The following is a 576716-nucleotide window of genomic DNA, read 5'->3' on the forward strand; positions in this document are numbered from 1 at the left end:
ACAAGAAATGTCCAGCCTTTCCGCAATATAAACAAAGTTGTTGTTGCCTCCTTTTTTCCCTCTCAGCCTTAGAAATGGGAGCTCGTAATCTCCCTATTTGCATAGGTTCAGTGGTTTCATGAGCCCTGGTTTGATTATCCCGAGGCCTTACATAAACTGATCTCCCTTGTGCGGTCCATTTTTCGGTCTTGTAATCAGTGGTCTAATTGCACAGTTAGGTTGATATAATCCACACAACATTCAGTTGGATTGACAACTTGAGCTAGTAAGTCTTTTAACTCATCACGTAGCCCCCGGTAAAAATGTGTGATTCATTTCTCTTCCGGCCAATTAGTCTGTGCTATGAAGCGGTTGAAGGTGGCAATATAAGTCAATAAGTCATGGTTTCCTTGTCTAAGCAATGGTAATTCATTGTCTAACGCTTGTCCTTGGGTGTTTCTGGCGAACAATTTTTCCAATTCCCGTTGGAATTCCGCAAAGTTATGAAGTATCGGATCGGCCTGGGTCACTAAGGGTATGGACCAATCAGCTGCACAGCCTACCAAATAGAAAAGTACAAAGGCCACCCTTGAGCTGTCATTAGGGAAGGCTCCTGGTCGGCACAAAAAGTTGAGGCGGCACTGGTTCATGAACACAGCATATTTGTTCGGGTCACCAAAGAAGCGTTCTGGTGGGGCCAGTGGGACTGCCCCTGGAAGTACCACCTGCACTGGTGGTGATGGCTGTGGCAAAGCAGTTGGTGTAATTTCGGGTAACAGAACTTATCCTGCATGTGCCTGGAGCATTTGCCTTGCCAGATCTTCCATTCGTTCTCGGGCTACAATAAGGTCTCTCCTCAAGGAATTAGTCTCTTGTCTTGAGGCATGCACTTCAGCCCATAGCTCCCCCAGTAATTGGGCTAACTGGTCGGTTTCAGAGGTTTCCATAACACCAAGGCAGAGATTTGAAGAGGCTTTGCATACTGTTACGCTCACCTGGTCTCTGCGGGGCGTTGGGGCACGGTTGGAGCCCTCCCTCGACTTGGCTCCTCTGGATCGCCTCCCTCTCGCGGTTGCTGCAGAGCCTGCTGTTCTGGATGCTGTTACTGCCCCTGAGAGAAGATGAGAGCTAATGAGAATGGCATGGGGGTGTCCTGACTTCCCCCGACCCTCTTGTGCGAAAATGAAGTGTGCAAGCATTTTCTCATGCAAGCTCACCTGTTGTGTTGTAATGTTGAGCTATCCGTCCTACTTATCGTAGCAGGGGCGCGTAGAGCGGACCGAGTTGCTTCACTGGTCTGTGGAAGTGTTGATCCAGACCGGCTGTGACCAATCTGCTTAGAAGGTAAGTCTTTTGGTTGTGATTATAGTTTGTTTATTATAATGTCTTTGTCTTGTTCAATAATAATTCTTGCAATGTCTAATCTCATCACAATAGGTATGAAGAAGCAGATCGGAGTCGTGGAGCGAATCCGGGGAGTTCCTTGAGCCTGATGGAACTGGTATTATTATGAATTCTAACCTGTTGTGTTCTCTCTTTTCTCTTGCAGGAGAAGACAGACGGTGAAGAACAAAGTCCGGATGCTCGATGCAGCTCCGCGGTTGCAGGGTGAAGATGCTGCGAAGAAAAGGAATGAAGTGGAGCTCCGGGTAGCTGGACACCGTGATCAGGTGAGAAGAAGGCTCCGACTCCGGAAGTGATGGGATGCAGGTAAGAGCCACGCACAGCGATGGAGGGGCTGGGAGCAGGTAGTAGCGCCTTCGGCGATGGAGTAGCTGGATTCAGGTAAGAGGCGCTCACAGCGATGGAGTAGCTGGATTCAGTAAGAGGCGCTTACAGCGATGGAGTAGCTGTATTCAGGTAAGAGGCGCACAAAGCGATGGAGTAGCTGGAATCAGGTAATAGGCGCATACAGCGATGGGGCGGCTGGAAGCAGGTAAGAAGCACCCTCAGCGGTGGAGATGCTGGAATCTGGTAAGATGTCTTCAGAGATGAAGCAGCAGGAATCAAGTGGATGCACAGGTAAGAACAGCGGTAAGCGTTACGGTGCAAAAGCAGTACAACGTGAAGCAGAGGCATGTGAATGGGTTGGCCTTATATAGGCTGGCCCTGGCCCCTCCCTTTAGCTCCACCTAGTGGCTCCACCTTGCCCCACCCAGGGACTCCTGCATGTACCTTCCAATGTTGTTCTATGGCCACGCCTGGCCCTGCTGCATGTGCCTTAGGCACACTTTTACATGAGCCTGGTACTAGAGGCGCCAGGACTGTGTCCATTTGAACTCTGGGGATGAGGGAGGACTGGCCCTTAGTTCTGTGGCCATGACAGCTACTGGCCCTGTAAACTCAATTCCCAAACAAATCCTACTTCCAAGGACACAAGATGGCCTAACGCAGAATTGGACGTCTACAAAGAATATTGGAACAAGGACCCATCGCAACAAATCCACACCCTCACCCGCCTCCAGTAGAAGCCGTCACAAATGCAGAATACACCCCAGCAAACAATATAACCAACAGAAAAAATATCATAAGAGAAAAATCCCTATAACTTACACTGTACCTCACTACAACTGCAGAACATTGACACTTCAACACCCCTGACATGTCCAGACAAGCTAAGAACCTTCTGGAACCCTGCAACAAAAAGAAGAGAGGAAACAAGAAGAGAAAGGTCTGATACTAACACCCTTACTCCATATATCACAAGAACACAAGGGCACTACCAACAACCACATTAAACCACGAAAGATAATGAAGCTGTAGAATTCATGAACCCAACTATCAATCTAACAGACCGATTCAACTACTTAACATCCTCCACGGAATCTCAACCAACCTCCAACAACAACATCCACAAGTCAAAACAGGGAACAATAAACAAACCTAACCACACCAAAAAGATCCACTGCAATCTAATGAACGCTAGGTCAATGTTCAAAAATGCCTGTGAGATCTACGACCTCCTGTGCGACAGAGGTATTGACATCCTAGTCATAAGTGACACATGGCTAGACGACAATTACAAAATCACGCTCTATAACTGCCTTCCTACAATTTCAAGTGTGCACAAGCAAATAGGAAAAACAAGGAGGACTGGCAATAGCTTACGAGGAATACCTGAAAATTAAAACAGAAGACCCATTAAGCATCGAAAACCGTGAATCTCTAATCCTTCACCTATCAACAAACCCCAAAACAATCTCAAATTAATTCTGGTATACAGTCCACCAACTTACGAGGCAACCTTTGTGGACGACTTCACAAGTTGCCATCGAACAGGAACACCTGATAATCCTTGGTGACTTCAACATCTGGTTTGAAAAAGAAACCACAATCACACAAACATCACTAGAAAAACAACTGAAGACAATAAAACTACCTCAACTAGTCAAAGGAGCAATGCACACGGCAGGACATAAAATCTTCAACAAAAAACTCATTACCACAGCGCCAACAATTCAGATCCTCTGGAGCAACCACCTCATCATCCCCTTCGTGATTACGCTGGCTACACCAACAACCAAACAACCTGAAAATCTGCCAACTATCACAAAAAGGACCATCAAAAATAGCAACCTAACTGAACTGCTGGAAATCAAAAAAAAACACCAACAACTATGGATGAAGCTGACCTTGACAGAAAAACAGAACTACTTCACAAGAGGTCAGCACAACAAAAGATGAGATCTCTAAGAAAAACCTTTTACTCCATCACGCAAAAGGATTTGGGGTTGTTTTACCGCGGATTAAATGTTCGAGGAAGAAACGACCGAAGATTATTTGTTCAAAATAATCTTCAGTCTTTTCTCCCCTGAACATTTCCGATGTGCCCAACACCCTAAGCACAACCCCACACCTACCCACATCACCAACACACCCCCAGCCCCTGCCTCCTTACTTACCTTGTATTCTGTCTCACTGTGTCCCTGCGCCGGTGCTGCAGGATCCTTTCCTTTTTTTTTTTTTGGTCAGCTGCAGGTGTGTTCCCCGCAACCCCGCTCACTACACTGTATAGTATAGTGAGCGGGGCATTGCCGGGGACACTCCTGCACCTCCCACTTCTGTTTTTTTGTGTGACTGCGGGACAGCTGCGGGGTTGTTCCCCGCAGCATTTCTTTTTTTTTGGGATGGCTGCGGGGGACACCCCTGCAACCCCCACTCACAATATAGTGAGCAAGGTTGCGGTGGACACCCCTGCATCTCCCAGCACCGAATGCGTCATCTGGTCAAACTTTTCGGCCGTTCAGAATTTTCAAACGGCTGAAAATCGGCCAAATCATGCATTCAGGCTTTCTTTGCTGTCATTTTGGCCTAAACGCACAAAAGAGCGCCAGAAAAATGGTTTAGCCCGTTACTCAGTGCCATGAAAAGAAAAAACAGGAATCTTGAACTAGAATAGAGGAATAAAATCGACCGGGCCAAGAAATTTCAATTCCAGCAACACATTCACTCATACAAAAAGGAAATTGAAAAGGCCAAAAGGAAATACTTTGACAACAGAATCACCAAAGCCCCAAGACCCAAAAAGAATGGTTTAAAATCATAAACAAAATGAGAAACCCCCCTGGCTGCAACAACACACCTATACCTGCGCTGAAACTATGCAACAACCTTGCAGACTACTTCAAAAACAAAATCGGCACTATCCAACAGATCCTACAAAACAGACCAAGCAACCTCAACATGCAACACACCCACCCACCCATCCGAGAACCGCTAGAGCAAACTCTGAAGCTTCCCCCAAATATCAGCAGAGACATTCATCAAGCTGGTAAACAAAAGCAACAGAGCAGGCTCCCCCATGGTTCCCTGCCCCCCAGATATACACAAATCATTCCTCACACAAGGAACACCCATAGAATACTAAAGAAACCATTTCACCAATCAAATGCAAATAGGGAAAATACCACAATGTTTCAAATCAGCATACATCAAGCCACTCCTCAAGGACTCATCAGGCAACATGGAGGACCACTCCAACTTCAGACCCATCTCAAACATCCAGTACCCAGCAAAACTACTCGAAACATACATCTATAAGAATTCATACAAGAACACCTACTGCTGGATCAGGCACAAGCAGGCTTCAGACCAGTGAGAGGAACGGAAACAGCACTGCATTCAATCTGGGATGATCTAAATGCGAATGCGGACTCAGACAAAAGTACAGCTCTGATATTTCTGGATCTCTCTGCAGCATTTGACACAGCCAACCACAAAATCCTCATCAGGAGATTGGAAGAAATAGGAATCACCCACTTAGCCTTACTATAGATTCAATCCTTCTTAACAAACAGAACAGAAACCGTATAGATCAAACCTTTCAAATCCACCTCAAGGGAATCCACCTGTGGTGTACCAAAAGGATCATCCTTCTCCCCATTGCTTTTCAACATATACCTGGCTCCACTAATCAAGCTAATTATAGACACAGCCTCACATGCTACAACTATGCTGATGACACAGAAAATAGTCTACAAAATACAGGACACACAGGAAGAAAGCACAACACTGGAGAACTCAACCTGGGCAAAACAGAATTAATGACCATATCCAAAAGCGGGGAAACCAATCACTACATTACATGGGTGATGAAACTTGGTACAGTGCCAGTTCCATCGACGACCCGACGTCGGACCTGGAGTGGGCAGGAGGCCCTCCTGCAGCCATACTTATTGGCAGCCACAGCACCCATTCTTCTGCTGCTTTGCTGCAGGCCGCTACCAACTAACGCAAGGTGCTCTACATGCAGAAAGACCTAGCTGTCCAGCCGCAATTACATCAGGCAACAGCTGATGTTAATCACCGGATCAGCGTGTAACAACCTACAACACCGTGGCATTCAATCCAACATCCTGAATTGGCCACTCTACTTGCATGGTTCGTCGACACACAGAGGTAAATATCCTCCTTTTTCCTGAAGTAGCTCTCCCTCCTTGGAGAATCCACTGTTCTCTTGCTTTTGTTACTCCCTTTGTCCAAAGTGTGCCTGCTCTAGAAATGGCTGTGCTCGTTCCGGACTGAAAAAGAGGCTGTTTCCACATTGTTGGGCAACGCCAGCCCTTTTCCTCCGACAACCACCACCGGCAGGAGGAAGCCGGCCCGTCCTTGCAAAGGCCTGCATTGAAAAAGCCCTGTTTAGCGCACAACAGCCCCACTTGACGTCGGACCCACAGCGGGCATGACCCCTTCCTGCAGCCATACTTATTGGCAGCCATAGCACCCATCCTTCTGCTGCTTTGCTTTAGGCCGCTACCAACTAACGCGAGGCGCCCTGCATGCAGAAAGACCTAGCCGTACAGCCGCAATTACATCAGGCAACAGCTGATGTTAATCACCGGGTCAGCGTGTAACAACCTACAACACTGTGGCATTCACTCCTACATCCTGAATTGGTCACTCTACTTGCACGGATCCTCGACACACAGAGGTGAATATCCTCCTTGTGCCTGAAGTAGCTCTCCATCCTTGGAGAATCCACTGTTCTCTTGCTTTTGTTACTCCCTTTATCTGAAGCGTGCCTGCTCTAGAAATGGCCACTGCTGGTTCTGGACTGAAAAAGAGGCTGTTTCCACGTTTCTAGGAAACGCCAGCCCTTTTGCTCCGACAACCACCGCCGGCAGGCGGAAGCTGGCGCGTCCTTGCGAAGGCCCGGATTGAAAAGGCCCTGTTTAGCGCCTGTTGAACGCATGGAAGCGCGGCATGGCCAACCACTTTGTCTCTAAAAGGTAACTTTTTGCCATTCCAACGCTATTGACTGCCTCCATATATCTAATGCAAGATTCAACCCGCGCCACTTGATCTGTAGAGATTAGCTCCAGCACAAAACCGATCTTACCTCATGTTAATGCTTATAACTCTCGAACACTCTTGAACTACACCTTCTGTGGCCTTTGCCTCCCGTAATTTTACAGATCTGCTGAGCGGCATTACTATAAGTACATAGTTGAGCGTACTTAGATACCTTGTTATTAGAATCAGAATTATCATTGATCCACCCCTCTAGCAAATGTTGCTTACTTGCAACATAGTACTGCTTATAATGCTAAACTAGCCACCTTGTCTGCCTGCATTGAATATCTTACACCTCTGATTTATGCCCTTTGGTCTAGCACAATGCAATTCATTGAATGTGCATCAAGATACTAGACTACGAATTTACTGGGTCTTACGCCTTATTGAACTAACCTGCTGTAGCCTTCTGAATGTGCATATGGGACTAGCCCACCAATCACTGTGTTTATTGCTTCATTGAATTAGCCCTCTGGACCTTATGACATATGCCTCTTGGCATCATCCCACCGGTTGGCATGTGTCTCATGCCGTACTGACCTAGACTACTGCATCTCCTGGAATATGCCTGTTGTGATCAGCCTACCAATTATTGTGCTGTATGGCTTATGTGACTAGCATATTACTATACTCTTGCTTCACTACCTGCTCACTATGTGGATGTTAATATACCTCATTGCTCACTGAATCCTTAGTTTATTGGTAAATCCACCTGCTCTGGGACTCTTATCTGCAGCGCACTATAGCTCCCGTCTCTGTTCTACTACTATTGAGACCAGTAACTGTATTATTCTATTTCACCTTTGCCATACGACGCTCAATATGACTGGGGCATCCCTGGCCACCATCACCTCTCATGCCTAAATCCTCCTACAACCCCCCACATACCTCCTCAGACTTAGCATCCAATCTGTACCTCAACTCACCAGCCCTCTGGCTACATCACTTTACCTCCAAACCCACACCCAACCTACCATGCACCCTCCTTATCAGAAACTCTAGACTTAGGTCCAGATTTCAATACACACCCCGCCAAATGCGCAACTTGCACCAAACAACAAAATCTTCCGTACCATCTACCCCTACCATACCACTAGACCTAATAAATATACCAAAAGAAATGAACATCAAGGGCGCTCACATTAATGCCAGGTCTCGCACAGCCCATGCTCTCGACATCGCTGATCTTATTACCCCCCAGGACCTCGACTTCATCACCATCACTGAGATTTGGCTTCACACTGCATCTGGCCCACTCCTTTCCCTCGCTACACCTAATGGGTACTCCATTATCAGATGTGACTGCAACTCAGGCCAGTCTAAAGGCGGTGGTGTCGCCTTTATACACAAAGACAGCATCAACATCAGAATCAGCTCTAACACACAAATCCCCTCAGCTGAGTTACTCTCTATCAAACTTGCCATCTCGCCAAACCAAACTGCTACCCTGAACCTAGTTTACAGACCTCCAGGCCCTCTCAATTCTTTCATTGAGGATCTCACATCCATCGTACTGGAGAAAACTAAGACGAACTCCCAAATCATCTTGCTAGGTGACCTTAACCTTGGACACCTGGACCCCAATGACCAACATGCATTGGAAACTGCTAGCACCCTTTCCAACTTAGGCTTCACACACTGAGTATGCGAACCCACTCACAAAAAAGGCTGTACAGTTGATTGGATAGCCAAACTTAATTGTAACATTAACATAGATTCGAATACTCCATGTGTGTGGTCTGACCACCACATTATCACCTTTAACATCCCAGCTCATAACCCTCTCACCAAACAGGACATCGCGCCTGCCATAAGCACAAGAAACAAAAAGGACATCACCCATGATAAACTCCTCCCATCATTCTGCCCACTCTTAACAAAATTGCACTAGCATGTACTGACCCTGCCACCCTTGGTGATGCCTATAATCGCACTATACTTAATGCTATAAACACCATAGCTCCCACTAAACTTAGGAAACCTAAACAGCGAGCGCACCTCAACACGTGGTTCAACCAACAACTGAGAGCGTTACGCAAAGAAAAATGAACCGCTGAAACCTGGTGGAAAAGCCTCCCATGCTCATCAACAAAGATAACCTCATTGTTGCTACTCTTAATTACAAGGAAGCTATATTCCAAGCTAAAAAGAGAGTCATATAATACACGCATATCACAAGCTGAAGCTAACACTAAGGAGCTTTTTAAAATTCTGAAGGAACTAGAATTACCCTCCTCCCTCCCTGACACCTGCAGCAAAGACATTGCTTGGTGTTCCAACATCCAAAAAGCACACCTTGACAAGATAGCCTTGCTCCAATCTAAAATCAATAACAAAAAAACTGCCTTCAAATAGACACGCAACCTAATCCTGCAACCATCCCTCCGGTTCATACCTCTGCACCATTTATCTTCTCACCTCTCACCATCACAGAAGTTGAAAGTATCATCAGCAAACTTAAACCCATCAATTGTCAGGGCGATACTTGTCCTGCACCCATTATCAAGGAAGCCACTCACAAACTAGCCCCTTTCATTACAGCCCTTATTAACTCCTCCTTCAAAACTGGTACCATCCCTGACAACCTCAAGGACGCCTGGGTCATTCCCCTCCTAAAGAAATGGCACTAGATGCAAGTATACATGCTAACTATCGACCCATCACTACCGGTCCCTTCCTACTCAAAATCATAGATCGTGCAGCTTATCTGCATATACAGCACTATCTGGAATCTAACAATCTCCTCGGCATCAGACAATCCGGCTTATGCCCCAGACATCGAACCGAGACTGCACTTATCGATCTCAAGACACAAATTGCGGTCATTAAAGATAATGGCAAACTAGCCCTGTTACTCCTTCTTGATTTATCAGCGGCATTTGACCTGGTCAACCACTAGATCCTTTGCCAGCACCTCAGAACTGCTGCTCACTTTTTGGACAAAGCTACCACATGGATCAGATCATTCTTGAACAATAGGTCCATGAGGGTCTTTTCCCCCTCTGCCTCGGCCGAAACCACACCAGTCCTATGGGTGGTCCCCGAAGGATCTTGTGTTTCTCCCACCCTCTATATTGTTTTCACTAAACCCCTTTTTACCATATTGGACTATCTGGGTGTCTCTTACACTAATTATGCTGATGACACCCAGATACTCATTCCCATTACGGGTGACCACACTATACACACTAAGGCTTTGAATGAGGTTTATCAAGTCATTCAGGCTTGGATGGCCCAACATGAGCTCTATCTTAATGATGATAAGACAGAGCTCTGCATCCTCGGCTCACAAAACCGGATCAACAAACTGAACCCGGCTTTTAAAGCCTTTAACATTGATGGTAATAACATTCAGGTCTCTCACAATACCAAAACACTTGGAATCTACCTCGATTCCACACTCTCGCTCAACAGACAAACTAATGGTGTAATTTCAGCTTCCGCATACACTTGTTAATTGATCGCAGCCTGTTGCCCTTTCCCCTTTCCTCACCACCTCCAACTGCACCTTACTCGCCAGGACATTTGTTATGTCCAAACTGGATTACTGGAATGCACTATATCTGGGGAGTAGCCAACGCAACTTAAATAAACTTCAGGTTACTCAAAATAATGCCATTATGGCGGCCCTTAACTTCCCTAGATCTTCATATATTTCAGGCACTAGGCAAAACCTTCATTGGTTGTCGGTCACCCAAAGAATATCTCTCAAAACGCTTGCTGTCACACATAAATGTGTAAAAAATCAGGCCCCCAGGTATCTGGCTACTCGCTTTGCTTACCACTCCTCGAAACGCCCACAGAGATCCGCCCAAACTTACAGTCTCATCGTATCAGATACAAACTTCAAAAAGCTGGTAGGGTGAGTTTCCCTGTCCTCGCAGCCAAATTATGGTACTCTTTGCCCATCCTTATCAGGAATTAACCTTCTTTCCACGTCTTCAAGCACAAAGTCAAGACATGGCTGGCGACCCAAGATGCCTAAAACGGCTCACTCTACATTATCTCTGCATTACTTTACTGATCTTATTATCGTCCCCTGCCCTGCACTAATCTTTCTAGTGCTTGCACCCCTTTTGTACAGTCTTCTATATTTTTGTGTACTGCGTATCTTGACTGCTTACCCTTTGCTCATGCTTTTTGTAAACATGTGCTTGTACACTGTGTTATTGTACATTTTTGTCCATATGTAACTGTAACAAATGATATGAGCCAAGAAGCCTTTAGGCCAGGCGTGCTTTACAAATAAAACAAACAAACAATAGTAAAGAACCTGGGAGTTTTGATGGAGAACGAACTAACGCTAGGGCCACAAGTAAACTCTATAATCAAGAAATGCTTCTTGCTCCTATGTGCACTAACAATGATCCTACCATTCCTCTCTTTCACCCACAAAACGCTCCCCATCATTGCTCTCATTGTGTCTAGAGTAGACTATGCCAACAGCTGATACCTACGAATTCAAGAATGACTCTTAAAAAAACTCCAATGCATCCAAAACGCTGCTGCCAGACTCCTGCTCAAACTACCACAAAGAGAACACATTAAACCAGTCCTGAAAATGCTACACTGGTTACCAATTAAATGTTAATGTTAATGTTAATGTTAAAAGTATTTATGCAGCACAACATCACCAAGCTGAGTTGGTCTTCAGGTGCTCAGGCAGGTCTGTAAACAAAAGGTGGGGATAGGTTAGTGGTGAAGAGCGTGTATTAAAGTGAGAAGTTGGTGTACTGTTGGCAGTTTCAGTTCTGTTTTCACTGTGCACTGAGCTTGGGTGTGCATTTATGATCGAAGCAAGTCCTTGCGTGCTGTTGTTGCAATCTATCTGTTGATTGTTGTTGTGGTGTGGTGAAGAAACAGTATTCGAGAGGAATCCCGGTAGGAGCCCTCCCACTAATAAGTGGAAGTGGCCTCTACTCTGTCTATACCCGGGAGGGAGTAAGAATCAATATATTATTGAGACAGAGCTACAAAACACACAGGCGCGCTGTACAACTAGGTCAGATTCAAATCCAGAACCTATTAAAGTCAAACAATTCACAAGTTTAATCTACATTTATACTGGTTAAAATCAGCATTAAATCATTCAGTCAACAAAACAAATCGCAAAAGAATACATCTAAAACATCACGTAAAACATAGGAAACCGTGGTTGACAATCAATGGTATGTTCACAAAGCATTTGCAGATACAGTTCATAAAAGTCGACGCTGTATCAATTTCTTCTTATTGTATGATAATACTGAACAATTTTGCTCCCTGTCCTTATCCAGGTTCATCCATATTGTTTCTGTTCTGTTTGTTAGGAAGGATCTGATCCAAAATAAGGCTTTGTCAGTGATTCCGAATTCTTCAAGTCTCATGATGAGGATGTCGTGGTTAACTGTGTCGAATGCTGCGGAGAGGTCTAAAAGTATCAGAGCGCTGCTGTTGTTTGAGTCTGTGTTTTCCTTTAGATTGAAATGAGTTCTGTTTCTGTTCCTCTCTTTGGTCTGAAGCATACTTGTGCCTGGTCTAATAGGCATTGTTCTTCTGTGAATCTTGGGTTGTTATATATATGTGTGTTTCCAGGAGTTTAGCTGGGTAGGGGATGTTTGAGATGGGTCTGTAGTTGGAGAGGTCCTCTACGTTTCCTGCTGTATCCTTGAGGAGTGGTTTGATATATGCTGATTTGAAGGCTTGAGAAACTCCCCCTGTTGAGATTGATTGGTTGAGGACGTTCCTGTAGTATTCCAGTGGTGTTCCTTGTGAGAGGATTGATTTGTAGATGTCAGGGGGCAAGGATTTGCAGGGGAGCCTGATTTTTTGCTTTGATTTAACAGTTGATGAAAGTCTCCACTGATATGTGCGGGTAGTTTCTGAGTTTGTTCTGGTGTTCCTTGTGTCGGTGGGCATCTTCAGTGTTGTGGTTGCATGGTCTGTTTTGTTTGGTCCATTGGATGGTCATGATTTTATTTTTGAAGTGGTCTGTGAGGTCACTGCATAATTTTTTCGATGGTGTTGGAGCGTTGTTGCAGCCGGGTGGTTTTTTATTCCTTTTATGATTTAAAATCATTCTTTTTGGGTGTTTGTTGCTTTGAGGATTCTTTTGTCGTAGTATTTCCTTTTTGATCCTTCATTCTACTTCTAGTTTTCATTTTTTCCTTTTCATGGTGCCTAGTAGTGGGGTGAACCATTTTGCTGTTGCTCTTTTGCAGGATGGATTGAAAGGTTTTTCTTTTGGGATCTTGTCAATTTTTGTGGTGATCCAGTTGTGAAGTATATCTGTTTTAGTGTCTAGGTCAGCTTCACCATGATTGTTGTTTATGGTTTGGTGATCTCAAGTTGTTCCGTTAAGTTGGAGTTTTTTATGGTTCTCCAGTTTCTTTTCATGAGATCAGTGGTTTTTCTTGTTTGTTGTTTATTGGGGAGGGCAGTGTGATTACGAATGGGATGATGAGGTGGTTGCTCCAGAGTATCTGAATCGGTGGCACTGTGGTAATTAGTTTTCTGTTGGCAAAGATTGAGTCCAGTGTATGTCCTGTCGTGTGGGTTACTCCTTTGACCAGCGGATGTAGTTTCATTGTAGTTAGTTGGTTGGTCAGAGATTTTTGTGAGGTTGTGGTTTCTTCATCAAACCAGATGTTGAAGTCTCCGGGGATAATCAGGTGGTTACGCTCGATAGCTAGGTTGGTGATTGCTTCTATGAAGTTGTCGAGGAAGGCCATTTCGTACGTTGGTGGTCTGTATATCAGCATGAATTTCAGGTTTGTTCTGGGATTTGTTGATAGACGTATGATTAGAGATTCACATTTGTTGATGTTTAATGGATCTTCTGCTTTCATTTCCAGGTGTTCCTTGTGGATGATTGCCAGTCCACCACCTCCTTTGGTTTTCCTGTTTACTTGGATGCACTTGAAGGTATCCGGCAGGCAGTTACTCAAGGTGATCTTGTAGTTGTCATCTAGCCATGTTACGGTTACGAAAAGGATGTCGATGCCTCAATCACTTAGGAGGTCATAGATTTCAGTGGCGTGTTTGGACATGGATCTTGCATTAGAAAGTTAGTTAGTAAGCTTGAGAGTCATGCACAGTGAGGGAGAAGCTCAGGCCTCACAGTGTACGTTGATACAGGAGAGTATACTTGGACCTGAGGGTCTTGTATTGGGTGGAGAGGCCTAGATTTCAGAGTGCAGTGTATTACAGGAGAGCACACTAAGATTCGAGAGTCATGTGTAGTGAGAGAGAGGCCAATGTTTCAAATGCAATTTCTATGCAGTCTCAAATACCGGAGGCACTCTTAGAGGGGTCCTGTAAGTGGGAGAGAGGCCCAAGCTGCACAATGCAGTATGCTACAGGAGGTTTTGTATGATGGTGTCAGTATCCGTAGTAGCTATAATAGATACCTTTATCCATTGAGGCTGGTTGACGGCAGCCTATTTGTCGTGAGTAAAGTCAGATTGCTGTGCCTGTTGCAACTGCTGGTTTGGTGGGATGACTTTGCAGCCACTGTTAGTTGGCTGTAGTAGTGGGGTCTGTGGTTTAGTCTTGCGCTTCTGGTGCAGGGCAAACTTGGCAGAAGGGCACGCTTATTATGTGGAAGTGCCACAAGAATGGCAGAATCAGTGGTTAGGCTTTGGAGAGTGTTGGTGGCAGGCCCCTGACTTCCCCTGCTGACATCTGTAGACACTGACTGAAGCCGCTACTTCAGGAGCCGCCCTTTGGCTTGGAGTCCTTAGCCGCTGGGCTGTACGGACAGAGGGCTGCCCTGGGAGGTTGAGTAAAGGGTTGGAAGGACCAATCAGGGGAGGGGGCGGGAGCAAGGAGGGAGGGAATAGGGCTGGGCTCTAAAGCAGGGGAAGGGAATGAATAACACATGCACGGGAGCGTTTCTGTTAAAACAAACGCTGTTCCGAATGCACTATTTCTGTATTAGGGTCTTGCTAGACGCGGATTCTTACCTCTTTTTCTTCGATCACGAAAACAACAAATAAAGTTCAAATGAATGTGCATAATGCACAGAGCAATCTACGGCCAAATAGCAGAGTTCCTAAAAGAGAAAATAAACGTCTACCACCCAACAAGACAACTCAGATCAAGCAACAACATCCGCATAGATACAAAACCATACAAGAAAAGATCATTCGGAGGATCATCTTTCTCTCACCTGGCTCCAATAACCTGGAATGGTCTACCAAAAAACATACGTATCACAAGAGATCATCTTCAAAAAACTTGGTACTTTGCACCAGAACCATAAGGAAACTGCGTATTATGAACATATAGCCCTGAAGATGGTGCTAGGGACCGAAATGCATTGGCAATAGAATGTTCATAACAGACCATAGTGTCTTTTTACCTCATAAAATTGAGTGAATAAAACATATATTTGTACAAATATAGAACACATGGTGGGTCATTACGAGTTTGAAGGTTGCCATGGTGCCATTAGCACCATGGCTGCTTCCAAAGTTTTGTCCGGGTCAGGGGTTCTTTGAATGGGGACTTAGCAGGTCATTCCAACCTTGGAGGACCCAGTAAGCCCCCATTAAAATAAAACGTCCTCATTCCCATTCGAGCCCCCATATGGCTCAATAGGAATGGGGAAGGAGCTAATAACGAGCCTGTAAATTACGGGCCCGTTACTAGCGGCTCCCGCTAAGGACGGCTGGTTTTACCAGCTGGCCTTAGTGAGACCCGCTAAGGGACCTCAGAATGAGGCGGTAAGACAACAGTGGCATCCTTACCGGCGCTGTTAACCCCTTACTGCCGTACTCGTAATGACCCCCATTGACTGCAAATTGATATCTAGTAAACATGGGTGAAAAATTAAGAAAACAATTTTTCAAGAAGAATTGAAATCTACATAATTTTTGAGAAACATGAACTACTATCAAACTTGTTGACAACAACAAATGTGGCCCTAAAACGGCAACGTGTGAGCACCAGAGTCAGTCAGTTGGCTTCCACCTGAGTGTTTTTTGGTTACAGTATTTCGTAAGGCTCTTATGTCAAAGGGCCTTCTTGATCTGGTAGCTCCTAGTATATGTATTATAATACGAAGAAATAAAGAACAAACTGATACATTTGAATGCTTTACGAACAAAACATGGTGCCCACCTCTTATCCTCCTTTTCTGAGGTGAAATTGGGGACATTGAAGCAAGACGAAAAATCAATTTGTACCGGGAATGGATGGGAAATTGTGATCTTTGGAAACACAGGGGTGGGAGAGCAGATATATGTACCACATTAACACAGAGGTAAGGAGGGGCAAGACGGTCAAGGAACCTGGAGGTACAATGGGAAGGAAATGGCGTGTGAAAGGAAACTGATAGATTAGAGAGAGGAGATAAGCAAGGATATCAGGGTGGGATAATACTCAGGAGCCAAGTCAACCAAGTAGTCATTGATCCAAGTAGTGTTCAGTTGGAGAGTCTGCCAAAGGGGCCACTTAGTCAATCAGTAATGCTAAAGACACAAGTCAGCCAATATGGCCATAGGGTCAAGCAGTAATGTTCAGTACACAGGTCAGTTAAAGGGGTAATCGAGTCAAGCAATAATGCGCAGGATGCAAGTCTGCCAAAGAGGTCACTGAGTCATGCAGTAGGGACCAAATAATGGGGAAATAGGGCAAAAGGGGTTGGGGTGTCAGAGCAGCAGACTGATGAAAAGAGTGTGGGGTGTTAAGTTGGGGAACACAAGAAAGGGATTAGGGGCACAAGAGGCAGATCTCAATGTGTACATGGAGCTTGAATGACAGGAACTCTGGGAATAGCACATAATATGTCAGTTGCCTTTTGGGCTAGCTGGGTTGGCTATGTGGCTTCATTTGCGGCTCTCCAGTTTGTGATTACTGAAAAGATAGGATACTCGATTGCGCTCAATGTCTGGGCAATGGCAAAATGTGGTATCCCATCTACTCTTAATCTACATGCAGGAACACATCCCAATTCTTCTCTCGGATTCCTTCGTCTACACCGTGGATCCGCACGGCACTTTCTCGGATCAGATTTGCTTCTGGTGGCAGTACCGAATGGAGAAGGGCCGGAGAACAGTGCAATTCTGGTCTAAAAGTAGACTTGGCTGCCGTGGTCTGCGTTTCTTCAATTTTCCCTTGGAAATTTGCCATTGGTATGCAGCTCTATTCCGCCACCCCTGATTCTGAGATCTCCGATACAGGGGTTTCCCGGTGTGAAGTGCGTTGGAAGAGCTGCGCGGCTTGCACACAACTTCAATGCTTAATCCGGGGTCTATGGGACCAGCCCCCCACATTGCACCTAATCTTGCTTTCCATTGGGGAGCCGTGTTTATGCGGATCCTATTGAAGGCAATGAGTGGAGTTAAGCATGAGAGATGGTCGTGAGTTTCTGTATTTCCCTTATTAAGATCCACTCTGCACACAGCTGCCCTGCACTTGCTTTTCTTGGCAGGCTCGAGCCATCATAGTAACAGTCTAATGTTCCATTTATAGGCATCTTGTGAAACGAGGTATTCTTTGAAAACACAGAAAGGCCTGTGAGAGCAGAAATATAAACCCTAAGCAGGAATGCTCGGCAATATTAAAACATCTTGATTTAACTCCTACCACGCCGACGCGGGTTGGGTTGGTTAATATCGGGAAGTGTGAGGTGGAGCAAAGGCAGAGACCCCTGTCTAAGTCCTGGTGGAAAAAGGGACATGCAAATGATGCTGTGAGACAGCTCTCCTGCATTGAACTGAGAGGGACTGGTGGCACCGACAGTGATGTCCATTCGAGACAGAGAGACTGTTTCTGGTAGAAATTCCCATTGACCAGTTACAAATGGTGGTTTCGACTGGAACCATGTTATGGCATATGGGTCTTTTCTACTGAACTATTTTGCAAAGCAAGCATTCCAGTTGCTCCCATTTGCTTTCTAGAACTGGTTACTGTCTAATGGTGAGTATTGGTTTCAAGCAGCATTACTCATTTTTACTGCTGAGCACATTTATATATATATATATATATATTTTTATATCTTCAAGTCTACCTTGTGCAACTAGGTCCAGTACATGCAGAATTTGCACTGGCCCGGATATTTTGGACACTAGCCAATGACTGGTTCTGGGTTCTGTGGCTCAGTGGCCCTTTTTATGTCAATTAAGCATGTGTCTTAATTAAAGTCATTTTGACCTTAAGAGGCCATGAATTTCCAAATTGTTTGACACTGTGTCAATCTTTTTTTTTAGATCTGTTTCTCAATTGTCACTCCCGCCTGATATCAGTTTCGCGCACTATATTAGGCATGATTGATGCAACACACAAAGGGACAGCCGCCATTTTAGTTTGTGGTCACTGTGTTGATAAGAATGCGCTCTTCTCCACAATCTCAAGAGGGATGAGGAGATGCCACAAACATTGCAAAATCAAGATACTGACCTTTAGCCGGTCCTCCTTTGGAACCAGACTGCGCAGTGGTCCCAAAAACAGAAAAAGGTCTCTGAAGTGTCAGTCTGTGTCACAAAAGGGATGTATCTCTGACTCACTGCCCATGTGCAGATGGGGGTGTGGAGGGGGGCTAGGGACTTCATTTGTGCAACCCGTGGCACTGCCTCTGCTTCCCCCGGTTAAGTGTGACAGAGAGAAGCTAAAAGTAAAGAGAGCTCAGATAAAAGCCCTTTTTACATTGATTTCTTTTTGAAGTCACTGGGCCTCATTATGAGGTGGGCACACAGGGATACCAGGCACCCTTAGCGGGAGCCACAAAGGGACCAGTGAGCAAATTGCGGTACCGTTATTAACTCCCTCCCCATTCCCATTGAGCCCTATGGGGGCTCAAATTGGAATGGGGATTGCCTTTTTCAATGGGGACTTACCAGTCCCTCCAAGGTCGGAATGGACCGGTAAGTCCCCATTGAACCAGGGCGGACTGGGTACTGGTATGGGAGGTAGTAATGGCACAAATAATGCCATGATTACCTCCATACTCAGAATGAGGCCCACTAACTTCAGAAATAAATTATTTCCATGACGGTTTTGCATAACACGAACCATTTCTTTTTGAAGTCAGAATGACTTAAAAAAATGATTTCTTAAGTCTGTGGCCCCCACCCCGCAGGACATGGAAAGGCCCTGGCTCCTATGCTCTGCACATGACAGGAAGCAGAGCTGGTTCCTTACATGCGTGGAGCATGGGAGCCACAGAGGCCTGCCTGCAGAGGAGTTTCTTAGAACACCAATCATTTTTGTAAATGTGTGTGCATGCGTGCATGCAAGTGTGTGTGTGTGGGGGGGTGCACGTATGTGTATATGTTGTGTGCTTTGTGATGTGTGTGAGTGCATATGTGGCTGAATGTGAATGTGTGAGTGAATGATGAATGGATGCATGTGTACATTAGCATGCGACTGTTGTGTGAATGTGTGTGCTTGTGTTAAATGAGTGGAATGCTTACCAGCAATCTTAATTACTCCTAGTCCTACTCTTCCTCATCCCAGTACTTGCCTTTGACGGGCCTTGCACCATACGTAAATACTGGGACATGGAAGAGGGACGAAGAAGGAATGCTTGGCTAAACAGCTGATTTTGGGTGTTGAAGGAGGAGAGTTGGAGGGAGAGGGGAGGTTGAGGCTGAGGAGGGTGTGCTAAAACATAATTGACATCCATTGTAAAGCAGCCATGATAAGTGTTATTAGTGGCTAAACTTTCCTTTTGGAACATCCAGTCTGGTCTTTCTTACTGTGGTTTTTACTGTATCAAAAAGAAGGGTGGGTGTGCCCCCAAACCTTCATCACAGGGGTAAATATCGATGTGAACAAGAAGGCAAGAAGGAAGGTAACTTTCCATATAATAACAATTTATTATATACATTGATTTGTGAAGCCGCTTATACTCGATGGCATCATGATTCACATGCTCCACAATACCCTACATATGGACCCGCAGCAAATACAGGGTTTCTAAAAAAACATAAAAATCAACACAAATGCATAGAAAGTGCCATACGATACCATGTTACATCATACATAATACAACTTTATAAATCAGCGCAATAAAGTGGTAAGTGTAAATTTATGTTAACAGTACATCAACAACAAAGTGTGAAGTGCATTAAAATTGCCACGTTTGAAAAAACATTCACAAATCATACATGTACAAAATGTATTTCAGTGAAACTGGTAACCCTTAAATTCATCCAGAATCCCAAAACATCAGTCTACTGGTTGAGACAGCTTCTATTCTTCCTGTCTTGTCTTAATGGGTGAACTCTCAAAGGGGCGCTGACATAGTCCACCCCCACCCCACTAGTCAACAATTCTGTAGCTGCTGCTGGGGAAGTGTTTTCATTAGGACTGGCTTAAAATATATAAATATGCTCCGGTTTGTCTAGGCATCTTCTGCTCAAGAGAACCGAATCATGTGGCATCCTCCCACATCGTCAACAGGACGCAACTTGAATTCCCTGGTATGTTGGAATGGTATTCTTGTTATTAGCATAGGGTATGCTTTATTGGTTTAAAGATTCTTTTTGCAATTGGAGCATAGCTGTTACCGTGCAAAGTTTCTTGTCTCGCTACACAAAACCAACATGGGAACGAAACACTATGCTCTGTGTGAAACCGCACGCAATTTCAGTGGCGGTGGGACCGTAATGCTGATTTCGCGGACTGGGTGGAAGCGGATTCCAGTGCAAGTTGTGCACTTTTCGCTTCACGGGTGGAAATGTTGCCTCCTTCTAGTCAGTGTCACAGGGATCACATAGTACAATATCTGCTGGAAGGGCTGCAGTGTGCTACCAAGCTACAGTGTGTTGTCTGTCGGTGGCACAGTGGTCTCATTGTACATAATGCTGGAACCACTGTCGTGTGGTAAAAACTACAGTGGGTTGTCTGTCTGTGTCACAGAGGTTTCATAGTACCGAATCTGCTGGAAGAGCTGTAGTATGGTACCAAGCTACAGTGTGGTGACTGTGTGAGAGTGGCCTGATATCATAGAATCTGCTATAATGACTTGAGGGTGGTATCTAGCAACAATGATGTGTCTGTCTGGGTAAAATATTACTCAGGGTGGTATCAAATCCAGTTTGTAATTATTTGCACTTTTTGTATCAATTTAAAAGGGAGAGTCCCAGATGTCCTTGGCTTGACAGCACAGTGTTTGTCTACCTTTCTGGTTTACTTTGTTGCCCATTTAATAATATTAACTGCATTGATCATTATCAGTTGTATTGGGGAAAACATTCCCCTTCAATGTTGTCCAATCCTACAAGCACCCACACACACCACTCACCAACATCCTTCACACTCACTGATTCCCATCACAGTGTACACTCCGAAACCTCTCACTTTGTCAGTCATGCACATACTCACGTGATATGTCACACTGCCAAGTCACACCTCACACTCCCAAGTATGCCACATTCCTAACCATGCTCCCAACTCACATCTTAAGCACCCCGGTTTCTCCTGCAGTCTACAGTCCTTCATTCTTTCTCGCTCCTTCTGCATCTTGAATCCTTTCTCCCAATCTGCATCTCGCTGTCTCTTTGCAGCCCACTACTGCCTCTCTGCTCTCTTTCCCACCGCTTCCACCTCTGGCCCACTGCTCTCCTCCTGCTTCATCGCCCATCACTCCCATCTGGCCCATCACTCCCGCCCTCTGTGTGTGCTATTGAAATAGTCTCATTCATATATGCTTCAGTAAAGTAGAGCATTAGTCCATATATAGCATCAAGAAGCAGCAAGTAAGTCATACCAACCATATGATGTGAACAAAACAAACTGAAGTGTAGGCAAGATCAGAAAGGCTTTCCATTGTCTTGCCTTTGTCCTCAACTTTGCTGCCTTCTCTTTTTATATATATTTTATATATACATAAAGGAGGGTCCTTTTTCAACTCTCCAGTAAAATGTAATTGATTCAAGAGGAACAAAGACCTTTAAAGTGCTGCTTTGCACTACCTATCCTGTCAGTCACATTTTAATCACCTATGGATGCCATATAAAGTGGACCTGTTTACGGTTTTACTAGCTCTGGGTCAAGGCCAGAGGGATAGCTCAGGAGCAACGTACTTGTCTTGGAAACAATGCAATGAGAAGCAGTACACCTTCAGTACCCGGTCCCACGCTTAGAGGCTGGCCAACGACATGGAGCATGATAAAAAACCAGCACATTTTCTTTTATCTCACCAAATATTTGTACAGGCATTATCAACTTTGACTTATATCTTCCCTTAATTGTTTGCGAGATTGTTGGGCAGAGAGTGGCAGTCAAACATATTTCTATCGTTAACAAGTCTTGTGGTGAAGACAATGAGATTTCAAGACAAATCCTCACGTTTTGAATTCTACATATTATTAAAAACAGAAACTTAAAGGATACACACTTTGAAGCATTAGCTCCTAAAATGCAACAATGTTTTACCCAAGACTGCCCCAAACTCTTTCGACCATAATTCTCTACAAGCACGACCCCATCACCCTTCACATTTCATGAGCCTGGGGCCTGCTTCTTATTCTTGCCTAAAAACCCTTTAAACCTGAAAGTGGCAAAAGGCAGTCATGTGATGCTGCCGGGAGGCACATCAATTTCGGTGCATATTTCAATGATAGTTACAGAGTGGCAGAGAAGTTCACCGTCTCTGCAGGCAACAAGTTACCAATTCAGATGAGACTGAGGCACTCTGAGCTAAACTTTAAGAAGGACTCATCAGAGAACATCTCACCCATCACTGATCACTCCCCTCAAACCTACTTCTTCCGCTTTGGAGATGCCTCTCTGAAGACCCTCCTCCCCTACTTCTCCTTCCCATTTCAGCTACATAAATACTTTTTACAGTGGGTGAAGGCTGAGAGAGTGAGATGGCTGTTTGGTTACCCAATGGTGGACAGACTCCTCCTGCTTTCCCTGGCGTTAGTCAGCTCCTCTGCAGCCCTCCCAAGACAGTCCGGGTCTCAAGCCAAGCAAATCTCACAATTAGCGGCAGAAGTGGGGGGGCTGACAGAGCTGTATCGATTGGCAGTGGATTAGCATATTCCCTACTGCTTCAAGTGTATTAGAAGCAAAGTCGATACTTGTGTTTTATCACTACTTTATCTCTAATTAGTGTTGTTTATCATGCATAAGAAAAAAGCACTACACCTACCACAAAGCACTCTTATGAGATACTGAAAGACTTGAAGCCAGTATTTGCACTATTCAACCTTCCTGATGCCCTTATACTTTGTAGCTGTTTTTTGAGACTCTACCATCCCAAAGTTTTGCTAACTGTGCCTATCAGAGGAAACATTTCTGTATGTATCAGTCTGTTTCCACCATCAAGTACAGTCCAGCACCAGCAGTTCAGAAAATTTACATTTGAACAAGAGTAGTAAGTGCAAACGTGTTTCTGCTATGACTTATCCCTGAAACCTTCTAATTGCCAGGGCGAACAATGTCCCGCACAACTCATAAACGACACTGCCAGAGACCTGGCCCCCTTTATCACAAAACTCATTAATGCCTAATTTTCATCAGGCATTATCCCACCAAATCTTAAGGAGTCATGGGTGCTCCCTCTACTGAAAAAATAGCCCGTAGACCCACTGATACCAACTAATTACTGACCGATTACCACAGTGCCTTTTCTCCTGAAAATCCTAGATAAAATGGCCTACTCACAAATTCAAAAATATCTGGAATCAAACCTTCTGCTAGGAGCACGGCAATCCGGTTTCCGGCCACAGCATGGGACCGAAACAGCTCTAATAGTCCTGAAGGCCCAGATTGATGAAATTAGGGATAAAGGGAAATCAGCCTTTCTCCTGGACCTATCGGCTGCATTTGACCTTGTGGACCACGAGGTCCTATGCAGCCACGTGAACTCTGCTGCACACTTCTCAGCAGAAGCTATAGTATGGTTACAATCCTTTCTTAGTAATCGTACTATGAGAGTCTTCTCACCTACTGCAGAAGCAGACCCTATCCCCATCACCTGTGGAGTGCCCAAGGGATCCTGTGTCTCACCTACCCTATATAATATGTTCACGAAGCCCCTTTTCGATAATCTGGACCATCTTGGTATCACCTGCACTAACTATGCAGATGATACTCAGATCCTCCTACCACTTACTGGGGATTATGACAAGAATTTGGCCTTAGTGAATACGGTATATCTCATCATCCAGGTATGGATGGCCACCCATGGACTATGCCTGAATGATGACAAGACTGAGATCATCATCCTGGGCACGACCTCAACCATCAATAAACTAAGCCCCAAATATTCTGCTTTCAATATTGACAACAATGTTGTTACCGTTGCCAAGGAGGTAAAGACCCTGGGTTTCTACCTGGATTCAACATTATCTTTCAATAAGCAGGTCAATGCCATGGCCTCGGCGACAGCATATACCTGTAAATTGATTAGAGCAGGTGAACCCTTCTTGTCCAACAATAGCTGCATTACCCTTGCCGGGGCGCTTATATTATGTAAGCTAGATTATTGTAATGCGTTGCACATAGGGGCTAACAAACACATTATTAAGAATATTCAATTCCTTCAAAATAATGCCCTTAGAGCAGTTCTGGGTATATCTAGGAGAGAGCATATCTCCGAGACTAGAAGAGCTAATAACTGGCTTTCAACCCATGATAAAATCAATCTAAAAGTCGCCACACTTACTCACAAATGTTAAACAACGCGGCACCCAGTTACTTGGTAGACTTACCATGAAAGCTTCAACAAGAACCACTAGATCTTCTTACACCAATTGCCTTGCAGTCCCTAGATTCAAGCTCTGCGGAGTGGGGGGGGGAGCAGTTTCTCGGTTAAGGATGCCTAACTGTGGAACTCCCTTCCCACCACACTGAGGGCAGACCAATCCTACCAAAACTTCTGCCAGAGAATAATAAGATGGTTCAAGGATTCCGACAAATAGGCCTAGTTCACTCATCCATGACCTACCCTGTTTTACTCTTCATGTAAAAAGTATCCTTCTCTGCTATTATTTCTATTATTGACTGTCCTCCATATGTCCTGTGTATCCGTGTTTTGTATTTGCCCTCTTTTAGGACCTTCATGTTCTTTAATCCGATTTGATGTCTTTCTACTATCTTTGCCCTGTATATTTTATATGTACTGTATTTGCCGATGTGTAACTAAGTTGTAAATTATCTTATGCTATGCGCCCTGATACCCTTGGGTCTGGTGCGCAATACAAATAATAAAACAAACAAACAAGCTTTACACGTGTTACACTGACATACTCCTATGCAATGCATTGTAGAGATCAGAGACATGCTGTCTCTAGTTTCCTTAAGTTTCATTTTAGTTTACTGTACATTATATTTTCATGCACTGGTCCATAATTATCTCACTTCGCCCCAGGTATTATCATTTTTAGTCTCTCTCAGGGATAGCCTCCTCAGTATTCTTTTAGGCCCCTCTGAGCTCCAAATCCTCCTTTCATTCCCTCCTTGAGAGGACATGGTAAATGGTCAGCTTTGCTTCATTGCTTATTCTTGAAATAAGTAAATGAACATTTTACTCATCTCTCGTTCACATAACAGGCTAAACCAGTTCACCTTCTCCAGTCCCAATTCTGGCGATAGGTAAAATGGCTTCCTTATCGTCCACGTATCGTTCTGTGAATAAAGGATACGTTTCCCATACTTTCTTCAGGCAGATGAGCAGGACTGACATGGACCCCAATGGGTGGGGACAGCAAAGGTCGATTCTGTAATGAATGCTGCATGCTGTTCCACAACTCCAAACTGACCTCCTTTCTTTATATCCTGACAGTGCCAATGCTTGTATATATTGCCACAGCATCATGAAGGTGATATACAGTGGCAATGCTGGCATATGTTTTGGGCACAGTTTTGTGAAAGTGATTTACAAGCAGAATCCAGGCTTATTTGGTGGTGCCGGTGCAGCATCATGAAAAATATATGCAATGGCTATATTGGCGTATATTAACACACCCGCTCAAACGTGAATTTCAGTGGCAATACTGGCATGTATTATGGGTTCAGCTTTGTGAAACAGATTTATATGGCACATTTGTATATATATTCTCGGTATGGGATCATGAAATTGATAAACAGTGAAAATAATGGTATATTGGGCATAGCTTGTTGAAAGTGATTTGCAGTGGCAATGCTGACATATTTTGTGCACCGTCCCATAAGTGATAAACTATTGCAGTGCTGTTTAATGGAAGTGATATTCAATGGCAATGCAGGCATATGTTGTGGACACAGACATCATGAACATGTTGTGAAATGATCATGTGTACTGTTGGTTACTTGATATCTAATGCATTTTTTAATGTGTTATATTGGAGAACCAATTGCAAATTGTTGCCTTTTTACCCCATTTCTCTCAAAATGTGTGCTGTAAAATGCACTGTTTCAGCCAGTTACAGGAGCGCAGGCTGGGTTGACTGAGTGGAGAATAGGTGCAAGCTTGGCAGAGGAGGTGAGCTCAGAGTTATATATTGATGAGATTGTGCTCTAGAGTATGATGAGCAAAGATGGTAGACAGTGAGTTGCATAGTTAAGTGATCGTTGTGAAGAAGTAGGAGAAATGTCATTGTGGGAGTGGGAGAATTTGGAATGTAGTTTGTGGGGGCTGAATGGCTTGGAAGGTCACATCTGGAGTCCTATTATGCAGCCAGGCACACATGACCTTTAGTTGTTGTTGAGTAGGTCACTTGTGGTTAATGCAGCTCTTGGTTCCTGTGATGCACCCCTACACAGATGACCATTGATTCTTGTGGAATGGTGCATTGGTACTGAATTTTCACTCATATGCGGACGATACACATATCTTCATCCGAGTTACCAATTTTGTGGAAGCACTTAATCGACTAGGCCAATGCCTGGAGGAAGTAAGTGGGTGGATGTTAAACTATCTGCAGCTCAATGCCTCAAAGACTGAGAATCTTGTTTGGGCCAAAGCATTTGTTTGTTGAATATGGCAAATAACCTGCTTATTCCCCTGCTTCTGGGCAAAAGCCTAAAATGTGCATCCAAGGTAAGAAATGTGGGCTGCATTTAGCAGGAGGACCTTGGGGCTGAAGCCCAGGTTGGAGCCAAGATTAAAGCTTTGCACTTTGTTCTGAGACTGCTGCCTAAAGTCCTCTCCTATATACCCACGGTAGATCAGGTGGCTGTGGTAGGAGCTCTAACCAGCACCCACCTAGACTATTGTAATAGTCAACTTTTGAATATTCCAGCTAAGCAAATCTAGTAACTTCAGAGAGCACAGAACGCAGCAATCAGATTGATATTTAAGTTGAAGAAACCTGTTCATGTATCTCCATTTCGTTGCGAGCTACATTGGCTCTCTATTGAAGACCGTATTAGGTTCAAGACAGCCTGTATCATCTTTAAGTGTGTTAATGGTATTGCTCCTTTGTATCTGAGAGAGTTTATTCAGCCATATGACCCTTTAAAACGGTTACACTCTAGTGATAATCATTTCTTGGCTATCCCCCAGTCAGCCTACAAATCACGGGGCGATAGAAGATTCGCTGTCTTTTGCCCAAAGCTGTGGAATTCTCTGCCACTTGAATTAAGGACTATGAGCTTGCTCCCCCAGTTTCGCCAAGCATTAAAAACCTTTTTGTTCAGATAGACACCTCTCCTTATGTTGAGGATTTAATGTTGGTTACATCTCCTATCTGATTTTTGTCATCTGCGCAATTATACAGTTTATTTTGTTAAGTGCGTGTTATAAATTCACAAATCAAATAAAATCAAATCAAAATTGGTGGTTCTCACGGATCTGGGTCTATGAGATGCACCCTGGCACAGATGATCTTTTTTTATTTTTGAGCAGTGCGATGCTTGTTCATGCAGCTTTAAGCTCCTGTGTGAGACCTCGATACAGATAACCATCAAGTGTTGTTGAGTATTGCATTGATGGTTCTTGCAGCTTTGGGCTCTGATTACGTACCCCTACTCGAATGTCCTTTAAGTTTTGTTATACAGTGCACGGGTGGCTCCTGCCAATCTGGCCCCTGTGATGGCTCCCTAAACAGATGGCCTTCGAGTGTTGCTCAGTTGTGCCACAGTGGTACATGGAGTTTTGGGCTCCTGTGATGCATCCTTAATCAGTGTTGTTGAGCAGTGGACTGGTGGCTTCTGCCACTCTAGGCCTCTGTGATGCCCCCCACCCAGATAACCTCCAAGTGTGGTTGAGAAATCTTTGGTGGCTCCTGCCACTCTGGGCTTTTGTAAAGGCACCCCTACACAGATGACCTCCGCATGTTGTTGAGCAGAACACCAGTGGATCCTGACAATCTGGGCATCTGTCATGCAGCCCCACACAGATATCATTCAAGTGTTGTAGAGACGTATACCTTTGAGTGGCTCCTGTCGCTCTGGCTCCTCTGTGGCATAACTACACAGATGTCCTCCGAGTGTTGTTGAGCAAACATTGGCGGCTCCTGTCACTCTTGGCTCAGGTGTGGCCACCCAACACAAAAGACCTCAGAGTATATTTGGGCAGTGTGTTGGTGTCATCTGCCACTCTGGGCCCCTGTGAGGTACCCCTACACGCATTACCTCAGAATGATGTTGAGCAGTTTACCAGTGGCTTCTGCCATTCTGGGTTCCTTAAATGCACCCCTACACAAATAACCTTTGAGTGTTGTTGAGAAGTTTACCAGTGGCTCCTGCCTCTCTGGGCTACTGTGATGCACCCCCACACAGAGGATCTCCTAGTGGTGCCGAGCAGTGTACCAGTGGCTCCTGCATCTCTGGGCATCTCAGATGCACCCCTACACAGAGGATCTCCCAGTGTTGCTGATCAGTGCACCGGTAGCTCCTGCTTCTCTGGACTTCTTTGATGCACCCCTACACAGAGAATCTCATAGTGTGGTTGAGCAGTGCACTGGTGGCACTGGCCACTCTGCGCTCCTATAAGGCAACCACACACGGATGAACCTCAAGTGTTGTTGAGCAGTGCACTGGTGCCACCGGCCAGTCTGCGCTCCTGTGAGGCACCCCTACAGAGATGACCTTCAAGTGTTGTTGAGCAGTGCACTGGTGGCTCCGGCCAGTCTGTGCTCCTGTGAGGCACCCCTACAGAGATGACCTTCAAGTGTTGTTGAGCAGTGCACTTGTGGCTTCGGCCACTCTGCACTCCAGTGAGGCACCCCTAAGCAAATGAATTTGAGTGTTGTTGAGTAGTGCAGTGGTGGACTATACAGATGACTTTGAGTGTTATTCAGCAGTGTACCTGTGGCTCCTGCCTCTCTGGGCTCCTGTAATGAACCCCTAGACAGAGGACCTCCTAGTGTTGCTGAGCAGTGCGCCAGTGGCTCCTGCTTCTCTGAGCTTCTGTTGTGCGCCCCACACAGACGATCTCCTAGTGTTGCTGAGAAGTGCAACAGTGGCTTCTGCCTCTTTGGTCTCCTGTGGTTCACCCCCACACAGAGGATCTCCTAGTGTTGTTGAGAAGTGCACTGGTGGATCTGGCCACTCTGCACTCCTGTAAGGCACCCCTGCAGAGAGGATCTCCTAGTGTTTCTGACCAGTGCACCAGTGGATCCTGCCTCTCTGGGCATCTCAGATGCACCCCTACACAGAGGATCTCCCAGCGTTGCTGATCAGTGCACCAGTGGCTCGTGCTTCTCTGGACTTCTTTGATGCACCCCTACACAGAGAATCTCCTAGTGTTGCTGAGCAGTGCATCAGTGGCTCTGGCCACTGTGCTCTCCCTGTGAGGCAACTCTACACAGATGGTCTCTGACTGTTGTGGAGCAGTTCATCTGAGGCTCCGGCCACTCTGCACTCCTGTGAGGCACCGCTACACAGATGACCTTCGAGTGTTGTTGAGCAGGGTAGTGGTGGCCTACACAGATTACTTTGAGTGATGTTGAGCAGTGTACCAGTGGCTCTTGCCTCTCTGGGCTCCTGTCATGCACCCCCACACAGAGGATCTCATAGTGTGGTTGAGCAGTGCACTGGTGGCACTGGCCACTCTGCGCTCCTGTAAGGCACCCCTACACAGATGGCCCTCCAGTGTTGTTGAGCAGTGCACTGGTGGCTATGGCCAGTCTGCGCTCCTGTGAGGCACCCCTACACAGACGACCTTCGAGTGTTGTTGAGCAGTGCACGGGTGGCTCCGGCCAGTCTGCGCTCCTGTGAGGCACCCCTACACAGAGGACCTTCGAGTGTTGTTGAGCAGTGCACTGGTAGCTCTAGCCACTCTGCGCTCCAGTGAGGCACCCCTAAGCAAATGACTTCAAGTGTTGTTGAGCAGTGCAGTGGTGGACTACACAGATGACTTTGAGTGTTGTTGAGCAGTGTACCAGTGGCTCCTGCCTCTCTGGGCTCCTGTGATGAACCGCTAGACAGAGGATCTCCTAGTGTTGCTGGGCAGTGCACCAGTGGCTCCTGCTTATCTGAGCTCCTGTGGTGCACCCCCACACAGAGGATCGCCTAGTCTTGCTGAGCAGTGCACCAGTGGCTACTGCCTGTCTGGGCACCTGTGGTGCACCCCCACACAGATGATCACCTAGTGTTGCTGAGCAGTGCACCAGTGGCCCCTGCCTCTCTGGGCTCCTGTGGTTCACCCCCACACAGAGGATCTCCTAGTGTTGTTGAGCAGTGCACTGATGGCTCTGGCCACTCTGCCCTCCTGTAAGGCACCCCTACACAGAGAACCTCCTAGTGTTGCTGAGCAGTGCACCAGTGGATCCTACCTCTCTGGGCTCATGTGGTGCACCTCTAGACAGAGGATCTCCTAGTGTTGCTGAGCAGTGCACCAGTGACTCTTGCCTCTCTGAACTCCTGTGGTGCACCCCCACACATAGGATCGGCTAGTGTTGCTGAGCAGTGTACCAGTGGCTGCTGGATCTCTGGGCTCCTGTGGTGCACCCCCACACAGAGGATCTCCTAGTGTTGCTGAGCAGTGTACGAGTGGTTCCTGCCTCTCTGGGCTCCTATGGTGCACCCCCTCACAGAGCATCCCCTGGTGTTGCTGAGCAGTGCACCAGTGGCTCCTGCCTTTCTGGGTATCTGTGGTGCACCCCGACACAGATGATCTCCTAGTGTTGTTGAGCAGTGCACCAGTGTCTCCTGCTTCTCTTAACTCCTTTGATACACTCCTACACAGAGAATCTCGTAGTGTTGCTGGGCAGTGCATCAGTGGCTCTGGCCACTCTACTCTCCCTGTGAGGAAACTCTACACAGATGGTCTCTACTGTTGTTGAGCAGTTCATCTGTGGCTCTGGCCACTCTGCGCTCCTGTGATGCAACTCTACACAGATGACCTTCGAGTGTTGTTGAGCAGTGTAGTGGTCGCCTATACAGATGACTTTGAGTGATGTTGAGCAGTGTACCAGTGGCTCCTGCCTCTCTGGGCTACTGTCATGCACCCACACACAGAAGATCTCATAGTGTGGTTGAGCAGTTCACTGATGGCACTGGCCACTCTGCGCTCCTGTAAGGCACCCCTACACGAATGGCCCTCAAGTGTTGTTGAGCAGTGCACTGGTGGCTCCGGCCAGTCTGCGCTCCTGAGAGTCACCCCTACATAGACAACCTTCGAGTGTTGTTGAGCAGTGCACTGGTGGCTCTGCCGCTCTGCTCTCCAGTGAGGCCACCCCTAAGCAAATGACTTCGACTGCTGCTGAGCAGTGCAGCAGTGGCTCTTGCCTCTCTGAGCTCCTGTGGTGCACCCCCACACAGAGGATCGCCTATTGTTGCTGAGCAGTGTACCAGTGGCTCCTGCCTCTCTGGGCTCCTGTGGTGCATCCCAACACAGAGGATCTCCTAGTGTTGCTGAGCAGTGCACCAGTGGCTCCTGCCTCTCTGGGCTCCTGTGGTTCACCCCAACACAGAGGATCTCCTAGTGTTGTTGAGCAGTGCACTGGTGGCTCTAGCCACTCTGCGTTCCTGTAAGGCACCCCTACACAGTGGATTTCCTAGTGTTGCTGAGCAGTGCACCAGTGGATCCTGCCTCTCTGGGCTCATGTGGTGCACCCCCACACAGAGGATCTCCAAGTTTTGCTGAGCAGTGCACCAGTAGCTCCTGCCTCTCTGGGCTCCTGTGATGCACCCCTAGACAGAGGATCTCCTAGTGTTGCTGAGCAGTGCACCAATGGCTCTTGCCTCTCTGGGCTCTTGTGGTGAACCCCCACACAGAGGATCATCTAGTGTTGCTGAGCAGTGTACCAGTGGCTCCTGCCTCTGTGGGCTCCTGTGGTGCACCCCCCACGCAGAGGATCCCCTAGTGTTGCTGAGCAGTGCACCAGTGGCTCCTGCCTCTCTGGGCTCCTGTGGTGCACCCCCACACAGATGATCTCCTAGTGTTGTTGAGCAGTGCACCAGTGACCCCTGCTTCTCTGGGCATCTCAGATGCATCCCTACAAAGAGGATCTCCCAGCGTTGCTGAGCTACGCACCGGTGACTCCTGTTTCTCTGGACTCCTTTGATGCACTCCTATACAGAGAATCTCCTAGTGTTGCTGAGCAGTGCATCAGTGGCTCTGGACACTCTGATCTCCCTGTGAGGAAAATCTACACAGATGGCCTCTGACTGTTGTTGAGCAGTTCATCTGTGGCTCCAGCCACTCTGCGCTCCTGTAAGGCACCTCTACACAGATGACCTTCGAGTGTTGTTGAGCAGTGTAGTGGTGGCCTATACAGATGACTTTGAGTGTTGTTTAGCAGTGCACTGGTGGCTCCGGCCAGTCTGCGCTCCTGTGAGGCACCCCTACACAGACGACCTTCAAGTGTTGTTGAGCAGTGCACTGGTGGCTCTGGCAAGTCTGCGCTCCTGTGAGGCACCCCTACACAGACAACTTTCGAGTGTTGTTGAGCAGTTCATCTGTGGCTCCAGCCACTCTGCGCTCCTGTAAGGCACCTCTACACAGATGACCTTCGAGTGTTGTTGAGCAGTGTAGTGGTGGCCTATACAGATGACTTTGAGTGTTGTTGAGTAGTGCAGTGGTGGCCTACACAGATGACTTTGCGTGTTATTCAGCTGTGTACCAGTGGCTCCTGCCTCTCTGGGCTCATGTAATGAACTCCTAGACAGAGGATCTCCTAATGTTGCTGAGCAGTGCACCAGTGGCTCCTGCTTCTCTGAGCTCCTGTTGTGCACCCCCAGACAGAGGATCGCCTAGTGTTGCTGAGCAGTGTACCAGTGGCTCTTGCCTCTCTGGGCTCCTGTGGTGATCCCCCACACAGATTATCTCCTAGTGTTGCTGAGCAGTGCACCAGTGGCTCCTGCCTCTTTGGGCTCCTGTGGTTCACCCCCACACACAGGGGATCTCCTAGTGTTGTTGAGAAGTGCATCGGTGGCTCTGGCCACTCTGTGCTCCTGTAAGGCACCACTACACAGAGGATCTCCTAGTGTTGCTGAGCAGTGCACCAGTGGATCCTGCCTCTCTGGGCATCTCAGATGCACCCCTACACAGAGAATCTCCCAGCTTTTCTGATCAGTGCACCAGTGGCTCCTGCTTCTCTGGAATTCTTTGATACACCCCTACACAGAGAATCTCCTAGTGTTGCTGAGCAGTGCATCAGTGGCTCTGGCCACTCTGCTCTCCCTTTGAGGCAACTCTAAACAGATGGTCTTTGACCGTTGTGGAGCAGTTCATCTGCTGCTACGGCCACTCTGCGCTCCTGTTAGGCACCTCTACACAGATGACCTTCGAGTGTTGTTGAGCTGTGTCGTGGTGGCCTACACAGATGACTTTGAGTGATGTTGATCAGTGTGCCAGTGGCTCCTGCCTCTCTGGGTTCCTGTCATGCACCCCCACACAGAGGATCTCGTAGTGTGGTTGAGCAGTGCACTGGTGGCACCGGCCACTCTGCACTCCTGTAATGCACACCTCCACAGATGACCCTCAAGTGTTGTTGAGTGGTGCACTGGTGGCTCCAGCCAGTCTGCGCTCCTGTGAGGCAGCCCTACACAGACGACATTCAAGTGTTGTTGACCAGTGCACTGGTGGCTCCGGCCAGTCTGCGCTCCTGTGAGGCACCCCTACACAGACGACCTTCGAGTGTTGTTGAGCAGTGCATTGGTGGCTCCGACCATTCGGTGCTCCTGTGATGAACCCCTAGACAGAGGTTCTCCTAGTGTTGCTGAGCAGTGCACCAGTGGCTCCTGCTTCTCTGAGCTCCTGTGGTGCACCCCCAAACAGAGGATCGCCTAGTGTTGCTGAGCAGTGTACCAGTGGCTCCTGCCTCTCTGGGCTCCTGTGGGTCACCCCCACACAGAGGATCTCCTAGTGTTGCAGAGCAGTGCATCAGTGGCTCTGGCCACTCTGCTCTCCCTTTGAGGCAACTCTACACAGATGGTCTCTGACTGTTGTGAGCAGTGCATCAGTGGCTCTGGCCACTCTGCTCTCCCTTTGAGGCAACTCTACACAGATGGTCTCTGACTGTTGTGGAGCAGTTCATCTGTGGGTCCGGCCACTCTGCGCTCCTGTGAGGCACCTCTATACAGATGACCTTCGAATGTTGTTGAGCCGTGTAGTGGTGGCCTACACAGATGACTTTGAGTGATGTTGAGCAGTGTGCCAGTGGCTCCTGCCTCTCTGGGCTCCTGTCATGCACCCCCACACAGAGGATCTCGTAGTGTGGTAGAGCAGTGCACTGGTGGCACTGGCCACTCTACACTCCTGTAACGCACACCTAAACGGATGACCATCAAGTGTTGTTGAGCAGTGCACTGCTGGCTCCAGCCAGTCTGCGCTCCTGTGAGGTGAGGCACCCCTACACAGATGACCTTCAAGTGTTGTTGAGCAGTGCACTGGTGGCTCCGGCCAGTCTGCGCTCCTGTGAGGCACCCCTACACAGAAGACCTTCGAGTGTTGTTGAGCAGTGCATTGGTGGCTCCGGCCACTCTGCGCTCCTGTGATGAACCCCTAGACAGAGGATCTCCTAGTGTTGCTGAGCAGTGCACCAGTGGCTCCTGCTTCTCTGAGCTGCTGTGGTGCACCCCCACACAGAGGATCGCCTAGTGTTGCTGAGCAGTGTACCAGTGGCTCCTGCCTCTCGATGCTCCTGTAATGAACCCCTAGACAGAGGATCTCCTACTGTTGCTGAGCAGTGCACCAGTGGCTCCTGCCTCTCTGGGCTTCTGTGGTTCACCCCCACACAGAGGATCTCCTAGTGTAGTTGAGCAGTGTAGTGGTGGCCTATACAGATGACTTTGAGTGTTGTTGCGTAGTGCAGTGGTGGCCTACACAGGTGACTTTGCGTGTTATTCAGCTGTGTACCAGTGGCTCCTGCCTCTCTGGGCTCCTGTAATGAACCCCTAGACAGAGGATCTCCTAGTGTTGTTGAGCAGTTCATCTGTGGCTCCAGCCACTCTGCGCTCCTGTAAGGCACCTCTACACAGATGACCTTCGAGTGTTGTTGAGCAGTGTAGTGGTGGCCTATACAGATGACTTTGAGTGTTGTTGAGTAGTGCAGTGGTGGCCTACACAGATGACTTTGCGTGTTATTCAGCTGTGTACCAGTGGCTCCTGCCTCTCTGGGCTCATGTAATGAACTCCTAGACAGAGGATCTCCTAGTGTTGCTGAGCAGTGCACCAGTGGCTCCTGCTTCTCTGAGCTCCTGTTGTGCACCCCCAGACAGAGGATCGCCTAGTGTTGCTGAGCAGTGTACCAGTGGCTCTTGCCTCTCTGGGCTCCTGTGGTGATCCCCCACACAGATTATCTCCTAGTGTTGCTGAGCAGTGCACCAGTGGCTCCTGCCTCTTTGGGCTCCTGTGGTTCACCCCCACACACAGGGGATCTCCTAGTGTTGTTGAGAAGTGCATTGGTGGCTCTGGCCACTCTGTGCTCCTGTAAGGCACCACTACACAGAGGATCTCCTAGTGTTGCTGAGCAGTGCACCAGTGGATCCTGCCTCTCTGGGCATCTCAGATGCACCCCTACACAGAGGATCTCCCAGCTTTTCTGATCAGTGCACCGGTGGCTCCTGCTTCTCTGGAATTCTTTGATACACCCCTACACAGAGAATCTCCTAGTGTTGCTGAGCAGTGCATCAGTGGCTCTGGCCACTCTGCTCTCCCTTTGAGGCAACTCTAAACAGATGGTCTTTGACCGTTGTGGAGCAGTTCATCTGCTGCTCCGGCCACTCTGCGCTCCTGTTAGGCACCTCTACACAGATGACCTTCGAGTGTTGTTGAGCCGTGTCGTGGTGGCCTACAAAGATGACTTTAAGTGATGTTGATCAGTGTGCCAGTGGCTCCTGCCTCTCTGGGTTCCTGTCATGCACCCCCACACAGAGGATCTCGTAGTGTGGTTGAGCAGTGCACTGGTGGCACCGGCCACTCTGCACTCCTGTAATGCACACCTCCACAGATGACCCTCAAGTGTTGTTGAGCGGTGCAATGGTGGCTCCAGCCAGTCTGCGCTCTTGTGAGGCAGCCCTACACAGACGACCTTCAAGTGTTGTTGACCAGTGCACTGGTGGCTCCGGCCAGTGTGCGCTCCTGTGAGGCACCCCTACACAGACGACCTTCGAGTGTTGTTGAGCAGTGCATTGGTGGCTCCCACCATTCGGTGCTCCTGTGATGAACCCCTAGACAGAGGATCTCCTAGTGTTGCTGAGCAGTGCACCAGTGGCTCCTGCTTCTCTGAGCTCCTGTGGTGCACCCCCACACAGAGGATCGCCTAGTGTTGCTGAGCAGTGTACCAGTGGCTCCTGCCTCTCTGGGCTCCTGTGGGTCACCCCCACACAGAGGATCTCCTAGTGTTGCAGAGCAGTGCATCAGTGGCTCTGGCCATTCTGCTCTCCCTTTGAGGCAACTCTACACAGATGGTCTCTGACTGTTGTGGAGCAGAGCATCAATGGCTCTGGCCACTCTGCTCTCCCTTTGAGGCAACTCTACACAGATGGTCTCTGACTGTTGTGGAGCAGTTCATCTGTGGCTCCGGCCACTCTGCACTCCTGTGAGGCACCTCTATACAGATGACCTTCGAATGTTGTTGAGCCGTGTAGTGGTGGCCTACACAGATGACTTTGAGTGATGTTGAGCAGTGTGCCAGTGGCTCCTGCCTCTCTGGGCTCCTGTCATGCACCCCCACACAGAGGATCTCGTAGTGTGGTTGAGCAGTGCACTGGTGGCACTGGCCACTCTGCACTCCTGTAACGCACACGTAAACGGATGACCATCAAGTGTTGTTGAGCAGTGCACTGCTGGCTCCAGCCAGTCTGCGCTCCTGTGAGGCACCCCTACACAGATGACCTTCAAGTGTTGTTGAGCAGTGCACTGGTGGCTCCGGCCAGTCTGCGCTCCTGTGAGGCACCCCTACACAGAAGACCTTCGAGTGTTGTTGAGCAGTGCATTGGTGGCTCCGGCCATTCTGCGCTCCTGTGATGAACCCCTAGACAGAGGATCTCCTAGTGTTGCTGAGCAGTGCACCAGTGGCTCCTGCTTCTCTGAGCTCCTGTGGTGCACCCCCACACAGAGGATCGCCTAGTGTTGCTGAGCAGTGTACAAGTGGCTCCTGCCTCTCTGGGCTCCTGTAATGAACCCCTAGACAGAGGATCTCCTAGTGTTGCTGAGCAGTGCACCAGTGGCTCCTGCCTCTCTGGGCTCCTGTGGTTCACCCCCACACAGAGGATCTCCTAGTGTAGTTGAGCAGTGCACTGGTGGCTCTGGCCACTCTGCGCTCCTGTAAGGCACCCCTACACAGAGGATCCCCTAGTGTTGCTGAGCAGTGCACTAGTGGATCCTTCCTCTCTGGGCTCCTGTGGTGATCCCCCACACTGAGGATCTCCTAGTTTTGCTGAGCAGTGCAGCAGTGGCTCCTGCCTCTCTGGGGTCCTGTGAGGCACCCCTAGACAGAGGATACCCTAGTGTTGCTGAGCAGTGCACCAGTGGCTCTTGCCTCTCTGGGTTCCTGTGGTGCACCCCCACACAGATGATCTCCTAGTGTTGTTGAGCAGTGCACCAGTGGCTCCTGCTTCTCTGGGCATCACAGATGAACCCCTACACAGAGAATCACCCAGCATTGCTGAGCAGTGCACCGGTGGCTCCTGCTTCTCTGGATTCCTTGGATGCACTCCTACACAGAGAATCTCCTAGTGTTGCTGAGTAGTGCATCAGTGGCTCTGGCCACTCTGCTCTCCCTGTGAGGCTACTCTACACAGATGGTCTCTGACTGTTGTTGAGCAGTTCATCTGTGGCTCCGGCCACTCTGCGCTCCTGTGAGGCCCCTCTATACAGATGACCTTTGAGTGTTGTTGAGCAGTGTAGTGGTGGCCTACACAGATGACATTGAGTGATGATGAGCAGTGTACCAGTGGCTCCTGCCTCTCTGGGCTCCTGTCATGCACCCCCACAAAGAGGATCTCATAGTGTGGTTGAGCAGTGCACTGGTGGCACTGACCACTTTGCGCTCCTGTAAGGCACACCTACACGGACGACCTTCAAGTGTTGTTGATCAGTGCACTTGTGGCTCTGGCCACTCTGCGCTCCAGTGAGGCACCCCTAAGCAAATGACTTTGAGTGTTGTTGAGTAGTGCAGTGGTGGTCTACACACTATGAATTTGAGTGTTGTTGAGCAGTGTACTAGTGGCTCCTGCCTCTCTGGGCTCCTGTGATGCACCCCTAGAGAGAGGATCTCCTAGTGTTGCTGAGCAGTGCATCAGTGGCTCTTGCCTCTCTGGGCTCCTGTGGTGCACCCCCACACAGAGGATCTCCTGTTGTTGCCGAGCAGTGCACCAGTGGCTCCTGCCTCTCTGGGCTCCTGTGGTTCACCCCCACACTGAGGATCACCTAGAGTTACTGAGCAGTGTACCAGTGGCTCCTGCCTCTTTGGCCTCCTGTGGTGCACCCCCACACAGAGGATCCCCTAGTATTGCTGAGCAGTGCACTAGTGGATCCTGCCTCTCTTGGTACCTGTGGTGCACCCCCACACAGATGATCTCCTAGTGTTGTTGAGCAGTGCACCAACAGTGGCTCCTGCTTCTCTGGGCATTTCAGATGCACCCCTACACAGAGGATCTCCCAGCATTGCTGAGCAGTGCACCAGTGGCTCCTGCTTCTCTGGACTCCTGTAATGAACCCCTAGACAGAGGATCTCCTAGTGTTGCTGAGTAGTGCACCAGTGGCTCCTGCTTCTCTGAGCTCCTGTTGTGCACCCCCACACAGAGGATCGCCTAGTGTTGCTGAGCAGTGTACCATTGGCTCCTGCCTCTCTGGGCTCCAGTGTAGATCCCCCACACAGATGATCTCCTAGTGTTGCTGAGCAGTGCATCAGTGACTCCAGCCTCTTTGGGCTCCTGTGGTTCACCCCCACACAGAGGATCTCCTAGTGTTGTTGAGAAGTGCACTGGTGGCTCTGGCCAATCTGCGCTCCTGTAAGGCACCCCTACACAGAGGATCTCCTAGTGTTGCTGAGCAGTGCACCAGTGGATCCTGCCTCTCAGGGCATCTCAGATGCACCCCTACACAGAGGATCTCCCAGCGTTGCTGATCAGTGCACCGGTGGCTCGTGCTTCTCTGGACTTCTTTGATGCACCCCTACACAGAGAATCTGCTAGTGTTGCTGAGCAGTGCATCAGTGGCTCTGGCCACTCTGCTCTCCCTGTGAGGCAACTCTACACAGATGGTCTCTGAGTGTTGTTGAACAGTTCATCTGTGGCTCCAGCCACTCTTCGCTCCGGTGAGGCACCTCTACACAGATGACCTTTGAGTGATGTTGAGCGGTGTACCAGTGGCTCCTGCCTCTCTGGGCTCCTGTCATGCACCCCCACACAGAGGATCTCATAGTGTGGTTGAGCAGTGCACTGGTGGCAATGGCCACTCTGCACTCCTGTAAGGCACACCTACACGGATGACCCTCAAGTGTTGTTCAGCAGTGCACTGGTGGCTCCAGCCAGTCTGCGCTCCTGTGAGGCACCCCTACACAGACGACCTTCAAGTGTTGTGGAGCAGTGCACTGGTGGCTCCGGCCAGTCTGCGCTCCTGTGAGGCACCCCTACACAGACAAACTTCGAGTGTTGTTGAGCAGTGCACTGGTGGCTCTGGCCACTCTGCGCTCCAGTGAGGCACCCAAGAGCAAATGACTTTGAGTGTTGTTGAGTAGTGCAGTGGTGGTCTAAACAGATGACTTTGAGTGCTGTTGAGCAGTGTACCAGTGGCTCCTGCCTCTCTAGGCTCCTGTCATGCACCCCCACACAGAGGATCTCATAGTGTGTTTGAGCAGTTCACTGATGGCACTGGCCACTCTGCGCTTCTGCAAGGCACCCCTACACGGATGACCCTCATGTGTTGTTGAGCAGTGTACTGGTGGCTCCGGCCAGTCTGCGCTCCTGTGAGGCACTGCTACACAGACGACCTTCAAGTGTTGTTGAGCAGTGCACTGGTGGCTCCGGCCAGTCTGCGCTCCTGTGAGGCACCCTTACACAGACAACCTTTGAGTGTTGTTGAGCAGAGCACTGGTGGCTCTGGCCACTCTGCGCTCCAGTGAGGCACCCCTAAGCAAATGACTTTGAGTGTTGTTGAGTAGTGCAGTGGTGGCCTACACAGATGACTTTGAATGTTGCTGAGCAGTGCACCAGTGGCTCTTGCCTCTCTGAGCTCCTGTGGTGCATCCCCACACAGAGGATCTCCTAGTGTTGCTGAGCAGTGCACCAGTGGCTCCTGCCTCTCTGGGCTCCTGTGGTTCACCCCAACACAGAGGATCTCCTAGTGTTGTTGAGCAGTGCACTAGTGGCTCTGGCCACTCTGCGTTCCTGTAAGGCACCCCTACACATAGGATCTCCTAGTGTTGCTGAGCAGTCCACCAGTGGATCCTGCCTCTCTGGGCTCCTGTGGTGCACCCCTACAAAGAGGATCTCCTAGTTTTGCTGAGCAGTGCACCAGTGGCTCCTGCCTCTCTGGGCCCCTGTGATGCACCCCTAGACAGAGGATCTCCTAGTGTTGCTGAGCAGTGCCCTAGTGGTTCTTATCTCTCTGGGCTCTTGTGGTGCACCCCCACACAGAGGATCGCCTAGTGTTGCTGAGCAGTGTACCAGTGGCTCCTGCCTCTGTGGGCACCTGTGGTGCACCCCCACAAAGAGGATCCCCTAGTGTTGCTGAGCAGTGCACCAGTGGCTCCTGCCTCTCTGGGCATCTCAGATGCACCCCTACACAGAGGATCTCCCAGCGTTGCTGCGCAGTACACTGGTGGCTCCTGCTTCTCTGACTCCTTTGATGCACTCCTACACAGAGAATCCCCTAGTGTTGCTGAGCAGTGCATCAGTGGCTCTGGCCACTCTGCTCTCCTTGTGAGGCAACTCTACACAGATGGTCTCTGACTGTTGTTGAACAGTTCATCTGTGGCTCCGGCCAATCTGCGCTCCTGTGAGGGACTTCTACACAGATGACCTTCGAGTGTTGTTGAGAACTGTAGTGGTGGCCTACACAGATGACTTTGAGTGATGTTTAGCAGTGCACCAGTGACTCCTGCCTCTCTGTGCTCCTGTCATGCACCCCCACACAGAGGATCTCATAGTGTGGTTGAGCAGTGCACTGGTGGCACTGACCACTCTGCGCTCCTGTAAGGCACCCCTACACGGATGACCCTCAAGTGTTGCTGAGCAGTGCACTGGTGGCTCCGGCCAGTCTGTGCTCCTGTGAAGTACCGCGACACAGACGACCTTCGAGTGTTGTTGAGCAGTGCAGCAGTGGCTCCTGCCTCTCTGGGCTCCTGTGGTGATCCTCCACACAGATGATCTCCTAGTGTTGCTGAGCAGTGCAGCAGTGGCTCCTGCCTCTCTGGGCTCCTGTGGTGAACCCCCACACAGAGGATCTCCTAGTGTTGCTAAGCAGTGCACCAGTGGCTCCTGCCTCTCTGAGCTCTTATGGTGTACCCCCACACAGAGGATCGCCTAGTGTTGCTAACCAGTGCACCAGTGGCTCTTGCCTCTCTGAGCTCTTGTGGTGTACCCCCACACAGAGGATCGCCTAGTGTTGCTGAGCAGTGCACCAGTGGCTCTTGCGTCTCTGAGCTCTTGTGGTGTACCCCCACACAGAGGATCGCCTAGTGTTGCTGAGCAGTGCACCAGTAGCTCTTGCCTCTCTGAGCTCTTGTGGTGTACCCCCACACAGAGGATCGCCTAGTGTTGCTGAGCAGTGCACCAGTGGCTCGTGCCTCTCTGGGCTCCTGTGGTGTACCCCCACACAGAGGATCGCCTAGTGTTGCTGAGCAGTGCACCAGTGGCTCGTGCCTCTCTGGGCTCCTGTGGTGTACCCCCACACAGAGGATCGCCTAGTGTTGCTGAGCAGTGCACCAGTGGCTCATACAGCTATATCCTATCTCTGCTCTCGCATTTTGTAAAGATTCTCTTTTGCCCACGGCTATAAACACTTGCTTCGCCTGACAGCTGGCATCATGTAATATTCCATGTATAGGCAACGCCTGCTCTAGGCTATTCTTGTAAATCGCATAGTCTGCTCGTCACAAAATAAAACGTTTTTAGAGGCTCCAAACTATGGCCTCAGAGGCGATCCTTGACCTAAGTATGGAGTTATAGGCTCATTAAAAGGAGACGGTAGGTATATGATTAATGTGCGGCTGCTCTGCTGTCATGTTCAAATACGAGCGACTTGTTGAGAGGTTTCCCACTGCACACGCTTCTCTACACCTTACAAAGACAACTGCACTGCCACTGTCCATTCTGCACAGCCTAGAGTGGTCAGCGTGTTCACGCTTTACTTAACGCTGTTAAAACATACCTGCCCATGACGCTGAAAGTTAGAGATCCCACTTGTCCACTGAAACCGAGATTTCTAAGACCCGAGGAAATTCCATCTGCCCAATAAAGAGAAGATATGAATAACCTCCACACGCCCCGGAAACAGAACTTCTAGGAACAGCTACCGGCTGCGCCTGCAACAGAAAGTTCTTGGACCTCCCAACGTTCCCATAGACAGAAAGATTTCAGAAGCTCCACCTGCCCCTGAAAAAAACCGTTCTAAGGACCCCCATCCGCCCACTGCAACAGAACTCCGACCTGCTCAGTAAACAGAACCTTCTAAATACCCTTCCCCCCAAACAGAATGTTCTAGGAGCCTGCAACTGCAAGTCGTAAGAAACTCCGACTTACCCTGAAAGAGAAAGTTCTATCAACTCCCACTTGCCCCAGTGACAGAAATGTATTTGTATTTATTTGTATTTATTTAGTTTATATAGCGCCTTCATCCAAAGCGCTTTACATTAAACAACAGAATACATAAACAATATATCAGTAGAAGCAATTTACAATAATGAATCGAACCAATAAAAACAGTAAGTAGAGCAATTCATCTGTAGGGGGAAGGGGAAGGGGTGATGAAGGAAGGAGGATGGAGAAAACAGGAGGGGAATAGGGTGAAAATGAGCGAGGAGAAGGGGGGAAGAGAGGATCATAGGGAAGATTCAAGGGAAGGGAAGAGAATGAGAGGTGGGGAAGGGAGGGAAATGAGGGAGGGGAAGGGGAGGGAAGAGAGGATTCGAAGGAAGATTCAAGGGAAGGGAAGAGAATGAGAGGTGGGGAAGGGAGGGACATGAGGGAGGATAAGGGGAAGGGGAGGGAAGAGAGGATCATAGGGAAGTTTCAAGGGAAGGGAAGAGAATGAGAGGTGGGGAATGGAGGGAAATGAGGGAGGGGAAGGGGAAGGGGAGGGAAGAGAGGATCCTAAGGAAGATTCAAGGGAAGGGAAGAGAATGAGAGGTGGGGAAGGGAGGGAAATGAGGGAGGGGAAGGGGAGGGAAGAGAGGATCATAGGGAAGATTCAAGGGAAGAGAAGAGAATGAGAGGTGGGGAAGGGAGGGAAATGAGGGAGGGGATGGGGAGGGAAGAGAGGATCATAGGGAAGATTCAAAGGAAGGGAAGACAATGCAAAAGAAAGTCTGCATCTTTGCCTACTACACACGTGGATTCTGTCGATGTTGACATGGAAGACAACGAAGGTAACCTGTGAACTTAAATTGATTTCTACAGCTGTGGTGGTTTTTTCCAGGGTGCCTGTATCCTTGTGTGCTTTTCAGTTCTCCTAGCCTTGAGAGGGTAATGTATTTTGTTATTGTATTGGGCATTTGTGAGGCATTTATACATCAAGCAATTTGTGTTTCAAAGCACCCACAGGGCAAAGGGAAGGGAACAAGAGAAAAACAGCAGGGAATGGATAAAATGCAACATACAAAAGAAGCAGTCCAACTAGGCCTTGTGAACAATAATAATAATAATAATAATAATATAATTTGCATTTATATAGCGTTATGACCCTCAGCCATCTGAAGGTTTGTAGCGCTATTATATTTGGATCATATTTGGATCGTGCAAGTGCAGGGAGAAAGAAGGGACAGGGGAACGGGGGAGTGTTAGGGTTCCCACAGATGGGTCAAGTGCCGGGAAGATAGTTGTAAGGCACCAGGTAAGTGCAAGGGTCGGATGAGAAGGCAAAAACTTGAGTGCCAAATGGTGACCACAAGATGGGGAATGGGTGGACAATGTATGCAGGTGTACAATAGCGAAAGAGTCTTGTGTACCTCACTAATACTCTGAACAAGATGTGACTTAATCCCCTGGGCATTTGGAGCGGTTGAGTTCCTGTTTTTATTATTTATTTGTTTGATATTGATACCTCTGCTCTAGTGCTTCCGATACTGCAATATTGAGCTGCTGTCTTAGTTTTATTTCCACAGGTCAACCCCGGGCTGGATTCATGCTTCTAACCGGGCCCACGCGGCCTTGTGAACAGCTAAACACTAGGGCAGCTTGGTGTATCAGAAACACTGCCAGGACTTAGAGAATAGCACTAATGGGGGCTCGCAGCTGTACAGATTTCTGAATTTCTGATCCCACTGATCCAATATGTACCATAGGTGTCATTGACTGACAATATGTGTTCCAGTGTGCACGTACAGTGAACACAGCCGAAATGTGTAGCCACCAATGAAGCATCTGGCATCACACGGTAAGTGCCCAGGTAAGTAATGTTAATATAGAAAGTACTTTGCCTAAGCACAGTGGACCGGGTACTAATGGCTCCCACCATCCAGGTAAGTAAGCTCCTTCTGACACAGCTAGAACGCTAAAAGAAGGAAAGGTCTATAGATGGCACCCTCCCATCCATCCACGCTTACATCACAGTCAATACACATGCAAGCAGATACACAGGGAGGTGGTGTATAGGATGCCACACATCTCCGTCCTTTCATGCACTCACACACAACTTCACAGGCCCTGAACTCGACCCACACCTAAAGGATGTGTGCTATCTCTCATTCAGCATAAAAGCCAACAGGGCATGCGTAGCCCTCCACAAATGGCTGGGGGCGGGGCCTCCACCTTAGTGGCAGGCTGCCCCCTCTCTTGAATGGTAGGCAACACAGTCCCCCGTGTGCTTTATTTGGATGGGGACTGTACTGCCTTCTCCTGAGTAGAGGCACGGACCCCATTAATAAGTATTTTTGTTACTTTGTTACAGAGCCCTTTCAGTTCTGCAACACACATAGCACATAATAATGGGAGGCGATTGGGCATTGGAAGACTGGCCCAGCTGCCTCTCATTATTACTCTTTACCCTTGATGCACAGTTTCTGCCATGCAAGGCCTGGGGCAATTTGTTTACCCAGACTTGCATGGCCATTGGGAATTCAGTCTGGGGTACTGTGTGTTTGTATGTGCGAGGGGGTGATCCACTGCCTCCCCACACATACAAACGGGCCACCGTCGTATCATTCGCGACTCGACATGTGCGTGCATGTGCAGGAACAAGGAAGTGCTCTGCTTCGTAGCTCTGTTTCTGATGCTTTCTGGGGGCTGCGGTGGAGCTGCATGAGGATTGGCCGGGGTATCGTGCAGGTGAGATTTTAATATTGTATGTATTGTACATGTGTGAATCAGTGAGTGTATGATGTGTGGGTGCATGTGTGAATGCTGTATGTGAATGGAATGAGTGAGTGAATGTGTGTGCTTGTGACTGTTTGTGCTGGGCCAGTGAGCGGGTGGGGGCACAGCAAAAGCACATTTTTACTGAACATCTATCATAGATGTCCTAGAAGTGATGATGGTTTATTATGTGGCTAGACTGACATTTTGAGGCAGTCAGCCCAGCCCTTTCTTATTGTGGATGACATCTTGTTACTGGACATCTATAATAAACCAATCAAGGTATGTGTTATTACTTGGCTAGACTGACAATTCTGGGTCAGCCCGTCTCGCCTTTTCTTACTGTGGCATGGAGTTTTGTTTTACTGGGCATCTATGATAAACCTAATAGGCTCTCATTTTTGCATAGCCAGTCTAGCCCTTTCTAACTGTGGCACGACATGTTTTGCTGGTCATCCAAGATAAACCAAGCATGGTATGTGTTAGGACGTGGCAAGAATGCCATTTTGGAGCAGCCATTCTAGCCATTTCTTACTGTGACATGACATTTTCTACTGAATAGCTGTGATAGAGCAAGCATTTTAAGTGATATTACTTGGTTAGACTGGCATTTTAGGGCAGCCAGTTGTAACATGTCTAACTGTGGCATGTTTTTAAAAAAAAAATCAGGACATTTATGATAAAGCAAGCATGCTAAGTGTTATTACATGGCTAGACTGGCATTCTGGTGCAGTCAATCTGGCTATTTCTTACTGTGACATGCATTTTATTCTGGGCATCAAGGATGAAGCAAACATGATAAGTGTTAGCAAGTGTCTAGACTGGACTATATTATGCAGGTCGTTTAGAACAATGTTCTTATTGTAGCATTACAATCTTATAATTATGTTCTTATTTAGGAATTCTGGCATATGTTGGTGCATCCAGATGAAAATGTATGGCCGTAGCCGGTGTGATGATGTTTTTATTCTGGCATATATTGTGGATGAAGGGATCATGACAATGTGTTGTAACATGCTCCTGTGTACTGTTGATAACTTGCATCTATAGAAGTTTGGATTGAGTTACTGCATAAAACCAATTGCAAAGTGTTCGTTTTTTTTACCCAGTTTCCCCAGTTTTTTTGTTGCTAAAGTGTGCTGTAAATGCACCATTTTAACCCAATATAAAGAAAATACATAAAAAAAAGTCTCCCCTTGGTTGGTTTGGGCTCCCTCACTATGCAGAGTCACTTGTGGGAAATATTTCTGCTAATCCAATTAAATAATTCACCAGTTGTCACTGCTTGTGGAACCAGCTTCATACATGCAATTTAAAATGACCATTACTGGGATAGATAGCATGCCCCATCTATGCCATTAATGGTCACTTTAAATCATATGCATGAAATGCTTCAGTCTTCATGTATGTCATTTAAAGTGGCCATCAGTGGCACAGATATGTTGTCCCATTTATGCCACTAATGGTCACTTTAAATCACATGCATGCAGCTGCTGCCACAACCTATCTATGCCAACAATGGTCACTTTAAATCATATACATGAAACGCTTCATGAGTGTGATTTAAAGTGACCATTACTGACATAGATAGGTTGTGGCGGCAGACTCATGAAAATAATGTAAAGTGCTCCCACGCAGTGCACTGTTGGTGGCATGGCATTTCCTGGATATTTTCATGTGAACCAACTGTACATTCTATGGCTTTTCACCTCCTCTTTTGTCGTAAAATGTGCTGCAAAATGCATGATTTCAGCACATTATTAAAACACATTTTCCCCACTTAATTATTCTGTGCTCACTCTCTAAGCTCAGTCACTCATGGTTAATTTGAGGAAATATTTAGGTCCCTACACTCCGAATATTCTCCAGGCATGACCGCCCATAAATCATGCAATTTACTGGATATTTTTGTTGTTTCTGTAGAGAAACAATTATAAATTGCATGGCTTTTCATCGCCTTTGCCTTAAAAATTGTGCTGCTCGGTAGCTCAAGCTAATTTGAGGAAACATTTAGGATCCTTCACTGAAAACATTGACCACCCCGTCGAGGCTCACCCATGACTCCTTTAGAATCAAGTTGCCCCTTTAGGAACTATCCGTGCCTGCCACCAAAAGTTGCCCCCAGCACTGAGAAAGAGGAAGGGGTGGTGTTAGAGTAGTCCAGAGGAAATGAATAGCCCAGAGAGGGCTTCTAGCATCTTGGAGCTTCCTAGGGTTCCCCAAACCTCCCCACTTTCTGCAGACAAAGCACACTGGATATGACATCAGAAGGCAAAGGATACTTGCACAGCAGTCTGGGTTGTACCCTTGCCAACAGGCATGCTTTGGACCAATACACTACATAATTTTGCCTTTATAAGGGCTTGGGCTTCCTTAGTTTATTCAGTTTTGGACTTCAATACAAGAATAACTCACTTGGAGCTCTGTTGTAGATACAGTCTATTCAATAGTTCTCTGTTATAGTGGTGAAGACAGAAGGCTCCAAGGAAGAGGAAACCGTTTCTTCGTACCCTCCTCCAAAGCACATTGGGGGTGAAAGAGCTCAGAACCCTGTTTACCACCTTGACATACCTTTGAGCTTTTTCAACTGAGCTCCACTCACTTTGAGCTGCTACAGGGCCTGCAGTGCTGCTTTCGGGCACTTCTTCAAACTGTCTCAACGCCTACTTTACTGCCAGCTCGCTGCTGTGAAAGCACCTGACTCTCCGAATCCGGATCACTGACTTGATCTAACAGAAGCATCATCTCTTCCTGACTCAAGAGCCAGCTGGAAGCCATATACTCGCCCAACTAAAACGCTTACTCAACCCAGAGGAAGCTTTGTTTCGACATGAATTGACCACTGAGAAGACCTGTTTGGATCCATCAACTCAATCCATTTTGATCACCGACTCAGTCTACAGAGAGCCCTGTTTTGAAACAACCTTGACTCCGACTCACAACGAGAATGAAATGACTCAACGGCCTCAACAGTGGTTCTACTGTAGAAAATCACCAAGAAGCCTGGATTGAAACTACTGAGCTCATACCCCTCCAGAAGAGTATGTTCTTTCCTTGTCCCATGTTACCAAAAGCATCAAAGGAGGGTTATCTGTCCGGCTGGGGCTGTTTCACCTAAATCATTGGGATCACTGCTGGTTTAGACTTAATGGGTGCTTGCGCCACTACTCACTCCTGTACTCGTGCAGAGCTGTAGTGATTTTGTCACAAGGATTTTAAGCTGGAGCAAAGCTGTGCTCCTTGTGTCATTTGTAACTTCTGATATCTGAAACCTAGACGCCAAATAAGCAGGTTGAAAGAAGATAACCTGTTAACTGAATTCTGACTTCAAGGAGTAGCCACTGAAAACAAGAATAGGAGACATGTGATCACATTTTTGTACCCTGAGTACAACAAGAAAGGTACATCGCTAGAGACGTAGCACATATTGTGGAATCCCCTTAGAGATTACTCTTGGGCCACTTACAGGCAGGTATCACACTTAACCAGCCTATTTTCAACTTTGCACTGGGTGGTGGGTACAATTCAGGCACAAAATGGGGGATCCTGGGAGTGTCTCGCTACCGGCATATATCCCGGGTTAGAGTCTCAACCAGAATCTTTAGCTCACCATCCTTTCACAGAAGAGAAATGTCCACTACATATCAGGCTGTGTCCTGCCCAAGGGCATTCCAGCACTGAAAAGCCAGGAAATTCTCTTCTGAACAGGACTTCCAACAGCAACACCAGAGACATGTTTCGGCCTGGTTAAGCATTGTCAATGAGGTGGCGCTGTGCCTCTCTAAGAACAGTGAGCATGGGTTCCATGTCTGGATTACCCTAGTAACTTAGGGTGAAAAACCAAAGCTTCTTAATAAGCACAAAAAGGGGGGTCCTGGGAGTGTCTCTCTCCCGGCCTATATCCTGGGATAGAGTCTCAACCAGAGTCTTTAGCTCACGATCCCTTCACAGAAGAGACATTTCCAATACATAGAAGTCTTTGTCCTGCCCAAGGACTAAGGTTCCTGACAAATTTGTGGAAACTTTCAATCACAGCTCCTTTGTAAGCCACTGAAAAGTTAATCCAAATAAATTCCTAAATTCACTTTCCCAGGAAATCAGAAGAACCGAAGACATCCTGGCACCTTAGCAACCGTAAAACAGATAAAATGAGCTAATGCATTGTTTGATGATGAACTAAACTCTATCACACCAAAGGTGACGCATTTGGAAAATATATCAGAGATATTACAATCTCCACAGGACAAACTTACATTTAAAATCCTGCCATGAAACTGCCAATTCTCAATTTTATGGAAAGAAAGAAAATGTTCTGCTGAAATTGCATCAGTGTTTTAAAATATTTAGGGAATTGATTGCCCCTAAGCAAACCAGTCCTGATGACATTCCAGCGCAACATCTGAGGAATTATTTAGCCTTGCAGTTTCAGAATGAAATCACTATGACTCAACACACCTGATTACAAGCTGGGCGATGTTGGTAAAATGTGGCGGTATTACCATATACAGCCATTTACTGCACCGACAAACTATGATTTTGGCAGAAAGTTGGAGGATGCCCTTCCAACTATGAGCTGAAGGCAAATCCTTTGAATTTCAGCCAAATTCTAGCAGAATTACTGTCACAGTAATTCCACCTAAATCTCCCATTTAGTACTACGGACTGAAAATAAATGGGAATTTACACCGCCTACTACAACTTGTAATCTGACGCTAATACCGCCGGACCAAGTGGCGGGAACCGTAATACAGTTTGGTGCGATCTCAGAGGATTTAACGCACAGAAGCCACCAAACTTATAATGAAGCCCAATTGAGTCACAAAGTATGTCCTTAGCACCAACTCATAATGATACCCCAGATCCACATCCCATTCTGTAACAGTAAGATCTCTGAAAACATCCTGGGTCCAAAGCCCCCCATGTCCAGCAACCCTCATTAAGGCATCAATAGCTGCACTGGGCCCCACGATTCCCACTGCTTGCAATGCATCATTCACCTCAAGCCATATCCTGCTCTCCCTAAAGGAAACCAACTATGAATCCTATCCATAGGCCACTCTTACGGAGACGTGCTTTTCCACACCCGGTTTTGGTGCGGCGGGACATTTACTGTTCACCACCCACTTCCTCCCCTGCCACTCGTCTTGTATGAGGCATACCCCAGAATCCCCATCCCACTGGCCTATACAGCATACGGCTTCTCTCTCCCCTCTGTTGTGCGGAGGACACACCCTGCAACTGCTGAACCCCTGTGACAGTGAAGGATACAACCTATTACTGAGCATGCAATCAGGCTTCAGCACACACAGATGCAATGGTGTTGCAATATTATGAATGAGAGAACATATATTCAAACCAATGGACCAACAGCCCAGTAACAATAATCATTCTAGTCCTATCTGGTGTTCACGACAAAGTAGACCTCAACCATTTACTTAGGAGACTCCAGACATTGGTGAGTATAGCCGGAAACACGTTTTGAAATGGATATCAATGATCCTTAAAGGGTCATCCATTGCTCACATTGAATCTTCCCATACCAAAATTCCACCTCTATGTAGACGATCCCCAAATTGCTGTCACGATTGTATATGATCATCCCTCATCCCGATCATCCCACAATCCCCAAATGCCTTGAAGCTATGCAAATGGCATGATCAATAATAGCCTGTGCCCTATTTTGGAATGAACATAAATCATCTTTTTAAATGAGGGTTTGAATGGGCACCCCCCCATTCCAATTGAAGCAGTGAGAAATGTGGTGATCCTCTTGGACCTAGACCTCTTCCTCATACCACAACTAAATGAAGCAACCCATGAAGCTATATCAACATGACTACGTCAGCCACCTACATCCACATGACCAAGTCACCAGTCCATAGCAGGATCCGATATTGATGCTGACATGCAGGCATGACATTCCTATGGATCTAAACAACTTCTGCATTTCCTATGTGGTAGCCAGTGTTATGGTTCTTCCAGTTGATTGGAGCCCACCACACATAAATGGCATTAGATCCTGACACTGGTTTTCAGTATGGGTTGCAAATGATGGACCCACATTTATATGCATTGTTTGCATTGTGTCATGCTATCAAATGTGATTGCAAAAAAGTGTGTTCTTTGCACCCTTTTGCTAAATTTTTCATGCCTTCTGGCAGTTAGTTACAAACACCTTCCATAGAGAATTGCATGTAGCTGGCCACCTACTTGGTGCATGCTCTTCACACACACCATAATCTGGCGGCAGGGGCATGCACCGACTCATGAATCCTGATGAAGCATGCATACATTGTTGGCTCCATTTCCCTGGAGATGCAGTCCATGGTATTTGGCCAGTGTATTCTGTTGGCTGCAAAGATTCTCCTCTATTCGGCATGTGTGTCCCAACACTGCAAACGCCCAGTCTGAAGAGGCACAATGGTATTGCTTTGGGGGTGTGACAGTAGGCATGTTAATGGATTTGGAGTCAATATCTGTCGGATTGCAATGGGCATGTGGCAGTAGTGGTCTCAAATTACTTGCGGGTGCAAAAAGTCATTGGTGTGGGAATTGATGAAGCAGTGCCTTTCATTTGTGACACTGCAACATTGATCATATTGCCTTATAGTTTGCGGAACACATCTTGATTTTGTGTTCTGCACGCATGCATTGTGTGCAACTGGAATCCCAATGTCAGCTACTCTGATCCCTCTAGGCCACTAAGGTTGATGACACTAATGGTCTGCTCCTTCCACGACCACAGCCGCGGCTCCGGTGGTTCTTCACCACCTCCTATGGCATGGTACTCATTCTGGTGGTCATCTATCAGCTTTTCCTCGTGCCACTGTGTGCTCTACCAGTGCTTCTGGGCCTGCAGGGGTTGGCACAGAAGCAGTCACTTTGATGAGTAGGTGTCCCCAGATCTTGTCGTGCTGACGGGCGTATATCTTCTGGTGGCCAAGGTGAAGTGCATAGTTCAGATTACCCAAAAGGACTTTCAACTCATCCTCTGTGGATTTGGGGCTATACCAAGGTTCAGGTTGGTTGCCAGTGTTGTGGGACTCAAAAGGAGGCATGCTGGTCAGGTGTGGAGTGGGCCACAGATTGTGGTCGCAGACGCAGGGAATCAGCTGTTGTACTGGGTTTGGGGGATGGGGAGGATAAGACACTCTGGCAAGCCTCAGAGATTGACTTAATTAGTGGCTAGATGGTGGTGCCAGGAGAAAAGAGGTCACGGCTGGAAGGTGGGCACAGCAGTCAAAAAGGGCTTGCAGGGGGCAAAGGAGGGTAGGTGCAGACAAGAAGTGTCACGGGGCAAGGGGGCAGATGCTATCAAGGAGTTGTTAGAGTTAGAGGGGCCAAGGGGCAGGCAAAATCAAGGAGGTGACAGGGATAAAGGGTGGAAGGCACATTGAAGAGGTTATAGGGAGCAAACAGGGACAGTTACAGCAAAGGGGTGGGGCTACACAGAACAAACGGGCACAGACACAACCAATGAGTGGCTACATTTGCACAGGAGGTAGGCACAATCAAGGTGGTTTGCAAGGGTGTCACAGAAGGCAAAAAGGGTTAGTTGAGGAAGGGATGCAGGGGTAATTAATCAATAAACACAAGGAGGGGGGCATTAACAGTGAATAATAGCCTTGGGCACAAATCTTTGGTTGGAGCAAAGCGAAGGCCATACTGCGGGCTCTCTGGGCTCTAACAGTTAGGTACAGCCCTCTTCAACAGTGCATGTAGCTATTAGTACCCTGTACATTGAAATCAGATGGCTTTAAAAGAAATGTGGCTGAGGGCGGATGCCATGGGTGAAATTCCCTTAATATAAAACCTAAAAAACAAAATGAAAACCACAGATATAGAAAATAAAAAAGAGTAACTTTTCAATGCTCATGGTTACTGTGAAACCAGGATGGCTGGGGAGGGACCAGATGGTGACGTAAGTGGGAGTACTGTTGGGAAGGGGGCACCCCACCACCCCAGGCACTTTAAAGTAAGGTGAGATGGATTCGAAGCACTGTGATGAGCTAGGGAGGAGGGGAGACAGTAAGAGGGACGCCTTCGAGTCCAGAAGGACCACATGTTAATATAACCAATTATAGTATAACCATATGGTGTGGCCCCAAGGCACGGGCGGCATCACTATTTTGCATAGATATTCAGAATAAAAGGCTTGCGCTGTAAATGCAGCATTATATGTACTAGGTCCAAATCAACAAGGCCACAGAAATCTCCAGTCATGTCCGAGCTCCCATGAGGACAATTCGCATCCCCACCCGTCACACTGATTATTCATTGTTCTTGAAAGAGTTGCAAAGATGTGTCTTTCATCTGAGAGTTAGGGAAATGGTATGGGACGTACTACGAAGTGCCTTCCCGGATATTCCCGATTGCAGTCTTTAATGCAGTATAGCATGGGGGATGAGGAACCAAGTAGATTTATTCTTAATATGCAAGAGAAATGGAGAGCAGAGACTGGAGGGCCATGGGATCAATCAATACCATTCTTTTATTTTATTGTAAAGAGGGGCTTGCCAAAGGAAGTGCAGAAGGCGCTGGATAAGATTATGGGTATTCAGGCAAAGGGAAGGCTGGAAATACAGAGTATAATAGTGCATCATCTTAAAAAATGAAGGAGCGGGAGAGGGAAACAGCAAAAAGGTGCCAGGGGATGAAGCACAATTGGTGCAGAAACAATTGGCAAAGGTAGCGGTTCAGGCGCCTGTGCCGATGCCAGTACAGTTGGAAGGAATAGGGAGTACCCAGAAAGTTGTGAGTGCCTCTATTGCGGCGCTCTGAGCAGAAGCAGACAATGACAGTGGGTCGGAGGCAACAGTACCCCAGCACACAGTGGCAACAAGCAGGGAGAGGGGGATTTCAAGGTGAAAGAGGAGGAGGGTTTGGACCCAGGGGAGGTGGGTCCAGACAGTCTTTGTAATTGTTTAAGGTGGGAGCATTTCGCAAGGGAGAGCAGGAGCAGGTCCGCGGTGAGGTATAATTATGAGCTGCTGCACCAGGGCCAAGGGTCCCAAGGACCTCAAAGATTAGGGTACCAGCAACAGGGTCAAGGGTACCAGAACCAGGAGTACCCACAGGGGCAATGCCAAACTTATAATCAGCAACCGCAAGTGCCAGAAACACAAGCACAGCATCCACCACAGCAACAGCAGGGCAGTGTTGGCCTGTTTAATAGGGTGCCAGGTGGGCTGCCGCTCCCTTTGTGGGAGCAGCAGTGGTGGGAGGTAGCCCATTTTTATTCCCTGGAACAAATACATATCCTGATTAGGTCAGCACACAGAGAGCACTTGCGTGTCTGGTCTTTTTGCCGACTAACCATCCTGGAGAGGAACCATTTATGGGGGTGGAGATAGGAAACAAGCAATTCATATTCATGGTGGACTTTGGTGCAACTAAATCATGTATCATGGAAGGAAACTTTCCACTATCAGGAAAACATCTTGATGTACAGGGATTCTCTGGGGGAGTTTCCAAAGTTCCATACAATGAGCAGTTGGATGTAAAGGTTGGAGGGTAGGTAGTAGGGGCACCCTTACTTTGTTCTGAGAGTTTTCCTGTCAATTTACTGGAACGGGACCTGCTCAGTAAGTTAAACATGACTATATCCTTCCCAGATTATGGAGTAGTCTTGTTCCACGCCTGGAATTGTGCTATAAGGGCAATGTTGATAATCCACACAATGACAAGGGAGGATTCATGTGGGCCGGACATGTTTATCTATGGTATTATGGTACCTGTGAAAGCGGTGCCCCCGATTGCCAAGCAATGCTGGTGAGTACCCACTGATTTCATTTTTTGACCAGCTGTGTTACCCGAGGTGGTGGCAGGAACAATATTATTGTTTGACCTTCAGGGGTTGTTGGTTTCGAACAGAAGTATTGTCCTATCAGGAATGAATAGGGGTGGGTGAGAGTGCAACATATTGCTCTGTGTAGACCCAACAGTGCAGTTAAAGGAGGTGATGGATGACAAGTTGTTTGAGAATAACGACAAAGACAAAAGAGGGAGCAATAATACTGGAGATTTGCATCTCATGTCACATAATGATACAGTATCGAAGAGTGCAGTGTCCTTTAATGGCAGCAGTAACTCTGTCACCATTTTCTTATGAAGGTTTAAAGTACATGCCCTCGCAGTTGTGGACTACAAATCCACATGAAGTAGGGTTATTGAAAGATGTAACACCTGTGCGTATAACTCTGAAGCCAAGTGCGGTACTGCCCTGGGTAAGACAATATCTAATGTCAAGAGAGGCGGAGAAGGGCATTAGAAAAACAATACAGGCCCTACTGGATCAAGGGATTATCATGCCATCCACATCCCCATGTAAGACAGCAATATATCCTGTTAGAAAATCAATGGAGGGCAATTAGAGAATGATCCAGGACTTGCGCTCCCTAACTGATGTGGTACAGAAAGAGTTTCCGGTAGTTCTGCATCCTGCGACAATTTTATGAAGCATCCCCAAAGAAGCCAAATATATCACTGTAATGGATCCCAAAAATGCATTCTTCTCGATTCCCCTCTATCCAGAATCGAGGTACCTTACAGCATTTACGCAGAGCGAGATAAGGTTTGAACACACTAGATTGTCTCAGGGGTACTGTGAGAGCATGAGTACATTTAACAGAAACAGAACACGTTGATGTCCTTAATCGCCTGCGCATACACCCTCATTTGAACATTTAGAATGTCCTAATTAAACAATGAGAAATAGCACCCAGTGGCCAAAGGTTGTGATTTTTTCTCTTTTAATTGCAATACTTTGGTAGTGTGCCAACACATGTTTTGACACTCACACTGGGTCCTCGTCAGGGCTACCATAGCCGTACAGATGTATTAAGGTTTACAAATTGCAAGGAGAAAACACATTTATACATTACCACACCCGTTTACAACAGGTGTGTTATATTGACATGAATCAAGAACAGAACAAGATTATACATCACCAAGCCCATTAATATGAACATTCCACACCCCATTATCCATACCATCATATTATCATGATTACAGAAAGCATCCCCAAATCAGATATATACATTACAAAAACAAAATGTGTATATAAGGGTTCCACCAACAGGCAAAGGTATCATAAATTTCCCTGGGGTATAAGGAAGAAAACAAATGAAGGAAGACTTAACATCCACTTTTATATAGATTCATAACTCCCCCTAACATAAACCGCCCATTACCCGAACGCTCGCCCTTATGCTCTGGTATTCACATGGTCTGTATCCCCTATAAATCTCTAGATTCCTTCAGCTACCAGCATTGGTATATGTACACCACAACCAACCCGAAACGTGTGCATGTCTTTAGACTAGAACTGCCTTGCGGCTCAACCATATAACACCAATCTACGTGCCCAAAACTCATGTCAGCGCTACACAAATCAACAGATAATTACTGTTACTTGCAGGGACATCATTTAGGGGTCGCCAGAGGTCGCAACTGCGACCTCTGAGGTCTCTGTGGCGACCTCTAAAAAAATTAAAATAAATAAAAATAATCTTTTTTTTTGTATTGCAAGCTCCTGGGCTCTGGCCATGGACCATTTAGGGGTCGCGACCTCTGGTTGCTCCCTTGCAACCCCTGGCTTTGGCTTTGCGACCCCTATATTAAGAAAAAGAAACAAACGAAAACGGAAGCTCGGACCTTCCGTTTTTGTGTCCGTTTCTTTATCAATATAGGGGCTTGCTGCTGCCAGGTCTGAGATGCTTCGGCAGGCGCCAGTGCATCAGATTTCAAGAGTTATGTTACTTTTGTGGTTGCATAGCAACCACCAAAGGTTACAGAGCTCTTGAAAGCATGTGGGACAAGGGGGTCAGCAGCTCAGAGCGTGACCTCCAGGAAGGCATTCTGCCACGTGCCTGCTTCATTCCCAGGGTGTGCTGTGGAGCCTGGACCTCTCCTCATTTTTCAGACATGTTTCCGCCGGCAGGTGCAGCCCTCTCCCCTCTGCTCATTCTCATTGTCCTGTATGGAGGGGTGCTGGCTGCTGATCATGTGCCTGTGCTGCTTTGGTCCACTCACAGGTAGGTGAAGAAAGAACATCAAAACAGCTTATAGTTTCACAGGGGTGCCCTTTTTTTAATGAACGTTGTCCCACTAAAATCATATGGCAAACGTTTTGCAAAAGGTTGCAATGCACACAACAGGACTTTTCTAGTCTGCTGTTTATAAATGATAGTTTAAGAAGCCTAGTTGATCAACATTGTTTAAAGATAATTGTCATTGCTGGTTTGATTGTTATGCAGTTGTGCCATAGCTCAGTGGATTGCAGGTAGTTTGCATTCAAAACACTTTTTGCGACAGACCCTCCCTGTCAGTTCATTATGATGGGTAAACTAAGGGATCAAATCACTTCTGGTAACATAGTTTGCCTGCTAACCTCCCCCCACTGACCTGTACCACCAGACACCACCCATTCCACCCATTCCGCCATCAAAGTGCATACATTGGCTATGTTTGGCAAGTGCTAGACACTGCACGCAAACTCGTGCACACACCTTCAAGTTACCTCACATCAGGTAACATATTTGAGCAATAAATGCAAATGGGTTAATAGGCCATACAGTTATGCCTTATTGCATTCATTAGTTTACGTCTCGCATGCCGCCTCATAACTGCTCAGCTTTTAAGGAGATTTTAGAAGGTGGAGGTGGGGGCAGCGTCTGAGAGGAGTAGTTCTCTAGAGGAGTGGCAATGCATTAGCATAATTGCGAAAAAGACATAGAAGCTGGAATGAGCACTGCACAGTTGCCAACTTTAATACACAACTATGAATTATGTAATTGCTCATTTTAATATAGCCAGTAAGATAGCTATAGCCAGTAAGACAGCTCAGTGGGTTGATTGCTCGCTGCTGCAATATGTGTGTGACCTGCAAGTTGCAGGTTTGACTCCCAACAAGGCCAAGTCAGCCTTTCATCCTTCTGAAGTTGATAAATGAGTACCAACACAGGTTTGGTGATATTGTATGTATGTTTGTTCTATATAAAGCGATTAAGTGTAAGTGCTATATAATAACACATCATTATCATTTGGCATTGGATGTCTGCTTGCATTCACAGTAATTTGGTAATATGGGGCTATACACACTGATATTAACGATACATATGGTGATCCTTTCTTGTATGAAATGTATATCACATTACAGTGATATCGTAACCATATTTTTTGTAGTGTACTTAGGAACAATGCTATGTGATGCCACTTTCTGTTTTGTCAAGGGGTGAAAGGTCGTGTTCCATCACTTCCTGTGATGTCACTTCAGGGTGGGGTCAAATGACATAACTTCCTGTGATGTCATCAGAGGTCAAGGGCCGTGTGATGTCACTTCCGCTACCCCTGGCATTTTGGTGAAATGACGTCCCTGGTTTATACAGCACTCAAGCTCTGCCTACAACATTAGCGTCTCGCTCTAAAGAGACAGAGATAGACATACATACCAAATTTAGAAATGGCTTGCTATTAGAGTGCCCCATCACCACAACATACCACCACCTAAAACCAAGCGGTTTACCTTGTTTAAACCCACTCGTTGAATGGTATCCATCTTTTGGGATGCAGAGTTCCGGTCTCATATTTATACAGTATTATTCCCACAGCTACAGGAAAAACCCTTTGTTAAGCCATTTAAGAAACTCTGCTTGTTTCACATATGAAACAATCATAACCCTACACTTACTTCCACTCATGTGCGTTCGTGCTCATGGGAGCCCAGTGGCAATGTCTGCGGTGATCCGCAATTTGAAATTTGAATGTGAGCAACGCGCCCGCCTCTTAGGAATCTAATATGCGTACATCATTACCCTGACAACCATGATGAGAACGTCATTCCGTCCTTATGTTGCATACTCTTAAACCAATTAAATTACAGTTACACCCCTATTATGGCCTAGGACTCAAAGATCCTAATGATAAAGCCGCTACAGCGCTCTCCAAGGACATCGCAGTTCTCAGTTTCTCCCAGAAAATGATGACCCCCCACCCACTGCAAAGGCTGCACCCTTGACTGAGTTGTCGACCACAATTGTGACTCCACTATCACATCCAACTCTGCCTACCCATGGACTGACCACATTTGTATTCAATTCACCATCTCCACAGCCTCAAATACCAAAACTACTGCACAAGCATATGTTACTCAAGCAAGAAGCTCAAAAAAGCTAACAGCAGATAACCTTCGTCCATTTCCTGACATCCCATGCCTAGCACCTCCCTTCTCACAAAACCACACCATCCAAGAAGATATATTCAAGGACACCATTACTCATGCAGTCAACACCATTGCCCCACTAGAAGAAAAGAAGGAAAAAAAGTCTTTCCACTCAAACTCGTGGTTCACGGAAGAGCTCCAAACCCTAGATAATAATAAACGCCAGGCGCATAAAACCTGGCATGCTAAACCTTGTGATACCATTAAAGAAAGTTTAAAAACTATTGCCAAAAAATACAAAGATGCCATTTTCACTACCAAATCTGAAGCGTATAATCGGTGGATATCTGACGCAAACTCCCAATCCAAAGAGCTCTTTAACATCTTTAATGAACTCACTGACCCTCCCATTTGCACAGACGAAATCATTAAAGACGAAGCTTGGTGCACTAGCATAAAAGCGGCCATGTTAAAAAAAATCGACCTTCTACAAAATAAAATATGTGACCATTACAAAGCCCTAATGAACCAGAACCAGAGCCAGCCAATACAGACTTTGCCCAGCAGCAAAACGACTAAATTCACTACATTTGCATTTAAAGACATCTCAGAAGAAGAGGTCATAAATATCCTCAAACACCTCAAATCCCTGCAATGCAAGGGCAATTTCTGCCCTCCCAAGATCATCAAGGAATGTGCAGAGCCTCTTGCCCCACTAATTACCGTCCTCATCAATGCCTCATTTAAAACAGGCATTGTCCCAGACATCCTTAAGGAGGCATGGGTGCATCCCCTCTTTAAAAATCTCACATTTGATCCATCCCAACCCAACAACTACCGGGCCTATACCAACTGTCCCGTTTCTGCTCATAGTACTACACGAGCCCGCTCACAGCCAGATCCAACCGTATATAGAAACCAACTCCATGTTAGGAAAAAGACAGTCTGGATTCCGTAAAGGGCACAGTACTGAAACCGCCCTGTTAGCAGTGTTCAAAGTGGGTGGGAGCGGTCGGGAGCGGTGCTCCTCTACTTCTTTTAATTCCGTTTTACCATTCCTGTGCTTTTATTTTAAAATGAAACTGTTCCAGAATGGTTTAATTTTAAAATAAAAGTGTAGGAAGAAGACGAAAGTTGCACTTTCAGTGCACTGCAGAGGGCGTTCCCCTAAACCTCAGTCACATGTGTTTTGGGGTTTGTATTGTGTGTGGGAGGGGGGGTGGTGATGGGGTTCGTGGGGAGCGGTGCAGGCCAGTAGGGAACATAGTTCCACTACTTCTTTTCGTACACTTCGGCCACTGCCTGTTAGATTTAAAAAATCAAATAATGCATGATGCATACTTCTCTGACCAAGCAGCTCCCTGGATCACCTCCTTCCTGAAAGGGAGAGCAATGAAAGTCTTCTCCAACACAGCTAAAGCAGCGCCCGCCACAGGGATCTTGTACTGCCCCAACACTCTACAATCTCTTCACTAAACCCCTTTTTGATAAACTGGATGCACTGGGGATCGCATATACTAACTATGCAGACGATACCCAAGTGTACCTTCCTCTAACCGGCTCATACCACCAAGAGGCCTCAACCCTACGGCTAATCTACTCTACTACACAAGCATGGATGGCCACAAATGGCCCATGCCTCAATGGGGATAAGACTGAGATTCTTATCCTTGGCCAAAAATCCACTCTTGCTAGGCTAGACTCGCTCTATTCCAAGTTCAACATCGACAACTGCATCATCCCAGTCCTTTCCTCGGTGAAAACACTAGGTGTCCATATTGATGCTTCACTGTCCACGAATTAGCAAGTCAGCGCTATAGTCTCTGCCTCTGCCCATAATCACCAAACTCATCAATGCCATTAAACCTTTCCTAACAAAGGACAACTGTCTATCAATAGCCAGAGCCACCATAGGGGCCAAGCTTGATTGATATAATGCGCTTTTAGCTGGCACCTCCTCAAAAATGATAAACAGACTCCAAATCACCCAACATAACTCACTCAGAGCAGCATTAAGCATACCAAAAAGAGACCACCTTTCACAAGCGAGAAAGTCTGTTCACTGGCTCCCAGTCAAAGACTGCATCACATTAAAAATTCTTACAACCACACATAAATGCTTAAACCTTACTGCACCTTCCTACCTCTCCGATACACTATCTAGATCCACCTCATCCAGGCCCACCAGAATGTGCTGATCGAACCAACTCACCATCCCTCGCAACAACAGAGCCGAAGCAGGAGGGATAGGCTTCCCATACTTATCCCTGAAGCTTTGGAATGCGCTCCCCACTGCCCTCAGAGCTGAACATTCTCTCCCTGCCTTTCGTAAAAACCTTAAAACGGCTCTCTTTAACTAACCATGTCTACCCTTCCCCTTTGCCTCTTCCTCCTCCCCTACTCCCGAAAAGTAGACAATGTTCTATTTATATAGCACAATATGTATGACTGTATGCTTTTTTCCATATAACTAAGCTTTTTATCACTCAATGTAACAAGTACCACAATGCTTTCAGGCTGCTGCGCGCTCTACAAATGTGAATAAGTAAATAAATAAATAAATAAATGGACATGACGGCTGTCCACTTTGGCAAGGCAACCCGGAAGGGCATGAGCAACATACTGAATTTGTACCACATAACAAAGTATAATCCATACACAGACTCGTACTCTCACATGCTGTTATTCCGAACTAGATTCTTTAACGAAATGAGACCTGCCCATGCCACGCTCTGCACTAGGCCGCACAAAATGCAAAACTGTATTACTCCCCCTTTATTTTATAGAACACCAATAATAGTGTGACTTGGTCTAAAGAACTATCAGACCAGCGTGTTACCTGGTGCCACATTACATGTGCGGTGCCCAAGTAGGCAAAACCTAATATTGATTATCTCAACGCACTCTTTATTCCCAAAAAATGAAACCCCAACTTCAAATTGGCTCAATCATGACTCTCAAGATGGTTCAACCCATACCCCCTCTTCTTGTCACAAATGCGACTAATAGGGAGAAAACTGTAAAACCAAATGGCATGCACACGTTAGGCCCATTGTGGTGATCATATTGATCTGTCTTCTATGATTTATATGGGTATCCCTCCCAAGTGGGATAGCAAATCTCAGGCTGGTCAGTCCTGATTACCAACCCTCAGTAGTGCTGGTAGCACTGGCTGTTTATTATCAGTCTTAAAGAAACTGCCCCATCTCATATTCCATGTTGAGGCATGCATGACTTTTCTATGTTTATAAATTAACCGTGCTTCTGCTTTCCTCAGTTCTCTCTCTCTGTCACCCCCTCTCAGATTGCTTGGGACAGTTACTAAACCAATGAATCTTAGGTCCTCTTTTCTGGACCCAATGCACTGATAGTGGAAATCTCGGATCTTCCTTATTCAAAACAAACAAGTGTTCGCCAATCCGGAACATAAGTTCTCGGATTGTGCTTCCAATGTAGTACAATCCACAAGGGCATAGGACATTCAGGTGCCAGCTTGGTGGGGTTGAGCGCAATCCTCAGAAACACTAGTAGCCTATATTTACAGAATACTGCATGCTGATTTTGGAAACATTCAGGTGCCTAGCACGATTATTCAGTATGTGGATGATCTGCTAGTGTGCAGTGACAGTGAACAACAATGTGGAAGGGTCTCCATTACACTCCTAAAATTGCTGGCCTGTAAGGGGCACAAGGTTGACAAGGCTAAATTACAATATTGCCAGCAGGAAATAATCTATTTGGGGCAGCTCATATCGGCGAATGGGAAGAGAATACTATCCGACGGGGCAGCGTCAGTACACTCCACCCCTAGACCTGCATCAGTTAAAGAGATGCAGAGGTTTCTGGCCCTGATAACTACTGCAGGGCCTGGATTCTAGATGATCAAACAGTTTGATGATATAAAAGAAGTCATTCGTTTGGCACCCACACTGGCCAGCACAGATTACACACAGGAATTCTATTTGTTTTCACATTTTGATGGTCAGTTTCTGACAGCAGTGTTGACACAAAAAAGCACAATGGGCCACAAACCATTGGCTATTATAATGGCACTCTGGATGCGGTGATGCAAGGGCAGTTCCCATGCGAACAAGCATTAGCAGCTTCTGCCTTTGCCTTAGAGAAAGGTTCTACGATCGTAATGGGGTGTCAGTAATGTTATATAAGGAACATTCTTTGTTTGCCATTCTAGAAAGGTCAAAATCTACCCTGACTACGCAAAGTTTGTTGGTTTATGAGATTATCATCTCTAAACCCCATATTCATGTGGTTAGGTGTAAGACAGTGAATCCTGCCACCCTTCTAACAGACATGCCTACTGAAGGGGACCTGATGGCGCACAACTGTACAACATATGAGGGGGAGGAGGATCACACTCCTAAAGCAAGGGACTGTGCATTTGGAGAAGGTGAGGTAATGTTCATTGACAGGTCATCGAAAATTGGTCAGGAGGATGGGCAGAGATGGACAGGGGCAGCAGTGATACGACTTGAGGAAGGGCAGTATAAGACAGTGGTCATGAAGAGGTTGCCCACACATTATTCTGCACAGGCGGCAGAAATTGTGGCGCTCATTGAAGCACTGAGTGCGTCACAAGGGCATCATATCACAATATATTCTGATGTGGCATACGTTACTACAATGGTACACGCTGGTCTCTCCCGTTGGTTGAGGAGGGGGTTTAGGAGGTCGGATGGATCAACAGTGCAGCATGCAGTGCTGTTTGAGATGTTGATAGAAGCATTATCGCAGCCATCTGTTGTGGCAGTCGTCAAGTGTGTCACCCATACTCACGGGATAGCCTAAATCTCGAGAGGGAAAGCAGACACTGATGGGGGTGCCAAAATGGCGGCATATCTGTCAAATGAAATATCCACAGAGTATCCAGTGCCTTACACAGCATTGCCCAACTCCCAGATTATCGAATTACAAGGAAGGGCTTCTGAGAGGGAAAAGGAGTTGTGGTTACAGAGAGGATGTAAGCAGTCTCTGGCAGATCTGTTATGGAATCAGGAGAGATCTGTGTTAGGGAGAATTATCTGTTTAGGCTGAATTTCCTAACCTAGTGAGTCCCCCAGCAGCTTTGCTGGATTTCTGGAGTTTGTTTTTTTCCATCCTGCCAAGAGTGAGACTCTTTTCTCCCACTCTTGGACATGAATGTGGTTAATTCCTTTGAATGTCAATGTGTTCTATGGGCTATGGGGTCTTTTACTCCATAGGGTCTCATGTATTTTACTATGTGTGTTACACCGCACCCTCCGTGCTGTAACACTGGGTTGTCCTAGGTGACCCCCACCATAGACTCCATACCCTGGGACTGACTACTGTCTCCCAGGGCATGTAAAGTCACCATTGGCTTTACTAGACCTAAATTTACTAACAGAACTAGTACAAACCATCCTATTGTGGACGTACTGGTAGGGGTAATTCGATTACCCCTGGGTCTGTTATTCGATGGGGCACTGTCCCGTCCCCCCTCGTCGAGTTTTGGCTGGTGGCAGTGGAAACTACTTGTATATTCGACCCCGAATATATTCCTATGGGATTCTTCCCATTATTGGAGGCTAATACTTTCTTTTACGTTAGTCTCTAACATACCGCCGGTTTATTTATCTTAAATAAATCCACCGGTTGGTATTTTCTGCCAGAACTCGGTTTTTAAAATGGCGTATGTGTTCGCCTCTGTAACTCCGAACCAAAGGTTGAGCCCTTTGTTCCACTTTTGGCGGGCTTCTGCACAGAAGCCCTCCAGAGTGGTGCCATTCTGTCTGGGTACCACAGGGGGTGTGGGAGGGGGTTTAGGCACCCTGGACTGAGTTGCCTTGCCAACTCAAGTCTCACTCTGGTGTGATTGGCCCAAGTGGTGAGCCACCCCGCTCACCACTTAGTGTGTTTTGATTGACAGCTAGGCTGAATGAATGGGGGTTTTCTGCATAAAAGCAGGGCTTTTGGGACTGGATCTTCAGAAGTCGCCAAAGGACCTAAGAATCCGACGAGGGTAAAGCTGAGCCGACCTGCAACAACGACACCTCCGGTGTAGCCCTGCTGAACCGACTCACCACTTCCCGACGACAGAGGAGATCTCCCTGCTGGAGAGTCTTCTTCCCCTGACTGGTGGGAACAACCAGTCCCTTTGCTTTTTCTTCGCTCCCAGGACGTAGTGGTCGAATTGCCTGTGCTGAGCACCCCAGCAACCGGATAGCCACTAACCACTGTACCGCGACCAAAAGGTGGTGCCTTGTGACGGAGCACTCCGCGGCTGGTCTCTTCCCTGGTGGTGCAACGATCTTCGCTTTCCTCAACGACGAGATCATCTCTTCTTCTGGCAAAGTCCCGACTTGCATCCACCACCAGGAACAACTGCCCCCGCCGGAGCTGTCTCTTCACTTACAAGGTACTGTGTCCGCCTGGCCTCCCGTATGACGGGTAGCGTGAGGTGTCTTAAATCCTTACCTTTCCACTGGGTCGCCTCCAGACCTTCTTAATTTCTTGTTCTAAAACTGGTCCAACCTTTCTGTGACATTTTGCTGCTAAGACTTGAAGTGCATTTCCACTGTGATATTTTTGGGACATATCGCCTTGCCTCTCTCCGAGTGGGCCTGGCCTCTGAACTTATGATCTACAGTAGACCCTGCCTTGCTTGTCTTGCATTTGATTCGTAAAAGTGTTGGTACCGAGTTGTTTTCATACCCTGCCTTTTCTCTCCCGTTCTAACGAATATTAGAGTGCCATCTAGGTTACAGCATTCACCTCTGTCTGCAAATAAGTGGTGCCGTGGAACCTAGACTTGTCGAAATATTGTTAGGGGATTGATATCTACTTATAGTAATTGTGATTGAAGTTTTTTGCCATATTAGTGCCAGTGTGTTTTTCGTAGATGTGTTTTTAAATAAATAATTATATATCTTTACACCCAAGTTCTGATCCGTGTCTGCTTGTTCTACTGTGTGAATTGCCCTATCTTGTATCCTCTAAATACTGCCTAACTCATCTTGAGAGAAGTCTGACTGCTCAGCCACAGCTACCAGGTAAATCTGGGTGGTGCAGACTGCTACCAATTGGGTTTACTGCTAACTCCTGTAGACTTAAACTTTTTGCAGTGGTCCCAGAGGGAACTGCACAGGTTTCTGCCTAACACTGGTGTACAGCGGTGGGATTTGTATCGAGTATACAGTTTAGAGTGCTTTCCAACACTTTAGGATAACTAACCACAGAGCTTAGCACTAAAAATAAAAAGCAACTTTCAAAAACATGTCTACTATGGAAGTTTACAGCCAAGAGTCCTTGTCAGGCGAAAGTACTGAGAGTTTGAGAGCTCTCTGTAGACAAAGGAATCTTTCTGTAAGAGGCAAGAAAGTAGAACTGATAGCGAGATTGCTGGAAAACCAAAGTCTGGGTACTGGTTCAGAGGAACCAACTTCTCCAGCGAATGTAGAAAACAGTGATGGTATGGATCTAAGTCAAAGTCTTGATAATGAGTCAGAAGAGGAAAGTGAACCTAATGAAGTCAGCCACTCTGAGCCTCTGTCTGCCTTACCTACTGTACCTACGGGGCCCATACCAGGTCCCACATGTAATCCTGTTTATTTTGAACTTGAAAAAATGAAGCTCGAATTAGAGTACAAACGGTTCTTAGCCCAATCTGAAAGAAACCAAGAGCTAGAGTTCAGAAGGATGAGTGCCCAGGCTGAGCAGAAGCAAGCTGAGTTAAGGCTCAGAGAAATAGAACTTAATCATGAGTTAGAGATGAAAAAGTTGTCTGTGGAAAATGCTTCTCTCTCCTCTGGTTCCTCTAGAAGTTCCAGTCCCAACAGACCCCGGATGCCTAAGGAATTAGTGGGTATGTATGAACCTAGATTGGATGTGTTGGATTGGTTGAAAATGTTTGAATATAATCATGGGCTCCAGGACATCACCCGGAATGAGTTACTTCCCTGGTTGTTCTCTAGGCTTCCTCCTGTTGCGACTGATGTGGTAATGGAGTTGGGGGAGGTGGATAAGAAGGATTACGAAAGTGTGAAACTAGCTTTCATAGCTAGATTCGGGAAGACCCCTTCCCAGTATCGTAAGAGGTTTAGAACCCTCAAAAAGCATGATGGTACCCCTTGGGCTACCTGGGTGAGTGAAGGGTTGAAAAACTTAGAGGGATGGATTAAGGGTTACAAAGTGAACACTTATGAGGGTATGAAGAATCTTTTTATGTTGGAGTCTATTTATGATGCCTGTTCTCCTGAGCTCAGACAGCACTTGGCTGATTCGAAGGAATTGGATTCCAGGAAGCTAGCTAAGGCTGCTGACTTGTGGGTTGCCAACAGGGCTACTCATAAGGATTCTGGGGCAACTCAGAAAAAGGATGAGGGAAGACAGCCTAAAAAAGACTCAAAAGAGAATTCTAATAACTCAAATTCCAAAGAGGGCCCCAAACAAAACCATAAGGGTAAGCCACAAGGAAAACCACAGCAGAATAGTGTACCTTCTGGTGCCAAACCAGAGGGAGGCCCGAACAAGCCACCATTCCAGAAAGCATTTGGAAAATGCTTTGTTTGTGGCTCTACTGACCACGTGAAAGGAGATCCCAGATGCAAAGGGGTCCAGCTTGTCTCCTTAGCCTTCGCTCCAGAGGAGGAAGTCCAAATGGCAAGTGGAAACTTTCTACTGCTGGCTGATGAACCCACTGGAGTCTCAGCCAGCGTTTCCTTAGTGTCTCTGGGTTTGTGGGAACAACAGAATTAAGATGTCTATAATTCTATCCCAGATAATACTAAAGAGTATTATAAGGACAGTGTCCAGGTGAATGGTCAGGAGACTCCTGCCATTAGGGACACTGGGGCCAGCATAACTGTGGTGGATAAATCTTTTTTCAGGCTGAGGATGTTGCTAAGGCACCCAAATGCCTCACCAAGTTAGCTGGAGGGCCTGTGCAGATGCTTCCCCAATTACCAGTTCTCATCCAGTGTAATGACATGACTGTGAAGATACCTGTCAGCATACAGAGTGAGGTACCAGGACGAGTTCTGTTGGGTAACGATTTAAAAACTCTCGGAGTTGTGTCTCATACCCCCAGACCTCCTAGTAAATGGTTACAGGAGCTAACCAGGAGCTAACCAGACCTGCAAGGGAGAGAACCATGAGAGGTACTCTCGAGGAGATGATGAAGAAGGATATCACTCCTGCTCCACTGGAATTGTGAGCTGCTGTCTCAAAGAAATCTGAAGCGAAAGGGAAACCTAAAACTTCTATACCGACACCAGCAGCCAGCATTTAAGTGCAGCCAACAAGGACTTCCCTGCGGTTGTCCAAAGTTACACCCATAACTCCCCCTCCAGCTGAGGCTTAGAGGGTGGTACGACCCTGTGTGATAGAATTAGACTCTGAGGAAGAGCTAATGGAAGGCCAGGAACTCATTGGAGATCTGGATCCTGTTGACCATCCTGAGCTGCAGTATTCACTGGCAGAAGGTGGACCCAACAGGGCAGACTTCAGTAAGGGACAGAGACAATGTCCAACTCTGGAAGGTCTTCGCCACCAGGCAGAAGTTCAGGCTGAAGGCCAAGAGCCTGGGAAATACAGGTTGCACTGGGAAGATGGCCTCTTCTACAGTGAACCGACCGAGTCTGCACCTGGCGACTACAAATGACTTGTAGTACCCCAAGAGAACAGACCACAGTTCTTGCAGTTAGCCCACGAGATTCCTTTGGCTGGTCACTTGAGTTTCAAGAAGACTAAGGAAAGGCTCTCTCTCTACTGTTATTGGCCAAAGATGGGGGCCGAAGTAGAAAAACACTGCAGGAGCTGCCACACCTGCCAGACCTCTGGTAAGGTTGGCTCCAAGAATGTGGCACCTTTAGTGCCTCTCCCAGTTGTGGGAGTCCCATTTGAGAGAGTAGGTATTGACATTGTTGGTCCCCTTGATCCTCCAACCTCCTCAGGCAACAGGTTTATACTTGTTGTAGTAGACCATGCTACTAGGTATCCTGAGGCAATTCCTATGAGGACTGTTACAGCTCTGGCTGTGGCTAAGGCCCTCCTTGGTATTTTTACCAGGGTCGGGTTTCCTAAGGAAGTAATCTCTGACAGGGGGTCAAACTTTATGTCCCACTACATGAAAGCCATGTGGAAAACCTGCGGGGTTACTTACAAGTTCTCAACAGCTTACCACCCACAAACCAATGGGTTGGTAGAAAGGTTCAACCGAACCATGAAGAGCATGATAGGTGCTTTAGAAGAACCCCTTAAACGGAAGTGGGACCTTCTACTGCCATGCCTTCTCTTTGCTTATAGAGAAGTCCCTCAGGAGGGAGTAGGTTATTCTCCCTTTGAGCTTCTCTATGGTCATCCCGTCAGAGGTCCATTGGCCCTGATTAAGGAGGGATTGGAGAGTGCTCCTTCCCCCAAGCCAGTCAGAATGACTGACTACGTGATAGGTCTCTGGAGGAGAATGTCACACATGATGGCAGAAGCAAGTGATAAACTTGAAAGCTGGACAAGCTTTGGTCAAGCACTGGCATGATCAAAAGGCTAACATGGTTGAGTTCACTCAAGACCAGCTAGTTCTCGTTATGATCCCAACAAGGCAGAGGGCCTTGCAAGACAAATGGATGGGACCCTTCAGAGTTGTGGGTAAACTCGGAGAGGTCAACTATCTGGTGGACTTGGGCAATCCCAAGGAGGCTCCGACAGTCTTCCACACCAACCCACTCAAAGCGTATGTCTCAAGACCTGATGTAGGAGCGTTGCTTCAAGCATCATCAGAGGAAGAAGAAGAGAGTGAAGCTCTTCCGGATCTCCTCAGAGGCTTACCTTTAGACGAAAAGATTGAAGGAGTAAATCTCTCTTCAAATCTGACACCCGAGCAACGAGAAGAGTGCAAATCTATGTTGAATCAGTTTGCCCCTCTGTTCTCGCTTTCACCAGGCTTGACCCCTTGGGGCCAGCATGACATACTCACTGGTGACTGTCTGCCAGTCAAAATCAGAGGATACCGAATGTCAGAAAACGTACGAACCCACATCAAAGGTGAGGTCAGCAAGATGCTTGATCTCGGGGTAATAGAGCCCTCTACTAGTCCATGGTCTAGCCCAGTTGTGTTAGTACCAAAGGCAGGATCTAAAGAACTTAGATTCTGCATGGATTAAAGAGCTCTTAATGCAGTCACCAAGACTGATGCCCACCCTTTGCCAAGAACAGATGAGTTGGTGGATAAACTTGGTTCAGCCAAGTTCCTCAGCACATTTGACTTGATGTCAGGCTATTGGCAAATAGCCCTGACAGACCATGCCAAGGAGAAAACTACATTTTCTACCCCGTTTGGCTTATACCAGTTTAAGGTAATGCCTTTTGGATTGAAAAATGCACCTGCCACATTTCAACGGATGGTAAACCAGGTTCTTAATGGGATGGAGGACTTCTGCATGGCATACTTGGATGACATAGCAGTGTTCAGCAATTCCTGGGAAGAACATGTAACCCACCTAAGAGATGTTTTGCAGGCTCTTGGACGAGCCAATCTGACCATAAAGGCTAGTAAATGCCAAATTGGACAGAGTAAGGTAGTCTATCTTGGACATGAGGTAGGAGGTGGAAAAATAAGGCCTTCGCTCAGTAAGATCGAAGCTGTGCAAAATTGGACAACACCTACTACTCAGATCCAGGTGAGGGCCTTCTTAGGTCTCACCGGGTATTACAGGAATTCCATTGAGAACTATGGGACCATAGCTTCTCCTCTGAATGTCATCTCCTCTCCCAAATTTCCTAAAAAGGTTAAATGGAACGAGGAGTGCAATCAGGCCTTTGAAAACCTGAAAAAGGCTCTTTGCCAAGCCCGAGTACTCAGAGCTCCTGATTACCACCAAACTTTCATTGTGCAGACAGATGCTTCAAATGTAGGAATAGGTGCAGTACTCAGTCAACTGGATGGGAAAGGTAGGGAGCACCCCGTTTGCTTCTTCAGCCGCAAGCTGAAGGATCCTGAAACAAGGTGGGCAACAATCGAAAGAGAATGCTTTTCTATCGTGTGGGCTCTGAAGAAGTTTAGGCCATACTTGTATGGCTCTACTTTTGTCATTCAGACTGACCACCAACCCTTGAGATGGTTAATGCAAATGAAAGGGGAAAACCCAAAACTACTGAGATGGTCAATCTGCCTGCAAGGGTTTGATTTCACCATTGAGCACAGGTCAAGGTGTCACCACCAAAATGCTGATGGTCTCTCTAGGATGTATGTCATCGACTAGAGGTATGAGATTCATCCTGGAGTGGATTAAATCCTCCTGTCCCTTAGTCTGGGGGGGGGGCGAGTGTTAGGGAGAATTCTCTGTTTAGGCTGAATTTCAATTTCCTAACGTAGTGAGTCCCCGAGCAGCTTTGCTCGATTTCTGGAGTTTGTTTTTTTCCATCCTGCCAAGTGTGAGACTCTTTTCTCCCACTCTTGGACATGAATGTGGTTAATTCCTTTGAATGTCAATGTGTTCTATGGGCTATAGGGTCTTTTACTCCATAGAGTCTCATGTATTTTACTATCTGTGTTACACCGCAACCTCCGTGCCGTAACACTGGGATGTCCTAGGTGACCCCCACCATAGACTCCATACCCTGGGACTGACTACTGTCTCCCAGGGCATGTAAAGTCACCATTGGCTTTACTAGACCTAAATTTACTAACAGAACTAGTACAAACCATCCTATTGTGGATGTACTGGTAGGGGTAATTCGATTACCTCTGGGTCTGTTATTCGAGGGGGCACTGTCCCGTCCCCCCTCGTCGAGTTTTGGCTGGTGGCAGTGGAAACTACTTGTATATTCGACCCCGAATATATTCCTATGGGATTCTTCTCATTATTGGAGGCTAATACTTTCTTTTAGGTTAGTCTCTAACATACCGCCGGTTTATTTATCTTAAATAAATCCACCGGTTGGTATTTTCTGCCAGAACTCGGTTTTTAAAATGGCGTATGTGTTCGCCTCTGTAACTCCGTGCCATTCTGTTTGGGTACCACAGGGGGTGTGGGAGGGGGTTTAGGCACCCTGGACTGAGTTGCCTTGCCAACTCAAGTCGCACTCTGGTGTGATTGGCCCAAGTGGTGAGCCACCCCGCTCACCACTTAGCGTGTTTTGATTGACAGCTAGGCTGAATGAATGGGGGTTTTCTGCATAAAAGCAGGGCTTTTGGGACTGGATCTTCAGAAGTCGCCACAGGACCTAAGAATCCGACGAGGGTAAAGCTGAGCCGACCTGCAACAACGACACCTCCGGTGTAGCCCTGCTGAACCGACTCACCACTTCCCGACGACGGAGGAGATCTCCCTGCTGGAGAGTCTTCTTCCCCTGACTGGTGGGAACAACCAGTCCCTTTGCTTTTTCTTCGCTCCCAGGACATAGTGGTCGAATTGCCTGTGCTGAGCACCCCGGCAACCGGATAGCCACTAACCACTGTACCGCGACCAAAAGGTGGTGCCTTGTGACGGAGCACTCCGCGGCTGGTCTCTTCCCTGGTGGTGCAACGATCTTCGCTTTCCTCAACGACGAGATCATCTCTTCTTCTGGCAAAGTCCCGACTTGCATCCACCACCAGGAACAACTGCCCCCGCCGGAGCTGTCTCTTCACTTACAAGGTACTGTGTCCGCCTGGCCTCCCATATGACGGTTAGCGTGAGGTGTCTTAAATCCTTACCTTTCCACTGGGTCGCCTCCAGACCTTCTTAATTTCTTGTTCTAAAACTGGTCCAACCTTTCTGTGACATTTTGCTGCTAAGACTTGAAGTGCATTTCCACTGTGATACTTTTGGGACATATCGCCTTGCCTCTCTCCAAGTGGGCCTGGCCTCTGAACTTATGATCTACAGTAGACCCTGCCTTGCTTGTCTTGCATTTGCTTCGTAAAAGTGTTGGTACCGAGTTGTTTTCATACCCTGCCTTTTCTCTCCCGTTCTAACGAATATTAGAGTGCCATCTAGGTTACAGCATTCACCTCTGTCTGCAAATAAGTGGTGCCGTGGAACCTAGACTTGTCGAAATATTGTTAGGGGATTGATATCTACTTATAGTAATTGTGATTGAAGTTTTTTGCCATATTAGTGCCAGTGTGTTTTTCGTAGATGTGTTTTTAAATAAATAATTATATATCTTTACACCCAAGCTCTGATCCGTGTCTGCTTGTTCTACTGTGTGAATTGCCCTATCTTGTATCCTCTAAATACTGCCTAACTCATCTTGAGGGAAGTCTGACTGCTCAGCCACAGCTACCAGGTAAATCTGGGTGGTGCAGACTGCTACCAATTGGGTTTACTGCTAACTCCTGTAGACTTAAACTTTTTGCAGTGGTCCCAGAGGGAACTGCACAGGTTTCTGCCTAACAATCTGGGAAGACAATAATGCCCCAGGAGCTGCTAGCAGTAGCATATGACCAATTTACCAAACCTATCCTCCTGTATCTCTGTGGCTATCTGTTGTTTCGAACTGTGAGACGGGTAGTGCAATTGTTCATATGCTACTACTTCATGGTACTCTGATATGAGTGGTATGGGGAGAAATGCTGTGAATGGAAGCTGTTATGTGTGTTCACTAATTCCACATGTGTCAGGGGCTCCAAAGGTGTTAGTGCCACAGTCACAATTATAGAGGCACAATGCCTGGTTCATCGTGCGCTATGCAGAATAAAAGGAACATTCCAGGCACATGATGTGGAACTGCAAATGGTGGGCCCAGATTTTGTGAAACGTACCGAAGACCCAAGGAATATCAAGTGTGTGTAGTTAGCTTATCTGATGGTGTAGGGGCGGAAGTATATCAATAATAATTGGCAGGACAGCACACTAACTTGCTTGCCATTCCCTTACCTTGGCTACTATCTATTGGCCACCTGGTTAAATTTCCTCCTTCCTCTCCGAGTGGGCGGACCTCTCCTCCTCACTCCTTTCCTCAACCACTCAACTCCTCTTTCTTGGAGACTTCAACATCCACCTGGATGCCTCCTGTCCCCCTTCTGGACTCTTTCGCGACCTCTGCGACTCTCTCTCACTCTCTATTCTCCCGTCTGGGCCAACCCATTCTGCTGGGCACACTCTTGATGCCCTGATCTCTTCTGACCTTCCCCTCTCTGTCCCTCTCTCCACCCCTCTCTCCTGGAGTGATCACTTTCTCCTCTCCTCTCACCTCACCCTCCCTACCCCTCAGGCAAAGCCACCCTCATCACTGCCATCTTCCTTCTCGGTCATCCGACCCATGAAGCGTGTGTCAGTTGAGGCTTTCGCTATCACTCTCCACTCTCTACTCTGCTATATCTGATACTCTTGATATCCTTGCCCCTGTTATGAGAATCCACCTGAAGCCCAAAGCCAAATGTAACTCCTGGTATGACTCGGATCTCGTCACCCTTAAACGCTTGTGCAGGGTGGCAGAGAGGAAATGGCTTGCTTCATGTGCACCCTCTGACAAACTGGCCTGTCGCCTGCTCCAAAGGCAATACCGGCTCTCCGTTCTCACCAAGAAGAGAGCCCTTATCCAAGCCCGCATCACTGCGGCATATAACAATTCGGCTGAACTCTTTAAAATCTGCAAGGAGCTGGCCAACCCTGCTGCAGTCTCTACCTCTCCTGTCCCCTCCCAGGCCCTCTGTATGGCACTGGCCTCTCACTTCATTTCAAAAACTCAGGACATCTTGTCCTCACTCTCCTCCCATCACCTCCCCCCCTCTATTCCCTGCCCATCCTCTGTCCCTTCTGCAGCCACCCCTCCTCTCTCCTTCTCTGCCTTTCCCCTTTTTTCTGCTGATGAGGTTTCGAGACAAGTCCGATCTATGAAAGTCTCGTCAACACAGGTTCACCACTGCTCCTCCAAAACTATTAAGGACCACATCGACTCCTTGGCTCCTGCCCTTGCTGACTTCTGCAATCACTCCTTCGCCTCTGGAGTCTTCCCATCCCCTCTCAAGCACTCCCTTGTGCACCCCCTTCTTAAGAAACCCTCTTCCGACCCGTCCTGCCCAGCTAACTATCGCCCTATCTCTATCACTCCTTTCCTGGGCAAGCTCCTGGAGAAACTTGCCATCTCCCAGCTTAATCTCCATGCTGAATCTGTCGGTAGCCTTCATGACCATCAGTCTGGCTTCAGAGCTGCCAGAAGCATGGAAACTGCTATCCTGAACATCCGTGAGGACCTGCTCTTGAACCTTGACTCTAACATTCCATGTGTTCTCATTTTGCTTGATCTCTCTTCTGCCTTTGATACTGTCAACCATACCATCCTGCTTAACCGTCTCTGTGATAACCTGGGTATCACTGGTCAGGCTCTGGCTTGGCTGACCTCTTTCCTCTCAAATCAACCCTCCCAGGTCCAACTGGGATCTTTCCTGTCTGCCATATTTTTCTCTACCTGTGGTGTCCCCCAGGGTTCTAACCTCTCTCCCTGGCTGTTCAACCAGTATCTGGCACTTCTCGCCCACCGCATCGCTGCTCTCTGCCCCAACTTTCGGTGCTATGTGGATGATACCCAGCTCATTTTCAGGCTAACCTCGGCCTCCTCTTCTCCTTCCCTCATCTCTGACTGTCTTTCTGCTATCCAGGAATGGTGTGCCGCCAACGACCTCTGCCTTAATGCCAGTAAGACCGAGATTCTACTCATCGGCACACCCACTCCCTCCTTCCCTGCAGCTCTCTGGCCGGCCTCTCTTGGCCCTCTTTCTGCTCCTACCTGCAAGGCAAAAAACCTCTGGGTCATCTTCCACTCCACACTCTCCTTCTCTCCTCACATTTCTGATGTTTCTAAGAAGTCACACTACCAGCTGCACCTCCTTAGAGGTATCCTTCCTTTCCTCTCCTTCCCCCAGAAGCTCACTGTCTCCAGAGCCCTGGTTCTCTCGAAGCTGGACTACTGTAACAGCATCTATCTAAATCTGCATGCCTCTACTATCAGCAACTCATCCAGAACAGGACTGCGAGACTTGTCCTTGGCCTCAAGCCCAGGGACCGTATCTCTCCAGGACTGAAATCGCTACACTGGCTCCCTGTGGCTGCGAGGATTAAGTTCAAAACCCTCTGCATTGTCCACAAGGCCTTCTGGAGCCTGGGGCCAAATTACCTTCAACTCTCCCTTCCTAAATATCTTCCTTCTTGAGCACTTCGCTCTTCCGCCTCCAACTCCCTCAGGGTCAGCCGCTTCTCCAAGCAACGAGTTGGGGGGAGATCTCTCTCCGCAGCAGGGGCCTCCCTCTGGAACAGCATTCCTGCCCCCCTGAAACTTGAGGAGAACCATCTCCGGTTCCGGAAGCACCTCAAAACCTTCCTCTTTGCTTCTGCTTTCTCTCTCCCTCTCCCCTGCTAAATCACTGAAACTGTACTGAATCAGCAACTGGGCCACTCACCAATCTCGGTCCTTGGCCCAGCCACTCTCCCCTGCACTGCCTTCCTGGCAACCCCTGCACTGCGGGACTGTCTCTGTAGCCCTACAGCCCCCCTTCCCAGAACTTGTCTGCACTTATCTTGCACTTGCCACCAGCTGGCCCTTATTATTTATCTTGTTCATTATTAACCCTGTACTGCACTTTCCCCTCTCCCTTTCCCCCTTGCACTTTTCCCGTCCCCCTTACCCATGCACTTGCGCGATCTGAATGACACCTGGCCTAGTAGGATCGCTGTCTGTCTCCCCTTGTTCTCCCCTCCCTGCCTCGTCGCGCCTTGAAACACTTGTGTATAGGCGCGTTACAAATGCCTTATCATATCATATCAGAAGGATTGGTAACATATAGCAAAGAAAGGATAGCACAGGTTGTCAACTTCTGTGTGCAAATCTGGACAGAGCATATCACCAAATTGACGTGGATTGCAACGATGGAAAAGCCGGTGCAAGTGCACAAGGAAGAAGAATATAGACTCTCTATCTCCAGCAAAGGTACATTCTTTGTCGGCACAAACATTGTAATAAAACTTTATTGATCACAGATATGAAGAAAGGAACAGTGGCACTGATGGATTAATACTGGATCTGTGGCCGACAAGCTTACTTGCAACTCCCAGCATCATGGAGGGGCTGTTGTTCGCTGACCACATTGCATTCAGCACTATTAGTAATCCCAGAAGAACACCTGAAGTGGGGAGTGATGCCTACAGAGGGGACAACAAGTTTTCCCACAGTGCAGAAGGAAGATAAGAGCTTGGTGCCTACACAAGAACCCCACATCCGGCTAGGAAAAGGACAGTTTCAACAACCACAGAGGATGAAAAAATTGAATTACGTTTATAAAGACTCTTCCACATTGCTTGCTGTAATACCAGAAGAATATAGGCTTTTCAGTTTAGCAGAATCCTTTTTCACCTCTTTACTGTTGCCTGGAGTGCAAGCTGCAGCCAATGCCAAATGGCTGCAAATCGTGAGGTGGGAACTGGTCCAGCTCACAGATGACACAGAGAATGGGTTCAACGTGATCAAGGTTGAGTTGCGGGCTTTAAGACCTATGACAATGCAAAATCGCTATGCGCTGGACATGTTAATGACAACAATGGAGGGTGGGGTTTGCAAATGATTTGGTGATTCCTGTTGTATATTCGCACCTTCAGAAAACACAGAGAATGCATCATTATCCCACGTCATTGCAGCTGTCCATGGCCTGGGTGTTTGTATGAAGAAGGAGGGAGGAATTCAGAACAGTGATTGGCTGAATATGACATTTGACTGGGCTCCATCGTGGCTAGGAGCAATCGTGAAGATGTTAATGGCCATCATTGTCTTCATCCTGGTAATCTTCTGCACTTGCCTGCTGACCCTTCAATGCTGTACCACTGTGGCACCTGATAGAGCAAGAATGATGCCATCTATTGGGGGTTCAAAAGCACCTCGCAAAACAAAAAAACATTGAGGTACAAACCAATGTCCCACAGAGTGGCCCGAAGTATGAAATGTTCCCTATCCCATATGGAGATGAAGTTGACATGCTATACCATACGATCATTACCCCACCCCCTAATCCAGAAAATTACACAGAGGTTTGGTGGACATAGTGGGGGAGGTGGGATGCATTTATAGGACTTGTTCACTTGAGAAGTATGTCCGTAGGGGGGAGATTTTCAGGGTGTGGGTGATAGTAAGGAGGAATAAACCAGATGTAGATGTAGAAATGGGGGAGCGGGTGCACAGAACTATTCCAGAATGTGTTACTGTAGAAGTAACGAAAGAGGGGAATGTTGGGAAGAGGGCAGCCCCATCCACCCCCTAGGCGCTTTCAAGTAGGGCAAGATGTATTTGAAGAACTCTGATGAGCTAGGGGGAGGGAGGATAGTGAGACGGACGCCTTCCAGTCCAGAAGAATCCCATGCTAATATAACCAATTAACTTGTAACCATATGGTGTGGCCCAAGGCACCGGCAGCATCACTATTTTGCATAGATATTATTAATCATAGGTAGAAGAAAAGGCTTGCACAGTAAATGTGTCATTACATGTACTGGGTCTTCCCGTCCAGAAGAATCCTATGCTAATAAAACCAATTAACGTGTAACCATATGGTGTGGCCCAAGGCACCGGCAGCATCACTATTTTGCATAGATATTATTAATCATAGGTAGAAGAAAAGGCTTGCACAGTAAATGTGTCATTACATGTACTGGGTCAAAATCCACAAGGCCACAGAAATCCCAGTCATGCCAGAGCTCCCATGAGGACAATTCACACACCCCAATTGCCACACTGTTTGTTCATTGTTCTTGAAAGTGTTGCAAAGATGTGTCTTTCATCCGAGAGGAATGTGCCCTACAAGGCCGAGATCAGAGGCTGGCACCTGGTGTGCATGTTATCTCACTTTGGCCAAAGTAAGACCCGTCCCATTCCTGAGTAACCACAAGTTATAGCCCATATAACTGACTAAACCCTAAAATCCCTGAATTCCATGACACCAGGTGCCCTTTGACCACCAGCCCCAAAATAACAAGTCCTGAAATGTTCAAAAGAGGATGGACAGGGTGTATCATTGAAGCGACAATCGTGTGATTTGTATTGTGCGGTGCTGGGAGGGATAAATGATAGTTCAAAACGAGGTCCGAGACCTTGTAGCCGGATGGCGCAGAGGGAGTGATTGAAATATGTGTGTGAAGGTTAGAGTGCTCAGGAACCTCATGTGTGTCCGTATTAAGGCCTGCCTGGTGCACAGTATAAGTAATAAACAAGCTGTATAGTAGGAGTATAATTAGTTTGTTTTCTGACCTTTCGAAGAGGGAAGAAGATGAGCCCTGCAGCACCCACGTGATGGAGGACGGACAGACTGGGCTGTGACCAATAAACTGCCATCCCATATGGATAAAGGCAGCACCCGCAGAGGGTCCATCCAATCAGCCGTGCAGGATTTTACTGTATATATTACATCACTTATGACAAGGTTTTGCTTTATAAGATTCTGCTTGTACAACTTTTTGGCAGAATGTTCTTAGAAGCAGAGTCATTTGTTGTTGCTCTCATCTGCGTGTGAGATTAAACTTGTTATCCTTACAAGAGCGATCTGGGCCTTTCTTCCCTAGCGGGTTGTATTCTCTCTAGTGTGAGCGTTCAGAGGTGTGCCTTCAGTACCCAAGCAGATGGACGTAGGGAGGTGGGGAGTGAGGGAAGCATGTCTTTTGGTGGTAGCCAGTGAGGATGCCAGAGCAGGCAAAAGAAAATAATGCTAGTCTGCAGGTGAGGCACCCGTGACTCGCACAGAACTTGTGCCAAGTGTGAAGCCTACCTTCCTGGCCACCTGGATTGGCATCACCTCACCCGTGGGTGTTAATGGATTTTATCTACTTTTAACTTGCGTTGTCTTGTAACCATAAATCATGTGTCAGTAGATAACATCAATTATATTCAGACCCTCTAAATGTAATACATTATTAGTTCCTTCCCCAAACCTGCAGGTTGGAGGGATGGCTTAACTTCCCATTCAATAAAAAACGGTCTTGTCTCCAGGACTCCTGCAATGACCAGAATGAGGGCCATAGAACAGCCCGCTTGCTCTGGTTTGTCTGTTGTTTGTCCAATCAGGTGGACACAACGTTCAGTCCACTTTGATTGATTGTAATGCTGGGTGTCCCAGTCAATTGCCACTGCTGCCTGGCCTTATCTGCCTAATGCAGAAAAGCACCCAGAATGCTTAGCGGGGCCATTTGTATTGTACTTAAGGTCCTTCATGTTCGGGTCGTTTGTGGAAGGTCGGGTAGTTCCACGGTTTAGGGGGCCCAGGGTTACAGGTGTTTATAAGGACTGTTGGTCTACTGTCCAAGTGGGTGTGTGTGGAGTTTCCAAGATTTTAGCTTATGTTTTGGGTTTGCTGCAGATTACCGGCTGGGTTCTGTAGCGTTAAGACCAGTTTAGGACCAGGTTTTGTTGGTCGGTCTCTGCGAGTTGTGCATATGTTTTGGTGTTTTGTGACTATGCTAGTTGTGCATGGGTTTTGGTTTTTGGGCTTTGCTAGTTGTGCATAGATTTTGATTTGTGACTATGCTAGTTGTGCAAATGGGTAGGTTGGTGTTTATGTTAGGGTTCATAGTATTTCACTTTGGGCTTTGTTCGGAGTGTGGTCAGGTGATGTTATCACAGGATTTGTGTTTAAGAAGGGCGATTTGTCATGGGACTTGAAGTTTGCATGTGTCTGTTTGCTGTGTTGTAGACACAAAAACACAACATGAGTTTTTGGGTGGAGTGTAGTGGAGTTAGCAGTTTGGCTGGATTTGTTTTGTTGTGTTGTTGTTCGCTATATGCGAGTTGTGGTTTGTGCTCAGGCGTGGCAGGCCTGTGGCCCTGGGGGGCAGACCAGGGCGGAAGGTGCTTTGTTTTCTTTGATGGCTAGGACGGTAGGCCGGTTATGCTCTTTCGGAGCTAGGCTTGTGCTCGGGTGTGGCTGGTCCAGGGTCCTGGGGCACAGTCCACGACGGGCAGTTGCAGTGTGTTGTTTTCAGTTTTTTTGGTGTTCCTGTCGGGCCGTCAGTTGCAGCGGGCGTTTGGTCCTTAGTACAATTCGTGGGCATTACGCAGTCATGATTTGTGTTGATGGGAGTGGAGTGTCGAAGGTTGTTTGCATCTTAAGTGTTCTCAGCATTTTGTTTCCATCTTAAGTGTTCTCAGCATACAGGGTTGTCAGCCATGCATTGTAGTTGTATTACACTGTAGGGTGTTTAGTCCTGGCATTTTGGTGAGGTCCGGGTTTTGGTCGTGGAATTAGGTTGCATGTGCTTTTTGTAGGCTCTGGGTGTCTTCTGCCATTGTGGCCATTTGGTAGTAAGTCTTTGGTGTTGTGTTGGTGTTTACAGGTTTGTGCTGGTCACTACTTTGTTCCTTTGGTTTCTGCCTGTGTATTGCTAGGGAGGGAGAAGTGTGATGTGATGTGAGGTGTGCCTGCTGTATGATGTCAGAGCCTGAGCCTTCGTGCATGGGTGTGGGGACCCAGTGTTTCCGTGTCGTGTATTCGTGAATTACCTGTGACTCCATGTGAACCCCGAGAAGCGACGACCAAGGACATTAAAGCTTATGTCACACTTACCATAACGGTGTGTCTTCCGTTATTATACATTTGTATTTGCATTGAATCTATTATTATTATTATTCTCATTATTACAGTATTTTTTTAGCATGGGGTGGACCTAACCTCAGGTAGCAACGGAGCGATTTACAATCATAGGGGGAAGAATAAGGTTAGAGAGCAGAGAAACCAGGTAGTGGGGATCTAACAGCAGGTGAGGGAAGGCAATTGTCAGCAATGGATCTACAAGTAACCAGGGGGGGAAACAGTGGGGATCACATCAGCAGTCTAAGGTCATTCCATTAATAATGCAGTTTAAGAGAGATATACAAGTGAAACTCTCAACCAATGTAACCTCTTTGTTGTATTTATACAATCCTTTTACAGCTTTGTTCATCACATTGTTAGAGGCACCCTGTCCTGCGAGTGCGTGAGTTTGAATGTTTTCTGTATTAGAGTGTCATGATTCGAAGAACAGGGGTTGAGAGAGAACGGGTGAACGGAGTGAGTGAAGGCAGGACAGGGCGCCGGGTCCTTTTCTACTAATGAAATTAAACTTGGATTTGCACTCACGTTCCGTTGTTGTGTAACTGGATACTTCATTTTGGCGACGAGAAGGGTCGACCCGGCGCCATCGGCACCCATGTAGCAGAAGACAAGGAAAACAATAAGTGAGAGGAGTGGCTCCGAGCGAACGGCCTGGGTTTGCTTGTGCTGTTGGTGGCTGTTTTCATCGACGGCAGGATCAGAAAGGATCAGACCATTTTGATCTGGGAGAAACTTTCACTCCAAGAAGTTTTCGTACTCGGGCACACGCACGTGAGGGGGACACTATTTGTTTGTTTATAACAAAACTAGAGGAAAGAACTTTGAAGAACATCACGCGCGTCACGTGACACCCCTCCATTTTGTCTATTACGAGGAAGTCAGGCGGGGATGTTGCGAGACACGCTTCATCCTCGTCACAGTTTTTAAAAAAAAATAAAAAATGTTTATTTTTCAAAAGTCATGAAATGCAAGTGGTCACTCTCATGAAGATATGAACATGTAGTCTATGGATTATTCCTTTTCATGAACATTTACTGAACCATGACAGAAAATTTGACATAGTAGTGCTGTATACAGGTCGAGTAAAAGTGAGTTCTGGAGTAAATCACATACAAGTGGACTTGGAGGATAGTGTTCATACTTACCATTATACAGTTTGGCTATGCAGGGAATCAGTATTCAACCACCAGCGAGTTTTCTTCCAACTCCTGAGCAACCTACAGTGGTTTGTTCCGAATGGAAGGAGTTTTGGTTGAATTACATTCAAACAGTGGAACAAGAAGGACTCACTTCTCGTAAAAAGAAACTTTTGTTACTCCATGCTTTAGGTTTGGAAGGACAAAAAAAATATAGAGAGGTTCCAGAATTATTAGGCGATGAAGCTGGTGATAGTGATGAGCATGATAGAGCCCTGAGACAATTAGACAAATATTATGCCCCGGAGACTAACGTGGCAATAAATAGGTACCATTTTTATACAAGGGTTCAGAAAGAACAGGAAAATATAGAAGAATATGTTTCAGTTATGGGCGAATAGGCCATTATGCTTACTCCAGAAACTGTCCTGCAATTGGGCAAAAATTTGGAAATTGTGGGATTAAAGGACATTCTGCTTTTACGTGTAGACGCAAAAAGAGGATTTCAATAATCCAAGAAGAGGAAGAAGAGTCCGATGAAGAGAGAGTATTCGTAATACATGAACCACCTGGAGGAGAGTTTAAATGTCCAAGTTGTGAAATCATTTTAGACAATTGGAAATTGAAGGTGAAAGTTGATAGTTGTTCACCGTGGACTATCATTACAAGGAAGACTTGGCAGAAGTTGGTTGCGGAAGGCCTCAGAAGCAAATTGAAAGCACCAGACATAAAGAATCCAGGTGGATCCGAAGGGTCGAAAATACACATTGTTGGTTGGTTTTCAAGCATTTGCCAGTGTGACGGAACCTTTGAGAAAACTAATGAAAAAAGATGCAAAGTTTGAGTGGGGTGATGAATGCAATTTAGCAACAGAATGCATAAAAAATGAGATTTGTGGAGCTGTAGAGTTGGGAGGGTTTGTTTTTGGTAGACAGACCAAAGTCACTGTGGATGCCAGTGGGAGTGGTCTAGGGGCGGTTTTGTCACAGATCACTGATGATGGTTGTGAAAAAGTTATAAATCATGCTTTTAGAGCAATCTCTGAAATTGAAAGTAGGTATTCAGTTATTGAAAAAGAATTGTTAGCTTGCGTTTGGGCAGTTAATTATTTTAGAAAGTACCTTTGGGGAAGCAGATTTATAATACAGATAGATCACAAAAGGCTCACCAAGGACATCCAGGTATTACAGGTACGGAGAACAATGTAAGGGAAAAATATTGGTGGCCTGGTATGGACTTGATGATTGAAAGATTTGTCAGAAATTGTTGCCATGCCAACATAGTGAAAAAAGTTGCAAGAGTTTTAAGTTGGAACCCATCAACATCTCTAAAGCGGATATGACATAGTGGCTCCTTATGGAAATTTGATACATGAAAAGAAATTCTTGATGGTGTTGGTGGCCTACTACTCAGGATGGTTGGAAATCAAGTCTGTTAGTAAGATTGATTCAAATGAAGTGGTAAAATGTTTGGTACAAGTATTTAGAAGGGGGGGTTATCCTAAAGTGATCATCAGTGACAATGGGGTACAGTTGAGAAATAGAGAGATGAAGGAGTTTGCCAAACGTTCTGGAATTGATTGGAGATTTTCAGCACTTTATCACCTGCAAACTAACGGTTTGGTGGAGAGATGCAATAGAGTCATTGTAGAAACAATAGAACTAGCATTGAGGAACAATATATCTGTCGATGATGCACTTAAGGAGAAGTTGTGGAGTGTGAGAGTGTCTGTCAGAAGAGTGACGCGTAAATCGCCATTTGAAATGATGAGAGGGAGAGTACCAAACACGTTACTTAACCCTGTGTGGGTGAACTATAGGAAAAGAAGAGAAGGTGTTAGTAAGGAGGTTTGCGTGGAACAAGGTGGGTTAAAGATCTCACCTAGTGACCTAGTAAGAATCAAATTGAGACGCAATGTGAGAAAAGGTGAGTCTAAGTACAGCAGTCCGGTTAAAGTTATTGAAGTGTTTAAAAGAGCTGTTAGAGTTCGTGGTGGGTCTATTTGGAATTTGGATAGGGTCAGTAAGTGGAATTGGAAGGGTGGTGATATAGTGGAGAATCGGATGGAGAAGAGATATAATACTAGAGCTATTGAGTTGTTTGGGGATGATGTCTCCTCACAAAATAGTGCTGTCTGCTCACAAAATAGTATCTCGAATGTGCAACAAGGAAATGAAATGGGAGAGTTAAATGTACATCGAGAGAACCATTCTGAGGTTGTTGATGATGATAGATGTGTTCGAAGTTCAAGACTCAGGAGATTACCTAATTGGTCGAAAGACTATGTAATGGACAATTTAAAATGAGACTTTACCTTTGGGTTAAGGTTATTCCTTATAGCTTTATATGTATCCTGAGGAGGTTGTTCAGTTTTTGTTGCCTTTGGTTTTGTTCATTTTTTCTCCTTGTTTTGATTCATTCTAAATTGTTACTAGGGGGGAATGATGTTGTATATTTATCCTTAGGACATTTTCTTTGCCTTTTGGGTTTTGTTCATTGTTTTTTTTTCCTCTTTGTTTTGATTCTTTCTAAATTGTTTTAGGGGGGGTGATGTTGTATTTATACAATCCTTTTACAGCTTTGTTCATCACATTGTTTGAGGCACCCTGTCCTGTGAGTGCGTGAGTTAGAATGTTTTCTGTATTAGTGTGTTGTGATTTGAAAAACGGGGGTTGAGAGAGAAGGGGTGAACGGAGTGAGTGAAGGCAGGACGGGGCGTCGGGTCCTTTTCTACTAATGAAATTAAACTTGGATTTGCGCTCACGTTCCATTGTTGTGTAACTGGATACTTCACTCTTCTTTTCTTTAAACTCTGGTGATGGCTTCTGCATCCTGGACAGCTATGGATGACACCCGACCTCACTGTGCCTCACTGTGCCTCACTGTGCCCTGCAAAGCACTCTACTGCCTTTCAATACACTTAACAATATTTGGTTTTCAAACAATAATATCAGTTTTTGATATAGCGGTTCATGCCGGATTCCTTTTAAGCGCTGCAATAACATTATAACGCAATCGAAGCGCTGGAATAAAAGCCAGATAGTACTTAAAGAAACACAATGCAATGATTATTTTTTGCTTGCTCCAATATTACAAATTCTCACAATGTTTAAGTACTTCTCCAGTCACTCCTTCATAGCCCTGAATAAGGAACAGTCCATAAGCGCAGTTAAAAACGTGCCAAAATGTTCCACAGTCCCAAAACTTTCCACAGTCCCAAAACTTTCCACAGTCGGGTTCTGCAGCACTGATGCATTGCCGAGATGAAGGCTGAGGAATGTACACACTGCACAGGAGACCTTTCCCGACATGTTAACACTCCCCCAGAGGCTGCTTGTGGGTCGTTTGCCGGAGGAGCTCAGGTTGTAAGTGTAATTTTATACAGTGGCCCAGCGCGAAGCACGGCAGCGATTCGCTGCTGTTCGCCTGGTAATGCGGCGCTGACATTTTACGAGGGGACTTTTTAACCACTAAATAGGGTTCGTATCATGTCTGCATATCGGCCTTGAGGAATAATCGCATTAACCGGCACCATACTGAATGGGAAACAAATGTAGTGATGCTAAACTATGCTATGCTGTGTCATGCTATGTTATCCTTTGCCAAATGATGTTATGCTATGTTATGCAATGCTATTATATGCCAGGCTCTGCTAAATTATGCTGTGCCACATATGTTATTTGACATATTATGGAATTCAGTAAGATGGGATGGTATGGTGCAGGATGCCCCTACGTTTTACAAAGCACACAACATCCACCCATAAGCATCTAGGCGCTAGCAATGTGGTTCTGACCTGGCAGGAGTTGACGCAGGCTAAGGGACATATGTTTATTTTATCACAGTGTTTTCTTTCATGGCAAAGGATGAACTTTTACAGTGTGTTATGCTATGTTATGTCAAAGGTTCTTATTCGCAACAGGCTGCATTCCCTTGTCCAACAACACTGTTGCCACCTGTGTGGTCTCTTGGCGTTATGTGTAGTGAAAATGCAACAAAAAGTTACAAGTCAACAAAGTACCTCCTTCCATTACACCAGAACACAACGCGATGTGAGACGAAAAAAAACAGACTTTTCAAGATATACACGAAAAGAAATTGTGTGATAAAATGACCTGTTTGTAGTCATTGTTGGACAGGGGAATGCAGCCTGTTGCACGTGATGTGACAAAAAGAATGGAGTGCTACAAGTATTGAACGTCGAAAAATCTGGCAATTTGGAAATTAACCAAGCAGTTCACAAGTGATGAGGTTTTTACCTTTGTAATGGAATGTGTTGTGCTGGGAGATTAGATTGCTAACTGGGGCTGAGTGGGGTTTGCGCCCAGATGCAGTGTGAATCATTCACACTTATGAGGAACACTTGTCACAGGCAATTTTCACTCCAAAGGTCCATTCTCTTGTCATTGTTGTGTTTCCTCAGGAGCCTCAGCCCCCACCAATCACTGACTTTTGCAGAATGATGTATAAAGTCCTGTTTGTTTTATGGTAATGAGTGTCGACCACTGTCTAACCAGTCATCCACATGGACTACCAAGCTCTACTCTGACAAAAAGGGTATCCAGCGATTTTATCGCCAACTTTACAGAGTGGTACATAACTGAGAGGACAGTAAGACAGACAAACACTGAAAAGATTAAATAAATATATAAAGGGTAGTGGGGTATGGGGTTCAAATGAGCCAGGATGGGGTTGGAGTGGCGTTATAAGGGTGGGAAATCAGGGAGGCTTGGGGGGAGGCCCAAATTAAAATAAATTAAAATAAATTGGTGAAATGTCCTACTCTGTAATTGTGGTCGGTAAAATCACATATAACCACAAAAAGCAGTAATCTTCATTGCATCACAGTGGATACCAGTAGCTTCATCTTATTTTAAACATCGCATGCCAATATTACCCAACTAAATTGTTTCCATGTTTATCCACTGCAAAAAGATGAGAGACACTGCCATTTCAGAATTCAAAGAAATACAAATGCAGGATACACACATGTCTCTGGTGATCTACATGTGTACACTTTGTATGTTCTGCTGCTAACATGTAACCGCAAGCAACGTAACTGCTGAATATGAATGCTCACACCTTCTACATCTAGTAGTGAGGAAAACAACACAACCCTTTTTCTAACCTAACAGCTACACTTTATGTACACTGCTTTTTAAAAAATAAATTGGATGAATTAGAGCTCTCTAACCATGTTCTGCTATTAGTAGCACATGACCTCTTGCAGTCCTTATACATTATACATTATACATTATACATTATACATTTGGGACTACAAGTACAGACATGCAATATGCTGGGCGTCTAACAGCCAGGATTAGTTTAGTATGCAATACCTGTATGGAACAACATGAGGTCTGTGCTAGCTACTGTACGGTTTGTACTATAGACACTTAAACATAGGACAGGACAACCTGTGTGACAGTCACCTGACTGTAGTCATTTTTATTTTGTTACACATGCACGTTCCTTGGTACTGTGCATAACATTTTCAGAACCACAAATGAGACCTTCAATAGGCTCCCATTTACATCCCACTTACAACCTTTTGCTTGGGTCTGAGCATCTGGGAATATTCAGTTATTACTAAACTTTATTTAGGTTTGCTTTGAACAGCCGGGGTTTATCCAGAGATTCCCGAGTGTTTTCCTTTACATCACTCTCCCATCTGTGAAAAATCTATTTTCTAATTAAGGAAGCAGAGCTACCGAGGGAGCCCTGGGCTTAATGGGGATTTGAGGGGTCTTTTTCATCTTGCACTCTATGCTGTTCCCTGTGAGATAGTTCCTTTTTCTTTTCAGTGGTGCAGGCTGGACCTTGGTGAAAAGATGGCCGGCCTTGCCCCTCAACCTACATCCGGTCTATAATATCATATGATAAGTCATTTATAACACAAGGGAGGGTGCACAGGGAGGACAAGACAAACGATCTTACTAGGCCGTGGGCCTCATTACAAGTTTGCCGGTCCGGGAACTACGGTACCGTTAAGCTTACCCGTATCGTAGTTCCATGACCAGCAAACTATGCATTTTGTGGGCGTTTGCACTCCCGCCCGCCAGGTCTGACCTGGTGGACGGAACGGCACCCGCTCGCAGACCATGTCGGATGCACCGACACAGTTATAAACGGTGCTGGTGCATCCGACCGCCCCATTCCCACTGAGCCCTATGCAAATAGGAATGGGGAGCATTTTTCTCTGGCGCCTGCGAAAGGGCAATTATCGGGTGCGGTGGGGCCGTAATGACCCCGTAATTGCCCATTGGCAGGTGCCAGAAAAAAAATTATACCGGCGGCAGCCGTGCTGGTATTTACCTGTGCGCCCTGAGGCCTTTGGGTTAGTGGCGCAATACAAGAACACAGATAGAGAGCTACTGCCAGGGTCATAATGACCCCTGTAGAGGTGACAGTTACAGTCCCTAGTGCGTGACAGGCCGGGAGCCAACGCAGGGGGAGACCGGTCAAGGGGAGCCAGGCACCCAGTGAGACTCTGAGGGTAACCAAGGAACCAGTTGGCGCAGCAGACAGGTAGGTCAGCAGGGTAGGGGGGAAAGGAATCAGAGGAGAAAAGGAAGGTTTTGAGCTGCTTCTGGAACTTCAGGTGGCTCGGTTTAAGTTTCAGAGGGGCAGGGAGCGCGTTCCTGAGGGAGGCACCTGTACAGGAAAGTGATCTTCCCCCTACACTCTGCCTGGAGAAGCATCGGACCCTCAGAGAGTTGGAGGCAGCAGAGTGAAGGGCTTGAGAAGGAAGGTATTTAGGAAGAGAGTGTTGAATGTAGTATGGGCCCCGTCCGCAGAAAGCCTTTTGGACGAGAGATGGAATTATTCAGTTTGCCCATTACCAACATTTCATAGCGTGCTTTTATCTTTGGAAAATCCAGGATTTTCTGACGATGCCTCTAACCCATTCAAGTGTATATAAAAGAGGCGCCAAAGTGCAGACTAACACCCCATGTATCAGCAAATGACTTCACCATCTGCTGCTCTTTTATGAAGAGCACCCATTCGGAATTGTTCTCATGAAAGTTTGTCATGCTAGTATGTTTGTTTGTTTATTAATTTGTAGGATGCACCATACCCTTATGTAACTAGGCGCAACCAAGGTACAAGGATACTTGAAGCTTAGTTACACAATGAAATGGGTACAGTAAGGCAACAGGAATAATGCAAAGAAATACGAAGAAAGGTACAGTAGGTCACACAAAAGCAGATACATAGGTATATACATCAGCGTTGGGTCCAATGGGGGTGCAAAGAAATACAGGTCCAGTAGTTTACATAAGGCAGATACATAGGTATATGCATCAGAGTTGGGTCCAATGGGGGTGCAAAGAAATACAGGTACAGTAGTTTACATAAGGCAGATACATAGGTATATGCATCAGAGGTGGGTTCAGTGGGGGTCATGTGGCATTGGATCACAGCCAGTTTAGGGTATTGCGCCTGAAACGAGGTAGGACTGGTCAGCTCTAATAGCTGGGGGTAATGCATTCCACGACTGGGCAGCTTTCACCAGGAAGTAGGGGTGAAGGGACCCCAAGGCCTGCCATAATTAGCCACAGTTTACCTCTCGAAAACAAGTCAATGTACTTAGACCGATAAAGGCTAAGTGGAATTTGTTTCAGTCATATTTCATATTCACTCTTTTTACCACAATTAAATGTAAAGTTAAACATTGGTCAAGGGTACACTCCTCTTCCTGAAATCCCTATCTGACATTATGCTCTTTCTCCCTCTCCTGTAGTTTTCTCTGAATCACTTTGCAATTTTCAGAAATCCCCCGTTGCTCTGTGACTGACTCCAGAAACTCATTTCTTAACACAGAGTCCTTTGGTGTTATGTCTGGCCTAAAGACCAGTCCTCCCAGCCGCGGCGAAACAGATCCTTTTAGATAACACTGACCCACAGTACTTTCTGGGCTACACGGGTGGTGCCCAAGTCCCTTCCTAGACATAGGGTCAGTGCAAGGTTTTCATTCAGAGAGAGACCTGGGGGCAGATTCTCAAATAGGAGTGTAATATGCAGAAATAGAAAAAGTACAATGGGTGCGCTTTTGTCATTTGCGTTCATTGCACAGGCCAGCTTATTCTCTGAAAGCTGATCTGCGCCTTTCAGGGGGGGGTTGCTGGGCAGTAGAGCAAACATGCACTGTTCAGCCCCCTTTCTTACGTCAGTTTCAGGAGCCTGCTGGAGACACTAATGTATGACTGGTTCCCAGGAACCAGGTGGTGTGGTTCCTGGGAGTGCTTTTCAGAGAGACAGGCCCTAATGCCCTGTCTCTGGGAAAAGCACTAAAACAGAAGCATGCATGTCCATCCTTCTTTGAACCAGAGGAGCCTGAGAAACTTAGAAAGAAAAACCAAAGTGTTTTTTAAACACAACCGCGTTGTGTTTGTGCCTGCCGTGGCTATCACTTTGGGTGTCCGGAGACCCAAAAAGCTAAGGCAGGCACAAACACAACACGGTTGTGTTTCCATGCTGCGGTGTTTCTGCATACAGCAGCTTTCACTCTGGGGCTCTCGGGCGAGCCCGAGAGCTCCAAAGTGAAAGCCGCTGCAGGCAGAAACAACGCAGGTTTTTAGAAATGCCGCAGTATTTCTGCTTACAGCAGCTTTCACTCTGGGGCTCTCGAGCTCCCCGGGGGGAGCCAGAGAGCTCCAAAGTGAAAACCGCTGCAGGCAGAAACACAACGTGGGTGTTTAGAAATGCCGCAGTGTTTCTGCTTACAGCAGCTTTCACTCTGGGGCTCTCGAGCTCCCTGTGGGGAGCCCGAGAGCTCCAAAGTGAAAGCCGCTGCAGGCAGAAACAACGCGGGTGTTTAGAAATGCTGCAGTATTTCTGCTAACAGCAGCTTTCACTCTGGGGCTCTCGGGTTCCCCGGGGGGAGCCCGAGAGCTCCAAAGTGGAAGCCGCTGCAGGCAGAAACACAACGCGGGTGTTTAGAAATACTGCAGTATTTCTGCTTACAGCAGCTTTCACTCTGGGGCTCTCGAGCTCCCCGGGGGGAGCCAGAGAGCTCCAAAGTGAAAACCGCTGCAGGCAGAAACACAACGTGGGTGTTTAGAAATGCCGCAGTGTTTCTGCTTACAGCAGCTTTCACTCTGGGGCTCTCGAGCTCCCTGTGGGGAGCCCGAGAGCTCCAAAGTGAAAGCCGCTGCAGGCAGAAACAACGCGGGTGTTTAGAAATGCTGCAGTGCTTCTCACTGCGGCAGCTTTCGCGTGGAGTCTCCTGGACTCCCCCAACCCTGAGGGAGTGCAGGAGACTCCAAGCAAAAGCTGCCACAGTGAGAAATACAACGTTTTTGGATTTGTAAATGCTGCAGTATTTACAAATCCAAAAACGTTGTTATTCTGAATGTGGCAGCTTTCGCTGGGAGTCTCCTGGACTCCCTCAGGGTTGGGGGAGTCCAGGAGACTCCATGCGAAAGCTGCCACTGTCAGAATAACAACGTTCTTGTATTTGTGATTGCCGTGGTTTTGCAACCACGGCAATCACAAATACAACAATGTCATATTTTTTATTGGTGTGCCTCGGCTTTTTGCCTTCATTTTACGTTTTCTGTGCTTCCCTGGACTTGGGGAGCACAGAAAACGTAAAATATAAGTGAAGGCAGCCTCCTCAGCTCTGCTCAGGCTGCAGTAAGCAAAAGCTACCAGTAGGGGGCTTTTGCTGCTTGTTTAGTGCCGCAAATGCAGAGCCGAGGAGGCTGCCTGCAATCACAAAATGGATGCCCCCTAGTGATTGCAATTCTAAAGTTTGAGCTTCATTTGCTCGAAACTTTACATAGACACTTAAAAAATATATATATTTTACATATTTGTTTTATTATTGGCCATCTTTTTGGCCAATAATATTTTCAGACCGAACCATTCCTTTAAGGTGTGAACGGTCATGTTCTATCGCTTCCCAACATGTCACTTTAGGGTGGGGTCAAAGTGATGTCATCAGAGGTCAGGGGTCATGGAATGTCATTTCCGTTACCCCTGGCATTTCAGTGAAATGATGTCCCTGTCTATGGGGCATTTTTGGCGGAATTAATGCAGCGGTAATTCTGCCGATTCTGCCGATTTACTGCGTAAAGCGGGAGGATTTACCTTCAGCATAATGCTGACATAAATCCCCCACTCCAGGGCCAAACTCGTAGTATGGCAGAGTGGTAAAAGTGGCAGTAATTCTGTTACCGCCAATTTTTTCCCATACTCCCATAATTGTAATGAGGCTATGTATTGCTGGAAAGGACAGTTCATTTCTTGCGCTCACTATGTTGCAGGCATGTGTCTTATTGAAACCATTGCTGTATTGTGGCTGTGCATGTCAATTGATGATGTCACATTCTGTAATGACATTACAAGAGGGGGCCTCAGATTGGAATCAAATGTAGACAATAAGGTCATAGGGCCTAATTGTTATGAAAAGTTGATGGAGTAAATTATTCTTTATACAACACCTTCTACTGTTTGCACTCAAAGTGTTCATCTCTCTGCTGCCCATGTAATTAATCACTTGTCACGTGTTGTTTGTGAAGACTGTCCTTGGTATGAATGCATGCATATGTGAAGCATTTCATGTGGCATTCTGGGACTTGTAGTCTTCTATTCATTTATCACTTTTGGGACTACATAATATAGGAATGCAATGGCTCAACCTATGCCACAGGGTTAAGTATTTTTTTGTTCAGGGATGTGTTGGACATGACGACTGTATGGCTCTCCAGATGATGTGGTCAGATACACACTTTGATGTATTAAATGCACTACTATGTATACAATAACTATGACTCTGAAATGTACTCATAACTGCACATGCCCGAGCTCCTCTCAATTCCCTCCTTCCATGGCATGTTCGTGATGGACATGGCCCTTTCCTGCCAGTCCTGAAGAACAAGAAAAGGAATACTGTCCGCTGCTGTGGGCAAGGACCACCCCTGATGTTATGCCACTCATGTCCAGATGTGCCGCTTGATGTGGTTTCACCACTTTTTGCTCTCCTGAGTGGTATGACAATAGATGCAGATGCCCCTTATTTTGTCCTGAGGTGTGGTAAGTTTGGGAGAGGAGGTGGCCAGGTGGCCAAACCACAGAGGTACCACTTTAACCTCTACCAGGACTGACAGCTCCTGCTCCGAAATTTGCACTCGTGTCAACCCCTCTGTGGCTTACCCATCTTTCCCTGATTCACACAGGATGGCCATCTTGGCTTGATGGCTTAGTTAAATGTGTGATTTACAGTGGCCTCGAAAATTCAAAATGGCTGCCACATAGCTTCCAGTGCAAGCAGTAACGTAATTCTATAGGAAGTAAACCTATTTTCCCATCACTGCACCCTGATTTGTGGGATTTTCCTCATGCAGGAACTACCATTACTGCATGCGCAGTGGTAAAGCCAGAATCGTGCAGATACCTTCAGAACTCAGCATGTGTTAAATATAATGACCACATGAAGATTTGTTTTTACTGAATAATTGTTTTACTCGTAATGAGGTCCCATATGCTTATTTAGAATAAGGCTTTTGGGTTCTCTTTTCATCGGGGGCCACTTGTCGAAAGGCAACAAATAAATTGTGAAACCCATTCATCATAGTTACGGGGTACAGCATTTAGCTCATTTTTAAAAGGTTAAAGCAAATGACTGTAAAACCAGTAAATACATATAGCGCCAACATGCTATTAATTGCATCATTAGTCATGCTCAGACTTGCAAAGTTAAAGCTCACTCTTGCTGAAAATCGTCCCCCATCATTTTGCATGTCTTTTGCTTTGCTAAAATGCTATTCAATCTTTTGCAATCATAGCTGATTCTGATTGAGGCAGAAATGGAAAAGCACAAAAAAGGCACTTTAGGTCCTCAGCGGTGTATCCCCATGCATCAGAATCACTGGAGGATGCGGGCATGCAGCCAGCAGAACCCCCCTGCCCCCAATTCTGCTCACAATAGAACCATCATGATTGTGTTGGATTATGTGGGGATCCCAACCCACCCCAAGTTGTGCACAGCCACCCCAGTGAATCCATTATGATGCAATCCATTATGATGCTGTGTTTAGCTACCTGGGAGCAGGAGTAATGATAGTGTGAAAAGATGTGGCAATACTGTCCCGGCCCAAGCCTGGTACAGCCACCCAAGGGAACCCATTATGATGCTGTGTTTAGCTACCTGGGAGCAGGAGTAATGATAGTGTGATACCACGTGGCAATACTGTCCCGGCCCAAGCCTGGTACAGCCACCCAAGGGAACCCATTATGATGCTGTGTTTAGCTACCTGGGAGCAGGAGTAATGATAGTGTGATACCACGTGGCAATACTGTCCCGGCCCAAGCCTGGTACAGCCACTCCAGGGAACCCATTATGATGCTGTGTTTAGCTACCTGGGGGCAGGAGTAATGATAGTGTGATACCACGTGGCAATACTGGCCCGGCCCAAGCCTGGTACAGCCAACCCAGGGAACCCATTATGATGCTGTGTTTAGCTACCTGGGAGCAGGAGTAATGATAGTGTGATACCCCGTGGCAATACTGTCCCGGCCCAAGCCTGGTACAGCCACCCAAGGGAACCCATTATAATGCTGTGTTCAGCTACCTGGGAGCAGGAGTAATGATAGTGTGATACCACGTGGCAATACTGTCCCGGCCCAAGCCTGGTATAGCCACACACAGAACCCATTATGATGCTGTGTTTTGCTACCTGGGAGCAGGAGTAATGATAGTGTGTTACCATGTGGCAATACTGTCCCGGCCCAAGCCTGGTACAGCCACCCCCAGGGAACCCATTATGATGCTGTGTTTAGCTACCTGGGAGCAGGAGTAATGATAGTGTGATACCACGTGGCAATACTGTCCCGGCCCAAGCCTGGTACAGCCACCCCAGGGGACCCATTATGATGCTGTGTTTAGCTACCTGGGAGCAGGAGTAATGATAGTGTGATACCACATGGCAATACTGTCCCGGCTCAAGCCTGGTACAGCCACACAGGGAACCCATTATGGTGCTGTGTTCAGCTACCTGGGAGCAGGAGTAATGATAGTGTGATACCACGTGGCAATACTGTCCCGGCCCAAGCCTGGTACAGCCACCCAAGGGAACCCATTATGATGCTGTGTTTAGCTACCTGGGAGCAGGAGTAATGATAGTGTGATACCACGTGGCAATACTGTCCCGGCCCAAGCCTGGTACAGCCACCCAAGGGAACCCATTATGATGCTGTGTTTAGCTACCTGGGAGCAGGAGTAATGATAGTGTGATAACACGGGGGAATACTGTCCCGGCCCAATCCTGGTACAGCCACACACAGAACCCATTATGATGCTGTGTTTAGCTACCTGGGAGCAGGAGTAATGATAGTGTGAAAAGATGTGGCAATACTGTCCCGGCTCAAGCCTGGTACAGCCATCCCAAGGAACCCATTTTGATGCTGTGTTTAGCTACCTGGGAGCAGGAGTAATGATAGTGTGATACCATGTGGCAATACTGTCCCGGCTCAAGCCTGGTACAGCCATCCCAGGGAACCCATTATGATGCTGTGTTTAGCTACCTGGGAGCAGGAGTAATGATAGTGTGATACCACGTGGCAATACTGTCCCGGCCCAAGCCTGGTATAGCCACCCCAGGGAACCCATTATGATGCTGTGTTCAGCTACCTGGGAGCAGGAGTAATGATAGTGTGATACCACGTGGCAATACTGTCCCGGCCCAAGCCTGGTATAGCCACACACAGAACCCATTATGATGCTGTGTTTTGATACCTGGGAGCAGGAGTAATGATAGTGTGATACCACGTGGCAATACTGTCCCGGCCCAAGCCTGGTCCAGCCATCCCAGGGAACCCTACATGATGCTGTGTTCAGCTACCTGGGAGCAGGAGTAATGATAGTGTGATACCACGTGGCAATACTGTCCCGGCCCAAGCCTGGTACAGCCACCCAAGAGAACCCATTATGATGCTGTGTTTAGCTACCTGGGAGCAGGAGTAATGATAGTATGATACCACGTGGCAATACTGTCCCGGCCCAAGCCTGGTACAGCCACCCAAGGGAACCCATTATGATGTTGTGTTTAGCTACCTGGGAGCAGGAGTAATGATAGTGTGATACCACGTGGCAATACTGTCCCGGCCCAAGCCTGGTACAGCCACCCAAGGGAACCCATTATGATGCTGTGTTTAGCTACCTGGGAGCAGGAGTAATGATAGTGTGATACCACGTGGCAATACTGTCCCGGCCCAAACCTGGTACAGCCACCCCAGGGAACCCATTATGATGCTGTGTTTAGCTACCTGGGAGCAGGAGTAATGATAGTGTGATACCACATGGCAATACTGTCCCGGCCCAAGCCTGGTACAGCCATCCCAGGGAACCCATTATGATTCTGTGTTTAGCTACCTCGGAGCAGGAGTAATGATAGTGTGATACCACGTGGCAATACTGTCCCGGCCCAATCCTGGTACAGCCGCACAGGGAACCCATTATGATGGTGTGTTCAGCTACCTGGGAGCAGGAGTAACGATAGTGTGATACCACGTGGCAATACTGTCCCGGCCCAAGCCTGGTACAGCCACACACAGAACCCATTATGATGCTGTGTTTAGCTACCTGGGAGCAGGTGTAATGATAGTGTGAAAAGATGTGGCAATACTGTCCCGGCTCAAGCCTGGTACAGCCACCCCAGGGAACCCATTATGATGCTGTGTTTAGCTACCTGGGAGCAGGAGTAATGATAGTGTGATACCACGTGGCAATACTGTCCCGGCTCAAGCCAGGTACAGCCACCCCAGGGAACCCATTATGATGCTGTGTTTAGCTACCTGGGAGCAGGCGTAATGATAGTTTGATACCACGTGGCAATACTGTCCAGGCCCAAGCCTGGTACAGCCACCCAAAGGAAACCATTATGATGCTGTGTTTAGCTACCTGGGAGCAGGAGTAATGATAGTGTGATACCACGTGGCAATACTGTCCCGGCCCAAGCCAGGTACAGCCACCCCAGGGAACCTATTATGATGCTGTCTTTAGCTACCTGGGAGCAGGAGTAATGATAGTGTGATACCACGTGGCAATACTGTCCCGGCCCAAGCCTGGTCCAGCCATCCCAGGGAACCCTACATGATGCTGTGTTCAGCTACCTGGGAGCAGGAGTAATGATAGTGTGATACCACGTGGCAATACTGTCCCGGCCCAAGCCTGTTACAGCCACCCAAGAGAACCCATTATGATGCTGTGTTTAGCTACCTGGGAGCAGGAGTAATGATAGTATGATACCACGTGGCAATACTGTCCCGGCCCAAGCCTGGTACAGCCACCCAAGGGAACCCATTATGATGTTGTGTTTAGCTACCTGGGAGCAGGAGTAATGATAGTGTGATACCACGTGGCAATACTGTCCCGGCCCAAGCCTGGTACAGCCACCCAAGGGAACCCATTATGATGCTGTGTTTAGCTACCTGGGAGCAGGAGTAATGATAGTGTGATACCACGTGGCAATACTGTCCCGGCCCAACCCTGGTACAGCCACCCCAGGGAACCCATTATGATGCTGTGTTTAGCTACCTGGGAGCAGGAGTAATGATAGTGTGATACCACATGGCAATACTGTCCCGGCCCAAGCCTGGTACAGCCATCCCAGGGAACCCATTATGATTCTGTGTTTAGCTACCTCGGAGCAGGAGTAATGATAGTGTGATACCACGTGGCAATACTGTCCCGGCCCAATCCTGGTACAGCCGCACAGGGAACCCATTATGATGGTGTGTTCAGCTACCTGGGAGCAGGAGTAACGATAGTGTGATACCACGTGGCAATACTGTCCCGGCCCAAGCCTGGTACAGCCACACACAGAACCCATTATGATGCTGTGTTTAGCTACCTGGGAGCAGGTGTAATGATAGTGTGAAAAGATGTGGCAATACTGTCCCGGCTCAAGCCTGGTACAGCCACCCCAGGGAACCCATTATGATGCTGTGTTTAGCTACCTGGGAGCAGGAGTAATGATAGTGTGATACCACGTGGCAATACTGTCCCGGCTCAAGCCTGGTACAGCCACCCCAGGGAACCCATTATGATGCTGTGTTTAGCTTGCTGGGAGCAGGAGTAATGATAGTGTGATAAGACGTGGCAATACTGTCCCGGCTCAAGCCTGGTACAGCCACCCCAGGGAACCCATTATGATGCTGTGTTTAGCTACCTGGGAGCAGGCGTAATGATAGTTTGATACCACGTGGCAATACTGTCCAGGCCCAAGCCTGGTACAGCCACCCAAAGGAAACCATTATGATGCTGTGTTTAGCTACCTGGGAGCAGGAGTAATGATAGTGTGATACCACGTGGCAATACTGTCCCGGCCCAAGCCAGGTACAGCCACCCCAGGGAACCCATTATGATGCTGTGTTTAGCTACCTGGGAGCAGGAGTAATGATAGTGTGATACCACGTGGCAATACTGTCCCGGCCCAAGCCTGGTACAGCCACACACAGAACCCATTATGATGCTGTGTTTAGCTACCTGGGAGCAGGAGTAATGATAGTGTGATACCACGTGGCAATACTGTCCCGGCCCAAGTCTGGTACAGCCACCCAAGGGAAACCATTATGATGCAGTGTTTAGCTACCTGGGAGCAGGTGTAATGATAGTGTGATACCACGTGGCAATACTGTCCCGGCCCAAGCCTGGTACAGCCACCCAAGGGAACCCATTATGATGCTGTGTTTAGCTAGCTGGGAGCAGGAGTAATGATAGTGTGATACCACGTGGCAATACTGTCCCGGCCCAAGCCTGGTACAGCCACACACAGAACCCATTATGATGCTGTGTTTAGCTACCTGAGAGCAGGAGTAATGATAGTGTGATACCACGTGGCAATACTGTCCCGGCCCAATCCTGGTACAGCCACACAGGGAACCCATTATGATGGTGTGTTCAGCTACCTGGGAGCAGGAGTAATTATAGTGTGATACCACGTGGCAATACTGTCCCGGCCCAAGCCTGGTACAGCCACCCAAGGGAACCCATTATGATGTTGTGTTTAGCTACCTGGGAGCAGGAGTAATGATAGTGTGATACCACGTGGCAATACTGTCCCGGCCCAAGCCTGGTACAGCCACCCAAGGGAACCCATTATGATGCTGTGTTTAGCTACCTGGGAGCAGGAGTAATGATAGTGTGATACCACGTGGCAATACTGTCCCGGCCCAAACCTGGTACAGCCACCCCAGGGAACCCATTATGATGCTGTGTTTAGCTACCTGGGAGCAGGAGTAATGATAGTGTGATACCACATGGCAATACTGTCCCGGCCCAAGCCTGGTACAGCCATCCCAGGGAACCCATTATGATTCTGTGTTTAGCTACCTCGGAGCAGGAGTAATGATAGTGTGATACCACGTGGCAATACTGTCCCGGCCCAATCCTGGTACAGCCGCACAGGGAACCCATTATGATGGTGTGTTCAGCTACCTGGGAGCAGGAGTAACGATAGTGTGATACCACGTGGCAATACTGTCCCGGCCCAAGCCTGGTACAGCCACACACAGAACCCATTATGATGCTGTGTTTAGCTACCTGGGAGCAGGTGTAATGATAGTGTGAAAAGATGTGGCAATACTGTCCCGGCTCAAGCCTGGTACAGCCACCCCAGGGAACCCATTATGATGCTGTGTTTAGCTACCTGGGAGCAGGAGTAATGATAGTGTGATACCACGTGGCAATACTGTCCCGGCTCAAGCCTGGTACAGCCACCCCAGGGAACCCATTATGATGCTGTGTTTAGCTTGCTGGGAGCAGGAGTAATGATAGTGTGATAAGACGTGGCAATACTGTCCCGGCTCAAGCCTGGTACAGCCACCCCAGGGAACCCATTATGATGCTGTGTTTAGCTACCTGGGAGCAGGCGTAATGATAGTTTGATACCACGTGGCAATACTGTCCAGGCCCAAGCCTGGTACAGCCACCCAAAGGAAACCATTATGATGCTGTGTTTAGCTACCTGGGAGCAGGAGTAATGATAGTGTGATACCACGTGGCAATACTGTCCCGGCCCAAGCCAGGTACAGCCACCCCAGGGAACCCATTATGATGCTGTGTTTAGCTACCTGGGAGCAGGAGTAATGATAGTGTGATACCACGTGGCAATACTGTCCCGGCCCAAGCCTGGTACAGCCACACACAGAACCCATTATGATGCTGTGTTTAGCTACCTGGGAGCAGGAGTAATGATAGTGTGATACCACGTGGCAATACTGTCCCGGCCCAAGTCTGGTACAGCCACCCAAGGGAAACCATTATGATGCAGTGTTTAGCTACCTGGGAGCAGGTGTAATGATAGTGTGATACCACGTGGCAATACTGTCCCGGCCCAAGCCTGGTACAGCCACCCAAGGGAACCCATTATGATGCTGTGTTTAGCTAGCTGGGAGCAGGAGTAATGATAGTGTGATACCACGTGGCAATACTGTCCCGGCCCAAGCCTGGTACAGCCACACACAGAACCCATTATGATGCTGTGTTTAGCTACCTGAGAGCAGGAGTAATGATAGTGTGATACCACGTGGCAATACTGTCCCGGCCCAATCCTGGTACAGCCACACAGGGAACCCATTATGATGGTGTGTTCAGCTACCTGGGAGCAGGAGTAATTATAGTGTGATACCACGTGGCAATACTGTCCCGGCCCAAGCCTGGTACAGCCACACACAGAACCCATTATGATGCTGTGTTTAGCTACCTGGGAGCAGGAGTAATGATAGTGTGAAAAGATGTGGCAATACTGTCCCGGCCCAAGCCTGGTACAGCCAACCCAGGGAACCCATTATGATGCTATGTTTAGCTACCTGGAAGCAGGAGTAATGATAGTGTGATACCACGTGGCAATACTGTCCCGGCCCAAGCCTGGTACAGCCACCCAAGGGAACCCATTATGATGTTGTGTTTAGCTACCTGGGAGCAGGAGTAATGATAGTGTGATACCACGTGGCAATACTGTCCCGGCCCAAGCCTGGTACAGCCACCCAAGGGAACCCATTATGATGCTGTGTTTAGCTACCTGGGAGCAGGAGTAATGATAGTGTGATACCACGTGGCAATACTGTCCCGGCCCAAACCTGGTACAGCCACCCCAGGGAACCCATTATGATGCTGTGTTTAGCTACCTGGGAGCAGGAGTAATGATAGTGTGATACCACATGGCAATACTGTCCCGGCCCAAGCCTGGTACAGCCATCCCAGGGAACCCATTATGATTCTGTGTTTAGCTACCTCGGAGCAGGAGTAATGATAGTGTGATACCACGTGGCAATACTGTCCCGGCCCAATCCTGGTACAGCCGCACAGGGAACCCATTATGATGGTGTGTTCAGCTACCTGGGAGCAGGAGTAACGATAGTGTGATACCACGTGGCAATACTGTCCCGGCCCAAGCCTGGTACAGCCACACACAGAACCCATTATGATGCTGTGTTTAGCTACCTGGGAGCAGGTGTAATGATAGTGTGAAAAGATGTGGCAATACTGTCCCGGCTCAAGCCTGGTACAGCCACCCCAGGGAACCCATTATGATGCTGTGTTTAGCTACCTGGGAGCAGGAGTAATGATAGTGTGATACCACGTGGCAATACTGTCCCGGCTCAAGCCAGGTACAGCCACCCCAGGGAACCCATTATGATGCTGTGTTTAGCTACCTGGGAGCAGGCGTAATGATAGTTTGATACCACGTGGCAATACTGTCCAGGCCCAAGCCTGGTACAGCCACACAAAGGAAACCATTATGATGCTGTGTTTAGCTACCTGGGAGCAGGAGTAATGATAGTGTGATACCACGTGGCAATACTGTCCCGGCCCAAGCCAGGTACAGCCACCCCAGGGAACCTATTATGATGCTGTCTTTAGCTACCTGGGAGCAGGAGTAATGATAGTGTGATACCACGTGGCAATACTGTCCCGGCCCAAGCCTGGTCCAGCCATCCCAGGGAACCCTACATGATGCTGTGTTCAGCTACCTGGGAGCAGGAGTAATGATAGTGTGATACCACGTGGCAATACTGTCCCGGCCCAAGCCTGGTACAGCCACCCAAGAGAACCCATTATGATGCTGTGTTTAGCTACCTGGGAGCAGGAGTAATGATAGTATGATACCACGTGGCAATACTGTCCCGGCCCAAGCCTGGTACAGCCACCCAAGGGAACCCATTATGATGTTGTGTTTAGCTACCTGGGAGCAGGAGTAATGATAGTGTGATACCACGTGGCAATACTGTCCCGGCCCAAGCCTGGTACAGCCACCCAAGGGAACCCATTATGATGCTGTGTTTAGCTACCTGGGAGCAGGAGTAATGATAGTGTGATACCACGTGGCAATACTGTCCCGGCCCAAACCTGGTACAGCCACCCCAGGGAACCCATTATGATGCTGTGTTTAGCTACCTGGGAGCAGGAGTAATGATAGTGTGATACCACATGGCAATACTGTCCCGGCCCAAGCCTGGTACAGCCATCCCAGGGAACCCATTATGATTCTGTGTTTAGCTACCTCGGAGCAGGAGTAATGATAGTGTGATACCACGTGGCAATACTGTCCCGGCCCAATCCTGGTACAGCCGCACAGGGAACCCATTATGATGGTGTGTTCAGCTACCTGGGAGCAGGAGTAACGATAGTGTGATACCACGTGGCAATACTGTCCCGGCCCAAGCCTGGTACAGCCACACACAGAACCCATTATGATGCTGTGTTTAGCTACCTGGGAGCAGGTGTAATGATAGTGTGAAAAGATGTGGCAATACTGTCCCGGCTCAAGCCTGGTACAGCCACCCCAGGGAACCCATTATGATGCTGTGTTTAGCTACCTGGGAGCAGGAGTAATGATAGTGTGATACCACGTGGCAATACTGTCCCGGCTCAAGCCTGGTACAGCCACCCCAGGGAACCCATTATGATGCTGTGTTTAGCTTGCTGGGAGCAGGAGTAATGATAGTGTGATAAGACGTGGCAATACTGTCCCGGCTCAAGCCTGGTACAGCCACCCCAGGGAACCCATTATGATGCTGTGTTTAGCTACCTGGGAGCAGGCGTAATGATAGTTTGATACCACGTGGCAATACTGTCCAGGCCCAAGCCTGGTACAGCCACCCAAAGGAAACCATTATGATGCTGTGTTTAGCTACCTGGGAGCAGGAGTAATGATAGTGTGATACCACGTGGCAATACTGTCCCGGCCCAAGCCAGGTACAGCCACCCCAGGGAACCCATTATGATGCTGTGTTTAGCTACCTGGGAGCAGGAGTAATGATAGTGTGATACCACGTGGCAATACTGTCCCGGCCCAAGCCTGGTACAGCCACACACAGAACCCATTATGATGCTGTGTTTAGCTACCTGGGAGCAGGAGTAATGATAGTGTGATACCACGTGGCAATACTGTCCCGGCCCAAGTCTGGTACAGCCACCCAAGGGAAACCATTATGATGCAGTGTTTAGCTACCTGGGAGCAGGTGTAATGATAGTGTGATACCACGTGGCAATACTGTCCCGGCCCAAGCCTGGTACAGCCACCCAAGGGAACCCATTATGATGCTGTGTTTAGCTAGCTGGGAGCAGGAGTAATGATAGTGTGATACCACGTGGCAATACTGTCCCGGCCCAAGCCTGGTACAGCCACACACAGAACCCATTATGATGCTGTGTTTAGCTACCTGAGAGCAGGAGTAATGATAGTGTGATACCACGTGGCAATACTGTCCCGGCCCAATCCTGGTACAGCCACACAGGGAACCCATTATGATGGTGTGTTCAGCTACCTGGGAGCAGGAGTAATTATAGTGTGATACCACGTGGCAATACTGTCCCGGCCCAAGCCTGGTACAGCCACACACAGAACCCATTATGATGCTGTGTTTAGCTACCTGGGAGCAGGAGTAATGATAGTGTGAAAAGATGTGGCAATACTGTCCCGGCCCAAGCCTGGTACAGCCAACCCAGGGAACCCATTATGATGCTATGTTTAGCTACCTGGAAGCAGGAGTAATGATAGTGTGATACCACGTGGCAATACTGTCCCGGCCCAAGCCTGGTACAGCCACCCAAGGGAACCCATTATGATGCTGTGTTTAGCTACCTGGGAGCAGGAGTAATGATAGTGTGATACCACGTGGCAATACTGTCCCGGCCCAAGCCTGGTACAGCCACCCAAGGGAACCCATTATGATGCTGTGTTTAGCTACCTGGGAGCAGGAGTAATGATAGTGTGATACCACGTGGCAATACTGTCACGGCCCAAGCCTGGTACAGCCACCCAAGGGAACCCATTATGATGCTGTGTTTAGCTAGCTGGGAGCAGGAGTAATGATAGTGTGATACCACGTGGCAATACTGTCCCGGTCCAAGCCTGGTACAGCCACACACAGAACCCATTATGATGCTGTGTTTAGCTACCTGGGAGCAGGAGTAATGATAGTGTGATGCCCCGTGGCAATACTGTCCCGGCCCAAGCCAGGCACAGCCACACAGGGAACCCATTATGATGCTGTGTTCAGCTACCTGGGAGCAGGAGTAATGATAGTGTGATACCACGTGGCAATTCTGTCCCTGCCCAAGCCTGGTACAGCCAACCCAGGGAACCCATTATGATGCTGTGTTTAGCAACCTGGGAGCAGGAGTAATGATAGTGTGATACCACGTGGCAATACTGTCCCGGCCCAAGCCTGGTACAGCCACACACAGAACCCATTATGATGCTGTGTTTAGCTACCTGGGAGCAGGAGTAATGATAGTGTGAAAAGATGTGGCAATACTGTCCCGGCCCAAGCCTGGTACAGCCAACCCAGGGAACCCATTATGATGCTGTGTTTAGCTACCTGGAAGCAGGAGTAATGATAGTGTGATACCACGTGGCAATACTGTCCCGGCCTAAGCCTGGTACAGCCACCCAAGGGAACCCATTATGATGCTGTGTTTAGCTACCTGGGAGCAGGAGTAATGATAGTGTGATACCACGTGGCAATACTGTCCCGGCCCAAGGCTGGTACAGCCACCCAAGGGAACCCATTCTGATGCTGTGTTAAGCTAGCTGGGAGCAGGAGTAATGATAGTGTGATACCATGTGGCAATACTGTCCTGGCCCAAGCCTGGTACAGCCACACACAGAACCCATTATGATGCTGTGTTTAACTACCTGGGAGCAGGAGTAATGATAGTGTGAAAAGATGTGGCAATACTGTCCCGGCCCAAGCCTGGTACAGCCAACCCAGGGAACCCATTATGATGCTGTGTTTAGCTACCTGGGAGCAGGAGTAATGATAGTGTGATACCACGTGGCAATACTGTCCCGGCCCAAGCCTGGTACAGCCACCCAAGGGAACCCATTATGATGCTGTGTTTAGCTACCTGGGAGCAGGAGTAATGATAGTGTGATACCACGTGGCAATACTGTCCCGGCCCAAGCCAGGTACAGCCACCCCAGGGAACCCATTATGATGCTGTGTTTAGCTACCTGGGAGCAGGAGTAATGATAGTGTGATGCCCCGTGGCAATACTGTCCCGGCCCAAGCCAGGTACAGCCACACAGGGAACCCATTATGATGCTGTGTTCAGCTACCTGGGAGCAGGAGTAATGATAGTGTGATACCACCTGGCAATACTGTCCCGGCCCAAGCCTGGTACAGCCAACCCAGGGAACCCATTATGATGCTGTGTTTAGCAACCTGGGAGCAGGAGTAATGATAGTGTGATACCACGTGGCAATACTGTCCCGGCCCAAGCCTGGTACAGCCACACACAGAACCCATTATGATGCTGTGTTTAGCTACCTGGGAGCAGGAGTAATGATAGTGTGAAAAGATGTGGCAATACTGTCCCGGCCCAAGCCTGGTACAGCCAACCCAGGGAACCCATTATGATGCTGTGTTTAGCTACCTGGAAGCAGGAGTAATGATAGTGTGATACCACGTGGCAATACTGTCCCGGCCCAAGCCTGGTACAGCCACCCAAGGGAACCCATTATGATGTTGTGTTTAGCTACCTGGGAGCAGGAGTAATGATAGTGTGATACCACGTGGCAATACTGTCCCGGCCCAAGCCTGGTACAGCCACCCAAGGGAACCCATTATGATGCTGTGTTTAGCTACCTGGGAGCAGGAGTAATGATAGTGTGATACCACGTGGCAATACTGTCCCGGCCCAAACCTGGTACAGCCACCCCAGGGAACCCATTATGATGCTGTGTTTAGCTACCTGGGAGCAGGAGTAATGATAGTGTGATACCACATGGCAATACTGTCCCGGCCCAAGCCTGGTACAGCCATCCCAGGGAACCCATTATGATTCTGTGTTTAGCTACCTCGGAGCAGGAGTAATGATAGTGTGATACCACGTGGCAATACTGTCCCGGCCCAATCCTGGTACAGCCGCACAGGGAACCCATTATGATGGTGTGTTCAGCTACCTGGGAGCAGGAGTAACGATAGTGTGATACCACGTGGCAATACTGTCCCGGCCCAAGCCTGGTACAGCCACACACAGAACCCATTATGATGCTGTGTTTAGCTACCTGGGAGCAGGTGTAATGATAGTGTGAAAAGATGTGGCAATACTGTCCCGGCTCAAGCCTGGTACAGCCACCCCAGGGAACCCATTATGATGCTGTGTTTAGCTACCTGGGAGCAGGAGTAATGATAGTGTGATACCACGTGGCAATACTGTCCCGGCTCAAGCCTGGTACAGCCACCCCAGGGAACCCATTATGATGCTGTGTTTAGCTTGCTGGGAGCAGGAGTAATGATAGTGTGATAAGACGTGGCAATACTGTCCCGGCTCAAGCCTGGTACAGCCACCCCAGGGAACCCATTATGATGCTGTGTTTAGCTACCTGGGAGCAGGCGTAATGATAGTTTGATACCACGTGGCAATACTGTCCAGGCCCAAGCCTGGTACAGCCACCCAAAGGAAACCATTATGATGCTGTGTTTAGCTACCTGGGAGCAGGAGTAATGATAGTGTGATACCACGTGGCAATACTGTCCCGGCCCAAGCCAGGTACAGCCACCCCAGGGAACCCATTATGATGCTGTGTTTAGCTACCTGGGAGCAGGAGTAATGATAGTGTGATACCACGTGGCAATACTGTCCCGGCCCAAGCCTGGTACAGCCACACACAGAACCCATTATGATGCTGTGTTTAGCTACCTGGGAGCAGGAGTAATGATAGTGTGATACCACGTGGCAATACTGTCCCGGCCCAAGTCTGGTACAGCCACCCAAGGGAAACCATTATGATGCAGTGTTTAGCTACCTGGGAGCAGGTGTAATGATAGTGTGATACCACGTGGCAATACTGTCCCGGCCCAAGCCTGGTACAGCCACCCAAGGGAACCCATTATGATGCTGTGTTTAGCTAGCTGGGAGCAGGAGTAATGATAGTGTGATACCACGTGGCAATACTGTCCCGGCCCAAGCCTGGTACAGCCACACACAGAACCCATTATGATGCTGTGTTTAGCTACCTGAGAGCAGGAGTAATGATAGTGTGATACCACGTGGCAATACTGTCCCGGCCCAATCCTGGTACAGCCACACAGGGAACCCATTATGATGGTGTGTTCAGCTACCTGGGAGCAGGAGTAATTATAGTGTGATACCACGTGGCAATACTGTCCCGGCCCAAGCCTGGTACAGCCACACACAGAACCCATTATGATGCTGTGTTTAGCTACCTGGGAGCAGGAGTAATGATAGTGTGAAAAGATGTGGCAATACTGTCCCGGCCCAAGCCTGGTACAGCCAACCCAGGGAACCCATTATGATGCTATGTTTAGCTACCTGGAAGCAGGAGTAATGATAGTGTGATACCACGTGGCAATACTGTCCCGGCCCAAGCCTGGTACAGCCACCCAAGGGAACCCATTATGATGCTGTGTTTAGCTACCTGGGAGCAGGAGTAATGATAGTGTGATACCACGTGGCAATACTGTCCCGGCCCAAGCCTGGTACAGCCACCCAAGGGAACCCATTATGATGCTGTGTTTAGCTACCTGGGAGCAGGAGTAATGATAGTGTGATACCACGTGGCAATACTGTCACGGCCCAAGCCTGGTACAGCCACCCAAGGGAACCCATTATGATGCTGTGTTTAGCTAGCTGGGAGCAGGAGTAATGATAGTGTGATACCACGTGGCAATACTGTCCCGGTCCAAGCCTGGTACAGCCACACACAGAACCCATTATGATGCTGTGTTTAGCTACCTGGGAGCAGGAGTAATGATAGTGTGATACCACGTGGCAATACTGTCCCGGCCCAAGCCTGGTCCAGCCATCCCAGGGAACCCTACATGATGCTGTGTTCAGCTACCTGGGAGCAGGAGTAATGATAGTGTGATACCACGTGGCAATACTGTCCCGGCCCAAGCCTGGTACAGCCACCCAAGAGAACCCATTATGATGCTGTGTTTAGCTACCTGGGAGCAGGAGTAATGATAGTATGATACCACGTGGCAATACTGTCCCGGCCCAAGCCTGGTACAGCCACCCAAGGGAACCCATTATGATGTTGTGTTTAGCTACCTGGGAGCAGGAGTAATGATAGTGTGATACCACGTGGCAATACTGTCCCGGCCCAAGCCTGGTACAGCCACCCAAGGGAACCCATTATGATGCTGTGTTTAGCTACCTGGGAGCAGGAGTAATGATAGTGTGATACCACGTGGCAATACTGTCCCGGCCCAAACCTGGTACAGCCACCCCAGGGAACCCATTATGATGCTGTGTTTAGCTACCTGGGAGCAGGAGTAATGATAGTGTGATACCACATGGCAATACTGTCCCGGCCCAAGCCTGGTACAGCCATCCCAGGGAACCCATTATGATTCTGTGTTTAGCTACCTCGGAGCAGGAGTAATGATAGTGTGATACCACGTGGCAATACTGTCCCGGCCCAATCCTGGTACAGCCGCACAGGGAACCCATTATGATGGTGTGTTCAGCTACCTGGGAGCAGGAGTAACGATAGTGTGATACCACGTGGCAATACTGTCCCGGCCCAAGCCTGGTACAGCCACACACAGAACCCATTATGATGCTGTGTTTAGCTACCTGGGAGCAGGTGTAATGATAGTGTGAAAAGATGTGGCAATACTGTCCCGGCTCAAGCCTGGTACAGCCACCCCAGGGAACCCATTATGATGCTGTGTTTAGCTACCTGGGAGCAGGAGTAATGATAGTGTGATACCACGTGGCAATACTGTCCCGGCTCAAGCCTGGTACAGCCACCCCAGGGAACCCATTATGATGCTGTGTTTAGCTTGCTGGGAGCAGGAGTAATGATAGTGTGATAAGACGTGGCAATACTGTCCCGGCTCAAGCCTGGTACAGCCACCCCAGGGAACCCATTTTGATGCTGTGTTTAGCTACCTGGGAGCAGGCGTAATGATAGTTTGATACCACGTGGCAATACTGTCCAGGCCCAAGCCTGGTACAGCCACCCAAAGGAAACCATTATGATGCTGTGTTTAGCTACCTGGGAGCAGGAGTAATGATAGTGTGATACCACGTGGCAATACTGTCCCGGCCCAAGCCAGGTACAGCCACCCCAGGGAACCCATTATGATGCTGTGTTTAGCTACCTGGGAGCAGGAGTAATGATAGTGTGATACCACGTGGCAATACTGTCCCGGCCCAAGCCTGGTACAGCCACACACAGAACCCATTATGATGCTGTGTTTAGCTACCTGGGAGCAGGAGTAATGATAGTGTGATACCACGTGGCAATACTGTCCCGGCCCAAGTCTGGTACAGCCACCCAAGGGAAACCATTATGATGCAGTGTTTAGCTACCTGGGAGCAGGTGTAATGATAGTGTGATACCACGTGGCAATACTGTCCCGGCCCAAGCCTGGTACAGCCACCCAAGGGAACCCATTATGATGCTGTGTTTAGCTAGCTGGGAGCAGGAGTAATGATAGTGTGATACCACGTGGCAATACTGTCCCGGCCCAAGCCTGGTACAGCCACACACAGAACCCATTATGATGCTGTGTTTAGCTACCTGAGAGCAGGAGTAATGATAGTGTGATACCACGTGGCAATACTGTCCCGGCCCAATCCTGGTACAGCCACACAGGGAACCCATTATGATGGTGTGTTCAGCTACCTGGGAGCAGGAGTAATTATAGTGTGATACCACGTGGCAATACTGTCCCGGCCCAAGCCTGGTACAGCCACACACAGAACCCATTATGATGCTGTGTTTAGCTACCTGGGAGCAGGAGTAATGATAGTGTGAAAAGATGTGGCAATACTGTCCCGGCCCAAGCCTGGTACAGCCAACCCAGGGAACCCATTATGATGCTATGTTTAGCTACCTGGAAGCAGGAGTAATGATAGTGTGATACCACGTGGCAATACTGTCCCGGCCCAAGCCTGATACAGCCACCCAAGGGAACCCATTATGATGCTGTGTTTAGCTACCTGGGAGCAGGAGTAATGATAGTGTGATACCACGTGGCAATACTGTCCCGGCCCAAGCCTGGTACAGCCACCCAAGGGAACCCATTATGATGCTGTGTTTAGCTACCTGGGAGCAGGAGTAATGATAGTGTGATACCACGTGGCAATACTGTCACGGCCCAAGCCTGGTACAGCCACCCAAGGGAACCCATTATGATGCTGTGTTTAGCTAGCTGGGAGCAGGAGTAATGATAGTGTGATACCACGTGGCAATACTGTCCCGGTCCAAGCCTGGTACAGCCACACACAGAACCCATTATGATGCTGTGTTTAGCTACCTGGGAGCAGGAGTAATGATAGTGTGATGCCCCGTGGCAATACTGTCCCGGCCCAAGCCAGGTACAGCCACACAGGGAACCCATTATGATGCTGTGTTCAGCTACCTGGGAGCAGGAGTAATGATAGTGTGATACCACGTGGCAATACTGTCCCTGCCCAAGCCTGGTACAGCCAACCCAGGGAACCCATTATGATGCTGTGTTTAGCAACCTGGGAGCAGGAGTAATGATAGTGTGATACCACGTGGCAATACTGTCCCGGCCCAAGCCTGGTACAGCCACACACAGAACCCATTATGATGCTGTGTTTAGCTACCTGGGAGCAGGAGTAATGATAGTGTGAAAAGATGTGGCAATACTGTCCCGGCCCAAGCCTGGTACAGCCAACCCAGGGAACCCATTATGATGCTGTGTTTAGCTACCTGGAAACAGGAGTAATGATAGTGTGATACCACGTGGCAATACTGTCCCGGCCTAAGCCTGGTACAGCCACCCAAGGGAACCCATTATGATGCTGTGTTTAGCTACCTGGGAGCAGGAGTAATGATAGTGTGATACCACGTGGCAATACTGTCCCGGCCCAAGGCTGGTACAGCCACCCAAGGGAACCCATTCTGATGCTGTGTTTAGCTAGCTGGGAGCAGGAGTAATGATAGTGTGATACCATGTGGCAATACTGTCCTGGCCCAAGCCTGGTACAGCCACACACAGAACCCATTATGATGCTGTGTTTAACTACCTGGGAGCAGGAGTAATGATAGTGTGAAAAGATGTGGCAATACTGTCCCGGCCCAAGCCTGGTACAGCCAACCCAGGGAACCCATTATGATGCTGTGTTTAGCTACCTGGGAGCAGGAGTAATGATAGTGTGATACCACGTGGCAATACTGTCCCGGCCCAAGCCTGGTACAGCCACCCAAGGGAACCCATTATGATGCTGTGTTTAGCTACCTGGGAGCAGGAGTAATGATAGTGTGATACCACGTGGCAATACTGTCCCGGCCCAAGCCAGGTACAGCCACCCCAGGGAACCCATTATGATGCTGTGTTTAGCTACCTGGGAGCAGGAGTAATGATAGTGTGATGCCCCGTGGCAATACTGTCCCGGCCCAAGCCAGGTACAGCCACACAGGGAACCCATTATGATGCTGTGTTCAGCTACCTGGGAGCAGGAGTAATGATAGTGTGATACCACCTGGCAATACTGTCCCGGCCCAAGCCTGGTACAGCCAACCCAGGGAACCCATTATGATGCTGTGTTTAGCAACCTGGGAGCAGGAGTAATGATAGTGTGATACCACGTGGCAATACTGTCCCGGCCCAAGCCTGGTACAGCCACACACAGAACCCATTATGATGCTGTGTTTAGCTACCTGGGAGCAGGAGTAATGATAGTGTGAAAAGATGTGGCAATACTGTCCCGGCCCAAGCCTGGTACAGCCAACCCAGGGAACCCATTATGATGCTGTGTTTAGCTACCTGGAAGCAGGAGTAATGATAGTGTGATACCACGTGGCAATACTGTCCCGGCCCAAGCCTGGTACAGCCACCCAAGGGAACCCATTATGATGTTGTGTTTAGCTACCTGGGAGCAGGAGTAATGATAGTGTGATACCACGTGGCAATACTGTCCCGGCCCAAGCCTGGTACAGCCACCCAAGGGAACCCATTATGATGCTGTGTTTAGCTACCTGGGAGCAGGAGTAATGATAGTGTGATACCACGTGGCAATACTGTCCCGGCCCAAACCTGGTACAGCCACCCCAGGGAACCCATTATGATGCTGTGTTTAGCTACCTGGGAGCAGGAGTAATGATAGTGTGATACCACATGGCAATACTGTCCCGGCCCAAGCCTGGTACAGCCATCCCAGGGAACCCATTATGATTCTGTGTTTAGCTACCTCGGAGCAGGAGTAATGATAGTGTGATACCACGTGGCAATACTGTCCCGGCCCAATCCTGGTACAGCCGCACAGGGAACCCATTATGATGGTGTGTTCAGCTACCTGGGAGCAGGAGTAACGATAGTGTGATACCACGTGGCAATACTGTCCCGGCCCAAGCCTGGTACAGCCACACACAGAACCCATTATGATGCTGTGTTTAGCTACCTGGGAGCAGGTGTAATGATAGTGTGAAAAGATGTGGCAATACTGTCCCGGCTCAAGCCTGGTACAGCCACCCCAGGGAACCCATTATGATGCTGTGTTTAGCTACCTGGGAGCAGGAGTAATGATAGTGTGATACCACGTGGCAATACTGTCCCGGCTCAAGCCTGGTACAGCCACCCCAGGGAACCCATTATGATGCTGTGTTTAGCTTGCTGGGAGCAGGAGTAATGATAGTGTGATAAGACGTGGCAATACTGTCCCGGCTCAAGCCTGGTACAGCCACCCCAGGGAACCCATTATGATGCTGTGTTTAGCTACCTGGGAGCAGGCGTAATGATAGTTTGATACCACGTGGCAATACTGTCCAGGCCCAAGCCTGGTACAGCCACCCAAAGGAAACCATTATGATGCTGTGTTTAGCTACCTGGGAGCAGGAGTAATGATAGTGTGATACCACGTGGCAATACTGTCCCGGCCCAAGCCAGGTACAGCCACCCCAGGGAACCCATTATGATGCTGTGTTTAGCTACCTGGGAGCAGGAGTAATGATAGTGTGATACCACGTGGCAATACTGTCCCGGCCCAAGCCTGGTACAGCCACACACAGAACCCATTATGATGCTGTGTTTAGCTACCTGGGAGCAGGAGTAATGATAGTGTGATACCACGTGGCAATACTGTCCCGGCCCAAGTCTGGTACAGCCACCCAAGGGAAACCATTATGATGCAGTGTTTAGCTACCTGGGAGCAGGTGTAATGATAGTGTGATACCACGTGGCAATACTGTCCCGGCCCAAGCCTGGTACAGCCACCCAAGGGAACCCATTATGATGCTGTGTTTAGCTAGCTGGGAGCAGGAGTAATGATAGTGTGATACCACGTGGCAATACTGTCCCGGCCCAAGCCTGGTACAGCCACACACAGAACCCATTATGATGCTGTGTTTAGCTACCTGAGAGCAGGAGTAATGATAGTGTGATACCACGTGGCAATACTGTCCCGGCCCAATCCTGGTACAGCCACACAGGGAACCCATTATGATGGTGTGTTCAGCTACCTGGGAGCAGGAGTAATTATAGTGTGATACCACGTGGCAATACTGTCCCGGCCCAAGCCTGGTACAGCCACACACAGAACCCATTATGATGCTGTGTTTAGCTACCTGGGAGCAGGAGTAATGATAGTGTGAAAAGATGTGGCAATACTGTCCCGGCCCAAGCCTGGTACAGCCAACCCAGGGAACCCATTATGATGCTATGTTTAGCTACCTGGAAGCAGGAGTAATGATAGTGTGATACCACGTGGCAATACTGTCCCGGCCCAAGCCTGGTACAGCCACCCAAGGGAACCCATTATGATGCTGTGTTTAGCTACCTGGGAGCAGGAGTAATGATAGTGTGATACCACGTGGCAATACTGTCCCGGCCCAAGCCTGGTACAGCCACCCAAGGGAACCCATTATGATGCTGTGTTTAGCTACCTGGGAGCAGGAGTAATGATAGTGTGATACCACGTGGCAATACTGTCACGGCCCAAGCCTGGTACAGCCACCCAAGGGAACCCATTATGATGCTGTGTTTAGCTAGCTGGGAGCAGGAGTAATGATAGTGTGATACCACGTGGCAATACTGTCCCGGTCCAAGCCTGGTACAGCCACACACAGAACCCATTATGATGCTGTGTTTAGCTACCTGGGAGCAGGAGTAATGATAGTGTGATGCCCCGTGGCAATACTGTCCCGGCCCAAGCCAGGTACAGCCACACAGGGAACCCATTATGATGCTGTGTTCAGCTACCTGGGAGCAGGAGTAATGATAGTGTGATACCACGTGGCAATACTGTCCCGGCCCAAGCCTGGTACAGCCAACCCAGGGAACCCATTATGATGCTGTGTTTAGCAACCTGGGAGCAGGAGTAATGATAGTGTGATACCACGTGGCAATACTGTCCCGGCCCAAGCCTGGTACAGCCACACACAGAACCCATTATGATGCTGTGTTTAGCTACCTGGGAGCAGGAGTAATGATAGTGTGAAAAGATGTGGCAATACTGTCCCGGCCCAAGCCTGGTACAGCCAACCCAGGGAACCCATTATGATGCTGTGTTTAGCTACCTGGAAGCAGGAGTAATGATAGTGTGATACCACGTGGCAATACTGTCCCGGCCTAAGCCTGGTACAGCCACCCAAGGGAACCCATTATGATGCTGTGTTTAGCTACCTGGGAGCAGGAGTAATGATAGTGTGATACCACGTGGCAATACTGTCCCGGCCCAAGGCTGGTACAGCCACCCAAGGGAACCCATTCTGATGCTGTGTTTAGCTAGCTGGGAGCAGGAGTAATGATAGTGTGATACCATGTGGCAATACTGTCCTGGCCCAAGCCTGGTACAGCCACACACAGAACCCATTATGATGCTGTGTTTAACTACCTGGGAGCAGGAGTAATGATAGTGTGAAAAGATGTGGCAATACTGTCCCGGCCCAAGCCTGGTACAGCCAACCCAGGGAACCCATTATGATGCTGTGTTTAGCTACCTGGGAGCAGGAGTAATGATAGTGTGATACCACGTGGCAATACTGTCCCGGCCCAAGCCTGGTACAGCCACCCAAGGGAACCCATTATGATGCTGTGTTTAGCTACCTGGGAGCAGGAGTAATGATAGTGTGATACCACGTGGCAATACTGTCCCGGCCCAAGCCAGGTACAGCCACCCCAGGGAACCATTATGATGCTGTGTTTAGCTACCTGGGAGCAGGAGTAATGATAGTGTGATGCCCCGTGGCAATACTGTCCCGGCCCAAGCCAGGTACAGCCACACAGGGAACCCATTATGATGCTGTGTTCAGCTACCTGGGAGCAGGAGTAATGATAGTGTGATACCACCTGGCAATACTGTCCCGGCCCAAGCCTGGTACAGCCAACCCAGGGAACCCATTATGATGCTGTGTTTAGCAACCTGGGAGCAGGAGTAATGATAGTGTGATACCACGTGGCAATACTGTCCCGGCCCAAGCCTGGTACAGCCACACACAGAACCCATTATGATGCTGTGTTTAGCTACCTGGGAGCAGGAGTAATGATAGTGTGAAAAGATGTGGCAATACTGTCCCGGCCCAAGCCTGGTACAGCCAACCCAGGGAACCCATTATGATGCTGTGTTTAGCTACCTGGAAGCAGGAGTAATGATAGTGTGATACCACGTGGCAATACTGTCCCGGCCCAAGCCTGGTACAGCCACCCAAGGGAACCCATTATGATGCTGTGTTTAGCTACCTGGGAGCAGGAGTAATGATAGTGTGATACCACGTGGCAATACTGTCCCGGCCCAAGGCTGGTACAGCCACCCAAGGGAACCCATTCTGATGCTGTGTTTAGCTAGCTGGGAGCAGGAGTAATGATAGTGTGATACCACGTGGCAATACTGTCCCGGCCCAAGCCTGGTACAGCCACACAAAGAACCCATTATGATGCTGTGTTTAACTACCTGGGAGCAGGAGTAATGATAGTGTGAAAAGATGTGGCAATACTGTCCCGGCCCAAGCCTGGTACAGCCAACCCAGGGAACCCATTATGATGCTGTGTTTAGCTACCTGGGAGCAGGAGTAATGATAGTGTGATACCACGTGGCAATACTGTCCCGGCCCAAGCCTGGTACAGCCACCCAAGGGAACCCATTATGATGCTGTGTTTAGCTACCTGGGAGCAGGAGTAATGATAGTGTGATACCACGTGGCAATACTGTCCCGGTCCAAGCCAGGTACAGCCACCCCAGGGAACCCATTATGATGCTGTGTTTAGCTACCTGGGAGCAGGAGTAATGATAGTGTGATACCACGTGGCAATACTGTCCCGACCCAAGCCTGGAACAGCCACACACAGAACCCATTATGATGCTGTGTTTAGCTACCTGGGAGCAGGAGTAATGATAGTGTGATACCACGTGGCAATACTGTCCCGGCCCAAGCCTGGTACAGCCACCCAAGGGAACCCATTATGATGCTGTGTTTAGCTACCTGGGAGCAGGAGTAATGATAGTGTGATACCACGTGGCAATACTGTCCCGGCCCAAGCCTGGTACAGCCACCCAAGGGAACCCATTATGATGCTGTGTTTAGCTAGCTGGGAGCAGGAGTAATGATAGTGTGATACCACGTAGCAATACTGTCCCGGCCCAAGCCTGGTACAGCCACACACAGAACCCATTATGATGCTGTGTTTAGCTACCTGAGAGCAGGAGTAATGATAGTGTGATACCACGTGGCAATACTGTCCCGGCCCAATCCTGATACAGCCACACAGGGAACCCATTATGATGGTGTGTTCAGCTACCTGGGAGCAGGAGTAATTATACTGTGATACCACGTGGCAATACTGTCCCGGCCCAAGCCTGGTACAGCCACCCAAGGGAACCCATTATGATGCTATGTTTAGCTACCTGGGAGCAGAGTAATGATAGTGTGATACCACGTGGCAATACTATCCCGGCCCAAGGCTGGTACAGCCACCCAAGGGAACCCATTATGATGCTGTGTTTAGCTAGCTGGGAGCAGGAGTAATGATAGTGTGATACCACGTGGCAATACTGTCCCGGCCCAAGCCTGGTACAGCCACACACAGAACCCATTATGATGCTGTGTTTAACTACCTGGGAGCAGGAGTAATGATAGTGTGAAAAGATGTGGCAATACTGTCCCGGCCCAAGCCTGGTACAGCCAACCCAGGGAACCCATTATGATGCTGTGTTTAGCTACCTGGGAGCAGGAGTAATGATAGTGTGATACCACGTGGCAATACTGTCCCGGCCCAAGCCTGGTACAGCCACCCAAGGGAACCCATTATGATGCTGTGTTTAGCTACCTGGGAGCAGGAGTAATGATAGTGTGATACCACGTGGCAATACTGTCACGGCCCAAGCCTGGTACAGCCACCCAAGGGAACCCATTATGATGCTGTGTTTAGCTAGCTGGGAGCAGGAGTAATGATAGTGTGATACCACGTGGCAATACTGTCCCGGCCCAAGCCTGGTACAGCCACACACAGAACCCATTATGATGCTGTGTTTAGCTACCTGGGAGCAGGAGTAATGATAGTGTGATACCCCGTGGCAATACTGTCCCGGCCCAAGCCAGGTACAGCCACACAGGGAACCCATTATGATGCTGTGTTCAGCTACCTGGGAGCAGGAGTAATGATATGTGATACCACGTGGCAATACTGTCCCGGCCCAAGCCTGGTACAGCCAACCCAGGGAACCCATTATGATGCTGTGTTTAGCTACCTGGGAGCAGGAGTAATGATAGTGTGATACCACGTGGCAATACTGTCCCGGCCCAAGCCTGGTACAGCCACACACAGAACCCATTATGATGCTGTGTTTAGCTACCTGGGAGCAGGAGTAATGATAGTGTGAAAAGATGTGGCAATACTGTCCCGCCCCCCAAGCCTGGTACAGCCAACCCAGGGAACCCATTATGATGCTGTGTTTAGCTCCCTGGAAGCAGGAGTAATGATAGTGTGATACCACGTGGCAATACTGTCCCGGCCCAAGCCTGGTACAGCCACCCAAGGGAACCCATTATGATGCTGTGTTTAGCTACCTGGGAGCAGGAGTAATGATAGTGTGATACCACGTGGCAATACTGTCCCGGCCCAAGGCTGGTACAGCCACCCAAGGGAACCCATTATGATGCTGTGTTTAGCTACCTGGGAGCAGGAGTAATGATAGTGTGATACCCCGTGGCAATACTGTCCCGGCCTAAGCCTGGTACAGCCACCCCAGGGAACCCATTATGATGCTGTGTTTAGCTACCTGGGAGCAGGAGTAATGATAGTGTGATACCACGTGGCAATACTGTCCCGACCCAAGCCTGGTACAGCCACACACAGAACCCATTATGATGCTGTGTTTAGCTACCTGGGAGCAGGAGTAATGATAGTGTGATACCACGTGGCAATACTGTCCCGGCCCAAGCCTGGTACAGCCACCCAAGGGAACCCATTATGATGCTGTGTTTAGCTACCTGGGAGCAGGAGTAATGATAGTGTGATACCACGTGGCAATACTGTCCCGGCCCAAGCCTGGTACAGCCACCCAAGGGAACCCATTATGATGCTGTGTTTAGCTAGCTGGGAGCAGGAGTAATGATAGTGTGATACCACGTAGCAATACTGTCCCGGCCCAAGCCTGGTACAGCCACACACAGAACCCATTATGATGCTGTGTTTAGCTACCTGAGAGCAGGAGTAATGATAGTGTGATACCACGTGGCAATACTGTCCCGGCCCAATCCTGATACAGCCACACAGGGAACCCATTATGATGGTGTGTTCAGCTACCTGGGAGCAGGAGTAATTATACTGTGATACCACGTGGCAATACTGTCCCGGCTCAAGCCTGGTACAGCCACACACAGAACCCATTATGATGCTGTGTTTAGCTACCTGGGAGCAGGAGTAATGATAGTGTGAAAAGATGTGGCAATACTGTCCCGGCCCAAGCCTGGTACAGCCATCCCAGGGAACCCATTATGATGCTGTGTTTAGCTACCTGGAAGCAGGAGTAATGATAGTGTGATACCACGTGGCAATACTGTCCCGGCCCAAGCCTGGTACAGCCACCCAAGGGAACCCATTATGATGCTATGTTTAGCTACCTGGGAGCAGAGTAATGATAGTGTGATACCACGTGGCAATACTATCCCGGCCCAAGGCTGGTACAGCCACCCAAGGGAACCCATTATGATGCTGTGTTTAGCTAGCTGGGAGCAGGAGTAATGATAGTGTGATACCACGTGGCAATACTGTCCCGGCCCAAGCCTGGTACAGCCACACACAGAACCCATTATGATGCTGTGTTTAACTACCTGGGAGCAGGAGTAATGATAGTGTGAAAAGATGTGGCAATACTGTCCCGGCCCAAGCCTGGTACAGCCAACCCAGGGAACCCATTATGATGCTGTGTTTAGCTACCTGGGAGCAGGAGTAATGATAGTGTGATACCACGTGGCAATACTGTCCCGGCCCAAGCCTGGTACAGCCACCCAAGGGAACCCATTATGATGCTGTGTTTAGCTACCTGGGAGCAGGAGTAATGATAGTGTGATACCACGTGGCAATACTGTCACGGCCCAAGCCTGGTACAGCCACCCAAGGGAACCCATTATGATGCTGTGTTTAGCTAGCTGGGAGCAGGAGTAATGATAGTGTGATACCACGTGGCAATACTGTCCCGGCCCAAGCCTGGTACAGCCACACACAGAACCCATTATGATGCTGTGTTTAGCTACCTGGGAGCAGGAGTAATGATAGTGTGATACCCCGTGGCAATACTGTCCCGGCCCAAGCCAGGTACAGCCACACAGGGAACCCATTATGATGCTGTGTTCAGCTACCTGGGAGCAGGAGTAATGATATGTGATACCACGTGGCAATACTGTCCCGGCCCAAGCCTGGTACAGCCAACCCAGGGAACCCATTATGATGCTGTGTTTAGCTACCTGGGAGCAGGAGTAATGATAGTGTGATACCACGTGGCAATACTGTCCCGGCCCAAGCCTGGTACAGCCACACACAGAACCCATTATGATGCTGTGTTTAGCTACCTGGGAGCAGGAGTAATGATAGTGTGAAAAGATGTGGCAATACTGTCCCGCCCCCCAAGCCTGGTACAGCCAACCCAGGGAACCCATTATGATGCTGTGTTTAGCTCCCTGGAAGCAGGAGTAATGATAGTGTGATACCACGTGGCAATACTGTCCCGGCCCAAGCCTGGTACAGCCACCCAAGGGAACCCATTATGATGCTGTGTTTAGCTACCTGGGAGCAGGAGTAATGATAGTGTGATACCACGTGGCAATACTGTCCCGGCCCAAGGCTGGTACAGCCACCCAAGGGAACCCATTATGATGCTGTGTTTAGCTACCTGGGAGCAGGAGTAATGATAGTGTGATACCCCGTGGCAATACTGTCCCGGCCTAAGCCTGGTACAGCCACCCAAGGGAACCCATTATGATGCTGTGTTCAGCTACATGGGAGCAGGAGTAATGATAGTGTGATACCACGTGGCAATACTGCCCCGGCCCAAGCCTGGTATAGCCACACACAGAACCCATTATGATGCTGTGTTTTGCTACCTGGGAGCAGGAGTAATGATAGTGTGTTACCACGTGGCAATACTGTCCCGGCCCAAGCCTGGTACAGCCACCCCAGGGAACCCATTATGATGCTGTGTTTAGCTACCTGGGAGCAGGAGTAATGATAGTGTGATACCACGTGGCAATACTGTCCCGGCCCAAGCCTGGTACAGCCACCCCAGGGAACCCATTATGATGCTGTGTTTAGCTACCTGGGAGCAGGAGAAATGATAGTGTGATACCATGTGGCAATACTGTCCCGGCCCAAGCCTGGTACAGCCACCCAAGGGAACCCATTATGATGCTGTGTTTAGCTACCTGGGAGCAGGAGTAATGATAGTGTGATACCACGTGGCAATACTGTCTCGGCTCAAGCCTGGTACAGCCACACAGGGAACCCATTATGATGCTGTGTTCAGCTACCTGGGAGCAGGAGTAATGATAGTGTGATACCACGTGGCAATACTGTCCCGGCCCAAGCCTGGTACAGCCACCCAAGGGAACCCATTATGATGCTGTGTTTAGCTACCTGGGAGCAGGAGTAATGATAGTGTGATACCACGTGGCAATACTGCCCCGGCCCAAGCCTGGTACAGCCACCCCAGGGAACCCATTATGATGCTGTGTTTAGCTACCTGGGGGCAGGAGTAATGATAGTGTGATACCACGTGGCAATACTGGCCCGGCCCAAGCCTGGTACAGCCAACCCAGGGAACCCATTATGATGCTGTGTTTAGCTACCTGGGAGCAGGAGTAATGATAGTGTGATACCACGTGGCAATACTGTCCCGGCCCAAGCCTGGTACAGCCACCCAAGGGAACCCATTATGATGCTGTGTTTAGCTACCTGAGAGCAGGAGTAATGATAGTGTGATACCACGTGGCAATACTGTCCCGGCCCAATCCTGATACAGCCACACAGGGAACCCATTATGATGGTGTGTTCAGCTACCTGGGAACAGGAGTAATTATACTGTGATACCACGTGGCAATACTGTCCCGGCTCAAGCCTGGTACAGCCACCCCAGGGAACCCATTATGATGCTGTGTTTAGCTACCTGGGAGCAGGAGTAATGATAGTGTGATACCACGTGGCAATACTGTCCCGGCCCAAGCCTGGTACAGCCACCCCAGGGAACCCATTATGATGCTGTGTTTAGCTACCTGGGAGCAGGAGAAATGATAGTGTGATACCATGTGGCAATACTGTCCCGGCCCAAGCCTGGTACAGCCACCCAAGGGAACCCATTATGATGCTGTGTTTAGCTACCTGGGAGCAGGAGTAATGATAGTGTGATACCACGTGGCAATACTGTCTCGGCTCAAGCCTGGTACAGCCACACAGGGAACCCATTATGATGCTGTGTTCAGCTACCTGGGAGCAGGAGTAATGATAGTGTGATACCACGTGGCAATACTGTCCCGGCCCAAGCCTGGTACAGCCACCCAAGGGAACCCATTATGATGCTGTGTTTAGCTACCTGGGAGCAGGAGTAATGATAGTGTGATACCACGTGGCAATACTGCCCCGGCCCAAGCCTGGTACAGCCACCCCAGGGAACCCATTATGATGCTGTGTTTAGCTACCTGGGGGCAGGAGTAATGATAGTGTGATACCACGTGGCAATACTGGCCCGGCCCAAGCCTGGTACAGCCAACCCAGGGAACCCATTATGATGCTGTGTTTAGCTACCTGGGAGCAGGAGTAATGATAGTGTGATACCACGTGGCAATACTGTCCCGGCCCAAGCCTGGTACAGCCACCCAAGGGAACCCATTATGATGCTGTGTTTAGCTACCTGAGAGCAGGAGTAATGATAGTGTGATACCACGTGGCAATACTGTCCCGGCCCAATCCTGATACAGCCACACAGGGAACCCATTATGATGGTGTGTTCAGCTACCTGGGAACAGGAGTAATTATACTGTGATACCACGTGGCAATACTGTCCCGGCTCAAGCCTGGTACAGCCACACACAGAACCCATTATGATGCTGTGTTTAGCTACCTGGGAGCAGGAGTAATGATAGTGTGAATAGATGTGGCAATACTGTCCCGGCCAAGCCTGGTACAGCCAACCCAGGGAACCCATTATGATGCTGTGTTTAGCTACCTGGAAGCAGGAGTAATGATAGTGTGATACCACGTGGCAATACTGTCCCGGCCCAAGCCTGGTACAGCCACCCAAGGGAACCCATTATGATGCTGTGTTTAGCTAGCTGGGAGCAGGAGTAATGATAGTGTGATACCACGTGGCAATACTGTCCCGGCCCAAGCCTGGTACAGCCACACACAGAACCCATTATGATGCTGTGTTTAACTACCTGGGAGCAGGAGTAATGATAGTGTGAAAAGATGTGGCAATACTGTCCCGGCCCAAGCCTGGTACAGCCAACCCAGGGAACCCATTATGATGCTGTGTTTAGCTACCTGGGAACAGGAGTAATGATAGTCTGATACCACGTGGCAATACTGTCCCGGCCGAAGCCTGGTACAGCCACCCAAGGGAACCCATTATGATGCTGTGTTTAGCTACCTGGGAGCAGGAGTAATGATAGTGTGATACCACGTGGCAATACTGTCACGGCCCAAGCCTGGTACAGCCACCCAAGGGAACCCATTATGATGCTGTGTTTAGCTAGCTGGGAGCAGGAGTAATGATAGTGTGATACCACGTGGCAATACTGTCCCGGCCCAAGCCTGGTACAGCCACACACAGAACCCATTATGATGCTGTGTTTAGCTACCTGGGAGCAGGAGTAATGATAGTGTGATACCCCGTGGCAATACTGTCCCGGCCCAAGCCAGGTACAGCCACACAGGGAACCCATTATGATGCTGTGTTCAGCTACCTGGGAGCAGGAGTAATGATATGTGATACCACGTGGCAATACTGTCCCGGCCCAAGCCTGGTACAGCCAACCCAGGGAACCCATTATGATGCTGTGTTTAGCTACCTGGGAGCAGGAGTAATGATAGTGTGATACCACGTGGCAATACTGTCCCGGCCCAAGCCTGGTACAGCCACACACAGAACCCATTATGATGCTGTGTTTAGCTACCTGGGAGCAGGAGTAATGATAGTGTGAAAAGATGTGGCAATACTGTCCCGGCCCAAGCCTGGTACAGCCAACCCAGGGAACCCATTATGATGCTGTGTTTAGCTCCCTGGAAGCTGGAGTAATGATAGTGTGATACCACGTGGCAATACTGTCCCGGCCCAAGCCTGGTACAGCCACCCAAGGGAACCCATTATGATGCTGTGTTTAGCTACCTGGGAGCAGGAGTAATGATAGTGTGATACCACGTGGCAATACTGTCCCGGCCCAAGGCTGGTACAGCCACCCAAGGGAACCCATTATGATGCTGTGTTTAGCTACCTGGGAGCAGGAGTAATGATAGTGTGATACCCCGTGGCAATACTGTCCCGGCCTAAGCCTGGTACAGCCACCCAAGGGAACCCATTATGATGCTGTGTTCAGCTACATGGGAGCAGGAGTAATCATAGTGTGATACCACGTGGCAATACTGCCCCGGCCCAAGCCTGGTATAGCCACACACAGAACCCATTATGATGCTGTGTTTTGCTACCTGGGAGCAGGAGTAATGATAGTGTGATACCACGTGGCAATACTGTCCAGGCCCAAGCCTGGTACAGCCACCCCAGGGAACCCATTATGATGCTGTGTTTAGCTACCTGGGAGCAGGAGAAATGATAGTGTGATACCACGTGGCAATACTGCCCCGGCCCAAGCCTGGTACAGCCACCCAAGGGAACCCATTATGATGCTGTGTTTAGCTACCTCGGAGCAGGAGTAATGATAGTGTGATACCACGTGGCAATACTGTCCCGGCTCAAGCCTGGTACAGCCACACAGGGAACCCATTATGATGCTGTGTTCAGCTACCTGGGAGCAGGAGTAATGATAGTGTGATACCACGTGGCAATACTGTCCCGGCCCAAGCCTGGTACAGTCACCCAAGGGAACCCATTATGATGCTGTGTTTAGCTACCTGGGAGCAGGAGTAATGATAGTGTGATACCACGTGGCAATACTGCCCCGGCCCAAGCCTGGTACAGCCACCCCAGGGAACCCATTATGATGCTGTGTTTAGCTACCTGGGGGCAGGAGTAATGATAGTGTGATACCACGTGGCAATACTGGCCCGGCCCAAGCCTGGTACAGCCAACCCAGGGAACCCATTATGATGCTGTGTTTAGCTACCTGGGAGCAGGAGTAATGATAGTGTGATACCACCTGGCAATACTGGCCCGGCCCAAGCCTGGTACAGCTAACCCAGGGAACCCATTATGATGCTGTGTTTAGCTACCTGGGAGCAGGAGCAATGATAGTGTGATACCACGTGGCAATACTGTCCCGGCCCCATCCTGATACAGCCACACAGGGAACCCATTATGATGGTGTGTTCAGCTACCTGGGAGCAGGAGTAATTATACTGTGATACCACGTGGCAATACTGTCCCGGCTCAAGCCTGGTACAGCCACACACAGAACCCATTATGATGCTGTGTTTAGCTACCTGGGAGCAGGAGTAATGATAGTGTGAATAGATGTGGCAATACTGTCCCGGCCCAAGCCTGGTACAGCCAACCCAGGGAACCCATTATGATGCTGTGTTTAGCTACCTGGAAGCAGGAGTAATGATAGTGTGATACCACGTGGCAATACTGTCCCGGCCCAAGCCTGGTACAGCCACCCAAGGGAACCCATTATGATGCTATGTTTAGCTACCTGGGAGCAGGAGTAATGATAGTGTGATACCACGTGGCAATACTATCCCGGCCCAAGGCTGGTACAGCCACCCAAGGGAACCCATTATGATGCTGTGTTTAGCTAGCTGGGAGCAGGAGTAATGATAGTGTGATACCACGTGGCAATACTGTCCCGGCCCAAGCCTGGTACAGCCACACACAGAACCCATTATGATGCTGTGTTTAACTACCTGGGAGCAGGAGTAATGATAGTGTGAAAAGATGTGGCAATACTGTCCCGGCCCAAGCCTGGTACAGCCAACCCAGGGAACCCATTATGATGCTGTGTTTAGCTACCTGGGAACAGGAGTAATGATAGTCTGATACCACGTGGCAATACTGTCCCGGCCCAAGCCTGGTACAGCCACCCAAGGGAACCCATTATGATGCTGTGTTTAGCTACCTGGGAGCAGGAGTAATGATAGTGTGATACCACGTGGCAATACTGTCACGGCCCAAGCCTGGTACAGCCACCCAAGGGAACCCATTATGATGCTGTGCTTAGCTAGCTGGGAGCAGGAGTAATGATAGTGTGATACCACGTGGCAATACTGTCCCGGCCCAAGCCTGGTACAGCCACACACAGAGCCCATTATGATGCTGTGTTTAGCTACCTGGGAGCAGGAGTAATGATAGTGTGATACCCCGTGGCAATACTGTCCCGGCCCAAGCCAGGTACAGCCACACAGGGAACCCACTATGATGCTGTGTTCAGCTACCTGGGAGCAGGAGTAATGATATGTGATACCACGTGGCAATACTGTCCCGGCCCAAGCCTGGTACAGCCAACCCAGGGAACCCATTATGATGCTGTGTTTAGCTACCTGGGAGCAGGAGTAATGATAGTGTGATACCACGTGGCAATACTGTCCCGGCCCAAGCCTGGTACAGCCACACACAGAACCCATTATGATGCTGTGTTTAGCTACCTGGGAGCAGGAGTAATGATAGTGTGAAAAGATGTGGCAATACTGTCCCGGCCCAAGCCTGGTACAGCCAACCCAGGGAACCCATTATGATGCTGTGTTTAGCTCCCTGGAAGCTGGAGTAATGATAGTGTGATACCACGTGGCAATACTGTCCCGGCCCAAGCCTGGTTCAGCCACCCAAGGGAACCCATTATGATGCTGTGTTTAGCTACCTGGGAGCAGGAGTAATGATAGTGTGATACCAAGTGGCAATACTGTCCCGGCCCAAGGCTGGTACAGCCACCCAAGGGAACCCATTATGATGCTGTGTTTAGCTACCTGGGAGCAGGAGTAATGATAGTGTGATACCCCGTGCCAATACTGTCCCGGCCTAAGCCTGGTACAGCCACCCAAGGGAACCCATTATGATGCTGTGTTCAGCTACATGGGAGCAGGAGTAATGATAGTGTGATACCACGTGGCAATACTGCCCCGGCCCAAGCCTGGTATAGCCACACACAGAACCCATTATGATGCTGTGTTTTGCTACCTGGGAGCAGGAGTAATGATAGTGTGTTACCACGTGGCAATACTGTCCCGGCCCAAGCCTGGTACAGCCACCCCAGGGAACCCATTATGATGCTGTGTTTAGCTACCTGGGAGCAGGAGTAATGAGAGTGTGATACCACGTGGCAATACTGTCCCGGCCCAAGCCTGGTACAGCCACCCCAGGGAACCCATTATGATGCTGTGTTTAGCTACCTGGGAGCAGGAGAAATGATAGTGTGATACCACGTGGCAATACTGTCCCGGCCCAAGCCTGGTACAGCCACCCAAGGGAACCCATTATGATGCTGTGTTTAGCTACCTGGGAGCAGGAGTAATGATAGTGTGATACCACGTGGCAATACTGTCCCGGCTCAAGCCTGGTACAGCCACACAGGGAACCCATTATGATGCTGTGTTCAGCTACCTGGGAGCAGGAGTAATGATAGTGTGATACCACGTGGCAATACTGTCCCGGCCCAAGCCTGGTACAGTCACCCAAGGGAACCCATTATGATGCTGTGTTTAGCTACCTGGGAGCAGGAGTAATGATAGTGTGATACCACGTGGCAATACTGCCCCGGCCCAAGCCTGGTACAGCCACCCCAGGGAACCCATTATGATGCTGTGTTTAGCTACCTGGGGGCAGGAGTAATGATAGTGTGATACCACGTGGCAATACTGGCCCGGCCCAAGCCTGGTACAGCCAACCCAGGGAACCCATTATGATGCTGTGTTTAGCTACCTGGGAGCAGGAGTAATGATAGTGTGATACCCCGTGGCAATACTGTCCCGGCCCAAGCCTGGTACAGCCACCCAAGGGAACCCATTATGATGCTGTGTTCAGCTACCTGGGAGCAGGAGTAATGATAGTGTGATACCACGTGGCAATACTGTCCCGGCCCAAGCCTGGTATAGCCACACACAGAACCCATTATGATGCTGTGTTTTGCTACCTGGGAGCAGGAGTAATGATAGTGTGTTACCACGTGGCAATACTGTCCCGGCCCAAGCCTGGTACAGCCACCCCAGGGAACCCATTATGATGCTGTGTTTAGCTACCTGGGAGCAGGAGTAATGATAGTGTGATACCACGTGGCAATACTGTCCCGGCCCAAGCCTGGTACAGCCACCCCAGGGAACCCATTATGATGCTGTGTTTAGCTACCTGGGAGCAGGAGTAATGATAGTGTGATACCACGTGGCAATACTGTCCCGGCCCAAGCCTGGTACAGCCACCCCAGGGGACCCATTATGATGCTGTGTTTAGCTACCTGGGAGCAGGAGTAATGATAGTGTGATACCACATGGCAATACTGTCCCGGCTCAAGCCTGGTACAGCCACACAGGGAACCCATTATGGTGCTGTGTTCAGCTACCTGGGAGCAGGAGTAATGATAGTGTGATACCACGTGGCAATACTGTCCCGGCCCAAGCCTGGTACAGCCACCCAAGGGAACCCATTATGATGCTGTGTTTAGCTACCTGGGAGCAGGAGTAATGATAGTGTGATACCACGTGGCAATACTGTCCCGGCCCAATCCTGGTACAGCCACACACAGAACCCATTATGATGCTGTGTTTAGCTACCTGGGAGCAGGAGTAATGATAGTGTGAAAAGATGTGGCAATACTGTCCCGGCTCAAGCCTGGTACAGCCATCCCAAGGGAACCCATTATGATGCTGTGTTTAGCTACCTGGGAGCAGGAGTAATGATAGTGTGATACCCCGTGGCAATACTGTCCCGGCCTAAGCCTGGTACAGCCACCCAAGGGAACCCATTATGATGCTGTGTTCAGCTACATGGGAGCAGGAGTAATGATAGTGTGATACCACGTGGCAATACTGCCCCGGCCCAAGCCTGGTATAGCCACACACAGAACCCATTATGATGCTGTTTTTTGCTACCTGGGAGCAGGAGTAATGATAGTGTGTTACCACGTGGCAATACTGTCCCGGCCCAAGCCTGGTACAGCCACCCCAGGGAACCCATTATGATGCTGTGTTTAGCTACCTGGGAGCAGGAGTAATGATAGTGTGATACCACGTGGCAATACTGTCCCGGCCCAAGCCTGGTACAGCCACCCCAGGGAACCCATTATGATGCTGTGTTTAGCTACCTGGGAGCAGGAGAAATGATAGTGTGATACCACGTGGCAATACTGTCCCGGCCCAAGCCTGGTACAGCCACCCAAGGGAACCCATTATGATGCTGTGTTTAGCTACCTGGGAGCATGAGTAATGATAGTGTGATACCACGTGGCAATACTGTCCCGGCTCAAGCCTGGTACAGCCACACAGGGAACCCATTATGATGCTGTGTTCAGCTACCTGGGAGCAGGAGTAATGATAGTGTGATACCACGTGGCAATACTGTCCCGGCCAAAGCCTGGTACAGTCACCCAAGGGAACCCATTATGATGCTGTGTTTAGCTACCTGGGAGCAGGAGTAATGATAGTGTGATACCACGTGGCAATACTGCCCCGGCCCAAGCCTGGTACAGCCACCCCAGGGAACCCATTATGATGCTGTGTTTAGCTACCTGGGGGCAGGAGTAATGATAGTGTGATACCACGTGGCAATACTGGCCCGGCCCAAGCCTGGTACAGCCAACCCAGGGAACCCATTATGATGCTGTGTTTAGCTACCTGGGAGCAGGAGTAATGATAGTGTGATACCACGTGGCAATACTGTCCCTGCCCAAGCCTGGTACAGCCACCCAAGGGAACCCATTATGATGCTGTGTTTAGCTACCTGAGAGCAGGAGTAATGATAGTGTGATACCACGTGGCAATACTGTCCCGGCCCAATCCTGATACAGCCACACAGGGAACCCATTATGATGGTGTGTTCAGCTACCTGGGAGCAGGAGTAATTATACTGTGATACCACGTGGCAATACTGTCCCGGCTCAAGCCTGGTACAGCCACACACAGAACCCATTATGATGCTGTGTTTAGCTACCTGGGAGCAGGAGTAATGATAGTGTGAATAGATGTGGCAATACTGTCCCGGCCCAAGCCTGGTACAGCCAACCCAGGGAACCCATTATGATGCTGTGTTTAGCTACCTGGAAGCAGGAGTAATGATAGTGTGATACCACGTGGCAATACTGTCCCGGCCCAAGCCTGGTATAGCCACCCAAGGGAACCCATTATGATGCTATGTTTAGCTACCTGGGAGCAGGAGTAATGATAGTGTGATACCACATGGCAATACTATCCCGGCCCAAGGCTGGTACAGCCACCCAAGGGAACCCATTATGATGCTGTGTTTAGCTAGCTGGGAGCAGGAGTAATGATAGTGTGATACCACGTGGCAATACTGTCCCGGCCCAAGCCTGGTACAGCCACACAAAGAACCCATTATGATGCTGTGTTTAACTACCTGGGAGCAGGAGTAATGATAGTGTGAAAAGATGTGGCAATACTGTCCCAGCCCAAGCCTGGTACAGCCAACCCAGGGAACCCATTATGATGCTGTGTTTAGCTACCTGGGAGCAGGAGTAATGATAGTGTGATACCACGTGGCAATACTGTCCCGGCCCAAGCCTGGTACAGCCACCCAAGGGAACCCATTATGATGCTGTGTTTAGCTACCTGGGAGCAGGAGTAATGATAGTGTGATACCACGTGGCAATACTGTCCCGGCCCAAGCCAGGTACAGCCACCCCAGGGAACCCATTATGATGCTGTGTTTAGCTACCTGGGAGCAGGAGTAATGATAGTGTGATACCACGTGGCAATACTGTCCCGACCCAAGCCTGGTACAGCCACACACAGAACCCATTATGATGCTGTGTTTAGCTACCTGGGAGCAGGAGTAATGATAGTGTGATACCACGTGGCAATACTGTCCCGGCCCAAGCCTGGTACAGCCACCCAAGGGAACCCATTATGATGCTGTGTTTAGCTACCTGGGAGCAGGAGTAATGATAGTGTGATACCACGTGGCAATACGGTCCCGGCCCAAGCCTGGTACAGCCACCCAAGGGAACCCATTATGATGCTGTGTTTAGCTAGCTGGGAGCAAGAGTAATGATAGTGTGATACCACGTAGCAATACTGTCCCGGCCCAAGCCTGGTACAGCCACACACAGAACCCATTATGATGCTGTGTTTAGCTACCTGAGAGCAGGAGTAATGATAGTGTGATACCACGTGGCAATACTGTCCCGGCCCAATCCTGATACAGCCACACAGGGAACCCATTATGATGGTGTGTTCAGCTACCTGGGAGCAGGAGTAATTATACTGTGATACCACGTGGCAATACTGTCACGGCTCAAGCCTGGTACAGCCACACACAGAACCCATTATGATGCTGTGTTTAGCTACCTGGGAGCAGGAGTAATGATAGTGTGAAAAGATGTGGCAATACTGTCCCGGCCCAAGCCTGGTACAGCCAACCCAGGGAACCCATTATGATGCTGTGTTTAGCTACCTGGAAGCAGGAGTAATGATAGTGTGATACCACGTGGCAATACTGTCCCGGCCCAAGCCTGGTACAGCCACCCAAGGGAACCCATTATGATGCTATGTTTAGCTACCTGGGAGCAGAGTAATGATAGTGTGATACCACGTGGCAATACTATCCCGGCCCAAGGTTGGTACAGCCACCCAAGGGAACCCATTATGATGCTGTGTTTAGCTAGCTGGGAGCAGGAGTAATGATAGTGTGATACCACGTGGCAATACTGTCCCGGCCCAAGCCTGGTACAGCCACACACAGAACCCATTATGATGCTGTGTTTAACTACCTGGGAGCAGGAGTAATGATAGTGTGAAAAGATGTGGCAATACTGTCCCGGCCCAAGCCTGGTACAGCCAACCCAGGGAACCCATTATGATGCTGTGTTTAGCTACCTGGGAGCAGGAGTAATGATAGTGTGATACCACGTGGCAATACTGTCCCGGCCCAAGCCTGGTACAGCCACCCAAGGGAACCCATTATGATGCTGTGTTTAGCTACCTGGGAGCAGGAGTAATGATAGTGTGATACCACGTGGCAATACTGTCACGGCCCAAGCCTGGTACAGCCACCCAAGGGAACCCATTATGATGCTGTGTTTAGCTAGCTGGGAGCAGGAGTAATGATAGTGTGATACCACGTGGCAATACTGTCCCGGCCCAAGCCTGGTACAGCCACACACAGAACCCATTATGATGCTGTGTTTAGCTACCTGGGAGCAGGAGTAATGATAGTGTGATACCCCGTGGCAATACTGTCCCGGCCCAAGCCAGGTACAGCCACACAGGGAACCCATTATGATGCTGTGTTCAGCTACCTGGGAGCAGGAGTAATGATATGTGATACCACGTGGCAATACTGTCCCGGCCCAAGCCTGGTACAGCCAACCCAGGGAACCCATTATGATGCTGTGTTTAGCTACCTGGGAGCAGGAGTAATGATAGTGTGATACCACGTGGCAATACTGTCCCGGCCCAAGCCTGGTACAGCCACACACAGAACCCATTATGATGCTGTGTTTAGCTACCTGGGAGCAGGAGTAATGATAGTGTGAAAAGATGTGGCAATACTGTCCCGCCCCCCAAGCCTGGTACAGCCAACCCAGGGAACCCATTATGATGCTGTGTTTAGCTCCCTGGAAGCAGGAGTAATGATAGTGTGATACCACGTGGCAATACTGTCCCGGCCCAAGCCTGGTACAGCCACCCAAGGGAACCCATTATGATGCTGTGTTTAGCTACCTGGGAGCAGGAGTAATGATAGTGTGATACCACGTGGCAATACTGTCCCGGCCCAAGGCTGGTACAGCCACCCAAGGGAACCCATTATGATGCTGTGTTTAGCTACCTGGGAGCAGGAGTAATGATAGTGTGATACCCCGTGGCAATACTGTCCCGGCCTAAGCCTGGTACAGCCACCCAAGGGAACCCATTATGATGCTGTGTTCAGCTACATGGGAGCAGGAGTAATGATAGTGTGATACCACGTGGCAATACTGCCCCGGCCCAAGCCTGGTATAGCCACACACAGAACCCATTATGATGCTGTGTTTTGCTACCTGGGAGCAGGAGTAATGATAGTGTGTTACCACGTGGCAATACTGTCCCGGCCCAAGCCTGGTACAGCCACCCCAGGGAACCCATTATGATGCTGTGTTTAGCTACCTGGGAGCAGGAGTAATGATAGTGTGATACCACGTGGCAATACTGTCCCGGCTCAAGCCTGGTAGAGCCACACAGGGAACCCATTATGATGCTGTGTTCAGCTACCTGGGAGCAGGAGTAATGATAGTGTGATACCACGTGGCAATACTGTCCCGGCCCAAGCCTGGTACAGCCACCCAAGGGAACCCATTATGATGCTGTCTTTAGCTACCTGGGAGCAGGAGTAATGATAGTGTGATACCACGTGGCAATACTGCCCCGGCCCAAGCCTGGTACAGCCACCCCAGGGAACCCATTATGATGCTGTGTTTAGCTACCTGGGGGCAGGAGTAATGATAGTGTGATACCACGTGGCAATACTGGCCCGGCCCAAGCCTGGTACAGCCAACCCAGGGAACCCATTATGATGCTGTGTTTAGCTACCTGGGAGCAGGAGTAATGATAGTGTGATACCACGTGGCAATACTGTCCCGGCCCAAGCCTGGTACAGCCACCCAAGGGAACCCATTATGATGCTGTGTTTAGCTACCTGAGAGCAGGAGTAATGATAGTGTGATACCACGTGGCAATACTGTCCCGGCCCAATCCTGATACAGCCACACAGGGAACCCATTATGATGGTGTGTTCAGCTACCTGGGAACAGGAGTAATTATACTGTGATACCACGTGGCAATACTGTCCCGGCCCAAGCCTGGTACAGCCACCCCAGGGAACCCATTATGATGCTGTGTTTAGCTACCTGGGAGCAGGAGTAATGATAGTGTGATACCACGTGGCAATACTGTCCCGGCCCAAGCCTGGTACAGCCACCCCAGGGAACCCATTATGATGCTGTGTTTAGCTACCTGGGAGCAGGAGAAATGATAGTGTGATACCACGTGGCAATACTGTCCCGGCCCAAGCCTGGTACAGCCACCCAAGGGAACCCATTATGATGCTGTGTTTAGCTACCTGGGAGCATGAGTAATGATAGTGTGATACCACGTGGCAATACTGTCCCGGCTCAAGCCTGGTACAGCCACACAGGGAACCCATTATGATGCTGTGTTCAGCTACCTGGGAGCAGGAGTAATGATAGTGTGATACCACGTGGCAATACTGTCCCGGCCAAAGCCTGGTACAGTCACCCAAGGGAACCCATTATGATGCTGTGTTTAGCTACCTGGGAGCAGGAGTAATGATAGTGTGATACCACGTGGCAATACTGCCCCGGCCCAAGCCTGGTACAGCCACCCCAGGGAACCCATTATGATGCTGTGTTTAGCTACCTGGGGGCAGGAGTAATGATAGTGTGATACCACGTGGCAATACTGGCCCGGCCCAAGCCTGGTACAGCCAACCCAGGGAACCCATTATGATGCTGTGTTTAGCTACCTGGGAGCAGGAGTAATGATAGTGTGATACCACGTGGCAATACTGTCCCTGCCCAAGCCTGGTACAGCCACCCAAGGGAACCCATTATGATGCTGTGTTTAGCTACCTGAGAGCAGGAGTAATGATAGTGTGATACCACGTGGCAATACTGTCCCGGCCCAATCCTGATACAGCCACACAGGGAACCCATTATGATGGTGTGTTCAGCTACCTGGGAGCAGGAGTAATTATACTGTGATACCACGTGGCAATACTGTCCCGGCTCAAGCCTGGTACAGCCACACACAGAACCCATTATGATGCTGTGTTTAGCTACCTGGGAGCAGGAGTAATGATAGTGTGAATAGATGTGGCAATACTGTCCCGGCCCAAGCCTGGTACAGCCAACCCAGGGAACCCATTATGATGCTGTGTTTAGCTACCTGGAAGCAGGAGTAATGATAGTGTGATACCACGTGGCAATACTGTCCCGGCCCAAGCCTGGTATAGCCACCCAAGGGAACCCATTATGATGCTATGTTTAGCTACCTGGGAGCAGGAGTAATGATAGTGTGATACCACATGGCAATACTATCCCGGCCCAAGGCTGGTACAGCCACCCAAGGGAACCCATTATGATGCTGTGTTTAGCTAGCTGGGAGCAGGAGTAATGATAGTGTGATACCACGTGGCAATACTGTCCCGGCCCAAGCCTGGTACAGCCACACAAAGAACCCATTATGATGCTGTGTTTAACTACCTGGGAGCAGGAGTAATGATAGTGTGAAAAGATGTGGCAATACTGTCCCAGCCCAAGCCTGGTACAGCCAACCCAGGGAACCCATTATGATGCTGTGTTTAGCTACCTGGGAGCAGGAGTAATGATAGTGTGATACCACGTGGCAATACTGTCCCGGCCCAAGCCTGGTACAGCCACCCAAGGGAACCCATTATGATGCTGTGTTTAGCTACCTGGGAGCAGGAGTAATGATAGTGTGATACCACGTGGCAATACTGTCCCGGCCCAAGCCAGGTACAGCCACCCCAGGGAACCCATTATGATGCTGTGTTTAGCTACCTGGGAGCAGGAGTAATGATAGTGTGATACCACGTGGCAATACTGTCCCGACCCAAGCCTGGTACAGCCACACACAGAACCCATTATGATGCTGTGTTTAGCTACCTGGGAGCAGGAGTAATGATAGTGTGATACCACGTGGCAATACTGTCCCGGCCCAAGCCTGGTACAGCCACCCAAGGGAACCCATTATGATGCTGTGTTTAGCTACCTGGGAGCAGGAGTAATGATAGTGTGATACCACGTGGCAATACGGTCCCGGCCCAAGCCTGGTACAGCCACCCAAGGGAACCCATTATGATGCTGTGTTTAGCTAGCTGGGAGCAAGAGTAATGATAGTGTGATACCACGTAGCAATACTGTCCCGGCCCAAGCCTGGTACAGCCACACACAGAACCCATTATGATGCTGTGTTTAGCTACCTGAGAGCAGGAGTAATGATAGTGTGATACCACGTGGCAATACTGTCCCGGCCCAATCCTGATACAGCCACACAGGGAACCCATTATGATGGTGTGTTCAGCTACCTGGGAGCAGGAGTAATTATACTGTGATACCACGTGGCAATACTGTCACGGCTCAAGCCTGGTACAGCCACACACAGAACCCATTATGATGCTGTGTTTAACTACCTGGGAGCAGGAGTAATGATAGTGTGAAAAGATGTGGCAATACTGTCCCGGCCCAAGCCTGGTACAGCCAACCCAGGGAACCCATTATGATGCTGTGTTTAGCTACCTGGGAGCAGGAGTAATGATAGTGTGAAAAGATGTGGCAATACTGTCCCGGCCCAAGCCTGGTACAGCCAACCCAGGGAACCCATTATGATGCTGTGTTTAGCTACCTGGAAGCAGGAGTAATGATAGTGTGATACCACGTGGCAATACTGTCCCGGCCCAAGCCTGGTACAGCCACCCAAGGGAACCCATTATGATGCTATGTTTAGCTACCTGGGAGCAGAGTAATGATAGTGTGATACCACGTGGCAATACTATCCCGGCCCAAGGTTGGTACAGCCACCCAAGGGAACCCATTATGATGCTGTGTTTAGCTAGCTGGGAGCAGGAGTAATGATAGTGTGATACCACGTGGCAATACTGTCCCGGCCCAAGCCTGGTACAGCCACACACAGAACCCATTATGATGCTGTGTTTAACTACCTGGGAGCAGGAGTAATGATAGTGTGAAAAGATGTGGCAATACTGTCCCGGCCCAAGCCTGGTACAGCCAACCCAGGGAACCCATTATGATGCTGTGTTTAGCTACCTGGGAGCAGGAGTAATGATAGTGTGATACCACGTGGCAATACTGTCCCGGCCCAAGCCTGGTACAGCCACCCAAGGGAACCCATTATGATGCTGTGTTTAGCTACCTGGGAGCAGGAGTAATGATAGTGTGATACCACGTGGCAATACTGTCACGGCCCAAGCCTGGTACAGCCACCCAAGGGAACCCATTATGATGCTGTGTTTAGCTAGCTGGGAGCAGGAGTAATGATAGTGTGATACCACGTGGCAATACTGTCCCGGCCCAAGCCTGGTACAGCCACACACAGAACCCATTATGATGCTGTGTTTAGCTACCTGGGAGCAGGAGTAATGATAGTGTGATACCCCGTGGCAATACTGTCCCGGCCCAAGCCAGGTACAGCCACACAGGGAACCCATTATGATGCTGTGTTCAGCTACCTGGGAGCAGGAGTAATGATATGTGATACCACGTGGCAATACTGTCCCGGCCCAAGCCTGGTACAGCCAACCCAGGGAACCCATTATGATGCTGTGTTTAGCTACCTGGGAGCAGGAGTAATGATAGTGTGATACCACGTGGCAATACTGTCCCGGCCCAAGCCTGGTACAGCCACACACAGAACCCATTATGATGCTGTGTTTAGCTACCTGGGAGCAGGAGTAATGATAGTGTGAAAAGATGTGGCAATACTGTCCCGCCCCCCAAGCCTGGTACAGCCAACCCAGGGAACCCATTATGATGCTGTGTTTAGCTCCCTGGAAGCAGGAGTAATGATAGTGTGATACCACGTGGCAATACTGTCCCGGCCCAAGCCTGGTACAGCCACCCAAGGGAACCCATTATGATGCTGTGTTTAGCTACCTGGGAGCAGGAGTAATGATAGTGTGATACCACGTGGCAATACTGTCCCGGCCCAAGGCTGGTACAGCCACCCAAGGGAACCCATTATGATGCTGTGTTTAGCTACCTGGGAGCAGGAGTAATGATAGTGTGATACCCCGTGGCAATACTGTCCCGGCCTAAGCCTGGTACAGCCACCCAAGGGAACCCATTATGATGCTGTGTTCAGCTACATGGGAGCAGGAGTAATGATAGTGTGATACCACGTGGCAATACTGCCCCGGCCCAAGCCTGGTATAGCCACACACAGAACCCATTATGATGCTGTGTTTTGCTACCTGGGAGCAGGAGTAATGATAGTGTGTTACCACGTGGCAATACTGTCCCGGCCCAAGCCTGGTACAGCCACCCCAGGGAACCCATTATGATGCTGTGTTTAGCTACCTGGGAGCAGGAGTAATGATAGTGTGATACCACGTGGCAATACTGTCCCGGCTCAAGCCTGGTAGAGCCACACAGGGAACCCATTATGATGCTGTGTTCAGCTACCTGGGAGCAGGAGTAATGATAGTGTGATACCACGTGGCAATACTGTCCCGGCCCAAGCCTGGTACAGCCACCCAAGGGAACCCATTATGATGCTGTCTTTAGCTACCTGGGAGCAGGAGTAATGATAGTGTGATACCACGTGGCAATACTGCCCCGGCCCAAGCCTGGTACAGCCACCCCAGGGAACCCATTATGATGCTGTGTTTAGCTACCTGGGGGCAGGAGTAATGATAGTGTGATACCACGTGGCAATACTGGCCCGGCCCAAGCCTGGTACAGCCAACCCAGGGAACCCATTATGATGCTGTGTTTAGCTACCTGGGAGCAGGAGTAATGATAGTGTGATACCACGTGGCAATACTGTCCCGGCCCAAGCCTGGTACAGCCACCCAAGGGAACCCATTATGATGCTGTGTTTAGCTACCTGAGAGCAGGAGTAATGATAGTGTGATACCACGTGGCAATACTGTCCCGGCCCAATCCTGATACAGCCACACAGGGAACCCATTATGATGGTGTGTTCAGCTACCTGGGAACAGGAGTAATTATACTGTGATACCACGTGGCAATACTGTCCCGGCTCAAGCCTGGTACAGCCACACACAGAACCCATTATGATGCTGTGTTTAGCTACCTGGGAGCAGGAGTAATGATAGTGTGAATAGATGTGGCAATACTGTCCCGGCCAAGCCTGGTACAGCCAACCCAGGGAACCCATTATGATGCTGTGTTTAGCTACCTGGAAGCAGGAGTAATGATAGTGTGATACCACGTGGCAATACTGTCCCGGCCCAAGCCTGGTACAGCCACCCAAGGGAACCCATTATGATGCTATGTTTAGCTACCTGGGAGCAGGAGTAATGATAGTGTGATACCACGTGGCAATACTATCCCGGCCCAAGGCTGGTACAGCCACCCAAGGGAACCCATTATGATGCTGTGTTTAGCTAGCTGGGAGCAGGAGTAATGATAGTGTGATACCACGTGGCAATACTGTCCCGGCCCAAGCCTGGTACAGCCACACACAGAACCCATTATGATGCTGTGTTTAACTACCTGGGAGCAGGAGTAATGATAGTGTGAAAAGATGTGGCAATACTGTCCCGGCCCAAGCCTGGTACAGCCAACCCAGGGAACCCATTATGATGCTGTGTTTAGCTACCTGGGAACAGGAGTAATGATAGTCTGATACCACGTGGCAATACTGTCCCGGCCGAAGCCTGGTACAGCCACCCAAGGGAACCCATTATGATGCTGTGTTTAGCTACCTGGGAGCAGGAGTAATGATAGTGTGATACCACGTGGCAATACTGTCACGGCCCAAGCCTGGTACAGCCACCCAAGGGAACCCATTATGATGCTGTGTTTAGCTAGCTGGGAGAAGGAGTAATGATAGTGTGATACCACGTGGCAATACTGTCCCGGCCCAAGCCTGGTACAGCCACACACAGAACCCATTATGATGCTGTGTTTAGCTACCTGGGAGCAGGAGTAATGATAGTGTGATACCCCGTGGCAATACTGTCCCGGCCCAAGCCAGGTACAGCCACACAGGGAACCCATTATGATGCTGTGTTCAGCTACCTGGGAGCAGGAGTAATGATATGTGATACCACGTGGCAATATTGTCCCGGCCCAAGCCTGGTACAGCCAACCCAGGGAACCCATTATGATGCTGTGTTTAGCTACCTGGGAGCAGGAGTAATGATAGTGTGATACCACGTGGCAATACTGTCCCGGCCCAAGCCTGGTACAGCCACACACAGAACCCATTATGATGCTGTGTTTAGCTACCTGGGAGCAGGAGTAATGATAGTGTGAAAAGATGTGGCAATACTGTCCCGGCCCAAGCCTGGTACAGCCAACCCAGGGAACCCATTATGATGCTGTGTTTAGCTCCCTGGAAGCTGGAGTAATGATAGTGTGATACCACGTGGCAATACTGTCCCGGCCCAAGCCTGGTACAGCCACCCAAGGGAACCCATTATGATGCTGTGTTTAGCTACCTGGGAGCAGGAGTAATGATAGTGTGATACCACGTGGCAATACTGTCCCGGCCCAAGGCTGGTACAGCCACCCAAGGGAACCCATTATGATGCTGTGTTTAGCTACCTGGGAGCAGGAGTAATGATAGTGTGATACCCCGTGGCAATACTGTCCCGGCCTAAGCCTGGTACAGCCACCCAAGGGAACCCATTATGATGCTGTGTTCAGATACATGGGAGCAGGAGTAATCATAGTGTGATACCACGTGGCAATACTGCCCCGGCCCAAGCCTGGTATAGCCACACACAGAACCCATTATGATGCTGTGTTTTGCTACCTGGGAGCAGGAGTAATGATAGTGTGATACCACGTGGCAATACTGTCCAGGCCCAAGCCTGGTACAGCCACCCCAGGGAACCCATTATGATGCTGTGTTTAGCTACCTGGGAGCAGGAGAAATGATAGTGTGATACCACGTGGCAATACTGCCCCGGCCCAAGCCTGGTACAGCCACCCAAGGGAACCCATTATGATGCTGTGTTTAGCTACCTCGGAGCAGGAGTAATGATAGTGTGATACCACGTGGCAATACTGTCCCGGCTCAAGCCTGGTACAGCCACACAGGGAACCCATTATGATGCTGTGTTCAGCTACCTGGGAGCAGGAGTAATGATAGTGTGATACCACGTGGCAATACTGTCCCAGCCCAAGCCTGGTACAGTCACCCAAGGGAACCCATTATGATGCTGTGTTTAGCTACCTGGGAGCAGGAGTAATGATAGTGTGATACCACGTGGCAATACTGCCCCGGCCCAAGCCTGGTACAGCCACCCCAGGGAACCCATTATGATGCTGTGTTTAGCTACCTGGGGGCAGGAGTAATGATAGTGTGATACCACGTGGCAATACTGGCCCGGCCCAAGCCTGGTACAGCCAACCCAGGGAACCCATTATGATGCTGTGTTTAGCTACCTGGGAGCAGGAGTAATGATAGTGTGATACCACGTGGCAATACTGGCCCGGCCCAAGCCTGGTACAGCCAACCGAGGGAACCCATTATGATGCTGTGTTTAGCTACCTGGGAGCAGGAGCAATGATAGTGTGATACCACGTGGCAATACTGTCCCGGCCCCATCCTGATACAGCCACACAGGGAACCCATTATGATGGTGTGTTCAGCTACCTGGGAGCAGGAGTAATTATACTGTGATACCACGTGGCAATACTGTCCCGGCTCAAGCCTGGTACAGCCACACACAGAACCCATTATGATGCTGTGTTTAGCTACCTGGGAGCAGGAGTAATGATAGTGTGAATAGATGTGGCAATACTGTCCCGGCCCAAGCCTGGTACAGCCAACCCAGGGAACCCATTATGATGCTGTGTTTAGCTACCTGGAAGCAGGAGTAATGATAGTGTGATACCACGTGGCAATACTGTCCCGGCCCAAGCCTGGTACAGCCACCCAAGGGAACCCATTATGATGCTATGTTTAGCTACCTGGGAGCAGGAGTAATGATAGTGTGATACCACGTGGCAATACTATCCCGGCCCAAGGCTGGTACAGCCACCCAAGGGAACCCATTATGATGCTGTGTTTAGCTAGCTGGGAGCAGGAGTAATGATAGTGTGATACCACGTGGCAATACTGTCCCGGCCCAAGCCTGGTACAGCCACACACAGAACCCATTATGATGCTGTGTTTAACTACCTGGGAGCAGGAGTAATGATAGTGTGAAAAGATGTGGCAATACTGTCCCGGCCCAAGCCTGGTACAGCCAACCCAGGGAACCCATTATGATGCTGTGTTTAGCTACCTGGGAACAGGAGTAATGATAGTCTGATACCACGTGGCAATACTGTCCCGGCCCAAGCCTGGTACAGCCACCCAAGGGAACCCATTATGATGCTGTGTTTAGCTACCTGGGAGCAGGAGTAATGATAGTGTGATACCACGTGGCAATACTGTCACGGCCCAAGCCTGGTACAGCCACCCAAGGGAACCCATTATGATGCTGTGCTTAGCTAGCTGGGAGCAGGAGTAATGATAGTGTGATACCACGTGGCAATACTGTCCCGGCCCAAGCCTGGTACAGCCACACACAGAGCCCATTATGATGCTGTGTTTAGCTACCTGGGAGCAGGAGTAATGATAGTGTGATACCCCGTGGCAATACTGTCCCGGCCCAAGCCAGGTACAGCCACACAGGGAACCCATTATGATGCTGTGTTCAGCTACCTGGGAGCAGGAGTAATGATATGTGATACCACGTGGCAATACTGTCCCGGCCCAAGCCTGGTACAGCCAACCCAGGGAACCCATTATGATGCTGTGTTTAGCTACCTGGGAGCAGGAGTAATGATAGTGTGATACCACGTGGCAATACTGTCCCGGCCCAAGCCTGGTACAGCCACACACAGAACCCATTATGATGCTGTGTTTAGCTACCTGGGAGCAGGAGTAATGATAGTGTGAAAAGATGTGGCAATACTGTCCCGGCCCAAGCCTGGTACAGCCAACCCAGGGAACCCATTATGATGCTGTGTTTAGCTCCCTGGAAGCTGGAGTAATGATAGTGTGATACCATGTGGCAATACTGTCCCGGCCCAAGCCTGGTTCAGCCACCCAAGGGAACCCATTATGATGCTGTGTTTAGCTACCTGGGAGCAGGAGTAATGATAGTGTGATACCACGTGGCAATACTGTCCCGGCCCAAGGCTGGTACAGCCACCCAAGGGAACCCATTATGATGCTGTGTTTAGCTACCTGGGAGCAGGAGTAATGATAGTGTGATACCCCGTGCCAATACTGTCCCGGCCTAAGCCTGGTACAGCCACCCAAGGGAACCCATTATGATGCTGTGTTCAGCTACATGGGAGCAGGAGTAATGATAGTGTGATACCACGTGGCAAAACTGCCCCGGCCCAAGCCTGGTATAGCCACACACAGAACCCATTATGATGCTGTGTTTTGCTACCTGGGAGCAGGAGTAATGATAGTGTGTTACCACGTGGCAATACTGTCCCGGCCCAAGCCTGGTACAGCCACCCCAGGGAACCCATTATGATGCTGTGTTTAGCTACCTGGGAGCAGGAGTAATGATAGTGTGATACCACGTGGCAATACTGTCCCGGCCCAAGCCTGGTACAGCCACCCCAGGGAACCCATTATGATGCTGTGTTTAGCTACCTGGGAGCAGGAGAAATGATAGTGTGATACCACGTGGCAATACTGTCCCGGCCCAAGCCTGGTACAGCCACCCAAGGGAACCCATTATGATGCTGTGTTTAGCTACCTGGGAGCAGGAGTAATGATAGTGTGATACCACGTGGCAATACTGTCCCGGCTCAAGCCTGGTACAGCCACACAGGGAACCCATTATGATGCTGTGTTCAGCTACCTGGGAGCAGGAGTAATGATAGTGTGATACCACGTGGCAATACTGTCCCGGCCCAAGCCTGGTACAGTCACCCAAGGGAACCCATTATGATGCTGTGTTTAGCTACCTGGGAGCAGGAGTAATGATAGTGTGATACCACGTGGCAATACTGCCCCGGCCCAAGCCTGGTACAGCCACCCCAGGGAACCCATTATGATGCTGTGTTTAGCTACCTGGGGGCAGGAGTAATGATAGTGTGATACCACGTGGCAATACTGTCCCGGCCCAAGCCTGGTATAGCCACACACAGAACCCATTATGATGCTGTGTTTTGCTACCTGGGAGCAGGAGTAATGATAGTGTGTTTCCACGTGGCAATACTGTCCCGGCCCAAGCCTGGTACAGCCACCCCAGGGAACCCATTATGATGCTGTGTTTAGCTACCTGGGAGCAGGAGTAATGATAGTGTGATACCACGTGGCAATACTGTCCCGGCCCAAGCCTGGTACAGCCACCCCAGGGAACCCATTATGATGCTGTGTTTAGCTACCTGGGAGCAGGAGTAATGATAGTGTGATACCACGTGGCAATACTGTCCCGGCCCAAGCCTGGTACAGCCACCCCAGGGGACCCATTATGATGCTGTGTTTAGCTACCTGGGAGCAGGAGTAATGATAGTGTGATACCACATGGCAATACTGTCCCGGCTCAAGCCTGGTACAGCCACACAGGGAACCCATTATGGTGCTGTGTTCAGCTACCTGGGAGCAGGAGTAATGATAGTGTGATACCACGTGGCAATACTGTCCCTGCCCAAGCCTGGTACAGCCACCCAAGGGAACCCATTATGATGCTGTGTTTAGCTACCTGGGAGCAGGAGTAATGATAGTGTGATACCACGTGGCAATACTGTCCCGGCCCAAGCCTGGTACAGCCACCCCAGGGAACCCATTATGATGCTGTGTTTAGCTACCTGGGAGCAGGAGTAATGATAGTGTGATACCACGTGGCAATACTGTCCCGGCCCAATCCTGGTACAGCCACACACAGAACCCATTATGATGCTGTGTTTAGCTACCTGGGAGCAGGAGTAATGATAGTGTGAAAAGATGTGGCAATACTGTCCCGGCTCAAGCCTGGTACAGCCATCCCAAGGGAACCCATTATGATGCTGTGTTTAGCTACCTGGGAGCAGGAGTAATGATAGTGTGATACCCCGTGGCAATACTGTCCCGGCCTAAGCCTGGTACAGCCACCCAAGGGAACCCATTATGATGCTGTGTTCAGCTACATGGGAGCAGGAGTAATGATAGTGTGATACCACGTGGCAATACTGCCCCGGCCCAAGCCTGGTATAGCCACACACAGAACCCATTATGATGCTGTTTATTGCTACCTGGGAGCAGGAGTAATGATAGTGTGTTACCACGTGGCAATACTGTCCCGGCCCAAGCCTGGTACAGCCACCCCAGGGAACCCATTATGATGCTGTGTTTAGCTACCTGGGAGCAGGAGTAATGATAGTGTGATACCACGTGGCAATACTGTCCCGGCCCAAGCCTGGTACAGCCACCCCAGGGAACCCATTATGATGCTGTGTTTAGCTACCTGGGAGCAGGAGAAATGATAGTGTGATACCACGTGGCAATACTGTCCCGGCCCAAGCCTGGTACAGCCACCCAAGGGAACCCATTATGATGCTGTGTTTAGCTACCTGGGAGCATGAGTAATGATAGTGTGATACCACGTGGCAATACTGTCCCGGCTCAAGCCTGGTACAGCCACACAGGGAACCCATTATGATGCTTTGTTCAGCTACCTGGGAGCAGGAGTAATGATAGTGTGATACCACGTGGCAATACTGTCCCGGCCAAAGCCTGGTACAGTCACCCAAGGGAACCCATTATGATGCTGTGTTTAGCTACCTGGGAGCAGGAGTAATGATAGTGTGATACCACGTGGCAATACTGCCCCGGCCCAAGCCTGGTACAGCCACCCCAGGGAACCCATTATGATGCTGTGTTTAGCTACCTGGGGGCAGGAGTAATGATAGTGTGATACCACGTGGCAATACTGGCCCGGCCCAAGCCTGGTACAGCCAACCCAGGGAACCCATTATGATGCTGTGTTTAGCTACCTGGGAGCAGGAGTAATGATAGTGTGATACCACGTGGCAATACTGTCCCGGCCCAAGCCTGGTACAGCCACCCAAGGGAACCCATTATGATGCTGTGTTTAGCTACCTGAGAGCAGGAGTAATGATAGTGTGATACCACGTGGCAATACTGTCCCGGCCCAATCCTGATACAGCCACACAGGGAACCCATTATGATGGTGTGTTCAGCTACCTGGGAGCAGGAGTAATTATACTGTGATACCACGTGGCAATACTGTCCCGGCTCAAGCCTGGTACAGCCACACACAGAACCCATTATGATGCTGTGTTTAGCTACCTGGGAGCAGGAGTAATGATAGTGTGAATAGATGTGGCAATACTGTCCCGGCCCAAGCCTGGTACAGCCAACCCAGGGAACCCATTATGATGCTGTGTTTAGCTACCTGGAAGCAGGAGTAATGATAGTGTGATACCACGTGGCAATACTGTCCCGGCCCAAGCCTGGTATAGCCACCCAAGGGAACCCATTATGATGCTATGTTTAGCTACCTGGGAGCAGGAGTAATGATAGTGTGATACCACGTGGCAATACTATCCCGGCCCAAGGCTGGTACAGCCACCCAAGGGAACCCATTATGATGCTGTGTTTAGCTAGCTGGGAGCAGGAGTAATGATAGTGTGATACCACGTGGCAATACTGTCCCGGCCCAAGCCTGGTACAGCCACACACAGAACCCATTATGATGCTGTGTTTAACTACCTGGGAGCAGGAGTAATGATAGTGTGAAAAGATGTGGCAATACTGTCCCGGCCCAAGCCTGGTACAGCCACCCAAGGGAACCCATTATGATGCTGTGTTTAGCTACCTGGGAGCAGGAGTAATGATAGTGTGATACCACGTGGCAATACTGTCACGGCCCAAGCCTGGTACAGCCACCCAAGGGAACCCATTATGATGCTGTGTTTAGCTAGCTGGGAGCAGGAGTAATGATAGTGTGATACCACGTGGCAATACTGTCCCGGCCCAAGCCTGGTACAGCCACACACAGAACCCATTATGATGCTGTGTTTAGCTACCTGGGAGCAGGAGTAATGATAGTGTGATACCCCGTGGCAATACTGTCCCGGCCCAAGCCAGGTACAGCCACACAGGGAACCCATTATGATGCTGTGTTCAGCTACCTGGGAGCAGGAGTAATGATATGTGATACCACGTGGCAATACTGTCCCGGCCCAAGCCTCTTACAGCCAACCCAGGGAACCCATTATGATGCTGTGTTTAGCTACCTGGGAGCAGGAGTAATGATAGTGTGATACCACGTGGCAATACTGTCCCGGCCCAAGCCTGGTACAGCCACACACAGAACCCATTATGATGCTGTGTTTAGCTACCTGGGAGCAGGAGTAATGATAGTGTGAAAAGATGTGGCAATACTGTCCCGGCCCAAGCCTGGTACAGCCAACCCAGGGAACCCATTATGATGCTGTGTTTAGCTCCCTGGAAGCTGGAGTAATGATAGTGTGATACCACGTGGCAATACTGTCCCGGCCCAAGCCTGGTACAGCCACCCAAGGGAACCCATTATGATGCTGTGTTTAGCTACCTGGGAGCAGGAGTAATGATAGTGTGATACCACGGGGCAATACTGTCCCGGCCCAAGGCTGGTACAGCCACCCAAGGGAACCCATTATGGTGCTGTGTTTAGCTACCTGGGAGCAGGAGTAATGATAGTGTGATACCCCGTGGCAATACTGTCCCGGCCTAAGCCTGGTACAGCCACCCAAGGGAACCCATTATGATGCTGTGTTCAGCTACATGGGAGCAGGAGTAATGATAGTGTGATACCACGTGGCAATACTGTCCCGGCCCAAGCCTGGTACAGCCACCCCAGGGAACCCATTATGATGCTGTGTTTAGCTACCTGGGAGCAGGAGAAATGATAGTGTGATACCACGTGGCAATACTGTCCCGGCCCAAGCCTGGTACAGCCACCCCAGGGAACCCATTATGATGCTGTGTTTAGCTACCTGGGAGCAGGAGAAATGATAGTGTGATACCACGTGGCAATACTGCCCCGGCCCAAGCCTGGTATAGCCACACACAGAACCCATTATGATGCTGTGTTTTGCTACCTGGGAGCAGGAGTAATGATAGTGTGTTACCACGTGGCAATACTGTCCCGGCCCAAGCCTGGTACAGCCACCCCAGGGAACCCATTATGATGCTGTGTTTAGCTACCTGGGAGCAGGAGTAATGATAGTGTGATACCACGTGGCAATACTGTCCCGGCCCAAGCCTGGTACAGCCACCCCAGGGAACCCATTATGATGCTGTGTTTAGCTACCTGGGAGCAGGAGAAATGATAGTGTGATACCACGTGGCAATACTGTCCCGGCCCAAGCCTGGTACAGCCACCCAAGGGAACCCATTATGATGCTGTGTTTAGCTACCTGGGAGCAGGAGTAATGATAGTGTGATACCACGTGGCAATACTGTCCCGGCTCAAGCCTGGTACAGCCACACAGGGAACCCATTATGATGCTGTGTTCAGCTACCTGGGAGCAGGAGTAATGATAGTGTGATACCACGTGGCAATACTGTCCCGGCCCAAGCCTGGTACAGTCACCCAAGGGAACCCATTATGATGCTGTGTTTAGCTACCTCGGAGCAGGAGTAATGATAGTGTGATACCACGTGGCAATACTGCCCCGGCCCAAGCCTGGTACAGCCACCCCAGGTAACCCATTATGATGCTGTGTTTAGCTACCTGGGGGCAGGAGTAATGATAGTGTGATACCCCGTGGCAATACTGTCCCGGCCCAAGCCTGGTACAGCCACCCAAGGGAACCCATTATGATGCTGTGTTCAGCTACCTGGGAGCAGGAGTAATGATAGTGTGATACCACGTGGCAATACTGTCCCGGCCCAAGCCTGGTATAGCCACACACAGAACCCATTATGATGCTGTGTTTTGCTACCTGGGAGCAGGAGTAATGATAGTGTGTTACCACGTGGTAATACTGTCCCGGCCCAAGCCTGGTACAGCCACCCCAGGGAACCCATTATGATGCTGTGTTTAGCTACCTGGGAGCAGGAGTAATGATAGTGTGATACCACGTGGCAATACTGTCCCGACCCAAGCCTGGTACAGCCACCCCAGGGAACCATTATGATGCTGTGTTTAGCTACCTGGGAGCAGGAGTAATGATAGTGTGATACCACGTGGCAATACTGTCCCGGCCCAAGCCTGGTACAGCCACCCCAGGGGACCCATTATGATGCTGTGTTTAGCTACCTGGGAGCAGGAGTAATGATAGTGTGATACCACGTGGCAATACTGTCCCGGCTCAAGCCTGGTACAGCCACACAGGGAACCCATTATGGTGCTGTGTTCAGCTACCTGGGAGCAGGAGTAATGATAGTGTGATACCACGTGGCAATACTGTCCCGGCCCAAGCCTGGTACAGCCACCCAAGGGAACCCATTATGATGCTGTGTTTAGCTACCTGGGAGCAGGAGTAATGATAGTGTGATACCACGTGGCAATACTGTCCCGGCCCAAGCCTGGTACAGCCACCCCAGGGAACCCATTATGATGCTGTGTTTAGCTACCTGGGAGCAGGAGTAATGATAGTGTGATACCACGTGGCAATACTGTCCCGGCCCAATCCTGGTACAGCCACACAGGGAACCCATTATGGTGCTATGTTTAGCTACCTGGGAGCAGGAGTAATGATAGTGTGATACCACATGGCAATACTGTCCCGGCTCAAGCCTGGTACAGCCACACAGGGAACCCATTATGGTGCTGTGTTCAGCTACCTGGGAGCAGGAGTAATGATAGTGTGATACCACGTGGCAATACTGTCCCGGCCCAAGCCTGGTTCAGCCACCCAAGGGAACCCATTATGATGCTGTGTTTAGCTACCTGGGAGCAGGAGTAATGATAGTGTGATACCACGTGGCAATACTGTCCCGGCCCAAGCCTGGTACAGCCACCCCAGGGAACCCATTATGATGCTGTGTTTAGCTACCTGGGAGCAGGAGTAATGATAGTGTGATACCACGTGGCAATACTGTCCCGGCCCAATCCTGGTACAGCCACACACAGAACCCATTATGATGCTGTGTTTAGCTACCTCGGAGCAGGAGTAATGATAGTGTGAAAATATGTGGCAATACTGTCCCGGCTCAAGCCTGGTACAGTCATCCCAAGGAACCCATTTTGATGCTGTGTTTAGCTACCTGGGAGCAGGAGTAATGATAGTGTGATACCATGTGGCAATACTGTCCCGGCTCAAGCCTGGTATAGCCACCCCAGGGAACCCATTATGATGCTGTGTTCAGCTACCTGGGAGCAGGAGTAATGATAGTGTGATACCACGTGGCAATACTGTCCCGGCCCAATCCTGGTATAGCCACACACAGAACCCATTATGATGCTGTGTTTTGATACCTGGGAGCAGGAGTAATGATAGTGTGTTACCACATGGCAATACTGTCCCGGCCCAAGCCTGGTACAGCCACCCCAGGGAACCTATTATGATGCTGTGTTTAGCTACCTGGGAGCAGGAGTAATGATAGTGTGATACCACGTGGCAATACTGTCCCGGCTCAAGCCTGGTCCAGCCATCCCAGGGAACCCTACATGATGCTGTGTTCAGCTACCTGGGAGCAGGAGTAATGATAGTGTGATACCACGTGGCAATACTGTCCCGGCCAAAGCCTGATACAGCCACCCAAGGGAACCCATTATGATGCTGTGTTTAGCTTCCTGGGAGCAGGAGTAATGATAGTGTGATACCACGTGGCAATACTGTCCCGGCCCAAGCTGGTACAGCCACCCAAGGGAACCCATTAACTTGCTGTGTTTAGCTACCTGGGAGCAGGAGTAATGATAGTGTGATACCACGTGGCAATACTGTCCCGGCCCAAGCCTGGTACAGCCACACACAGAACCCATTATGATGCTGTGTTTAACTACCTGGGAGCAGGAGTAATGATAGTGTGAAAAGATGTGGCAATACTGTCCCGGCCCAAGCCTGGTACAGCCAACCCAGGGAACCCATTATGATGCTGTGTTTAGCTACCTGGGAGCAGGAGTAATGATAGTGTGATACCACGTGGCAATACTGTCCCGGCCCAAGCCTGGTACAGCCACCCAAGGGAACCCATTATGATGCTGTGTTTAGCTACCTGGGAGCAGGAGTAATGATAGTGTGATACCACGTGGCAATACTGTCACGGCCCAAGCCTGGTACAGCCACCCAAGGGAACCCATTATGATGCTGTGTTTAGCTAGCTGGGAGCAGGAGTAATGATAGTGTGATACCACGTGGCAATACTGTCCCGGCCCAAGCCTGGTACAGCCACACACAGAACCCATTATGAGGCTGTGTTTAGCTACCTGGGAGCAGGAGTAATGATAGTGTGATACCCCGTGGCAATACTGTCCCGGCCCAAGCCAGGTACAGCCACACAGGGAACCCATTATGATGCTGTGTTTAGCTACCTGGGAGCAGGAGTAATGATAGTGTGATACCACGTGGCAATACTGTCCCGGCCCAAGCCAGGTACAGCCACCCCAGGGAACCCATTATGATGCTGTGTTTAGCTACCTGGGAGCAGGAGTAATGATAGTGTGATACCACGTGGCAATACTGTCCCGACCCAAGCCTGGTACAGCCACACACAGAACCCATTATGATGCTGTGTTTAGCTACCTGGGAGCAGGAGTAATGATAGTGTGATACCACGTGGCAATACTGTCCCGGCCCAAGCCTGGTACAGCCACCCAAGGGAACCCATTATGATGCTGTGTTTAGCTACCTGGGAGCAGGAGTAATGATAGTGTGATACCACGTGGCAATACGGTCCCGGCCCAAGCCTGGTACAGCCACCCAAGGGAACCCATTATGATGCTGTGTTTAGCTAGCTGGGAGCAGGAGTAATGATAGTGTGATACCACGTAGCAATACTGTCCCGGCCCAAGCCTGGTACAGCCACACACAGAACCCATTATGATGCTGTGTTTAGCTACCTGAGAGCAGGAGTAATGATAGTGTGATACCACGTGGCAATACTGTCCCGGCCCAATCCTGATACAGCCACACAGGGAACCCATTATGATGGTGTGTTCAGCTACCTGGGAGCAGGAGTAATTATACTGTGATACCACGTGGCAATACTGTCCCGGCTCAAGCCTGGTACAGCCACACACAGAACCCATTATGATGCTGTGTTTAGCTACCTGGGAGCAGGAGTAATGATAGTGTGAAAAGATGTGGCAATACTGTCCCGGCCCAAGCCTGGTACAGCCAACCCAGGGAACCCATTATGATGCTGTGTTTAGCTACCTGGAAGCAGGAGTAATGATAGTGTGATACCACGTGGCAATACTGTCCCGGCCCAAGCCTGGTACAGCCACCCAAGGGAACCCATTATGATGCTATGTTTAGCTACCTGGGAGCAGAGTAATGATAGTGTGATACCACGTGGCAATACTATCCCGGCCCAAGGCTGGTACAGCCACCCAAGGGAACCCATTATGATGCTGTGTTTAGCTAGCTGGGAGCAGGAGTAATGATAGTGTGATACCACGTGGCAATACTGTCCCGGCCCAAGCCTGGTACAGCCACACACAGAACCCATTATGATGCTGTGTTTAACTACCTGGGAGCAGGAGTAATGATAGTGTGAAAAGATGTGGCAATACTGTCCCGGCCCAAGCCTGGTACAGCCAACCCAGGGAACCCATTATGATGCTGTGTTTAGCTACCTGGGAGCAGGAGTAATGATAGTGTGATACCACGTGGCAATACTGTCCCGGCCCAAACCTGGTACAGCCACCCAAGGGAACCCATTATGATGCTGTGTTTAGCTACCTGGGAGCAGGAGTAATGATAGTGTGATACCACGTGGCAATACTGTCACGGCCCAAGCCTGGTACAGCCACCCAAGGGAACCCATTATGATGCTGTGTTTAGCTAGCTGGGAGCAGGAGTAATGATAGTGTGATACCACGTGGCAATACTGTCCCGGCCCAAGCCTGGTACAGCCACACACAGAACCCATTATGATGCTGTGTTTAGCTACCTGGGAGCAGGAGTAATGATATGTGATACCACGTGGCAATACTGTCCCGGCCCAAGCCAGGTACAGCCACACAGGGAACCCATTATGATGCTGTGTTCAGCTACCTGGGAGCAGGAGTAATGATATGTGATACCACGTGGCAATACTGTCCCGGCCCAAGCCTGGTACAGCCAACCCAGGGAACCCATTATGATGCTGTGTTTAGCTACCTGGGAGCAGGAGTAATGATAGTGTGATACCACGTGGCAATACTGTCCCGGCCCAAGCCTGGTACAGCCACACACAGAACCCATTATGATGCTGTGTTTAGCTACCTGGGAGCAGGAGTAATGATAGTGTGAAAAGATGTGGCAATACTGTCCCGCCCCCCAAGCCTGGTACAGCCAACCCAGGGAACCCATTATGATGCTGTGTTTAGCTCCCTGGAAGCAGGAGTAATGATAGTGTGATACCACGTGGCAATACTGTCCCGGCCCAAGCCTGGTACAGCCACCCAAGGGAACCCATTATGATGCTGTGTTTAGCTACCTGGGAGCAGGAGTAATGATAGTGTGATACCACGTGGCAATACTGTCCCGGCCCAAGGCTGGTACAGCCACCCAAGGGAACCCATTATGATGCTGTGTTTAGCTACCTGGGAGCAGGAGTAATGATAGTGTGATACCCCGTGGCAATACTGTCCCGGCCTAAGCCTGGTACAGCCACCCAAGGGAACCCATTATGATGCTGTGTTCAGCTACATGGGAGCAGGAGTAATGCTAGTGTGATACCACGTGGCAATACTGCCCCGGCCCAAGCCTGGTATAGCCACACACAGAACCCATTATGATGCTGTGTTTTGCTACCTGGGAGCAGGAGTAATGATAGTGTGTTACCACGTGGCAATACTGTCCCGGCCCAAGCCTGGTACAGCCACCCCAGGGAACCCATTATGATGCTGTGTTTAGCTACCTGGGAGCAGGAGTAATGATAGTGTGATACCACGTGGCAATACTGTCCCGGCCCAAGCCTGGTACAGCCACCCCAGGGAACCCATTATGATGCTGTGTTTAGCTACCTGGGAGCAGGAGAAATGATAGTGTGATACCACGTGGCAATACTGTCCCGGCCCAAGCCTGGTACAGCCACCCAAGGGAACCCATTATGATGCTGTGTTTAGCTACCTGGGAGCAGGAGTAATGATAGTGTGATACCACGTGGCAATACTGTCTCGGCTCAAGCCTGGTACAGCCACACAGGGAACCCATTATGATGCTGTGTTCAGCTACCTGGGAGCAGGAGTAATGATAGTGTGATACCACGTGGCAATACTGTCCCGGCCCAAGCCTGGTACAGCCACCCAAGGGAACCCATTATGATGCTGTGTTTAGCTACCTGGGAGCAGGAGTAATGATAGTGTGATACCACGTGGCAATACTGCCCCGGCCCAAGCCTGGTACAGCCACCCCAGGGAACCCATTATGATGCTGTGTTTAGCTACCTGGGGGCAGGAGTAATGATAGTGTGATACCACGTGGCAATACTGGCCCGGCCCAAGCCTGGTACAGCCAACCCAGGGAACCCATTATGATGCTGTGTTTAGCTACCTGGGAGCAGGAGTAATGATAGTGTGATACCACGTGGCAATACTGTCCCGGCCCAAGCCTGGTACAGCCACCCAAGGGAACCCATTATGATGCTGTGTTTAGCTACCTGAGAGCAGGAGTAATGATAGTGTGATACCACGTGGCAATACTGTCCCGGCCCAATCCTGATACAGCCACACAGGGAACCCATTATGATGGTGTGTTCAGCTACCTGGGAACAGGAGTAATTATACTGTGATACCACGTGGCAATACTGTCCCGGCTCAAGCCTGGTACAGCCACACACAGAACCCATTATGATGCTGTGTTTAGCTACCTGGGAGCAGGAGTAATGATAGTGTGAATAGATGTGGCAATACTGTCCCGGCCAAGCCTGGTACAGCCAACCCAGGGAACCCATTATGATGCTGTGTTTAGCTACCTGGAAGCAGGAGTAATGATAGTGTGATACCACGTGGCAATACTGTCCCGGCCCAAGCCTGGTACAGCCACCCAAGGGAACCCATTATGATGCTATGTTTAGCTACCTGGGAGCAGGAGTAATGATAGTGTGATACCACGTGGCAATACTATCCCGGCCCAAGGCTGGTACAGCCACCCAAGGGAACCCATTATGATGCTGTGTTTAGCTAGCTGGGAGCAGGAGTAATGATAGTGTGATACCACGTGGCAATACTGTCCCGGCCCAAGCCTGGTACAGCCACGCACAGAACCCATTATGATGCTGTGTTTAACTACCTGGGAGCAGGAGTAATGATAGTGTGAAAAGATGTGGCAATACTGTCCCGGCCCAAGCCTGGTACAGCCAACCCAGGGAACCCATTATGATGCTGTGTTTAGCTACCTGGGAACAGGAGTAATGATAGTCTGATACCACGTGGCAATACTGTCCCGGCCGAAGCCTGGTACAGCCACCCAAGGGAACCCATTATGATGCTGTGTTTAGCTACCTGGGAGCAGGAGTAATGATAGTGTGATACCACGTGGCAATACTGTCACGGCCCAAGCCTGGTACAGCCACCCAAGGGAACCCATTATGATGCTGTGTTTAGCTAGCTGGGAGAAGGAGTAATGATAGTGTGATACCACGTGGCAATACTGTCCCGGCCCAAGCCTGGTACAGCCACACACAGAACCCATTATGATGCTGTGTTTAGCTACCTGGGAGCAGGAGTAATGATAGTGTGATACCCCGTGGCAATACTGTCCCGGCCCAAGCCAGGTACAGCCACACAGGGAACCCATTATGATGCTGTGTTCAGCTACCTGGGAGCAGGAGTAATGATATGTGATACCACGTGGCAATATTGTCCCGGCCCAAGCCTGGTACAGCCAACCCAGGGAACCCATTATGATGCTGTGTTTAGCTACCTGGGAGCAGGAGTAATGATAGTGTGATACCACGTGGCAATACTGTCCCGGCCCAAGCCTGGTACAGCCACACACAGAACCCATTATGATGCTGTGTTTAGCTACCTGGGAGCAGGAGTAATGATAGTGTGAAAAGATGTGGCAATACTGTCCCGGCCCAAGCCTGGTACAGCCAACCCAGGGAACCCATTATGATGCTGTGTTTAGCTCCCTGGAAGCTGGAGTAATGATAGTGTGATACCACGTGGCAATACTGTCCCGGCCCAAGCCTGGTACAGCCACCCAAGGGAACCCATTATGATGCTGTGTTTAGCTACCTGGGAGCAGGAGTAATGATAGTGTGATACCACGTGGCAATACTGTCCCGGCCCAAGGCTGGTACAGCCACCCAAGGGAACCCATTATGATGCTGTGTTTAGCTACCTGGGAGCAGGAGTAATGATAGTGTGATACCCCGTGGCAATACTGTCCCGGCCTAAGCCTGGTACAGCCACCCAAGGGAACCCATTATGATGCTGTGTTCAGATACATGGGAGCAGGAGTAATCATAGTGTGATACCACGTGGCAATACTGCCCCGGCCCAAGCCTGGTATAGCCACACACAGAACCCATTATGATGCTGTGTTTTGCTACCTGGGAGCAGGAGTAATGATAGTGTGATACCACGTGGCAATACTGTCCAGGCCCAAGCCTGGTACAGCCACCCCAGGGAACCCATTATGATGCTGTGTTTAGCTACCTGGGAGCAGGAGAAATGATAGTGTGATACCACGTGGCAATACTGCCCCGGCCCAAGCCTGGTACAGCCACCCAAGGGAACCCATTATGATGCTGTGTTTAGCTACCTCGGAGCAGGAGTAATGATAGTGTGATACCACGTGGCAATACTGTCCCGGCTCAAGCCTGGTACAGCCACACAGGGAACCCATTATGATGCTGTGTTCAGCTACCTGGGAGCAGGAGTAATGATAGTGTGATACCACGTGGCAATACTGTCCCGGCCCAAGCCTGGTACAGTCACCCAAGGGAACCCATTATGATGCTGTGTTTAGCTACCTGGGAGCAGGAGTAATGATAGTGTGATACCACGTGGCAATACTGCCCCGGCCCAAGCCTGGTACAGCCACCCCAGGGAACCCATTATGATGCTGTGTTTAGCTACCTGGGGGCAGGAGTAATGATAGTGTGATACCACGTGGCAATACTGGCCCGGCCCAAGCCTGGTACAGCCAACCCAGGGAACCCATTATGATGCTGTGTTTAGCTACCTGGGAGCAGGAGTAATGATAGTGTGATACCACGTGGCAATACTGGCCCGGCCCAAGCCTGGTACAGCCAACCGAGGGAACCCATTATGATGCTGTGTTTAGCTACCTGGGAGCAGGAGCAATGATAGTGTGATACCACGTGGCAATACTGTCCCGGCCCCATCCTGATACAGCCACACAGGGAACCCATTATGATGGTGTGTTCAGCTACCTGGGAGCAGGAGTAATTATACTGTGATACCACGTGGCAATACTGTCCCGGCTCAAGCCTGGTACAGCCACACACAGAACCCATTATGATGCTGTGTTTAACTACCTGGGAGCAGGAGTAATGATAGTGTGAAAAGATGTGGCAATACTGTCCCGGCCCAAGCCTGGTACAGCCAACCCAGGGAACCCATTATGATGCTGTGTTTAGCTACCTGGGAACAGGAGTAATGATAGTCTGATACCACGTGGCAATACTGTCCCGGCCCAAGCCTGGTACAGCCACCCAAGGGAACCCATTATGATGCTGTGTTTAGCTACCTGGGAGCAGGAGTAATGATAGTGTGATACCACGTGGCAATACTATCCCGGCCCAAGGCTGGTACAGCCACCCAAGGGAACCCATTATGATGCTGTGTTTAGCTAGCTGGGAGCAGGAGTAATGATAGTGTGATACCACGTGGCAATACTGTCCCGGCCCAAGCCTGGTACAGCCACACACAGAACCCATTATGATGCTGTGTTTAACTACCTGGGAGCAGGAGTAATGATAGTGTGAAAAGATGTGGCAATACTGTCCCGGCCCAAGCCTGGTACAGCCAACCCAGGGAACCCATTATGATGCTGTGTTTAGCTACCTGGGAACAGGAGTAATGATAGTCTGATACCACGTGGCAATACTGTCCCGGCCCAAGCCTGGTACAGCCACCCAAGGGAACCCATTATGATGCTGTGTTTAGCTACCTGGGAGCAGGAGTAATGATATTGTGATACCACGTGGCAATACTGTCACGTCCCAAGCCTGGTACAGCCACCCAAGGGAACCCATTATGATGCTGTGTTTAGCTAGCTGGGAGCAGGAGTAATGATAGTGTGATACCACGTGGCAATACTGTCCCGGCCCAAGCCTGGTACAGCCACACACAGAACCCATTATGATGCTGTGTTTAGCTACCTGGGAGCAGGAGTAATGATAGTGTGATACCCCGTGGCAATACTGTCCCGGCCCAAGCCAGGTACAGCCACACAGGGAACCCATTATGATGCTGTGTTCAGCTACCTGGGAGCAGGAGTAATGATATGTGATACCACGTGGCAATACTGTCCCGGCCCAAGCCTGGTACAGCCAACCCAGGGAACCCATTATGATGCTGTGTTTAGCTACCTGGGAGCAGGAGTAATGATAGTGTGATACCACGTGGCAATACTGTCCCGGCCCAAGCCTGGTACAGCCACACACAGAACCCATTATGATGCTGTGTTTAGCTACCTGGGAGCAGGAGTAATGATAGTGTGAAAAGATGTGGCAATACTGTCCCGCCCCCCAAGCCTGGTACAGCCAACCCAGGGAACCCATTATGATGCTGTGTTTAGCTCCCTGGAAGCAGGAGTAATGATAGTGTGATACCACGTGGCAATACTGTCCCGGCCCAAGCCTGGTACAGCCACCCAAGGGAACCCATTATGATGCTGTGTTTAGCTACCTGGGAGCAGGAGTAATGATAGTGTGATACCACGTGGCAATACTGTCCCGGCCCAAGGCTGGTACAGCCACCCAAGGGAACCCATTATGATGCTGTGTTTAGCTACCTGGGAGCAGGAGTAATGATAGTGTGATACCCCGTGGCAATACTGTCCCGGCCTAAGCCTGGTACAGCCACCCAAGGGAACCCATTATGATGCTGTGTTCAGCTACATGGGAGCAGGAGTAATGCTAGTGTGATACCACGTGGCAATACTGCCCCGGCCCAAGCCTGGTATAGCCACACACAGAACCCATTATGATGCTGTGTTTTGCTACCTGGGAGCAGGAGTAATGATAGTGTGTTACCACGTGGCAATACTGTCCCGGCCCAAGCCTGGTACAGCCACCCCAGGGAACCCATTATGATGCTGTGTTTAGCTACCTGGGAGCAGGAGTAATGATAGTGTGATACCACGTGGCAATACTGTCCCGGCCCAAGCCTGGTACAGCCACCCCAGGGAACCCATTATGATGCTGTGTTTAGCTACCTGGGAGCAGGAGAAATGATAGTGTGATACCACGTGGCAATACTGTCCCGGCCCAAGCCTGGTACAGCCACCCAAGGGAACCCATTATGATGCTGTGTTTAGCTACCTGGGAGCAGGAGTAATGATAGTGTGATACCACGTGGCAATACTGTCTCGGCTCAAGCCTGGTACAGCCACACAGGGAACCCATTATGATGCTGTGTTCAGCTACCTGGGAGCAGGAGTAATGATAGTGTGATACCACGTGGCAATACTGTCCCGGCCCAAGCCTGGTACAGCCACCCAAGGGAACCCATTATGATGCTGTGTTTAGCTACCTGGGAGCAGGAGTAATGATAGTGTGATACCACGTGGCAATACTGCCCCGGCCCAAGCCTGGTACAGCCACCCCAGGGAACCCATTATGATGCTGTGTTTAGCTACCTGGGGGCAGGAGTAATGATAGTGTGATACCACGTGGCAATACTGGCCCGGCCCAAGCCTGGTACAGCCAACCCAGGGAACCCATTATGATGCTGTGTTTAGCTACCTGGGAGCAGGAGTAATGATAGTGTGATACCACGTGGCAATACTGTCCCGGCCCAAGCCTGGTACAGCCACCCAAGGGAACCCATTATGATGCTGTGTTTAGCTACCTGAGAGCAGGAGTAATGATAGTGTGATACCACGTGGCAATACTGTCCCGGCCCAATCCTGATACAGCCACACAGGGAACCCATTATGATGGTGTGTTCAGCTACCTGGGAACAGGAGTAATTATACTGTGATACCACGTGGCAATACTGTCCCGGCTCAAGCCTGGTACAGCCACACACAGAACCCATTATGATGCTGTGTTTAGCTACCTGGGAGCAGGAGTAATGATAGTGTGAATAGATGTGGCAATACTGTCCCGGCCAAGCCTGGTACAGCCAACCCAGGGAACCCATTATGATGCTGTGTTTAGCTACCTGGAAGCAGGAGTAATGATAGTGTGATACCACGTGGCAATACTGTCCCGGCCCAAGCCTGGTACAGCCACCCAAGGGAACCCATTATGATGCTATGTTTAGCTACCTGGGAGCAGGAGTAATGATAGTGTGATACCACGTGGCAATACTATCCCGGCCCAAGGCTGGTACAGCCACCCAAGGGAACCCATTATGATGCTGTGTTTAGCTAGCTGGGAGCAGGAGTAATGATAGTGTGATACCACGTGGCAATACTGTCCCGGCCCAAGCCTGGTACAGCCACGCACAGAACCCATTATGATGCTGTGTTTAACTACCTGGGAGCAGGAGTAATGATAGTGTGAAAAGATGTGGCAATACTGTCCCGGCCCAAGCCTGGTACAGCCAACCCAGGGAACCCATTATGATGCTGTGTTTAGCTACCTGGGAACAGGAGTAATGATAGTCTGATACCACGTGGCAATACTGTCCCGGCCGAAGCCTGGTACAGCCACCCAAGGGAACCCATTATGATGCTGTGTTTAGCTACCTGGGAGCAGGAGTAATGATAGTGTGATACCACGTGGCAATACTGTCACGGCCCAAGCCTGGTACAGCCACCCAAGGGAACCCATTATGATGCTGTGTTTAGCTAGCTGGGAGAAGGAGTAATGATAGTGTGATACCACGTGGCAATACTGTCCCGGCCCAAGCCTGGTACAGCCACACACAGAACCCATTATGATGCTGTGTTTAGCTACCTGGGAGCAGGAGTAATGATAGTGTGATACCCCGTGGCAATACTGTCCCGGCCCAAGCCAGGTACAGCCACACAGGGAACCCATTATGATGCTGTGTTCAGCTACCTGGGAGCAGGAGTAATGATATGTGATACCACGTGGCAATATTGTCCCGGCCCAAGCCTGGTACAGCCAACCCAGGGAACCCATTATGATGCTGTGTTTAGCTACCTGGGAGCAGGAGTAATGATAGTGTGATACCACGTGGCAATACTGTCCCGGCCCAAGCCTGGTACAGCCACACACAGAACCCATTATGATGCTGTGTTTAGCTACCTGGGAGCAGGAGTAATGATAGTGTGAAAAGATGTGGCAATACTGTCCCGGCCCAAGCCTGGTACAGCCAACCCAGGGAACCCATTATGATGCTGTGTTTAGCTCCCTGGAAGCTGGAGTAATGATAGTGTGATACCACGTGGCAATACTGTCCCGGCCCAAGCCTGGTACAGCCACCCAAGGGAACCCATTATGATGCTGTGTTTAGCTACCTGGGAGCAGGAGTAATGATAGTGTGATACCACGTGGCAATACTGTCCCGGCCCAAGGCTGGTACAGCCACCCAAGGGAACCCATTATGATGCTGTGTTTAGCTACCTGGGAGCAGGAGTAATGATAGTGTGATACCCCGTGGCAATACTGTCCCGGCCTAAGCCTGGTACAGCCACCCAAGGGAACCCATTATGATGCTGTGTTCAGATACATGGGAGCAGGAGTAATCATAGTGTGATACCACGTGGCAATACTGCCCCGGCCCAAGCCTGGTATAGCCACACACAGAACCCATTATGATGCTGTGTTTTGCTACCTGGGAGCAGGAGTAATGATAGTGTGATACCACGTGGCAATACTGTCCAGGCCCAAGCCTGGTACAGCCACCCCAGGGAACCCATTATGATGCTGTGTTTAGCTACCTGGGAGCAGGAGAAATGATAGTGTGATACCACGTGGCAATACTGCCCCGGCCCAAGCCTGGTACAGCCACCCAAGGGAACCCATTATGATGCTGTGTTTAGCTACCTCGGAGCAGGAGTAATGATAGTGTGATACCACGTGGCAATACTGTCCCGGCTCAAGCCTGGTACAGCCACACAGGGAACCCATTATGATGCTGTGTTCAGCTACCTGGGAGCAGGAGTAATGATAGTGTGATACCACGTGGCAATACTGTCCCGGCCCAAGCCTGGTACAGTCACCCAAGGGAACCCATTATGATGCTGTGTTTAGCTACCTGGGAGCAGGAGTAATGATAGTGTGATACCACGTGGCAATACTGCCCCGGCCCAAGCCTGGTACAGCCACCCCAGGGAACCCATTATGATGCTGTGTTTAGCTACCTGGGGGCAGGAGTAATGATAGTGTGATACCACGTGGCAATACTGGCCCGGCCCAAGCCTGGTACAGCCAACCCAGGGAACCCATTATGATGCTGTGTTTAGCTACCTGGGAGCAGGAGTAATGATAGTGTGATACCACGTGGCAATACTGGCCCGGCCCAAGCCTGGTACAGCCAACCGAGGGAACCCATTATGATGCTGTGTTTAGCTACCTGGGAGCAGGAGCAATGATAGTGTGATACCACGTGGCAATACTGTCCCGGCCCCATCCTGATACAGCCACACAGGGAACCCATTATGATGGTGTGTTCAGCTACCTGGGAGCAGGAGTAATTATACTGTGATACCACGTGGCAATACTGTCCCGGCTCAAGCCTGGTACAGCCACACACAGAACCCATTATGATGCTGTGTTTAGCTACCTGGGAGCAGGAGTAATGATAGTGTGAATAGATGTGGCAATACTGTCCCGGCCCAAGCCTGGTACAGCCAACCCAGGGAACCCATTATGATGCTGTGTTTAGCTACCTGGAAGCAGGAGTAATGATAGTGTGATACCACGTGGCAATACTGTCCCGGCCCAAGCCTGGTACAGCCACCCAAGGGAACCCATTATGATGCTATGTTTAGCTACCTGGGAGCAGGAGTAATGATAGTGTGATACCACGTGGCAATACTATCCCGGCCCAAGGCTGGTACAGCCACCCAAGGGAACCCATTATGATGCTGTGTTTAGCTAGCTGGGAGCAGGAGTAATGATAGTGTGATACCACGTGGCAATACTGTCCCGGCCCAAGCCTGGTACAGCCACACACAGAACCCATTATGATGCTGTGTTTAACTACCTGGGAGCAGGAGTAATGATAGTGTGAAAAGATGTGGCAATACTGTCCCGGCCCAAGCCTGGTACAGCCAACCCAGGGAACCCATTATGATGCTGTGTTTAGCTACCTGGGAACAGGAGTAATGATAGTCTGATACCACGTGGCAATACTGTCCCGGCCCAAGCCTGGTACAGCCACCCAAGGGAACCCATTATGATGCTGTGTTTAGCTACCTGGGAGCAGGAGTAATGATAGTGTGATACCACGTGGCAATACTGTCACGGCCCAAGCCTGGTACAGCCACCCAAGGGAACCCATTATGATGCTGTGCTTAGCTAGCTGGGAGCAGGAGTAATGATAGTGTGATACCACGTGGCAATACTGTCCCGGCCCAAGCCTGGTACAGCCACACACAGAGCCCATTATGATGCTGTGTTTAGCTACCTGGGAGCAGGAGTAATGATAGTGTGATACCCCGTGGCAATACTGTCCCGGCCCAAGCCAGGTACAGCCACACAGGGAACCCATTATGATGCTGTGTTCAGCTACCTGGGAGCAGGAGTAATGATATGTGATACAACGTGGCAATACTGTCCCGGCCCAAGCCTGGTACAGCCAACCCAGGGAACCCATTATGATGCTGTGTTTAGCTACCTGGGAGCAGGAGTAATGATAGTGTGATACCACGTGGCAATACTGTCCCGGCCCAAGCCTGGTACAGCCACACACAGAACCCATTATGATGCTGTGTTTAGCTACCTGGGAGCAGGAGTAATGATAGTGTGAAAAGATGTGGCAATACTGTCCCGGCCCAAGCCTGGTACAGCCAACCCAGGGAACCCATTATGATGCTGTGTTTAGCTCCCTGGAAGCTGGAGTAATGATAGTGTGATACCACGTGGCAATACTGTCCCGGCCCAAGCCTGGTTCAGCCACCCAAGGGAACCCATTATGATGCTGTGTTTAGCTACCTGGGAGCAGGAGTAATGATAGTGTGATACCACGTGGCAATACTGTCCCGGCCCAAGGCTGGTACAGCCACCCAAGGGAACCCATTATGATGCTGTGTTTAGCTACCTGGGAGCAGGAGTAATGATAGTGTGATACCCCGTGCCAATACTGTCCCGGCCTAAGCCTGGTACAGCCACCCAAGGGAACCCATTATGATGCTGTGTTCAGCTACATGGGAGCAGGAGTAATGATAGTGTGATACCACGTGGCAAAACTGCCCCGGCCCAAGCCTGGTATAGCCACACACAGAACCCATTATGATGCTGTGTTTTGCTACCTGGGAGCAGGAGTAATGATAGTGTGTTACCACGTGGCAATACTGTCCCGGCCCAAGCCTGGTACAGCCACCCCAGGGAACCCATTATGATGCTGTGTTTAGCTACCTGGGAGCAGGAGTAATGATAGTGTGATACCACGTGGCAATACTGTCCCGGCCCAAGCCTGGTACAGCCACCCCAGGGAACCCATTATGATGCTGTGTTTAGCTACCTGGGAGCAGGAGAAATGATAGTGTGATACCACGTGGCAATACTGTCCCGGCCCAAGCCTGGTACAGCCACCCAAGGGAACCCATTATGATGCTGTGTTTAGCTACCTGGGAGCAGGAGTAATGATAGTGTGATACCACGTGGCAATACTGTCCCGGCTCAAGCCTGGTACAGCCACACAGGGAACCCATTATGATGCTGTGTTCAGCTACCTGGGAGCAGGAGTAATGATATGTGATACAACGTGGCAATACTGTCCCGGCCCAAGCCTGGTACAGCCAACCCAGGGAACCCATTATGATGCTGTGTTTAGCTACCTGGGAGCAGGAGTAATGATAGTGTGATACCACGTGGCAATACTGTCCCTGCCCAAGCCTGGTACAGCCACCCAAGGGAACCCATTATGATGCTGTGTTTAGCTACCTGGGAGCAGGAGTAATGATAGTGTGATACCACGTGGCAATACTGTCCCGGCCCAAGCCTGGTACAGCCACACACAGAGCCCATTATGATGCTGTGTTTAGCTACCTGGGAGCAGGAGTAATGATAGTGTGATACCCCGTGGCAATACTGTCCCGGCCCAAGCCAGGTACAGCCACACAGGGAACCCATTATGATGCTGTGTTCAGCTACCTGGGAGCAGGAGTAATGATATGTGATACAACGTGGCAATACTGTCCCGGCCCAAGCCTGGTACAGCCAACCCAGGGAACCCATTATGATGCTGTGTTTAGCTACCTGGGAGCAGGAGTAATGATAGTGTGATACCACGTGGCAATACTGTCCCGGCCCAAGCCTGGTACAGCCACACACAGAACCCATTATGATGCTGTGTTTAGCTACCTGGGAGCAGGAGTAATGATAGTGTGAAAAGATGTGGCAATACTGTCCCGGCCCAAGCCTGGTACAGCCAACCCAGGGAACCCATTATGATGCTGTGTTTAGCTCCCTGGAAGCTGGAGTAATGATAGTGTGATACCACGTGGCAATACTGTCCCGGCCCAAGCCTGGTTCAGCCACCCAAGGGAACCCATTATGATGCTGTGTTTAGCTACCTGGGAGCAGGAGTAATGATAGTGTGATACCACGTGGCAATACTGTCCCGGCCCAAGGCTGGTACAGCCACCCAAGGGAACCCATTATGATGCTGTGTTTAGCTACCTGGGAGCAGGAGTAATGATAGTGTGATACCCCGTGCCAATACTGTCCCGGCCTAAGCCTGGTACAGCCACCCAAGGGAACCCATTATGATGCTGTGTTCAGCTACATGGGAGCAGGAGTAATGATAGTGTGATACCACGTGGCAAAACTGCCCCGGCCCAAGCCTGGTATAGCCACACACAGAACCCATTATGATGCTGTGTTTTGCTACCTGGGAGCAGGAGTAATGATAGTGTGTTACCACGTGGCAATACTGTCCCGGCCCAAGCCTGGTACAGCCACCCCAGGGAACCCATTATGATGCTGTGTTTAGCTACCTGGGAGCAGGAGTAATGATAGTGTGATACCACGTGGCAATACTGTCCCGGCCCAAGCCTGGTACAGCCACCCCAGGGAACCCATTATGATGCTGTGTTTAGCTACCTGGGAGCAGGAGAAATGATAGTGTGATACCACGTGGCAATACTGTCCCGGCCCAAGCCTGGTACAGCCACCCAAGGGAACCCATTATGATGCTGTGTTTAGCTACCTGGGAGCAGGAGTAATGATAGTGTGATACCACGTGGCAATACTGTCCCGGCTCAAGCCTGGTACAGCCACACAGGGAACCCATTATGATGCTGTGTTCAGCTACCTGGGAGCAGGAGTAATGATAGTGTGATACCACGTGGCAATACTGTCCCGGCCCAAGCCTGGTACAGTCACCCAAGGGAACCCATTATGATGCTGTGTTTAGCTACCTGGGAGCAGGAGTAATGATAGTGTGATACCACGTGGCAATACTGCCCCGGCCCAAGCCTGGTACAGCCACCCCAGGGAACCCATTATGATGCTGTGTTTAGCTACCTGGGGGCAGGAGTAATGATAGTGTGATACCACGTGGCAATACTGGCCCGGCCCAAGCCTGGTACAGCCAACCCAGGGAACCCATTATGATGCTGTGTTTAGCTACCTGGGAGCAGGAGTAATGATAGTGCGATACCCCGTGGCAATACTGTCCCGGCCCAAGCCTGGTACAGCCACCCAAGGGAACCCATTATGATGCTGTGTTCAGCTACCTGGGAGCAGGAGTAATGATAGTGTGATACCACGTGGCAATACTGTCCCGGCCCAAGCCTGGTATAGCCACACACAGAACCCATTATGATGCTGTGTTTTGCTACCTGGGAGCAGGAGTAATGATAGTGTGTTACCACGTGGCAATACTGTCCCGGCCCAAGCCTGGTACAGCCACCCCAGGGAACCCATTATGATGCTGTGTTTAGCTACCTGGGAGCAGGAGTAATGATAGTGTGATACCACGTGGCAATACTGTCCCGGCCCAAGCCTGGTACAGCCACCCCAGGGAACCCATTATGATGCTGTGTTTAGCTACCTGGGAGCAGGAGTAATGATAGTGTGATACCACGTGGCAATACTGTCCCGGCCCAAGCCTGGTACAGCCACCCCAGGGGACCCATTATGATGCTGTGTTTAGCTACCTGGGAGCAGGAGTAATGATAGTGTGATACCACATGGCAATACTGTCCCGGCTCAAGCCTGGTACAGCCACACAGGGAACCCATTATGGTGCTGTGTTCAGCTACCTGGGAGCAGGAGTAATGATAGTGTGATACCACGTGGCAATACTGTCCCTGCCCAAGCCTGGTACAGCCACCCAAGGGAACCCATTATGATGCTGTGTTTAGCTACCTGGGAGCAGGAGTAATGATAGTGTGATACCACGTGGCAATACTGTCCCGGCCCAAGCCTGGTACAGCCACCCCAGGGAACCCATTATGATGCTGTGTTTAGCTACCTGGGAGCAGGAGTAATGATAGTGTGATACCACGTGGCAATACTGTCCCGGCCCAATCCTGGTACAGCCACACACAGAACCCATTATGATGCTGTGTTTAGCTACCTGGGAGCAGGAGTAATGATAGTGTGAAAAGATGTGGCAATACTGTCCCGGCTCAAGCCTGGTACAGCCATCCCAAGGGAACCCATTATGATGCTGTGTTTAGCTACCTGGGAGCAGGAGTAATGATAGTGTGATACCCCGTGGCAATACTGTCCCAGCCTAAGCCTGGTACAGCCACCCAAGGGAACCCATTATGATGCTGTGTTCAGCTACATGGGAGCAGGAGTAATGATAGTGTGATACCACGTGGCAATACTGCCCCGGCCCAAGCCTGGTATAGCCACACACAGAACCCATTATGATGCTGTTTTTTGCTACCTGGGAGCAGGAGTAATGATAGTGTGTTACCACGTGGCAATACTGTCCCGGCCCAAGCCTGGTACAGCCACCCCAGGGAACCCATTATGATGCTGTGTTTAGCTACCTGGGAGCAGGAGTAATGATAGTGTGATACCACGTGGCAATACTGTCCCGGCCCAAGCCTGGTACAGCCACCCCAGGGAACCCATTATGATGCTGTGTTTAGCTACCTGGGAGCAGGAGAAATGATAGTGTGATACCACGTGGCAATACTGTCCCGGCCCAAGCCTGGTACAGCCACCCAAGGGAACCCATTATGATGCTGTGTTTAGCTACCTGGGAGCATGAGTAATGATAGTGTGATACCACGTGGCAATACTGTCCCGGCTCAAGCCTGGTACAGCCACACAGGGAACCCATTATGATGCTTTGTTCAGCTACCTGGGAGCAGGAGTAATGATAGTGTGATACCACGTGGCAATACTGTCCCGGCCAAAGCCTGGTACAGTCACCCAAGGGAACCCATTATGATGCTGTGTTTAGCTACCTGGGAGCAGGAGTAATGATAGTGTGATACCACGTGGCAATACTGCCCCGGCCCAAGCCTGGTACAGCCACCCCAGGGAACCCATTATGATGCTGTGTTTAGCTACCTGGGGGCAGGAGTAATGATAGTGTGATACCACATGGCAATACTGGCCCGGCCCAAGCCTGGTACAGCCAACCCAGGGAACCCATTATGATGCTGTGTTTAGCTACCTGGGAGCAGGAGTAATGATAGTGTGATACCACGTGGCAATACTGTCCCGGCCCAAGCCTGGTACAGCCACCCAAGGGAACCCATTATGATGCTGTGTTTAGCTACCTGAGAGCAGGAGTAATGATAGTGTGATACCACGTGGCAATACTGTCCCGGCCCAATCCTGATACAGCCACACAGGGAACCCATTATGATGGTGTGTTCAGCTACCTGGGAGCAGGAGTAATTATACTGTGATACCACGTGGCAATACTGTCCCGGCTCAAGCCTGGTACAGCCACACACAGAACCCATTATGATGCTGTGTTTAGCTACCTGGGAGCAGGAGTAATGATAGTGTGAATAGATGTGGCAATACTGTCCCGGCCCAAGCCTGGTACAGCCAACCCAGGGAACCCATTATGATGCTGTGTTTAGCTACCTGGAAGCAGGAGTAATGATAGTGTGATACCACGTGGCAATACTGTCCCGGCCCAAGCCTGGTATAGCCACCCAAGGGAACCCATTATGATGCTATGTTTAGCTACCTGGGAGCAGGAGTAATGATAGTGTGATACCACGTGGCAATACTATCCCGGCCCAAGGCTGGTACAGCCACCCAAGGGAACCCATTATGATGCTGTGTTTAGCTAGCTGGGAGCAGGAGTAATGATAGTGTGATACCACGTGGCAATACTGTCCCGGCCCAAGCCTGGTACAGCCACACACAGAACCCATTATGATGCTGTGTTTAACTACCTGGGAGCAGGAGTAATGATAGTGTGAAAAGATGTGGCAATACTGTCCCGGCCCAAGCCTGGTACAGCCAACCCAGGGAACCCATTATGATGCTGTGTTTAGCTACCTGGGAACAGGAGTAATGATAGTCTGATACCACGTGGCAATACTGTCCCGGCCCAAGCCTGGTACAGCCACCCAAGGGAACCCATTATGATGCTGTGTTTAGCTACCTGGGAGCAGGAGTAATGATATTGTGATACCACGTGGCAATACTGTCACGTCCCAAGCCTGGTACAGCCACCCAAGGGAACCCATTATGATGCTGTGTTTAGCTAGCTGGGAGCAGGAGTAATGATAGTGTGATACCACGTGGCAATACTGTCCCGGCCCAAGCCTGGTACAGCCACACACAGAACCCATTATGATGCTGTGTTTAGCTACCTGGGAGCAGGAGTAATGATAGTGTGATACCCCGTGGCAATACTGTCCCGGCCCAAGCCAGGTACAGCCACACAGGGAACCCATTATGATGCTGTGTTCAGCTACCTGGGAGCAGGAGTAATGATATGTGATACCACGTGGCAATACTGTCCCGGCCCAAGCCTCTTACAGCCAACCCAGGGAACCCATTATGATGCTGTGTTTAGCTACCTGGGAGCAGGAGTAATGATAGTGTGATACCACGTGGCAATACTGTCCCGGCCCAAGCCTGGTACAGCCACACACAGAACCCATTATGATGCTGTGTTTAGCTACCTGGGAGCAGGAGTAATGATAGTGTGAAAAGATGTGGCAATACTGTCCCGGCCCAAGCCTGGTACAGCCAACCCAGGGAACCCATTATGATGCTGTGTTTAGCTCCCTGGAAGCTGGAGTAATGATAGTGTGATACCACGTGGCAATACTGTCCCGGCCCAAGCCTGGTACAGCCACCCAAGGGAACCCATTATGATGCTGTGTTTAGCTACCTGGGAGCAGGAGTAATGATAGTGTGATACCACGGGGCAATACTGTCCCGGCCCAAGGCTGGTACAGCCACCCAAGGGAACCCATTATGGTGCTGTGTTTAGCTACCTGGGAGCAGGAGTAATGATAGTGTGATACCCCGTGGCAATACTGTCCCGGCCTAAGCCTGGTACAGCCACCCAAGGGAACCCATTATGATGCTGTGTTCAGCTACATGGGAGCAGGAGTAATGATAGTGTGATACCACGTGGCAATACTGCCCCGGCCCAAGCCTGGTATAGCCACACACAGAACCCATTATGATGCTGTGTTTTGCTACCTGGGAGCAGGAGTAATGATAGTGTGTTACCACGTGGCAATACTGTCCCGGCCCAAGCCTGGTACAGCCACCCCAGGGAACCCATTATGATGCTGTGTTTAGCTACCTGGGAGCAGGAGTAATGATAGTGTGATACCACGTGGCAATACTGTCCCGGCCCAAGCCTGGTACAGCCACCCCAGGGAACCCATTATGATGCTGTGTTTAGCTACCTGGGAGCAGGAGAAATGATAGTGTGATACCACGTGGCAATACTGTCCCGGCCCAAGCCTGGTACAGCCACCCAAGGGAACCCATTATGATGCTGTGTTTAGCTACCTGGGAGCAGGAGTAATGATAGTGTGATACCACGTGGCAATACTGTCCCGGCTCAAGCCTGGTACAGCCACACAGGGAACCCATTATGATGCTGTGTTCAGCTACCTGGGAGCAGGAGTAATGATAGTGTGATACCACGTGGCAATACTGTCCCGGCCCAAGCCTGGTACAGTCACCCAAGGGAACCCATTATGATGCTGTGTTTAGCTACCTGGGAGCAGGAGTAATGATAGTGTGATACCACGTGGCAATACTGCCCCGGCCCAAGCCTGGTACAGCCACCCCAGGGAACCCATTATGATGCTGTGTTTAGCTACCTGGGGGCAGGAGTAATGATAGTGTGATACCCCGTGGCAATACTGTCCCGGCCCAAGCCTGGTACAGCCACCCAAGGGAACCCATTATGATGCTGTGTTCAGCTACCTGGGAGCAGGAGTAATGATAGTGTGATACCACGTGGCAATACTGTCCCGGCCCAAGCCTGGTATAGCCACACACAGAACCCATTATGATGCTGTGTTTTGCTACCTGGGAGCAGGAGTAATGATAGTGTGTTACCACGTGGCAATACTGTCCCGGCCCAAGCCTGGTACAGCCACCCCAGGGAACCCATTATGATGCTGTGTTTAGCTACCTGGGAGCAGGAGTAATGATAGTGTGATACCACGTGGCAATACTGTCCCGACCCAAGCCTGGTACAGCCACCCCAGGGAACCATTATGATGCTGTGTTTAGCTACCTGGGAGCAGGAGTAATGATAGTGTGATACCACGTGGCAATACTGTCCCGGCCCAAGCCTGGTACAGCCACCCCAGGGGACCCATTATGATGCTGTGTTTAGCTACCTGGGAGCAGGAGTAATGATAGTGTGATACCACGTGGCAATACTGTCCCGGCTCAAGCCTGGTACAGCCACACAGGGAACCCATTATGGTGCTGTGTTCAGCTACCTGGGAGCAGGAGTAATGATAGTGTGATACCACGTGGCAATACTGTCCCGGCCCAAGCCTGGTACAGCCACCCAAGGGAACCCATTATGATGCTGTGTTTAGCTACCTGGGAGCAGGAGTAATGATAGTGTGATACCACGTGGCAATACTGTCCCGGCCCAAGCCTGGTACAGCCACCCCAGGGAACCCATTATGATGCTGTGTTTAGCTACCTGGGAGCAGGAGTAATGATAGTGTGATACCACGTGGCAATACTGTCCCGGCCCAATCCTGGTACAGCCACACAGGGAACCCATTATGGTGCTGTGTTTAGCTACCTGGGAGCAGGAGTAATGATAGTGTGATACCACATGGCAATACTGTCCCGGCTCAAGCCTGGTACAGCCACACAGGGAACCCATTATGGTGCTGTGTTCAGCTACCTGGGAGCAGGAGTAATGATAGTGTGATACCACGTGGCAATACTGTCCCGGCCCAAGCCTGGTTCAGCCACCCAAGGGAACCCATTATGATGCTGTGTTTAGCTACCTGGGAGCAGGAGTAATGATAGTGTGATACCACGTGGCAATACTGTCCCGGCCCAAGCCTGGTACAGCCACCCCAGGGAACCCATTATGATGCTGTGTTTAGCTACCTGGGAGCAGGAGTAATGATAGTGTGATACCACGTGGCAATACTGTCCCGGCCCAATCCTGGTACAGCCACACACAGAACCCATTATGATGCTGTGTTTAGCTACCTCGGAGCAGGAGTAATGATAGTGTGAAAATATGTGGCAATACTGTCCCGGCTCAAGCCTGGTACAGTCATCCCAAGGAACCCATTTTGATGCTGTGTTTAGCTACCTGGGAGCAGGAGTAATGATAGTGTGATACCATGTGGCAATACTGTCCCGGCTCAAGCCTGGTATAGCCACCCCAGGGAACCCATTATGATGCTGTGTTCAGCTACCTGGGAGCAGGAGTAATGATAGTGTGATACCACGTGGCAATACTGTCCCGGCCCAATCCTGGTATAGCCACACACAGAACCCATTATGATGCTGTGTTTTGATACCTGGGAGCAGGAGTAATGATAGTGTGTTACCACGTGGCAATACTGTCCCGGCCCAAGCCTGGTACAGCCACCCCAGGGAACCTATTATGATGCTGTGTTTAGCTACCTGGGAGCAGGAGTAATGATAGTGTGATACCACGTGGCAATACTGTCCCGGCTCAAGCCTGGTCCAGCCATCCCAGGGAACCCTACATGATGCTGTGTTCAGCTACCTGGGAGCAGGAGTAATGATAGTGTGATACCACGTGGCAATACTGTCCCGGCCAAAGCCTGATACAGCCACCCAAGGGAACCCATTATGATGCTGTGTTTAGCTTCCTGGGAGCAGGAGTAATGATAGTGTGATACCACGTGGCAATACTGTCCCGGCCCAAGCTGGTACAGCCACCCAAGGGAACCCATTATGATGCTGTGTTTAGCTACCTGGGAGCAGGAGTAATGATAGTGTGATACCACGTGGCAATACTGTCCCGGCCCAAGCCTGGTACAGCCACACACAGAACCCATTATGATGCTGTGTTTAACTACCTGGGAGCAGGAGTAATGATAGTGTGAAAAGATGTGGCAATACTGTCCCGGCCCAAGCCTGGTACAGCCAACCCAGGGAACCCATTATGATGCTGTGTTTAGCTACCTGGGAGCAGGAGTAATGATAGTGTGATACCACGTGGCAATACTGTCCCGGCCCAAGCCTGGTACAGCCACCCAAGGGAACCCATTATGATGCTGTGTTTAGCTACCTGGGAGCAGGAGTAATGATAGTGTGATACCACGTGGCAATACTGTCACGGCCCAAGCCTGGTACAGCCACCCAAGGGAACCCATTATGATGCTGTGTTTAGCTAGCTGGGAGCAGGAGTAATGATAGTGTGATACCACGTGGCAATACTGTCCCGGCCCAAGCCTGGTACAGCCACACACAGAACCCATTATGATGCTGTGTTTAGCTACCTGGGAGCAGGAGTAATGATAGTGTGATACCCCGTGGCAATACTGTCCCGGCCCAAGCCAGGTACAGCCACACAGGGAACCCATTATGATGCTGTGTTCAGCTACCTGGGAGCAGGAGTAATGATAGTGTGATACCACGTGGCAATACTGTCCCGGCCCAAGCCTGGTACAGCCACCCCAGGGAACCCATTATGATGCTGTGTTTAGCTACCTGGGAGCAGGAGTACTGATAGTGTGATACCACGTGGCAATACTGTCCCGGCCCAAGCCTGGTACAGCCACACACAGAACCCATTATGATGCTGTGTTTTGCTACCTGGGAGCAGGAGTAATGATAGTGTGAAAAGATGTGGCAATACTGTCCCGGCCCAAGCCTGGTACAGCCAACCCAGGGAACCCATTATGATGCTGTGTTTAGCTACCTGGAAGCAGGAGTAATGATAGTGTGATACCACGTGGCAATACTGTCCCGGCCCAAGCCTGGTACAGCCACCCAAGGGAACCCATTATGATGCTGTGTTTAGCTACCTGGGAGCAGGAGTAATGATAGTGTGATACCACGTGGCAATACTGTCCCGGCCCAAGGCTGGTACAGCCACCCAAGGGAACCCATTCTGATGCTGTGTCTAGCTAGCTGGGAGCAGGAGTAATGATAGTGTGATACCACGTGGCAATACTGTCCCGGCCCAAGCCTGGTACAGCCACACACAGAACCCATTATGATGCTGTTTTTAACTACCTGGGAGCAGGAGTAATGATAGTGTGAAAAGATGTGGCAATACTGTCCCGGCCCAAGCCTGGTACAGCCAACCCAGGGAACCCATTATGATGCTGTGTTTAGCTACCTGGGAGCAGGAGTAATGATAGTGTGATACCACGTGGCAATACTTGTCCGGCCCAAGCCTGGTACAGCCACCCAAGGGAACCCATTATGATGCTGTGTTTAGCTACCTGGGAGCAGGAGAAATGATAGTGTGATACCACGTGGCAATACTGTACCGGCCCAAGCCTGGTACAGCCACCCAAGGGAACCCATTATGATGCTGTGTTTAGCTACCTGGGAGCAGGAGAAATGATAGTGTGATACCACGTGGCAATACTGTCCCGGCCCAAGCCTGGTACAGCCACCCAAGGGAACCCATTATAATGCTGTGTTTAGCTACCTGGGAGCAGGAGTAATGATAGTGTGATACCACGTGGCAATACTGTCACGGCCCAAGCCTGGTACAGCCACCCAAGGGAACCCATTATGATGCTGTGTTTAGCTAGCTGGGAGCAGGAGTAATGATAGTGTGATACCACGTGGCAATACTGTCCCGGCCCAAGCCTGGTACAGCCACACACAGAACCCATTATGATGCTGTGTTTAGCTACCTGGGAGCAGGAGTAATGATAGTGTGATACCCCGTGGCAATACTGTCCCGGCCCAAGCCAGGTACAGCCACACAGGGAACCCATTATGATGCTGTGTTCAGCTACCTGGGAGCAGGAGTAATGATATGTGATACCACGTGGCAATACTGTCCCGGCCCAAGCCTGGTACAGCCAACCCAGGGAACCCATTATGATGCTGTGTTTAGCTACCTGGGAGCAGGAGTAATGATAGTGTGATACCACGTGGCAATACTGTCCCGGCCCAAGCCTGGTACAGCCACACACAGAACCCATTATGATGCTGTGTTTAGCTACCTGGGAGCAGGAGTAATGATAGTGTGAAAAGATGTGGCAATACTGTCCCGGCCCAAGCCTGGTACAGCCATCCCAGGGAACCCATTATGATGCTGTGTTTAGCTCCCTGGAAGTTGGAGTAATGATAGTGTGATACCACGTGGCAATACTGTCCCGGCCCAAGCCTGGTACAGCCACCCAAGGGAACCCATTATGATGCTGTGTTTAGCTACCTGGGAGCAGGAGTAATGATAGTGTGATACCACGGGGCAATACTGTCCTGGCCCAAGGCTGGTACAGCCACCCAAGGGAACCCATTATGGTGCTGTGTTTAGCTACCTGGGAGCAGGAGTAATGATAGTGTGATACCCCCTGGCAATACTGTCCCGGCCTAAGCCTGGTACAGCCACCCAAGGGAACCCATTATGATGCTGTGTTCAGCTACATGGGAGCAGGAGTAATGATAGTGTGATACCACGTGGCAATACTGCCCCGGCCCAAGCCTGGTATAGCCACACACAGAACCCATTATGATGCTGTGTTTTGCTACCTGGGAGCAGGAGTAATGATAGTGTGTTACCACGTGGCAATACTGTCCCGGCCCAAGCCTGGTACAGCCACCCCAGGGAACCCATTATGATGCTGTGTTTAGCTACCTGGGAGCAGGAGTAATGATAGTGTGATACCACGTGGCAATACTGTCCCGGCCCAAGCCTGGTACAGCCACCCCAGGGAACCCATTATGATGCTGTGTTTAGCTACCTGGGAGCAGGAGGAATGATAGTGTGATACCACGTGGCAATACTGTCCCGGCCCAAGCCTGGTACAGCCACCCAAGGGAACCCATTATGATGCTGTGTTTAGCTACCTGGGAGCAGGAGTAATGATAGTGTGATACCACGTGGCAATACTGTCCCGGCTCAAGCCTGGTACAGCCACACAGGGAACCCATTATGATGCTGTGTTCAGCTACCTGGGAGCAGGAGTAATGATAGTGTGATACCACGTGGCAATACTGTCCCGGCCCAAGCCTGGTATAGCCACACACAGAACCCATTATGATGCTGTGTTTTGCTACCTGGGAGCAGGAGTAATGATAGTGTGTTACCACGTGGCAATACTGTCCCGGCCCAAGCCTGGTACAGCCACCCCAGGGAACCCATTATGATGCTGTGTTTAGCTACCTGGGAGCAGGAGTAATGATAGTGTGATACCACGTGGCAATACTGTCCCGACCCAAGCCTGGTACAGCCACCCCAGGGAACCCATTATGATGCTGTGTTTAGCTACCTGGGAGCAGGAGTAATGATAGTGTGATACCACGTGGCAATACTGTCCCGGCCCAAGCCTGGTACAGCCACCCCAGGGGACCCATTATGATGCTGTGTTTAGCTACCTGGGAGCAGGAGTAATGATAGTGTGATACCACATGGCAATACTGTCCCGGCTCAAGCCTGGTACAGCCACACAGGGAACCCATTATGGTGCTGTGTTCAGCTACCTGGGAGCAGGAGTAATGATAGTGTGATACCACGTGGCAATACTGTCCCGGCCCAAGCCTGGTACAGCCACCCAAGGGAACCCATTATGATGCTGTGTTTAGCTACCTGGGAGCAGGAGTAATGATAGTGTGATACCACGTGGCAATACTGTCCCGGCCCAAGCCTGGTACAGCCACCCCAGGGAACCCATTATGATGCTGTGTTTAGCTACCTGGGAGCAGGAGTAATGATAGTGTGATACCACGTGGCAATACTGTCCCGGCCCAATCCTGGTACAGCCACACAGGGAACCCATTATGGTGCTGTGTTTAGCTACCTGGGAGCAGGAGTAATGATAGTGTGATACCACATGGCAATACTGTCCCGGCTCAAGCCTGGTACAGCCACACAGGGAACCCATTATGGTGCTGTGTTCAGCTACCTGGGAGCAGGAGTAATGATAGTGTGATACCACGTGGCAATACTGTCCCGGCCCAAGCCTGGTACAGCCACCCAAGGGAACCCATTATGATGCTGTGTTTAGCTACCTGGGAGCAGGAGTAATGATAGTGTGATACCACGTGGCAATACTGTCCCGGCCCAAGCCTGGTACAGCCACCCCAGGGAACCCATTATGATGCTGTGTTTAGCTACCTGGGAGCAGGAGTAATGATAGTGTGATACCACGTGGCAATACTGTCCCGGCCCAATCCTGGTACAGCCACACACAGAACCCATTATGATGCTGTGTTTAGCTACCTCGGAGCAGGAGTAATGATAGTGTGAAAATATGTGGCAATACTGTCCCGGCTCAAGCCTGGTACAGCCATCCCAAGGAACCCATTTTGATGCTGTGTTTAGCTACCTGGAAGCAGGAGTAATGATAGTGTGATACCACGTGGCAATACTGTCCCGGCCCAAGCCTGGTACAGCCACCCAAGGGAACCCATTATGATGCTGTGTTTAGCTACCTGGGAGCAGGAGTAATGATAGTGTGATACCACGTGGCAATACTGTCCCGGCCCAAGCCTGGTACAGCCACCCAAGGGAACCCATTATGATGCTGTGTTCAGCTACCTGGGAGCAGGAGTAATGATAGTGTGATACCACGTGGCAATACTGTCCCGGCCCAAGCCTGGTATAGCCACACACAGAACCCATTATGATGCTGTGTTTTGCTACCTGGGAGCAGGAGTAATGATAGTGTGTTACCACGTGGCAATACTGTCCCGGCCCAAGCCTGGTACAGCCACCCCAGGGAACCCATTATGATGCTGTGTTTAGCTACCTGGGAGCAGGAGTAATGATAGTGTGATACCACGTGGCAATACTGTCCCGACCCAAGCCTGGTACAGCCACCCCAGGGAACCCATTATGATGCTGTGTTTAGCTACCTGGGAGCAGGAGTAATGATAGTGTGATACCACGTGGCAATACTGTCCCGGCCCAAGCCTGGTACAGCCACCCCAGGGGACCCATTATGATGCTGTGTTTAGCTACCTGGGAGCAAGAGTAATGATAGTGTGATACCACATGGCAATACTGTCCCGGCTCAAGCCTGGTACAGCCACACAGGGAACCCATTATGGTGCTGTGTTCAGCTACCTGGGAGCAGGAGTAATGATAGTGTGATACCACGTGGCAATACTGTCCCGGCCCAAGCCTGGTACAGCCACCCAAGGGAACCCATTATGATGCTGTGTTTAGCTACCTGGGAGCAGGAGTAATGATAGTGTGATACCACGTGGCAATACTGTCCCGGCCCAAGCCTGGTACAGCCACCCCAGGGAACCCATTATGATGCTGTGTTTAGCTACCTGGGAGCAGGAGTAATGATAGTGTGATACCACGTGGCAATACTGTCCCGGCCCAATCCTGGTACAGCCACACAGGGAACCCATTATGGTGCTGTGTTTAGCTACCTGGGAGCAGGAGTAATGATAGTGTGATACCACATGGCAATACTGTCCCGGCTCAAGCCTGGTACAGCCACACAGGGAACCCATTATGGTGCTGTGTTCAGCTACCTGGGAGCAGGAGTAATGATAGTGTGATACCACGTGGCAATACTGTCCCGGCCCAAGCCTGGTACAGCCACCCAAGGGAACCCATTATGATGCTGTGTTTAGCTACCTGGGAGCAGGAGTAATGATAGTGTGATACCACGTGGCAATACTGTCCCGGCCCAAGCCTGGTACAGCCACCCCAGGGAACCCATTATGATGCTGTGTTTAGCTACCTGGGAGCAGGAGTAATGATAGTGTGATACCACGTGGCAATACTGTCCCGGCCCAATCCTGGTACAGCCACACACAGAACCCATTATGATGCTGTGTTTAGCTACCTCGGAGCAGGAGTAATGATAGTGTGAAAATATGTGGCAATACTGTCCCGGCTCAAGCCTGGTACAGCCATCCCAAGGAACCCATTTTGATGCTGTGTTTAGCTACCTGGGAGCAGGAGTAATGATAGTGTGATACCATGTGGCAATACTGTCCCGGCTCAAGCCTGGTATAGCCACCCCAGGGAACCCATTATGATGCTGTGTTTTGATACCTGGGAGCAGGAGTAATGATAGTGTGTTACCACGTGGCAATACTGTCCCGGACCTAGCCTGGTACAGCCACCCCAGGGAACCTATTATGATGCTGTGTTTAGCTACCTGGGAGCAGGAGTAATGATAGTGTGATACCACGTGGCAATACTGTCCCGGCTCAAGCCTGGTCCAGCCATCCCAGGGAACCCTACATGATGCTGTGTTCAGCTACCTGGGAGCAGGAGTAATGATAGTGTGATACCACGTGGCAATACTGTCCCGGCCAAAGCCTGATACAGCCACCCAAGGGAACCCATTATGATGCTGTGTTTAGCTACCTGGGAGCAGGAGTAATGATAGTGTGATACCACGTGGCAATACTGTCCCGGCCCAAGCTGGTACAGCCACCCAAGGGAACCCATTATGATGCTGTGTTTAGCTACCTGGGAGCAGGAGTAATGATAGTGTGATACCACGTGGCAATACTGTCCCGGCCCAAGCCTGGTACAGCCACACACAGAACCCATTATGATGCTGTGTTTAGCTACCTGGGAGCAGGAGTAATGATAGTGTGATACCACGTGGCAATACTGTCCCGGCCCAAGCCTGGTACAGCCACCCAAGGGAACCCATTATGATGCTGTGTTTAGCTACCTGGGAGCAGGAGTAATGATAGTGTGATACCACGTGGCAATACTGTCACGGCCCAAGCCTGGTACAGCCACCCAAGGGAACCCATTATGATGCTGTGTTTAGCTAGCTGGGAGCAGGAGTAATGATAGTGTGATACCACGTGGCAATACTGTCCCAGCCCAAGCCTGGTACAGCCACACACAGAACCCATTATGATGCTGTGTTTAGCTACCTGGGAGCAGGAGTAATGATAGTGTGATACCCCGTGGCAATACTGTCCCGGCCCAAGCCAGGTACAGCCACACAGGGAACCCATTATGATGCTGTGTTCAGCTACCTGGGAGCAGGAGTAATGATAGTGTGATACCACGTGGCAATACTGTCCCGGCCCAAGCCTGGTACAGCCAACCCAGGGAACCCATTATGATGCTGTGTTTAGCTACCTGGGAGCAGGAGTACTGATAGTGTGATACCACGTGGCAATACTGTCCCGGCCCAAGCCTGGTACAGCCACACACAGAACCCATTATGATGCTGTGTTTTGCTACCTGGGAGCAGGAGTAATGATAGTGTGAAAAGATGTGGCAATACTGTCCCGGCCCAAGCCTGGTACAGCCAACCCAGAGAACCCATTATGATGCTGTGTTTAGCTACCTGGAAGCAGGAGTAATGATAGTGTGATACCACGTGGCAATACTGTCCCGGCCCAAGCCTGGTACAGCCACCCAAGGGAACCCATTATGATGCTGTGTTTAGCTACCTGGGAGCAGGAGTAATGATAGTGTGATACCACGTGGCAATACTGTCCCGGCCCAAGGCTGGTACAGCCACCCAAGGGAACCCATTATGATGCTGTGTTTAGCTAGCTGGGAGCAGGAGTAATGATAGTGTGATACCACGTGGCAATACTGTCCCGGCCCAAGCCTGGTACAGCCACACACAGAACCCATTATGATGCTGTTTTTAACTACCTGGGAGCAGGAGTAATGATAGTGTGAAAAGATGTGGCAATACTGTCCCGGCCCAAGCCTGGTACAGCCAACCCAGGGAACCCATTATGATGCTGTGTTTAGCTACCTGGGAGCAGGAGTAATGATAGTGTGATACCACGTGGCAATACTTGTCCGGCCCAAGCCTGGTACAGCCACCCAAGGGAACCCATTATGATGCTGTGTTTAGCTACCTTGGAGCAGGAGTAATGATAGTGTGATACCACGTGGCAATACTGTCCCGGCCAAAGCCAGGTACAGCCACCCCAGGGAACCCATAATGATGCTGTGTTTAGCTACCTGGGAGCAGGAGTAATGATAGTGTGATACCACGTGGCAATACTGTCCCGGCCCAAGCCTGGTACAGCCACACACAGAACCCATTATGATGCTGTGTTTAGCTACCTGGGAGCAGGAGTAATGATATGATACCACGTGGCAATACTGTCCCGGCCCAAGCCTGGTACAGCCACCCAAGGGAACCCATTATGATGCTGTGTTTAGCTACCTGGGAGCAGGAGTAATGATAGTGTGATACCACGTGGCAATACTGTCCCAGCCCAAGCCTGGTACAGCCACCCAACGGAACCCATTATGATGCTGTGTTTAGCTAGCTGGGAGCAGGAGTAATGATAGTGTGATACCACGTGGCAATACTGTCCCGGCCCAAGCCTGGTACAGCCACACACAGAACCCATTATGATGCTGTGTTTAGCTACCTGAGAGCAGGAGTAATGATAGTGTGATACCACGTGGCAATACTGTCCCGGCCCAATCCTGATACAGCCACACAGGGAACCCATTATGATGGTGTGTTCAGCTACCTGGGAGCAGGAGTAATTATAGTGTGATACCACGTGGCAATACTGTCCCGGCCCAAGCCTGGTACAGCCACACACAGAACCCATTATGATGCTGTGTTTAGCTACCTGGGAGCAGGAGTAATGATAGTGTGAAAAGATGTGGCAATACTGTCCCGGCCCAAGCCTGGTACAGCCAACCCAGGGAACCCATTATGATGCTGTGTTTAGCTACCTGGAAGCAGGAGTAATGATAGTGTGATACCACGTGGCAATACTGTCCCGGCCCAAGCCTGGTACAGCCACCCAAGGGAACCCATTTTGATGCTATGTTTGGCTACCTGGGAGCAGGAGTAATGATAGTGTGATACCACGTGGCAATACTGTCCCGGCCCAAGCCTGGTACAGCCACCCAAGGGAACCCATTATGATGCTGTGTTTAGCTAGCTGGGAGCAGGAGTAATGATAGTGTGATACCACGTGGCAATACTGTCCTGGCCCAAGCCTGGTACAGCCACACACAGAACCCATTATGATGCTGTGTTTAACTACCTGGGAGCAGGAGTAATGATAATGTGAAAAGATGTGGCAATACTGTCCCGGCCCAAGCCTGGTACAGCCAACCAAGGGAACCCATTATGATGCTGGGTTTAGCTACCTGGAAGCAGGAGTAATGATAGTGTGATACCACGTGGCAATACTGTCCCGGCCCAAGCCTGGTGCAGCCACCCAAGGGAACCCATTATGATGCTGTGTTTAGCTACCTGGGAGCAGGAGTAATGATAGTGTGATACCACGTGGCAATACTGTCCCGGCCCAAGCCTGGTACAGCCACCCAAGGGAACCCATTATGATGCTGTGTTTAGCTACCTGGGAGCAGGAGTAATGATAGTGTGATACCACGTGGCAATACTGTCCCGGCCCAAGCCAGGTACAGCCACCCCAGGGAACCCATTATGATGCTGTGTTTAGCTACCTGGGAGCAGGAGTAATGATAGTGTGATACCACGTGGCAATACTGTCCCGGCCCAAGCCTGGTACAGCCACACACAGAACCCATTATGATGCTGTGTTTAGCTACCTGGAAGCAGGAGTAATGATAGTGTGATACAACGTGGCAATACTGTCCCGGCCCAAGCCTGGTACAGCCACCCAAGGGAACCCATTATGATGCTGTGTTTAGCTACCTGGGAGCAGGAGTAATGATAGTGTGATACCACGTGGCAATACTGTCCCAGCCCAAGCCTGGTACAGCCACTCAAGGGAACCCATTATGATGCTGTGTTTAGCTAGCTGGGAGCAGGAGTAATGATAGTGTGATACCACGTGGCAATACTGTCCCAGCCCAAGCCTGGTACAGCCACACACAGAACCCATTATGATGCTGTGTTTAGCTACCTGAGAGCAGGAGTAATGATAGTGTGATACCACGTGGCAATACTGTCCCGGCCCAATCCTGATACAGCCACACAGGGAACCCATTATGATGGTGTGTTCAGCTACCTGGGAGCAGGAGTAATTATAGTGTGATACCACGTGGCAATACTGTCCCGGCCCAAGCCTGGTACAGCCACACACAAAACCCATTATGATGCTGTGTTTAGCTACCTGGGAGCAGGAGTAATGATAGTGTGAAAAGATGTGGCAATACTGTCCCGGCCCAAGCCTGGTACAGCCAACCCAGGGAACCCATTATGATGCTGTGTTTAGCTACCTGGAAGCAGGAGTAATGATAGTGTGATACCACGTGGCAATACTGTCCCGGCCCAAGCCTGGTACAGCCACCCAAGGGAACCCATTATGATGCTATGTTTAGCTACCTGGGAGCAGGAGTAATGATAGTGTGATACCACGTGGCAATACTGTCCCGGCCCAAGGCTGGTACAGCCACCCAAGGGAACCCATTATGATGCTGTCTTTAGCTAGCTAGGAGCAGGAGTAATGATAGTGTGATACCACGTGGCAATACTGTCCCGGCCCAAGCCTGGTACAGCCACACACAGAACCCATTATGATGCTGTGTTTAACTACCTGGGAGCAGGAGTAATGATAGTGTGAAAAGATGTGGCAATACTGTCCCGGCCCAAGCCTGGTACAGCCAACCCAGGGAACCCATTATGATGCTGTGTTTAGCTACCTGGAAGCAGGAGTAATGATAGTGTGATACCACATGGCAATACTGTCCCGGCCCAAGCCTGGTACAGCCACCCAAGGGAACCCATTATGATGCTGTGTTTAGCTACCTGGGAGCAGGAGTAATGATAGTGTGATACCACGTGGCAATACTGTCCCGGCCCAAGGCTGGTACAGCCACCCAAGGGAACCCATTATGATGCTGTGTTTAGCTAGCTGGGAGCAGGAGTAATGATAGTGTGATACCACGTGGCAATACTGTCCCGGCCCAAGCCTGGTACAGCCACACACAGAACCCATTATGATGCTGTGTTTAACTACCTGGGAGCAGGAGTAATGATAGTGTGAAAAGATGTGGCAATACTGTCCCGGCCCAAGCCTGGTACAGCCAACCCAGGGAAACCCATTATGATGCTGTGTTTAGCTACCTGGGAGCAGGAGTAATGATAGTGTGATACCACGTGGCAATACTGTCCCGGCCCAAGCCTGGTACAGCCACCCAAGGGAACCCATTATGATGCTGTGTTTAGCTACCTGGGAGCAGGAGTAATGATAGTGTGATACCACGTGGCAATACTGTCACGGCCCAAGCCTGGTACAGCCACCCAAGGGAACCCATTATGATGCTGTGTTTAGCTAGCTGGGAGCAGGAGTAATGATAGTGTGATACCACGTGGCAATACTGTCCTGGCCCAAGCCTGATACAGCCACACACAGAACCCATTATGATGCTGTGTTTAGCTACCTGGGAGCAGGAGTAATGATAGTGTGATTCCCCGTGGCAATACTGTCCCGGCCCAAGCCAGGTACAGCCACACAGGGAACCCATTATGATGCTGTGTTCAGCTACCTGGGAGCAGGAGTAATGATAGTGTGATACCACGTGGCAATACTGTCCCGGCCCAAGCCTGGTACAGCCAACCCAGGGAACCCATTATGATGCTGTGTTTAGCTACCTGGGAGCAGGAGTAATGATAGTGTGATACCACGTGGCAATACTGTCCCGGCCCAAGCCTGGTACAGCCACCCAAGGGAACCCATTATGATGCTGTGTTTAGCTAGCTGGGAGCAGGAGTAATGACAGTGTGATACCACGTGGCAATACTGTCCCGGCCCAAGCCTGGTACAGCCACACACAGAACCCATTATGATGCTGTGTTTAGCTACCTGGGAGCAGGAGTAATGATAGTGTGAAAAGATGTGGCAATACTGTCCCGGCTCAAGCCTGGTACAGCCACCCCAGGGAACCCATTATGATGCTCTGTTTAGCTACCTGGGAGCAGGAGTAATGATAGTGTGATACCACGTGGCAATACTGTCCCGGCCCAAGCCTGGTACAGCCACACACAGAACCCATTATGATGCTGTGTTTAGCTACCTGGGAGCAGGAGTAATGATAGTGTGAAAAGATGTGGCAATACTGTCACGGCTCAAGCCTGGTACAGCCACCCCAGGGAACCCATTATGATGCTGTGTTTAGCTACCTGGGAGCAGGAGTAATGATAGTGTGATACCACGTGGCAATACTGTCCCGGCCCAAGCCTGGTACAGCCACACAGGGAACCCATTATGATGCTGTGTTCAGCTACCTGGGAGCAGGAGTAATGATAGTGTGATACCACGTGGCAATACTGTCCCGGCCCAAGCCTGGTACAGCCACCCAAGGATACCCATTATGATGCTGTGTTTAGCTACCTGGCAGCAGGAGTAATGATAGTGTGATACCACGTGGCAATACTGTCCCGGCTCAAGCCTGGTATAGCCATCCCAGGGAACCCATTATGATGCTGTGTTTAGCTACCTGGGAGCAGGAGTAATGATAGTGTGATACCACGTGGCAATACTGTCCCGGCCCAAGCCTGGTACAGCCACCCAAGGGAACCCATTATGATGCTGTGTTTAGCTACCTGGGAGCAGGAGTAATGATAGTGTGATACCACGTGGCAATACTGTCCCGGCCCAAGCCTGATACAGCCACCCCAGGGAACCCATTATGATGCTGTGTTTAGCTACCTGGGAGCAGGAGTAATGATAGTGTGATACCACGTGGCAATACTGTCCCGGCCCAAGCCTGGTACAGCCACCCCAGGGAACCCATTATGATGCTGTGTTTAGCTACCTGGGAGCAGGAGTAATGATAGTTTGATACCACGTCGAGATCTGTTAGGAAAGATTTCTCTTTTCTGCACCTTACCTTCCATCTTCATTGAACCCCCAAATGTTTTGCTTTTATTTTTTAATCCGACCTGTACCTTTTGCAATGCAGTGAAGCATTAAACTTCACTACACTGGCTTTAGCTCATATGTTATGAGGAAACTGATATGTCCTTCAGGCTGTCAGTACTGGTAAGCTTTGTTTCCGTTAGTCGTGTTACTATGTTGCTTACTTTTGGTTACTTTTGTATCACATGTGGTAACTTTTTATCATTGTCCACAGCAGCTTACACTGCAGTACAATGAGGTGCATTTTTGTTTTGCCCTAGACTAACACTCAGAGGATTTTTGGTTACTCTAGGTGTGGTAAAAGGATAGGCTGGTAGCAGCAGTGACCCTTACCCTTTTTTTGGGTATTTTTTTCATTTTAGCTTGACCACATGTTTTCTGCGTTTGGCTACTAACTTTGGTTACTGGTCAAACATGAATTTACCACAAGATTTTTCACATGTTATTTTGCCATCTTGTCCTTTAGACTTCTTCCTGGCCTGAGAGGCCAGGAAAATCCTTATAAGGTCTTCCAGTGCCCGGGAAAGAAGAAGCTTTTGGCGGGCTACTGGAGGGCTGTGTGTGTTTGCTTGCAGGATGTGGGCTGGGTCTGTCTGACTCCAATCAAGAAACTTGTTGCATTGTGTCTGAGTGATATGCATGAATGTTTCCCCCAGTGGTCCTGATTGGACCACTGCTGGGGTGTGTGTGTGGGCTAGTCCTGCTATTGGCTAGTGATTGCAGCAGCTCTTACCTGGCTTTTAGGATAATAAGATTACCCCTGTTCACATTCTTCAGAGATCCTGGAGAAATCTGAAGGAGCCAAGTATCCAGCCCAGCTGTGAGACCGGCAAAGAATCCTGAGACCTGACTGACAGAGGCCTGGCAACCAACTTCTGCTGCTGTCCTGGAGGCGCTCTTTCTTGCTTGTGATCTTTAGTAGACCTGTAAAGGAGCTACGACCCTCGGAGTGGATGGAGGGCCCATCCATTCCCGATGTCTGTTGGGTGCCATGCCAAAGGAAGCCTTCGGAAGTGCCCTGGAACCATCCTGTGGCTGACTAGCTTAGTATTTGGGCTACCGTTCTGGTGGTGTCATTATATCGAGTTTCGGCCTGAAACTTGGGGGATCTTCACTTGGCCCTACGAGACAACCTCCTGTATCCAGCATACTAGCATCGAGGGGACCTGTGATTGGAGGGAAAGTCAGACCGTGGCTGCTAAGTTCCTTTGTGGTGCCCTGCTGCTGTGACCACGTCGGACACTCTTCTAACCTACCCCTAAACTCCCAAAATAAATCAATGGGCTTAAAATAAAGCTTATTTATAACAATGTTGGCTTTGCCATTGCTTGATTGCATAAGACATCTGACTGTTGAGGCTACTTTTGGGCATTAGTCTAACTTGTGCCCTAACTCTAAGAACCCTTCACTGGACCCCAGAGATCTTACCTGTATTTCTTCCTGCATCCTAACCTCTGTGGAACTTGAACCTGAACAATTGGGCAAAAGGTCCCAGACAACTTAGGGCTGGACAATTTTAGTTAGGGATCATCTCTGTGGACCATAAGTGCACAATACTTGTCTAACCTTTCCTTTGCAGGAGTTTCTGAAGTGTATTATGCCTTATAACAAAGTGAATGTAAATATGTATTTAGTTTGATGGTGTTGTGTTACGTCTACCTGCTAGTCGTCATTTTTCTATAGCGTGTTTTGGCCATGAATAAATACCTGTACTTTTATACATCCTGTCTAAGTGTAATCAGTGACTCCCATTGTGTGACCTCACTGTGAACCCCTTACAAGCTCACCACCTCTGAAGAATTTAGCCTAGACCGCCTGTCACTGCTACTTAAACTGGGTTGGCTACAGCCGTGTCACAATATAGGTTGGCTTTCTATACATCTGTCCACCATACCAGAGTATAGAAAATCAGTCCTAACAAATTGGTGTACAGCGGTGGGATGGCCCTCTCCACATAACATCTGGGTGTTTTGTGAAAAGTATCTATATTGGGTACGACATTATAGATCACTGGTGGTGTTTCCAGATAACACTTTCACAGAACACTATAATTGTTGATTGCCTTGTATATACAAGTAACCTACTGTACTAACTATAATGTAGACAATCACTTTCACCACTTTAAGTGCCTCAAATGTGGATCAGTTGAGAAAGTTGTGTGCTGAGAAGGGCTTGACAGTCTCTGGCACAAAAGCTGGGTTAGTTGTAAACATTCTGAACTTTGAAAAAAAGAAGTTTGTGCATAATTTGACAAATGGTCCTGATAGTGGAGCTGGGGCTGGACCCAGAACCAGTAATGTAATTGCTTCCACTGCAGTGGCTAGTGTTGAGGATGAGGAGGACGAAAGTGCATTATCTGGAATTCTGGCTGTGACCTCCTCAGGTGCTGAGGCATTGTTCAATTTGAGAAAGGGCACACTTAGGCTCAAAGAAAAAGAGCTCGAGTTTGGGAAATTGAGAGGGTTGAAAGGCAGAAAGACAGGGATCACCAGCTGGAGCTTGCCAAGATTCAGGCTTCACAAGGTTTTTCCATAGGATCTGGTGGTTCCGGGTTCTTATCACATCCTAGGTTTCCTAAAGATATCTAAGTATTTATGAAGAGAAGAATGACATAATTGACTGTCTTGTAACTTTTGAGTATGCATGTGAGGTACAAGGAGTGAGTGATGATGACAGGATTGCATGGTTGATCAGCAGACTGCCCCATTCTGGCTGCAGTGCCATTATGGAAATGACAAAGGCTGACAGATTAGACTTTGTGAAACTAAAGCAATCTCTTATCCTCAAGTTTGGGAAGACGTATGCCCAATACCTGAGGAAGTTTCGAAAATATCAAAGAAAAGAATGTATGACCTATGTAAGTTTTGTTGCAGATTCTTTGAAGAACTTGTGCAGCTGGATAGAAGGCTATCAGGGAACCACATTTGAGGGCATGATCAATTTGGTCATGCTTGAACACCTTTTTTTTTACCTCTTGTTCCACAGAGCTAAAGCAGCATTTGACTGACTCAAAGGAGTTAAAGCCAAAGAGGCTAGCTATTTCTGTTGACTAATGGGGTTCACATAGAGTGTCCCATAAGGACAAGCCTTCTTCAGGTTAGCAGGAGGAGGGAAAGAAGCAGAAAGAGAAAGAGGGTAGGGGTACTAATAAAACAATGTCCAAGGAGGCCCACAAAAAGGTTTAAAAACGGTAATTCATAAATCAGGTCAGGGTAGTGGGACTAACCCTCCCAAGCATCCCAGTGGTTACACTAAGCCTCCCTATGTGTCAAGTGCCAGTGGGACTTGTTACCCTTGTGGTGCAAGTGTCCACAATAAGGGGGACAACAAAGGTAAGGGTAAAACCTTGGGGGTCCACTCTGCCAGTCTGGCCTTCTCTCACTATGAGGAAGAAGAGATGGCAGGGCTGGCCTTCCCTTTAGAATGCATTCCATCAGAGGAAGAGTATGAAGTTAGTCTATATTCCTTGGAAACTAGCAGTGCTGGAGCATTGGCTCCCATCCCAGTCCTGTTGCATAGTGATACTTCTTATGAGGATAGTGTTCAGGTAGGAGGTGTAACTACATCTACTGTTAGGAACACTGGGCCCAGTCCTACTGATGTAGCTTCTTTCATGGTAAGCCCACAGGTCCTTGCCAGAGTTCCTGTGGGAATACTCAGTTGGCTGGTAGGCCCTCTCTTAATGTTCCAGTAGCACCTGCCATTCAAGCTGTGAATAGAGAAATGGTCAGGGCATCTGTCAGTTTGAGGGTAGTGGTTCCTAGAAGAGTGCTGGGGTGAGTTGAGTCTTCAAGACTTAGGTCCTTATAGGCCGTCACCAGACCCTTCAAGCACTAGGTCTCAAAATCAGGCTGTGTTAGCCAAGCCTAAGATAAAGTCTAGGCATAAGGGGAATGGATCAGGGTTGGAAGGCTGTGACGGAAATGTTCGAGGGAGATAAGACCAAAGATTATTTTTCCGAAATAACCTTTGGTCTTTTCTCCCCTGAACATTTTCGATTTGGACCCTGCCTCACCGACACCCCCCCCCCCCCACACCCCTACCCCAAGACCCCTACTTACCTTGCTGCTGCACACTTTGCTGTGTCCTGCCACGCCTGTTCCCTTTCATTTCTGTGATCCGGAACCAGCACCATAGGGTCCTTTCCTTTTTTTTCTTTTCTTTTTGGGATCGGCTGCGGGGGACACCCTGCAACCCACGCTCACAATACACTGAACATGGGTGTGGGGGACACCCCCTCAGACCTTAGTACCAAATCGGGGATTTGGTCAAACTTTTCGGCTGTTTGGAATTTGCGAACAGCTGAAATTGATTCCAAGGGAAAACCATGGCCAGTGGAGTCAGACACAGAGGCAGAGAGAAGGAGAATATTCTCCCTGCCTTACCTACAACATCTGTTGAGATAGTTGGAAGTGTCCCTATTCCAAGTATGGAAGAAGGACCCCCAGAAAACCTTGGTTCCTATGGGCCTCTTCAGCTGCCTAGTATACAGGTAGAGAAGAGTCCAAGGAGAGCAAGAAGTATAGGCCAACAGAAAAGGAAACCATCATGGTTAGGCCTATGGAGAAAGACCTGCTTCCAATTGGAGGATTCTCCTCCAGTGAAGCAAAGAGTTCAACAGGAAGGTGGGTTACTGCATAGTAAGCCCACAGAGCCCACCAGAGTAAACCTTGAGATGTTGGCGGTTACTCAGGTGTTGAGGTCCTTCCTCCTACAGTTGGTGTGTGACATTCTCCTGGAGATGCATCCTAGTGTCAGGATGCCACCTGTGTGGTCTAACACACATTTCTGCTGGCCCATGATGGGGAGCCCAGAGGAAAACCAATGCAGGACTCTCACTCTGTCACCAGGTTGACAGGAGTAAGACAAGAATTCCATTACCGCAGAGTTCACTTTTAGGTGTGGACTCTTTACTACCAGAGACGAGGCCTAATTCGATTAGCCCTGTGACTCTGGAGACCTCAGGCAATAGGTTGCAAATGGTGATTGCTGAGTCCAATCCCATATGCCCTTGTGCCAACGCACAGGGAATGACTGCCAAGTCAGTCATTGACACTCTACTGCAGTGGTCTTCAAACTTTTTGACCCCAAACCCCCCTAAGAAAAATGTCTCTGGCCCAGGGCCCCCCCCCCTATACATATGGACACCAAAATAGTACTCGGTTGCGAACGGTTATCGCGCGCTGGAGTAGAATGGTCCCCCAACTTTCATGGCACACCATTTTATCCCCATTCATTTAGTTGGGGCACCTTTTCATCAGATGTCATGTCCCCCCCCAACATTTTCAGCAAAGTTACTCCACTGCTTGCCTCCTCTCCTCCATGCCCCCTAATGTGGGGGTCACAGAGAGAGAGAGGGGCGCAGAAGGGACCGGTGCTGTATTAATAACACAGCTCCCCCATGGCAGATTGCTGGAGCCCAGCAATCTGCCAAGGGGGAGCCGTGTTGTAAACACAACACCGGCAGAGCAGTTTCAGACCCCCGCTTGCCTCCATGGGCGTAATTTTAGGGGGGACTGGGGTGTTTGTCCCCCCAACTTTCATGGCACACCATTTTATCCCCATTCATTTAGCTGGGGCACCTTTTCATCAGATGTCTTGTCCCCCCCCCAACATTTTCAGCAAAGTTACTCCACTGCTTACCTCCTCTCCTCCATGTCCCCTAATGTGGGGGTCACAGAGGGAGAGGGGCACAGGGGGGACCGGTGCTGTATTAATAACGCAGCTCCCCCATGGCAGATTGCTGGAGCCCAGCAATCTGCCATGGGGGAGCCGCGTTGTAAACAACACCGGCAGAGCAGTTTCGGTCCCCCGCTCGCCTCCTCTCCTCCATGGCCCCTAATGTCGGGGTTGCAGAGGGAGAGGGGCGCAGGGGGGACCGGTGCTGCATTAATAACGCAGCTCCCCCATGGCAGATTGCTGGGCTCCAGCAATCTGCCATCGGGGAGCTGCGTTGTAAACAACACCGGCAGACAGTTTCGGTCCCCCTCTCTCCTCCTCTCCTCCATGGCCCCTAATGTGGGAGTCACATGGGGAGAGGGGTGCAGGGGGGCCGGTGCTGCATTAATAACGCGACTCCCCCATGGCAGATTGCCACGGGGAGCCGCGTTAAAAATAAAGGGGTGACTTACCTCTCACAAGCGTCGGCGGCAGCAGAACAGAACACAGGAAACCACAACGCAGCCTGGACGCGCAATCCAAATGCAGGAAAGCGTGCGTCCATGCTGCGTTTATTTCCTGTTTCATGGCCACGCCCCCACCACAATGCACTGGCTGAGCATGTGCATGGGAGCCAGTGGCTCCCCATTGCACATGCTCAGTTCAGTGCAGCAGAAAAAAAAAGCGTTACTCCTTTTCTTCTTTTGGAAGGCATCACGTGCCCCCCCCCAGGCACAAGGGGGGCGCGCCCCACAGATTGAAGACCTCTGCTCTACTGAATGACAGCTACAGAGGTAGCTCTTCTTCTATGCTCAGTAGTGGTCAGACCCAGTGGAGGGATGGTGAAGTGACCTATCAAGTGTCACTGTGCTGTCACCCACAGGATGGTCTGAGTGCGAGATCTGTCAGATCTCTCAGGAGTTTGATTGGAGCTCTCTGTGAGCCCCAGAGGAGGAGGTGGGACCTTCTCCTGTCAAACTCATTCCGTAAATCCCTGGCCACCTGTCAGTGGGCTGGGCCTTGCCATGTATGGCAGCTTGGCATGGTAAATAAACTATTCAGAAGGCCTTAATGGACCTGTCTAGGTTATCATAATGTTTCCCATGAATAGTGTGAAGGATTCTATCTTGAGAGATAGACCGGGGGTCCTACCTGTGACTACAGGAAGGGAGCCAGAGACATCAGTGACCCTCCCTGCCCTGTGCTTCAGCAGTTCTGCTAATGGCTCCAGTGAGGGTGTCGTAGTGTCTCCTCACCTGACCCCACATTATCAAAGTGAGCTGGAGGGTTTGCTGAGGTAATCTCCCCCTTGTTGTCACTGACACCCTTCATAACAGGATAGTGAAAACCAGACTGTATTCTGGGAATAAGAGAACCCATCAAGATTGAGTATTGTGGTGGCTCAGAACCAAGAGAAAGTTCTAACAGTTCAAGTGAGATCCACCCTGTGTTGGAACAAAGAGTGTATGAGCATTCTAGCTGTCAAGAGTTCAGTTCTGAGGAACTGGAGGGAGATACAGGTAAAGCCGGTTTTGGATTCTGTATGGACACTAGAGCTCTGTGTTCTGTCCCCAGGACAGATGCACACTCTTCACTAAGAGGTAACAACTTAGTGGATCAGCTCTGTACTGAAAAGTACAGGTGCTGTTATGATCTCTCTGCAGGGTATGGAAACATATCCCTTTGCAGTCTCTGCTAAGGAGGAGACAGCAGTTTCGGCCTTTTCAGAGCCTTACTTCAGTGTATGGACTTCTGGATTGGTGGCTGCAACTGACACACACCTCTCAAATGAGATTAGCCCATGTTCTGAATGGGAACATGGATCTCAGTAGTACATGTCTGGATGACATGGCAGATTCAACACCCACTTGGAAGGAACTGGGTCTGACTCAAGAGACTGGGTGTCAGGACCTTCATCAGGTCAACTTGTTCAGGAAGACAGCCAAGTGTCAAACTGAACAGGAACCATTGGCCTTCCTCATGCATAAAGTTGGTGTATGTGGGTACAGGATGCAATTTCTTGTCAGTGAAGTACTTCATGTGCAGAACTGGGCAACCCCCACTTCCCAAGCCCAAGTGAGGATTTTCCTGGTGTCACTAGGAAATACAGGAGAAAAATGGCAGCCTATAGCAATATAGCTGTCCCTCTGACTGCCCCACTACACATGGGGGACTTAAAGAGTTATTATGGACCCTTGAGTGTGAGAAGACCTTCACTGGCCTGAAAGAATCCCTAGGTCAGGCCCCTGATTTAAGGGCACCTGATTGTAAGAGACCTTTCTTAGTGCAGATAGATGCATATGGCAATGGGATAGTTGTACAACTTTCACAGCTTAATGACAAAGTTGAGGAACATCCTATAAGTCTAATAAGCTACCAGTTTAGGAGTGGAGAACTCAGTTGGCCCCAGGTGGAGAAGAGTTGTTTTCCATTATATGATGCCTTAGGAATTTGAGGTCCTACCTCCAGGGGACTCACTTCACTATATATTCTCCCCCTAAACCTTTGAAGTGGTTGATAGATGTTAAGGGAAAGAATACAAAGTGGCTCAGGTGGTTCATGAGTCTGAAGGCCTTGAACTTCACTATTGGGCATAGGCCAGATCCCAAATATAGCATTTTTGATGGGCTGTCCAACAGGGATAACAAACTGGAACAGAGGACCCATCCCAGGGATTAGTTCCCCCTGTCCCTTAGTCTGGGGGTGGGGCGTGTGTTAGGAAAGATTTCTCTTTACTGCACCTTTCCTTCCATCTCTAAGCAGGTGAAAATCTTAGGAGTTGTCCTAGATGATGAGCTGTCAATGAAGCCCCACGTATCCTATATTCAGTCTGCATGCAGCTTTATCAAGAAGTGCATACAATACATTCAACTTTTATCACCTCTGAAAATTGTGCATTGTTGTCCACAGCGTTAATAAACTCCAGGCTCGACTACTGCAATAGTCTGCTGGCCGGTACTACCGCTCTTAACACCCGAGCCCTTCAAGTTACACAGAATAATGCTGTATGCACCATCTTTGAGCTCTCTCGTTGTGCACATATCTCTACATTTAGGAAAGCCTTACACTGGCTCTCCGTGAGGCAAATAATCTCACACAAGTGCTTATCTCTCTCATGTCCAGTTTACCTATCGGATCGTAGTAAGAGCAAGACATCCACTAGAAATCTTTGGTCATCTGTAGCACCCACACTTGTTCAGCCAAGATTCAAACTGGTTCGTATTGGTGGCAAAAGCTAATGTCCAAGCCCCACTTCTTTGTAACTCCCTTCCTGTCTCTATACGCCTAATTGAGGGCTACCTGCCTTTAAAAAGGCCATTAAGACTCACATTTTTCAATCTCAGTCCTGATTAAGGTACTCCTGTTTCTCTTGCTTCTTCCTGGTCTCACTTCACTGAGTGTTTGTGCATCTTGTCTGGTTGTGTGTGCACCCTGAGGCCTATGGGCATGAGGCACGGTATAAACATTAAAATAAACAAATAAATAAATTATGGAACCCCCAAACATTTTGCTTTTATTTTTTAATCTGACCTGTACTTTTTGCAGTGCAGTGAAGCCTTAAGCTTTACTAGACTGGATTTTGCTCATATGTTATTGGGAAACTGATATGTCGTTCAGCTGTCCGTACTGGGAAGCTTTGTTTCCCTTAGTCGTGTTACTATGTTACTACTTTTGGTTACTTTTGTATCACGCATGGTAACTTTTTAGCATTGTGCACAGCAGCTTGTACTGCAGTACAATGGGGTGCATTTTATGTGTCCTAGACGAACACTCAGAGGATTTTTGGTTACTCTAGGTGTGCAAACTGGATAGGCTGGTGGCAGCAGTGACTTTTCCCGACTTTTTGGGAATTTTCATTTTTAGCTTTACCGGGTTTACCGTGTTTGGCTACTAACTGTGGCTACTAGTCAAACATGGCTGTGCCACAAGAATTTTCACCTGTTCTTTTGCCATCTTGTTCTTTAGCCTTCTTCCTGGCTTGAGAGGCCAGGAAAATCCTTATAAGGACTTCCAGTGCCCGGGAAAGCAGAACCTTTTGGTGGGCTACTGGAGGGCTGTGTTTGTTTGCTGGCTGGAAGTGGGCTGGGTCTGTCTGATTCCAATCCACAAACTGGTTTTAGTGTGTCTGAGTGGTATGCATGAAATTTCCCGCTAGTGATCCTAATTGGATCACTGCTGGGGTTTGTGTGTGGGCTAGTCCTGATATTGGCTAGTGAGGGCAGCTGCTCTTACCTGGCTTTTAGGATAAGAAGAGAACCCCTGCACCCATTCTTCAGAGATCCTGGCGAAACCTGATGGGGCCAAGTATCCTGTACAGCTGGGAGGCCCATGAAGAAACCTGGGACCTGACTGAAGGAGGCTTGGCAACCAACTTCTGCTGCTGTCCTGGAGGAGTACTGTCTTGCTCGTGATCTTTAGTAGTCCTGCGAAGGTGCTATGACCCTTGAAGTGGAGGGACCATCCATTCCCGATGTCTGCTCGGTGCCCTACCAAAGGAAGCCTTCAGAAGTGCCCTGCAACCGTGCTGTGGCTGACCAGCTTTGTGTTTGGGCTACCGTGCTGCCGGCGCTCTCAATGACTCATAAATGTCTCTATGGAAATGCACCCCAATACCTAAAACAAACGTTGACTCGACACAAACCTAGCAGAGCCTTACAATCCAGCACGGCACAATTGCAATCTGTCCTTCGCATTAAAATAACTAGTGACAATGGCAGATCTTTCCCCTTCCAAGCTGCACAAACATGACACTCTCTTCCAGTCAATATACACATGGAAAAAAGACCCCTGGTATTTAGGAAACACCTGAAAACAATAATACTCGAATAAAGGCCCTCCTCCTTGACCGTTGATGTTCTACTGTTCTGTCACTCCTGAACTTTCCATGGGTCAATGTGCAACCTGATACACGCAGGCTATGGCATGTTCCAAATAAATAAATGCATGAATAAATAATTCAATTGATCAGTCTGGTGAGCCTTCCATTGCGTTCTGTGTCTGTATGCCTGATTGCCTCACGCCCTGGCAGCAGTCCAGGCTTTCATTCTCAATATGGTTAGCCTTCCATTGGGTGCTGTGTCTGTACGTCTGACAGCCTCAGGGCCTGGCAGCAGTCCAGGCTTTTATTCTCAGTCTTGTGAACCTTCCATTGGGTTCTGTGTCTGTATGTCTTATAGCCTTAGGCACTGCCAGCAGTCCAGGCTTTTATTCTCAGTCTTGTGAGCCTTCCATTGGGTTGTGTTTTTGTATGTCTGACAACCTCAGGCACTGGCAGCAGTCCAGGCTTTCATTCTCAGTCTGGTGAGCTTTCCATTGGGTTTTATGTCTGTATGTCTGATAGCCTCAGGCCCTGGCAGCAGTCCAGAGGCTTTCATTCTCAGTCTGGTGAGGTCTCCATTGGGTTTTATGTCTGTATGTCTTATAGCCTCAGGCCCTGGCGGCAGTCCAGGCTTTCATTCCCAGTCTGGTGAGCCTTCCATTGGGTTCTGTGTCTGTATGTCTGACAGCCCCAGGCTCTGGCAGCAGTCCAGGCTTTCATTCTCAGTCTGGTGAGCTTTCCATTGGGTTTTATGCCTGTATGTCTGATAGCCTCAGGCCCTGGCAGCAGTCCAGGCTTTCATTCTCAGTCTGGTGAGCCTTCCATTGGGTTCTGTGTCTCTATATCTGACAGCCTCGGGCCCTGGCAGTAGTCCAGGGTTTCATTCTCACTCTGGAGCAGGGTCGGATTGGCCTCTCGGCCTTTTGGCCCGGGGCCGATTTCTGGCCATGTCTGGGCCGGTTTGGAAGACAAAAAAATTGAAAAAAAAATCTTTTCTTTTTTCAAAAAGCCTTTCATCCTTCTGAGGTCCATAAATGAGTACCAACACAGGTTGGGTGATATTGTATGCATATTTGTTCTATAAAAAGAGCTTAAGTGTAAGTGCTATACAATAACATATTATCTTTTGGAATTGGACGTCTGTTTGGATTCACAGAGAGACAATGTTATTTAATGCCACTTGCTGTTTTGTCAAGGGGTGAAAGGTCGTGTTTGATTGCTTCCTGGGATGTCACTTTGGGGTGGGGTCAAATGACATCACTTCTGGTGATGTCATCAGAGGTCAAGGGTCGTGAGGCGAGGGGTGGGCCACTTTTGTTTGGGTGACTGGGCCTATTTCTTGTCCCAGTCCGACCCTGCTCTGGAGAGTCATCCATTGGGTTCTGTGTCTGTATTTCTGACAGCCTCGGGCCCTGGCAGCAGTCCAGGATTTTATTCTCAGTCTTGTGAGCCTTCCATTGGGTTCTGTCGCTGTATGTCTTATAGCCTCAGGCCCAGGGGTGGACTGGGAACTAAAAGAGGCCCTGGAAATAATTTCCAAAGTGCCCCCATATGACACATTTTTTGAAAGTCCAATGCTTTTCCTATGAGAAAATATGGAAATACCACACAAAAGAGGCCCAGGGTGCAGAGGCCCACCGGGAAATCTCCAGAGTGCCCTATAGGCCAGTCCACCCCTGCTCAGGCCCTGCTGGCAGTCCAGGCTGTCATTCTCAGTCTGGTGAGCCTTCCATTGGGCTCTGTGTCTCTGTCTGACAGACTCGGGTCATGGCGGCAGTCCAGGATTTTATTCTCACTCTGGAGAGTCATTTGGGTTCTGTGTATGTCTAATAGCCTCAGGCCCTGGTGGCAGTCCAGGCTGTCATTCTCAGTCTGGTGAGCCTTCCATTGGGTTTTGTGTCTGTATGTCCGACAGCCTTGGGTCATGGCAGCAGACCAGGCTTTCATTCTCAGTCTGTTGAGCCATCCATTGGGTTCTGTGTCTGTATGTCTTATAGCCTCAGGCCCTGGTGGCAGTCCAGGCTTTCATTCTCACCCTGGAGAGTCATCCATTGGGTTCTGTGTCTGTAGGTCTTATAGCCTCAGGCCTGGCGGCAGTCCAGGCTGTCATTCTCAGTCTGGTGAGCCTTCCATTGGGTTTTGTGTCTGTATGTCCGACAGCCTTGGGTCATGGCAGCAGACCAGGCTTTCATTCTCAGTCTGGTGAGGGTCTGTGTCTGTATGCCGTCAGTCTGTGGCGTATTGCCTCATTGCTTCTGTTTCACTGTCCTGTGTCCTTTTCCATTCCATTGATAATTGGCCTTTTCCCTTTCCCCATAATCTCTCATTCCCCCCTGGGTGTATCTATTTCTATTCATATTCATTATTTTGTCTATATTTTCACACTGTGTCCCCCACCCCTTGCATTGAACTTCTAGAAATACATTTTTGCCTTACAATTCTTGCCCAAATATTCCCAAGAAAAACCTTCTTCCCACAGAGCGGCCAAACATCTGATTGCTGTGAGCTGTGACAGGCTTAAACAGGTGTGCTTTCTGTCAGATAGTCCTCTACTTTTACTCCATATTATGGAGACGTGGTGCCCCAAAGCTCCCCGCTCCTACTGTCTGTGCCCTTCTTTACGCTCTTTCTTCCCCGTCCTCCCTGCAATACGTGCAGCAACTTTCCCCCTTTATTCTCCTGCAGTCCTCTCTCCCAGTGTCAGCCGCCCATCGTCCATCTAACTGACGGCACTTTCACTTCCGGGTCCCGCCTCCAGTCCATTGGCAAAGGGTGAGACTGGAGAAATGAGATGTGGGTGCATGGGCAGCAGCTTAAGTAACAACTGATCAATAGCAAGAATCCTAGCTTGTGGGGGGAAAATGTGTTATGCCAAACAAAAACTGTTTTGGTTTGTTCTTACCTTCAAAGTGTGGGGCCAGCCCTCGGAGGCTGGAATGGTGTCCAGGGAGAACACAAAGCTCTTTTAAAAGCGAGTATGGTCACTGCATTCACTAGAATATATAAGCAGTTCAGGTATTTGATGAGGAAGGTGGGCTGGCAAAATTATTTTTACTCAAGGAGGGCTCAGCATACACATTTTTTGGATACCACTGAATGCGGGCCATTTGCCCCGGCTGGCTTTGAGTATGGAAACAGGCTAGATTGGGAGGCTGGACTTGGTGTGAGTTAATGGCAAGAGGGCAACGGGGCTTTTGCGGGGTATGGAGTAAGTGTGCAGGAATCGGCTGAAATTACCCTTCTAATGACGTCATTTGGGATTGTCCATTATCCAAGTGACGCGGTGATACTATGACCAAACATGTCCACACAGCCATAGCTGTTGCACACACAGGGTACTTACTTCCTACTGTAGAACCTCTAATAATACAAGTATTACTCCATACCCAAGCAGTAGCACCAACTACACTAGGGGCAGAGGTTTTCTGCCGCCCCCCAACACCCTGAACAGGTAGGGGGGCAGGGCAGAACCCACTCCCAGAACATCATATCATTTATTCTATGAGAGCAGGGCTGCACTGTGAGCAACACAGCGGTAGCATTCAATTCCTTTTAAAATGGGAGCGGTAGGTGAGGAGGCTCATTTACACATCAAAGTGAAATCAGACTACCTCTCTGCACCCACCCACATGCCTGATCAACGTGGGCGACTAGCAGGGACTTGGCCACCCCTACCTCTCTTCGTATTGGCTAAAATGCACACACGCATTCTATAACTCTCTGGCGAATTTCCCATACTTGTACTTAGGTCCCCGAGGGCGTTCAACCTACCGCGCACCGAGACCATACCAATGGTGAAAAGCACCGTACAAATGCCCAATACATTACTTTACAAATGTTGTAAGCAGCCATTTATAACCAAGGAGAGACATTGCAGACATCTTGAGTTGGCACGATTACCCCTTCTGTTTTTAAGGCTCCTACCTTTAGTCCTGCCTTTACACTGGACAAATAAAACGACAGGCACTGTACACAGAATGTGAGATGGACATCAACAACTTGCACAACATCTGAACCCTCAGCCAGGAGTAACGGAGAGCTTTGTTGCTGCAGTGTTTTAATAGTGCACATATGCTGCACTTTCAAGAGTGCAGTCCTTAATCGTTCCTTCTTTACTGTATTTAAGATATTTAGAACTCACAAAACGACCAGAGATCATTTGTATGCTCTGTCCAACAATCGCTGAATTGGAATTCCCAGGAGTGGGTCCTCCCACCCAGCCACCCCTTTAAACATACCCAACGTTACTTGTGGCTGGCGTTTCAGGACTGAATCCCAACCTCCAATATGGAAATTCTAGAACAGAGTCAAGGTTGATCTCTTGGCAGTCTACTGTGCAGACAACAATGCATGCCAGCGCGCAACCAAACGATGCAGCCTGGAGTACAGAACAATGCAAACAGTGGCAACAGAAAACCTGCGCTCGAGGACAGTCTTGGCCAAACACTAAAATAAAATAAAATAAAAACAAAAAATAAGAAATATCGTGCTTCTTGCCACATTCCGGACTCTAAGCATGGGACCAAACCTCTGCTGCTCAGTACTGTCTTGTTCCCAAGATGAGCCATTGCCCTAGCCATCCCAGGGCCCTAGGTAGATCACTCTGCCGAAGCCTTGCCTGACAATGTTTGGGATCACACAGGGATTCTACTGATCGTGCACTTCACAATAATCCTCACTCATAAATGTTTTATTAAAGTGTAGATTGTGCTGCGTATGTTATAAGAATATTGGGCATGTATGTAGTGTACATGTCCCTGAGCTTTCCCATTGCTCATGGAATTGTCACTTTTGCGTTAACTTCTTCTCAACTCCAGCAGGATGAAATGATTTGCCTGCCCCTCCAGGATACAAACTTGTGCCCTGCGGCTTGCACACAGATTTCAACTAACTTAAGTACCTTACGCATTGAATTCAAATCAACTATTCCTAGAGTTTATCTTCTTAAGGACAGGTGCAAAAATTAGGCTGTTAAATGAGGTGCTTATTTCGGAGAGACAGAAGTGTGCACGTAAACAAGTGAGGAATACAAAAGGCTTTACTTTACCCGTGCTCTGAGGAGCCTTCCATGCCAATATTTTTCAACCTGTAAAGAAGGGGCTTGCCCTAGGCAAATCCAGGGACACCATTTCACCAAAATGCCAGGGGTAGCGTACCTGCTATGCATCGACGGCGGACTTGGTCGATTTGGCACCGTTGGCGTCACATCTCGTCAACATATCGCTCTAAATCCAAGTTGACGTATAGTTCTTCCAAAATGGCGCATCGAACTGAGAGTAACAGTCTAGTCCTGCAGAATGGCGGACAAGAGGCTCCTTCCTCTTTCCTGGAGACGGTACATCTGAAGCAGAAGCCAGGAGGAGGGTTTTCTCTTCCTCCGCGCCCACCGAACGCAGAGAGTACTCCCACGGCCCCGAGCTTATCGCAGGAACCCTTTCAAGCAGCATTCCCCGTTGTTAAGGAAGATTCTTTTCAAGTAGGTCGCGTACCTCGTCAGATACTTGACTCCCATCAGGCTACTTGTTGCTGTTAGTAATTCTCGACCCTTTCAGGTTGCGTTTCTTTCTGCTAACGAGGATTCGTGGTATCAGACTACATTTCCCGTAACCCCTTCTCCACAAGTCACGAACCTTGTCCTCGTCAACTTAGGTAAACTAAACTCCTCAATAGGTATTCTGAGTAAGACTTCCTACTCCCTTCTTTCAAACCTCTCTTTTTCCTTACTCTTTTACCCAAAGGAGTCAAGCGTGTTTCAAACAGCAGGACTTCCCATCCGTCTATTTTCCCGTTCTAACAGAAATACAGTCCGGAAAGGTATCCTCATTTCCTATATCCTTTGACATACCTTTCCGTCAAAATCATCTTAGTAATTCTCTCCTTGTATTATAGTTACCTCCACGCGAAGTAGAATACACCTGCTAGACATTGGGGATCAAACTACGCTCTCTAGCCACGCACCCCAATTTCCATTGACCAGCGCTCTCAAGCAGCCCAGGGTTTTTTCCCTTTCGAGGGTTTCCCTGCTGTGGTCTCCAAGAGCTTTAATTACAAGCCCGAGGAGAGTGCGGCAGGTGAACTTTCATCACTTCCAGCAGCTCCGAAGACAAGGTAGGCTGTACTTTGATTGTGTTACCCATCGGCCAACATCAAGAGTGAGAAATAGATCATTTGATTGGTAACCTACTAATAAATAACAGTACCTGACATCATACGACCCTTGAACTCTGATGACATCACAGGAAGTAATGGTACACAACCTTTCACCACTTGACAAAACAGGAAGTGGCCTCACATATCATTGTTCCTCAGTACACTAAGAAAAATATGGTTACAATATCACTGTAATATGATATACATTACATATAAGAATGGATCACCATATGTAGCGTTAATATCAGTGTGTATAGGCCCATTGCACCAAATTACTGCCTGATTTGCATATGGTTTTCCCCTTCTGTATTGGCTTGGAAGGCTAAAAACCGATGGTCCTGGTTGCTCAGAGCTGTGCCAGTGGTTATGAATGATTTGAAACTTTTTAGTCATTACCTTTTCGGTTTTGCTTATTTGGTAAGTAACCCACCGTTTTTTTTTTTGATAGATGGGAGATAGAGGGGAAGGATGTGTTGCAGGTCACAGTAATTGCAGTTTTTTTTTTACAAATGTTTAAATGTAAACAGCAGCAGCAGCTCTGTGACATCACCCCTAGAAAAAGTCCATAGTATGATTTTCTTTGGTTCTTTATATCTTGCACAATGCAGGCCTCCTCCAACTTCTAAGCACTGGAACAGGAACTGAACCCATGTTGCACTGCATCCTCTTGTTCCCAAAGCTAGTGCGTTGCCCCTGAGCTATCCTTCCAAATATATATTTTGTTTTGCTTAGGAAGCATCAGATGGTTTACTTCAAAGGCAGAGGGTAACTTCATGTAAATTATTCATCTCACTTTGCGTCTATCTACAGTGTGCCTGTGATGCAGGTCTGGCAGATCTCGGTCGGGTCAGACAGTGCCCAGGCAGAATTGGCGGCAGAAGCCACTGGGGCGCACCCCTCTCATCACAGCCTCTCACCACAGGCCCAGTGGCTCGCTGGATTTACAAAGCAGACAACGAAAAACACTGATGAGATTTGCGTTCCTGCTCTGCTGTCAATTAGGAAGGCAGGCTGCTCTTACCAATTCCCAGCTAGCTAGACCTAGCCCCCACACCATTCCTGTTGCTATAGTAGTGGGTATGAGCTGCACAGACACCCCCACCTCTGATACAAACTATTCAGGCATTCTTCACTAATAGAATGCCAACCTGTTAGTGATGGCGGCTTCATGGTTTTTCTGCATCACTGTTATTTCTCCAGCTAACGAGATCAAGGTTCCAGGTGAAGAAACCTTCGGCACATTTAGCTGCATTTACAAATTCCCTTTTCAAGTGCAACAAATATATCTGCATTTGGCACTACCTTTTTGGCCCAGGGGTAGCAAGGGCAGATCAAGGGGTACCGGAGGGTGAGCCAGGGGTAGCTACTGCTAACCCTGGCAACTCCCAAATGATGTCTCTGGGCAAATCGGTCATCATTCTGCCATCGAAAAGAGCAGTACATTTTAAATTATTTTTATTTATTGTGCATTTGTAAGGCGCTTATACATCAAGGAATTGTGTTTCAAAGCGTTCACGGGACAAAGGGGAGGAGACATGGGAACAAAGGCAAATAGAAGCTGGTTAACAGGAAAGGGGTAGTCCTACTAGGCCTTGTGAGCATTCAGAACATGCAAGTGCTGAGAGCGAAGGCAGGGAAGGGGGTAAGTGCAAGGAACTCCACAGAGGGAAGTGCTAAGGAGTTAGTTGTGTGCAACAGTAAGTGCCTGGCAGAGATGCCCTGGTACAGAAGTGATAACCAGATAATAATAAGTGCAAAGAAAAGCCTGTGGCAGCACAAGCCAGTGGGTGCCCAAAGGCAAGGCTTGGGTGGGGTGGAAGGCTGAGGGCGATTGGGCAGAAGGCCGGGACCAGAAGGACACATAAGGTCCCAGGCCACCAATCTCAGCGACTCTGGGGTATTAGCACTTGTGGGATGTTTTTACCCATGCATCCGAGCCCTACCTCAAAAACTGTGCAGTACTGGCATTGAAAACATCATGATGGCCAGAGCTTCCCAGAAAATGCCCAGGGAAATGCATGAAGAATAGGCTGCCACCCATTTTTGCCGATGTTATGGGCACAGTAGGGCACTGCCTAAAACCACCATTGGACTACCCACACAGTAGCCTGAAACCATTGGGAATGGCAATGCTGATTGCCAAAAGCAACCTAGAATTGTGGGGAATTCATTTCTTAAATCCCAACAATGGGTGCATTACCAGTACTCCAAGTGCTGAAAGGAGCAGGAAAACTCTATACCCTGGACCAGAGTATTACCATATCATAGGAAACTGAAAAAGTGTCCAGAGAGCAAAACAGTGTTGCTTGAAAAGGTGTATCAAAAATATTTTATTTACTATGATACAAGCATTTGGACAGGTCAATTAATTAAATATTACTTACAAAAGCATCAATAAATTACATAACACGGCAACATGGGTAGACAAATTATTTAAATAGTTAGATGGGAGATGTTGAATATGTGTTACACTCCCAACTGGTAATTAATGTAAACTAATTTTGCCATTTTTAGCCATTGTTGGTTGGTTGAATGTCACTATGTATGATGTATGATGTATGGTCTGAATGCTGCACTACGAATGTCTGTTGAGATGGATTAATTTTAGCTTAGTAATTTGTCTACCCATGTTGCCGTGTTATGTAATTTATTGATGCTTTTGTAAGTAATATGTAATTAATTGACCTGTCCAAATGCTTGTATCATAGTAAATAAAATATTTTTGATACACCTTTTCAAGCAACACTGTTTTGCTCTCTGGACACTTTTTCAGTTTCCTATGCATTACCAGTACTTACCACTATCCAAAAGCCGGCGTTTTAAAACAACACCAGACTTTTTTTTTTTGTAAAACTGAATAAATGAACCCAAAGCAGGCCAAAGAAAGACTTACTGAGAGGTGGATACAATGTAAAGTTATATTCTGAAGTGACTTGAAGGTTATAACAAGACTGGCTGAGCTGTGGATTTGAGCAGTTTAAGTAAATTTGGACCGAAAGACACTAAATATCTAAATGTTTAAAAGAAATGAGTGACCTACTTTGAGTGTCACATAGGTTGCAATTGTTTAAATGTCATCGTTTTAAACTTAGAATCAGCATTCTAGCTGCATATGTAAAAATTGTTAATTTTATTTGAATGCAGAAAACTGGGTAACTAAAAGTGACATTAGCTGGGGCCTGGCTTAAGGAACTGGATTCTGCTTGACAACTTCCCCCCAATTGGAGTGAAACTGGATCCACAGCAGTTCCCAGGCCTAGCTGCCTTTTGCTGTTCCCACCAAAAGGGATATGACACTTCTCTGATTGAATTACCTGGGCTCTGCAGGAAATTGAACAAAGCCCTGTCCTGACTCAGGCAAATGTTTTATTGGTGGGAGTCGTAAATGTAGCTTCCTCCTGGAAGGAAAGGGGAGGGGCACTGCCCGTGAGAGCAAGCTGGCTTGGCAGAACTGGAAAAAACAGAAATTCAACCTTGTGCTGGGGGGAAACCACACCCCTTTGGGGCCAGAACATAACTCTAAAAAGATGGATCATTCATAGAGCGGACTTGTGAAAATTATTTAAATGATACCATAATTCTTGTGATTTTTCTGCCCACATTTTAAGAGGTTTTTAGAACCGGTGGTATGATCTGGGGGCTAGCTAGCAGTTAAGAGGGTATTACTTAAAATGTATGCATGTTAAAAATCTGACACTTCATCAATTAATGTCCATACTCCTTGCGCACATGTGTGTAAATTTGGGTTAATATCCGAAATTGCAAAATCAGTTAAAAAGTGCAAATGTTGCCATTTCTGAATGCAAGCCCCCAGGAAGAGCAGATTTGGACAGGGTATACCACCTGTGATATGTGATGGGTGCATGTAATTTTAAACAAATGTGTACCTGTGCAAATATGTCTTTTTGATCAAATATAGATTGTGTGTAATTTGACAGGGGAGTGTCCTCCCTGCAAGCCATTAAATGACATCGCTCTGACTCACAGTTCCTTCCCCAATCATGGGAGAGGGGAGAATTGGGCCAATGGGCAGTTGAGAGAGGGGCTGGCTAGTGATGCTGCACACACACCCACTTTCAAAACACATAAAAGCAGACAGTCAGGACAGATAGGGACATTCAATTCCATTTGCTGCAACGCGCTCTGCCGGACCACACAACCTCCAGAAGATACTAGATTCAACACTTAGACTTTAAGACTCCAAAGAACTTGATTCAGAACTCAAAGCAAGGGCCTAAACCCACACACTGAGAACTCTTCTCAGTGGGCCTCAGCATCCAGCAAACCTAACAGCGACAGCAGCATCCAGAACCAGAGGCAGAGCAGAGCTGACCCAGACCGCTGTTTGCAGAACCAGAGAGCTGACCCAGACTGCTGTGCGCAGAGACCGTCCGTGGCGAGTGAAGAAAACCTGACCAGATCCGTGGCGAGGCCCATTCTATTTTAAAATATATTGTGAGTACCTAGCAGAACTGTGCAGAACCAATCTCTTAGCTAAAATAATATAATTCAATCTATTTTAATCTAACCAGAACTGTCTCCTAGAAGTTGTACCTTGTCATTTTGCAAAACTGTCACTTGTCACTTTGAATTTTAACATTCCAAATCCGAAAAACTACCTTTATTTAATCGCTCATATCTCCGTGACCGTTTGTCTTGCAGTAACTTTCCTCTGAAAAGCTAGGAATCTTGGCTTTTCAACGAACCTAGAACCGCATTCCTACTCCGTATACTCTTGCTGCAATCGTGAAAAACGCACTCGCGAATTTGCTGCGATTTGCAAATTTCTCCACGTCTAAAAATCTGCAGCTGCTTGCCTTCTGTTAAAAAAAAATTAGTTTAACCTGCCAATCAGTCCTAGAACATTGCTAAAGTAAGCCTGAACTAATTTAAACCAACTAATCCTCAACCTGAACCTCTAGAGGGAACTAAAATCAGTTTAGCACATTTTCACTTCATTGCCAGCACATATAAAAGCATTTTGGGCCTGTATTTTAAACTTCTGTAGTCTAAGCTGCTGGGGTGAACTGAATCACGTTTGATTGCATTTCTGAGAACTGTGTGCCTTCCTTCCATTTCCTTGCATTGCATAAAAGGGGGGGGGGGGTGAATTGTCCAAGAAAGTGATTACATTGGGCCTCATTACGACCCTGGCGGAAATCCACAGACCGGACCGCGATGGCGTACATAGCGTTTCCGCCATTGCACGAGGGAGCAAAGTGCGGCTAATCACGACCCATCGGGCACGAGCCTCACGCCATGGCGGAATCGGAAAGTCCGCGATGGCGGAAATGACCCCAAAACGCCCCTTACCGCCGCCGTACGCTGCACCAGGTGCAATACCGCCACCCATCTTTGCGGTCACCGTAATGAGCGGTCACCGTAATGAGCGAACAACGCAAATTCCGGCCACCGTAAAAGTACGGAAACGGAAGTAAAAGCATGTAGCCGGAACGGGAAACAGCACGCCGCACACCTATAAAATGAGAATCCCAACACAACCATTAAAAATCCGACCCTGACACACACCCCAACCCGTTAGCAACCCCAGTTAAAAAAATAAATATGGGAAAGGTAGCCAAGAAAGCGTGTGATCGCAAGCGGCAGGTCCACTTCTCCCGAGAGGAACTGACCGTGCACACCGAGACCCTACAGGAGAATGCCGCCGTCGTCTTCTCCAGTCAAATGACCAGGACAGCCCTTGCCAACATGAAGGCCATATGGGCCCTGGTGGCACAGTGCGCAAGTGCGGTGGGGACAACACCCCGCACGCCACAGCAATGTCGCAAGCGGTGGGACGACTTGCGGATCCGCGTACGCAGCATACTTTCTGCGAGCAGGAACATCGGCACAGCTACCGGGGGGGGATCAGAATCGCCCATCAAGTTGACCCCCTGGGAGGGAATCTGCGCCTCCACCATAGGAATGGAGAGCATAGAGGGAGTCGGAGGGATGGAGAAAGGAGTGCCGACAACCGGAGAATCAGGTAGGTTGGCCAAGAGAAACAATGCGAAATCCACAAAGCACGAACATGTGCAGTACCATGTGACCCCATAGTGCAATACATACTGTGCCCTGACAGCGCACTCTAAAAGTCAGAATAAATAAACAAATCAATCAAAAAGCCAAAAACACCCCCTACATGTGCAGCATGCACCCCCTAACTGCAGGCAGCCAAATGAATGCATCCTCAATCCACACGAAAATGAGACCACCTCCAAGGCCCAGTCCCAAATCACCCTCATGTACCACCCCAATGCATGTGATACGTTGCCATTCCAATTCCCACAGACCCATAACTAACGCTCGCCCCTCTTTACTCCACCACAGGGTCTGATACCAACGACGAGCTGCAGGACACCCCTACCAGCACGCCTGCAAAGAGGGCCAGGACCAACGTCCCAAGAGACTCCACCTCAGGTGCAAGGTTCAAGACACGGCAGCAGCAGGAATCAAGTGGCAGCACACTGGAGGGGACTGCAACAGGCACCCCAGCAGCCAGCAAGTCCACAACACCAGCACCAGAGGTCCCCCCAAAGGACGTATCTGATGGCACTGCTTCTGGTGGTAGCAGCACCATAGGTGACACAGCTGTCATGCCAGCATGCTCCGATACGGAAAACAGTGCTGGCGACGTAGGTACCATCCATGACCTTTCCCAATCCCCCTGCATGTTCCATCCCCTACACCATGACGAAACCACGCAGGGGCACCCTGAAGACGACGACTGGCCAACCCCCACAAGTCCAGTGCCAGGCAACATGTGTTGAGCAGCCCCCCTGTCACACCACCGCAAATGTCCATGGCCCAGCAGAGGCAACAGTCCCTCGACCAGCTGATCGAGCAACAGCAGGAAGTGGCCACGCTACTCAAGGACCATGCAAATGAATGCGGGGGTTCTAGGGCAGCCATGGAAACATCCACTGAGACACACAAGGCACAAATAGAGAATAGTAGTGAGAGCCTTCATCTTCAGGTGCACGCAGTTCAGCGTCAGGGGGCATGGGCACATTCCTACGTACGCACATGTTGTGCAGCATGACACATGCCATGACCATCTTAGAATCCTTCTCATGGCTGTACATGAGTGCCCCGCCAGACCTGCTGAGGCAGCGGAAACGAGCCTTCAGTAGGCCGAATGCCTGTTCAATGACCACACGGGTACGTGAGTGGGCATGGTTGTAGTCCTCCTCATGCTGGTCCTGTGGGTTCCGGATTGGTGTCAGGAACAATCTCCTCAGCGGATACCCGGCATCACCTATATGAGACAGATAAGGGGTGTCAGTGGAATGATAGTGCTAATTGGCCCCCCCACCCCTTCCTGCAAGATAAATGACGCATCAAATGGGCCACGATGTCATGCATTGAATGAGACTCACCGAGTAGCCAGGATCTGTGCCCAGCGTGTCGCTCCATGTAGCGGGGTATTCTTGAGTTCCTTAGGACCATAGAATCATGGGTGGATCCTGGAAATCTGGCACAACAATGCGTGAAGATCTTGTTCGCGTCACACACCATTTGCACATTCATGGAATGGAACTGTTTCCGGTTGCGGTACTGGGCCTCCATGGCAAGTGGGACAACCAATTCAACATGGGTGCAATCGATGGCACCGATGCAACCCGGGATGCCGCCAAGTGCATGGAATCCAACTTCCGCGTTGGTGATCTCCTGGGCCGTGCGTGGTAGTGTGATGTGGTCGTCGGCGTGCTTCAAGAGGGCATCGAGCACTTGAAAGAGTGTCCGTGAGAACAGTGGCTGTGAAATGCCATGCAACTGTCCGACTGTGTGCTGGTATGTGCCTGTGGCCAGGAAGTGGAGTACAGACACCACCTTCAGTAGGGGTGGGATGGCGGTTGGGCTATCTATCATGCTCACGAGGTCTGCCTGTGTCATGTCCACAATGGAGATGATGGTTTGCCGGTCCAAACGGTAGAGGGTGTGGATCTGTTCAGCAGTGAGGTTGAACGGATCAGCACGGATGCGTTGGATTGCGGGCCGCCTGCGTGGTGGTAGTGGCTGTGCTGGTGGGCCTTGCTGCACCTGCCTTGCCATCCTCCTCCTCCTCCTTCTCCTCCGTCTCCCCTGTGCGGCCGGTAGTTGTACCTGTTGTAGTTCGTCGTCTTCTTCCAGTTGAAGTACTTGCAGTGCTATCTGCTCCCCCAGGGCCAACATCGCTAGTGCTGCCGGTCGCATTTTGGAGTGGTAGTGGTCGTGGGAGGTGCTTGGGTCTGCTATATATGTGCTGTCGGCCTGTATGGCTTCCACCTGTGCTGATTGAATTAACTCTGTGGCAGATGCAATCCATTCTGGGCGAGCACGTCCCGCCCGTAAGGCTGCATATGGCCGCATGGCATCTTGGGATTGCAGTCATGTATCAAATCCCGATGACAGTGTGATGTACGTTGTAAGATCATTTTGCTATGCTCACATTTTTACACATGCTGTATTTACTATCGCAGGCATACTTGTGGGGACTCAGTGGTATGTAGGGCTCGATCAACGGAGGACCCTCATGCAGCACAACTACGGACTTCACCGACGGGCGTGGCCTCCCAATCGTGATAGCAGCCAGTTAGCATTATCACACACAGCCGCACTAGATTGATATATTAGTGGATGCAGGCATTCACAGACGCGTTTTCGGGCGTAATGTTGCAAATTAGGAATTCGAAGGTCAGCGTTCGTGGTCTTGTAGTAGCGGCGGGGATACGCCCACAGGTCTTGCTGGAAATGTAACGTTCTATTGTAGAATGTCCTTGGGACAGGGCCCATAACGAGCAAGCAATGAATGATATTCATTGAATGGCATGCGCAAGAGCGTAGTGGCCGATAAGGCAGGACGTTTAATAATCCATGTTGCCACACAACACTGAAGATCCTGCCAGGTGCACATTGATTTTTGCAGACTGCATTACGCACAGACGCAATGGAAGCTTCTAATATTATGTGAGTGAATATACATGCGATTGCATGGCGGGATGAGGGAATGATGAATGGATGCAAGGAAACAGACGTTGGCAATGGTGTATTTACCCCTGTTGTCTACATAATGATTCGCTGCTACTTTAGGGGGGTATATGTTCCGTTGGAGTGGCCGTGCATGCATATGGGTGTGTATTCTGTGTGTGTCATGAGGTGTGTGATGCATCAGGAGTCCCGTTATGCATTCGGTTGATTTGTCTTTCTTTTGGGTGTCAGGTATCTGGTGCCCTTTTGCAGATGCCATCTGTACGCCACTCCTCCAGATGGATTTTACCCTCGACACCTGCAGCTTCGGGTGAATCAGTGGAGCACCATTACGATCTTATGGGACGATCGCCAATGGGCCACATGCCCTTACGCAGTACTGGTGGCTAGGTGTGACATTTCGGCCTTTCAGCTGGACTAGTGCCTGCCTCATGGGACGGACCTGCGGTTCTTGGCCCTTCCATGTTGCCTTTTGGGACGTCGATGTAGGCCCTGTGTGACATGAAGGGACAGGGCGTCACACAAGTGGAAGCTGGTCTATTGTAGCGGATGCGGACCTCGGTGATGATGGATGTTCTGGTGTTATTGTGCATTTTTGTGCTGTGCCTTTGTCATTTGGATGTCCATTTAAAATATCATTTCACTTTTTCTACGTGTTGCGTAATTCATTGCAGGTGATGTATCTATTTCCTATTAGTGGCGCTATGTTTCGTGGGTTCATCTGCATTTATTGTGTTCCGCATTCTGTGTTGCGTTGCGTGGTACTGTACTGGCAGCGATTTCCTGCGTAGCACTGTATGGTGACGGATTGGGCGTGATTGTGACTGTTTACATGATGTGCTGCTCATGGGAGGGGGATTAGCTTTTTGCCAACTGGTGCCTGTCAGCCAGGTGGATTGGTGGGATGATGGGATTATCAGTATATGGATGGTCACAGGTGCCTGTGTTTGCGTGCGTTTGTTGGAGGGGACTGGGGTCATGTCCATTGGAATTGAATCTGTATTCGTGCCATCTGTGTCCTGCAGCTCCTGTCGGACCCTCTTGTGATGGCCTGGCTGCTCAGTTGCTCTGCCGACTTGTGTGGTACGTGCTTCTGCTGATGGTTGGTTTTTTAACTGGCAAGAGTACAGGGCTGGTGCAATCTCCGTCAGGATACTGCTTTGGGGGTTGCCTTGCGCTGGTGGCAAGCGATGGGGGACTACTGTTGTATTGTGTCATGTATTCTTGCTTTTCATTTTGGTGTCCTTGTACCTTCACATGCCTGTGCTGCTTCAGTACGGCTATGGTGGCATGCCGTGCATGGATGGCCACTCACGGGGCGCTTTGAGCCCCTGCATGCATTTCTACGTTGGCATGCATGGGTGAATTGTAGTTTTCACTGGTTGCATGGTGTGAGTACATTGCGCCTGCCAGGAGTTGTGCAATGTGGCCAGGGAGTGGAGTACAGGCACTCAGTGGGCCATTTACGGTTGGTTCACGATGCCGTATTTCTCGCCATGGCGGATTGGTACTTTCCGCCGTCCTTGATGGCGTTCAGTACATGTCCGCTAGGGTCGGAATTCGCGTACCATTGCGCCATGGCGGTCATTCCGGTTTTGCAGGGCGCGCGTGCGCGTACTTGGTGCAGTTAGCGTTGCCGTTCACTGCGGTGTCGCTAATGGCATCGTACTTTACGGTGACGGGTCATAATCGCAACGAGCGGTATTCGATGGCGGTATTGCATTTCCGCCATCGTTTTTCCATTTCCGCCAGGGTCGTAATGAGGCCCATTGGGCCTCATTACGACCCTGGCGGAAATCCACAGACCGGACCGCGATGGCGTACATAGCGTTTCCGCCATTGCACGAGGGAGCAAAGTGCGGCTAATCACGACCCATCGGGCACGAGCCTCACGCCATGGCGGAATCGGAAAGTCCGCGATGGCGGAAATGACCCCAAAACGCCCCTTACCGCCGCCGTACGCTGCACCAGGTGCAATACCGCCACCCATCTTTGCGGTCACCGTAATGAGCGGTCACCGTAATGAGCGAACAACGCAAATTCCGGCCACCGTAAAAGTACGGAAACGGAAGTAAAAGCATGTAGCCGGAACGGGAAACAGCACGCCGCACACCTATAAAATGAGAATCCCAACACAACCATTAAAAATCCGACCCTGACACACACCCCAACCCGTTAGCAACCCCAGTTAAAAAAATAAATATGGGAAAGGTAGCCAAGAAAGCGTGTGATCGCAAGCGGCAGGTCCACTTCTCCCGAGAGGAACTGACCGTGCACACCGAGACCCTACAGGAGAATGCCGCCGTCGTCTTCTCCAGTCAAATGACCAGGACAGCCCTTGCCAACATGAAGGCCATATGGGCCCTGGTGGCACAGTGCGCAAGTGCGGTGGGGACAACACCCCGCACGCCACAGCAATGTCGCAAGCGGTGGGACGACTTGCGGATCCGCGTACGCAGCATACTTTCTGCGAGCAGGAACATCGGCACAGCTACCGGGGGGGGATCAGAATCGCCCATCAAGTTGACCCCCTGGGAGGGAATCTGCGCCTCCACCATAGGAATGGAGAGCATAGAGGGAGTCGGAGGGATGGAGAAAGGAGTGCCGACAACCGGAGAATCAGGTAGGTTGGCCAAGAGAAACAATGCGAAATCCACAAAGCACGAACATGTGCAGTACCATGTGACCCCATAGTGCAATACATACTGTGCCCTGACAGCGCACTCTAAAAGTCAGAATAAATAAACAAATCAATCAAAAAGCCAAAAACACCCCCTACATGTGCAGCATGCACCCCCTAACTGCAGGCAGCCAAATGAATGCATCCTCAATCCACACGAAAATGAGACCACCTCCAAGGCCCAGTCCCAAATCACCCTCATGTACCACCCCAATGCATGTGATACGTTGCCATTCCAATTCCCACAGACCCATAACTAACGCTCGCCCCTCTTTACTCCACCACAGGGTCTGATACCAACGACGAGCTGCAGGACACCCCTACCAGCACGCCTGCAAAGAGGGCCAGGACCAACGTCCCAAGAGACTCCACCTCAGGTGCAAGGTTCAAGACACGGCAGCAGCAGGAATCAAGTGGCAGCACACTGGAGGGGACTGCAACAGGCACCCCAGCAGCCAGCAAGTCCACAACACCAGCACCAGAGGTCCCCCCAAAGGACGTATCTGATGGCACTGCTTCTGGTGGTAGCAGCACCATAGGTGACACAGCTGTCATGCCAGCATGCTCCGATACGGAAAACAGTGCTGGCGACGTAGGTACCATCCATGACCTTTCCCAATCCCCCTGCATGTTCCATCCCCTACACCATGACGAAACCACGCAGGGGCACCCTGAAGACGACGACTGGCCAACCCCCACAAGTCCAGTGCCAGGCAACATGTGTTGAGCAGCCCCCCTGTCACACCACCGCAAATGTCCATGGCCCAGCAGAGGCAACAGTCCCTCGACCAGCTGATCGAGCAACAGCAGGAAGTGGCCACGCTACTCAAGGACCATGCAAATGAATGCGGGGGTTCTAGGGCAGCCATGGAAACATCCACTGAGACACACAAGGCACAAATAGAGAATAGTAGTGAGAGCCTTCATCTTCAGGTGCACGCAGTTCAGCGTCAGGGGGCATGGGCACATTCCTACGTACGCACATGTTGTGCAGCATGACACATGCCATGACCATCTTAGAATCCTTCTCATGGCTGTACATGAGTGCCCCGCCAGACCTGCTGAGGCAGCGGAAACGAGCCTTCAGTAGGCCGAATGCCTGTTCAATGACCACACGGGTACGTGAGTGGGCATGGTTGTAGTCCTCCTCATGCTGGTCCTGTGGGTTCCGGATTGGTGTCAGGAACAATCTCCTCAGCGGATACCCGGCATCACCTATATGAGACAGATAAGGGGTGTCAGTGGAATGATAGTGCTAATTGGCCCCCCCACCCCTTCCTGCAAGATAAATGACGCATCAAATGGGCCACGATGTCATGCATTGAATGAGACTCACCGAGTAGCCAGGATCTGTGCCCAGCGTGTCGCTCCATGTAGCGGGGTATTCTTGAGTTCCTTAGGACCATAGAATCATGGGTGGATCCTGGAAATCTGGCACAACAATGCGTGAAGATCTTGTTCGCGTCACACACCATTTGCACATTCATGGAATGGAACTGTTTCCGGTTGCGGTACTGGGCCTCCATGGCAAGTGGGACAACCAATTCAACATGGGTGCAATCGATGGCACCGATGCAACCCGGGATGCCGCCAAGTGCATGGAATCCAACTTCCGCGTTGGTGATCTCCTGGGCCGTGCGTGGTAGTGTGATGTGGTCGTCGGCGTGCTTCAAGAGGGCATCGAGCACTTGAAAGAGTGTCCGTGAGAACAGTGGCTGTGAAATGCCATGCAACTGTCCGACTGTGTGCTGGTATGTGCCTGTGGCCAGGAAGTGGAGTACAGACACCACCTTCAGTAGGGGTGGGATGGCGGTTGGGCTATCTATCATGCTCACGAGGTCTGCCTGTGTCATGTCCACAATGGAGATGATGGTTTGCCGGTCCAAACGGTAGAGGGTGTGGATCTGTTCAGCAGTGAGGTTGAACGGATCAGCACGGATGCGTTGGATTGCGGGCCGCCTGCGTGGTGGTAGTGGCTGTGCTGGTGGGCCTTGCTGCACCTGCCTTGCCATCCTCCTCCTCCTCCTTCTCCTCCGTCTCCCCTGTGCGGCCGGTAGTTGTACCTGTTGTAGTTCGTCGTCTTCTTCCAGTTGAAGTACTTGCAGTGCTATCTGCTCCCCCAGGGCCAACATCGCTAGTGCTGCCGGTCGCATTTTGGAGTGGTAGTGGTCGTGGGAGGTGCTTGGGTCTGCTATATATGTGCTGTCGGCCTGTATGGCTTCCACCTGTGCTGATTGAATTAACTCTGTGGCAGATGCAATCCATTCTGGGCGAGCACGTCCCGCCCGTAAGGCTGCATATGGCCGCATGGCATCTTGGGATTGCAGTCATGTATCAAATCCCGATGACAGTGTGATGTACGTTGTAAGATCATTTTGCTATGCTCACATTTTTACACATGCTGTATTTACTATCGCAGGCATACTTGTGGGGACTCAGTGGTATGTAGGGCTCGATCAACGGAGGACCCTCATGCAGCACAACTACGGACTTCACCGACGGGCGTGGCCTCCCAATCGTGATAGCAGCCAGTTAGCATTATCACACACAGCCGCACTAGATTGATATATTAGTGGATGCAGGCATTCACAGACGCGTTTTCGGGCGTAATGTTGCAAATTAGGAATTCGAAGGTCAGCGTTCGTGGTCTTGTAGTAGCGGCGGGGATACGCCCACAGGTCTTGCTGGAAATGTAACGTTCTATTGTAGAATGTCCTTGGGACAGGGCCCATAACGAGCAAGCAATGAATGATATTCATTGAATGGCATGCGCAAGAGCGTAGTGGCCGATAAGGCAGGACGTTTAATAATCCATGTTGCCACACAACACTGAAGATCCTGCCAGGTGCACATTGATTTTTGCAGACTGCATTACGCACAGACGCAATGGAAGCTTCTAATATTATGTGAGTGAATATACATGCGATTGCATGGCGGGATGAGGGAATGATGAATGGATGCAAGGAAACAGACGTTGGCAATGGTGTATTTACCCCTGTTGTCTACATAATGATTCGCTGCTACTTTAGGGGGGTATATGTTCCGTTGGAGTGGCCGTGCATGCATATGGGTGTGTATTCTGTGTGTGTCATGAGGTGTGTGATGCATCAGGAGTCCCGTTATGCATTCGGTTGATTTGTCTTTCTTTTGGGTGTCAGGTATCTGGTGCCCTTTTGCAGATGCCATCTGTACGCCACTCCTCCAGATGGATTTTACCCTCGACACCTGCAGCTTCGGGTGAATCAGTGGAGCACCATTACGATCTTATGGGACGATCGCCAATGGGCCACATGCCCTTACGCAGTACTGGTGGCTAGGTGTGACATTTCGGCCTTTCAGCTGGACTAGTGCCTGCCTCATGGGACGGACCTGCGGTTCTTGGCCCTTCCATGTTGCCTTTTGGGACGTCGATGTAGGCCCTGTGTGACATGAAGGGACAGGGCGTCACACAAGTGGAAGCTGGTCTATTGTAGCGGATGCGGACCTCGGTGATGATGGATGTTCTGGTGTTATTGTGCATTTTTGTGCTGTGCCTTTGTCATTTGGATGTCCATTTAAAATATCATTTCACTTTTTCTACGTGTTGCGTAATTCATTGCAGGTGATGTATCTATTTCCTATTAGTGGCGCTATGTTTCGTGGGTTCATCTGCATTTATTGTGTTCCGCATTCTGTGTTGCGTTGCGTGGTACTGTACTGGCAGCGATTTCCTGCGTAGCACTGTATGGTGACGGATTGGGCGTGATTGTGACTGTTTACATGATGTGCTGCTCATGGGAGGGGGATTAGCTTTTTGCCAACTGGTGCCTGTCAGCCAGGTGGATTGGTGGGATGATGGGATTATCAGTATATGGATGGTCACAGGTGCCTGTGTTTGCGTGCGTTTGTTGGAGGGGACTGGGGTCATGTCCATTGGAATTGAATCTGTATTCGTGCCATCTGTGTCCTGCAGCTCCTGTCGGACCCTCTTGTGATGGCCTGGCTGCTCAGTTGCTCTGCCGACTTGTGTGGTACGTGCTTCTGCTGATGGTTGGTTTTTTAACTGGCAAGAGTACAGGGCTGGTGCAATCTCCGTCAGGATACTGCTTTGGGGGTTGCCTTGCGCTGGTGGCAAGCGATGGGGGACTACTGTTGTATTGTGTCATGTATTCTTGCTTTTCATTTTGGTGTCCTTGTACCTTCACATGCCTGTGCTGCTTCAGTACGGCTATGGTGGCATGCCGTGCATGGATGGCCACTCACGGGGCGCTTTGAGCCCCTGCATGCATTTCTACGTTGGCATGCATGGGTGAATTGTAGTTTTCACTGGTTGCATGGTGTGAGTACATTGCGCCTGCCAGGAGTTGTGCAATGTGGCCAGGGAGTGGAGTACAGGCACTCAGTGGGCCATTTACGGTTGGTTCACGATGCCGTATTTCTCGCCATGGCGGATTGGTACTTTCCGCCGTCCTTGATGGCGTTCAGTACATGTCCGCTAGGGTCGGAATTCGCGTACCATTGCGCCATGGCGGTCATTCCGGTTTTGCAGGGCGCGCGTGCGCGTACTTGGTGCAGTTAGCGTTGCCGTTCACTGCGGTGTCGCTAATGGCATCGTACTTTACGGTGACGGGTCATAATCGCAACGAGCGGTATTCGATGGCGGTATTGCATTTCCGCCATCGTTTTTCCATTTCCGCCAGGGTCGTAATGAGGCCCATTGTCTTTTGCTGAAATCCTATCAAGTTATTTTCTGTATTGCATTTCATTCAACATTGCATCCATCTGAACTTATATAAAGCATTCTCTACCACCTTATTCTTCTGTTCCTATTCACAAGTGTGCTAGTGCCAGACTATCCATTATTGATTACTGATCAGATTAAGTGTGATATCCAATTATTAACTTATTACAAAGTGTGATATATATATATATATATTGTTTAAATTCTCAAATAAACCTTTTAACTTGCAAAACAGAACTACTTCTTGGCTCAGTGGGGTCAGGGGGATTCCAACAGAGGGGTGTTATATAGGGGTAGTCATCCAGAACGCATGAACTGGACATAAAGATATATCAATAAGGGTTTCCATTCAGTATCCCAGACTAGGCATTGACTTAGCTGTAGTGCGGGATTGAATCCTCTTACACACGGGAGTGAGAGGGGGAAGGAGGAGGTGAAGAGGAAAGTCTTAAGGAGCTTCCGGAATTGAGGAGATCTGGCTCAAGACTGAGAGGAAGAGGGAGGCTGTTCCAGAGGAGGGAGCCAGTCGAGGAGAGATCTGCAACCAGCTAAGTGCTTAGAAAAGCACCTAACATGCAGAGAGTTGGAGCCGGAGGAGCGTAAAGATCTAGAAGGAAAGTATTTGGTGAGAGCAAGTTGTAGATAGATTGTTCCATGGCCCCTGACAGTCGTATGGATGCTGCAGAGGGATTTTAATTTTATCCTTGCAGCAAGTGAGAGCCAGTGGAGGGTTTTTAGGGCTGGAGATATGCCCCCTGGGTTTGAGGCCAAGGTTAAGTCTTGCAGCCCTATTCTGGGCAAGCTGGAGGGGGCAGAGAGAGGAAGAGGGTAGATTGAGGAAGAGGCTGTTGCAGTAGCCTAGTCTTGAGAGTACCAGAGCTCTAGAGACATTGAGCTTCTGGGGAAAAGTGATGAAAGGAAGGGTACATCTGAAGAGGTGGAGTTGAAAGAGGGCTTTCTTGGCAGGGTCCAAGATATGAGGGAGAAAAGAGAGAGAGGAGTCAAAGATGACTCCAAGGCTTCTGTCTTCAAATGCAGGAGATGGGAAGAGCCCATAGAGCGTGGCAAGAGTGAAGGGAGGAAAGAGGGAGTCTGAACAGGAAGGATGACAGTTTTGCTAGCATTGAGGCAGAGATCATTGGAGTCAACCCTGGACTGGATAGCAGATAGGCAATCGGGATGGTAGAGGAAGTATAGAGAGCATCAGAGGGAAGCTAAAAGATGAGTTGGGTGTCATATGCATAACACTGGAAGTGAGGGTAGAACGTGGAGATAAGGTGAGCAAGCAGAACAAGATAGACATTAAAGAACCAGGGTGAGAGGTTACAGCCCTGACGAACGCCACAGGTGAAGATAGAGATAGGAGAGGAGAAAGCGCCCACGGTGACCTGGGAGGGACGGTCAGTGAGGAACGAGGTCAGCCAGTCCAGTGCCTGCTCTGAGATACCAAGGGTATCATGGAGCTGTTTTATGAGGATGGAGTGGTTGAATGTATCAAATGCAGAGGAAAGATCAAGTAGAATGATGACAGCAGGAGAGTTAGTGTCAGGAGATGCAAGCAGTTCTTCACCGGTGTTCAGAAGAGCAGTTTCTGTGCCTCTAGATGCTTGAATCCAGGTTGATGTTTGTGTAGGCAACCAACAAGCTCAGTATGCTGGGCCAGTTGGGCGAAGAGCAGCCTCTCCAGGAGTTTCCCAAGGAAGGGAGTGATGGAGATGGGGCGGTAGTTAGCCAGACACAAGGGGTTGGCACAAGTCTTTTTCAGGAGGGGGCGCACAAGAGAGTGCTTGAGGGAAGAGGGGAAAGACTGAATATCAAGAGAGTGGTTGCAGAAATCAGCAAGTGCAGGGGCAAGGGAGCCAATATTGTCCTTACTAGTTCTGGAAGAACAGGGAGAGACCTGTTTGGAGGAGACCTTCTTAGAGCAGACAACCCTAGTGACCTCATCCGATGTGATAGGAGATAAGGAAGAGAGAAAGGCTGAGGGAGATTGGGAGGCCAGGGGGATGGTAGAAGGCAGGGTAAAGAGGGAGAAAAAAAGAGTGTTCAGGATGTCCTGAGTTTTTGCAGTGAGGTGGGTGACCAGTGCAGTGCAGAGGGCTTGAGAGGGAAGAGGCAAGGTGGCGACTGCAGAAGGGTTGGCTAGTTCCTTGCAGATTTTAAAGAGTTCAGCCGTGTTGTTGGATGCTCCAGAGACACAGGCCTGGATGTGGGCCCTCTTCTTAGAACAAATGGTGAGATGAAATTGCCTTTGGAGAAGGCAACAGGCCAGTTTGTCAGAGAATGAGCCTGTGGTCTGCCACTTCCGTTCTGCAGCTCTGCACTTGGGCTTCTAGTTCAGAGTCGTACCAAGTGTTATGCTTGGTGGTATGTTTCAGGCGGATCCTCAATACTGGGGCAAGAATGTTGAAAGTGTTAGAGATGGCGAGATGGAGGTTGCTGAGAGTAGAGTCGGAGGGAGAGTCTGCAGTGGGAGGAGAGGGTGGGATGAAGGTGGATGTAAAGGCAGCAAATGACACTTGTTTCATCAGGCAGATGTCTGTAAATGAGGTTGGCAGCCCAGGGGGAGGTGCGGTCAGAGGGTTAGGAGGGCGCAGGTGGCAGGAGAGGGGGGGAGTGGTCTGACCAGGAGAGAGGAATGGTTAGTGGGTTGGAGAGCAAAAGTTCTCTGTGGATAAAAGCATCAAGAGTGTGTCTAACCGAGTGGGTAGGGCCAGAGGGGAGAACAGAGAGAGAGAGAACAAGGTGCAGAGGTCATAGAAGAGAGTGGACGCCATGTTTGAGGAGTCAAGGTGGATGATGAAGTCATCCAGTAGAAGGAGTTTATAGGAAGATGTCAGGAGAGAGGAAGATACATCTGCCCATTCAGAGAGGAACAGGGTGGTAGAGCCAGGTGGCCTATATATAGTTGCAATGGTCAGGGAGAAGATGGGAGAGATGACCAGCTTGCAGATCAGGAGGAGTATAGCTGGGTGGGTATGGTGGAAGAAGGGACCCATAATGGGAAGATCAGGGCAACCCCATCACCAGAACGGTTAGGCCAAGGCTTAGGATCTTTTAACCAACAGGGAGAAGGGAGTCAAAAGCAGTGACTGAGCTGGCATTGAACCATGTCTCGGTAAGAGCGAGGATATCGAGGTCAATGTCTTCAAGGAGGAGGCAGATGTCAGCGGAGTGTTTGTTAGCAGAGCAAGCATTATGCATGGCTAGATGATGCAAGCCTCTGCCTTTGAAGGGTTTCCGAGAGGGGGTACAGGGGTGTGGTACACCAGTTGGAGGGGGGGGGAGGGACAGAGAAGGAAGAAGTAGAAGTTGCAGGGAGGAAGTTGATGAGGGACAGCAGGTGCCGGTCAAAGAGGAGAAGGTTGGGTTGAGGAACCTGAGCCATAACAGTGCCATTGTGATATACATTAATGATGCACCTGGATGATGAGTAGCACGCGAAGAGTTCTTCCCATTTAGTGCCACCATTAATGGGTGAGGATAGGAAAGGAGAGAGAGTGGAGATAAGATGAGGGATTCAGAGAACTGTAGAGCGGACAGAAAAGAGGATGTCAGTGACAATTTGTCTAGAAGTTGTACTGACATAGTTGTCTAGAATGGGTATACTAGGGTTAGTGGTCACAAACTCTTTTTTAAATCTTTTGCTTCCAGACTTTGTTAGAGAAGGAGGATAGGTGATAGGAAAGCAGTCAGAATAGATAGGTGAGATAGTGAGTGCCATATGGGAGGTGGAGAGATAAGGATGTGGACAGAGGGAGAAACTGCACAGCACAAGCACAATCTCACCTGGTAGCCTAGTAGCCAAAAGGAGAGCAAACAGATGCAGTATAACACGGGGGTATAGAATTGGGGGTCTATAGTTGTTAAACACAACTTGATTTGTAATTGCCCAAACAGCACACAAATGCAATGCAGAAATGACGGGGGGTGTACAGTTGTAAACACACCTAGATTTCAAATTGCCCAAACCGCACACAAATGCAGTAAATAAGAGGTATAGGTGAGACAGCAGGAAATTGGCTTTGGCACAGCTGCGTTTAACATTGGGGAGTTAGTGAATAGACAACAACGTGGTAAGAACATAACACCTAGGTGCTCTGAATTGGAAGGACAAGGCTCAGGAGAGTCACAAGTTCATGGAACAACCGGCTGCATGCTGGGGGACTGTTCTATGATGTGGGAGGAGCTGCAGGTAGAGATGGGGGGCCCTACACACTCTCCATGGCCCAGACAGATTCAGAAAGGGGCCTTAATGGTGGGCCTTCCTGAGGGAGATGGATTGCCTACCGGGTCCCTGACTGGCCTTTAGTGGCCAAGGCAAGCCAATGGTGATCACTGAAAGGCTGGCTGGTATGGCACTCATGGCAAGGAGATGGTGTCGGCCATCTTTGAACCACTTCTTCACAATGGATGTAAACTGCCCGACTGGGCTATGAGTTGTGGATCCAGGCTGCCAATATGCCTAATGGCACACTAAAAGTACCACGTTATGCAGAGGTAGCCGGGTGAATTTACAAGAATATTAGTACCCAGGACCAGAAAAGCAGAACAAAAAGTCCACAACTGGTGATCACCCCAAGGCCCAACAAGGCTTACCCGAGGGTGATCGTGCTACTGCTGAAGTGGGCTATGAAGCAGCCTTGCAGTCTGGAGGGTCTGCCTGCGTTGTTGTAGGACTGTAAGACCCTTGATGTGATACATTAGAAACAATGTTCTTTTGATCATAAAAGAGCGTGCAATAAATAATAAATCAGACTTGACAGGAAGAAGTGAGGTTCTTACAATCGGGTGAGTTTGAGGGACATTCTGACCAGTTTGTGGAGAGGAGGGGAGTAAATTGAACAGTCACCGGGAACAATGCATAAGTGAAAATGGACATATAAAGATTAAGGACAACCAACATTGGACATTTTTAAGTACAGGTAGGCGGTACGGCCTAGTCAATGTTCCCTCTGCACGGAAACACAAGCAACCACAGCCAGGCCTTGTGGCTAGCAGTTTTGCCCAGAATGCTAATATTGGAGGTTACTCATAGAAATGCCAGAGCTTATCATGGATTCAAAGTTTCCCTCTCAAATGTTTTTTGGTTTTAGGAAGAGAATGTATGCTCAGATGTGAGTCCCATATGTTCTGCGTTCTGGAATACATATGCATCTCACTGAGCCATGTCTAAGATTACTTGTGTTTCCATGCAGAGATGACAAGATCCATTAGATCTGACTGGACTCACTTTTGGCACGCCCAAAAGTGGTTATAAAATGGCTGGAGACCACTGGTGTAACGGGAGTCCTTGCAGCCCCTAGAACCCCTGCAGGCCACGACCCAGCCCATACCTTGACTTGGGGGCAAAGTCAGAGTGAGGGCTGGGTTGTGGCGACTGCAGTTGGCAGCGCGAGAAGGAGCCACTCTGCCTCTGCTGTGCACATCAGACAGAGAGCGATAAGCATGGAGGGTCCCTGCTTCCTGTCTGCATACATGTAAATGGTGATGTATGTATGGGTGGTGAGTGCACCTGTCATGTGATTGAAAATGCAGTGTGTGTGTGCGTGTGCGTGTGTGTGAACATTCCTGTCTCCATACCAGGAACAACAAACTAGACGAACATCAGTTTTTCTTTAGAACTAGATGACTTTGTCATCGAAACTAGACACAAAGGGATATTAATTGTTTATCTATTGGATGAGTATTGGTTATACTTATCTAAAATACCTCTAGTTGACCCTAAAACATGAAATGAAACACCACAGTGAAATTACATGACATAAAGATGTGTTTTAGACTAAAATGAGGGGAATTTTTTTGTCTTCTCAAATCATTGTTGTATATAAAACAATTTGCTTTTTTACTGCACAGTGTGTATATATAGTGTCAGACTATGTTCTCAGGTACATATGAGGTTTTAGTATGATCACTGGGTAATATTCAAAAACTAAATGATATTTTGTGATGAAATAACTTTTTAATGCATTTGTTATATTAGTACCCAGCGAGGGCGCAATCAGAATGAAAGAGCCATTCTGATTGGCCCTCGCCGAGTCAATACCAGGCCGGGAATCCCTCCGTCGGGATTCCACGGCCTTTGTCCCCGGCGGGTGGCGTGGCAGCCCCTCAGCCAATGAGGAGGCTCGAAGCAGGGCCGTCCCCGCTCCGAGCCTCCCCGTGGCTGAGAGGCTGCCTTCGCCCCCCACCGGGGACTCGGGTATGACTTTTTTTTTTTTAATTCCCTTCCCTCGCTTCGCTCGGGGCCTATACCTATGGGCCCGGGGCATTACCTGAGTCAGTAATGCCCCGGCCGCTCGGGTCATATTGCCTAAATAAAGTTTGAAACCCTTTTTTTACAATATGAATATTGACCTATCACACTCTTCTTCTATATCTGAGTCCTGAACCTGAAATATTGAATATACATTTAGTTCCGTGAGACATCATCCATTGCAGTTTTTCTAACATCAATAAGAAGACATGCAGAGAAACACATACATTACAAGAAGTAACTGACTACCAGCTTTTGGACACCCAGATGCATGCATGCATTTTCAACACTAAGCGAATGCAGCATTAGGTCCTGAAGAAGAGCGTAGAGCACGAAAAACATGTTGGAATTCACATAGAGATATGATAAATTGGCACATCTGTGTGATGATAGCTACCTTTACAGAAAATCATTATGTTTTTGGTGGGTTACGAATCGTCAATATTTGGTTGCTAAACCTTAGAAGAAATGGACATAGTTATTCAGAATCTTGAAGAAGATCAAACATATTTTGCTCTAAGAGTTCAAGTCCTTGGAGTGGCACAAATAAGGGAGAAAAACGGAAAAGATCGGAAAATAAGGAGCAAAAGAATAATCTTTGATTCATGGGAGTCCCCATAGGTGCAGAGTCAGGTGTGGGTAAAAAAGTGTTTTTCTGTAAATCTTATTAAAAATGTCCCTGTTCACAGATGATGTTGAAGTAGAGGTTTGTCAATTTTATGGAAGAATTCGAATGGCACTACATGGTCTCATCTCCAAGCCCAGGAAGAAACCCAGACATCTTTCGGTAGGCTGTCGATCTTCTCTTTTAATGGGAAGATGGTCCCCAGTGTTCCACAGCCCCAGATGCTGACTTCAGCTCATAGGCCACACTGTCCTTTTTCACTTAGGGCTGGTGTCAACTGTATACAGATGCTAGGCAGTAGCAGCTGGGTCAACCCATTGACCAGTTCAGAACCATGCAGCACTGTCAAAGACATCATTTCCTGGTTGCTTGAAAGTAATGTCAGCACTGAAATGAGCTAGTGGTTCAGAAGGAGAGACATCAGCTTTGCGGGTATCCTTAAAGTGCCCAGTACCGGCAGAGGCTTTACAAGGTCTGTGGTACAGGGTGGGAAGGACCTGAGAAAGTCAAAGTCTGAAGACGTGCATCAAGATGGGGTAGTCTCCTGGGGTAGTTTGGACGGTTGAGTGGCTTCATATATAGTACAACCCTCTCACAGGAAATACCGCTTGGGGAGCAGGAAGCTCGGATGAATATAGCTTATGAATACCGGGTGGAGGTATTCTGAGCTCAGTGCCCTTTGATCAGAGATGCACACAATTATTTACATATAGAAGTTCAGAAGATTACCTGAGACGTTAATGGATGACGATTCATTTTATAGATCAGATGGCAGGGGGTTAAGACTGTTTTGGGAGAAATCTGTGCACCGAACTGTGATTATAATTAAGTGTTAAAGCCTCCCTCAGTTGACAATACTGGTAGGTGGGTGCCGAGAAGCCCAATTTGTGGGCCCAATCTGAAGACGGATGAACATAAGGTGAGCTAAGAGTTCATAACGACGGATATTCATACATGCCAACCCTCCCGATTTAGGCGGGAGACTCCCGATTTTTGCGTGAAAAATATTGCTATTTTTCACGTTCTCCCGCCTAAAATGAATCTTTGCCAAATACATTCCTATGGGAAAATCTCAGTTTCCCGATTTTTCTGACGTAATCTCCCGCACAGGTGGGTTGAAATGTTGGCATGTATGGTTATTACCCCATGTGGTGGTCTTCAATGCTGTTGATAAGTAGCTGCCAAGGTGACAAGATGTATGCCTCGTTTTCCTCCTATGTGCACACAGCACAAAGAAGAAAAATGGAAGTCAATTTGAAAGCAATGCAAATAAATAAATACAAATAAATACAGTTACGGAATCCTGAAAGCAATCGCAGTCCATGGCTTATACCAGGAATTATTGTCTTGAATGTTTGTATGCCAAATGGCCATCAAGATTTCAACATGCCACTCTGGGTAATGTCCCTGCACTGGAGTGGTCTTGGCTGATAACGCCCTGTATCACAAGAGTCTATAGGGGGGGGGGGCGAATGCATGCCAAAGCCTGCCCCACTACATCAATATTAATGCTAGTAACACTCCAGGGGCCTTTGACCACTGTGATAATAGTTATTTCTTTAAATGAAATCCGCAACATGCATTTCATGTATGCCCTATTTCCTATAAAAAAATACAATCACAGATGGCCTGCAGAGGAAAGAAAAAACGGAATAAGTCCTTTACTATGTCCAGAGCTGGGCCATGTGCAGTATTCTGAGGAAGAGGCTGAGGCAGCGAACACTGGCAGCTGAGTTGAGTAACATCCTATTTCTATTGTCACGGAAAGGAGCTGTGTCTCCTTTCTATCATTATGTTCTGTGATTTGCAACCCACGTGGTTGATGCGGGCGGGGTTTCCGCTCTGGCGCCAGTTCACGCTTAATCAGTAAAGAGTTTGGCAGCATCGCTACGCGGCTCCGTGTCTTATTTGATTCACGGAGTTATTGGCAATGCCTTTGAAGTATGTTGTAAAGATATAACAATGGCGATGAGGCTACGTTCATTGGGAGCATCTTGAACCCGACACGCTTTCTATGACTTGAGTGAAAGCGAAAGCCGATCACTCAGAGCGCGTTGCGTGGAACGGAACGTTTCCAAGTTTCAAGCGGCTTCCCAGTCCCAAGGCACACGCTCGCCAGCGCTCCACCCACACGAAAGTAAGGACATCACATTTATCTGAGGAATTACACCACCACGGAGGAATTCCATATCGCGTGTGCATTCCAAACAACGCACATGCGATGCACATGAAGAACTGGCCTCTTTCCAGCACAAACGCACAAGCACTGGCACGGAGGAAACTTTCTATTAATCAGCTGACAACTCGGTGCCTTTTCCTTCTCTCCAGCCGTGCTCACCCAACAGCACGTGTTAGAAAATAATTATTCACAGTGCTGTGGCCATCCGGCCAACTAAAAAAATGGACTGTGCATACAAATCAGCACCATCTGTACAGGTGAGGCCAAAAGACATCTGCCACCATGTCCAGCAATGAGACTGACAGCAGTCTGCAAAGCCCTCAGTCCAGCTCCGCTCCATGCCACCCCACACCCAGGGAAGACAGTGGCACTGACTCACTGCAACTGTAGAGTATGCAGCACTTCGACATCTCTGACACCCGCAGTTTGGCTCCCAGATGGGTGAGATTGCTAAAAGAACTGCAGATATATATTGATGCATCAGGGGTCCGGGAGGAACGCTGACTATCAGGTATTCTGATGCATTCACTCGGCCCGGTGGTAAGAGACATTGGGCCTCATTACGAGGTATGCCGGTAGCCATGCAGCTATTGGTGGCATGGCTGCCGGCAAAGCCGCATCCGTGTCCTCGGAATGAGGATTTACCGGACCATTCTGAGTTCGCATGGCCCGGTAATTCCTCACTTGAGGACACAGACACGGTTCATCCCCATTCCCATTTCAGCCCCCATAGGGCTGAATGGGAATGAGAGAGGGAGTAAACAACGGGCCATTACGAGATGGCCCATTGTTTGCTCCCTCTTCCCCTCGCGGGACCCGGTATGCACGCCTGGGTTTCCCAGGCGTGCTTAACGTGTCCCGCGAGGGGACCTCGTAATGTGGCGGAACGGGTTGAACGGCACCGCAGCCTTTTACAGCGCCGTTTAACCCGTTCCGCCAGGGTCGTAATGAGGCCCATTGTATTCGAGATGCCAGAAACCAATACTGACACATTTCAAGGCGTCATTGATTCCCTGAATAACTACTTTGCACCACTGAGGAATGTTGACTATGAAAGGCACATTTTTCAACCCACCACCCAAGACAAGGGTGAAAACATGGACAAATCCGTGATGCGGCTGAGAAAGAACGCAAACTACTGTGACGTTGATCGATACTCGACAGATGATGCTCTCAAGTCACAACCAATAGCAGGCTATGAGTCCCCTGAATTCTGAAAGAAATTGCTGCAGAAAAGCAGAACGCTGGACGAAATCTTACAATTAGCAAGAGCAGACTCTGCGCTATCCTTACAGAGTCACTCAGCAACATTAAGATAACACAATCCGCAGCTTCAGCAACAGTGTGCCCTATACGCACGCCAGGAGACACAACAGAACAAAAAAGGTGCTTGAGATGCAGATATAAATTCCCGCACATGGGTTCATGCCCCGCGATAGGTCATTAACCGTGCTCAACTGTTACCTGATGTTCGCACCTCGTACTGCCTTCCCGCCTAATGTGTTGGCCTCTTGTTGCGACTGCGCATGAGTCCCCATGACCGCCTGATCATAACTAATTCACCTGTACTAGTTGCATATATGCCTGCTTATGTGACATACTTGCATTCCGTTCTGTCTGATTATTAACTGCTTATTACCCCCCCCCCCCCACCCCCGGTTGATACAGCTGCACAAAATCAGACCGGTAAACAGACTGTATTAACCATGGCCATAATGCAAACTGTACCATAATCTGCCTCAATTGTAATTGCAAATCTATTGTGCTGCTCTCACTGTAACAGTACCATAACCTGCTATAACTGTAACTGCTGCCTCCCGCATTGCAAACTGTATTACACCTCGATTTGTCTGCTCGCTCACTGCTCTTGAGCCCACCTACCTAGGCAGTCATGTATCAAATTCTGCTCCTGCAACTGCATTACATCCTGATTGACTAGTCTCCCATGCAATCATTTCTATCTTGCTTCTCCTAACATATCTTGTGACCCGTAGCTTAAAGATAATCAGCCCTTAATAGAAATATATCTATGCTGACCCTATTGCCTTTACTGTCTTGGAAGAACTAATGCCTAACCCAACATACCTAGCAACCAAAGCACATTCTCCAGCACACCATGCACACATCTACCTATCTGAACAAGCATTATAACCTCACATTAGTCATGCTACCCTTACAACTACTGCTCTCACTCCTTATCAAGGGTATCACCCCCCTATTATACACAAAAGAGCACCTCAGTTAGGTTCCCCCTACTGTAAATACATGGACGCCAGTCCTAACCACAACACACGTATCATACACATCACTATGACAACCAGTCTGCCTAGCTCAGACGATATCCCATCTTCAGAATTTCTACAACCCTGCATCAACACGGTCCCATACTACCCACAGAGGCTCCCCTCAGTGATCCCTAATACGGACTTCATTGACTTCTAACTCAATCCTGTATCGCCCCATGCCTCTAAAGATAAACTACACATGACACTACCTTTAACTGACTACAATACACTGCTTCCAGATGTCACCAACACAAAGCCATGCCAACCAATCCGTATACTACACCATACTTTGGAGGACCACCTCCTCCCTACGCAGCTGGGAAACTATAGACTCAGCACTAGATCATCTCACCAACGGACGCAAGTCCTCATAAACAACACTATTTCCTCCACTCCCAAGGTTAACTCTACTCCAAGACATGCAAATCATATTAACATCCAAAAATCTCAGATGCCTGCACCTAGCAACAATAACAATATATTCAAAGCAGGACTCATCAATGCTAGATCTCTCCAAGCTCATGCACTGGATATAGCCGACATCCTAACCCTCCATGACCTTGACTTCATTGCCATTTTGGAAACCTGGCTAAATCCAACATTAAGCCCCCCATTAGCATTGATTATACCTGACAATTACACTATCTTACGATCGGACAGAGATGACAATACTTCCAAGGGAGGTAGGATTGCTTTCATACACAAAACAGCGCTAGATCTAAGATTGGTCAACAAGCAACACCTCCCATCCGCCAAACTTCTATCTATCACACTATCCACCTCTAACACATCTACTATCACTATGCACTTGATTTACCGACCCCCTGGTACATTCTCTTCTTTTGAAAATGATGTATCTGTAACGCTCACCTGACTCCCACGGAGGCGCTGGTCTAGTCTGGGTTGCTGTGGCCTCTTCGAGCGTGATGCGCAGAACTCGGAACACCGACTGAACAGGACCCTCAAATCTTGCTTGTCTGGCCCGTAGGAATAGCCTTCTGCAGATGAGAAAGGGGATTAAGAGTCTGCAGAATAGTGTGCTTGCTCCCCCCTCCCCCCCTTCGTTCTTCTCTAACTTCCTCCGAAATCCCTGGTTGAAGCTCACCTTATGGTTTGAAAGGATGAACTCTCCATCCTGCTTCTGGTGCCGGGGCGCGTGTTTGTCCAGTTACTTCACTGGTTTTCAGAATGGCGCTGGCAAAATCCACTTGACTTTTCCGAGCGGAACGCCGTAAGTATGAAGATTACAAAAGTTGAGCCTCCTTTTCTGTTGCCTTCCTAACCTGTGATCTGTCCTTTATTTCAGGTGCAGAATGAAGGTGATGCGTTGAGGGATTGAATTGCCGATGGTAAACTCAGGTGAGTTAGCGATGGGGACGATCCCTCTTAATGTCTTTATATTCCTCCAGTAATGTCTTTTGTCCTTTCCCCATAGGGGCCGGGGTGCGGTACCTGCCAACGAAGCGGCGCCGACCCGAAATGAGGAATGATCCACCAACAGAAGACCGGTAAGTGTTATGGCGGAAAATTAGGCTTTCCTCATATGTTCCTTCTACTCACCTTTTGTCTCTTCTTCTCTCCCCTAGGCGCAGAGATGTGGCGACCGGTGCAGAAAGTCGCGGTGGATCAGAAGAACTCCCGAGGACAGGTGAGTGAAGCACGGCGCTGCAGCGAGCAACGCTGTGCTTTTAAATGAAAGTCTTTTCTCAGGAACGCTGGCGTGAAGGTTCCGGATGCAGGTAAGAAGTTTGATAACATTCTTGGTTTTCACCTTTCTCTTCTCTTCTTTCCTTACAGGTTTTCCAGGATCGAGGCGGGCGTGGCTGGAGACCAGATGCAGGAGCAGACACGGTGAGCGTTCAGCTGCTTGGATGCAGAACAACGCGAAGCGTGAGCTACTGTCTGGGCGTGGCTTAAATATCCCCCAAAGTAGTTCCAGGTAAGTATCCTTCCCTGGCCACGCCCGAGTGGCAAAATAGTCCCAATGAAAAAATAGTCCCTTTCAGGTCTCAGGGAGGCCTGAATCTTGCAGCATGGTCTGCATCAGGTAAGTGCACAAAACACCTTCCTTTATGAGCCTGGCGCCTATGGCGCCAGGACTGATGTCCAACATGAGCCTGGTGCCAAAGGCGCCAGGACAGAGTCCAAAGAACCCCTATAAGGGGCCACTGTGCTTTTACCCGGGGGCATGATGCCTGCTCCCGGGGGTGCTGGGCCTGGCCTGGTGCTCCGGGGGTAGGCATCATGACAGCACTCCCCCCCAAGGCCCCTCCCAAGGTCGTTCCCTCTGGAGGTTTCGGTTTGTTTGGGAAATTCCGATGGAAACTTTTTACCAGCCGAGGTGCATGTACGTGGTCGCTGGGTTCCCAAGACCTTTCCTGAGGCCCGTACCCTTTCCAATCAATTAGATAGAAAAGTTTTGATTTTGAGATCTTAGAATCCAAAATGTTCTTCACCTCGAATTCAGGCTCCCCATCTATCTGGATTGGTTCTGGTGGCTTTATTAATCTGGTTCCTGGTTGCACTGGTTTCAAAAGTGACACATGAAAAACGGGATGAATCCGCATGTTAGCTGGTAGATCGAGCTTGACTGCCACTGGGTTAATTATAGCTTTGATCGAGTAAGGGCCCAAATACCTTGGATTAAAAGTTCGAGGTCCCTTGAGCAATAAGTGTTTGGTAGCCAACCATACTTGATCCCCTATTTGGTATGGAGGCGCCTCACTCCGATGCAGATCCGCATTCCTTTTGTATTTCCCTTTCGCTTGTTGCAAATGTGCAGTTGCATCCTTGAAGGCTTGAGTTATCGTGGAATGCAAATGGTCCACTGCGGGCATTTCAATGCTCAGAGGTGAGTCCAGGTCTGAAGTACGAGGGTGATGTCCATATAGGGTATAAAAGGGGCTTTGTCCAGTTCCAGAGTGTACCGAGTTATTGTATGCATATTCGGCCACCCATAAAATATCCTTCCAATTACCCTCCGATTGGTGCAATATACATCGTAGGTATTGTTCAAGGGTCTGGTTCGTTCTCTCCGTCTGACCATCGGTCTGTGGGTGGTGGCTGGTTGAGAGTCTTACGTCGATTTGTGCGAGTTGACAACACTTTCTCCAAAAATGAGAAATAAACTGGTTTCCTTGGTCGGAGACTAGTATGGACGGGAATCCATGCAAACGGATGATATTTTCGAGGAATTCCTTGGCTAGGACAGAAGCTGAAGGTAATCCTTTCAACGGAATAAAATGGGCCATCTTGGAAAATAAATCCACCACAACCAGAATAGTATTGTATCCATTACAAGGGGGCAGGTCCATGATAAAATCTAGTGACAAGGTGTGCCAAGGTGCTGGTGGAATGTCTAAAGGCTGAAGAAGACCGGCGGGTTTTGTCTTTTGGCCTTTGTTTTGGGCGCAAACTCCACAGGACATCACAAAAGATTTAATATCCTTTCGCCCGGAAATCCACCAGAATTGTCGTTAAATTTTTTCCTCAGTTTTGGCAATGCCAGGATGTCCTTCCATCAGGGTATCATGATGACGGGAAATAACCAGTTCTTGCAATTCCTTTTCTGGCAGAAATAAGCATCCTTGGAAGTAAGGTAGGCCATCGTTGACCGAAAAGTAAGACCCCCTTTGGATCCAATCCTGCAAGGTTGTAGAGTCCAGGAGTTGTTTTACCCGTGCTTGAATGTCTTCAAGGGTATGTAAAGAGGTTATCCCCAAAATTCTTTGTTCGGGAATTATCGGCACAGGTTCTGAGTTTGTGTCTATTTCTCCCATTCCCATTCGAGATAGCGCGTCCGCTTTGCCATTCTTACAGCCGGGGCGGTAAGTGATTACAAAATCGAACTCAGCAAAGAACAAAGCCCATTGGAGCTGACGTGATGATTGAGCCTTGGCAGTTTTTAAATATTGTAAGTTTTGGTGATCAGTGATCACGGTGATGGTATGCCTGGCGCCAAGAAGATAATGCTGCCAAGCCTTAAAGGCGGACTAAATGGCTAATAATTCCTTGTCGGTGATTGCATAATTTACCTCAGGCGGCGAGAACTTTCTGGACCAAAATGCTACGGGGTGCAGTTGGTTGGTTTCAGGGTCTCTCTGAGACAGGACAGCTCCCATGGCTAAGCTGGACGCGTCGGTTTCGACTATATATGGGAGATCGGGACGCGGGTGCTTCAAAATAGGTGCAGACGTGAATTTAGCTTTCAATTCCTGAAAGGCCTGTTCGGCTTCCTCGGTCCATTCGAAGCGTTTATTTTTCCGCAAGAGTGCAGTGATGGGTTGTACCACACGTGAAAATTCCGGGATAAATCTGCGATAAAAATTGGCAAAACCAAGCATGCTTTGGACACCTTTCACCGAACTAGGTGATGGCCATTTGAGGATGGCATCCACTTTTCGTGAGTCCATTCGGACCCCTTTAGGTGTCAGGATGAATCCAAGAAACTCAACCTCGGTGGTATGGAAAACGCACTTTTCCAGCTTTGCAAACAGTTTGTGCTGGCGCAATTTCTCAAGGACGGCCCTGACATGCTTTCTGTGATCAGATTCTGAAGAGGAGTACACAAGAATGTCATCGATATATACGACAACACAAACATCGATGAGTTCCGGAAGGACATCGTTCAGGAAGAATTGGAAGGCAGCAGGCGCGTTGCACAACCCGAAAGGCATCACCTGGTATTCGAATAATCCATATTTTGTACGGAAGGCTGTTTTCCATTCGTCGCCTTCTTTTACTCGCACCAGATGATAAGCCCCCCGGAGATCTAACTTGGTGTATACGCAAGCGTCCTTCACCTGGTCAAGGAGTTCAGGGATCAGAGGCAGAGGGTAACGGTTTTTAACAGTTATCTGGTTCAATTTGCGGTAGTCGATACAAGTTCTAAGGTCGCCTTCTTTTTTGGGCACGAAGAACAAAGCCGAGGATGCCGGAGACTTTGACGGGCGAATGAAACCATTGGCTAGGTATTGATCTAAATATTGTCTCAAATGCAGATTCTCAGGTTCAGTAAGGGCATAAATCCTGCTACAAGGGGGTTGTGCACCGGGCACCAGATCGATTTGGCAATCGTACGATCTGTGGGGAGGTAGCGTGTTGGCCTGTTCCTTTTGGAAGACGTCCTGAAAGTCTTGGTATTCCGGAGGTAGTTGCATGGAGACAGAGGTTACAGACGCTAGACTAATCTTCAGATTTTCTGGGTAGCAGGTTTGTGCACAATCCGGGAAGGTTATTCTCTTCCCTCGCCAATCAATTCGAGGATTATGTGTCTCTAACCAAGGGATTCCGAGAATAACCTGAAACTGTGGAACCTTGATTACATCAAACACAACTGCCTCCCGATGGCCGTCCGGACCTATAAGTGTCACCTCAGCAGTGGAATGTGTTACCGGTCCAGAGGCAATTTCGGTTCCATCGACTGTGGTGATGACATCTTTGCTGGTTTTAGGACGCAGAGGGAGGTTAATCCTAGAGACCAATTCACGATCCACATAATTTCCTATAGCCCCACTATCGATGTATGCCTTTATTGCATGCAACCGCTTAGGCTGTCCTGGATCTACGAGGACCATTGGCACAATGAAATGCGAGGTCTGAGAGTTAGTTTTCAAGCTCAGCAAGCGGACCCCTACGCTTGTCGGGCGTGGTCGTTTCCCGAAACAGAGTCTTCATGGTTTTTATCAGCGGCTCCTACCACCTTCTTGGGCAGTTTTGCCGGGCAATCTCGTAGAAAGTGTCCAGGGGACCCACAATAAAGACATAATTGCATCTGCCGTCTTCTTTCACGTTCTTTTTGAGTTAAAGGTCCTTTAACCCCTCAGATTTGCATAGGCTCAGAGACATCAGCACCCTTGGGGTTAGCGTGGGTCTTGACCAACACCCGGGTCTCAAACTTGGACCGATCTGCTTTTCTGTTTTGAAGTCTGTGATCCAATTGGACCACTAAGTCTATATATTCTGTGCATTCTTGGGACGGATTTACAACTTGGGCCAGGACATCTTTAAGTTCTCCGCGTAGACCTCGATAAAATAACGTGATTCTTTTATCCTCTGACCACCCAGTTTCCACAATTAGTCTATTAAAGGTTGCAATGTAGGATAGGAGGTCCTGATTGCCCTGTCGCAGGGATAGGAGTTCGTCATCCAGAGCCTGCCCCTGAGAGTGTCGAGCAAATAACCTTTCCATGCTTGCTTGAAATCCTTGAAAATCACGGAGAATCGGGTCATCTTGAGTAACCAGTGGAACTGACCAATCGGCAGCACAGCCGCTGAGATATGACAATACAAAGGCTACCTTGGTCTGGTCATTAGGGAAGGCCCCAGGTCTGCATAGGAAGTGCAAACGACACTGATTCATGAATACGGCGAATCGTTTGGGGTCCCCAGCAAAGCGTTCAGGTGGGGCAAGCGGCATGTTTCCAGGTAGATTAATCTGCACAGGGTTACTGGGAACCACAGGAGCGGGGTTCCCCCCGGAACCGGGTAGAGGAGTGTGTCCAGCTTGACCTTGCAAAAACTGTCTAGCCAGGTCATCAGTTCTTTCCTTTGATACTATCACTTCCCTCCTGAGAGCATTAGTCTCTTGACGAGCGGCGTGTACTTCGGCCCGTAATTCCCCCAGTAGTTGGGCCAACTGATCAGTCTCAGAAGTTTCCATAGCGCCTGGGTGGGAATTTGTAGGAAGGCTTTGCGTTCTGTAACGCTCACCTGACTCCCACGGAGGCGCTGGTCTAGTCTGGGTTGCTGTGGCCTCTTCGAGCGTGATGCGCAGAACTCGGAACACCGACTGAACAGGACCCTCAAATCTTGCTTGTCTGGCCCGTAGGAATAGCCTTCTGCAGATGAGAAAGGGGATTAAGAGTCTGCAGAATAGTGTGCTTGCTCCCCCCTTCCCCCCTTCGTTCTTCTCTAACTTCCTCCGAAATCCCCGGTTGAAGCTCACCTTATGGTTTGAAAGGATGAACTCTCCATCCTGCTTCTGGCGAAGGGGCGCGTTTTTGTCCAGTTACTTCACTGGTTTTCAGAATGGCGCTGGCAAAATCCACTTGAATTTTCCGAGCGGAACGTCGTAAGTATGAAGATTACAAAAGTTCAAGAGTTGAGCCTCCTTTTCTGTTGCCTTCCTAACCTGTGATCTGTCCTTTATTTCAGGTGCAGAATGAAGGCGATGCGTTGAAGGATTGAATTGCCGATGGTAAACTCAGGTGAGTTAGCGATGGGGACGATCCCTCTTAATGTCTTTATATTCCTCCAGTAATGTCTTTTGTCCTTTCCCCATAGGGGCCAGGGTGCGGTACCTGCCAACGAAGCGGCGCCGACCCGAAATGAGGAATGATCCACCAACAGAAGACCAGTAAGTGTTATGGCGGAAAATTAGGCTTTCCTCATATGTTCCTTCTGCTCACCTTTTGTCTCTTCTTCTCTCCCCTAGGCGCAGAGATGTGGCAACCGGTGCAGACAGTCGCGGTGGAGCCAGAAGAACTCCAGAGGACAGGTGAGTGAAGCGCGGCACTGCAGCGAGCAACGCGGTGCTTTTAAATGAAAGTCTTTTCTCAGGAACGCTGGCGTGATGGTTCCGGATGCAGGTAAGAAGTTTGATAACATTCTTGGTTTTCACCTTTCTCTTCTCTTCTTTCCTTACAGGTTTTCCAGGATCGAGGTGGGCGTGGCTGGAGACCAGATGCAGGAGCAGACACGGTGAGCGTTCAGCTGCTTGGATGCAGAACAACGCGAAGCGTGAGCTACTGTCTGGGCGTGGCTTAAATATCCCCCAAAGTAGTTCCAGGTAAGTATCCTTCCCTAGCCACGCCCGAGTGGCAAAATAGTCCCAATGAAAAAATAGTCCCTTTCAGGTCTCAGGGAGGCCAGAATCTTGCAGCATGGTCTGCATCAGGTAAGTGCACAAAACACCTTCCTTTATGAGCCTGGCGCCTATGGCGCCAGGACTGATGTCCAACATGAGCCTGGCGCCAAAGGCGCCAAAGGCGCCAGGACAGAGTCCAAAGAACCCCTATAAGGGGCCACTGTGCTTTTACCCGGGGGCATGATGCCTGCTCCCGGGGGTGCTGGGCCTGGCCTGGTGCTCTGGGGGTAGGCATCATGACAGCACTCCCCCCCAAGGCCCCTCCCAAGGTCGTTCCCTCTGGAGGTTTCGGTTTGTTTGGGAAATTCCGATGGAAACTTTTTACCAGCCGAAGTGCATGTACGTGGTCGCTGGGTTCCCAAGACCTTTCCTGAGGCCCGTACCCTTTCCAATCAATTAGATAGAAAAGTTTTGATTTTGAGATCTTAGAATCCAAAATGTTCTTCACCTCGAATTCAGGCTCCCCATCTATCAGTATTGGTTCTGGTGGCTTTATTAATCTGGTTCCTGGTTGCACTGGTTTCAAAAGTGACACATGAAAAACGGGATGAATCCGCATGTTAGCTGGTAGATCGAGCTTGACTGCCACTGGGTTAATTATAGCTTTGATCGAGTAAGGGCCCAAATACCTTGGATTAAAAGTTCGAGGTCCCTTGAGCAATAAGTGTTTGGTAGCCAACCATACTTGATCCCCTATTTGGTATGGAGGCGCCTCACTCCGATGCAGATCCGCATTCCTTTTGTATTTCCCTTTCGCTTGTTGCAAATGTGCAGTTGCATCCTTGAAGGCTTGAGTTATCGTGGAATGCAAATGGTCCACTGCGGGCATTACAATGCTCAGAGGTGAGTCCAGGTCTGAAGTACGAGGGTGATGTCCATATAGGGTATAAAAGGGGCTTTGTCCAGTTCCAGAGTGTACCGAGTTATTGTATGCATATTCGGCCAACCATAAAATATCCTTCCAATTACCCTCCGATTGGTGCAACATACATCGTAGGTATTGTTCAAGGGTCTGGTTCGTTCTCTCCGTCTGACCATCGGTCTGTGGGTGGTGGCTGGTTGAGAGTCTTACGTCGATTTGTGCCAGTTGACAACACTTTCTCCAAAAATGAGAAATAAACTGGCTTCCCCGGTCGGAGACTAGTATGGATGGGAATCCATGCAAACGGATGATATTTTCGAGGAATTCCTTGGCTAGGACAGAAGCTGAAGGTAATCCTTTCAACGGAATAAAATGGGCTATCTTGGAAAATAAATCCACCACAACCAGAATAGTATTGTATCCATTACAAGGGGGCAGGACCATGATAAAATCTAGTGACAAGGTGTGCCAAGGTGCTGGTGGAATGTCTAAAGGCTGAAGAAGACCGGCGGGTTTTGTCTTTTGGCCTTTGTTTTGGGCGCAAACTCCACAGGACATCACGAAAGATTTAATATCCTTTCGCCCGGAAATCCACCAGAATTGTCGTTTAATTTTTTCCTCAGTTTTGGCAATGCCAGGATGTCCTTCCATCAGGGTATCATGATGACGGGAAAAAACCAGTTCTTGCAATTCCTTTTCTGGCAGAAATAAGCGTCCTTGGAAGTAAGGTAGGCCATCGTTGACCGAAAAGTAAGACCCCCTTTGGATCCAATCCTGCAAGGTTGTAGAGTCCAGGAGTTGTTTTACCCGTGCTTGAATGTCTTCAAGGGTTTGTAAAGAGGTTATCCCCAAAATTCTTTGTTCTGGAATTATCGGCACAGGTTCTGAGTTTGTGTCTATTTCTCCCATTCCCATTCGAGATAGCGCGTCCGCTTTGCCATTCTTACAGCCGGGGCGTTAAGTGATTACAAAATTGAACTCAGCAAAGAACAAAGCCCATTGGAGCTGACGTGATGATTGAGCCTTGGCAGTTATTAAATATTGTACGTTTTGGTGATCAGTGATCACAGTGATGGTATGCCTGGCGCCAAGAAGATAATGCTGCCAAGCCTTAAAGGCGGACTAAATGGCTAATAATTCCTTGTCGGTGATTGCATAATTTACCTCAAGCGGCGAGAACTTTCTGGACCAAAATGCTACGGGGTGCAGTTGGTTGGTTTCAGGGTCTCTCTGAGACAGGACAGCTCCCATGGCTAAGCTGGACGCGTCGGTTTCGACTATATATGGGAGATCGGGACGCGGGTGCTTCAAAATAGGTGCAGACGTGAATTTAGCTTTCAATTCCTGAAAGGCCTGTTCGGCTTCCTCGGTCCATTCGAAGCGTTTATTTTTCCGCAAGAGTGCAGTGATGGGTTGTACCACACGTGAAAATTCCGGGATAAATCTGCGATAAAAATTGGCAAAACCAAGCATGCTTTGGACACCTTTCACCGAACTAGGTGATGGCCATTTGAGGATGGCATCCACTTTTCGTGAGTCCATTCGGACCCCTTTAGGTGTCAGGATGAATCCAAGAAACTCAACCTCGGTGGTATGGAAAACGCACTTTTCCAGCTTTGCAAACAGTTTGTGCTGGCGCAATTTCTCAAGGACGGCCCTGACATGCTTTCTGTGATCAGATTCCGAAGAGGAGTACACAAGAATGTCATCGATATATACGACAACACAAACATCGATGAGTTCCCGAAGGACATCGTTCATGAAGAATTGGAAGGCAGCAGGCGCGTTGCACAACCCGAAAGGCATCACCTGGTATTCGAATAATCCATATTTTGTACGGAAGGCTGTTTTCCATTCGTCGCCTTCTTTTACTCGCACCAGATGATAAGCCCCCCGGAGATCTAACTTGGTGAATACGCAAGCGTCCTTCACCTGGTCAAGGAGTTCAGGGATCAGAGGCAGAGGGTAACGGTTTTTAACAGTTATCTGGTTCAATTCGCGGTAGTCGATACAAGTTCTAAGGTCGCCTTCTTTTTTGGGCACGAAGAACAAAGCCGAGGATGCCGGAGACTTTGACGGGCGAATGAAACCATTGGCTAGGTATTGATCTAAATATTGTCTCAAATGCAGATTCTCAGGTTCAGTAAGGGCATAAATCCTGCTACAAGGGGGTTGTGCGCCGGGCACCAGATCGATTTGGCAATCGTACGATCTGTGGGGAGGTAGCGTGTTGGCCTGTTCCTTTTGGAAGACGTCCTGAAAGTCTTGGTATTCCGGAGGTAGTTGCATGGAGACAGAGGTTACAGACGCTAGACTAATCTTCAGATTTTCTGGGTAGCAGGTTTGTGCACAATCCGGGAAGGTTATTATCTTCGCTCGCCAATCAATTCGAGGATTATGTGTCTCTAACCAAGGGATTCCGAGAATAACCTGAAACTGTGGAGCCTTGATTACATCAAACACAACTGCCTCCCGATGGCCGTCCGGACCTATAAGTGTCACCTCAGCAGTGGAATGTGTTACCGGTCCAGAGGCAATTTCGGTTCCATCGACTGTGGTGATGACATCTTTGCTGGTTTTAGGACGCAGAGGGAGGTTAATCCTAGAGACCAATTCACGATCCACATAATTTCCTATAGACCCACTATCGATGTATGCCTTTATTGCATGCAACCGCTTAGGCTGTCCAGGATCTACGAGGACCATTGGCACAATGAAATGCGAGGTCTGAGAGTTAGTTTTCAAGCTCAGCAAGCGGACCCCTACGCTTGTCGGGCGTGGTCGTTTCCCGAAACAGAGTCTTCATGGTTTTTATCAGTGGCTCCTACCACCTTCTTGGGCAGTTTTGCCGGGCAATCTCGTAGAAAGTGTCCAGGGGACCCACAATAAAGACATAATTGCATCTGCCGTCTTCTTTCACGTTCTTTTTGAGTTAAAGGTCCTTTAACCCCTCAGATTTGCATAGGCTCAGAGACATCAGCACCCTTGGGGTTAGCGTGGGTCTTGACCAACACCCGGGTCTCAAACTTGGACCGATCTGCTTTTCTGTTTTGAAGTCTGTGATCCAATTGGACCACTAAGTCTATATATTCTGTGCATTCTTGGGGCGGATTTACAACTTGGGCCAGGACATCTTTAAGTTCTCCACGTAGACCTCGATAAAATAACGTGATTCTTTTATCCTCTGGCCACCCAGTTTCCACAATTAGTCTATTAAAGGTTGCAATGTAGGATAGGAGGTCCTGATTGCCCTGTCGCAGGGATAGGAGTTCATCATCCAGAGCCTGCCCCTGAGAGTGTCGAGCAAATAACCTTTCCATGCTTGCTTGAAATCCTTGAAAATCACGGAGAATCGGGTCATCTTGAGTAACCAGTGGAACTGACCAATCGGCAGCACAGCCGCTGAGATATGACAATACAAAGGCTACCTTGGTCTGGTCATTAGGGAAGGCCCCAGGTCTGCATAGGAAGTGCAAACGACACTGATTCATGAATACGGCGAATCGTTTGGGGTCCCCAGCAAAGCGTTCAGGTGGGGCCAGCGGCATGTTTCCAGGTAGATTAATCTGCACAGGGTTACTGGGAACCACAGGAGCGGGGTTCCCCCCGGAACCGGGTAGAGGAGTGTGTCCAGCTTGACCTTGCAAAAACTGTCTAGCCAGGTCATCAGTTCTTTCCTTTGATACTATCACTTCCCTCCTGAGAGCATTAGTCTCTTGACGAGCGGCGTGTACTTCGGCCCGTAATTCCCCCAGTAGTTGGGTCAACTGATCAGTCTCAGAAGTTTCCATAGCGCCTGGGTGGGAATTTGTAGGAAGGCTTTGCGTTCTGTAACGCTCACCTGACTCCCACGGAGGCGCTGGTCTAGTCTGGGTTGCTGTGGCCTCTTCGAGCGTGATGCGCAGAACTCGGAACACCGACTGAACAGGACCCTCAAATCTTGCTTGTCTGGCCCGTAGGAATAGCCTTCTGCAGATGAGAAAGGGGATTAAGAGTCTGCAGAATAGTGTGCTTGCTTCCCCCTTCCCCCCTTCGTTCTTCTCTAACTTCCTCCGAAATCCCCGGTTGAAGCTCACCTTATGGTTTGAAAGGATGAACTCTCCATCCTGCTTCTGGCAAAGGGGCGCGTTTTTGTCCAGTTACTTCACTGATTTTCAGAATGGCGCTGGCAAAATCCACTTGACTTTTCCGAGCGGAACGCCGTAAGTATGAAGATTACAAAAGTTCAAGAGTTGAGCCTCCTTTTCTGTTGCCTTCCTAACCTGTGATCTGTCCTTTATTTCAGGTGCAGAATGAAGGCGATGCGTTGAGGGATTGAATTGCCGATGGTAAACTCAGGTGAGTTAGCGATGGGGACGATCCCTCTTAATGTCTTTATATTCCTCCAGTAATGTCTTTTGTCCTTTCCCCATAGGGGCCGGGGTGCGGTACCTGCCAACGAAGCGGCGCCGACCCGAATTGAGGAATGATCCACCAACAGAAGACCGGTAAGTGTTATGGCGGAAAATTAGGCTTTCCTCATATGTTCCTTCTGCTCACCTTTTGTCTCTTCTTCTCTCCCCTAGGCGCAGAGATGTGGCGACCGGTGCAGACAGTCGCGGTGGAGCCAGAAGAACTCCCGAGGACAGGTGAGTGAAGCGCGGCACTGCAGCGAGCAACGCGGTGCTTTTAAATGAAAGTCTTTTCTCAGGAACGCTGGCGTGATGGTTCCGGATGCAGGTAAGAAGTTTGATAACATTCTTGGTTTTCACCTTTCTCTTCTCTTCTTTCCTTACAGGTTTTCCAGGATCGAGGCGGGCGTGGCTGGAGACCAGATTCAGGAGCAGACACGGTGAGCGTTCAGCTGCTTGGATGCAGAACAACGCGAAGCGTGAGCTACTGTCTGGGCGTGGCTTAAATATCCCCCAAAGTAGTTCCAGGTAAGTATCCTTCCCTGGCCACACCCGAGTGGCAAAATAGTCCCAATGAAAAAATAGTCCCTTTCAGGTCTCAGGGAGGCCTGAATCTTGCAGCATGGTCTGCATCAGGTAAGTGCACAAAACACCTTCCTTTATGAGCCTGGCGCCTATGGCGCCAGGACTGATGTCCAACATGAGCCTGGCGCCAAAGGCGCCAGGACAGAGTCCAAAGAACCCCTATAAGGGGCCACTGTGCTTTTACCCGGGGGCATGATGCCTGCTCCCGGGGGTGCTGGGCCTGGCCTGGTGCTCCGGGGGTAGGCATCATGACAGCACTCCCCCCCCAAGGCCCCTCCCAAGGTCGTTCCCTCTGGAGGTTTCGGTTTGTTTGGGAAATTCCGAAGGAAACTTTTTACCAGCCGAGGTGCATGTACGTGGTCGCTGGGTTCCCAAGACCTTTCCTGAGGCCCGTACCCTTTCCAATCAATTAGATTGAAAAGTTTTGATTTTGAGATCTTAGAATCCAAAATGTTCTTCACCTCGAATTCAGGCTCCCCATCTATCTGGATTGGTTCTGGTGGCTTTATTAATCTGGTTCCTGGTTGCACTGGTTTCAAAAGTGACACATAAAAAACGGGATGAATCCGCATGTTAGCTGGTAGATCGAGCTTGACTGCCACTGGGTTAATTATAGCTTTGATCGAGGAAGGGCCCAAATACCTTGGATTAAAAGTTCGAGGTCCCTTGAGCAATAAGTGTTTGGTAGCCAACCATACTTGATCCCCTATTTGGTATGGAGGCGCCTCACTCCGATGCAGATCCGCATTCCTTTTGTATTTCCCTTTCGCTTGTTGCAAATGTGCAGTTGCATCCTTGAAGGCTTGAGTTATCGTGGAATGCAAATGGTCCACTGCGGGCATTTCAATGCTCAGAGGTGAGTCCAGGTCTGAAGTACGAGGGTGATGTCCATATAGGGTATAAAAGGGGCTTCGTCCAGTTCCAGAGTGTACCGAGTTATTGTATGCATATTCTGCCACCCATAAAATATCCTTCCAATTACCCTCCGATTGGTGCAACATACATCGTAGGTATTGTTCAAGGGTCTGGTTCGTTCTCTCCGTCTGACCATCGGTCTGTGGGTGGTGGCTGGTTGAGAGTCTTACGTCGATTTGTGCCAGTTGACAACACTTTCTCCAAAAATGAGAAATAAACTGGCTTCCCCGGTCGGAGACTAGTATGGACGGGAATCCATGCAAACGGATGATATTTTCGAGGAATTCCTTGGCTAGGACAGAAGCTGAAGGTAATCCTTTCAACGGAATAAAATGGGCCATCTTGGAAAATAAATCCACCACAACCAGAATAGTATTGTATCCATTACAAGGGGGCAGGTCCATGATAAAATCTAGTGACAAGGTGTGCCAAGGTGCTGGTGGAATGTCTAAAGGCTGAAGAAGACCGGCGGGTTTTGTCTTTTGGCCTTTGTTTTGGGCGCAAACTCCACAGGACATCACGAAAGATTTCATATCCTTTCGCCCGGAAATCCACCAGAATTGTCGTTTAATTTTTTCCTCAGTTTTGCAATGCCAGGATGTCCTTCCATCAGGGTATCATAATGACGGGAAATAACCAGTTCTTGCAATTCCTTTTCTGGCAGAAATAAGCGTCCTTGGAAGTAAGGTAGGCCATCGTTGACCGAAAAGTAAGACCCCCTTTGGATCCAATCCTGCAAGGTTGTAGAGTCCAGGAGTTGTTTTACCCGTGCTTGAATGTCTTCAAGGGTTTGTAAAGAGGTTATCCCAAAAATTCTTTGTTCGGGAATTATCCGCACAGGTTCTGAGTTTGTGTCTATTTCTCCCATTCCCATTCGAGATAGCGCGTCCGCTTTGCCATTCTTACAGCCGGGGCGGTAAGTGATTACAAAATCGAACTCAGCAAAGAACAAAGCCCATTGGAGCTGACGTGATGATTGAGCCTTGGCAGTTTTTAAATATTGTAAGTTTTGGTGATCAGTGATCACGGTGATGGTATGCCTGGCGCCAAGAAAATAATGCTGCCAAGCCTTAAAGGCGGACTAAATGGCTAATAATTCCTTGTCGGTGATTGCATAATTTACCTCAGGCGGCGAGAACTTTCTGGACCAAAATGCTACGGGGTGCAGTTGGTTGGTTTCAGGGTCTCTCTGAGACAGGACAGCTCCCATGGCTAAGCTGGACGCGTCGGTTTCGCCTATATATGGGAGATCGGGACGCGGGTGCTTCAAAATAGGTGCAGACGTGAATTTAGCTTTCAATTCCTGAAAGGCCTGTTCGGCTTCCTCGGTCCATTCGAAGCGTTTATTTTTCCGCAAGAGTGCAGTGATGGGTTGTACCACACGTGAAAATTCCGGGATAAATCTGCGATAAAAATTGGCAAAACCAAGCATGCTTTGGACACCTTTCACCGAACTAGGTGATGGCCATTTGAGGATGGCATCCACTTTTCGTGAGTCCATTCAGACCCCTTTAGGTGTCAGGATGAATCCAAGAAACTCAACCTCGGTGGTATGGAAAACGCACTTTTCCAGCTTTGCAAACAGTTTGTGCTGGCGCAATTTCTCAAGGACGGCCCTGACATGCTTTCTGTGATCAGATTCTGAAGAGGAGTACACAAGAATGTCATCGATATATACGACAACACAAACATCGATGAGTTCCCGAAGGACATCGTTCATGAAGAATTGGAAGGCAGCAGGCGCGTTGCACAACCCGAAAGGCATCACCTGGTATTCGAATAATCCATATTTTGTACGGAAGGCTGTTTTCCATTCGTCGCCTTCTTTTACTCGCACCAGATGATAAGCCCCCCGGAGATCTAACTTGGTGTATACGCAAGCGTCCTTCACCTGGTCAAGGAGTTCAGGGATCAGAGGCAGAGGGTAACGGTTTTTAACAGTTATCTGGTTCAATTCGCGGTAGTCGATACAAGTTCTAAGGTCGCCTTCTTTTTTGGGCATGAAGAACAAAGCCGAGGATGCCGGAGACTTTGACGGGCGAATGAAACCATTGGCTAGGTATTGATCTAAATATTGTCTCAAATGCAGATTCTCAGGTTCAGTAAGGGCATAAATCCTGCTACAAGGGGGTTGTGCACCGGGCACCAGATCGATTTGGCAATCGTACGATCTGTGGGGAGGTAGCGTGTTGGCCTGTTCCTTTTGGAAGACGTCCTGAAAGTCTAGGTATTCCGGAGGTAGTTGCATGGAGACAGAGGTTACAGACGCTAGACTAATCTTCAGATTTTCTGGGTAGCAGGTTTGTGCACAATCCGGGAAGGTTATTCTCTTCGCTCGCCAATCAATTCGAGGATTATGTGTCTCTAACCAAGGGATTCCGAGAATAACCTGAAACTGTGGAGCCTTGATTACATCAAACACAACTGCCTCCCGATGGCCGTCCGGACCTATAACTGTCACCTCAGCAGTGCAATGTGTTACCGGTCCAGAGGCAATTTCGGTTCCATCGACTGTGGTGATGACATCTTTGCTGGTTTTAGGACGCAGAGGGAGGTTAATCCTAGAGACCAATTCACGATCCACATAATTTCCTATAGCCCCACTATCGATGTATGCCTTTATTGCATGCAACCGCTTAGGCTGTCCCGGATCTACGAGGACCATTGGCACAATGAAATGCGAGGTATGAGAGTTAGTTTTCAAGCTCAGCAAGCGGACCCCTACGCTTGTCGGGCGTGGTCGTTTCCCGAAACAGAGTCTTCATAGTTTTTATCAGCGGCTCCTACCACCTTCTTGGGCAGTTTTGGCGGGCAATCTCGTAGAAAGTGTCCAGGGGACCCACAATAAAGACATAATTGCATCTGCCGTCTTCTTTCACGTTCTTTTTAAGTTAAAGGTCCTTTAACCCCTCAGATTTGCATAGGCTCAGAGACATCAGCACCCTTGGGGTTAGCGTGGGTCTTGACCAACACCCGGGTCTCAAACTTGGACCGATCTGCTTTTCTGTTTTGAAGTCTGTGATCCAATTGGACCACTAAGTCTATATATTCTGTGCATTCTTGGGGCGGATTTACAACTTGGGCCAGGACATCTTTAAGTTCTCCACGTAGACCTCGATAAAATAACGTGATTCTTTTATCCTCTGGCCACCCACTTTCCACAATTAGTCTATTAAAGGTTGCAATGTAGGATAGGAGGTCCTGATTGCCCTGTCGCAGGGATAGGAGTTCGTCATCCAGAGCCTGCCCCTGAGAGTGTCGAGCAAATAACCTTTCCATGCTTGCTTGAAATCCTTGAAAATCACGGAGAATCGGGTCATCTTGAGTAACCAGTGGAACTGACCAATCGGCAGCACAGCCGCTGAGATATGACAATACAAAGGCTACCTTGGTCTGGTCATTAGGGAAGGCCCCAGGTCTGCATAGGAAGTGCAAACGACACTGATTCATGAATACGGCGAATCGTTTGGGGTCCCCAGCAAAGCGTTCAGGTGGGGCCAGCGGCATGTTTCCAGGTAGATTAATCTGCACAGGGTTACTGGGAACCACAGGAGCGGGGTTCCCCCCGGAACCGGGTAGAGGAGTGTGTCCAGCTTGACCTTGCAAAAACTGTCTAGCCAGGTCATCAGTTCTTTCCTTTGATAGTATCACTTCCCTCCTGAGAGCATTAGTCTCTTGACGAGCGGCGTGTACTTTGGCCCGTAATTCCCCCAGCAGTTGGGCCAACTGATCAGTCTCAGAAGTTTCCATAGCGCCTGGGTGGGAATTTGTAGGAAGGCTTTGCGTTCTGTAACGCTCACCTGACTCCCACGGAGGCGCTGGTCTAGTCTGGGTTGCTGTGGCCTCTTCGAGCGTGATGCGCAGAACTCGGAACACCGACTGAACAGGACCCTCAAATCTTGCATGTCTGGCCCGTAGGAATAGCCTTCTGCAGATGAGAAAGGGGATTAAGAGTCTGCAGAATAGTGTGCTTGCTCCCCCTTTGCCCCCTTCGTTCTTCTCTAACTTCCTCCGAAATCCCCGGTTGAAGCTCACCTTATGGTTTGAAAGGATGAACTCTCCATCCTGCTTCTGGCGAAGGGGCGCGTTTTTGTCCAGTTACTTCACTGGTTTTCAGAATGGCGCTGGCAAAATCCACTTGACTTTTCCGAGCGGAACGCCGTAAGTATGAAGATTACAAAAGTTCAAGAGTTGAGCCTCCTTTTCTGTTGCCTTCCTAACCTGTGATCTGTCCTTTATTTCAGGTGCAGAATGAAGGCGATGCGTTGAGGGATTGAATTGCTGATGGTAAACTCAGGTGAGTTAGCGATGGGGACGATCCCTCTTAATGTCTTTGGGCCTCATTACGACCCTGGCGGAATTTTTCCGCCGGTGGCGGACTTTACCGCCATGGCGCAAAGTCCCTTTACGCCATGGCGGATGGCGGATTTACCGCCCCATTCCGAGTGGAGTGGAGCGGTAAATCCGCCAATCCCCATTCTGCCCTTCCCCATTCCCATTCTGTCCCATAGGACATAATGGGAGTGGGGAAGGCGTTAATTACGCCACCGTAAATTACGGTGGCGTAATTAACGCGAGGGTCCCTTACCGCCATGGTTGGGTCCCTTACCGCCATGGTTTCCTCCGCCTGCGAAAAGCAGGCGGAAATCGGCCATGGCGGTAACGGAACTCGTAATTGGCGGTAAGGGGTTGGCGCAGCTAACGCTGGCGTTAACCCCTTACCGCCAGGGTCGTAATGAGGCCCTTTATATTCCTCCAGTAATGTCTTTTGTCCTTTCCCCATAGGGGCCGGGGTGCGGTACCTGCCAACGAAGCGGCGCCGACCCGAAATGAGGAATGATCCACCAACAGAAGACCGGTAAGTGTTATGGCGGAAAATTAGGCTTTCCTCATATGTTCCTTCTGCTCACCTTTTGTCTCTTCTTCTCTCCCCTAGGCGCAGAGATGTGGCGACCGGTGCAGACAGTCGCGGTGGCACCAGAAGAACTCCCGAGGACAGGTGAGTGAAGCGCGGCACTGCAGCGAGCAACGCGGTGCTTTTAAATGAAAGTCTTTTCTCAGGAACGCTGGCGTGATGGTTCCGGATGCAGGTAAGAAGTTTGATAACATTCTTGGTTTTCACCTTTCTCTTCTCTTCTTTCCATACAGGTTTTCCAGGATTGAGGCGGGCGTGGCTGGAGACCAGATGCAGGAGCAGACACGGTGAGCGTTCAGCTGCTTGGATGCAGAACAACGCGAAGCGTGAGCTACTGTCTGGGCGTGGCTTAAATATCCCCCAAAGTAGTTCCAGGTAAGTATCCTTCCCTGGCCACACCCGAGTGGCAAAATAGTCCCAATTAAAAAATAGTCCCTTTCAGGTCTCAGGGAGGCCTGAATCTTGCAGCATGGTCTGCATCAGGTAAGTGCACAAAACACCTTCCTTTATGAGCCTGGCGCCTATGGCGCCAGGACTGATGTCCAACATGAGCCTGGCGCCAAAGGCGCCAGGACAGAGTCCAAAGAACCCCTATAAGGGGCCACTATGCTTTTACCCGGGGGCATGATGCCTGCTCCCGGGGGTGCTGGGCCTGGCCTGGTGCTCCGGGGGTAGGCATCATGACAGCACTCCCCCCCCCCAAGGCCCCTCCCAAGGTCGTTCCCTCTGGAGGTTTCGGTTTGTTTGGGAAATTCCGATGGAAACTTTTTACCAGCCGAGGTGCATGTACGTGGTCGCTGGGTTCCCAAGACCTTTCCTGAGGCCCGTACCCTTTCCAATCAATTAGATAGAAAAGTTTTGATTTTGAGATCTTAGAATCCAAAATGTTCTTCACCTCGAATTCAGGCTCCCCATCTATCTGGATTGGTTCTGGTGGCTTTATTAATCTGGTTCCTGGTTGCACTGGTTTCAAAAGTGACACATGAAAAACGGGATGAATCCGCATGTTAGCTGGTAGATCGAGCTTGACTGCCACTGGGTTAATTATAGCTTTGATCGAGGAAGGGCCCAAATACCTTGGATTAAAAGTTCGAGGTCCCTTGAGCAATAAGTGTTTGGTAGCCAACCATACTTGATCCCCTATTTGGTATGGAGGCGCCTCACTCCGATGCAGATCCGCATTCCTTTTGTATTTCCCTTTCGCTTGTTGCAAATGTGCAGTTGCATCCTTGAAGGCTTGAGTTATCGTGGAATGCAAATGGTCCACTGCGGGCATTTCAATGCTCAGAGGTGAGTCCAGGTCTGAAGTACGAGGGTGATGTCCATATAGGGTATAAAAGGGGCTTTGTCCAGTTCCAGAGTGTACCGAGTTATTGTATGCATATTCGGCCACCCATAAAATATCCTTCCAATTACCCTCCGATTGGTGCAACATACATCGTAGGTATTGTTCAAGGGTCTGGTTCGTTCTCTCCGTCTGACCATCGGTCTGTGGGTGGTGGCTGGTTGAGAGTCTTACGTCGATTTGTGCCAGTTGACAACACTTTCTCCAAAAATGAGAAATAAACTGGCTTCCCCGGTCGGAGACTAGTATGGACGGGAATCCATGCAAACGGATGATATTTTCGAGGAATTCCTTGTCTAGGACAGAAGCTGAAGGTAATCCTTTCAACGGAATAAAATGGGCCATCTTGGAAAATAAATCCACCACAACCAGAATAGTATTGTATCCATTACAAGGGGGCAGGTCCATGATAAAATCTAGTGACAAGGTGTGCCAAGGTGCTGGTGGAATGTCTAAAGGCTGAAGAAGACCGGCGGGTTTTGTCTTTTGGCCTTTGTTTTGGGCGCAAACTCCACAGGACATCACGAAAGATTTAATATCCTTTCGCCCGGAAATCCACCAGAATTGTCGTTTAATTTTTTCCTCAGTTTTGCAATGCCAGGATGTCCTTCCATCAGGGTATCATAATGACGGGAAATAACCAGTTCTTGCAATTCCTTTTCTGGCAGAAATAAGCGTCCTTGGAAGTAAGGTAGGCCATCGTTGACCGAAAAGTAAGACCCCCTTTGGATCCAATCCTGCAAGGTTGTAGAGTCCAGGAGTTGTTTTACCCGTGCTTGAATGTCTTCAAGCGTTTGTAAAGAGGTTATCCCAAAAATTCTTTGTTCGGGAATTATCGGCACAGGTTCTGAGTTTGTGTCTATTTCTCCCATTCCCATTCGAGATAGCGCGTCCGCTTTGCCATTTTTACAGCCGGGGCGGTAAGTGATTACAAAATCGAACTCAGCAAAGAACAAAGCCCATTGGAGCTGACGTGATGATTGAGCCTTGGCAGTTTTTAAATATTGTAAGTTTTGGTGATCAGTGATCACGGTGATGGTATGCCTGGCGCCAAGAAGATAATGCTGCCAAGCCTTAAAGGCGGACTAAATGGCTAATAATTCCTTGTCGGTGATTGCATAATTTACCTCAGGCGGCGAGAACTTTCTGGACCAAAATGCTACGGGGTGCAGTTGGTTGGTTTCAGGGTCTCTCTGAGACAGGACAGCTCCCATGGCTAAGCTGGACGCGTCGGTTTCGCCTATATATGGGAGATCGGGACGCGGGTGCTTCAAAATAGGTGCAGACGTGAATTTAGCTTTCAATTCCTGAAAGGCCTGTTCGGCTTCCTCGGTCCATTCGAAGCGTTTATTTTTCCGCAAGAGTGCAGTGATGGGTTGTACCACACGTGAAAATTCCGGGATAAATCTGCGATAAAAATTGGCAAAACCAAGCATGCTTTGGACACCTTTCACCGAACTAGGTGATGGCCATTTGAGGATGGCATCCACTTTTCGTGAGTCCATTCAGACCCCTTTAGGTGTCAGGATGAATCCAAGAAACTCAACCTCGGTGGTATGGAAAACGCACTTTTCCAGCTTTGCAAACAGTTTGTGCTGGCGCAATTTCTCAAGGACGGCCCTGACATGCTTTCTGTGATCAGATTCTGAAGAGGAGTACACAAGAATGTCATCGATATATACGACAACACAAACATCGATGAGTTCCCGAAGGACATCGTTCATGAAGAATTGGAAGGCAGCAGGCGCGTTGCACAACCCGAAAGGCATCACCTGGTATTCGAATAATCCATATTTTGTACGGAAGGCTGTTTTCCATTCGTCGCCTTCTTTTACTCGCACCAGATGATAAGCCCCCCGGAGATCTAACTTGGTGTATACGCAAGCGTCCTTCACCTGGTCAAGGAGTTCAGGGATCAGAGGCAGAGGGTAACGGTTTTTAACAGTTATCTGGTTCAATTCGCGGTAGTCGATACAAGTTCTAAGGTCGCCTTCTTTTTTGGGCATGAAGAACAAAGCCGAGGATGCCGGAGACTTTGACGGGCGAATGAAACCATTGGCTAGGTATTGATCTAAATATTGTCTCAAATGCAGATTCTCAGGTTCAGTAAGGGCATAAATCCTGCTACAAGGGGGTTGTGCACCGGGCACCAGATCGATTTGGCAATCGTACGATCTGTGGGGAGGTAGCGTGTTGGCCTGTTCCTTTTGGAAGACGTCCTGAAAGTCTTGGTATTCCAGAGGTAGTTGCATGGAGACAGAGGTTACAGATGCTAGACTAATCTTCAGATTTTCTGGGTAGCAGGTTTGTGCACAATCCGGGAAGGTTATTCTCTTCGCTCGCCAATCAATTCGAGGATTATGTGTCTCTAACCAAGGGATTCCGAGAATAACCTGAAACTGTGGAGCCTTGATTACATCAAACACAACTGCCTCCCGATGGCCGTCCGGACCTATAAGTGTCACCTCAGCAGTGGAATGTGTTACCGGTCCAGAGGCAATTTCGGTTCCATCGACTGTGGTGATGACATCTTTGCTGGTTTTAGGACGCAGAGGGAGGTTAATCCTAGAGACCAATTCACGATCCACATAATTTCCTATAGCCCCACTATCGATGTATGCCTTTATTGCATGCAACCGCTTAGGCTGTCCCGGATCTACGAGGACCATTGGCACAATGAAATGCGAGGTCTGAGAGTTAGTTTTCAAGCTCAGCAAGCGGACCCCTACGCTTGTCGGGCGTGGTCGTTTCCCGAAACAGAGTCTTCATAGTTTTTATCAGCGGCTCCTACCACCTTCTTGGGCAGTTTTGCCGGGCAATCTCGTAGAAAGTGTCCAGGGGACCCACAATAAAGACATAATTGCATCTGCCGTCTTCTTTCACGTTCTTTTTGAGTTAAAGGTCCTTTAACCCCTCAGATTTGCATAGGCTCAGAGACATCAGCACCCTTGGGGTTAGCGTGGGTCTTGACCAACACCCGGGTCTCAAACTTGGACCGATCTGCTTTTCTGTTTTGAAGTCTGTGATCCAATTGGACCACTAAGTCTATATATTCTGTGCATTCTTGGGGCGGATTTACAACTTGGGCCAGGACATCTTTAAGTTCTCCACGTAGACCTCGATAAAATAACGTGATTCTTTTATCCTCTGGCCACCCAGTTTCCACAATTAGTCTATTAAAGGTTGCAATGTAGGATAGGAGGTCCTGATTGCCCTGTCGCAGGGATAGGAGTTTGTCATCCAGAGCCTGCCCCTGAGAGTGTCGAGCAAATAACCTTTCCATGCTTGCTTGAAATCCTTGAAAATCACGGAGAATCGGGTCATCTTGAGTAACCAGTGGAACTGACCAATCGGCAGCACAGCCGCTGAGATATGACAATACAAAGGCTACCTTGGTCTGGTCATTAGGGAAGGCCCCAGGTCTGCATAGGAAGTGCAAACGACACTGATTCATGAATACGGCGAATCGTTTGGGGTCCCCAGCAAAGCGTTCAGGTGGGGCCAGCGGCATGTTTCCAGGTAGATTAATCTGCACAGGGTTACTGGGAACCACAGGAGCGGGGTTCCCCCCGGAACCGGGTAGAGGAGTGTGTCCAGCTTGACCTTGCAAAAACTGTCTAGCCAGGTCATCAGTTCTTTCCTTTGATACTATCACTTCCCTCCTGAGAGCATTAGTCTCTTGACGAGCGGCGTGTACTTCGGCCCGTAATTCCCCCAGTAGTTGGGCCAACTGATCAGTCTCAGAAGTTTCCATAGCGCCTGGGTGGGAATTTGTAGGAAGGCTTTGCGTTCTGTAACGCTCACCTGACTCCCACGGAGGCGCTGGTCTAGTCTGGGTTGCTGTGGCCTCTTCGAGCGTGATGCGCAGAACTCGGAACACCGACTGAACAGGACCCTCAAATCTTGCATGTCTGGCCCGTAGGAATAGCCTTCTGCAGATGAGAAAGGGGATTAAGAGTCTGCAGAATAGTGTGCTTGCTCCCCCTTTGCCCCCTTCGTTCTTCTCTAACTTCCTCCGAAATCCCCGGTTGAAGCTCACCTTATGGTTTGAAAGGATGAACTCTCCATCCTGCTTCTGGCGAAGGGGCGCGTTTTTGTCCAGTTACTTCACTGGTTTTCAGAATGGCGCTGGCAAAATCCACTTGACTTTTCCGAGCGGAACGCCGTAAGTATGAAGATTACAAAATTCAAGAGTTGAGCCTCCTTTTCTGTTGCCTTCCTAACCTGTGATCTGTCCTTTATTTCAGGTGCAGAATGAAGGCGATGCGTTGAGGGATTGAATTGCCGATGGTAAACTCAGGTGAGTTAGCGATGGGGACGATCCCTCTTAATGTCTTTATATTCCTCCAGTAATGTCTTTTGTCCTTTCCCCATAGGGGCCGGGGTGCGGTACCTGCCAACGAAGCGGCGCTGACCCGAAATGAGGAATGATCCACCAACAGAAGACCGGTAAGTGTTATGGCGGAAAATTAGGCTTTCCTCATATGTTCCTTCTGCTCACCTTTTGTCTCTTCTTCTCTCCCCTAGGCGCAGAGATGTGGCGACCGGTGCAGACAGTCGCGGTGGAGCCAGAAGAACTCCCGAGGACAGGTGAGTGAAGCGCGGCACTGCAGCGAGCAACGCGGTGCTTTTAAATGAAAGTCTTTTCTCAGGAACGCTGGCGTGATGGTTCCGGATGCAGGTAAGAAGTTTGATAACATTCTTGGTTTTCACCTTTCTCTTCTCTTCTTTCCTTACAGGTTTTCCAGGATCGAGGTGGGCGTGGCTGGAGACCAGATGCAGGAGCAGACACAGTGAGCGTTCAGCTGCTTGGATGCAGAACAACGCGAAGCGTGAGCTACTGTCTGGGCGTGGCTTAAATATCCCCCAAAGTAGTTCCAGGTAAGTATCCTTCCCTGGCCACACCCGAGTGGCAAAATAGTCCCAATGAAAAAATAGTCCCTTTCAGGTCTCAGGGAGGCCTGAATCTTGCAGCATGGTCTGCATCAGGTAAGTGCACAAAACACCTTCCTTTATGAGCCTGGCGCCTATGGCGCCAGGACTGATGTCCAACATGAGCCTGGCGCCAAAGGCGCCAGGACAGAGTCCAAAGAGCCCCTATAAGGGGCAGCTGGGCTTTTACCCGGGGGCATGATGCCTGCTCCCGGGGGTGCTGGGCCTGGCCTGGTGCTCCGGGGGTAGGCATCATGACAGCATCACACTTATTGACCACTAACACCAAAAGCAAATCCCAAATAATTATTCTGGGAGATTTTAATTTAGGCCTCAATGATCCCAAATATTCTAAACCATCTGCTCTTAAGGACACCATCACTGAACTAGGGTTCACTCATTCCATAAACAATCCTACTCACAACAAATGAAGAACGCTAGATTGGTTAGCAGACCTTAACAGCAATATCAATGTTCTTTCAAGAACTCCTTGCGCGTGGACCGACCATCACTTAATCACATTTACCATCGACAAGGCGGCACCCTTCTCTCCCCAAACTCAATGATGATGAGAAGCAAACTGAATCTCACAGCAGAGAACCTACTACCTTTATTACGAGCAATTACACATCCAGGTACACTACACTCTGACCCATATGAATTAGTGGACATATACAACAAAACTATCCTCAAGGCTATTAACATCATAGCACCTCTTAAAATGCAGAAATCCAAACCCCGCGCCCACATCAACAAATGGTACACGCCCCACCTTAAGACTCTCAGGAAAGGGAAACAAACTGCAGAAACTGCATGGAAAAACTCCCCCCTAGAATCCACCAAGGATAATTTCACTGTAGCCTCTCTCAATTACAAGTTAGCCATTGTCCAGGCAAAAAAAGACAGCTTCAATGATTGCATAGCCAAAGCTAATTGCAGTAACAAGGAATTATTTAACATATTGAAATAACTTGAATCTCATGCCCCCGTACCCGACACCTGTACCAAAGACACCTTATGGTGTACCAACATAAAGATTGCTCTCCAAGATAAAATTACACTGCTATCAAATTAAATAAAAACTAAAAAAGACCTCATTGACAATGCTATCCCTCAGGACTTGCCCTCTCCACCCTCACCTAATATACCAAAATTCAATTTCAAGCCTATCTATATTAAAGAAGTGGAGATGATTATACTTAAATTTAAACCATCTAATTACCAGGGTGACATCTGCCCTGTCATGCTTATTAAGGAGGCGGCCAACGCGCTCGCCCCTTTCATTACCTAATTTATTAATGCATCATTTGACTCTAGCATAGTACCCAACACTCTGAAGGATGCCTGGGTACTCCCACTGTTAATAAAAACCTTCATTAGACCCAAACAACCCCTCTAACTATAGACCTATAACAACTGTCTCAAACCTGCTAAAAATACTGGACCGCACAGCCTACCTTCAGATACAGCAATATCTAGAAGCTAAGAATCTGCTAGGACTAAGACAGTCAGGATTCAGACCTCGACATTGGGACTGAGACCCCACTCATTGACTTAAAGACACAAATCCAGACCTTTAAAGACAAGGGTAAATCCCCCTTACTTTTACTACTTGACTTATCAGCAGCCTTTGACTTAGTGAATCATGACATTTTATGTAAACATCTGTCATCTGCTGCACGCTTTTCGGACCAAGCTAACACCTGGATTAAATCCTTCCTTAGTAATAGATCAATGAGGCTCTTTGCACCTTCTGCATCTGCCTTTCCATCACCACTCACCTGTGGAGTCCCTCAAGGATCCTGTGTATCCCCTACTCTCTAGAATGTATTCACCAAACTTCTATTTCATATACTTGACTATCTGGGTGTCACGTACACTAATTACATGGATGACACCCAGATACTCATCCGTATCGCTGGTGGCTACATTACAGACAGTAAAACCCTCAATGACATCTACAGCACCATACAAATTTGGATGGCTAAGCATGGTTTATGTCTAAATGATGACAAAACTGAATTACTCCTCCTCGACTCTCCATCTAAACTGAACCTACAAGGGACCCTCTTCAAATCTTTCAACATCGACGGTAACAAAATTAAAGTAGCCAACAATGTGAAAACCTTAGGAATTTATATTGACTCAGCTCTCACACTTACGAGACAGACTAACGCCCTGCCATCCTCCACAGCCTATACATGCAAGCTCATTACAGCTTGCTGATGGTACCTGACCACAACCAATTGCATCTCAGTAACAAGAGCCGTAGTCCTATCTAAGATTGACTATTGTAATGCGCATACCTGGGCACATCCCAACAAAACATGAATAAATTGCAAGTTTTGCAAAACAACGCAATCAGATCAGCATGCAACATCCCTAGGAAACAGCACATTACTGCAACTAGACAGAACATAAATTGGCTTAACATTAAGCAGAGAATAGACCTAAAATCACTCTCACTCACCCACAAGTGGATGCACAACCAGGAGGCCCCCACATATCTATCTAACACCTTCTCCCGTCATACATCGACGTAACCCACCATAATAGCGCAATCGCACTGCATTGTCATCCCGCAATTTAACCAACAATGCGCAGGCGGAGTCAGCTTCCCAGTCCTGGCTGCAAATAAATGGAATGCTCTACCTACCTCCATAAGAGAGGAACCGTCTTTTACACTATTCCGCAGCAAGGTTAAAGCTTGATTCCATGAGCAAGACCACAATCCTTCTGCTTCATAAGACAGTCTAATCAATTCCCTAGTTAATTGCCATTGCCTATGTATATATTTATTATTTTTATTTTCATGTATTTATTTTTTTATTCAAATTGTACTATTACTGCCTTGGATTGTTTGCATATTCTATGTATGTGGAATTTGTAAGATTCCCTGTGTGCCTGTGTAACGCTGTCATGATTCCTGCCCCTCATGTCCCCAGCCCTCCAAGATGTCAGGCTGGAGCCAAGCCACGATCACCTACATGGCCATGGCCCTCAAGGGCCTCTCCATCCCTCCAAAGACCCACTTGGAGTCAGACTTGGCGCTTGTGGCACCAGACTCCCTCACTCCCATAGGATAACATTGGGGATTGGACTTGTAGTGCATTGATGGGGACAAGATGGATGCCCCCACATATTTCGGTTCCCAGAACTGCATGTGCAGTCTAGTGTTTTGGGTGTGGTTCAGCCCAGAGACACCTGGGATACCCAGAGACTATTTAAGCCACGCCCAGGCTGAGAAACATGCTTTGTGTTTTCTGCACCTGCAGCGTGACACTCAACGTGTCCGGATCGGTCTCCAGGAGGCCTGCATCTTTCTTCTGCTCTCAGCTCCTGCAAGAACAAGAACACCGTTAGGAACAGCCTTACATTGTGGCGCTTCTGCCCATCATTCATCGCTTCTTCTATTCTGCGGGCATCTTCGGCGGTGTCATTCCCATCCCTACACGCCGCTTCCTAAGGAAAAGGGAAAAGAACAGAAAAAAGGCATTAGTAAGCATTCAGCAAATCTTTGCTTATTTTTAAAGACTGTACGAGCTTCAAACGCTTACCTAAATCCCAACCGCTCTGGGGGAACTATGTCTCTGGAACTTTTCATCCATCTGCAAGAGGGAAAAGACACTCCAGGTTAGCGTGGAAACATCTAGAGGTGCTGCATACCACGCTTACTCACCGCATTTCTTCTTCATGACCGGCATCCACGCTGAAAACGTCGTGGCACCTAAAAGACACAGATAAATAACTCAGTTCAATACAAATACATTGCGCTCTCACTCACCTTCAGCGCTACTCATCTCAGCAGCACGTCGCCATACCCGGATGCCGGCCATCATCTAAGGAAGGAAAGGAACAAAGTTAGAGAACTGTTCAAAAGACTCATTATACTTACCTGTTGGACTCTTGCCAGTGAAGTAACTAGGCAGCAATGAGCCTGCATCAATCAACGCGCCCCTGCGCTGAAAGCAGGATGGAGAGCACACTTTCCAAGAAGACAAGGTGAGCTGTGGATCAAAGGGAAGGGTTGGACCAACGGGAACAAGGGGTTCAAGCACACAGAGACAATAGGGAGTTAAACTCTACCAATCCTGTGTTTCAGGCCCAGTCTCCATTCGAGTAGACTCCAGGGAAGGGTTCAAGGTTGTAAGAGGTCAGAACAGGCTGAGTGATGTCCCCATGGATACCAGGTGAGCGTTACAGAACACAAAGCCTCACATCTAAATCCACCTGGGCATCATGGAAACGTCAGAAACCAACCAGTTAGCCCACATGTTGGGGTAGCTATGTTCCGAGGTACATGCAGCCAGGCAGGAGACCAACACCCTGAGGAGAGAGCTGATAGTAGCCAAAGAACGCACTGATGATTTAAGCCGGCAACTTCTCCAGTCACAAGCAGAGCATGCACCATTGCCGGGAAGCGTGCCCTCGATGCCAGCACCATCAGCCAATCCCATTCAGATAACCCTTCCTGGGGCAGTTCCCTTAGCCCCGCCCGAACAATTTACAGGGGATCCCAAAGGGTTTGCAACGTTCATGAACCAGTGCCGCCTGCACTTCCTTTGTAGACCAGGGGCCTTTCCGAATGACCAATCACGGGTCACTTTTGTGCTATCCTACCTGAGTGGTAGCGCCGCAGACTGGTCTGTACCCTTTGTGGCCCAAGACAATAGTTTGCTGCATGACTTCAGGGGCTTTCAGCAGGAAATGGAAAAGCTGTTCGCCCGTCATACTCATGGGCAGGCTTCTGTCCCTACGCCAAGGGAATCAAGACCTATTAACATACATAGCCATGTTCAATAGACTCGTAGTTGAAGCAGAGTGGCCTGTGGAGAAGAGAACCAGGTTATTTCATCGGGGGTTGCGGGGGAGCTCAAGGATGTTCTCGCACAAGTAGTGAACCCCCCGAAAGACTGCTCAGAATTCATTGAACTTGTTGTTCAACTGGAGCATAGGTTGCAGGACCGAACAGCAGATCGAACCAGACCGGACCCTCGCCCTATGTATGTGCGTTCAAAGGACAATACTGCCCGAACAACGGAAGGGTCAGGAGAACCAATGCAAATTGGGGGGGTCAGATCCCCCTTGACTAAAGCGGAAAGAGATAAAAGGAGACAGCAGCAGTTATGTCTGTACTGTGGAAGGTCAGGTAATTTCCTTAAAGAGTGCCCTGTGAAGCCACCGAGGAGGACGGTAGGGGCCACGAACAAAGAAGATACCATCAAGGAATCGGAAAACTCCCAAGCCCGGCAAGTGTAGGGGTCCACTTGTCGAGCAAAGAAAGTGAACTACATACCTCCCAATTTGCACTATTTGTGGTCTTGATCAATCACCAACAACCATCTCTGATGCTCGCAGTAAGAGTGTACATTGACAGTGGAGCCATTGGGAATTACATCGACCAGGATCTTGCAGCAAAGATGGGGCTTCCGTTACGCCCTAAATCAACCACCGACACTGTCGACGGCACGGAAATAGCTTCTGGTCCAGTATCGCAATGCACTGCAGCTTTAACCCTTCTGTGCCAGGATGGACACCAAGAATCTATCGTTTTCGACCTCATTAAGGCCTTGTGGGCAAATTTACGCACTCACGGAACCAGCACCTGAAGGCCTATCTTGACCAATAACTGGCCAACGGGTTCATCCATCCCTTGAAGTCTCCAGCAGCCATTCCTCTATTCTTCGTACCGAAAAAGGAGGGGGACTTGAGAACGTGCATCGAATATCGTGCACTGAACCAGATTACCGTAAAAAAACGCTACCCCCTGCCACTGATCCCTGAATTGCTTGATCAAGTCAAAGACGCCCAAATCTACATAAAACTAGACCTGAGGGGGCATATCACCTTGTTCGCGTAAAACAGGGGGACAAATGGAAAACCGCTTTTCGCACCAAATACGGCTTGTACGAATATCAAGTAATGCCCTTTGGCCTTTGCAACGCACCTGCAACATTTCAATACTTCATGAACGATGTCCTACGGGAATTAATTGATGTCTGTGCTCTAGTGTACATCGACGATATTCTAGTATATTCCGCATCAAAGCAGGACCACGTTAAACACGTCCGATCTGTATTGGAGAAACTCCCTCAACACCAGCTCTACGCCAAGCTCGAAAAGTGCTCATTCCACGTCTCTGAGGTGGAATTCCTGGGCTTTATTCTCAGCCCGAATGGAATCCGAATGGATGTACACAAGGTAGATGCTATCCTGAACTGGCCATCCCCAAATTCATTCAAGGGGGTTCAAAGTATGCTGTGTTTTGCAAACTTCTACCGCCGGTTCATTCCAGGATTTTCGCAAATCTTGCATCCCATCACGTCATTGCTAAGGAAAAGCAACAAAAAGTTCCAGTGGACAACATAAGCCGAGGAAGCTTTCCAGGAACTCAAAGCAAGATTCACCTCGGCCCCAATCTTACGCCACCCTCGCCCTGATCTCCCATACCTGGTGGAAACGGACACCTCAAGCATGGCTATGGGAGCCGTCCTCTCACAAAAGGACCCTGAAACGGGCCAGTTACACCCTGTTGCCTTCTGGTCGCGTAAATTCACACCCCCTGAATTCAATTACGCTATCACAGACAAAGAACTCCTGGCCATTAAGTCAGACTTTAAGGTATTGCGACACTACCTCTTGGGCACCAGGCACACAATCACCGTAGTCACTGACCACCGGAACCTCCAGTACCTAAAAATGGCAAAGGCCCAATCCTCACGACAACTACGTTGGGCTCTTTTTTTTGCTGAATATGACTACGTGATTACATTTCGACCAGGGGTGAAAAACAGAAAGGCCGATGCCCTTTCCCGTATGGGGGTAAAGAGCAAGGGTATCAGACCCCTGACCCAATAGCAATCATCCCGAGTGACAAGCTCCTAGGAATCACAGCAACCATAACTCAGAAAGAATTACATGAAGAAATCCAAAACCTGATGAGTCCGGAGCAATTACAAGCGTGGAGTGCACAAGGAGAACATTACATGATAAAAGATCAGTTGCCCTACTTCAGGAATCGTTTATTCTTACCAAACCAAGAACTACGAGTACAAGTCATGTCCAGTTATCATGATTCCTTGATCGAGGGCCACCCCGGAATTGCTAAAACCCTAGCCAAGGTAAAACGAAATTATTGGTGGCCCACGTGGCGTAAAGACACTATCCAATTCATCCTATCTTGTGGAGTGTGTGCTCAAAACAAGTCATCCAAGCAGAAACCGGCTGGGCTATTACAACTATTGGAAATCCCACCAGCACCCTGGCACACGTTGTCCCTCGATTTTATTACTGACTTACCACCCAGTCAAGGGTTTAACAATATTCTTGTGGTTGTGGACCAATTTTCAAAAGTGGCACATTTCATTCCTCTTAAGGGGCTCCCAAATGCTTCCACTCTTGCAAAGGTATTTCTTGAAGGCATCGTACGGCCCCATGGGTTTCCTTCTGTTTTAGTCCCAGACCGAGGTACTCAATTCGTATCTAACTTCTGGAGAAAATGCTGCTCAATGGCCCAGATCGACATCCGGCTATCCACCAGTCAACATCCCCAAACGGATGGTCAAACTGAGAGGACAAATCAGACGCTGAAGCAGTATCTGCGTTGCATGTTACACCAAGCTGAAGGAAGCTGGTTCGACCTATTATGGATAGCTGAATATGCTTATAATAATTCCCTACACACCAGCACTGGGCAGACACCCTTTTATACCATGTATGGCAGGCACCCACGTACTTCTGAGTTGGACGTTCCTGCAACCCTGGAAATACCAGCAGTCAAAACCTTGCACACAACCATTTCTCAAACCTTTAAAAGGGCAGCTGAACACCTACTTCAAGCTAAGAATCGCCAAAAGAAGTTTGCTGATCAACACAGAGCAAAGGCCCCCAACTACCAAGTGGGAGACAAAGTCTGGCTGGCGTCTGAACATGTGTCCATTAAAGGAACCCAAACTTTCCGTCCAAGGTACCTGGTTCCATTCACCGTCACCTTCATGATGAATCCTGTGGCAATCAGACTAACTTTGCTGTCAAACATGCAGATTCATCCTGTGTTCCACGTGTCTCTCCTTAAACCTGTTCAACCTTGGACCCGGGTAGCAATGCCACCGCAGCCAGTAGTAGTCGCCGGGGTGCCAGAATTCAAAGTCAAGGACATCCTGGATTCAAAGTATGTCAGATCCAAATTAGACAACTTAGTAGACTGGAAGGGGTATGGTCCACAAGACAGGACATGGGAGCCTTGTGAGTACATCCATGCACCTCGCTTGCTTAGACGATTTCATCAAAACCATCCAAACAAACCAGGACCAGACAGAAGAGCCACCTTGAGAGGGGCCTTGGGGGGGGAGTGCTGTCATGATTCCTGACCCTCATGTCCCCAGCCCTCCAATATGTCAGGCTGGAGCCAGGCCACGATCACCTACATGGCCCTCAAGGGCCTCTCCATCCCTCCAAAGACCCACTTGGAGTCAGACTTGGTGCTTGTGGCACCAGACTCACTCACTCCCATAGGATTACATTGGGGATTGGACTTGTAGTGCATTGATGGGGACAAGATGGATGCCCCCACATATTTCGGTTCTCAGAACTGCATGTGCAGTCTAGTGTTTTGGGTGTGGTTCAGCCCAGAGACACCTGGGATACCCAGAGACTATTTAAGCCACGCCCAGGCTTAGAAACATGCTTTGTGTTTTCTGCACCTGCAGCATAACACTCACCGTTTTCGGATCGGTCTCCAGGAGGCCTGCATCTTTCTTCTGCGCTCAGCTCCTGCAAGAACAAGAACACCGTTAGGAACAGCCTTACCTTGAGGCGCTTCTGCCCATCATTCATCGCTTCTTCTGTTCTGCGGGCATCTTCGGCGGTGTCATTCCCATCCCGGCACGCCGCTTCCTAAGGAAAAGGCAAAAGAACAGAAAAAAGGCATTAGTAAGCATTCAGCAAATCTTCGCTTATTTTTAAAGACTGTACGAGCTTCAAACACTTACCGGAATCCCAGCCGCTCTGGGGGAACTCTGTCTCCGGAACTTCTCATCCATCTGCAAGAGGGAAAAGACACTCCAGGTTAGCGTGGAAACATCTAGAGGCGCCGCTTACCGTGCTTACTCACTGCATTTCTTCTTCATAATCGGCATCCACGCTGAAAACGTCGTGGCACCTAAAAGACACAGAAAAAGAACTCAGTTCAATACAAATACAAAAGGGTCACATCGCGCATTGCGCTCTCACTCACCTTCAGCGCTACTCATCTCAGCAGCACGTCGCCATCCGCGGACGCCGGCCATCATCTACGGAAGGAAAGGAACGAAGTTGGAGAACTGTTCAAAAGACTCATTATACTTACGTGTCGGACTCTTGCCAGTGAAGTAACTAGGCAGCAACGAGCCCGCATCAATCAACGCGCCCCTGCGCTGAAAGCAGGACGGAGAGCACACATTCCAAGAAAACAAGGTGAGCTGTGGATCAAAGGGAAGGGTTGGACCCCGGGGAAGAAGGGGTTCAAGCACACAGAGACAATAGGGAGTTAAACTCTACCAATTCTGTGTTTCAGGCCCAGTCTCCAGTCGAGTAGACTCAAGGGAAGGGTTTGAGGTCGTAAGAGGTCAGAACAGGTTGAGTGACGTCCCCGTGGATACCAGGTGAGCGTTACAAACTTGTACGACTCAGCGCCCAGTTGCCCCAGGGTTTGGACGCGCTTTACAAATAAATAAAATACAAATACATTCACAATCATCACCGACCACTAGGCCCTCACCACAATATATGGCAAACCTACAGCTAAAATGCTGCCACTCATCAAAAGGTGGGGAGAAAGTAGAACAGCTACTGGGAAAATGCACTGCATGCAAGGCAGCCGCCCCAAGCACTTTTCCAAAACCCCTCAAAATGTCCTCAATGCCACTGCAAGTATGGGACAAGGTTGCCATTGATGTGTTCGGCCTGTTAGCGAATGGCAAGTATGTGCTGGTAATTATCGCCAAAATTTACAGATTCCTGGAGGTGCATCTCATTCACTCTACCAGCGCCCACGCATTAATACCGGCACTAGACAAGACTTTTGCAGACTATGGGATTCCGTCCATAGTAAAATCAGATAATGGCCCACCATTCAGCAGACATGACTTAGCCATGTTTGCGGAACATCTTGGCTTTCAGCATCACAAGATTATGCCACTGTGGCCACAGGCCAATGGAATGGCAGAAAGGTTTATGGGTAACCTGAAACGGGCACTCCAAGTCTGCTCAATCACCAACGGATCCTTCATGCAAGCGATTTGCACGCTACTAAGGGACTACAGAAATACACCACACAGCTCAACAGGAGAATGTCCCTCTGCATTGATGTTTGGATGAGTAGTAAGAACCACACTAGCACAAAATCCAAGTGCCGCGCTCCACAACACATATGTCCACACCGCAAGAACAAAGGACGAAGAGAGCAAAACAAAGATGAAGAACTATGGCGACATAAAGAGGAAAGCAAAACCCTGCCACATCCAGATAGGGGACCAAGCCTTGGTAAGACAAAACCAGGATGCCAAAGACATCCCTGCATTTAAGCCTGAACCAATAATTGTGACACACAAACAAGGATCAATGATAACCGTGGCTAGCCCACGGGGTACCATCACACGAAATTCATCATTCTTCTGAACTTTCAAAGGCAGCAGAGATGCACCGACTCTGTCGGGGAAGAGGACTCCTCGGATTTGGACCCTGAATACAGAGAAGAGGACAGAGACGCTGATGATAGCGTTAGTGACTGCGCTACAAGTGAGATCACACCATTACACAGCCCCTCACGAAGAGTGGTGTGTAAACCCTCGAGGTGGATAGAAGAAATCAACTAATGAACCCCAAGTTTCAAGTTAAGAGAGGGGAAGATGTAAGTCCTAGTATTGTCACGGAAAGGAGCCGTGTCTCCTTTCTATCATTATGTTCTGTGGTTTGCAACCCAGGTGGTTGATGCGGGCGTGGTTTCCGCTCTGGCCCCAGTTTGCGCTTAATCAGTGAAGAGTTCGGCAGCATCGCTACGTGGCTCTGTGTCTTATTTGATTCACTGAGTTATTGTCAATGCCTTTGAAGTATGTTGTAAAGATATAACAAGAAGGAGTGGCAGGAGGATGGGTTGTGGCTGTGTGAGTGGGAACAGTAGAGTGGGGGGCGAGGCAAGGTGAGAGACCGTCGCCAGGGACGGAAGAGCAAAAATGGTGGCTCAGGGGGAGTGGCACTGGAGGCAGGAAGGGAACGCAGGCTTTTACCTATCGTTTTAGCCGACATTACATGACTCTCGATTGGCTGTGACCACTATGCTGGGCGTTAATATGGCATGCTAGCCCACTCCAGAGGGCTAAACAAGCTGTTATATTCCATCTCCCCGAGCTACAAGTGAGGTCATATAACAAATGTGAGGAGTAAAAAGAGCTGGAAAACCCCCAAGCAACGGCCAATAATTATATTAGAACATCCTTACCAACATTGATAAGAAAACGTCTATTTAAAACAGTGAGAGACATAGAGAAATCAATATAATGTTGGGGCACAGCGTGTCACCCTACTAATCTCTGCAGCTCATGACGCTGCAATGTTATTATATACATGTGGACTGCATTTTCAGGCATAGGGGATCATTACGAGGTAGGTGGTAAGGGATTACTGGCACTGGTAAAGACACCGGTGCCGGTAATCCCTTACCACCCTATTCCGAGGTCCCTTAGCGGGTCCCTCCCTTAACACCTGGTTTTACCAGGAGTTATGGAAGGGACCCGTTAAGGGACTTCAGAGCTAATAACGGTACCGCAAATTGCGGTACCGTTATTAGCTCCATCCCTATTCCCATTGAGCCCTATGGGGGCTCGAATGGGAATGGGGAATGGTTCCCGGAATGGGGACTTACCGGGTCCTCCAAGGTTGGAATGACCCGGTAAGTCCCTATTTCGGGAACCCGGGCCCGATTTGCGGTAAGTGGGTAGCCATGGTGCTAATAGCACCATGGCTACCTCCAACTTCGTAATGACCCCCATAGTCTTGCCTGTACCGTTTGGAACATTCCAGTACATGTATTTAATGTGCATGTTAATGGTCCATTGTGGATTATGGAAGTTTAGGAAGTTGCATGTGGGAGAACTTGGTTTTCCTCATTAACGGCTCTGCATTTCCAAAAGCCTGTGCATGTATTTGGTATCTTTGGCTCGGGAGGAGTGATAAAGATAGCCATACATTATCAGTGTACTTGAATACCATGCACGCATGCATGCCAACTTCAGAATGCCTAATTACACATGCATGTGTGGCAAGTTCCTGCTCAGCAAAACCAGTTTGACTCTCGGAGTAAATGATGCTTGCATCCATGTTGGGAGGCTTTAACGGGATGGAGAGGTCCCAAAGTGCCCTACATTTCTTAAAGGCCTCCAACGTTGCATTCATGTGTGTGACTACATGTGTTATAAGACGCAGCAGCTTGCATCCGCAAATCTGCCTATGCTCATAGGATGCCCGCAGGATGAATTTTGTTAGTTTGCTCAGGAGAATCACACGTGTGGTACACATGGCAATACAGTCCCCGCTTGTCCAATTGACCTGCTCTCCCCCGCACACAGAGAGGATCTTGCATGTAGCCACACATCATGGTTCACGCCTCACCTCTCTCCCTCTGCTATCACTAATCACCCACTACACCCCCCTCTTACAGAACCAGGTGCCAAGTGGACACCGCCATTTGCAGCGGGCATGCTATAGAAGACACAGTTAGATTGCATTCCTGTCAGTGCAGTCCTCTTGCTATGAGTTACCTCGTGACGAGTTGGGCGGTATCCCCACTGGAAAACCGGCCACCTTTATTTGCGTTAACGCCCACCCGTCCTGGGTTGGGCGGTAAACGTAAATGTGCAGTAATTGCACCAAAAATAGGCATTTTTCAGGCTTGTTTACACCCAGCTTGGGGCTGGGGGTACACACGCCATACTCATGACTGGCCAGACCCTTAAATGCATTACCACCGCATTTAAGGGCTACTGCCCAACTCGTGTTGAGGCCCTTACAAAGCACAGGGCCTCATCAAGAGTTGGGCGGTAACCCTTAAATGTGGCAGCAACGCTCTTAACGTTGCCTTTAAGGGTCCACCCAATCACAAGTGTGGTAGTATTTACCCCCAGCTATAAGATGGGGGTAAATGCGCCAATTTTACACCGATTTCCGGGTGCAATTAGCGCAGCATTATTAGCATGCGCTAAATTCGCCGAAAATGCCCCATTGGGTCCAATGGACCCAATGGGGAATACCCATTACCGCCCAACCCTTGATCCGGTGCTAATAGCACTGTACCGGGTGGCGGTAACGCTATTAGCTCAGGTGGTATCCTGGCGGTAATACTGCCGAGATACCGTCCAACTCATAATGAGGCCTGTTCTGGACCGACCACTGCACATGGAGGATCAGGATAAAGGAGTGCATTGCTTTGCTTTGCTTACTTTACACGAAATGTACTTGTGCAGGCAGCCTTCGACGTTTGTTAATGCGCTTTTGTAAGCCATGTATGATCGAAATTGACGTCCCTGTTCTTCAAATGAATACAGTTCCAGTTCCTGTTACCTTCTGTGGGAGGTTCCATAAAAACCCCCAGAAGCCGCGGAGCGGCCACAGAGTTGGCTGCTGAGTTTGCTGCAGTCTGTGGCAGTCTGTGAGTAGGCTGGGTAGGCCCTCACCAACATGGAGGAAAGACGGGGTATCATGCCCTCCACACCGCCAGCGAGCGGGGAAGACGAGGAGGTGAGATGGATGAGAAGCTCAAGGCTTGCCCATCACAGATTTGACCTTCCACACTCCCTGTCGGTTCGCCCCTCATCAAGATCTAGTTCCGCACCAAAACCGGGACCTGGTCACGCCAGTGCCTTTCAACATATGCAACAAGCGGCCCGTTTGGAAGAGTCATCTCAGGCCGCAGTGGAGCTTTCTGTGATCTGCTCACAAAATACTCTGCTGCCAGTAAAAGCTGCGGGCTGCGAGGAAGATCCACCAACACACTTCACCCCGCTAAGAAACCATCTGTATTGAACCAGGAGGTCCGTGAGCACGAACCGCTGCGGGACCCGGTGCAACCCCCTGTGGACAAGTTCCCGGTGCAGCCGACCGAAGGGTGGGCTGCGAGGGACATGCCAGGTGTTCCCCGGCCCGGGACGCCTGCCACGCTCCAGGAGGATCAACAAAGAACATTTTTGCCTAACTTACCACCTACCGGGATCGCTGAGACGTGATCGGCCGCGACTACACGGGACCCCGGGACCTGTCCGCACCAGGCGTTATTTCCATGCGGATCCGAGGAGACGCTTTCGCTTGGCCCCCCTGCTTCGTCCCTCCAGGGAAGCGCGCCTGTAGCCTTGCTGACTCCGTGCGCATCATTGGAGCAGAGGGAGGTGCTCGCTTTGGTGCACGCTGCCGAGAGCGAGGCCCCACTTCCTCAAGGGGGTGGAGTCAGGGATCTCCATGGAGGCGGGTCCTCGCCACCTGAAGACGAGCAATCTATCACTCCCCAAACTCAATCGAACGGAGAAAGTGAAGCAACACGCATTGATTCCCTGCCCCCTTCTCCCATCCCCAAAAAAGCCTTTCTCCCAAAAACAAAAAACAACCAAAAAATACACAGAAAAAAGAAAGGACCAGCAGGCCAGTCGTCTCAAAATAAACAAAAGAAATCTTCAGAGAACCTCCTAGCCAACTCAGTGATATGCAATTCTCTAAAAGCATAACGCAACGCTGAACTGCTGGATGCGACTTCAGATCTTTCTGCTAGCCCAAAAGCCTGCAAGTTTCCCTATACACCAAAAGAGGGATCGTTACTCAAACCTGCACCTTCCAGGGAAAGGTACCATCCCCCTGGCGATCCTGAAAATACCCCTTCTGATTCCACCTCATTCCAAAGTCCGAAAGTTTGCTCACCGGCAATGCCTGAAGGTCCGAGAGACGTCCCATTCAATTTCTCTTTAATGGGTCTACCCTCCTCCTCCCTTGCTATGCCTCGGGCTTCCGGTCGCATGGGGTCTCCAAGCCCACCCCCTGTATCTCAAACTATAGATGACCACCACAATAGTACCAAAACAAAGGCGGGTTTAGAAGACCCATTAACGCAGAGGACTGCCGCCCTCCTTCTGTGGTACCCAGCAAAAAACCAGTGACATCCTGACCCTCCTACTTCCTCGCTGGACAAAGAGCAGTGCTCTTCAAAGACCCAACCACAACCATTCACTCCACCTAGCTGTCCTCAAACTTTGCCTCGAAGGAAGAGCAGAGGGGCGAGTAAAACAGAAGAAGCTCAAATGGACACACCGCCCAAAAAACTAGACCTGACAACATTGCTGTCAGCATTAACAATTGCGCTTTCTCCATTTGGTAAGCTGTATGAGGCTATAAATGACACGCTTAAGGATCAAACTACCCTGATCACAATGACTCACAATAAAATGACTTATTTTGAGGGGTACATAACAGCTAAAGAAAAGGCAGACAGTGTGATATACAATAAAAGCATACGAGACCCAGCACGAGGCAACTTCTCCTCTTCAGCTCCTCTGTCCCAACCAATTCTAATTAAAGACTCAAGAGATAGTGCGTCTCAAACAGACTTCACTATCCCAAAAGAAACAGAGCCGTGGGTCCAGAAACTCTCAGCGGCCAAGCAGACTTCTAGCAAAATCTGTTTCGATTTCCAAAAAAAAAAAAAAAAAAAAAAAACTGAAGGAAACTAGTGAACCCACCCGCCAATTCCTATTTGAAGGGGCCAAAAAGGGAGAGGTTAAATCCTGCTTGAAAGAGCCTGCTTCAAAACAAACACAACTGCCTTATCTGACGAACTCAACTAAAGGCTCCTCTAAGGGGACACTATTCCTGCCCATCAAGCCAACTGGGCTCAACCTACCAGGAGCAGCCCCAGTGCCTTCGGACTCGGCACTGGGAAATGGGCCGGATTCCCCTCTGAGGAAAAGAGAGTCAGCTCCAAAACCAAATGAGACCTGTGGAACCCCAAATTCCCCCATTCAGGTCTGCCATTTCGTTAGAAGTCCCACACAGACTCCATCAGTGCACTCGCCAATTACCGCTGAAGACTTTATGAGAGATGAAGCATCTATGAACATCACCCTCCATTCATCTCCGGGGAGCTTCTCTCAAAGTCAAAACGAGGAAAATTAGTGTAAAAGCACACCCTCTAACACCAATTGCGCCGCTTCCCCAATACCAAAAAAATGAAGGAAGATCAGTGACAACAAGAAGACTGACTCGCGAAGATTTGACATGAGTCGCCCTAGAGGGCTTGAACCCTCTAGATCGAAACCTGCGACACTTAAAAGAAATTACATAGAAACAAAATCACCTAATAAAGCTAACAGAGATCAAAGAGAAATTTCGAATTCGCACAATAGACTAAAAGAATCCACCGAACAGAAAAAAATGACCCCCTCAGGGGTAGAACCCTTACCCAAAAAACAGCAAAACAACAACGGCAAGCACCAGCAATCATTCTTAAGCTGGAGCAGATCCCGAAAAAGTTGGAGCACATAACTGTAAACAGGGGAACAGTTCTCAGAATCTTGAAACACATCAGAGACTTTGTAGATCTGACGACGGAAGATCTGATATTAGTCGAACCTTACCATAAAGACCAAAAAGCAAAGGCCTACCTCCACGTGAGAGAAAACGCTTTAGGCAGACGGTCCAAGGAAGGTGAAGCTGACCTCCTGAAAAGGGTCTATTACATCAAAGAGCTAAAAGACTACCAAGTGACCAACCACCTCAGAGCAGGGGGAATATCCACCCGACTGAAAAAACCCATTACAGGTCAAAAACAGAATTCAACACACAAAATCTGTTCCAAACACCCAAGCGGGATTTCTTCCGAACTTCGGCCAATATTGGTAAACATAAACATCGACACTCTCCAACAAGGAGACCTATTGAAAGAAACTTGAACCGATCAAGAGTAATCCAAGAACAAAAACGTCCCTTAAGAGTCGGCCTTTGTCTCGTTCTGAAACTAAGAGTGACCAAAACCTCTCTAACAGAAGGCCCAACGCCTCGAGCCGCTTAGAAACTTCTATCACCCGGAACAACCTGTCAACATTTGCACCAATTGAACAACTCCTGGCATGGCTTCCGAAAACCTCATCAAGCTACACGAAGAAATAGCAACAAACACCATCTAGCGAAACGTCGAGAATATTCAAAGACGCAGTAAGTCCAAAAGACCTCAGCTCAGACTCAGACCATCCGATTCGGATGCTCAAAAGGATGTCCTGGAACACCAGGGGCTACACCCACCTCACAAAAACAGGAGGAATCAACTTAGGGGAATTTGACATCATAACCCTCCAAGAAACGTGGCTTTTAGTTCCTCCTACAATTGACGGCTTCTCGGTTGCGGTTTCAGCAGCAAACAAAGGTCGCCTGGGCCGCCCTTCAGCTGGTCTTCTAGTGGCAGTTCGATCTGGATCAAGCCTCTCAATTCAAAAGAGACTTGCTGCCACCCAAACACACTTAGCAGTATCAGTAAAATGGGAACGATTTGACGCAGAGACTATTTCTATGACCTCCTCTCTAATCACCATAATTACAATTTACTGGAACCCTCAAGCGATCTCGGATAAACTCTTCCTAACCACCATCGAACCCGAGATTGATGCCATCATGTCCGAACAAAATGACCCTCTTATAATATTAAGTGGGGACCTAAACGCCAAATGCCCAAACGGACTCCCAAGAACCAATCCATTGTGTCCGACATGCCAGGTTGAATCGTGTGGCCAAGTATGGCAATTACTCATGGACTGTAGAAACCTCTACAACATTGAGCAGTCCCTACCTCTGGCTTCCCATATTCCAACATGGGATAGAGGGTCACAAGCAGGAACAATCGATTAAATATTTGTATCGGAACCAATCCTGAGAAGGATCATAACATCCTGAAAATCGTCTGGCCGACTGAAGCCAGCTGCAGACTTCAAATGCCTGAAAAAATCGAACTTAACGCCCAAGGATATCGCCTAAGACTTACGGCGGAGCGAGTCAAAGAGCTCTCAAAAAATTACGCAACATACTGTCCACGGAAAGAAAGAGGGGCAATAAATCCAACCGATTATCACCCCTTATTACTTCCATACCACGCGCCCAGGAAGTCAAAACTAAAAGGAAACGAACAACCACTGTATACCTACGACAAGGAGCTGGTTATGAAATGCCATAATCTGAGAAAACTGAAGAAATTGGCAGCAACTGCTGACTCAGACGGTCCAAAGAAAGCTTACTCGGACGAACAAAAACTGTATAAATCCTGGTTAAGATTTCATCGAGCTCTTCTCTATCAACATGAAGCAGAAGAAATGCTGAGAAAGCTGGCAGATAAGAACTCTGGGGCATTTTGGCAACTGATTAGGAATTCTGAAGGTGGGTCGAGCGCAGCAGGGACAAACAGCGTCCCAGAAGAAGTCTGGAAACTGCACTTTACCAAGATATTTCAGCTCCCCAGACAAATTAGGCTCTCCTTTAAGGCTGAGCCGGAACCAACAATCTGGGAAGACTTCTCGAACAAAGAGGACATCGTGACGGTCATCAGGTGTCTCAAATCTTCCAGAGCTCCTGGCCCCGATGGAATTACTAATGTAGATCAAAAAAACATCCGGAAGAATGGGCAAGTTTCATCACCCAGGTGTTCAAAAAATGCTGCCTCTCTAAAATGATTCTGAAGTCTTGGTGCTCTGCTGTGATTGCCCCAATCTACAAAAAAGGAGACAGAACTGATCTGGGGAATTACCGCCCTATTGCACTCCTGGACACAATCGGTAAGCTATGCGGATCATTTCTCCTAAGGAGTTTGCAAGCCTGGGCAAAATCAGCCCCATGTCATGACCCTTTTCAAGCAGGATTCATGAAAAACTCAGGAACAACAGTACATTTTATGATACTAAGCATCATAAAAAACAAACTGATGTCAGGACCTGGGAAAGTGCACCTGGCGTTTATAGACCTCAGCCAAGCTTTCGACCAAATAGAGATCTGCTATGGTCCAAAGTGGAACAATGGAAATGCCAGGGCAAACTTCTCAAACCGATAAAGGCTTTTCACAATAAGACCTCAATGAGCGTCAAACTAAATCAAAAAGGTACACTGTCTGAAGAAATCCCAACATTCAGAGGGGTAAAACAGGGCTGCCCACTGGCCCCGGTCCTGTTTATCTCGTTCCTTGGTGATTTTAGAGAAGACGCCTGCAGCATAAGATCCTTTCCTTCCAAAATAGGCGCGACATCTGTGGCCCGCCTACTGTATGCGGACGATATCATCCTTCTCGACCAGACCGAAATTGGCCTTCAAAGACAACTTGATAATTTAGCCAAATATATCTCTAAAAACAACTTAGTGATAAGCAAAGGGAAAACAAAATTCCTGACCTTTGGACGACTCTCAACAACAAAGAACTCTAAAACCTTCAGGTGGCACATCGAAAACTCGGCAATTGAAGTTGTAAAGACCTTTAAATACTTGGGCGTGATGATGGACAGTTCAAAGGCAGAGACATCGATGCAAAATCATCTGTGGGATAAGGTCCGAAAACTTGCCACTCAGGCCAAAATATTTGACAGGAAATATGGTCGCTTTTCGCTTCTACCAGCCATAAAATTCTACAAAGGAAAAGAAGTCCCGAGCTTGCCATATGGAGGAGACGCAATGCCATCAATCCTGATGACAATTTGGCCAAAATTGGAGGCCTATTTCTGGCGCAAAGTCCTTCAGCTTCCCAACTCAACATCTATCTCGGTCATTAGAAGAGAATTGGGAACACTCTCCCTGAAAGCTGCCATTGAAGCAGGAGAAATGGCTTTGTTCAGAAAAATAATAATGCCGGACTCGCCTCCTCTGTACAACATAATCAAAACTGAAATGTCAGCAGGAGGTGCCAAGGCACTTGCAGCCTGGTCGACTAAGCAACGAGCCCACCTGGACGATATTGGATGTTCTGAAGATGAACAGATTCGAAACCCTACAAAAATCAAACGAAAAATGGACCAACTGGACTGGATAGAGACTTTAGCATCGGCGGGAAAAAACAAACTTCTCACTCACCTAACTTTCCAGCCTAAAAAACTGCATTCACCCACTGAAGTCCTAAAAAGGTTCCCAGACAAAGCCCTAAGATCCATCTTTCTGAGGTCACGTCTCAACTTACTCCCGACCAACGAAATAAGGGCCACTAGGGGCCAGTCGCAAACAAACCACTGCCGTCTATTTGAAACTGAATATGAACCAGAATCGGTAAAGCACCTCCTGATGCACTGCCCTCAAACGATAAAATGGAGAAGAGCGTACCTCGGCCCACTGATACAGTCTAGCATCCAGTATGAAGAAGAAGTCTGGTGGAACCGCCTTCTGAGTGGATCTAGGACATCATGGTCAATAGCGACTGCAAAAGTTCTAAAGGCAGTTTTAGGGAAATGTGCTTCGCAGTCAACAGTGACGAGCGACTAGGCTTTGGCTAACCAAAGATCATGAACTTAGCTCGAACATCAGAAACTAAAAAGGAAAGGAACCAAAACCTGTATGGCCAGATAGAAGTTTTAAGAATGTCTTCTTCTTTTTGCAAAATCATTGATCTGATGAAAGCAAATAATAAAAATAAAAAATTTAAAAAATACAAATACAAAAATTAAAATTTAAAACAAATGTAGTATATTGAAAGAATTGGAAAGCACTAACACTGGATATTGCTACTTGGCGTGAGGCCTCGCGGAATATCAGTGGTTTACATATTAGACTTGGGTCCTCATCAGGGGTTGGGCGAAGCGGTAAAAATGCAGCGGTAACGCTATTACTGCCGCATCACCGCTCCACCCAATCCCGAGTTTGGGCGTAAAGTTGGAGATTTACCTTCAGCTTTCAGCTGGAGGTAAATCTCCAGGTTTCCACACATATTTGCACAATTACCGCCAGCGCTATCACCGCTGGCGATGATAGCATTGAAAAACCCCATAGAGTCCTATGGACTCTTAAAAATGGGGACTTACAGCCATACCGCATCTCGGGATCCGGCGCTAATGGCTGTGATGTGGTCCTTGGTGATGATGAATGACAAGCAAAATGCACATAGCATCATGAATTAGCCTCTTGGTGTGACGCTTCTGGCCACATCCTTGGTGCAGTAGCCACAGAACAAACTTCATGTGGTAAATCCGGAAAGCGCAGGGCGGAGTGAGATGACGTCTCTCCTTCCAGGCTTTTGTGGGCACCCACCTCTTTCCCCTCTGCACTGACGCACGTTATGGCAGGTACAATTAGACAAAACGATACTGTCAACCCCCCCAACCCCCCCTCGGGCCTACAGGGCCGCTTTTGTGATGTCTGAAAGCGCTGCTCCCCACCGGGGCCTTGCCCTACTGTCACAAGCAGGCTTGCTGCTCCGATGACTGAACGCTGCGTCTGCAGGACATCCTGCGACCCTTTGTGTTTGCCTGGTAAGAGGTCTCGGATAGCACTGCCCGAAACTCCTCCCCCCTTAATTGTATGAATGTAAAATGTCGCTACGTGACCGTCTGTGGTTGTACAGTAGCCCCTTTGTCTGACCCCAGACATCTGATGAACAGGGTCCATTGTTGGAAAGGCCTCGTCAGGTTAGGGATAATTGGGTGAGCCTCGTCCTCCAGATCAAACGGAGCATGAACGCTGCCCAACGTGCCGGCGACTCGTGGCCCCATACTGCGGCGCATTGAAATCACCCACGGAAGCGGTGTTTTGGAAAATTATTTTTAAACATTGGATTTCTTGTAATGAGGATAGACTGTCCTTTTCCAAACCCTGTCTGAACTGGATCACGTCCTCATGGCTGTACTCCGTTCTTCGTAAGTGTGAACGGTGTGCTGCACCCACACGCTGCATGGAGAAGCATGGCCAAAATAAGGTTTTCTGACTTGCTATAAGTGCAGGTCCTTGGGCAGTGTACAGCTGCGTCTACTGGTGGAGCAGACATGAGGGAGCAGCTACATGTGTACGTAGGTAATGAGTATTTAGGTTCATGGTTTGTTTATGTGTAGCTGAATGAGAGGATGCATCTATGGGTTGAGTGTTGTGTAAAGTGCAGTGCTGTATGAATACACCATATATGTTCAGTTATATTATGATATGGTATTTATTTAATACCCAGAGGTTTCTAAGCGCGGACCCGGGGATCGAACCTTTGGTGCTCTGTGTTGTCTTGCTTCCAAGGCGAGAACCCTGAGCTATCCTAGTTAGTGTCATGGTATGGCCAGATACTATGGTTGCATGTCAGATATTAAAATAATGTACACATGACATCCTGGTGCCCTCACCATGTTATGTTTTGATTCACACTGCATTCCACTGCCATTGGCATAGTCTGAGGGTGCTCTGGCGGGGTTTAAATAGAGAGGGTGGGCTGGGTTACAGGAAGAAGAGAGCAATAGAAGATAGCTTTGATGTTGTGCGTGTTGTTGAGTGCAGAGGGAAAGTACCCTGAGCTTTGCTCGTGTGTCTGTTTCCTGGTCCAGAGGCATTTGTTGATTGCCCACGGTTATAGGATGCAATGGTCGGGGGTGGTATGTAAGTTGGTTGTAGAGGTGTAGAGTTGTGTCCTTTGAAGTGTGATGAGATGGGTGTTTGCAATGCCACGTGCAGGCGGCACAGGAGATATACATGTTTTGAGTTTGACCATAGGTGATTGAAGGTCTTAGAGAATTAGCGAGGGCCCAGTAGGCAGTGTGTATCATGCTCCAGAATAGTTGGTGGCACATTGCTGGGCAGGTGCCAAGTAAGCTTGATGTTTAGCGGTCTACACGGTTTGCCTGCCAGTCAAGTGATTCTCAGTGGTGTGGCTATCTTCTGGGAGGAAGTTGCAGAGTTTCCCCACAATGTTATAGAATGTGGATTCCCAGTATGTCTGTTCAGCATCTCACACAGTGTCTAGAAGTACAATGTTGCTGGATCTAGGGTTTTCCTTGGTTGGTACAGGGTGGACTCTCCTTATATGAACCAAGCTCATTGGCCCTGGAAGACTCAATGGGCAAGGTAAAGTGTTTTGAAAGTAATCAGTTTCTTGACCAGTAGAGAAGGGAGTGATGATACTGCTGGTGTAATGTGCCCTTTCCTGTCGAGTATAAGAAGAAGGCTTGCAACTGTTTTCCGTATGCGTTGAAGTTCCTTGGCAAGGATGCCCGGCATTAAGAGGTAAATAATGTTTTCATAGACGATTCTAGGTAGTTCCAAAGATATGGAGGCGAGTTTTCTGTGTGGAACGGCGAGCAAGATAGTCAAACTATTGTTCAACCAATGCATTGACAAGTGGTTAGAGGGTCAGTCTATGGTCAATCAGAATACTAAGGTTCTTGGTCACTTTTGAGCTTTCTGGGTGGGTGCCCAATTCTAAAGGCAATGGTATAGCTGCTTGAGGTGCAGTGTCATGAGGAGCCATCTTGTTTCCGTCTTGGCTGGGTTTAGTTCAAGATTGCAATAAGCCATCCTTGCATTAACTTGAGCGAGGAAATTGGTGAGGGAGGTTTCTGGGTCCTTGGTGACGGCCATTTTGAAAATGATTTGGGTGTCGTTCACGTAGTTTTAGGAGGTGTGTTCATGCTTTTTAATGACTGCCACGTGTGAGGCCAGGTATGTGATCAAAATCAGAAGTATAAGGCTTCATTCCTGAAGTAGGGCAGAGGTTTTGTTGTGGGAATTTGAACTGGAAGGGGTTAGCGATTTGGTTTGTGATCTCCATGGAAGGATCACACCAGTAGAAGTGCTGTGCTCCCTAGTCCAGTTCCATCCATTCTATTAATTAGTGGTATGTGCATGACGGTATCAAAGGCTGCTGTGATGTCTAGGAAGATGAAGGCAGGGGTGATGTTGGCATTAGCACTGATTTTAAGAAGAAAACAGATGGGAAGATGTGCAGACTCTGTTCCCCTGATTTGAAGAGGCATGAAAGAGGTTTAGCCATGCAGTTGTTAATGCGATTTCCTTGTGGAAGGAATCCTCATTCCTGGTGGTATGGCAGTATCGATGACTTGCTGGGTGTTTCTAGCACTGTTTTAAAAGTGATTTGAGATGTTATTGTAACATTTTGGAGGGAATGCAGGGTGTTGCTCCAGACAGTCTCATCTCATTGACCGTTTCTGTCAGCTGGTTAGTTGCAGTTCTGATGCATCCAGCATAGTTTAGGCCGAAGGATTGTACGTTGCAGGGTTGCATGTGTCACTGGTTGTAGTGTTGTCTTCAATGGTTGCTGTAGTTTCTGGTTTGTTTCAATTATGGTTTGAAGTTGAGGTGTGAACCACCTTTCTTCTTCTTTCTTCTATGATGGAATGACTTGTGTCATAGGTGCAGGGGTGTCTAGGTCTTCACTAACCCTTTTGTGGAGGATCTTAGCTTCTTCCTCATGAAGTCGGTGATCTGGTGGTGAGATGATAGGTTAAGTGTCCTCCATTCGAGAGTTATGTCCTTCTGGATTTAGAGTTTTCCAGCTTCTTTTGGCTACCATGGCTTGTTCTTGATAGGTAGGCTGTGTGCATGCTGGCACATTAATCAGAAACACGATGGTTGTTCCATAGAGCGTGGATAGGGTTCTGTGGTCGTCAGGCCATCTTTGAAGAAAATTACATCCAAAATGTGTCCGCATGAGTGAGCTGCCCACTTAGCCATCTTATTAAGATGGCGCCTGGCCATCTAGGAGACCAGTGATTTAGCTGAAGCTTTATATTGTTCCTCAAATCAATTATTAAAGTTTCCAAGTATGATTAGGTGCTTGTATTCCACCACTAGGTCAGTGATGGCATCCAGAAGACTTTCTGCAAAAACATGATATTGCCATCATACAGCCAGGTACTACCACCAAAGCTTGCACTTACCTCCGTCCCCTGTCCCCTCTCTCTCTCTCTCTGCACGTGCATGCTCCAAATGTTCACGAGGCCTCGTAGAACTGTTGTTGTTGTCATTAGCTTTTCATTGTAATTTTTGTATTCCATTGTCTTGTATTGTTCCCTTGTTGCCTCCCTCTTGCCTTGTGGGCAATTTGTAACACAATTCCTGCTGTATAATAACCGTACAAATGTCCAATAAAGTAAATAAATAAATACATAAATTGCCAATGAAGGGGCAGATAGTGCCACACTATGCTCTCGTACTCCTGTCATATGCTATCTGGCAGTCACATTTCCTATCAGATATTTCTATCATATGTCCAGGTCCAAGCATCTTATGCCAGATATTGCCTTGATATGCTCAAGTCCTGTCACCTCATGTGTGCCTTTGTATGCCTTGCCATTCTTCTCAAAAGACTGGCATAGCATAAACATCCTCACTATATGCACAGATGACCCCATCTCATGCAGTAAACTGCTACAATATGCCCATATACAACAGCCATGCAGAAACACACATACAGATATATGCGCACATAAGCATTCCCAGAGATGCCGGGCAAGCATGCACTCACATGTTGCCCCAGTTTCCCACACATATCAATACACGTGCAGGTACTGATACACATCACATACACAAGTATTTCCGCTCTATGTTTCACTCTCTCTCCCTGTGTCTCTCTCCCTCTACTTCACACTCACTTACACACACAGAGACACAGAGACACACACACCCACACAAGTACACACACACACATACACACACACCACACACACACACACACATCCATGAATATACAAACATGCATAGAGAACCAATGACTGTGTTACCAAACTGGCTAACAATGGATCAGTGACTTGTTCTGATGCTCCACCTTTCAGTGGCCTGCATTCCTGTGCCCATTGTGGGGGAGGGAGAAGGAAGCGTGTGCTATATTACGTGTTGCAGGGTGATGATCTAATGGTGTGAGTGGGGATTACAGGGAAAAAGGAAGTGCCTCCAATGTCATTTTCATTGGGCGCAATTAGGCTGCTGCCATTATGTAGCTCACCCCAACACCACCAGAAGCACTCTTTCCATCTGCCTGAGTGTGCCTGCAGAGATCAGGCGACCCACAAGAAGCATCCATGATCGATCTAGGGACTGCCCCTGTGACCTCTGCTCCCAAAAACGCCATTTATGTATGGTCTTTCCAAAAGGGGCTTGAAATGGGCTGGCAGAAAAATGGAGCTCACCCCAACACCACCAGAAGCACTCTTTCCATCTGGCTGAGGGTGCCTGCAGAGATCAGCGGACCAACAAGAAGAATCCCGGATTGTTCTACGGACTGCCCACATGACTTCTGACAAAGTTACTTCCGGGTTACTTTGGGTATATAAGCACTGTCCTTTGGGCATCCATTCGCCCGGGCATCCAGGGCTAAGGGCTGTTGCCATAGCCTTATCTATTTCATACTGTGATCCCTGTTAGCCCCTGTTTGCCACAGGTTGCCACACAAATGCCTTACATAAAGCACACAATCAACAATCAAATCAAACTCCAACACAACACTCCATTAAAACAACTAATTACATATACCTGCATTCTTCTCAACTGCCATTCTGCACCTGCTCACAAACATGAAAGTAATGAACTCATTAGCACACAGTCACAGATATATACTCTTCCTTACTGAAACATGGCTCAAGTGTCATGATGCCCGCTCCCGGGGAGCCGGTTCAAGCCCTGCGTCCCCGAAAGCAGTCATCCAGTCCCCAAGGAAGGACCCAGCAACCCCATATAGGGGCCCTTTGGACAGTGTCCTGGCGCCTATGGCGCCAGGCTCATAAAAGACATCAGTCCTGGCGTCATAGGCGCCAGGCTCATTATGGGAGTGCTTGGGTGCACTTACCTGATGCAGACCATGCTGCAGGATCCTGGCCTCCTTGAGGCCTGAAAGGAACTACTTTACCTGTGGGACTAATTTACCATCCGGGCGTGGTCGGGGAAGGATACATACCTGATTGGAGGAAGGATACATACCTGGAACTTCTTCCAAGGCTATTTAAACCCCTGCCGAACAGCCACACGTGCTTCGCGTTGTTCTGCATCTAGCAGCTGGATGCTCACCGTGTCTGCTCCTGCATCCTGACTTCTGCCACGCCTGCCAGCATCCTGGATCACCTGCAAAGGAAGAGAAGAAGAGAACAGAAGAAGGAAAAGTCCTTACCTGCTAAAACCGCATCCCGGAGACATCTCGCCGACAATCCTGAAAAGGAAGACTTTTATTTAAAAGCTCATTGCGTCGATCGCTGCAGCGCCGCATTCCACTCACCTTTACAGGGCGCCTCCATGTTCAGCAGCGATCATCCGGATTCGCAGTCACGCCCCAGCGCCTAGGGAGAAAAAGACCAGAACAAAAGGTGAGAGAGAGAAGGGAATAAGGAAAGCTAAATCTCCATGTTAAGACTTACCTGTTGATTCATTCCCTCTCCATTTCGGGTCCGCGCCGCATCCTGGCATTTCCAGACCCCGGCCCCTAAGGGGAAAAAGAGACATCAGCGTTAATGAGCGAATGAAAAGACAATACCAAAAAACGCTCATTAAAGACTTACCTGATTTCTACAAGGATTTCACCTCTCATCTCGGGTCGGTGCCTGTTCCCCGGCATTCCGTACCCCGGCCCCTATGGGGAAAAAGACACTAGCATTAGTACATTAATGCATGGACACAAGGGGAACCTCTTATCAAAAAAACTTACCTGGAAGCCAAGCAAGTTTGGTTCTCACCAATCCGAAAATCCAGTGAAGTAACTGGATACCAACGCGCCCCTGCATCAGAAGCAGGATGGAGAGCTCGTCCTTCCAGACCCTAAGGTGAGACGCTACGAGGAATCACAGAAGGGTTTCGAGGAGGTGGGAGGCCGATTGCATTACCCCGCAGACAGTTAATCCCCTATTTTCGCCTACAGAAGGATACTTCTGCGAGCCAGACAAGCCAGATTTGGGGGCCCGGTCCAGTCCGTCTTCCGAACCCCGCGCATCACCTTAGAAGAGGTCACAGCAGCGCGAACCAGGCCAGCGCCTCCGTGGGAGTCAGGTGAGCGTTACATCAAGCCCCACCACACACCTATTATACCTGAAATGCTTCCCCCTCGCTATCTCATCCACAGTTGAGGACAACCGCACAAACAAGGTGGTGGCATTGCCATCTTAAATAAACACACACTCACACTTAATAATCCCGCACACTTCCATACACATCTTTTAAAGCACTATCTCTCACTAGCTCTGCTACATCACACCCCACCTTTCTCCATCACATGTATGGCCCCCCTACACACAGTTCCACCTTCCACACTGACTGGACTGACTCCACTGCTAACAACTGCACCTCACAGTGCAACAACATCTACCTTGGCAACTTCAACCCTGGTAGTTCCCTTTCAGACACCAATCTCATACCAAAGACTATCCTTGGTCCACTGACCCCTTATGACCTCACACAACTGATACCGTTTATCACAAACATTGCTGGCAACACCTTGGATCATTTATTTGCAAGCAAAAATCATGTCTCCTTGGATAATTAAATCTGAGTATTGTGGTCTGATCACTTTGCTATCCCCTTCACGCTCACACTGCCACGCAAAATCCCACCACCTGGCCCCCACAGGGTTTAAAACCAACCATGATTTAGCTGGGTCTCTCTCTCTCTCTCTCTCTCTCTCTCTCTCTCTCTCTCTCACTCTCTCTCTCTCTCTCTCTCTCTCTCTCTCTCTCTGTCTCACTATCACACTCTCTCCCACTCTCTCCCCTCTATGCCCTCTTTCTCTCACACTCTTTCTCTCTCTCTCACTCTCCCCTCGCTCTTGCGCTCTCTCTCACCCCTCTTTCTCACCTCTCTCCCTTCTCTCCCCCCTCACGCCACTCGCTGCGCTGACTGGTTACCTGGCTACCCTCTAAACCTCAATGGGCACCAGGCTCCTCCACGACCAGTAGCCACTGCATTGCCTCCGGGCCCACCGTGGATTTAGGGGCTCTAGCTGTAACTCGACAGTCCCCTGCCTCTTTACACTTACACAGAGCCGTCTGTCCTGGCTGCACTTACTTAGAGCACTACTGCCCTGATTGCACCTCCCTTTCGCTCCCCTTTCCCTCCCCTTGGCATTTCTCCCCTCCCCGCTCCACTGCAATTGCACAATCTGAATGGCACAAAGCCAAGTAAGATCGCTGTTTTGTCCTACCTCTGTCTTCCCTACCTTGTCTTGTCGCGCCTGGAAACACTTGTGCAAAGCCGCGTTATAAATAACTCATCACATTACATCACTCTCGGCATTCTCTCCCTTCTTTCTCTCTATGCGTGTTCTCATTTGTATCCTCGTGACTTCCCATTGTTACCAGGTTCAAACACTGCTGAATTCAGACACGCCCACCGGTGCTCACAATCACCATCATGAGACAGGCCCAATGACAGTTTGGGATTAGACAAAACTGTGATTATGCGTGAGCCAACCCAACCTCATGCATTTGTTCAGCCACTGTAACTATGCACAGTGTGGTCACCAGGTGTTTCTGAAGTGCAAGTCACTTTTTTCAAATTAGGCCTTAACGATCTGCATGCAGTCAAGGTGGACAAATGTGTTGATGCCATGATTTTGGGAGAAGAGGGTTTGCTTCGGCAGAGTGCCGGCTTCAACATATCTCTAGCATTCATCAGACTGACTTGTGACAGTGATTATGAGCACAGGTCAGCCTGTCTGAATTCAGCTACTTTAGAACTTGGCAGCAGTGGGAAGTCGCAAGGGCAGAACTGCCAGTGGGCAAGAAGGTTTGGAACAAAAGTACCTTCGGAAGTGGGTATGTTGGCACTGTCACTGACAAAGGGCAATGCAGCGAGAGTGTTTATCATATTTTTGCAGGTGTGGTTTAGTGAATAAACTGCTGACATCCATACCTAGACATCTAGCTTCTAGTCTTGGTGTTAGGGTAATTTCTGTGGCCGGCAGAGCCGTGCCAAGGGTCCGTGGACTCCCTGCTCACGGAAAGGCCTTAACCCCTTCCCTGGTCCCAAGAATTCATGGTCCACTCAAGGAGCAAGGATAACTGTGGTTTATTATACAAGACGCAAAGGGGCCATATGCATGAACGACATTCAGGCACATCTAAGCGCAGTCTGGCTCGCAGACCAGTTTTATACACCTGTGATGTAATAACCTTTGTCACTCAGCAAACTCCCTCCTAAACCTATTGAGGCCCAGGATTGGCCCTTGAGTGCTGGGTCCAGTCTAAGACCCTGTTGGTAAGTTTTACCATTGGACGTTGCTGTGTCAGGTGGTGTACTTGGAATATCCACGAAAGTTGCTACATCAAAATACTTACAGTACCGAAGCCTGGTGATTGGTTGGCAACCCTGGCCATTTACTCCCCGAACCCGAGGTCCTGATTGGTCAGGCTGCGGGCCACCCAGTCTGGGACAAACTTCGTTCTCAGCTCGCAAGACACTTGTTACTAGTACATATCTACGGTGTTCACCCAATTGCAACTATGTGTCTGCATATTACAAAAGTGTGAGGATGACTAATGCCATGAGAGCACTCCATTCCCATCATGCAAGGTGTCTGGAGGACCCTCTTGCAGGCTCAATTGCTTCAAATTAATGTGTATTTTACAGGGAATACTTGTTGTTGGCGCCGATGTCACCTTGGCACAGGATATGGAATGTTGCTTCGCAACATGGTGTCCTTGGCAGTCCGCTGCTCACGCCAGTGTTATTCTGCTAGCACAGCACCTTGAGGTATGGAATTTTCCTGAGACCACCGTGGCCTACTGTATTCTCCTAAGGCCTGCTCTGGCTTGGGTTATGGAGCTCTCATAGTATCCATAAGTTAGTGGAGGTTTATGGTCGGTCAAGTCCCTTGAGTGCCCCTGTCCTCTCATAGGGTTAGTTGCATGTAAGCATCGGCAAGCATATACACAATCTCTTTGCATTTCTGCGGTGCGATAGCGAGCTGTTTGCTTTGTGTCTAACAGAGCTATGTTGTCAGGATGTCTCTAATGACCTGCAGCATTGCAGTTTGGGTTTGAAGTCTTTAGTCAAGTCGGTCCATGCCGTTGTGTCCAGCTCTGTCCTGTGTTTCTTCATCCACTGTGGGCAGAGTTTGTGTTGTAGCAGGAGCATATGGTCGGCCAGTAGGGTACCTTTTCGTGGTAGTTGTCCATGGCTGGGGCAGTGGGGATTGGCATAAGTTCATAAGCTCGGTGGCCATGTTGTTGCTGGTACTTCTTCCGGTTAGGGGGTCTGCTCAGATTTGTCCTCTTCAGTCCCCCCTGTGGTCGACTTGTCAACCACAACATTATGGTACCTCTTGTCATCCGTCAGCCGCCAAACTTTAGTTATTCCGCCCAAGTGTCCGTAGTGGTTGACATGATCTTCAAATGACCAGTACATGTAGACACAGCCACCTCCAGGCTTGCAGTAAACCCACTTCCCTACATACTTCCTTGGATTGCACAGATTTTCTAGTTTCATTGTAGGAGGATGCACGTCTGCCTCTGTTATCTCTTGTCTCAGCCGTTCTCTTTGTTTCATTACTTCGTCCATGTGTTTGTCACTATCCATGGCCATCAGTAATTTCATCCGCACCACCTCCTCGGCTTACTTTTTACACTTCATGCCAATTAGGGATGCCACTGCAATCACAAATCCTCCTGCTAGTACCTTTAGGCCATCAGATAACCAGGAAGGTATCCAGAACCAGATGCACAAAAACCAGCTCTTATCTGTCTTTGTTCCCTTTGATTCTTCTTCCATCTTGGCATGCATTCGTACACGGCTTCAGATAGGGTTCCATTGTCCTCGTTGTTCGCTGGTATAAATGTGCAACATGGACTTCCAATTTTGGCGCAAACTCCTCCTTCTATAGCTATAAAGAGGTCCAGTACGTATCTGTTTTGTAGTGCCACCATCCGTATTGCTCTGAGCTCCTCCTTTATCACGTTGAAACCATTCACACTTAGAATTTATAGTTATCATGAGTTCCCAACACGTTATTTGGAGCCATTCTGCATTTGCATACGTCTGAAAGCATGGGTGTATCAGTGCCGAGAAGAACATTGCAGTTCTGCTGAATAGTCTGTGTGCTGGCGGTATCTCTTCGAGTGCCACCTCAGACTGTCCCCAGAAATAGTTTCCTCTTTTTACTCTCCTGAGTGGTTGTATCACTGTCCTTAGTTTATTCTGCGGATGGCAGCAATCTCTTCTCCCAACTGTTGCCTTCGTCCATTTTGGGGAAGTTGTTTAGGTTCACATGCGTTTTGGGTACCACTAGTGAGGGTATGTTGACATGCACCAAGGAACATATCCCTCTACAGTTCGGTGGGAGTTTCTCGTATGCCTTAGAACCACAGGCCCAATAGTGGTCCATCAGTACCGCCGTTCCTGTTCCCATTTGTGGGATCTTCTCTTCTCTTCTACACCCTTCATTCTGTCCCACTTCATCAGTGCCATTGTGCTGATAGCATAAGGCAGGTGTGGTCTGGGGGATTATTGTGAGCAGCTCATCTCACTTGTCCACCCATGTCAGCAAGCTTGCGCTCTTGGCCCATTCCTTGAGGCACTTGTCATGTTCTTCTTGGACCTTGGTCACAACGGCTCTTGTCAACGTCAATGCCTTGCTCCCTACTACTCCACCCTCCCATCCATCCTTTGTGTACACTTTCCCATACAGCAGCCCTTGCAGTCGTTCCCAGCAACCGGGCTCTCTGCCTATCTCCTTTGCTCCCCATTTTCAGGGTAGGTAATGCAGTGTCACTTCCTTTGTTTCTTCATTCTCTGGTCCATCAGTGATGTAATGCAGGGCCTCTGCCTGTTGCCAGTAATTGTCCATCATTGGTAAAGTCTTAATGAAGTTGTCCTCATAGAGAAACGTTTCCTTGGATCTCCACCTTAATGTTGCCGTGTTCCCCTAGAACCTTCCATGCATTTGAAACATTGCGAGGTACAGGAGGCATTGCGCTGTCACAGCTGGCACTTCCATTGCTACTTAGGTCATGGAGACACCCATGGCATAAGGGATTAATGAGCAGACATAGCAGTTCTCCCTTGTTGTATCCTTACCAATTGTAGACATGTGTTTGTACTACATGTTGTTAACTACGTGTGCAGTGCCAGTGAGATAAGTGTCTACTCCACTTACACCTGTTCCCACACTATGCTTACCACTTCTTACCTTATGAGCTGCTTCACCGGTACCACATGACAGTTGTCCTTGCCGCTTGTGTTGGGGAAATGTTAGTATTTTATGCAGCGGAGACATGCAAAGCCATGTACATGTTCCAGAGCACAGCAGCTAGAACACCCACTGACAATTAAAAACACACAGCTTTTATAACAATTTTTATTAGCTTAATCATTTTACCAGTCCTTTCGCTTATCTTGTAACTGATGAGATGATGAAATTGCCCGTCTGAAAATCACGATAAAAAGCGTTATTGGGCTAGTATTTGTTAGAGTTTTAAGCTCTGCGTACTAGGTAATAATTTAATGCCCACACAAACATCTCTTCCCATATTTTCCGTATTGATCTGTGTCTAAGAGTTGGTATAATATGGTGGAGTTGTGGGTATGTTTGTGCTAGATATTCAAGGAACGTGTAATAATAAATTTGGGGCAGCCACAGTTTGGTGTGTGCGGCTCGCTGTATAGCGTGAACATATCGATGGGACAATGCTTCGGGATGGTCAATAGGAGGCAACATCTCATATCCTGTACCCATATCCTGAACTACTTATACATCAACAACCACAGTCGCAACAACCTGCATGTGCGAGAGAGACATCAACAAAAGTGTTAACACAGAGTATTCCTTATGAGATTGTGCGTGCTGAATGGTTAGTTCTACTTTAGCATTGGATGGCTTTCATTAAGGGTTCTTGACACAAATAGAAAGATGTACATTTCTTGATTCGTAATCTCCTGGTACTCAGAACAATGTTTGTTTATCCGTCAATTTGGACCAACACAGCAGTGAGGATGTCAGGGGCTTGTGAGTGTCTGATCATTGGATGGCCGGCACGTTCTGGGTTGTCTACGGTTAGGGAATCATCAGTATCTACAGGGCTTAAGGTTGAGGCATCACATCTGTCTGGGGCGTTGTCTATTTCTGTGGCATTGGCACTATCAGTTTCTCTGGAAGCTTTTTGGGGCTGGGTGGATGCCTTGTAGGATTGTATATCCTGCAAGTGATTCCAGACTGATGGACCTTCGAGTTTCACTGGCCTTTCTGTAACTGCTTCCATGGTGTAGGGTCCCGCGAAGCGAGGCGCATTCCAGCGCCTTACAAAATTCTTTAGGAAGACTCGGTCCCCCGCTTTAATAGGTTACTCTTTTGTTGAATCCTGGATGCAGTCGTCTTCTTGTGGGCTGTCCTGCGCCCTCCCTTGTCTTCGTTGGATCTGTTGAGAGATAAAAAAGGCGCTAGAAACAAGTGAATTCACATAGTCAACCATCTCTTTGTCAAAAATCTCTGACGCCCCTCGCAATCCTTTGCTGCTCTTGTGGGTGAGGCCAGTGGGAGGCGCAAACGGCTTCCTATCACCACCTTGTGGGGTGTGAGGTGGTGATCAGGGCCAGGCTTGTTTCTCAGTTCGAACAGAGCCAAGGGTAAGCAGTGCGGCCAGTTTCTCTTGGTGCTTTACTGAAATGTAGCTATGCTTTTCTTCAATAATCCGTTGAGGTGTTCACACATGCCATTGGCTTGTGGATGGTATGCACACGCAAATTTGTGTTTAATCCCAAACAGGGCGGTTATATGCTGGAACATTTCATTGGCAAAGTGGGAGCCATTGTCAGAATGTAAGACCTCACAGACCCCCCATCTAGGGAAAACATCTCTGAGAGCGTCATCATGGGAGCATGGCTCTGCCTCGATCCACCTCGAGAATGGTCAGACCACCACTATCTTGTACCGATAGCCTTGGCATGCATTGATCATGCATTGATCATATTCACATAATCAATGTGGTGGTACAATAAGGGGCCTTCAGGAATTACTCCTGTTATTACCCTTAAGATATGTCCAGCAGTGAACTCTTGGCATGTCAGGCAGTTACTGATAAAATTGGAGATATGTGCCTTTAAATCCGGACAAAACCATGATTCTCCAATGCATGCTGCAATGACCTCTTTCCCTGTGTGTGTGGGATGGTGCAACTGTGTGAGAGCTATTTTCACTAGCGCACGAGGCATCAATACTTTCCCAGTGTTGTTTTGCCGCCATAAGGCATCAGTTGGAGACATTGAACACCCTCCTTTTACCCAGAGTTCCTTTTCATCCATTGGTGTTGCTGTCTGTAATTCCATTATTTGAGTTTCAGGTAAGTGATTGTGCCCATCTTTCATAAATATGATGCATGCTTGGAATGGTAGTGTTCTGCCTCATTTCCTGTTGAGATTGGGTCATCCCTGTTAGTCTGAGTCTGGCCCTTGACTAATGCTAATTCCACTGGATATATGATGCCCTCTATCAGTTCTCCTAAGAGAAGTGCATGCTGCACAGTGTTTCCATCTGCCCTCTTGAATCCTCATCTTAAACATCTTGCTAGCCCAGAGTGCATTGTTGATGTAACATAGGCGCCATCGGAGTAGATGGTAACCCTTTTCCCTTTGCATTCTCTGAACGCCAGATTGAGAGCCACTAACTCTGCTGCCTGTGCTGAATAATGCGGGGGTAGTTGAACACTCCTCACCACCTCGCTGGTCCAGTCTTCCCTCAGCCTGACCATTGCGGCGCCTGTTCTTCTGATACCATCACCCTGATCAATCGTTGATGATCCATCAATGTACAGTACAATGTACAGAAGAACTTCCCACAGACCTACCAGAGAAGCATACACCAACCACCTAGTTGTGCCCCCATTTAAACTGAGCACTGCCGGAGGCAACATCTTCCCTGTCAAAGCAGCCCAGTTATGGAACTCCATCCCTTCCTCCCTAAGGTCTGACCAATCTTATCTACACTTCAGGCTCAACTGCATTAAATGGCTTAAAGAAAATTACCATTAATTGACCCACTCCAGGACGGCCCTGTTTTTGACTTTATATTTATACTGCGTATACACCTCTGTGCACAAATACCTATGTACATAACTGTACATAACTGTATATAATTGTATATAACCCCTGTATATATGTGTGTGGCAATTTTTTATCCTATTGTCAATGTACCTTGCAACTCCTTTAGAATGTTTCTATGCAACTTGTAAGCTTAAAGTATTCTTGTACACTCGGCCGGATACCTTCGGGTCTGGCGCGTGCTATAAATAAATAAACAAACAAACAAACAAACAAACAGTACCACTCCCCACAAAGAGCATCTTCCTCCACATTCCGTGTTTCTGTATATATCTCAATAGCCTGCGTACAATCAGGACCAGGTTCTCCCTCTTCGTACTCTTCTGCCAGGAAATGCACTGGGTTCACATTTTTGCACCGCACTACTTTTTAATTCGGGTCGTGACAATATAATTTCATACCCTGTTACTCTTTGTGTTGTTAGTGTTGTTTTTGGTTTATGCAGGATTGCGAATAGGGCATGCTCCACATTAAGGGTCGTGGAGCACCCCATAGTTATTGGTGATGCTTTTTCTAGCGCAAATGCTGCAGCAGCCAAATGCTGTTAGCATGGGAAATGTCCTAACATTACTGCATCTAATTGTCCACTGTGGTATGTTATTGGATTTTGACCCATGCTTGTTTTTTGTGTCAGCACTGCTTTCATGACCAACCCATCAGAGTGTGAGTACAGGAAAAAATATTTTTTATTGCCTGGTGTTCCTATAACGGGAGCTGTGGAAATTGCTTCTTTGAGCTCGCTGAATGCCTCTGTCATTTCCTGTGTCCAACACAACTGTTTGTTGTTCCTCTGTGCCTCTTTTAATGCTGTGAGAAGCGGACAGGTATATGTGCTGTAATCAAAGATCCATGCCCTGCAATAGTTACGTAACCCTAGGAATCGCTGCAGTTCCGTTACTGTTTTTGGCTGGGGTGTGTCAAGTATTGTTTGTGTCCTGCTAGGCGCTATGTGTTTGCCGCCTTGTGAAATGACTTGGCTGAGGTACAGCACTTCCCTCTGGCAGTACAGTAGTTTGGCTTTGTACACCTTGTATTCCTTCTACGCCAGTATGATAAGCATGTGTATTGAGCCCTCCCAACACTCTTCCACGGTGATACTGCAGTTGAGGATATCATCCACATATTGCTGCACCATGCCTTTTGTCTGTGCGTTGGCCAAGTACATCCGTATTATTCTGTTGAAGATGGAAGGTGATTTGCAATACCCTTGGGGTAACCTGGTGTGTTTCCATTTCTGGTTGCGGTACATGAAACTTTTTAAATCTTATGAATCTGGGTGTAGGGGTATTGAGAAAAATGCATTTTTGAGGTCGATCACCGTGAAGCGTGTAGCTTCAACTGGAATGCCACATAGGATTGTTGCTGGGCTAGCTTCTACTGGGTATTCAGCTTCTACGATGCAGTTAAGAGGCCTTAAATCTTGTATTAAACCCCATGACCCCCATTCGCAAGACGAATGGGGTACACCGCAGTGTTGCACGGAGACTCTGATGGTACCAAAATGCCCCTGTCTATAAGGACACTGATTGTCTCATAGATACCTTAATCTGCTTCTTTGGTCAGTGGGTATTGTCGGGCCCTTGGTAGGATTGTTCCTGGTTTCAGTTTTATCTTCACTCCCCCTATGGTTTTTATGCACCTGACGTCATACGGACTGGTGGTCTTTAGTGCCTTGGGTACCGTTGGTAGATCCTCCTTGCAGAAGGAAGGTGGGGCCTCTAAGGCCATTGTCATTTTCTGTGCCACCTCCCTGTAAGTTATGTGTAGCCAGACATACACGCTCATCCCCAACATCATCTCACTGTTCCCTTTTGCTTGTGAGAACAATTCCTCATCTGACACTTGTGTTAGCCTACACCCTTCCACCAGTGCTATTATTGCCCTTCATGCCTTCCCTTCATCATCCAGTGCGTGTACATCGACCCAATCGTCTCGTGCTACAATCCCCTTGATATCAATTGATACAAAGGTGCCTTCCTTTTCCTCAGCTGGTGTCTCTGGCCTAAAGAGGTACTCACTTGGCCTCCTCCATACCTTCCCTGCAATCCCGGGTAGCCATGCAAGAGCCATGTCTGTCCCATACTGGAAGACCTCTGGGTCAACAGGTTCCCCCCTCTGTTCACGTTGCCCACAATATGCCTGGAGCATCTGCCTAGCCGTGAGCATGTGCATGCCTGGTGTGGAGCAAATTATGCCCTTGTCTATGAAGGAGATGGTCCTGTTCAGTCTTGTCATTATGTCACGTCCCAATATGTTTACATGTGCTTGCTTGGAGTAAAATAGGGGTAGTGACAAGTCGTGATCTCCTATTGATAAGATGTTATCAGTAAAGGGAACCACTTCTCGTGCCCCAGACAATCCTTGAGTGTTCATGGCATCGCCTGACAATTTATATTTCCCCTCCGTATGCATGTCCTAGTCGCCCCAGTATTAACCAGAAAGAAAAACATTTTGTCACCGATAGCCACCCATATGCAAGGTTCCTCCACAGGATTAGGTGTGACTGATAGGATGGGACACAACAAGTTAATCTCTGGGCTGTCCTATTGTGGGTACAATGACTGTCTATTCCTAGTGTAGGGGTTATAGCCTACCAGTATCACCCCACCCATCCTTGTTACGGGTACCGTTTCTGCTATTTCCATAGGCTGTGGGGAGTCATCATTTATTTGGGTCAGCTGTTGCACTAGTTGTGCATTTTGGGGCCGTGGTGCTGTCGTATCTTGTAGTTGTGGCTGTGGTGCTTGTATGTGATGGTTTACTGGTATTGTCTGTTGCTGTACCAGGGCCTGGGGTAGGCCTTGTTGTGGCATGCTCTGTGGCAGTCCCATCTGTCGGACGTCTTGCATATAATGCCCTTTCTTCTCATTCTGGTTAATCTGCTGCCCTATTTTGCCCACCCTGGTTGCATCCCTCTGCACCAGCATGTGCGGGAGATATGCCCTAGTTGTCCAGATGTACAGCACTGTTGTGGTTCTAGCGCTTGCCATGGAAACCCTACTCATCCTGCCTCTTGTCCCTGTGGGTAACCTCTGAACCCTCCACCTGGGAACCCTCTCTGGAACCCTCCCCGTCCTCTATAGCTACCTTGGTAACTACCCATTCCCATGTTCCCTCTTCCCATTTGGGGCATGAATTGCTGCATCACATTGTACTGCTGCTGTGGTTGAGGCTGGGGCTGCGACACTCCTATCTGCTGTTGTGGGGCGGGGCTAGTTATGAGCGCACCTTCTAGGGCATATTTGGATAGTTTCTTTTGGACTCATTTTGCTTCATCTGCTTTCCTATCCTCTGCCTTTTTCTTCATTTTGTCTTGCCATAGCCTGCAGTGGTGTACTATTGTAAGTTGTATCTCCGACCATGCTTTAGCCTCTATCCACATCAATTTCTGCAGTTGTCCCTGTACCGGCTCTGGTAACCCTTGTATCAAGATGTGATAAAAGATAGCTATCATTTTATCCCACGGCTCCTGAGTTTTGAGGCGCCAAAGCTCTTGAATCTCTTAAATATAACTAATGGGATCTTCATCGTCACACATCTTGCATGACGTGATAGCTCCTATGTCTGACGTTTCTGGATATTGTGTCCACAATGCCTGCCACACTGCATGTCTGCAATTTGTGAATGAGGCTCCATTGTGTGCAGTGTTGTGGGTGGTCACTCCTGGGATCCCTGTCTCCTCGAAATTTCATCCACGGCATCACCTAATATGGATACCAATAAGCCTTTAACATCGCTCGCCACCAACCTGCGTCCTGCCGTTCGTTTTCTCATTTCATATATCCACTTCCCTGCCTCTCCACTTAAGGAGGGTAACCTCAGCTTGATATGTTCCTTGTTTGTGTGCTTCCAGGGTATATACTGTGGCCTTGTCCCAGCCCCTTCTAATAGGGGCATCTGCGAGTACGTAGCCCTCTCTTCTGGTGTGCGTCTATACTGTCGTATCTGGATAGGCACCCTCTCATCCTCTGCTTCTGCACTTAAGTCCGCCACCTGTATTGAATGTGCCTGGCACGGGGTGTTTTGTGTCCCAGTGAGCCCTCCCCATAAGTATGAGTGCCCCCTTGCTTGTGTTACCATCGCCCCATCTCTTTCTATGCCCGGGGAGGTCCCGGAGCCTGCTTGTATAAGAGATCTGCGGGGCCGCCCCCTCAATTGTGTCGAGTTGTGCTGTCTACATGCTTTTCCCTGTCTCTCTCTTCTTGTGTTTCACACTCCATAACATTCCTGTGCCTGTACCTGTTATGTAGAGTTTACTAGGCCTTCCTCTTTCCTCGTCAGTTAGGTTGTCTTCTCGGCTCTCATCTTCCTCATCGCTACACAATCCGTCAGAAAATGTCAATTTGCGGGGGCGCTGTTGTGCACGATCGAATATGGCCGCATAGAGCAAGAGCTCTGTGCTGGGGATATCCTTTGTCTTGAATTAATCCATTTGGGCACTACGATATACAACCATACTGGGCTGATGTGGCCGTGAGGCTAGCCCGCGACTGCTGGCTGAATCCTGCCCCTGAGGGAGCTGAGATCGGAGAGATATTGCGGTCTGCGTTCCTAGTGCTGGAGAACCCTGTGAGTGTCCGTGAAGCGGCACCATGAGGTGCTCTCCTTCTGGCACCTGAGCCCAGGGCACAGCGGGCCTGCTGGAGGAAGGGGCACTGCTGGCCTGAATACACACACGGTTCGCATGCTTTCCGCCAGCAGCGCCGCCCAGACCATCCTACTGCCAGGCTCCATCGGCATCTCCCTCGCCATCTGGGACCCTGCCCGCTCCCATTCCCTGCTGCAGCCTCACCGTGGACGGCCACTCCGGAGCATCTGCCGCTCCCCCTGGGCTGACGCAGTGGGCAGAGGAGCGTACGCAGCCGGATCCCCCGTGGCGGAAGACCCCGCACAAGAGGGCCGAAGTGCAGAGCGGCCGGGACTCCTGTCCTGCTGCCACCCACCAGCACACAAGGTAGGACCTAACGCTTCCGCGCCCTGCTGACGTGGACCTGGGGGCAAGCAGAGCCTGTGTGTGCCACTGTATACTACCGCCCAAAACGAGGAGGACATACTCCATGCTCTCAGTTGCTCCGTCGGAGGGGGTCTTGATTTCTGCTGCTCACCTGCCCTGCCTAATTGGACTGCATAGTTGTCTTTTGCTGACCTCCCCCCATTAACCTCCACCCCAACAACCTAAGCAGGCTTTCTTTATGACACACACTGAGGTCATGCCCATGAGCTTGTGGGTCTGATCACCGGGCCCTGTGGATGAGTGGCAATCTCCATACTCAGGCCGGCGGTCCCCCCTTGAGGGTCACAGTTACCATGCACCTCTGCTGATACCTGAAGGCTCCATATCTGGTCAGAACTGCATGCGGATCCCGCCTCCCTGCATACACTGCGCCTGTCAGACGGCCCCAGCCAGTCAACCATCAAGTAATGTGAGACAGTCACAGGAGGCCGGTATGGTCCTGAACTGAGAATCTAATGTGTCTCTAGGGACTGATTACTAGATTTACATTGGAGGCCACAGCCCACCAGGAGACAAAGCATAGACTGCCTAGCGGAGAAAAGCATCCCCTTGGCCCGCTGCTACTGCCCGCGCCGCCTGGGTGCGGGGGGCCCCTCGCCCTGTTTAGCACGGACTCATCTAGCAGTATTCTGCAACCCAGTGACTCCCAACTAACCCTTTATGATCTAAAGACCATTGACAGAACCCACGGTTGGAGAGCACGCACTTGGGCAGGAGACCCCCCACTCATGAACAGTGGCTCTGTGCCCTTACGTGGGCATCGGATACTGAAGAGGGATGGAGTCTGTCACAACTGAGCAGGTCCAGACCGAAAGACATTTGGGGGCCCTTTCGACAGTTTGTCTCCTCTTTGTCTGATGAGTCCTGTGAAGACGCAGATACACCGCCTTCTCCCCTCCGCGTTGCTGTTTAGTGGGAACGCATGAGGATTATATGTTTCACCAGATGCTTGCTTCCCTTATATGTATCAATGCGACAATATATTGTTGGTTGGTTCACAATGTTATAATTGTACCACAAATGGTCTCAGTGCTTTGAATGTTAAGATTGTTCTCTGATGCGATGCCAAGCCAATTGTTAAATAAAGTTAAAAAAAAGAAAAAGTCAATTTGCGTGCATGTGGATAACGTACGGTCACCGTTTCAAGATCGATATTCGTGGACCTGCGTGCATTCTCCTCCCATACCCCCAAGTGCATTCTCTCACTGCCTACCGAGTCTGCCTTGAATGTACCCACGCCACCCACTGTGCCCACACGAGGGACCTGCCCATTCTGTTGCTCTCCTCACTGCTCTTCATCGCATTTTTTCCTATTCAACTCCTCCTTGATTGACTCTTTAACCCTTTTGAGTGCCTGCTCCTCCTCATCATTCTCGTTCCGTTCCCTTGTTATTTGTGCCAACCTCAACTCCTTTAATTTTTCCTCTTCGTACTTACGTGTCTGTTGCAATAATAACTTTTTCCTCCAGAACGCCATCTCCCTCTCTGCATCTTCTCTTCCTTTTCTCTCTATTTTCTTCTCCACCTCCTCCATTTCTACAATCTGCTTTATTTTCTCCGTCTCCCTCTCAGCTGCCTCTTCACGATCCCTTTCCATTAGTGCCGACCGCCCTTCCATTCTTGTTCCTGTAATTCCAATCCCCTTATTATCGTTTCCTTTCGCTCCCTCTTTTCCTCTTCCAACTTCTTCCCTGCATCTTCCCGCTGCTGCTCCTTACTTACCTCATGTGTCACCTTTCCCCTACACCCCTGCCCAGTTCCAACCTCTCTATTGCCTTTGCAGCGCCTTCTGCCTCCCCTGTTGTGACCCCTTGTAACTTCAGCAGCACCTGTGGCCCACCAACTAGTCCAGGCCTATCCCTGCAAATTCTATTTTAGCGTGCCACAGTCCTTCCTCATCGAGGCGTGGGCTGTCCGCCTCCTCACCCTTCCCATACTGCAGAATATCTAGGGTGTGCACCTTTGGGGCATATGGGGTTGGCTTATATGTGGGATTTGAATACCTTTCTGCTGCTTTTAATTTTCAGGGGCTCCCTTACTTCGTCTAGGTTACATAGTGGGTATAAGCCCTGCTCCTCCTTCTCCTCCTCCTCCTCCTCCTCTATGTTGTCAGAGGTGACACTGGGCGGTGCTGGAGGTGGCGCACAAGAGTTTGTGCCCTCCTCTTTCACCCCTCGCAAGCTCATCATCCATGGCCTGTCCGCCTGGAACATATGCCATAAGTTGTATATCTCCATACGGTCAGCTAACTTCTTCCCCTTCTGAAGGTAGGTCAGTAGCGATTGCAGCATGTTCGAGGAGAAACTGCCATTAGGCAGCCATGGTCGTATTATCTTTCCTTCTGTACCCTTAAACCATTGTACACTGTATTTGATTATTTTGTCCTTATAGGGTATTTTACCTGACCTCTAATCGAGGATTTTGACACTCTGCTGTCAGTGCAAGGGAAAAAGAAATTCGTAGGTTATACAATGTAATATATACCGTGTCTCTGTTTTCTTTCTACAAGCCTCCGTCGCTCTGCACCTTACACGGTGGTAAAAACATATTAAAAAACACAACATTGCACTTGTCAAACTTATCAAATAATCTCTGGGGAGGTGAGGGGTGATGAGGATGGGATGGGATATGGCTGCAAGAAGCAAAAAAAAGGGTGTTTTTTGCTGCAAAAGGCCGCAAACAGTTTGGATGTTCGCGAACAGTCCTGTAAAGTTCGCGAACACCTCAGCATTACAGGGTTGGTGAAATGCAGTTTTTGGATGGCTTATAACTTTGGTGCCACTTAATGGAACTGCATGCAATTTTGCATGTATATTTCTGACCCGATTCTGAGTTCGTATGCAAAGTGTGGGTGGATTCTGTCATGAGGGGGCAAAATTAGAGGGGTGGTCCCAAACGAATGTGAAGGCTTATAAATGAGGTGCCATTTGACGAATCTACACTTGATTTGGGAAACTGATAATACATTTAGATATGAATATTTTTGGGAAGTTTGGTGGGATTTTGTCAAGAGGGGGCAGAATTAGAGGGAGGGTCCCAAAATAATGTAAAGGCTTATAAATGAGGTGCCATTTGACGAATCTACACTTCATTTGGCAAACTGATAATATATCTAGATATACATGTTTTTGTGAAGTTTGGTGGGATTCTGTCAAGAGGGAGCAAAATTAGAGGGGGGGTCCCAAAATATTGTAAAGGCTTATAAATGTGGTGCCATTTGACAAATCTACACAAAGGTTTGCAAACAGATTATAAATCTACATATAGATGTTTTCGTGAAGTCTGAATGGATTTTGTCAAGTGGGGGCTAGGTTATATGAAGATTGTATGTGCATACATTTGACACTTTTGAAAAAATAAAACATGGGTGGATTTCCATCAAACTTGCGTAAGGAGCATTGGCAAGGACCTACAAGCATGGTTTTGAAAATGTGCCAGTGTTTTATTATTTGACAAGTGTCATAATGTAGCTACAAAAAATAGCGTTATACCTTTAGTAGCCTATGGCCATGGGCAGTGGCCAGAATGTCCGGGTCATGGAATAAGGTCATGATCCGGACAATCTGGCTACTGGCCTTGACCACAAGGGACAAAACATAGGATTAAAGTGACCATGTCCACCTAGGACTGGCTTTGTGGTAAAGTTGTTCGAAATTAGGATAGATCTGAAAGGGACGAAAAATGTGCTTGTGGTAATATGGTCATAGGGTTCTCTGTTTGCCTTCTGCAGGCTGCCATGGAAAGTGAAGAGGGGCCCTGTATGGAACCCTCGCCTTCACTTTCCATGGTGGCCATCTTGGAAAAGGATTTTCCTTCCTACACAGTCATCCCGGTGTAGGAAGAAAAATCCTCTTTTTTAGCACCCCAGGTTCCCGCTTTGGGAACCCAGGGTGCTAATGGCCTTCATCCCCCATTTCAGGGGTTGGAATTTGGGGATAATGGTCCAGAGACCTCGTTATCCACCCTCGCTTCACTTGGGCTGATAACTTGGGCTGCTGGGCCGGTATCCACCATTCCAGTCCCTGGAACGGAGGATGAACGCCACAATATTCCCATTAGCATAGCACAAAATGCAAATGGAAATGTTGGAAAATCTTATTGAGTCTATGTACTTTACTGAGAAATGTAAAGTAGATGGAGTCAATACATGATTTTTTTTTAGTTCTAGTTTTTAACTGTGAAAGGTGGTTCCTAAAGGAATATGTCTTTTGGTGTTTTTGGATGTATTTTTTTTGGCAGGAGAGCTGAGAACGAAAGGTGGGGAGGGAAATGAGGGAAGAGGAACCAAACACTAATATGGAGGGGTAGGTGGACAAGGGAAAATATTGCGCGTATGTTATTTCTAAGGTAGGGGGCAGTGTTTCTCATGCTCCTTGATTACAGCAGTGGTGGTGGCTCTTGGGGTGGAGGGATGGCATTAGCTGATGTCATCTTTGATGTCCTGGGTGTTAGTGTTAGCAGTGCACAGTGGTGGTGCGAGTTATGGTTGCTTAGTTTACCATAACTGGCGCATTTCAAGGGTTTTTCGGTTTTACTTGGAACCATAATGTCCCGTTAACAACGTTTTTTTTACTGAATTTCACAGGTTTTTATTAGGGCAACTTAACCATAATGTCCCATTAACAACGTTTTTTTTAGTGAACTTCATAGGTTTTTAGTGATGGCACATAACCATAATGTAAACAAACATCTGACTTCATTCCACACCTTGCGGAGAATGCCACATGACCAGAACCGGCCTTAGGGGGGTGGCGGCGAGCCGGCCAACATTAGCCCCTTGCCACGCCAGCTCAGGGGACTTTTTCAAGTGCTCCGTGAAGCTGGCGTAGCGGCAGAAGGCGCAGCAGGTGGGCACATTCAATGTCAATCGGGTGCTTAGCACCCGATTGACACCAAATGTGCCCCTCTGCCGCAGGCGCCTTAACCAAGAAAAGGGACCGTTAGCCCCACGCCAGCTCGGGGGAGTCTTTGAATGGCTCCCCCAAGCTGGCATAGTGGCGGCAGACGCCTCATTGTTGGTCAATGCGTCCGCGGCAGCGGAGCACATTTAGGAACAATAGGGTGCTAATGCACCCTATTAATAGAATTATCTCCTTGCCGGAGCGAGGAGATTTAAAAAATAAATAAATAAAACACTCCGTAGCCACAGCCCCTGTTGACCAGGGGCACGTGGGGAGAGGGGGGCGCCAATTCGCCCAGGGCGCTGCTGCACCTAAGGCCGGACCAGCACATGACCATATATCGGCGCAGAGCACAGTGACGTGCCCGAGAATCCGTACGCCCTTAACAATAAGATATATCCTGCATGGACAGTGTGGAAGTGCATTTTTTACTGATGTAGGAACTGCCACCTTGAACATTTCCCTTGCACAGCTACAACACCATTCGTAGTGAGCCATTATCGATGTAGCACACAGTACATACTTTTAGCAAAAATACTATTTATCTGAAAATGATATGAGCTAAGGCCATCCCTCCTCCCCAAGAAACTGCAGCACTGCTGTAACGAAGGAGCATGAGAAACACTGCCCCTACCCTAGAAAGAACACACACACAACATTTTCCGCCGTCCACCTAGCCCCTCATATTAGTGTTTGGTGCCTCTTTGCTCATTTCCGTCCACAACTTTCCTTCTTAGCTGTCCTTCCAAAATAAAAGCCATCCGTAAACAAATTAAATGTTCCTGTAAGAACCCCTTTTCACAGTTTAAGAATAGTAAAAAAAAAAAATTGCATACAAAATAAAATCCTTTTCCAACATGGCCACCATAGGAAGGAAAGGCAGTTGTTCAATACATGGCCCCTCTTCGCTTTCCATGGCAGCCTGCAAATAGCACAAAGTAAACACTGTTAACATGTTACCACCAGCACTTTTTTCCTCCCTTTCAAATGTATCGTAATGGTGAACAACTTTACCACAATGCCAGTTCCAGGTGGACATGGCCACTGTAATCCTATCTTTTCTCCCTTCTACTCATGACCAGTAGCCACATTGTGCGGATCATGAACTTATACCATGACCCCGACATTCTGCCCAGTCCCCATGGCTGCAGCCTACCCCTCAGTCAATAAACGTATACCGCAACGTGTTTTAACTACATTACGAAACTTGTGTAATACAAAAACACTCCCACATCTCGTCACATAACCAACTCTAGTGATATTCAACACCTTTCTGGATGACGTTCCTCTACGGCGTAGCCAAATGCGCCCATAAGCACCTACATGCTGTAACGCAGAACCTGCGAATGAACACACAGCGACTTAGAACGTAGCACGTTATATTTTGAAATAATAAACAGTTTTTTAAAGGAAAACATTAACAATTTTAGAATTTGTAAAATACTTTAATTTCACAATAAACTGTCCAAGACCATCGGACTATTCCCATTTTCAAGGAAATAGTAACTTTGTTTGTTCCGTCGTCATCGAAAATGTTAATCGTGAGCCACACGTTGATCTTTTTGCATTCACAAAGTATTCGCTTTTGATAAAGCAAACACTTCGGTCGCACAGTGATTTCAGAGACGTTGGCATGAACTTTGGACTACACCACCATAAAAGATGTTATGTTACTCCTAATGGCCACTCCAGCGTATGGACAAATGGGGCCGGTACGGTCGTCCAATAAAACAGTCACGGTTAGGCAGCCGGTCACGAATACGTGCATTTGGCGTCCAAAGAACCCATCTCTTGGCATCTGGAATCCACGGCAATCACAGTACGGCAGAATGTAGCTGTTTCGGAAAACGTAACAGAAAATGCGTATCAATACCCAACCTTTAGCAAACAATTGCAAAAAAGACAAAAAGAACGTGGAAAGTGATACACAAATCGATGTGGTCATACATGACATTTTAAAGAAATAATAGCGTTGCACATGGGTGAACCTAATGATAGCCTACAAACGGTGAGAAACTGCATTCTCCATAACGTTAAAAAAAATGGACAGCTACACAGAAAGATAGTACCTCAGTTATAATGCCAAAATTACTGTTCTGGTAACAAGAAATTAAAATTTGTTCCGGTGTAGATACGTCAAAAGTAAACTTACACGATATTTACCATCTCCATTGTCTTCGTTTTAACCCAGACAGCGAGGTACTTGCAGCAAAGAATCTTCTTCAACTGATATTACATGTGTTTTACAAACGTTTTGGATACATAACCTTATCAAATGGTATTTTTCCCAAACTTGCACTCCCTGCATTCTTACTGAATATTTCCCTTTCGCTCAAGGTCGAAAAACAATTGACCCTTATGGGTTTCAGTTGGATGCGTGGGCCTACTGAGCTCGCAACCACAAAGGCAAAGCAAGTGACATTCGCTTACAATGCAAATAGATTCTGACTTTTCAACAACATGTCTCAACGCATTCATGAGAAGTGGTACTCCCATACACTTGCAAACCCGCTCTTTCCATCAAACACTGCAGGTGGCTCCCTCAGATTTCAAACTGTACGCCGTTATTTACTGTATGACTTAGATGACAAGAAAACAACACTTTTTGCCTTCCTGCTTCACATCCCATCCCAGCCTCATTAACCCTCACCTTCCGATACAATATTTCATAAGTTTAACAAGTTCATTGTTGTGTTGTTTTATATGTGTTGCCAGCGATTTCCGCGTACACGAAAACACGAATAAAACATGGTGGGCGCAGAGACAGAATCTGACACACTTGACGCCGTTCAACGCCCAATCAGTGAATGCGCCACATGTCCGCGAACATGAAACTATGGATTAGCCAATCGGTATTTGATCCGTGGAGCGAACAGGGAAGTGTGTCCACGGAGCGGACATAGATATCACTAATTTTTTCAGACATACTTTTTGGTCGTTTTAAAGAAAAATACTGGACGGATTGGCACCAAATTTACAAAAGCACACTTTCGGGACCAAGCTCCTGCTCCTGCTGCAAATTTGGTGAAAATCCGTCCAGCCGTTTGGACTGTAGACATGCGCAAACTTTTTCCCCATTCAGTCTATGGGAAAAAAAGACGTTTTGGGACCCCCCTATAACTTTTCCTCCCCTGCACCAAACATCACCAAACTGACCCATATACTTTATTTGCAAAGTTTGGGAGCGGAGTTATAAGCCACCCAAAAAGGGCTCTTACTATGGAAACAGCAATTTAACCATAACTACACGGCCACTAACGTGGCCGTTTAATATTAATGTTGTCTCTTTATAGACCTCAGACATCCAAACCTTGATTTAATTTAGGAGTGCAGGGTTGCAGGTTGTTTTTTGTCTTTTGTCTTGTAAGGCCAACTCCTCTCTAAGATCTCTTATCACCTTTCACTCCATACATATACCCCCTCATGGAAAGACACCACAGGCGTATATATTAGCACAGCAATACTCACCGAAATACGACCACGCTCACTTATGTCTATCATATCATGAGCTCTTCACATGGATCACATACTCCTAAGATTCCCTGCAAAACCCCCAGAAAGCAGACCGGAAAACAGGAACCAGGTATTTCCGACGTGCTCACATGAATACCACAGGTTTCTCATCTGCCTCTCCCACTGTCCCACCAAAGACCAACACTCTTTTCTTACAGAGCGCTTGCATCATGGGCCAGGCACTTGACTGGTTGACCTCATTCATTTCTGACCGACCTTCTCAGGTTCAACTGGGTCCTTTTGTCTCTCCTATCACAGACTCCACCGGTGGCATCCCCCAAGACTGTATCTTCTTGCTCTGGCTTTTCAACATCTACCTTGCCTCTCTGGCCCACCTGATCACCTCCTTCCCTCCTCACTTCCAGTGTTATGCAGCTGACACACAGCTCTCATTCAAGCTTCCTTCTAATGCCTCCTCTTCCTTCTATCTCATTCCTGACCATTGTATGTTGTATATTTATAGGTGATACATGTGGTTGTCACCCAACTCAACGTCTGTCCTTTTATTGAGCTCAAGAGTATACAAGACAATATACCCAGCTAGAGTTAGGATTTCCTTGTATACAGCCCCACAACATTTCATCCAGTCAATATATCAAAAACATTATAGAGTGGTACATTTCAGAGGGGACCATAATACAGAAAAACACTACAAACATTAATTAAATAAATAATGGGTAGTAGGGTAAAGGGGTTCAAATAGGTCGGGATGGTGCTAGGGTGGTGTTCTAAGGGTAAAAAAACAGGAAGTTTGGGGGGAACCCCCAAATAAAAGAAAAATAAATATTGGGTGCTCTTCAGGCATGGTGTGCTGCCAACAATCTCTGCCTTAATGACAGTGAGGCTGATATCCTTTTCATTGGGACACCTGATCTCTCCTTCCCTTCTACCCTCCTGTCGCCCTCCATGGGTCTCCTCCCCTCACCCTGCTGTGAGGCAAAAAACCTTGGTGTCATCTCTCACTCCTCTCTCTCCTTTTCTCCTTACAGCACTGACCTTGCCAAGACGGGCCACTGTCAGCCGCACATTCTCAGAGCCATTCTCCCTTTCCTCACCTTACCCCAGAAACTCAATGTTTCCAGCGCTCTGGACCTCTCTAGGCTGGACTACTGCAACAGCCTCTTCCTCATTCCTCCTTTATCCTCCCTTCGTCCCCTTCAACTAATCCAGAATAGGACTGCAAGACTTATCCTTGGTCTCAAGCCCAGTGACCCCATCTCTCCAGCCCTAAATTCTCTCCACTGGCTCCTGGTTAATGCTTGGATAAAGTTGAAGACCGGCTGCATCATCCACAAGGCTTTCTGGGGCCTGGCACCCGGTTACATCCAACTCTCTCTCCCTAAATACCTCCTTGCTAGAGCCCTTTGGTCTTCTAGCTCCGACTCTGCAGATCAGATGCTTCGCTAAGCAGAGAGTGGGGGTAGATCTCTCTCCTCCCTTCTTAGCAGGAGCCTCCCTCTGGAATGGTCTCGCTGCCCCTCTCCAGCTTGAGCCGGATCTCCGTAAGTTCCCGAAGCTCCCTCCCCGACTACCACCCATGTCTGCCACTGTAACTGGCTGCCTGGTCCCCTCTGGGGAATACAGGGCACCAGCCCCCCCGCCCAGTCCTCCCCCCTCCTCGCTCTTAGCATGTGGTCCCTCACCCCATGCAATCCCTGGCACTTGCCCTCCGGGCCTCTGCTTAGCACTTACCTAGCCCCTTTGTCCCTCTCCCCTCCTCCTCCACCCTCCCCACTTTCACTTGCACTGTCTCCTCTTACCCTACACCTCCTTTCCACCGTAGCCCTACGCATTTTGTGCAGACTGGCACTTCACCCTCCGCCTGCCTCTCCCTCGCACTTGTTGTTACTGCACTTGCACGATTAGGATGTCACAAGGCCTAGTAGGACCTTTATTGTTACCCTTTTCCCTTGTTCCCCCCGCTCCTTTTTTGTCTTGTGGCGCCTTGAAACACCGTGTGTTGTATAGGCGCCTTACAAATATCCAGTAAAATAAAATAAAATAAGCGCAGCGAGGCCACCAAGAGTGGCAGAAGGGCGCTATACAAGACCACTGACCATACATTTACAGGTGATACACGTGGTTGTCACCTAACTCAACGGCTGTCCTTTTATTGAGCTCAAGAGTATGAAAAGCTGAATGAACCTTTTGGCGACTAGAAGCGGAGCTGTCCTATTTGCATCATTTATACAAGACAACATACCCAGCTAGAGTTAGGATTTCCTTGTATACAGCCCCACAACGTTTCATCCAGTCAATATATCTAAAACATTATAGAGTGGTACAGTTCAGAGGAGGCCATAATACAGAAAAACACTGCAAACATTAATTAAATAAATAATGGGTAGTAGAGTAAAGGGTTTCAAATAGGTCGGGATGGGGTTAGGGTTGTGTTCTAAGGGTAAACAAACAGGAGGTTTGGGGGGACCCCCCAAATAAAAGAAAAAAAAAATATTGGGTGTTTTTCAGTATTTTGGCTGCAATGAAATGTAGCACTCGGTAATTGTGTTCGTTAAGATCACATATAACCGTTTCAACATCCCTGAATTGACACACACACAAAAAAATGTTTTTCAAACTTTTATTTAGAAGAGAAGGATTCGAGTGGTTTCGCCCTGGAGGGACTTACATTCAAAAGCACTCAGAAAAGTCAATTAAACTGGAACGTGCACTTTTATGAGCAGCGCCTGCCTCGGGCGCATTTTTCAAATTGTTAGAAAACTGTTTAAATTGAGGGAAATGCGGCGAGAAGTGGGAGCTACGTGGAGATAAGGTCGTGGGCAAAAGGCGAGCGATGGCTGGGAGTAAATGATATAATCACTCTCTCCCCGGAGGTTTAGGGGGTGATACGTGGTATGCCACCTGTGTTCAGAGGCTGAGGGCAAGGGCCAGCTCTGCCTGCACGGCTGGTGTGTTGCTCAGAGCAGGCAGGTTTATTTAAAGATACTGGGCCTCATTCCGAGTATGGCGGTAAGGGATACCGGCCACCGGTAACGAGACCGGTGGCGGTGATCCCTTACCGCCATACTCCGAGTTCCCTTTGCGCCCTCGCCCTTAACGCCTGCTTTGAGCAGGTGTTAAAGTCGAGGGCGCAAAGGGGCCTCCAAGCCAATAACGGTGACCGTAATGAACGGTCACCGTTATTTGCATCTTCCCCATTCCCATTGAGCCCTATAGGGGCTCATTTGGGAATGGGGAAGAGCCTTGGTGAATGGGGAATTACTGCCCCGCCAACCTTGGAATGGGGCGGTAATTCCGCCATCCACCAAGGCGCTGCCGGTCCGGGTACGGCGTCAACCAAGGCGTTAATAGCGCCATTGGTTGGCACCGTACTCGGAATGAGGCCCACTGTCAGGTGGGTGAGATGGCATGATATCTCTCAATACCCAACAAAACATCATCAAAACAGGGATATTCTGATATCGTTGTTGCTTTTGGTTGTAGATGATGTAAGTATGGCTAAAGAAAACGGACATTGTATAGTTTCACTAGAAAGACACTTTAAAAAGGGCGTTCTATTAAATGGTGCCATAGTTAAGCAATAAGCCCCAAGCCACAGGGCCATTACCGAGTCAGGTAATGCCCTGTGGCCCATAGTTACAGGCCCAGAAATTACAGCAAAACCGGGGTACTAATAGAAATCTTTTTCTGTTCCGAAATGCTGCTGTGTTTTGGAACAGAAAACGAAAAATAAAATGTCAAAAAAATGGCCGCCGGGAAGGGAAAATACGGAGTCTGTATGCCCTTTCCATGGTGGCCATCAGGAGCGGACGCGCTGGACACGGAAGTGTTTCCAGCCCGACCGCTGTAAAAAGGAAGAAAAAGAAGGTAACTTGGGTTGGGAGGGTGGGCTTGTTTGGAGGGATGGGGCTGCGGGGGTGTGGAAACCACTTACCTGTATCCCCGGCGGGGAAGGATGGCAGCCTCCAGCCCTGTGGAGGCTCAGAACGAAGATTACCCTGTTCCAAGCCTCCTCATTGGCTAAGGGGCTGCCACACCACCCCGCCGGGGAAGTGAAAGAAGCAAAAGCTTCGAGGGATTCTGTGTGGGGTGTGGACCAGGCGAGGGCCAATCAGATTGTTTGTGACATTCTGATTGACCCTCGCTGGGTACTAATAGGTAGTAAGACGCAGCTAGGACAAAGGTTTGTTCTGGAATCCTCATAAAAGCCCAAGATTCCGCACCTGTGCTGTTATGTGGTAGGTGAGCACCACCCAAGTCCTGGACTTCTAATGAGGGTGAAGATCACTTACTACTCAATATAGGTAATGATCTGGTTCAAGGGGGTAAAGGCAAACCTGACCTGGATCTTACTGTGACTCAGCTTACCCATGCCTCCTTAACTACTGCCTATTGCCCCAATGTGTTCACATCACTCAGCGAAGCTTAGAATGCAGTCTTTACAGGCTGGTATAGTGTCCATTCTAAGCGTGCCGATGGGCTAAAGAGCCGGCAACAATGAAAGGAACAAAAGAGAACCATAGAATGTCGCTCCGGCCTTGTGGTGCGCCATGAAGTCCTGCAGTGTGTGTGCTGCCGGCTCACCTCTAACCATCATCTGCTGTCTGGCCCCTTGCCCCTGCTGATCTGACTGTGACTATTCTGCTGGCATTGCACATCACTGCCGCTGACACAGGCTCACGTGTCTGGCCCAGCCCCACTGATCATGCAGGAGTGGTCACATGACCTCTATTTGAGGAAGTGTCTCTAGGGTGTGCTAAGCCCTGCGTGTCCCATTCAAAGGGCGACCCTCTAAGGGCTTTCATTATTCCTGTCTGCCACTGTTTGTGTCTGATCACGTGCCGACCTGGTATCAATTTGCTCCATTTCCCGCTAATCTCTCTCACTCTGCTGTCCCTACCTTGCCCTATTGCATCTAGGATAACCTACTGTTCCTTTCCTCTGCCAGTCTCTGCTCGTACCCGCAACCATTCCAACCTATATTGCTCTCCAATCTCTATGGAAGTCTTGCCTGGCTTTCATTTCAGACTTCTCAATGCCTGCTCAGTCTGCAAAAAATCTCACTCGATTCTTGATCTGTTTTCCTGTTCTAATTTGCATTTTCTTTGTCTAACCAACATTTGGATTATTCCTGAAAATACTGTTATATCAGCTTCATTTCATACTGCTTCCTCCTTTTTCGCTCATAGGCCTCGCCTTCCCAGGTGCGGCAGGGGTACTGGAGTTCTTTATAATGCTTCCTGGACTTGCTTCCCTTCCTTTTCTGACCTTTCAGTGTTTAACTCTTTTGGATGTAATGTCTCTCCTTTCGCGGGACTCTTTCTGATCTTGCTTCTTGTTGTGTATCATCCTCCTGGCCCAGTCAGTGATATTCTGGGCCATCTCGATCTGCTTCAATCCTTTTTTCTTCCTTCTTTGTCACATTTATTTCTTTTGGGTGACTTTAATCTCCCTTCTTCTAATCCTTCTTTCTCACTGTTGACGTCACGTACTGACTCTTCCTACCTTCAGATGGTCCCATTCCCTCCCTCCCATCAGTCTGGCTCTTCCCTTGATCTAATCTTCTCTTCAATTCCTTCTTCTGAGCCTTGTCTGTTCTTTCTATGGTTCTGATCACTTCTTAATTTCCCTCTCTCTCTCACCCTACCCCATCTACCACTCCTTCTCGTTTGCCTAATTTTCCTCATTGCAACCTTCGTTCTTTTGACTCTATATATTTTCTCTCTTCTCTACACTCCCCTCTTCGTTCTATTCCTACCTCCTCTTCTTTTTCTCCTGATGTGGCTGCTAACACCCCCATTCTACCTTGCTGTCTGTACTTGACTCTGTCTCTTTCCTCTTTGTTATTTTACTCCCATTTGCAATACTGGCCAGCCTTAGCTTACTTCTGGTCTCATCTACCTCCACTGCCATCTGCGTAAAGCTGAGCAGCACTGGTAAAACTCTCGGCCTCATTCTGATGTTGCAGAACTTTCATCTTTTCATTCTTATTTTGACTCTGACTTATTTGTGGCAAAATAATATTAGTTTCCGGAACTTACTGTCTTTCTTTCTTCGCCTCTTCCAACTTCTCTACAACATCCTGTCTCCTAAACATCCTGAACCATCCATCCTGTCATCTCTTTATTCCTCTAGCTTTGCCAACTACTTCAACTCTAAAGTTGCTAATCTTCGTTCTGCTTTTGCTTCTTCTCCTACTTCTCTCCCTTCTTCTTTCTCTAGTCCACCTTCACATTCTTGATCTTCTTTATCTCCTCTCACTGATTCTGATACTTCGGCCCTTCCCTCCCGTGCTCATCCAACAGCGTCTCCTTCTGATCCTCTTCCCTCTTCTCATGTTCCACTTGTCTGTCCCCATCTTCTTCCTTATCTTACTCCACTTATTAATTCGTATCTCTCAAACTCATGTTTCCCTGCTATCTGCAAGCGCAATCTCATTCTCTCGATATTCTGATCTGATCCTGATGTCCACCTTGATGGTCGTGCAGCTATAGAATACCTCCGTCCCCAAGTACCGCTCGAGCAGATAAAATACACTGCCCGAGCAATCTTTGAGGCCACAGGTGATGAGTGATGTCGTCTGTTGGATACCGGGAACACCGGAAGGACCCCTGAGTGCTGTAAGGCAAAGGTTAGGATCAGAATTGCTTTGATCAATAATGGCAGTGTAAGCAATCAAGAATAACCAACACAGCTTACCCGGGGAATGATGGAACAGGTGGGAAACCTGAATGGACGACAAGGGAAGACCAACAGCAGGCTGGAAAATACTGCAGTTCCTCAGACTCACACCTGAAGCCAGAACGTGATAGTCAATAGTTCGAAGTTCACAAAAGTTCGCCAAAACAGAAGGAATAAACCAGAGCAAAATCCAAGATCAGATGGAGGGTCAAGAGTTCCAAAGTTTCAGAAGAATGCGTCGAATCCAAGGGTAATCCAGTACAAATCCAAATAACGTTCCGTGGTCAAAATCCAAAAGGTAACAAGAAATACGAGGAGTAAGGCCGAACAGGTCTCTCTGGTTGAAACAGCTGTGAAGCACTGAATGTTTCTCCTCGGTTCCTTTTGAAGGGAGTCAATATCACATGACTGGTCACATGACCGAAAAAAGGCGTCACGTGAGGTCGGACGCCATTCATGATTGGTTGACAACACATAGACGCCAGCTTTGGCTACAGCCGATCCCGTGACTAATCACGTGATCGCTCCCGTACGCGGGAGCAGAGCCGACGACCACAGTGCCGTCGGGCATGAATGAGGCGCCATGGCAGACGCCAACAAGGAAACGGGCGAAATGAGGTGGAGCTGCCCCCTCGTACATCCCGCCTGCTGTGTCTTCCCCGTTGATGTGGGTGATGGGTATGTCGAGAGGACGTGACAGAGCCCCCCCAAAGGCCCACGACCACGTGGGCTCGTAGGATTGTCACGATGAAAACGGGCCAACAAACGGGGAGCATGCACATCCCGGGAAGCAACCCATGACCGATCTTCGGGGCCATAACCCAACCAGTCCACCAAATACTGCAGAACACCCCTATGGATACGGGAACCCAAGATAGCCTGGACCTCATAAACATCGGGAGAAGAGACAGAGACAGGAGCAGGAGGCGAACCCAAGCGGGTGGATCCAGGGCAGGGTTTAAGAAGGGAAATGTGGAAAACCGGGTGGATACGCCAGGCAGATGGCACCGCCAGACGCAACGCCACCGGATTCAGCACCTTGACCACCCTATAAGGACCCACAAACCGGGGCAACAGCTTGCGGCAGCCAGGGATATGTAGATGACGAGTGGAAAGCCACACCCTATCCCCTATCTTGTAAACGGGTGGAACAGCTCTCTTTTTATCAGCAGCCGCCTTCATGGAAGCCTGTGCCTCATGTAAATGGACCAAAGTCTGAGCGTGGACAGAAACAATGTCTCGGGCACAAGCAGATGCGGCAGGGGTGTTGGAAGAGGAGAAATCAGGAATGGGAAGGGTACGTGGATGTTGACCGTAAAGGGAAAAGAAAGGAGAGTGACCAGTAGAAGAGTGCAGAGCATTGTTGTAGGCAAATTCTGCAAGCTGTAGTAAATTGAGCCATGTATCCTGATATTGCAGCGTCAAGCAACGTAGATATTGCTCCAACGTTTGGTTGGCCCTTTCCGTCTGTCCATCACTCTCTGGATGATACGAAGAGGAAAACCGGGCATCAATGCCCAACAGAGTGGTAAGGGCCCGCCAAAAACGGGAAGTGAACTGGGACCCCCGATCAGAGACCAACACATGAGGTAAACCAAAAAGACAGAATACATGTTTGAAAAAATGTTTGGCCAGAACTGGGGCAGAAGGAATCCCTTTACAAGGTATGAAACGTGCAAACTTGGTATACGAGTCGACTACGACCCAAATAGTGTCAAACCCTTGGGTGCGAGGAAGATCAGTGACTAAGTCCATGGAGACCGTATGCCAAGGTCGCGGAGGAATGGGGAGAGGATGAAGAAGACCCAAGGGCCGCCCCCTGCGTGATTTACCCTGGGCACACACGGCACAAGTATTGACGTAGTCACACACGTCACGCTTCATCGTGGGCCACCAGCACCATCGTTTAAGGAGGTCCAAAGTGCGTAGTTGTCCGGGGTGGCCGTTGATGGCAGCGTCGTGGGACCAGGTCAGCGCTTGGTTTCGGGTCTCACTTGTGGGTAGAAAGAGTTTACCACCATGAACAAAAGGCAGCCCATCCTGTATAACCGGATCCCACTCTGCCAATGATTGCGGATACTGAGAGACCCATTGACGAATATCAGACAACAAAGAAGGAGTTGGTGTGCATAGACAGATTACATGATTCTTTCCTAACAGGGTGTCCGGAAAACAAGGAAGGGTCTCCCCCCCAGGTGAACGAGACAGGGCATCGGCTTTACCGTGACCAACACCGGGCCTATGTTTGACCACAAAATCATACGCGGCAAAGAACAAATGCCACCTAACCTGTCGACTGTTTGTGCATTTCAAGGAAGCAAGGTCTTGGAGATTCTTATGGTCAGTATACACCGTGGTTTGATGTTTGGCACCTAAAAGGTGATGTCTCCAGACCTGTAGTGCATCCTTAATAGCCAGCAGTTCCTTTTCTGTGACCGTATAATGGGATTCGGTGGTCGTGAATTTGCGTGAATGGAATGCTACTGGATGCAAACGGTTGGTGGTGGGACAGATCTGTGATAATACTGCACCCAAGGCAAAAGATGAGGCGTCTGCTTCTAGAATATAAGGAAGGTCGGGGTCAGGGTGCTGTAATACCGGAGCGGTGGTGAACAGGGTTTTCAATAGATCAAAAGCAGATTGTTGTGCCGTGGACCATACATAAGGGACAGAAGGACTAGTGAGTGCCGTGAGTGGAGCCACAACCGAAGAAAATCCTGATATGAATCTCCGATAGAAGTTCGCAAACCCCAAAAATGATTGCAACTGCTTTAGATTGGTTGGGACCGGCCAGTCATCAATCGCCCGAACCTTGGTTTGATTCATGGAAAGTCCTTTGGGCGAGATATGGAACCCCAGGAATTCAACTTGATTGGTGTGGAACAAACATTTCTCAGGCTTGGCATAAAGAGCGTTGTTTTGCAAACGCAACAGTACTTCCCTGACATGTTTTGTGTGTTCATCAAGGGAGGTGGAGAACACCAGTATGTCGTCTAAATAAACAACTACATAGGTGTTCAGTATATCATTGAAAATATCGTCCATGAAGTGTTGAAAAGTAGCCGGGGCATTACAAAGACCAAAAGGCATGACCATATACTCAAATAGGCCTTGTCGTGAGCAGAATGCAGTTTTCCATTCGTGACCGTCACGTATGCGGATGAGATTGTAAGCCCCGCGAAGGTCGAGTTTGGTATAAATGGTAGCATGGGTGAGTTTATCCAGTAACGGAGTGATCAGTGGTATGGGATAACGGTTCTTCACCGTAACGGCATTCAGGCGCCTATAATCGACACAGGGACGGAGGTCCCCTTCCTTTTTCGGAACAAAGAAAATAGGGCTTGCAGCCGGAGAGGTAGATGGACGAATATGACCTAACCTTAAAGCCTGCTGGATATAGTCCTGCAAGGTCTGCTCTTCTACCTGCGTCAGAGAGTAGATACGGCCCTTTGGGATAGACGCACCAGGGACCAGGTCGATGGGACAATCATAAGGTCTATGCGGTGGCAGGCCTTCTGCAGACTTCTTATCAAATACCGCCAAGAAATCGTGATAAACAGCAGGTATCCCATCCGTGACAGCCCCTACCGTGTGTGTATCATGATGATCGATGTTATCTCCTATTGCCATGGAATTGAGACTACCCAAGATTCCCGCGGGACTGGAAGACTGGGGTGTTGCCAGTAGGCAATAGCATTGACACATTTCGGATTCAAACGATACCTGACCCGTCCCCCAGTTGATGAGAGGATTGTGTAGTTTTAGCCAAGGAATGCCTAAAATCACACCGAACTGAGGAGTGGCAATGAGGTCAAAGGATATTGTTTCTTTGTGATTTTCCTGGACAATCACCTCTAATGGTGCTGTCTGTTGCCGTATCGGACCAGATGTAAGCGAAGAACCATCTACCGCCTGGACTGGTTCGGGACAGTTCTTCGTGACCAAAGGAAGGTTCAATGAACGGGCCAGTGCTATGTCGATGAAGCAGCCTGTAGCACCTGAGTCTATTACTATTGACACTGCGTGGGAATCTGTGGCATGTTTCAGAACGGCCTGAACTATAATGGGACGTACAGGACCGAAGGTAGGTTCAGAGGAATTCCGGATAGTACTCGCTCCCACCTCTGATCTTAGGGGCGAGTCTTCTGAAAACCCTGATGTCTATTCTTTGGACGGCGAGGACATTCTTTGACAAAATGCCCTGGAAGACCGCAGTAAAAACAGGCATTGTCCGTTCGCCTGCGTTCTCGCTCAACATGTGAGATGGGGCTGCGGATCCCGCCTATCTGCATGGGTTCGGGCGTGACAGTGGTAGTGGCAGTGGATGGCAGAGGTAGTGAGGAGGACACTTCCCCGCGCCGTTCCATTCGTCTGGCGTCGAGTTGTAACGTTAGATCTACCAAATCAGCATATACAGTGGGAAGCGTAGGTACAACAGACAAGGCATCTTTCATGACCCCGGATAAACCCCGGTAATATACCACAGCCTTTTTACTTTCCGGCCAGGAAGTCTCAGCAGACAACTGGTTGAATCTGGTGATGTACTCTATGAGGCTTGATCGACCCTGCGTGAGATCCAGTAGTTCCATGTCTCTGGACTGTGCTTTGTGTCTGGTGTCAAATACTTTCGCCATCTCTTGGGTCAGTAACTCAAAATCATAAAGCGCAGGATGATTGTTTTCTAACAATGGATTGGCCCATGTGGCGGCTACCCCGGATAAATGGGAGAGAAGGAATGCTGCCTTTGACACAGGATCGGGGAAAGCCTGAGGACGACACATGAAATGTAGTTTACAGTGATTGATGAAAGTGCGATATTTCTTTGGGTCGCCCTGGTATCTCTCGGGAGCAGCCAAAGGAAAAGGGTTTTGAATTACCACAGGAGCGGCAGGGAAGGAAGGGGGTATAGCAGGAGGAGGACTAACTTCATCAAATGCAGCTTCTGCAGGCAGGGGCTGACGTGCACTTAATACCGTGTCGAGGCGATGATGTAAAGCTGTGGTGGTTGCGGTCATGTCCGCTCGAAGTGTTGCAGTAGCGGTTGCCATATCGGTCCTGAGTGCTGACACTGCCTGCATTAAAGCCGTCACGGGGTCCCCGGAGGAGGTATCCATGGCTGGACGACCAATAGGCTTCACAGTCTATTCTGATCTGATCCTGATGTCCACCTTGATGGTCGTGCAGCTATAGAATACCTCCGTCCCCAAGTACCGCTCGAGCAGATAAAATACACTGCCCGAGCAATCTTTGAGGCCACAGGTGATGAGTGATGTCGTCTGTTGGATACCGGGAACACCGGAAGGACCCCTGAGTGCTGTAAGGCAAAGGTTAGGATCAGAATTGCTTTGATCAATAATGGCAGTGTAAGCAATCAAGAATAACCAACACAGCTTACCCGGGGAATGATGGAACAGGTGGGAAACCTGAATGGACGACAAGGGAAGACCAACAGCAGGCTGGAAAATACTGCAGTTCCTCAGACTCACACCTGAAGCCAGAACGTGATAGTCAATAGTTCGAAGTTCACAAAAGTTCGCCAAAACAGAAGGAATAAACCAGAGCAAAATCCAAGATCAGATGGAGGGTCAAGAGTTCCAAAGTTTCAGAAGAAAGCGTCGAATCCAAGGGTAATCCAGTACAAATCCAAATAACGTTCCGTGGTCAAAATCCAAAAGGTAACAAGAAATACGAGGAGTAAGGCCGAACAGGTCTCTCTGGTTGAAACAGCTGTGAAGCACTGAATGTTTCTCCTCGTTTCCTTTTGAAGGGAGTCAATTTCACATGACTGGTCACATGACCGAAAAAAGACGTCACGTGAGGTCGGACGCCATTCATGATTGGTTGACAACACATAGACGCCAGCTTTGGCTACAGCCGATCCCGTGACTAATCACGTGATCGCTCCCGTACGCGGGAGCAGAGCCGACGACCACAGTGCCGTCGGGCATGAATGAGGCGCCATGGCAGACGCCAACAAGGAAACGGGCGAAATGAGGTGGAGCTGCCCCCTCGTACATCCCGCCTGCTGTGTCTTCCCCGTTGATGTGGGTGATGGGTATGTCGAGAGGACGTGACACTCGATCCTAAAAGAAATCGACTCTCGACCCGTCTACTCCTGCTAATTATCACCCAATTTCAGTTCTTCCGTTTCCCTCTGAAATTCATGAGCGTGCTGCTTACGCTCAGGTTGCCAGTTTCCTGAATCTCATTCTCTCCTACATCTCTTCAATCAGGATTCCGCCCTTCTCATTCTATGGGGACTGTTCTTCTGCAAGTCTCCAATCCTCGTCTGTCTGCTCGCCATTCTAAGCTCTCCTCTACGCTTATTCTTCTCGATCTATCTGCAGCATTTGACACTGTTGCTCACACTCTTCATATTTCTTCCCTTTCTTCTTTGTGTGTTAATGGGTCTGTCCTTGAATGGTTTTTTACTTATCTTTATCAGTGGTCCTATTCTGTAGCTTAGGCCGGACACACCTCTTTCTCACTTCCTCTTATTTATGGTGTCGCCAAAGGTTCTGTACTTGGTTGTCTTTTTTTTCCTCAGTACAATGCCCTTCTGTCTGCTCTTATTTCTTCATTCAATCTTTCTTTCATCTGTATGCAGATGATACACTTTTCTCTTTTTTTCACTTTGACCCCACTTTGCACTCCACTTTATAAACCTGTCTTTCTGCTGGCCAAAACTGGATGTCTTCTCATTTTCTACCCCTCAATCCTTCTAAGACTGGGGCTTTGTTTTTTCCAGCTTCAACTATTCCTCCCACTATTCCTCCTTCATATCTCTTCTTTCCTCCTTCTTCTTTGCCCTTTTCTCCTTTTGCACACAATTTGGGTATCATCTTTGATCCCTTGCTTTCTTTCACACTGCATTTCTCTTTTATTGCTTGTTCCTGTAATTATGCTCTATTTAACATCTGTTGCGCTCGCCCCAACCTCTCATCTCATGCTACTAAACTTTAGTTTTTTTTCTCATATTGAGACTTCCTGCCTCACATCTTCTTCCCTTCCGATCGGTTTATAATTCGGCGGCTCGTCTTCTCTTCTCTTGATGTTTTCACTCCTCTATTACATATTTTCAATTGTCTATTTCACTGCTTCCTTTCGTATCGTGCTTTCTCTACCATTCTCTTAAATTGGTTTCAAATGTACTCAAGGTCTGGCTCCTCCTTACCTTTCTTCACTAGTGTTGTTCTATTCTCCTTCTTGGACTCTCTGATAACATAATCTGCTCCTTCTCACTGCCCCCAAATCCCCCTGTGCTTCTACCCATTTCCGATCCTTTGCTTTCTTAGCCCCTAAACACTGGAATTCTCTCCCTTTTTCTGTCCACTCTTCTTCATCTCTTCATATTTTTCAATCTAATCTGAAAGCTTATTTTCTTCCCTTCTTACCAATTAGTGACTATCTGTTCTCCTCCCCCTCCTGCTTTAAGTTGCTTTTGACTATCATGTAATTGTACTGCTCTGTAACATTTTTTAGTAACGCTTTTGGCGAAAAGCGCTTCACCTATCTATATAAATAAAAATGTAAATATTTGTTTGTTCAAAATTTTAAATCTCAGAAATTTCTTCACCGATTGCTTTGAAATTTTGACACAACATTGCATTTGAATAGGCGCATGTTTTTATATACCTACTAAACATAGATGTCACACCTGTGACAGGTAAAAACAGCGCCATCTGTTGGATGTAAAAGCAACACACGCTATACTAAATATTTTACGATTCCATTTCAATGTTTCCGATTTAGAATGGCTCAAATACGTGCCAAGGAAGCAGCAGAGCGACGTGCAGCCAGACTTCAGGATGCACGGTTGCGAGCACGGCGATCGCATTCTATAGCTTCAGATCTGCTTCATACTCAACAGAATGAACGCGACAGACTGAGAGTGGCTGAAAGACGTCAACGAGAAACAGCAGATCAGCATCAAACACGACTCCGTGCTCAGCAATCACGCGATTACAATCGCCTTGCATTCCGGTACAACCCAGTTGATGATTATAGTTTGACCCGGCATATTCTCATCGGCACCATCACTGAAGTGTGTCCTTATTGCAAGGCTCTGCAATTTAATGGAGAAACTAAAGGAATGTGTTGCGCCGCCGGAAAAATTTAACTGCCTCAACTTGGAGAACCACCAGAGCCATTAAAAACTACCCACAAGCATTGTGAAATTAAAAATATTAGAAACATGCACTTTCTCGTTTCTTTCTTTTCCATTTAACCAGACTGAGCCACAGCAAAGCGTGGCCCGGGGACAGCTAGTAAATTCAATAAAATAAAATAAATGATAAATGAAATGTAGGCTTCTATTGGTGTTTACAACCCCCATTCTAGACTTTCTGATTGCGTAAAGAGAAGAAACGATGATTGGGGAAGAGACCTGGAATTGCTTCTTTCACTTGCTAGGTTTTTAAAGGATCATCTAGTGAATGATGCCACCTTATGCTGGAATACTGACCAGCCATCATCCATTCCGAAATCCTTGTGGTGTTTATTGATGATGATGATTCACGTATGGCTAAGGAATATAATTGCCTCTTTTCTCTAGCTAGGATCTTTAAGGGATTATCTAGTGAATGATGCCACCCTATGTTAGAATACCTACCAAGCATCATCAAAAGTTTAATTCCAAAATACTTGCTGGTGTTGATTGACGATGATGATCATGATGATGATTCAGGTAAGGGTATACAAACTAGAATTGTTTCTTTAAATCTGATAGCCCTATACAGGTGATGTCTAGTGTATCGTGTCACAATACACAAACCAAAATCATCCATTAAAGGGACATCTTTGAATCACTATTGCTAATGATAGTTAATGATCAGGTGTGGGCAAAGAGATATGGAATGATTTCTTTTCACTAGACAGGCACTTTCAAGGGTGATGCAGTGAATGGGAACAAACTGTGCAACAAGGTGTTATTAAACAGAAGAGTTTCCTGGAAGCCTTATTTCACTTTAGGGTTTAGGGGGTTAGGGGGGTACATGAAATGATCCACCAGCCCAAAATAACAGCTTGAGCAAAGCAAGGGAGCTTAATGAGGGATGTGAGTCTTCACTGGCTGCTGCAGTGCTCCACAAAAGGTTTATCATCCTAAGCATGCCAGGACATCATCTGGGTTGCTAACGGTTATTACAAATCAATGGTTTTCTGTTTTTCTAAGATGAATGTCCTCTCACTGGAGATGGCATGTATGCATGCTCTTTTTTTGTATATGCTGGGTTTTATATTTATTGATTTTAATGTATGTAGCGCTTTCACGAAAGCATTGTAGAGACAATTTACAACATCGGTAGCATAGTAAAGTGTAATACAAAAGGCAGCCAATCACGAATGCACAAGAAACTTCAGGTAGTAGCAAAACGATGGGATGTGAAAGAGGAACGAAAGGATGAACGACCAGAAGCAGAGGATACAGGCAACAGAAGAGCAAGAAGCTGCAATGGACACACGTGAGAGTGAGCATAAGAAGGCGAGAAGCAGAGAGGAGGAGTGAAGAGTCCTGGCAGGAGTGTAGGCAGACACCAGAGAAGAGAGAGGAGAGGAGCTAAACCATACACTCATTTCAAAGAAAAGAGAGATAGCAACACATGAAAGCTAATGAAGAGGCTTAGGAAATGGAGAAATATGGAGCTGGGGGATGAGGGAAGCAGGGAAGACGAGCACAGAATGTATAAGAGACTGGCGGGGAGGCGGGGCATAGACAGGAAGGCCGACAAGAAGAGGAGAGCAATAGTCAAGTTGTAAGAAAATGCAAGTGAGATGGGAATAAATGCTTTGGTAGCTAAAACGCTGATAAATGGACATATTTTATGAATATTATATAAACTGGTCCAAAAAAAAATGGGATTGGAAAAGGAAAGTGCGAAATATGACTATCATCCCTGCTGTGGGGGCGGACATGGTCTTTAACGACCCCCAACCTGAGCCATGGTAGGCACGAGCAAAGGGCTTGGGCTATTAAAGGTCTTGTTCTCTCTCTCCCTCTTTCCTAGTTCTCTCTCTTTCTTTCCCTCTGATTGTTCTCTCTCTCCTTGTTCTCTCTCTCGCCCTCTGTCCTTGTTCTCTCTCTCTATCTCTCTCCCTCTCTCCTTGCTCTCTCGCTCTCGTTTTCTCTCTCTCGCTCTTGTTTTCTCTCCTTCTGTCTGTGTTTCCAGTACATACATTGGGCCTCATTACAAGTTGGGTGTTGCTGGTTAAATACGGCAGTATTACCGTATGCCACCGCAATACCGAACCGCCCAACTATAAGTGTGGCAGAAAGTTGGAGGATTCCCCTCTAGGTGTGAGCTGGAGGTAAATCAGTCAACTTTCTGCCTAATTCTGCAGAAATCGCCTATTGAATCCGATGGACTCAAATAAATGGAGACCAACATTGCATTTCGCAACTTGTAATCCGGCAGTAATACCGTCGGAATACGTGAAGATAACAGTAAAACTATTTGGTGTTAGCTAGTTGAATTTACTGCCCAGATACCACCAAACACCTAATGAGGCCCATTGTGCTTAATGTGCAACAAGCATCAAGGCCTTGTGAAATCTCCTGGCAGGATGGGCTTTTAGGCGATATGATATAAAGCGCTTAATACCCAGATGTTTCTAAGCGCAGACCCAGGGATCGAACCTGTGGTGCTCCGTGTCGTCTTGTTTCCAAGGTGAGCATGTTGCCCCTGAGCTATTCTCCCGAGACTTACAAAAAGGTTAACAAAAAGGGCACGCAAATACATGCAAAATGACGCCTCCCATTGCTATGTTCTTAGCGTGCAAGAGGCATCAGAGGGCAGCATGATGACTCACACTAACGTGTGCAGGTGTTGCGTCCAGTGGATTCGCTCTCTTATGTGTACATTTGGGAACAAATTATGCAGTCATATGCCAGGCGATCGGGCGTGCAGAGTTCCTGGCCATTCACGCCTTGAATCTGCCTATGTGATTTCTGCAAGCTGCTAGACTCTGTGGGTCTGAGATAACAGGCCCTCAAGGTATGAGTGGAAGGCTGACAATGGCACAGAGAGTTTGCAGAATGTGGACCTGCCGTCCGGAGTTAGAACGTTTGGGAGACCTTAACCCCTTAAGTGCCAAGGGTGAGGTATCTCATCCTTGGGATTACCTCCCTGTTGCAGTCCTAGCACTTAAGGGGTTAATGAAACAGAAAACATTAGAAGGCATTGAATGGCGAAATACAAAAATCTGCAAAAAAGGCCTTGGAACTGGGGGGAAAAACCCATGGCAGTTAAAAGTTAATATCTCCTAAGCACAAAATAAGCCTCACACTATTAGTAGTGCAGACTGCCAGGGACAAACGTTAGAGCCCTCTTCATGCCCCTGAACTCACCTGCTGTTGATGTATCACATAGTCACATTGCATCTGCTGACCTTTTCCGTGTTCTGAACACAGGGAGACAGCGGGCGGTAGAGAATAGGGATTTGAAGGGATAGTAGGTTAGTACAGACAGAATGTATTTGTGTACGTGATATTGTTCCCATAGAGCAAACCTAGTTGTGAAGCATTGTAAAGCAAAGGCACACAGTGTACAATACATTCGATACCATTAAAAGTGCAGCTATCAAGGGAAGGTCATGGAGAGAGGGTATTTAAAGGGTTACAGGTATGCATTCATCTATTCCTGACCCTCCAGGGACTGCATACTAACATAGTGAAAGAGAATACAATGTGTAGAATATGTCAACTAAAGGGCAAGCAGGAAACAGCTCGACATGTGTTTACAGAGTGTAGGGAGCTTGGGCCTTTATGTGTACATTAGGCTGGTTTGTCAGTCGATACGATTCTATGAAAACAAATTAATTTTGGGTATATTGTTTAAATTCTGATTCAGAATAACTGCACATCACACTTTCTGTGGAAGCAAATATTAGAGTATAGGAAAAAGGGAAAAAGGGAGTTGTTTTTAAGTTGTTTAAGGAAGGAGGGGTATATATGTTGACCACTGATATGTACCAATGATTGTATATAATGTCTTGTTAGGATTTTATTGTAGGATTTTAGTAAGTGTGTTTTACAGAAAATGATAAATGATGTAACCTTTTATTTGTTTAACTATTGATTGAATATAATTGGAAAGCTATTGTGTATGTATGTGTAATATTTGTTATTTGGTTTCTATGTACTTTATGTATTTGTATTATGTATTTGTAAAGTTCTTTGAGCTAAAAAAATAAATGAATAATAATAGCATTCATACAGAGCTTGTATAAAGCCTTTATCAAAAGCGCTGCACAAGACTAAAACCGTACAAACTCATGTATAGAAATTGACAACAGTGTGAACGAAAAGATGACCTTAATGACATCTGTTTAAAGTTTGAAACAACAAAACATACTTATTGGGTAAAATCATTCTGATATTGCATAAACGGATGCACATTTGGGCAGGCATGAATGTCCAAGGAAAGAGCAGCTTTATATCTTACAATGGGTCCCCTCTGTTTTTCAGAAGGGGGGGCATACTATAAGTCAGGGGGGAAAACTATTGATTCTCAAGCAGAAGTAGGCAACCTCAACCTCACATGTGTTCCGATCAACTACTTTAGTGCGATTTCAATTTCTGGGGCCCATTGTGACCATGAAGTTCAAGCTCGCTGTAACAGCGCCACGATGCCTCAGGGCAGTTCCTGTGCACTTTATAAATGCAAATAAAATAAAATAAAATAAAATGGTGTATTATGCATTCATATAATATTTAGATTGCAAGGAAAGAGCAGTCTGTAAATTGAGGGCCAAAAGTTGAAATGAGCAAAAATGGAAGAATGGTAGAAGGGGGACGATGGATTGAAAAAGGACTTGTGAAAAAGAACGAGGAACCCTAGGAGGATGATGTAAAGAAACCACATCAGAAAGATAAGCGAGAGCCAGCTAATGGAGACTTTTAAAGAATATACAAAGAAAGTAAACTCGAGCCGAGTAGGAATCAGGAGCCACCGGAATTCTGCCAAGTGTGGGGAATCACTAGAGGAATAAACTGGAGTAAACTACCTGATGATAATGATTGCTCAATGGAATTTAAATAGAACAAGTCGTGGCAGGAGAATGTAAAACAGAGCAAAGTGGACAAACACCATAATGATGAAGACCTGCATAATGTATATGCTTTAGTGAAGTCAAGACAATAGTTCTCAACAGAGCGTTACAAGAAAGGTGACATATCGGGGCTCATTCTGACCGTTGTTTCCGGACCGGCATATTACAGGTCTGCCTGCCAGAGCCGCGGTGCCTGGCAGGTATGACCCTGCCGGGCACAGCGGACACGGCAGGCAGACCGTCACAGAAGCACAGGCACCGTTAACAATGGCGCCAGTGCTTCCGTGGTCCCCATTCCCATGGAATGGGGGCTTACAATTTACCAGTGACTGACTTTCTGGTCCGCCAGGGTTGAAATCCCCCGGGAAGTCAGGCACCGGTAAATATGTAAGGGTCCAGCAGCAACCCGCCGGTATCACCAGCACGGTTACTGCCAGGCGCGTAATGAGGAGTATTGTCTTAATTTCATAAAGATGGAAATGACTTGACCGAACAACCGATACAATTTGAGCCTGCAAAGAAAGAGAGGAGTCAAACATAAAACTCACATTACGCGATGGATTACCTCCCATGAGCACTAACGAAGGAAAGTAAATTGATAGAAGAGAACGAATAGCTGAAGGAGCGGGAAAGAATAATATCTCAGTTTTCTTAGGATTCAGACAAAGAAAACAAGGTGACATCCATGAGATATGACGATTAACACTGATGTAAAGAATTAGTGCAAGTTGAAAATGAAATAAAAATCTGGGTGCCATCAGTGTAGAGATGAACCTGGAAACCTTGCTTCAAGGTCAAGGTTATAGGGTTGGTGTGTGGGGCTAAGAGGGTGGCAGACATATTTTTGATTCATTTGAGGGTCGTATAATAGTGGAAAAAATAACTCAAACCAAGATGGTCACCCTCTATTGAAGAAAAGAGAGCTTAAAAAATCCTTTACTTTTTCATGGCAGACCCAACATGCTGAAGTTGGCGCAAAAGAGACGTCCTCAATTAAGCTGATGGTTTGGATTTACTCAGGTAGACACATGAAAGGGCTGAGAGTGAAAGTTGTGTGGAAGGCAGTGAGTGAGATACACAAGAATAGTGTGGCTGGGCCAGCCATGAAAATATTCAGAATGCATTACAACCGTCAAGCCGAAGCATCCCATTGGCTAACATGCCCAACCGCTGTACGAATGAGAGTGATGGTTGTTGATGCGAGTATGGTAAAGAAACTGAAATTGTTTCTTTTTTATTAGTCCCTTTGATATTTCTGCTGAATGCTAGTTTACCTTTGCTGCTCAGGCAGTTTCAAATAAGTCACTAAAGATAGCTCAGTGTGTTATCACTCGCCCAAACCTTCCTTAGTTAGCTGTCAAGACACAGGTTTGAATCTTTACACGGGCATCACAACGCTTCAGCCTTTTGATGCTGATACATTGAGCACAATTACATTCGAAGATAATAAAACCTATTGTTAAAGTGTTTAAAAGCAGGGACAACCTGGCTTGAAGTACTGCAATTTATAAAAAAGTGATATTATCATTAGCATGGTGTGCCAAGTGTGCTTGGTTACACCACCATATATCACTAGTCAAAATCAGATCGTGGTTATATTTACGTGGACTCATGGTTTTCTACTGGCATTGACAGCGTGTAATCACAGCTATTAACCCTTTACCACTACTGTTCAAGAGGGAATGCAACAGTAATCTGTGTGTATGGTACCTACACGTACATCGGGTAAGCTTTTCTCACCTTGCTGCACCATCTAGAATGAAGATATAGAATATTAAAGTTAAACTGATTACATTCATTATTCTTCACAGATCTGTAAGTGACTTCAATCAAGCACTCCAACTAAGTCAATGCCTAGTCTGGGATGCCCAATGGAAGCCTTATTCATATATTTTTATGTCAAGTTCTTAAATCTGGATGATAAACCCTTATATAACGCCCCTCTCTTTGAATCCCCCTGACCTCACTGAGCCAAGAAGTAGGTTTGTTTTGCAAATTAAAAGATTTATTCGAAAAATTAAACAATATATATATATATCACACTTTTATGACTAAATTAATATTTGATAGCACACTTATGAATATGAACAGTGATCAGTATTGGGTAATATTACAATAGCGACAACTCTTTAATCAGAAAGGAGTAGGAATAGGAAGGATAAAGTAGCAGAGAATACTTTTATGGTTCAAGGAAATGCAAGATGGAAAGAATGCAGGCACAGAAATAAAACCCGATATGGATTCAACAAGAGATAATATGATCACTTTTTCCCTTTTGACAACTCACTCCCCCCCTATGCAATATGAAGAGATGGAAATGAGGGCACACAGGTTTTTAGGAATACAATCAAAAGCAGTTCAGTTCCCGTTCCCCCCAGCAAGCTTAGAGAAACAGGGATGATTTTAAAACACAGGCCAAATACTTTTAAATGTGATTGCAATGAAGTGCAAATATGCTAAAAATGATTTTATTCCCTATAGGAGATTGAGGGTAGATGATAGCTACTTTGAATTAGTTCAGGTCAACACTAGCAATGATTCAGGAGTGACGATCAGGTTGAAAACGAATTTCAGCAGTGGAAAGCAAGAAGCAGCTATTTTTACAAGTGGTGACATTGAGCCAAATAGCAATTCGTGGCAATAAACTGCGATTACGGAAAAACTATAAGGAGTTAGAAGGTCGTTTTAGCTTTAAAATGACAGTTAAATCTTGCTTCTAGGACATACAGTTCAAAAGATACGGACGTTTTTGTGGAGGTAGATTTTCAGAAATGAAGTCAAGATTTCAGAATGACAGATGACACTTTTGCAGCTTTGAAATCACAGAATGGACACATGATTTCTATGCAGTTCTGGACAGGTTGAAATGGTTTGAATAAGATTACTTTAAACTAAGAGATGGGTTCTGGACAGTTCTAGATACTCACTCCTAGTTTTGGAAGGGAATGGACCTCGTCACAGATCTGGTCAGGTTAGGGCTGCTGTTCTTTCGCCCCCGATGTTCTCTGGCACTGGTTCTGCTCACAGCGTGGCCTCTGGTCTTCTATCGGCACTGCACAGCGGTCTGGTCTGGGTCTGCCGGGTTCTGGGTACAGCTCTGCTTTCTGGGTCTGGATATGGTTCTGGCACAGGGTTCTAGCCAGAATCAAACAGCTCGCCTGGCTGTTGAATAGTTTGGTTGGTTGCTGGATTCTGAGGCCTGCTGAGAAGAGTTCAGCTTTTGGGTTAGGCCCCTGCTTAAGGTTCTAGAGTTTAGTTCTAGAGTTTGGATTTGGAGTCTATCTGGAGTCTATTCTGGAGCCTCAGGAGTCTGGAGTTTTTGTCTGGATATGGTCGGGCAGTGTGCTGCGCAGGAATCGATGAGTAGTGGAAAAATGAATGTCCTTACCTGGGTCTCAGCAGTCTCTTTTTATGTGTTCTCAAAGGGGGTGTGGAGGCTGACTTTCTATGCCCAACCCACTGAGGATCCTGATAGGTTAAAGGATTTTCTGTCCTCTGACTGGAGAACGGAATTGTGAGTCAGAATGAGTCATCAGGTATCATCTTTATGGCTCAAGGAAAGGACACTCCTCTTCTTTTTCATAAAACACATATTTACAGTATACCCCACTTGTTAATATTACCTAAATTGCATGACAGATTGCTTAAGGTGCAGTTTGGTTCAAGTCACATGTTTCTACGAGCTTGGGTTCAGAAATGACAACATTTTGCACTTTTGATGTGTTTCGCAATATTTATTTTGCATCAAATCTTACACGGAGGTACACATCCTCTCTGAGCATATTACTGGAAGTTCTTAGGTTTCTAGCATAAACACTGCACCCACAATATTAATAATTATGGGGCTTGGCCTCAGAACATCCCACAGCGTCCAGCTTAGTCTCAAATTGTGAGTGAATTTTTCATATTAAGAATCTCCAAATTGTACATTTCTGTTCGCTTGGTATAACTAGTTATCAGTATTCTCATAAAACATATATTTGCTGGACTCTCTGAATCCACAGTCGTTTGTCTCCGCCCCTAGAAACTTGGCTTGACTCAGAGATCAGATGTCTTGCCTTCCCCCAGAGCAGTGTTGTTCAGGCATACCCAAATCAGAATATCCTATTCAGCTGAAAGAATCCTTTGTCTTGTTTCTCCAGGCTGCAGGGAAATTCTCCTCCCTCTTAATCAACAGGACCATGTGATTTCCTGTGCTGTTGCTGAGAAGGCTAGGTGTGAAGGCTTCCCATGAACCTTTTGAAGTCTCAGCTAACTCAGGCTCCTGTTTAGCTTCAGAAATACAGGTCTCCTGTCAGAATTTAGATCGCTAGCGCCGGTCAGTGTCAAGTACCGGTATTGCACCCATTTTTGACAGCTGCCTTACCAGTAAGCAATCCTCAAAATATACTCTGTTCAAATATGGATGCACTTCTGTGGACCTCAGATCCATGTAGATTCTTGCGGGAGAATGATGTTGACCCCTCAACAAGGAGGTAGGATCTTTTTAATTGTTTTGTGAGCCATGATTTTAGCAATTTTTGACATCAAGAAAATGAATTCCCAAACAGCTCTGGGATGCTTTTGGCAATCAGTATTGCTATTTCCAAGTGGTTCCAGGCTACTGTGTGTGTAGCCCAATGGTGGTTTTAGGCAGTGACCTCCTGTGCTCACTAATATAAGCAGAAGTGGGTGGCAGCCTATTGTTCCGGTTTTTACTGCGATTTTTGGCTGGTTTTGAGCGAGCAGCATGCTTTCCAGTGGCCATTCTGATGTTTCTGTGGCCAGCACCGCACAGTACTGTTGTAGGGCTTGGATGAGTGGGTTGAAACATCCCACAGATCAAACTTTGATTCAATAGAACATGAGCCTCATTGAATAGGCTCAGTCTATGGAGGTCTCTGTAGTGTGTGTCCGTATAAACCCAGAATTTACAGCCGGTGCACTGTTTCTACACTCTGCAAAACAGACAACCTAAATTGTGTTGACATTTTTTTTAATACACCGGTACATTTCATTGTCTGGCTATTCTTGCTTCACTTTTAGTTTTACCTTTGGAGTCACACCATATGTAAACCGTGGCACACTAAGAAGGGGGAGAAAGTGCACAGATGTAATAACTAGGCACTTGATAAGAATAATGATCCTTTTGATAGTCGTCTAATGAAAATGCTCTCAATGAATTACTTGTAGATTGCATTAATGCTGAACTATAAGTTTTTGGATTTCCTTGTATATATGTGATTACAGATTACCTTGCTCCTGAAGAAGGAGTGTATCCCCGAAACGCGTAGAGCTTGAAATTTCGTTTCATCACAAGAATATTGTCTCTTCTTGTTTTCATGATGGCCGTTTTTCAATTTTATTACTGTGTTTCCATAATTAATTGCTAACCAGAAACTACTGGATGAATTTACTCTTGTTTTATTGCTTGAATTTAATTATAAGTTTTTGAAAGTTTAAATATTGTTTTGACTGATTTTTATCAGCTTGAATATGTGTGCAGGGGACGGGAGTGTCTTTAGAATTAGACACTTTTTCTTTTCTCATGTATTGCACAAGCTCTGTGTCAGGGCTTGTATTCCTCCCCAGCACCCGTAATATATGAAATACAGAAATTGAAGTATCGAATTGAAGCAACATTATATTAGGTGTGCTCCTATTGATTGATATTGTGTTTATGATTTGGTCCCTTTTGTGTGACACTAATTATAGGCAGCACCCACTGTGAATAAAACTCAATGAAATCACTGATAAACATGCCACCACTTTGGCATTTACAAATGAAGAAGCTAAGCAGATTTTAGCTTTAATAGGCCAGACTGAAAGACTTACAGATACACAAGAAAATCCAGATTGTCTTATCTCTAAACTTGAAAGAATTATCAGTCGGGAGATCTCGCAAAAGTTACATGCATCGACACTTGTTGAGTATTACAAGTCCCGACGTATACAAAGAGGATTGAGGGTGTACCTTAGGCCAACTTTATGTAAAGAAAATAAGGATTTCATCGTTAAATGGGATCAGAGACTTAACAAGTGCTTACTTGACCTTATTCTTTTGACCATCCAAGAACTAGCAACATGTTTAGATGTGATAGACAAAGAAATTACTGATCTAACTAACCAACTCAGTAAACTTAATACTGAACAGGACCTAAACAGTATCCTAGAGGATATTAACCACAAACTTGCCCCATATAAACAAGACATTGAATGACACAAATTACGGAAATTTAAAAGGGATACACTTGATTATCACAATGACATAGTGTATTCCTGGCAGGAACACTATGCACAGAGAAATATAAATAGGTTCCCTAATCCACGACCGACTTCATCCAGTTCGGATAATATAAGCGAAGGAAGTATAGGAGAACCTTTATTAGGTAAAAATATACCTCCACATAAACCTACTGAAAGTACACATGCAGTGGAAGCAGGAGTTACATTGCCTAACACCTCAGGGTTCCCACCAGCAGCACCTTTTTTAGAAAGAAGACCAGACATGGGCACATGGTCCAAAAAGAAAAAGAAATGATCGAGTCTATTGTGGCGGAACATCTCTAAAAAAAACTCTAACCGGTAATCAACTGGATATTCTGAATAAAGGTTTTTCCTTTGTTCCAACCATTAACTCCACACTTTTTAAAGAAAAAGTTAACCTTCATCTATTGTTACGTAAAATGAAACTTAAACTTTTTTTGCAACACAAATGACGGATGCAGCAGGGGAGGATTTAGATGTTCAACTTGAGATGAAACCTAAGAGTTTGTTTGATCCCCCAGTAGACAATCCTGTGATAAACATATTTAAATTCAAAGTCGAAAGCGATTTGAAGAAGATTAAATTTAATTCAAGGGTTCCATTTAACCTCAAGGATTTTCAATTGAAGGAAATAGAGTCTTTGGCAAAAGACTTGGAGTTGTCGGTTAAACTGGTAGATAAGGGTGGAGAAGTGGTTCTGATGGATTCCACTTTTTACCATACTCAATGCAGAGACATGCTTGAAGATAATACTACTTATCTCAAGATAGATCGAGAGCCTACTTCACAAATTAGGGTAGTAATTGAAGACTGTGTGAATAAGGCCTTTGATAATGGCTGCATTAATGTAAAAATGTGATCTTTTCTACTCAAAAAGTTCCCCATAATCCCTGTCTTGTACGGATTACCTACAGTTCATGAAGACAAATACCATCCTCCATTAAGACCAGTTGTCGCTGGCATGGACAGCATTCTGGACCCATTATCCAAATATGTTGACAGGATTTTACAACCCTTGGTTCAGTTGATACCGACCTATTTGAAAGACAATACTGATTTTCTCCTAAATGTTAATGAGATTTCCTGTTTGTCACCAGAGTGTAGATTATTCTCTATGGATGTATGTAGTCTATATACTTCTATCCCGCATCAAGAGGGGATAGAAGCTGTCGAATGGATACTGTTGCAATCACATAATGTTAAATGTGAACCACAGTTGCTCATTGAATTTATTACAATTATTCTGTACAAAAGTTATTTCAGGTACCAACAAGAATATTTTGCACAAGTTTCTGGAACATCTATGGGGTCAGCAACGGCCCCAGCATATGCTAATATTTTCATGTATTGATTTGAGAAACAGTAAGTACTGGATAACTCTAAATGGTCCACAAGGATTATCATCTGGAAAAGGTACAGTGACAACTTTTTGGGGTCTGGTGTGGCTCCAAAAGTGAACTGGAAGAGTTCTTTAGTTACTTCAACAGTGTACATTCACACATCAAATTTACTTTAGATATTGGTGAACCTACATTGCACTTCCTTGATGTACAGTTGGGGATTGTCAATAACCAGATCAAAACATCTTTGTACCACAAACCTACCGACGTCAACAATATATTGCACTACGCGAGTTTCCATCCAAAATCAATGATGGCAATTTTAACCTACAGTCAGATTCTACATCTAAAAAGAATAACTACCGACACAGAAGATTTACAGAGTGAATGCACAGTACTAGCAAACAAGTTTACCTCTAGAGGGTGTCCCAAGGAAATTGTAGAAGAAGCACACATTAGGGCTTTGCCAATCACGAGAGAACAACTACTCACTCCCAAACCTAAGAAAGAAACTGCCTCGATTCTACATGTCTCGAAATACTCCAGACAGAGTTTTCACATCAAAAGAATTTTACAAAAACATTGGTCCATTTTACACCATGATTCAACTTTACTGGAACTGTTTCCACGACCACCAATGATGGTGTATAAAAGAGGCACTAACCTTAGAGACAAGGTAGTGAAGGCTGAAAGGCGACCAAGACAGGATCAATCGACATTAGGCACCAGGAAAAAGGGTACATTTCCCTGTTTGTCATGCAGCCACAGTAATAACGTTGTCAAGGGTGAACACATTGTCCATCTACACACAGGCAGGAAGATTACATTGAAAGACTTTGCAACCTACAGGTCCACTGGGGTCATTTATGTGGTCTTCTGTACATTGGCCAAACAGCCTGATCGGCCCGGGAAGAGGTGGACGGAACATAAATCTAACATTTGTTGCAATAATGAGAAATCTCCTGTTGCCAGACACTTTGCTGCAGCTCGTCACACCATAGCGCAAATAAGATTCAATATTCCTGAAGTAGTCAAGAGACACTATAGCAGAGGCAATTACATGAGGACACTTGCACAAAGAGAATTTTTTTGGATAGACCGCCTGGACACAATATCTCCTAAAGGTTTAAATGAGGAGTTCTCCCTCAATTGCTTTATTTAAAGCTGAGGGTTCATACATAATTTCGGTGTGTTTACTTTTAACTTTTCTTTTTATATGGTTTTAATTGCTGACTGTATTCCTATCTATCTCGAATTGTCTGTATTTGAAGGTTTGTGTTTTCCGTGAACGCACTGGTTTTGTGACTTTTTACTTACCTATTAGTCCTATCTGTTCTGAAGGTTGTGTTTGCTTTGTGCGTACTGGTTTTTGTGGACTTGACTTTGGTTATTGCATTTTCAGATTAGCTTGATTTTTTATTGATGTGTTGATCTTCTATTCTTTTCACTGGCCTTTAATATGTCCAGTATTCATTTTTTGCAGTATATAGCAATCAAGGCTTGTTGCCCTTCACACTCCGGATAGGGCTTGTATTTATCCTTTAGTGATTCTCCCTATAGTTGCCTTAACAGTCTGTTTTCTGTATTCATTCTTCGCATAGATATTTGCCCATTTTCGGTTTTGCACCCTTTCTATCTTTATTCTTTTATTTTTTGGATCCTCACACCCGCATTAGTAAATAAGATCTATACACGCTTTTAACATATTGGAGACCACAGAGTAACGGTCTAGATGCGTTACTTTGTTGGACGTGCAAGCATCTTCCCGACACGTGACTCAGTCACCTGATGGTTTCAGCTTAGACGGTTCCCTTGGCTGAGGCACTGAACTCACGTAAGTGTGACACTGGTGTGGGTGTACCCGGGCGGGATTAATAGGATTGAACCTCTTAGTACTTTGACTAGCTAATTATTGTTTGCTAAGTTTTTTAATATAATTTACATGTCGGTTTGGTGTGTGTGGCTGGCACTAATGCAAATCTCTTTGCTATGTTTTCTTAAGCTCCTAAGTACTCCCAGGTCTGTGCCTAGTGGTTGTTACACTTTGCACATTAGCGGTGTACATACATGTGTATAGGTGAACGCACGATAGTGGGACTCTGACGTGGGTGTACCTGGACTGGATTAAAGAGGATTGAGCTCCTTAGTAAACCGATTAGGTAATTAACGTTTGTTAGGACCCTGAGTGTAATATTCTTTTCAGTTTTTGGGTGTTGCTGGCACTAATTGTATTTTCTCTGCAATGTTTTCTATATTCCTTTAGCATTCCAAGGTTTGTGCTTGGTGGTTGCTAAACTCTGCACACTAGTGGCGTGCATACATCTTTATAGGTTTTGTAAATAGATACTCCGGTTATATTTACATGGACTCATGGTTTTCTACTGGCATTGACAGCATGTAATCACAGCTATTAACCCTTTAGCACTACTGTTCAAGAGGGAATGCAACAGTAATCTGTGTGTTTGGCACCTACACGTACATCGGGTAAGCTTTTCTCACCTTGCTGCACCATCTAGAATGAAGATATAGAATATTAAAGTTAAACTGATTACTTTAATTATTCTTCACAGATCAAACTTTGATTCACTAGAACGTGAGCCTCATTGAATAGGCTCAGTCTATGGAGGTCTCTGTAGTGTGTGTCCATATAAACCCAGAACTTACAGCCGGTGCACTGTTTCTACACTCTGCAAAACAGACAGCCTAAATCGTGTTGAATTTTTTTTTCAATACACAGGTACATTTCATTGTCTGGCTATCCTTGCTTCACTTTTAGTTTTACCTTTGGAGTCACACCATATGTAAACCGTGGCACACTAAGAAGGGCGAGAAAGTGCACAGATGTAATAACTAGGCACTTGATAAGAAGAGTGATCCTTTTGATAGACATCTAATGAAAATGATCTCAGTGAATTACTTGTAGATTGCATTAATGCTGAACTATAAATTGATGGATTTCCTTGTATATATGTGATTACAGATTACCTTGCTCCGGAAGAAGGGGTGTATCCCCGAAACACATAGAGCTTGAAATTTCGTCTCATCACAAGAATATTGTCTCTTCTTGTTTTCATGATTGCCGTTTTTCAATTTTGTTACTGTGTTTCCATAATGAATTGCTAACCAGAAACTACTGGATGAATTTACTCTTGTTTTATTGTTTAAATTTAATTCTACGTTTTTGAAAGTTTAAATATTGTCATTGTGAATTTACCATAGCTCGAGTGTAAGATGGAGCCTTGCGCGGCCAGTGACAATACTTTTTGTTCCAGTGCAACTACCCATGGCATTTTTGACCATGTGGTATTAAACAGGATTCCGAGTTATTTGTTCGACTCTACTGAATCAAGTCTGGTGCCTCTAGCTTCCATTTGAATCTGGTCTTGTTTGCTTTTTTTTAACTTCCTAGTTCTAAGATCCTTGTTTTACCATTGTTGATCTTTAAGTCATTTTGTTTCATATATTCTTCGATGTTGTTTAGACTCTTTTGAAGACTGTTCTCGGTTTGGTCCATTACTACAAGGTTGTCTGCGTAGATTACTGCATTTATTTTGTGTTTTTTCATTATTGGTGGACTTAAGTTGAAGTCTTTAGTCATTTCCGGTAAGTCTGCTATGTATAGCTTAAAAAGAGTAGCCGCAAGAGGGCATCCGTTTTACTCCCTTCTTTGCTTCTATTTCCTTTAATAAGCTGCCAACTTTATCCAACCACACCTTTATTCTCGTATTCTGATGGAAAGCAAAATTCATATTAAGTAGGTCTTTCGACAAAGTTACATTTTTGCAGTTTTTCTCCATAGTTTTTCCCTGTTCAGACTGTCAAATGCTTTATTTTAGGTCAATAGATGCGACATATAATCTTGTTTTCGTTCTTATTGCTTCCATTTTTGCCAGTGATAGAATGAACAAGTTCAGTTCTGATCCCGTGAACTTGGTGAATCCGGTTTGTCTCCCCTCAGTGATCTTTGTTTTTTCTGCCCAGGCTGATAGTTGTTCTTGGAGATATGACGCAAGAATTTTCCCGAGGACGTGTAATAAGGCAATTGGCCTGTAATTCGCCGGTTCTGTTCTAGGACCCTTTTCATAAATCGGTATTATGAGTCCCAGTGTCCATAAGTCGGGTAGTTTTTTGGTTACAGTGATTTGATTGTAGATGATCTCTAGGAACCCTGGCCATTCTTTTGCATTTCATTTCAAGATTATATTTGATAGACCATCTGGTCCACAGGTAGACGAGTTTTTCTGTTTTTTTTATCCTTTTGTAGATATCGTCTTCTTTCAAGTCACTTTCCCAATTTATTTCTACACCTAATTTTGCATCTCTTTTAACTTCGTTGTTTTGGCCAAAGACTTTGGAGAAGTGTTCAATCCATTTGGACTCTGGAATGACGTTATCTAGCCGGTTTTGCTGATTGAGCGTTAGGTTGTTGACCATTTCCCAGGTTTGTTTCATAGATCTATCTTTTAATGCCGCTAGCATCTGTTCTTCCTGTTCTCGCGCTCTTTTTTTCTTGAAACTTGTTACCCAGTTCTTGTATTGTTGTTTCAGAATTCTCACTTCATTGTTCCTTTCGGTTTCAGTTGCTTCCTTATGAAACCTCATGCATTTCTTAAATTCTTTGTGAAAGGCTTTCCTTTTTTCTACCAATATCTTGCTATATTGATGTCTGGGATGCATTAATGGTTGTTTCAGACCGGTGTTTATTTTATGGTATTCAACTAACAGTGGTTGGTTATCGACAATCAGAGTGTTTTCTCGCATATTTTTTTAACATTTTTGTTTTAGTTGTTCCATGTCTGGTTTCCTGAGTCTTAGGCGATTACACCCTGGATTCAATTCAAGACTAGGTAGTGTTATTGAGTTTACTATTTGAGTTTTTTCTTTCCATTTCAGTTGCACTGGTTTGTGATCGCTGTGCAAACTTTTCAGAACTTTTAACTGTACACAGAATATACTCAGGATAGCTCTAGCAGATCACCAGTGGATGCGAACAGTAGCCGCAAACCCCCATCCACAACCTCAGCCTCCCGCACTCATGCTAGGATTACAGGCACTCGCCACCACGCCCATCCATTAGGGCAGGAGTCTGCAAACCGCAACCTGTGGCTTCCCAGAGGACTTCGACTCTCAGGATCCCTTACCGTTCTCTATTCTGGCTGTGAGTGATCGAATTTGTAGCCCAAAATATCCAGAAAGCCAAATGTTGGAAACCCATGACCCTGCATTAGTGTGTTAAATGAAGGCCTAATACTTAGAAACCGGTTTCCCAGTGGCATGGAGACATCTGGTCGCCATACACAGTGCTGCACTGATGCAAATTGACTTGGACCAACTTTTTAACAATCACATGGCCCTGGCATATATGAACGGAGAATGTTCTCTGTTGCTATTCCCCACTTTGACTTACAACTTGGATGAATTACATTTTGCCACTTTTTACCATTATTGCAAAAAAAGAGGTGGTGGGGTGGAGTTAGGTATATAGAAAGAGTGGTGAGGGGGAAGGTCAGGCGGGTGGGGGATCCCACACCACATTTTGTGATAACAAATTTGGCAGAAAAAGCAGCAAAATGTGATTCGGCCAGTTAAAGAGTGAACTTCAAAGATCATCTCTGTTATAAGAAAACACACAAACCCACACACACTGAAACACACGTCCAAACCGATAATTGGACATATATTGCACGTAAAAGAATGGTGGATATCACCCTGGTTCTAGTGATAGATTTTTCTGTGTTAACGTGGTGCTCAAGGTGCACAAGCATCTTTCACATGGGACCCCTAGGGAAGGCCTTTCTGAAACTGCAAAGACTACATAAGCACACAGCCCAACCACTAGCGCCCCGATGCACCACAACCACACCAATGCAGCTCTGGAATCGCTACACTGACTGCCAATGGGAAGATCCGACTTCAGGTGCATGCGTGCATGGGTTTAGTCCACAAAGTGCTCCATTGGAGCATTGCAGATTGACTCTGAAAGTTCTTCCTACCTGAGCTCCACTAAATGGTCCTTAAACTCCATCTGAATGTCTAGTTACACAATATGTATTGGTTCAACTCTACATGTAAGTGGTTCCAAACCCTGAAATGCTCTCACATCACACCTAAGGCTTGGCGCTGGCATTCTTCCTGAAACATGGCCACCCACATATGGGGCTTCTAGGGCAGACTTGGTCCGAATAGCCCTTCAATGCATGATGCTTGCATCACTTGCGTTCACAACACCAATCTAGTATTGTATTGTAGTTGTCATTTATATAGCGCCTTTTTTTACCATTATTATAGTCTCAATGCGCTGGTGGTGGGAATGCCCTCGGGGACCAAAGCCCAGAGTGTTGGAGGTCACAGAGTAGGATTACAATGCGTGTCTGCAATTGGCCAAATAAGGCTTAACAGGGCTGGCCAGACTCCGGTATAGAGCAACCCAGGAGGTCAGGCATATGGAGGGGTGCGAAGAAGAGTGTGGATATAGCGTATTTGTATTTGTATTTGTATTTTATTTATTTATATTGCGCACCTAACCCCAAAGGGGTAGCAAGGCGCAGTGGCAACAAGAGGATTGCAAAGCTTGGTTGCATACAGGGCAGAGAAGTCCAGCCGTGGTTACAATGCTGGACACGCCAAAAAGAAACAACGCGCGCCGAAGAGGCATGGGTTACAGAAGTATACAACATAGGCAATACTATTTACAATACATTGGTTGTCTAGTGACAAGGTATCTGCACTGATCAGTTGGCAACCTAAATATACATATTTACAATCATAGTAGTGGAGTGTCAGGGCAGCAAGAGAGCTTGTTAGGTGTCATGAATCTTGAGCCAATGGATGGTCTTAGTTCTAAATAGGTGGTGGGGGAGAGACTCGCTATGTGTCCAGCTGGCCTGAATTTGTCATAGATCTTCGCTGCATGCTGATGTTGGAGGTGTTGAAGCATGGTCTGATGTAAGTAGGTGGAAAAATATGTGATCAGCATGGCCCAATTTGTGATAGTTATTGATGTATTCTGATTGCCCCTGTGGTACCTGTTTCAGTATATTTTCCTCTTGGGGGTATGATCTTAAATACGATGTACATATTTGCACAAACACACAGTAAAATTCACAGCTAAGCGTGCACAGACACACACACACACACACACACACACACACACACACACACAAACTATCTCTCTCTCTCGCACAAACAGAATTGCAAAGCATGCAAAACAGGCATAACACCCACTAGTAGTATCCTCACATTATTTTAAGTATGTGTGATAAAGTACCAGTAATACATGAATGTCAATGGACTGAACATAAAGAGCATTTTCGTTACATAAAAAAAATCAAAAATAAAATTGAAAACAATTCTTTGCATTGGTGTTGCATGTGCATGTACCCCTTAAAATAAAACACTATCTTTATGAGGAGTCGTATTTTCAAAAATAAAAGTCTTAAAAGTAATGCTCGTGTTTTCCGGCTGGTCAGGCTAATTTCCAAGATGAAGTACAGGACCTAAATGTAATGGATATTTTCTATCCAAAATAAACATATGTTCCATCTTGCCAAAATCCATCTTTCAACAAGTTTATGAGGTTGTTAAAACAGTGGATGAAGCACATTACAAGATGAATGATTTACACAAACGTTTCCAAGCTCTGATAAAAGAGTTACATAATTTAGGAAACGATAAGAAACCTTATTACCAAACAGATAAACAAAGCTAGTTATAAATTGGAATCAGCTATTGGGAAGAAATGCTGAGATAGCATTGTGAACCCTGCACCGGCCAGTAACCTGTGGAATTCCACAAAGGTCCATCTTGTCCTAGGTTACATTTAACCTCGACATGGAACTACTAGAGGAATTCTCGGCCAACAGCGAGATACGCCAACACACAGCTTTACCTAAAGAACAATTGCATCAACAACATCCATCGTGCCCCAGCAGAAACCTGGGTTTCAAGCTCTTACCTTAAGCTCAGCCCAACAAAGAGCAAATTAATTCTTCCAGGAACCTCTATCAAGATTTCCTGGCCTAAAGCTCCATGGATTGTCTCAACTCTCACCCAGTGCAGAATCTCTCAGCTTTACCAGAGACAGTGACCACTCATTGGAAACACACATTGCCAAGAAAATCCGCACAGAATTTGAACTGTAACAGAAGGTTTGTTCGCAGTAGATTTCATAGAGGGAGAATTTGTTGAATATTTTCTGCCACATTTTACCACGAATGTAAGTGGGGGGTGGTTTAGGGTAACAATAAAGGTGGGGGCAGGCGGGGACTGCAGAGTATCTCCCCTACATACATTTGTGGTAAAGTGTCCTTAAAGAAAAAATCTATTCAACCAATTCTCCCTCGATTAATTAAATTCAATGACATCACATCGAACCCATTTGAATAGCTGCTAAATTCAGGACGTTCATCCCTGCTCCGTGTTTCAGAACAGTTGGCCAAGCCCTGTTCATAGGTAATGTTTTGTTAATCTGCTTTAATACAATGCAAAATCACCACCGTAGTGGTCTCAGAGCGCCAAGCCCTGTCAGTGGAGGGGAAGGGGAGAAAAGGAGCGAGGGGAAGATAAGAGGATAGGAACGCGGGAAATAGATGCTACAAACACAACGGAGAAAGGGATGCAGTAGGGGAGGAAAGTTTTGTAATAGCATGGATGCATGTCAGTCCTGTTAGGTGGACTGTGGTACTGCAAAATGGATGACTTGGATATTCCTAAAGCATTGTGAACATTGGGTTTTGATTCCAATCCAGATTTGGAGAAATGCTACTTAATAAACAACAGGCCTCATTCCGAATTTGGAGGTTTTTCTCTGGTAAATCTGCCAAAATACTGTCACAATCGGTTACTGTTACCACCACTCGGTCCCATGGATTGACCACAGGATTACAATTGATGGTAGAGCATTGCAAGTCCCCATTTTTAGAGTCCAGGGATGGCTCTTTTGGCAGAATTACTGCGAGCAGTATTTCTGTTGCAGTAATGCTGCTAATTTTTGGAGGAAAAGTGGAGAGTTTACCTCCAGCTCTTTGATGGAGGTAGATCCTCCACTTTTCCTCAAACTCAGAATTCACCAGTATGATAAAAATTGCGGTAATTCAGTTACCGGCCAAAAATTACCACCACTTAATTACCGCACTGCCAAGCTCGTATGCAATTTAGATGGCTGAGGGGCGTGTGAGTGTGCTTGGGCAATACTGTTTTGTGTCTCATTACCCTGGACATCACTATATGTTGTACCCCAAGTCAAATTCCAGATTGCCAGCTCTAGGACTGCCAAGCTTGAGCCAAGAGGAGCATAGTCAAGAATAGACTGTGATAAAGATGAGTGTTGTTGGTGGCAGAAGGTATGGGAATGGGGGTGCCAAACCAGTAGAGTGAAACTGAAAACGCCTGGCACATTGATGACAACACAATTACTATCAAGAGGTTGTTCAATGTCATATCCTGCCATATTGTATTTTAGACTGGGTTGTGCATCACATGGGAGCATGCTGTGAAAGTATAATATTACATAGCCATCTATAGTAAGAACATATGCATCCTGACCTCCCAATGAAGGCTGTGTTCGGTACTCCTATGAAAGGAGGGGATGGATGTGCGGCAAACTGGATTAGTACGGAAGGAAGTGCCGGATATGTGTCCTTCTGTATGAAGTGAAAGTCTGGCATCCTTCTGCTACGTTATTATTTTTTTATTTGTATCCCTTTTGAGATTGATTGAATGCCTACTTAGCGTCGAGAAACAGCAGAGTGCTGTACATTTGATTTTGATTTTCTACATTTGTAAAGCGCACCAAACGAAATTAACCGTATATCGGCACAGGTGACACAACTAAAGGTAGATGCAAAAATAGACAAGGATCCCAGATGAAATAGGACCATCTACCTAAAAAGGAAGGTCTTCAGTGCCTGGCGAGGCATCATAGGGATGCCTCAGAGGTTAATAGAATTATACAGGCTTTGTTACATTGCATTTAAGCAACAGAAGCATTAAATACATGTGGGTTTGGTGGGGTCGGCTACGGGTGGGATGGTTCGTTTTATGGTGCACGGAGAAGGTGATCATTGAAGACCTCCTGTTTGAATTGCATGAGGGTGGGCACAAGTCAAATGTTGAGTCATATGAGGTTCCATGAATGTTTGTGATTTAACCGAATACATTTCATCTAAAGGATAAGGATACATCTACTAATTTATTTTTATTATGCAGGGGGAGACCTGCCACCCTCTCAATTCCCCCTACCTTATCCTATCCTCTTACACCACCCCCATCTATGCTTTAAAATGTACCTACTTACCTAACCAATTAACGGAAAAACAAATTGAAGATTTCCGAGTAGGTATCGAGGTTCCACAGCCTAGCATTAAAGATTGAGAGAGTTTATTCCTGTTTTTCGTGTTTTTGGCATTTTTGGAGCTCTAATCTGACCACTTCCTGGCTTATTGTGGAGCATTAGCCACCAGAGATGGCGTCCTTGTCTGCCAGGTAAGCGGGAGCATGACGTGCGTCAGCTTTGCAAATGATACAGCTTGTCTTGAAGGCAATGCGCGCTTGTAGGGGCAACCTACGTAGATCAACGAGTGTGGGGTAATGTGGTCAAACTTGCAGAAGCCTATGTTGGGGCAGGGTGCTGCGTGAAGGGCGCTTCTCATAGATACCATAGCGGAGCTTTGTAAGCCAGTGAGCAGGGCGATTGCTCTGTCCCAGGATGAAAGAATGAGGGCCTGCACCATGGATGCACAGTTAATGTCTGGAAGGAAGGTTTTGATTGTCTGCCAAAGTGATAGTTGGTACCAAGCTGTCTGGGTGTTCTTGGCTACGTGCATCTTCAGGGGTGTAGGGAAAGTGGTGGCTTTAGTGGGGCAATTCCCCTTCACAGTGCAGAGTGTAGGGTATATGTAGTATCCTGGAGTGGCTAAATCATCAGGCAGGAGACACAGGAACCACTCCTGTAGAAAAGCTAAGCCAGCTTTATTGTTACAAGTGCAGGTAGGAAGGTAAGTAAGGAGAGCAGGCAACAAGCTTCTACTCCCTCTGGCTCTCTCTCTGCCTCTCTGCACTCTACGTTCCAGGCCTCACTCCACATTCCAAGCTCCACTTACTCACACACACAGCTCAGCTCATCCTACCAGGTGCAAGGTCACAACCGCATACAATACCATTTATCCATTTAAAGGGCCCTCTTTGTGGGAGGTGCTCTCACCTGGCTTCCAGATGCAAGAAGTCAGTGCACATTCATTTTACAAAACATAAATCAGACTTCATGGTACTGTATAGTGGGCTGCCCGACTGCCTGACTTGTTAACTAAGTTTAGATCTGATGCATTTATTCTGTGATGCCTTCTATGTTTACGGTTGTACTTACAGTTTGTGTATTCATTATAGCACAACTCGTGTAGTGTGTATACCATTCATTAGGGAATACCTTGATCATGTGCAATAACCTAAATTGAAATGCTTATTGATAATTGTGAGTGCCACCATGGTTAATAAGATAGCTCAGTCTGTTAAGCCCTTGTTGCCCAGACCTGTATCCACACAGTAGCAGGTTCCCTCACTCTGAGTTAGATAAACAGGAGAATTTAAGCTTTATTGATGGTAGCACATACTATTCTGCACACAACGGACCTCGTTATGAGTATTGTGGTGTTTTCCACCAAACACGCTGCAATACTTATTTACTGTTACTGCCACAGCTGCAGATCCACCACATTACAAGTGATGGCATGGCAGTGTTCGTTTCCCTTCATTAAATCTCATAGGCATCCATTGCAGATGTCAAGCATTTGCTTCAGTCCCTATTTCCGGTCATGATAAATTCAACATGATTGGAGGCAACGTGGAGGACACATCTTTTAGTACTTGCCTATAGGTTTTTACTTCACATCACTCAACCTCATAGCATGGCAGTGTTGTAAAAGCAGCAGGCGTTTCATGACTGCCACATTTTTACTGCATTGCCATACTCACATTGAGGCCAAATGTACCTATCATGGGACTAGTCTAGAGCCTGTCCTTCGAAACCATGGATGAAAAACTGGGCATCCATGCCCGCTAAGAAGAGTATATGCATCAGTCTGTAGAAGTGGTTTGGTAGCCAAGTTTGAGACCATGCGACCTACGTTTTGCAGCTCATATCCCGCCTTTGCCACCGGAAGATATAGTGCCCCTGGACAGATAATTTTATCTCACTGTACTTTTTGAGGTCTTCAGTGAAAAGGTTTGCCTTCTTACATTATGGCAGCATTGTAGACAGGAGAGAGAGCTTACCAAATGTCACAGACCCTTTGCAAGCTTATTTTCAGGTCTGCTTCTTTTACCTAAAAATAACAATCGGCTAGTCAATGTCAAACAATGAATAAAAGCAGGTGACCTTATTGCACAGTTACAATTGCTCGTATGTAAATTTTTGTAATTCAACAGTATAATTGTTTAGGTCACAACAAGTAGGTTTCTGGTATTTTATTACTTGTATTTTTGATGGAGATAATAAAGCAACAACAATCCCTTTGAGCAAAGTGCTGGTCTTGGAAGCGAGACCCCGCAGAGCAACAGAGGTTTGAATCTTGGATCTGCACTTAGAAAGCGAACTCAGGCATTATAAAAAAAAATGTAATAAACATGTTTATAAGGATTTAAAATACATATTGTCATGTTCCTTTGTCATGTGATTTGTTCACAATCCTGATAAACAGGATATTATTTGTGTTCTTGAATGTCAAACATTCACAAATAAAAGCTCCTTGCTATAACCTGAACTGGAAAAGTATGTGATCAAGTGCCTCAATTACAGACAGGCCCCATATCCCAGCAGTACCACTCAACTATAGCATGTGATCTTGGATAACTTATTTACTCTCTAAGGGCCAGAATCTTAAAATGATTGCAAATGACAACAGCGCAGAGGAGGCGCCTATTTCATTTGCGATAATTACTGAAATGTGCAGTATAAACTTATTCTCAAAGGTGACCAGGGCATTTAAGGCAGGACTGGTCAGGGGTGCAAAGGTGTGCTGTCCAGCCCCCTTGCAGACATTTGTGTTGGGAGTGCATTGCTGACACTAATGTTTGACAGGATCCAAGCAACCACATTTCCACAGAGACAGGCCTGGCAAGGACCCGTCTATGATTATCATTATGATTGGTTATTTATAACGCGCTTAATACCCAGAGGTTTCTAAGCGCGGACCGAACCTGTGTTGGTCCGTGTCCTCTTTCTTCCAAGGCGAGCGTGTTACCCCTGAGCTATCCTCCCGAGACGACTGTGAAATGGTCACAAAATAAATTAAAAAATCCATCCCCTTTTGGGGATGAAAATGCAAGTCCGACACCCAAAGTTTAAAATGCGACCATCACACTTAAAGAAAAAAGCATGACAGGGTCAATTGGGCTGCTCTTATTTTGGCGCAAGTGAGTTGACGCGCTGGTGCGTCACCTCACTGGCGCTAAACCAGTTTTGAGAATCTGGCCCATAGTGTCTAACCTTTTAACATTGCATGTGCCTAAATATTTCAAAATTGTCAAGTTTGACTTCCCTCTCGTAGTACTCTCAACGAAAAAAAAAACAACACTCATGCTTTTACTGGCTATAGTGTTGTTCAAATATATGCATTAGTAGAGATCATTGTAATGGCTGATGCGATCCACGAGTCACAATGAAATTGAGATTCTCTAGGTGCTTTACTCTTATTAACAAAGGGGTCAGGGTTGAATAAACACACTGATGGGGTTAGAGAACATGAGGAAAACACTAGTATGCTTCCAAACCTTGCACTTCCTCTAGGACTGTGGTTATAGGTCCTTTCCTTTGAATCAGTGTCACAACTCTGGCTAAGTAAGTCTCTTGGGTTACATAATCCACCAAACACATCTTTCTCAACTTTGTACCTTTCTTGGCTGGTTCAGGGGTCATCATGGCCACGTGTTGGTCCTCGTGCACTCTGCTACCAGGTACAGCAACCCTGGTACTTTGGGTCAACCCATGAGTATCAGTCATCAGACACTGCTTGCACAGTTGCACAACAGGGCATTGTAAGATTTCCCCTACAGTTAGGTCCTGAGAGCACAGTAGCTACTCCTAGGGCTGGGCAATTGGTCACCCCCCACTAGGTCCTTATTTCCAGAGTGTCGCTAGGCCAGGCCCCTCTCCACCAGCTTCAGAGCACCTTCCTGGCTCAGGTCTTGAGAAGTTCAACACCTCTCCTCTTCCTCGTAGTACTTGCTCCCCTTTTCTCTTCTACTTTCTCTCTTAGATGTTCCTCCATCTCCTTCTTTATTTTCACTCGATGTTTTTGTTCCACTACCTGGCCTACCTCTCAATCTCAGTGAATGTTCCTATTCTGCCTCCTCCTCTTCCTCCATGTGCTCTTTGTCCTTCTTCCGTTCTTTCTCTCTCTCTCTCTGCAGTTTCACCTTTTCAGACTCCTTTCATTTCTCTATCTCTGAGTTCCTCCTCCTTCTCCCCATCTCCTTTGTCCTCAGCTGTTTCTCCTCAGTTTCCTCCTATTCCACCCTCCAGTTAGTTATCCTCCACCTTCTCCTCTTTTTCCATCTCTAACACTGTTCTTCTAACACCCACACGTCCCTCTTGCTTGCTCTCCTTTGTATACTGTGTGTGCAATTATAATTGGGCTCATGAATAGGGAACCCACAGCAGCTGTGAACTCATTGGGAGGTACCGTGACAATATAAAATGTTCCCATATGTGATTGTTTGAACTGCTGTCCACGTCATGGCTTCAAGTAGCAAGGACGCAAGCTGGGGGTCTGCCTTCTTGGAGTAAGGCTGCCCATGCATAATGGCCATCTAACTTCATCATGGCTCTGGAGCCATGCAGCTGGCAAATCTTTTATTTGTGGGAGGGGGGGGCATAAATATGTGTCAGTAATATGTGAGAGTTACCGAGCATAGTGAGGGAGCTCAAAACAGCCAACTGGAATTCGGGTGATGCTCCCCCTGCAAATTTATTTTGAGTGATGCGTTAAATTGGTGCATTATACACTACACTTTCTGTGAAAAATTGGGTATAAAGCCAGACAGTTTGCAATCCTTTTCTATGGTAACTCATGAAAGAATTCTAATAGATGCAAGTCACCAACAGTGCACAGAAGCATTTTCCAACACATTGTCATGCTGCCTTGCCCCACAATATATGTCAGTACAAAAAGCATGTTCACGCTGACTGTGCCTATACATTGCCAATCTGACTGCTTCCATATGCGGGTATTCCAACATAAAAACATACTCATAATTGTTTTGCACATAATACCAGTAATTATATTATAAGAAAACACGTCCATGTTGGCTCTGCCAATATATGTCAGTACAGGCACGCAAGAGCATACTCCTGTTGTCTTTGTCATTAAAAATGAGATTTCACAATAAGATTCTGCATGTCCGACATGTAATGACAACTATCATGTTTGCCTTATCAGAGATGGCCATTAAAAAAATCCATACTACAGTAAGGAATGGCTAGACTTGTAGCACCAAAATGCCAATCTAGCCACATAATAACATCTATCATGCTTCCTCTATCATCAATTCCCAGTAAACATTGTCATGCCACAGGAAGAAATGGCTTAACTGGCTGAAATAAAATGCCAGTCAGCCATGTAACATGTATCAAGCTTGCTTTATCACATATCTGAAATAAAGCAAGCATGATAAATGGTATTATGTGATTAGACTCACATTTTGGTGTAGCAAGTCGAGACATGTGTTATAATGGCATGCTAGATGAGACAATCAGATGATCTGTGAAAAAGCAAGCATAATAAGTGTTAATAAGTGGGTAGATTGGCATTTTGGTGTAATCAGTTAAACAATTTCTTACTCTGGCTTGACCTTTTTTACTAGGCTTCTGAGAGAGGCTTAGTAAAACAAATGTCATGACGCAGTAAGAAAAGGCTAGACTGCCTGCCCCAAAATGCCAGTCTATCCTTCTCATGCCTGGTTTATCATAGATGCCCAGTATAAAATAATATCTCCCTCCCCACTACCTCTTCAGAGCTGGCAAAAACGCAACACAGGCACACAAATGGAAACACGCCTTCACGACGCATTCACTCACTCATTCAAACACCCTTTCACCCAGCATTCGCTCACTCATTCACACAGCATTCAAACACTCCTTGCCCATTCAGACGTGCATTTGCCCAGCCTGAATACTAAAGGTCCATGGAAGGCTGGGAAAGCAAAATGCCTCCAGCCTTGCATGGTCCATTAGGCATGCGCGCTGATGTACATAAACTAGCAAAGGGAAACTGTTTCCCTTGCCCGGTTTAACCCGCGGCTCCTCCATAATGGTTGAGGGATTGGGAGGGTCAGCGCCCGCTCGCCCTTTATAGATGAGCCAGTCATGCAGTGGACTGCCATTACCTATCCACAATCCCCTTAACGGCTTTGTCACACCATCCATATATTGCACATAAAGAAAATGTGTTCCTATGCTCACATAAGGCAGCACTACTGGAAATCCATGTGGTATTTGTGCACTTTCTTGATAACCTTTGACCCATCTATTCGATGGTATGCATATCTTCTCATCTGTCTCCTTTATCCATACTTGAGCAGTTGGAGAATCTGTGAGGCTGCTAATCGTAGTGCTGTATATATGAGGGAAAAGAGGGGACGCATCTTTTTCGCATGGCTACTGGTCTGTGTCCCTGACTCTATACTATGGCCTGTCTAGCTTCCTCTTGGCTGCTATTGTTCAGTTCAATTGTGTCCTGCACCTAGGCCAGAATACGTCTAGAACACAAGACGCTTCATTATGGACTGCTAACATTGCCCCTGAAATGCCACCTGTTTATCATTCTGAATCCAGTATGGAGTAAGGAAGTCAGGAGACTGCAAGGCAGTTCCCATGCTTATTTTGATTGTCGCCCCATCAGTCTCTCAAGTTAGGCATTGTGACTGGGACAAAGGAGTCTGGCAACCAGAGATCCTTGGATCCTTTGACCTTTGGTTTGTGGGGTTAGGGGGTAGGCAGATGTGCTCTGCTCCATTCCTACAAAACAGTTAAGATCGTCCTCTTTTTCCTGCGTCCAATATGGTTGTGACACATGTAGTGCTGCCTGCATAGAGAGTGATCGGATTGGACACCAGCATTAGGGCATTTCAGAATTGTTCAATTTAAAATGCTTCCCACAGGCTTGAATGCTATTAAAATCCAGGAGATCGGACACTGACTCAGATGATCCCCACGTGGCTTCCGCTTCCTCTTTGTTCGCTGTCTTCCTTTCCCATCTTCTCTTCACACCTTAAAACCCATTTGCTTACTGAATAATTGATTTTCATTTTGTTTTACATCATGTGTACCCTATCACTTATGTACAGCGCTTTGGTGTATAGTGCGCACTGGAGTTAAAACAAAACCACGGACAGTTTACTTCGGAATTGCACCCCAGCAGCACATCTGTGTACTGAGAAGACGTGGAGTCCAGCATTGCTGTAGCCGGCGTAAGACTGATTGGCCCTGTGGGCATGTATAGGTGTTTGTCAATCATGCACTTTCCCCAGCCACCGTGGGCCCTGAACTTGGCGTCGCTGGCCACGGCTGCCCCACTGCGGTATCAGCAGTCAGATCATTAATCAAGTTACTCTCACGCGCGGTGTGCACGCTGCTGTGTGGGCACCCTCTCCGATTTAAATGAGAGACCCTAGGACCTGGAGTGTGGGTGCACATGACCAGCTTCTGAGCCACACAGCCCACTCTTTTGCGCTGTGGGCTGCCTTTGTTTCTATGTGTGCCCCGACGTCACCACACACCCTTGTCCTCCTCCTGGCAAAGGTATCCGTAGAAATGATCGAATAATTAAAAAAAAGAACTGACCGAATTTTTTTAACCTATGTTTTTCGAAATGTTGGGTTGTTTTTAATAAAATACAGGTGTGGGGTGGGGGAAGGGTGTTAGTTAAGGGAGGGGTGCGAGGGGGCATTATTAGAAAAAAACTAAAATTCGGTCATTTCTCCTTTCGAATTTTTAAATTCGCTCATTTCATGGTAAACCCCCTGGCAAATACGTGATATAGGGCCAAATAATTTCCCCATACATGACGCACGCGCAGAAGAATTGATGGGCAGCCTGCTGCACAGTAGAGAGCTAGGAGCTTGTGCATTCAGCTGCCGTGGGAATGGGTGAGTGTTTTGCACCCTGAGCTAAAGTGCATCTCGGCTCCAGGTTGTCTTGGTGCCATGAAGTGCTGGATGGGTGGGGAGTAGACTGTGGACTGAAGTCTGAGCTTCTAACAGTTATTTTGTTGGGGACTATGTTTTTGGTGCAGAAATTATTTTGAGGATAAATATTGTACATAGATTAACACGCAGCACATTAATCCCCTGAGATAAGGGGAGAGGTATAAGATCCCAGCTTTGTCAGGCAATAGGGATAAATAATAGAGGACATCACTGAATAGCTATAGATCTCTCCTGACGGTGCGGCACTGGGTATGCCTTTAACTTGCCTCTGCGATTCAGAGGGGAGTTTGGACGCCATGCAGACCGTTACTTGGATTCTCTGCTGAGGCTGGCAACAGGGACCGGTACTGCGCCAGTTATAATGTTTTTTGTGGCAAAATGATATGGGAAAGGATAAAAGGACACACACACACTCATGGACTCTGATGTGGTTCCAATTGCATTCAAAATACCTAATTAGCCTATGATGAAAATTAGAGCAGTTGGTTTGTACAAAATAATCAAGCAAAAAGGACTTGTTCACATGCACCCTCAACACCCTAAGAAGCACAAAGTACATACATTTAACTTTCCAATGCAATTTGGGGTTTCCAATCTGGGGAAATAAGGGTTAACACTTACATTGTTTTCTTTTTTCAAGCAAATCCCTAAAAAAAGATGTTTTGAAATGTCCTCAACACAGCCTCTGTGTTGCCCCCCTCAGAATTCCACTGTCTCCTACTCTTCTGTGCAATGTTATAGATAGATAACTATCAATGTGGAACCCTAAGTGCTTGGCACATGATGTTATCTGTGGAGTGAATCCCTCTAAGTTCATGAAGGACAGTCAGTTATGGATGTGAGTGTCTTCGGTGGAGGGGAGGATGAATTCCATTATGGTGTGGTTCAGTTTGAGGTATGCACTGGACAAACAAGTTTGTACCAGGGTGAGGAAGACCCCCGGCTCACCCGCTTCCAATCTGATTGGCCTGGAAAGGCCTTAGCTTCTTCCACAGGGAACTAGTCCCCTCATAGGTGGCCTGGAGGCACTTTTGCCTGATTCCACCAATGTTAGTGGTGCATGACCCCGCCAACAGCCCATTGCCAGAAAACGTTTGCATTTAGCGTGCTCTCTGGTGCTCCAGACCCCCTCCTCACTCCCATCTCAGCCCGCATCCGTATTGCCCCTTCTCTCCAGCCCCAGCCCACCCATCTCCAAACCGATTGGCCTGGAAAGGCCTTAGCTTCTTCCACGGGGAACTAGTCCCCTCGTAGGTGGTTCAGAGGCACCTTTTGCCTGATTCCACCAAGGTGAGTGGTATGGGACCAGCTGCAGCCCATTACCAGTAAATGTATGGCATTTAGCGCGCTCTCCGGTGCACAAGACCCCTACCACCTTCACCTCGGTCTGCTTCCATATTTCCGCTTCGCTCCACCACCAGGCTGCCCACTACCAATCCAATTGGCCTGGAAAGCCCTTAGCTTCTCCCACAGGGAACTAGTCCCCTTGTAGTTGACACAGAAGAACTTTTGCCTGATTTCACCAAGGTGTGTGGTGAGTGATCCCCAGCAGCTCATTACCAGTACATGTTTGCATTTAGCACACTCTCCGGTGCTCAGGACGTCTCCCAGCTCCCACCTCAACCCACTTCCATATTTCCCCTTCCCTCCACCCACAGCCCGCCCACCAATCCGATTGGCATGGAAAAGCCTTATCTTCTTCCCTGTGTAGGTGGGCGAGTGGCACTTTTTTAGGTGAGAGGTGAGCAACCCCTAGCAGCCCATTACCAGTGGATTTTAGAATGTAGCACGCTCTCTGGCACTCAGGATACCCTCCCTACTAACACCTCAATGTGCTTCCATAATTCCCCCTTCCCTGCACCCCCTGGCCGCCCACCTCCAAAACGATATACCTGAGAAGGTCTTTTCAGACACCCACTCTGAGAAGCCTCTGCCAGGCTGCTGGTCAGCTAAGGGCCCCAAGGCAAAGGGCAGCTCCTGAAGAAGCAGCTCCTGTGCGTGTTTGCCCATGTTCACTTGGGAAGCCTGCCGCAGTCAACCAGCAGTGATTTATGAGGTAAGTGTGGTCTGGCACGGGAGTACAGCAATTACTGTACTCCAGTAAATCCCCTCCCCTGTTACTACCTTATATATTATAACAATAGTCTAAACTACAGTCACTATCAGCCATTTGCATTGGGCAGCCGTAGTCTGTGTCTAGCATGAATGTGTACATTATCCATAACATGATCAAAGCCCAACTGTGTTAGCACATTTTTCATTTAGCACATCTGTGTAGGGTGCCCGTGTTCGACGCTTAGCCAGCTTGGGTCACATGGCATATCCGCATTTAACCTAAACTGTACTACGTAGTCATATCATTTCCATCTAGGAGTACCTAATACTGTGCTAAATGTATTTCTAAGTGGGTCCATTGCTGTGCCAAAGTCAATTCTGAGTGTTTTTTCGTTGCCGTTGCCATCAGTAGATCTAGGCATTTTCCCTCACTTTCCCCTAGTTATATCCAAATGTGTCGAAAATTAATTGCTCAGGGTGCCCATCACTGCACCTAAGTCAATTCAGAGTGTTTCCTGTGTTGTCGCCATAAGATTGACCTTTGTCCCTCCCGCTACTATAGTTTAATCTAGGTGTTTCTACAGCAGTTCTATAGTTAATTTCTGAGTGTGTTCATTGCAGTGCCAAAGGGAGTTCTGGGTGTTTTACGTTGCTGTGGCCATAGTTAGATATAGGCCTTTATTTCCTCACTCCACCACAGTTAAATCCAGGTATTTCTACTGTAGTGCCAAAGTTCATTTATAACTGTGTCAATTGCTGTGCCAAAGTGAAGTCTGAGTGTTTTCCATTGCTTTTGCCAAAGTTAGATCCACTCCACCAAAGTCAAATCTAGGTGTTTCTATTACAGTGCCATAGTTAAAGCTAGTTGCTCTCAACTGCTTTTGACCAAATTGAAACTGAGCGCCATTCGATTGCAGTGCCTAATTTAAAGGAATAGTGCACTAAAAAATGGTATTGTACCGAGCGTTCAGGCATGTGGTTTTAAGCATATGTTGATCGATTGAAAAAACATTTCCTATGCGCCGTACCTTAGTTTTCCTCACTTTTACAAATGCGAAATCAAGCAGCCGGGTGCGGCCATCTTGTGCTAATCGTATCCGTTGCCGCATCGCCCTAAGGTGAACTGCCCTTGCGGCACTAAATCATATCCCCTGCCCCTGAAGCTGATATCACTCGACACGTATGGCCCATTTCACAATGCGACTGCATGTCTCTTGTCAACGTTCTCTGAGCCCCAGCTAATGAAGTGTCTCCATGGAAATGGCAGGACGCCTCTTTCCTCAATAAGTATAAACAGACTGCATCTCATTAGATAACATCAGAGTTGCTTTTTCAATCCTTTCACTGTCTTTTTTTATGTGTCCTGTGGCTAGTTTCTGTTCTGTTCAGCTATCTTCACTGCTCGTAGCCTGTGCAAACAGATTCTAGTACTATCATTACTATCTGTTTTAATTTTGTCATATAATGGCAACAATACAGCCCTACTAGTACGAGCCGGAGTATTCAGAGGCGGAATTAGTCGAAAGAGAAAGATGTGGAAATGATGGGGTTTCGGATGACAGTTGGGCGGACGAATCACTGGATCAAGAATCTGAGCCTAGTCGCATGTAAGAAGTTTCCACCAGGTGTACCTGCAATCGGTGCAAGGTCATGCCAAAGTCAATTCTGAGTGTTTTTTCGTTGCCGTTGCCATCAGTAGATCTAGGCCTTTTCCCTCACTTTCCCATAGTTATATCCAAATGTGTCGATAATTAATTGCTCAGGGTGCCCATCACTGCACCCAAGTCAATTCAGAGTGTTTCCTGTGTTGTCGCCATAAGATATACCTTTGTCCCTCCCGCTACCATAGTTTAATCTAGGTGTTTCTACAGCAGTTCTATAGTTAATTTCTGAGTGTGTTCATTGCAGTGCCAAAGGGAATTCTGGGTGTTTTACGTTGCTGTGACCATAGTTAGATCTAGGCCTTTATTTCCTCACTCCACCACAGTTAAATCCAGGTATTTCTACTGTAGTGCCAAAGTTAATTTATAACTGTGTCAATTGCTGTGCCAAAGTGAAGTCTGAGCGTTTTCCATTGCTTTTGCCAAAGTTAGATCCACTCCACCAAAGTCAAATCTAGGTGTTTCTATTACAGTGCCATAGTTAAAGCTAGTTGCTCTCAACTGCTTTTGAACAAGTTGAAGCTGAGCCCCATTCGATTGCAGTGTTTGCTAGATACTGGTCTAGATAGGTCTTCAAATGGTGCTTTTCCTGTTCCGTAAAGGACCTGGCACCCGGGACAAGATCAATTTGGCAGTCATACGCCTGATGCGAAGGCAGTGTTTCTGCTTTTTCTTTTTGAAAGACGTCCTGGAAGTCAAGGTAAACGGGGGATAGTACACCCATCAGACCCAGCATTGATCCTTTTCTGTTGTCGACAGCTCGGACGTGTTACACCGAAGGCTGTGATTCCATTGCATAACAGGAATGGGTGCACTCCCTGGAGAAGGTCAGTATTCTAGCACGCCAATCAATGTGCGGGTTGTGGGCCTCCAACCAAGGGATCCCCAGGATCATCTGAAACTGTGGGGTGCTTATCAAGTCAAAGGTAATGTTTTCCTTATGGCCGTTCTGGCAGAGGAGGGTTACGACATCGGTATTGTGGGTGACAGTTCCAGAGGACAGCTGGGTACCATCAATGGTTGTAACGTTCTCTGTTGCAGACTTCGGACACGTGGGAAGACCAATTCGGACTGCCAGCTCCTGATCAATGTAGTTTCCTACCGCCCGCTGTCTATATATGCTTCCAATGCGTGCATCTTAGATGGCTGTTGATGGCATATCAGGATCACTGGCATGGCGAAGTGTGAGGTCTGTGGTTACTTCTCCTCGCTCGACAAACAGACCCCTATACTTGCCGGGTGCTGGAGTTTTCCAGGTCGAGATCAGGGTTCTCCTTTTCCAGGGCACCTAAGTTTTTCCGAGGGGGTTTTACAGGACACTCGTGCAGGAAATGCCCTGACTTACCACAATATAAGCACAGCTGCTGGTGTCTTCTTTTTTCCCTTTTGGTTTGGTAAGCAGGCTTCATACCCCCCCCCCCCCCCGATCGGCATAGGTTCTGATTGATTTTCAGGTTGCCAGGGTTGAGTCTCCCTAGGACATATGTACACTGACTTCCCTTCAGCCCATGCCCGATCAGTTCTTCTATCCTGGAGTCTATGATCTAGTTGTAATGTAAGATCGATAAACTCGGCACAGCCACCAGGTGGGTTCACGACTTGGGCTAGTACATCTTTTAATTCACTCCACAGACCCCTATGGAATAGGGTTGTTCTCTTTTCCTCTGGCCAGTTGGTATCAGCGGCCAGTCGGTTGAAGGTGGCTATGTAAGCTAGCAGGCCCTGACTGCCCTGTCAGAGTGACAATAGTTCATTGTCCAAGGCCTGTCCTCTGGTATGGCGGGCGAATAACTTTTCCAGTTCTCTCTGAAACCCTCCAAGGTCCCGCAACAAAGGATCGTCCCGATTTACTAGGGGAATGGACCAATCAGCGGCACTCCCCCCCAGGTATGATACCAAAAAGGCAACTTTGGACTGGTCGTTGGGGAACATCCCGGGCCTACAAAAGAAGTGTAAATGGCACTGATTCATAAAGATAGCAATTTTCTTGGGGTCACCTTAAAATCTTTCAGGCGGGGCCAAAGGGATGGCACCAGGCAGTACCACCTGTACAGGGGGCGCTGTACTTGATGACAGGGCCTCAGGGTGACTCCCCAGTAATGGGGCTTGACTAGCCTGACTCTGAAGGACCTGTTGAGCCAACTCATAAGTTTGATCCCTGTTCACAACTAATTCCCTTCGTAGGGTGTTTGTTTCCTGTCGGGAAGCGTGGACCTCAGCTCGGAGTTCCCCCAACAACTGGGCTAACTGGTATGTGTCTGAAGTTTCCATGATGCACGGGCAGAGGTTCAGAAAAGGCTTCACGTCCTGTAACGCTCACCTTAGCTCTCCGAGGGCACCAGGAAACCTCTTCCGTGTGGTGTCTGTGTCAGGACCCGCCGGTGGAACTGAACCCATGGGCGTGATCCTAAAAGGGATACACAATACTGCGTTAATGAGATGTATTGGGAAGAGAAGCTCTCCATCCTGCTATTTCTTGAGCAGGGGCGCAATAGGTGTAGAGTCAGTTACGTCACTGACTGTGATGGTTTATATCCAGCCCAGGCCTGCTGCGGCATGGATCAGTGTCCTTTCACCTTGCAGCATAGATAATTGTCTGTAAAGGGCGGTTTTAAAGTTCAGTTTGGCTGTGCACACTGTGCTGTATGCACTTGTGTCCTTTTGCTGTGTAAGAGTTCTGAGCAGTTTTGCTTCGGGGCATACAGCATCCTGCCGGTGCCCTGTTCCTTCTATGCTCAGCGCTGTGTAGAGTGTCTTGATGCAGAACACTGCCCCTTTGGTGCGTGCTGCTCTGTCGTGGATAGTCTTGCAGCTGCCAGCGTTGAAGACGTTATGTTGGTGCTTTATGAAGCGTCGCTTTTTCCCCAAGCACAATGCTGCTATCACCTTCTTCAATTGCTGCCTTAATCTTATAAGCGATTTTAATACTGTTCATAATGCTGCTACCTTGTGCGGTAATTCCACTTATTAACTGCTGACTTGTTTCTTTTCTCTTTCCAGCAGGAGCGGTGACGGAGGAGCCAAAAAGCTGAGATGCCAAGAAGCGTTGCTGCCAAGAATTCACACAAGGATAACCAGGTGAGTGCTGCCGAGGATAGGAGATTGGGTCCATAGAGTGGGGCTCTGTCTAACAGCTGTTTCTTTCTTTTTTCAGGTCTGGAGAGCAGGAGCAAGGCCGGTAAGCATCACGCTGCAGTGGCAGAATGGCGTGAAGCAGGGAACCATTGCCTGGGTGTGGCTTAAATAGCCAACTACAACCAGCCACACCCAATGACTAAGCATGCCCAGCCCCACCCAATGACTAAGCATGCCCAGCCCCACCCAAATTGCAGAGCCAGCCTCACCCACAGGCAGTACTGCAGCATTTTAAGTGCTGCTTAATTTATTCTGCCTCCATGTTGGAGGAATAAGAAGTGGCAGGGCATAGTCACCTCCCGAATAAGAAAAGTGGCGCCAGGCACACCAAGCTTGGGTCCAACTCTTTTTGTTCTTTCTCAACCTGGTCCGAGAACCCCAGTGGTGCCTTGGAAACCCCGGGCTGTGTGCAAATGTGCCTGCTACTACACTAGGTTAGGTGCAAGGGGCAAGGCCAGTATTGGTAAGGCCAGTGATCATGACAATTACTTTATAACTATACCACATTTTGCTAGACATCTGTTCCTGGTTTTAGAAGCATCATAGAAAGTAATTATGACCATAGAAAACTATGCCATAGTGCCCTTCGAAATAAGCATAATCTTCTCGTAATCGGTTGCTTCACATATCAATTGTTTTAGGAGAGCATACTGATGGAAGCACAGACCCTCGCTAGTGACAACCTCACCGACACGACACGTCCAATACACCAATGGTGAGCCATACAGACTTGCAGAAGTTAATATTATTGAGAGTTGGATCTTCCCACATATCTAATGCAAAACTAAATTTCCCTTTAACCACTTTGTGACAATGCACTAAAAGCAAGATTATGCATTCATTTCTTTTCCGGATTCAACAACAACTTCGAGCGCATATCAGGTAGTTTTATTTTGTTTTTCTATTACGCGAATGTATTATGCATGGAATTTTAAATGAGGTGAAATAGTTTACGTATCCTGTATTTGTTTAGCAAATAAACTGTAAGACAAGGCCAGCAATGAGCTTGTCATGCATTGCCCATGACAGTGCGCTTATTCCACATAATCACAGGGGGAATGTGATTATTTCTGCTCACTTCCAAGAGCATTCCACTTGTGGATTTGGGATGCACTTTAAAATGCACCTGAAAGGCCCCCTATTTGTGCAAATGAGCAAATGGGGTGAAAAAGGGCATCTGAATGTGTGTGTCTGTGATGCACAAAAAAAATCACCTTATCCACTTGCACCCTAAAGGTTTTGAGAGTCTACCCCATGTTTTCATAAAATGTGTGTGAAGTCATCCATCCCCATTTCTAGCCATAGCAGCCCATGGTTTGAATTGTTTCAAATCAATTTGAGACCGCACATTTACTAACTTGTCTCGAGTCGGCACGCATTTCATCCCTACGCAGGCTTGACTCGAGTCGGCATGCATTTCTTCCTTACGCAGGCCCTAATAGCTCAAACTGATCCTTACCTTTTCTTCAAAGGTTCAAACCGGCATTCGAGACAAGCACTTTAAGGCTCTCATCCCCCGCTAAAACCATCATCATCAGAGCTGATAAACAGATATTATCATCACCACCAGAACAAAAACTCTTGGAACCCAAAGTTTCACTGATCGATTTTCGGATCCCCCCTCTGCATGAGCCAACATTGAAGTGTCTCACACCTCACTCCCTAGAATCCTTTGGAAAATCTGGACTCTGTACTTCCCGCCCGCAGACTTCAGCACCGCAGATTTCGTGACCGTATTCTCCTCTATCCCAATAACAACACCACACACTTTTTCTTGCACGGCTACATGCAGTGAGGCTGCCAAAGTTGCTGAGAAGTGCCATGTAAGATAACTCTACATTACATCAAGTTACATTACATTACAAATAGGTAAACACATCAAACACATACTCATATATGGAGAAAATCCTACCCACAGTGATAACAATCATCATCAAAACAATGGTATTAGCATAATTGACCTAGAAACATTTGATCTAAAACATTTGATCGAATTTTTGTGACCTTTTTTCAGTCAAATTGAATTAAATATATATATGGGGTTGAGTAAGGGTTTAGATTAGGTTGAGGGGAAGTGGGAGGTGGTTGCGGGGGTCTCCCCCTGCATTTTAGACTGAAAAAAGCTCAAATAAATTCAATCAAATGTTTTAGGTCAAATAGACTCAAACCAAAATAATATCCATAACAATTATAACTCCAACAATAATATTTATGTAGTGCACTGTACAAGCTTCATTTCCTCATTGTCACCCGACACAATAATAATCATTTTATTGAGCTTAGAAGGATGAAAGGATATGCCAGCTCTGATCGAGTGCAAACAATCTACAGTCTATGAATTTCTTGGCTGGCACATAGCCAGCGGTGCAGTCTTACAAAAACATTTTAATTTGGTTAAAGATGCTTGGGCTACCCTTTTTAGTATATGATTGAGGGCAGACAAGCCTGTCACCCAGGCACATGGATCAGCTACATTTATACATTGGATAACAGATCTGGTAAGTTTCTCTGTTGATTACCTTACACAGGAGAGATGACAGGGAAATTAAGACGAGGTTGAAAGACCAAACAACAAAGTTAGTGAACCTGGCATGCAAACCTAACAGGTTTGATCTAACGCTGTTAGAGACGCTGAAGATGTTCTATATACATGTCACATTATTCAGAGTCATAGAGCTGAAATATGAAGAGAGTTGTGTAAAAATCATAGCACATACAGAGTACATTGAAGACAATGGCCCTCATTACAGGATTTCCGGTCCAGAATTAACGCTGCTGGTAGAACCGTACCGGCATGGTTTTCGGCACCAGCACACTGAGTACTGCGGCCAGTTGCTATCCCGCCTGCCAGGTCTGATCTGGTGGGCGGAACGGCACCAGCCCGCAAAGATGCACAAAACACCGGCACCATTACGACATGGTGGCAGTGTTTCTGTGGTCCCCTTTCCCGTGGAGTCCAATGGGACTCCACGGGAATGGGGATTAACAGAATGGACGGCATCAGATTTACCGGACCACTGTGGCTGTAATGCCCCAGTAATTCCAGCAAGTCCGGCACCAGTAATTCCCTACGGGTCCAGTGGCAGTCTGCCCGTTTTACCTGCAGGGCTACCGCCGGACTCGTAATGAGCTCCAATGTCCCCTCTTCAAGATGTGAAGTACTGGAGAGATTGAAGGTGGAAAAAACAGAGAGGGGTTTATGGTGTGGCAGCACATTTCCTGTTTGAGGAGGGTGGTTTATGGCAGCTTCTTGGCGTGGACCCTTATACTCCATGGAATTCAGAATTTGGCTGCTGGCAGGTCAGGTGGTTGGTTAAGACAGCTGCATATATGAGCTGCGATTGGGGTGCTGATTGACCAAGGAGCAATTTTGAGAGGAGGAAATCTACATATACATTTTGTGTGTATCGTGAGCAGGAAGTTTAGGTAGTGACTGAATTGCGGACATGTTGCACACTGCAAAGATGGATCCACTTTAAAACAAAAATCATGTGCAGAAGAATGATATTGACATACTGAGCATGGCTCTGATGACTAGGCATGATTAGTGGTAAGCCACTTTGATCACGAGGCACCTTCAGGTAACACAGCACAAAAGTTGGAAGGATTTGCTTCCTACCTTGACCTTGCAACGTGAATTTCTATGTTTGCTGATCAGAGCCCCTGTTTGTTCATGACAGTGTCCTTTTTACTACAAGGATGCAAACAACCCCTGAAGCCTTCAGAGAAGAAGTGCCAGCTGATGATTTTCTTTAAATTGGAGAGGCAAACACTTTTCCAATGATTTGGCACAAATGACCGCACATAGCGAGGGACCCTCAAACAACCAATGGGGGCCAAGGTGATTCTCCTGCTCCAAGGATTTTTTTAAAAATAATGGGTAAAAATGGTGCGTCCGGAAATGAAAAATAAGACTTAAGTGGGCACCACTTGATACATAATACTGTTACTTAAAAAAGGTTTTACAGTGTAGGGAGCAGCACAGTAGGAAACCAGCCAAGGCACTGGGATGGTACAATAATATAGCACTTGATGAACCTAAAGCTACCTCTAGCTGCTGTATCCTCAGAAGAATGGCTCAGAGATTCAAAAATGGAGGTTATTCAACACATGAGATTGCAACAGCAAAGGAAAAATCTAAAGTAACTTGTTGGTGTTTGTACCCAGATACCCAGATATCCAGCACAGAGTAGTAAGATCAGAAACTATATTAAGAAGAGATGGGAGATTTCACAGAGTGAAAACTGGCTCAATGATTTATTCCCAAATCTGCCTAGGTTTTCCTACACTAGAGGTGACAATTGTTGAGACCAATTGGTGATAACAGATTCACCAAAATGAGGAATCGAAAGACCTCAAAGAGTCGGGACTTATCCACGCTTGCATTGTTACAACTCTGGTTATTTCACTAGGGAGGATGTGATACATCATCTATGTACTGGTGAAAAGATTAAACTAAGTTGTTATGCTCCCTGTGCTACAGCAAACATTATTTATATGATCAGATGCCATTGTGGTATTTATTATATTGGACAAGAATAAAGACCAGCGAAATACAAGTGGAATGAACATTGTTCAAGCATATGAACTCAGAATGAGAATTTACTTGTGGCCTGTCAATTTGAAAGTGACAGATACCAGATTAGCCAGATAAAGTTTCAGCTTGTGGAAGTGGTTAGAACAAGGAAGCAAGATGATATGAAGAAAAGTTTGGACAGAAGGGAATCCTATTGGATGGACAGACTGGATGCATTAGCCCCAGTGGGCATGAATAAAGAATTTAAGTGTGTATGTTTTCTATAATATGGGTTGCAAAATTATTACTGTGTCCATATGTCAGTGATAATTTTGCTATGACCTACATTTGGTTTTTCACAAAAATGTATGGGTCGTATTATAGATTTCAGGTCTATTGATTTCAAACTATGCAAGTTCAACAACATATCTATAACAGACTTTGCATGTTTTAAAAATTGAGGATTAACTATAGAAAGTAATTAATTATTTTATGATCAGCACAGTAAGACTGACTCTAGTGATCACCCAAAAAGGTTTTGTTAAAATTTGGATTTTAGGACGGCTGATTCTATTTCAAACATATTACATATTGTATATGATACATACTCTGTATGCTCAATAAGAATGTTGAGGTACTGGATGATTTAAGTGTTATTTTTTAGAAGTTCAGTGTAGGCAATATGAGTTGAAAGTAGTACTTTCTAGCATTTACTGATCTTGACAAATTGGTAAACTATATCCATCTAAGGGTTTTCTCTGTAGTGTACATGGAAAAGGTTTTAAAAACATGTTTACAATTTTTTTGGGCTATTTAGGATGTGATGATTCATGTTTCATTAGCCTCGGTGTGTTTTATGTCTCCTGACATTTGGTTATATGTTTCCAGGCTCCTGCGCATATGCTATGACATCATCGAGCATGCCTCAGGCCATCATATCGGCACTTCACTAGTTGCGTGCATTTTGTTGTTCACCCGGTTCATTTAAAACCAGTTCGAAGGTCATGTTTGGTCCTTTGGTACACGCCAGACTATTATGGATGGGTAACACAGATGTTATAATATGTGCCTCGATGCTCTTACATGTGCTTGTGATGACGATTTTCTAAACACTGATGATACGTCATTCTTTTTGTTTCTCTCATTTACTTTTCCACAGGGTGTACCTTTGAAGTTATGCTAGTTTGTTCTAGTTACTTGGTATCATATTATGTGTTTTATTTTTATGCACTACAATGAAAAAGCGGAGACAGGCAGTACCCATATTAGCCAACAAAAAAAACATAGATTATTTGAAAGTGTTTACATGTCATAGTAACTGTTTTTTCCTTATTATTTTGTTCTCTTTTATTTAATGATTTTTTTCATTCAGATCCGGTCCTGGCGATAGTCTACATCCAAAATGCATTGGCCTTGTTGTTTGTTATGATCATGTGGATCTGGTTTCCTCATTGCTGTGCACAAATTTTATTGTAAAAAGAAAAATGGAATCACCAGATGCACTCTGAATTATGAATAATTTTGACTTATATAAACTAAAAGTTTCACAGAAATATTGTTAAAGGTCATATGACTGTGTGGTGAACACACAGCACCTAGAAGTTGTATGTATTTATTTTGTATTTGTTTATTTGTAAAACGCTGCAGTCTACTGGCATCAGGACGCAACATTTAGACAAGGACGAACATGAATGTAGATGGGACAATTTGATTCGGGGGGGAGCGCTGCCGGATTCTAGATTACTTAAAGGGCAGATTCTTCAGGGTTTTGCGGAAAGGCAGTACATTTTCCTCTAATCTCAGAGCCACTGGAAGTGAGTTCCATAGCTCAGCCGGTTTTACTGGGAAGGATCTACCCAGCCCCTGGGATCGTCTGAAGTTTAGGCAGTTAATTAGTCCTGTGTTTACTGAAGGCAGGGATCTGCGGGGTACATGCCGGAAGGTACGTAGCTTCAGGTAGGCGGGCGCTGTTCCAAACGGCAGCGATAAATGATGGATTTGAAGGCAATGCGCTCTATCACCGACAACCAGTGCAGATACCTCGAGTCTGAGGATATGTGCTCCCCTCTTGATTTATTCCTGATGACACACACTGCATTGTTCTGTATAGAATGTAATCTGGCAAGGCAGGAGCTGTTTGCACCTAACAGCAAAACATTGCCATAGTCTATCCTCGATAGAATGATTCAGTGATACGGGGTCTCTTGTGGCTAAGTAGTCTAAAATATTACTGACAGCTTTTGCTGATCTGGTTCACATGTGCCTCTGCACTTAAGGATGATTCCAGATTGATGCTTAGGTACCTTACCCTGGACATAATAATGCTGTTATTAATGCTAAAACCTTCATATTCTCCGCTCAGATTTGCGCGAGCTTGCCAGCCGGGAGCCGAAGATGAGAAATTCTGTTTTGCTACTATTTAAGCACATCCAGTTCCTGCTCATCCAGGAATCAATGATGTTATAGATGTTTGTCAGATTATTTGGATCTGGAAGACAGTCCCCCCTCATCTCCAAAACCAGCTGTGTGTCAGCAGCGTAGTTTGTAAAAAACATGCCAACCTCATCTAGCAAGGAGCACAGAGGTCTGAGGTATAAATTAAAAAGCAAAGGGGACAAACTGGCCCCAGTGTATTTTGGACATACGGTTGAAGAGAAATGACTGAATCCAGTTTTCCGCCTCCCTGAAGCATTTGCCTGGATGTTCAAGACTTCGTAGCAGCTCGCCATGATCGAGCAATTTGAAGGCTGTTGACAGGTCGAGTAAGACCAGCACACCCGTCTTCCCTTGGTCCATGATTTGGAGCATGTGATTCTGCAGATCGATGGGGGCTGTATTGGTACTGTGTGCTAGCCTAAATCCTGATTGTTGCTTGTGTAAGATGTTATTGGCTTTGACAAATTGTTGGAATTGATATGTGGCACACTTATGAAGGACCTTTAGGAAGAAAATGCAATTGGTTATCGGTCTTAGATGGTTAGGGTCTTTGGGGATTCCTGCACAACATTGTCTCGGAAAGAAGAGTTAACCATGTGGGTTAGGAAAGGAATAAACAATTCTTTGTGCTCCAGTATAATCCTGGGGGCAAGGATGTTTTCTACGCAAGATGTAGGCTGCATAGTGGACAGCATGGTTCTCATATCTGTGGTGTTTATTTGCATGGAGCAGAAATTATCTGTGTCAGCTTGCCTTAGATGTTGTGTCGGGGATATTTGGATCTCTATTGGCAGGGCTTGTGTTCTTCAGATTTTATACCTAGCTTGGAGAATATTGCCTTCAAAATCATTTTGTACTTCTACACAGTCAGCTGGAGTGGGTTGAACCTTGACCGATAAAGCCTTTGGCTTCTCGAGAGATCTAAGTATCTCAAAGAGTTTGCCCGTAGAATTAGGTGCTTTGCTGATTTGGTCATTGTAGAAGTTATTTTTAGTTTCTAGGATATTGTATTTCTACATTTTTTCTGCCGTCTTCCTATCAACCTTATTTTAGGTTGAAGGGCACTTTATCCATTGTTGCTACAACTTCCTTTTCTCTTTATTTTGGGCTGGGGTAAACCATTATTGATGTCCAGTGTTTGCCCTGTCCAATTTTGACATGATGGGGGCAGATCTATCCACCAGTTCCTTGAAGGTGGCGAAAAAGTGGACACCAATGTTTCGCATAAATCAGTGATGGATGCCTGGGCCATGAGAGCGTCCAGGCTGGATGCCATGTCCGAGGAGAGAACCTCATTAACATTCCTACTTAGAACTTGTTGGTGATTATTAGGGGCCTTAGATCTAAGACCCTGCAATTTTATGTGGAAGTCAATGCGGTAGTTGTCTGACCATCTGCAGGGTGTGGTGTTTTCAATGGTGGTCTCGAGATTGCATGACACCACCAAATCCCACTTGTTATTGTTGGCGGTCGTTGGCTCATTGTAATCTTTCTAGATCCAAGGAGTCTTCATCCAAACAATTGCAACGCCATTAATTTAAGTCCCGAAGGAAGAGTGTATAGCGGTTGGGTCCCTCAAGGCTACTCAGCAAATCTCCAATCTCCTCATTAAAGTCATGCATAACAGTGGGTGGTCTGTAAAGTAAATTAAAGTTGACACAGCTGTGATCCATTGTAGTAGGTTTTATATGCAGAATTTCACAACCCTGACAAGAGCAGAGCGATCAAAAAGGTTGTACTTGTCCTTAGCAATGATGTTACTCCTCCCCCAAGGCCCTGATCCCTATTTCTACAAAAGATGGAATACCTTTCGGGGACAGCCATTTAGATCCACAGCATACTTTCTGTGAAAAATTGAGTAAAAAGACACACAGTTTACAACTGGTTTTGTATGGTTCCATATGAAAAGATTTAATAGATGCCAGGTCATCAACAGTGCACTAAGAGCATTTTCTAATGCATTTATTTGGAAACTTTTATCATTTTATATGCCAGCATTAGTCCAGTGTAAAAAAAAAAAAAACATTATCATGCCGCCTCAGCCCAAACATCTCTTTGCGGGCTGAACCATTGTAGGCCAGTATACCCATGTAAGAACATTCATAATGATGACTTTACCCATAATGCTAGTATAAAAGCACGGCTGCAGAAAGTAAACATGTCCATTTTGGCTGCACCAATGTATGCCAGTATCTCTAAGTAGGAACACTCATCATGATGGCTTTGCCCATAATGCCAATAAAATGCCATGCCATAGTAAGAAATATACCCATACTGGCTGCACCAAAGTAGTCTGTTAACCCCATGTAAGCAAACTCATTTGGTTAGATTTACTCAGTGTCAATAGAAGTGCTACTCCTACAGTAAGAAAACATGGTTTAGCAACATAATAGGTTACAATATCCCATGCAACCTATTATGTTGGCATTTCACATAATTCCACCAAAGAGCCATGCCATAGTAAGCAAACCTTTCCATATTGGCTGCAATATTGTATGCCAGTATCCCATGTAAGAACACTAATCATGTTGGCTTTGTCCATAATGCTAGTTAAAATGTTATGCCCGCAGTACAAAAATATTTCCACTCTGGATGCACCAATGTTCGCCAGTATTCCCATGTAACAAAACTAATCTTGTTGACTTTGACCATACTGCCAGCTAAAATGCTATCTCCCACATATAAGAAAACATGATCATATTGGAAACATTGGAAACAACAATGGAGGCCTGTGTCCCCATGCACAAACACTTATAATGTTGGCTCGGCACATAATGCCAGTAAAAATGCTATTCCACTATAAGAAAACATGTCAATGCTGGATGCACCAATCGAGGCCAGTATCCCCCCATAAATCAACATTTTTGCTTTGCTCCTAATGCTGGTAAAGATATTAATCTTTCCATTTTTCAGTTCAGGACCTAGGGACCCACAACACCCTCTCTAACTCCGCCCCATTAAGAGGTTGTAACCCAGCACACATTCATACACATTCACACATGCACCCATACTCTACAATGCACACTCACTCTCATTCTCTCATTCACAAGCACACCAATTTGCTAAAACACACACTTCATTCTTGTTCACAAACGCACATATTCACACTCACACTTATGCACACTCAGCCCCACCTCTCACACGACACCTTAGCTTCAGCTTGGGACTCTTTGCCACTAATATACGGCTTGAGATACACCTCTAGCTCCCACACACTCCACAGAAAAAAACTAAGAATCATTGTGTGGTGCCAATAAAACACCTCCCCTTTCCTGGTTTTGGGCATTAATGGTGCACCAGGAGCTCCTTCAATTCCCAAGGCCCTCCCAGTACATGGGGAGATGCAGGAACACCATATACATTTTTATGCTTTCTGTACCCTTTCTGGAATGCACAAAATGCCATGGGAAGCCGGCAAAGCAAAACACCTCTGCCTTGAAGGGCCCATTGCACATGCACTAGCTGTGGTACTGTAAACTAAGGGACACCATGGTTACCTAACAACAACCAACAAAGCCAAGCCAGGAGCTGCATCTGAAAGAGGGCTCTGTGTTTTCACTGGGCTGGCTTGGTTCCTCCATAATGAGTGGCAGGTAGGTGCGCCATTTCCCATTATGGGCAAGCCACCGTTGCAGACAAGACCGTTACTCAAGTTGCTAAGTACTTTGAATGTCTTTCATATTAGCAAGAGCCGTGACACCTTATTTGTCTTTTTATCAACAGAATCAAACTTTTCGCTAAAAAATGTGTTCAAAACAATCTCCAGACAACAACTGAAGATACTCTGTTAGGTAATGGATGTTTCTTTTTTTTGCATTACTCCATCCTTCTTGTTAGGTTGTTTTAATAATACATATTTCCCCACCTTCTTTTTTTTGCATTTGGCTTATTCAAAACCTTTACAAAAGAGTAACATATTCACATAAATTGAAACAGTAAAAACACATAAATTACAAAAAGCTTCTTAAATAAAATAAAATCTTACAGTTGTGCATTAATTGTGGCTAAAAAACGAGTGAGGGCTATAACTAAGGCTTCATTTTCACCCCACACGATACGAAACCAGAAAACATTTCTTGAAAACTCTGATTCTCCAAGGTTGTCACATCCAAATATACCGATCCTATTGGACTCAAATTGGGGAGAGCTGGTTACAAGGTGTCTCAGAGTTTCCAGAATATGAGAACTGTGACTAAATCGGCAGTACAACGTCTCTCCTTGAGCCCTAGTTACGACCAAATGTTTTGTACGTTCTCTGGTTGCAAAGTGATTGAATATAAAACGCATGTAAAGTGCTTGTGCATAATTGTAAGGGAAATGCAGAAGATAGGGACTTAAATATTCCCTTTATGAGATAAACATGCACACACTTTATGAAGCATATAGATACTCAATAGATCACCGGTCTTGGACCAATCATAGTTGAAAAGTTTCCTTTTGACACTCCCTGGACCACCATTAAGTTCCTCTTCGGTTGCGTCAATTTCGAGTAATAGGGATTGTATTCTTAATCTATACTTCAAGATGGACTCAGGTGTATTATTTTCCATCATTTTTTTAAATCCTCTTATAAGGAATTAACTGGAGGATTTAGCATTTTAGATTAATTAAGTAAAATTAGAGTAATTAAGTCTCCAAAGCAGTCAGAATGATAAAGATACCAGACCCAGCTCATGTCTCATTTAGTAACCAATAGGAGAAACCCAGCACTTCTTTGCACAGTTGACCCTGCAAACTATTCAGGTAATCCCCCAGATCAAGAATACACATATAGTAGGATGGGTTCAACCTTGGAGACATAGTACTTGATCGTTGACAGCATAGAACATTTGCAAAGCTTGTTATGAAGACATTTCATCTGTGAAAAAATGGTTGCACTTTGCTGGCAAGTGATTCTTTCCACATTTTGACAGAAGCGGAATTACAGAGGTTATACCCCAAGTAACGCATGTTCATGTTGCGTTCAATTTGTTCGGGGCCCAGAGACCAAGTCAGAATTTTTACTTTTTTAGATCTCAAAAACACCAAAATGTTTGATTTTTTTGTGTTGGCCTTTATGTTGTTAATTTTAGAATATTGCATAAACATATTAAGTTTGGTTTGTAATCGCGTAGGTGTTCTATGAAAGAAGATAAGATCATCAGCAAAGGCTAACAAGTGGAGTCGCAAAGCACCCAATTTACAGGTGTTATTTTACAACCTTTCCAAATTTTGTCCAAGAAATATAAAGGTTGAACTATATGGCAGTCATATTGAACCCCTGTTTTACTCCCCTATAAGTTCTGATAGGACAAGTTATCGCTCCCTCTTGATTAATATGGATTCGATAAGTGGTCACCCAATGTAAAATGGAGATCAACTGTACCAAATCTGCAGGAATACCATGGGCCTCATTACACGGACGGCGGTAACCATGGCGCTATTAGCGCCATGGTTGCCGCCGGTATTTTACCGATTCCGCCTTGGTGAATGGGGGAATTACCACACCATTCCAAGGTTGGCGGGGAGGTAATTCCCCATTCACCAAGGCCCTTCCCCATTCCCATTTGAGCCCCCATAGGGCTCAATGGGAATGGGGAAGGAGCAAATAACGATACCGCTATTAGCGGTACCGTTATTTGCCCTGAAGTCCCTCAGCGGGCCCCTTCCTTAACGTGTGGTATGGCCACACGTTAAGGACCGGACCCGCTGAGGGACCTCGTAGTATGGCGCTAATCCGTGTAATGAGGCCCTATATCTTAATAATTTTTGCCACAAGAATGATCTTATAACGCAATCAAACGCAGATGTCATATGATGGTCATTTTTTACTATTCTTAACTGTATTCAACAAGTGAGCCAATATTGTAGCATTCAATGTGGTACCGATCCTCTTACGGAATCCCACTTGAAAATGTGACAATATTGTAGAATTCTGAATAACACTTTTTAGTTCTTTCAAGATAAGTACAGAAACAATCTTTGAAGAGGAATCTGTCAATGCTAACAGCCTATAGTTTGAGGCAAAGGGTCACCTTTTTTAAGAATAGGCACTATCAGTGCTTGTGACCAGGTACTTGGAATACTATTAGCACAAAAGATTGTATCAAATTTGACATTTAGAAGAGTGGATCATATTATGGGATCTCTTTTATGACACAGGCTGGAATGCTGTCAGAGACGGTCGCGCTTGATGAATTTATTTTATTTATAGCCCAGACAATATCCTCTTTGTTCCATGGGCATGATCCCAATAGGGAAAGACCCTCACAGGGATCATTGATTGCACAAAATAATGCAGCAGTTCATATTTGTTGGTAAAGAAGTTGACCCATACTTCCTCCTTTATAGAGCAATCAAAGGTACCTTACTCCTTCCCAGTTATTGTTTTCATGGATGACCAAAAGGCTTTGCTGTTTTGATTACATGAATGTCAAATCATAGCTTGGTTATTACTGAGATATATTTTGACTCTCAGTGACTTAACCAAGTTTCTACGAGTTTGACAAATATGTTTTTTTCCACTAAATATTGGGCATTTGGGAGCACCTGAGTTTTTAGTCTCCTTTCTGTTTTTAAGTAGTTTGGATTCGGCCACCAGTTGATTATAAGCATGTCTCAAAAGTCCAATAGTTTTGTCTTTGGCCTGGACCACACATGTTTTAAGACATTTGACAATGGTTTCAGTAATAGTTTCTGCATTTTCCTTAACATTTATGTTTTTGGAATTCAAAACATTTATATTTTGAAAATTCTTCCTCAAAAGATTTGTGAATGATCTACTAGAACTGTTATTCCATTTGAGTGTAAACTCAGATCGATCTTCATCCACAAGTGCTAAAGCTGGCGACACATCCAAAATTGGTATATTATTATGTATTTTAAATTGGCAAATCATATGGTCTCCTAGCCCTGGATTTGATATCTCTACACTCCCGCACTTAGTTCTAATAGATGCAGAGTCATAAATATAATCAATCTTGGACATGGCATTGCCCCTAGACCAAGTGATTGTCAGAGCTCCTTTAGCTGCCTCCAGCTTCTATACATCCCATCTGAAAGCAATCAATCTCACTCCCTCCCCCTGAGATCACTAGTGGGTTACATTTAGCGAAATCTAGAAAAGTTGCCCAGCACTGAAACCTCTTCAAAATTACAATGGAATCCCCCACCCACTATAATTATAGGGCCCTGATACCGATTGATAACCCACTCCTCAAGGAGTCAATTCAATTTGGACAAGAAAACCGCTGGATCATACTTGGCAATATTCCAATACAAGTTTACTATTAGAAGGGACGTTTTATCTTCGTCTGCCAAATTGAATTCGACAGCTGGCAAATCTTCAGACAAATGCAATATTCCAATACAAGTTTACTATTAGAAGGGACGTTTTATCTTCGTTTGCCAAATTGAATTCGACAGCTAGCAAATCTTCAGACAAATGAATTATTTGAGTCCTACTTTTGATCCCTTTATCAATTGCAATCACAAGGCCCCTGCTAGGGTGACCATTAAGAAGCCATTAAGATGAAATTCATGGACAGCCATGGTCTCATGGAATAGCATAATTGTTGGTTTGATAAAAGACATTGGGTCATGAAACCCTGTGTTTAGATTCTTTAGACCACATATGTTCCATGACGTAACGCTAATGGAATTGATGCTAGGGCTGTATTAACCCTTGCTCTATAGTCATGCATGTTTGTATAGCTTACTCTACCCATGTGCAGTCCTGGCAGTTTTTGGCAATGTTAAGTGACTGCATTTTCATTTTATCGCTAATACCTGTAACTTTAACTTCCTTTGACAGTAGACTGGATTATCTATCAGGGACTTTTTCATGCAGCCCCACAAATTCCATAGCTTCTTCCATGGAGTTCATTAGATGAAGCTTGTTCCCAAAGTTAAAAAATCACCACATTGTTCCAAAATAAGCTTTGAAATTATTATTGAATGGAATTCACATATCATTCGATTATTATTTATTTATGGTAGAGTAATCCAATCTACATCATTGGAATTCAACAATCTCAGTGCAGAGATTTTCCTGAAGAGATTTAGCGGACAGGATCTGTTGTTTTTTTTTTTTTTGTTCCATTAGTTTTTAGATCACTTTCCCATCCCATAATGTTTGTTAGCTGGGTTTCAGGTTTGGGAGATGGTGGTTGTTTAACAGATGTACTCAAAGGGGGAATGTCATTTTCAGTGCAATTCATCTCCTAGGGAAAAGTGTTGTTACACTCTTTCGCTAAGGTCTTTGTAATGGAAGAGAGGATAGGGATTCCTTGAGTAACAGGTTCTGCAATTGGTCCAACTGCTGTCGACTTTCCTCTAATTATTTTAGGCTTCATGTGAAAGAAAGTTGTCATTTTACACGTTTTATGCCATTGTCCCCATTTAGGAACTGTAATGGTAGAGTCATAGTATCCACCTCTAAGTCTTTGAATTCATTAGCTGCAGTGACTGTGTGAATGGTGCACTCCGCAGGAGGGTCCCTTTTTTCACTTTAAGTTTGTATCAATTGACTACTTAGACGACTACATATACCCTCCATACTTTTGTGTTGTTTCTCTTTCAGTGCTCTTGCTTATTGTTTAGATCAATCAATGTATCAACCTCATGCAAATTGCATAGGTTTTTAATTGTCGAGTTGTGACCCACAATTTTAGTTGCCTGCATATTTTTTGTCTTTTTTATCAATCCATTGTTATGATTCTTAGTGGCTTTTGTTTTGACCTTATTTTCTTTTTTCCCTGGTTCTCTGAGAATATAATGCCATATAGGCCAGAGAGCCAAAGGGCCCATGTTGGATTGCAGAGCACTCTGGGTCCCTTTGTTCTAAAATGAAATTAGACTATTTGATTATATCTGTCAATGGTGTGGGATTATTAGGCGAAAGATCATCCTCACACTCGGGACTCTGTTTTATTTCAGAGTTTACAGTCTACGTTTCAATCCTCCCTCCCTAAGCACTTAAAAGGAATTTGGTAGTCTCTTCAATTATTGTTTAATGAGTCCCATATGTCTTCCCCGACTTCCTGGATAGTTTCATCTGAGATTTGTATGTGTGTGTTTAAACAGACATTTCTTGTCTCCTCCGACAATCAAACCCCTAACTGTGTCAATCCCTTTTTTATATGTGTGAGAGATGTCCGAGAAATCTTGGAGACATGGAGAGGCAGGTGAACTTTTTTATTGTCCCTCAAATCTGTCTGAGTAGCTTTGGTAATAACAACCCTTTCTTTGTTTTCCCTAGTTTGAGTTTGGGAGTGTTTGATATCAATCTCCCGAGCCAATATGAAGCCCTCTAATTTACTAAATTTGGCAAGAATTTCTGACATGGGCGATTTGACCTCACGCAATTCATATTGTGTGACATCATGTCCCTTCTCCAGAAGGTTAAATATTCTGGTAGTCACTGGAAAGGAGTACGTATCTGTATAAGTAGAGTCTTGAGGAGTGCTGTTATTTACCTGGGGTGTGGATAAAAGGGCTCTATCAGGCGAGTGAACATTAGACTGGTTTAATTGTGGGGAAATAGGGATTTCATGATTACCGTTGGGGAAAATTGGACTTTCATTTTGAATCATTGAAGTATGTTTCCTTGGTTGCCCCATTTTGGGAAGGGTGTGAGAGTGTTTGTTTAGATGTGTGTTTTCAAATTTCGCTTCTAACTTAGACAAGGAAATAATTGCCTTATTAAACAAACACACTTCATCTATAGAATAAGGCAGCCTTGCTCGTGGTGTGGGTGGTCCTAATGATAATCCTACTCGTTTACCCAGTTCTGCCATTACAACGGGTGCTAACATTAATATGTCAGATACAAAATTATTGTCCTCACAGTGCAATTGATCCATAGGATAGACATACATTACTGAACAAGAAGTAATACTGGGGCTGAGCTGTAAAAGTACTTTTTTGAATCTCTAGTTCCTGTTGTTTATTTGTTAATGTCACCAGCTGTGTATCAGCCTCATGATGTGTCTCTACCGAAGACCGGCTACATTCTTTGGGACTTCAAAATGAAACATATTCAAAATGTATCGAGTCAGGAAGAGAAGACGTCTATGCCGGCCCCATGTTGATGTGATTTATTCACGAGCAGTTGTCTGCATATAGGATTTCAAGCAATCTATGATACATTTTGAATATTTTTCATTTCGAAGTGCTGGTCTCCTTTGAACTGCACAACTGGCACATTTGCCTGTTATAACTGCGGCAAACTTTGTGACCATTTGTCCTCCCATTTTCGTGAGACCCGGAGCAAAAAGTCCCAAAGTATTCCATACTGTAGAGGGACTGAGTACCGTATCATCTGACGTACGACGTTGATCAGTTATTTGTGAAGATTGACCTATTTGTCATCCGCCCATGAGAGATCTACCATGGCCATTTTTGACTATCAATCACTCTGAAAATATCCACCATGTCATGATCTCTGCTTCCAAGAGGTCAGGACTTGCCCAACTCCCTTGGAAGCAGACCCATAACCCAGGTTCCGAGCGCCAGCCGGTCCCAATCGGGACCTTTTGGACTCTGTCCTGGCGCCGGTGGCGCCAGGCTCATAAATGTGCCCAGTCCCAGCGCTGGAAGCGCCGGGCTCATAATGCTTGGGTGGACTTACCTGCGGCAGACCATGCTGCTTATTTACCTGCCAGTTGAGCCTCTGATCCTCTTCTGTTCGGGACTACTTTTCCTGTTGGGTGGGGCAGGAGCCACTCCCTAGGTTCAGAACCCTGGAACTCTTCTGGAAAGCAGGGACTCTTTTCTTTCCTAGGCGTGGCTGTGGAAGGAGACACCTAAGCACTACAGGAGGCTATTTAAACCACACCCGATGGATGAATCTTGCTTTGCGTTATTCTGCATCCTCTGCAGCAGAACGCTCATCGTGTCTTCTGCATCTGATCCTGGGCCTAAGGAAAAAGGCTTACCATCCTGAATCCAGTCTTCAGCAACACCTACAAAGACAAGAAAGAGCAGGTTAGCATTACGGTCTTCAGTAACTGCGCTCCTTTTACCTGATCCATCGGCTGTCCTCAACGCTCCACTGCATTCCGGCATCTGAAAGACAAAAGCTTACCAATTCTGCGCACGCTCCGGAGGCCTTCGGCGCTGCATCCCGCATCTGAAAGATAAAACAAGGTGCGTTTAAAGACTTTGGGGAACTTAAATACTCACGAGCCATTACTCCTTTCACATCTAACCCAGTGGGTATTTCGGCACCCTGCAGCCACTCCGAACTTATACCTGCAAAGGAAAAAGACAGTTAGAGCGCGCCGTGAAGCAGGCAGCAAGCGCTTACTTACGTGCTTCAAGGTGCTTCTATTCATCACACGGGCTCCATCTTCGCCATCGCCGGAACCCTGCAAAACAAGATACAACATTACTAAAGACTTTTAAAGACATTTGAATTACTCGAAACTTACCGTGCGTGAAGAAAACGACGGACAGCAGTCCTCTGAAGTCAAGAGGCCTGCTTCCCTTATCCAGTGAGGAAACTGGTTTCAGCACCCTGCTCCGAAGCAGATGGAGAGCACGGCGTTCACTTACCTAAGGTGAGCGCGTTAACCTTTGGGGTCCTACAGGAGAAGAGAAAGGGAAGAAGAGAGAGACATTCAATAACCCAGTTCATTAATCCCATATTTTCTATCTGCAGACACCTTACCCTTCAAGTCAGCCATACAGTGCACAGGGGTCCAGCCCAAAGAGCCAGCCGTGTGTTACACATCACCTTAGAAGATACGGTATACGCCCAGTCAAGACCGGCGCCTCTACGGGAATCAGGTGAGCGTTACAGAACGCAAAGCCTACCACAAAACTCCCGTCCAGGCGCTATGGAAACCTCGGATACCGACCAGCTAGCCCAGTTGCTTGGGGAACTAAGGGCAGAAGTGCATGCAGCCCGTCAGGAAACTAACGCTCTAAAAAGGGAACTGATTATTTCCAAGGAGCGAACAGATGATCTCGCTAGGCAATTGCTACAGTCACAAGCCGGACAGACCCCGTTACCCGCATCTGGGGGAAATCTTCCTTCTACATCCTCTATGAGTCCAGTGCAGATCAACCTACCTGGGAATGTACCTCTGGCTCCGCCCGAACGATTTTCTGGTGACCCAAAGAGGTTTGCAGTATTTATCAATCAGTGTCGGTTGCATTTCTTATGCCGGCCAGCAGCATTTCCAACTGATCAGGCTAAAGTAGCTTTTGTGCTTTCGTACCTTAGTGGTAATGCGGCAGACTGGTCAATCCCTCTAGTAAATCAAGATGATCCGGTCCTCCATGATTTTCAAGCTTTTCAGCTCAGTATGGAAAAACTTTTCGCAAGACATTCACAGGGGCAGGCTTTGGACAATGAGCTTCTTTCGTTGCGACAAGGTAATCAAGACCTTTTGGCTTATATTGCATCTTTCAACAGACTGATAGTGGAAACTCAATGGCCTGAGGACAAAAGGATTACGCTGTTTTATAGAGGTCTACGTGGAGAGCTCAAAGATGTGTTAGCCCAAGTAGTGAATCCCCCACAAGATTGTTCGGACTATATAGATTTAGTTGTTCAAATAGATCACAGACTGCAGAACAGGAAGGCTGATCGTTCCAAGTTTGATGCTCGAGTATTTTCCAAACCGCCAACTCCTTCCAAAGGAGTAGACTCCGGGGAACCCATGCAAGTAGGGGGCCTAAAAGGTCCTCTAACACAAAAGGAGCGGGAAAGAAGAAAACAGTTGCAATTATGCCTCTATTGCGGAAACTCAGGGCACTTTCTTCGAGACTGTCCGGTGAAACCTGCCAAGAAGGCAGTAGGAGCCGCAGTTACCAAAGTTACAAACTCAGAGCAGGGAAACGACCTCGCCCGACAAGAATAGAGGTCCTCTTGCCGAGCGTGAAAACCAGTTCTGTGACCTCGCATTTCGTGATACCTATGGTCCTCATTAGCCCTGATAATCCGGATCGATTACATGCAATTGAAGCTTACGTCGACAGCGGTGCCATCGGCAATTATGTGGATCATGCAATGGTTTTGAGGATGAATCTAACTCTTTGTCCCAAGGCTGTAAAGGACGTCATTACTACGGTGGATGGAACGGAGATAGCCTCCGGACCAGTAACGCATACCACTCAAGAAGTGACGCTCGTAAGTCAAGATGGACACCATGAGAAGATTGTGTTCGATGTGATCAAGGCCCCTCAGTTTCAGGTTATTCTAGGAATTCCTTGGTTAGAGAGACACAATCCTCTGATCGATTGGCGAGCAAGAACGGTCCAGTTTCCAGAATGTGTCTCTACTTGTCATCCTCCACCTGGTGTTGCACTGGCAGCTACTTCTTCAGAGACGACTCCCCAGTTACCTCCCGAATACCAAGAATACCAAGATGTTTTCCGGAAGGAGCAGGCTAACTCTCTACCTCCTCATAGGTCTTATGACTGCCAGATAGACCTGATACCTGGATCTACTCCTCCTTGTAGTAGAATTTATGCCCTCACCGAGCCTGAGAACCTTCACCTTCGTCAATACCTGGATCAATACCTGGCAAATGGGTTTATTCGTCCTTCCAAGTCCCCTGCTTCTTCAGCTTTGTTCTTCGTTCCAAAAAAGGAAGGAGACCTTAGAACTTGTATAGATTATCGCTCCCTGAACCAGATCACCGTCAAGAATAGATATCCGTTACCTTTGATCCCTGAACTCCTGGACCAGGTTAGAAAAGCATGCATATATACAAAGTTGGACCTTAGAGGAGCCTACCATTTGGTTCGAATAAAGGAGGGCGATGAATGGAAGACGGCCTTCCGCACCAAATATGGGCTATTTGAATATCACGTCATGCCCTTTGGACTTTGCAATGCCCCGGCAGCCTTTCAATATTTTATGAACGATGTCCTCAGAGAGCTCATAGATGTGTGTGTTGTTGTTTACATTGACGACATCCTCGTTTATTCTTCATCGGAATCTGAACATCGGAAACACGTAAAAATGGTCCTCGAAAGATTGCGTCAACACAAACTTTTTGCTAAGTTGGAAAAATGTGTTTTCAACGTGACTGAAGTTGAATTCTAGGGATTCATATTATCACCTAGCGGAGTACGTATGGATTCAAAGAAGGTCGATGCAATTCTCAAATGGCCATCACCATCCTCCGTAAAAGGTGTGCAAAGCATGTTAGGCTTCGCTAACTTTTACCGTAGGTTTATCCCCAAATTTTCTCGAATAGTCCAGCCCATCACTGCCTTGTTAAAGAAAAACAAACGTTTTGAATGGTCTACCGAGGCGGAACAAGCTTTCCAGGATTTGAAGACTAAATTTATCTCTGCACCAATCTTAAAACACCCTCGCCCCGAACTCCCCTACATCGTGGAAACTGATGCTTCAAGCCTTGCCATGGGGGCAGTTCTATTACAAAAGGACCCGGTAACCAATCAGTTGCATCCTGTGGCATTTTGGTCCCGCAAATTCTCGCCTCCTGAAATCAATTACACGATTACTGACAAGGAACTTCTGGCTATCAAGTCTGCTTTTAAGGCTTGGCGGCATTATCTGCTGGGGGCCCGACACACCGTTACTGTGATTACGGATCACCGAAACCTGCAATATTTGAAAACTGCAAAAGCCCAATCCTCTAGACAACTCCGTTGGGCATTATTCTTTGCCGAATTTGACTTTATAATTACCTATCGACCCGGTACAAAAAACGGTAAAGCCGATGCCCTTTCTCGAATGGGAGTGGAAGAACACTTGATCAACCCTAAACCTGTACCTATCATTCCCGAACAAAGAATCCTGGGTGTAATCGCCACACAATCCATAGAGGAAGTTAAGGATAAAGCCAGGCAACTTGTAACTCCAGCAGACATACAGAATTGGCATTTAAAAGGAAAGGACTTTGCAGTAAAGGACAACTTGTTGTATTTCCAAGAACGATTATACCTGCCCAGCACAGATTTACAGAAAAAAAGTAATCTCTTGTTATCACGATTCTTTAATGGAAGGACATCCCGGTATGACCAAGACTTCAGAAAAGATCAAGCGCTACTTCTGGTGGCCGTCTTGGAAAAAAGATATCAGAGACTTTATAATGTCCTGCGGAGTATGCGCCCAAAACAAGAGTCAAAAGGAAAGACCAGCAGGCCTCTTACGCCCTATTGACATCCCACCTCGCCCTTGGCATACACTTTCTATGGACTTCATCACCGATCTACCTCCATGCTCCGGATACAATACGATTCTAGTAATCGTGGACTTATTCTCCAAGATGGCGCATTTCATTCCGCTCAAAGGCTTGCCAACAGCAGCAACTCTGGCCCGTGAATTTCTGGAAAACATCGTCCGACTGCACGGTTTTCCTTCGGTTCTAATATCGGATCGTGGTAGTCAATTTATTTCTCATTTTTGGCGAAGTTGCTGTCGGTCGGCTCAAATTGATGTGAGACTATCGACCAGTCACCACCCTCAGACCGACGGACAAACCGAGAGGACCAATCAAACTCTGGAACAGTATTTACGCTGCATGCTGCAACAAACTGAAAAAAACTTGGAAAGACATCCTTTGGATAGCCGAATATGCCTACAATAACTCTGTCCATTCGGGAACTGGGAAAACCCCGTTTTTTCTTTTATACGGCAGTCACCCTCGAACCTCGGAGTTGGATCCCCTCCAAGATCTTGAAACACCAGCAGTAGAATACCTGCATGCTACAATCACCCAAGCCTTTAAGGAAGCTGTTTCTCACCTTCAAAGGGCTAAAGAACAATACAAGAAAGGAGCAGATCAACATCGGAAGGAAGCCCCTCAATATCAAGTAGGGGATCATTCTGGTTATCTACCAAATATCTACCTCTAAAAGGGCCACGTACATTCAACCCAAGATACCTTGGTCCCTATTCCATCACTACCATAGTAAACCCAGTAGCGGTCAAGTTGGACTTGCCCCCGCACATGAAGATTCATCCGGTCTTCCACGTCTCTCTATTAAAACCTGTGCAACCTCAAACCCGACTAACTAAATCTCCAAAACCTATCCTAGTTGATGGAGAACTCGAGTTTGAAGTCAAAAGCATTCTGGACTCCAAGATCTCCAAATCTAAACTATTTTACCTAATTGACTGGAAAGGCTACGGCCCCCAAGAGAGATCCTGGGAACCTGCTGAATATGTCCACGCTCCTCGCCTAATCAAAAAATTCCATCGAACATTTCCTGACAAACCCAAACCCCCGGAGAAGCCCGGTTTAGGAGGGGCCTTGAGGGGGGGTACTGTCATGATCTCTGCTTCCAAGAGGTCAGGACTTGCCCAACTCCCTTGGAAGCAGACCCATAACCCAGGTTCCGAGCGCCAGCCGGTCCCAATCGGGACCTTTTGGACTCTGTCCTGGCGCCGGTGGCGCCAGGCTCATAAATATGCCCAGTCCCAGCGCTGGAAGCGCCGGGCTCATAATGCTTGGGTGGACTTACCTGCGGCAGACCATGCTGCTTACTTACCTGCCAGTTGAGCCTCTGATCCTCTTCTGTTCGGGACTACTTTTCCTGTTGGGTGGGGCAGGAGCCACTCCCTAGGTTCAGAACCCTGGAACTCTTCTGGAAAGCAGGGACTCTTTTCTTTCCTAGGCGTGGCTGTGGAAGGAGACACCTAAGCACTACAGGAGGCTATTTAAACCACACCCGATGGATGAATCTTGCTTTGCGTTATTCTGCATCCTCTGCAGCAGAACGCTCATCGTGTCTTCTGCATCTGATCCTGGGCCTAAGGAAAAAGGCTTACCATCCTGAATCCAGTCTTCAGCAACACCTACAAAGACAAGAAAGAACAGGTTAGCATTACGGTCTTCAGTAACAGCGCTCCTTTTACCTGATCCATCGGCTGTCATCAACGCTCCACTGCATTCCGGCATCTGAAAGACAAAAGCTTACCAATTCTGCGCACGCTCCGGAGGCCTTCGGCGCTGCATCCCGCATCTGAAAGATAAAACAAGGTGCGTTTAAAGACTTTGGGGAACTTAAATACTCACGAGCCATTACTCCTTTCACATCTAACCCAGTGGGTATTCCGCCACCCTGCAGCCACTCCGAACTTATACCTGCAAAGGAAAAAGACAGTTAGAGCGCGCCGTGAAGCAGGCAGCAAGCGCTTACTTACGTGCTTCAAGGCGCTTCTATTCATCACACGGGCTCCATCTTCGCCATCGCCGGAACCCTGCAAAACAAGATACAACATTACTAAAGACTTTTAAAGACATTTGAATTACTCGAAACTTACCGTGCATGAAGAAAACGACGGACAGCAGTCCTCTGAAGTCAAGAGGCCTGCTTCCCTTATCCAGTGAGGAAACTGGTTTCAGCACCCTGCTCCGAAGCAGATGGAGAGCACGGCGTTCACTTACCTAAGGTGAGCGCGTTAACCTTTGGGGTCCTACAGGAGAAGAGAAAGGGAAGAAGAGAGAGACATTCAATAACCCAGTTCATTAATCCCATATTTTCTATCTGCAGACACCTTACCCTTCAAGTCAGCCATACAGTGCACAGGGGTCCAGCCCAAAGAGCCAGCCGTGTGTTACACATCACCTTAGAAGATACGGTATACGCCCAGTCAAGACCGGCGCCTCTACGGGAATCAGGTGAGCGTTACACACCAGCGGTACAAGAATCACTGCTTGAGTTTGAAGAAATCTTTGTCCTGAAGATGGCCTTTAACTGTTGAGCTAAATGACACTAGGAATAGTGTCAAAAATCAAAGCAGGCCGAAACATGTCGACTATCTAAGACACCTACACAAATCACTTTGGTTTTCTTCTGTTTGAGACAACTGTTAATTGACTCTGTTGTTTGATAAGCCTTTTATGAATTATTCTGAGTGTTGCCTAATATATTACCCCTTTTGTTGTCTGTTAAGTGTCATAACTTTGGTCCCTTGTGTACTGTGTCACATCTGTGGACCTTTTTAGTCCACTTTTATCAGTGTCAACCATGACAAAAACAGAGTCGTTAAATCTGTTTTTTTCATCACAATTTACAGAAGCTTGTGTTTGTAATGTGATGATCAAGTAATATATTGGTTTTTACTTCAGCATCAGTGTATACTCCACTATATATCATGTGGAACAAGAGTCAGCACCATTTCAATTGTTTAGGAACAATCATTTTTCTATCGGCAAAGTAGCGTAAAGAGGGGTAGTCAGTCTCATTTCCGTTTATATCTTTGAGGGATAGGTCAGAAGCCATGCTTAATGAGATTGGAATGTCTTTGGAGATATTGATCTCAAATCCCATGAATGTTAAATGAGCCTTATTTGACCTAGATTGGTGTCACACTGTTGACAATTTTCATTCTTACCCTTCCTTACTCCATTTGAACCACAAACAAAGAACCCAAGGTTTGCTTACTAAGGTTATTTTACAATTTCCAGATAGATCTTATTGAGGAATTATTCTTAGGGCCAGATGGAATATCTTACCTACTAGAAACATCTTAGCAAGGAGATCGTTATTTCCGTTGGGAGAAGCCAGATGTAGGTTTTGTTCAGCTAACTTGGAGACTCTAAAAGATCTGGTCATGGAGTGTGTGTTATTACAGCTGCTTAGGGCAACATTTTTGGAGCCCCTCAATGTGAATTCTATTTTGTATCAGGATGAGTTGGCATGGAAACAGTGCCTTAATATTGAACTTATTCATGAGGGTTTGGCTTAATCGGGATTTATCAAAAGTTTAAATTTGTAATATCGAGCCAAATTTCTTCTATTTTACCCTTAAAGCCGCACTGTGTAATGTGTATGACTATTGTTATAAAAATTTGACATATGTTTTTACATGATTTACATTAGTACTTTTTTAAGTAGGACTTATTATTGTTGTTTTTGAAGGACTATTGGAAAAGTGTGGTTGAATTGCTTACTGTGTACATCTTTTTCTGTTTTTAATTTTACTATTAATGTTGTTGGAATTTTCTTTTTTTCTTTCTCTCTGTAATGTTTTTAGATTTCATTTTATGTTTATTGTTTTGTAAAGGTTTGAATAAACCAAATACAAATAAAAAAAAAAAACACACACTGCCCCTCCCTCAGCGCAGCAACAGCCGCCCGGTCCACACAGCCCTGTCTGCAAACCCTCCTGCACACCACTGTGCTCCATAAGTTCCCCTCTAACTGCTCAGACAGTACGGTGAGCAAACTGACAGCAACACATTACTCCTCCTTCTCCTCCCCAGATCACGCCCTGCACACCGACCCCACCCTCTGCAGCCTTCCCTGCCCACTCCCAACCCTGTCCTAGCAAATATCCCCCTAAACCTATCTCCTTCTGGACCTCCCACAATCATTCATGACAACCATGCTCCTCCTCCACTACTCCTGATACCGAACTCACAGAATCCTCTTTCCCTATCCTCCATACTCATCAATGGCAGATTGGTCGACAAAAAAATAACACAACATTTGTTGACCTCATATCGACTGTAAACACAGACTTCCTATTCATCACTAAAACCTCATTCACCAATGATTTCAACCCCATCGCACACAAAGCCTTCCCTCCCGGCTACTCCCTGCACGTACACAACAGGCCTAGCAGAGTGGGGAGTCTCGCCATCCACCACAAACAAGCCCTTTCAGTAACTTCCAGGGAATGTCTACCTGGTGACACCAAATGTAAATTCTTTATCGCTAAGTTTCTTGCTAAGTTCCTCCTCAGCCTTTCATTCACCCACAGCTCCGACTCCTACTACTATATAGGCCACCCGTCAAGACCATCATTTCGCAGATTCTCTCTGTGGCTCTTTCTCACCCACACTGATCCTGCACACTGTGCTCACTTTGTTGGTAGATTTCAACATCTGGGTTGATGTCTTTGCCAACCCCATGACCCGTTCCCTCAGTGACAATCTGGAAGCGCTCAACCTAACACAATTGATCTCACACCCGGCCCACATTGCAAAACTCACCCTAGAGACACTTTTCTGCACATTTGGCCATGTCTCCCTACTCACGCTTTGCCCACACATCTAGACTGATCACCACACTATACCTTTCTCGCTTTATAACCTCCCTCCACCACACCACTTTTACCAAACAACCCCTCAACTACCCCTGCCACCATACCTCTTTGAAATAAACTCATAGTCAATCAAGACCTGGCCTTTTCCCTACTTCATACACTACCAGATCTCTCTCGCAAGGAAGGACACCCCTCCACCGATCTCTTCGGCCTATGGCTCTGTGAAGCAATGAACCCCCTCACACCATTCCATCACCCCTCCTGGTGACTGAGTCCACACCAAAAGTGGTACAACCCCTTCCTCAAAGCACTCAAAAACCCTCAAGCATCACCTAGAGCATGCCTACATGGCCAGTCCCACTCGTTTTAAAAATGGCCCTTTCAAGACTGAACAGGGCATACTTGTCCAAAATCAAGAAAGCTAAAAAACATTATGAAAACAGAATCTGCAACTCCAAGAATCCATGCAGGAAACTCCCAAAAATCCTAGGATAATTAAATTCACCTAGCTGCCTACACCCCTCCTTCCCGAACTCACAAGCTCTCTACGATGAACTTTCCAATCACTTTCATAACATTGTGCTTGAAAGACACTGTACCATAAACATATAAAACTAGCTTTTATCCTGCCATCGACCTCTGAAATCTCCACAAACCCGAACCCTTACTCGGCCTCCAGACCTACTTTCACTTGCTTCAGCCCTCGTTTCCAGGCCAACGTCTGCAACCTACTAGCACTTAGCCGTCCCTCAGAACTCACCAGGAGATCCTTGCGCACTGCCCCTTCTAAAAAAGATCCTTACCTCCACCTGTGTATCCCGCTCCATCGTAAATAACTTGCTCACATCAAGCAATTTGCCAGAAGTCTTCAAAAACTCTCATGTCAAACAACTTATCAAAAAACCTTGCCTCGACCTACCCTCTCCATCAAGTTACCACCCCATCTTCAATGCCTGCTTCATTCCTCAACTAATTGACCACGTGGCATATAAGCAACATGACATTTCCACAGAAGTGAATAGTCGCGTTGACCCAGCCCAATCGGGGTACTGACGCCTCTGTAGAACGGAATCTTCTCTGGTCTCTCTATGGGATGACCTAAAAAGAACTGCTTACTCAGAGGGGTGTGCTACACTCATCCTCCTAGATCTATCCTTGGCCGTTGATACGATCGACCAAACAATACTGAGGAACAAGCGCCTTACACTTGGCATCAAAGACTCTGGCCATAATTGATCAACTCTTTTATTTCCAACCACTCACAAATTGTTGCCCTACCCCCTTTCTCCTCTGCCCCTAGCCCACTCACAAAAGCGGTGCCGCAGGGATCCTCCCTTCAGCCCTCCTCTTCAGCACCTTCCTAAGCCAACTGCCAGCTCTCATCCACTTACACAACCTTACCTGCTACAACTATGCAGAAGATACACAGACCATTTTATAAGTCCCCAAGATTCAAGCCTCCCCAGCTCACAACCTCGCCTCTTGTCTCTCGGATATCGACAGTTGAATGACCAACATCCACCTAATACTCAACCCGGGCAATTCAGAGATACTAATATGTGACAAACCTGTTCTGATCCCCGAACCTCTACCATGGCCAGTTGCCCTTGGAGCTCAACCTCCCACCTCCACCCCAGTCAAAAATCTTGGATGCACCATGGACGCAGACCTATCTCTCTCCAAAAACCAATCAACTCTATATCCCAAACCTGCCACTTACACTTACACATCCTAAAACAAATCTGTCCCTACCTCTGTTACCCTCAAAGAATCTCTGCAATACTGCCCATTATCATCTCTCTCCTGGACTACACCAACTCTCTCTCTCTCTCTGCACCCCTGCACATCAGCTCAGGAAACTTCAATGTATCTAAAATGCAGCAGCCAGACTGCTCCTTGCCCTTTAACCCAGAGAACACATCACCCCCACACTCAGAATGTTGCACTTGCTCCCAGTTAGCCTAAGAGCAACATTCAAAGCCATGTGCATCACCCACCGAGCTGTCCATAATACGGGACCTGAGTTCCTTCAGACCAAAATCATCCACTAATAGCCCCCAGAAACTTCAGATCAGTCTCAGCTCTCCTCCTGGTTATTCCACCTCAGCACTCCACCAGAGTCGGCAGCTTGGCTTTCTCTATCCTAGCGCCCACCATCTGGAACACTCTTCCTCTGCACATCCGCTGCACCGAAAACAACCTCTCCTTCAAAAAAGCCCTAGAAACCTGGCTATTTACTGCATTATTCTGAAAACCACCCTAAAACTTCAAATCCCCACTCAGAGCATATGAACAGTCACCCCAGTGGTGCCGGCTGCATTCACGGCAACACCGACCTGCAAGCAACTGATGGCACTGACTGTGTTTGCAGCAGCCCGGAATACACATACTATCATACATTATACTATCATACACGTATCATGACCCTGTTTCCCTTCAAGTGCCATTAGCTGAATCACAGCCCTCATATATGTAATGTCACAGGATTGATGACTGACTGCACCTGGCATACGGAAAACCAATCAAATCGCAAATAATAGTGGTAGAAGCACAGTGCTGTGATAGAACAACTCCCATCACAATCAGACAGATTTGGGAATTGTCATGGGAGGTCGGTCGCCATTACTATTTTACGAACCAGCGGGCCAGGTGGGGGTCCCCTGTGCAACACTACAGGCGGCAATCACAAACCAATCCAGCATAGCTCTGAAAGGAATGGGGGGATGGGCAGGTATTGTGCAAGTATGAACCATAGGATGGGCCACCCATGGTAAAGGTACCTCCTTATAGTGATCAGTAAGCCTGCGATATTTGGGTAGATTCGAAACCCTATCCACCTAGAAGAATCTGGAAGTACAACCCTTGTGCCTCTTGTGGCAAGTATTTGGATCATAGATTGTCACTTCCCAACCGTTTTATCACAGTTGCAAGAACTGACAGAAGAAGCCAAGTAACTGAGCAGGCACCCAAACAACAACGCACTATCGATTTCGACAAGGTACATATAATACACCACTGGCTGTAGGCATGGCTATCCATGCACATCAGTACACAGCAAGGACTATAAAAAAATGTGTGCGTGCTGTTCACATCCTTCTCTGCCTACTGACACCAGACTATGCCTCACCACCTCTGACAGCAGAATGCAGCACAGGCCTATGACAAATTGGGGCACACTGAACACATAGCGAGTCTATAGCACTGACGTCACCCCTAGTCCTCTCAGCTGCCATTCACATGCCTGACCGCATGGGTTGCTTCTCTACCAGAGCCTGGCCTTCCCTGCTGAAACTTTTTTGCCAAATGCACACACACATCCCATTCGTACTCCATGATCTCCAACACTCTGGACTTTGGTCCACCGAGGGCCTTCCCACCAACAGCAGACACTGCAATAATGGTAAAATTTGCTGTACAAATGACAAGTACAATACAATACAAATGTGGGTTTAAGATTATGTCATGCTTTGTTGCTTGTACTGTGTTTATGCCAAAGTAATGCCACCTCACTGGGCTGAGGCGCAAGGAAGAGATCTTTCAGGCGAAAGGCATCCAAAATGAACACTGGTGCAACCAAATTTCAGCACTTACACAACCTTCAGCAAGCCAGCCACCAACTAAAGTGCAGAACATGGGAGATTAAAATAAGTGCATGTGCTCCAAAATGGACTAACAGGCAAGGTAAATGGTAATCTAGGCAGCTCAGACAACTGGAAAGCCTTTTTGTCAGACATTCACATTTGCTATTTTCATGACTCATCAAAAAATTATCAACATTCTCAATTATATTAAAATGTTTTTTTATGTTATGTGATCAAGTATTTATACTGGTCCACATCAACGCCCTAGTAGTAGCATTGCGCCTAGGATTGCCCTTTGTGCAAAATGTTCACGGACATGCGTATCTATTGGTCATATCAGTGGTCAGGCTGTTAAGCCTTCCACAGTGCCAGAGAGTTATTGTGAGACTGGACATGTTGAAACCATTCACCGGAAAAAAGCACCGGAAAAAAGCACAGCAGAGACTGTTTCCTTACCCTTTTATTTATTCCCATAGACCCCGAATGGGCAGATTCTATAGACAGGAAAGTTGGGAGGAACTATGGACACTTTAAATGAAGGGTGGGTTCTGGACCCTGGCTCCTCTGGGAGCAAAACCTTATGCGGGGCTTCCAGGAAGTTCTTGAGGTGTGCTGGGAACTTTAGGGGATGGTTCTAATGGTGGGTGAGCCACTACTCCTCTTCTGTAAATTAATATGCATGGTGCAGCCTTGCCTAATCCTTCTTGATCTGAGCTGCATCTGGGCTACAGGTACCTTGTCCTGTCAATAAATGGCAGTTATGTGGATTTAAGGCCAATTAGTAGTGTAGTCTGCTAAGAAGTTTAACGTAATGGACACACATAGCGCCGCACAGACCTCAACAAGATTCCAGACCTAGCGCTGGCTACCCACACTCTGTCCAGCGCTCCACTGCTCTCACGCTAGGTATGAACTTCGCACAATAAAATAATAACAATAAAATAATAGGTCTATTTTGCGTCTTATTACCCTTTTCATAAGTTGGGTGCTGCTCCTTTGCATTATTTATTTATTTGGGTGTTTTAGGGAGTGCTACCGACCACCTTATAGCTGCTTTGAAGTGCACGACATGCCACTGTAATGTGAAACAACATAATGAAACATGAGATAATATAACCTGGCACAATGTGTTCCAGGGGGGTGAAGAGATGCATACAGAATGAAAATGCAAAATGAAAAACAAAGATGGGACACGGTCAGGTTCCGATGGGAGAAAGTGATAGTTCAAGCAGAGGTAGGTGGGTTTGTGTGTGTGTGTGTGTGTTGTGTGTGTGTGCGCGCGCGCGCGTGTTTGTGTGTGTGTAGTCCTTCACGTAAAGCAAATGGAGGAGTGTGTAACTCAAAAGCGTACATTCAATGCATTCCCCAGCTGCATTTTCTCTGCAACTCAGGTGGAAGTCTTGTCATTGGCTTGCAGCCCACAAACAAAATGATTGTGCCAATTCAATCTTTATAATATCCTTCCTAAAGCCCAGCAACATGCCTTTCAGATATGTATGAACAACACAAGAAACAGTTGGAGCAAAGATGAAGACAAACCAGATATGATATGATATGGCATTCATAACGCGCCTGTACACAAGTGTTTCCAGGCGCTATTATCAATAACCTCAACCAGACAGATCCTTTCTCTAGCTAATCTCACGGATATGCCCTGTGACCACGCACAACACGACAGACAATGAATATGGGGGACCAAACTAATTTGGTTGGATCTCCCTGTACCCCACAAACGAAATCAGGAACGTCAGGAATCATTGGGCCTAATTCATAGAAGTCTTATATAATGGCAAAACCCATTGGAAAACATTCTGTGAATAAGGGCGATTGTGTCTGAGCAAACAGAAACACCCGACACCAACCTTGACCAAAAGACGGCTCATGAATGGTAACAACCACATACCCACACAAAAGATCCATAGGCCTGCACACAATGTGTCAGCCAAGCAGCGGGGGAGATCAAACTATTTCCTGTCCATCTCCCATCACCCTTGAAATAAAAGGGGAATGTCTAAAACTAAGGAATAGGGTGAACTGGCTGGTAAAACATTCGAACCTATCTGAACTATGGTGGTACGCCTTGGCATGAAGGATTCCAACCATTGGAAGTGAGTCTCGAAATGGTTAAAAAATGTGAATCAGAATCGAGTCTCTCTTATAGATGTGAGTATTTGATTGTTCAACTAGGCTCAAAATGCAGCTCTTTGTGCGCCCTGAGGCCCTCGGGCGAGTCGGCGTGTTATCAAAAATGCAAATAAATAAATAAATAAATAAATACTGAATTCTAGGATAATGCAGCAGTATCCTCAAATTGAGCCTTACTGGCAATGAAATTAGCCGGCAGGTAAATACAATGAATGCAAATGTTAACTGTTAAATGTTAAAGGTATTTGTACCGCGCACCGTCACCAACGGAATTGGTCCCCAGGCGCTCTGGCGGATCTGTAAATGATAAGGTGGGGTGGGGTGGGTTAGTAAGGTGAAGAGGGAGTAGGATAGTGAGAGGAGTGGTGTTCTGTTGGCAGCTTCAACTCGGTATACACCAGATGCTGAGCTTTGGTGCTGGTATCGGGTCTGTGATAGGCCGCGTGTGCTGTTGGTCCGGTTTATGTGTTGTTGCAGTGTTGTGAAGTGCGTGCCGCTTGTTGTGCGAGAGATGGTTGTGTGAGTTTGAGCGAGATAAGTATCCAGAGTTTGAGCTTATATTGGTTAATGGGTTACCTGGCCTTTGGCATGCTAGCATTGCAGTTCTGTCCCAGTGTGGCACCAGCTGGTCCCCACAGCTCTATCCGGATGCGGCGCAGGCCAATGTCCAGAATTCTTTCTGGGTGTGGGCAAGCCAACAATTCACAGTCCCGTCCAGATGCGGCGTAAGCTAGCATTCTGAAATCTGTCCAGCTGTGGACAGATTTCAGCACAGAAGGTGCACTTTTTCTTTTGCACAGAGGACCCTTCCCACATAGCTGACCTGCTCGTTTCTGGGGGCTGGGCTAGCAGTGCAAACGATGTGTTGGCAAGCTCTGTTGCGTACTTTGACACTCCTTGAACTAATGCAGGACAGGCCCACAGCACCCATACGGGTGCTTGGAAGCCATTTCACAACGACAATGTAAAAAGAAAGTAAAAAAAATGCCATCCCTGTTTGATGGATTTGAATGCAAGTGGTTCAGCAGCAAATAAACTGCAAGGCAGGGCCGGCAATGAGCTTGTCATGCATTGCTCACGGCATAGCGCGTATTCCACATAATCACACGCGGAATGCGATTAGGTTCTGCTCATTTCCAAGAGCATTCCACTTTGGGATGCATTTTAAAATGCACATGAAAGGCCCCTTATTTGTGCAAATGGGGTGAAAAAGGGCATCTGAATGTGCGTGTCTGTGATGCGCAAAAAAAATCACCTTATCCACTTGCACCCTAAAGGTTTTGAGAGTCTCCCCCATGTTTTCTTAGAATGTGTGTGAAGTCATCTATCCCCATTTCTAGCCATAGCAGCCCATGGTTTGAATTGTTTCGAATCGATTTAAGACAGAACATTTACTAACTTGACTCGGCACGCATTTCATCCCTACGCAGGCTTGACTCGAGTCGGCACGCATTTCATCCCTACGCAGGCCCTAACAGCTCAAACTGATCCCAACCTTTTCTACAAAGGTTCAAACCGGCATTGGAGACAAACACTTTAAGACTCTCATCCCCCAATAAAACCATCACCATCAGAGCTGATAAACATATATTATCATCACCACCAGAACAATAACTCTTGGAACCCAAAGTTTCACTGATCGATTTTCGGATCCCCCCTCTGCATGAGCCAACATTGAAGTGTCTCACACCTCACTCCCTAAAATCATTTGGAAAATAGGGACTCTGTACTTCCGGCCCGCAGACTTCAGCACCGCAGGTTTCGTGACCGTATTCTCCTCTATCCCAATAACAACACCACACACTTTTTCTTGCACGGCTACATACAGTGAGGCTGCCAAAGTTGCTGAGAAGTGCCATGTAAGACAACTGTACATTACACCAAGTTAAATTACATTAAAAATAAGTAAACACATCAAACACATACTCATATATGGAGAAAATCCTACCCACAGTGATAACAATCATCATCAAAACAATGGTATTAGCATAATTGACCTAAAAACATTTGATCTAAAACATTTGATTGAATTTGTGTGACTTTTTTCGGTCAAATTTAATTAAATATATATATGGGGGTGGGTAAGGGTTTAGATTAGGTTGAGGGGAAGTGGGAGGTGGTTGCGGGGGTCTCCCCCCGCATTTTAGATTAGATTAGGTTGAGGGGAAGTGGAAGGTAGTTGCGGGGGTCCCCCCCCGCATTTTAGATTAGATTAGGTTGAGGGGAAGTGGGAGGTGGTTGCGGGGGTCACCCCCCGCATTTTAGACTGAAGAAAAGGTCAAATAAATTCAATCAAATGTTTCAGTTCAAATAGACTCAAACCAAAATAATATCAATAACAATTTTAATAACTCCAACAATAATATTTATGTAGTGCACTGTACAAGCTTCATTTCCTCATTATCACCCGACAGAATAATAATAGTTTTATTGAGCTTAGAAGGATGAAAGGATATGCCAGCTCTGATCGGGCGCAAACAATCTATAGTCTATGAATTTCTGGGCTGGCACACAGCCAGCGGTGCGGTCTTACAAAAACATTTTAATTTGGTTAATTCATTTGTTGTTATAGATGCTTAGGCTTACCCTTTTTAGTATATAATTGAGGGCACACATGCCTGTCACCCAGGCACATGGATCAGCTACATTTATACATTGGATAACAGATCTGGTAAATTTCTCTGTTGATTACCTTACACATGACAGGGAAATTAAGACGAGGTTGAAAGACCAAACAACAAAGTTAGTGAACCTGGCATGCAAACCTAACAGGTTTGATCTTACGCTGTTAGAGACGCTGAAGATGTTCTATATACATGTCACATTATTCAGAGTCATAGAGCTGACCTATGAAGAGAGTTGTGTAAAAATCATAGCACATACAGAGTATATTGAAGACAATGGCGCTCATTACAAGATTGCCCGTCCAGAATTAATGGTGCTGGTAGAACCATACCGGCACCGTTTTCCGCACTGGCAAACTACGAGTTCTGTGGCCGGTTGCTGTCCTGCCTGCCAGGTCTGACCTGGTGGGCGGAACAGCACCCGCCCGCATAGATGCATGGAAACACCGGCACCATGTCGTAATGGTGCCAGTGTTTCCTATGGGACTACACGGGAATGGGGAATAACAGAATTGACACGTCAGATTTACCAGACCACCGTGGCTGTAATGCCCCGGTAATTCCGGCAAGTCTGATGCCAGTAATTCCCTACGGGTCCAGCGGCAGCCTGCTGGTTTTACCGGCACGGGTACCGCCTGACTTGTAATGAGCCCCAATGTCCCCTCTTCAAGATGTGAAGTATTGGAGAGATTGAAGGTGGCAATAAGGGAGAGGGGTTTATGGTGTGGCAGCACATTTCCTGTTTGAGGAGGGTGGTTTATGGCAGGTTCTTGTAGTGGACTCTTATACTCCATGCAATTCAAAATTTGGCTGCTGGCGGGTCAGGTGGTTGGTTAAAGGCATACTCTAGTAAAAAATGTTATTGTCCCTATGGGTCGGCCATGTTTTTTTAAGGCTAAGTGGGTCGATTTTAGAAAACTTTCCTATGGACCATACTCGGGTTTTCGTCCATTAAACGCACGCGAAAACAAGCACCTGGGAGCTGCCATTTCCTGATAATCCTATCTTTTCCCTGATCGCCCTGGCAGACCTGCTTTTGCGGCACTAAATCAATTCCCCCGCCCCTGAGCCTGACATTATCAAAACATTCATATTCCCCGCCTCTCTCTGTGACGTTACTGTGCTGCGTAGGCAAACGCGCCCAGTCGTCTTCTGCGCGACCCCACACAGAACCCGGAAACCAACACAGATCAACTCACAACACAGCGCACCACAATTCGGAATATGAAACTGTACTTTAAAATGAAACAGCAACACGGTACATTTGGTAAAGTACATTTATTTGACATTAAATGTTTAGAGAATATTCATCAATTGGCATATGAACTCCGAAAGCCATTTATTTTCTTTTATCTGTATCCGCAATAACTGTTCCGTTTAATCTTGAGTTACGCGCTGTTCCATTATGGCACACAGGGTGTTCATTTTCGTAAAATGAATCACTTTGTAAGCACGATGAACCGCAAGGCTGTTCCATCAACTAGGCACTAGTCCAGCCTAAAGTTTGTTATGTTACTTCTAGCCACTAGTACAGCGTAAGGGCATGTGGGCCCTTGGCGATCGTCCCATAATATGGTGATCGTGCTCCAGTTGTTGACACGAAGCTGCAGGTGTCTGCTGAAGAATCCGTCCGCCGGTGTCTCAAACAGGTGGCAGTTGCAGAACGGGATCAAATACCTGTTAAGAAAACAAATAAAAGATAATTAGTCTCGCTAGCCGAACTTCATTAATATTACTCATTTCATTTATTACGGCCGATTAGAAACTATTTGCTTGCAAGGGTAGTTCAATGGAGTATGTTGTTCTCTAACATAAATGCGAAAAGTAACGAGATAAATCGAGGGCAACACACAATGATAAACGACACTCTACATGCATGAGGAATGATATGATATATGATATGGCATTTGTAACGTGCGTATACTCAAGTGTTTCTAGGCGTGACGAGGCAGGTGGGGAACAAGGGCAGACAGACAACGATCCTACTGGGCCAGGTGTCTTACTGATCGCGCATGGGGAAGGGCTGTACATGGTTAGTTGAATACAATTTAAATAATTGGGCCAGCTGTTGGCAAGTGCAAGGTAAATGCCGGGACAAGGGGCTGAAGGGTACAGAGACAGTCACGTGGTGCAGGGAAAAGTGGCTGGGCCAAGGAGCGAGATCGGTGACACCAGTGATCCTGCATGCCCATGTGCCCACTACGAATAGTTTTAACATCTTTTACAGTCTTCATTCATTCATTTATTCATGCATCCATTCATTAAATCTTCATTCTGGTATAAAAGCGTGTAAAGATTTACTTACATTATATTTGAAATTTCCATTGTGTCTCTTCGTAATGCAGTCTGTAAAATGGACCGTGCTCTTGACAATGATTTTTCGTATACTGACCTAAAACTGAAACTCCGTCTAGTTTCTGAATTTTCTGCCTTATCGTCTCTTACGTTATTGCGCACTACCTTCAAATGTATTTCTTTCTGCATGGTCCCTGTTTCAAGGTCAAAAAACAATAGACCCTTATACTTCCAGTGCGACTTGTGGGCCTCATCTGTGCACTGTCCTTCGCATTCTTTATTTGCAACATCACGTAGTATAGGCATCTATGAGAACTTGAAGTTTTGAACCCGTCTATGTAGTGCGCCTCAATGTGCAAATGCGAACTGGCTTCTCTCCCAAATGCCACGGCCTGCTTGGCTGGCGCGTTCTAAGTGCCCCAATTTTTTCCCCGTTGTCTGCGAGCTTTGCAGCCCAAATTGAGATATTTAATTTTTTGCGGAAGGTCAGGGAAAGTATAAAGTATCACAGGAGTTGAGTTAAAAGTGAGATTTATTGTTTGTTTGTTTTATTTTTTGCAATATGCAAGCCTCCCCTCCGTTAACAGTGCGCAGCATTTACATTTACATGAGATGAGACATGAGAAAAATATATACATACACATATGTGAGGTGAATAGAGAGAATTCAAAGATGACACCCAGCTTAGGTTTACAGGTACACTGTACAATAACATTTATTTACAAAAATACAATCCTATTGCAATTATTTAAACCGCGATTTGTACTTCACAATCAGCTGTGCTTCGGGTGGGCATGGCACAGTCGCAATGTTTGGTGGCAATGGATCACTGCTCTGTACAGAAACGTCCAAAATCCCATATCTGTGCTTCTCTAACACAGCAACAATAAGGCCTTTCACAAAGTCGAACTGCATTTCATCATAGACTGGTTTGATCACCCATTGCTTACTTCGTTTTGAAAACACCTTGGTGTAGCGAGGCATCCTTACTTTGCCCCTAGTCCTAGATTGTTCTCGTCCGACATTGCTGTTATGGGCCAAGACCGCTAGTAGGGTGCGATGTTTCATGCCCCGAAAGCTAAAATACAAGCGCTTTGGCCTGTACTTTAGGCACATATTGTGGAACATCTCCAAATCTCCTGTGTGACAGAATTCTGTCAGTCCTCTCAAATCTCTTGATAGAGTTTTGTCGAAAACAATCTTCTCAATGGCTTTGTGTGTCGGTGATGATGGAATCAACCACTTCTTCTTCCGTGCCTCCTCTGGGGACAAAGGGCCATGTTCACATTGGTGGAAATGTTCATTTGCTGTCCAGCGGTGAACGTTGGTACAGTGGTGCATCAGTGACCGCCATTTTTCAAGTAGTATTTCCAATGACCCCTTGCAAGTTTTTGAGCTCCACCAAAGATGGTTGGTGATAGAATGTGATCACTGCAAAATACTTTCAAAACCTTTTTTTTTCCCTGCAGCTGAGATTTTCTTATTGATTGATTTAGCAAGATGCCATACGTCAAATTGATGTTTAATATGTGGGAACTGCTCTCTCATTGTCTTGGCAATTGAAACGTGTCTATCTGTGGCTATGAGGTCGATGTACATCCCCCTCGATTGCAGATATTCCACTGATTTTATAAATCCTAGTTTCTCCATGGCCACTGAGGATGTACATTGTGTTACCTGCACGACCTCGGAACTCACAATTTTCTTACTATCCATGTCCTGAAAGTGGTAGGTGCAGTACTTGGCAGAAAATCCAGGGCTATCGCACTGTCCATCGCCGGCTAGCCTGAATCGTTTGCCTTCGAATGTACTTGCAAGAGACAATTGTTCAATTCTCCAAGCATCACTAATGGCCGGAAACAGATAATCACGTTGGTATGTGTAGTACAGCGCACTTGAAATGAATTCGAGTCCCACAAACTGAAAGAAAGCCTCGGCCTTTCGAAAACTTGAGCCACTAAAAAGTAAAGCCGCTGCACACAGTAAATTGCCTGCTGGCAGTTTCCCCAGCATTGGTTGTGCAGACCATGAGAACCTATGATTTAATCTACAGGTGGCATTTATTTTAAGGTTCCTGCCTTTCATTTTACGGGTCACATTAATGAATGGCTTCCCACATACTTTCACTCTAACGGAATGCACACATTTCAGCATACTTATAATTTCCATCAAGCAACTGTCGAATACAATGTATTTGCTCTCTTTCATTAGACTGTCATCCTGCGTCAACGTTGTTTCGGCCTTTGACGTTGTGGAGATGTCAACACATTGGAAAGTAATATCGCTGCTATCAAGTATTGTTGCGTCTATGGATGCTGCGGCTGGTTCATTCTCTCTCATTTCAACATCTGCTAATTCAACATTGATGGGAGAACACAACAATGTCGACATGTTTTTTAGTGGCAATTTTTTGGCTGGTGTAGATTGTGTAAATTGATCTGCAACTACTTCCGAGCTATCTCCAAAACATTCAATAACATCTTCTTGTGGTGGTCCGGTCGCACAGTAGCCATGGTCCAATGCAACTTTGCTGTAGTCTCCAAACAGAGCTAATTCATGTTCTGGCCATTGGACATAAGCATCTCGAGCCTGAACACGCCTCGCCTCAATTAATAGTTCCTCCATAGTGTACATGGTCTGGCAAGCCACATCTCTCATTCGCTTCACTGTCTGTGTGTGTATAGTTCTGACGCCGACGGGTAACTGCAGGAGAGATTGGAAAAGGGATGTTCAGTTTAAACACAAGATGGAGTGTAGTAGAATTGAATAGAAAAAAACATAAAATAGTCCCCACCACAACAATTGTTTTAAAGTTATGAACTGTTTGTAACTAACCTTTTTTGGTTTTTTTTCTTTGCAACTTTTTTGACTCGACCTTCAACATCTGCACGCTGTAGCTCCGATTTGTTTCTGCTTGTCCTCCCTTCCGCTTGCGCTGCAAGGACTATATTTTCTGTATCCGCATAGACAGCAAGGAATGAGGCTCCATCGTCTCCCTGAAACATAGTACTTTTATTACTATGTATTAAAATATTGTTTGCATAAAACACGTGAGGACACACAGGTACATCTCAATAGCCAAACACGATTTAAACATTGTGTGCAACAATCAAATGACAAGTATTCGACCAGTGATGATCTATTTCGATGGAACTGTCAGTATCCATACCTCTGGCTCTGCATGGACTGCCATGAATGGTTGTATTGGAGAGGAGGCATCCGCATCTCCCTGAAACACAGCACTTGCATTAGTATGCTGTTCAATATTGGAAACACAACACACACTTGGGGTCGAACGCACAGGTACATATAAAGAGATAACCGCGAAAGATGCATTGTCCAAAAGAATCAAGGAAAATCGAAATATGATCACATTTCATCGACTTATTTCAACGATTCCTTTACATCTGCATCATCTAAATGAGATGTTCTGATTGTGGTGGAAGCTCCGTCGTCTCCCTGAAACACAGCACTTGCATTAGTATGGTTTTCAATATTGGAAACATAACACACACTTGTGGTCGAACGCACAGGTACACATAAAGAGATAACCGCGAAAGATGCATTGTCCAAAAGAATCAAGGAAAATCGAAATATGATCACATTTCATCGACTTATTTCAACGATTCCTTTACATCTACATCATCTAAATGAGATGTTCTGATTGTGGTGGAAGCTCCGTCGTCTCCCTGAAACACAGCACTTGCATTAGTGAGGATTACAATTGTGAAAACATAACACACACCTCGGGTCGACAGCACAGGTACATATCAACGGCTAACCACGAATGAAACATTGTGTAGAACAATCAAACGACAGGAATTCCGGCTCTGAAGATGACGCTCGATGGAGCTGTCAGTATCCATATCTCCTGCTGGTGAGGAACATCTAGAAACGTTGTAGATGTGGCGGACGCTTCAGCATCTCCCTGAAAGACAGTACTTGCATTAGTATGGATAACACTAATTATAACTGAAAACAAACACCAGTGGACGATAACTAAGGTGTATATTAATTGGAAAGCAGTAACCAAACATTCGGTAAAATAATTACACGATAGAATAAAACTATTACTTGACATGCATAACAGAAGTATGTAGCGGATTAGCCTAGTAAGATTACCTGATACGCGCTAGAATTGGTTGATAACTGCGACCACGTCAAGGATGTAGAATGTTCTTGCTTCAGATTCAAGGGATAGTCAAGAAGTTGTAAAGGTCAATCAATGATTGATAATGAAATGCCAATATAAAAAATAGCCACGTAAGCAGACAGAATACTTGAAAAATGCTCAATACAGCACAGTTCCCTTTTCCCATATATATATACATTGCGTTTGTGGGTTATGAAATCGAAAAAGAATATATTGATAAATGTCATTATTCAAAAAACTATACACTCATATCAATATCGAAATTATTACAAGGGATAGAACACCTACAATATCTATTAGTCCATTCGACTACACACTACCGCAAGGCCTAAAGCTAAATCCGGACACTTGACTCACCGGTGGCGGAATGTGGACGAATAGAGTTGGAATAGCGTTTTCGAGCAATTTCCGTGTAGTTCGCCGTTTATTCTTCTTTGTTACCCAAGAAGTTGTGTACATGTCCAAGGAAAAGTGCCGGCTGCAGATGCGGTATTGATCGCCCCTCTTGTCCTCTAAGACTTGTTGCACTCTACTTTCCAGCTCATCCAGTGGATATCCGCAATGTCTGACCCATTCTCTTATTCGATCAACAGTTTTCGGGAATACATGCATTGTAGTTCCTTCAGATTTCGCATGGGTCTTCGAAGGGCAACCGCTAATCGAACAGGCAGGCATTGTTGATAAATCTGAAAAGTAAATATTGACATTATTATACAATCTTCATGAATAAAGATTTGATACAAAAGTAAATGAATCATACAATGATCAATGCAAGGTTTGTTTTGGTCGCAGGAACTGTACCAGTTCATTATGTGCGGCTTAGTATTTGCATAAATTGTAGAAATGTATAAATGATGTGACTAAAATCTGAACATGTGACTCATCCCTTGGCTGTTCTGTATTGCACGAGAAGGAAACATGCTTACATTATAGACTGGACCCCCGAAGGATGCCATTCGATGACAATAGACACAGAGGAAAATAAATAGATCTATTGATAGCATAGCAATGGAAACTCTAGTCAATAGCAATGAGACCAATGAACATAGCACTATTGTGTACTCTACTCGCAAATAGATAGAAATTTAAAAATCTGCGAAATATGACTAGGATACATGGCCTTACCTTGACCAACAAACAGTTGGATTCAGCAAGCAGAGCAGTATGTTGCAGGAGAATAGGTGGATGGCCACAGGTAGCACACTGATGTGTTTGCTCTAAGCGGTCACAGAAGTTCATGGATAGCACGACGACGACCAGATTAGCGTTGATCTCGGTGGTTGCCAGGTAACACGTTCAGGAGTTGACTTGCAAAGCACAAAGATGTTCTCATGAGACATATCAAGTGGTTTATAAAGTATTTGGAACAGGGGTGTGTTGAATGACGTATGTATGTCGTGGTCTTAGGGGGGCGGCCTGCTTCAAGGGGAGGCCTGGCTGGAGACACAGGGTCTGAGGAGGCCATGTGAACGATGGCCCCTTGGCGTGGGACACCTTTTGAAGTGTACATGTAGTTTGGCACCTTGGCCGTTTGCGCCTGTCACTGCCCCCCATACCAGCGCTCATCCACGGGTGCGAACCACCTTTGATAGAGGGGGGTGGGATGGATGGGCCTGGGGCGTGCAGATAAGGCACAGGAAGACTGCTGAATGGAGACACACTTATGTGGATTGCAGGGGGGCGGCCTGCTTCAAGGGGAGGCCTGGCTGGAGACACGGGGTCTGAGGTGGCCATGTGAACGATGGCCCCTTGGCGTGGGACACCTTTTGAAGTGTACATGTGGTTTGGCACCTTGGCCATTTGCGCCCCGGACAGCCCCCCATGCCAGCGAGCATCCACCGGCGCGAATCGCCTTTATATGAATATACAGTATATCGCCTTTATATGAATATACAGTATATCGCCTTTATATGAATGATAGTATATCGTTGCTTATCAATAACAAATGCCACATAACGCAGATTCTTGTGAGCACAGACCCACACTTCAACCAGTGTATTATAGTGGCCAAGACCCGAATGCCTGTATAATCCAAGGGTAATTGATAGTATAGATATATGTGATTCATTTAAAAAATCGAGACAAATGTTGTTAAAATAAATGTGGTGTTTTATTTTGAATCTTATTTTCATGAAAAAAAAAAATTAGAAGACTTTAAAGGTTATACAGGTCAGGTTGCAGCACAGCGAGAGAAAATCCCCTGTACTGACCGCTGTCACTCGGGAACGTGTCTCTAATGGCACGAACGGCACAGGCGGGTATCACTAGTCGAACGCGGTGTCCAAGCCTCCCGTGAAGCCACCATGTGTAGGAACGATAGGCCACCAGCCTGTACCACCTGTGAAAAGGAATGAAACAAACTGTTTTTAAATGACTCAGATAAGTTTAATAAACGTTTGTTGTCAATGACAATTCTTGTAACTAATGGCATTTTACACGGACAAATGCTATCTAGACAATGCACACTATTCAACGCCTTACATGCGTTACAATGATATGTAGATGTAATTTTGGATATAGTAGAAGAACATGAAATAGGAGTGGCATGACAAGCAGAGCATACTTACTCGTTACTCGGATTACGAGGACGAACAGTTGCTCGAAGTTCGTGCATCAGCACCATCAAGATTCTCAACACGGCCCGTGTGAGGCAGGCTGCCCTGAAGTCTGGCAGCTCGGTGATGCATTGCGGGCGTGGCTCGCCTTCCGAAATGTAGGCCAGGCATCCCGAGTTTTCTCGGCAGCAGCAGTTCTCGTCCTCGGTTGGCATTAGCTCGCACCGATTGCATGTGCACCAGGTGGAGACGCCGTCCATGCGACTAGGCCCAGGCTCTTCATCTGTTGAATCGTCCTCCCAACTGCCGTCCGAATCCCCATCGTTTTCGCGTGCTTCCCTTTCCAGTAGTTCCTCCTCGGTATACTCGGGCTCGTACATGTAGGGCATTATTGTAGCCATTGTGTGGTAAACAGAGTAAAATAATTTACCGAGATGGTACAGGTGTTCACACGGGCTACAAGCGGCGAAGGTAGCTGACCAGAGCACTGAAACGAGTCACAGAATACTCAAAGTAACACAGAGAGAGGAATGGAATCGAAAATATGCTGCTGTGTGTTGTGAAACGGTCTGTTTATACTTATTGTGGAGAGAGGCGTCCTGCCATTTCCATGGCGACACGTCATTAGCTGAAGCGCAGCGAATGTTGACAAGAGACGTGCTTTGGCGTTGGGAAATGGGCGGTACGAGTCTGCTGATGTCAGGCTCAGGGGCGGGGGAATTGATTTAGTGCCGCAAAAGCAGGTCTGCCATGGTGATCGGGGAAAAGATAGGATTATCAGGAAATGGCGGCTCCCAGGTGCTTGTTTTCGCGTGCGTTTAATGGACGAAAACTCGAGTATGGTCCATAGGAAAGTTTTCTAAAATCGACCCACTTAGCCTTAAAAAAATATGGCCGACCCATAGGGACAATACAATTTTTTACTAGAGTATGCCTTTAAGACAGCTGCATGTATGAGCTGCAGTTGGGGTGCTGATTGACCAAGGAGCAAATTCGAGAAGAGGAAATCTACATATGCGTTTTGTGTGTATCGTGAGCAGGAAGTTTGCGCAGTGAATGACTTGTGGACCTGTTGCACATTGCAAAGATGGTTCCACTTTAAAACAAAAATCATGTGCAGAAGAATGATATTGACATACTGAGCATGGCTTTGATGACTAGGCATGATTAGTGGTAAGCCACTATGATCACGAGGCACCTTCAGGTAACACAGCACAAAGGTTGGAAGAATTTGCTTCCTACCTTGACATTGTAACGTGAATTTCTATGTTTGCTGATCAGAGCCCCTGTTTGTTCATGACAGTGTCCTTTTTACTACAAGTATGCAAACAACCCCTGAGGCCTTCAGAGAAGTGCCAGCTAATGATTTTCTTTAAATTGGAGAGGCAAACAATTTTCCAGTGATTTGGCACAAGTGACCGCACACAGCGAGGGACCCCCAAACAACCAATGGGGGCCAAGGTGATTCTCCTACTCCAAGGATTATTTTTTAAAATAATGGGTAAAATGGTGCATCGGGAAATGATAAATAAGACTTAAGTGGGCACCACTTGATACATAATACTGTTACTTAAATGTAAAACTTAAAAAAGGTTTTACAGTGTAGGGAGCAGCACAGTAGGAAACCAGCCAAGGTACTGGGATGGTACAATAATATAGCACTTGATGAACCTAAAGCTACCTCTAGCTGCTGTATTCTCAGAAGAATGACTCAGAAATTCAAAGATGGAGGTTATTCAACAAATGAGATTGCAACAGCAAACGAAAAGGTAGAGATGCAATCCTGTGAGTTTCTGTTGAAGATTAATCAAAAATCTAAAGTAACTTGTTGGTGTTTGTACCCAGATACCCAGATATCCACACAGAGTAGTAAGATCAGAAACTGTATTAAGAAGAGATGAGAGATTTTACAGAGTGAAAACTGAGTCAACGATTTATTCCCAAATCTGCCTAGGTTTTCCTACACTAGAGGTGACAATTGTTGAGACCAATTGGTGATAGAAGATTCACCAAAATGAGGAATCAAAAGACCTCAAAGAGTCGGGACTTATCCACGCTTGCATTGTTACAACTCTGGTTATTTCACTAGGGAGTATGAGGTACACAATCTATGTACTGGTGAAAAGATTAAACTAAGTTGTTATGCTCCGTCTGCTACAGCAAACATTATTTATATGATCAGATGCCGTTGTGGCATTTATTATATTGGACAAGTATCAAGACCAGCGAAATACAAGTTGAATGAACATTGTTCAAGCATACGATCTCAGAGTGAGAATTCACTTGTGGCGTGTCAATTTGAAAGTGACAGATACCAGATTAGCCAGATAAAGTTTCAGCTTGTCGAAGTGGTTAGAACAAGGAAGCATGATGATATTAAGAACAGTTTGGACAGAAAGGAATCCTATTGGATGGATAGACTGGATGCATTAGCCCCAGTGGGCATGAATGAAGAATTTCAGTGTGTATGTTTTCTACAATATGTGTTGCAAAATTATTTACTGTGTCCATATGTCAGTGATAATTTTGCTATGACCTACATTTGGTGTTTCACAAAAACGTATGGGTCGTATGATTGATTTTAGGTCTATTGATTTCAAACTATCCAAGTTCAACAACATATCTATAACAGACTTTGCATGTTTTAAAAATTGAAGATTAACTATAGAAAGTAATTAAGTATTTTATGATCAGTACAGTAAGACTGACTCTAGTGATCACCCAAAAAGGTTTTGTAAAAATTTGGATTTTAGGGCGGCTGATTCTATTTCAAACATATTACATATTGTATATGATACGTACTCTGTATGCTCAATGAGAATGTTGAGGTACTGTAAAGATGATTTTAAGTATTATTTTTTAGAAGTTCAATGTAAGCAATATGAGTTGAAAGTAGTACTTTCTAGCATTTACTGATCTTGAGAAATTGGTAAAATATATCCATCTAAGGGTTTTCTCTGTAGTGTACATGGACACAATTTTAAAAACATGTTTACAATTTTTTTGGGCTATTTAGGATGTGATGATTCATCTTTCATTAGCCTCGGTGTGTTTTATGTCTCCTGACATTTGCTTGTATGTTTCCAGGCTCCTGCGCATAGGCTATGACATCATCAAGCATGCGTGAGGCCATCATAGAGGCACTTCACTAGTTGCATGCATTTTGTTGGTCACCCGGTTCATTTAAAACCAGTTCGAAGGTCATGTTTGGTCTTTTGGTACATGCCAGACTATTATGGATGGGTAACACAGGTGTTATAATATGTGCCTCGATGCTCTTACATGCGCTTGTGATGACGATTTTCTAAACACTGATGATACGTCATTCTTTTTGTTTCTCTCATTTACTTTTCCACAGGGTGTACCTTTGAAGTTATGCTAGTTTTTTCTAGTTGCTTGGTATCATATTATGTGTTTTATTTTTATGCACTACAATGAAAAAGCAGAGACAGGCAGTACCCATATTAGCTAAAAAAAACATAGATTATTTGAAAGTGTTTACATGTCATAGTAACTGTTTTTTCATTTTTATTTTGTTCTCTTTTATTTAATGATTTTTTTCATTCAGACCCGGCCCTGGCGATAGTCTACATCCAAAATGCATTGGCCTTGTTGTTTGTTATGATCATGTGGATCTGGTTTCCTCATTGCTGTGCACAATTTTATTGTAAAAAGAAAAATGGAATCACCAGATGTACTTTGAATTATGAATAATTTTGACTTATATAAACTAAAAGTTTCACAGAAATATTGTTAAAGGTCATATGACTGTGTGGTGAACACACAGCACCTAGAAGTTTTATGTATTTATTTTGTATTTGTTTATTTGTAAAACGCTGCAGCCTGCTGGCATCAGGACGCAACATTTAGACAAGGATGAACATGAATGTAGATGGGACAATTTGATTCGGGGGGAGCGCTGCCGGATTCTAGATCACTTAAAGGGCAGAGTCTTCAGGGTTTTGCGGAAAGGCAGTACATTTTCCTCTAATCTCATTGCCACTGGAAGTGAGTTCCATAGCTCAGCCGGTTTTACTGGGAAGGATCTACCCAGCCCCTGGGATCGTTTGAAGTTTAGGCAGTTAATTAGTCCTGTGTTTACTGAAGGCAGGGATCTGCGGGGTACATACCGGAAGGTACGTAGCTTCAGGTAGGCGGGCGCTGTTCCAAAACGGCAGCGATGAATGATGGATTTGAAGGCAATGCGCTCTATCACTGACAACCAGTGCAGATACCTCGAGTCCGAGGATATGTGCTCCCCTCTTGATTTATTCCTGATGACACACACTGCATTGTTCTGTATAGATTGTAATCTGGCAAGGCAGGAGCTGTTTGCACCTAACACCAAAACATTGCCATAGTCTATCCTCGATAGAATGATTCAGTGATAAGGGGTCTCATGTGGCTAAGTAGTCTAAAATATTACTGACAGCTTTGGCTGATCTGGTTCACATGTGCCTCTGCACTTAAGGATGATTCCAGATTGATGCTTAGGTTTTCACCTTACCCTGGACATAATAATGCTGTTATTAATGCTAAAACCTTCATATTCTCCGCTCAGCTTTGCACGAGCCGGCCGGCCAGTAGCCAAAGATGAGCAATTCTGTTTTGCTACTATTTAAGCACATCCAGTTCCTGCTCATTCTGGAGTTAATGATGTTATAGATGTTTGTCAGATTATTTGAATCTGGAAGACATTCCCCACTCATCTCCAAAACCAGCTGCGTGTCAGCAGCGTATTTGTAAAAAACACACCAACCTCATCTAGCAAGGAGCACAGAGGTCTGAGGTATAAATTAAAAAGCAAAGGGGACAAACTGGCCCCAGTGTATTTTGGACATACAGTTGGAGAGAACTGAATGAATCCAGTTACTGCCTTTGTGGAGCATTTGCCTGGATGTTCAAGACCCCGTAGCAGCTGGTCATGATGAAGGAAGTTGTGGGCTGTCGACAGGTCTAGTAAGACCAGCACACCCGTCTTCCCTTGGTCCATGTTTTGGAGCTTGTGATTCTGCAGATCGATGAGGGCTGTTTTGGTACAGTGTGCTAGCCTAAATCCTGATTGTTGCTTGTGTAAGATGTTATTGGCTTATACAAATTGTTGGAATTGATATGTGGCACACTTATCAAGGACCTTTAGGAAGAAAATGCAATTGGTTATCGGTCTTAGATGGCTAGGGTCTTTTGGGTCTAGCCACGTTTTCTTTTTAACGCAGTATCATTGTGACGATCTTAATGGATTCCGGCACAACATTGTCTCGGAAAGAAGAGTTAACCATGTGGGTTAGGAAAGGAATAAACAATTATTAGTGCTCCAGTATAATCCTGGGGGCGAGGATTTTTTTTATGCAAGATGTAGGTTGCATAGTGGTCAGCATGGTTCTCATATTTGTGGTGTTTATTTGCATGGAGCGGAAATTATCTTTTTCAGCTTGCCTTGGATGTTGTGTCGGGGATATTGGCATCTCTATTGGCAGGGCTTGTGTTCTTCAGATTTTATACCTAGCTTTTAGAATATTGGCTTCAAACGCATTTTGTACTTCTACACAGTCAGCTGGAGTGGGTTGAACCTTGACCAATGAAGTCTTTGGCTTCTCGAGAGATCTAAGTATCTGAAAGATTGTGCCCGTAGAATTAGGTGCTTTGCTGATTTGGTCATTGTAGAAGTTATTTTTAGTTTCTAGGATATTGTATGTCTACATTTTCTTTGCCGTCTTCCAATCAACCATATTTTCGCTTGAAGGGCACTTCATCCATTGTTGCTAGAACTTCCTTTTCTCTTTATTTTTGGCTGGGGTGAACCCTTATTGATGTCCAGTGTTTGCCCTGTCCAATTTTGACATGATTGGGGCAGACCTATCCACCAGTTCCTGGAAGGTGGAGGAGAAAGTGGACACCAACTTTTCGCATGAATCTGTGATGCATGCCTGGGCCATGAGGGTGTCCAGGATTCATGCAATTTCCGAGGAGAGAACCTTATTAAAATTCCTACTTAGAACATGATGGTGATTGTCAGGGCCTTAGATCTATGACCCTGCAATTTGATGTGGAAGTCAATGCGGTAGTTGTCTGACCATCTGAAGGGTGTGGTGTTTTCAATGGTGGTCTCGAGATTGCATGACACCACCAAATCCCACGTGTTATTGTTGTCAGTCGTTGGCTCATTTTGATCTTTCCAGATCCAAGGCGTCTTCATCCAAAGGATTGCCACGCCGTTGATTTAAGTTCCAAAGAAGAGAGTATAGCGATTGGGTCCCTCACGACTACTCAGAAAATCTCCAATCTCCTCATTAAAGTCATGCATAACTGTAGGTGGTCTGTAAAGTAAATTAAAGTTGACACAGCTGTGGTCCATTGGAGTTAGTTTAATATGCAGAATTTCACAAACCTGACAAGAGCAGGGCGATCGAAAAGGTTGTACTTGTCCTTAGCAATGCTGTTACTCCTCCCACAAGGCCCTGATCCCTATTTCTACAAAAGATGGAATACCTTTCAGGGACAGCCATCTAGATCCACAGCATACTCTCTGTGAAAAATTGAGCAAAAAGCCACACAATTTACAACTGGTTTTGTATCGTTCCATATGAAAAGATTTAATAGATGCCAGGTCATCAACAGTGCACTAAGAGAATTTCCTAATGCATTTATTTGAAGACTTTTATCATTTTATATGCCAGTATTAGTCCAGTGTAAAAAAAATACATTTTCATGCCGCCTCTGCCCAAACATCTCTATGCTGGCGGCACCATTGTAGGCCAGTATACCCATGTAAGAACATTCATCACGTTGACTTTGCCCATAATGCTAGTATAAAAGCACCACTGCAGCAAGTAAACATGTCCATTCTGGCTGCACCAATGTATGCCAGTATCTCTAAATAGGAACACTCATCATGATGGCTTTGCCCATAATACCAATAAAATGCCATGCCATAGTAAGAAAACATACCCATACTGGCTGCACCAATGTAGTCTGTTAACCCCATGTAAGCAAACTCATCTGGTTGGATTTGCTCACAGTATCAATAGAAATGCTACTCCTTCAGTAAGAAAACATGGTTTAGCAACATAATAGTTTACAATATCCTTTGCAACCTATTAAGTTGGCATTGCACATAATCCGACCAAAGAGCCATGCCATACTAAGGAAACCTTTCCATATTGGCTGCAATATTGTATGCCAGTATCCCATGTAAGAACACTAATCATGTTGGCTTTGTCCATAATGCTAGTTAAAATGTTATGCCCACAGTAGAAAAATATTTCCGCACTGGATGCACCAATATTTGCCAGTATTCCCATGTACGAAAACTAGTCATGTTGACTTTGACCATACTGCCAGCTAAAATGCTATCCCACATATAAGAAAACATGATCATATTGTAAACATTGGAAACAACAAGGGAGGCCTGTGTCCCAATGCACAAACACTCATAATGTTGGCTCGGCACGTAATGCCAGTAAAAATGCTATTCCACAGTAAGAAAACATGTCAATGCTGGATGCACCAATCGAGGACAGTATCCCCTCATAAGTCAACATTTTTGCTTTGCTCCTAATAATGGTAAACATATTAAACTTTCACTTTTTCAGTTCAGGACCTAGGGACCCACCATACCCTCTCTAATCCAGCCCCATTAAGAGGTTGTAACCCAGCACACATTCATACACATTCACACATGCACCCATACACTACAATGCACTCTCACTCTCATTCTCTCATTCACAAGCACACCAATTTGCTAAAACACACACTTCATTCTTGTTCACAAACGCACATATTCACACTCACACTTATGCACACTCAGCCCCACCTCTCACACGACACCTTAGCTTCAGCTTAGGACCCTTTGCCACTAATATACGGCTTCAGATACACCTCTAGCTCCCACACACTCCACAGAAAAAAACTAAGAATCATTGTGTGGTGCCAATAAAACACCTCCCCTTTCCTGGTTTTGGGCATCAATGGTGCACCAGGATCTCCTTCAATTCCCAAGGCCCTCCCAGTACATGGGGAGATGCAGGAACACCATATACATTTTTATGCTTTCTGTACCCTTTCTGGAATGCACAAAATGCCATGGGAAGCGGGCAAAGCAAAACACCTCTGCCTTGAAGGGCCCATTGCACATGCACTAGCTGTGGTACTGTAAACTAAGGGACACCATGGTTACCTAACAACAACCAACAAAGCCAAGCCAGGAGCTGCAGCTGAAAGAGGACTCAGTGTTTTCACTGGGCTGGCTTGGTTCCTCCATAATGAGTGGCAGGTAGGTGCACCATTTCCCATTAAGGGCAAGCCACCGTTGCAGACAAGACAGTTACTCAAGTTGCTAAGTACTTTGAATGTCTTTCATATTAGCAAGATCCGTGACACCTTATTTGTCTTTTTATCAACAGAATCAAACTTTTCGCTACAAAATGTGTTCAAAACAATCTCCAGACAACAACTGAAGATACTCTGTTAGGTAATGGATGTTTCTTTTTTTGCATTACTCCACCCTCCTTGTTAGGTTGTTTTAATAATACATATTTCCCCACCTTCTTTTTTTTTGTGCATTTGGTTTATTCAAAACCTCTACAAAAGAGTAACATATTCACATAAATTGAAACAGTAAAAACACATAAATTACAAAAAGCTTCTTAAATAAAATAAAATCTTACAGTTGTGCATTAATTGTGGCTAAAACACGAGTGAGGGCTATAACTAAGGCTTCATTTTCACCCCACATGATACGAAACCAGAAAACATTTCTTGAAAACTCTGATTCTCCAAGGTTGTCCCATCCAAATAGATCTATCCTATTGGATTCAAATTGGGGACAGCTGGTTACAAGGTGTCTCAGAGTTTCCAGAATATGAGAACTGTGACCAAATCGGCAGTACAACGTCTGTCCTTGAGCCCTAGTAACAACCAAATGTTTTGTACGTTCTCTGGTTGCGAAGTGATTGAATATAAAAAGCATGTAAAGTGCTTGTGCATAATTGTAAGGGAAATTCAGAAGAAAGGGACTTAGATATTCCCTTTATGAGTAAAACATGCATACACTTTATGAAGCATATAGCTACTCATTAGATCACCAGTCTTGGACCAATCATAGTTGAAAGGTTTCCTTTTGACACTCCCTGGACCACCATTAAGTTCCTCTTTGGTTTCATCAATATCGAGTAATAGGGATTGTATTCTTAACCTATACTTCAAGATTGACTCAGGTGTATTATCTTCCATCATTTCTTTAAATGCTCATATAAGGAATTAACTGGAGGATTTAGCGTTTTAGAGTAATTAAGTAAAATTAGAGCAATTAAGTAAAAGTCTCCAGAGCAGTCGGAATGATAAAGATACCAGACCCAGTTCATGTCTCGTTATAGCATTTGGTAACAGGAGAAAGCCAGCACTTCTTTGATCAGTTTACCCTGCAAACTATTCAGGTAATCCCCCAGATCAAGAAGACACATATAGTAGGATGGGTTGAACCTTGGAGACATAGAACTTGATCGTTGGCAGCTTTGAACATTTGCAAAGCCCCTTATGAAGGCATTGCATCTGTGACTACAATGGTTGCACTTTGCTGGCAAGTGATTCTTTCCACATTTTGACAGAAGAGGAATTACACAGGTTATACCCTATGCAACGCATGTTCATGCTGCGTTCAATTTGTTCGTGGCCCAGAGACCAAGTCAGAATTTTTACTTTTTTAGATCTCAAAAACACCAAAATGTTTGATTTTTGTGCGTTGGCCTTTATGTTGTTAATTTTAGAATAGTTCATAAACATATTAAGTTTGGCTTGTAATCCGGTAGGTGTTCTATCAAAGAAGATCAGATCATCGGCAAAGTCTAACCAGTGGAGTCACAAAGCACCCAATTTACAGGTGTTATTTTACAACCTTTCCATATTTTGTCCAAGAAATATAAAGGTTAAACTATAGGGCAGCCATATTGGACCCCTGTTTTACGCCCGTATAAGTTCTGATAGGACAAGTTATCGCTCCTTCTTAATTAATATGGATTCGATAAGTGGTCTCCCAATGTAAAATGGAGATTAACTGTACCAAATCTGCAGGAATACCATATCTTAATATTTTTTGCCACAAGAATGATCTTATAACGCGATCAAACGCTGATGTCATATGAGGGTCCTTTTTTACTATTCTTAACTGTATTCAACAAGTGGGCCAATATTGTTGCATTCAATGTGGTCCCCATCCTCTTACGGAATCCCACTTGAAAACATGACAATATTGTAGAATTTTGAATAACACTTTTTAGTTCTTTCACGATAAGTACAGAAACAATCTTTGAAGGGGCATCTGTCAATGCTAACAGCCTATAGTTTGAGGCAAAGGGTCACCTTTTTTAAGAATAGGCACTCTCAGTACTTGTGATCAGGTACTTGGAATACTGTTAGTACAAAAGATTGTATCAAATTTGACTTTTTGAAGAGTGGACCATAGTATGGGATCTCTGTTTATGACAAAGGCTGGAATGCTGTCAGAGCTGGCTGCTCTTGATGAATTTATTTTATTTATAGCCCAGACAATATCCTCTTTTGTCCATGGGCACAATCCCATTAGGGAAAGACCCTCACAGGGATCATTGATTGCACAAAATAATGCAGCAGTTCATATTTGTTGGTAAAAAAGTTGACCCATACTTCCTCCGTTAAAGAGCAATCAAAGGTACCTTACTCCTTCCCAGTTATTGTTTTCATCGATGACTAAAAGTCTTTGCTGTTATGATTACATGAATGTCAAATGATAGCTTGGTCATTACTAAGATATATTTTGACTCTCAGTGACTTAACCAAGTTTCTATGAGTTTGACAAATGTTTTTTTCCACTAAATATTGGGCATTTGGGAGCAGAAGAGTTTTTAGTAGTAGTTTGGATTCAGCCACCAGTTGATTATAAGCATGTCTCAAAGGTCCAATATTTTTGAGTTTGGCCTGGGCCACACATGTTTTAAGACATTTGACAATGGTTTCAGTAATAGTTTCTGCATGGTCCTTAACATTTATGTTTTTGGAATTCAAAACATTTATATTTTGAAAATTCTTCCTCAAAAGATTTGTGAATGATCTACTAGAGCTGTTATTCCATTTGAGTGTAAGCTCAGATCGATCTTCATCCACAAGTGCTAAAGCTTGCGACACATCCAAAATTGGTATATTATTATGTATTTTAAATTGGCAAATCATATGGTCTCCTATCCATGGATTTGATATTGCTGCACTCCCGCACTTAGTTCTAATAGATGCAGAGACATAAATATAATCAATCTTGGACATGGCATTGACCCTAGACCAAGTGGGTTATAGGTCATAGTTTCGAATCCTTTTGGTCGAATGCCAAAAGGGTCGAGTCAATCGGACCGAAAAAAAGGGTCGACATTTTTTTTTTTGGGGGGGGGTCTCCCCCAAACCCCTGTTTTTCTTATTAAAAACAACCTTTCTTAAGCATGCGAAAGTTAAACAAAAAATAAACGTATAAAAAAAAAATGTAGACCCTTTTGTTTTCGGGGCTATTGATTCGATCCTTTTGGCATTCGACCAAAAGTATTCGAAACGTTAACTGGACACCGACCAAGTGTATGTCAGAGCTCCTTTAGCAGCCTCCAGCTGCCATAAATCCCATTTGAAAGCAATACATTCCACTCCCTCCCCCTGAGATCGCTAGTGGGTTGTATTTTGTGCAATTTAGAAAAGTTGCCCAGCACTGAAATCTCTACACAATTACAGTTGAACCCCCCACCCTATAATATGACAACCCAATCCTCAAGGAGTGAATTCAATCTGGACAAGAAAACCGTTCAATCATACTTGGCCATATTCCAATACAAGTTTACTATTAGAAGGGACGTTTTATCTTTGTCTGCCAAATTCAATTCGACAGCTGGCAAATCTTCAGACTAATGAATTATTCGAGTCCTACTTTTGATCCCTTTATCAATTGCAATCACTAGGCCCCCACTAGGGTGACCTGCTAAAGCTCTCTTTGCTGGACTCATACAGATTTAATAGCCATTAAGATGAAATTCATGGACAGCCATGGTCTCATGGAATAGCATAATTGGTGGTTTGATAAAAGACATTGGGTCATGAAACCATGTGTTTAGATTCTTTAGACTACATAAGTTCCATGATGTAACGCTAACGGAATTGATGCTAGGGCTGTATTAACCCTTTCTCTATAGTCATACATGTTTTTATAGCTTACTCTACCACGTCCAGTCCTGGCAGTTTTCGGCAATGTTAAGTGACTGCATTTCCATCGTATCGTTAATACCTGTAACTTTAACTTCCTTCGACTGTAGACTGGATTATCTATCAGGGACTTTTTCATGCAGCCCCACAAATTCCATAACTTCTTCCATGGAGTTCATTAGATGAAACTTGTACCCCAAAGTTAAACAATCACCACGTTGTTCCAAAATAAGCTTTGAAATTATTATTGAATGGTATTCACATATCATTCAATAATTATTTATTTGTGGTAGAGTAATCCAATCTACATCATCGGAATTCAACAATCCCAGTGCAGGGATTTGACTGAAGAGATTTAGTGGACAGGATCTGTTGATTTTTTTTGTTCCATTAGTTTTTAGACCACTTTCCCATCCCATAATGTTTGTTAGCTGGGTTTCAGGTTTGGGAGATGGTGGTTGTTTAACAGATGTACTCACAGGGGGAATGTCATTTTCAGTGCAATTCATCTCCTAGGGAAAAGTGTTGTTACGCTCGTTCGCTAAGGTCTTTGTAATGGAAGAGAGGATAGGGATTCCTGGAGTAACAGGTTCTGCAATTGGTCCAACTGCTGTTGACTTTCCTCTAATTATTTTAGGTTTCTTGGGAAAGAAAGTTGTCCTTTTACTTTGTTTTATGCCGTTTTCCCCATTTAGGAACTGTAATGGTAGAGTCTTATCGGGTAATTCATAGAATTCGGCGCACAAGTGACGCATGCGGCTGGCGCACAGTGTGCGTGTGCGGCAGTCTTCGCCAGCTGCGTGCGCCAAAACCCATTTTAGCGCACAGCATATTAATGGATTTAAACATCCATAACCAGCCGTGGTGCAGGATGGCGCAGCGACCCTGCAGCAGCACCAGTAACACCCCCAATCCCACCCCATGCGCCAAAAACATTGCACAAATCTCCTACATGGCGCAAAGGCCAGGGGACCAGCATACAGCCCTCCCAAGCACGAAAACATGTGTAAACGACCATGCGCACCCTTCAGAAGACACGTGTCCCACTCGCGCTATCAAAAACGTGTGCAAAACCCCATGCACACCCCTCAGAATACACGTACCGCTCTCGTGCTATCAAAAACGCATGGAAAACTCCCTGCGCAGCCCTCAGAATACACATACCCCGCTCGCGCTATCGAAAACGTGTGGAAAAGTCCACACGCACCCCTCGCAATACACGTACCGCTCTCAAGCTATTGTAAACGTGTGGAAAACTCCCCGTGCACCTCTTGGAATACACGTACCCCGTTTGTGCTATCGAAAACGCATGTAAAAGTCCACGCGCACCCCTCAGAATACATGTACGGCTCTCGTGCTATCGAAAACGCGTGGAAAACTCCCTGCGTTCCCCTCGGTATACACGTACCGCTCTCAAGCTATCGAAAATGCGTGGAAAACTCCCCGCGCACCCCTCGGAATACACGTACCCCGCTCGCATCAAGTTAAAAGCGTGTAGGAATCCACGCGCACCCCTCGGAATATGCGCAGGCAGCCCATCCTCCCTCCCCATACCCACAGGCCCAAACCACAGGGGGGACTTTGTCCACGCATTTTACCTAATGCAAGTGGGGTACGCGTATTCCGAGGGGTGCGCGGGGAGTTCTTTTTCACGTATTTTTGCTAGCGCGTTGGGGTATGCATATTCCGAGGGGTGCACAGGGAGTTTTACATGCAATTTGGCAGTGTGGGCCCTCGGGTGTGCCTTTTCCCCCTCCCCATGCCCTGCAGGCAGCCCACACCACAGGGGACTACCTTACCACCCTGGGCATGCCCCGCGGCCACCCCACATGGCACCATGCACTCGGGAGCACAGACTCATGTCCCCCACCCACCCACCATTGACGGGCACCTGCCAGCAGGCCTCGACTCATGTCTCCCTGCACCCCCACCCACCATTGACGGGCACCTGCCAGCAGGCCCTGACTCATGTCCCCCACCCAACCACCCACCCAGCAGTGATGGGCAACTGCCAGCAGGCCCCAACTCATTTCCCCTTGCACCCCCACCCACCCACCATTGACGGGCACCTGCCAGCAGGCCCCGACTCATGTCCCCCTGCACACCCACCCACCCACCATTGACAGGCACCTGCCAGCAGGCCCTGACTCATGTCCCCCACCCACCAGTGACAGGCACCTGCCAGCAGGGCCTGACTTATGTCCCCCACCCGCCCACCCACCAGTGACGGGCACCTACCAGCAGGCCCTGACTCATGTCTCCCACCAACCCACCCACCACTGCCAGCAGGCCCCGACTCATGTCCCCAAACCCGACATGTCATCGCACTCCAGGCCCATGGCCCTTATGGCCACCCAAATCCCACCCCACGCCACCCCAGTCCAAATACCCAACCAAGCATTCCATCCACTCCACATTGAATTCCCAATGTCATGATAGAAAATAAATAACCAGCATGGCCATGAATACATGTCCCTCAGACCCACACAATGGTGACACATGACTGTGAAAAACCACATTGTGACATGCACAAAACAAATGAGAGTTGACCACACAAGTAAAGTATAGAAAAAAAGTCTATTGAAGAATAAACCAAATTAATAAAACAAAAGCACACAATAATAAAAAAAAGAATGAATGCTGTAACCAATGAAATCCAAAGTCAAATGGCTCCAATGGGTCCGTCCATCAAACAAAAATCAGAGTTCCAAAAAAGAAAAGTATTCCACCATGGGTCCAAGAAATTGAAATCCAGGTCCAAAACTATTTACAAATGAACATCCAAGGGTCCATGAGCCCAACAATCCAAAGGTAACCTAACCTAAATCCTACCTAGTAAATAACTATATATAAAAAGGCAGGGCATAGTCCATGCGCCCCAAAGGAAAACAAAATAGAAAGGAAACTTACACCTACAGAACTATTTACAAAGGCAGCGGGCAAGTCCAACGGCTCACTTGTTGATGTTCCGGGCCAGGGCATCATCGAACTCCTCTTCAACGTCCCAGAGGCGGACCTCTTCCCTGGCCCAGAGGTCTTGCAGGGATGCAGCCATGGCCTCCTCCAACTCCCTGCAAGTTGCCTCGAGGCACTCAGCCCACCTCAACACCCTGCACATGGAGTTCTCCACCCTGACCATAGTGAGTCGTGCCTCTTCCATCCGCCGCCGCTCCGCATATTTTTGCCGGCCCAACCGATGCCACACGGAAGACACTCCCAATCCAGGGTCCTCCTGCCCTCCGGCCGATGCCTGCCCCTCTGATGTTGATGGCCCCGAGCCATCATTGCTCCCACCGTGAGCCAGCTGCTGCCGTGCATGTACCCTGCCTGTTGATGCCTTCACGTCCTCCTCCTGCTGGGTTCCAGTTGTTGTGGTGGCCACCCCTGCTGGACCTCCGACTCCCGACTGTGGCAGGGATGTGTCCTCCACCAGCCTGGCCGCTGGGTCAGGGGCAGCTCCACAGGGTGCCCGGGTGATACTTGGGCAGGAAGATGGCACGGACGACGACTGGAGCATAGGGGGTTCAGTTGAAGAGGGGGTCAGTATAAGGTCCAGCACACGGAGGAACCCAGCACTGATGACCCATCCTAGTAGGTTGACGTGGTCAACGAGGCATCTGAAATAACGTGCAGTGTCCTCACGAGAACCCTGCACGTCATCCCGAATGCCACATTGACGCAACGCTACCCCAGCCAGGGTAGGCTCAACACGGTCCCGGATTGCAACGTCCGCAGGGAGAGGAAGGCCAGTTGTTGTGTGCGCATCCCCTCCCTGAAAACGGGTCTGGACGAAGGCATCCCTGCTGGTGCAGGATGATGCAGTCACAGGATCAGGGACAGGATTACACACAGGCACCTCTGCGACCGCCTGTACTGCCTCCTGTCCCTGCCCCTGGACTTCACCACTAGCACCAGTGGAATCCCCCCTCCAGACCCCGTATGTGGGACTGCCACGGCCTCCTCCCCGCCCAAACACCCTACAAACCTGGATGACTCTGTGCCATCTTCCTCCATAGGCACCTGTGGGGTCTCAGCTGCCCCTTCTGCTGCCAAGGAGTCCACCTCCGACCTCTGCCTCTTGGACCTACCCTCGGCAGCTGTGGCCGCAGATGTCGCACCAGACTCCTCACTCCCCGACGAGATGACAACATGGGAGGGGAGCTGGGCCTTGCATCTCCGGCTGGCGGTGGGATCCCTGCCGCTGTGCTCCACAGCACCGTCTCCGCCCTCTTCATCAGTTGATGTTGCAGACAGGGAGAGACAGAACACAGGCATCAGGGCACTGTACAATGGTCTGATACACACATGACAGTTGCACATGAGTGGCAGTGTCAAACTTCACACATGGCATCACACTCCCCAACACACATGTCATTTTAACCCACACACATGCGCAAATTAACAGGAATGTTGCAGCAGGCAGCACCATCCATACACATAAAACAGCATGAGCATCCGAAGGTTAGCCTGACGTCACATGCAACATGGGGAGTGCCGAACACATGCACACATGCCACCAGACATACATGCATCTGTACATCTCCACCACCTGTCGCAGTGAAATCATCGGCATCCATGTCACATCAGCCATTCAGCCTCCTACATGTCGGTGTCACATGCATCCATGGTGTATCACAGTGGCACAAATGTCAAATACACACACACACGTACATTGTGCACATACATGAAGGTGGAACCAGCATCCATGTGTCACACCACAAACATGCCACAGTACATACACAGAAATGTAAACATGTGTGCACTCACACATGCATTTGGGCATAGTGAATTTGAACACATACACCATTGATGTGCCGCACACATGACTGGACTCACATGCGGCAGGCTCCTGCCCCTGTACATGCACATCCATACATGGGCCTTTCAAGTTATATGTCCAACCTGCACAGTCCTGGCACACCTCAACATGCACTGCGTCCAATCAGTACGCATGGACACATAACGCTCGACTCCAGACGGGTCTGCCTCTCAAGGACCTGGAGGTGGAGCGCTGGGTGTATGCATTCCAGGACCCTCATCTGGATGTTGATAAGGGGGACCCGCACCCCTCTGCATGCGCTGCCTTCAAGAGGTGCCGGGCCTTGCTGAGGGTCCTGGACCAGAAGTCCTCCCAGCACTTCCGGATGTGTTGCATTTCTCAGGCTGCCACCCACTCCACGTAGATGGCAGCCACGATGTCCTTCCAGATCCTCTTCGTCCTTCACTGTCAGCGCGTGAACTTCCGAAGAGGGCATCATAATGCACCAGGACTTGCTCCACCAGGATTCTGACTTCTGTGGCACTGAAGCTGGTAGCCCTCCGCCTCTCTGGCTGGGGGTTGCCAGTGGTCTCTGATGGTGTTTGCCCCGACATGGCAACCCCTGAGGCAGGTGTGGGTGGGCAACTGTGTCCTGGTGCTGGGCTGTGGAGCGATGGAACTCCAGTCGGGAGTCTTCTGTTCCAGCAGGGGTGGTCACAGCAACTGGACCCCTGCAGATGGCTGACGTGCAGGCACCAAATAGCAGGGCACGTGGCCAGCAGGCAGGCAGCAGCAGATGGCAGGTGGGAGCGTGCTCGGGGCTCTGGGGGGCAGGAAAATGGCCTTCTGGGCAGGAGCGTGGTCTTCCGTGTGGCCAGTTTGATACAGAGTGAATTGGCACGTGAGAAAATAGCACATCAGCGTGTAAATCGAGGGAAGGCCCATAGCGCGTAAGCGCGTCTTTGACGTAACACGTGCAGGCGTTTCCCTCGTGACGGGTGCATAGTGAATCAGCACGTGAAAAAACACGTCTGCGTGTTAATGTGTGTAATTTGAGGAAAGGGCCTAAGCGCGTAAGTGAAGTGACGCACGCCGGCGTATCCCTCAGCGCGGGTTAAAGGTGAGCGGGGCCAGCAGTTGCTGTACATGCCTTTCGTGGAGACCGACGTGTGTGTTGCTACTTCGTGTTGTTTCGCACGCCATCACAACTTCAGAGTGGATCAAGGATGTATCTCTTCTTTTGGCAGGGGTATTGGCAATACATGTTTTCCATTATCACGCTAGTCTGACAGTGAGTCGCACATGCTATTATTCCCACTGCGGGTGCCCCTGTGTATCGCGTACCTGTTTTTGAGGTCATAGTAGCCTGCGTGTCCCACGCTTATGTGTTTTTCGTGTCCCTGGGTGCCACTGCGTACTGCGGGAGGTCAATTTCACACACATGGGCTACCGGGGGTTGTGTGCACGGTTTTACGGCAGTTTTGGGGTGCCTGAGCATTTCGTCACCCGTCACTTCATCACTGGGGTTATATACAGCCTTGCAGGTGCACAGGGGCGCTGTTAACATCTTGCATCCCACCCCCTTCACCCCAATTCCCCAGGACAATTGTCGTGTACACCTCCCATTGGCACTACGCCATCTGTGCCAGCACTACTCCATCTTTGCCATGGTTGGGAGGCCACAAAAGGTGAGGGGCGCCTCAGCTGGGCGTACTCCATGTGGTGGGCATGGTAAGGGACATGGCCAGGATGACCAGGGAGTAGGGGGACTCCAGGGTGTCCAGGGTGGCCGCAGAGGGGGAAGAGGCAGGGGTGCGCCAGTTTGGCATGATGTTGTGCCACATGTCAGTGCAGTCATGCCACCACCCCCTGTGGTTACAGGAGATGCAGCTCTTGCATCTGGCACTGGCGCCCATATGACCCTGCAGTCCATTTCATCGACTGCCACCGGCCCAAGGGTAGTGGTAGCTGCAGGTGCAGCTGTGGACACCACCACCCAGGTTTAGGGTGGGCCAGCGCATGCTGCGTTGGCACCGGAAGAGTCCCTGGATGATTTCCAGGAGTTCAGGAGGCACAGGGTAAATGCATGCAGGGCTGCCCTGACTGAGGCACATGTCCCTGGGGCAGTATTGTCATCTGCTGCCCCGAGCAGCGGGGTGTTGGCAAGTGCAGGGGCCGATGCAGCCAACACCACCCCGGCTGTGAGTCTACCATCCAGGACAGTCCTGGTCAGTGACCTTAGCACAGCAGATGTTGCTGCGCAGGGTCAAGTCAGGGGCACCCAGCAGCCACCGACGTAAGTCAGGGCTTCCGTCCTTGTTCCACCTGCCGCTCCCTTGGTTCAATCCACCAGCGCTTCTGCCCACACTGATCAGGGCAGCATTTGCCAGTCAGGGTCCGGACCAATGTCCAAGAGGAGGAAGGTTGCACTTGCAGTAGAGGCTTGGACCCCAGACACAGCTCCAGCCTCCGGCAGGTTTAGGAAGAAGCCTTTCTGTGTGCAGCAACTGGACTTCCTTGTGGACTACGTGCGGGACCACAACCGTGATATGCTAGTGGGGCCGAATTGTCACACTACGGCTGCCCATCATATGTCCCACTGGAAGCAAGTTGCGGATTGTGTAAGTGCATTCGGACATGAGGTGCGCACAGCTCGTGTGCAAAAAGCACTGGGATGACCTCCGATGCAGTACTAAGGCGAAGCATGCCTCCAATTATGCTGTGACTGGGTTGACTGGCGGTGGGTCACCAGCTCAGGAGGAAGACCTCACTTTGCACGAGTCAGTCGTTTCAGAGTTCCTACCGGCAGGATTGGTCGAAGGAGTGGGAGAGATGCAGGACTTAGATGCCCCGTCCAGTGAGTGTTGTCGTGTGTTTGTCCAGACCATGTGTGTTTTGCTTGTGTGATGTGTTGTGCTTGACTGCCACTACATGTCATGTGTACATGGTTCTCATGTGCGAGTCATGCAATGCTTCACTGATGCGTGCTGCTGTGCAGCATGCTGGACATGTAGAGCAGACGGGGACTGTCCTCATCACCACACTTGCACCCTACTCCCATGCTAGTCACCCGACTGCCCCTCCAGTCCATGTTCCAGCTCACTGGCCCTTCTGCATGTAGCCTGGGGTGTCTTTCCTCTCAGAACTGGGACTATCTCATTGCATGACTGGCACGCATGTGTGTTCTGCCTGCATGCAGCTACTCCACGTAGGCATGCTCCCTTTCCCCTACACCCCCCTGCGCCCCAATTTCACCATGGCACTGGTGTGTATCATGTTGGACTACTGCAATGGCCTGTTCAAGGAGACACACTGCATCAAGGACAAAGGATGTATCCCACTGTATGTGTCTGGCAGGTTGGCTGGGGGAATGCACATTTCCCCCAGCCAACCTGCCAGACACATACAGTGGGATACATCCTTTGTCCTTGATGCAGTGTGTCTCACTTGGACTGTGCAGATGGTAGATGCTCCGCATGGACATGCGTGCCCATTCATGCTCCATGTGCATTCCATGCATGCCCCAATGTGTCTTTGACTGGATGATCATTGTAGTACGTGTCCAGGATGACCTACATTTCATGGCATTTGATCATCCATTCCATGCCAACTCTGGCTCAGTCCTGCATCACGCACATGTTTAGGGTCTCACAGTCTGCCCCCTAACTCTAACTGGTGTAGTGGCTTCTGCACACAAGGGTGTACTACTGAGGGTTCATCAGGTGTCCTGCTTACTGTCCCATTATCATCTGCTGTGTTGTCAGTTGACTCAGATGATGCAATTGACGCTAGTCTACACTGTCTGCCAATACACAGGTTTCTGGTCACCCTTTCGCTGCCATGCAATGGCTCCCTGCATTTTTACTTAGGGGGGGTGGGTTTGCTCGTAGGCATGCAACCCATTGCATGCACTTTGCACGTGATGCCTGAACTTGCCCTTACACTGCCTTCATGTTTATTGATAGACATCATAATGTACTAATTCATGTAGATAGTGGGTAACGTACATATGTTCTGCACTGCATCAACCCACTTCTGAGCCGTGTTACACCGTTTTACATGCCTACTCACTGCTGCAATGTCAATGTCACCTGGCATGTATGGTCAGATTTTTATCCCTTCTCTGTCATGAATGCCACGGGCACAGGTGCATCCTGTGACACATGTACTCAGTATTGGAACTCTCTAGTGGTTGTTTCGCAAAGTTGATTGGTCAATCTGCGGCCTATACCAACTGGCATAGGGCGCAGATTGAATTTAGCCTGCCAATTGGGTTGTAATGACTGTGCAGCTGACTTCACGTGTGTTTGTGTACACTTTCACATACATCAAAGCAAGCAGTGTTGTAGCTGCTTGCTTTGTTGTATTGGATGCTGTTCATGGTCACAATACAGGTGTATGGGGAAAGGGGTGTTTTTGAATGCTTTCACATGTACATATGCAAGCAGCTTCAACGTTGTGTAGTGCAACATTGCGACTACTCACTTTTGTGTTTATGTATGTGTTCATTTACACATGAGTCTTCCACAGCTTTTTTGTTGACTGACTAATATGTAGTTGATTGACGTTAATGCTGGTAAGATTTCTGCATTGCGCATGTTATGTTGAACTGGCATGATCCTGAAGGTGCACTGTTGTGCAGTATGTGTACGCCCAGGCCCACTCAGCTAATATGGTGGGGCCTGGCCGTGGAGATTTTACACAGGGATTGATGGAATAGGGCACATTCATAGCCCAATGTGCTCAATCAGGCCTTGAGGGGTGTTGTGTAGGCCTCATGTCCTGCAGCTCGGACCGTACTGGCCGTTATGGTCCCTCATGCCTGGTTGCAGGCCCTTGCTTTGCTTGGGACATTCACTATATCTACATGGCCCATGCCACCCGGTACGGGCTGAGCTGCAGATGGATGGAACTATGTTGCTGATGATGCTTTACTGATGTATGTCTACATGCATATTACGTGTGTCATTGTGTGTTTAGATTTACTTGCAGCAGTGGTCAATTTGCAGTTTAGACATGCTTATGGTATGTTCCATCTCTTTGTTGTCATCTGTCTTTTCTGCCTGTGACATGTGCCTGACAGAGGTGGTGTCTGATGGAGTTCATATACTACATTTTGTACTTGTGTAGGCTTTGCTTTTTAGACACATCCATTTGTGCTTTTGGGATGTGTTTGCATATAAAGGCCACTGGATGCATGCCAGGTTTTCATTTGTGTGTGACATGTCTGCTTCATGTGTTGGCTGTCAATGTGATGTCTATGTTTGTGTGGGTTATGTGCTTCTGACATGTGTACTCATGTTTTTTTTTCTTCACTTTTCAGATGATGACGCAATGGAGCCAGAGGATGGTGTTGTCATGCCAGGCACAGGGTTGCTATCACACCAGCAACCCAGCACAAGTGGGGGTCGTGGGGTGGTAGACCACGAGAACCCACTTGTGTTCCAGAACATCATGTCTAGGGCTTGCAATGAGTCTAGCCCGGATGATCACTCTGACGACAATGTCGAGTTGGATGTGCGTTGGGTCCATTCGTCAACGGTGAGTGATTCTGATGTGGACGCTCCTCTGTCCGTGACACATGCACTGAGGGGCCAGACGGTGGTGGGACCTCCACCTGTGGTGGATCGGGACGCAGGGTCACGCTCCGCACCAGTTGCTGATGTGCCTGGGGCATCACGTCAATGGAGGAATGTAGTCCAACAGTCGCAGGCGGTGCCAACCCAACAAGGACGGTGGCTCCTTGGGCCCCACAGGTGTCAAGCCCAGCAACGCGGTGGCCGTGCGCCACTGGGGTATACTAAGTGGGAGCAAGTTATGGTTGCCAATTCCGAACACCAGGGGGCAGCAATTGATAACATCGCTGAGAGCATGGAACGTGTGGCCCAATCCGTGCTCCCCACTGGTGGATCTCCAGCAGCGGGCGGCACAGTCCACTGCCCGCTCGCTCAGGCTGGGAATGGCAGCCTCAGACAGGGCACACCGGGCTGAAATGGTGTCTTTGCATCAAGCAATTGCTGCTCACGCAGAGGCACACATGGAGGCCATGAGGGTTGACTATGAATCCCTCAGATCTACTATCGGTATGCTCTTGATGTCCCAGAGGCAGTGGTCAGAGGAGAGGTTGGAGCTGCTTGAGAATACCATCTTGACTGAGCTATGTGCTTGCCGGGAGGTGTACCAGTTGTCCAGCCAGGCCATGCAGGAATAACTCCATGTTACACGTGTTACCTTGCAAGAGGAAGCACGCGTATCACAAAAGGTTCTGCATGCTGACCTCCGTGTCATCGCCGCACAGAACCAGGCTCACCCATCCCACAGACTTGCTGCCGACGAGGGGCAAGCTGCGCATAGGCATGGTCAGGGTACTGTGCCATGTCTACAATTTCAGCCAGAGGGTGAGGAGGACGACGACTTATCTCCCACACAGGTCGGGCTGTGCAGGCGTTGAGCCCATGGAGGTTTTTTTTTAAATCTCAACATCATCGCATGTGGGTGTTGAGGTGCACCCTGTACCTCCCCCCTCCTGGGTGCCTTCCTCTTGCCCCCTGGGTCGTATGTGGCCATTTTTGATTTTTATAGTTAGTTTAATTAGTTAATATGGTTTTTTATAGTTAGTTTAATTAGTTAAAATGGTTTTCTATAGTTAGTTTCATTAGTTAATATAGTTTAAAATTGCTTGTCTATTGTGCATTCATGTGACGGTGTGGTGCTTTGTGGCTTTTGAAAGCATCCATTGTCTGTTCCAGCTGGGCCCTTCAAGCTTCTCTCGTGTATGTCTTTGCAGCTTGGGGTCCTGACTCACATATGCCACTCCTGCTTCCCCTATCCATGGGCTTGCAAGGATGGTTCGTTGTTACAAACATTTACACAAGGGCATTGGACTTTCGTCATATCTGTGGCCTGTCTGCTGCTGTACTATTTGTGTTGACAACCCTAGTGAGGATAATGTAGTTTTTCGCCACGGCATGTCTGCAATCAATTTTGGTGAGTACATATTTGATTTGTCCATTTATTGATGTTGATTGTGTTGTGTGTTCTTTTCTTGCCTGTATATGTGCTTGATGCACTTCATGCTGTAGACAGTAGCCTGCACCCTTTGGCTGTCAAAGTCACACTGATGGTGGGAGGAGGTCAGATGTACGTCTCCAACATGTCCCAGTGACAACCAGCATGAAGACACACACACAGGGATATTCCCAGCCTTGTTAATAGCTTTTATGCCCTTTCTGCAGGAAAATGAACCCCCAGACTACCTTTCCCAGCAGACACGGGGCCAAGAACTACAGAAACCAGACCACGTTGGGTGGTGCACACGTGCCCATGCATGCGCAAGCAGAAGCACAGGGCTTGAGATCAGACGTCCGACAGAAGCAGACGTGTTTCCAGGAGCTCCAGGCAAGGTGAGCAGCACGAGGGGGCCACACCCCAGCTGAACTTCCTCCAGGCCCCTTGCACATGCATGCTAAGTAGCGCCAGTGCTGGGGAGCTTGATCAGGCATTGGGGACGAAGCGCACAGTACAGCTAAAATGCGTTGAGGTACAAATGACAAATGCCAAGTAGCTTTACAAGTTGTCAGGGGCACACGCAGTGGGCGTCGCACATATCCTTGAGTGCCCCCTGCTCCATATGAGCTGAGTTGTCAGTGCAGTAGTGTTCCTAGCCAGAAACGTATACAGCGCACGGGGGCACCCAGCGATGCACAGATCGAGTGCTGTGCATATCATTTGCATATGCAAATTGCAACGTGCACTACCTATTGAAATTTGCGGCTGGCAGAACATGACTTGTACTGAAGTCACATCTCACCAAACGCGTCTTGCAGCTCACCCAGAGACCATTCTATCATGTGTGATTCTTGACACATTGGTCTTCCATTTACCACGCGGCCACATGTGCCTGCCTTACTGCATTGACAGTGTATGAACCATCACGGGGGGAAGCTAACATATACGAACAAAGCAGCAGATAAGAGTGTTTGTTTGTGGAGAAGTCACTTAGTTTGAGGCATGAATGTTGTGTGTGTGTTGAAAAAACACACAGATTAGTAACTCATGCTCTCTTTGCAGTATTGAACTGCTCCTGTTACCGGACCTGAGAGTGCGCAGGCAGGAGGCCAGCACTCACCCCATAGATAAGTCTCTCTTTGGCTTGCATTTGACTCATTTTGTACAATGTGCATGAAGAACATGGTTTCTCTGATTAAGTATGTGTTAATGTCAATAGTTGTATTTTGTATTTTGCCTACTTTCCCTTGCCAATCCAACTCCCCCTCTCCTGCCCCTCTTTCCGGTTATCCTGAATACCAATGCCTATCCAAGCAATGGATTCCCTGACCCTCTTTTTCCACCGGGGCCTCGGAGGCCTGTGTAAGTTCTACCTTGCAGACGCCCAAACCATGGAGGGGGTGGTTGGTTCGTGCCACTCCTGCGCCTGGAGACCGGATCTGTGACACTACCCATCAGTTGTTGCATCCTCATTGTATATTGTGTACTGAAAATGGTACCCATCCTGTTGAACCATTGTTGAACTGTGCTACCTTGGTTGTTCTATCATTCTGCTTGGACATGTGCTTGGACATTTTCGGCAACTTCAAGTCTGGAGACTCTTCCAGGGTTTTTTGGTGGCTACAGGATTTTTCCCTGGTTTGGGGGTTTGGCTCCTTGGAGTTCCCTGAGATTTGGTATTTTTACCAGTTAAGGTGGCCTCCGAGGGGGCTGGATCCTATTTACACGCAAGGTGGAACATGGAGACCAAGGGTTAGGGGGATCCTGTAGCCAGGTAGAAGGCTACATACCCCAGACACAGTTGTTCAGAAGGTAATGGTGATGTGTAAATGAGGGAGGGCCTTTTGTTGTTGGACAGCAAGCTTGGGCTACAGTGTTTGGGCACTCTGACATTGTCATTGTGGGGTACTATGTACATGATGTGTTCTGCTGATCAATGGCTGTTCCTGTGTTGTGTTTACTTTTCAGGTGTCAGGGGATTGTTGTGGTTGGAAATGCTGGGGTGTACACATGGGCAATGTTCACATGGTGATGTGTACAGGACACTGAGGGTCACTTGATTTCACATGCATATATTTAGTGAATGTCCCTACTGACACACACAGTTACACAATGCTCCACCACACGTACAACCACCCTTCCATGCCCACAGGTGCACACAGATTGCCTTCTCTGGCACGCTGTGTCCCTGCAGCACATGATCAATTGACATTTGGGGATCGTGTACATGCATCAATAGGTTATTTTTTGTTTGTCTTTTTTATGTGATGCTCAAGGTGTATCCCAAACACAATGGCTGCTCACTGTGCTGTGTGCTGAGCAGTGTGTTGCACGTGACACACACAGCACACGGGTTAGGGAGTAGTGAATTTGGCTTAGCCAATGTGCACGTGAACAGGCATTCAGTCTTATGCTGATGCTACCACTGGTGGCAAGCATTTGTGTATGACTTGGTATGTGTGTTTAGGTGAAAAATGTGTCCACAAGCTGGGTCCGGGTTGCCTCGCCACGTGTCCTTTCCCCTCCCATGGGCAGCGCCTGTGCCTGTGGTTGGGGATGTGGGAGCACCACCATGTCCACCGTACGTCCCGCCGTGTTGCAACATTGTGCAGGACACATGCTTCAACAATGATCCTGCACACTACTGGGGGTGCATATAGTAGCTGCCCACCAGAGCGGTCAAGGTAGCGGAAGTGTGACTTGAGCACTCCGAATGTGTGCTCCACTATGCCCCTGGTTGCAATATGGGCAGCGTTGTGTCTTACCTGGGGTGGTGTGGTGGCGTTCCGGATTGGCGTCATCATGTGGTTGCTCAGAGGGTAGGCATTGTCCCCTGGGGAGGTGATAATGGTTGTGATTAGTTGGGTTTGTGTATTTGTCTGTGTGTGACATGCATGCATGTGCACAGGCATTTGTGCTCACCTAGGAGCCATGTGTCGCCATGCTTCCCAGCTTCCAGGGCCCGGCTCAGGTCACACATTCTGTGTATGAAACTGTCATGAGTGGACCCAGGGTAGTTTGCATAGACAGAGGTGATGATTCCCTTGGCATCACATACAACCTGCACGTTGATGGAATGCCAGTGCTTGCTGTTTCGATAGATGTGCTCAGTGGCCCTAGGTGGACGTAGGGCCACATTGGTGCAATCTATGGCACCAAGCACTTTGGGGAAGTGTGCCACCCTGTAAAAGTCCTGGACCACGGCCTGCCTTTCTGCGGGTGTTCTGGGCATGTATATGTGCCTGCGGACTGAGGGGCGCTCAGTCATGATTGCCAACACCTGGTGTAGGCAGCGTGACTGTGTGACCTGTGAGACCCCCCCCACTATGGCAGTTGTCCGCTGAAATTACCCAGTGGCCAAAAAATGCAGGACATTGAGCACCTTCTCCAAGGGGCTCAATGCTTGGGAGCACTGGGTGGGTGATGTAAGGTCATCTTCCCAGTGGAAGTGGAAACCTATACCTGCCATAGACCTGATCATCAGGCATCCCAAAAAGGCTGGTCCGGGGATAAAAAAAATGCAGGGCCTGGCTATTCTCCTCCTCCTGCGGTGTCCCACGATCAGTGCTGCGACAAATGGGTGTGTTTTTTGCACGCACTTTTACACTGTGCATGGGGACGCTTCTGCCTGCCTTTGTGTGGCGTACGTGTTGACGCCTGTGCGCGTCTTTTAGCGTGCATGGGTTTTCCGTATTCGATTCCATGAATACGTGTTGTTCACGTGCGTGTGGGCATTCTGTGTATTTCCCTGCAGTACTTCCCCAGTTACGCCTTCTTTTTCATGCATTGTTCTCCCTTTTGCGTGTTCCGCCCTGTGTTCCGCCCCCTTTTTGGTGTGTGCTCCGACGTTGTTTGACGCGCACGGCGTTCGGGATGTTGCTGTGATGTGTGCGCCCGTGGGCGCCACGCTCGGATTTGGCGCACAAGCCGGAGTGAACACGCGCAGAACCTTACATGAATCACATGCATGCGCTTGCTTTTTCACGCTTGCACCAGATTGCACCAAGATTTTCGGCGCACATTTGTTCCATGAATCGGCCCCATAGTATCCACCTCTAAGTCTTTGAATTCATTTGCTGCAGTGACTTTGTTAATGGTGCACTCCGCAGGAGAGTCCAGTTTTCACTTTGAGTTTGTATCAATTGACTACATAGAGGACTACATATACCCTCCTTACCTTTGTGTTGTTTCTCTTTCAGATGCTCTTGCTTATTGTTTAGATCAACCAATGTATCTACCTCATGAAAATTGCATAGGTTTTTAATTGTCGAGTTGTGACCCACAATTTTAGTTGCCTGCATATTTTTTGTCTTTTTTTATCTATCCATTGTTATGATTCTTAGTGGCTTTTGTTTTGACCTCATTTTCTTTTTGCCTGGTTCTCTGAGAATGTAATGCCATATAGGCCGGAGAGCCAGAGGGCCCAAGTTGGAGTGCAGAGCACTCTGGGTCCCTTTGTTCTAAGATCAAATTAGACCATTCGATTATATATGTCAATAGTGTGGGACTATTAGGTGAAAGATCATCCTCACACTTGGGACTCTGTTTTATTTCAGAGCTTACAGTCTCTGTTTCAATCCCACCCCCCCCCCCTTAGCACTTAAAAGGAATTTGGTATTCTCTTCAAGTTTGACAAGTTCGGCTACATTATTGTTTACTGTGTCCCATATGTATTCCCCGACTTCCTGGAGAGTTTCATCTGAGATTTGTACGTGTGTATTTAAACACACATGTCTTGTCCCCTCCAACAATCAAACCCCTAACTGTGTCGGTCCCTTTTTTATATGTGTGAGAGATGTCTGAGAAATCTTAGAGACACAGAGAGGCAGGTGAACTTTTTTATTGTCCCTCATATCTGTCTGAGTAGCTTTGGTAATAACAACCCTCTCTTTGTTTTCCCTAGTTTGAGTTTGGGAGTGTTTGATATCCATCTCCCGAGCCAATATGAAGCCCTCTAATTTACTAAATTTGGCAATAATTTCTGACATGGACGATTTGACCAGACGCAATTCATATTGTGTGACATCATGTCCCTTGTCCAGAAGGTTAAATATTCTGGTAATCACTGGAAAGGAGTACATGACTGTATAAGTAGAGTCTTTAGAAGTGCTGTTATTTACCTGGGGTGTGGATAAAAGGGCTCTATCAGGCGAGTGAACATTAGACTGGTTTAATTGTGGGGAAATAGGGATCTCATGATTACTGTTGGGGAAAACTGGACTTCATTTTGTATCATTGAAGTATGTTTCCTTGGTTGTCCCATTTTGGGAAGGGCATGAGAGTGTTTGTTTAAATGTGTGTTATCAAATTTCTCTTCTAACTTAGACTAGGAAATAATTGCCTTATTAAACAAACACACTTCATCTATAGAATACGGCAGCCTTGCTCGTGGTGTGGGTGGTCTTAATGATAATCTCACTCGTTTACCCAGTTCTGCCATTACCCCGGGCGCTAACATTGATACGTCAGATACAACATTATTGTCCTCACAGTGCAATAGATCCACAGGATAGACATGAATTACTGAACAAGAAGTAATACCCAAATATGGCTGAGCTGTAAAAGTACTTTTTTGAATCTCTAGTTCCTGTTGTTTATTTGTTAATATCACCAGCTCTATATCAGCCTCATGATGTGTCTCTACCTGAGACCGGCTACATTCAGCCTCCCCTGGTGTCAACTTAAGAAACACATCCCTCCCATTGGTAATATCCAGTTGCTTCAATTCATATTCATCCAGCCTAGGTTTTTCGATCATACAATCTAATGTTGTGGCTTCAGGTGGAAACAACAAGTTTTCAGTGATTGTTTTGCACTTACGACATCTAAGGCTAACGGCCATGAGGTTTTTCAAAGTTGGTCTAACCCTTTAGGAGCACTTCGTAATGACATCTTAGTGAGCTGTGCCTGGTCTACTTAGTCCCCTTCAATTAAGACCAGCAATGTTAATTCAAGTATAAAGCAGTGGCTTAACGAGAAAAGCTTGCGTTGCAGCACACAACGTCAAACACAACAAAAGAGCCCCTCACACAAGTACTAAAATGTTATTTATCAATCAAAGAGTAAGGATGGCTATCAGTATATACATTGGATTTTAGAAAGTACACTGTGGTCTGTATGCCAATACAGTATATCTCTGCAGTCCAGAGCTATGATAGGCTATAGCAACCACCACACACACATACAGACACCTTTAAAAGTTCTTTTTGTAACGCATTTAGTTGGTCAAGAGAAAATGTTACCACTGATGTCAATAATTATAGCTTAGCAAATGATGAGAACAACAGCCACCTGAAAGATTATAGACCAAATTGGCAGTTTTCCTGTAATTAACTCCAAAGTATTTAATACAAATATAGCTCAATACGGGCTATGGCGGGTTATGTTTTTTTCCACACTCCCACACACACGCCGGTAACACTGTATTGTACTCCAAGATTATTTTTTTATTTATATATCAATGCGCAGAATTACGGGCTATGGCAGGCTATGGAAAACACACTCCCATAGTAAATCTTTCACAAAATGATGAGCATTCAAACTTAATGAGTTCTTTACCAGGTGCAAAATTTCCAGTAATGATCACCAGTAATGTTCTTCAAGACTTTCCCTGCAAATTTACAACACATACAAATAAGAAACAGACTATATCAGGCTATGGTCTCGACCACACTCCCGCACACTCCCCCGAGAGTTGTACTCTGATGGTGTTGCTCTTATATTCCTCCACTCGTGTGATTGGGTAAGATACCAAAACACGTGGTGCAAGGGATAACGGAGTTCCTTCTCAAGTCCACGGGCAGCAATAATCAGTCAGTGCTTACTTGAAACTGGGGCAGGCAGTGTCTTTCGTGGAGGTACAGTGAAGAACAGAAGAGTCCTCCAGGCACACGGCCGACCGTCCAGCCGTCCACTGAACACCTAACATGCTGCTTGCACACTGCACCGCGCTCTGAAGTCCTGCTTAGTCTGTAGAAAAAAAAGACTTGAATTTCAAGGAGCAGCTTCAAAGTATGTCCTCTCTCCACGCAGCACCTAACAAACTGCTTGCACATGGTGCCGCGCTCCACGCAGGCGCAGTGTATAAGATGAACACTGCTTGCTATCTCTCTTCTAAATTGTCTAGTTCTAACTCACATGCCTGCATGCCCCAAATCCCCAGAGACCAGTTCAGGTGTCAATTCTGCTTTGTCAGAAGTTGAGGGGTTCTGCAGGATAGGAGTTACCCCATTTGCCCTCCTTTTTGGATGGTGAATACCCACACCTAATCGGCTCCATATAGTCTGCTTTGTGGGCGCCATGAAAATGGAAGAGGGGCTCCATGTGGAGCCCCACCTTCCTTTTGCATGACAGTCATGTTTATATAGTATTTTCTCTCCATGAACGGGACGCCGCTAGTTTTTGGAGTACAGCATACGGCTGCACCAGGGAACAAGTCCTAAAAGCTGCCCCTCCATGACAACTCATGAAGACCAACAGTTAGACTGCTTCCCACGAAAAATGTATTCGAGAATGCTAAGGAATCTGGTAATGACCATGTAAGGTATGTGGTTCTCTGGCACAATAGACATACCTGTTCATGCCAGGAAGCTGCAATGTGTGTGCCAGTAAAGTCTGAATGTGATGCCCTTGCTTCTGTATGTCTGTGCAGTTCTAATATGATTGTGGCAGTAACCACTTTCGCAGCCTCCGTAGATTTGGAAATACTGGAGGCTCTTATCTCTTACCCAACACTCCGAAGAAGACCTTCACTTGGTCTATGAGAGTAATTTGAAACAGAATATTCCAAAGTGAGACTGGTCTGTAGTGCCACCTTCCATCACAATGGGACACGACCCCCTGAATTACGAAACCTGTTTCTGACTGCGTGCCCACCGAAGAAACCACTGTGCATGAAGAGTGGGAACCAGCTGCCAAGAGCCACAATATATAAGCAACACATTACAGTATACTAAAAAATCTGTCCATTGGAGCTGAAACATCAAGAAGAGGGCCCAGAATACCCAATTCGAAGACTTTTAATAGGAGGTCAGCTGCAACACATTAACACCCTTAGTGAGTAACGGGTGATACCAAGCTTCATCGGTCTACCTGCTTCATTGCAGTAGCAAGCCATCTTGAACACTGAGAGTTGGCTGCCTTGATATTGCATTCTTGATTTCAATGAAAGACTGCCTCACAACTAATAGGGGAAGCTCTTGCAATAGAAGGTCACAAAACCACCACTGCCAACCATCCCTCACAAAATGATAATCTACGTCCTGTTGCATCAAAAGTAGCGGTGTGAGAGCGCCATCTTGACTGGACCGTGGTCCCATCTGAGCCTCAATCACCACAGCAGCCGTCAAGCTAGCACTGATGTCCCTCCAGATCTAGGACCTATCCCCAGACACAAAGAAATCTGCTGATACCAATGAAAGGATCTTTCTGCTCTGTACTGGATTAGTCAAACGGGTGTCACCTATCCAGGGCAATTAGACAACTCACTGCAACGAGAATCAAAGAATCAGAAATGTCAACATGCAGATTTAATACATGACAAGATCATCCCGACTCCAACAGTCTGAACAAAAAGGTCTCACTGCAAGGAACTATTCTGTTCGGTAATCATATTTTTTATCTCTCAATTAATACGATAATCTTGGCTTACATACATTTTGTAACATTGGACTATATGATAAAGCTGCTATGCTCAAACAATGAAACTGGAAAATGTTTGTCACGGTGAACACAATGAACACGCTACTACTTACCTATGTTCAAGTCCCTCTAGGTGATGTAACACAAAATACTGGTTCCAAATTATATCTTTATATTGAAAAATAACTTGTACTTTGAATATAATGCACTTTCTCTGATCAGAAATCCATTGTTGAACCATTTTACATGAACCTTTTGCAAAGACCTTTACAAGCGTATGACTCAACAATGTTTTTTAAGATATTTCTGAACTTTATGCTTGCAAGAATGCTGTGCTGGCTGAAGGGGCAGATGTTTAATGAATCTTTGCATGCACAATGAGATATGCATCTGTTCTTTGCCCTGTGCATGCACAGATTACTAATTGCAAGCCCCTGATTCTGTAAATTCCTTGCTGCATAGGGCAGGCTGCAAGCAACAGCACAAGCCTAACAAATGCATTAGTTATGAGTTCTGTAAGGGATCAAGAGTATGACTCGGACACAGTGATATGTTAAGTGTTGATTATAAACTTTTATTTGTCTCAAAATAATAAGGGAATTGGGAGAAATCCTATCTATCCCTAATCCTAAAAGGGGTTTCCCTGACTCAACAAAACGAAGGGACGTCTGTGTCAGGATGTGAAACAAATTAGCATCCTCCGTCTAGTGTACACAGCCCTAAACTGACCCTTGCACACTAAATTCAATATAAGACGTAAAAAGGGGATTTCTGTAAGCTAGGTATATGTAGCTTTCTTTCAGAGTTCAAAACACAAAGTTCTAAGGTGTCAAAAACAAAGTGATACAGTTCCACTAGTTCCCATAGATTTCTTCTGGTAGTTTGAATTTCTCTTTATCACAGTTCAAGGAAGGAGACTGTTCCCTTGAGTCTCCTTTAAATACACAGTTCTCTTGAATCTTCAGTTTATCTCACTCTGTATCTCAATTACCTTTAGAAGGGGTATGGCTCATCCCTTTTCCTTTGACTGTTCCACTTTTTACCCTGGTGTACTCTCCTGCTAGGGTTTGCGACTTTATTACTGATCTGTGTGGGTATTGCCTTTTTGAATTCTCTCTCACGGTTCCACATATTCAGGTTTAATTCTCTTCGTACGCCTGGTTTACTCTCCTGACACGATATCACAGTTCTGTTTCTTTGGTGTTGGTCCCAGACACGCACAGTGTCTGGTTTGCTCTCCTGCGAGGTTATCACAATTCTGTTTCTTGGGTGCGCATCCCGCACTCCCACAGTGCCTGGTTTACTCTTCTGCCAGGGCTTTATATCCTTTCAATGGTGTGAGTCCCAGACTCACTGTTTGCCTGGTTCACTATACTGCCAGGGCTTTTCCGTTCTCCACTCACTCTTTTTTTCATCAAAGAAATAATAGTTTTCCATTACTGGGTCACCAACCCTTTCTCAGCAAAGTTTTTATTGGTATCAACTCCTTTTTTCAAATATTTGGTCACTCAACCTTTCTTAACAATAGTCGTGTTCGTGTAAATGTCCCTTTTCAAGCATTGGGTCATCAACCCTTAATTCACACTGTTCGCATTCGTATCAAATTATCTCTCCAAGTATTGGGTCACTAACCCTTTCTTAATGCTGTTCGTATTTGTATCTGTACATGTATATTTTAAATAAGATTGGTGTGCAGCCAATGATCTTTGTCTGAATGCCAGCAAGACAGCGATCCTCCTCATCAGCACACCTTTACCATCCTTTCCCCCTCACTCTCTGGCCGGCCTCCCTTGGCCCTCCTCCTAGCCCCACATGCGAGGCTAGGAACCTCAGGGTCGTCTTTGACTCCGCCCTTTCCTTCTCCGCCCACATTTCTGATGTCTCTAAAAAGTCAAATTTCCTACTGCACCTTCTCAGAGGTACTCTGCCTTTCCTCTCCTTCCCACAGAAGCTCATGGTATCCCAAGTTCTGGTTCTCTCTAGCTTGGACTATTGTAACAGCCTCTTTCTAAATCTACCTGCCTCTACTCTCCGCCCTCTGCAACTAATCCAGAACAGGAATGTGAGACTTGTCCTTGGCCTCAAATCCTGGGATCGTATCTCTCCAGCTCTGAAATCTCTCCATTGGCTCCCAGTGGAGGCAAGGATTAAATTCAAAACCCTCTGCATTGTCCACAAGGCTTTCTGGGGCATGGGTCCAAAATACCTTCAGCTATCCCTTCGCAAATACCTCCCCTCTCGAGCTCTTTGCTCCTCTACCTCCAACTCCCTCAGGGTCAGTCGTTTTTCAAAGAAACGAGCTGGGGGTAGATCTCTGTCTTCAGCTGGGGCCTCCCTCTGGAACAGCCTCCCTGCCACTCTAAAACATGAGGAGAACCATCACTGGTTCCGGAAGCACCTCAAAACCTTCCTCTTTTCTTCTGCCTTCACTCCCCCTCTCCCCTGCTGATCTGTTCTCTCTTGGCACCTTGCACCTGGCCACCCTCTGCCCTCCGGGCCCAGGTACCTGCTCACCCTGCCACCCTCCCGCACTGCCTCCGGGCCACCCCTTGCACTGGGGTCTGTATCTGTACCCATACAGCCCCCCCTTTTTCTCCTGCACTTATCAGACCTACCCTGCCTGCTGCCTTAAACCTAGCACTTGCAAATTGCTGGCTGTACTACCACTGTTTTGTCAGGAGTCGAGGGCTTCTGCAGAATAGGGTTTACCCCATTTGCCCTCCTTTTAGGGTGGTGAATACCCACACCAAATCGGCTCCATATAGACTGCCTTGTGGGCACCATGAAAATGGAAGCGGGGCTCCATCTGGAGCCCCACCTTCCTTTTCCATGGCAGTCATGTTGATATAGTATTTTCGCTACATGAACGGGACGCCGCTAGTTTTTGGAGTACAGCATACGGCTGCACCAGGGAGCAAGACCTAAAAGCTGCCCCTCCATGACAACTCATGAAGACCAACAGTTAGACTGCTTCCCACGAAAAATGTATTCGAGAATGCTAAGATGCTTGTCTTATGCCAGGAATCTGGTAATGACCATGGGCCTCATTCCGAGGTTGGAGGTAAGGTACAAACCATGCCGGTAATGATTTACCGGCATGGGTTTCCGCTCCATGCCATTCCGACCCCTCTGACCGTAAATTACGGCACCGTAAACAACAATGCCGTAATTTACGGTCTTGGGTCGCGCGCGCACACCACCATGGCGTAATGAACGGCATGGCGTAAACCGGAGCTGATCGCAAGTAAGGAGCACACGTAAATAACGGTCTCCTTAAGGCCGTAAAGTACCTTACCGGCATGGAGTACATACAGGCATCTCAGAGAAGGAGTTAAGAACACTGAGCAGTGGTTTCCACAGCCACAGGTTCACACAATCAGCACAGGTGTAGCCAATGGAGTCTGGCACAGCACAAAATGAGCATACCCACACACCACACACTCTCCCACACCAAGATGATACCAATAGTAGTGGCACAACTGGAGCTGGAGGCCTTGCTTGCAAGGCAGTAACAACAACAACCACAGCCCCAACCACAGAGGACACACAGGAGGAGACGGAGGGTGAGACAGGCCCAGCATGCACCACCAGTGCATCCACCGTTACCACGCCGGCAGCCCCCAATCCCTCGCATCTGAGCCACCTCCTTCAACCTAACACCACATCAGATGCACACCCTGTACCGGCTTGACCATGACACCATCACCACCATAGTGGACCTGATACATGACGACATAGTGAGTTTCATAGAATAAAGCTCTACCATCCCCCCTCCACTGAAGGTAGTGACTGTGCTCCACTTCCTTGCCACAGGCACCTACCGGCACACAGTGGGGCACATGCATGATATATCACAACCCTTATTTACCCGGATACTGAACCAAGTGCTGGATGCCCTCCTCAAGCACACAAGGGACTACATATACCTACCACGGACTCCCCAGGATGCAAATGTTGCCTTCCCTGCACTGTGAGACATCAAATGACACCTGCGCAATGATCAATGTCCACTCCGTTTTACATTATGAACAACCAGTGTATTGAATAATTGTTATGAAACGTGTACAACAAAACCTCCACCACCCTCCCCCTCCCCCCAACTCCCAAACACACCCACACTCCCCTCCCCCTCACCCACAACAACCCCAGAATAGTGCCATAAGGCCAACATAGGCCACACGTGTGTGCCAGCATGTTCAAGGCGTGCCCCCAGAGCCAGGGGGATCCATGTTGGGCCGGCGCAATGTACGCAATGAGCGTCGGAGCGGGCTTGTCTGGGTGGAGGAGCACTGTGACGGTGTGTCCTCCCGCTGGGGCTGTCGTGTGGGAGGTGCAGCCTCCAGGGCATCCGCGATGTGTCCCAGGACCTCACACAACCTATTGCTGCTGTCAGTGACCGCCTGACGCATCTGCCTTAGCTCATCCACCCACTCCACCCTGCCCTGGCGGGTGTCCTCCAGGAACACATTGATGAGGTCCGTCAGCTGATGTGCACGTGGTTCATCAATGTATGTAGATACATTCCTGGCGGGTCTTGGGCCTACCTGCCCTGGCATGGCCTCAACTGGTGGAATAGATCCAGGATCTGCCTGAGCACTACGGCCAGGTGTTTCCTGCTCCACAGAGTCACTGCTTGATGGCAGGGGCACATTGGTGGGTGTGGACTGTGGGGTAAAAGTCCTCCTCAGTGGCACCACAGATCGATAAGGGGCTGTCCACATTCTCCTGGGTGGCCGTAGCTGCCAACTCCCCAGCAATGCTTGATTCTGCCGACCTTGGGGTGTCTAATGTGGCAGGTGCCGAGGAAGGGAGGGATTGTGGTGGTGCATCCTCCACTGGCGTTTGTGGTGCCTGGGTTGTTTTTTTATTCCGTGCTGGAATACTCCGGGACCGGCCTCTGCACGTGGAGGTGGATGGACGGGTCGTCTGGGTATCCCCGCTGTCATGATCGGTGCCTGTGGGGGTAGAGGAGAGGGACAACATGAGTGATTGTATGATGCGCTAATTGCATAGATCGCTGCATTCACATTTCTGTAATTAGGGGTTTGTGGCCCTCTGGGCGTTGCAACAGTACTAGTACATATGAATGTGAATTGAATGTACGCATGTGTACGCATGTGTCGGAGTGACTCATCCTGCCATAGTAATGTGCAGTCTGGCTCACACACTGCCGAACCTGATGCACAATGTGCATGATGGAATGTGCAAGTTACTGCACTATGGCTGATGTGTGTTATGTACTTGCACTTGGCCCTTGATTGCGTTGCAGTTGACTCTGCATTAGTTGGATGGGGGGGTGGCTACATGACAAGGTGCCTTTTATGGCCCTTGGGGGAGTCTACATCATGCAATTGCCATTGGCAGTGTTGACTTTGGACACTCACCTCCATCGGCAGACGACGTTGCCCCGCAGTCCATTTCACCGATGCCCTCTATGCATTCCGTGCCAATCATTGCGGCGCATGTCTCCTCCCATGGCTCAAGTCGCACAGGGGAACTTGGGCCCCCTCCGGTCTGCATGGCCTGACTCCTGTTGGCAGTGAGGAGTCCCCGCACCCGCACCCGCAAGTCATCCCACCGCTTGCGGCAGTCCTTGGGGGTGCGAGGGGTGGAGCCTACAGCGCTCACCCTTTGGGCGGTTTCTGCCCAGATGTTCTTTTTGCGGATGGTGGACTCTCTCCGCATGTCGGGGCTGAACACCACGTCAGCGTGTTCTGCCAGGTGGTCCACCATGACCTGGAGCTCATCAGGGCAGAATCTCTTCTTGCGGAGACGGTCCGCAGACTTCTTAGGTGCTTTAGGCATAGTTCCTGGGTTCCTGATGCTTTCCCCAACTTCGGATTGCTCCCAAGGGTGCTGCCTGATGAGGATCGCAATGGATTGTGTTTTTAAAGATGGCCGCCGCGCTCCTTCCCATTCCTGTGCGATGACGTAATTTCCGGTTCCGTTGTTTTGCGGTGACCGTAATTTACGGGATCCGTAAATTACGGTCCCCGTTATTTACTGTCGCTGCTGCTTCCATGGCGGTGTTGTAATGTACGTGTCGCAGCAGGCCGGTAGGGGTTTTTCGGGGGGTTTTGCGGCATGCCGCTAGGTACTTTTCCGGCATGGCGAAAAGCGCGTGTCCGCGAGGTCGGAATGGGACGCAATTAGCGGTCTGGCACCTTGTCGGAGTCGTACTTTCCGCAATGCCGGAAACGACCAGTACTTACCTCCAACCTCGGAATGAGGCCCCATGTAAGGTATGTGGATCTCTGGCACAATAGACATACCTGTTCATCCCAGGAAGCTGCAATGTGTGTGCCAGTAAAGTCTGAATGTGATGTCCTTGCTTCTGTATGTCTGGGCGGTTCTAATATGATTGTGGCAGTAACCACTTTCGCAGCCTCAGTAGATTTTGAAATACTGGAGGCTCTTATCTCTTACCCAACACTCCGAAGAAGACCTTTCTATGAGAGTAATTTGAAACAGTATATTCCAAAGCGAGACTGGTCTGTAGTGCCACCTTCCATCACAATGGGACAAGACCCTCTGAATTACGGAACCTGTTTCTGACTGCGTGTCGACCGAAGAAACCACTGTGCATGAAGAGTGGGAACCAGCTGCCAAGAGCCACAATATATAAGCAACACATTACAGTATACTAAGAAATCTGTCCATTGGAGCTGAAACATCAAGAAGAGGGCCCAGAATGCCCAATTCGAAGATTATTAATAGGAGGTCAGCTGCAACGCATTAACACCCTTGGTGAGTGACGGGTGATACCAAGCTTCATCGGTCTACCTGCTTCATTGCAGTAGCAAGCCATCTTGAACACTGAGAGTTGGCTACCTTGATATTGCATTCTTGATTTCAATGAAAGACTGCCTCACAACTAATAGGGGAAGCTCTTGCAATAGAAGGTCACAAATCCACCACTGCCAACCATCCCTCACAAAATGATAATCTACATCCTGTTGCATCAAAAGTAGCGGTGTGAGAGCGCCATCTTGACTGGACCGTGGTCCCATCTGAGCCTCAGGGCCTCATTACACGGAGGGCGGTAAGGGTTAACTGTCACCGGTAATGCTACCGGTGACCGTTAACCCTTACCGCCTTACTACGAGGTCCCTTTGTCGGACCCGACCTTAACGGCTGGTGTAGACCAGCCGTTAAAGTTGGGACCCGCAAAGGGACCATGGTGCTAATTACAGTACCGCAAATTGCGGTACCGTAATTAGCGCCTTCCCCATTCCCATTATGCCCTATGGGGCAAAAATGGGAATGGGGAAGGGCCATGGCGGCATGGGGAATTACCGCCCCGCCAACCTCGGAAGGGGGTGGTAATTCCCCAGTCCGCCATGACGGAATCGGTAAATTCCCGGCATGAACCATGGTCCTAATAGCAAAAGGGGTCAAGCCATACCAGAATTTACGTATCATCAGCATAGGAGAAGCACTGAAACCCGAAAGAGTGAATCAGCTTCACCAAAGGACAAACGTATAGATTAAAGAGAAGAGCGGCAGGAGCAGAACTTTGGAGACACCACAATTGAGGGGTTTCACCTCAGAAAGAAAAGAGGAAGGGGGAGAGAGACTGGGAGCGACCCTTGAGAAAAGAAGCAAACCAGTCCAAGACCAGGTCGGAGAGGCTGGCCTCTGACAATCGCTCAAGCAAAATGGCGTGATCGACAGTGTCCAAGGCAGCAGAGAGATTTAGCAGGATCAGGGAGGCTGAGCCCCCTGATCCACGATCTGAACTGGATCATCAACCACCGCAACTAAAGTCGACTCTGTGCCACGACCAGGCCGAAATCCGGACTCCGCAACTAAAGTCAACTCTGTGCCACGACCACGCCGAAATCCGGACTGGAAAGGGCCGAGGATCCCAAAGTCCTCAAGGACTGTTCCAACCCTGTTCCTCATCTTAGTACAAAAAAAGGGTGTTGGAGTAAATAAAAAGAATTCTTTTATCTGAGTCACAATAAGCTGTACAGGCATGTTGCAAAGGCATATGGGTGTCATTAAGAATTACATCTGTTGACTGTGTCCCCTCTTTTAGGTCTATCTCCCTCTATCCAGGTGACCCAGGTCTATGGTTGCTACATTTACTGTTGTGACACTCTATCCAGGTGTCCCAAATCGAAATGTTATTACATTGACTGTTGAATCCTTCTTTAAGCCTGTATCCCTCTATCCAGGTGTCCCAGATCGAAGTGTTGTTGCACTGACTGTTGGGCCTCTCTTTGGGCCTTTCTCCATCTCTTCAGGTGTCCCAGGTCTAGGGTTGCTGCATTTACTGCTGTAGTTCTCTACCCAGGCATGCCAAATCGGAATGCTACTGCATAGACTGCTGTGCCAGCTCCTTAGGCCCCTCTCCCTTTGTACAGGTGTCCCAATTCTAGGTGCGACTGCATTGACTGTTGTGCACCTCTCTAAGCCCCTCTCCCTCTGCCCAGGTTTCCAATTCTAGGTGTGGCTGCACTGACTGTTGTGCCCCGTCTTTAGGCCCTTCTCCCTCTGCCCAGGTTTCCCAATTGTAGGTGTGACTACATTGACTGTTGTGTCCCCTCCTTAGGCCCTTCTCCCTCCAGCCAGGTGTCCCAAGCCTAGGCGTTACTGCATTGACTGATCTGCCCCCTTTATGCCCCTCACCCTCTGTCCATGAGTTCCAAGCCTAGGTGTGACTGCATTGTCCGTGTGCCCCGTCTTTAGACCTCTCTTCCTCTATCCAGGTGTCCCGAGTCTAGGTGTTACTGCATTGACTGTTAGACTCTACACAATTCCTGGTAGCTAAGTTTCAGGTGCCCACAATCCCCGGTAGATAAGGTACAGGTGCGCTTTGAGCAATCACTGTGTCTCCCACCAGACACTTCCACCCACTGCAGGATGGTACATTTGGAGCCAGAAAGAAAAAAAAACACTAACAGGAACAAACCACTAGGGTCTACTACCCCTGGTTCAACTACCTCAAACAAAGGACCCTCAAGATAGATAACCAAACCACATAGTAGCCAGAAAGGAAAGAGCAATAAACAAACTGAACCACAAAGGTCTTTCAGCCGAGGTCTCAACTATCCACAACCTCACCAACTAAAAGCAACAACTGACCACAAACAGTAAAAACTAAACCACAAGGACCAGGAATCACACCAATCCAAAGAGGATGCCCACTCAAAGGAATTCAACCCAGAACCCAAACACCATGCCTCACTACAAGGAAGACAAAGAAGCCAGAAATTCTAAGAAGTCCTCAATATACACAGTCACAAGGAGACCTTATCTCCAACTATTCAGGCCCAGGGCTTTTACCCAGTTATGAACCATCACATAAGAATATATTCTGCAATCCCCAAGACTTTTTATTTGTCTACAATTTTGGAAAATGTCCGGTTTTGAGAAAGGCCAAGGGCCGAAACCCTTGTCAACCAATGGTCAAAAATAACCATTAAAACGTCTTTAACTGGCACAAGTAGTGTGGTGGTATTCATTTGCGTACTTTATGCAAGAGAGTAGTGGGTATACTCTAAGCCAAAACACAATGCGACAGGGTATTTGTTTCTAAGCACAATCACAACAAGCCAAATTATAGATTTCCTTTCGCACCAGGATCCCTCCACCTAAACCCACAGCAATTAGAAAGAAATAATAAGAAAACTGCTTAGAATGGTGCCAACAAGCATGATCCCACAGCTCTGAGAAACTTGACAAAAAATAGCCCAGACTACCGAGGAGACATATAAAGAACAAAGCAAAGTCAGACTACATCGCTCGCTACTTCTCCACATACGACTACGTGGTAAGCAAAAACAGACCAGTGACAACAAACCGACACACAATAAGTGATATGAATTCAGACCCCACCAGGCCCTTTAGCGCAATTAATAAACCATCCCAACCAGGTCTACATTGGGGACAATACCCCAAGCAGAATTAGGGACACATTGGAATCCATCACCCTCTACGCGCCCTACATCACTAAACACTGGAACATCAGACATTTACCAACACAATTCACCACCTGGAACAAACCGAAAAACCTTATCAGTCTACTCTATGAAGAGACTAATCACCAAAGAACCACACCGCCCAACAGGTTCAACAAAGAAAAAACCACAAGCAACGGAAACCCAACCGACAAGACACTGGACCAAACAAACAATACAACAGCACCCAATATTTTTGTTTAATATGAAGAATCATGTGGGACAGGTCAAGGCTTCTTGTGCCTATACTACTAGGCTCTTTAGGCAAAGGAATCCGTACTTGTCCGAACCTAACACAGCTTCTCTTGCCACTGCCCTTGTGAACTCCAGAATTAACTACTGCAATAGCCTCCTAGCTAATAGCTCTAAATCTAACATTGCGGTTTTGCAAGTAGCTCAAAATAATGCACTGAGGGTGGTTTGCAGTCTGACAAGAAGAGACCATGTTACCAACGCTCATGGATCTCTGATTTGGCTCCCTCTTAAACAATTTATCAATTACAAGTTGTATACTTTGATGCACAAATGTCTGCCTGTCATAAATCTCCCCCCGTCTCACCTGGGATCGCTTCTTGCTCTGTTCCGCGGGAGGATTCCTCTTGTGGACGGATCGGGTCTTGTATTGATTTGCTCGAGTCTCGTCCGGCTGCAGAGCGCGTTCAGAGTTCCGGGAAGGCCGCTGTTCCTGGATGTCCAGGAAAGTAGGTAGCAGTCGCTAAGAATGGGGATTCAGGAGTCGAATAGAGGGAAAGGGAGAAGGAAGGAGGAAGGAAACCAGGATCTTGGATAGAAGATTCACCGAACAGCACACACACGTCAAGTCACTATCTAGTGATAGCGTTGAGACGCGCAAGGCCGCGGGGCGTGGCCAATTTATAGGACATGCCGTGTGCGACGTGAAAGCTGGTGTGAGGCTAGTCGCTTGTTGCGGCCATGTTGGGAGTAACAAGGAATACAAGCCCCGGCGCGATAAGGACCAGGAGGTCCAGAAGGGGCAAGTTCTATGGTTCATGACAGCATGCCTCCTCCGAAGACCTGTTCCACCAGGTTTGCCCGGGTGTATGAGATGGAATCTTCTAAGCAGTCAAGGGGTATTTAAGTTAGAAACTGGTTCCCAGGTTCTCTCACTAGGAGGGTATCCTTTCCATTCAACCAGGTATTAAAGCCGACCCCGTTTATACCTGGAATAGCATATTCGGGACACTTCATATTCTAGCTGATCATTCACAACAACAGGACTGGGGGTGCAGGATTTTTGGGAGGATTGTATGTAAGGTTTCAATAGGTGTGAAAGACTGGGTGTATTTTCTTCCAGGAATCGGGTAGCTTGAGTCGGAATGAGACCGGATTGACAACCTCCTTTATGGAAAATGGTCCATAGTACCGAGGAGCCAATTTGTTTGGCCGTAGATATCGGGGTAATAGTTTCGAGGACAACCAGACTTGATCACCAACAGAATAAGAGGGCGCTGGTCTTCTCTTGGAATCCGCATAGAGTTTAGTGCGTGTTTGGGCCTCTTTCAATTGTTCCTTGGCTTCCTTGTGAATGTTGATGAGAGTCTGTATCCAAGAGTCGAGAGTAGGTACTGGAGTGGGATGTGGAAGAACAGAAGGTAAAACGGACGGGTGAAAACCTTGACTGCAATAGAAAGGGCTGAACTTGAGTGCTGAGTGATCGGAATTGTTGTAGGCAAACTTGGCCAGGGGTATGAGGAGAGACCAGTCATCCTGAACCTTGGTGGCAAAACAACAAAGATATTGCTCCAGAGTTTGATTTACACGTTCCGTGGCTCCGTTCGTTTGTGGGTGATAACCTGATGAGAGAGCGCGTTGGATCCCTAGAATACGACAGAGATGTTTCCAGAATTGTGAGACATATTGAGGTCCCCGGTCCGATATGATCTTGGAAGGAAGTCCATGGAGACGGAAAATATGTTCTAGGAAGATTCCAGCAAGTTCTGAGGAGGATGGTAGTTTATACAAAGGTGTGAAATGAGCCATATGGGTGAACAAGTCTATGGTTACCATGATGGTCGTGTACCCTCGGGAAGGTGGTAACTCCACAATGAAGTCTGTAGCAATAAACTCCCATGGTCTTGTTGGCAGCGATGGTTGCAGTAGAAGACCCGCCGGTCTCTTGTTATCATGTTTGTTTTGACTGCAGACAGTACAAGCCTTGACGTACTGTTGTACGTCGGTCTTCATTTGAGGCCACCAAAACTGTCTTTGTATAAAACGGAGGGTGTTAGTTATACCACAATGACCGGAGTGAGGGGTATCATGGCAGAGGTTTATTACCTTGTGTTGTAATTTCTGTGTAGGAATGACCAGTGCATTGTCCTTGAATAGATATTCTTCCTTGACTCTTAGATTCCATGGATTCTTCCTTGAAATTTCCTTCCAGAGGTCAGAGGACTGGGTTTGCGCTCGGATTTCTTCCAGGAGGTTGATTGCTTGAGCTACAAAGATAGTTTGGGGAAACATCTTAGGATAGGCCTTGTCCTCAGTGGCTGCGTAGTCTGGACATCGAGATAAGGCGTCAGCAATCATGTTTTGTGATCCGGGAACGTGAGTGATTTGAAACTGATATTGGGCAAAGAAGTAGGCCCAACGGGCCTGACGACTGTTCCTGCACTCCAAAGACTGTAGGATTTGGAGATGCCGATGATCTGTGCGAACCTGAACTGGATATCTAGCACCCAGAAGTAGGTGTCGCCATTCAGTGAAGGCTTGGCGGATGGCCAAGAGTTCCTTTTCCAGGACGGAATAGTGAGTCTCACTGGGGGTCAGGGTTCGTAAAAGGTAAGCAATGGGGTGTTCCAGTCCATCCTCAAGTTCCTGTTTCAAGACCGCCCCTATGGCGTGGTTAGAGGCATCCGTTTCCACGAGAAATGGGCGATTAGTGTCGGGTTGGGTCAGGATGGGGGCTTGCGTGAACTCTGTCTTCAATCGTTGGAATGCTGTATCTTGCGATGTAGACCAGATAAAGGGGGTGTCCTTCTTCAATAGAGCTACGATCGGCTGAACAATCTCAGAAAAGGTAGAAATAAACTTCCGGTAGAAGTTGGCGAGCCCCAGGAAGGATTGCACCTGTTTCACAGAAGTGGGAGCGGGCCAAGCCAGTATGGCCTTTACTTTCGAAGGGTCGATGCCAATTCCTTCTGGGCTAAGGATGAACCCTAGGTAGTGAACAGAAGTAACGTGGAACAAGCATTTTTCGGGTTTGGCTAACAGTTTGTTTTCACAATGTCATTGTAGTACTGCCTTTACGTGTTCTTCATGTTTTAGAGGATCTTTGGAAAAAATCAATATGTCATCCAGATAGACAATGATGAAGAGGAACAACATATCAGAGAACACCCTGTCCATAAAACGCTGAAAGACTGCGGGAGCATTGGCTAGTCCAAAAGGCATGATAAGGTATTCAAAGTGACCAAAGGGTGTTCTAAAGGCTGTCTTCCATTCGTCCCCTTCCCGGATTCGAATTAAATGGTAGGCACCCCGGAGATCCAGCTTCGTAAAAATTACGCCTCCTCTCACAGCTTCCAGGATATCCGAAATCAGGGGCAGTGGGTATTGATCTTTGAGGGTGCATTGGTTTAAGCCTCAATAGTCGAGGCAAGGTCTGAGTTCCTTGGTGTTCTTCTTGGGGACGAAGAACAACAAAGCACCCGCTGGAGATTTCGAGGGTCTTATGGTGCCGTTTTCAAGATTGGTGTCGAGGTATTCCCGAAGGGCCTTTTTCTCAGGTTCGGAAAGGATGAACATTCGGGCGAAGGGAATTACAGCTGAGGGATCTGTATCTATGGCACAGTCTTCAGGTCTGTGAGGGGGTGATGCTTGGACTATGGCGGTAGAACATACATCAGCATACTCCTGATAGGACTTTGGAACTTGTATGATATTGGAAACCATGAATGGTGTTTCTTGGTCTCTTGGAGGTTCTTTAGGAGTTATCGATGAAGGGTCCAGGGATAGACAGTGGGACATACAGAACTCTGAGCCCAGGAATAATGATCCTGCTGTCCAATTGATATGCGGATTGTGCTTTTGTAACCAGGGCATACCCAAAACCATGGGGTAATGGGCTGACTTAATGATCTTGAATGTAATCCGCTCTTGATGATGATTTATGGAAAGTTGGATCTCTTTAGTCTGCAGGCTTATGGGTCCTGAAGAGAGGGGTCTTCCGTCAATTGCTTCCACTGGCTGCATGGTGTTTCGTGTCTCGTACGGAATATGATGACTAACTACCCAGTCTTGATCAATGAAAATTCCCATAGCTCCGCAGTCCACCAAGGCCAGAATGGGATAGGTCTTGTCTTTGGAGGGCGAGAGGAAGGCCTGTAGTATCACCAAACTATTTTGTCCAGGAGAGTTCAAGGATGGAATTGATGTGGAGCAAACATCTCTCTCCCGACACCTCACTCCATCTAGGATCAGGAGCTGGTGTTTCCCGAACGCCGTGGAGGGGCTAGAGGGCATTCTCTAACAAGATGTTTATCCGAGGCACAATACATGCACAAGCCTGTGTGGATCCTTCTCATCCTTTCTTGAGGGGAAATAGGCCCACGGAAGGCTCCGATTTGCATTGGTTCCGGATCTGTGTCAGGGGTAGGTTCAGAATCGGTTTTAACAGAGGTCTCAAGGGAATTCTTTTGAAAAGGTGTCTTGGTCTTTCTTCTTACAGCCTTTCTTTCCTGGATTCGAAAGTCTATCTGCAGGGTTAGATCCATAAGAGCCTGGAAGGAACTAGGACGAGCCACCCGGGCTAATTCATCCTTAATGTCCTCATTTAGACCCCTGCGAAATAGAGTGAAACTTGCTTCAGAGGACCAATCCGCTTCCTTGACCAGTTGTTTGAATCTAGTAACATATGTTAGCATATCCTGGGTACCCTGTCGGAAATCAAGTAAGCGTTCTTGAGCACTTATAACCTGTTCTAGGCGGTCGAACATAGTCTTGAGTGCCTGAATGAATCCATCATAATCATCCAGGACGGCATCCCCTGAGTTGACTAAGGGCGTAGCCCAGGTTAACGAGTTCCCTGTGTGGTGCAAGATAATGAAGCCCACCTTCGCCCTAGAATTTGAAAAATAATAGGGCTTAAAGGTAAAATGCACCAAGCAGGAATCCAGGAATCCACGTAAGGATTTTGCCGATCCATCATATTTGTCCACCACTCCACCAAGTAACACACTGTCCTTGTTAGCGGGGTCGCGAGACAAAACTAGCTGTTTTAGCGCAGCATTCTCAGCCTTTAAATTCCATACTTCAGTTGTGAGCTCTTGCATGCCACGCATAAGGTCCTGGACTGCTTTCTCCATAGCAGTATCAGTGTCGGTCGTTTGACGTCTCAAACTGTCATAAATCTCCCCCCGTCTCACCTGGGATCGCTTCTTGCTCTGTTCCGCGGGAGGATTCCTCTTGTGGACGGATCAGGTCTTGTATAGACTCGCTCGAGTCTCGTCTGGCTGCAGAGCGCGTTCAGAGTTCCGGGAAGGCTGCTGTTCCAGGATGTCCAGGAAAGTAGGTAGCGGTCGCTAAGAATGGGGATTCAGGAGTCGAATAGAGGGAAAGGGAGAAGGAAGGAGGAAGGAAACCAGGATCTTGGATAGAAGATTCGCCGAACAGCACACACACGTCAAGTCACTACCTAGTGATAGCGTTGAGACGTGCGGGGCCGCGGGGGCGTGGCCAATTTATAGGACGTGCCGTGTGCGACGTGAAAGCTGGTGTGAGGCTAGTCGCTTGTTGCGGCCATGTTGGGAGTAACAAGGAATACAAGCCCCGGCGCGATAAGGACCAGGAGGTCCAGAAGGGGCAAGTTCTATGGGTCATGACACTGCCAGCAAACACTCATGGCTACTTGATTAAAGGGATTCTTTATGTTCCCGCCAACTGATGCCTTTATTCCAACGTTGTTGCGCCTGTGTTGTGGAATGTCATTCCTAGTGAACTTTGCTACTACTCAGACCTCATTCACTTTAAGAAATCTTTGAAGACTGTTTAATACTAATGATTAATCTGGGTCTGCCGTGTCTTGGCCTGTCATCTGTGTGGGCTGCACAAAAAACAATCAGGGAATCTGATTGAGGGGAGCACATAACTAGTCTTAAGTGTTAGTTAAGGTACTATTTTTATCACACAAAAATACTTTCAGGAGCAGGCATTTCTTCAAGTATTGTTACTTAACATACTACATATGTACCCTACCGAAGTCCCTAAACGGAAGAACACCCTATCCCTTTGTGGGGTGCCTATCCCTAGGTTGGAGATGATGTACCACCTATCTAATAGGGAAAGAGGAGAGCACTTTCCCTATCAGCACTTTCCCTATCTCTACAAGTATGTACCTAGAGGATTCAACAAACACTGATCATGCATTGCAGCTACATTTGTTTTCATTTCGATGGCATTTTGAAGAGGAACTGTTTCTTCTCTTTATTAACCTTTTAAGAAGTGTGTTACCGAAATTATTGGGTCTGTTGATGAATCAGCTCAAAGGGTTATATAAAAGAAAAAGTCCTTAAACACATTTTTAAAAACAGACATAGTGTGTTCATCCTGTATGGAATTTGAATGTAGTCCTTTAGAAAGTGGAAACGTTTCAAATTCTCCCCAATGTGGTATTACTTGTCTGTGTCGATAGGGCATTCAATTGGCTATTACTCAAAAATGTTATGGCAATCAGTCACAGACTAAAGAAAACCCCAATTTATAACTGTTGTGCAAGTCAAATAGAATGAGCAAAAAGGAGAAAGGCTGTTCTCCATTCCAGTGAAGTTGATTATATCTCATATCCCATCTTTGTTTCAGGGTTATCGGCAAATCAGATGGTCGACCGGTTTCAATTACTTTCTTTCATATGTCATCTTCATCAGGACCGTGAGTTTTCTGCGTCTGGAAAGATCGTCATCTCCATGTGTTATGGCGGTACAAACCACATTGGACCAATGTGCACCCTCACCCCCGTGGGAGACACATCAGTTTGTATAATCAGTTGTTTTATTGTTTCTATACTGAACATTGGTGTCGTTATAGTAAAACATTACCTTGAACCCAGGTGTTGATAGCTTGAGACCAGGTGGTGTCGGAAGAGTCCCGCTCTCAGCTTGGTGTTGGAGATACCGGCTATCTAGTCCCGTGACAGAATCCCCTGGAAGAAGGGAATATAAATAATTGCTGATCTTAGGAAGACTGCATTCAGTCCCTACGGAGGTACCTTTGTTGCTAATGCTCCTAGCGGGGCCGTAGCAATTGATACTGCATCCATGTTCTTATCTATGGTGTTCGCGGGTTCTGTTTGTGGACAACTGCTGTATTGTCACCCAAGTCCCTTTGGTGATTTGAGCAGTGCACAGTTGCTGTGCGGCATTGGTCGCTAAAGTGTATAAAAAAGGTCTCAAATATGTGGGGTTCTGTCAGCAGACAGATCTGCGTGTTCGTTTCGCAAGCTGACCTTTTCATTTGTACTCTGCTACGTAAATATGGCTTATATTGTTGGCGGGACCTGCTCCTACAATATTCTGTCCCTGTTACGTCATATTGTTCCCAATGTCAATTAGGTAAGTTTGTGCCAAGGTTCTTTTTTTGTTTTTTTGAGCCATGCTCATTCGTCGATTCTTTATTTCTGTTTTGCAATTCTTCTATATGTGGGGTTGGCGGTACAACCCGTGTAACTATTTTCTTCAGTGCACACAGTATGTTTTTCATTGTCCTGGAGGGGGCCTTCCGCTGTCCTCAACTCCTCGATGGTCTGTATTATTTGTACTGTTGTCCTTGTATCTAGATATGCACCATTTGACAAAGACGCACACTTCCGTGCTGTTGTCCCTGTATCTAGATATGCATCATTTGACAAAGACGCACACTGCTTCACCAAGCAGGCAAGCGTTATTGTATTTCGTCTGCTGCACATGCATTTCGCTGTTCCCACGTTTTTACGGTAGCGCTGCTATCCATCTATCGGGATGAACCATTGCCACTTCAATGTCATTCTAGCGGGCAGATTTCAGCTTACTGCAAATCTGGAGAATACCAGCCGTCTTTGGGTAGCGTTCGTGGTCGCGCGCCCGAGCTTGCCAAACAAATGGTTGCTAGGCAACGTGGCACCGGTATTTGATAGTGCTTCAACCATATAGATTCTGTGTATCAGCCCAAAAGCTGGTTTCACTGGGCTTGCGTTTTTCTCATTTCATAATTGCCAGTTGATGCCACTGGATTTCTTCGTTCACACCATTACGGACTGTGTCTAATTGGAAAATCCAGTGTTCACGTTTAAGCAGCATTTCCTCCTCTTCGTGGTGGTCTTATTTTTTCCAGTATGGCCCATTTAAACTAGTCCTGTGTGTGCCCAAGGTTTTGGAAATGGCTTACCATGTTCGATGAGTCTCTTTCTCACCTCCCTCACTGTCATGCCCACAAATCATAGTTCACAGGGGCATGTAATGAGATACACGACTCCTTTGCTTTTACATTTTGTGAGGTTTCTTTGTTCTCATGGTGTTTTCCACCCAATGTTTATGCTGGTACTGCAAGTTGTTTGGGCGCCCATGGTGCATCCTCCATATGGGGTATGGCCCATGGGTTTAGTTGTCCCCCAAATGGTTGGTTCTTTAGGCTCTATGGTAGTTTCTTTCAGAGTATTTACTAAACGGTCTCGTATGTTCTGTCTTCTTTTGATTCCAAAGGATGACAGAGGGAGCTGACCTTTCGCCTGTGTTCTAAATTGGCCAAAGTTTCCTTATTTCTCTTTTCAGAGAATTGAAGAGTGGCGATTAACTCAAAACAGCCGTTAATTCTTCTCTTTCAGCAAGCGTAGGATGCTATTTTTTTTATTTTTTTTTATTGATTTAGCTGTTAAAAACAACTTTTCAATATACAAACACACAATTCTTTTTTGATATAATCATAGAAATAGCAGCAGATTTAGAAAAATTAATGTTAGAATATACAGACTCAAGCAGCATAGATGTTATTGCCCTTCATCTAGCAGATATACAGACATTTAGCTAATACATAATAGAAATAAAACAGATGCACTTCACAAATAAGTAATTCACTAACATTATGAAAAAAGTTTTTTTTTTAAAAAGGAGGGGTTTCCACTTTTTTTTAGTTTTCAGGCTGCTTGAGACTTAGATTTCTTCTCAATTAACTTTATCCAAATTTAAAGATAATAAAAAGTTGGTTAATGCAATCTGCAAAAAGTAAGTATTAGAACACAGTAAAAAGGTCCATCGCATTTCTTGGTCAACAGTTTCTATGATGGGTAGTACTTTTAAAAAGTGCATTAACCTTTGCGCATTCAATTTGGTACAATAACAGACGAGATGTTCCAATGATTCTATGGTATTATCTTGCATACAGAATCGACATGCTTGTAGTGCTCGTGATCGCAGATTTCGCCTTGCCTGAACCTGATAAGTGGGCCATAAATCGAATCGTGCTCTCAGGAAGCCTGCTCTTAATTTAGCAGAAGGAAATTTTGAAAGATAAGATTCAGGGCATTTCATTGGTTTGGGCCAGAAGCGAAACTTACATGGTTGACAATACTTTTGGCATTTATCGATGGTATTGGACCAGTCTAAGTTATAGAATGTTTTTTTGGAACCCACAGGATTGGCTATTAACTTGTAAATTGAAATATTTACAGATGCTAAGGCTTCCAAACAAAGATTAATCCATAATTTTACAAAGTTCTTATCAGTTGTTAACATGTAGTCACCTATTACAGATAGCATATTCATTTTTTGATTTGCCATGAGACATTTATGGAATAACATACAACATCGCCAAATATAGACGGCATGTATGGAAATAAGGCCTACTTCGTTTCGCAACCAGGCGCTTGGTACACAATGGGGTAGGCTGAGCACAGCCCTCCAAAACTTTCCCTCGAGTCTCTCAAGATGCAAGTGATTAAAATTCAGTAGGGTTTCAGCCCCATACAAGATGGAAGGGATTGCTTTCATGGACCAGTAAGTTATTACCGGTTGGATTGTAAATTTCCCAAATTTGTGGAATATGATTTTAGATTGCGAAATTGCTGTAGTCAATTTGGCCTCCATGCGGTCAATTTGACTGTGCGGTTTAACCGAGCCACTGAATTCACAGCCCAGGTAAGTATATGATTGCACAACTTCCAGTAGAGTATAATTGAATGTCCATTTAGGTTTAAATGTATGCAGCCGATTTGCCTTATAGACTACAATCTGTTTTTTTTTAGTGTTGATTATCAATTGGTTCTCGATTAAATACACATTAAATGCATCAATGAGGTTCTGTAAGCCCTTCAGCGTTTTTGAAATAAGGACTATATCATCTGCATAATTTAAGTTAGTAACTTTTTGTCCTTTAAGGACTGGAGCATCAGAGGCGATCTGTAGAAAAATTGGGGTTAGATCGTGGATGAAATAATAAAAAATTGCTGCGGCCAATAAACACCCTTGCTTTAGGCCCCGGTCTGTCTTGATTGGGGCAGACAACAAGCCATCTAAAGTGAGCCTTACACGAATCGATGTGGCTGCATGGAATGCGTGGATGATATCGTGAAGAACTGGGGGGCATTTGTCTCTTGTTAGTTTCATCATAAGCAGGGCACGTGAGACAGAGTCAAAGGCAGCATGTAAATCAATAAACGCAAAATAAATGGATTGTTTGTGAAACTGACCGTGGGCTTTTATTGCATTTAAAGTTAGCAGGTTTATACAGGTACCCATACCTGGGACAAATTCCGTTTGCTGCCGATCTCGTTTGGCAGTGAGGTCCGTCCAAAGATTGAATTCGATTAAAACCAATTTAGCAAAAAGTTTTCCCGGGACATCCAGAAGGGCAATTGGATGGTAATTACAAGGATCAGCACGATCACCCTTCTTATAAATCGGGAATATGACCGAGCATAGCCACGAAGCTGGCAAGATACGACGTTTCATGATTTCTGCAAAAATGGCATGGAGATTTTTTGCCCATAACCTCGGGTTTTCTTTCAGGATGGTGTTGTGTAGGCTGTCAGGACCAGCGGCTCGGGAGGGGCTCAACTTTGCGATCAGCTCTTCGAGTAGGGCGGGGGAGCAGGTAATTTTCCACTGAGTTTTGGATTGAGTCTTATATTCATTATGGTGGAAGAGCGGGTCACGATATAAGTCTGAAAAATGTGCAATCCAAGCAGCTTCGGTTACGCACCAGTTTGAACATGAGCCTGTGATAGATTAGAATTCAAATTGAGAAGGCGCCCTATTTCAGCCAAATTCTTGGACATATTGAGCACAGCATGGCTTCGCTATCTTGTTGAAACATCCATGCTCGACGTCCACGAATCCAGTTTGAGTATTTACATTTAATAGTTCTTAGTGCACTGTGAGTATTGGGATTATTTAACTTGAGGATGAGTCTCTTTTCTTTGCGATATTCAGCCCTGCGTGCTTTGATTACAGGGTCATAAAGGTGTTTATGTTTTTTTATATTTGGGGTTGGTACAATTGTATTCCGGAATGGTTCTAGCAGATCAGTATACTCAATCAATTTATATGAGTTGTCTAATGTAAACAATGCATTTGAGAACTGCGTAAGGGTTCTCTTGGACCATTTTAGACGTTTTTTTGCATTATTAACCGTTAGATGTTGGGTCGACCATTGTTTGATAGAAGGGGTGCCTGACCAGCTAAGTTGTAATGAAAGAAGATGATGATCACTTGTAGATTGTGCAATTATCTCAAATGAAATAACACTACTATACATAGATTGGTCAATGTACATGTAGTCAATAATACTTTGACTCTTGCCACGCTGCCATGTGGGTTTCGGGGGGATATCACGTTCCACTGAGCCATTTATTACTTGCATATTACGCTCATACATAAGATCGGACCAGGTGGATAAGGCCCTTGTCTTGTTTTGGTTAATGGAGGATATGCAGTCTATATTTAAGTCACCCATAATCAGGTGATACCAGGTGTAGCCGAAATTTCATCTAACATGTCTGTTAACCCCGCAAAAAAGGCTATGTCGGATGGTCCTGCCGGATTGCGATAGATGTTAATGAGGGCTATTATATGGTCACTGTGGGTGATCTTTACTAGCTGCAAAAAGATACTGACATGTAACCACGCCTCAATTTTGAACCCAAGATTCATATTAGCTGCAACCATTAAACCCGATGAAGGGCGACCACGTAGTCCCATCTTTGCTGGTAACAAAATAACATCAAAATTGTCCCAAGTAGGAGGGACCAAATACCAAGTCTCCTGAAGTGCAATTATAGCATAGTCAGTCAAGGATTGTACAGAAGTATGCAAATTAGTATAGCCTCGGGTATTCCAGGAGGCTATTTTGATAACATAAGACTGAGGTGCAATTGATGGTTAATTATTAGGGGCTTGGAGGTCATCACAAGAGCTGTAGTATATTTGTGATAGATGGTGGGGAGGGGCCTCTACACGTTCCTCTAAGCGGTCCGGGTCTTGCGCCAATAAGAATCCCATGTTAAAAAGGGTCCTCTTGGCTAACCATATCGTATTCAGGACAATGCCTGAAGGAATCCAAAGCCTCACAATTGCTGTTGAATCATCATTCAAATATTCCACTTGGGCTATATCATGGGATGTCAAATCTTCTAATTCTAGGACATCACTGAAAATATTAAGTACACTTTGTCTGTTTAGATTATAGGTTGGATGGGAACCTTCACGGCATTTCAGAATCAGTGTATGACAGGTAGAAGCCATAGGAATAGAGTGCCGGGAAAGGGTATTTTTGGAAGGCTTCAAGCCATTACCATGGCGTGAGTGTGTGTGTCGTTCCGAAGTGTATTTTGGGGTCACTGGTATCAGGCACGAAGGGCGTGTGAGAGCATGCGCTTCGCCATGGGTTGCAGGGTTTGGTCATTTTGCCTGTTGGGCCACCGGGGAGGTCCAAGATACTGATTTTGATGAAATATCAGTGGATAACTTCATTAGTTGTTGGGGTTGACCATGATTACGCTCGTCCATATAGGCATCCAGCGCCTTGCGCATTTCCTTCAAAATCAGTGATCTTTGACATTCGGATTCAGTGGGTTTGGGCACAGGTAACACACTGTCTGTTTGGGGGATTGGCAGCTCAGTTATTGCTAGAGCATGGTGTTTGGCATTGGAGCCAGAACTAAAAGCGTTGACCAGAGCGTCCAGTGGTTCATAAGCTTCAATGGTAGCAGGGGGGGCTTGGTCATTGGAATGCAATGGCAGGCTAATTGGGGCAGCTGAAATGATTTTTGGAACAGCTAAAGCGTCAGCACTTGGAATGGAAATTTTCTTGAAAAAAGCATTTAAAGATGCTTTAGTCACGCCTGGAACAGGAATGTTTTTGGTTTTCCTTTTTTTTGTGGTTGTTGTTTAGCAGTGGATCTGATGATCTTCTTAATTTTTGGTTTAAGTCCAGGGACGGTGCCATGAGTAATAATTGGTACAGACACAAGGGGAGGCGTAATGGCCATCACAGGGACCATCACAGGGTCGTGCTCTGTTGATTCTTGTACACTGACCCATGAGTTATTTAGTGGGTTCATGTGAACAAGAGACTGTTTTGGAGGGCTTGTTGTAATTATGTAAGGTACAGCAGGCAATACGGACTGAATTGCAATGCTCGGTGGAGATGACCTCGGTGCAATCGTCTTATTGGTTAAGTTGATGCACGATATGCCTGGTCCTAAAGAGAGAGAAGCTTGAGGGGCCAGGTTGACTTTTTGTGTCCATAATAATAAATCATCTAGCTTTGATTCTTGTTTTGTTATTTTAGCATACAATACTTCAAAGAGTTTGAGCATAGATAATAAGGTTGTGTTAATTGCTGTCAGGGTGGTTTGTAGCAGTTGTGGGTGTATTTCAGCTGAATCGCACTTTGGTTGTGTTACAGGGCGCCGCGGGGTTGGGTGTACATAAAAAAATTGCGGATATAGAGTGGTCTGAGGATGGGGGGTCAGAGTATGGACTATGAAGTGAGTTGTGAGAGATGCGAATCAGTATTGGTGACTCGCACTGACTTGCATAAAGAGAAACCTCTTGATTATCTGGGGAATCGGAAGTATAGTCAGTTGACATAGAAGAGTCAGAAGAACTTACAACCAATTGCGGGAATTGTTGGCATGGTGAGTTTAACATGGTGTTATCAGATAGTTCACCAAGTGCCGTTAATCCCGCGATGGCCTTGATAAATGGTTGTTGTATTGGTAAGCCAGAGCTGGTGCTTGATTTATGTGACTGAAGGGCCTGTGAATTCAACTGAGCATTTGATTTCGGTGTAGATAAGGAGGTCGGATTAAATAATGGTGTGCCAGGACCTTTCGCGGATCGAGGACATGGAGTCAGCACGATGGATTTATAAGAGAGCAGATTTTTGTGTGCAGTATTCGAGTTGCCATTAGGGCTATTGTTAGTAGTTATCATAGGAGGCATGCCAGACTTTAAAGAATAAACCTGTCTACGCTTTGACATGACTCGCAGACGAATGGTCCTATGTTAGAGAAGAGAAAAAAAAAAAAAAAAAGGAAGTGGTCTCTTTTTGGGCACTTACTTTTCTACAGGGCTAATGAGAAGGGCCACCTCCACCGTAAAAGCGGCAAAGCGGGTAAGCGGTACTCTGACCGGTACTCGCCCATGTGCGCGCGCGCTGTGCGCGTGCGTGAACAATTTGTAGAGGTGAGTGGCTCCTTGCACAACCAATCGCCGTGATGGGGGCGGGATTGGTGGAAACAGCCGGAAGTAGGCAGAACTGGCGGTGCAAACGCCAACACAAACAGATTAGCTCTAAAAACAAACAGAGAAACACGATGTCACTTTCACTTGGATAGTATTCGTGAGTCAATAAAGTTCGACTTGATAAGTTTGGCTCGTCACCTTGATAATAAAGCAGTCCAGCTTCAAAGGTCCACAAGGAGCAGGAGCAGCAAAAACAGAAACAGCAGGTAGTGCGGGTAAGCGGTACTCAGACCGGTACTCGCCCGTGTGCGCGCGCGCTGTGCGCGTGCGCGAACAATTTGTAGAGGTGAGTGGCTCCTTGCACAACCAATCGCCGTGATGGGGGCGGGATTGGTGGAAACAGCCGGAAGTAGGCAGAACTGGCGGTGCAAACGCCAAAACAAACAGATTAGCTCTTGATAATAAAGCATGTGCGCTTAGGGTGCTATTGAAGAGTGACATCTCTAGGGATGTTCTTTGCCCGTTTGTAGGTGTCATTGACGATTTTCTTAGGATAGCCCCTTTTCCTTAGTTGTTTCTTAAATGCTCCTGCTTGTGTGTTGTAATCTTCTGTAAGTGTGCAGGTCCTACAGTATCGTAAGAACTGGCCGAATGGCAAGTTATCTCTGAGTGCCTTTGGATGGTTACTATTGTACTGTAGGAGAGAATTCCTATCAGTATCTTATTTATAGATTTTTTAAATCAATCTTCCATCTTGCACAGTGATGTGTAAGTCCAAAAAATGTGTGTCGGTTTTGCTGGCATCAATGCTGAATTTCAAATAGATGTTGCGTTGTTGAGCCACTGGTGGAAGATTTTTAATTCTGCTTCTGTACCCTGGAAAATAAGGAGTACATAGTCAATGTATCTCTTCCATACGATGATCTGTGCAAGAAATGAGTTGGTCCTGACATAGATATGTTCTATCTCAAAGTGCTCAACATATAGGTTTGCCAGGCTCGGTGCAAAGGTTGCACCCATAGCCGTTCCTGATATTTGTTGAAAAAAGGTTTCCTCACACAAAAAATAGTTCCTAGTTAAGGTCATTTCTGCCAGATAAGTGATTAAGCCAGCATGGCCATCGGAGAGCCTTTGGTCATTTATCAGGTGTTGTCTGACCTTTTCGACTGTTTCTGCTTGTGGAATGCTTGTATACAAAGCCTCTATGTCCATGGTTACAAGCCATTGGTTGTCTCCGTCAAATGGTAGAGTAGTGAGTAGATTTAGAATAGCTGTGGAATATTTCACATAGGATGTAATTTTAGGAATTTTGTCTCATAGAAAGCAGTCTATGTATTGTTCCAGTATCAAGTTTATTCCAGATACTATGGGTCCTCCTGGAGGAGGTTTTATACCCTTATGCACTTTAGGGAGTGCGTAAAATGCAGTTAGCCTGGTACTTGTTGGTGTGAGGAAAGATGCATCTTTCTCATTAATATAGCCTTCTACCAGGGCTTCCTCCACAATAGGTGCAATTGCTGGTCGGAGTAGTGGAGTGGGATCTGCTGGTAGTGGTCAATAGCTCTTAATATCATCCACTAGAGAGTGAATCATGCAGTTGTAATCAGGGGTATTCATGATCACTATTGCTCCGGCCCTTGTCTGCAGGTTTTATGGTTATGTTGTTGTTGTTGGCCGAGGTATTCAATGATTCTAATTGTTCCTTGGTGCAGTTATTGTGGGTGAAGTTGGGATTGGCCTCCAATTCTTCAAGTTTTTTTCATAAGCGCTTGCTCAAATGTGATGCATTCCGGTGTGTTGCTTTCTGCTGGAGGAAACAAATGCAAAGGTGGACATAAATCCGTGAAGTGTGTGTCTTCTTGATTGGTACTGTTTTGGAAAAACTGTTTCAATCTGATTTTCCATAGTAGTTGGGTGATCTCAATGCGGTCCTGGAATGGGTAATATCTGGCTGTGGGTATGAATGAGAGCCCTATACTCAGGATTCCCATTTCAGCTGTTGTTAAGACATGTGTGGATAAATTCATGACTAAGGAAACATCGGTTGCTGGAAGCCTTGTCCTCGACTGCGAGTGATCCGAGACAAAAATGTTTGCCATCGTGGTCTCCCGCGTTGGTTCCCTCGTTGGCCTAAAAAACATTATTACTTGCTACTGGACCTTTGTTGCCCAGGTGAGTTGTGGTGGTATTAAAACACACCTGCCGTCATTGGCGTGGTCTTGCATCTCCGTCGGAGTTTAAGCTAGATTTATTTAATGAGCCCATCTGTTATTCTGTCTTACCCCATGCTTGCAGGTTCTGTAAATAGGCGTCTTTTCTTGCTTTTTTGGCCTCATCTGAGTAATATTCCTCAGTGGTGTATGGATGTACCTTATAATGGCTAAAAGCTTCCAGATCTTTTTTCAATGTACTAATTTTCTTAGTCAGGTTCATGTCATAAAATTCGTTCATTGCTGTGTCAAGTGCTGCCAGTTTAGCATTATAGTTATCTAGTGTAATGTTGGCTTTCATAGTATCCAGTTTCTCCTGTAACTCAAGCATTCGTTTTTCCGAGACTGTTTTGGCTGTATTGATAATTAGAATCAGCAATCCCTGGTGCACTTATTGGTGATGAAAGACCAGTCCTTCCGTGTGGGCTGACCTTAGATACTCTTGGGATCTATGTTTGGTTCTTATCAGACCTTTCAATGTGATTACCTTGTTTCCTGACTTTTAACACTCTCCCTAACCCCCTGTACTGAGGCCTGTGGGCATGTTGTGCTTTATACAATGTAATAATAATAATGATAAGACAAACAACAACTGGAAAGGAAAATCAAACAAACTGCACTGCAGCCTTCTCAAAGTTAGATCCATGGTAAAATACTCAATAGAAATCCATGCCCTCCTAAGTGAAGAAGGCACTTGCATGCTCTTTCTTACAGAAACCTGATTATCAGACAACTATAAAGGCATAGCGAATGAAGCAATATTGGACAATTATAAATTGATACACGCCAAAAGATAAAAACCGAAGAGCAGGCGGAATCGCAATCATACACAACCGGGCATCTCAACTCATCACAACCAACACAGAAGACTGTGAATCCCTCCTCATCAAGATAGAACTCAGTAACAAAAACAACATAGTTTTCCTCCTGATCTACAGACCACCTTCTTACAACCCCAACTTTGCAATTAAACTAGCGGACGTGGGTGCCATTTTATCAACCTACCACGAAAACCTTCTCATACAGTTAGACTTCAACATCTAGTTAAAAAAAGAAAATGAAGCCACAGCAAACTCACTGCGCACTCCTGGAAACTTTGCATTTTAAGCAAATAGTAAATGGATCCACACATGATGCCGAAACCACAGTGCATGCAATTTTCTGCAGGTAAGGACTATACGCATCTGCGCCATCCACACCAATGTTATGGAGCGACAACTACTTAATACCATTCTACATCACATTCCAAACCAGTTTGCCGGCCGGAAAGGACATGCTTCATACCAGCAAGAAATGAAGCTGGAAGAACCTAAACCTAGAGGCCCTAAAAATCCTTCTAGACTCAACTCGCCCAAGCGAATCAGAGCCCACCGAACCAGCCGTAGACACAGCAGAAGACACACTCAACAATTGGATCACCATAGCCCTTGACCAACTGCCACCAGCTAAAACATTCAAAGCAACAACAAAAAAACTGGCAGCACAATGGTTCACAGAAGAACTCAAAGAGCTAAAAGAAAACATAACCGCAAAATGGAAAAGAAATGGAGAGAACAATACACCCAACTACACAAAATATAATACCAAAGACAACTCAAACTATACAAATCAAGAGTCCTCAAAGCAAAAAGGTACTACTAAGGCCAAAAGAATAAAATCGGCAAAAAATACACAGAGAGAAAAAACTTTGTCCTGCAAAGATTCCATCATCCCGGCACAAGCACTTTGTGACAAAATCACCAACTACCTGAGAACAAAAATAGATACAATCCTGGAGACCATCAACCTAGCCCGGGCAAATACAACCATGACTGCCAGAGCACAGACACTGGGCAAAACACAGATTACAGCAACACTCACCTACCTAGAACCAATCCCAGAAGAAACCTTTGCCACACTGATCAAGGACACCAACCTTGCAGGATCCCCAAGAGATCCCTGCTGCCCTGATATCTTCAAAGGAATCCTCAATCACAGAACCCTGCCGATACTCTTCTGCAACCTAATGAATCCATAACTCAACAGAGGAATAGTACAGCACTCCTTCAAATCAGCATATATTAAACCACTGATAAAAAAGGAATCAGGAAGCGCAGAAGACCTGAGCAACTAGAGACCGATATCCAACCTGACCTACCCAGCAAAGATCCTGGAGAACCTAAACTAATAAAAAAATAAATCCTTCTTAAATAGGTCAAAACAATGTAATACTCGACCGGTCACAGGTTGGCTTTAGGCCAATGAGAGGAACAGAATCAGCACTCCAATCAATACGGGATGACCTGAAAATAAACAGAGACGACGATGCCCAATTGGCCCTCATACTATTGGACATATCAGCAACATTTAACACAATTAGTCATGCAACACTAATAAAAAGATTGATGGAATGTGGCATACAGGAATCCATAGTAAAGTGGCTTACCTCATTCCTAACAAACCGAACCAAAATAACCTGCCTACCACCGTTCACCTCAAACACTAAAGATATATCCTGCGGAGTCCCACAGGGATCCAGGCTCTCTCCTCTGCTTTTCAACATTTACATGTGCCCACTGATGAAAATCATTCAAACACACTGAATTACCGCCTACAACTACTCACACAACACACAACTGATTGTGAAAACAAACAGAACCCAGGAACAAAATAACAGGCTCAACAACTGCCTCACAGACATCTACAATTGGATGACAACCTTAAACTGAACCTGGCAAAAACAGAAATGATGCTCTCGCCTGCAGGATTCTACAGAGGGAACCCACAACTGGACTTGCCTATCAGCATGGGAACGCAACCAGAAACTACCAACGCAGTAAATAACCTAGGAATACTCATGGACAATGGACTATGCCTGGACCCGCAAGTCAAAGCAATCACCAAAAAATGCTTCTTTCTCCTCTGACTGCTCACAGGATTACTCCCCTATCTGTCATCCCCCCACAGAACCCTCACAATCATATTCCTGATACTCATAAGAATTGACTACTCAAACAGCCTCTACCTAAGAATGCTTGCAAGACTTACCAAAAAACTCCAAAGGGTGCAAAATACAGCAGCCAGGATACTATTAAGACTAAACAGAAGAGACCACATCACTCCAGCATTGAAAAGGCTACACTGGTTACCAGTAAAAAAAAGGTGCATCAAATTCAAAGCCTTCTGCATCACCCACAAAGCCTTGCACAGACAAGGAGCTGAATTCCTCAAAGACAAGATTAGCCGGTATTGCTGAGGAAGGTAACAAAGATCCAACAACAACCTAAAAATAGAGGCAAAACACAACGAAACAAGTGAATTCGGTGGAACATCGTTCTCACATCTAATTGCTAACATCTGGAACACCATGCCCAAAGAAATTAGAACCACAGAAGACCACATCACCTTCAGGAATCTGCCCAACACCTGGATATTCATTCAGCGGACCATGACAGCCTCGAAGGGATACCGGCAACAACACCACCACAGGCAAACAACTAGAGAGGAAATTAGTTTGACCAAAGAACCACAAAAAAGAAACCTGGCTGGATACCATCAAGCGACAACCAGAGATCCGTGCCAGAGGCTCCAACAAACCGATGACTTAACCCATGTCCCCTTCCTGCTCCTCCAAAATAACTGATGCCACTACATCAGACCTTGGAATAGACACACTACACATAAACACACCAAGAATCAATACTATTTTCTCACCAAGCATCTCTAGATGCTGAAGCACACCTACAGTGAAGCACCCACATAGTCCATAAAACCTTCAGCAATGCAAATGCACACCAAGATACCGGACTATCTTACAGCTACAGCCGCCCATGTCTTTGGATGCGTTATGGACACTATCTAACCAGTGTGCAATACCAAACCCACCACATCCCCACACAACACACTAATACTAACACAAAACACTAACACACACCTGGGGCACTGAAGCTTAACCATGCGGTTACAATGCACAAGGCCTCTCGCACAAACTCCCACATGCAAAACACTGACTCTGAACCTATTCTCTCACCCTATCCCCACTAACCTCCCCACCCACCTCTCTTGCACAGCCACGCGAGCACTGAGAGACTGCCCCAGGGCGGTAGCGGTGCACAGTATAAATCAACAAAACATAACATAACATCTGAAGGTTTATTTTGATTCAGTGTTTTCCTGCCTCTCTGGAGGTTGTCCACCCCTATGTGATCCCCCTGCAGATAGACACACCAGGAGTCAGAGTCAGATAGCTTCTGCATTTCCCTGGCCACGTAAGAGAAGCTTCCTACCAGAGAATCAGTGACGATGTTGCTAGATTCGTCACAGTACATACCTCTTCCTTACGTATACATTAGTGATGAGTGCACACCTCTTACTAATCGATTTCTTGATGGGCATCACCCAAATGGAGCTACAACATGACCCCAACCACAGTTATTGTGGCAGGCGCTGAAGGCTCTGCCACTGTACACATATTTTTGCCTTCTGAGCAATGTTGAAGAGCTTGGAAGGGGAACTCGATTGAAATAACCCTGCTTAGAATAACCATTTGCCTTTGTTTTTCGAGGAATGTGCACATTGGTAGAATTCTGGAGCTCCATGGAGCTTTGTCTCCACTGTCATCTTGATGATTTATGCTCGGACCTAGACAAGGAGAAATGTATTGTTTTTCACCTATCCAAATTCTGGTAATATACCCTTCTGTTCTGTTGATGGGGAATTCCTTCCATTTGGTCCAATTAATCATGTAAACCGAAAGTCCAATATGCTGCTCTCCAATTCCCATCATCAACATAATAGAATCGTCTTGTGTTGGGTCGTGAGAAGGATACCGTCTGCATTTGATTTAATTTGTATCGCTCCTTCTGCTCATCCCTTCCACAGCAACATTGTTCCTAATAGCCATTGACAGTGGTTCCACGGTCAGTGGGAATATCATTTTTGATTTTTAATGGGTCTCCTTCACTGGCTCTTCATTGTATTTGTAGGTTCCTGTTATCTGGGAATTACAGCAAACTGTGGCACATCGGTTTATACCATAATGTAATCATATTAAAAAAGGGGTCTCTCAATCCACATTTAGCTAACATCTTAAACAGAAAGTCCCATTCACATCCGTACAAATACCTTTTCAACATCCAATGACAAGCTGTTTCTAGGTTTTCTGGCATACTTACTTTGCAAAAGAATATGAAGCGGTTCTGCCACATTATCCCCACCAGACTGTACAGGAACTAAACAGACCTGTAATATAAGCACTAGCTTTTGGAAGAACAATTGAGATCTATTAATAAGAATGTTTACATATGTACTTACATTTATATTAATGACTCATATTAGTCTAATTTGTACACATTTTGATATATCTCCTCCAGGCTTTGTGTAACTTAGATCTCTACGTTGTTGAATTGCTCAAATACTATTCCTTTGAGCGTTTCTCCTCGGTAAGGTTAGGTAGACATGGCAGCAGCTGGTTCTTAAACTTTTACAGATTGCCATGGCCTCCTGGCACTTTTCCACTACCAGGTCTTTCATGGGGAATGTTGACCTATATTAACGTTGCATTATCATGAAGATGATATACAATGGCAATGCTGGCATATGTTGTAAATATCATTTAATGAAAGTGATGTACAGTGGAAATGCTACTATTTTGTTTGTGTGACATCACCACATATTATTGGGATGTGGGCACACATTGCTAGCACATCATCTTAAATGTGATATAAAGTGAAACTGTTGGTGTATATTATGGGTACATGTTCATGAATGCAACATACGGTAGAAATTCTGGCATATGTTGTCGCTACAGCTACGATAAAGTACTATTCATAAGGAATGCAGGCATATTATGTGGGTGCAGCATCATGAAAGTGATATACAGTGGCAATGTTTGCATGTAAGGGCACAGCTTCATAGTAGTGATTTGCAATGGCAATGCTGGCATGTATTGTGGGTGTTTTTGTGGTGTCAATGTTGCCATAACTTGTGGATTCAGGCATCACGTAAGTGTTGTAAAACGCTTGTTTGTACTGTTGGTGACCCATGACTTTCAAGTGCTATGGTAGACAATCGTTTTTTTTTTTTAAATCCCATTTTTCTAAAAACATTGTACTGAAAAATGAGATATTTCATTCAGTAATTTAAAAATCTTTTTGGGGGAGTCCCCACTGAAACAAAATACACTAAGTAGGCCTTACTTGTATGTTCTGTCCCTTGCACGAATTCAGGAAGATGTCAGTGCTCATGCACAGAAAATAGTCACTTGCTTTCGCCGATCTGAAATAACGTAAATTATAGCTGGCCCCTCAGAAATCACCCACCCTCTTTGGCACCAAGAGCTGCCGTTCCCCCTGCTGTGGGTAATTTCAGTGAGGCAATGACACAGTATGTTCATCAAGTGAACACACATATCTCCATAATGTGAACAGCAAACAGAATACAATTGAAATGAACATCTTGATTCATCCTCTTTGCTACTACCCCCTCTTACACCACTGCACTTGATGTGGCTGTCCCTCTGGTTTCATCTGCCATCTTTCAGGCTACCCTGCATGCTCCCCAACCCCCCCACACCCCACATTCACGGTTTTCCCACCAACCAGGCATTTAATCCTCAAAGTGTGAGAACTTTGATGAGAACATAAAACTCACTTGAGAGAAAGAGAGCCAGGATATGCAATTATTCACCATACATGATATGATATGGCATTTATAACGTGCCTATACACAAGTGTATCAAGGTGTGGCGAGACAAGGGAGGGAAAACAGAGAGAAGAGAGACAGCGATCCTACTAGGCCAGGTGATATTGAGATTGTGCAAGTACAAGGGATGGGGGTGGGGAAAAGTGCGAGGGGAAAGGGAAGGGGGCAGTGGAGTACAATATATACTCTCTGTGTCTACTCAGTCATAGTTATGATCGCGATTAAGGCAGGTGTCCTTTAATAATGCCCATTGTTCCAGCTATGGCACCTCATTCTCTTGATGACTCGAGGCCCCTCAGGTGTACTACATCACATCAACCATCTATACATATTCAGAGGAAAATTGAAAACTGTCTTAATCTGATATGGTTACTTTATCCCATGGACGTTATAATATAGATATATAATAATAATAATAATAATAATAATAATAATAATAATAATAATATTGACCTAGCTCCAAGAAGAAACAGAGCACTTTACAGAATTATACAACAATACAGATGTACAATGGAGCACTTTATAGAGGTATACAACAGTACAGATACTGTTATGCTCAACTGGTTCCCACGGGGGCGTCGACCGGAAATGGGCCGCTGTTATTTCCACCAGCGTGACGTGTAGCACCGAGATGACTGACTGGACTGGCCCGCTCAGCCTAGTTTGTCTGGCTCGCAAGAATATTCTTCTGCAAAGGAGAAGAGGAATTAACCACCCGTGGAATTGAGTGTCAACCCACCTTCCCCACTCCCGTTGTCTTCCCACTGATCACTCTTGATGTACCCTCCTTAGTCTCACCTGATGGTTTGGAAGGATGAGCTCTCCATCCTGCGTCGACCGCAGGGGCGCGTTGATGACCAGTTACTTCACTGGCGTAGAGGAATTGGTGAGTTCCAGTATTGACTCTAAAGTCCAATTGTTCATAAGAGTTCAAATGTCTGCTCTTCACTCTGTCCAATTCCTTGCAGGTTGCCGATTAATCCACTCGAAGATTTCCAAATGGCACTCGGTAAGATTCAGGTAAGTCTATTGTGTTTTTCCCCTTAGGGGCCGGGGTACGGCGATGAAGCAGAGTTGACTGTGCCGACCCGAGATGAGGTGAGACCCCCGTGGTAAATCAGGTAAGTTTTGGGGGGGGTAACTGGTATTGTCCTTGCTTTCTCCCCTTAGGGGCCGGGGTACGGCGATGAAGCAGAGTTGACTGCGCCGACCCGAAATGAGGTGAGTACCTCCCGTGGTTAATCAGGTAAATCCTTGGGGGTAGCTTGTATGGCCTTGAGAGTCCCCTTGCTCACCTTGCTGTCTTTGTCTCCTTAGGTGTCGGAGGGCGGCCGCGAGATGGAGAGAGCGTGATGGAATGCTGAAGTCCCACCAAGCAGGTGAGTTCAGCGCGGCACCGTAGGAATGTGAAGCGATGCTTCAAAGACTTCTGTCTTTCAGTTCCGTGGCGAAATGGATCAGGATTCAGGTAAGGATTAAAGTTAAAACTCCTATTCTAACTTTTATCCTTTTTGTCTTCTTGTTTCAGGAGTCCCAGGACTGAAGCGAGCGTGGCTAAAGACTGGAGCTGCTGAAAACACGGTGAGCGTTACGCTGCAGCAAGCAGAATAACGCGAAGCACGTGTGGCTGTCCGGGCGTGGTTTAAATAGCCTTGGAAGAAGATCCAGGTAAGTATTCTTCCACAGCCCCACGCAAGTAACAAAATAGTCCCTTCAGTAAAATAGTCCCTCCTAAGCCTCATTTGGCTTGAGTCTTCATGCACCATGGTCTGCCTCAGGTGAGTATGCAGCATGGTCTGCTTCAGGTAAGTTATCAATAATGAGCCTGGCGCCCATGGCACCAGGACTGACTTTATCTTCATGAGCCTGGCGCCATAGGCGCCAGGACTGTACCCAAACACCCCCTAACTGGGGCTTTTGGGCATGCTCCAAGTGGCATGATGCCTGCTTCCGGGGCTGCTGGGCCTGGTCTGGTCTTCCAGGGGCAGGCATCATGACAGCACTCCCCCTCAAGGCCCCTCCTAAAGTCGTTCTCCCCCTTGGCCGTGGTTTGTCTGGAAATTCCCAATGGAACCTCTTCACTAAACTAGGTGCATGCACGTGGTCACTAGGTTCCCAAGACCTTTCCTGTGGACCATAACCTTTCCAGTCAATTAGGTAAAAGAGTTTTGATCTCACTTTTTTTGAGTCCAAAATATTCTTGACTTCGAACTCGGGCTCCCCGTCTATGAGGATAGGTTCAGGTGGAGTGGTTAGCCTTGTTCCTGGTTGCACTGGCTTCAAAAGAGACATGTGGAAAACGGGATGGATTTGCATATGAGCAGGTAGGTCCAACTTGACGGCCACTGGGTTAATAATTGCCTTGACAGAAAAAGGTCCCAAATACCTGGGGTTAAAGGTCTGAGTCCCCTTGAGTGGTAAGTGCTTAGTGGCTAACCATACTTGGTCCCCTATTTGGTATTGAGGAGCTTCACTTCTGTGCTGATCCGCATCCTTTTTGTATTTTTCCTTAGCCTTTTGCAAATAGATGGTTGCTTCTTTAAAGGCTTGTGTAATAACAGCGTGGAGATGGTCCACTGCGGGCATCTCTAAATGCTGAGGAGAGTCCAAATCCGCGGTTCGAGGATGGTGCCCATAATTGGTAAAAAAAGGACTTTGTCCAGTTCCTGAGTATACGGAATTATTGTACGCATACTCTGTGATCCACAGAATGTCTTTCCAATTCCCCTCAGACTGATGTAGCATACAACGGAGGTACTGTTCAAGAGTCTGGTTGGTCCTCTCCGTTTGACCATCGGTCTGAGGGTGGTGACTGGTCGAAAGCCTAACATCAATTTGTGCCAGTTGGCAGCATTTCCTCCAAAAATGTGAAATGAATTGACTGCCCCGATCTGAAATGAACACAGAAGGAAAGCCATGCAGGCGGACAACATATTCAAGGAATTCCTTGGCCAAGATTGAAGCTGAAGGTATCCCTTTTAAAGGAATGAAGTGGGCCATTTTAGAAAAAAGATCTACAATAACTAGAATGGTATTGTAACCTTGGTACGGGGGTAAATCCGTGATCAAGTCTAATGACAAGGTATGCCAAGGGGTAGGTGGTATGTCTAATGGTTGCAATAATCCAGCAGGTTTTTTCTTTTGCCCTTTATTTTGTGCGCAAATGCCACAAGACATGACAAATGACTTGACATCCTTTCACCAGGCAGGCCACCAAAATTGCTTCCTAATTTTAGCTTCGGTTTTTGCAATTCCCGGATGCCCTTCTATTAAGGTGTCATGGTAATGGGAAATGACAAGTTCCTGTATTTCCTTTTGCGGTAAAAATAGCCGGCCTTCGTAATGAGGTAAATCATCGATGACAGAGTACTCTGGACCTTTCTTTGCGCAGTCCTGTAGGGCAACGGAATCAAAGAGTTGGTGGATCTTGTTTTGAATGTTCTCCAGTGTCTGTATGGAAGTCAGGCCAAGGATTCTCTGTTCCGGAATTATGGGTACGGGTTCTAAAGTTATTTCTGCTTCTCCCATTCCAATCCGGGACAAGGCGTCTGCTTTACCATTCTTACAACCTGGTCGATAGGTTATTACAAAATCAAACTCGGCGAAGAACAATGCCCAACGGAGTTGGCGCAAACATTGGGCTTTGGCTGTCTTTAGGTATTGTAAATTGCGGTGATCGGTGATGACCGTGATGGTATGTCTGGCACCCAGTAGATAGTGCCGCCAAGCCTTGAAGGCGGACTTGATGGCCAGCAGCTCCTTGTCGGTTATGGCATAGTTTAATTCGGGGGCTGAACATTTTCTTGACCAGAACGCCACTGGGTGAAGCTGGTTAGTTTCAGGATCCTTTTGGGAAAGGACTGCTCCCATGGCTGAACTGGATGCATCTGTTTCCACTATGTAGGGAAGCTCGGGGCGCGGGTGTCTTAATATGGGAGCAGATGTGAATTTAGCTTTTAACTCTTGGAAGGTGTTCTCGGCTTCCTCTGTCCACACAAAGCGTTTGTTTTTTCGCAATAGTGTTGTGATGGGATGTACAATGTGTGAGAAGTCCAGGATAAACCTGCGGTAGAAATTGGCAAGGCCAAGCATGCTTTGAACTCCTTTGATTGAACTTGGTGAAGGCCAATTAAGAATGGCATCCACTTTTCGTGTATCCATCCGGATTCCTCTCAGGGTCAGAATAAATCCAAGGAATTCCACTTCCGTTGTGTGGAAGATGCATTTTTCCAGTTTAGCATATACTTTATGCTGGCGTAACTTCTCTAGGACTGCTCGGACGTGTTTTACATGCTCAGATTCTGATAAAGAGTATACTAAGATGTCGTCGATGTAAACGACCACACAAACGTCGATAAGCTCTCGGAGGACATCGTTCATGAAGAACTGGAAGGCTGCTGGTGCATTGCATAGTCCGAAGGGTATCACCTGGTACTCAAATAGTCCGTACTTGGTGCGAAAAGCAGTCTTCCATTCGTCACCCTCTTTGACACGTACCAGATGATATGCCCCCTGAAGGTCTAGTTTTGTGTATATACAAGCGTCCTTCACCTGGTCTAGTAGTTCTGGGATCAAAGGCAGTGGGTATCGATTCTTGATGGTTATCTGATTCAGTGCACGGTAGTCTATACATGTTCTAAGGTTGCCTTCCTTTTTCGGTGTGAGGAACAAAGCTGAAGATGCAGGGGATTTGGACGGGCGAATGAAGCCATTAGCAAGGTACTGGTCTAGGTACTGGCGCAAATGAAGATTTTCGGGTTCCGTAAGGGCATAGATTCTGCTGCAAGGTGGCTGTGCTCCAGGTACAAGATCTATTTGACAATCATACGATCTGTGAGGTGGTAAGGTGTTTGCCTGTCCCTTTTGGAAGACATCCTGAAAGTCTTGGTATTTAACAGGTAATTGCATGGCTACTGGAATTACTGGGGCCAGGACTGAGTTTTGAGTTTTCCTTGGGTAGCAGGTGTGAACACATTCTGGGAAGGTTAGTCTCTTCTCTCGCCAATCAATACAGGGATTATGTTTTTCCAACCAAGGTATCCCCAGTATCAGCTGAAACTGTGGGGCCTTGATTAAGTCAAACATCATAGCCTCTCGATGCCCATCTTGACTCAGCAATGTCATCTCTGCAGTGGAATGAGTTACGGGTCCAGAGGCAATTTCCGTTCCATCTACAGTGGTGACAACATCAGCCGTGGTCTTGCGGGTGAGAGATAGATTCATCCTGGTAGCCAATTCCCAGTCCAAGTAATTTCCTATGGCTCCACTGTCTACGTACGCCTTTACCGCGTGCATGCGTGATGGCTGCTCTGGATCTACAAGGACCATGGGTATGGTGAAATGCGAGGTCAGAGTGTCCTTCTTTATGCTCGGCAAGCGGACCTCTACGCTTGCCGGGCGTGGTCATTTCCCGAGTCAGATTTCACATGGTTTCCGTCTGCTGCTCCTATAAATTTCTTGGGTGGTTTTACAGGGCAGTTCTGAAGAAAATGACCAGCAGTTACGCAATATAAACATAATTGCAGTTGCCGTCTTCTATCTCTCTACTTTTAGGTTAGGGGTCCTTTAACCCCCCCGATTTACATTGGTTCTGAGACATCTACTCCCTTGGAGCTTACGTGGGTTTTAACCAACACCCTGTTCTCAAACTTGGTTTGGTCAGCCTTCCTGGTTTGAAGTCTGTGATCGAGCTGGACCACTATATCTATATATTCAGCACAGTCTTGAGGCCGGTTCACGATTTGGGCCAAAACATCTTTGAGTTCTCCTCGAAGTCCTCGATGGAATAATGGGATTCGCTTGGCTTCAGGCCATTCGGTTTCCACTACTGAGCTATTGAAAGTTGCAATGTAAGATAAAAGATCCTGGTTACCTTGACGTAGGGATAAAAGTTCGTTGTCCAAAGCCTGTCCTCGGGAGTGTCGGGCGAATAGTCTTTCCATGCTTGTTAGAAAACCCTGGAAATCTCGAAGAATCGGGTCATCCTGGTTAACTAGTGGAATGGACCAATCCGCCGCACTGCCACTGAGATATGACAGTACAAAGGCTACCTTGGCCTGATCGTTTGGGAAAGCTCCAGGTCTACATAAAAAGTGCAAGCGGCATTGATTCATGAATGTTGCAAACCCTTTTGGGTCTCCGGCAAAGCGTTCAGGCGGAGCCAAAGGAACGGCTCCAGGTAAATTTATCTGCACCGGGTTACTCGATGGTACAGGAGCTGGACTTGCCCCAAGTCCTGGTAGAGGTGTTTGTCCAGCCTGGCTCTGTAATAGTTGTCTGGCTAACTCATCAGTTCGTTCTTTTGACACTATCAGTTCCCTCCTGAGGGCATTGGTTTCTTGGCGGGTGGAATGCACTTCGGCCCTTAATTCCCCTAATAATTGGGCCAACTGATCAGTTTCCGAGGTCTCCATGACGCCCAGGTTGGTATTTGTGGGTAGGCTTCGCGTTCTGTTACGCTCACCTGGTTCCCACGGGGGCGTCGACCGGAACTGGGCCGCTGTTATTTCCACCAGTGTGACGTGTAGCGCCGAGATGACTGACTGGACTGGCCCGCTCAGCCTAGTTTGTCTGGCTCGCAGGAATATTCTTCTGCAAAGGAGAAGAGGAATTAACCACCCATGGAATTGAGTGTCAACCCACCTTCACCACTCCCGTTGTCTTCCCACTGATCACTCTTGATGTCCCCTCCTTAGTCTCACCTGATGGTTTGGAAGGATGAGCTCTCCATCCTGCGTCGACCGCAGGGGCGCGTTGATGACCAGTTACTTCACTGGCATAGATGAATTGGTGAGTTCCAGTATTGACTCTAAAGTCCAATTGTTCATAAGAGTTCAAATGTCTGCTCTTCACTCTGTCCGATTCCTTGCAGGTTGCCGATTAATCCACTCGAAGATTTCCAAATGGCACTCCATAAGATTTAGGTAAGTCTATTGTGTTTTTCCCCTTAGGGGCCGGGGTACGGCGATGAAGCAGAGTTGACTGTGCCGACCCGAGATGAGGTGAGACCCCCGTGGTAAATCAGGTAAATTTTGGGGGGGTAACTGGTATTGTCCTTGTTTTCTCCCCTTAGGGGCCGGGGTACGGCGATGAAGCAGAGTTGACTGCGCCGACCCGAAATGAGGTGAGTACCTCCCGTGGTAAATCAGGTAAGTCCTTGGGGGTAGCTTGTATGGCCTTGAGAGTCCCCTTGCTCACCTTGCTGTCTTTGTCTCCTTAGGTGTCGGAGGGCGGCCGCGAGATGGAGAGAGCGTGATGGAATGCTGAAGTCCCACCAAGCAGGTGAGTTCAGCGCGGTGCCGTAGGAATGCGAAGCAATGCTTCAAAGACTTCTGTCTTTCAGTTCCGTGGCGAAATGGATCAGGATTCAGGTAAGGATTAAAGTTAAAACTCCTGTTCTAACCTTTATCCTTTTTGTCTTCTTGTTTCAGGAGTCCCAGGACTGAAGCGGGCGTGGCTGAAGACTGGAGCTGCTGAAAACACGGTGAGCGTTACGCTGCAGCAAGCAGAATAACGCGAAGCACGTGTGGCTGTCCGGGCGTGGTTTAAATAGCCTTGGAAGAAGATCCAGGTAAGTATTCTTCCACAGCCCCACCCAAGTAACAAAATAGTCCCTTCAGTAAAATAGTCCCTCCTAAGCCTCATTTGGCTTGAGTCTTCATGCAGCATGGTCTGCCTCAGGTGAGTATGCAGCATTGTCTGCTTCAGGTAAGTTATCAATAATGAGCCTGGCGCCCATGGCGCCAGGACTGACTTTATCTTTATGAGCCTGGCGCCATAGGCGCCAGCACTGTACCCAAACAGCCCCTAACTGGGGCTTTTGGGCATGCTCCAAGTGGCATGATGCCTGCTTCCGGGGCTGCTGGGCCTGGTCTGGTCTTCCGGGGGCAGGCATCATGACAGATACATTAAAGAGCGCTTTTCAGAGTTAACAACAGAACAGATGTACAGCAGAGGGTATAATACAGAGGGGCATAGAGGGGGAATACAGCTGTTGTTGCGAGTCAGGTGGAGCAGGGACAATGTGATGGTCTAGGTGTTGAGGAACAGACATTACTTGAAGAGGTGGGGCTTGAGTTCTTTTCTGAATTGTAGGAGCGTGGGGGCGAGTCTGATTCTTACGGGGAGGAGGTTCCATAGTCTTAGGGCATAGGCACAGAATGCTTATTTTCTGGTCCTTTCCTTTTTGCAGCAGCCAATTTCAAGTCTGCATGTGTGCTGGCTCCTGGTGGTGCACTGTCCGCAGCAGACTGTTGGGAAGGGGAGAAGACCACCCTACACCCCCAAGTAGTTCAGAATAAAGCAAAGGCCATGAAATGTACTATAAGAGACCAGGGGGTCACTCTTAGAGTCCTTCGCACAATGACATTATTGAATGCTTCGTAGATGTAGTGCACATGCAGGAACAACGCCATCTTAGATATTAGCAGCCATATTGAAACATAAGGTTTAAAAGTGGCGCAGCAGCCAACATCACAGGTCTAGGCTGCGAACATGAGGAAAGGAATAGGTTGCATCCCTGGCACTATTGAGAAAGGCCAGAGCCACAGAGATCCATAAATCCTTCAATGTCTTGAAAGTTGCCGATCTTCGTGCCCTCGGATAGAATGTTCCCTGCAAGGTCACAGGAGGAGGGCTGCGCATCTTTGTAGAATAGAATGCCATGAGAAGGAGGGCACTGGTCTCTGACCCCACCAGGCCCTATTCTAAGTTATAGCACCCAAATTCCTCGGCTTTAAGACCTCTGAATCCCGAAGTACCAGCCAGCCCCAGACGACTGATCATGAACCTGTTAGAGCCCCGCTCGATCAAGCAAGATAAGAAAGCAGGGCTTTCTCGTCTTCACTTTTGGGTCACATGATTTGTGCTGCGAGGTGAAAGGAGGGATGAAAGTATAGCCCAGAACGAGGGTGGAAGACCTTGAAGAGATGCTGGCTTGTCTGGGATCGAGTGAAGTTTGTGAGTAAGTACGACTTTGGCTTTTCCCCTGGCCACTGTCTGCTTGTACCAGGTGCACTGCTACATAGATAGAGATGTATTGTTTATTTTTTACATAATTGCCAATTAGCCACCACCTCATGAATGATGACGTCTGCAGCATCACCCAAGTGGAAGAGGATGGGCAGAAGGGGCCTGGACTAATGGCCTGTCATCCCCTATGCAGCAGGCAGCCTATGTATAGTGTCTCACCAACCAGCCGCACAGGTTTCAAATGTATGTGATGATGTCACTGATGGCGTAATGTACCTTCTTAAAGTGTTGCTCATGCAGATTTTGGCAGAATGTTCCACGGCAGCAGAGTTCTTTGTTGGCACCTTCCATTTATGTGTGGAAATAAACCGTGTTATACTTGCAAGAGGTGTATTAGTCCTTTTTCCCTAGCGGGTTGTATTTTTTCTGGTGTGAGAGTGTCTACAGGATTTCCTACATTTGGTGACCCAATGTGATTCCAGCGACCCACACGATAACAGAGGCTTCCAGGCCGCTTCTCAGCAGTGACCAGTCCCAAGCGTGCAACCCACAGAGATTTGCAGGAGCCGTTTTCACAGAATTCCTCTCAACTATTTGGAGTGGAGCGCAGCTCCTGGGAGAGTGCAGACCAATTTTGAGAGACTGTGACAGAAGAGCTCGGGTGAAAACGCAGATGTGAGTGAACACCTTGCAAGGGATAACAACGAGGGGCATGTGTATGGGGGAGGGTTGTGTGTATGACTGAAGGAGGAGGGTGCTAAGGCCACATGGCGAGATTTAATTATGTTTTTGGGAAAATAAGAGGATTTTACGGAGAAAAAAAGAGTGTGGGAGCCTTTCTGAGTAACATAAGATGATGGTGCCATTTGTTTTGTGTGGAGGAGATAAAAAAAAGGAGCTCTGTATAATTAATGGGCTTGGCTGTAACGCTCACCTGGCTCCCACAGAGGCGCTGGTCTAGTCTGGGTTGCTGTGACCTCTTCTAAGGTGATGCGCCGGGTTCGGAAGACCCCCAAATCTGGCTTGTCTGGCTCGCAGAAGTATCCTTCTGTAGGCGAAAATAGGGGATTAACTGTCTGCGGGGTAATGCAATCGGCCTCCCACTTCCCCTCTCACCCTCCTCGAAACCCTTCTGTGATTCCCCATAGCGTCTCACCTTAGGGTCTGGAAGGATTAGCTCTCCATCCTGCTTCTGATGCAGGGGCGCGTTGGTATCCAGTTACTTCACTGGATTTTCGGATTGGTGAGAACCAAACTTGCTTGGCTTCCAGGTAAGTTCTTTGATAAGAGGTTCCTCTTGTGTCCATGCATTAATGTACTAATGCTAGTGTCTTTTTCCCCATAGGGGCCGGGGTACGGAATGCCGGGGAACAGGCACCGACCCGAGATGAGAGGTGAAATCCTTGTAGAAATCAGGATAGTCTTTAATGAGCGTTTTTTAGTAATGTCTTTTTATTTGTTCATTAACGCTGATTTCCTTTTTCCCCTTAGGGGCCGTGGTCCGGAAATGCCAGGATGCGGCGCGGACCTGAAATGAAGAGGGAATGAATCAACAGGTAAGTCTTAACATGGAGATCTAGCTTTCCTTATTCCCTTCTCTCTCTCACCTTTTGTTCTTGCCTTTTTCTCCCTAGGTGCTGGGGCGTGACTGCGAATCCGGATGGTCGCTGCTGAACATGGAGGCGCCCTGTAAAGGTGAGTGGAAAGCGGCGCTGCAGCGATCGTCGCGATGAGCTTTTAAATAAAAGTCTTCCTTTTCAGGATTGTCGGCGAGATGTCTCCGGGATGCGGATTAGCAGGTAAGGACTTTTCCCTCTTCTGTTCTCTTCTTCTCTTCCTTTGCAGGTGATCCAGGATGCTGGCAGGCATGGCAGAAGTCAGGATGCAGGAGCAGACACGGTGAGCGTCCAGCTGCTAGATGCAGAACAACGCGAAGCACGTGTGGCTGTTCGGGTGGGGTTTAAATAGCCTTGGAAGAAGTTCCTGGTATGTATCCTTCCTCCAAACAGGTATGTATCCTTCCCCGACCACGCCCGGATGGTAAATTAGTCCCACAGGTAAAGTAGTTCCCTTCAGGCCTCAAGGAGGCCGGGATCCTGCAGCATGGTCTGCATCAGGTAAGTGCACCCAAGCACTCCCATAATGAGCCTGGCGCCTATGGCACCAGGACTGATGTCTTTTATGAGCCTGGCGCCATAGGCGCCAGGATACTGTGCAAAGGGCCCCTACATGGGGTTGCTGGGTCTTTCCTTGGGGACTGGATGTCCGCTTTCGGGGACGCAGGGCTTGAACCGGCTCCCCGGGAGCGGGCATCATGACAGCACTCCCCCCCAAGGCCCCTCCCAAGGTTGTTCCCTCCGGGGGTTTTGGTTTTTCTTGGAAGAGTCGATGGAATTTCCTGACTAATCGAGGTGCATGCACATGGTCGCTGGGTTCCCACGACCTCTCCTGAGGTCCGTACCCCTTCCAATCAATTAGGCAGAACAGTTTTGACCTAAACATTTTTGAGTCTAAAATGTTCTACACTTCGAATTCGGGCTCCCCATCTATTAGAATAGGTTCTGGAGGTTTGAGTAGTCGGGTTCCGGGTACCACTGGTTTCAGAAGTGACACATGAAAAACAGGGTGAATTCGCATACTAGCTGGTAAATCAAGTTTAACAGCCACTGGGTTAATTATTGCCGTAATAGAATAAGGTCCCAGATATTTCGGGTTAAAAGTTCGAGGCCCTTTGAGTGGTAAATGTCTGGTAGCTAACCACACTTGATCCCCAATCTGATACTGAGGTGCTTCACTCCGATGTAGATCAGCATTCTCCTTGTATTTTCTCTTGGCTTGTTGTAAATGCGTAGTGGCCTCTTTGAAGGCTTGGGTAATTGTAGAATGCAGATGTTCTACTGCAGGCATTCCGAGGTTCTGAGGTGAGTCAAGGTTTGAGGTTCGAGGGTGATGCCCAAACAAAGTATAAAAAGGACTGTGGCAAGTTCCAGAGTGTACCGAATTATTATATGCGTATTCGGCTATCCAAAGAATGTCTTTCCAGTTGCTTTCAGATTGCTGTAACATACACTGTAAGTACTGCTCAAGGGTCTGATTTGTCCTCTCGGTCTGACCATCGGTCTGAGGGTGGTGACTGGTCGATAATCTTACGTCGATCTGCGCCATTTGACAACATTTGCGCCAGAAGTGGGAAATGAATTGGCTTCACCGGTCAGAGATTAGTACAGATGGGAATCCATGTAGCCGAACAATATTTTTGAGGAATTCTTTGGCTAGGACAGAAGCTGAAGGTAAACCTTTCAAAGGAATAAAGTGGGCCATTTTGGAAAACAAATCCACAATTACCAGAATAGTATTGTACCCCGAACAAGGAGGCAGGTCTGTAATAAAATGCATTGATAGGGTGTGCCAGGGTGCTGGCGGTATGTCTAGAGGTTGAAGGAGATCGGCTGGTCTTTTCTTTTGACTTTTATTTTGGGCGCAAACACCACAGGACATCACAAAAGATTGAACATCTTTTCGCCAAAAGGGCCACCAAAATTGTCGTTTCACCTTTTCCTCTGTCTTGGCAATACCGGGGTGTCCCTCTATTAATGTATCATGATAACCGGAAATAACTTGTTTGTGTAATTCCTTATGTGGCAGGAATAAGCGTCCTCGGAAATAAGGTAAACCATTATCTATGGTAAAGTGTGATCCCTTTTGTATCCACTCCTGTAAGGTTGTAGGGTCCAGGAGTTGTTTCACTCTGGCTTGAATGTCTTCTAGCGCCTGTAACGAAGTCATGCCTAGAATCCTCTGTTCGGGAATTATTGGTACTGGTTCTGAGTTTGTATCAGATTCTCCCATTCCAATTCGGGATAAAACGTCTGCTTTGCCATTCTTGCAGCCAGGTCGATAGGTAATCACGAAATCAAATTCAGCGAAAAACAAAGCCCATCGGAGCTGCCGTGATGACTGAGCCTTGGCGGTTTTCAAATACTGTAAATTCCGGTGATCAGTGATCACTGTGATGGTATGTCGAGCGCCAAGCAGATAATGCCGCCAGGCTTTAAAAGCAGACTTAATGGCTAATAGTTCTTTGTCAGTGATTGCATAATTAACCTCGGGTGCCGAAAAGTTTCTGGACCAAAATGCTACGGGATGCAGTTGGTTGGTTTCGGGATCTCTTTGAAACAGGACAGCTCCCATGGCTAGGCTGAATGCGTCAGTCTCAACGACATAAGGGAGATCTGGACACGGGTGTTTCAATATAGGTGCGGAGGTAAACTTAGCTTTTAAATCCTGAAAGGCCTGCTCGGCTTCTTCAGACCATTCAAAACTTTTATTTTTCCTCAAGAGTGCAGTAATGGGTTGTACCACGCGTGAAAATTCCGGGATAAACCTGCGATAGAAATTGGCAAAGCCGAGCATACTTTGAACCCCTTTCACAGAGCTAGGTGATGGCCATTTGAAGATGGCATCCACTTTTCTTGAGTCCATTCGGACTCCTTTGGGTGTCAGGATGAAACCTAGAAACTCGACTTCTGTGGTATGGAAAACACATTTCTCCAATTTAGCAAATAGTTTGTGTTGGCGTAGTTTTTCAAGTACTGCTCTGACGTGTTTTCTGTGATCAGATTCCGAAGAGGAGTACACCAGAATGTCATCGATATATACGACAACACAAACATCGATGAGTTCCCGAAGGACATCATTCATGAAGTATTGGAAGGCAGCCGGCGCGTTACACAATCCGAAAGGCATCACCTGGTACTCGAATAATCCGTATTTAATACGGAAGGCAGTTTTCCATTCGTCGCCTTCTTTAACTCGTACCAGATGATAAGTCCCCCGGAGATATAACTTGGTGTATATGCAAGCGTCCTTCACCTCGTCAAGGAGTTCAGGGATCAGAGGCAGAGGATAACGGTTTTTAACCGTTATCTGATTCAATGCACGGTAATCAATACAAGTTCTAAGGTCGCCTTCTTTTTTGGGCACGAAGAACAAAGCCGAGGATGCCGGGGACTTTGACGGGCAAATAAAACCATTAGCTAGGTATTGATCCAAATATTGTCTCAAATGCAGGTTCTCAGGTTCGGTAAGGGCATAAATTCTGCTACAAGGGGGTTGTGCACCGGGCACCAGATCGATTTGGCAATCGTACGATCTGTGAGGAGGTAACGTGTTGGCCTGTTCCTTTTGGAAGACGTCCTGAAAGTCTTGGTATTCCGGAGGTAGTTGCATGGAGGCAGAGGTTACAGATGCTAGATTAATCTTCAGGTTTTTTGGGTAGCAGGTTTGTGTACAATCCGGGAAGGTTATTCTCTTAGCTCGCCAATCAATTCGAGGATTATGTGTCTCTAACCAAGGGATTCCAAGAATAACCTGAAACTGTGGAGCCTTGATTACATCAAACACAACACCCTCCCGATGGCCGTCGGGACCAATAAGAGTCACCTCAGTAGTGGAATGTGTTACCGGTCCAGAGGCAATTTCATTTCCATCGACTGTGGTGATGACATCTTTGCTGGTTTTAGGACGGAGAGGGAGGTTAATCCTAGAAACCAATTCACGATCCACATAGTTTCCAATAGCCCCACTATCGATGTATGCCTTTATTGCATGCAACTGCTTAGGCTGTTCTGGATCTACGAGAACCATTGGCACAATGAAATGTGAGGTATGAGAGTTAGTTTTCAAGCTCGGCAAGCGGACCCCTACGCTTGTCGGGCGGAGTCGTTTCCCGAAACAGAGTGTTCATGGTTTTTATCAGCGGCTCCTACCGCCTTTCGGGGCGGTTTTGCCGGGCAAACTCGTAGAAAGTGTCCAGAATTCCCACAATAAAGACATAATTTTAACTGTCGCCTCCTTTCACGTTCCTTTTGAGTTAAGGGTCCTTTAACCCCTCCAATTTGCATAGGCTCAGAGACATCAACTCCCTTGGGATTAGCATGGGTCTTGACCAACACCCGGGTCTCAAACCTGGACCGATCTGCTTTTCTGTTTTGAAGTCTGTGATCCAATTGGACCACTAAGTCTATATACTCTGTGCATTCTTGGGGCGGATTTACAACTTGGGCCAAGACATCTTTAAGTTCTCCGCATAGGCCTCGATAAAACAACGTGATTCTTTTATCCTCTGGCCATCCCGTTTCCACAATTAGTCTATTAAAGGTTGCAATATAGGATAGGAGGTCCTGATTGCCCTGTCGCAGGGATAGAAGTTCGTCATCCAGAGCCTGCCCCTGAGAGTGTCGAGCAAATAACCTTTCCATGCTTGCTTGAAACCCTTGAAAATCACGGAGAATCGGGTCATCTTGAGTAACCAGTGGAACTGACCAATCGGCAGCGCAGCCGCTGAGATATGACAATACAAATGCTACCTTGGTCTGATCATTAGGGAAGGCCCCAGGTCTGCATAGGAAGTGCAAACGAAACTGATTCATGAATACGGCGAATCGTTTGGGGTCCCCAGCAAAGGGTTAGGGTGGGGCCAGCGGCATGTTTCCGGGTAGATTAATCTGCACAGGGTTACTGGAAACCACAGGAGCGGGGTTCCCTCCGGAACCGGGTAGAGGAGTTTGCCCAGCTTGACCTTGCAGAAGCTGTCTGGCCAGGTCATCAGTTCTTTCCTTTGATATTATTGATATTATTAATTCCCTCCTGAGGGCATTAGTCTCTTGACGAGCGGCATGTACTTCGGCCCTTAATTCCCCCAGTAATTGGGCCAACTGATCAGTCTCAGAAGTTTCCATAGCGCCTGGGTGGGATTTGTAGGAAGTCTTCGCGTTCTGTAATGCTCACCTGGCTCCCACGGAGGCGCTGGCCTAGTCTGGGTTGCTGTGACCTCTTCTTCTAAGGTGATGCACCGGGTTCGGAAGACGGTCTGGACCGGGCCCCCAAATCTGGCTTGTCTGGCTCGCAGAAGTATCCTTCTGTAGGCGAAAATAGGGGATTAACTGTCTGCGGGGTAATGCAATCGGCCTCCCACTTCCCCTCTCACCCTCCTCGAAACCCTTCTGTGATTCCCCGTAGCGTCTCACCTTAGGGTCTGGAAGGATGAGCTCTCCATCCTGCTTCTGATGCAGGGGCGCGTTGGTATCCAGTTACTTCACTGGATTTTCGGATTGGTGAGAACCAAACTTGCTTGGCTTCCAGGTAAGTTCTTTGATAAGAGGTTCCCCTTGTGTCCATGCATTAATGTACTAATGCTAGTGTCTTTTTCCCCAGAGGGGCCGGGGTACGGAATGCCGGGGAACAGGCACCGACCCGAGATGAGAGGTGAAATCCTTGTAGAAATCAGGTAAGTCTTTAATGAGCGTTTTTTAGTAATGTAAAGTAACGCTGATTTCCTTTTTCCCCTTAGGGGCCGGGGTCCGGAAATGCCAGGATGCGGCGCGGACCCGAAATGAAGAGGAAATGAATCAACAGGTAAATCTTAACATGGAGATCTAGCTTTCCTTATTCCCTTCTCTCTCTCACCTTTTGTTCTTGCCTTTTTCTCCCTAGGTGCTGGGGCGTGACTGCGAATCCGGATGGTCGCTGCTGAACATGGAGGCGACCTGTAAAGGTGAGTGGAAAGCGGCGCTGCAGCGATCGTCGCGATGAGCTTTTAAATAAAAGTCTTCCTTTTTAGGATTGTCGGCGAGATGTCTCTGGGATGCGGATTTAGCAGGTAAGGACTTTTCCTTCTTCTGTTCTCTTCTTCTCTTCCTTTGCAGGTGATCCAGGAGGCTGGCAGGCGTGGCAGAAGTCAGGATGCCGGAGCAGACACGGTGAGCGTCCAGCTGCTAGATGCAGAACAACGCGAAGCACGTGTGGCTGTTCGGGTGGGGTTTAAATAGCCTTGGAAGAAGTTCCTGGTATGTATCCTTCCTCCAATCAGGTATGTATCCTTCCCCGACCACGCCCGGATGGTAAATTAGTCCCACAGGTAAAGTAGTTCCCTTCAGGCCTCAAGGAGGCCGGGATCCTGCAGCATGGTCTGCATCAGGTAAGTGCACCCAAGCACTCCCATAATGTGCCTGGCGCCTATGGCGCCAGGACTGATGTCTTTTATGAGCCTGGCGCCATAGGCGCCAGGATACTGTCCAAAGGGCCCCTACATGGGGTTGCTGGGTCTTTCCTTGGGGACTGGATGTCCGCTTTCGGGGACGCAGGGCTTGAACCGGCTCCCCGGGAGCGGGCATCATGACATTGGCGGAAGTAGCTGTTGTTATTTTAGCTTGTTGTTTTAGTGTTTTTACGATTTTTTGAACAAAAGGCGGAGGCCAGTGGTGGGCCAATGTTTATAGCTTGTTTTGGATTGTGTACTTTGACAGTGTGTGCATGTTTGTATGCGTGGAAAGGGGGAAGAGGGAGTGTTGATAGGGGGCGACGGGAAGGCAGGGATCGTGGACTGTTAGTGACTTTGGTGACAAAAGTGTGCGCAGCGCATACTTAGAAAGGTTGGGATTTTGAGTGCACACATTGCAAAGATGGAATGGGGATGCCATTGGAGTACAAGTATAGTGCATTGCCATTGTACAGGCATAAGATAGAGAGGTACCACACACAGTGGGTGGTAGAGACACAAGGGGGTTGCCCTGGTCCTGGCCAGAGCAGGGCACCCAGACTACTAGATACTAGAACACATGAGCATGTTTTTAGCTGCTAAATATAAAGGTAAACAACTTCAAAAGAGAAAAGAGTTATTGGATCTGTGCTGTGGAAGATGATAGAGGATGTGGAGGACCCTAATGGGAGTGGGACACAGAATACTGAAGGTGCCACCTTTGATTCAATGTCTGTGACAACACAGAGGATCAGGACTGTGCCCCCGCACACAGGGCTTTACCCACTCGCCACTCACCCAGCCACTGGGTATACAAACCCGACATATGTGTCCAGACCAGCTACTCTGCCCCACCTCTCTACAGACCAACACTAAGGGGAGTGGGTTTGATGTATGGAGAGCAGGAGACATTTTGTTTAGGTTAGATAGTACGGCCATAAAGGATGTGCACATTGAGAAGGAGGGAGGTGGTGATGGGCTAGCAGGAATTACAGGGTATGGGACAGTGAGGTCCTACAGGGATGCAGACAGAGAGCTGAGGGAAATGAATGGGACACTGTGGATGAGATTGAGGATGGTGAAGAGTATGTTCAGCAGGTGCCAGAGGTTACGCTGCAGTTGGAAAGTTTGTGGGACCATGATCAAGGAATAGGTTTGGTCAGGTGGCAGTGGGAAGCAAACAAGGAAGTGCAGGAAGAAAGCAGGGAGAAATACAGGTACCCAGATGCTGTTGTTGCATAAAGGCCTAGGCAGGGCACACTATGTGCCCTGGGTGCAAATGGATAGGAATAATTTGATTACGCTGCTCCCACCCCTTACTGCCAGAGCTGGCAAGTGGATTTCTGCCTTTGAAAAACTGACAGCAGGGATTCCCTTGGCTGTGGGGAATCTGACGTGCCTGCTTGTTGCGATTGTGGGCGATGGGGCTGGAGACATGTAGGTTGAAGCACATTATCCGGGGGTAAAATTAGATGATGACACACAAGATGGTGCATGCTTTTATAACATTAGGGTGCATGTTGTGGGACGTGCTGCAGTGAACGTTCCCCGACACACCAGACCTGCAGTCCATTTTGCAGTATACCATGTGGGATGATGAAGACCCAGTGCAATACATTATTAAGGTTCAGAAGATGTTGTGTGCGGATACGGGGGACCAGTGGGATCGGTCAGTTTTGCTTTTTTATTTCGTTATACAAAGGGGTTTACCCAAGGAAGTTCTGAAGGTGCTTGACAAAATAGTGGGCAGTGAAGCCAAAGGGTGGGCTGTGATTTGAACCATAATCATACACCATTATAAGAGAATACAGGAGTGGGAAAAGGAAATGGCCCAGAGGCTGCAGACTGAAGAAGCAAAACTGGCACAGAAAAAGCTAGCAAAAATAGCAATTGAATGGGGGGTATCATCAAATGCACAAACGGACGTGGCGCAGCAGACCTCAGCACCTCCAGGTGTGAGAATAGCAGCGATTTGGCCAGGCGGAGGACAAGGACAGTGGGGAGGTGGACCTTAGTACTCCTACCCCGAGTGGCAGCAAGGAGGTTGGCAGCGAGGGGGGGCAGGTTCAGAGGGGGGAGAGGAGGATTTGGAGGTATGGGACCTCGGGCGCAGGCATGGGTCCCTCACAATGCTGGAGCTGTGGGAAGTGGGGACATTTTGAAATGGAGTGTAGGAGCAGGCAGGGGCTGGTATGCAATCCTTATAGCAATTATTGCACACTGCCCCAGCCCTAACCACAGGTACAGCTCCCAAGGCCAACCTCCATACCCAATGAGATACATCAGGCCTATGCTCAACTATCACCACAAACCCCAGGTGTACAAGGGCAGTGCCCGCATATGACACAACCACCAATACTCCAACTGAACACCATGTACGGATTAACCTGCCAACGAACGATGCAGTGCTGAACAACACTGTCATACCCTACCGAGCAGTAAGTGTAGTGGGGAACAACCCTTTTACGTTTCCTGCCACCAACACATACCATGACTAAGACAGCCCAGAGAGAACTCTTGAGAGCCCAGGCCTGTCCATGACAAGCAGTTCATCTTCATGGTTGAAACGTGGACCTCTGTTGTATTCTGTTAGCGTCCCTGTAAATTTGTTGGGGCGAGACCTGTTAAGCAAATTGAATATGACCATCTCCTTCACATACCCAGGAATAGTGTGTGCCAACCCGGAAATGTGTGGAAAAAGAGCAATTATCATAATACATGCAAGGGGAGTGTGGAGGGTTTTGACCCATGTGGAATCATTAGACGGGGTGAATGTGGGGATTAAGCTGTCGCTGCCCATCATTTTGCCCCAGAACAAAAATAAATCATTGGAGTGGGTAAAGATGGGGATGCGCTGTCGCCGCCCATCATTTCATCCCAGAATCCAGGAGAGCTGCGCAGTTGTGCGCACACCAAAATGGTTACCTAACTTGCCACCCACCAGTGTAAAGAAAGGTCTTTGTTAACAAAATCCACTGTTATTGATGTCAAAAAGTTGCTGAAATCGTGACTCATGGGACCACTTTAAAGATTCAACCCTTTTTGTGGGGTTCCACATAACCATCTTACTGTAAGGAGCCCCATCAAAACAATGTTAAGCAAGGATTTACTACCATGTAAGAACCATTCCTGTTTAGAATGCATTGATCCAAGAAAATCCCAAAAATGGGTGCAGTACCAGTACTCACCACTATCCAAAAGCCGGCGTTTTAAAACCCACTGTGTGTTTTTCTGAAGGCAAGCCAAAATGCCTATTTCAAACCTTGCAACATGTGCAAAATATTTACTGAACACCAGCAGACATTTGGCAGAATGGAGTTTTGTGTGCCTAACAAAATCTGGGAAATGAAGATCATAAGACAAGGTTTATAACAAGACTGGCTGAGCTGTGCCGCTCTAAATGATTGCAGCAGTTTAAGTTGCACTGGATTTAAAGACACTAAAATCGAAAATGTTTAGATTAAATGAGTGACCTATGTTTGGTGTCACATGCCTTTGTAACTGTTGAAATGTCATAGTTTTGCACTTAGAATCAGCATTCTAGCTGCATGTGTAAAATTGCAAGTTAAGTTAAAAAGCAAAAAAAAACCTGCCAGTTAGCTGAAGGTCTGGCTTAAGGAACTTGATTTTGCCTAGCAACAACCCCATCAGGAGTGAAACTTGAGTCACAACTCTGTTCCCAGGCCAATGTTCCTTTTGCTGCCCACACTAAGGATATGCCATCTATCTGATAATTGAATTTCCTGTGCTCTGCCAGAGAGTGAACAAAGCCCTCTTCACTCAGGCAAAGGTTTTTATTACAGACGTCGTAAAAAGTGGCTTCCTCCTGAAGAAGCTGGGAGGGGCACTGCCTGTGAGAGCAAGCTGGCTTGGCAGAAACTGGAAAGACTGGTTTCTGTACCATGTGACCTGAAAAGACACACCCCTGCAGCAAGAATATTGTTTTATAAAAAGGTGAATAACTCATAGTGCGGACATGTGAAAATTTTATAAATGATACCATAATTCTTGTGATTTTTCTGCCCACAGTTTGAGACGTGGTAGGAACCGGGGGTATGTTCGGGGGGGTTTTAGCGGAAAAGTGGATATTACTATAAATGTGTGCATGTTAAAAATCTGAAACTTCATCAGTTAATGTCCCTACTCCCTGCACACATGTATGTAAAGTTGGGTCCATGTCAGAAATTGAAAAAGCAGTTAAAAAGTCAATTATGTACACTCTTTGAATGCAAGCTCCTAGAATGAGCAGATTTGGACATAGACATGGCTAAATTCAGCCACACCATGTATATGTAATTTCAAACAACTGTGTAACTCTGAAGTATGTATTTTGATCATATATAGATTTGGGTGCACAGATGATAAGGGAGGTTGTTTCAAGAGATCATAAAATGACATCAATCTGACTCACAGTTCAGTTCGCCAATCAAGGGGACGAATGAAAGCTGACCAATGACAAATGAGAGGGGCAAGTCTAGTGATGCAACACACACACCCACTCTCAAGAAACAGATAAAAGCAGAGAGTCAGGACACATAGAGAGGTTGAATTCCATTTGCTGCAACGCACTCTGCCGGACCATACAACATCCAGAGATCCAGACTTCAAATTCATCAATCTATCCAGTACTAAGAGACCAGACCAGAGAGAAAGCAGTGCTGTACTAAGAGACCAGACCAGAGAGAAAGCAGTGCTGTACCCAGAGAGACCCAGACCAGTAGAGAGAGTGACCAGAGCCCAGTCTAAAACCCTGACCAGATCCGTGATGAGGCCCATTTAATTCAAGAATATAGTGTGAGTACCCAGCAGAACTGTGTAGAACCAATCTCTTAGTTTAAATTCATCTAATTCAATCTATTTAACCTAAGTAGAACTGCCTCCTAGCTGTCACCTGTCATTTCTCGTTGCAAGCTGCACTTGTCATTTTGAGCTTTTGAAATTTGCAAACCCAAAAACGAACTTTATTAAATCGCTCATATCTCCGCGACCGTTTGGGCTAGAGACTTGCAATAACTTTCATTTGGAAGCTGAGATCCCAGGCTTTCCTAGGACCCCAAAACGGTAGAGATAGTCCTTGCGGTTCCTCTGTAATAGCGCTCGGCGCATCCGTGAATTTTGCCGCGATTTGCAATTTCTTCACATGTAAAAAACTGCTGCTGCTGGTTTCCATTTGCCAGAAATTCGTTTCACCTGCTAATCATTCCTGCATCATTGCTAGTGTGAGCCTGGACTAATATTAACTAGATACCACTCATCCTGAACCTCTAAAAGGGAATTAAAAGCGTTTCCAGCATATTTCTCATTCATTGCTAGCACCTATCAAAGCATTTGCCTGTGTTTTCAAACTTCTGTTTAAGCTTGCTGGATTGAACTGATTACATTGATTGCATTTCTGAGAACTGTGTGCTTTCCTCCCATTTCCTTGCATTGCATAAAGAGGGGGGGAGGGAATAGCCAGAGAAAAGTGATTACATTGTTTGGTTGAAATCATATTGCGTATTTTCTGTACTGCATTCATTGAATATTGCATCCACCTGAGCTTACATAAAGCATCCTCTACCACATTATACTTTTGTTCCTATTTACCAGTGTGCTAACTTATCCATTTCATGTCAACTCATTAGTGATTATAAGAAGTGTGCTAGTGCCAGATTCTCCGTTGTTGATCTTTATCATATCAAATTAAGGGTGCTATTCAATTATTAATTTATTATAAAGTGTGATATATATATTTTAATTTATCAAATAAACCTTTTAAACTTGCAAAACAGAACTACTTCTTGGCTCAGTGGGGTCAGGGGGATTCCAAGAGAGCGGTGTCATACAAGGGTAGTCATCCAGAACGCATGAACTGGACCTAAAGATATATCAATAAGGGTTTTCATTCAGTATTCTAGACTAGGCGCTAACTTGGCTGTAGTGCTGAATTGAATCCTCTTACAAAGTGGGGGCTCGAGCCGAGACGTTGGGTTAGATTTACCATTTGTGCAGATTAATACAGCGTGCCAGCTGACCAGATACATACATCCAGTCGGATCACCACGCTGTGTTACGCTGTGAAGCATTTCCTCAAAAGGGACACTCCAAGAAAAGTTCTGTTCTGCAAAAATAAATTACTAACTTCTGTAAGTCAGGACAGAGACCAATCTCTAGAATGACGACCTTGGTAGATATGAAAATAGCCAGAGAGCACTTCTTACATAAGTTATTTGTGAGAGGTGAGTGGACTCACCAGGACCAAACAGTCTGGTTGCAGGCCATCATGCAACAGGTCACGGAAACAGGGTCAGACCTATGGAGAGATCAGGGTCCATTACATGTGGCCCTGAGTGAACTATATATGGCTCCTAAAGCCAAAGAGGAACACAATAAGATCGCCAGGATAGCAGCATACCTGTACCTATATATGGGAGACATGCAGGATAGATGTGCTGAAAGCCAAAATCTGGCAAATAGGCAACAGATGGCATTACAGAAGGTCCAATCTGATCTGGACTCTTCTGAGCAGAGGCTGCAGAGGAGCCAGGAGTCAGAAAATGACAGCAGACTGTACATTACTAAAATAAAGGAGGATATGGATGTGCTGCAAAAGGAAAAGTCAGAACAGGATACCAGATTTCTGGCCTTGCAGAAGGAACACCAAGAAGGTTTGGACTCCCTACTGCAAAGCCAGAAAAAGCTGGAGCAACAGCTAGACTTCAATAGGGCATGTGCTGAGCAGGTAGTCACCCTGCAAGGCCACCTAGATAGAGTGAAGGCAGAGAGCAACAAACTAATTCGGAAAGACCTGGATACCCAGGCCGAGTTTGATGAGGAGCGCCAGAAAGCTGGTGCCTTTCAAAGGCAAAGGGACGACCTGGCGGCGCAGATGCAGGCTCTTAGTCAGGAAAGAGACGCCTTAGGCCAGGAAGTCTGCCATTTAAAAAGGAAAATGGAAGAAAATCACCTGGCCCACCAGGGGCTGGGTGACCTCCAAAAAGAAAACCAGAACTTGGTAGAGCCAACCAGAAGGGTGGAGGATGCTCTAGCAAGAAAGGAGCAGGCCAATAGGGACATTGCCCAGGAGGTAACCCTCCTGCAGCAAAGACTGGCCCAGTTCTCCAGGACCAACCAGGAAGCACAGAGGGAAAATGAGGCTCTCTGCCAGCACAATGATAGGCTCCAACAGCAGGTAGCGATGCAGGAGAGGCTGATAGAGTCGAGTAAGGCCTTAACAGAGGAACTGAAAGTACAAATGCAGGCTCTTGCATTGCAACAGGGAGCAGGGGCGGATAGAGATGAGGTTCGCTGGGAAATGGAAACTCCGGAGCATAACCTCAGGAGCCCTAGTACCAGAGGCCCCCATACCTCTCAGTCCCTGGACTCTGCCACCCCCATGTCCCCTGGCGCACATGAGCACAGGGCCACAGGGATGGCAGATTACTATCCAGCCAGAAGCATGGGGCTCATAGGCCAGTACCACCCAGGAATGGAGGGGTGGGCATCCGGGTATGGGCACCCAAGTACAGTACAGTTCAATGGGGAACCCCAGGAGAGTAGGCCCATTAAGGGCATCCTGAAAACCTCTGCCCAGTTAGGTCAGTGGAGGGGGTACCCATCAAATCCAGGCAGCAAGGAGGAATCTGAAGACTCCTCTGAACTGCGCAGGACACAGGAGACCAGGTCCCCACATTCTGCCAGCCATTCCCAGGCTCGCAGAATCCGGGAAAACCTGGAAGAACAGACGGGAACCTCTGGGAGCAGTGCCTCTGAGTCCGACGAAGAATGGACAAGGGTTACCCGAACCAAAAAGGCCAATAAGGCAAAAAGAGCCTTGCTTAAGGACCCCTTAAAGCAGATTAAGGCGATCAGGAGCGTCATCACGCCTTACCATAAGAACTCTAAGTATTCTGTTTGGGAGCACTTAGAGTTGTTTGAACAAATGATGGAGACTTTCCATTTGAAGGACAGCCAAAGCTGTATTCAATATGTAAAGTGGACCTTCTCCCCGGAATACTCCAGTTTCTTTGCAGGGCTGGAGGACCAAAATCATTCAAGATGGTCCACCTATAAGGCGGCCATCCTGAAACATTTTTCTGTTCACAGAAATCCTCAAGAGGCTCGCAAGGCAGCCTACAATTTGCAATGTGGGGAGGACCAGGCCCCACAAGAATTTGTGCAGGAGTTAAAGCGGGCTTTTGCACAGACCACAAGAAGGGTGCGCACGGATAGCCGTGAATTTATCAGCACGTTTTTCCATGCCTTGCCCAAATATATCATGACCCAGCTCGTGAGGGATTTTCACGAGAAAAGATCTTTAGACTGCGTCATTGAACAGGCTACCCGCATCTATGAGGTGCAGAAGCCCATAGAAAAAAAAAGCAATGCCCAGAAAAACCCCAAAGCCAACAGCACCCCTGCTGCTGCCAAGGTGGCAGAGGTAAAGGTCACCCCCGTTTTGGATTTGGAGATGGGGGGGCCTAAAAACCTACCTGCACCTAATAATGCTAGGCCCAGAAGGTCCTCGGGCCAGTCACAGACAGGGAGCCAGGGAGGCAGCCCCACAAATGGGGTCCCTCGCTCTCCTGACTATGTAAGTCCTCGCTACAAAGGTAACAGACCCATCCTGGGTTATGTGTGGACTCCTCCAGCCCAAGGGGGGGGATCCAGCCAAGCACCTAACCCAGGGAACTTCCCTCCAAACTTCCCACCGGAGGGCAGAAATTTACCAAACCCTGGGCAGAACTTTTTCCCCAGATATCCACCCGACTTCCAACCCCAAAATCATCCATCCTTCTTTCCTCAATTCCCTGAGCCCAGACCACTGAATCCGAGAGAGGGGAGGCCAAGGGTGGAGGGGTACCCAAATCTTCCCAACCCGGGGTATTACCAGAGGAGGGACAGCTACCCTTCCCGGGATCAGCCCAGGGGAGAAAACAGGGCCCCGTATCAGCCTGAGCGGGTTTCCCAGTTAGAGCGCCAGGTTCAAAACATGGCGCGGGATATGGGTCATATACTGAGGGCGCAGCAGAACCCTCAGATCGGCGTGCCAGCGCAGAACGCACCCAACTCTGGACCTGGTGCTCCAGAACAATGACGGGGGCAGCACCCCGATAAATCACCAGTTCCCAGGGAGGAGGCACAAGGGGAAGGGGGGTGTAAAGCCTTGGAGGAAGCTTCCTTCCTCACTTGTAAACAGCCCCTGGAAACCCAGGAACCGGAAACGAAATCTCTTGCCCCTGAAAGTCTGCCTCCTAAGGAGCAAAGGGGGGGTAGGAGAAACAAAAGACCCAAACAGACTCAGTTTGAGGAGGAGGTACAGATCTTCCAATTTGAGGGAGAGGGATCCTCAGGGGATCCTGGGAAAAGGACCTTCTCCTTCAGAGAGGGGGGAACTCCTCCCAAAGAAAAGTGGGTCCCTAGGGATGCAAATCCAGACTGGGGAGATGTGGAGACTGAGCTACCGCCGCCCACCATCTCATCCCAGAACCAACAGCAAGAAAATCCCCTGGTTCAAACCCATCCTGGGGACTGCCTCCAAAAAGGGGGGGCGGCCCAGAAACGGAGCCAGGGGAACCCACAATGGCTCTGATCTCCAGTTGCAACATTTTTCTTTCAGATTCCCAAGGCTCTCCACAAGATTCTGCCCAAAATCCTTCTCTCGCGATGTCCAAAACCAGAAAATTAGCCCACCAGTTGTCCAAAAATGTACATTATCTGTGCCCCCTTGAGGAGAAGGAGGGAAGATATTATGCCCCGGTACAAGTACAGGGGCAGGGTACAATCTCAGCGCTGGTGGACACTGGATCTCAAGCTACCCTTCTGTCCAGAAGGGCCTTTGACGAACTGAATGCAGGAAGGGGAGAGGATTACCAAATTCCTCTCACCTCTCTTCCTGGACAACTACAGAACTTTGACGGGAAGGAAATTCCTGTTGAGGGGACTGCAGACTTGGACATTAAGATCGGGCGACATAAGTTGAAACACCCGGTCATAGTTGTGACCCCAGAGGGCACCCCTTGTTTACTAGGGAATGACCTCCTGAGAAGGTTGTCACCCCTAATAGACTGCGTAAACAAGGTCCTCTGGACTCAGACTAGCCGACCCATAAAATTAAAACAGAGTGTCAACCATGTTAGTTTAAACAGCACATGCCACATGGTTGAACAAAAATCTGACCAAGTAGAATTTCACTTCCAGAACAACCAAATTCCAGACGTGACAGTAATAGCAGTAGGACAACAGACTGGTGATGGGGGGTCCTCTCTATTTCTGAAAATCAACCTTCCTTCCAGTCTAAAGTGGTATTCCACGCTGGAAGGAAACACTCTGAAATTCTATACTTATCCACAATCTGAAACTCCCACTCCTATAGTCCAGAAAGATGTGAAATCAGCTCAAAGCCTGGCTGATATTCAGCAAATTGGAGAGCAGTTGTTCATTCCTGTTCAGTTAAATGATGGGAAGGACTCTGTTCTCGCTCGAGTGTGTGTGAACAACGGTAAGAGCTTCATCAGCGAAGCCATGCTCCGCCAACTCCCAAAAGATCCAGCCATTCCCACCTTCAAACTGATAGACAAATGGGAAATGGACCTGGAAGCACCCAATTCAAAACATCTCCTGCCAAGCAGGTGTATGCTCAAAATCTCCATTGGCAACAAGAGCATAGTCCATAATTGTTGGGTCGTGCGAGACGTCCCTGCCGCCTTTTACTTAGGCAGTGACATTCTCAATCGCTTTGCCATTAGTTTGGACCTAATAAACTTCAAAGCTTGGTCCCGATTAGCGGATAATCCCATGGGCTTTGATGGTCCAGAAAAAGCATTTAGGTCAGCTCAATTGCTACCTTATGCAGTTGAAATTCAGGTTAAAGAGGAAGTCACCATCCCAGAAAGGACCCGACAATTCTCCCTGGAAGTGAAAGTTAAAAGGGGACAAGAGTTGAAAAACCCTGATGCTTACATACATCTAAATGCTTCTCTCCAACAGCAAGGGTTGGGGGTAAACCCAACTCCATTAGTCAACATAGAACATGACACCATTCTAATAGAGGTGGATAACAGCGACTTAAAGAGTATTACTCTAGCCGCAGGCACCATTATTGGAATGGCGGTTGATGACCGACATTTCTCCATTGATCTTGTAAATGAACTGTTAGGACCCATCCCCAAGGACTGTGTTGACAGTGACAGTGAGGACAATGCAACACCAGACAGGATTTTTACCCGGCATGGGGGGAACTTCCTGGTGTACACTTCCTGCCCCTATGGTAAGGAAGATGTGACGTGTGACTTCAGGAGGGATGAGGTGATTTTCCAAGTCCATGAGGGCTGCCTTTCCCACCTGAAGCCTCCGGTCCAAATCAGCACTCTGACCAGGGACTTCTCCACCCAGCTGGAGGAGGCCACGGAGATAGCCAAACCAGAAGTCTTTCCAGGCTTCAGGCAGATGGTGGAAGAGAGAGTCAACCTAGCTGATGCCTGTGTGACTCTGGAACAAAAGCAAAAGTTGAAACAAGTTTTCTTGGATTTCCAAGATCTCTTTGCGGTAGACTCATATGACTGTGGTCGCACCGACATCCACACCACAACAATCCCCACGGACCCTGGCATGACTCCTGTGTTTGTGAAGCAATATCGCTTGCCTCTCGCATCAATGGAGTCCCTTACTGAAATAATTAAGAACCTTGAGTCCCGGGGAATAATACGTCCAGTCCACAGCACCTTCAATAATCCGGTGCTGGGAATATTGAAGCCGAACGGCCAGTGGAGACTCTGCGCCGACCTCAGGGAGCTCAACAAACGGGTCCATACTTCCCGATGGCCTCTGCCCTACATTGACCAAGGGCTAGCCCAGATCCAGGGGTCACAGGTATTCACTGCAATAGACCTGACCAATGGATACTGGACTGTGCCTGTCAGTAGGGAGGACCAATACAAGCTGGCTTTTACCTTTGGGGGCCAGCAGTACACATGGACCCGGACTCCCTTCGGATACCTCAACTCCGGTAATGAGTTCAATATTTTCCTACATAAGGCCATGCCCGACCTGGGTGCGAGGGGTAACCTGGCTTATGTAGATGATGTCCTCATTAAAAGTTCATCTGTGGAGGAACACATAGCGGAGATCCGTTATGTTCTGACACAGTTGAGGGCCGCCGGAGCAAAACTTTCCTTTCAGAAAGCACAGTGGTGTAGAACCCGTGTTAATTTCTTGGGGCATGAGATTACTCCTCAGGGTCTCTGTCCCCAGGAAAAGAAAGTGGAAGCACTTCAGAAACTGAAAGACCCCACAACTCTGCGAGAATTAAGGAGCCTCCTTGGACTGACTAATTACAGCAGAAAGTTCATTGAGGGCTACGCAGAGATCACCAGACCCCTGATTCATCTCCTGAAAGGGGGGGTCAAGTGGGAATGGGGCCCAGAACAAGCCGAGGCAGTAAGACAACTCAAAAGAAGCCTCTCACAAGCGCCTTGCCTAGCTTACCCTGTCAGAAACAAGGAGTTCTTCCTGGAGACGGGGTTCTCTAATACGTGCTTGACGGCAGTATTATACCAAAAGCATGACAAGGTCAATAAAGTAATCTCCTATGCGAGCAAAACTTTATCCTCTGTGGAGGAAAAATTCAACGATTGTGAGAAGGCACTCCTGGCAACGGTGTGGGCATTGAAGAATTACCGCCCGTTTATCCAGGGGGAACACATCATAGTGGAGACTCCACACCAGCCTCTGCAATATCTCCAAAGTGACAGAATCCGGGCCGGAAATGTGAGTAATTCCCGAATTACTTCCTGGATTCTGTCAATGCAAGGCTTTCCTGTGGAGGTCCGATATGGCCAAAACAAGAAGAGTCCCCTCGCGCAAGGTCTGGCTGACTTGCATGATTGTGCCAGAGAAAACTGTCTCGAGGACGAAAGTCTAAACATAAAGGACAACATGGAGGCATACCTTAATTCCCCCCACAAAGTCGTTGAAGAAGACAAGTGTGAGGGAATGCCCACTGTGTATGTGGATGGATGCTCTTACCATGTCGACAACAACGGGGAGAAAGAACTGGTGGCCGGCGTAGGGAATGCATGGGTGAATGAGTCCCCAGAACCCTCCGCTGGATACAAAATTGGTCCCCGAAGTAGTCAGGTGGCAGAATTGATGGCTGTGCATCAGGCCATCCTCACTGCTGTCCAGCATCAACTCCACGAACTGGTCATAATCACAGATTCGGATTATGTACGGAACGGGTTCGTGGAGCACCTGGTGAATTGGAAGACCAGAGGCATGTTATGTGCTAACAACAAACCCTTGAAACATGGGAAGTTGATCCAAAACATTGATGATCTGGTCACCTCGAATGGGATGACCATCTATTGGAAAAAGATCAAGGGTCATTCCAAAGTAGAGGGACCAGACAAAACTGGAAATGACTTAGCTGATCAGCTGGCCAAAACCGGGGCCATCCAAGGGGATCTAATTGAGATTGAGTCCCTGTTGGGGGAAATCCAGGTCACAGCTATCACTAGGTCCCAGACAAATGCTCACAACGACCTTTCAATTGCACAATGGAGTAAGGAGACCCCTGATGCTGATCTGATTACTGCTCAGAAGGGGGATCCAATAATTGGTAAATTTTACCAGCACCTTGAGGACCCTGAGAACTTTCCCCTGACGGATACCGATTACATTGGGAAAGAGGACCTAAGAGTGTTGATGAAATGTCCAAAAATGTTCCGGATCCAAGACGGTTTGTTGGTAAGGAAATCCAAAGCTGGCCACGATCAGTGGGTGGTTCCTACCTCATTCCGAAGCCTGATGTTAAGTCACGGCCATGATGCGGCCACTGCCGGTCATAGGGGGTTTCACACAACATTGGAAATCTTAAGAGAGGTTGCATACTGGCCACACATGGGGCAGGACCTCGACCAGTACCTTAAGGGTTGCCTTGTGTGTGCACAATTTCAGCCATCATCCCTCACACACCGGGCGCCTTTACAAAAGAGGGGAATGACACTGCCATGGTCAGATTTACAAATCGACTTTGTAGGCCCTGTGATTCGCTCGGCTAGGGCGAATAAGTACATGTTGACCGTGACATGCTTGTTTACCAAGTGGGTGGAATGTCTCCCAGCCCCAAATTGCAAGGCAGAAACTGCAGCTGCCTTGATGATTAACCACATCTTTTCCCGTTTTGGTCTACCTCAAAGGATTGAGTCAGACAGAGGTAGCCACTTCACCAGTGAAGTAATGACAAAGATGTGGGAGATACTGGGGGTCAAGAGAAAGCTGCATATTGCTTATAGACCAGCTTCTTCTGGGGCAGTAGAGAGATATAACCGGACAATTGTGAGCATATTAAAGAAGTTTGTGGCAGATTCTGGGCCAAGTTGGGATATCCGATTACCTCTGGTCCTAATGGCCATCAGATCTACCCCTTCATCTGCAACCAAAATGTCACCATTTGAGTTGATGACTGGGCGCAAGATGGTGCTTCCGCAGCATTTGCTCTACAGGACCCAAGAGCAGACGCTGATAAATGCCTCCACTACTCATGAGTATGTAGAGAATTTAAGGAAACACCTCCAACATGCTTTTGCTTATGCTCAGCGGAATCTAGAAAGATCGGCTGATAGCATGAAGACCCATTATGACCTGAAAACTTCCAGGAAGGAATATCAGGTGGGAGACCGGGTCTATCTATACAACTTCCAAAGGAACCAGGCCAAGCAGCGCACATTTTTGCCTACATGGAAGGGACCCTTTGAGATCGTCGATAAGATCTCCCCTGTGGCCTACAAGATCTGCATCCCCAAAGGCGGTCGGCAGAGGGGGAAGACAAGTGGGTCCACATAAACCAGTTGAAATGTTGCCATCCCAGGCACACTCTGCAACAACTGGAGGAATCCTCTGGAATCCTAGCGGGTACTGTATCAGACTAATTCAGTTCCAATCATAAAACATACCACATCTAGTCTCTAAAATATTGTGATTTACATGAAACTGTCTCTAGTGATACTGTTTTTTTCAAAATAAGAATGTAATATTTCATTATGATGAAATGCATATGCTGCCCCACTATCTCAACAGTGGGAGAAAAAAATCGTCTATGAGTAGATATTGCCGCTTTTGCTTTATCATCCTAGGAGAGATGAAACCATGAAGGATGACCAAGAAGGACGATCCGGAGACCGGGAGCAGAGACGCAACGGGCCCGGGGTACCGCCCAATCTTCCCATCAGGACCGGCGAGTAGAACTGATCGATCTGACCGGATAGAGAGGAAGATGCTGAACTGTGCCATCTACAGAATTGGAAGAAGATAATGTGGACATACCAGCGCCAGGGTTCAAAACCTCCCTTGCAACCGACTCCCCCTCGACTCAAGTCAAAGCGCAGTCGGGCGGGGGGGTTTGTGGAGGGTTTTGACCCATGTGGAATCATTAGACGGGGTGAATGTGGGGATTAAGCTGTCGCTGCCCATCATTTTGCCCCAGAACAAAAATAAATCATTGGAGTGGGTAAAGATGGGGATGCGCTGTCGCCGCCCATCATTTCATCCCAGAATCCAGGAGAGCTGCGCAGTTGTGCGCACACCAAAATGGTTACCTAACTTGCCACCCACCAGTGTAAAGAAAGGTCTTTGTTAACAAAATCCACTGTTACTGATGTCAAAAAGTTGCTGAAATCGTGACTCATGGGACCACTTTAAAGATTCAACCCTTTTTGTGGGGTTCCACATAACCATCTTACTGTAAGGAGCCCCATCAAAACAATGTTAAGCAAGGATTTACTACCATGTAAGACCCATTCCTGTTTAGAATGCATTGATCCAAGAAAATCCCAAAAATGGGTGCAGTACCAGTACTCACCACTATCCAAAAGCCGGCGTTTTAAAACCCACTGTGTGTTTTTCTGAAGGCAAGCCAAAATGCCTATTTCAAACCTTGCAACATGTGCAAAATATTTACTGAACACCAGCAGACATTTGGCAGAATGGAGTTTTGTGTGCCTAACAAAATCTGGGAAATGGAGATCATAAGACAAGGTTTATAACAAGACTGGCTGAGCTGTGCCGCTCTAAATGATTGCAGCAGTTTAAGTTGCACTGGATTTAAAGACACTAAAATCGAAAATGTTTAGATTAAATGAGTGACCTATGTTTGGTGTCACATGCCTTTGTAACTGTTGAAATGTCATAGTTTTGCACTTAGAATCAGCATTCTAGCTGCATGTGTAAAATTGCAAGTTAAGTTAAAAAGCAACAAAAAACCTGCCAGTTAGCTGAAGGTCTGGCTTAAGGAACTTGATTTTGCCTAGCAACAACCCCATCAGGAGTGAAACTTGAGTCACAACTCTGTTCCCAGGCCAATGTTCCTTTTGCTGCCCACACTAAGGATATGCCATCTATCTGATAATTGAATTTCCTGTGCTCTGCCAGAGAGTGAACAAAGCCCTCTTCACTCAGGCAAAGGTTTTTATTACAGACGTCGTAAAAAGTGGCTTCCTCCTGAAGAAGCTGGGAGGGGCACTGCCTGTGAGAGCAAGCTGGCTTGGCAGAAACTGGAAAGACTGGTTTCTGTACCATGTGACCTGAAAAGACACACCCCTGCAGCAAGAATATTGTTTTATAAAAAGGTGAATAACTCATAGTGCGGACATGTGAAAATTTTATAAATGATACCATAATTCTTGTGATTTTTCTGCCCACAGTTTGAGACGTGGTAGGAACCGGGGGTATGTTCGGGGGGGTTTTAGCGGAAAAGTGGATATTACTATAAATGTGTGCATGTTAAAAATCTGAAACTTCATCAGTTAATGTCCCTACTCCCTGCACACATGTATGTAAAGTTGGGTCCATGTCAGAAATTGAAAAAGCAGTTAAAAAGTCAATTATGTACACTCTTTGAATGCAAGCTCCTAGAATGAGCAGATTTGGACATAGACATGGCTAAATTCAGCCACACCATGTATATGTAATTTCAAACAACTGTGTAACTCTGAAGTATGTATTTTGATCATATATAGATTTGGGTGCACAGATGATAAGGGAGGTTGTTTCAAGAGATCATAAAATGACATCAATCTGACTCACAGTTCAGTTCGCCAATCAAGGGGACGAATGAAAGCTGACCAATGACAAATGAGAGGGGCAAGTCTAGTGATGCAACACACACACCCACTCTCAAGAAACAGATAAAAGCAGAGAGTCAGGACACATAGAGAGGTTGAATTCCATTTGCTGCAACGCACTCTGCCGGACCATACAACATCCAGAGATCCAGACTTCAAATTCATCAATCTATCCAGTACTAAGAGACCAGACCAGAGAGAAAGCAGTGCTGTACTAAGAGACCAGACCAGAGAGAAAGCAGTGCTGTACCCAGAGAGACCCAGACCAGTAGAGAGAGTGACCAGAGCCCAGTCTAAAACCCTGACCAGATCCGTGATGAGGCCCATTTAATTCAAGAATATAGTGTGAGTACCCAGCAGAACTGTGTAGAACCAATCTCTTAGTTTAAATTCATCTAATTCAATCTATTTAACCTAAGTAGAACTGCCTCCTAGCTGTCACCTGTCATTTCTCGTTGCAAGCTGCACTTGTCATTTTGAGCTTTTGAAATTTGCAAACCCAAAAACGACCTTTATTAAATCGCTCATATCTCCGCGACCGTTTGGGCTAGAGACTTGCAATAACTTTCATTTGGAAGCTGAGATCCCAGGCTTTCCTAGGACCCCAAAACGGTAGAGATAGTCCTTGCGGTTCCTCTGTAATAGCGCTTGGCGCATCCGTGAATTTTGCCGCGATTTGCAATTTCTTCACATGTAAAAAACTGCTGCTGCTGGTTTCCATTTGCCAGAAATTCGTTTCACCTGCTAATCCTTCCTGCATCATTGCTAGTGTGAGCCTGGACTAATATTAACTAGATACCACTCATCCTGAACCTCTAAAAGGGAATTAAAAGCGTTTCCAGCATATTTCTCATTCATTGCTAGCACCTATCAAAGCATTTGCCTGTGTTTTCAAACTTCTGTTTAAGCTTGCTGGATTGAACTGATTACATTGATTGCATTTCTGAGAACTGTGTGCTTTCCTCCCATTTCCTTGCATTGCATAAAGAGGGGGGGAGGGAATAGCCAGAGAAAAGTGATTACATTGTTTGGTTGAAATCATATTGCGTATTTTCTGTACTGCATTCATTGAATATTGCATCCACCTGAGCTTACATAAAGCATCCTCTACCACATTATACTTTTGTTCCTATTTACCAGTGTGCTACCTTATCCATTTCATGTCAACTCATTAGTGATTATAAGAAGTGTGCTAGTGCCAGATTCTCCGTTGTTGATCTTTATCATATCAAATTAAGGGTGCTATTCAATTATTAATTTATTATAAAGTGTGATATATATATTTTAATTTATCAAATAAACCTTTTAAACTTGCAAAACAGAACTACTTCTTGGCTCAGTGGGGTCAGGGGGATTCCAAGAGAGGGGTGTCATACAAGGGTAGTCATCCAGAACGCATGAACTGGACCTAAAGATATATCAATAAGGGTTTTCATTCAGTATTCTAGACTAGGCGCTAACTTGGCTGTAGTGCTGAATTGAATCCTCTTACAGGAGGAGAGGCAGTGGTTTGCGGTATTCCCATGGACCCGGACATGTTTGTGTATGGCATAGCAGTGCTTCTCAAGGCTGTGCCCCAGATTGGTAAGGGTTTTATGGCAAGTGCCATCTGGCTTCATTTTCCAGTCTGTGGCAACCCCTGAATTGATGGCAGGAATGATACTGTCCCTGGATTTACAGGGCCTGGTGGTGTCAGCTAAGAGGATTGGTGTAATTGCCACTGACTCTGAAGGGTGCGAGTGGCACATGGTTTTGTGTATTGACCCTAAAGTGCTTCTTAGAGAAATAACTGATACAGTCTTGTTTGAGAATCGACCAGATGATGGCAAAATTTTGCTAGCAATTTCTATCCCTTGTGACATTATGGTGCAATATCGAAAAGTGCAAAGCCCCTTAATGGCACTCATAGCCCTGCGTCCCTTCACTGAGTCAGACTTAGATCAGGTCCCTGAAAGGCTCTGTACAACAAATGCCCATGATGTGGGGCTCCTACAAGGAGTGACCACAGTCCAAATAACACTCAAGCCAGCCACTGTGCTGCCCCGGGTGCGGCAGTATCCTTTATCAAGACAGGCACCGGAGGGGATGTGGGACACTACTGTTTACTAAATCAGGGAAAATTGAACCATCCACCTCCCCATGCAACATGGCTATATACCTGGTAAAGAAGGCAAAGGGTGGGGGGGGGGTCAGGAGTATGATTCAGGATTTTTGCCCTCTTATGACATTGTACAGGCTGAACTTCCAGTGGTCCCGAACCTTGTGACAATACTTCTTTTCTGTCCCTTTACATCCAAGCTTACAATATCTCACCATGTTTATGCATGGCGGGATGCACTTTGAATGCACAAGACTGCCTCAAGGGTTCAATGGAACTGTGAGTCCCCCAGCATTTTCAACAGGACACTACACACTGATGGAGGCAATATTCAGGAGCATAGCACAATTATTCAGAATGTTGATGATTTACTGGCGTGTAGTGTCAGCGAGCACCAGTGCAGGAAGGACTCCATTACACTACTACAGCTCTTGGTCCGCAAGGGAAACAAAGTTGATAACACCAAATTACAGTATTGCTTTCAGGAGCTACTCTACTTGGGTCTACCGATCTCTGTAAATGGCAAAAGAATAATTTCTGATTGCACTGCTTCTGTGCGTGCCACCCTGCAACACAAAACAGTGAAAGAGATGCAAACATTCTTGGGACTATGCAACTACTGTAGGGCATGGATACTTGACTATGCAGTATCTACAGCCCCCTTTTAGAGGGCCTCAAGTAAGCTCAGAAATATGACAACAAAATATTATGGATGGAGGACATTCTCACAAATTTCAATGACATAAAGGAGGTCATATCAACAGCACCAGTGCTAGCAACCCCAGATACAGGTAAGAGGTCTATTTAATTTCCCACTTCAATGGGCAATTGATGACTGTGGTGCTGACACAGAAAAGCTCCATGGGCCACAAGCCATTGGCCTATTACAGTGGCGTGTTAGACTCAGTAAGCAGGGCCAATTTGCATGAGAACAAGCACTTGCTGCTGCAGCATTTGCCATTAAAAAAAGCTCCACCATCGTTATGGGATGCACCGTAACATTGTACATCGAGCATGCAGTTTTTTGCTATATTGGAATGTTCAAAATCCATACTAACCACACAGTGAGCATCCACATACAAGTTTATTCTATCAAGACCAAATATTCACATAGTGTGATGCAAAACTGTCAACCCTGCTACCTTCCTGACAGAAATGTGTTCTGACAAAGACTTGGCCAACCATGGCTTTGTGACATTTGAGGGAGAAGATGATGACATTCCAAAAGCCCATGATAAACCACTTGAAGGGGAGGTCCTCTTCATTTATGGGTCAGCTACAATTGAATAGGACACAGGTTTACGGCACACTGGTGTGACAGTGGTTCACCTGGCAGATGGGGAGTATGAAAAACGAGTGCAGAAAAGGTTACCAATGCATTTTTCAACCCAAGAAGCCATGCTCACATAGATTAGTGAAGTGCTACAAGTGTCCCAGGGGTGCCACATGACCATTTACTCAGACGCAGTATATGTCACCACCACAATGCTTGCAGGCCTTGCACGCTGGAAGAGGAGAGGATTCATGAGAGCTGACGGATCTCCCGTTCAACATGCTTGGCAGAATTATAGATGCATTATCCCAACCATCTGTAGTGGCAGTCGTAAAATGCACCACCCACACTAATAACACAGACAAGGTTTCACGCTGTAACGCTGCTGCAAAAACAGCAGCTTATCTCAAAGTGCCCCAAGACCACACCAAACCAGTAAAGTGCCCCACGTCCATTGCACCCAGAGCGCCCCTCCAGCCCTGCCCGTGTGCCACTTTTTAGTGAGGAAATATACTGTAATATCCCCATAAAAGCCCCACACAAAGTACACCGAGTAAAGTAATCATGAAACACACTAAGTGAAATAGCAAAAAGTGTAATTTTTGAAAAATACATTTTTGTAACATATATAAGATATTCTGAATCATTTACTGAAGTTCGCTCCAGTACGTAGAGTTGTGCATGGGACGGGAGTGTCCATAGGTTGTGGACACTGAGTTGGGCTGTAGCCCTTAAATGCAGTGGTAACGGTATTACCGCTGCATTTAAGGGCTGACCCTATCACAAGTTGGGTGTTAAATGGGCTGTTTTACCTCCAGCCTTTATCTGGAGGTGAAAATCCCCTGTTTCGTGCTGTATTACCGCCGGCTGTATTAGCCCGCATAATTAGCGCTGAAAATGCCCCATTGAATCCAATGGACCCAATGGGGAATGGGGATTTACCGTTAACACCTAACCTGTGATCCGGCGGTAATACCAACGGACCGGTCGGTGCTAGGGCTATTACTGTCGAGCTGTATTACAGCCGGGATACAGCCCAACTAGTGATGAAGCCCGTTTGTTTCAAGTAACAAGGCTGTCCAGGTGGATGTTTCTGAAGGAAGGTATCTGGGGCACCCAAAAAGTGTTTCATGTAACAGCATCACAGTGGCTTCAGTAAGGCACTACTGTCACCAAGTTCACAGTAGGTTGATAACGTACAGAAGAGATGCCACAATCATGCAATTATGCATCAGATGTATATCACACATATTTTTGCTAGTGGGGAAAATGCCTTGCAATACAATATTCCTGATTTCTCCCCCATAGACAATAGGAAAGCGTTGAACTGACTCATTTCAAAGACTTTCCTAGTGGAAAGATGTCCACCACAAAAGTCCCACAGTTCTCTTTCGATGTCTGGACCTTTGTGTTTTACTGGCGTGGTACAGTCCCTGCATTCCCCATTTCCCCAAACAGTAATGGTTCTTTGTCAGCTGATCAACCAGGATGTGCCCCCTAGATGTTTTTTTGTGGGACTGCTATGGTATTCAGCTTGAAGGGGGTGCATACCTCATGCATCCCAAGGTAGTGAAACTAATGAAGAATTACGCTTTCAAAGTTTTGTAAGAGTAAGCAAAGGAGAGGAATACACTGATGGTTTGCGGCCTGTTGGGGTTCATAGAGGGCTTTTTGAGAAAATCAAGCACAGTTGCTACAGTGTAGCAAAGAGGAAAAATCCCAGTAGCAAGTGAGATGTTGAGGCGAGGGGAGAGGGTGTAGCAGTTAATGGTTGCAAGGGGGTCCTTAGGAGCAAAGAATAGGCCTGCTGCCCATAGCACTTAGTGAGATCTAGGGTAAGGACTGATGGACACATGTAGTATGGGTCGTGGAGGGGGTGGAGAAGAAAGAGTGGGGAGAGAGTGTGAGGATGGCAGTCAGTGTGACCCAAAAATTTGGAAGACTAATATGAACAAACTCATTGGCCAACAGAAGAGACGACTGAGTGTGCCTCAGCAGAGACTACCATGTTATGTATAACCTGTGAAATGTGGACTATGTTATGTCTTGTGACACCCCCAAGAGGCAGTAAGAGACTGAGGCAATCCCTAGTTACCAACAAATGACATCCATGGAATTACCTGAGCCAAGTCCCACCTCTGGTAGGAAATTGGCCCGAAACCGAGACCGTGTTTTATCTTGAGTGCTTCAACCAACCACAACCTCGAGGGCAGGGATGCTCTTCGAAAGCAAAATATACTTAGGAGTGAAACATAAACAGCCCCTGTGGCTGGTGGCCAACGAACACACTGCATTTCTCAGACACTACAACCAGTCTTTCGTCCCGAAGAGTGTTTTTGCACTTTCTCCTGTCTGGGAACATTTCCGAAAAAGGATTCCATAAGCGGTCCCCCCGCCTGACCTGTGGATGTAGCAGAGATGGCTGTTGAGGGAGGGGTCTTTGCGGCTCACTGAAGTCGTCTGGCCTGCCCGCTTCAGGAGGAAGGAGGAAGGTAAACATTCAGGACACTGGGCGCTGTCAGCAATGTGGAACAGGGAATGGAAGATTTGCTCAAAAGCACATTGAAAGATTTGCTAAATGGATTCTGGTCAGCTGGCGGACATAGGAATCTAAAGTTCAGGGCACTGAGGAGCTGAATGAAGCATATGCTGGTTCATGTCCAAACAGAACATCCTTCTGCTGTGGAACCTGTGCACTCGCATGCACTGAAAAGGAACATTAAGATGCCCTAGAGGTTAGTTAGAAGTTGCTGTTTTATAGTGTGACAATGTACTAATATAAATAGCCCTTCGGATCAGATGCTTCCAGTTTCTAAGCACTATAATAATCATTATCCCTATTAAAGAGTATGCTCTCTAAATCATAAACCTGACTGGAGCAGCCATTTTGTAATAGAAAAATCTTCATTTTTGAGGTTTATTATTAGCAGCTCTTCAAAACCATGCATCACTCGGAGTGTGTATGCCCATTTCTACTCATGAATCAAGTAATTGAAAAATATGAACACACTTAATAAACATGTTGAATAGACCCAAAAAGGACCTCTTTAGTTGGTTTCTGGAGGCAGCCATCTTTCCCACTGCCTCAGAGGGTTTCATGGCTCCTGTTATAAAGTGTAAACAACACATTTGACTGATCGCTGCACCGCGCTTTCCACACGAGAGGCAATGGCTTCTGGTACAATCAATGCCTCAGTAATGGACTTGACAGGAGGAACACATTTTTCAACTCTGGCGTGCAATTATGCAAATCTGAAATCTACCAATGCACAAGTAGAACGTGTGCAATGCTATTTTACAATTATATCTTGACTCGCTTTCCTGCTTTTCACCCTTCTTCCTTTTCCTCACTGTTTTCATCATTTTTCTTTCCTCCTTTCTTTTTCCATAGCTTGTTCTTCATTGTCTTCATTTGTTGTATACTATTTTTCTTTCATTGCCTTCCTTTCGTTCCATCTATCCTTCACTTTCCTCACCATTTACCCTTTCCATCTGTTCCTTCTTACATCATATTTTCTTTCTTTCTTTCTCTTTCTTTCTTTCCTTCTTTCTTTCTTTCTTTCTTTCTTTCTTTCTTTCTTTCTTTCTTTCTTTCTTTCTTTCTTTCTTTCTTTCTTTCTTTCTTTCTTTCTTTCTTTCTTTCTTTCTTTCTTTCTTTCTTTCTTTCCTCCTCATTTCACACCTTTTCTTTTTTCTAATGTTGCTCTTTCATGCGTTCTTTCTCCTTTCACTTGTCTCTTTCCTTCTCTCCTTTCTCTTTTCCTCTTTCATTCTTTCCCTTCCTTCCTTCCTTCCTTCCTTCCTTCCTTCCTTCCTTCCTTCCTTCCTTCCTTCCTTCCTTCCTTCCTTCCTTCCTTCCTTCGGTTCATATATTTTTTCCATTTTCCTCTCACTTTCTTTATTTAAAGTATCATCTTTTTCCTTTCATTTTCATTTAATCTATCCATTCTTTCTTCATTCTGTTCTCCCTCCTATATACCCACATCTTTCTTTCTATTTGTATCTCAGTTGGTTTTGTTTTTTATTCCCTCTGTCCATTTCCTTTTCTTTCTCTCTCTGATTTTATTCTCTTCTTTCACTCCATTATTTGTTCACTCATTTCCTTCTTTCCTCTCTTCTTTTCCATTTTCCATTCCACTTTGATCTGATCTGTCTTTTCCTCATGCACTGTTACTTTCTTCTTTCCTTTTTACATCCTCTTTCACACATTCCTTCCTTGGTCCTCTCTTTCTTTATTGTCTTCATTCCATCATTATTTCCTTTTCCCATACTTTCTCCCTCTTCATTGTTCTATGTCATTCTTTCTTTTCTTCACACATTCGTCTGCCCATTCTTTCCCCCTTTCTGTATTTCCTTCTTTACTTCCATGCGTTTGTCTACCCTTTTGTTTCATTGCATCTAAACTGTCCTTCATATCCAGATTATAGCAATCCACATTTCATACCAAACAATCTCTAGTTGCTGATCACTTTAAACAGCGTGCTATGTAATGTACATGAATGTCTGCTAACCAACAAAGACCCTATCTAACTTAATCATAACCTACAATACCAGGACATAAATCACAAGGATAATATTGAGTATGTGGCCTATATACTTTTATTACAGGGCCTCGGTAGCAGCCCTTTAGTTATGGTTAAGTTGCTCAACCCAGAGGAGAGCACTTTTTGGGCAGCTTATAACTTTGCCCCCCATGGAAGAATCCTCACAAAACTTTGCAAAAAAAGTATATGGTCCGTCAGATCGATCCCCGAAGTGAGGTTTCGTCAAGCGGGAGGGGGGGGCAAACTTATAGGGGGCCCCCAAAATGTGTGTTTTTTCCCATAGACGCAATGTTGCTCATGTGTACAGCCTAAACCGCTGGATGGATTTTCACAAAATGTGCGGCAGGAGCAGCGGCGTGGGCCCGAAAGTGTGCTTTTGTAAATTTGGTGTAAATACATCCCGTAGTTTATTTTTTAAACCACCAAAATGGAGGCCAAAACAAATTAGTGATATCTGTGTTCGGTCCGCGGACTCACTAACCTATTCGGGATGCGGACGGGCCTCCAATTGGTCCAGGGGGGGTGCATGATGTTTGCGGACATGGGACGCACTCACTGATTGCATGGTGAAGAGCGTGAGGTACATCAAATTTTTGGGGAACGCCCGCCATGTTGGATATGCCGTTGTCTGCGAACATTGGAGTAAAAACATATAAAAAACACACCATGGCACTTGTGAAAATGCTGAAACAATCTCTGGGGTGGTGAGGATGGGATGGAATATGTCCTTAAAAAGCCAAAAAAACAGAGGGTTTTCCCTGGTGTCTGCGAACAGTCAGACGCAGTCTTATGATGTTCGCAAACATCTTAGATGTTCTGGGACAACTATGCTTATTTGTGCATTAGTGGGTTGGTAAAGAACAGTTTTGGATGGCTTGTAACATTGGCACCACTCAATGAAAATGCATGACATTTGGGAATTTTATTCAGACTTGAGTATGAATGGCTCTGCAAAGTGTGGTGCTGTTTTGTCGAGAGGAGCGACATTAGAGGGGGATGGATACCCAACATATTTGAAATGCTTACAAATGTGGTGCCATTTGATAAATCTGCACATGAATTTGCAAAAATATCGTAGACCTCGATATGAATGTTTTTGCAAAGTTCGGCGGGATTTTCTCAAGAGGAGGCAACATTAGAGAAGGGTCTAAACATTTTTAGATGGCTTATAACTTGGAAATGCCTGGAAAACACATTTTAGGTCATTTGGTGGTGGAAAGACGGGCTGTGAAAAGTGGGTGAAGGGGAAAAAGATGATATGGGGCTATTTTTTAACAAGGCCGGGTAGGTGTCGTAGCTGCATGCGGGGTAGTTTGCGGGCAGCGTTCTGCTTTCACTGTGTCTCTCCCATTCTGAAGTTTTCGTTCCGCTGCACTAACTGGTTACCTGGCTACCCGGTAAACCTTATGGGGACTAGGTTGCCTTATCACCAGTAGCTCTATGCACTGTGTCGGGGCCCACCACACACTATGCACTGTATCTGCAAGCACATGGTGCCATGCCTTTTTGCACTTACTTATAACTGGGCACCCCAGCGTCACTTACTGCAGGTTTATTATTGCAGTCTCACCTTGCATCCCCCTGCCACTTCTGCTCTCATTTTCTGTTGCACTTGAATGCTGTAAATGGCAAAAGGCTTAGTAAGATCATTTGTTCTGTTTCCTTTTGGTGTTGTCTTGCTTTTCAAGTTGTGCCTGGAAACACCTATGAAGAGCTGTGTTAGAAATGAGTTAATATATGAAATCATTGTTGTTTTGTTCCCTGGCCCCACCACTGTTTTTCGTGTTGTGCCAAAGTGTACATTTTATTTTTGGTTTTAGAGGCTTTACAAATAACGAAGAAATACATGAATAAAGTAAATGAAGTTTGGACAAGCTGCAAATTTGATACTGCGCTAAGTGGCTGAAGATTGCAATAGACGAAGACTGCATGTACCACAGTATTAGCCAACATTGAAGTAACGGACGAAGGAATTTGTATTGCCAATGTGCATTATGAACATGCGACTTTGCACATTTACATCTTACTGCACAGGACAATGAGGGTTGCATGCATGAATGCAGAGATGGATATGATTGAGGGAGTAGATATACACACAGTCTAGTTAGCCTGCAATCCACTGTTAGAGTTTCTATACTTTTCCGTGATGACTGCATTTGTATTTTTGTCCGTGTTATTCTTTGACATTCCAGCAGTTATGCTGGACAACGTGTGCAGCCTTGGTGGTTGTTTTAAGGATGAAATTGAAGATCCTTGTATTATCGACAAGGCTGTCCGGCTGGTGGAAACACACTACCTGCAGCTCTTTCTGAAAAACGACTTGTCTATATGATACATTCAATGTTGCTGCTACACTCCCTGCACCCCCGTGAGGCACAAGTCCTGCCTCTACACGTCTGCGACATCAGCTGGATCGAGAGCGTTGGACCCACTTAACGCTGAAACGTTTACTTTAGGTCTGATCTATCTGCTGCAATTATAGCATTGTTATTGCTATAGAGGTGATTTTACCTCCTTCTCGACATTTACCTTTGCATCGACTGAGCGTGGCCCAATCCAAAATGGCTGGTGCTGTTCGGGCCCATAGTGAGGCTCATCCTGGATGCTAGGCAACCTCCACGCTTTTCAGCCAATCAGTATTACTGGCAGGCGCAAGCCGGCAGAGGAAAGTCAGGAGAAAGGCCCTGTTTGCCTCCTGCTTCCTGTGTCATTCATTCACTCCCTGCACCTCCGTGAGGTCGAGTGGGCCGGAGCCCATCTCCATCCCCTGCCGCACAGCTGATCGAAGTCAGGCACAAGGCCTGCCTCACACGTCTGCGACATCAGCTGGATCCAGAGGGTTGGACCCACTTAACGCTGAAACTTTTACTTAAGGTTTGATCTTTCCGCTGCAATTATAGCATTATTATTGCTATAGAGGTGATTTTACCTCCTTCTCGACATTTACCTTTGCATCGACTGAGCGTGGCCCAAACCAAAATGGCCACGCTTTTCAGCCAATCAGTATTACTGGAAAGCGGAAGCTGGCAGCAGAAGGCCGGGAGAAAGGTCCTGTTTGCCTCCTGTTTGCCTACATGTGAGTCTCAACGCACGCTAATGGGGTAAGTGCACCGACAAGCACCGCTCCCTTAACCTACATATCTTCCCGTCAGGGTGCTCATTCACCTAACGTCAGGATGCTTACCTGATTCGGCCCAAACACTATTTACGCTTGCGACTCATGCACCACCCATGAGTTGATGTACCAACGTTATCGACCATCGTACTTCGTTTATGCCCGCAATATGCGCAGACAACTGCATTCGCCAAGTATGTTCACACGGATTTAACCAGTGGCTATCACTGTATCGTTTATCCTTCAATACCTATAAAATCAATACGCTTGTCCCAATCCGGCCTCTGTGTGTAAACTAACCCATCTAACTGTATTACAAATCAACCAGACTACTACACTCCAGTGAGTCATCCTTTGTTCTACATGTGATCCACCCCTTGCATATGAGTGAATTATCCGGCAAGTGAACTATCCTTGCTAGTGAACTACCCTGTTGCCAGTGAACAAGCCTGCTGCAGGTGAACTATCCTGCTGCAAGTGAACAATCCTGATGCAAGTGAACTTTCCTGTTGCATGTGAACTATCCCTTGCTAGTGTCGTAAGCAAATGTATCCTCTGCAAATGACCTATCTTGTGGCAAGTGAACTAGCCTGTTGCAAGTGAACTAGCCTGGTGCAAGTGAACTATCTTGTTGTAAGTGAACTAGCCTGTTGCAAGCGAACTAGCCTATTGTAAGCAAACTAGCCTGTTGCACATGAACTATCCTGTTGTAAGTGATCTATCCCATTGCAAGTGATCTATCCCATTGCAAGTGTACTATCCTGATGCAAGTGAACTAGCCTGGTGCACATGAACTATCTTGTTGTAAGTGAACTAACCTGTTGCAAGTGAACTAGCCTGTTGCAAGCAAACTAGCCTGTTGCACGTGAACTATCCCATTGTAAGTGATCTATCCCATTGCAAGTGTACTATCCTGATGCAAGGGTACTAGCATGTTGCAAGTGAACTAGCCTGTTGCAAGTGAACTATCTTGTTGTAAGTGAACTAGCCGGTTGCAAGTGAACTAGCCTGTTGCACGTGAGTTATCCTGTTATAGGTGATCTATCCCATTGCAAGTGTACTATCCTGATGCAAGTGAACTAGCCTGTTGCTAGCTAACTATCCTTTTTGTAAGTGAACTACCCTCCAGTAAGTGAAAAACGTATCGCTTATGAGTGAACCAGCCTAATCTATACCAGCCTGACTAGCCCACTGTGCTAAATGTACTAGTTTACACTTGATTAGCCTACTGCGTTGAACTACAAGGCCCACTAGCTTACTGTATTGAACTACATCAGCCCATCCCTGACTAGCTTACCATGTTCAACTGTATCAACCTATGCATGTCTATGCCTGCTAGCCTTCTATGCTGACCTTTATCAGTCTAGGCATGTTTAACCTATTGTGTTGATCCACCTGGCCCCATTGTGCAATCCAGTGTAATACCACTGCACTATAAGGTTACACTGTGCTCTACCTGACCTGAGGCAATATGTTCACTACCTTGTCAAACATACTCTTACTAGGCATCATCCTCACAATAAGCAGATTAGCTAGTCTATCTTGTCTCCCCACCCATATACCAGCTATTTCTTATATCTAATCCACAATGGCAACATCCCTGACCACTATGTCTAATGTACCCTCTCCCATTATTCTGACACTTGAACAACTGTCAAGAAATGTAAAATCACCCCAGCGACCACCCAACCAAAATAACAATTGCAACACCGCCTATAGAAACTATAGACTTCGCTCTCGCTTCCCCAAACTATTTGAACCCCCGGCCTGCTCTATGACTATCATAAACTGCCAGAGAAAGAGCCTACCTAATAGACAAATTACACCAATAAAAAAGACTACACTTAAAATCTCATCACATTACACACCATCCTAAACTCCAAAAACCGAAGACCCATTTTGACACACATACCACTGGAATTATTTCCAGCATCTCCACCCCCCTCTCGCTAGACAATTCCTCATCAGACATTAAGGGAGCCTTAATAAACGCAAGACCATTAGTTGTGCATGCCACAGATATAGCTGACCTTGTTACAGCAGAACATTACGACTTCTTAGCTATCACTGAATCTTGGCTACATGATGCAGCAGGCCCTGCTATTTCCCTAGCAGTCCCAGATGATTACACCATTCTGAGAGTAGATAGACGTGAATCATGAGTAGGAGGCATAGCCATTATTGCTAAATCTAATCTATCCATGAGAGTAGCCCCTTTGCAAGACATCAAATCATGTGAATACCTTTCAGTCAAAATACCCATTGCCAACTCCAAAACACTTTAATATCCATCTCATATCTAGACCACCTGGTCCCATTGGCACCGTCAATGAAGATATCGCCACTATTCTGTCAGACAACCTAAAAAGCACCTCTCAAACCCTGCTGTTCTGTGATTTTAATCTGGGATTTAATGACCTTAAAGACCAAGAAGCAACTACTGGTGTTAATATCCTGGCAGAACTTGGCTTTACTCAGAGAGTGAACCTATCTACACACAACAAGGGGAGAATACTTGATTGAGTGGCGGATTACAACTGTAACACCTCGATTACTACTATTGTCCATTAAGTCTGGACAGACCACTACCTTCTGTCATTTACGCTGAAAACTAAAAGGCCCACCGCTCAGTCGATTATATCCTCTTCATCTAGTCTAACCAGAAACAAAAAGAATATCACACTAGAAAAACTCCTACCACACATTCTACCTACTCTTAATTAACTACCTGACAATATGGAACCCAACTCGTTAGTCGACGAATATAACAAAATTATGAGCTCAACTCTTGATGAGATTGCCCCACTAAAATTGAGAAACAGTAAGCCCAAAGCCAGCTTAACTCCTGGTTCAACCCCATCTGAAAAGCTTGAGAAAAGATAAAAAGAAATAGTGAAACTGCATGGAGACTATGCATGGCGCACACGTGGAGTCCACGCAGAGTCCCGCTTTGCCTTTGCTGGGAGCCTTGGATCATTTGGAATCGTCGGATCGTTAAGCATTCCAGCGCTTTGCTTACTGCCTACATTCCCCAGAAGGCATCACTACGCTCGAGGGGACGAGCTACTTTTGTTCAAAATTGGGGACATGCATGAATCAACGAGGGTTAAAAAAGCTTATATGACCTCGGTGGCCATTCAAACAGAGGGGGTGGCTGTTTCAAAGGACTCCCTGGGAGAGGTAACCAAAGAGATTCCAATACGAAATTTGATTGTATCGGTTATACCGTGCTTTGATGAGGTTATTTTGGAAAGTACAAAAGGTGGGGGTGCTCATATGGTAACAGGAGAGGACAGCCTGAATGTAGTGCACGTAAGTTTGATTGAGTCATCTGTATTACATGTAAAAGACAAGGCGGTCGAGATAGTTAAACTGCCCCATAAAGATTATAACAACAAAGGCTCCTCAGCACCTAAAGCAGTAGAAAAAAAGCTTCCGAAGAATCAACCGGAATTGAAAAATACAGGCAAATCTTCAGTGAAACATTTCTTTAAGGTTCTTTCAACACCGAAATGTACCACTATGGCTACAGCTGAAGCCATCAAACAAAAATATCAGGTCCGAGCCCTTGATCAGAGGAAAGGGAACTTGAACTTTCACCCACTCCAAGCCCTGGAATTTCCGCCATTAAATAATCTTGTGGATGAAATAGCTAAAGCTGACAATGGTTTAGATGAAATGCCAATCCCTCAATTAAAATCAAAAGCAAAGGTTTTGTCAATGGTAAATAGTAAACATGAGAGCACTGATCCTGCCCTGTTGGTTCATCGTGCAGAGATCAGGAAAGCAGTTGATGAATATATGGCGAAGGTAACACCATCAACCCTCCTGCCCCCCCAGGGAAACCAAGTGGTCTTGGTAACCCAGAGCTGGCTCATAGGGATAAAAGTAGAATGGCTTTAGAAGCGTCTCTCGGAGCAGAATTATTCTGCCCGATTACACACCCCATGGATAAAGCAAGTCAGTTAAGCTCAGAAGTAATACAGCCCTTGAAGACTGTAAAAACGACAGACACTCAAAGAGGTGTAACGAATACCCACTCTATAGCTGGGTTGCCCATAGGAGATTTATCGCAAATATCGGGCCCGTTAATCACCCTAATTGAGAGTGCTATCATGAAAATGAAGGGCCCCTTTGTTCAGGGTGACTAGGTCTCCGCTATTGTTAAGGGAAATCACAGTAAGACTACACCACGCATGCCACCGTTGAAAAGCACACCAGTATTATTTCCTTTAGTGCTGTCGTACAGGAGACCCCCTGTATCCAATATGACCTTAACAGGCGGGCGGTCCTGGCCATCTTCTCGGACATTCCCCAACTGCATGATGTAGTTTCTACAGATATGTCATTGGTAGAATTTACTGTAGAGAGTCAGCTAAACTCAGTAATATTGTGGTTCAAGTCCAGAGTAGTTCAAAACGTGATCTGGCAGGCCAAGGAAGAGTTGTTTACCCTAAGATTCGTATTGGAGCTTCTTTCTGATAAAGTCATAAAGCAATCTGTGCAATGTGTGAACATGAATGGGTCGCGAAAAGGTATAGATGGTAATAATCATCACCAGCCACTGCATATGGGTCCAACTTTGGGTAACAGGACCACTGCACCGGTCCAAAGGTAGGGTGATGATCGGGGGAGGTCGGAACGGATCTCCTTGGTAAGTTGGAATACCAGGGGATTCTCCCATCTTTTAAATAACGATCAGAACGATTTGAATCAATATGATATCGTTTTCTTTCAGGAGACATGGCTTACTGTGGTACCAATTTGGGATAACCATGAAACACTTTTAAATCCAGCCATCAAATTGCCCGTCGGCCGTCGATGTCAGGCATGGTTATAGCAGTTAGAATGGGCAGAGGCTTGATTGTTGAGCTTTGGGCGATGCCGTATAGGTAGATGATTGGCAAAATTAAAGGTGGGCATTAAGGTTTATGCCCTATTAAACATCTACTGGAACCCAGTGGGCATGTCGGACGATGTTTTCTTTAAGGATATCAACAATATGTTTGATTTGGTTGTGATGGAGCCTAATGTAAGAGGAATTGTAGTTGCTGGGGACCTAAATTTAAATTGCCTGAGTAAATCAGGATGTAAGAATAAATTGAGATGGGAAAGATGGCATTTGTTTGTCAAAGCCAGAGGGCTAATAATGTTAAATGGGGCCTTCGAAACTGATATCCCCCCTGTTCCGACATGGCAAAAGGGCGATAGTAAGTCAGTAATAGACTACATTTATGTAAACGGGGATCTATGGGCGGGGGTACTGAACTTTTGTGTGGCAAATACAGAGACCAGTGATCATAACAAACTTGAGGTTCATTGGTCATGTGACTTGATAATTGGTGGGAACGAGTCAAAACATATGGACATAATTGGTGAAGTCTATGCGGGAGGGAGAAAACTCTGATGGTCCGAGAAGGAGGTATTTAACCTTGACCGTCTATTTGATGGAGGTCATCAAGATTATGCCCAGTTGTTAAGGTATGATAACAATGAAAGATCAGATTTAATCCACCGTAGCCGTCCCCAAGATAGTAACAACAAGCTACCGGCTCAGCATCTCCATGTTTTCAATAAGGAAGTAAAAGAAAGGAAAGCAAATCTACGCGCAGATCTCAGAGTGGTACAAAATCAGCACTCGTTGAACAGAAAAATGCTATCCTCCAAATTGAAAAATGTATATAGAAATTGGGTGAGAGGTCAACGTGCAACTCTGTTTCAAGAGGATGGAGCGAACATGTTGAAAAATCTTGCTGGGAAAAATATATCAAAAATATGGGCGACTATAAATCATTCCACCTTAGGCTCACAAATAAGCTTTCAGGTGAATACAGTCCAAAATCAGAAGTGGATTACCCACTTTTCGCAGCTGTATGCCCACCCATCCCTGTTGCGTATTTATGAACCCTTCAGACAGCAGGTCCCCTTTCATCTGAAATTTGATGTGGAAGATATTATAACCTTGATGAACTCTGCCTCCTATTTGAAAGCAAGAGGCCCTGATGGGCTCTCCAATTTCGAATTAAAAAAAATTCCTGAGGCTTGGGCGGCTGTCTTAGTTAAAACATTCTCCTCAATAAATGCAACACAGTCATTACCCTGTTCCTGGACGCAAGCAATAACTATCCCCATCTATAAAAAGGGGGATAGACAAGATCCAAACAGTTATAGACATATTTCTTTGCTTGACGTCCCTGGAAAGATATTCTGTCAAATTATACTGAGAGACTTGCAAGCGTCGGTTAAAACTAAGAAGTTGGTAGACCCCATGCAGGCGGATTTTGTAAAGGGTTTGGGCACAATCCCTAATATAATGTTGCTAAATTTAATCAAAGCACAGCAGGTCGAAAGATCCCAACCCCTGTCCATGGGTTTCATCGACTTTAAAGTGGCATTTGACTCTGTGGACCGTGACTTGTTGTTTCGGAAACTTGAGGCATATGAGTGCCCATCATCCCTATTGTCTTTAATTATTTTTCTGCACACTAAAACATCGATGAGGCTTAGGATTTCCTTAGATGGGAAATCGTCTTCGGAAATTATAACCCAACGGGGCCTAAAACATGGCTGCGCGCTGGCAGCTTTTCTGTTTAATTTTTTAATTTTGGACCTGGGGCACGAATTCATGAACTGCATGGGTGATCACCCCAGAATAGGTGAACACCATATACCTTACCTACTCTATGCGGATGACCTGGTAGTACTGTCCCAAACCCCTCAAGGTCTCCAGCTTATGCTAACAAGACTAGGGGGCTATGCCGCCGAAAACCGACTGATTGTTAATGTTGAGAAATCTCAGGTAATGTTATGCACCCCTTCCTTGGTAAATAGGCGCCCCTGTCCCCTGCATTCGTGGTCGATCCAGGGCACTAAGTTGGAAAAGGTGCCCCAGTATAAATATCTAGGGATCGAAATTATGAATAGACAGGGCACAGTTGAAATGGATCCAACGAGGCATTCGAAGTTACTTCAACGGATCTCGCAGTCTACAATTCGAATTAAAAAGTATGATACATTTTCTTTGAAACACGTACTGGACTTTTATGAAAAATGAAAGTGACCCCGATCTTATTGTACGGCACAGAGGGTGGAGTCCTAGATAAAAAATCTCTATGAGAGACTTTGGAATCAAAGTACTGGAAGGCGACCTTAGGATTGCCTAATGCGGTACCCATGGCGCTGATACGATATGAATTAGGGCATGTGTCTTTGTATGCCCTAATAAGGTGGAGACAATGTGCCTTCTTACGTAAGTGTATGTTAGGGGTAAACAGTGGCACAGTTCTAGACATTTTAGCTTTGACTTTGTTAAAACCATCAAACATATTCCCAAGAAAATGGTTGAACTCTGTGTTGAACATTATGGATGATGCAAATGTAACATTTGAACTGTTGCTCCAGAACCCAGAGGGTGCGAAAGTGAAGAGTTATCGTGCCGATTGGGCTGACACATTAGCCAAATGTACCCTCGATAAAGATTTCAACATTTGGACCTTTGTGGTAAAACCATATGGAGTGTCGGCCCTGTATTTAGAGAAAGCCCCATCTCCTTCCATTTGTGCTGACTTTTTGAGGTTCAGATTCAATTTGTGGCATACACGTGACATATTGGCTAGGCGTAAACGTATTGCTCATGAATTGAATTATTGTAGATATTGTTTGGATAGTCGTCTAAAGGAAACCCTTCAACATTTGTTAATTGAATACCCAGCATTAAGGTTGGTACGTGAACAATGTTTTCAGAGTGTACTGGTGTTCTCTTCTCAGTGCTCGGGAGATCGGAAATGGCAAATCATGTTCTCTACACCAAGAGAAAGAGTGTGGATTGCAATAGTGCAGTTCTTGAGATTGGTGCTCCCAAGGGGCAATGATGCATAGTATACTAAATATTTTCTATTAAAGTTTTTAGGTGTAAATGAATTGCTGACTCTTACGCATGAATTGTGACACGAGGGTATTGTGAAGTATTTATTTAATAATATTCTTGTATCAGGTTAGATGTTTATTGATGGGGTTTGTTCTTGACAAAACATTATTGAAGAATAGCATGTATGTCTGTATGGGAGCATCCCATTCTGAGCATTTGAAAGTAATGCAAGCGAAGATGCAAATTGCCCCTGTTTCTATGTACTTCCCCATGTGTTTTATTATGTGTGGCTCTCTTTTATGTGTTCCTAGTTGTCTTCTTGTATTTTGAGTCTGCATTTTTATTGTATGTCTTGTTGTGTAATTGTATACAAGTATTTGAAAAGTTGATTATCAACTAAATCAAATTAAATAAAATAAAAATATTTTTTTTTAAAAACATTGATAATTAACATATCATCCCAATACAAGAAAGATATCCTCTTGGCGAAATAAGATACCTATTACAATAGAATCCAGCAAGTTAATTCCAGTATGAATGAACTATTCACAATCTTATAAAATGAGAGTCCCCAATCCCAGTACAAGACAACTGCGTCAAAGATAAAATTTGGTGCTCCAATATTCAGCATGCCTTAGTCAATAAAGTTTCTAATCTCCAGAATAAGATAGCATAAAAGAAACTCTCCCTAACATCCTCGACTCTACCTAACAAAACTCCCATGCTACCCCACAAACATCTAACCCGCTTCAGCTTTTCGAAAATCTCCATTCTCGAGGTTGAGAAGGTTATACTTTCATTTAAACCCTCAAACTGTAAGGGTGACCAGTGCCCAGCACAACTAATCAAGGACGCTGCTAGAGATCTATCCCCTTTCATCTCAAAACGTATTAATGCTTCCTTCTCATCAAGTACCATCCCAAGCAACCTTAAAGAGCCTTGGGTACTCCCCCCTCCTTAAGAAACAAATGCTAGACCCTACTATACCGACTAACTACAGGCCCATCACAACAGTGCCATTCCTCATAAAAATATTAGATAAGGTGGCATACACCCAAGTTCAGAGGTTCCTGGAACTTAACCAACTTCTAGGAGCCCGCCAATCATGTTTCCGGCCACAACATGGCATAGAAACAGCACTAATAGACCTCAAGGGAAAAATTGACAAGCTTAGAGACAATGGAAAATCAGCCTTGCTTCTCCTGCTCGACCTCTCGGCTGCATTTGACTTCGTCGACTACAAGGTCTTATGTAGCTACTTGGACTCAGCAGCCCATTTCTCTACGGAGGCCATAGTCTGGATACAATCCTTCCTCAGTAACAGGACTATGAGAGTTTTCTCTCCTTCAGCAGCAGCAGACCCTATCCCCATTACCTGTGGGGTGCCTCAGGGATCATGTGTCTCTTCGACTTTGTATAATATATTTACCAAGCCACTTTTTGATGATCTAGGCCATCTTGGTATCACCTACACTAACTATGCAGAGGATACCCAGATTCTCTTACCACTTACTGGATATTATGATAAGGATTTGGCCTTGGTGAATAGAATTTACAGCATCATTCAGGCATGGATGGCCTCCCATGGTCTCTGCCTGAATGATGACAGAACAAGCTCATCATCCTCAGCACCACCTCCCACCTCCCAAGATTAGGCCCTGAATTTTCATCCATCACTATTGATGGGAACCCCATTAAAGTTGCCAAAGATGTAAAAACCTTAGGTTTTTACCCTGATTCTACCCTTACATTTACTAAACAGGTAAACATCCTGGCCTCTTAAACTGCTTACACATGTAAATTAATTAGAACTGGCAAACACTTCCTATCCTCTAACAGTTGTATTATTTTGGCCAGAGCCCTCATCCTGTCCAAATTGGACTACTGTAACACCCTTTACATTGGTGCCAAAAAATATATTGTCAAGAGAATACCGACACTCCAGAATAATGCCCTCAGAGCCGCCCGAAGCTTAACTAGGAAAGCGCATATTTCAGAGACTAGAAGACAACACAATTGGCTATCTACCTTTGACAAAATACGACTGAAAACGGCATCTCTCACCCACAAATGCTTAAATAACAGGGCTCCTTGCTACTTGACAGCGAAAATTAATAGATAATCCTCAAGCAGGCCTACCAGAATAATCAATACTAACTGTCTCCATGTGCCAAGATACAAACTATCTAAAATCGAGGGCCGTAGCTTCCCCGTCAAGGTAGCACTGCTTTGGAACTCCCTGCCACCCCAGCTCAGAGCTGACCAAACATTCACCAACTTCAGACGGAATCTCATTAACTTGTACAAAGACAATGACAAGTAACACATCGGCGCCATTTCTAGTGCCATGTAAATAGTATTACTCTGCCCTGTACATTTTTGTTCTTGCCTGTACTGTGTTAATCAACTTATATGCTTTCTATGTATCTACCTTAACTTGTATATTCTGTATATTATGCCTGTATATTTGCACCCTTTGCCACTTTTTAACTAAGCTGAAAGTCTCCTTGTATCTGCTGTGCCCTGATACCTTTGGGTCTGGCGCGCATTATAAAAAATAAACAAACAAACAAACAAACAAAACAGTGTGCTAGGGAAATACTTTTTATATATCAGAGCAGGGGGCATATTATTATTGACGTACAGGGAAATATGTGCTTGTGTGCACCGCAGATAAGGTTATTTTTTAAAGAAAAAGTAAATGTTTTGTTAACAGGCGCATTGATACCGGTAAAAAGGAAGAAAATATTGTGATATGTGGTACACTTGAAATATTTGGTTGTTTTTGTACTACACTGTTTGACAGTAATTGTGTTAATTGATGTTGCATATGTTTCTAGAAACGAAACTGACTCGGGCACGCTCTGAACACTACATGAAGAGCAGAATTGTAATGTGTCCTTGAAAACAGTGCACTAACAATTTGTGGGAGTAAATGTGTCAACAATCCGCAAAGAAATGATAAGGTTCATTGTATTAAAAGTAGACATCGGAAAGTAAAGTTTCTATTTCAGAAAACTGCTGCAAAGTGGTTGGTCCTCTACAATTTCGGAAAACTGATTTGCAAAAATCAATAAGCAACATTTTAAGTGAAAGCTATGGAAGTGTGGAACGTGTACTGTGTGCCATGTGATAAACGCTGTGACGGATGCATGTCAAACTTCTCGCAAAGAGTAGACATTGTACATGTTACATGAAATTGTAATTATAGCCAAAATAAGAATGTATTTGTATATTTCTTTGTAATGTGCCTACTGAAATATGTTTTTCTGTTATCCATGTATATAGTTATATGCTCCGGGTCTGTGCGTGTCATGGGTTTAGTCTACTGGTCGACATCTTCTTCAACAATGTTTGGTCAATAATTATCACAACCGACATGTTTTAAGTATTGTGTGGGATGATCGGCAGACAACAATTTGTCCTTTTGTGGTTGCAGTAACAAGAAGCAACATGCTAAATTCAAGAAAAGTGCGGATGTGAAAGTGTTCATTTATTTCAATTTTAAAGCAATAATTTCTCAATGCGTAATGGAGTGCTGTGTGCACAGATTATTCATCGCTTATGGAAAATCATTTTTGGTGGAAAATGCAAAGACTTGCATTGATGGATCGATGATCGGATTTCCCAGTACAAGATTTCAGTTCACAGTTTCAGTGAAAATGTGAATGCTGCAACGTTCGGAAGATATGAACTGTGTTGGAAAAAGTTTACAAAGTTTTCGTGGAATTAAGTGAATGTTTTCATTGTTGTGTCAAAATGAAAAGTATGTTTTATAGTCTCCACTATTGCTGTTTTGTTCAAAATAAAATGTTTCAATCATTTCTGTAAAAAAAGACTAAAGTTGTGCGTTTGATATGGATGTTTGTGTTGAAGTTCCTTGTTTTGCGTGATATAACTTTATGACGTTGCTGATCACTGTGTACATTTGGCTATGCTGCCCACCGACATTGAAATAGGTGGAGCTTATTTTGAACGTATAGTGCTGTTAGCGTTTTGGGTGGGCTAACGTAGTCAGTGCCACAAGGGATTTTGAAGTTAGGGTGATAGAATCTTATTGTATTCATCTACTTCATTGAGCAATATATAGTAGATGGAGTCTATAAGATTTCTTTAGTGCTATTTTGTAACTGTGAAAGGTGGATTCTAAAGGAACCATTTTTGTTGTTTTTGTATTTATTTCTTTTTTTGCAGGAGAGGTTAGAACGTAAGGTGGGGAGGAAAATGAGGGAAGAGGCACCAAGCACTAATATTGAGGGACTGGTGAACAGGTGAAGATGTTACGCATGTGCTACATCTAAGGTAGGGGGGCAGTGTTTGTCATGCTCCTTGATTACAGCTTCAAAATCATTTTGAAATGGCTCCCCCCTGCAGAGTGGCGTGTTGCAGTATATACAGACTGTTGTCTTCGAAAGATATGGGTCAACAGCCTCTTTTATTGCTTGCAAGGTAGCTGGTGGGATTTAGTGTCCTACATAAGTAGACTGTCTGTTTACAGTACTGCTTGATGCAGAAGAGTTGGAGGAAGACAGCCTACCATTTAGTAGGCAAGAAACCACCTTTTTGAGAGCATTGCAGTGATTGGATTGGGTGCGTTGGCGCATGGAGGTGGTCCCGTACGAGTACTGTCTAGGTAGTCTGCGACTGAGTACAATGTTGCACTCATTGCATTTCACTTTGATATTTTATGCCTTTGGTACATTACCAACAGTGGTAAAGAACTGCCACACCCATGATTCTCTCTTGGTGATAGAGGTAGGCACTTCCTCTACCTCATCTTCTTGGTCCTCTTCATTGCCTTTGCAAGTTGTGCACTTTTTTTGTTGTGTAGGTCTTCCAGCTGGTAGTGGTGGTAGCTCTTGGGGAGGAGGGATGGCAATAGCTGATGCCATGTTTAAGATAAATAGCAGTTTTGTTAATATTGTTTCAAGTCTGTGCTCTGTCCTAGATTGTTAATAGATAATGAGTAAGAATAGTTGTAGGAGCTGTGCAAGGGGACAATTTTCAGATTCAAAGTTCCTAGATCAGTAGAATGTGCAGTTCCGAACTGTCCGCGAAGCACGGACCTGATCGCGAAGTGAGGACGTGTTCTTAAAAACTGCCTTTTATAGTGATCCCCCTTGTGGCTATGGCATGAACATCTGCCGTGCCTTTAACCCATTCCGCAATGTACTGTTTAAGCTTGGGTGCGTGTTTTGGTAGCTGCTTGCATAGATGTATAAGCAGAGTAATATCCTCCATTTTGACTTGTCACACTTGACTGTCAATACTCACCTTTACACTTTCAAAAATCTGTTTCTGAAAAATAACACAATATGAGCATGCACCAATCTTCGCAGCTCGAAGCCTTTTAAATCTCGTTTTTAATTTCAATCTACTTATTCACTAAATATCATCAGTTCAATAAAATAAACAAATAATTAATTTTCAAATCTCTGTGCTTTCTTTTTCACGTCTCTTAATTGTCTATCACTTCTTTGCCCACATATATATGTATACAACACATAAAACATATGGACAAACTGAGGAATTCAGCCGGCCCACGTGTATCATAGTCTACGCTCCTCGAGACTATATCTTCATTCACGAGCTTCGTGACGCCCCTAAAAACACTCCTACAGAGTTTGAGTCATTCCCTTTGAACAGTCTTTAAATGTGTTTGTGGCCTACGCATCCGCTATTGGAACTCTGGATATGACTCCTTCTGATACGTGCTATGACGCAGGAAACCCGGTTTACTCTACTGTGACATTCTTAGTCTCACAGTCTCTTAATTGCTTGGCGATCCTTCTTCAAGTCAATTACTTAATAACTCCTTGACGCCCATTGTCTTGAGTTGTTTTACCCCAATTTCCCTTTGTTACTTATTTCCCCTTATCACTCTCTCCACGCACTGCTCATTCACAATTTTGCTATCTCACTCAGTTCTTACTAAGCATTTGCTTTTTCAACTTCCGACTCTCGGGATTTTTGCCTCTTCAACCAGCCTTTCCAACCTTCCGTCCACTCAGCTTCCTGTAGAAATCGGGAGGGGATTCTGCCTGAAAACAAGGCACCCGTCTCACCTACGCTTGCAAGCCTTATCTCAAACTAAATTGGCAAGTAGTTTTGGCTTTGTCGGTCCGGTCTGTCAAGGCGACACATATAAATTATGGTTACAGTTCTTTTTAATCAAATGTATTATTGTTGTGTGTCACGTCTTACTGAGTTGTGGTTCAAAAAAGCCAAATAAACCACTTCAAAAATTAGTTATGCACAACGCACTCAGGTATAAGACAATGCCAAATCCAGTTGTTCAAAAACAAACGTTTATTATCATTATATTGAAGTTGCCCTGCTGGTGACACTTGTTTCGGATATATTGACCAGCCTTTTTCAAACCAGGGCCTAATCACTCCTAATATACACAAGCTTATAACAGAAAAAAGTGTGATATTGGAATCAAACAAAGTAACAACATTTTTTGATGCCAGGATCAACATATGTCCCCCATTGAGTTGGCATCACAGTATGGAAGGAGGAAGGGAATGCATCACAAAATAATCACATACATTGCAAAAGTAACAAATACAAATTATTCCATTGTTCAATCATAGAGAAACAGGGATTGGCAAAGGGGATGGATTCATGGGATATAGAGAACAATTTTATAAAGGAGCAGCATGTCAAATCAAGAAAACAGGGTATTGGAAGAAAGAAAAATAAAACATGAAGAAAGAAAAGAAAACAAAACAAAACAGTTAGTCCAAGTGTTTCAATCAGTTTCTTGACACTAAGTGCTTTTTGTTCCAAGGAAGAAAACATATTTTACCTTGAATGCATGTTTTCTTGGTGTCATTATTCTGATGTTCAAGCATAAATCGGTTCAATCCCTTTAAAATAAATACGGGTATTGGAATCTTTAGCCATTATATTTCATACGCGATACATCCTTTAGCATACTAGCTGCATATTTCATTGTCACATTTCCCTTTGTGTAAATTAGGGATAACCAAAAAAATAGACGGTTCATGATTTAGTTAATTATTATTGTTAATTGTGCACGTACTCTATGTGACAAAAGAGTCAGAGTTTGGTGATTTCATTGATTCTTATTGTTAAATGTCACTTAGTTTGTCATTCCATTCAAAGTTACGGAGCCGCTCGATTTTATGGTAGGTATGCGTTATGTTGGATAATTTCGTACAATTATCTTATTGTATTTATTTTCATTAATGCTCCCACATTACAAGACAGATCTTGTTATCAACATTCGGCGGAGTCAGATTACAAAAGTAAACCAGACACTGAATATAATTACAATTCTTCCATGATATGTATTCATCAACAAAGCGCTATGGAGCGATTGCTTAATTAGTCAGTTATTAAACTATAAAGGTTGTAGTTGCATTGCGATTGGTTGCTAATCAACATACGATTTTGGGTACTTATAGAGTATGTCAGAACTAATGAGATGTGTCATGTTATTAATATCACAATACTGGATCTACTCATCAGTGAAGCTCTTGTTCTTCTGTGGGCCAGTGTCCTGTGCAGTGTCTTGGGGTTGATCCTCTTCCTGCTGTGCAGAGCGTCCCTTACTGCCATGAGTGGCACAGGGAGTTGGTGCTGCCCCTGTCTGGGTGGAACCACGCTGGCATCCAGATGCTGGGCCATCTGTGGACTGGGGCCTGCCATGTTCTCCTGGGGCTGGGGCAGATGCCACCACACCACGTCCCTGACACCCTGGGGCTGGGGGAGGTGTCTCTACACCACGTCCCCGAAACGCTAGGCCTGGGGCAGATGTTTCTTCACCACATCCCCCACCCTGACCCCATCTGCCCCCTTTCCCTCTTCGGGCCTTACCACTCATGCCACAGGTGTAAGGGATGAATGGAAGGCACGCCAAGTTATTGTCCTGTGCGAAAAGAGTAAGAGAACAGTCTAGGTAATGTGCGATGTAGATGTGTAGTCCAGCAAGGCACAAATGTACCCCAAAATGAATATAAATACAGAACACAATATGTAGTGGCACCCGGAAAAGCAGAAATTGCTTACGCAATACCTGGAATGCTTCAGAAAAATTGAAAAGCGGTACGCAACACACAGTGGCTACCCAAACACAAAAATGACATACGTGATGCTGGCAAGCTTCTGTTAAGTCAAAAAGTGATGCGCGATACACAGAAACACAAATTGCAAATGCGACACACCATATGCCTCATAATGTTCAGAAAAGCATGCACGCATGCACAGAGGCAATCCCCCCCCACAAAGAAAAAGTGGGTACATGATACCAGAAGGAAAGGATTTCGCAGCACTACTGAAACTCGTCAGGATCGTAACCTTCACGCACACAACTAGTGATGCGCGTTGTGTGACTTATATAACCTCATCATTGCTGTGAGTCATATATGCATGCCCCATAGGTACGCACTGTCACTGCACGCAGGGCGTAACTTACGCGTTAAGGGCCTTTACTTTGCTATCGGCTGCTGCGGATGCAAGACGCACACCACTGTTCCTCATGCCTTCATGCTGCTGAATTTGCCCCCTCTTGCCCTGCATTGCCTCTGTCATCTATAGTGCTGCTGCCTGCATCAGTGTGAGTGCATGCCTGCAACCAGCACTATCTTGGTGTGCCAGCTGCCCCACTTTTGCCTGGACTCCTGTGTTGGGCCTGAGACAACCTCCTCTGTACTTGCCGGGACTTCCACCTCTACCAACACCATCAAAGCTCCACAGCACCTACCCAGAACCCAGGAAGCCCATACCTGCCTCGTGTGTGCCATGTCTGCCCCATCCACACCTTCTGGGGAGGGCAGAACCCCCACATTGAAGCTGAGGACGACAAACTTCACCAACAATGAAGTTGGCATCCTGGTGGATCATGTCCTGGGCGCCTATGATGCCCCCTTCAATGCATCTACAGAGCTGGGCAGCAACGCAAGGCTAAGGATTTGGGATGATATCAGAGCTCCCATCAACGCAGAGGTGGTGGCAGTCCGCCACAGGAGCACGGTCTGGAAAAGTTGGGTTGACTTCAAGACCCATAGCCATACCAAGGTAGTGGCAGCCCTTGACTCGGAACCCACTGTTGAGGTGAACCATGGATGTGAACCGTGCTGGCTGCCACCGGTTCACCCAGATACAGCTGCGGGTGATTTGAGAGGTTCTATATAGACCTCCACTCCCAGTTCTTGTCATCGAAACATTGTATGATGCTGCTGGTGAGTACCTATGTGTGACAATGCACTGGGGTGTATGTGTGGCATGCATGTTTGCAGATGCAACATCCTGTTTGTGGCTTGTGTGTGTTGTGAGACGCAGATGATTGCTGACTCATGCCAATGCTAGCCATTTGTGGCATCAGACATTTTGTGCTGGCATTTGCGTGAGGATTGGCAGATTGTGCATTCATGGCTTGTTGTTGTCATGCACATGCAGTGTGTGAGCATGGAGCAAGTGCTTGGACATGACAGATGTAGACATGCTATGTTGTGGCCATGTGAATGACATGCATGATGTCTGAGTCTGTGGGCCTCATTGCGAGGTGGGTGGAATGGGTTTAACGGCGCCGGTAATGGTGCTGGTGCCGGTAAACCCATTCCGCCTTATTACGAGGTTCCCTTGTGGGACCCGCTCTGAACGTCTGGTCAGACTAGACGTCCTTTGCAGGTCCCGCAAGGGCACCAGGGAGCTAATAATGGGCCTGTTATTAACAGGCCCGTTATTAGCTCCCTCCCCATTCCCATTGAGCCCTATAGGGGCTTGAGCCCTTATAGGGCTCAAGCCCCTATTTCCCATTGAGCCCTATAGGCCCCTATAGGGGCTCAAATGGGAATGGGAAGGGGTTTTTGAATGAGGAATTACCAGGTCCTCCAAGGTTGGAATGGCCCAGTAATTCCTCATTCAAGGAACCTGGACCCGAGTTTGGAGGCAGCCATGCCCTTATTATTGAGGCCCTATGTGTGGCACAATGGACATTGCATCAATGCATGAGCATCAAATGATAGTGACACATGTGCTTTGATGCCTGCATGTGTGGAGTTCATGCATGGACGCCTCTGGGACTGGGATGGGACCTATAGTTCCACTGGATTTGTAAAACAAGTGTGTGTGTGTGTACATTCAATATTTGTATGGTAGGCAAAATAACATGTGCAAATTGTTCCCAGATTTGTGTGGCAGTACATGTTGCTTTCTTGCAAATCATGCTGTCGCATTTGGACATTGGTGACTGTGTTTGTGTGGGCAGGTACCCTGGTGCTGTCCCCATGACCATGGCTGCATGTCATTCTTGTGTTGGTTGGTCATTGGAATTGTTTTGTTGCCTGTTTTAGGTGATGTGTTGCTGGGAACTGTACAATGTGCTTTGTTCACATGTGCATGGTTCATGGCTGTGATTGAGCCTTCACACTACACTCATGCAACATTTGCAAATCAGTTTGCCAGGGCACATACATGTGTGTGTGCAATGTGTGCATCCCAGTTCATGGATGAAACATAATGCATGATTTTATGTTTTTTTGTGTGTATGCCAGACATCCATTGACAGCAATTACTGATGTCACTGTTTATTCTTCAGATTTTCTACAGTTGTTTCAGCTCATGAATAGGGCAGAGGCTTCGTTGTGGAGACAAAAGGCAGGAACAAACTCACCAGACACAAGCACACGCCACAGCCAGCCTTACTTGAGTCCACACCATCACAGGGTGACTTGGCTGGGGAACTCAAGTTCCATTGGGTGGAGCTGCTAGGGGGTACGCCCCAGGAGGTTGTTGTGGACGGGGACTCCTTGGCAGCTATGTGCCAGGGTGCAGAGAAGGGGGGGTGTCATTCAGGGACGAAGCCTCTCTGGAGTCATCCAGGGAGATGGAGGTGGTGGAGGAGGAAGATGAAGGCCAGTGCATGGGGTCGGGTAGGGCATCCAGGAGGGTGTTCAGGCTGCACCCCTGGGCCAGGGACAGGAGGATGTGGAGTGCACCGTAGAGGGAATTGACCAACCACCTGTCCCTGATCCATCTGATGCAGCTGTGACCACTGTTGTGGAGCCTCCACCTAGTCTGGGCCCCCCTTTGGAGCCACAGAGATCAGTCCTGAGCTTTTGTATGCCATGCTGGCTGAGATTGCAAGGTGGACGGGCTTGATTCGTGATGATGTGAGAGTGATTTGAGAACTGCTCTCAGATCATCAAAGATCAATGTCTGTCTCCCTGGCACAGCTGGCACATGAGCTGCTCTTGGGTGGTCTCTGTGCGATGGCGCATTGGCCTGCCCTCTACTCCACTGCCTCCTCTGTGCCCCTGTCATCCTCCGGGGGGCCTTCCTTGTCAGTTTCCATCATAGACCCCTCTACTCTTGTCCTACCCACACCGCCCAGTCTGGTGGTCAGCACGTTCCTGCCTAAGGTGGAGGTCCAACAAAGTACAGTCGAGGTTGTCGCTCTGACTGCCCAGGAACCTACACAGGAACAGGCATCAGTGGGGCAGCTGGCACATCAGGACAGTGCTGGTACTGTACCCCCCCATCATGCAAAATGCAGATGGCAAGGTTGCATGGGAGTGTCCAGAGGAAAGCATCACAAGGTCCTACTACATTGGGGAGGCAAGCTACACAGAAAGGCAGGAGGAGCGCCGCTGCTGTTTGCAATTGGTGTGAGTCATGATGGAGTTACGCATTCAGCAGATGGCGGAGAGGCAGCAGGCTAGGGCGGGTTGCCAGGACCAGGGAGAAATGGTGGAGAGGACGACACAGAGGTGGGTTTGACATCCTGGAATAGGCTTGCAGGGATGTGGGGGATGAGGAGAGGAGGATGAGGGATAGCCTGCAAGCCATCCAGAACCGGACAATGGCCCGTCTCCAAGTGTAGGATGAAGATTGCTACTCTGTCCTGGAGAACATAATGGCAGAGTATTGAGCCCTCTGCCTATGTAAATAGTTAATTATCTGTTTGTTTGTTTTTTTTCCCTTTTTTCCATTGGACATTTCCCCCTTTCCACACAGTAGTTTTGGATAGTGTAAATATTGTTAATACAGTTTCAAATTAATCATCACACAGTTGTTGTCTCTTTGCTCATGGGCGGAATGCTGTTTGCTTTGATTTTGCTATTCATTTGTTATGTGACTCTCACGTGGGTTGGGGGCCAAACTGTTGAGGTGTGGCATACACTCATCAATTATGCAGGTTGGGGGTGGCTCACAATGCATGGACACCCACCAACACACATCAGCTACCATACAGTGTGTGCTCTCATGACGAGCTGCACATCTGCCACTGTAATGCTTCTTCATCACATCTGAGTTTGGTTATATGTGCGGTACACATCATCCATCTGCTTGGCTCACACACTCTCACACTTCCTTCGCATCACCCCAAAACATGCCTGTTAGTTGCATGTGCTTTGAATGTTGTGCTTTCCAGTCTCAGTGCCTTGATTCATTGAATGTTGTTTGCTAATATGCACTGACATTAGATGTGACTCTGCTCAGTCAGTGATGTGTTAGACTACGGTCATTCACCTACGGCACTTTGACAATTGCAAAGGCATATGTGCACACTGATATGTCACATTCCATCACATTGCTTTACTGTGTGACTTGTGCATGGTGCTTTCACTGTGTAGCTGTTGCTAAATTCAGCTATCCTGTTGATGTGCGGTTGTGATGTACCACGGAGTACTGTGATGAGTTCCAAAAATGTATTTGGCATCAGTGCACCCAGTTAGTGGGTATATGGGTGGGTATGTAGCCAGTGTGCTTTATGTTAATGGCAGGGCAGTCGAGTTGAGGTGAACTGTTGTTCAATATTACACTGGTGGTAGGGGGGGTGATGTGGCAGGGGCAGGCTGAGTTGTTGTTGGAGGTGAGGGGGGCTGGTGGGTGGTGTCTGCACCTGAGGGGGCTGCCTGGGGTACTGTTGTAGGTGAGGGTGGCTGGTGGGTGGTGTTTGGACCTTAAGGGCCTGCCTGGGGTACTGTCTGATTTGAGGGGGGCTAGTGGGTGGTGTCTGGAACTGAAGAGACTGCCCGGGGTACTGCCAGAGGTGAGGGGGGCTGGTGGGTGGTGTCTGTACCTGAGGGGGCTGCCCAGGGTACTGTTGAAGGTGAGGAGGGCTTGTGGGTGGTGGATGGACCTGAGGGGCATGACAGGCAGTGGTGTTGGAGGTGAGAGGCATTGGTGGGTGGTGCCAGTACTTGAGGGGGCTGCCTTGGGTACTGTCGGATGTGAGGGGGATGGTGGGTGGTGTCTGGACCTGAGGGGCATGCCTGGGGGTAGTGTTGGAAGTGAGGGGGCTAGTGGGTGATGTCAGGCGGTGAGGGGGCTGTGTAGGGTACTGTTGGTGGGGAGGGGGCTGGTGGATGGTGTGAGGGCTGCCTGGGGTATTGACGGAGGTGTGTGGGGGCCTGATGGGTGGTGTCAGGACTTGAGGGGGACCTAGGGTCCTGTCGGGGGTGAGGGGGCCGTTAAGTGGTGTCAGGACTTGAGTGGGCTGCCCGGGGTACTGTTGGAGGTGACAGGGCTCGTGGGTGGTGCGAGAGCTTCCTGCGGTATTGGTGAAGGCGAGGGGGCTGGTGGGTGGTGTCAGGACTTGAGGAGGCTGCCTGGGGTCATGTTGGAGGTGAGGGGGGCTGGTGAGTCATTCCTGGACCTGAGGGGCATGCCTGCGGGTGGTGTCAGTGGTGAAGGGTGCTGGTGGGTGATGTGAGGGCTGCCTGGGGTATTGGCAAAGGTGAGGGGGGCTGGTGGGTGGTGTCAGAACTTGAGGGGGCTGCCTGGGATTCTGTCGGAGGTGAAGGCAGCTGGTGGGTGGTAGCTGCACCTGAGGGGGCTGATCTGCAGTCGAGATATGTACCAGCACTTTGTGTTTGGTGGCAGTATGGGGGACGGTTTGCAGGGGTGCATCATTACTTATGTGTGACCTCGCGCAGAGTAGCTGGGGTGCAGTCATTACTTAAGTGTCACCTCGCGCAGAGTAGCTTGGGTGAAGCCGTTACTTATTTGGCACCTTGAGCTGAGTAGTTGGGGTGCAGCCATTACTTACGTATGTCATTGCGCAGAGTAACTGGGCTGCAGCCGTTACTTAAGTGTGACCTTGCGCAGAGTAGCTGGGGTGCAGCTGTTACTTAAGTGACACCGCGTGGACAGTAGCTGGGGTGCAGCCATTCCTTACCTGTGACCTTGCGCAGAGTAGGTGGGGTGCAGTCGTTACTTACGGGGGACCTTGCACAGAGTAGCTGGGGTGCAGCCATTACGTCTGTGTGATCTTGCACAGAGTCGCTGCGGTGCAATTGTTACTTACGTGCAATCTCGCTCAGAGTAGCTGGGGTGCAGCCGTTACATGGAAACTCGCGCAGAGTAGCTGGGCTGCAGCCGTTTCGTATGTGGAACCTCACACAGAGTACGTGGGCTGCAGCTGTTACTTACATCAGGCCTCGTGCAGAGTAGCTGGAGTGCTTGATGTTGTGTCAGAGTTGGACATGGAGCTTTGCGCACAGGTTGCTCTTCGGCTATGTTTTTGGTTTGCGTGGGGGATGTTATGGGTGTTCCTCACGCAGCTAGATTCCCTTTGCATTTCCACTGGAGATGCGCTTTTGGATCCATGACTAGACGGAGCGCAGTGTCGCTCTCGGCGCGTGGCCCTTGCGGGTTTAATGCACTCTTTTCCATGAATCGGACCCTTAGTGTTTTCTGACTTGTGACCTTAGTAGCATACATAGTACAAAGACTTCTGTAGCCCCACAGTAAAGCGACGTCTTTCTACAGTGTCTATTGCTAATTTTATTTGTCTGCTAATGTTAACTTGTACACATGTTTGACATGACTGACCAAATAGAGCAGAAGAATGATAGGCCTGTTCTATAAAAGCAAAATGTGCCAAGCATCTGCAATCGTGCAAACTAATTGCATTGCCAATGATTGCTTTCTGTGTCAAAGAGGACCCAGCTTGGCGCGTGAGAAGAACGCATCAGGCTGGAGTTTCCATTTGCTGCCTCTCGTCGATACCGTCTACGTGCAGCATTCTCTATAGCATCCGCTCCGGCCCAGGTTTCAAGTCTTTTAATAATTTAACCCATCAATCAATAGGTTAAAGCAGGTTAAACTGCCGCGGGATACAATCTCCGGCAGTGACAGCACTTGATCTCAACACCATGTACAGTACCTCCAGAAGGTGGGTAACATATACGGAGGCCGGCCGGCTGATCATATGGGGAGATCACGGAAGAGGTCTCCATTACCTGCCAAGTCTTCGGTACTCTTCTCCTCTCCATCTTTGCAGCATTGGCTGACGTGGCTGGCGGGCCTTCCCGTCTCCACCTGCCACCTGCAGCAGGCCTCAATCATGTAGGCCGACACGGACACCGGCAAGTTCACATTTCTAGTGGAAATTTGAAGCAGGGCTCATTATCCTCAGCTCTGCATAGCCCAGTCAATAATTGAACAACGGGCCGGACACTGCGCTGGGTAAGTAATACAGGCCGCTGTCTCCTTCTCTTGGTTCGTCAGAAGATGTTTGAAGCATGCCAGCCTGGACGGTTTAAGGAAATGTTCCAAAAGCAATTAATCACGTCTGGGTGTTTAAAAGGAGGCGGACATTAAAGAAAAGGCTGGCTGCCTGCGGAATCGGTGGCTGTGTAAGACTAGAAAGGGGACTGCCTGCCAACCTCCATCACACATTCATATCAGTCCAAACGATTGCATACAAATGTATGCAGTGGTCGAAGTGTACGAAAAGAAGTAGTGGAACTAGTTTCCCTGCTGGCCTGCACGCACGCCCCACAAACCCCATCACCACGCCCCCTCTCAGACACAATACACACTCCCAAACACTTGCACCTGCAGTTTAAGGGAATGTTCAGTCCAGTGGACTGAAAGTGCAAGTTTCAACTGCTTCCTACACATTTATATTAAAACGAAACCATTGCGGAACGCTTTCTTTTTAAGATAAAAGTATAGGAGCTGTAAAAAGTAATTAAAAAAGTAGAGGACCGCCGCTCCCGACCGCTCCCGCTCACTTCGCCCACTGAATGTATGGCAGAGTGGAATTCATAGTGTCTGTGCATTCATTGTCAGAGGCTTAGAGAGGGTAGGACGTGAGCAGGCGAGGCCCACCCAACATCTGTAATTGCCCCCTCAGGAGCTGCAGGAGGAATCTGTCCACACATGATTGAAGGAAAAAGTGGTTGTGCATGCACACACGTGGAATGGGTGTGAGAAAGGTTTCCAATCAGCTGCGTATATTGCACACCTGCACACAGGTGAATTAGAACATGAATTTAGCTCTAGAGTTTTAATGTCAGGACCGTATACAGATGTTTCTTTTTGGGGGTCCGGACCCCTGCTAAAACAAGAAAACACGAATGGGAGATATGAGGTGTGTTCGCTGTTAAATACTTTGGTGACATAAAAAACCCAATCATTTTGTTGATTTCCTATGAATATTAAGTATACTTTCCCACCTAAGAATATTTGCAAACATTATAGCCAAATGGTTTATCAGGGGTTGCTCTTGTCTGGAACCCGGAAGCTCTCTCTGTTTCCGGCTTCCTGTTTGTGTGCAGCAGGAGAGCTGGAGGCCTAGAGAGCAGCTTAAAAGCTGCAGTGTCTTGTTGAGTCGAGTGAAACAGGTAAGTAGGAAAAAAGGCATTTTTGTCTGTGTGTATGTATGTGTGCGAGGATTGTATGTATGTATGTATGAATGTGTGTGTCCATGCATGCAGAGGAGTGCCTGCGTACATGTGTGGCATGTATGCGAGAGTGTCCGTAAATGCGCACGTATGAGTGAATGCAGTGTAAAGGGTGTGCAGGGGTGCAAGTGCACGTGTGAATGAGAATGCAGTGTGAATGTTCTAGGTGCTCGTGTGAATGTCACAGAAACTGTATGGGAGCTTGACTGGTGGCCTAGTGTGTGTGTGTGTGTGTGTGTGTGTGTGGACTACAATGGGAATGGCAGCCTGGATCTTTTCATACTGTGGCAGGGAATGTTAAGGGCAAGGCCTACATGAGTGTTCTTGCATGGGGGAGGGGTGGGCGTTTTTCCTTACTGTGGCAGGATTTTTTTTTACTGGTGTCAAGGACAAAGATAACATGATGAGTGTTCTTATATCGGGGCGAGGGGCATGTGTGCAGCCAGCAAGGACATGTTTATTTACTGTGGCATGGCTTTTTTATACTGGCATTAGGGCAAGGCCAAAAGAAGTATGCTCTTTTGTGTGGTTACATGAGGATGTTCGTATGTAGCAATACTGGCATATATAGGTGCACCAGCATGAACATAAATGAGCACAGTCTTCATGCAAATGTTGTGCACACTGCCATAGAACTGGCCTATAGTGGGCAAAGGCATTATGGAAATGATCTTGTTTATTTCTTTTAAAGTCATAACTTACAAAATCATGTTACTTTTTCCCTAATGTGTCTCAAAATGTACTGTAAGCGCCAACATTTAAACCTATTTTTTAAAACATTTTCTCGAGGGGTTGAGGGAGGAGCTGGTGCCCGAACAAACACCCTTCCCCCTGTATGCTCCCCTTGGGGTGGGCCCAACTACATTAGATTCATGCCACCCTTGTTAGACAATCCGGGCTACGCCTCAGTTCATTATATATGCCATAGAAAGGGCCAAAGTGTATTTTATTTTATTGGAATTTCATTGGAATTTTTGTTCAGCACTGTCCCGACCTTACTAGGTTCAAAGGTTGAAAAGGTAGGATGTGAAACTGAATTTACAGAATATTTTCAGGATAGCATAGTAAGATCAGGATTCATCCAACACCACCACCTCAATCACATGCTGGCATATATACAGGATAACATAGTAAGGTTAGGATTTCATCCAACACCACCACCTCAATCACATGCTGGCATATTTACAGGATAGCATAGTAAGGTTAGGATTTCATCCAACACCACCACCTCAATCACATGCTGGCATATTTACAGGATAGCATAGTAAGGTTAGGATTTCATCCAACACCACCACCTCAATCACATGCTGGCATATTTACAGGATAGCATAGTAAGATTAGGATTGCATCCAACACCACCACCTCAATCACATGCTGGCATATTTACAGGATCGCATAGTAAAATCAGGAGTTATCCAACACCACTTACCTCAATTACATGCTAGCATATTTACAGGATAGCATAGTAAGATTAGGATTCATCCAACGCCACCACCTCAATCACATGCTGGCATATTTACAGGATAGCATAGTAAGGTTAGGATTTCATCCAACACCACCACCTCAATCACATGCTGGCATATTTACAGGATAGCATAGTAAGATCAGGATTCATCCAACACCACCACCTCAATCACATGTTGGCATATTTACAGTATAGCATAGTAAAATCAGGATTCATCCAACACCACCACCTCAATCACATGCTGGCATATTTACAGGATAGCATAGTAAAACTAGGATTCATCCAACACCACCACCTCAATCACATGCTGGCATATTTACAGGATAGCATAGTAAGACTAGGATTCATCCAACACCACTACCTCAATCACATGCTGGCATATTTACAGGATAGCATAGTAAAATCAGGATTCATCCAACACCACTACCTCAATCACATGCTGGCATATTTACAGGATAGCATAGTAAGATTAGGATTTTGTCCAACACCACCACCTCAATCACATGCTGGCATATTTACAGGATAGCATAGCAAGATCAGGATTCATCCAACACCACTACGTCAATCACATGCTGGCAAATTTACAGGATAGCATAGTAAAATTAGGATTCATCCAACGCCACTACCTCAATCACATGCTGGCATATTTACAGGATAGCATAGCAAGATAGGATTTCATCCAACACCACCACCTCAATTACATGCTGGTATATTTACAGAATAGCATAGTAAAATCACAATACCACTACCTCAATCACATGCTGGCATATTTACAGGATAGCATAGTAAGGATTTCATCCAACACCACTCCCTCAATCACATGCCTGCATATTTTCAGGATAGCATAGTAAAATGAGGATTTTATCCAACACCACCACCTCAATCACATGATGGCATATTTACAGGATAGCATAGTAAGATTAGGATTTCATCCAACACCACCACCTCAATCACATGCTGGCATATTTACAGGATAGCATAGTAAAATTAGGATTTCATCCAACACCACCACCTCAATCATATGCTGGTATATTTTCAGGATAGCATAGTAAGATTAGGATTTCATCCAACACCACTACCTCACCCACATGCTGCTATATTTGTAAAAATAAGCAGAAACATCTCTAACATAATTTTCTATAAATGCTGGCATCTCATTCCTGTTCACATAATAAATGCTGACTACAAGTACCACAATGCCGGTTGATATGAGCCTGAAAGTTAGGAAAGAATGCACATTTTACACCTGACATTGGAACTTTTAAGATCTCCTATAGGTCTTACTAAGTTCACGATGTAGACAGCTAACGCAAGGATCTTTGTGATAAACCCATCTGCTTCTAAGTCACTATTTCACAAAACAAGCATCTTTGTGTGTCTAACATTTTCACAACAAACAATCCCGCGCTGACCCTTGACATGAACTGAACCCTTTGAGTGGAAATAGCCTCTCCTGCGCTGTCGGTGGCGTTTGCTGCAATTATTAATGAAACTGCTGGCAAGTAGGGGCCTAACACTGGAATCAGAGACTGCGGGAGGAATAGTGCATCTGTGGCCCAAGGGGCCTGTAAGGGGAGCAGCCGCAGCACTGCTTCCCACCACTTGCGGGGTCCTCCTGATGTGTCTCACAGAGGCAGCTGGCAGCAGCTGGAATGAAAAACGCACCACTCCTAAATGACACATTTCTTCTCACTGTAGCGCCTGTGCGGGAATTGTCACCAAAACGATTGAAATCTGCACGGGGGCAAAGTGGCGTTACTTTGGCGTTGCTCCCCAGAAACGGTGGCAGTTGCCCCCTTTTCCCTTATGTACTCGGTGTCGACGCCATGGTGTTTTGAGTGACTTCTCTGCCTACTGAGCTGCTGTAAAGCGGTGTTGAGAAACATCGCTGGCCTTCTCAGGTGTGCTGCTAATGTGCACAGGTGTATTTTCTGTCAGGTGCACTCCCAGTGTATGTAAATGCATTCCTGTTGTACACTTCTTTATTGCATGCAGCCTCTCCTGGTGCATTTCAGTGTACGCAGACATTCACTGTGCACCAAAATACCTTCTTGATAAACCGAAGGGCACTCGTAGGGACTGATAAAAGCAGTAGTGGTATGCTGTTAGCAGGGCGATTTACCAGCCTGACAAATTATGAGTTTCTTTTCAGAAACTCATTTTTCTGTCTAGGTTTGGTGGATTTTTCCACTGTGTGCCATTATTACAGGACCCCCATTGAGTCATATGGGACCCCAAAATGGGGGATAACTGAATGGTCCGAATGAGTTGCAGTCTTGCAGCACTACCAGGCAACCCACTTGTAGTAATGGTAAACACATGTGGTGCTATTACCGGTGTTATGCCTCCACACGTGTAATCAGTCCCTTTTTGTACATTCTAAGTGCACTCAGATACCTTAAAGGATGTTAGTGCCTGGGGCACACACACTTTTGGAGCACACCCTCTCACACCCCAACCAAAGAAGTGATGTGATTCAAGAATTGCTGGTCACACTCAACACCTTTAACTACACTCCCAAACTAGAGCTTGGGCAGCGAATAAAAACAGCATGGGTATCATATCGCCGTTCACCTTCATCCCTGTTGGAATCAGTATTTTTGAGTGGGGTCCTAGTTTCGAGAGGCAGAGGAGCACTGTGCAACAATGGGTAGTAGGAAGACAGGTAAGGTGGCCATGGCTCCACCTCCCAATCAACTGTTCACTATGGGCACCGGCTTTAGCCACCTGGGCAGGAAAGGTCACTCATGCCTTGCGATACAACCCATTCTTATACGAGAGGTTGTCCTTTATTCTGACATCCACTTCTTCCTCGCCCGAAGCCCTGAAAGGGTGCTCCCCTCCCCACCCTGCCACTAGCCTCTTTTGACAGTTATATTGTGCAACGCCACGCAACCCAGGTTTGAATCCAGATCCCGCGCGTAGAAACCAATCTCTGCTATTAAGTGCGTTATAAATGAACAATCATAATCTTCACTCTATCTTGTATACATTGTAGATACAGGGACAGCTTCCTCCTCTCTTTCCCTATTAGCTCGGCGGTACACCACCTGCTCCCTAGTGACAGGCACCACACACAGGCAAAGGGTGTTCTTCTGTCTAGGGTTTACGGAAGTCTACACATTCACTGTACTGAAGAAATAAGATTACAAGATACGTTCTACCTTATAAGTGTTTGTTTGTGTGTTATAAAGGTACCTTATTTAACACTTAAGGTCACTCTATCTCCTTGCCTCGCTGCTTGACACCTCCGGGGTCCTCTTCAGCATCATTCTTCCCGGGGCCTGACTTCCTACATTGTAGCTTCTTCAACCCTCCTGCCAGCCTTTGCTTTTAACTGGCAGTGCCAATCAGCACCCCTGCTTCGGCCTGCTAATGCCTTACGTCTTGCCCTATCCCCACCCCTTCCTGCCATTCAGTGCTCTCACTCAATGCAGCCCCATAACCACGGTTACTGCTTCCCACAACATCTGTCCTCATGAGTAGGGCTGGCCGAAATTGGTAAAGTCTGTTCTGCCAGCAGCACTAGTGAATCTGAAAGGTTTCAATCCGTTTTGTCGAAATACTCCATTCCGCCACCCCTGCGTATCACAAAGAGCAGAGCGAAGATTCTATAGCCATCTCGTGACACAAAACGAGCCGTGCAAAGTTTCTAATGCCGCTGCATGAACCTAGTACGTATTGAAAAGAGCAACATTAAGGGGGTAATTCATAGAATTCGGCGCACAAGAGGCACACGCGGCTGGTGCACATTGTGCGCGTGCGGCAGTCTGTGCCAGCCGCGTGCGCCAAAACCCATTTCAGAGCACAGCGTATTCATGGATTTCAACATCCAAAACCAGCCGTGGTGCAGAGTGGCGCAGCGACACTGCAGCGGCGCGAGTTACGCCCCAACCCCGCCCGGTGCGCCATGAACAGCGCACAAATCCTGTACAGTGAACCAGCATACAGCCCCCCAACCATGAAAACACGTGTAAAACTCCCCACGCACCCCTCAGAATACACGTACGCCTCTCGCACTAGCAAAATCGCGTGTAAAACTCCCTGCGCACCCCTCAGAATACACATACCCCTCTCGCGATAGCGAAATCACGTGTAAAACTCCCCGCGCACCCCTCAGAATACATGTACCTCTCTCGCGCTAAAGAAATCACGTGTAAAACTACCTGCGCACCCTTCAGAATACACGTAACCCTCTCGCGTTAGCGAAATCGTGTGTAAAACTCCCCGTGCACCCCTCAGAATACACGTACCCCTCTCGCGATAGCAAAATCGCGTGTAAAACTGCCAGCGCACCCCTCAGAATACACGTACCCCTCTCACGCTAGCGAAATCACGTGTAAAACTCCCTGTGCACCCCTCCGAATACACGTACCCCTCTCGCGCCAGCGAAATCACGTGTAAAACTCCCTGCGCACCCCTCAGAATACATGTACCCCTCTCGCGATAGCGAAATCGCTTGTAAAACTCCCTGCGCACCCTGCGATTTCGCTGGCCGAGTGGGGTACGTGTATTCTGAGGGGTTCGGGGGGAGTTTTACACACGATTTCACTAGCACGAGAAGGGTACGTGTATTCTGAGGGGTGCATGGGGAGTTTTACAGGCGATTTTGCCTGGCAAGCGGAGTACATGTATTCCTGGGGTGCGCAGGGAGTACCACACGCAAATTGGCAGTGTGGGTCCTCCCAGGTGTGCCCTTTCCCCCTCCCCAGGCCCTGCAGGCAGCCCACACCACAGGGGACTACCCTGCATCCCTGGCCATGCCCCGCAGGCAGCCCATCCACCCTGGCCATGGACCCCAGGCAGCCCACACCACAGGGGACTACCCTGCACCCCCTGACCATGCCCCGCAGGCAGCCCATACACCCTGGGCATGCCCCGCAGCCAGCGCACATGGCACCATGCACTAGTGAGCCCTGACTCATGTCCCCCTGCACCCTCACCCACCCAGCATTGACGGGCACCTGCCAGCAGGCCTCGACTCATGTCCCCCTGCACCCCCACCCACCCAACATTGACGGGCACCTGCCATCAGGCCCCGACTCATGTCCCTCCCCAACATGTCATCACGATCCACAAACATGGGCCTTATGGCCATACAAATCACACCCCATGCCACCCCTGTCCAAACACCCAACCAAGTATTCCATCCACCCCACATAGAAATGCCCATTACATGATACAACCCAAATGGCAAGTATGCACATCAACACATGTCCGTCACACACACACAATGGGTTCAAATGAATGAGAAAACCCACATCGTGACATGAATGAAACCAATGAGAGAATACCACACATTGAAGTATGAAACAAAAATGTATTGAACACAAAAGCAAGGGGATTAAATCAAATCACACAAAAATGGAAATAATAAAGAAAATGCAGCATGTTCCAAAAAAATGAAATAAAAAATATGAAAGCAGAATCCAAATAAATCCAAATGAAGATGGGTCCAAAGTGTCCGTCCAGCAAACCAAATCCAAAGAACAAAAATAAGAATAATTCATTGCACCATGGTGTACAAAAAAAAATGATGAGAAATGCAGTCTTCAACTACATACAAAGAACAAATCCGGGGTCCATAAACCTACAGAAAACCCTACCTAATAAAGAACTATCTACAAAAAGGTGGGGCATAGTCCAAGCGCCCCAAATGAAAGAAAAACATAAATGAAAGCTAACACTAATTAACTATATACAATGGGGGCGGGCAAGTCCTACGGCTCACTAGTTGATTTCCCGGGCCAGGGCATCATCGAACTTCTGTTCAATGTCCTGGAGGCGGGCCTGTTCCCTGGCCCCGAGGTCTCGCAGGGATAACGCCATGTCCACCTACAACTCCCAAATTAATAAGGGGGGTCCTGGGAGTCACTCTGACAGACATTAGTCCTGGTTACGAGAGACTTACCCAGAGTCTTTAACTCACTATCTTTCACTCCCTGCAAATTCCCTCGAGGCAATCAGCCCGCCTCAGCGCCCTGCGCATGGAGTTATCGGCCCTGACCATAGTGAGCCGTGCCTCCTCCGCCCACCGCCGCTCCGCATCTATCCGCTGGCCCAACCGCTGCCACATGGAAGACACTCCCATGCCAGGGTCCTCCTGCCTTCCGGCCGATGCCTGTCCCTCTGATGTTGAAGGCCCCGAGCCATGATGCCTCCCACGTTGAGCCTGCCGCTGCCTGCGACGCAACTGCCTCTGCAGCACGACGGCATCCAGGCTGATGGAATCCACCAGCGCCGTCGTGCACGTGCCCTGCGCGATGATGCTGGCGCAATCCTCCATCTGCTGGGGTCCAGTTGCTGGGGTGTCCACCCCTGCTGGACCTCCGACTCCCAACTGTGGCAGGGATGGGATCTCCACCGAGCTGGCTGCGTTGGTTGGGGCAGGTCCACAGGGGGCCCTGGTGGCATCTGGCCCGGAAGACGGCATGGAGAACGACTGGCGCATAGTCTCCACAGAGGAGGAGAGGTGCCCGACACATGTATGAAACCCCCGACCATGGCCCCTCCCAACTGGGCCACGTTGGCATGCAGCTCTTCGTGATGATGTGCATGCTCCCCCCAGGAAGCACGGCGCACGTCATCACGAATTTCATGCGTGCGCAACACAACACCAATCAGGCTGGTCTCCATACGGTCACGGGTCCCCTCGTCCGCAGGTAGAGCAGTGTCAGATGACGTGGACCTCCCCCCTACCTGTGGACGAGCCTGGGATGGGGCATCCCTGCTGGTGCATGGTGGTGCAGTCACAGGGTCAGGGACAGTGACATGCACAAGCCCCTCCACGGCGACCTGTGCTGCTTCCTGCCCCTGGACTGCACCACTTGCACCAGTGGTACCACCCCCACCAGGCCCCATGTGCGGCTTAGAAGCGGCCACCTCCTCCTCTATGCAAACCACCAACCTGGATGGCTCCACACCGTCTTCTGCCATTGCAAACCCCTGTGGGGGCTCACCCACCCCTTTCGGTGCAGCCGTAGTGGCAGACGCGGCACCAGTCCCCTCGCTCCCAGATGATGGTAATTCCTGGGAGGGTGACTGGGCCTTACGTCACCGGCCGGTGGGGGCATCCCCGCCGCTTTGCTCCACAGCGCCGTCACCGCCCTCTTCTTCACTCGCTGCTGTGTAGAGGGAGACATAGAACACAAGCATCAGGGTACTGTACAATAGTCCCCTAGACAGGAAGCAATAGCACATGAGTGGCACTGTCAAACGTCACTTCCATCATGTCCCTTCACAACACATGGGTCAGTGCAGGCAACACACTTGCAGAAACAGGCATGGCGCATACGAAGAACAAGGAACTGTTGAAACATACGATGGTGGTTTGAAACTCACATGCATCATGGGTCATACTGATCACATGCACACACATGACCGTAGTTTCATCCATCTGGCCTTGTTCACACCAGACACAGTGGAGACAAGGATGACTAGGCTGCATCAGTGAATCAGAACATTGTCACGGACATGTGTCATGCATCCATGGCGTTTACAAGTCACACACACGCTACTCAGACACATACACATGTACACCATGCATGTCCTTGACAGCAGCACCCATCTCTCACACCCCATCCATGTCCAACAACAGAGACTGGCATGCATTCATGTGTGCATTCCGCATGTTGCTCTGCATGTTGCATTGTAACACATGCACCATCCATGTGGTTCACGCATGACTGGTCTCACATGCAGCACCATGATTTCCCTGCACACACACTTCCATACATACAGCCTATGTCACGCATACAGCCAAGTAGCTGACTACCAGCACACTGCAACATGCCCTGTTTCACACAAAAATGCATGGCCACTTACCGCTCGACTCCAGACAGGCCTGCATCCTGAGGATCTGGTGGTGAAGCACTGGGCGAATGCACTCCAGGACCCTCATCTGCTGGGTGGTAAGGTGGGCCCGGTGCCCCACTGCATCCGCTGCCTCCAAGCGACACCGGGCATTCTTGAGGGTCCTGGATTTGAAGTCCTCCCAGCGCTTCAGGACATGTTTGATGTTGCGGGGTGCCACCCCCTCCACGTTGATGGCACCCACTATGTCCTCCCAGATCCTCTCCCGTCCTTCCTTGTCGGCGCGATGGTGTGAAGAGGGCATCATAATGCCCTAGAACTTGCTCCACCAGGATACCAACTTCCTTGTCACTGAAGCTGGTAGCCCTCTGCCTCTCTGGCTGGGGGTTGCCGTGGTCACTGATGGTGTTTGCCCCGACATGGTGACCCCCGAGGCAGGTATGGGTGAGCAACTGGGTCCTGGGGCTGGGTTGTGGAGTGATGGAACACCAGTCGGGAGTCTTCTGTTCACAGCAGATGTGCAGGCACCAAATGGCAGGGCATGGTGGCAGCAGGCAGGCAGGCAGCAGCAGTTGGCTCGTGGGAGGCTGCTCGGGGCTCTCGGGAGCAGTAAATCGTCTTTCTGGGCATGAGCGTGATCTTCCGTGTGTTGTTGCGTGGCCAGCTTGATACAGAGTGATTTGGCACGTCAAAAAACTGCATGTCAGTGTGTAATTCGAGGAAAGGGCCTTAGCGTGTAAACGCGTATGTGACGTAACACGTGCGGGCATTTCCCTGCAACGGGGTGAGGGTCCCACGTGGGTTTCCATCGCTCTGTACGTGCTTTTCATGGAAAGCGGTGCGTGTGTTTTCCAGGCGTTGGGGTTCACACGCAATTACTTCACAGTGGGTGGGTTTTGGCTACGTGTTCTTCTTCCACACGCAAGGCAGATGGTGAGTCGCACACACTATTTTTCCCACTGCGGGTGTCCCTGTTTGTCACGTACCCCTTTTTTCTGCTCATACTAGCTTGCGTGTTGATCACGTACATATTTTTGGGGTTCCTGGCTGCCACAGCGTACTGCGTGTGTTTTTTAACACGCACGTGGGCTACAGGGGGCGCTTATCTCTTTTTCTTGCTTTTATGGGATGCCTGTGTGTTGCGTGACCCGTCATTTCTCCTAGGGGGCCAAAGAACCAAAGAATTGGACATTCATCGTAGCTGTATGTACGTGTTTGTTGTTTGCGCACACCTTTCTTATGCACAGGAACGCTACCGCCTCCCTTTATGTGGCCGACGTGTTTAGGCCTGTGCGCGTATTTTTTGGTGCACGGATTCCCCCTGTTCGATTCCATGAATACTTGTTGTTAGTGCGCGTGTGAGTGTTGCGAGCATTTACCTCCCGTACTTCCCCGTTACACCCATATTTTCATGCGTTGTTTCCCATTCCACGTGTTATGCCCCATGTTCCGCCCACTTTTCTTGTGTGTGCTACACGTTGTTCGCTCTCCCTGTGCGCTTCACCCACAGCGTTTGGTGACGTGTGCGCCCGTGTGCACCACCCATGGATTTGGCGCACATCCCAGAGTTTATACGCGCAGCACATTCCACGAATTGATGAACGGCTGCGTGCGTGGCTCTTGCACGCGTGCGCTTCCTTTTTCACGCTTGCGCTCCACTTTTCAGTGCACATTTATTCCATGAATTACCCTGTAAATGAGTTGCCCAATAACTCACACTTTGGCTAAATAGTGAAGCTGGGAGTTGATTCCTGTCAGCTATGTTGCCACTTTTTTCCACTTCGTGCCAAACAGCAAGGTGGAATTATTTGTGAGTGTTCAACTTGCATGAACTAAAATAGTACCCTGGTTTGCATACTTGTCTGTGAATTTACACAAATCACATGATGACCCAACATGACAATATTTAAAGAAACCTGTAATAGAAACATGATACCGCAAAGGAGAATGGTTCAACTGTATTATTTTTGTCTCCTTCATCAAGCGATTTATCCAAGTACCAGAACTCTAATTGATGCAGTTCTAAAGAAATTGCATCTGTGTTTTACTACTGTATTTTAAAGCTTTGAAATCATCCTATGCATGACACTGTAACAAGATCACCTAGTTTTGTAATTATTTGACTCAGATTGCTGTTTATTTTGTGAAGAAGATAATGTGAAATAAGCAAACCATTTTAATTTCAAAGTAGTGGGCTTTACATTAAGCTTGCCAGAGGCCTATGACATTTGGTCTGTTCTCTCCTTTGTAGGCCTAAATGAAAACAACGTGCAGGTAATGAGCTAAGCAATGTCACCAGAATATGAGAAGGCAAACATTTTCACAGAAAACAGTACAGTACTATACAGTGAGATCCGAGATCCGATGATCCGTCTTGGAATTTAGCATTGTCCAGTGGCAAAGCCGGCATAGGAGCCCTAGCACTTTAGTATTGTCCATTTTCAAAGCTGGAATATGAACCCTAGCACTTTAGTATTGTCCAGTGACAAAGACGGCATACAAGCCCTAGCACGTTAGTATTGTCCAGTGACAAAGCTGGCATACAAGCCCTAGCACTTTAGCATTGTCCAGTGGCAAAGCCAGCATACAAGCCCTAGCACTTTAGTATTGTCCATTTTCAAAGTTGGAATATGAGCCCTAGCACTTTAAAGTCGTCCAGTGGCAAAGCCGGCATATAAGCCCTGGCACTTTAGTATTGTCCAGTGGCAAAGCCGGCATACAAGCCCTAGTACTTTGGTATTGTCCAGTGGCAAAGCCGGAATACGAACACTATCACTTTAGTATTGTCCAGTGACAAAGACGGCATACAAGCCCTAGCACGTTAGTATTGTCCAGTGGCAAAGCTGGCATACAAGCCCTAGCACTTTAGTATTGTCCAGTGACAAAGACGGCATACAAGCCCTAGCACGTTAGTATTGTCCAGTGACAAAGCCGGCATAGGAGCTCTAGCACTTTCGTATTGTCCAGTGGCAAAGCCAGCATACAAGCCCTAGCACTTTAGTATTGTCCATTTTCAAAGCTGGAATATGAGCCCTAGCACTTTAAAGTCGTCCAGTGGCAAAGCAGGCATACGAGCCCTAGCAATTCTAGTCTCAAATGTAGCTGTCTAATCACTGCTCTTGCATAATGCGTTATCCTTTTCAGTGGGAGTGACTGCCCTGTTTTTCCAACCTTCATTTGGTCGAACCAAGCTCTAGATTTACTAATGCCATGTTAGTTTGTATGACTAGCACTTTCTGGTGCATGTGCACATTGTTTAGCACAGTTAGGTGATACTATCTCGAATGTTTCAATACAATGACAAGATCCTTGCCAGTTCAGAGGACTAGTGGAGTGACCAGCTTGGCTGGCTTTCTCCCCAAGCTAGCAGAAGACTGGCCCTGGAGCAGAATGGGGAGGGTACCTTGGTCACCATAAACTACCCCCCTCCCTAGAGCAAGGTGCATTAACAGGAACAGTAGCAACATCACCGGCTGTTTAACATCAAAGAGGCATCTTCGGTCAAGAGATGTTAGCCGCCAGCATCTCAGGGTCTCCAATGTTGAGCATTCTGCCTTTTTCTGAAACACAATTCTGGTGACAGTCACAGTTTGCATCCAAAAGCAGTCACCGAAATAAATTGCACATATGGTGCTGTTTCCACTGTTTCCTACCGAAGTCTGATCAGATGTCTGGTTCTCTCTAGAAATCTTTGCACAGTCTTGCTTGTTTGCTGGATTTGGCTCTCCAAAGGGAGTTTGCGTAAAACCCTAGAATGCTCCAGCTGTTATGCCATCATTCTCTTGGGAGCTGTAATACTACCTACCCCACGCTTACTGACAATTTCGAATGCCATCCTCAGTGGAGCAGCATATCACAGGTCCTGCAGCCTCCTTCAAAGTACCGCAAAGCCAACACATGGAAATCCTAAATGGCGGGGCAGCCGTTGAAAGACTTAGTACACTGTCTCAATCAAGTAATGAGCCCAGGTGACCCTAGGGACACCAGCCAATCCAAAGACCCCATCAGATCACCAGCACAGGTGCTGACTTTCACAGAAATTCAAGCCAAGGGCAAAGATTATAGGGCTATTTAAGCCTAGGTTTTCAGACAAAAGGTGTGGGTGTTTGCAGAAGATTGCTGCAGGCGGTAGGAGAAACATGGTGAGTTTGGAAGAATGTGTCAACAGGAGTTGGGAGAGGCGGTTTGAGACTAGAGTGTGAGAAAGAGGTACAGGAGAAGTTAAAGCGGATGATGTGGAAGTACGTCAGGATGAGGTTGAGGAAGGACAGCAGGAGGTTGGTGAACATCTGGAGGTGAATGGGGATAAAGATCAGGAGGAGGTTAGTTGACATCAGGAGGAGGTGGAGAAAGTTCAAGATGATGTTGGCGAATATGAGGATGAGGTCAGAAGAGATGCTGAGGAGTTGGGTGAATATCAGAGTGTCTGGAAAAGAAAGACTAGGAGAAGGTGGGAGAAGAAAGTAGATATGCAGACACAGCAGGAAGGTTTGAGGAGGTTGTAGGGCCCAAGGCACATTGTAGGGGAAAACCCATATCTGAAGGGGTTGGATGCATGGCGGGAGGAGGAACTGGCACAGGGTGGAATATTAAGGAGGAACAGGGGCGATCCAGGAGAAGAAAAGCTCTGAAAGGACAAAGACCGACCTTGTACAGGAGGACTGGTCCCATGGTGTTCCCTGAGCCTTTCTTCTACGAACAGCTACCGAAAGAAATTCAGCAATGTCTACAGGAGCAGTCCAAATAAGAAAGCAACTACAGAGAAGAAGGGTGAGAAAAACACTCTAGACAATTGGGATCCTTGACTAGTGGTATACTTTATGGTCAGATCAGATGGAGCAACTCAAGTGGCTTTTCTACCTTCCCACCCACATCACCTGATGGCAATGTGGAGGAGCCACTTCAGTGACGTGCTACTAGGTGGATTTTGCTGTGACAGAAGGTCTACCAAAACGGTGGAGGGATGGCTGCAGCAGTGGCCCTCTGTGGTGGTGGGCATAGGTGTGCTCTGGCTTCCCAGTCACTCGCTCTGAGGCACATTATTTCATAATCTTCCCCCGGAGTTGGGCCGTAAGCACCTTTATTGGAGAGATGCACATGGGTTTTGTCAAGATCTTTCAAATGCATGACAAATGTAATGATTAATTTGATTAGAGGAATTTATATTGCATAGCTGAAACACGTCATACTGCATCTGGGCACTGGTGGAAAAGGGAGAACGTTATCAGCAAACAAGGAGGCCATAGTAACAAAGACGCTGATGAACTCAATAAAACACTAACTGTGAATAGACCAGGTGAAGCGGGAGGGAGCTCCAGAGTGAGACCCAAATGCAGCAAACCTTCAGTCTACTCCAGTTTTACATTTGGATGGGCTAAGCAGCAAGAGTTTGCTTTTGAAGCGGAGACCACTGAATCTTATCTGCCATATACTGGAAAAACTTAAAAGCCCTACATTGCAATTTAAGAACAATGTGAAGAGGGAGTCCTGGAATTGCGCTTGTCACGGAGTCCAGAATCCAAGGCGCAGGAGCGACGCAGTACCAACCACCCCCACTTTGGTCGTGGAGCCCGCAAGTCAGAGCTTACACGGGTTTCCTGGACCAGAGCAGGGAAGGAGGGTTAGGGTCTCGATGGTTGGATAGGTAGAGGGAATTAGGTAAACCGGATTGAGGGTGAGGTAGAGGTTATGGGTGGGAATGGGGTATTTTTGCAGGGAAAGATTGGTTGCTGCGCACTTTTGTTCTGGTGTCCTCAGCCCTTACTAACTACTTGTACATAAGCACCAATTTGCACATAAGAACATTCTTACACTGCCTAACCCTAAGTCATCAGATCAGTACAGGAGTTAGCATGCAACTTAGCTCTGGTCTTCTGTGTCTTGTCCATGAAGAGCAGTCGCGTCCTTGGCACGTCTGAAGGGTTGTTTTCAAAAGGTCCAAGCTAAAAGAAATTAACAAGCATTAAAACATGCCCTCTGTCATTGTCTGCATTCACCTCATGCAACTTCACTCACACTGACACACTCTAAAATGCCCCCCTCAAGACCTGTATAGTGCTATTGCACTATGCTACGCAAGCGATCTTCTTGCAGACCCCTGCAAACGTGATAAAATGCACAAGCGGTCTTCCTGCAGACCCTCGTGATCAATTCGTGCTTTTAAAACTGTGATAGGTATCTCCGGTGCTGTGTTTTCGCCTCACGGGTCTGCTATGGTCTCCAAGAGGCGGAAACACCCCAAATGACAAATCACCCGTGCACAGGTTAATTTATCCCAAAAGAATGCCGCCGGCGCATTGAGCGCCGAAGTTAAGCCACTTAGCTTTTCGGAGCGGTGCAGGGGCTCTGGGTGGGCAAGCGATCGCCCCCTGCACTTCCCCCTCGTTCCCCTTGGGCCGTTAGCAAGGAGGAGTACTTATCTCGTGTGGGCGAGGGGCCGGGCTGCTGCTCGGGTGGGGCTGGGCCCCTCGCGTGTAGTTTTGCTGGAGCTCCGGTCCAAACGTCTTGTCGGCATGGAGTCTCAAGCGCAAGCCCCGTGCTCGGGGCTCTGCGCATGCGCGATGGGGCGGCCGCGCCCTTCCTGGTTCCTGATTGGTCCAAAATGTCCCTGGGCATGCTGGGGATTGTAGTCCTTTGGCGCCGGCTGCTGGGAAACGCAGTCTTTAGCCTCTTTCTCCTGCACATGGGGCAAAGCAGCCTTTTGTATGGTTGCATCTTTGTTTGTCTCTCCCCACCAGTGCCCACAACAGTACCCACAACACCCCTGCGCCTAGCCTGTCCTTGTCTCTGCCTACCTGAGTCCCTGACAGTACTCCCCCTCCCACAGAAGGCAGTTGTTCTGGGTTTACTATGATAATTCCTGTGAAAAGCACGCAGCAACCTGGGGGCATGTACATGCTGTGAGGGTTCCCAAGTGCGTTCCTCAGGGCCATACCCCACCCAGTCAATGAGGTAAAACACTTGGCCCTTTTTATCTTGTTTAGAATTCAATATTGCCCGAACCTCGTACTCAGGCTCCCCTTGCACCATAACGGGAGGTGGTTTCCTAGCAATTGTCCCATGTGGAGCGGGTTTCAGGAGGGAAGTGTGGAAAGTGGGATGTACTTTCATTTGGGGAGGTAAGGTCAATTTTACTGCAACAGGGTTCACAATTTTAACTATTGGGAATGGACCCAAATATCGGGGTTGTAATTTCCTGGGCCCAGCCATGCGAAAGTTGCGGGTGGATAACCACACTTTATCTCCCACACTGTAAAGTGGACTGGGTCGACGACGCCTATCTGCATAGCGCTTATATGCGTCCTTGGCCTTTGTGAGATTTCCCTGCACCTCCTTCCAGACCTGCTCTATGCCCAACCGTTGTCCAGCCAACGTAGGCAATTCAAATCCTGAAACTGGAATGGCCACTGGAAGAATCCGTGGGTGTCGCCCATAAAGGCAGTAGAACGGAGTCTTTTTGGTGGATGCATGTGTGGCGTTATTATATGCCAATTCTGCCAACCAAGTATGCTGGACCCAGGTTGTCTCCCTACTTGTGGCAAAACACCGTAAATACTGCTCCAGGCATTGATTCACGCGTTCTGTCTGGCCATCTGTCTCGGGATGGTATCCGGACGACAAGCGGACTTCCATTCCTAGAATCTTGCAAAACTCACGCCAGAAGCGAGAGGTGAACTGTGGGCCCCTATCTGTGACCACACAATAGGGAAGGCCATGGAGGCGGACTATGTTTTGCAGAACTAATTCGGCAATTGCACCAGCAGTCGGGACTCCCTTACATGGGATGAAGTGGGCCATTTTCGAAAAGGTATCCACAATTACCAATACAGAAGTGTATTCCTGAACCTCGGGAAGATCCACAATAAGGTCCATGGTGATCGTATGCCATGGTATCGAAGGAGTCGGTAGAGGATGAAGGAGCCCAGCGGGTTTTTGGTGACTAGCTTTATTTCGAGCACACACCTCGCATTTAGACACATACTGCAGAACGTCTTGCTGCCACTTGGGCCACCAGAAATGTCTGGCCACCAACTCCTGAGTTTTTGACTTTCCCGGGTGTCCCGCCAATGACGAATCGTGGCACCATGATAAGGCCTTTTCCCGTAGTTGCTTGGTGGGCAAGTACAAGGCTGACCCATGGTAGGGGAGTCCCTCAACGAATGTATTCTGAGGATCTTGTTTGCACCACTGATGGATGTCTTGCATAGTGAGGTCTTTTAATACGGCCTCAAAGAAATCAGAAGTAGCTCCAACGATACGTGTTGGGGAAATAATAGGTTGAGGTGTAATGCCTGCCTCTCGCTCTGCTGACTCGGGATATCGTGACAATATATCTGCCTTTCGATTGTTGGCTCCGGGTCTATATGTTATGATGAAATCAAACTCGGCAAAGTATTGAGCCCATCGCAACTGGCGCGGGCTCATCGTCTTGGCGGTTCTTATAAACTGGAGGTTACGATGGTCCGTTATGATCGTGGTGGTATGATGTGCCCCCATCAGGTAGTGTCGCCACTCACCAAGAGCTGCCTTAATTGCCAACAATTCCCGAATCGGCAATTATATAGTTCTGTTCAGCTGGGAGTAGTTTCCTTGAGAAGTAGGCCACGGGATGTAGCAGGCCTGTCTGAGGGTCCCGCTGGGACAGGATAGCACCTAGAGCGTAGCTAGAGGCATCCGTTTCCACTACAAATGGTCTGGACAAATCCGGGTGTTTCAGTACCGGGGCGTCGGTGAAAGCCTTTTTGAGCTGTTGAAACCCCTGGTCGGCCGATGTGTCCCACACAAAAGGGCAGCCTTTACGAAGAAGCTTCGTGATTGGAGTGACCAATGCAGAAAAGTTCTTTACGAAGCGTCTGTAGAAGTTCGCAAACCCCAGGAATGACTGTATCTCTTTCACACTGGTAGGGGGAGCCCAATCCAAGATTGCCTGCACCTTTTTCTTGTCCATTTGTACGCCGGTTGGGGTCAGGAAGTAGCCAAGAAATTCCACGGTGGTACAATGGAATTCGCACTTCTCCAGTTTTGCATAAAGGTGGTATTCTCGCAGCTTTTGCAAAACAGCGCGTACATGTCGGACATGTTCCTGGAGATTATGAGAATATATTAGGATGTCATCTATGTACACTACCGCACATACGTCTAAATATTCTCTAAGGACCAGGAAATGTTGGAAGGCAGCGGGGGCGTTACAGAGACCGAATGGCATAACCTGATATTCGTACAATCCGAACTTGGTCCGGAAGGCGGTTTTCCATTCATCTCCCTCGCGCACCCGCACAAGATGATAAGCACCTCGAAGGTCCAACTTGGTGTAGATTGTCGCGTCCCTAACTTGATCCAGAAGAACTGGGATGAGTGGAAGGGGATAACGGTTCTGAATGGTTATCTGGTTCACTCTGCGGTAATCTATACAAGTCCGGAGCTCTCCAGACTTCTTCGGTACGAAGAACAAAGGGGATGACACTGGCGAATTAGAGTGACGAATAAAACCATTCTTTAAATTCGCAGCTATGTACTCTTGGAGGTGATTATTTTCAGCCTCTGTTAGGGCATATATACGACTACACGGTAGAGTAGCCCCAGGCTCCAGATCAATTCTGCAGTCAAATGGCCGATGTGGGGGTAATGATTCTGCAGCTTGTTTGTTAAACACGTCCATGAAATCTGCGTATTCTTGGGGTATACTTTCGGGACGCATTTCCTTTTGCTTAACCGAGACGTTGAGAGCACACACTGAAGGTGTACTTTCTTGCCGGCAATGTTCAAGACAATGCGGTGAGTCCAGACTGATTGAACCTGTGGTCCAATGAATTTGGGGGTTATGCTTTTTTAGCCATGGTAATCCCAAAATCAGCCCAAATTGCGGGGCGGCAATGATATCAAAGGCAATGCTTTCTCTATGCCAAACTCCGCATTGTAAAGTCACCAAACAGGTGTTATGCGTTATGGGCCCTGAGCTGAGGGGAGTGCCGTCTACAGCACGTACAAGTTCCGGGTTTGCCTTTTGTTGTACTGGGATACCTAAGGTAACCACGTATTGGACATCAATAAAATTACCTGTCGCTCCCGAGTCCACAAACATAGTGACCTGTTTCTTCTGTGTTTGGAACTCCAAACAACCCGTCAAGGTGACATGCGTAGCATAGTTCGAAATGCCAGCCATTGGGGCCCTGCTACTCAACAGGCTCGATCGGGTGACCCCCACTACCGACGAGCCGAAGCGTTTCCCTGGGTCTTGGGCTTGCTTGGGCATTCACGTACAAAATGTCCAGCCTTGCCACAGTACATACAGAGGCCGTCCTTCCTCCTTTGTTCTTTTTCCTCTTTAGTGAGGGGACCTCGAACAGAACCTATCTGCATTGGTTCATCCCCCTCAGATTTGGCCGCCACCCCCCGGGATCCCTTATACAGATCCAATCGAGGCACAGGTCGTGAATCTCCTTTTCGTCTATCGCCCCGCCTTTCAGCCATTCGATGATCCAGCCGTAAGGCCAGATCAATCACCTCTGAGCATTCCCTTGGCTGTGGATCAACCTGGGCAATAAGGTCTTTGATGTCATCCCTCAAACCTTGATAAAAGAGGGACATCCGTTTATCATGGGGCCAGTCAGCTTCGGCTACCAGCCGATTGAAATGAGTGACATACGTCACTAGTTCCTTAGACCCCTGCTTGAGGCTTAACAGTTCCCGATCCTTGCAAAGGGTGGCAGCTCGCCGGTTAAATATTTTCTCAAACTCCGCCAGGAAGTCATCCCAGTCATAAAGAATGGCATGGTCCTTTTGGACTAATGGATTTGCCCATGCCGCAGCGTCCCCCGTGATGTACGATATTACAAATGCCGTTCGGGACTGAACGGACCGAAAGGCCGCAGTCTTGGTCAGAAAATGGAGACGACACTGAGTAATAAAAGTGGTAAACTTTTGTGGGTCTCCAGCGTAGCGCTCTGGGGGTGCCAACGGAACTATTGCCTCCAGACTTACGTGTACCTGCACCGGAGTAGGTGGTTGGCCAGGTAAGGGCGCTGTCTGAGCTGCTAAACTGCGCACCTGAGCGGACAGTGTGGCATAGTCCTGTCTAGACGCTGCCAGTTCACCTTGTAAGTCTTGCAGGGCTTTGGCTATTTCTTCCATGGTTTCAATAGGGGCTGGCCACGCCACTCGGGCACCTGAATACTACGTGGGCTTGCGCTTCTGTCACGAAGTCTAGAATCCAAGGCGCAGGAGCGACGCAGTACCAACCACCCCCACTTTGGTCGTGGAGCCCGCAAGTCAGAGCTTACACGGGTTTCCTGGACCAGAGCAGGGAAGGAGGGTTAGGGTCTCGATGGTTGGATAGGTAGAGGGAATTAGGTAAACCGGATTGAGGGTGAGGTAGAGGTTATGGGTGGGAATGGGGTATTTTTGCAGGGAAAGATTGGTTGCTGCGCACTTTTGTTCTGGTGTCCTCAGCCCTTACTAACTACTTGTACATAAGCACCAATTTGCACATAAGAACATTCTTACACTGCCTAACCCTAAGTCATCAGATCAGTACAGGAGTTAGCATGCAACTTAGCTCTGGTCTTCTGTGTCTTGTCCATGAAGAGCAGTCGCGTCCTTGGCACGTCTGAAGGGTTGTTTTCAAAAGGTCCAAGCTAAAAGAAATTAACAAGCATTAAAACATGCCCTCTGTCATTGTCTGCATTCACCTCATGCAACTTCACTCACACTGACACACTCTAAAATGCCCCCCTCAAGACCTGTATAGTGCTATTGCACTATGCTACGCAAGCGATCTTCTTGCAGACCCCTGCAAACGTGATAAAATGCACAAGCGGTCTTCCTGCAGACCCTCGTGATCAATTCGTGCTTTTAAAACTGTGATAGGTATCTCCGGTGCTGTGTTTTCGCCTCACGGGTCTGCTATGGTCTCCAAGAGGCGGAAACACCCCAAATGACAAATCACCCGTGCACAGGTTAATTTATCCCAAAAGAATGCCGCCGGCGCATTGAGCGCCGAAGTTAAGCCACTTAGCTTTTCGGAGCGGTGCAGGGGCTCTGGGTGGGCAAGCGATCGCCCCCTGCACTTCCCCCTCGTTCCCCTTGGGCCGTTAGCAAGGAGGAGTACTTATCTCGTGTGGGCGAGGGGCCGGGCTGCTGCTCGGGTGGGGCTGGGCCCCTCGCGTGTAGTTTTGCTGGAGCTCCGGTCCAAACGTCTTGTCGGCATGGAGTCTCAAGCGCAAGCCCCGTGCTCGGGGCTCTGCGCATGCGCGATGGGGCGGCCGCGCCCTTCCTGGTTCCTGATTGGTCCAAAATGTCCCTGGGCATGCTGGGGATTGTAGTCCTTTGGCGCCGGCTGCTGGGAAACGCAGTCTTTAGCCTCTTTCTCCTGCACATGGGGCAAAGCAGCCTTTTGTATGGTTGCATCTTTGTTTGTCTCTCCCCACCAGTGCCCACAACAGTACCCACAACACCCCTGCGCCTAGCCTGTCCTTGTCTCTGCCTACCTGAGTCCCTGACAGTACTCCCCCTCCCACAGAAGGCAGTTGTTCTGGGTTTACTATGATAATTCCTGTGAAAAGCACGCAGCAACCTGGGGGCATGTACATGCTGTGAGGGTTCCCAAGTGCGTTCCTCAGGGCCATACCCCACCCAGTCAATGAGGTAAAACACTTGGCCCTTTTTATCTTGTTTAGAATTCAATATTGCCCGAACCTCGTACTCAGGCTCCCCTTGCACCATAACGGGAGGTGGTTTCCTAGCAATTGTCCCATGTGGAGCGGGTTTCAGGAGGGAAGTGTGGAAAGTGGGATGTACTTTCATTTGGGGAGGTAAGGTCAATTTTACTGCAACAGGGTTCACAATTTTAACTATTGGGAATGGACCCAAATATCGGGGTTGTAATTTCCTGGGCCCAGCCATGCGAAAGTTGCGGGTGGATAACCACACTTTATCTCCCACACTGTAAAGTGGACTGGGTCGACGACGCCTATCTGCATAGCGCTTATATGCGTCCTTGGCCTTTGTGAGATTTCCCTGCACCTCCTTCCAGACCTGCTCTATGCCCAACCGTTGTCCAGCCAACGTAGGCAATTCAAATCCTGAAACTGGAATGGCCACTGGAAGAATCCGTGGGTGTCGCCCATAAAGGCAGTAGAACGGAGTCTTTTTGGTGGATGCATGTGTGGCGTTATTATATGCCAATTCTGCCAACCAAGTATGCTGGACCCAGGTTGTCTCCCTACTTGTGGCAAAACACCGTAAATACTGCTCCAGGCATTGATTCACGCGTTCTGTCTGGCCATCTGTCTCGGGATGGTATCCGGACGACAAGCGGACTTCCATTCCTAGAATCTTGCAAAACTCACGCCAGAAGCGAGAGGTGAACTGTGGGCCCCTATCTGTGACCACACAATAGGGAAGGCCATGGAGGCGGACTATGTTTTGCAGAACTAATTCGGCAATTGCACCAGCAGTCGGGACTCCCTTACATGGGATGAAGTGGGCCATTTTCGAAAAGGTATCCACAATTACCAATACAGAAGTGTATTCCTGAACCTCGGGAAGATCCACAATAAGGTCCATGGTGATCGTATGCCATGGTATCGAAGGAGTCGGTAGAGGATGAAGGAGCCCAGCGGGTTTTTGGTGACTAGCTTTATTTCGAGCACACACCTCGCATTTAGACACATACTGCAGAACGTCTTGCTGCCACTTGGGCCACCAGAAATGTCTGGCCACCAACTCCTAAGTTTTTGACTTTCCCGGGTGTCCCGCCAATGACGAATCGTGGCACCATGATAAGGCCTTTTCCCGTAGTTGCTTGGTGGGCAAGTACAAGGCTGACCCATGGTAGGGGAGTCCCTCAACGAATGTATTCTGAGGATCTTGTTTGCACCACTGATGGATGTCTTGCATAGTGAGGTCTTTTAATACGGCCTCAAAGAAATCAGAAGTAGCTCCAACGATACGTGTTGGGGAAATAATAGGTTGAGGTGTAATGCCTGCCTCTCGCTCTGCTGACTCGGGATATCGTGACAATATATCTGCCTTTCGATTGTTGGCTCCGGGTCTATATGTTATGATGAAATCAAACTCGGCAAAGTATTGAGCCCATCGCAACTGGCGCGGGCTCATCGTCTTGGCGGTTCTTATAAACTGGAGGTTACGATGGTCCGTTATGATCGTGGTGGTATGATGTGCCCCCATCAGGTAGTGTCGCCACTCACCAAGAGCTGCCTTAATTGCCAACAATTCCCGAATCGGCAATTATATAGTTCTGTTCAGCTGGGAGTAGTTTCCTTGAGAAGTAGGCCACGGGATGTAGCAGGCCTGTCTGAGGGTCCCGCTGGGACAGGATAGCACCTAGAGCGTAGCTAGAGGCATCCGTTTCCACTACAAATGGTCTGGACAAATCCGGGTGTTTCAGTACCGGGGCGTCGGTGAAAGCCTTTTTGAGCTGTTGAAACCCCTGGTCGGCCGATGTGTCCCACACAAAAGGGCAGCCTTTACGAAGAAGCTTCGTGATTGGAGTGACCAATGCAGAAAAGTTCTTTACGAAGCGTCTGTAGAAGTTCGCAAACCCCAGGAATGACTGTATCTCTTTCACACTGGTAGGGGGAGCCCAATCCAAGATTGCCTGCACCTTTTTCTTGTCCATTTGTACGCCGGTTGGGGTCAGGAAGTAGCCAAGAAATTCCACGGTGGTACAATGGAATTCGCACTTCTCCAGTTTTGCATAAAGGTGGTATTCTCGCAGCTTTTGCAAAACAGCGCGTACATGTCGGACATGTTCCTGGAGATTATGAGAATATATTAGGATGTCATCTATGTACACTACCGCACATACGTCTAAATATTCTCTAAGGACCAGGAAATGTTGGAAGGCAGCGGGGGCGTTACAGAGACCGAATGGCATAACCTGATATTCGTACAATCCGAACTTGGTCCGGAAGGCGGTTTTCCATTCATCTCCCTCGCGCACCCGCACAAGATGATAAGCGCCTCGAAGGTCCAACTTGGTGTAGATTGTCGCGTCCCTAACTTGATCCAGAAGAACTGGGATGAGTGGAAGGGGATAACGGTTCTGAATGGTTATCTGGTTCACTCTGCGGTAATCTATACAAGTCCGGAGCTCTCCAGACTTCTTCGGTACGAAGAACAAAGGGGATGACACTGGCGAATTAGAGTGACGAATAAAACCATTCTTTAAATTCGCAGCTATGTACTCTTGGAGGTGATTATTTTCAGCCTCTGTTAGGGCATATATACGACTACACGGTAGAGTAGCCCCAGGCTCCAGATCAATTCTGCAGTCAAATGGCCGATGTGGGGGTAATGATTCTGCAGCTTGTTTGTTAAACACGTCCATGAAATCTGCGTATTCTTGGGGTATACTTTCGGGACGCATTTCCTTTTGCTTAACCGAGACGTTGAGAGCACACACTGAAGGTGTACTTTCTTGCCGGCAATGTTCAAGACAATGCGGTGAGTCCAGACTGATTGAACCTGTGGTCCAATGAATTTGGGGGTTATGCTTTTTTAGCCATGGTAATCCCAAAATCAGCCCAAATTGCGGGGCGGCAATGATATCAAAGGCAATGCTTTCTCTATGCCAAACTCCGCATTGTAAAGTCACCAAACAGGTGTTATGCGTTATGGGCCCTGAGCTGAGGGGAGTGCCGTCTACAGCACGTACAAGTTCCGGGTTTGCCTTTTGTTGTACTGGGATACCTAAGGTAACCACGTATTGGACATCAATAAAATTACCTGTCGCTCCCGAGTCCACAAACATAGTGACCTGTTTCTTCTGTGTTTGGAACTCCAAACAACCCGTCAAGGTGACATGCGTAGCATAGTTCGAAATGCCAGCCATTGGGGCCCTGCTACTCAACAGGCTCGATCGGGTGACCCCCACTACCGACGAGCCGAAGCGTTTCCCTGGGTCTTGGGCTTGCTTGGGCATTCACGTACAAAATGTCCAGCCTTGCCACAGTACATACAGAGGCCGTCCTTCCTCCTTTGTTCTTTTTCCTCTTTAGTGAGGGGACCTCGAACAGAACCTATCTGCATTGGTTCATCCCCCTCAGATTTGGCCGCCACCCCCCGGGATCCCTTATACAGATCCAATCGAGGCACAGGTCGTGAATCTCCTTTTCGTCTATCGCCCCGCCTTTCAGCCATTCGATGATCCAGCCGTAAGGCCAGATCAATCACCTCTGAGCATTCCCTTGGCTGTGGATCAACCTGGGCAATAAGGTCTTTGATGTCATCCCTCAAACCTTGATAAAAGAGGGACATCCGTTTATCATGGGGCCAGTCAGCTTCGGCTACCAGCCGATTGAAATGAGTGACATACGTCACTAGTTCCTTAGACCCCTGCTTGAGGCTTAACAGTTCCCGATCCTTGCAAAGGGTGGCAGCTCGCCGGTTAAATATTTTCTCAAACTCCGCCAGGAAGTCATCCCAGTCATAAAGAATGGCATGGTCCTTTTGGACTAATGGATTTGCCCATGCCGCAGCGTCCCCCGTGATGTACGATATTACAAATGCCGTTCGGGACTGAACGGACCGAAAGGCCGCAGTCTTGGTCAGAAAATGGAGACGACACTGAGTAATAAAAGTGGTAAACTTTTGTGGGTCTCCAGCGTAGCGCTCTGGGGGTGCCAACGGAACTATTGCCTCCAGACTTACGTGTACCTGCACCGGAGTAGGTGGTTGGCCAGGTAAGGGCGCTGTCTGAGCTGCTAAACTGCGCACCTGAGCGGACAGTGTGGCATAGTCCTGTCTAGACGCTGCCAGTTCACCTTGTAAGTCTTGCAGGGCTTTGGCTATTTCTTCCATGGTTTCAATAGGGGCTGGCCACGCCACTCGGGCACCTGAATACTACGTGGGCTTGCGCTTCTGTCACGAAGTCTAGAATCCAAGGCGCAGGAGCGACGCAGTACCAACCACCCCCACTTTGGTCGTGGAGCCCGCAAGTCAGAGCTTACACGGGTTTCCTGGACCAGAGCAGGGAAGGAGGGTTAGGGTCTCGATGGTTGGATAGGTAGAGGGAATTAGGTAAACCGGATTGAGGGTGAGGTAGAGGTTATGGGTGGGAATGGGGTATTTTTGCAGGGAAAGATTGGTTGCTGCGCACTTTTGTTCTGGTGTCCTCAGCCCTTACTAACTACTTGTACATAAGCACCAATTTGCACATAAGAACATTCTTACACTGCCTAACCCTAAGTCATCAGATCAGTACAGGAGTTAGCATGCAACTTAGCTCTGGTCTTCTGTGTCTTGTCCATGAAGAGCAGTCGCGTCCTTGGCACGTCTGAAGGGTTGTTTTCAAAAGGTCCAAGCTAAAAGAAATTAACAAGCATTAAAACATGCCCTCTGTCATTGTCTGCATTCACCTCATGGAACTTCACTCACACTGACACACTCTAAAATGCCCCCCTCAAGACCTGTATAGTGCTATTGCACTATGCTACGCAAGCGATCTTCTTGCAGACCCCTGCAAACGTGATAAAATGCACAAGCGGTCTTCCTGCAGACCCTCGTGATCAATTTGTGCTTTTAAAACTGTGATAGGTATCTCCGGTGCTGTGTTTTCGCCTCACGGGTCTGCTATGGTCTCCAAGAGGCGGAAACACCCCAAATGACAAATCACCCGTGCACAGGTTAATTTATCCCAAAAGAATGCCGCCGGCGCATTGAGCGCCGAAGTTAAGCCACTTAGCTTTTCGGAGCGGTGCAGGGGCTCTGGGTGGGCAAGCGATCGCCCCCTGCACTTCCCCCTCGTTCCCCTTGGGCCGTTAGCAAGGAGGAGTACTTATCTCATGTGGGCGAGGGGCCGGGCTGCTGCTCGGGTGGGGCTGGGCCCCTCGCGTGTAGTTTTGCTGGAGCTCCGGTCCAAACGTCTTGTCGGCATGGAGTCTCAAGCGCAAGCCCCGTGCTCGGGGCTCTGCGCATGCGCGATGGGGCGGCCGCACCCTTCCTGGTTCCTGATTGGTCCAACATGTCCCTGGGCATGCTGGGGATTGTAGTCCTTTGGCGCCGGCTGCTGGGAAACGCAGTCTTTAGCCTCTTTCTCCTGCACATGGGGCAAAGCAGCCTTTTGTATGGTTGCATCTTTGTTTGTCTCTCCCCACCAGTGCCCACAACAGTACCCACAACACCCCTGCGCCTAGCCTGTCCTTGTCTCTGCCTACCTGAGTCCCTGACAGCGCTCATGTTCCCTATGCATATATCAGCGGAAAACTGAGATCCGACAGATGTAACTCACTGTTCCGCCAACCACCAGGCACACCAGTATATCCCACGTATGGGAAAACATAGTCTCTCAGATGACCATTCAAACAGTACCGGGCTGATGGCCTCGAAGAGACAGGTGTCTCATCACTGGATCAGGTTGACTGATGACAAAGTCCAGCCGTGATGACATCAGTAGTGACAACACGAGATAGCAGCGTTAGCCATGAAGCAAATTTGCATCCCTGCCGAAGATACACAGACACACACATGTGTACACGACGAACATGCTTACAGCCTTCTATAGATAGAGGACAGATTGCATGCTGTCAAAATCCCTTCCTTTACACAAGACAAATGCAGAAACACAGGGAAGCCAAGAAAACACGGACTGTGCTTGCAACCGCTTTATCGCAACTAATCATTAGAACCTATGGGAATGCACAAGGGACTTATAGGGCTTTATCATGACTAATATCTAGACATGTTATTAGAACTTATAAAAAGATTATAGCCATAGGCCTCAAAATGTGGAAGTAGAGATGCAGACTCTGCAGCACGAAGCACAGAGACATTGTTTGCAGCCAAGAAGAAGGGCGGGTGGAAAATCCTGATTCCCGAGGTGATGAGCCACATGTGAAATGCAGAATAAAATCCTCAATAATTGCAGACAGAAAGGCTTAGTTTTGTGGTCTTCGCACACGTGACCCAGTCGAGCGGAACAATGGCTATTTACTCAAAGTGAGAAGAGGAGCGGTTCCCAGCGAAGCAGATGAGATTGATACAAGCGTTGTCCACCAATAACTGCAACCTGCAGGTATTCTCTCAGGCTAGGTGATCAGACCAGTGGCAACAACAATGGGGACACATAGGGCCTCATTACGACCCTGGCGGTAGAGGGATAACGGCGCCGGTAGTGCTGCCGGTGCTGTTATCACTCTACCGCCACATTACGAGTTCTGCTTGTGGGGCCGCTCTGTACGCCTGGTCAGACTAGATGTGCAGAGCGGCACCCACTATCAGAACAGGATGGTAGCAACGGTTCCGTTATTAACGGGGCCGTTGCTACCATCCTTCCCATTCCCATTGAGACCTTATGGGGGTTCAATGGGAATGGGGACGTACCAGGCCCGGGTCCCGCTTATGGGAATTACGGGGCCCGCAAAGGTCAGAATGGCCCGGTAATTCCAATTTTTTGGGACCCAGACCCGGACCCGAGTTTGGAGGTAGCCATGCTGGTACAAATGGCATGGCTACCTCCAAACTCGTAATGAGGCCCATTGTCTTTCTCATTACCATGAAAAGGCACACTGAGAACAGGGTCCCAGGCCTGGGGGCGACCTGCTCCAACCAACCCAGACGCTCAGATCATTGCCAATGGTCATCGTGCGACCCTGCAACAAAGTAATAGATCGTTTTTTAGGTAAGTCTCAGGCAAGCCACCTGACATGGTGAACCAATATCATGATTAAAATAGGGTTTTCTATAGGCATTACCACCAAAGCCACCCAATGGGGATGTCCCTTAGGTTTTCGGGAATGGATTGGTGTTTGTGACGTCACCTAGGAAAGAAATCGGATGAAACAGACTCAACACTGAGATTGCCGTAGGTTTTGGAGTTTCCTGGATGATCCCTGTCTTTTGGAGAATAAAGCCGGTATATTTTGGTCAATGGGTGAGTTCTCCATTATTGCGGGGAGATGGGTTTGGATGGGCCCCAGATACTCTGCAAACTTGTGCTATCACTGATGTGAACACCCCCCGTCCTCTGGAATACTATTTCAAATGACTACATGGCAGCTACATGCCACTCTGACACGACTTCTCTGAGGATGGCATATTCTTTTTGGTGCATTTTCTCCCATCTCCCAGGTCGGACCTGCGGTAGGTAGGTTCCAGGTCCCTTACCAAGCTCGGACTGACCTTTAGGGCAATAATGTCATGCCTGAAGTTCAGGCCCCAATATGCTAGTGTGAGGCTGTCTTTGGCCAAAGTGGGCCACTTTAAGGAGTTATTTCACTATCTGCTTAGTCGTTTTTTACCAGCTCTCATGTTGATCAAGACCCTCAGATTTTCGAAGTGAGCCTGATTGGTCTTGCTTGTTCTGTCAAGAATATCCAAAAGGAGGATTGAAGCGCTATAAAAGGCCCAGCTCAATTATTGTTGCTTTGTGGGTTTTACTAGGTTGTGCAGCAGTGCGTGATACAGGGCCGGTTCACAGTTTGAAGGATGTTAAACAGGACAGGCTCACACTTAAAGGGAGTTAAGAGCATTTTGACTGTATTTAGGGCCAGTTCTAAGATGTTGGTATTTATTTCAATGTAGCTCAGTATTGTTTGCAGAGCTTTTTCTAGGTTACTACCCCTTTACATGCTTAGGATTAGTTCAGCGTTTAACATCTGTCTAACCCTTATGTTTCTCCAGACAACATTTTTTAAAAGCCAAAACAAAATTCCTGTTCCATTCCTTTCACCCAAATAACTCCCAAACCCCCAAAAATGTTTTTTTTTTACGCTTTCTCATTTTCTCTTTGCATGTGTGTTGTTGTCTCCTCTCCTCATGTTTGTGAAAGGGGGTATCTGTATTTCTCCCCACAGTAGACTTCTCCCATGATTGATCAGAAGGGTGAGATCAATGTACTGTTTGCATTCTCCCATGACTGATGAGAAGGGTGAGATAATTGTGCTGTTTGTTGGCACAGGTTTATGCGTACAGAAAACTCAGCCTTGTCAGATATGCTGGGGGAGTCTGTGGCTTTGGAGTGGCCTCAGGAGAAGGAGGAGGGGTTTAAAGGATGCAGGGCCATTGGAGTAAGCCTTCCTAAGCATTGATGCAGGGGGGAGGGGTGGTCTCAAGTGCAGGGTCTAACAGGGGCTGGGAAAGCAGTGCCTCTGCTGGTGGCCCCATTTGGAGGCAAGGCCTCTGTTGGAGCAGGAGGGTGTGCAGGTGATGCAGGGAGATGGCATGTGTTTGTTCCTCATGTGAGAGGTGGGGGCGGTTTCTGCAAGCATCCTGGAGTACAGTGAGATGGTCTTGTCTGGGTAGGGGCTATTGCAGAGGAGAATGTAGTCTTCACCTAGCAGGAGAGGGTGCAAAGGTTGGGTAGGGCCTTAAGAAGAAGCATCCTGGTGGGGAAGAACCTCATTGAGGAGAGGGCGAGGCAGTCTGTGTTGATGCCACAGCAGGAGATGGACTCATCTGAGCATAAGGCGATGCAGATGAGGCAAAACGGTCACAGGGCTCCTAGACCGTAAAGGCTGAAAGTGTGGCAGGGCAGAGAAGCAAGGGCCACACCCTGGAGACAACGGGCATGTTTAATCACATTTGCCAGCGGTACAACACAATTGACAGAGCAAATGAGTCCGCTGCCACCACTGCTCTCTCCAGTGGCTCCAGGGACCTGGCTGCCACCGTAGCCACTCCCAGCAGTGATGGAGGTGCTAGCACCTCCCAAGGCCAAGATGCAGCACAACACAGTTGGACATGCCAGTGGCACTGGAAACTACAGGCAGCAACCGGTCCGTTTTGTCAGTGCCGCCCCAACAAAAGGTGGTGGCAGACGGACAAGAATCTACTGGAACGGATAATGATGAGGCAGTTGGTCTGTGGGGGTGGCAGCACTTGGCGGGAGAGCCAGTGAACCTTTGAACAGTGATGTTGTCTTTATGACAATAGTAGCGCTCAAAAACAGTACTGGCAGAAACAAACAACGGGCTGTTGTCATCAGCAAGTCAGCAACTGGTCAGGGACACTCGATCTATACTACATCTATCCATTTCCCAACCACACACAAAATGGAACAACTCTTCTCCGCGTTTTACCAGTTAACAAGTTATTGTCATCAACTTCCGGGCTGGCGTGTGGAATATTTGTAGATGTTGTTCCACATTATTCTGCTATGCACAATAATTGTTCAACATGTGGCACTGTGAGGCTTCTTATGCACTAAAAGACAATAAGACTGACCACATGAAACATTTTCTTAGACTGCACACTTTTTTGGGGGTGGGGGGCAGCTTAGCTATTCAATAGCAACTGACACAAGTGGCGAGACGCCAGATGGAATGGTTGCTGTACCAATGGGTCATCACCGTTCCCACAGGTCCAGTATCCAGTAGATAGGCGTCAAGAACCTGTGCGACTGATGGTCCACCGTCTCTTCCTGTTGAAGACACGTCTGTATTCGCTAAGGAGCGTGTTCCACAGCATCTCCCCCACATAGAATGTGCGTGCTCTGCCACCAAGAAACCTTTCTACTGGTGTCAGTGAAGCTTTGCCCATTGATTCTGTCAATCTTGAGGTTGACATTAACAGTATAGACTGCAGCCTTTTGGTCTTGTGGATGCTCTGTGCTTACCTTAAATCAGGGATCCATAAAGGAATCCATTAAATCCAGCTACCCAGGGAACATCAAGCAAGGTTGAAAACACAGACAAAAGGTGTTTGGCCAGAATCTACCTTCGCTCAAGAAAACCAATACATGTGTTTTGTAAAGTGCGATGTGTGCACCAGCTAAATCAATTCAATGTCATCACAATCTATACAGCAAAAGACTCTATGATTGCAATCATGTTTACAAGATCATCTAATTCTTGAAATGTTGGTAATTAACAAATGAGACAGTCTTCAAAACACTGCGAAAAAATATTCTTATAAAAGCCAAACTGCTACGCCAAATCTAATACCAAAGAGCTCTTCAATATCCTGAGAGAACTCGAATCACCCTCCCCCATTCCAGACACTTGCAACAAAGACATCCACTGGTGCACGAACATCCAAGAAGCACTCCTAGGCAAAATTGCCACGCTACAAGCCAAAATCCTGACAAAGAAAGAAAGCCTCACCCTCTCCGATAACATCACCCCCTCTACACACACCCATACCACCCCCCAAAATGATGACAATAACCTCTTTGAGTTTTCCACCATAACCATTAAAGAGGTTGAAGAAATAATCTACTCTCTTAAACCGTCCAAATGCCAAGGCGACACTTGCCCAGCCCCTATCATCAAAGATGCAGCCAAACAACTGGCTCCCTTCATCACCTCCCTCATCAACGCATCTTTCACCTCCAACATAGTGCCCAACAACCTCAAGGACTCCTGGGTTCTTCCTTTACTTAAGAAGCCCACCCTTGACCCTAATGTCCCCACCAACTACAGACCCATAACGACTGTACCCTTCCTACTAAAAATCCTCGACAGAGCTGCCTATCTCCAGATACAGAACCACCTTGAGAAAAATAACTTACTAGGACTCAGACAATCAGGATTCCGCCCCAAACACGGCACTGAGACCGCCCTGATTGACCTTAAGACACAGATGGACAACATTAAAGACAATGGTAAACTAGCCCTCCTTCTCCTCCTTGACTTATCGGCCGCCTTCGACCTGGTCAACCACGACATCCTCTGCAAACATCTATCCTCAGCAGCCAAATTTTCAGATAACGCCAATGCATGGATCCATTCCTTCCTTAACAACAGATCCATGAGAGTCTTCGCACCCACAGCCTCTGCCATCCCAGCCCCAGTCACTTGCGGTGTCCCCCAGGGCTCCTGCGTCTCCCCCACTCTATACAATGTATTCACGAAACCCCTCTTTGACATACTGGACCGCTTGGGTGTCATCTACACCAACTACGCAGATGACACCCAAATACTGATCCCTTTAACAGGCGACTATTCCACCGACCTCACTGCTCTCAACAACATTTATTCCATTATCCAAGAATGGATGGCCAAGCATGGCCTATGCCTCAATGACGACAAGACCGAGCTTCTTCTCCTAGGTTCACAACACAGATTTAATAAACTCGACAAACTCTATCAAGCATTCACTATAGACGGCAATAACATCACCGTCTCTAACAGCGTCAAAACCCTAGGAATCTACCTCGACTCCTCCCTCACACTGACAAGACAGATCAATTCCATCTCATCAGCCACTGCTTACACCTGTAAACTCATCAATGCCAGCAGACCTTACCTCTCACCATCCAACTGCATCACCTTAGCCAGAGCGCTAGTCCTTTCCAAAGTTGACTACTGCAATGCGCTATACTTGGGAACCAGTCAGAAAAACATCAACAAACTACAAGTCATGCAAAACAACGCCTTGCGAGCAGCCCTGAACATACCCAAACATGAACACATCTCGGACGCCAGACGCACCTGCCATTGGCTATCCATACCACAAAGAATTGAATATAAAACCATCTCACTCATACACAAATGCCTAGCTAACCAAGCACCCAGATACCTATCCGACAACCTCAAGCACCACACCCCAGCGCGCCCTACCAGATCAGCTCAAACACACTGCTTAAATATCCCAAGATTTAAGCTCCAAAAAGCAGGTGGCTCCAGCTTCCCCGTGCTTGCCTCCAAACTTTGGAATTCACTTCCACTCGAGCTGAGATCAGAACCGTCCTTTCACAGATTTAGACACAACACCAAAACTTGGCTTCTATCCAAAGAAACGCAAACTGCCTAGCCCTACTTCACCAGCATGCACCAAGACTGTAAATTTGTAAATATGTATTCGATCTGTACATTTCTGCTGCATTATTCTTGTTGTATTCATCGCAAGCGCCTGGATGCCCTAGGGCCAGGCGGCGCTATACAAATAATAAACTAAACTAAACTAAGCTGACACGTGTTTCGACCAATAAATCATCTTCAGGGCAGTACATCTCTGTTCAAAGGTAATCAGTGGCTGAAATATTGATTTTTAAGTGATCTGCTAGACAGCTTTCCTATTCTTGCAGCAACCCAGATCCAATGCCAATGAATGGCAAATGCCACTCCTATGATATGATGCCTCAGCTTCACCTAAAGAGTTAAGGCACTCACTATATTGGATAGGTTCAGCTCTAGTGGCTTGGTTCACCAGAGGGAGAACTTAGCTGAAGAGTGCATTCGGATGGTTAATGCATTGGTGGGTTGTAGGTCAAAGGATCGACAGTGAAAGGGTTGACAGGTCAAAGGATCGACACCAAAGGGTCGACAGGTCAAAGGATCGAATTTCTTCTTTTTTTTTTCACATTTCTTTTTTTTTTGGGGGGGTCCTTCCTAACCCCCCTTTTATTGCACAGAACAGAGTGTAGACAGCAACTGTGTCTGCCCCAGTGCCAGAAATGCCCCATTTGGAGCTCTGCTTTGAGGTTTGCAGTAATCTGCAGGGGCATTGTACTGCTCATGTTGTCTGACCCACATATGCAAAGTAAAATCCTATCAAGTGGCCTGCAATTGTTGTGGTGCATTTCTGGCATGATTAGCCAGACTCAATTGTGTCAATTTCTTTCACAGGCTGATTAATTGATTTGAAAGCCTGTGATGATGAGGTAATAGACGTGCATAAAGTATGGATTGTGCATTGTCTTGTCAATTTGTAAGGCAGCAAGGACATTCAATACATTGAGGCTCATTACGAGTTTACTGGTATTTTGTCAGTAAATCCGCCAGGATACCGGCAAACAGAATTACCGCCAACACCACTTGGTCAGGCTGTAGTACCACTGGAGGTATTACTTCTGGCAGTAATACCACCTGGTTACAAGTGGTGTTTTGCCAGTGTTGATCCCCATTTAATGGAGTTCATAGGAATTCATTGGGGATTTCTGCTGGTATTACATCTGCAAAAAATGGGCCTCATTACAACCTTGCTGAATACCGGCAAAGGCTGTTACCGTTTCTGGCACTCGGTCCGGTGGCATTGATGCCGATTACGAGTTCCGGAGGGACGAGTAAATCCCTATTCATGGAGTCCCATAAGACTCCATGAGGAGATTTGCTGTGATTGCTGGTGCCGGTAATGAGGGCTTTGTTTGCCAGTAGGGTACCTGGTTTACCTCCAGCTAAAATCTGGAGGTAGACCAAGGTGCCCCAAAAGCAAACCCGTAGTTGGGCGAACCGGTAAAGTGCTGATACCCGCGAATACCGTCACTTTTTTACCGGACCACCCGACTTGGAATGAGGCCCAATTACTGGTATTACCATCTGGTAATACCGGCAAGGTAATACCGGCAAACTTGTAGTTTAGCAGTGCAGGAAAAATGGAGGTAAGCTGTATTACCTCCACTTTTTTCCCACACCGCCAAACTCGGAATGAGCCCCATTGTATGCTACAATGAAGCACAAATGCAAACTGAGGCCTTAACCACTGTGGCTCCACCTTCTGTCCGATGTCAAAGTCCCTGTGGCCTCTGCCCTAAAATCATTGCATGCACAAATTTGTCTGGTATTGACCTGCATATAGCTGCTCTCCCCTAGATTAACTCCGGGAGCCCTTTTGCTGGTAGAGCAAGGGAAGGCTGTGAATGCCAGGAAGTCGATGCACTGACCACTGGTCCACTTGTCCATGGTGAAGTGGATTTGTCTGACCCACAGACTGATGCTACAAACACCCCCCCTGAAGCCATACCCTCAGTGTACAATTATGCTACCACATTGCGAGGGAAGAAACAGAGGCTAGGAGCAAAACAGTGGGGTTTGCCTTTTCCCAAAAGCCACCAGAAGTCAGGCTTTTCCTGGAAAAAGAGAGCAAGAGTCTATATACAACATCATAGTTAGATTTGTGACTTGTGTCACTGTCCAAAAGATTCCACGAGGGTGGCCTGAGGCAATGTGGGATCACTGCTATGCATCAATGGGTTACCAGAGGCAGGGCCTCATGTCCCAGGCAGTGGTAACACAGGTGCAGTATTTTCAGAGGTAACTGGGTGGACTGTTGGGGGTTTTGCTGTTTGTCCAATATTATGGAAAGGGTGTCCCCACATTTCTTGTTATTTCTTCCCATGTCCTCACGTCTGTATGTCTGCAGCACATTGGGCCACATAGATGGGGCATCCAAGTTGATGGCTGCCTTTAGATGGCACACCATTATTCAGCTGGTTGTGCAAGTGTCCAAATTCAAGTGGTGTATATTCTGTGTGAAGCTCTGCCAGACTTCAAATTCTCATTGTGGGCTAACAAACACACATGCTTGTGTCATCTGGGCATGGTGGTGCAGGCGGTGGTGGGCGTGTTCTGGCTGCCACATAATGATGTTATGCACTTTCTAATGTACTACTTTCTGATCTGTGACTGGAAGTTGTTTCTTGAAGAGACTGTGCCGAGGCTGATGTTGCGTAGTGTATACGCACTGTTTACGCAT

This window comes from Ambystoma mexicanum, chromosome 9, assembly GCF_040938575.1.
Source record: "Ambystoma mexicanum isolate Mex_15411 chromosome 9, UKY_AmexF1_1, whole genome shotgun sequence".
Lineage (NCBI taxonomy): Eukaryota > Metazoa > Chordata > Amphibia > Caudata > Ambystomatidae > Ambystoma > Ambystoma mexicanum.